The sequence below is a fragment of the Pteronotus mesoamericanus genome, unplaced genomic scaffold (genome assembly GCF_021234165.1).
Source record: "Pteronotus mesoamericanus isolate MK-2021 breed Mesoamerican mustached bat unplaced genomic scaffold, CSHL_Meso_final contig_173, whole genome shotgun sequence".
Lineage (NCBI taxonomy): Eukaryota > Metazoa > Chordata > Mammalia > Chiroptera > Mormoopidae > Pteronotus > Pteronotus mesoamericanus.
Window position 1 is genome coordinate 8678655 of NW_026555072.1, and position 576716 is coordinate 9255370.

At 38.9% G+C, this 576716-nt stretch overlaps 6 protein-coding genes, 1 non-coding gene and 3 pseudogenes across 13 annotated transcripts; 4 read left to right on the plus strand and 6 right to left on the minus strand.

The window, feature by feature from the left end:
• Positions 1-14854: 14854 nt before the first annotated feature.
• On the plus strand, positions 14855-402078 carry CASK (calcium/calmodulin dependent serine protein kinase). 6 transcript variants are annotated; one of them, XM_054566530.1, is made up of 26 exons: positions 14855-15462; positions 106367-106497; positions 172052-172157; positions 205048-205125; positions 216797-216869; positions 258830-258932; positions 264259-264434; positions 269889-270011; positions 280982-281065; positions 293478-293577; positions 310221-310342; positions 334234-334311; positions 336711-336791; positions 344139-344327; positions 355182-355260; positions 363198-363283; positions 364408-364476; positions 367139-367207; positions 368595-368630; positions 370225-370421; positions 377446-377561; positions 384292-384372; positions 384482-384562; positions 387303-387505; positions 394672-394755; positions 398281-402078. In XM_054566530.1, the coding sequence occupies exons 1-26, from the start codon at positions 15404-15406 to the stop codon at positions 398455-398457; spliced, it is 2781 nt and encodes a 926-aa protein (XP_054422505.1). In that variant the 5' UTR covers positions 14855-15403; the 3' UTR covers positions 398458-402078. The 6 variants fall into 6 exon arrangements, with proteins under 6 accessions (XP_054422505.1, XP_054422506.1, XP_054422507.1 ...); XM_054566531.1 differs by having other exon boundaries at positions 106367-106479; XM_054566532.1 differs by lacking the exon at positions 368595-368630.
• LOC129065258 (bifunctional methylenetetrahydrofolate dehydrogenase/cyclohydrolase, mitochondrial-like) lies at positions 66419-67289 on the plus strand (annotated as a pseudogene).
• Positions 226078-227274, minus strand: GPR82 (G protein-coupled receptor 82). Its single transcript, XM_054566539.1, has 2 exons — positions 227253-227274; positions 226078-227122 (listed from the first exon to the last, which is right to left on the minus strand). Exon 2 carries the CDS (start codon positions 227086-227088, stop codon positions 226078-226080), a length of 1011 nt encoding a protein of 336 aa, XP_054422514.1. The 5' UTR covers positions 227089-227122; positions 227253-227274.
• GPR34 (G protein-coupled receptor 34) lies at positions 247938-253029 on the minus strand. Of its 2 annotated transcripts, XM_054566537.1 has the most exons (3): positions 252942-253029; positions 252211-252309; positions 247938-249505 (listed from the first exon to the last, which is right to left on the minus strand). In XM_054566537.1, the coding sequence occupies exon 3, from the start codon at positions 249476-249478 to the stop codon at positions 248360-248362; it is 1119 nt and encodes a 372-aa protein (XP_054422512.1). In that variant the 5' UTR covers positions 249479-249505; positions 252211-252309; positions 252942-253029; the 3' UTR covers positions 247938-248359. The 2 variants fall into 2 exon arrangements, with proteins under 2 accessions (XP_054422512.1, XP_054422513.1); XM_054566538.1 differs by lacking the exon at positions 252211-252309 and having other exon boundaries at positions 247938-249581.
• Positions 402079-445571: 43493 nt separating the features above from the next.
• Positions 445572-454799, minus strand: NYX (nyctalopin). The gene is made up of 2 exons (XM_054566330.1): positions 454778-454799; positions 445572-446980 (listed from the first exon to the last, which is right to left on the minus strand). The coding sequence occupies exons 1-2, from the start codon at positions 454797-454799 to the stop codon at positions 445572-445574; spliced, it is 1431 nt and encodes a 476-aa protein (XP_054422305.1).
• A 51292-nt stretch (positions 454800-506091) lies between these two features.
• Positions 506092-506710, minus strand: LOC129065057 (ferritin heavy chain-like; annotated as a pseudogene).
• On the plus strand, positions 506709-523471 carry LOC129065058 (chromatin target of PRMT1 protein-like). The gene is made up of 5 exons (XM_054566331.1): positions 506709-506719; positions 508152-508227; positions 508591-508780; positions 522692-523079; positions 523243-523471. Exons 1-5 carry the CDS (start codon positions 506709-506711, stop codon positions 523469-523471), a joined length of 894 nt encoding a protein of 297 aa, XP_054422306.1.
• A 528-nt stretch (positions 523472-523999) lies between these two features.
• On the plus strand, positions 524000-526445 carry LOC129065059 (zinc finger CCCH domain-containing protein 15-like; annotated as a pseudogene).
• Positions 526446-529043: 2598 nt separating this feature from the next.
• On the minus strand, positions 529044-529111 carry LOC129065316 (small nucleolar RNA SNORD77). Its single transcript, XR_008528577.1, has one exon. It is a non-coding gene; the product is annotated as a small nucleolar RNA SNORD77 (small nucleolar RNA).
• A 4982-nt stretch (positions 529112-534093) lies between these two features.
• Positions 534094-549537, minus strand: DDX3X (DEAD-box helicase 3 X-linked). The gene is made up of 17 exons (XM_054566540.1): positions 549377-549537; positions 546420-546477; positions 544206-544253; positions 542244-542370; positions 540968-541126; positions 540790-540889; positions 540248-540383; positions 539647-539732; positions 539177-539275; positions 538908-539068; positions 538366-538510; positions 538138-538282; positions 537763-537944; positions 537561-537678; positions 537121-537274; positions 536027-536166; positions 534094-535820 (listed from the first exon to the last, which is right to left on the minus strand). The coding sequence occupies exons 1-17, from the start codon at positions 549419-549421 to the stop codon at positions 535741-535743; spliced, it is 1983 nt and encodes a 660-aa protein (XP_054422515.1). The 5' UTR covers positions 549422-549537; the 3' UTR covers positions 534094-535740.
• Between the last annotated feature and the right edge of the window lie 27179 nt (positions 549538-576716).

A 576716-nucleotide genomic window follows, 5' to 3' on the forward strand; every position in this document is an offset into this window, starting at 1 on the left:
CCTATTTTTTAGTGGGAAAAATAAAAGTACTATTGCTATAGTATTTTATGTCTATAAATAGTGCTTTTTACAATCACCAATTCTGCTAATTTAACCTCCTAAATACATCTCTAATTTGTTAATTTTCCTATGTTGGTGAGGGTACTGACAGGAAACATGTGACACATTCAAGTTAGGATAATTGGGAGAGGAATGGTTTACAAAGGGGTGACTGCATAGAAACTACATGGAATAGAAAATAGAGAAACCCTTGGCAATAAGAGCAAAGCTATTACAACCCCCAGGCCTGAAGGGAGGAGGGGGCAGAGCAATAGAACAAATAAATGAAGCTTGGAAAGAGGAGGTGTATTTGCAATGTACAAGCTACTTACCTGAAAAGAGAGTCAGGTAGAGAAGGTAAATTTGAGAGTAGTATGAAATTCTGATAAGGGACACAGCCAGCCAGGGGCACCACAGGAAAGAGGAAATTGGGGAAATAAATACCCTGATCTCAATCTCCTCCTAATTTCCAGTCTCCTACAGTGGCTCCCCATTGGCCAAACTTAACCAGAAGCCAGAGGGCATGAGATGTTTGTGTAGTTCATACACTTTAGCTTCTCAGGGCATAAAACAAGATAAAGAAGTTAGAGAGTACACTTGGAGAGGCAAATAGAGAAAGCCCAGCACATCACCCTCATACAGTCTATCATCATTTCTCTACTAAACTGTAGCATCCGTGGTTTCTAATCACCCATTTTTGCTTCCATCTAATATATACTCCAAACTGCAGTTAAAGTGATCTTTTGAACATGCAAACCTGATTATGACAAGTCTCTGTTTAAAACCCATCAGTTCCTTCCCAAAGTGATCCCAATCCTTACCATGGCCCCAACCCCACCTGGAGTTGTTTTCCCCCTCATTTCCTCTGTTCCTGTCACACAGGCCTTCTTGCAATTTCTAAAAGCTACAAGGCCTTTGCGAGGGCTATTTTTCTGTCTGGCCTTCTCCACCTCCAACCCAACCCTTGGCCTAGTCAAGAACTCCACTGGGGAAGCCTTAACTGGCCTGTCGCACCAGACTCCCTTTGTATGTTAAATTCCCACTTTACAAACATCCCTGATTTCCCTGAAGACACTCACCTTCATTTTCAATTCTGTAGCCATCTCTGGGATTCTTTCTTGATGCTGTCCTTCTTGGTTTTTTCCCCCCAGGTGCCTCCTGTGCTGAGGAGCACTGTGCTAGGGGCTTAGTAAGCAGGCAATCAAAGAGAGAAAGAATGGATAAATGACTAATATTAAAATTACTTTGCAATTGGGCTTGTTTCTTTGAATTCAAGCAGAAGTTAAAAATGGAGATGGGAAAGAAAATTAATGTTAAAACCCATTTATATAGGAACTTGCTAAAGAATGCCATTTTTCCTCGCCAAAATGTGTTCCATCCCTTCATTTTTGAGAGCTATGATGCCTTCCATCATTCTCCTGTAACCATTTCCTCCAGCACAGCCTCAGTGCCTGTCTCCCAGAGGAGGCAATACTTCCCACAAATGCCTGGTAAGGTACAATAAAACTGCCTCTGTGTTCCAGACATAAATGATGACTTAACTGGAAGTCTCTCCCCATCTCCCTCCTCAGCATTTGTCCTACCTCTCAGGTCACAAAGGATAAGGATTCATGACTCAGGAAATTTCAGCTTAGAGACTAACTGCAGTGTTTATTCCTCTCAGTCAAAAGTCTACTGTAGAAGAGATCACAGTAGTATAATTATTCATGTGTATATTGATATGTAATGACTTTTAATGATAGGTTCTATAACTTCAAATACCCCAGGTTTTAAAAAATGAGCCCTTATGTGTTAGAATTCTCTGAATTCTAAACATTCAAGTTTAGTGGGTCTTTCCACGAGCCTACTTCTAATTTAATTGTCTTGATCATGATATTCATATGGAAAAAGGCATCTTTTGGTTAGGCCTTAGAGCCTCGACTTGCTATCCTAAGTAGTCTATGTGGTTTTTTATGTGATGAACCCACTCAAATGATATTCCTTGTTTTTTAAAATTTTTATTCTAGAATCAAGGATTCTTAGTGTTCATTTTAACATTTGTTACATTGCTTTCAGAAAAAATAACTAAGGAAAACAGTTCACAGGCTAAGGGGAGAGACAGTTTGCTCAGGTTTTTTCTTCTAATCAAAAAGCATCACATTGGGTAGAGAAGCTGCACTATCAAAATACCCAGAATCCTTTTCCAGTCCATTTTATATTCTCAAGTTCATGGCCATAAAGATTGTCTAGGGACTTTTAGGCCTCCTGGTAATGAAGCAATAATTGAGTTTTGTTGAGTTTTGAGGGTGAGCTAAGTCTACCCTCTCAGTGTTACCTGGGTGTTTTTGAGTTTATGTCAGGGCTACATTCCATCACTTGACTAAAGTCTTGTCCCTGTTTGTTAAATTTAAGCAGGTAGCACTTCAGCCTACCCCCAGCCCATTCTCACCAATGCTGCCTGCACTTCTCCTTTGGCCTAGAGTATAGTCCTCACAATACTATCAGCCTTGGTCTGCTTAATGGTATCAACATGAATCACTTTTTAAACTTAAACTAGCTTCACTCAGAAGTTCCTCAAATGTTTCAACAGGTCATAGCTTTTCCCTTCTCCCCAATGCCTCAGGATCCTCCAGCTCCCAGGATCCTCCAGCCAGGGCATCTGTGACCCTTTTTCCTACTTTCCCTGGAAAAAGTGCTTTCTGGCTCACATCCACCAGTTACCTTATTTAGGCTAAAAGCAATCTGTAGTTTAACTGGAACTCCAGGATGCAACCAAGGGCTTTATCTTAGGAACTCACATACGAGTTTCCATTCTGCCCTGCCAACAGGCTTTTAAGGCAGCTACTCTACTAAAAATTTCTAAGCTCTATCCCCACTTGGTTTAAGGTTTTATCTTTGGTGAAGAAAGAAAGACAGGATTTTTATACAATAGAAATAAGGAAACCAAATTGCTATTTTGATTCTACACTTAGATACAGTTCTCATTTGAGAGGGGAGAAAGGAACTGGCATTATTATTGGAGGCCTTTTGTCAGTACCCTTGACAACCACACCTACCCACACTCCACTCTCAGCTGGGTGCTCTGTGATTTCTCCAACCATATTAACCAAACCTAGCAAGCGGTAGTTTGATTCATTTGTTTGAAGACCTGACTAGCTAAGTCTGGTGACAGTTTAGAGTATGAATGTTAGGCTCAGGGAATGGGTTCAAATTCCATCTCTACCCATGAGACAAACTGTGTCAACTTAGGCAAGTGATTTGGCCTCTCTAAAACTGAATTTGCTCTATAAAATGAGCACAACAAAAAGACCTATCCTATAGTTGTTTAAAAGATTAAAGGAGATAAACATTTTAATTATACATTTAAATTTTTTCATTTGCAATTTTCACAAAATACATATCACAATATTTACCATTTTAATCATTTTTAAGTATACAATGTTAAGTATTTTCATATTGTTGTTCAATCAACCACCATAACTTATTCATCTCACAAAACTGAAGCTCTACACCCATTAAACACTAACTTCCCATTTCTCCTCCCCTACCCTGGCCTTGGCAACCACCATTCTGTTCATTGTTTCTGTGAGTTTACTCTTCATACTTCCTATTTGTAAAACATGGGTTTTACATGTAAAACATGTGAAAACATGGGTTTTCAAATATATTTGATACCCTAATTTTAATTCTTTTAGATATATGAGGTCTGTCCAGAAGGTATCCAGCTATGTAATATGAAAAATAGAGACATTTACTGAAAATACAAGATACAAGAAACATTATACATAGGACAATGACACCTCAGTCCCCTTCAAAGTAGGCACCTTGGGATCTCACACAGTTCTCCCAATCACCATCAACTGCCCTGTCCTATTTTCCTGAATCTCAGAGAAAATCTGAAATCTCTTCCCTTTCAAAGGTGATTTTAGTTTTGGGAAAAGCCAGAAGTTGCAGGGCACCAAATATGGACTGTAGGGGGTCTGAGTCACTTGGGTGATTTGATGTTTTGCCAAAAAATTCTTCATGAGATGTGGTGCATAAGCAGGTTCATTGTCATGATGAAGCTGCTAATCACTAGTTGCCTATAGCTGCAGCTTTCTGAATCACCCAAATAGTTTCTGTGGAGGAATGTTCAAGCTTAATGCAAAATTTGATGCAGATTTGTTCCTCTACTTGCTCAGTCATTTTTAATGTGACAGCCACACAGAACACATGCTCACTCAATGACATCTACCACCCCCACTGACTAGTACAGTGAAGTCGTCATTGTTTACTCATGCATATTCCCACCCACTCTCCTTGGCTGCCAGGTTACAACAATGTTGTGCAAACTGTTCCCATTATATTAACAATGGTTGGACGTCTTCTGGGCAGACCTCATATGTCCAGAAATGGTAATGCTGGATTTTATGGTAGTTCTGTTTTTCATTTTTTTAGGACCTGCCATACTGTTTTCTATAGTGGCTGCACCAATTTCCATTTGCACCAACAGTGCACAAGTGTTCCAATTTCTCCACGTCCTTACCAATGCTTGTTATTTTGTTTTTTGTTTCTCATAGTAGCCATCCCAATGAGTGTGAGATGATATCTTATTGTGGTTTTGATTTGCATTTACCTAATGATCATTGAAGTTGAGTACCCTTTCATATGCTTTTTGGCCACTTGCATATCTTCTCTGGAGATATGTCTATTCAAATCCTTTTCCCAATGTTAAACACTTTTATTAAAGCATAGTTAGCATACAATAGTGTATTAGTTTCAAGTGTACAACATAATGATTCAACATTATGATGTGATCACCACACTAAGTCTAGGAACCATCTGTTACCATGCCAAGTTATTGAAATATTTTTTACTGTATTCCCTGTGTTGTATACTATACCTCTGTGGCTTATTTATTTTATAACTGGAAGTTTATGCCTCTCATTCCCCTTTAGCTTTTTCATCCATCTTCCCACTCCCAAATTTGTTTTTTTGTTGTTAAGTTGTAGGGTTTTTCATATATTCTGGATATTAACCACCTACTGAATAGATGATTCACAAATATTTTCTCCCATTTTGTAGGTTGCCTTTTACTGTGTTGACTGTGTCCTTTGATGCACAGAAGTTCTTGGGTTCAATATTGTCCAATTTATCTACTTTAATATTTGTTGCTTGTGTATTTGGTGTCATATCCAAGAAATTGCCAAATCCAACAGCATGAAGCTTCTCCCCTATGTTTTCTTCTAAGCATTTTATAGTTGTAGGTTTTTGATCCACTTTGAGTTATTTTTATATGGTGTAACGTAAGGGTCTAACTTTATTCTTTTGCAAGCAGATATCCAATTTTCCCAACACCATTTGTTGAAAATATCATCCTTTCCTTATTGAATAGCCACTCTTGTGAAAATAGTTATGCACTTATTTTTCTGATTACCTGATTCATGCCTGCTTCTCTCTCTAATTTATAAGCTCTAAAAGGGCAAGAATTATGTTGACTTTGCTCACTATTGTCCCCTCAGTGCTTAGTATATAATAAAGGCTCAATAAAATTTAATTAAATGAGCAAATAAATTCTTGCAAAACACTTAGCACAGTACCTGGCACTAAATAAACTTTTAATAAGCAGGAACTCTTATTATTTTTGCTGGTTCTAGTCAAACTGTTGTATCCTTTGCCTTAAATGCATTTGCCTTGATCTGAAAAAAATAAAAATAAAACTTATTGCCTCAGAGAAACATAAGAAAGCCAATATCAAGGTGTGCAATGATTCAAGCTTTGGGATCTGGTAGACTTGGTTCAAAGATTGGCTCATCTCTTTCTAGCTGTGTAATCCTTGGCACATTTCTCAATCCTTCTCCAGGTCTCAATTTCCTCATTTGTAAAGTGAGGGCAATAATATCTATCTCATAAAGTTCTTAATGTGGATTACATGAAACATGTAACGTCTTTGCATACTGTCTGACATTTATAATAAGCCCTCAGTAAGTGGCTCTTCTGTTACTTCTTTACAGACCATTAGAATCTCTATTGTTTCCCCTTAGTTTGGGTTGCTATTGTCTTTTAAAAGGTTACTTTCTTAGCTATTTTGTCCATTTACAAAATAATTTAAAATAGATAACAAGGGTAAATAAGCTTTAGTGGGAAATATTTGATTAGAATATTTAAGGCAAAATATCATTGAAGAGTTCATATCAAATTTGGGAATTACCACACACAGCCTGTGGAAAAGCTAACAGTTATTTTTTTCTCTTGATAAAAATAAAAAATATCTTATTAGTGCAGATTCTGACATTATAGATTATCTCTATGAGAATAATTATTTTTCAGGAAAAGTGTCTCCATTTTTTAAAAGAGGTATCATTTATGAGAATGTATGGTAAGAAGGAAATATCTCCTTAAGAGCTTTGCAGGTTCATATTGCCAGGAGAGACCCCTAGGATCTGCTCCATCCATGCCCTAAGGAGGGTAAATGATTAAACCTACAGTGTTGATAGGCTTGTATTTCATATTGGTGACTTACTAATCACTTGACCTTTTCCACAGTGCATTTAACATAATAAATAATACTCCTTTCTATTGAGGCCTGGGTGACTTACATGACTCTTTGCAACTTAGCCAGAACTGGGCTCAATATAAGTCAACTATTGGACACGTTGCAGCTGACTGTGCATTTTTACCATGCAGTGGGACAGTTTAGTGGCAGCCTGGAAAGAAAGCACCAGGAAATACAGAAAAGGAAATTGAAGAAGAAGTACCAATTTAAGTTCTCACTCTACCTTCAAAATCTCTAATAGCTAAGACAGAAGGAAAAATTCCAAATGCTGAGTGAGATTTTAATTTGTTTTCTCTACACAAAAGATAGCTAGTAGGACTACTTTAAATTAGTAGAAATAAATCCAATGCTTTTTGCTGTTCCTGCTTTTGCTACTTCTTCAGGTCTGATACTGTTGACTCTCCGTTCCTCTGTGAAAATTGTATTTCTTCTGTTATGCAGTTTCTTTCCAAGAATCCAACCACTTTAACTATTTCTGTCGGCTCTTCAATCTCTTCCTAATTATGCTTGATTCTCTAATCCAATTCAAGAAACATATGGTCATTTATTTATTTAACAAACATATACGGAGTACTTACTATGTTCCAGACACTTTCTAGGTTCAAGGGTTGAAGAGAAAGGCTATAAATAAAACAAACAAAAGAGAATTACAGGAAGTGATAAGGGTTATGAAGCCATTCATTCATTCATTCATTCATCATTCAATAAATGCTTTTTCAATACATACTACACACCAGGCACTGTTATAGATGTTAAGAATTCTCTTTCGTGGACCTGAGTCATGCCTCTCCATGGTGAGCAATATGGGAAAAACAGTTAGAGGTAGGAGCCCAGTGAGTAAAGAGAGGCAACACCTAAGTATGTGTTGATGGGGGGAGTGGCTTGGAGGGGAGACAGAAGAAATGGAAAAGGAAGGGATAAACTGAAATAAGTTTTGAAAGAAAAATTGACAAAATCTGATGACTAGTGAAACATGGAGAAAGTAGAGTGCTGAGAAAAAGCCAGTGCCAGTATTTGAGTGACTATGGGAACAGGGTCCCTTCCTACCATTCATTTTGCCCTTCTCCTGCCAAAAGTGTCCTGCTTTTCTTTTGAGAGATTTTCCTACCCCTCCATTCTTAGTCAGGAGATTGATTCCCATGCCCTCTTGAGGGTGGGACCTGATTGGTTAAATCATTCAGTGATTCTCACTCGCTGACTACAGTGATTGGTTCATGGACAGTCATGTGCCTTAATACAAGGCCAATGAGAGAGAGTGAGTGAATCCTAGAACATGGGCGAGACCTATTGGATAAGACTCCTCTTTTCCTGGATGCTGATTTACAAGAAGATGAAGTCTGTAACAGTGGCAGTTGTTTTGTTATTTCAAGGGAAGAGCATTGAGGTGGTAGGGGGGCACTTTGTAGAAGAACCTAAGGATGAAGCCAGTACCACAGAAGGCACAATAATGAAGTTGGGAGAAAGTGGATCTTCGGTGACATCATTTGAGTCTGACTTTTAAGTTATGTGATCCAAAGATTCTCTATTGTTTCAGCTAGTTTGAATTTTCTGTCACTTGCTACTAAAGAATCCTGACTATTGAAGTCCCCATTAGCACATAGTGCAGTGCTGAGTCTCTAAGAGGCCAATGAGTACTTGTGTTATTAAGTGGCTCAATGAATGGATATCTTTTGATTAACTTTTGAATTACATATTCAGCATATACAGGCACTGTGCTCTGTCCAAAGGCAATTTTGTTTCTGTCAGACAAAAGTTTCCAGTGACTTGTTTATTGATATTAAATGAAGAAGAATAAAATGAATCTTTAGACAGAGGTTTACAGGAGGAAACATATTTGTATTCAGATCCTCCTCTGTTCCCTGAAGTGTTCTTTTGCATTTGTTATGGTTTCTCCACCCTAGTGATCAAGTCAGCCCTGGCTCCTTTTTTTCAGTGAGGTTATTCAGTGGCTCGTGTTAAGGAAGTGGGTCTTAATTTTTAGGTGTTCAAGTGTGTTGCGACTGTTCAAGGCCAGACAGGTTCATGGGATTTGTAGAGACAGAAGAATATTCACGGAGCCATTGGGATGTCTGACATGCCTTTATTCAAGGGCAGATGATCCACACATGCTGCAAGGTGTGTGTTACACTGCATGTCACCTGTCCCCTCTGTGTGTCACCCAGTGTGGCCCTTCCATTCCCCCTGTGTGTCTATATCTGTGCCCCAGTGAGAAGCCCTTACCTTCCTAAGTACTAGAACAAACAAAGCTGGCAACAGGCCAAATCGTTAGGTAACATAGCAGGATTCTGTTCCTGTGAGCCCACTTCGTGTTATAGGAATCATTTGTTGGACCCAATCTCAAGACTATGAGAACCCTACTTTATCAGACTCCTTAAAGTTTGTGAGAAACTGCTTCTCTTAGTTACTCAGACACCTGGGTGAGGAAGCCAGACTGCCTCCATTTACCCTACAATCCACCCCTTCTGGGTTCCTCACTGCACAATCTACGCAAGCATATTTTCTGTGAAGTTCCCTTCGCAAGGAGGGTAGAGCCCTGTACCCATAAACCACAATAGCAATATAAACTACAACTATGGGCAAGCAAAACACAAGCACTGCCACAGCAGCAATATAGACTACAGCAGCACATAGCCAAAACACAGGCAATAAGGCCACCCTTAGGTACATAGGCCAGTCTAATTCCCAGGCAGGTAAGGCCACTCATGTGAGCCACACACCCAGAGGGCTTCAGTGGGAACAGCAGCCCACACAGTATCCTGTGCCTCCCAGGAATGTCTAAGAATATGGGTCTGACACAGACCCACAGGAGTTCAGTCCACTTGGGCTTGTCCTTGATACTTTTAATACAGAGTGGGGCTGGTCCAGCTAACCCCACAGTCCCAGCTGTTAGCCAACCCCAAACCACCCTACATGGGGCAGTCAACCAACAGCTGGGGCCAGTCACACCACTGCTTTGTCCCAGCGCAGATGCCGGTCCAGACCGCGTTCCATAAGGGATATTTGCTGTTTTCTCTGTAGACAGAAGCTGGAGAGCTGTGCCATTGGGAGGCCATCACACATGCTCAGGGAGATTTCAGTGCAGACCCAGCATGTTGATTGGTTAGTCACTGGGGGCACAGACATAGACACACAAGGGGAATGCAAGGGCCATGCTGGGTGACACACAGAAGGGACAGGTGACGTGCAGTGTGACATGCACCTTGCAGTATGCGTGGATTGTCCACCCTTGAATAAAGGCATGTCAGACATCCAAACAGCTCTGTGAATAGTCTTCCATCTGTACGAATCCCATGAATCTGTCTGGCCTTGAATGGCAGCAACATAACAAGACTCACTTAGGGAGCTTATAAAAATAGAGATCCCTGCAACATGCTCCAGAGGATTCAGATTCAGTAAGTCTCGGGTAGGGCCCAGGAATCAACAGTTTTAACATTTTTCATACACTCCTAGGTGATATAGATGCAGTTGTCACTTTGAGAATCACCATTGTCTTAGGTTACAGTCACCCAAAGCAGATTCCGACCACGAGCCCTATCAAATGATTTATTAAGGAAGTACTCCCAGGAGAAGCCTGTTGGGAATGAGAGAAGTAGGAAATGGAAGGGGAAGAAACTAGGCAAAGTCCTGAGCAGGGTAGCTGCAGCCTGATCCCACAGGGGAGTTCAGGCTGTAAGTGGTTACCTCAGAGTTGTCCCCTCTCCTCTGGGGAAGGTCTGGGTTTTCACTTTTCTGCATTAACAGCCAGATCAGGGAGACCTAAACTCCCAGGCACTTCCATGTGGACAAAATGATTCTAGTAACTTGTGGAAAGTCCTCTGAAGTCACAGGCATGGACTTTGGAAGCAGAAGCATACTGAGGCTGGGGGAGGGGCACACAGAAAAGGTAAAAGGGATTTGAAGGGATTTGGGTGGGACACCTACAGTGTCAGCTCAAACCATTTAAGAAATTTCATATTTAGTACAGGTGTATCTGCATTTTAAAAGTAACTGAGAGAGAGAACAGTGTGTACCAAGTGCAAAGAGGAGAGTTACTTAAAAGTAGGATTCCATTCACAGTGGGGCTTTGGGGATCTTAGTCTACATATAAGACTAGTGCCACTGAAATCCACAGTCTTTTAAGAGGTGAACTCTTTGAAATGTTTGGCTGCCTTTTTATTTTGTTGATGGTTTCTTTTGCTGTGCAGAGCTATTTAGTTTGATATAGTCCCATTAATTTATTTTTGCTTCTAAAAACTCATAGACACAGAGGACAGTATGGTGGTTACCAGAGAGAAAGGAGGGTGGGAGGAGGTAGGAAAGGGTAAAAAGGGTCAAATATATGGTAACAGAAGGAGATTTCACATTGGGTGGTGAACACACAATGCAATGTACAGATGATGTATCATAGAATTGTATACTTGAAATCTATATAATTTTATTAATCAATGTCACCCTAATAAATTTAATAAAAGTTTTTTAAAAACTTGGAAATGGCAGAGACAATACCTGCCTTATTTGTAGCTGCAGCCTCAGTGGCTGCCATAGATATTCATTGAATGAATATAAAATAAACCATTTGCAACATGATATTGGAATATAAGTCTAGTATCTGTGACTTTTTCTGGAGCAATTGATGGTGTCTTTCATTTGAGCTTAGAGCACCCTACTTATACCAAAATGAAAAACTTTGCTCCAGTTTAAGACAGTGTCATTCTTAATTTTACTCAGTAATTCAGCAATAATTTATATGCTCAAACAATCACAGCTAAAGGATGAAGCTCAAACTTGAATTGCCTAAATTAACCCTCCACGCTAACCTCTGTATTGTACTCATGCTAATATTTCTCTAAAGTGTATTTTCCTCTCTTACATCTGTGTCACTTTGAAACTAAGTGAGAGCACAACAACCTGAGAATGTCAATGCAATTGTGAGGAAGTCCAATACTTCAAAGTCACTGAAGATTTTAACTGACACCTGGGAATCAAGTTTGTTTAGCATCAACACCACCTTCATGTGTTCATGTGGTTCTGAATTTTTAGAAGGCCTACCAATTATACACTCAAGGAATATTTACATTATGATGAAGGTACAGAATTATTTCATTGATAATTTTCCTAGTATTAGAAATACTGCTGAGTGGTTATCAAAGCCCATTCTCCACCTGCTTCTCCCTTGCTCACCTTCAGAGAGAAGGCAGGAAAAGTCAGCTATGTATGTTCCCGGCTTCCCTTGCAGGTGAGGGTTGCCATGTGACTCTGTTCTGGCAGTGACACGGGATAGGATATTTTCTTTCCCTAATAAGAGGAAGCAAAACAGCCTTGCATATCTTGTCTTCCTGATTCCTGCCTTTGAATGTAGTTTGATGTTGTGACAACCGTCTTGTGATAAAGGAGCAACAAGCCTGAGAATAGGAAGCTAACATATCAAGTACAGGAAAGTAGAAAGAAAGAACCTAGGTCACTGAAGACACTGTTGAGTAGCTGATCCAGTGTTAGTAACTATCCACCTCCAGACTCCTTGCTCTATATGAAACATAAACCCCTAATTTGTTTAAACCACTGTTACTGAGTATTCAGTTATTAACATCTGGAAAAAAATCTAACTGATGCACCCAATTACTTTAACATTTTATTTGTGGAAACTGAAACAGAGCTAAATTATTGATACCTGATCATTTATACTTATGCTTAATTGTTGGAAGAGCATTCGATTTTTGGAAGAAACCCAGAGAAGAATTCTCTTCTTTTAAAAGTTTTGGTCATTTTAATTCCAGAAGCAGAGAGAAGCCACCTCTAGTCACAATGCATGGTACAAGTTCTGAAGGACGTGTATTGGGATAACTTCTTTATGACTAAATACCACACTGGGAGCTGGGAAGTCTAGGTTCATACTAGATGTTCAGCTAAATATGTGATCATGAGCATATAGTCATCTCCGAATTCATTTCCTCACTTGCTGTACCATTTGTAGGATGCTTTCTTTGAAAATAACAGAGAACTCAACTCAAAATGGCTTAAAAAATAAGGAAATTTATTTCCTTATATGACAGGAAAGTGTAGAAAGTCGGCTAAATGAGAGATTGATAATGTCATTGAAGATATCTCCACCCTGCTGCTCCTTGGTTCCACTTTTATCTTAGGTCTGACAACCCTCGTGGCTGCCTGATGTCTAATGGCAGCAATTGAGGCTGTATACACCCTTTTATTCAAGGTAAGGGCGGTGGTTGGGAGTTGAGGGATTGGGGAGAAAGCATATTTCCCACTCAAGGGAGGAAAAATCCTGAGTATTGTGTTGATGGGAAGACCTTGAACCACTAAAGGTCGGTGACCAAGGAATGCAAAGAGCTGATTGTTATGCCAATTATTGTGGCAAGAGGGTTGCATTTATTAGTTTAATTAATCAGGGCTCATCTCTCCAGGTGAGATGGTTACAATCCCACCTCAAACCCAGAGTGGCTACCTCATGGTGGAGGGGTGGAATGGCTTTTGAGAGAGCAACCACCACATTCCCCACATCTGTAAGTGAATGAGCTAGACTGGCTGACCTCTAAGGCTCTTTCCAGGTCTAAACGGGTGGTAATTCCCTGAGCAGAGTGCAAACGTATCTTTGTAGTCGTCTTTTTTATTCAAATCCACTTTCTTTTAAAATCGTCCTTTTCTACCTCTGAACATAGACCTTGTGGAAAATAACTCCAAAATGAAGTCGACAAACCTTGGCACAGCTTGGACTGGAGCTGGAGAGAGGAAGTAAAGGTAACAAGGTGGTTTGTGAGGGTCACCGTGCACTTCAGGGCAGAATGGAATGATGTCTTATTCAATAGGCACCAGGTGGACATGCTAACTTGGGGTGAGTGACTTAGAACCGTGGGACCATCAATGGAGGGGATATTTCTCAGGCTCTAAAGCTCCCTTCTCTAGAAAATACACAAGCTCTTTAGGAAAAGAGGAAAACCTTCACATAAAATTATATTTTCCCTCTGATTTGCATTTTTAAAAGGTTTAGTACTCAAATCCTTAACACTGGCAAATATCTCAGCCTCTTGAGGGAGTGGTCAAGGGTTTGCACAAAACGTTTCTTAATAGAAAATAGGCCCTGGGTCTCCACCCACCCCATTCACTTTGTTAGGTATTATCTTTCTCTCTTTTTTAATTACCGCACTGAGAATTTTACCAGATGATTTCTAGAAGCTTACTTATGAACTAATTGGGTACTTCTGCTGTGCAGAGAAACAAAGACTTTTTTTATTGGTCCTCAACTGAGGCATATACCTGGCTGATGGCGTTGGCTCATTCCGCACATGCTCAGTCAAACAAAAATTTTCATTTTGAATACAACCTACTACAGCGACAACACCCAGAACCTCACTCCTTGTCTGACCCTGTGCATACTCCTTCTAGTTGTATTTTTATCCTGAATTGTCTTAGTCTTATAGGGAGTAGAGCAGAGTAGGTCCTGTGGCCTTGGTCGGGGCGGGAGGCGTATATATAAAGGGGCTTAAAGTCTCTGTCTGTCTCTGCCTTCCTGACCTCTCTAAGATGTTTGTAGCTGGAGCAGGGGCTGGATAATTTGTTGAGTTTGGGCGGAATGCGGGAGAAGCTGTCTCTATAAATTGTCGTTTGTTGTTGCACACCTTCCTGGACAGTTTTTGTTTGGTCCCTTACTTGTAGGGAGACAACCCCTCTTTCTCCAGCCTTCGTTTTCAGTAAAGAATGGCAGTGGCACTAAAAGCATCTGCCGCCTACCACGGTCTGGAGTGACAACCTCTCCACCTTTCTTCTAGCTTTCCCATTCATTAGGACTCCGTGCCAGCAAAAACTGGTAAAGGCTTCCTGCGGTTACAAAAGAAGTGGATGGGGAGCGGCCAGTGTTCCGAGCCTTTCACTCCACAAAGCCGAAAACGTGCGTTCGGTTGTGGACCTTTTGTCTCGGCCCCTTCCGCGATTTGGTCGCGGAGGTGACGACCCCAACTAGCCCCCACCAACACAGCTGCCGCCCGCGATGCCCGCGGGCCTACTCCCCACCCCTTCAAAAATCCCTAGCGCCCGCCCGTTCGCCGTGACGTGTCAGGCGGCGCACGCATGCGCCGCTCAGCCCTGTTCCCTTTCCCTGGGCCACTTGCCTCCCGACGGGCTGGAGTGGGCGGGGCCTGTGGGTCTGGAGGCCGCGCGGCTGTAGCGGGAGGAGGGCGTGTGTGCGCGAGGTTAGCGAGCTAGTCCGTGGCTCAGGCGGAGGAGGAGGAGCTGAAGGCAGTAGCCGCGGCTCCCGCCTGCACAGAGAACCAGTCCTGCGAAGCCTCCTCCCACTCCCAGGCGGGCGGCGGCGGCGGCGGCGGGAGGAGGAGAAGGAGGAGGGAGCGTCTCTGCCGCCGCCTCCTGGTCCCCAGCGCCGATCTGCCGCCGCCACCTCCCTCAGCGGCGATCCTCCCTCCATGGTCCTGCAGCGGCCCCCCCTGTAGCCCGAGCTGCCCCGCGCCGCACCATAGCCAGCCTCGGCAGAGGGAGCGGTCGCGGCCTCGCGGCCCCCGGGGGCTGACGAGCGGAGAGTGCGGCGCCGCGCGGTCCCCGAGGATCCGCACGCCGGGCAGCGCGGCCCGAGCAGCGTGAGGAGCAGCGGGCGGGCGGGCGGGCGGCGCCGGGCCCGGGCCGCCCTCACTCCTGTGCCCCGGCCCCGCCGCCCGCGCCGGGGCGGTCGCCCTCAGAGGAAGGCGCCGCAGTTTCTGGGCCTTGCAGCCCTACACGAGCGTCCTCACCACCGAGGGCTCGCGGGTCCTGAGGGGAGAAGGCGAGCCAGAGACCGGGCACCGAGCTCTTTAGCGCCCCCACCCCCGTTTTCGGAGCCCTCCACGCTGCGGCCGCTGTCCCCTCCGGACCATGGCCGACGACGACGTGCTGTTCGAGGATGTGTACGAGCTGTGCGAGGTGATCGGCAAGTGAGTCTCCACGCGAGGGAGCGGGAGTGTGGGAAAATGCATTTCAGCGATGTCCAGGTCCTCCCACACCCATACCCACTCGGGGCCTGACCCCTGCCCTCCACCCCTCCCCCGCCCTCGTCCACCTCACCCCAGAGTATTTATAGACGTGTACCTGGACCTCCTGTCGGATGGGAGTCTGGGGGGTTCCCAGCGATCGGTGGAGGCCAACGAGCCGAGAACAGCCACCCCATGAGGCGTGAGGCCGGCAGAAATCTGCTGTCTGCATTTTATCTGACGGTTGCACAGGGACGTGGCCGAACCGATTTTATAGTTGCTTCCTGGGAACAGTTGGGGTTATTGTTACCTTGCGTGTACCATAGGCCATTAACAAAAAGCAGCTTGCATTTCTTTTGCTGGTGTGGAGAAAAAGAGAAAAGAACGTCCAGGGTTTTTAATTGTGGGGTGTGTGTCTATTGTGCAGGATATTAGATAGATGCCTTTGTGTTCACCCTATGCCCGTATTGGAGGGGGTCATTTAAAATGGGGTGTGTTCAGTTTCAGCAAATTCTTCACCAGGTGTACACGGACGTGGAATGAGTTGGGGGGATTTGAATTTTTAATGCTTCGTTACGCAATGACTGTTAAATCAGTGTTCGAGGCTTCCCTCGACTGTTGTTGGGATGGTGGTTAGCGTGGTAGAGCCGTCTGCTTTGAGTCACTGGGCTAGTCTAGAATATAGAACTGACAGTCCAAATGCTCATCCTTTCATCTGTGTTGTACAATTACACTAGGGAAAAGCAGGGAATCAGATTAATCACAGTGCTGATTGAGAATTAAATCTGCAGTTCCTCATCTAATTGTCCATTCCTTAAATCTGTTTTGAATAGTTTCCTTTTCATTCTTGTCAAACAGTATTCCAAGTGTACAATCCTGCTAATTTGCTTGTGAGGGAAATGCTGGCAATCTGAAGTTGATTTCCTAGTTCAGTGTGTATTCTGTGGCTTTCGAAGTTAAGGAGATAAGATTTAAGAGCAATTTTAGATTATTTATAAATTGCTACATAGCTATTGAAACATTTTACCTCTTTTTGGAAGTGGCGCTTTATTGTCTATTTTAAGGTCCCCAGTTGGGAAATGAAACCAAGACCTTAGAGCAGTTGGCTCTTTCTCTTTTAAGTTGTCTGCAGTGCTGGATTTCAATTTGTTTAAGTGCTGATAACTCATTTGTCCCCTCCCATGTTAAGGTATAATACTGTTGCCTCACATGGTGATTGTGGGTAGACCTTGCTACACACTTTCCTCAGACTGAATTAATAAAGCGACATGTTACTCCTTGCCCCTATTGTTTGTTACATGACCAGCCTGCCTACTAGAAGGATATCCAAATGTGCCCCTGGTGAAGTGATTGTGGAAGTGCTCTAGAGCAGCGCTGTCCAAAAGATACAGAATGCAAGCCATATATGTAATTTTACATGTAAATTTTCTCATAGCCACATTCAAAAAATTAAAAACAAATAGGTGCAATTAATTTTTAAAAATATTTTACTTAACCCCATAGATTCAGACTATTATCATTTGAACATGTAACCAGTATAGAAATTATTGAGATATTTTACAGCCTTTCTTTCATACTTAGTCTTTGAAATCCAATGTATATTTTACACTAGCAATACATCTCAATTCTGACACTAAGCCAAATTTTCATAGGAAATACTTGATCTGTATTTAGGTTTCATAAAATTTGCATTTGTAATAGTAGATTCACATACCCAAGTTTTTCCAAGCATACCTAAAAGTTTTCCAATAATGGAGTCAAATATCTCTTTCTAAATTTAAATTTAAATTAATTAAAACTAAATAAGATTAAAAATTCAGTTCCTCAGTTGGACTAGCCACATTTAAAGTGCTCAATTGCCATATGTGAATAGCACAATCCTAGAGAGGCAAATATACATTAAAAAAATTTCCTTGGTTCTTTCATTCTTTACACCCATTAAAGGTGAATTAGGTGTTTCCCCAAAGCCCCCAAATGATTATGTGCGTGTCAGGGGGAGGGGTGAATGTTGTTTGTTATGTCTTAGTTATATTTCATTTAAATGATCCAGCAATGTCATAATTTGGAACTGTGAGATTAAAATGTTAATAATATTGTGATGACAAAATATAGCCATCATTGAATCTGTGTTAGTTACTAGTCTGATTCCTTAAGGTCTGGAAGAGTTATGATACTGCTCTTTGGTTATCTAAAAGGAGTGATCAGCTTCACATTAGCAAAGTAAATATCCTGCTGACTTATATTTGATAGAATATTGTCAGAAAACACCTGGTAGGACTAAATTAATCCCTTCTGTTGCTTCAGAGCTGCATAAGGAGGGAGAGCAAGCTAATTTTGAGGTGATAGGCACTCTATGGCTACACTAACTACTGTGAACGTGAAATCTCATTCATATCCTACAAAATCTGGCTTAGTCAGTACCATTCGTGTCACTCCATGAAATAACAAATTCAGGGTAGCTTTCGTGGTAAAGAATGCAATGATGGTATTCCTTGCCCTGTGTAAGAGTTGAAGGTTTCTCTGGTAAATTGTGTCAGCATATATTGATCTGGAAATTGAAATTCACTTGAGATTTTCTTGCAGGGACCTTGACAGCGTACATTTTAACTTATAATTTGTTCAACTTCAGCTTTAAACAGAGAGGCCTTGAAGATGTTCATTTGTACTAAAAAGCTTTTTTAAATGTTTTATCCAGGTTCTCTGGAATTGTGACTTTCACCTTATGCCAAGTTAGTATCACAAGTTAGTTTTAATCCCTAGGTCTTAATAAATTCAAATTTTCACTAAGGTACTTTATTTTTTATTGAATTTGTTCGGCTGACATTGGTTAATAAAACCATATAGGTTTCAGGTGTACAACTCAATAAAACAACATCTGCATACTGCATTGTGCACCCAAAGTCAAGTGGCTTTCTGTCCCTATTTATTCCCCATTGCCCACATCTACCTCACCCCCAACCCCACTTTCCCTCTGGCTACCACCATGCTGTTGTTCATGTGTATGTGTCATATATACAGATTTCATTTTTCAAGAACAGCTGACTAATCAGTCCCTCCCCTACCTCAGTATTCCCATCCACTATCTTCAAAGGAATTATGTGCCTTATTCCTTATGAATATTGAAAGAATGCTGTCTCTTTTTAAAAAATTTAAACTCTTGCCATGTTTCTTATTTTTTGAGGTCATACAAAAAGCTCCTTTGAATGCCTATTTTTTCCATAACATTTTGCTACAGAACATCTTTCAAGCAAGTGGAACAAATCTCCAATGATGGGACCTTACCGTAGTCCCAAAACTTTGTCTTAGCAAATATAGCAATTACTGGAAAGGAAAGGTATTATACAAATATAGGTAATTGGCTAATTTTTATCATGATCATTTACTGTATCTTCTGCAAATTTATAGTTTTATAGATAAGTGTATAATTGATAATATTACATGAAGGACATTTTATGATTCATCCAAATTAAAACATAAAAATGACTACCTTCATTGTACAACAGTTCTGTGAAAGAGAAGAGCAAAATGCACACAGTTTTCACCCTGTGTAGGCTGAACACTTGCCTGGGTATTCAGTAACCTGTAACTTCTGACTTTGCTGCTTTGGTAGGACACATACTAAAATTGGAATGCTGTAGCATGACCCCGGCTCAAGGATGACATGTAAGGCATGCTGTATTTGCTTACACCTCAAGAGCACTTATCATATTTAATTACGGATACTTATTTATGGGTCTCTCTACCTAGTTAATAGGGAGCTTCTTGAGGGCAGGGGACCTATCTTGCATATCATTCTCCATTACTTAACACAGTGCCTGCAATGTAACAGTTGTTCATTAGCTATATAATGAATTGAGTAGTTTTAATAAAATCTCATTAAAAGGCAAAAAGCCTATTTTTCAACCTCAGAGCAATTATTGTCCCAAAAGGCTATATTAGTTTAAAGTAGTAGTTCTCCACGTGACTGCATACTAGAATTACCAGGGGAGCTTTTTAGAAAGATCAATTGCCATGCCCCTGTGTCAGAGCAATGAAATCAGAATCTCTGGGAATGGGTTCTGGTCATTGATAATTTTTTTTAACATTCTCTAAATGATTCTAATATGCAGCTACAATTGAGAGTCATTGGTTTGTGTATGTAATATTTTGGGACTGGCTTTTCAGAGGCTTAGGGTTTTTAAAAAATTGAATGAACATTTTTGGTGGAGATGTTGAAGCCAAAAGAACAAAACATGGATTTTATTTTCTCTGCGCTGTGTTTCTGAGCCTTGTTGTATAAGAATTTTGTTTCAACCTGGGTTTGGCTTTGATTTCTTGAGTTTTTTAAGATTCACATTGATTCATGACACTCATCTCATGATAGCATGGTGATTGTCTGATGTTTGCAACAACACAGAACAAGGATTGCTTCAGTAACAGTTGATGATGGCTATCCACTAGAATGACTAAATTTAATAATAAGAAAATTATCAATTTAAAATGGATTGTGTTTGCACATACACTCACTTGAAAGTATGCTTGAGTTGCTTATATACTCTAAAGTCCATACATGTCGTTCCAATAATGCTACTTAGGAGAATTGAGTTAAATGCAACCTTTATGTAAATACTGGATTAATAATATGTAAATATGTAACTTAACATAGAGAAAAATTCAGCTTTACTATTTTTACTAATTACTGTGACTTTCACTTATATCAATTGGCCCACCGATTTGGTTTTCTAGTATCACGGTGGTGGCGGGGGGGATATTACATTATGTTGGAACATCTTTCCTGGGAATTTTATTTAGACATTGTAAGTAAACTAGCTTTTAATGTTAGGAAAAAGTCAGTCAAGTGTGAGCCTGAAGGAACTGTGAATTGTCCATAAATGAGTAGCAATTCCATAATGAAGTTCTTGATCAAATAACAATCATGTAACAAGGTAAAAGAAACACAATCACAAACCAACCTGCTAGTGGCCCAGAAGGATCCAAGCTATGGAGGTTTAACTGAAGTTCCACAAAGGAAAACCTGTTAAACGTAGGGTGTGGATTCCTAGACACTGCAGGCCTTATTGGGAGTCGGTAAGGAGTATTCATCCTGATGATGGTGTTTGATTCTGGGACCATTTTAGATGGAACTGAGTTACTCAGTTGCTTTTCTGCATTTGCACAACCTTCTCTGAGTCTTGTCATGTCCACATTTTACAGACTGCCTTAGGACTTGGAGTTTCTGGAAGTATGGTTTGCACGCTGCCTTTATAAATACTTACTGTGACTCCCTTACCTTCCATGACTGTGACGTGCTTCTACGTCTTTGACATGTACAGTTCGCTCCTCTCGGTTTTTTCCCCCTATATCTGCAACAGTTTCACCTGGAAAACTATCTCTAATGTTCCTTAAATTGTGTTCCTGGATATTTACTTTAAATTGAACGTTCTCTTGCCATCTCCGGTTGTAGCTCAACTCAGTAAATTAAAGGCGTAGCTGTCTTTTTAAAATTGTTCCTGAGTTAGTGCATTTTTGTAAATGTTTTCACATTTTAAATGTGGCAGAAGCACTGTTCAAAGGAACTTTGACATAAGATTGTTTAAAAGAAAAAAAATTTGCACTAGCTGGTGTGGCTTAGTGAATTGAACGCTGGCCAGTGAACTGAAAGGTTGCCGGTTCCATTCCCAGTCACGTCACATGCCTGGGTTGTAGGCCAGGCCCCCAGTTGGTGGTGTGCAAGAGATATCGATGTTTCTCCCTCTCTTTTTCCCTCCCTTCCTCTCTCTCTAAAAAGATAAATAAATAAAACTTAAAAAGTAAAAGGAATCTTTATAACAATGCCTACTTCATAAGGGGAATTGACATGTATGCTTTCACGGGTCAGGTGTTTGACATGTATTATCTCCTTTACTTGTTCCCATTTTACAGAAGAAACCTGAGATTCAAAGATGTGTGAGTAACTTGCCCAAGATCACATGGAATTTTAACTGGTGCTAAAATCCGCTTATTTCATACTGTATTGGGTTTCCTTAAAATAAGGCACATGTCTTCAGAGTTTACTTATTGCAAATTTTAGCTGTTGAACTTTCTAGTTAAACTTCTTACCTCCTCAGTAGAGGTTCCATACTACTATTCATTGTTTCATCAATTTTGGTTGTTTTTTTTTTCTTTTTAATGAAATATCAGCTTTTGTCACAAAACTAGTAAGTCTATGCATTCTTTAGTGATGGAAATATAGAATCTTGGTCATCCATCCAAAATATAATTTGTTTTGGAATGTTTTCTACTCCCTTTCTCTTAAACATTTTTTAAAGATTTTATTTTATTTTTTTATTTTTGGAGAGAGGGGAAGGGAAGGAGAAAGAGAGGGAGAGAAACATCCATGTGTGGTTGCCTCTTGTGCACCCCTACTGGGGACCTGGCCTGCAACCTAGGCGTGTGCCCTGACTGGGAATCGAAACAGCAACCCTTTGGTTCACAGGCCGACACTCAAGCCCTTAGCCACACCAGCCACCCTTCTACCCCTTTTATAATCCAAGTTTTTCCTTCCAGTTCTCCTGCCCCAACAGACAGAATGGTTGATTAATTATGCCTAATTGCCAAACCGGATGTAATGAGGTTTCAGAGATAGGTGTTTGTTGGGAGTGGAGTAGGATGGTTTCCACAGGGTAGTTATTGCTATGTCCTGTTATAAAATTACTGGAATTGATTTCTTTTCCTTTCAGTGTTGCTGGTCATATTTGCCTTGCTTCTTTGCATTGTTGGTTAGGTTCCACTTATAGGTGAGATCATATGGTATTTAAAAAGTAAATAAATTAATTAAAAAAAAATTACTGGAATTGTTCTCTCTGACTCTGAAAACTGTATGATGAACCGCAGCTATTGAGTTGTGAGCACCTCAGCTGTTGACCAGCACTGTACACCTAAATAATCAAGTGACTGAATTACTGCTGCAGAGCAGGTACCTGACCCCAGCCAATAAGCTGTTGGGGTGTGCAGCTCTCACATTTCGGTTTTATTTTTTTAGTTGCAACTGACAGTGCAGACTCTAAAACCACCAACTGTAGCTCTGGATTTATGCTGCAGGGTTCAAGGTGTTGTATGACCTGCTCTCGATCTGTTCTCTCCTGGGACTACCCAGTCTCTTGGTATCCCCTCTTTCAACTGAGTAAAATGTAATTACCCTAATGGCTATTTCGGTACTGTTGTATGATTGGTCGACGAGCCCAAGTCAGTATAGGTAGAGTCTCTCTTTGGCTTTCTGTATGAGGAAGATTTCATTTCTAAAGCAATTTGACTCTTTTTCTATTACTTTCTCTTTATCAATTAGCTAGTTTTTATTAAATAAATTATAAAAATGACAAAAATATAGGTGATATAAAGGTAAATTGCAAGTCTCTCCATTCTTATACCATCTATAGCCTCATTCTCCAGATGTAACCGCTGTCCAGTTCTTGTATACCTTTGTAATGTTTCTGTTTAAAAAACAGAGTGGGGTCATATTAGTAAACTATACTAAAATACTCATTTTCAATTGAAAAATAGTATATTTGATGACTTTTCATTATCCATCTATGTACCTAACTCTGTTTTGTCTTAAACTGCTTCCCAGTAGTCCATGCTGTGGGTAGGTACTTAAACTTTGAATTGAGCACAAGCCTATTTCTGGAAATGCCTGACTGGTGTTTGGATGAGAGATCTGGAATGACAGTGATGATTTGGGAATCATTTGTGTGGAAGTGAAACTATAAGTGAATGAGTTCTTGGAGATTAACTGAGCTGGGGAGTGTAGTTTGGAGTATAACTCACAGTGTTAGAAGAATCAGGATAGCTTGGCCTCACAGAAGTTTCAAGGTAGTAGGGATCAGTAATAATGTAAAATGCCAGCACACTTTGACTGAGGACCAAGAAAAGGCTTGTCTATAAGAGAGAAACTTTTAGAGCGTCTATCAAAATGAATGTAATGTTTAATATTCATTTCTTGGTATGACTGAAAAGCAAGGATCTGGCTTCATTTCTGTGGATGTTGGTAATAGTACTTTATCTCTGTGAATCTTTTTCCTCACCAACATATTTAGGTTAAAAAAGGAGTATATTGTTTTTTTCAATATAATTGTGTTTTGCAGATTGTGATGGCTGGCTTTTAGGTTAAAACCATTTGGTTTTCCTAAGGCTAGGTCTTTATGATTCCAGAGCTTGGTGCATAACTTTCAAGTAAATGGAAACCTTAAATGAAATGCGAAAGAACATTTTAGATTCTTTATTTTTTTTGATATTTGTCAAACCTTGTTATCTTCTTTAATTCTTCCCCTATAGGGAACAGAATTCTTCCTTGCCTCAAGGTTTTTGGTCCCAGTTGAATACGTGCGTAGTACTTTTCTCCCCTTTCACATCCCTCCTTCCCTCCCTGCAACTAAATTTATTCATTGGCTTTTTTTTTAGTTTTCCACATCCATTCTCAATAAGAATTTATTGTAACTAAGCCAATTTTTTTTTGTATCTAAGTGCATATTATTTAACTTCAGCATCTTGTGTCTCTTACGGGGCTGTTGCACATTCTTTTTTTTTGATATTTTTTATTTCTTTTAATATACTTTCTTTTGCTTTGTTACTGGTGTTTTGAATATCTGAACCATTTACAGATAGGAATGATGACTGCCCCCTCTCTTTTGGTGTACTTTAATAATATAAATATATACCCTGTTGAGTCTGTATTAGGCTTTTAACTTTAACCCTGATTTTAGAGTATTTTGGTGTGTTTTAATATATAATGAAAGTATTACCATTTAACCATAAGTAGATTTAATGTTTTATTAAAACACTCTAGAATCTACATGTTATTCAATTTCAGAGGTCTCTAGCCCTGCTATAATATGTAGATTACTGTTATACCACTGCTGTTTTATAGGAAACTTCATAGATTTTTGGCTTTTCTGCTTGCCCTTGGTATGTACTTTCCTCTAAACATATGGATCAGAATTGTTTTGTAGCTTGTAAGTCAGCCCCCTACAATGTGATCCGGTAACCTTTGGGCACAGTGTAGCCATTTTCTCCTTATTTATAGAAGGAATGATAGCTCCTTCATAAGCCATTTGCATAGATTAGTGATAATAAAGTACAGCATAAGTATTTTTTATTTCTAGAATGTCCCTGAGATACTCAAATTAATTTTGGCAGCTATGTAGATAAGTTTCAACAATTTCCAAATGTGCACTTTCTCAGTGTTTAAACACAGGCTGTATTACATAGAAGATACCATGAAATGAACATTCTTTTCTACCCCATGCATGAAATTGTTAGTGGTAACATTTGTTTGTTCCTTTATGCATTTATTTCTAGCTATGTAGCCCTGAGCAAATTAGTTAACTTCTCTGAGCCTCAGTTTCTTTATCTGTAAAATCAGGGTGATACTTGAGGGAGTGTCGTGTGGATTGAATAACATGATCTATAGAAAATGTCTAAACGTTGTTATTTTAATTGCTATTAATATTATTTACCAAATACTTGAGTTATCTAGTCTCAAGAATCTCTCTGTCAATGGGAGAAGTTGACAAATAGTTCATATCTAATCTAATTATATTGTAAGTCCTATTAAGGCCAGGGCCATATCTGACTTGTTCATCTAGTATCCTCAGCATAACTCAGTAACTGACCTAAGGTAAGTACTCAATAGTTGTTGAAGGAGTGTGTTAAGTGAGCAATCCATAGACTATGGCCACCTAGTAGAAGGAAGTTGGGGAAACCTTTACAGAGGATGTGAGGCTTAAATGATTCGTTGGCCTTCTTCTTGGGTAACTCATTTAATCTTTTAGACCTGTTTCCTAATTTAGAAAAATGAGTACAGGAATATAGATAGAGAAAAATAAAGAAATCTTAAGAAAGTTATAAAATGTTTATTCTATTTTATTTTTAATTAACCTTATTTTTATAACAGCTTTGGGTTCACAGCTCCTATTGTTAGTTAGCTTTAGTGACACAGGAAATATATATGAGATTCAAGTAATAAATATAAAGTTAAAGTTTTCAGGGACAATTTTAGGAATTCTTTGATTTTTTTTTCATTTGGTTCTCAACTTCTGTGACTTGAGTGCTCATTATAGGTTGGAGAAGGTGTTAAATTTTTTATATGTTCCTAATTTAACCTTGGCCACAACCTTCCCTTTGAGACAATCACTCCACCCCATTTTACAGATGAGAAAACTGAGGGGGAAAAAAAGATCAGTAATTTACCCTGGGCAGAGTGCAATAATAAATGGCAGCATGGGGGTTCACACCTGGATATGTGTAATCCAGCTAAAAACCTGTTCTGCAATACTGTTTTACTGCTTGTCATTTAGTATAAGCAGAGACTGATGGTTTTTTAAGGTATTCTTAAATAAAAGACTTTAATATTCCAACTTTGTATGTTTTAGCAGATTAATATAATGCCTTTTTTGGTAACAGTCTTGAGATATAATTCACATACCATACGATTCAGCCATTTGAAGTGTACAATTCAGTGGTTTTTAGTATATTCACAGAGTTATGCAGCCATCACCACAATAAATTTTTGAACATTTTCATTACCCCAAAAAGAAACCCTATATACTCCCATCCCTCCCCAATCTTTACAGAGTCTCTTTCTACAGGTATTCCCTATTTTGGATATTTCATATAAGTCGAAAGACCACAATATGTGGTCTTTCGTGACAGTTTTTTCCTAAACATAATGTTTTCAAAGTTCATTAATGTTGTAGATGTATCTGTACTTCACTCCGTTTTAAGGCTCAATAATATTCCATTGTGTGGGCATACCGCATTTGTTGACCAGTTGATGGGCCATTTGGATACTTTTCACCTTTTGGCTATTATAAATAATCCTGCTATGGACATTCATGTACCAGTTTTTGTGTGGACATAAGTTTTTCATCTGGGTCTTTACCTACGAGTGAAATTGCTTGGTCAAATTATTGTAACTTTTTGAGGAATGGCACACTGTTTTCCAAAGTGGCCATGCCACTTTATATTTCCACCTGCAGTGTATGGGGATTTGAATGCTTTTTAGTCAGGTGAGTACTATCAGAGTTTGCCTGTAGAGTCTGTTCAACACATAAACGGGACATAAATTAAAGCAAATTTTATGAGTTGTTGGCCAACCTTTTATCTCGTGGGCATATTTCTAGTGATTTTCCACAATTCTAGGTATTGTAGATGAAGAGTTGACAAACTATCTGTAAACTAAGAGTAAATATTTTAGGTTTTGTGGGCCATATAGTGTTCGTCACGGCTGTTCAACTCTGCTGTTGTAGCATGAAGATAGCCGTACAAGAACAAGTGAGTGTGGTTGTATTCCAGTAAAACTTTATTTACAAAAATAGGCGGTGGGCTAGATTTGACCCTTGGACTACAGTTTGCTGATTCCATTGTAGCTTAAAAATGAAAATGGAGCTTATTGTCCAGTTTTCATTCTTGTTTACCCTCAAGGTTGGGAAGTTCTTTCAGTGGTCTGAATAGCCCCATAGTGAGTAGGTTGTTTCTGCAAAATGTAAAAACATTGAGACTGGCTCACTGAACTTCTTTCATGGTTATATAGGGAAATGCTATACATTTAGTATTTTTTCTTTCTTTTTTTTAAAAAACTCCTTTGAGTTTTCTTTATGACCCTGGGTTAAAGAAAGAAAATCAAAATTTCTCTAAGTTGCCCTGGCTGGTGCCGCTCAGTGGATTGAGGGCCAGCCTGTGAACAAAAGGTTCTCTGGTTCGATTCCCAGTTGAGGCATGTGCCTGGGTTGCGGGCCAGGTCCCCAGTGAGGGGCATGCTAGAAGCAATCACACATTGATGTTTCCCTCTCTTTCTCCCTTCCTTCCCTTCTCTCTAGAAATAAATAAATAAAATCTTTAAAAAAATTGTTCTAAGTTGACTGGAGGCAATATAAATGTGGAGTTCCCAAAAAAAATTATTTCCTTCATTCTACCTTTTTGCCTGTAGAATGGATGAAAATTGAGCTGAGAACAAACTACAGATTATCAGAAATTAATAATTACTTAAAATATTGGCTTTATTAAAGTTAGGGGGAAAATCACTAGCTGTCCATCCCTAACTGGAGAGTGTCATCTGTCTATTTTATGACTTCAACAAGAACCCCTGATAGAGTCCTTGTTTGGGATTAGGGGAGTGTGTGTGTGTGTGTGTGTGTCTGTGTGTGTGTGTGTGTGTGTAAAAACTTTCAAAAAGTAAAAAACTTTCAGATTCTGTTTTATGTCTAATGTCCATTTACTCAATATATTTTATGGTAGTAGACACATACTATTTGAGTGCTTTTAAAAATTGTCATTGCTTATGTACATAGGAAAGAGTATTTTTGAGAGAGACATAGAAGCTGTTTATTATTTTTTCAATTATTTACTTAGTTATTGTATTGATTATGCTATTACAGTTGTTTCATTATTTTTCTCCCCATCCATCCTGTACCCTTCTTCCCTCCAGCATCCCCCACACCTTACTTCATGTCCATGGCTTGTTCATATAAGTTCTTTGGCTTCTCCATTTCCAATACTATTCTTAACCTCCCCCCAGTCTATTTTGTACCTACCAATTATGCTTTTTATTCCCTGTACCTTTTCCCCCGTTCTCCCGCTGATAACCCTCCATGTGACCTCCATTTCTGTGATTCTGTTCCTATTCTAGTTGTTTGCTTAATTTGTGTTTTTGTTTTTAGGTTCAGTTGTTGATAGTTGTGAGTTATCATTTTACCATTCATAGTTTTGAGCTGCTTCTTTTTCTGAGATAAGTCCCTTTAACATTTCATATAATAAAGACTTGGTGATGATGAACTCTTTTAACTTCACCTTGTATGGGAAGTGCTTTAATCTGCCCTTCCATTCTAAATGATAGCTTTGCTGGATAGAGTAATCTTGGATGTAGGTCCTTGCCTTTCATGACTTTGAAAACTCTTTGCAGCCCCTTCTTGCATGCTAGGTTTCTTTTGAGAAATCAGCTGATAGTCTTATGGGAACTCCTTTGTAGGTAATTTCCTCCTTTTCTCTTACTGCTTTTAAAATTCTCTCCTTACTTTTAATCTTGGGAAACTTAGTTATGATGTGTCTTGGCGTGTTCCTCTTTGGGTTCAGCTTCTTTGGGACTCTTTGAGCTCCTTGGACTTGTAAGTCTCTTTCCCTCACCAGATTGGGGAAATTTTCTTTCATTATTTTTTCAAATAAGTTTTCACTTTCTTGCTCTTCCTCTTCTCCTTATGACACCCCTATGATTTGGATGTTGGAACATTTAAAGTTGTCCCAGAGGTTCCTAACCATCTCCTCTTTTTTTTTTTTTTTAGTTCTTGTTTCTTCATTCTCTTCCAGTTGAATGTTTATTTCTTCTTTTTTTCCAGATCGTTGATTTGAGTCCAGTTTTCCTTCCCTTCACTGTTAGTTCCCTGTATATTTTTCTTTATTTCAGTCTTTATAGCCTTCACTTCTTACTTTACTTTGTGGCCGTACTCAATCATTTCTGTGAGTATCCTGATTTTCCAGTGTTTTGAACGCTGCATCTGATAGGTTGGCTGTCTTCTTGTTGCTTAGTTCTTTTTCTTGAGTTTTGACCTGTTGTTTCATTTAGGCCATATTTCTTTGTCTCAGCACACCTGTTATGTTGTGAAGGGCAGAGCCTTAGGTATTCACCAGAGACGGGCAACTCACTTCGCTGGGTTGTGGCACTGTATGGGGAGAGGGGGTCAGAGAGGAAACAATACTGCTTGCTCGGCTCTTGCCTGATTTCAAGAAACTGGCAGTTCCTCCCACTGCAACAACCCCCACAGATTTTTACAGCCAGAGGTTCTGAGGCTTTCTTTTGACCATTCTAGAACCCTGGGTTGCGCGGTCTGTCTCACTTCCCAGTTGTTCTGGTTTATCCACATGTAAGTGTGTGACTGCCCTGTCCCCCAGCTCCCAACTTGCTGCGTGTCCTGTCCACCCTGGCTGCCTGTCTCCACCCCTCTTACTAGTCTGGATGAATGTTTCTCCTTTAACTCCTTGGTTGTTGGACTTCCATACAGTTCGATTTTCTGGCAGTTCTGGGTTTTTTTAATTGGTTGCTTCCTTCCTTTGGTTGTACAAGGAGGTGAAGCATATCTACCTACACCTCTGTCTTGGCTGAAACTCTGTAATTCTGTTTATTTATTTATTTGTTTGTTTGTTTATTATGAATTTGTTTATTGATTTTAGAGAGAGGGAAGGGAGTGAGAAAGAGAAAGAGAGAAACATCGATGTGAGAGCAAAACATTGATTGGTTGCCTCTCCTACATGCCCAGACCGGGGACCAACCTGCAACCAAGGCATGTGCCCTGAATGGATATTGAACTGAGCCACACAGGTCAGAGCTATTTCTTTTTTCTTTTTTCCTCCCATTTTTAAAAAAGGTTTTTTAAAGATTTTATTTGTTTACTTTTAGAGAGAGGGGAAGGGAGGGAGAAAGAGAGGTAGGGAAACATCAGTGTGTGCTTGCCTTTCATGAGCCCCCAACTGGGGACCTGGCCCACAACCCAGCCATGTGCCTTGACTGCAAAGCGAACCGGTGACCTTGAGGTTCGCAGGCTGGTACTCAATCCTCTGAGCCACACCAGCCAGGGTTTTTCTCCCCCCCATTTAAAAATTTTTCTTCAATTACTCTTGAAATACATTATCATATTAGTTTCAGGGGTACACCCCAGTAATTAGACATTACTTAATTTACATAGTTATTACAGTATTATTAGCTATATTCCCTATGCTCTACTTCACATTCCCATGATTATTCTGTAATAAGCAATTTGTACTTCTTAATCCCTTCAACCTTTTTCACCCAGCCACCAACCGCCACTCCCATCTGGTAGTCATCATAATGTTCTCCGTATCTGTGAGTCTGTTTCTGTTCTGTTTGTTTGTTTTTCATGGTTTTTTTTAACTCAATTGTTGATAGATAGGTATTTATTACCATTTTATTATTTATCTCTTTTCCTTCTTCTTAAAGGAGAACTTTTAATATTTCATATAATACTGGTTTGGTGGTTTTGAACTCCTTTAGCTTTTTGGTGTGTGGTAAGATTTTTATATGTCCTTCGATTCTAAATGATAGCTTTGCTGGGTAGAGTAATCTTGGTTTTAGGTCATTCCTTTTCATCACATTGAATACTTCTTGCCACTCCCTTCTGGCCTGAAAGGTTTATTTTGAGAAATCATTTCACAGTCATATGAGAGCTCCCTTCTAGGTAACTAACTGCTTTTCTCTTGCTGCTTTCAAGATTCTCTCTTTGTCTTTAACCTTTGGCATTTTCATTATATGTCTTGGTGTGGGCCTCTTTTGGGTTCATCTTGTTTGGGACTCACTACATTTCCTGGACTTGTATGTCTGTTGCTTTACCAAGTTAGGGAAGTCTTCTGTTATTATTTTTTCAAATAGGTTTTAAATTTTCAGCTCTCTCTCTTCTTCTGGTACCCCCATGATGCGAATGTTGGTGTGCTTGAAGTTGTCCCAGAAGCTCCTCCCACTATCCTCATTTCTTTTTGGATTTTTGTTGTTGTTGCTGTTCTGATTGGGTGTTTTTTGCTTCCTTATATTCCCAAATCACTGATTTGATTCTTGACTTCATCTACTTCACTGTTGATTCACTGTAAATTATTCTTCATTTTGGTTAGTGTATCCTTTCTTTCTGACTGGTCCTTTTATATGCTGTTCAGGTTCTCACTAAGTACATCAAGCATCCTTATACCCAGTGTTTTGAAATCTGCATCTAGTAGATTGCTTGTCTCCATTTTATTTAGTTCTTTGTCTGGAGTTTTGTTCTGTTCTTTAATTTGGGACATGTTTCTTTGTTTCCTCATTGTGGCAGCCTACCTGTGTTTGTTTCTATCTGTAGGTAGAGCTGCTACATCTCCCAGGCTTGGTAGAGTGGCATAATATAGTAGGTGTTCTGTAGGGTCCAGTGGCACAGCCTCCCCAATCACCCAAGCTAGGCACTCAGGGTGTCCCTCTTGTGTGGGCTGTGTCCAACCTCCTCTTGTAGTCGAGCCTCAATTGCTGTTGGCATGTCAATGGGAGAGAATTACCACCAGGCTGATCAGCTGCAAGGTGGGCTACAGCCACCAACCACCCACCTCCAACCACCATGGAGGATCAACTGTGCAGGGCCCTATCCCACCAAGCAGGACTTACTTCAGTGGTGCTCTGTTGGCTGCCGAGTCCGCCCCTTGAATGTGTTATTTGTGGAGATGGTTGGATGGTGAGGCTTTGACTTGGTATGTAACTGTCCACTAACTGTGCTGGTTCTGGGGCCTCCCAGAGGGTGCAGGCCAAGGTCAGCTGCCACCTGTCTTCTGCCCAGGGTTACCTGCTATGAGCCAAAAAGTGATTTGTAGATAGCTGCTACTTGTCCTGGGCCTGGTGGTGCCCAGTCAAGTCCAAGCTGTGAACCAAGGCAGGCTGCTGCCAGTGCCAGACCTGGGGCCCCTTAGCAAGAGGTATGGGGCACACTGAGACTAGATGCTACTTGTTTGAGAGATTTTATGAAAATCTGAAGCATGAGCCAAGGCAGGCCATTTATATGGAAAAGCCACTGGAACTGGCTTGGGTGAGCCTGAAAGTTGGGTGAGACGGGGCCTCAGGGAATCACCAGGGTGGAGCCAAATAGTGTGAGCCAGGTTGATGGAGTCTCGCGGCACCTGCCTTCTGGCTCTGTGAGGGGCAGGCTCATGCAGGAACAGTGGCCTCTTCCAGTACCTGTATATGGGAGAAAGCTGCCCTTCTAGCCTTCATGCTGATGCTGGACAATTAGGTTCCTTCCTGTATGTCTCCCCGGCACCGTTCATGCTGCTGCCTGAGCTCTGGAGCTCAGAGGGAATGAGTTCTGAGTAAGTGCATGCACGGGCCTTTTAAGAGGAGGTCTGGGACTCCAGAAGCCTTCCATCTCCCTCAGCCTCAGTCCTCATTGGTATTTATAGCCAGAAGTTATGGGGACTTTTCTTCCTGACACTGGAACCCTGGGCTGGGCAGCCTGGTGTGGGGCTACCCCTTTTTCCCATGGGGCATCTCTGCAGCTGAGATATCCCTCCCGATTTTATCCATCACACATGGGTGCAGGACCAACCTGGTTTGTGTCTCCACCCCTCCTACAAGTCTTGATATAGCTTTTTCTTTAATTCCCTTGTTGTAAGACTTCCATTCAGTCAGATTTCAGGCAGTTCTGTATATGGTTGTCGTGATGTTTAGTCGTAAGTTCAGTGTGGTTATAGGAGCAGGTGATACCATGTTTACCGATGCTGACCTCTTGACCAGAATTCTAAAGAAAGAATATTGTTTGAACTTAGAGATTTCATAATTTGTTTGCAAGGCTGTTCTAGATTATAATAATGTTAAAAGAGGGATTTTGTATCACAGCTTTTGTATTTGCATTTGGGCACGTAACAGATGAATTAGTTCTTCATAATGTGAAAATCAGAACTGAGACAAGAAAAATCACAGAATACATATTTAGGAAACAGCCATATAGAGGATTCATGAATATCATAGTGTTCTTTTATGTAACTTCCCCAAATTTTATTATGTCCATATTTTAACAGTGAGCAAAAAGAGATAGGAAGATCCTGAAGTTATAGTCTGTGATAGGATTGGGCACTGAATCTAAATTACCTGAAATTTACAGAACAACATTTCATCTTCTAGATTACATTACATTGTCATGTGCGAGAAAAGTGATTATGGTGGAATCTATTTAGACCACTTACTTTGATGAAAATACTTCTAGGTGGCTTCAGAGGACAGTAAAAGGTATCTTTTCCTAAGATAGTCCTCAGAAAGTATTATTTATATTGCACTATTTAGGTTAGACATTTTTGCTGAATTCCATCTGAGCCGTTAGTCACAAAGCAAAATGGTTAACCTTTATTAATATAAAATCTTTACTGGTCTTCTTAGCCTTAATATATCATCTTAACTGGGTTTTTGTTCTAATAGTAATATATGGCAATGAATTTGCAATTATCTTTTTAATGAATAGTTTTTCTTTAAGTTAGAGATTTGTAAAATACACATAAACAAGAAGGTGTTTTCATTGGGGACTTTTTAAAATTATATTTTATAAACTTTTTTCTTTTTTTAAAAAGATTCATTTATTTTCAGAGATTGAGGAAGGGAGGGAGGAAGAGGAGAGAACATCAGTTGGTTGCCTTTCGCACGCCCCCAGCTGGGGACCTGGCCCGCAACCCAGGCATGTGCCCTGACTGGGAATTGAACTGGTGACCTATTGGTTGGCAGGCTGGAGCTCAGTCCACAGGGCACATATTTCATATAAATTTTTTAAAAAATTCTTCAGATCACAGTTTAGAGTAATCTCTTATTACAATCTATGTATAATACTTTTAAATGCACGCTAATAAAAATAGAAAAAACCTCTATTGATCATATGTATTGAAGGTTATGCTTCTTACTATCTTTTTAAAAATATTTCTCTCTCATAATGGATGTGAAAATGATTTGTGAAAATATCTATTCAAATGAATACACCTTCATTATCATCATTGCAAAAAGTGCTGGGGAATCTGAAGTGGGAGCATCTAGGCTTGCTGCTCTGTTTTGGATTATCTCCATTAATAGTATTTCTCCCATTGTTGAGTGTTTCTGTTGTACTGCTGACAGGGATCACCACATTTCATATCTCTGACCCACTTGCAGTAAAGGTTGCTTTAAACTGAGATCTGATTCAAGTTCAGTGTTCTTGGTTAGACTTGCCTGAATGGCTTCAGAATTAGGCTCACAAATGTGAATATGGACTTGAAGATCTTAGAATATTTTTCCCCCATGAAGATATATTCATAGACATAGTCCTAAAAAGATATGTGTAAGTTGTATTTGGTAAATAATTTAAAAGTTACTAGGAAAACTACTATTTTAAGGAAAAATTTTTAATAATTATGACCAATCACTACTTAGTTTGTTTTCCTCAGTTTCTTCATCTTGTAAAAGGAGGATAGTAAAACCTATATTATCTACCTTGTTGGATTCTTATTAGCATAAAATGACACAATTCTTCAAAAGTCTTAAACTGATATTATATATTATTTTCATTTTTATCGAAACGAGGTACTTCTAATTAGAAATGAGTTTTGCTGAATTTTCATTGATTTTGCAAGAATCATTTACCTTTGTGTTTAAAACTGATTTTATTTTCTTGTATGATTTCTAGAGCTTAATACTTCTCAACCCTTTATAGGACTTAGAACATGATAGGTGAAAATGTTGAATAAAGATATTTGCATGAATTATGTATATTTTACTGTTGGGACAATGTTTACAGTGAAGTCAAAGCAAAGACAAAAATCCCAGCTAGTGTGGTTCCCTTTGCTTCTCTTTAACTACTTTCATTTTATTTGACTTTAAAGTTTGGAAATTAGTACAAGTAACAAATTTTTGTTGCCAAAATTTGGCAGCTACTTAAAATGTTGACCTTTTTGTTTAGTAGTAAGGTCTAGAGCAGTGGCTCTCAAAGCATAGACCTCATCCTGACCAGCAGCAGCAGCAGCATCTAGGATCCTGTTAGAAATACAGATTCTTGGGCCCCACCCCACTCCTACAGATCAGGAACTTTGAGGGTAGGACCCAGCTATCTCTTTTAATAGCTCTCCAAAGGATTCTGAGGCACAGTAAAGTTAGAGAACCACTAATTTAGAGCTCTAGACCAGGGCTTAGTGAAGTCTGGCCCATCAGCCATGTCGGTCCATTGTCTGTTTTTGTAAATAAAGCATTTTGGGAACACAGCCACTCTCATTCAAGTATTTGCTTATGGCTCCTTCCACACCGCAAGGGCAGAGGTGAGTAGTTGCAGATGGGACCATACGGCCCACAAAGCCTAAAATATTTACTTTTCTGGCCCTTTACACAAAAAGTTTGTTGTTTCAATTTTTTTTTTCCAAAAAGTTTTCTGATCCTTGCTTGAGTTGAAGGTTGGTGCTGTTTTCTTGCCCATATAACTGAACTGCAAACATCTGAAATCAATAGGTAAACACCTATTTTTGCCTTTACATTTGGCTCTCATTTCTACAAACCCATTTTTCTCCCTGATACCAAACTATTACTCAGTGCCTGGAGACTTGTGAATGAAAATAATATACTACCCTTTCCTTCTGTTTAGTAATAGTGATCAACTATTTAACAGTTCTGTGACATTTCCTTACTAATTCTGCACTGATATGCCCTTGGTTTTTCTGTACTCCAGAGTAACGCAAGTTAATTATCTATTATAGTCTTCATTTCTCCCAATTCTTACCACTGTTTTACTTCCTCAAGAGAAAGCCCACCTTGGGACTGCTAAGCTTAGGAATTCATGGGAGCTGTTTGGGGTACTTTAAACCATTGAAATAATGCCATTTCGTCTGGAAAATTTTTATCCTTGGCCTGGAATGCTGTAGCCTCTCTACCTCACAAGAGAGTTTGTGAGCATATAGATACCAAATATTGTGGGTAATCTTAGAATGTTCACTGGATGAGTTTTCCCTGGCTTTCCCTTAAGCAAGGGTGGCTCTTTCTACCCTTAAGTGGAATATCATAATGCACTCCTGATGTTCTTTTTGTACTTGACTTTCAGTCAAGGTGATTGGTGATCAGTGTCATATAAAATACAAGAACTGAATTGGAATCTCTCTCTACTTACACTGCTGAAGGAAGTGTAATAGCTTTGGGGGGATAAAAGGGCCTTCTCACAGCCTCCCTTAGTTCTAGTAGCAAGATCAGGCAGAAGTGTTGTTTTTGCAGCTGTGATTCCATGGTTGTACAGGACTGACGTTCTTAATTAAGAAACATGACATGGCCAAATGATACTGAGCTATATTACTGGTGAGTTTGTTTGGTCCACAATTTCTTTCAGTAAGTTCTAGTTGAATACATTGGTAGGGGATTCTGGGTAAGACACAGGAAATAGTGATCTTGAAGCTGGAAATGATTGTTAGATCTTTCATTTAGACTTTCCCAATCAGCTTAATTCATACCTTTCACCCTGCTTACTTATTGTGGAGGCGAGGTTCAATGAGATAGGTTCAGGCAAAGGCCAGCCCTCTGAGTGTGGCTACTTAGGTCTGTTGCCAAAAGTAGCCCATCTACAGGAGAATTTGAGCTTTAATGTTTTGTACAATATAGTGTAGAAATGCAGTGTTGTTAAAATTAAATTGTTATTTATAGTGATGAATAAAATGTGAACTCTATAAAAGAGAGCAGTGTTCTGCAACCTTATTGACCCAGTCAACACAATAGCTACCCATATGAATCATCTGAACAATCTCACCACTTTTGTTTTTATCTACCTGAAATAAGGGTCAGAGGTGGGTAGTGATGAAAGCTGGAAATCATGCCATACTTTAAGCAAGAGAAAAGAAATGCTCTGGTAACTCTTGCTGTGCTGTCCTCCCCTTTGTGCACAGGAGTCTGGGACAGCCCCACAGAGCTGGAGGAAGGCTTTAATACCCCTTGCTTCTTGACAGCTGGCCATGCTTGGGATCTGGGTACTGCTTCCCTAAAAGAAACTGCTGTAGACAAGTTCTGCCAAATGTGTGGATTTTGAGCCATTTTAAAGGCTATGGTGTTCAGACTCAGAATTTCTTAGTAGGCACAGAGTGTCATTTATGGGTACTTATGCTGCAGGGATAAGGTTCATTATAAAATAGAAATGCAGATTCTGCAGCAACGCCTCCATGTGACATAAATTTATTGGAGCTTGTGTACTTTTAAAACCTGATATCTATATATAGATATTTCCATATAGACTCCAGGTTTTATTTATATATTTTTTTCAGGTTTTGTGTATATATGTATATATATATATATATATATATATATACACACCTTTAATATATTAAGCTTCATTAGGTCAGAATTCATAGTCTGTCATAGTCATTGCTATATCTCTGTGCCTAGGACAGCATCTGCGACATAGGCATTGCTCATTACCTGTTGGATCATTTCAAAGAAGGGGAGGAAGTAGCTGAACACATTAGGAGAGATAAAATCTGGCCCATAATGCACAAATGAGTTAATATTTTCATTTAATGCTAATATTTTGCTGCTTCAAAAACCATCTGTAATTCTCATCATGTCCCTTTGAGATAGGTTAATAGATACAGAATTGTACAGTATATTCTAAACATAATGGTAGAATCCTGAATAACTTTTAGCTTCCCTATTTGAGATCTGTAAAATCATTGCTATAATTAAACTAGATGAAGAAAAGAAGTTTCTAAGGTTAAAATGGAATGGAGATTTTTATAATAAGTAAAATTACTAATACTTTCTTACCTGATCTATCTAAAATTGCTTCCTCATTTGTAAAATGGAGACAGTAGAATCTACCTGACAGGATTCTTATAAGGATTAAAAGAGACAGTGGTATAAAGCATACTTCCTGGCACACTGAAAGTTCTTAATAAATGTGAGTTGCTTTCATCATCAAGAGTAAGTTTTGAGAGCTTTCATAGTGCCAGGCTCTGTGCCAGCTACCTCCTCCTTCCCGGTGTTGTTTCTGTTGCCCTTTCCTCTCTCCTTGCTGCCTCACACCTGGTTCCATCTGGGTCATTGGGGATGAGTCATGAAGCTGGGCTTGACCTTCAGTCACACTAGCCATTCTCACTTCACCTTAAAGTTAAGGGGACCATATGCTGAATCCTGCCATCTGCCTAATACTGTAGCCACTAGCTACTTGTGGCTACTTAAAGTTAATCAAAATTAAATATGATGTAAAGTTCATTGTATATTTTTCCAAAGAAGATTTACAAATGGCCAATAAACATATTAAAAGTTGCTGCACACTGTTAGTTATTATGGAAATGCAAATCAAAATCACAATGAGAGGCCACTTCACATGCACCAGGATGGCTATAATGAAAAAAAGACAGACAATAACAAGTATTGATGAGGATTTGGAGAAATTGGATCTCTCATATGTTGCTGGTAGAAATGTAAAATGGTGTAGCCACTGAAGAAAACACTCTTGCAGTTCCTCAAAAGTTATAGTTTCAATAGAACTCAGCAATTTTACTCCTAGATATATACCCAAGAGAATTGAAAACATATGTTCACACAAAAGCTTGTACATTTTTGTTCACAGCATCTTTATTCATAATAGCCAAAAGGTGGGAACCACCCAGATGTCAATTGACTGATGAATGAATAAACAAAATGTGGTGGTAGTTGTATTGTACACAATAGAATATTATTCGGCTATAAAAGAAATGAGGTCCTGATGTATGCTACCACAAGGATGAGAACCTCAAAAGCATTAGGCTAAGTGAAAGAAGCCAGACACAGAAGAGCACATATTGTATGATTCCATTTATATGAAATGTTCAGAATAGGCAGATCTGTTGAGACAAGTTCAGTGGTTGTCAGGGGCTGGGGGAAAGAGGATGGCGAGTGACTGCTAATGGGTATGGAGTTCCTTTCTGAGATTATTAAGATGTTCTGAAATTGAATAATGTTTACTGGTCAAGACACATACTTGTGCCTGTACTAAAAAAAACTGTATTGGATACTGTAAAAGAATGAACTTTATGATATGTGAATTACATTTCAATGAAGATGTTATTTTTAAAAATTCAGCTCCTTCACTGCATCAGCCACATTTCAGTAGTTAATAAGCTACATGTGGCTAGTGGCTACAAAGTGGATGGTGCAGACTTAGAACATTCCCATCACCACAGAAACTATTACACAGTGATGTTTAGAGGAACTGAGCTTCTCAGTCTGGGACCCCCCCCCCCAAAAAAAAAAGAAAAACCACAGCCTAAAAATTGCAGAAAGAGTGGAAGATAGATTATGTGATTATGCTTTGGAGAAATGTTACTTTTGGGTAATTTTACTCTTTGTTGCCTTCTGACTGCTCCATTGGGTGACAGCAAAATTATATAATTCTCAAACAAACCCATGAGATAGGTACTATTATTTTTGAATTTTACAAATAAATTAATTGGTGCTTTACTGAGTTTAGGAGATTTGCATAGCTAGCAAGGGCAGAGCCAAGTTTTAACATAGGTTGTATTGCTCCAACGGTAGTTCACTTCTGTGTTATATTTTTTTCTCCCTTTTTATGGTATTTGGGTTTCTTGCAATCCATCCTCCACTCCCACTTTGTCGGTAGCCCAATAGAGCTATTTACAGTACCCTAAATCACTGTGCTTTTTGTGCCTTAGCAGATGCTGGTCTGTTAGCCAACCCTCTATCCTCTCCATCATTAGTGTGTGCATGTGCCCTACTTACCTGAAAGCACAGCTCAGATAGATCTTCCTTTGTGAAGCTATCCTACCCTTCCAGGTTTAGCAGCATTTTTTTCTGTTTCCATTTCTGTAGTTAATTTCTAAATATTCCCCAAGTTAAAAGATATTTATCCACTAAGGAAACAATTATGTCAAACAGTGTTGGGGGGCTGCTATTTCACCTGGTGGCGGTTTTGGAACAGATTCTTATTTGTGACACCATGACACACTGAGCCCTATTTATAGCTGCTGTGTTGGTGACTCTAACAAGGAAATGGTCTTCTCATCCAGGCCCTTGGATTTATTTTATACATTAACTTCTTTCCATTCACAATAGTCTGCAATCTCCATCCTCACTGCCACAACACTTGGCAGAACTTTGCCTCTTAATGTAGTTTTTTGCTTAGGCTTTATGAACTTGGCAAAATACTGTCATGTTTTCAGAGCTTTCTATCCAAAAAACTCTTGATACTAAAAAAGATACCTAATTGAATTCTGGAACTCTTTCATGGCTTTGCCTGATTCTGAGTTCATCTTGTTCTAACCTTATGCTAACAGTAGTTTAGTCTCTGGTTTTGGTAGAGCATATCCTCCAGTAGCTTCTGGAGAAAGGTTGAATGGGAAGTAAATTTTGAGACTATGTGTAGTATGCTGGATAAGATGGTCATGCCCTGTTTCCCAGAATCCGTGGATATATTATCATACATGGTAAATGAGTCTTTGCAGATGTCAATAAATTAAGGATTTGGAGGTAGTGAGAGTATCCTGGATTATCCAGGTGGGCCCAATATAATGGCAAGGGTCCTTACAAAAGGAAGGCAGAAGGATCAGAGTTAGTAAAAGGAGACATGAATGCAGAACCAACCCAAAGGTGGAATAATACACTTTTAAGATGAAGAAAGGGACCATGAGCCAAAGAATGCAGACGACCTCTAGAACCTGGGAAAGACAAGGACACAGATTCTTCCCTGATGCCTCCAGGAAGAATACAGCCAACACCTTGATTTTAGACATCCAACCTCCAGAAGTATAAGAGAAAAAAAAGTGCCCTCAGGAGCCACTAAGTTTGTGCTAATATTTTTTACAACAACAATAGGAAACTATGACTACACCATGTAAGAAATGTCCTTATTATGCACTTTGATTTAGTTTATGTAAACATAATATAGTTTATATAGACAATAGGATACAGAATTCTAGGTTGGAAATAATTTGCTCTCAGAGTTTTGAAGGCACTGCTACATTGTTCTGTCACAAGTTGCTGATCTTTCGTGACCTTTTCTCCCATTTTCTCTTTGCTGGTTTTTTAGACTTTTTTTTTTTATTCCTGGGGTTCTCAAATTTCGTGATAATAGACTTTGGTATGGATCCTTTATTATTCACCCTATTGGGCACTCAGTAGGCCTTTCAGTTTGAAGACTGATTTTCTTCAGTTCTTGAAAATAATCTTACATTCTTTGATAATTTGTTCCTGTTTTTTGTTTTTTGGAACTCATATTTCTGGGATTTTTACCTTCCAGTGTTATGTTCTCTCTTGTATTTTTCATGGTTTCCCATCCTATTTTCTGGGAGATCCTTTCAACTTATTTTCCAGTTCTGTAATTCATTTCTAAGATTGGTTTTTCTCCCCTGATTGATTTCATTTCTTGGATGCTTTATTTAGTTTCCTCAGAAAGAGAGGAAAGTGGAGTTTATAATTATTTTGACATTTTCTTTTCCCTATATTATCTGTTTCCTCTAATTTTCTTTTCCTGTGTTTTTAGATTCTGTACCTGTCTTTCATGTAAGGGGAATTCCTCAAACATCTTTAACAGGTTGTTTCTGTTATGGAAAAGTATATTGGAAACTCAGTGTTTATGAGTGGGATTTGTTGACTAGGGCTTCACTGTGGTGTGATGGCTAGGGGGACCTTGGTATTTATGAGGAACTCCCTATCGCTTCTTTTTTTTTTTTTTTAAGCCAGACAGTTTACCCACTTAGGACCCTGGGAATCTCTTGTGTGAGGGGATTTAGGGGAAATAAGCTCACATCTAGTGTTCAGAAGCCCAGCCTGGAAAGAGCCAGATATTTCACCATTGTCTACACAGAACTTTACTTGCTCCTTGTTTTCAGTAAGGTATCCCATCCCATTTCTGTTCTCAGTTATGGTTGGTGTTCTTGAGTTCAGGGACTCTGATTCAACCTCTCCAGAGAGTAATTTAAGTCTTCTGTGTGGAGAAAAGGCAGTTGCCCGATCCTCTGGTTGAGGAGAAAGAATCTGAGAGTTTCACTGCTTTTTTAAAGGATTTTTAAGCTCCCCCCCCCACCTTTAATTCCTATTTCATTCAAATATCTCTGGAAGCTACAGTTCTTGTGCTTTTTTACCTTCTGTTTTCTGGGGCTTTCAGAATGCTTCTGTATAGATTGTCCCACTGCAGATACTTGGCACAAAGAAGAAAGATAACAACCATGTCAGTTACCTCTTTTCCAAATGTTTTTCATTTTAAATTTTATGAACATCTCTCCTTTGTCGTCACATTCTTTCCCACTTCCTTGACCTTGTTGGTTTATATCTTTTTTAAATCTTCACTCTCAGGGTTTCTAGAGGTAGGTATATATAAACAATTGTATTCAATCAGCTCTGTTTAATCCAAAGCTCCTCCCACCCTTGAAATCTGTTCTTTTCTTGGATTTCCCATTCTTTCTTGGACATCTGCTTGACCATTAAAATATGAGTTGCTCAAAGGCAGGGATGGGGCTTTTTTAAATATCAGCATTTGCAAAATGTCCGTAGTGTAGTAGGATTATTAAATGAATAAACTTTAAATGTGTGCCCCAACCCACACATTCAGAGTTCAGGAAATTTACAAGTCTGCCTTGGCTTTTATTTGTGCAGAAATCTCAAATCAAACAGTGAAATCCTCCTGGTAGGTAAGTTAGTAAGCTGCCCTCTTTCCTTGATCCTTATTTCTTACCCACAATGTATCTAATGTAGGGCCTCACATGTGTCCTGCCTTCCAGAACCCCAAGAACATGTCAGAGCTTTAAGCCCCCTATGGCTGTCCCATTCCCCAAACCTCCCTTTTGTCTGTTTGGCTTGTCTTGTTTGCTCCTAAACAGTGTTGCAGGTTTAGGCAGCTATGATGTTTGTTTGCCAGTGATCCCTATTTTTTTCACCAGTGCTGCAGTCGTGAGGCTTTCCCTTGGAGCTCCAGATCAGGTCAGCTCACTTTACTGACAAGTGTTTACAGAGCTACAATGCCACAGACTTGTTGTGGGGGGAATGGAAACAGCCCCAAGATAAAATGCAACAGATCCTGCTTGTCTTACCTGGGATTCTTAGTAGCTAATGTCCTCACTCTGCCACAAGAAGTCCTGCCCCCACCTTAGATTTTCAATGTGTTTTATACCCATTTATAGTTTGATAGCTTTTCATTTAGTGTAAGTACTTCCTCATGTCCTTGATGGCTGTGTAGCATATTATTTGGGTGTCTCATAAGTTATTTGGTAGTTCCCCTGTTGTTGGGCATCAGATAATTCCTTGATTCATTTATCTCCTTTTCCCAGCAGGCTCTGAAATTCAGAGGGTTGAGACTGTTTGCTTACTATTTCATCTTCAGTGCCTGACACCATAATTTATGTTAAATAAAGATTTTCTCCAAATTTTAAAATACTACAAATAACACTTTGAGGAATATCTTACTGCCAAAGTTTTATCCAGATTTCAGATTATTTTCTAAGAATCGTGTTCCAGAAATGGAATTGCCTTCTCAAAGAATATAGACATGTTTAAGTCTCTTGACATAGGTTGCCAGATAGCTCTCTCGAAAGGTTCTACCAAAATGTCTTCTTTCAGCAGAAAATGGTATTTCCATCTGTTGCACTGTGTATTTAACAACACTGAACATGCTAATTGCCTAAGTTTCACTGACCTGCTAGGCAAAAATGTTATCTCATTAAACTACTTTGTGTCTTTTTAATAACCAGTGGAACTATTCATTTTCCTCCTGTTTAATTTTTTGTATTCCTTCTATAAATTGGCCATTTGGGTATTTTCCCCATTTTCTTATTGTTGCCTAGTCTTTTTCTTGCTAATTTATGTAAACTTTATATATCAAACATATTAGCCTATTGTCTTTCAAATATTTTGCAAGTTCACTTTTTTATTTTCCTGATGAGTGGTTATATGGAAACTGAAAGTCATACAGGAGAAGCCTCTTTATTTGGTGTGATTAGATCTCATAGCTGGCCTGTTTAACAGGAAGGGGTATTTTTAAAAAGTTTACCTATGTATCTTCAGCATTAAAGCTTCTGAATATACATTAAGTAACTAATCCTTCTTTATTGGGCTGTCCTTTCTTTAAAAAATGAGTCTTGACTGATTAGAAATATGCTATGTATTTCTTTTTTATATCTCATCCAAAATGCACCGTCAGTGATTTTTAGTTCTGGTTTCTTTAAAGCGGAGTGATACTTTAGTGAGCTGTAATTGATGAAGAATCCTTTCAGGTATTTTACAGATCCACCCAGTCTTTTGCAGATTTGTTACCCACATTTAATTTAGCATCATCTTCATCCAGTCTTTCCAACCAGTTCCTCTCTTTTTGTACTTTCATTCAACCGATTTAGCCTATAATTAAGAATTACAGTAACAGGTACACAACTAGCATAAAAAGGGAACAAATTTGGTAATAAACAGGAATAACTCTTATTAAGTAGGCAACTTAATTTATAGGGCTCATGGGCAGGTGTACTACACAGTAGACTGTCATCACTGAGCAATCCGCGTGCTAAGGGCATTCATTAGGTTCCTACACAGGAGTTGGGAAATGGGACAACGTGAAACTGTTTAAATGGAGGCTGATTAGGAGAGCTTCTACCATAGTCAAAATTTGTCAGTCCTTTTTATTATTTCTGTAATTATTTCGATGCTTAGAAAGTCATTCCCTTCCTGGGAGTCATGTGGAAATTTACCTACATTTGTATATGTGTTTTGATGTCTTACATTTAACCCTGATTCATTTGAAATTTATTGTGTTTTTCAGTATGAAGTAAGGATCTAAATAGATTTTCCATCTGTAAATAATGTGCCATGTTTTTCCAGTATAGCAAGTGCTTTCTTAAAAGTGACTGTCAAAAGTGTCATTTCTAGTTCTCAACAATTAGCCTAGTCTTGGCAGTGGAAGGTCAGTATTGTCTTTGAGGAGTTAGGGCAAGGCAGGTAGAAAATAGAGTGGAATTTTAAATGCACACACACTAAGGAGAAAAGGGGAACTGGGAGAGAGAATGGGTAAGAACAGAGTTAACAAGAAGTGAGTATTTTTCAAGGAACCCCTTTTCAGAATCCAGGCCCTGCCCAAATGTTGTTTTGAAGGGGCATCAAGGTTCTGTCTTTTTGGATACTAATGAGGTAAAGTAGCTTATTCAGCAGCTTAATAATCATAAACAGTTAATAAGTAGTTTATTAATAAAGGGTATGCCAACAAAGGAAAGAATTTGGCAAAGTTCTACAGATATTGTCAACTTGAAAGCATGATTTACAGCCATCTATTTTACCAGTTTATGCTGGGAAATTCTTGTGATAATATCTCAGTCCTTTAATTTATGGTGTGTTTCATGTAAGCCTTTCTCTGGAATTAATCGACCTCTTACTGCAATTATTGCTTTTTCCTGGGCCATAGCATTGGGTCAATTAGTGAAATACTGAGTCTGATACTGTATAAGACTCTGAACAGCCTCCAAGTCTTATGTGGAAAGTATGGGATTAATATTAAGAAACTGCTGTGAAGCAACTATTACTAGTGGAAATTTTATTATGTAATGGTATTTATGCTGGTTTTACATTGTAAAATATTTTCTCTTTAAATGACCAATGTATGGATTTTGCTTTCAAAATATTGTTTGGTGATGACCACTGTATGAATTTTACTTCCTGAATGTTGCTTGGAAACTGGTTGAAAGAAGGTGAAGGGACTGGACAAAGAATATATATGTGTGACCCATGGACATGAACAAAGGGTTGGGGATTGGCTGTGGCAGTGGGGGCAGGCTGGGGGGAGGGAGGCAAGGGGAGAAATTGGGAATCTGTAATAGCATAAACAAAAAATGTTAAAAATGACAAAAATAAAAAAGGTTTGAAAACAAGAATGTGGTTGTTTGGTGTTGAAAGATTCTATTTATTCTAATTGATCTTGAGAGAAGAGAGAGAAATGCATCAATTTGTTTTTCCACTATGATGCATTGATTGGTTGCTTCTTCTCTGTGCCCTCACCAGGGGATCGATTCCACAACCTTGGTATATTGGGACAACATTCTTAACCAGCTGAGCTACAGGGTCAGGGCTGTTCTGTTTAGTCTTACTGTTTATTTGTATTATTATAAGTTCATCACTTCAAAGTGATTTATCAGCATTGTATTCAAGCAAACCAACAATCAACCAACAAGAGAGATTTGTTTCAGCTGGAGGGTCTTTAATCTCTTAAGGCTATTTTCTTCCCTTGTTCTGAAAAGTACCAACTGCAAGCCCTCTCTCCCTCTCCCAGTTTTAGGTTATTGGGGTTCTTGCTAACATGCATAGCGGAGCACATGCAGCAAGTGTCCCTTAGTTTTTCAGGCCATCTGGAGCTACCTGTGGCTGCTGCGTAGTCTAAAACTTCAGATGGCTCTATGAGCTATTGGCAGATAGCTAAATTGGAATCTTTGTGTCAGAACTATAGTTTATTTTTGCATTCCAGAATAGGAAAGTGAAATAAAGAAGATGTTGAAGGTTGTGATATTTTTGTGAATTTGAGTAGTATTGGCATTTCTCTGATAAATATGGCAATAGATTGATGTTGTTACTGCTTTGGGGGTTTTTTCTTTAGACTTATATTTCTTTACCTGGAATTAGCTGAGGAAAAGTGGCATTTGTAATGGATTGATGGTTTTGGTAGATTTGATTTTGTGTGCAGTGCCTTCAGAGACATGGCTTAAAATAATTAGAAATATATCACTGTTTTGTATAAGTTTCAAAAAGAGTGTTGTTGAGCTTTTAATTCAATATCTACTGAGCCTGCTGTGCCTGATATATTAAAATAAAAAGTCTTATGATTTACTGAAAAGAGTAAAAGTTCCCTGATCTCAACTACTGCCACATTTGAATCCAAGGTGATTCTTCAACTTGATACATTAAGTTTTGACATTTCATTGCATGTCTGTCTAGGACATGTCTAGGAAATGTACAGATGTATCATACTGAGTTTTATTTGCTTAGGTATCAGATAAAGACTTCAGAAATTTAAAACATTTGAGTATTAGTTTAGGAATTTAACATTTGTACAAGAAAAAATACAACAGATGGACTCAGCTAGCCTAGAAAAAGATGAATGCTGCCTAGTCGGAAATCGAGGGGCAAGGGAGGGAATTATGAGAACCTGATTTGAGATATACTTGTGGTGAAGAATTTGCCCTTTATCGTAGTCTGTTTGGGCTTCTGTAACAAAAATACCATAAACTGGGTGGCTTAAAAAACAAACACTTACTTCTTACAGTTCTGGAGGCTGGGAAGTCCAAGATCAGGGTGCTGACAGATTTGCTGTCTAGTGAGGGCCTGCTTCCCGTGGTCATGTCCTCACATGACAGATGGGGGAGAGAGAGAGCTTTCTCTTTTATAAGGGTACTAATCCCATTCATGAGGGATCCACCCTCAAACCCTAATCATCCCTGAAAGGCTTCATCCCCAAATACTACATTGGGAATTAGGGGGACATAAACATGCAGACTATAGTGCACTGATTTCTCTTCCGTGTGGTTGATCTTGAAGATCACACAATATTTTATATTTGTGTTTTACTACAACTTTTATTTCTCCACCATTTTCCTCAGAAGGTGTTACTTCCAGTTTCGCAAAGTCTAGTAGAGTTTATTAAGTAGCAGTGTATAGATGACTTTATACAAGAGAATGTACAATGTATTTTAAATCTTCTGTTTTTGCTTGTATGATTATCTAAATCATCTCAGATGGTGCTGTCTCCTGGTTGTGGGTGAATATGCCCAGTGTCAAAGGTATGCTACAATACAACATAACTGTTACGTAGAGTGCCTTTTGGAAAGTTTCTGAATTTTTATCCACATTAGCCAAGTAGGAGGATGAATTAGACAACTGGTGATTTTATCTATGGCAGGTAGCTGTGTTTTTGAAAGAAGCTTTTATCTTCTCATCTAGATAGACAGAATGTTTTGATGTTCAACTTGAAATTTCCTGACTCTGCTTGCATGTCTTTATTTGTTCACTCTGAAAACTAAGGTCCTTTAGGATATGGAGAAAAGGGTTGCTCTGTTGGTGAGGTTGAAAATTGGTGCAGCCACTATAGAAAACAATATGGAGGTTCCTGAAAAAATTAAAAATATAACTACCATATGACCCAGTATTTCCGCTTCTGGATATTTATCCAAAGAAAGTGAAAACACTAAATTAATTGCAGCATTATTTACAATCATTATTTGTCATTGTCAATGTATGAAAGCAAACCTACATGTCCATTGACAGATGAATGGATGAAGATGTATATATATATACACACACATAACACACACACATACATATAATAGAATATTACTCAGCTATAAAAAGGAATGCAGTCTTGCCATTTGCCATAACATGAATGTACCTAAAGGGTATTATGCTGAATGAAATAAGTCGGACAGAGAAAGACAAACACCAAATGATTTCACTTATATATGGAATCTAAAAACAAACAAACAAACAAAATAGAAGCAGACTCATAGATCAGAGAACAAATTGATGGTTGCCAGAGGGGAGGAGGGTGGAAGATGGGTGGAAAACATGAAGGGAATTAAAGGGGCCAAACTTCCAATTAGAAAATAAACACAAATAAGCCATAAGAATGTAGCATACAACACAGAAAACATCATCAATAATATAACTTCACATGCTGATAGTTAATAGATTTATTGTGATCACTATGTCATACACCTGAAACTAATACAATATTGTATGCTAACTATACTCTAATTTTTAAAAATTAGAATGATTTTTTTCAATATTTTATTTACTTATTTTTGGAGAGAGGGGAAGGAAAGGGGAGAGACAAAGAGAGAAACATCAATCAGCTGCCTCTCACATGCCCCCAACCGGGCACCTCGCCCATAACCCAGGCATGTGACCTGACCAGGGATCAAACCAGCAACCTTTCAGTTCACAGGCTGGTGCCCAACTCACTAAGCCACACCCATCAGGGCTAGAATAAGTTTTTTAAAAATCTAAAAACTAAGGTCCTTTAAAATTTAGACACATTAATTTGTAGCAGTTGGATAATGATCAGTTGTACTATTCACATATAGACTTTTTATTTTTTATAGTTGGGACCTGTGTTATATTTTTATATTTATATTGGAGTGTGTAAAGTACTCCAAAAGTGATTTCAGCAAGCTTGACCTTAAAGATGTCTGTAATTTGTTCCACATTGTTGGTGTTTGCTTTGTGAAGTATACTCAGTTTCCAAGCTTCTATAAGTTACACTTCTAGGCTTTCAGAATAGGTTGGTTCTAAGTGGATTCAAAGTCTCAGAAAGGAAATTGAAGTAAGCACTGGAAAACTTTAAAGAACTTCAGCTGGATATATGTATGTAGATCCTGTTTTAAAGACCATTGATAGTGAGGTGTTAAAGACTACATTTTGTATATTACTGAAACGTCTCTAAACATTGAAACTTCAATTACATTTTTATCCTGGGTACTAAGACTTAGATCTCAAGGGCTACTTCACAGCTCTCATTGAAGGTAGAGGTTGTAGGTTATTTACAATTTCTTTTTGTAATTTTTTTAATTTTATTTTTTTAATATATAAATCATGTTTATTCTATTACAGTTGTCTCAGTTTTTACTCCTTTACCCCCCTCCACCCACCCCACCCCCACCTCCCACTCCCACAGTCAATTCCCACTCTGTTGTCCATGTCCATGGGTCATTCATACATGTTCTTTGTCTAGTCCCTTCTCCTTTCCACCATTGTCCTCTTTCCCCATCCCTTCTGGTCACTTTCAGCCTGCTCCATGTCTCCGTGCCTGTGGTTTATTTTGTTCCTTAGTTTATTTTGTTGAATAGAGTCCACTTATAGGTGAGATCATATGGTATTTGTCTTTAATCAACCGGCTTATTTCACTTAGCTTAATATTCTCCAGTTCCATCCATGTTGTCGCAAAAGGTAGCAGTTCCATCTCTCTCTCTCTTTCTTTCTTCCTTAAATGCAGATTGATTTTATTTATTTTTTAAATGTCAAAGTTAATTGTAAAATATTTAAAAAATTTAAAACCATTATAAAGTCTTAGCAATTAAACCAACATGACATCAGCACAGAAATAATCAAGTAGATCAGTGAAATATAATGAGCATTCTAGAGACAAACGTATATATCTGTCTGACAATGTAATATATGATTAAGTTGATATTTCAAATCAATGGGTAAAATAAGGCTTATTCCACAAATAAGGTGCATGGACCACTATTACTTGAAATAAAACAAATATAGAACCCTGTTTAGGTGAGTTAAAATCAATATATAGAATGTAAGGAGTTTTAGAAGAAAATAGAACTAATATTTTTCATGACCTGAAGTAAAATATTCAAACCCAGAAGCTATAAAGTAAATATTGACAATATGACTGTATTAAACATTTAACTATATAGTAACATACATATAAAAAGGGTTAAAAGACAAGGAAAAGAATAGAAAAGTATTTGCAACACTTGTAAAACATGGTTAATAGGTGTTTTTTTCTTTTTTAGGGAAAAAAGTTCTAGAAACCTTTAATCAATAAATGGATAAATACCAAAAAATCATTTAAAGCTTTTTTTTAAAAAAAAACACAATAATATAAATAGGCAAGAAATATACTAAAACAGGTTTCATTTCAACAAATAGTATAGGAACAATTAAAATAACATCATTGTCACAATCAGATTAATGAGTATTCAAAATATTGGTAATATCAAGTATTGGAAACTCTGAAAGGAACTGGGTATTCATATAAACTTTATCTTCATCTTAAAGCAGTCCCATTAGCATATATTGCAGTGCTGGTTTGGTGGAGGTGTATTCTTTTAGCCTTCTTTTGTCTGGGAAACCCCTTATTTTGCCTTCCATTTTCATTGAGAGCCTTGGTGAGTAGAGCAGTCTTGGTTGCAGGCCTTTGCTTTTCATGACTTGGAATATTTCTTGCCATTACCTTCTGGCTTGCAGTGTTTTTGTTGAGAAGTCAGCTGCTAGCCATATCAGGGCTTCCTTATATGTTACTACCTTTCTCCCTTGCTTGCTTTAGGATTCTCTGTTTGTCTTTGATATTTTCCATTTTAATGATGATGTGTCTTGGAGTGGGCCTCATTGGGTTCCTCTTGAATGGGACCCTCCGTGCTTCCTGGACTTGTGTGCCTTTTTCTCTCCTCCAATTAGGGAAGTTTTTCATCATGACTTTTTCAAGCAGGTTCTCTATCCCTTCCTCATCCTCTTCTCCTTCTGGTATCCCTATTATACAGATATTATTCCATTTCAGGTTGTTCTGCATTCCCTCAACGCCTCTTCATTCTTTTTGAGTCTTTTTTCATTTTCTTGCTCTTTCTGAGAGCTTTTTTTCTACCTCGTCCTCCAGCTCGCTGATTCGGTCCTCTGCCTCATCTAGCCTTCTTTTCATTCCTTCTAATGTGTTCTTCAATTCAGAAATTGTATTCTTCATTTCCTCTTGTCTCTTATTGATGGTTTCTATGTCCTTTTTCATGCTGATATAGTTGGCAGTAAGTTCCTCATAGTTTCCATGTAGTTTTTGGTAATTCTGTCTGAGCTCACTGAGCTCATTGAGCTTCCTTAGAACCGTTGTTTGGAACTCAATATCTGATAGTTCACTTGCCTCTATTTCATTTAGTTCTCTTTGTGGGGATTCTTCCTTTCCCTTCGAGTGGGGCATATTTCTTTGTCTTCCCATTATTTGTGAGAATCTTCTCTTTTGCTTCTGCTTAAGTTGATCTGTCTTGATATCCTAACTTTGTGGTGTGGACTTCTATGGTTGGAGACCGCTGTTTTTACTGTCCGGATCTGCCTCTGATGATGTCAGATGTCATCCCTGTCTGACTTAGGCAGTCTGTTCGAGACTTCCAGTAATCTGTTCGTGGCTGCCTTCTTCAGCTGTTAATCTAGTCACTCTGCACTCATCAGGCCGCCTTAAGACAGCTCAGGGTGGGGTGGAGTCCCTCCTGGGGGCAGGGTTATTGGGTCCTCTGTAGCTGCAGCCCTATGGGGGAGGAGTCAGCACTGGGATCCCACCAGCCACTCTCCATTTTCTCCCCAACACCTCCGACTGAAGTCTCTCCCCAAGTGTCTCCAGACCTCCGTGCGCCCCCCTTAGCGAGGTATCTACTGTCTGTGGCTGCCACCCTGCACTCAGGAGGCAGCTTAGACAGCACAGGGCAGGGTGGAATCCCACCTGGGAATAGTGCTATTAGGTCCTTTGACCCTCGTGCCGCTCAGGGGGCGTGGTCTCTGCCTGACTAAGATCATTGCTGCCACATGGGGGATGAGTCAGCCCTGAGATCCTACCGGCCACTCTCTCAGTTCTCCCCTCCAAAGCCTCCCTCTCCGGTCTGTCCTCAAGCATCTCTAGCCCACTCTGCCCTGCCTTTGCCGGAGACCAGGGTAAGTGGCTGCAAATAAAAATTTATGTGTTGGCCCTTTAAACTGTTCTTTGCGTCTCCAGCTGCCTGTCTTTGGCAGAGAACAACCCTGCTGCTTTTCGCAGCTGGCTGTTTTCTGTGTACGTTTTGGGCTCTGGTGCTGTGGGCTAGAGATCCCCATTTTTGGTTTAGAACTCGCTCTTTTCAGGGGGATCCAACTGGCCGTTTCAATATCCTTCTGGTGCTGCCACCTGTGGGCGCCCCGCCCGCCTTCTTGAGTCTCTACCACGCTCCTTACCGGTTAGATTGCGCCAAAGCCGATTCTTCTGTCTCCGAAGTTACAAGGCTCCTCTCTTGCTATTGTTCAGTTGTTTGTTCCAGGCGATTTCTCCCAAATTTAGTTGTAATTCCAGGTTGTTCCTGGGAGGAGGTCAGTGTGACTTCCACTCACTCCTCCGCCATCTTGATTCTCCCCTATTTACTATTTTAATAGTGACGAGTCATTCATTATATGTAGTAGGCAATCAAGTATTTGCTGATTTAATTAAGTCTGCCTAGATATTTTTACCTCTTTCTAAATTTTATTCTGTAGAGCTGAAGAAATTTCTTCCTTTTGAGTTTAAAAAATATATACACATATGTGATAAACATCCTCTCTCCCATAATGAAACTACTTTTTATTTTTTCTATTAAAAAGATCTACCCAACAGGATAAAAACTGAATTCTTCCATGAATGCTTGTGTTTTATCTGCCTGGTGGAATTAAAGCTGTGAAATGTTTAGAATATACCCTTGATCTTTCTATGCTTCTCCCATCCCATCCCATTATTTCTTTGATGTAAAATCAGAAGAATGAACTCCTTAATAGAATTCTATACCATTATACAAGAAAATAGAACCATGTTCTGGAAATGAATTTAAATTTAAATGCTGAGTATTTCTAATAACAAATTATGCTGTTTGTGAAGAATAAATTACATGTTAAGGACATTAATAATTTACGTGTTCGTAGTAATTTAAAGTTCACTGTTTTTTCATACTCATTTGGTAATATGATCTTCACATCAACCCTGAGGTAAGTAGTGGTTTTCTATTTTTGTCCCATCTCACAAATGAAGGAGCAAGTTTTTCAAAAAAAAAATGACTATCTGGCCCTGGCTGGTGTGGCTCAGTGGATTGAGTGCTGGCCTGCAAACCGAGGAGTCGCAAGTTTGATTCCCGGTCAGAGCACATGCCTGTGTTGCAGGCCAGGTCCCCATTATGGAATACACAAGAGGCAATTAATGTTTCTATATTGGGTGTCTAGTCGTTAGATCAGGTGAAACTTGGAGTTGAAACAGTTTTGTAGGTATACTTCCAACTCGCTGGGAGAGAGTCCCCTGATTGATTAGCCATGCTTGAAGAAGACATGGGGGAACATATAGATGGCAAATATGTTGCAGTTTGGCTAAGTAAACCTAAGGTACCTGGTATAGTTTTTTATAGATTGTATTTTCTACTAACACAAATTTGGTTAATTCCTCAGTGGTTTATAGGATTCTATGTGTATCAGTGAAGGAATTGAATTTTGCTACATGGAACAGAAAACCCAAAGAATAGTGGCCTAAATTTTAGCTTATTTTTCATTCATGAAATGAGAACTCCAAAGGTAAGCATTCCAGGGCTGGTAGGGTGTCTCCAAGATATCATTAGGGACATAGGTGACTTCTGGCTTTTTTCCCAGTCACCCTTAGTGTATCCTCATGGTTACAAGGTAGCTCCTGAGTTGTTCCATCTATGTTCTAGGCAGTCTGGAAGATGAGGGAGGAACAAAATGGTTCCTGCCACATGAGTAAGATATCTTTAAAGAACTTTCTTATAAACACATCCATTGAGTTTTACTTTTATATTATTTACCAGGCTATTTCACATGGTCACTTCATCTGCCACAAAGCTGGGGCATGCATGTTTACTTGAGCATATTGGAGCACAACATGGGGTTTCTAATTGCAAGAAAGAAAGGAGAGAATGGATATTAGGTGGGTGATTAACAATAGTTGCCACAGTTTCAGCTATCCAAACCTTATTCTGTCTTCTTCCTATACAAAGAATATACTCACTCCCTCCTCAATGGAAACACCGCCCAGTTATTGTATTCAGTTCCTGAGTTCGCCGCTTCTTGGTGATACCCAGTCTTCCCCCATTAGGTTTAGGTATGGCTTCTTGTGGTCTGGTGTTCTACAACCTGCCCCCTCTTCCATTGTCACACAGGAAAGAAAAGAATAGGATAACTATAATGGAAGTTTCCATCCCCCCCTGAAATGGGGAATGGGAAAGATAGAAGTGATTAAATCCTACTGGACAGGAAGAGCAAAGACTCACCATTCAGGCAAAAGAGAAAGTTCCTTGGATGGCCTATCTGGCAGTCCCTGGTTCTGTTCTCTAGATGGATTTCCTTTGCTTGGGAAATAAATATGTGAGGGGAACCCCAGCATTCTTAAAGAGCTCTGTAACTGCTTTTCCCTGTAGGTCATAAATTACAGTGGAAACTGTACAGATTCTCTAGTTTGATTTGGTCTCCACAGGACAAGTCTCAAAAGCTGCAAGAAAAAGCCACCATACACCCATATCCTGAAGATTTCTTGTATTTCCCTTAATTGTAGCATCATTTGCTATACGGCATTATTAAATGTATTGCCACCACTTAACAAGAGTAACCGGCATTAAGAGTCACCAACTTTGAATTGGTTAGAGACTGATGGCATTAGTTCTTAAGACAGATTTTTCATAATGTCTTTCCTTTTCCTTGATATAGATATATTCCAAGAATTGATGGGGAGATTGGGGTACATTCACTTTTTAGACTCATTAATTGGGAGGAATTAGAACTAGGGGGAATGCTTTTCTCTAAGGACAAGAACATTTCGAAAAGACAAGGAAAATGTATGAGAGATAAAAATATGTGGACATAATTGCCAAGAAAGGAGTTAATCAATGATGGGCAAATAAATGATCAAGCAAAAATGGGCAGTGTGTTCTCTGTATGATCCTGTTAAAGCAGAATAGATATTATGCCAGGCATTTTCTTACTTCAGCCACCAGGTGATATAATTTATACCCAGTGTCTTGGTTCCTGTCCACAGTGAGAGGTACCATGGTTAAGTAGAAAGTGAACTTACCAGTCATTTATAAGTTCTCCAATGTTAGCACTTTTTGGGTTGAAGTCCCAGAAGGAGCAGAAAATGGGAAAGGTCCAAAAAGCTTATATAAAGAAATAATAATAGAAAACTTCCCAAATCGTGGGAAGGCAATGAACATCCAGATCGGTAATACTCAAAGGACCCCAAATAGGCTGAACATCAAGAGGTCTTTACCAAGACATTACAATCAAAGTGTCAAAAGTCAAAAACAAAGAATTTTCGAAGACAAAGAATTTTTAAAGCAGCAAAAGGAAAGTGACATATTAAATATAAGCCGCCTCTTCTGTCTCCTTTTCCTCCTGCCTCCATCCCTCCCCCCATAAGGCTATAAGTAAATTTCTCAACAGAAACACTGTAGACCAGGAGAAAGTGGAATGATATTATCCCAAGTGTTGAAGGGAAAGAAATGCCAACCAAGAAGATGATCCTGCTAACCCTCTTATGGGTATTTATCTGAAGAATATGAAAACCTTAGTTCAAAAAAACATACGCACCCCTGTGTTCATTGCAGCATTATTTACAATAGCCAAGATATGGAAACAACCTCAGTGTCCATCAATGGATGAATAGATAAAGAATATGTGTGAGATGTATGTGAATGTAATGGAATACTATTCATTCATAAAATGATGAAATATTGTCATTTGCGACAACATGGATAGACTGTAAGAATATTATGTTAAGTGAAATAAGTCACGTGGAAAAGGACAAATACCATATGATTTCACTCATATGTGGAATATAAAAAAGGAAAATGAATAATTAAAACAAAACAAAAGCAAACTCATTGGTATGGACAACAAATTGGTGAATACCAGAGGGTAAGGTAGGTAGGGGGAGGATGAAATGGGTAAAGGGGGTCAAATGTATGGTGATGGATAGAAACTAGACTTTTGATTGTGAGCATGCTATAGTGTGTAGAGATACCGAATTATACTGTTGTACACCTGGAACTTATATAATGTTATTCACTAATGTTATTTCAATTAAAAAAGGTCTTATAAATTTAACAAAAATAATTGGTGTACCTGGCAAAGGTATACTTCAAAAATGAGGGAGAAATAAAGGCTTTCCCTGACTTTCCTAGACAAATAAAAGCTGAGCGAATTCATCACAATTAGACCTGCCTTACAAGAAATGACAAAGGAATTCTTTAAGTTGAAGTGAAAGGACACTAATTAGCAACAAGAAAACGTGAAAAACTCCCTGGTAAAAGTAAGTATGTATATACTCAAATTCAGAGTATTCTAATACTGTATTGGTGTGGGTTTAAAAGTGTGAATTTCACACTTTTATGTTATAGTTAAAAGTGGTTTTAAAAATTAAAAGACAAAAGTATTAGCAACAACTATAGTTATCATAATTTGTTAAGAGATAACTGTGCATAGTATAAAAAATTGTAAATTGTAGCACCAGTAACGTGTGAGGAGGGTGTAAAAGTAGAGTTTTTATATGTAATTGAAGTTAATCAGCTTAAAGTAGACTGTTATAACTATAAACTATTTTATTATTTCAAGCCCCATGGTAAACACAAAGCAAAACATGTAGTAGTTGCACAAAAGATAAAGGAATCGAAACATACCACTACAAAAAACCCAAATCACAAAGGAAGACAGCAAGAAAGAAAGTAAAGAAAAAACTGCAAAATAGCCAGAAAACAATTAACAAAATGGTAATAGTATGTCCTTAACTATCAATTATTTTACATGTAAATGAATTAAATTTTCCAATTAAAAGACATAGAGTGGCAGCATGGATTAAAAAACAAGACTCTACTGTATGCTGTCTACAAGAAACTCACTTTAGATTTAAGGGCACATAAACTGAAAGTGAAGGAATGGGAAAACATATTCCATGCAAATGTAAACAAAAGAGAGTAGGAGTGGCTATATTTATATAAGACAAAATAGACTTTAAGTCAAAAACTGTCACAAAAGGCAAAAGTGGACATTATGTAGTAATAAAGGTTTCAATCCGTTAGCATGATACATAATTATAAATACGTATGCACCTTATATTAGTACACCTTAATATATAAGCATCGACAGAACCAAAGGGAGAAATAGATGGCAACACAACAGTAGCAGGGTACTTCAGTATCCTACTTCAGACAATGGATAGAACATCCAGACAGAAGATTATCCAGGACTTGAATAATATTGTAGATCAAATAGGCCTAACAGATATATACAGAACATTCCATCCAACAGCAGCAAAATGCATGTTCTTTTCAAGTAGACATGGAATATTTTCCAGGATGGATCATGTTAGACCATGGAACAAGTCTTAACAAACTTAAGAAGTTAAGATTGTTGAATTTAAAAAGTTGGATTTAAATCATACCAACTACAATGGTATAAAACTTCAAATCAGTAATAGGGTGAAATTCACAAATGTGGAAATTAACACTCCTGAACAACCAGTGGGTCAAAGAAGAAATAAAAAAATGTTGTGAGACAAATAAAACTGTAAACACAACATACTAAAACTTGTTGGATACAGCAAGAGCAGTTCTAAAAGAGACATTCATAGTATCACTCAGTGTCACCAGTCATTAGGGAGTGCACATCAAACGCACAATGAGATAACACCTTACATCTGTTAATATGGCTGTTATCAAGAATACAGGCATTGGCAAGGATGTGAAGAAAACGGAACCTTTGTACACTGTTAGTGAGAATGCAATTTGGTATAGCCATTTTGGAAAATAGTATGAAGGTTTCTCAAAAAATTAAAAATGGAACTACCATATAATCCAGCAATTCTGCTTCTGGTTTATATCCAAAGGAAATGAAATCAGTATCCCAATGAGATAGCTGTACTTCCATGTTCATTGCAACATTATTATAGTGAACATGTGGAGGCAGCCTAAATGACCCATCGATGGATGAATGGATAAAGAAAATGTGATCTGTGTATGCACATGCACACACACATATGCAATGTAATATTGTTCATCCCTTTAAAAAAGGAGGAAATTCTGCTGTTTGTATGATGTCTGTGTGGAAAAAGTCCAACTATTTTTAATATAATGAGAATGGTTTACATGACATCAATGTAACCTGGCAGCCAAGGAGAATGGACTGGAATGCCCATGCATGGACAATGATGACTTCACTGTACTAGTCATTGGGGATGGTAGACACCCTTGAGTGAGCATGCATACTGTGTGACCATTGCATTCAAAATGACTGAGCAAGTAGAGCAGCAAATCTGCATCAAATTTTGTTAAGCTTAAACATTCCTCCGTGGAAACTAGTCAGATGATTCAGAAGGCAGCAGCTATGGGCAGCTGATGATTGGCAGCTTCATCACCACAACACGTCCACTCATGCATCATATCTCATGCAGAATTTTTTGGCAAAACATCAAATGACCCAGGTGAATCAGTCCCCCAACAACCTGGATTTGGTGCCCTGTGACTTCTGGCTTTTCCTCAAATTAAAATCACCTTTGAAAGGGAAGAGATTTCAGACCACTGATGAGATTCAGGAAAATACGATGGAGCAGTTGATGGCAATGTGTGAGGTCGCAGGGTACCTACTTTGAAGGGGACTGAGGCATCATTGTCCTATGTACAATGTTTCTTGTATCTTGTTTCTTCAATAAATGTCTCTATTTTTCATAGTACATGGCTGGATACCTTCTGGACAGACCCTGTAGATTAACCTGGAGGACATTATGCTATGTGAAGTAAGCTAGACACAGAAAGCCAAATACTGCATGATCTCACTTATATGTGGAATCTAAAATAGTCAAACTGATAGAAGCAGAGATTAATTAGAACGGCGGTACCTGGGGGTGGGGTAAATGAGATGTTCTTCAAAGGGTACAAATTTTCAATTGTGCAGAATGAATAAAGTCTGTGGATTTAATGTACAGCATGGCAGCTATAGTTAATAATACTGTATTATATACTTGAAATTTGCTTAGAAAGTAGATCATAAATGCTCTCCCCACAGAAAAGGTAATGGTTACTAATGTGAGTGAACGGAAATCTTAATTGACTTGGTGATTGTTTCATGATGTGTATGTGTGGGAAATCACTTTGTATACGTTTAATATGTACAATTTTTATCAATTATACCTCAATAAAGTTAGGGGAAATACACAATCCTGGGTGGTAGGTGGTATTATCTTTATTTTTAGAGATGTGAAGAAAGACTCAGAGGAGTTTAAGTCACCTGTTCAGGGTTACCAAGCTCTTGAAGGGTAAAGCAGGAAGCCTAAGGAAGTTTGACTCTATCATCTGAACTCTTCAGCTGCCTTGCTATAATTTTACACTGCCCCTGCCATTTGGGAACTCATTTAATAGGGGAAGTATTCACAATATATGTAAATCAAACCATAATGCTGTATGCCTAGAACTTATACCATGATGTATGTCCATTAGTTTTCAATAAAGCTGGACAAAATTAAAAACAGGGAAAGTAAACATGTAAATTATTTCACTTTCTTAGTTTGCAGTACTTGTTATTTTTCCATAATGTCTATAAACATAAGTTGCATATGTGAAGCAGCTTTGGCATACTAATTCAGAATATCATTTTTGAAGCAGTAAACCAAAATGAGCTATGAAGTGAACCAAAATGGCATATCAAGTGAACCAAAATGGTATGGAGCTTCTTGGAAATATTCATTTAACAAAATATATTGAGCGGTTAGTATGTTCCAGGTTCTTCTGAGCCCTAGAGATATAGCTGTGAGTAATGTAGTAGGTGCCCTTTCTGCCGTGGAACTTGCAATCTAGAGAGGGAGACATGTTATATAATTCTACAAATAATTGTTTAAAATAATTGTTTAAAATTGTGGGTGCTGTGAAGGAAAGCCAAAGGGGTCTATGACAGAATATAGAAATAGAAAGGAAACCCAGCCTACTTGAAGAGTGCAAATTGAGGAAAGATTTAGCATCTAAGTAAAGATACCTTTCAGACTCTACAACACACTTTAATTATCAGTGAGTTTTGTGACTTTTGATTTGTTCTTTCTACTGGTATATAACAGTCCTGTGTTTTGTGAGCACTAAGGCAGGAGAGATTCTTAGCTTGATCTGAGGGGAATTAAAGACAGTTCTTAGATACCTGAGCTAAGTCTTGAAGAATTAGTAGAGAGTGGTTAGACAAGTGGGAAGGTATTCTAGGCAGAGGATACAGTTTATATAAATACATTGGGGGCAGATGAGGATCTCATCTTTCAAAGATGATTATGGTTAGTACAGATGGATTTAATATGTGTCTAGATGGTGTTGAGAGATGATTGGAAAGAAATATTTATGTGACCAAATCTGGTTTCTGCAGAATTGTTCTACTGACCTTTCCCCATCATTTCAGAGACTCTTAAAAGATGTGGGGAATAGCGTGAGATCCCCTCCCCCAATTTTCGGTTGTTAGCATTTTAAAGAAAGAATAAGGGTTGACTTAAACAGTTTAGATAATGAGATACCTTACGGTTAAAATCATAATTGTACACAATGAAGTAATTATTTATAAGGGTTGCAGTCAGACTACCGAAACATGGTTAACAGTGAAATGTATTTGGGTCTCCTAACTAGGATGAGGCTTGGTTTTTGCTGGGATACATGTTACTACATATGTGTAAGATAAAGTTGACATGAAGAGAAAATTTTTTTAAGGGTAGTGTTTCAGGCATATTCTGATCATGAGGTAGAATATTTTATTTGTTGATGACCAAAGGAGAAATAAGAGGTAGAGTGGAAGGAAATGATTAACAGTGAGAGCAACAAGGGAACAAGAGCAGTTGGATGTAGAGCACTGAATACTACCTGAGAGTCACATGGCTTGCTTTGGAGCCAGCCTCTGCCACTTTTGGCAAGTTATTGTATGTTTTAGAATCTGAATCTCTAGGTTTCATTTTTTGAAATTTTTTACTGCAGTATATAACATAACATACAGAAGACTACATATCATTAGTGTATGTAGCTTGATGAACTTTTACAAACTGAACATACTCCCGTATCCAGCACCAAAGTCAAGAAACTAGGACATTACTAGAAGCTGTCTTTGTGCTTTTTGCACTTCCATTTTTATCTTTAAAGTAGAGGTAATACTGTCTTTTTCCCTTTTTAGGAGTATTGAGAAATGACAAAAGAAGTGCCTTGATCTCTTTCAGATAATGTTGTGCAACTGAAATGAGATGGCTCTAGCTTTATGAGTTAGACCTAAGAAAGTAGGGCCAATTTCCAGAGTTTTTTTACAGTATAGAACTTGCTTACAGTATTATTAATAAACCTATTAAATTGGGGGTGAATGAATAAGTCTGAAAACCACAAAGGACAAAACAGCTGTCAAAACTAATTATAATACAGACTTATAAACTGAGTATATGGGGGGCCAAACCCCCCTCCAGAAGTTTTAAATAAAAAATTGGTATTTATTCTTATATGTTTAAACTTCAGCCCCCTTCAAAGTACTCTCCGTTTGATGCAGTACACCTATTTAGATATTTTTTCCACTGCCCAAAACAGTTATTGAACTACTCTATTTTGATACCTTTTTAGTACTTCTGCTGTCTTTTATTTCACCTCTTCCAAGTCAGCAAAATGTTTCCCTTTGAGAACTTTTTTTCATCCAGGGAAACAAAAAAAAAAGTCCCTAAAGTCCCTTGGGGTGAGATCAGGTAAATAGGCAGGGTGGGGCACAGGGGTTATGCCATTTTGGGTCAAAAACTGCTTGCTGAACACTCAGCACCGTGTAGGCAGGTGCACTCCTAAATCACGCATCATGAAATGGGCAAATGCATTGAAAGAGTCTTCAAAAAAATTCACTGAAGCTGAACACAGCCACTCACAACAGTGCCAGCTGGTACATCAATACAGATGGATTCCTAGAACACTCACCTAGTTCTACAAGGAGCCTGACCTCCAGAAGATAATTACGAGGTTTTTGTTTTTTGGGGGATCCCCCCTCATATGTGCTGCCTAATTATGTTGGTTTCTACAAGGTGTCATTCCTGGGATTCAGTAAAGCAACTTGTATATTTTTACATGTGCAGCAGATGTGAAACCACTCTCATTATCTGAGAATGCTCAAAGAGTGGTAGCTCCCTGAAATAAAAGCAAGTTTCATATTGAAATTACCCACAAGTCTTAAGTTCACCAGATATTTCTGTTTAAGGTTTCAAAAGGTCTAATGTTGAAATTTTTTATATTAATCTGAATGTTAATTAATGCTTTTGAAGCAGGAAATACATCTTAATGTTCTTAATACTGTTAATGGAATAATTGAATTCTTGCTGAGTAATCATAAATGAAATTACATAGAGATAAATAATAAATGTAAACCCCTTTTGTACCACTTTTTGAAAAAAATTTCAAATTTAATGTGGTAACAAATAAATGGCATTTGCAGTTTCTAACATGTCACTAGCTCTAGTCACTGCAATAATAATTCATTTTCTATTGCTTCCAAATTCTCCATGATCCCCCTCTATAGCACCTAATTGAATTCTCACAAGAGCTATTCTGAAATTTGCATGTAAATGAAAGACAGTGAACTATGATATTTAATTTCAGTAAAGTAAGGTCATTTTATGTGCACATTTTTGTTTAATATTTAAAATTATATTTGCTGAGCTCAAAAGTTTAATACATTTTTAGTTATTTGGTGATTTACTCAGGAGATCCTTACAATAGGCCATACACACATACGTCATTTTAATGCACAGCACTTTATTGCACTTTGCAGATACTGTATTTTTTTTTTTTACAAACTGAAAGTTTGTCATAGTCCTGCTGTGAGCAAGTGAGTTGGTGCCATTTTTCCAACAGCATCTGCTCATTTCATGTTGCTGTCACATTTTGGTAATTCTCACAATATTTCAAACTTTTTCATTATATTTCTTATCTGTGATCAGTGATCTTTAATGTTATTATTGTAATTGTTCTGGAGTGCCATGATCCAGGCACATACAAGATGGGGAACTTAATAAACGTGTGTTCTGACTGCTCCACTGATTGCCTGTTTCCCCTCTCTCTTCCTCTCTTCAGGCCTCTTTATCCCCTGAGACAGCAATATTGAAATTAAGTTAATTAATAACCCTATAATGGCCTATACATGTTCAAAGGAAAGAAAAAAATTACAAGTCTCTCACTTTAACTCAAAAGCTAGAAATGCTTAGTGAGTAAGGCATGTCAAAAGCGAAGACAGGCAGAACACTAAGCCTCTTGAACCAAACAGTTAGCCATGTTTGAATGCAAAGGAAACATTCTTGAATGAAATTCAAAGTGCTAATCCAGTGAACACTTGAATGATAAGAAAGTGAAACAGCTTTATTGCCACCACATTTCCTTAAGCCCAAGACTAATTCAGAACAAGGCCCTAACACTCTTCAATTCTATGAAGGCTGAGAGAGGTGAGGAAGTGGCAGAAGAAAAGTTTGAAGCTAGCGGAGGTTGGTTCATGAGGAAAGATGTCTTCATAACATAAAAGTGCAAGGTGAGGCAGCAAGTGCTGGTGGAGAAGCTGAAGCAGGTTGTCCAGAAGATCCAGCTAAGATAGTTAATGAAGGTAGTTAATGAAGCAGCAATAAACAACAGAATTTCAGTGTAGGCGAAATAGGCTTATATTAGAATAAGATGCCACTCAAGAATTTCATAGCTAGGAGAAGTCAGTGCCTGGTTTCAAAGTTTCAAAGGACAGGCTGACTCTCTTGTTAGGGGCTAATGTAGGTAGCAGCTTTAAGTTGAAAGTCATTCAACTTATGAATGACCTTCTCATTCATAAGGTCAAATGAGAAGATGCTCATTTCCCATCTGAATATCCTAGGGCCTTTAAGAATGATGCTCAGTTGACTCTGCCTGTGCTCTACAGTGGTGGGCAAAAGTAGATTTATAGTTGTTCACATGGGAAAATAATGCAGGTTATGATTATTGCAATAGCTTTATTAATTCAAAAGAATGTCACTCATAACTGTGAACCTAGTTTTGCCCATCCCTCTATGAATGGAACAACAAAGCCTTGATGACAGTACATGTGCTTGCAACATGATTTACTGAATATTTTAAGCCCACTGTCAACACCTGCTCAGAAAAAAAGGATTTCCTTTCAAAATACCACTGTCCGTTGACAAGAGCTCTGATGGAGACAACAGTGAGATTAATGTTGTTTTCATGCCTGCTAACCTAACATCCATTTCCCAGCCCATGGATTAAGGAATAATTTTACATTATTTAAGAAATACAATTCATTACGCTATATCTGAGCAAAATAAATTGAATGCCTTCTGGAAAGGATTCACCACTCTAGAAGCAATTAAGAACATTTGCGATTCAGGAGGAGTCAAAATAACAACAGTGATTGAAGATGGAAAGAAGTTAATTTCAACCCTCATGAATGACTCTGAGGGGTTCAAGATTTCATGGGAGGAAGCAACTGCAGATGTGGTGGACAAAGCAAGAGAACTTGAGTTAGAAGTGAAGCCTGAAGATGTGACTGAATTGCTGTGGTCTCATAATGAAACTTGAACAGATAAGGAGTTGCTTCATATGGATGAGCAAAGAAAGTGGTTTCCTGAGATGGAATCTACTACTGCTGAAGATTCTATGAAGACTGTTGAAATGACAACAAAGGATTTAGAGCATTACATAAACTTAGCTGATAAAGCAGTAGTAGGGTTTGAGAAGATTGACCCCGATTTTGAAAAACGTTCTACTATGGGTAAAATGCTATCAACAGCATTGCATGCTACAGAGAAATTGAAGGGAAGAGTCAGTGTATCCAGCATACTTTGTTATTTTATTTTAAGAAATTGCCACAGCTACCCCAACCTTCAGCAAGCACCACCCTGATCTGTCAGCAGCCATCAACATCTAGGCAAGACCGTCCACAAGAAGAAAGATGACTCTCTGAAGGCTCAGGTGACAGGTAGCATTTTTTAACAATAGGTATTTTTAATTAAGATATGTGCGTTGTTTACTTGAGGCATAATGCTGTAGCACACTGAATAGACTAAAGTATAGTGTAAACATAACTTTTATATGTACTGGGAAACCAAAAAACTTGTGACTCACTTTATTGCAATATTTGTTTTATTGTGGTAGTCTAGAACTGCACCCATGATATATCTGACAGATGCCTGTACAGTTCTAAAGAATAAACAAATTGAGCAGCTATGCTTGTGATAAACATTTGAGTATTGCCTTGGATTTCTAGGTTTTAAAATACAATTTAAAAAAATAAATTTGGAAGAAGAATTAGAATCAAGTATTATTTGACTGATATTTTTATATACATGCTTGGCCATTTGAATTATTTCCATTTGGTTCCATGTAGTCTGTGACTTCAGTCTGTTCCTCTGTGTCTTGAGCATAGGCTGGGACAGAGTAGAGGAGGGCTGACTAGACCAAGCATCTGTGATAATGCTGTCCATAGTACCTGCTTCAAGATGAAGCATTCCCTCACTGGTCATGAGACTTTCAGTTCCTTCAGAAATCCAAATTATTTTCTAAACCTTCTGGGCAAAGTTTAATTAGCATTGATAGATGCCCTGGAAGAAGTATGTAGGTGGGTGTGTTTAAGAGTGGCAGTGTGTTTTTTTTTTTTAATTGTCCCACCATCTAGTGTACAACCGGTGAAAGTCTGGAAACATTTGTAACTAACACCCTATAGTTTGCCATTGTAGTTAGTAAAAGTAGATGGACCATTTAAAATTATATAAGATATATGTAGTCCAACACAGACAATGGCGTGAGCGTGGCTGCTGCTTCCCTTGTGTCCACATTGACCACCTGGCTGCTCAGGCCCATACAGAACTGCAGTCTCCACCATCATCCCCCCACCTCTCAGAAGCTCAAATGAAGTTCTCATTTTTTCAGGGACACTAGACCAGCAGATCAAGTAGGAAATGCAGCAGAAAATGGAAGAGTGGGTGGCAGCGAGTAGCAAATAGCCACACCTGAACATGGTACTGGTTGGTGAGAATCCTGCAAGTCATTCCCATGTCCTCAACAAAACCAGGGCCACTGCAGATGTGGGAATCAGCAGTGAGTCATTTGTGAAACCAGCTTCAATTTCATAGGAAGAACTGTTGAATTTAATCAATAAACTAAATAATGATGGTAATGTAGATGACCTCCTTGTTCAGCTGCCTCTTCCAGAGTACATTGATGAGAGAAGAAACTGCAATGCTGTTTATCTAGAGAAGGATGTTGATGGCTTTCATGTAATTCCTGAGGAGAGAATGTATATGGACTAGTATTCCATGTTACTAGGTACTACATTGGGTGTGTGAAAAATAATTAAGCAAACTGGCATTCCAACCCTAGGGAATAATGCGGTGGTAACTGGAAGGTAAAAAACTGTTGCAATGTTACTACACACCAATGGGAGTACACAGACATCTTGGAGGTGATGCTGTTATCACAGTATCTTATCAATACACTCTCCAAGAGCAGCTGACAAGACATACAGTTCTTGCAGATAGTTTGGTTTCCACTGCAGGTTTTCAAAATCTGATCACAGCAGATAGGGTCAAGGTAGGAGCAGATTTCAAGGTCCCATCACTGCCAAACCCAAGATGGTTGGAGATGTGGATTTTGAAGGAGTCCAGAACAAAAGTGGTTACATTACACTAGTCCCTGGGGTTGTTGGTCCCATGATAGCAGTGATGCTAATGAAGATACCATTATTGCTGCCAAAAAGGTTCTGAGGCTTGAAGAGTGGGAAGTACTGAAATCTAAGGATTTTAGAATGGCAAGTAATGAACTGTTGGTGTCTTCTGTGCCATGAAGAGTACTGCAAGCCAATTCAAGAGGCAAAACAGGCCAATAAAATGCAATATTTTTTTAGTTATTCTATTGACATGATTTTAAATGATGCTTTGTATTTATTGAAGACTTAGATGAGTGGGTATTTGTGCACATAGTTCTGCAGCACCTCACCAGGGAGCATACCAGTATCATGCTGGTTCATGTGATCTAGCCAGAAGAGAAGCCATTAACCTAGTGATTATCATGGGAGACATTGTCACATTGAGAATGGCTGCCTAACTTTGTTAGACCACCTAAGTTACAATTTGCCCTTTCTAGGATTGCATTTCCCAAGTGTGGTTCCAGTAAGAGTTGATACTTACTTTAGGTTCTGAACCTTGTGAGTCCACCTGGTCAAACCAAAGGAAAAATGTTGCTAGAGAAAATTAGTGAAAAGGTAAAAAGGAAGAAGTGATGGTAATTGAGTAGAAAAAAAATTTAACCTAATTTTATACACATTGACTAATAACCAGAAGAAAAGCTACATGTTAATAGTGTCCTGAGCTGTCATTTTACACCTTAGTCAATGGGAAAATGTCTAGGATTGTTCCATATACAATTAGCCCTTGTTTTACATGTGTTACCATTCATGAGGTCTCCCCATTTTAGTTTTCTAGGATTGAAAGTCTTCTTTAAATAAGTAAGTTGTGTGTAGTGTCATATATGGTTTTTCCTGTATCCTTAAATTTCATTGTTAAATTTTTGTACACTTGGGGTTGTGTGTATGGTTTCTTTGGAAGATCTTGAAACCTATTACTGAAAACCAAAACTTGGACTTGACAATCTTTGGGGCAGCTTGTGTATGTATGCAACTTACTTTTCCACCAAAGAATTGTCAATAGCTGCCTGCTTTTCTCTGACGCAGATGTGGCTTTCTCCAATAAATTTTTGAGAGCTTGAGTTAATACTGAACTTAATCAGACTTTCTGATTAAAGAATTTTTTGTTTGAACAAAAAAAGAAAAGGTGTATGTAGTTACAGTTGACCCTTGCATAATGCAGATATTGGGGCACTAACTCACATGGAGTCAAAAATTGGCATATAGCCCTGACTGGTGTAGTTCAGTGGGTTGGGTGCTATCCTGCACACCAAAAGGTCACTGGTTCAAGTCCCGTTCAGGGCACGTGCCTGGATTGCGGGCCAGGTTCCAGTTGGGATTGCGCAAGAAGCAACCAATTGGTGTTTCTCTCGCACATTGATGTTTCTCTCCCTTGCCCTCTCTAAATTTTTTTAAAATCTTTTTTTTATTAATAAATAATCTTTGTTTTTATTGTATTTTTTCCCATTACCATCTAGTCTCCAGGTCTATCCATGCTGTTGCAAAGGCTAAAATGTTCTTCTTTTTTATGGCTGAGTAGTATTCCATTGTGTAAATGTCCCATAGTTGTTTTGTCCACTCATCTACTGATGGACACTTGAACTGCTTCCATACCTTGGTGATTGTGAATAATGCTGCAATGGATATAAGGGTGCTTATGTTCGTTCGAATTTGTGTTTTGGTGTTTTTTTTAAAACTGGCATATAACTTTGACTCCCCCAAAACTTAACTACTAATGGCCTACTGTTGACTGGAAGACTGATAACATAATCAGTCAGTAAACACATTTTGTATGTTAATATGTATTATTATATTGTATTCATACAATAAAACAAGCTAGAGAAAAAATATTAATAAAATCATAAGGAAGAGAAATATATTTACAGTATTTGTTGAAAACAGTCGATGTGTCAGTGGACCCATGGCAGTTCAAACCCATATTGTTCAATGGTCAACTGTACATTTTGTATCAAATTCCCAAAATTCCATGCTTAATATAAGAATTAACAAATTGCCATATGATTGTTTAGCATACGCCTATCAAACGCTGCTCCGTTCATCTTAGCAGGAAACTTACATAATCACTTCAGATTGCCAGCAAATCTGCATTATCGCTTTAACATAAAGACTTACCAAAAAGCACGAGGAGAGCATCAATCTTTTGTTTGTTTGTTTTATCTATACATCATTTTTATTCTATTACAGTTGTCTCAATTTTTACCCCTTTACCTCCCTTCACCCATCCCACCCCCACCTCCCACTCCCACAGTCAATTCCCACTCCGCTGCCTATGGCCATGGGTCATTCATACATGTTCTTTGTCTAGTCCCTTCTCCTTCTTTCCACCATTGCCCTCCTTCCCCATCCCCTCTGGTCACTTTCAGTCTGCTCCATGTTTCCATGTCTGTGATTTATTTTGTTCGTTAGTTTATTTTATTGAATAGAGTCCACTTATAAATAAAATCATATGGTATTTATCTTTCACCAACTGGCTTATTTCACTTAGTTTAATATCCTCCAGTTCCATCCATGTTGTCACAAAAGGTAGCAGTTCCATCTCTCTCTCTCTTTCTTTCTTCCTTAAATGCAGATTGATTTTATTTATTTTTTAGATGTCAATGTTAATTATAAAATATTACAAAAATTTAAAACCATTATAAAGTCTCAGCAATTAAACCAACATGACACCAGCACAGAAATAATCAAGTAGATCAGTGAAATATAATGAGCATTCTAAAGACAAATGTATATATCTGCCTAACAATATAATATATGATTACGTTGATATTTCAAATCAATGGAGAAAATAAGGCTTATTCCACAAATAAGGTGCATGGACCACTATTACTTGAACTAAAACAAATATAGAGTCTGTTTCACACATTATACATGAAATATTCAGGTGAGTTAAAAATCAATATGTAGAATCTAAGGAGTTTTAGAAGAAAAGAGAACTAATAATTTCAGGACCTGAAGTAAAATATTCAAACCCAGAAGATATAAATATTGACAATATGACTATATTAAACATTTAACTATATAGTAATATACATATAAAAAAGTTAAAGGACAAGGAATAGAAAAGTATTTGCAACACATCTAAAACATGGTTAATACGTGTTTTTTTTCTTTTTGAGGGAAAAAAGTTCTAGAAACCTTTCATCAATAAATGGATGAAGAATACCAAAAAGTCATTTAAAGTTTTTTTTTAAATAACAGAAGTAGGCAAGAAATATACTAAAACAGGTTTAGTTTCAACAAATAGTAAAGAAACAATTAAAATAACATCATTGTCACAATCAGATTAATGAGTATTCAAAATATTGGTAATATCAAGTATTGGAAACTCTGAAAGGAACTGGGTATTCATAGAAACTTTTTCTTCATCTTAAAGCAGTCCCGTTAGCATATATTGCAGTGCTGGTTTGGTGGAGGTGTATTCTTTTAGCCTTCTTTTGTCTGGGAAACCCCTTATTTTGCCTTCCATTTTCATTGAGAGCCTTGGTGGGTAGAGCAGTCTTGGTTGCAGGCCTTTGCTTTTCATGACTTGGGATATTTCTGCCAGTGTCTTCTGGCTTGCAGGGTTTCTGTTGAGAAGTCAGCTGCTAGTCGTATCAGGGCTCCCTTATATGTTACTACCTCTTTCTCCCTTTCTTGCTTTAGGATTCTCTGTCTTTGATATTTTCCATTTTAATGATGATGTGTCTTGGAGTGGGCCTCATTGGGTTCCTCTTGAATGGGACCCTCCGTGCTTCCTGGACTTGTTTGCCGTTTTTTCTCCTCCAATTAGGGAAGTTTTCCATCATGACTTTTTCAAACAGGTTCTCTATCCCTTCCTCCTCCTCTTCTCCTTCTGGCATCCCTATTATACGGACATTATTACATTTCATGTTGTCCTGCATTTCCCCCAATGCCTCTTCTTTCTTTTTGAGTCTTTTTTCATTTTCTAGCTCTTTCTGGGAGCTTTTTTCTACCTCGTCCTCCAGCTCGCTGATTCGGTCCTCAGCCTCATCTAGCCTTCTTTTCATTCCTTCTACTGTGTTCTTCAATTCAGAAATTGTATTCTTCATTTCCTCTTGTCTCTTATTGATAGTTTCTATGTCCTTTTTCATGTTGATATAGTTTACAGTAAGTTCCTCATAGTTTCCCTGTAGTTTTTGGTAATTCTCTCTGAGCTCACGTGAGCTCATTGAGCTTCCTTAGAACCATTGTTTGGAACTCAATATCTGATAGTTTCCTTGCCTCTATTTCATTTAGTTCTCTTTGTGGGGATTCTTCCTTTCCCTTCGAGTGGGGCATATTTCTTTGTCTTCCCATTATTTGTGAGACTCTTCTCTTTTGCTTCTGTTTCTTAAGTTGATTCGTCTTGATCTCCTGACTTTGTGGTGTGAACTTCTTTGTTTGGAGACCACTGGTTTTACTGTCTTGATCTGTTTCTGATGATGTCATATGTTGACCCTGTCTGATCTTAGACAGTCTGTTCAAGACTTCCAGTAATCTACTGTTTGTGGCTGTCTTCTTCAGCTGTTAATCTGTTCACTCCACTCAGCACCACCTTAGCTCAGGGCTGGGCGGCATCCCTCCTGGGGGCGGGGTTATTGGGTCCACTTATGCTGCTGTCACAGGGCGGGGGGAAGTCAGCACTGGGATCCCGCCAGCTTCTCTCTCAGTTCTCTCCCCAAAGCCTCTGTCCTCAGTCTCTCCTCAAGTGTCACCAGATGTCTCTGTGCCTTTAGCCAGGGATCTACTGTCTGTAGCTGCCACTCTGCACTCAGCAGGCAGTTGAGACAGCACAGGGCAGAATGGAATGCCATCTGGAGTTGGGGCTGTTGGGTCCTTTGACACTGGTGCCGCTCAGGTGGAGTGGTCTCTGCCTGAGCAAGATGGCCACTGTCTCATGGGGGATGAATCAGCACCAGGATCCCACCTGCTATTCTCTCAGTTCTTTTCCCAAAGCCTCCTTCCCCAGTTTCTCCTCAGGCGTCTCTAGCCCACTTTTCCCCACCTTTGCTGGAGACCAGGGTAAGTGGCTGCAAATAAAAATTTATGCGTTGGCCCTTTAAACAGTTCTTTGCGTCTCCAGCTGCCTGTCTCTGGCAGAGAGCAACCCTGCTGCTTTTCTCAGCTGGCTGTTTTCTGTGTATGTTTTGGGCTCTGGTGCTGTTGGCTAGAGATCCCCGCCTTTGGTTTAGACCCCGCTCCTCTCAGGGGGATCCAACTGGCCGTTTCAATATCCTTCTGGTGCTGCTGCCCATGGGCGCCCCGCCCACCTTCTGTGGTCTGTACCACATTCCTTACCAGTTAGATTGCGCTAAAGCCGATTCTTCTGTCTCCGAAGTTACAAGGCTCCTCTCTCGCTATTGTTCAGTTGTTTGTTCCAGGTGATTTCTCCCAAATTTAGTTGTAATTCCAGGTTGTTCCTGGGAGGAGGTCAGTGTGACTTCCACTCACTCCTCCGCCATGTTGATTCTCCAATGTTAAGAATATTTGTTCTTTGGAGTAGGAGTAGCATATGTTTAGTCCACCTATGATGTGTCACTATCTTGTTCTTTGAAAATTCTTTGAGTTTCTGTGTTAAACACGTTCTATATCAGAACCTATGTTTTGCTTGTATCTTTTAATCTTTAAATTACCTTAAACTCTGTCAAATGTTGAATAAAAATGATTTGTCAGAATTTACTCTTTTACTATGTAGGGTCTATTGTCTTCCTACATTGTAATACATTTTTCCCCCTAAGAATTAATTGTGTAGTTAGTTGATAGCAGTGCTTTTTGTTGAAAGTTTATTTGATGGGTCCTGAGTTTAATTCAGTTCTACATATACATATATACTCCAGGTCTTTAACGAGGTTATAGGATAGCTTCCCCCAAAATATGCCTCAAAGAATATTGAGGCATATTTTGCCTCAATATTCCCCCAAAATATGCCTCAAAAAAATATCCATTTTTTTTTTAAGATTGTGTGCTAAGAAGTTTAGGAAAGGCTTAGTCTTAATGAAATCTAAAGTCTCTTTTCCATAGGACCTTTTAGAGCCTTAGATTTGCTAATATGCATTGAAATGTTTAAAGATCAGAATATTATAGAATGTTTCCTAAATTTACTTATAGAAACTTTTAGTAGTAGAGTATTATGCAGGAATAGTGAGCTTCAGAACACACCTTGGGAAATGTGATAGGAATATTAAAAATAGGAGCAACTATGTGTTTCATGTGAATTAAAAAATGCATTTGGCATTCTTGAGCCATAATGATTGTTTGGAAGGAAAAGAGATGAAGAACAGTATGAAGCGAGTGAAGACTGCTGCACTTCTGAGTTCCAGAGTTCAGGTTTTAGCTCTGTGTTCGAGTGTCTTTGAGTGTGTGTTTTGAGGTATCTGGGAGGCGGTGGTTGTCTCTTTTGCAGACCTAGAGTCTTCATCTATGAAATGAGGAACTGGATCAAGTGAGTGACACCTGGAGTCATCCCAATATCTGACATTTTTATTCTAGATGAATTTGACTTTAATGAAACCATGTACAGAAGCCAGAATTTTAGGTGTTTCTCGGGCCCTTGATTGCTTTGCCAAAAAAAAAAAAATTCTTCACTGTAGAGAAATCACCTTTTCAAGCTGAGTTTTACCAGTTTTCCCCTCAAATTCATTTAGCTGTAACTCACATATAACTAAGTTTTCAGAAGTGTAGCATATATAAGAAATTCCACCTATATCTATAGGCATTTTCCTTTTTGATTCTCAGGAGGCTTTTGTCATTGTGTGATTATTGTGATTAGTGCTATTAATGAAAAAGTTGGTCTTTCCTTATGGGCACTTCTCCAAAGAGGACATACAGTTCCACTTCTGGTATATGTCTGAAGAAACCCAAAACACCAATGCGAGAAGTTATATGCACCCCTGTGTTCATTGCAGCATTATTTACAATAGCCAAGATATGGAAGCACCCAAGTGCCCACCAATAAACAAGTGGATAAAAAGATTGTGGTACATATATACAATGGAATATTCCTTGGTCATAAAACAAGAATGAAATCTTACCATTTGCACCAACATGGATGGCCCTAGAGGATATTATGCTAAGTAAAATAATTCAGTCAGAAAAAGAAAAATACCATAGGATTTCACCTATATGTGGAACCTAATGAACAAAATAAATGAGCAAACAAATCAAAGACAGACTTGTACATATAGAGAACAAACTGATACTTGCCAGATGGGAGGGGGTTGGGGGGCTAGGTGAAAAAAGTGAAGAGATTAAGCAGTACTAATTGGTAGTTACAAAATAGTCATCAGGATGTAAAGTACAGCATAAGGAATATAGTCAGTAATATTGTAATAACTATATATGGTGCCAGGTGAGTACTAGAATTATCAAAGGAATCGCTTTTTAAATTATATAATTGTCTTAGCTGCTATGCTGAAACTAATGTAAAATAATATTGAATATCAAAAAAGAAAAAGTTGGTCGTTTAAAACTCAAGCATCATAATGTACTTATTTCACTGAAAACATGTACTTGATAATTTTTAAAAACGTATGCTCATGCCCAATGAAAGTACATTGTGAGATATATTTTTTGTTCCTTCCCATTTCTTGTTCTTATTCAAAATTGTGGTAAATGTGTATAACACGAAATTTATCATTTTTACCATTTTAAATGTATGATAAAGTGGCTTTAATTATATTCACAATGTTGTACCACCAGCTACGTCTAAGATGTAACCTCTTTTGGTGAGTGAGGTTTTGTTGTGACTTAAGTTGGCTGTATTTCACAGCATTTTACACCAGGACACCTTTGTGCTAAATTACTATGGTATCATTGCTCAACACAGATATTGTAGGAAGGTAGAGAAATTCATGGTAAGGAATGGTTAAATGATTTCTTAGGAGCCTAGTATTTTATTTTATTTTTAAAGATTTTGTTTATTTATTTTTAGAGAGCAGGGAAGGGAAGCAGAGAGGGAGAGAAACATCAGTGTGTGGCCATCCTTCTTGCGCCCCCCACCTGGGACTGGCCTGCAACCCAGGCATGTGCCCTGACTGGGAATCAAACCAGCAACCCTCTGGTTTATAGGTGGACGCTCAGTCCACTGAGCCATACCAGCCAGGGCAGGAACCTAGTATTTTAGATCTGGATTACTAAATCTTTTGGTAGGTGTTAAAATTTGATCTGATTGGTCAGAATTGAAATCATCAGGTACCTGTTGAATAGCTGCCTTTGTTAGTCACAGATATTCTGTACTCATAGTGTCCTTTTTTAAAGTTTTTTTTTAAATTTTAAAGAGAGGGGAAGGGAGGGAGAAAGAGAGAGAAACATAGATGTATGAGAGAAACATTGATCAGTTTCCCCTTGCATGCTCCCAGCTGGGAACCCTGCCCACAACCCAGGCGTGTGCCCTGACTGGGAATCAAACTGGCAACCTTTCTAATCACAGGCCCCCACTCAATCCACTGAGCCACACCAGTCAGGGCTATAGCATCCTTTAAGGTAATGAGTATTTCGTGCAAAAGAGGCATGGATGTGTGTCTAATATTTATTAGCAGACTCTCTCCCTCTCGACTTTTTTCTTTCTGGTGATCTCAAGTTGCTACTCTAGGTTTTTCTCTTGCTCATAATGTCTGTTTGATAATAGGACTAAACTCTGGTAGCTTCCTTCAGGTAAAAACCTTTCCTCCACTCTGGAAATGCTGTGTCTCATGAGTATTCTCCCCCTCGCTCCTGATTGTTAATCTTCAGTCTTTGGGTAAATGAAGAGACTTGTCCTTACAAAAAGAGATTTGGGACCAGTCTAATCCCCCTACTTGAGGGAAGCACCAGATAGTTGGAATTAATAGCAGTGACTATAGAGCTAGAACACACACATTCCAATCTTCAATCAGAGAAGATGATTATCCTGTGGTGGTAGATGAAACAGAGAGGAATGGGTTTTGGGTTTGTTTGTTTTTTTTTTTTTCCTGAAGTTAGAATTTAGAGCTTGGCAGAATGGAAGTGTTTATCTACTTCTAACAACCTCTATTAAAAATGAGGAAACAGATATAGATTGACTGTGACTCAAAAATGCATAAGACCATTGATTGCAAAGCCAAAACTGGACACCCATATTATCTTGACTTTTGCTCTAGTGTATGGGAGTGTAACTCTGTGTTTGCCTCTACTAATTTATTTGCCTCTACTAAATACATGGTAAGATTGTCACTGCCATGTATTTATAGAATTACTCCAGAAGAAATATTTTAGATGTTTTCAGTGTCACTTAATAATGTAATTACTCAGTAGAAAAGAAACTTAATATACAGTGTTAACTTCATTTTTGTAAACTTGAAAATTGTTTTTAAACTAAACTTTGAGAGATGCTTTCTACAAAACACAGTATTTTTCTCATGTAAGTGCTTACTATATACTACTTAAAAAGAAAGCCCAAATACTACAGACCATAAATAAAACACATAAGGCACTGAAGTCTGCAAAATTTCCTGATAAATACAGCAGGTGAGGTTTTGCTTTTATATAGAGGATAAAGATTAGATAGCTTCAACAGGAGTCTTGGGCATTTGCCTGATACAAGAGTGAGGTGGGGATAACATAGTGATTAAGAAAGTCATGGGCTCTAGATTTGGAATTTTTGGATTTGAATTCTGGTTGAACCAGTTACTAGCTCTGGAGCTATATACCTCAGCGTCTTCATCTGTAAAATGGGAATAAAGATACTGCCTATATTCTAGAATAATGAGAATTACTTAATAATACCAGAAAGTCTTACGAAAATTACTGGCACGTAGTGAGTGCTCATACATATAATACTAATAATTTTATTTTTCTTGATGTTGCTCCCGTTGGAAGGCTGTGGTAAATGTGACATGTGAATGGGTAATCCTTTTATGCTTCTCTGATAAGTGCAGAACTTTTTACCTATGGAAACTTTTGACTACTTCGATGTAAATATAAATATTTTAATCAGACTTAAACCAGTATTAATTTTATGTTGAGAAAGTATTTCTCAGTCCAAATGATTTGACTAAGTCAGTTTAATTCCTTGATCAATTTTTTGTACCGTAGTTAAAACATTTGCATTTTTTTTCTGTTTCCATATTTATTTTCCTGGAAGTATTTTTATTGGGATTAATTGTTTCTATGTAAATCCTAAAACTGGGCTCTTTTAAATATCAAATTTTATTGATTACAGCTCTACCATTGTAAATTTTCTTTTGCACTGGAATTGTAACACATTATTTTGTCTTTAGCACTGTACTAACCAATATAGTTTTTAAAGGAAGCATTATTATGCATTCCTGATTATTATACTTCATTTCACATGTGTTCTTGTTTCCCTGGCAGTCCTCTCCACCAGCTTCTCCCCCACCCCTTCATATCGCTATTAACACTGCTTTCTTTAAAACATCTTGATAACTCTAGAATCAAAGAGCATAAGCAGAGGTAGAATGTAGCTCATTAAGTGACTAGGAGTGAAGGTGCCCCTGTAGTAATGTGTCTGCTAAGGAGAGTGGCATCGCTGAGGCTTGGAGTAAACCAAGATGTTCTGTATGGAGAGGAAGAGAAGGAAGAAGGCTAAAATGGTTTTCAGATGCTCTAAAGCAGTGCTTTTCAACTAGTGTACCATGGCACACTGGTGTGCAACAAGAATTTTTAAAGCATGCAATACCTGACTATTTAGTCTAGGGCAGTGACCTCTTTCCCTTAGATTGTCATTTGCAACACAACAGTAGTCTTCCAGTGGGAATGAATCAACATTATACCTATTTTTTGTCAGATTGGCAAAAATATTTTTTGGTGTGCTACAGAATTTTAATAATTAGTTTACCTGTGCCATGAGATGAAAAAGGTTGAAGATTGCTGCTCTAAAGGAACTGAGTTTAGTTAGGCCATAAAGAAAACTCACTGAAAAAACAAAAGGATTAGTATGATGGTTTTCAAATGTGCATTGCTTCTGATCAGTTCTACTCTAGACAATGACGAGTACAGAATTTCACTTTAAGAAAAAAACACATTAAAACTATTCTCTTGCTTAGCAGTGACTTCCTGATTTAGGGTAAGAATCTCTCTTAAGATTTTAGATAAAGCAAAAAATAAAACAGATTTACTCTAATAGCCTTAGCATTATGCACTGTGGTTGATTGTTTAATTTATTTAATGTTTTATTAAGATTGGGAAACAATAAACATCGCATATTTGAATCAAGTACTTATCTAACCCAGTAAACATCTGCTACCATTCCTGCTTGTCTTTGTTCTGTGAAAAGCGACCTTATGGCAAGGCTGAGAATGTCTTGAGCAGTGATTAAAGTAGTAGCCTTTGCTAATTCCACTGATCACCACAACCATCTTTATTTTTTGATCATGCTAATACATTTTGTGTATTAGAGTTGAGGTTTAAGCTGAGTGGTCTCTTTCAAAAAGAATTATTAGTCTTGATCAATAGTATATTACCTGTAGTAAATTTTTAGCCTAATGTGATTTCCTTAGCTGGCATTGAGATCCATTTTATCTGTTCAAGAAATGAAAGCAGCAGATGTATAGTACTTTGGATTGTTTGTATTATGGATCGACTAATTATTTGTGGTAAATTAGAGGTATAAACGAAGCTCAAAAATCCAGTCCTTTATATGGAAATAACAAACTACAGTCTCAATAAGAACAGTAACTCTATATTTGTGTATCGTGGAAGTACCAGAATTTTTTCACAATTGGAATGGTAATGGCTTTTTTGACGTGTTCCCTACAAAAGATTGTGGTCCATCATTTTTTCAACTGATAAACTCTGTTGTTTAGTGCTTTCAGTGATATTTACTAATTTACAGCCAAAATAAAAGTAGGACTGTGCAGTGGAACTCATCTCTCCTTCTGCATTACAGCCGGCTCTGTGAAAGTTGTTTGAGGAAACCCTAATTGCCTACAGTCCTACAAAAATTGCACACCAGATGTACTGTTTTAAAGTCTTGGTTCTTAGTATGCATTTTACACCTTTTATTTCAGTATTAGTCTTTTGTTTGGCGCACTTAATGTTAAGTAGTATAAATGTCTTTCCAGGCAACATAATTGGATTCTTTCTCCCAATGAAGAAAGCAAGGTCAGCATCAGCTTTGCAGTTTTTCTCAAGCTATTCCTTGAATGAGGTCAGAGTTGGGTCAAGGTCAAAAATATTTATTTCTCAATTTAGGTAACATTCAAATGGCATCGTTTCAGTCCTTGTTTGTCATTGCTTCTGACAAAAGCACTTTTCTGTAAGCTTTTCTCTTATTTTACTCTTCAACTATGAAGTATTTGCTCATATGAGGATATGGAAAGAAATAAGGAATGAGCCCATGACCTCAGCCAATGCGTTCCAGATGAGTTCCATAAAGTGGATTTGAACTTTCTCCACCATTCGGTAACAACATTTGTCATCATCAGCAAATCTGCTCAGCCTTGAGTCCTGTGGATTCTGGTCTCAGCTCTGGTTTGGCCTGCAAATGCCCATCTTCTCCTGGGGGAGGTAACTGGCCTACACAGTCTTTTATAAGCTTCTCATAGCTACCACTAAGAGCTTTCCTTCTGGAGTTTTTTGTAGGGGACAGCCATGCTTGAAGGCTTCTTGTGCTTACTGGTAGCCAACACAGAGGAAGAGAGGGTCACTGGCCAGCACCAGGTGAGGAGAAACAATCTGGAATGGGAAGAGAGTCAATGACAAAGGCCAGCTTTCTTGAACACTTCATTTTAGCCCAGGACCAGCTCTGGCTCTGGCCTGTAAAGGATTAGCAAAAATTTCTTCCACTTACTAAGTTCACTTTAGTAATGATTGTGCTTCAGCAGCCAGGTCCTGGCTGCAAGGGAGATTGGGAGCTACTGAGCTTGATGTCATTGTTTTCTGGACTGATTATCATAGCCCTAAGGAAGGGTGCCAACCAAGGCTAACATAACCAAGAAGTCTTAGTTGTTTTCTTCACAAAAACATATCTGAATTCATTTTGTTGTTCAGGGAAAGGGAAGTATCTATTGGGTTGTGAGTTGGTGATGATTCATCTGCTTTGTACCAAATGGAATAAAAGTGGTAGATAAGAAAAGTAGTCCAGAGTCAGTTGCATTTTTTAATGAGAATTAAATCCATTTATATTAAGATTCAGTCTTCACATTTTATTAGGTTTTGCTTAGGAAACACTTGTTGAGATTTTGACTTACTTAATTTGGAAATTATAAGATTTCTCTAGTCTATGACATACCTTCAGAAACAATGAATCTTTGTAAGAATTGCCTAAGTACTAGGAATGAAAAAAATTAAAGATGCTCATGGTGTTAGTTTTGTCTAAATATGTAAATGCAGTTTGTGTGGCAAGTAGAAAATTTTAGCTATTAAATACTTACTTTTATTTTTATATGAATATTGATCAAATAAGTCACTTATTTTAAAAGTCACTTATGAAAATCTAATAACTAAGAAATGCACAGTATATGGACTAAACACAGCAACTTACTTCCAAAGACTACGATATGAAAGCGATACAAAAAGTAACTTTTCATTGAAGAAACCTGATAAATACTTCCTCAACCACGTGACCAAGGTCAACATCAGCAGTGATAAGTCATGTTGACAGTATATATCTTTGATATGATGTGATGAAAGTGGTGCTCTACCTCCATGGTACTCCTCCCCCAAAACACGTAACTCCAGTCTAATCATGGGAAAAACATCAGATAAATTCCATTTGAGAAAATTCTGTAAATCACCTGAACAGTACTCCTCAAAACTGTCAAGGTCATCACCCTGACTGGTGTGGCTCAGTGGGTTGGTTGGCCATTTTCCCTCAAACCAAAAGTTTGAATGTTCAATTCCCAGTCAGGATACATGCCTGGGTTGTAGGCCAGGTCCCCAGTTGGTGGGGGGGGGGGTGTGAAAGGCAACGTATTGATGTTTCTCTTGTACATCGATATTTCTCTCCCTCTCTTTCTTCCCTCCCTTCCCCTCTTTCTAAAAATAAATAAATAAAATCTCTAAAAAGAAACCTGTCAAGGTCATCAAAAACAAGGTAAGTCTGAGGAACTGTTATAGCCAAGAGGAGCAACATTAAGGAGAACTGACTAAATGTCATGCGGTATCCTGGATGGGATCCTGGAACAGAAAAAGGACATTTAGGTTAAAAACTAAGGAAATCTGAATAAAGAATGGACTTTAGTTAAGACTGATATATCAATATTGGTTCATTCTTTGTAACAAATGTACCATTGTAATGTAAGATGTTAATGATAAGGAACTGGGTACAAGGTATATGGGAACTCTGTGTTATCTTTGTAATTTTTCTGAAAACCCAAAACTTGTGAAAAGTTAAGTTTTTTTTCTAGAGAACAGTATCAAAAGAGGTGTTCTTGCTTTGTATTTAGAATTATCTCTTGGTGATGAAGTGGATAAAATATTTAGGAAAAGCTAGAGGAGCATAGATAGTGACGTTTCTTGAGACCTAGACGCTGGTAATCCTGGCAATGCAGTTTCATTTCACTGACAAGTACAACTCCTTATTTTAAGTAGAATTGACTTGCTGAATTTACCCATAACAGAATTGAAGAGGTAAGAAGCACAGTCATTTAGCATAATATGAAACCTCCCCTCTAAACATGTTGTATGATTGAGGTCAGCACTTAGGAACATCTAAATGAAGGCTGGGCAACCTACTTCTGTAAAGTGCCAGAGGGTAAATCTTCTAGTCTTTGCAGGCCATATAGTTTCTGTCACGGCCACTTAGTTCTGCTGTTGTAGAAAACAAAAAAACAACAACAAAAAAACTGTCACAGACGATACATAAATGAATGTTTGTGGTTGTATTCTAATACAGCTGTATTTGCTGAATTTACTGAATTAGGTGGCAGTCAGGATTTGCCCTGTGCTCTGTAATTTGCCCAACCCTGATCTAAGTGATCTTGTTGCCCAATTCTATTAAATACACCATAATTTGTCCTTTAAGAATTCATAAAGGAATGCAGTCTGAGCAAGATAGAGTAATGTTGCTTTCAAGGAGAGTAGAAATGGCAGCAACATAAAGATAGATGTATGTGGGTTATTGTGCCTTTGGAACTCCAAGGGGGGGGTGTGTGTATGTGTGAGTGTGTATATGTGTGTGAGATATATATCTGAATGCAGGGCAATTCATTAACCATGCTCTTTTTAGGTTTAGTCTGATTATGATCCTTTTTTTCTCTTTGTTGGTTTGTTCTTAACTGATTTTGCTATGACACAGTATTCAAAATCTTTCAGGGAAAGCCTATACCACTTCTGTTTCAGTTCAAATTCCTAACCACAGCTTACAGTAATATTTCCTAAAGTGTGTGACAGGAATTTTGGTAGGCTCAATGATTTTAGGTGGTACCTCAACAAATCCTTATGTAAACAGTAATGAACAGAAAGAATTCTCTATCGTCTTTCAGTCTTTTTGATTATTCTAGTAACTTTGAAAAAGTCAAGGCTTGGTTTTAATATAATGTTGACAGCTAACATAACCTCTTTTTCTCCTCCAAGCAGGAGTAATCTTTAAGCTCACAGCATTTGGAAGGAAGGCAACAGTGCCTACCTAGAATTTTATAGTGCTATTGTTTTAGTTCTATTTATTTTTAAGGTCACCATCTATTTATGGCAAGAGATACTATGATACAGTTTTATGTTATTCGAAGTGGTATAATTTTAAAAATAAGAGTATTTAAGTAAAGAGGGCTGATTGAAAGGCGATTTCCTAAAGAAAGAGATTCGGATCATGAGAGAGATTTGATGCAAGAGAGAGACTGTCTCTCCATTGCTGGCTTGAAGATAGAAGGCTCTGCCTGGCAAGGAATTCAGGTAGGCTCTAGGAGCTATGAGCTTAGCTAATGGCTGGGAAGGAAATGGACCTTTGGTTCTACAGTCACAAGGAACTGAAGTCTGCCAAAAGCCTGAATGAGCTTGGAAGCTGATTCTTCCCCAGAGCCTCTAGATAAGAGCCCAGCCCTGCTGACACCTTTATTTCAGCATGTAAAACCCTAAGCAGAGAATTTGGCTGAGCCATTTGGATTCCTGACCTACAGAAACGGATATCACACGTGGGTATTGTTTTAAGCTGCTAAATGTCTGATAATTTGTTATGCAACAATAAATAATCTAGCATAGCCAATTGGCTTTATTCTTATTTCTCTCTAATTAGAGAACATGCCTCTTCCCCCAATACCACTTCTCTCCCTAGAACAAAAAGACTCAATTCAGCAGTAGTCTGCATGTAGGTTTTCATGGTACTCCTGGTATGATGATAGGGAGATCTTTTTTCTCATGGTGTAGCACGGCTGGCTTGACAGAATTAGGCATTGCATAAGAATTTCTCAAAACAGCAATGCCTGAAGAAGTTAATTCAACTTTTCTGTTTCCTATATGTGAAAATTTTGTTTGGGGAAAATCACCCAGCATACAGTACAAGAAGCAAAATCAAGCCATTTCAACTTAGAGAATGGGAATGAGACAGAGTATTGCCTACAGATTAAGAAAAACTAAGATTCCCTGGACATGCTCAGGATAGAGAGAAAAAAGAAAAGAACCCTTCAAAAGTAAAGTAAGGCAAGAGGAAGACCACAATGGTGACAGGTGTTCCTGTTGAAAGTTACTAGGCTGGCTTTGCACTCTATCCTGTAAACCCTGTTCTCTGGGAGTTATTCTGTAGCTTTCATAAAATTTTCTCTGTGAATCTTCAGTCAGTCAAAAGCTAGTTGAGTGTCTTTAATGTGTCTAGTTGCACCTATTGACCATTTGCTAATAAGTCTTTACCTTCTAAATTCACTTTTCCTTATTCTTGGCAATAATTGTTGGCACAAGATACAGAATGGAAAGTAGAAAGCTCACAGACCTTACAGACAGGCAGATTTTACGTTAAAATTCCAGCCCAGCAATGTATTAACTGTGGGCCACTGGGTAAGATATTAAAGTTAATGCTTTTATTTGTAAAATGGGAATAACAGTGTCTTTCTTCTGGAGCTATTGAGAAAATTGCATGAGACCTTTTGCAAAGCACCTAGTAGAATGTTTGGCAAACAGTAGATACCCAGTAAATAATAGCACTGCTGCTCTTGTGATCATCAGGGCGAGTCCAGAATGAAAGAAGCTCTTTCAGAAGCCCTCAGAGAAATGGAGGGGTGACAAGTGTGGGGGAAAAATACAATGTATTTAAAATGGTCCCTGCGGTGGTAGCCCCAGAGCTGTGGCTAGAGGTATGTGCTTTTAGGTCAGCTATAGAGAGGGAAGGAATCTTTGCTCAGAGATTACTTTCTTAATGAGGCCTACCCTAACTACCCTATTTAATACTAAAAGCTGTCTGAAACCCACCTTAATAGTTCCAGTTCCTTAAAGTTATTCTTTTTTCCTATAGACTTATCCCCTTTTAATATACTTTATAATTTACTTACTGATTGTTGTTCGTATATTTTTATTGCTCCTGGCATGCAATAGTAATATATTTGAATTTAATTATTAAATCTCTTACTTGTTACTTTGCTTGTCCTGCCTGTTCTATTTAATTTTTCATTTTCTCTCTTTGTTATGTAATTATTTTTTATCACTCCATTTTCTCCCCCACGTAGTTTAGAATTTAGACACTGTATTTCAGTTCTTTTAATGGTTACCCTCAAAATAGCAACATGTATTATGCACTTGCAAAGTATAATACTAAATCTCATTACCCTTATCTCAAGCAATGCAAGGGTCTTAGGACATTTTAACTTTATCCCTTCTTGATTTATATGTTAATATTTGTCATACATTTTAATTCTCTCTATAGTTGTAAACCCAGAGGATTTTATCATTGTTGTTTTACATGTCAGTATTTATATAGATTTATTTACATATTTATATCGTACTTTGCTCTCCATTCTTTGCTGCCTCTCTGACCTATCTGGGGTAATTTTTCTCCTGCCTATAATATCCTTTAGAAGAAGTTCATTTAGTGTGAACCGCCTTTGACACACTCTTTCAGTTTGTGTTTGTCTTTAGTTTGCTTTTATTATTGATGTCCCTGGGTATAGAATTGTTTGAATGGTACTTTATTTCATCTCGTTCAATAGAATACACCATCATTCTATTGTTTTCTGGCTTCTGTTGTCAGCTGTCTAACTGTCTTTTCTTTGAAGATAATCTGTCTTTGTTTTTTTACCTCTGGTTATTTGAAGATTTTTCTTTTTGTCTTTTATATGCTATGTCTAGGTATAATTTCTTTTTATTTATCCTGCTCTGATTCACTAGGGATCTTGAATTTGTGGATAGACATGTCTGATGAAAATTCTATGAAAAGCATTCTATGAAAAATTCTCAGCCATTTCCTCAAATATTGTTTCTAGTTCATACTCTGTCTTCTCTCCTTCTGAGACCCCAGTTAACATATATCAGATATTTTTTTATCTAAAGATTTTATTTAGTTATTTTTAGAGAGAGGGGAAGGGAGGGAGAAAGAAAGGGAGAGAAACGTCAACGTGTGCTTGCCTCTCACATGCCCCCAACTGGGGACTTGGCCCGCAACCCAGGCATGTGCCCTACACTGGGAATCAAACTGGCGACCCTTTGGTTCACAGTCTGGCACTCAATCCTCTGAACCACACCAGCCAGGGCAACATACACCCAATCTTTTCATTATTTCATCTCTCTTACCTTGTCTTTTATGTTTTCTTTTTGTTTTTCTCCATACTGTATTCTGGATAATTTCTTTTGACCTGTATTCTTCTTTAGGTATTCTTTCTTCAGCTCTCAGTTCTGAAATCCATGCATTGAGGTTTAAATTTTGACTATTGTATTTTTTTGTTTCACTATCTCAGGCCTTGGTCTTTTTCTTTTGTCTCTTACTCAGATTCTTGCTCATACTGAAATGACTATCTTTTTCAAGAGAGGATTTGCCTGCCAGATTTTTCGGGGAGAGCTAATGACCAGGACAGCACCTAATTCAATGTTAAGAGTTAAGATTCTATGGACTACCAGATGCGAGGGAGCCAGGCTCCAGGTCCATGCAAGGCTAGGTTTCCTTTTGGTTCTCCTCTACTCTAGCCATATAGCCTTTCAGAAGAAACCAGAACAAAGTGGGGATTGGTTTATTAAGTAGATTGCAAACCTTCTCTTTACTCATCTATTTTCTGTGAGACCCTATCCATCCTATGAGGCAGCTGCTTCCCAGGGGTGGAAAATTGCCCTATAGGCAAAAGTATGGCTGAGTTCCCTACTCTGGCTTCCCTTGTTCTCCTAGCCTTTAGCAGGCAAAATTTAACTACTTTATAAGATAGGTATACTTTCAAGAGAATGGGGTGTGTCTGTGTCCAGGCTTTTTCTTTTTCAGTAGGAAGGTTGGTTCAGGGTACCTATTTCACTGTTACTGGAAGCAGAACTCTCCCTGATTCTTTACTGTTTCTTAGTTTTTACAGTTAAAGGTTACCTTAATAGTATGGGAGACAGTTTGTATTTTTTAGGGGAAAAGCAGTAAAGAGGTACTTGTCCAAAACAGATCACCCTCTGAAGAAGTCTCCTCTTGTGTTTATGTGCCAGGCACAGCCCTTTGTGCCTTCTGTTTTCTCCTCCCGACCCTTTGAAGTGACTGTTATCTCCATTTCATGGTTTAAATAAAGTCGGCCCAGAGAGATCAAATAACTGGCCAAATGTTGTCATAATTAGTAATGGGCAGATCCAGGACTCAGCCCCAAGTCTTTTGAACTCTCAAGCCTGTGCTCTGTTTATGCCATGATGGCTTTGATTTAAAAAGGAAAAGTTAAAGTCTGTCAAGGGTTAAAGTGCCTTCTCTTTAAGGGACTTTTTCATATGTAAGGAATATTTGCAGCTGGGGGTGTTTGTACTTCAGGTTGCTTAGCCATGCCAAAAGGAAGTTGTAAATTCAATATGAAATATTAATGTGCAAGTATTTTTTGTTAGTAGAATAATATTTTTTCTTTACAAATTTTAGTGGTCACTCAGTGGAGCTGTCTAAAAAATTCATGTGTTAAAAACATCTTGTTCTCTTATATGATCTCAACTCATCTATTTTGTATGCATGCTAGATATTCTTCATGTTTCATTCGTTAGTTCTTTTTCCTATTGGTTGCTAAAAAGTAAAGGATTTGGTTAAAGAACATGTATTTATTTTTTACGAATTGATAAATAGTTATTGGCTAAGATGTTTCTAATTTTATCTCACCCTATGTCTGTTTACTGATTTAAGCTCGTGCTTAAAATTGTCAGTCTTCAATCCAGCATTAATTAGGAACTGTGAAGTTTCTTTGTCTTCTGAGTCTTGAGTTTATTTACTTGTAATTTCACCAAAAAAGTGATCATATGGATAAAGTAAGTAGTTTATTTCCATTAAGTTATACCTTGTGGTGGTAAACTGTTACAGTGGTTGAAGCTTATATTCAGTCTTGCCAGATTATACAAACTGAAATTTGTTTTAGTAAACTGTTTAAACATTCAAATAAACAGAAAGATTAGATTAATTTTGAGCCAATCATTGTCATAGCTGATTGTATGAATTTTTAGGTTGAAAAGCTTTCTGAATTTAGCTATGTTTGGTTCTCTGCCATTACAAAATACTATTTTTGCAAAATGCCTCAAGTTTACAAGGCCTGCTTTAAATCATTAAAACCAAGTATTTCAGAGCAGATGTTAGTACATGTTAAAAGTAAAAAAAGTCTGCTTTTTTAAAAAAAGTTAAAAAGTCTGCTTTTTGAGTTTTAATTATGGTAACATTAGAAACATTTTGAATTGGCAATCAGCATCTCTCATAAAACAAAAGAATTTATTTTCAGAGAAGTATTCAGAAAATTAATTAACATGTTATGATTTTTACAACTTTTGTCTACCTTTCAGTAATTGACATTGACAAATTAAAATTTTTATTTATATTAGATAATGAAAATCTCCCTCAAGAGATTAAAGAGGGGAGGGGGCAAGGGAATGTGGTGGGGGTAAGGCAGAGACAAATGTATTTGAAAAAAATAATTAATTTTTAAAAAGATTAAAGAGATATATGAAGATAAAACTTTTGTTTGCGCATCCTAAAAATGGACTTATCTGTCCATTGTCCATCCAGAAAGCATTTATTGAGTCTTCACTAGCATAATGTCGGGCATAGTCCTACGTATTAGAGATACAGGAGGGATAGAGAAAATCCTTGCCTTCAAAAAAATTAGTAAACCAATAGGCTCTTTGTCAAAAGCTGACCTTCAGTTATGCATAACCCTATTTATGTAGATTACTATTCCCCCAAACTTTCTTCATGTTCTGTAATATGTAAAACCAAACAACCAGATTGTTACTTAAACACCATTTACCAACCAATGTGCCATGACTGAAATATGCTGAATAGAGTCTGGTATCTTAGATCTTCTTTAAGGCTCAGGAAGGCTGTCAGGGTTGGTGAGTGTGTGGGTGTGTATGTATATGCATGTGTACATGCATGCATGCGTGTGGGACAACAGGAAGGCACCTCTATTCTAGTATACTTTGACTAGTTTGGTGTTCTTCAAATCCCAAAAGGCTGAGAAACATCAATTACTTGTTTGAGATCCTAAAATTCTGAGCTAGGAATTATGGAAAAGCACATTTATGGACCTAATGAGTTTAATAGCTACCATTTTAAATTGGATATATTGGACATAAAAGAACTGTAGCTTGTCCCTTAATTTTGAATAGAATGAACTAATGCTAGCCGGAATAAAAGAGGTTGAAAATGCACAGATATCCATTTCTAGAACTAAGTGGTGTAGACTCACTTTTCCTTGCCCTGCCCCATAACTACAACTAAATGCTCTGGAAATTATTCAACTGACAGCAATAAAAGGGCCCTGAAAACTGAAAAGAAGAAGGCTAGGAACCTCAGCACTTGAGGAACTGTGGTGAGTTCACTGGGTTTTCTTTACCTTCCCTTTACTCCTGGTCTGTGTGCCAGAGACATAACTACCCAGAACCACCAAAGGGCCTACAAAAGAAAAACAAAAAACACCTGCTTTCTCTGGCCAAAGGATCAGGAAAGTGGAAGCCCAACAGAGAACAAGTTGGGCTCCACACCCGAGGACCCAGCGCGCAGTCTGAACTGCCCACAATCCCAGCAGGAGCAGCAAAGCCCCTGGCCATCCCAGCCCCGGCTCCACAACTGGGACCATGGCAGATAGTCTGATTTGCCAGCAGCAGTAAAGACCTGACCATTTCCAGCCTCCACGCCACAACCCAGGCCCCAGTTGTCTGGTCTTCCAGCAGCAGCATCAAGAGCAAAGGTCAGGCTGTACCAGCCTCTGCTCCACAACCGACCCTTGTGGGTGGTCTGATCTGTAAGTAGTGGCGGTGGTGGCATCTGCTGCAGTAGCAGCAGCAGCAGTGAGTCTCCCTGCACTCCACCCCATGGCAGAAGGAGACGCAGGCCCAGTAGCTTCTGATCCCTTCTCCCTCACAGTTGCCCTGGGATAGCAAGTGACCCCGCAAAGTACCTTTCGTTCCTGCAGATGTCATCAGCAGGGATTGACTGGGAGTCCCCAGCAGCACCAGGAGAATGAAACAGACCAAACTATTACTAGAACTAAAGTTCACTAAAGTAGTCTAGAACTTATACACTAAACCTAAACTGGACAATTACCTCCTAAAGTGGAAGATCCTATGATCCAGACTTCTCCTAATAATAACCAGGATATCCAAGATACACTTAAAAATCACTCATACCAAGCACCAGGAAAACCACAATTTGAGTGAATAGATAATCAGCTGAGGCCATTACCATGTTGAATCAGATATTGGAATTAAAATGATCTCACAAGCATTTTAATTCAGCTGTCATAAAATTATTCCAACAGTTACAAATTTTCTTGAAACAAATGAAAAGATAGATCTCAACAAAGTAAAGCCAAGAGCATTTCCAAATGAATTGGAATTGGAATGTGAAAGAAAGGGATCTATAATGGTGCCAAAGTTACTGGCTAATCAGCTGAAGGAAACATGAAGCTGGCCTTCAACTGAGATAGGAAATGGGGAGATCAGGAGTTCAGTTTCAGACATGTTGAGGAATATGATGGCCCTTTCTCTTCTTATCGTCCATGCTTTATTGTGTGTCCTTACATGAGCACAGAAAGGTTGATCTATCTTTGGGGAACTGGTTAAAAGTGAGCATAACTATGTTGCATACATCCTGTAACATACAGGGACTTTGTTTTTTTTCTTTATGTGAAAAATTCCCCGTATCTAAATACCCAATTTTACTATCTTGCCTAAACAGTTATACCCACTTATTTTATACTCTTGTTTTCTGGTTTTTCCCCAAAGCAATTATTTTCCAGATCATCTACTTTACTTCTTTATACCTAGAAACTGATTACTGCAATTATGATTCAAAACCTATTTTCTGCTGCCCTGCACTGAGCTGAGTAATTGGGTGTCAATACTTATTTCCTTTGTATATTTTGCCTTTTGTTAACTCGTCTTTTGTGGTCGTGGTGGTGGTGGTGGTGGTGGTGGTGGTGGTTGTTAAAAGACCAGAGGTTGCATAATTGCCTGCTGAATATGCTTACATTAACAATTGTAAAAAAGTAAATTACTTTTGGGAGTATTAATGAATAGACATTTAAATTGCATAGTTAAATCTTTTCCATCTTTTACTATGCAAACAATTGAATTACCCCTATCTCTGTAAAAATTTAAACAACAATTTATGTGCCATATTTGGGGGGAGAATATTTGTTTCAGAAAAAAAGTCGTTTGCATGATTCATAGTCATTACAACCTCATAATTTCTATTTGTGTTGTTTGTTATTATAAATTTAGATCATCATGTTCAAAGTGTTTTTCAGGGAACACTACATATTAGTAGGTGCTACATGAGTGATGGGGGTGGAGTGTGGTGAAAGAGAGAACGGTTTGTTTCCGAAATGCAAGCCTTGGCTGCTAATGTGCAATGTGAATATTGGCCAGAGGAGAGGGGTAGGTATTTTATATGTTGTTTCTCAAATTTATTTGACAGAGAAACTTTTACTCTTTAATGACTGCACAAGGTATCAATTTGGGAAATCTCGATTTAGAGTGTTAAGCTAATTACATTTTTGTTTCTGTGCTACTGTATAAATGTTGCATAATCCTGATGCAACTAAAATGAATAATAGAGAAAGGAGTATTGCTGGCTTTGAAATTTCTTTCATTAACTTATTTAATTTAAACCAGATAATTTAATTTTATTTAAATCAGAAATAGGTCTAACTTGTTAGGGAGATCCATAAAACATGGTTCTGAATGGGAAGAGATTAACAGAACTCTACAGAAGTATTATTGAAAAAAACCTTTTAATGAACATAAGGAGTTCTGATCTCAAATATTAATTTCCCCTCCTCCTCTTAGACACAGAGTTGTAATTAATGGCAGGCAACAATGCTATTATAGGATACCGTGGCATTGGAAAACAATCTATGTCATTGACATTAGCAGAGCACATTCATATTATAAATATGATTTCAACACAATTTCATTCTGCCAGACTTCATAATTATTAGCTTAAATTTATAAAGACTAGATTATGCACAACAGAACTCGACAATTGTGATAACATTACTACTAGTTATAAATAAGTTCATGAACACTACTAGAAAAGGTCAGGAGTGAGTTTCTAAAAAATTATTTCTCTTCTGAATATTCCCATTGGGCCAATTTCTGTTATATAGTCCCACATTTAGAAAATGACATAACGTGAATGTGAAGCTCTTAATTTAAAAACAAAAAATCGTACTTGTCTTCTGCAGGCCTTGAGAGGAATGGGGAGTATCTTTGTGTTCCTGTCTAGGGTAGACCTTGCTAAGCACTGAGTTTGTGTCTGCACTGGGGGTGTGTTCATGTTTTCTGGGGCTCTGTCTTCTGTCTGTTTTTTCTATACTCTTAAGTACTCTCATATCAATAGCTTCAGTTACCTCCTGCTCACTCCTGCTTCCTAGGGAGCATAAAGACTAAGAACTTAGGTTTTAGAATTAAGTATGTCTAGGCTCTAGTCCTGACTCCTACTGTTCAACACCGTTTGGCCATAGGCAACCTGTCTTAAGCCTGAGCTTCCTAATCTATAAAATGAGGGCTAATAGTATATTAGTTATTATGATAAATTATGATAGATAATGAGAGAATATATATAAAGTTCTTAGAAGCATGCTTGGCACATATGTTGTAAATAGTAGTTTATGTTTTCTTTATCATCTACATGTTGACCCCTTTCCTTGAACTTTATACTCCTATCTAATCTCTCTCTATGTTATAAATCTGTAAGTCATTCTTTCAACTCACCTTCAACCTCCCCCTAGCTAATCATTTACTCTACTGTCTTGACAGGTTTTTTTACTTAAGTACCTCTCAGTTGCCTCTTCTGTGTTGGTTTAGGTCTTTATCATCTCTTGTTTGGGCTAATGTAATAATTTTCTCTCTGGCCCCCACCAACTTCTCAAGCCATCCTCCACTCTTCTGTCATAGTGATCTCTGATCCCCTTCTCCTCCAGCCATTTCTCCTACTTTTCACTCTCCAGTTCTTCATGCCAGTAATACCAAACAGCTTGTAGTATCCAGCACACACCATGCTTTGACTTAGCTCTATGTTGCACATACTACCACTTATTTCTGGAATCCTCCCCTTTCCCTTGTTATTCTGAAAAACTTATTCATCTTTCTAGGCACTCCTAGATATCTCTGTTTGATAGAGGCCTTCTCTGACCACCTTCTTATCAACAGATGATAAACTCTTAGTATTATACTATTTCAATACTTTGTTCTATAATATTATACTAAAATTATATATACCTATCAACAGCAATCTGTTAGATTGAGAATTTCCTGAGGGTACTAATGCTTTATTAATCTTTTTTGGTTTGTCCCTTGTGTATTTTATCTTTTCCCATTGGGGAAAATGAGGTAAATAAATAGGGTAAAATAACAATAGAATTTTTAATGTCAGTGTTTTAATATTTGTGGAAGTTCTTTATACTTATAAACTTAGTATATACTTAGCTTGAAAGGTCTAACTGTGTGCAACCAAGTCAGAGTTCTTAATTTGATATGTTTATTTTAAAATTCTTCATATTTTTTTTCATTTCTTCTTTGTCTATTCTTCTTCCTTTTCTTATCTGTTACAAAAATCTATTTTTTCCTTTTTTCTACTTGATAGATGCTTCATTGTGTATTAGCTAACAATTACCTAGAGACTATATACGTCTACTTTGGCTCTAACCAACCCCAGCCCTTAAAACTCACTCTACTCACTCTCTCTCTCTCTCTCCCCCCCTGCCGCTCTCTCTCTCTCTCTCTCTCTCTATCAACCAACCAAATATTCCAGAACTTTGGGATAAGTAAAGACTGTTACATATGCTCTGCAGTTCTTCATAAAAGTAGTGAATAGTGAATATCTAGATTCAAACCAGAGGATGATATGCTACAAAAAAAAAATGTAAAGTGGGGTCTACTAAACTTTTCATTGAACTGTCACGGTTTCACAAAGGTAATAATTATACCAATGCAAGCACTGAATTAGTAAATGCTAGTCTTAACATACTATGAAGTACTCAGCTTTGAAAGTTAAGCCAGATTTGTTCTGTTACCTTATTGGAGATCCATGCCAACTTTTTCACATAAGTTTCCCCTTTCTATTTTCAAGGAACTATCTGAACTGTATTGAGCTTAATTCCTTTGTCAGGTTTTTAATTGTTAACATTTAAGCAGTAGTGTCAAAGACTTTGATTTTAATAATTTTCTACCTCATGTTTATTTCTTTGCAGTAGCTATGATTAGGTAAACTCTCTTATTAAAGTATATTTTATTGATTATGCTACTACAGTTGTCCCATTTTTTTCTCCCCTTTATTCCCCTTCCCGCTGCACCCCTCCTCTCAGCAACATCTCCCTCACCGCCCCACCTTAGTTCATGTCCATGGGTTGTTCATATATGTACTTTGGCTTCTCCATTTCCTGTTATGCTATTCTTAACCTCCCCCGTCTATTTATGCTTATTATTCTCTGTACCTTTTCTTCCATTATCCTCCTTCTCTCTCCCCACTGATAACCCTCCATGTGACCTCCATTTCTGTGATTCTCTTCCTGTTCTAATTGTTCGCTTAGTTTGTTTTTGTTTTTGTTTAGGTTCAGTTGTTGATAGTTGTGAGTTTGTTGTCATTTTAGTGTTCATATTTCTGATCTTCTTTTTCTTATATAAATCCCTTTAACATTTCATATAATAAGGACTTGGTAATGATGAACCCCTTTAACTTGACCTTATCTGGGAAGCACTTTATCTGCCCTTCCATTTTAAATGATAGCTTTGCTCAGTAGAGTAATCTTGGGTGTAGGTCCTTGCCCTTCATGACTTTGAATACTTCTTACCAGCCACTTCTTGCCGGCAAGGTTTCTTTTGAGAAAGCAGCTGACACTCTTATGGGCACTCTTTTGTAGGTAACTGTCTCCTTTTCTCTTGCTGCTTTTAAGATTCTCCCCTTATCTTTAATCTTGGATAATTTAATTATGATGTGTCTTCGTGTATTCCTCCTTGGATCCAACTTCTTTGGGACTCTCTGAGCTTCCTGGACTTTCTGGAAGTCTATTTCCTTTGTCACACTGGGGAAGTTCTCCTTCATTATTTTTTCAAGTAAGTTTTTTATTTCTTGCTCTTCATCCCTATGATTTGGACGTTGGAATGTTTAAAGTTGTCCCAGAGGTTCCTGAGCCTCTCCTCATTTTTTTGAGTTCTTGTTTCTTCATTCTGTTCTGGTTGAATATTTATTTCTTCCTTCTGCTCCAAATCATTGATTTGAGTCCCGTTTTCATTCCCTCCACTGTTGATTCCCTGTGTATTTTTCTTTATTTCACTTTGCATAGCCTTCACTTTTTCCTCTGTTTTATGACCATAGTCAGCCATTTCTGTAAGCATCCTGATTACCAGTGGTATGAACTCTGCATCTGATAGGCTGGCTATCTCTTCATCACTTAGTTGTATTTTTTCTGGAGGCTTTGATCTGTTCTTTCATTTGGGCCATATTCCTTTGTCTCAGTGCTCCTGTTATGTTTTAAGGGACGGAGCCCTATGTATTCACCAGGGCGGGGCAACCCAGGTGGTTGCATTTTGGCACTGTATGTGGGGGAAGGGTCAGAAAGGGTACAGTGCCACTTGCTCAGCTCTCGACCCGCTTTCCATCACTTCCACCGCTACCCACAGCCAGATGGGCCCTTCTGGCGCTGATTCCCAGGTGAGTTGGTTTGTATACATTCTAGAACCCTGTGAGTCTCTCCAAGGATCTCTCCTGTGAGGCTGGAAGTATCTACCACTTCTGCAACCCCCAGAGGATTTTACAGCCAGAAGTTTTGAGGCTTTCTTTTCCCATGCTGGAACCCTGGGTTGCGTCATCTATCTTGCTTCCTAGTTGTTCCTCCTGGTTTATCAGCACTCAAATATGGGACTGCCCTGTCCACCAGCAGCTGCCTCGCCCACCTTATCCTCCAGCCATCCCCTTGCCATACTTCCTCTCCACCTGGGCTGTCCGTTTCTGCCCCTCCTACTGGTCTAGATGAATGTTTCTTTTAACTCCTTGGTTGTTGGACTTCCATACAGTTCAATTTTCTGGCAGTTCTGTTGTTTTTTGTTTTTAAATTTGTTGTCCTTCTTTTGGTTGTGCAAGGAGGCAAAGTGTATCTACCGATGCCTCCATCTTGGCTTAAAATCTGGTACTCTTTTTCTTTGGTTTAGTCACTGTACCTTAAGTACCCAGCGTGTGTGTGTGTGTGTGTGTGTGTGTGAGAGAGAGAGATGGAGGTGCAGGTGGCTACCGGAAATATTAGAGAGAAAAAAGTGTCAGAACAATGTCTCTGTTTTACTGTCACTACCACAAAGCAACAGGAACACAAGGAAAGGGTTTATTGGTTGAATGTCTTGTATAAGCTCTCCTTTAGTGGCAATGGCTAAATGAAGTGTTGATGAAATAAGAGGAAAAGACCATCGTATCTTCAGCACTATGTTTTTTATATACATTTATGTTTCTCAAGTATAGTTTACAAGATTTTATTCTTACACAGCTAATGTTGTCATTACCACCATTATATTTTTGTTTCCTTTTCACCTATCCACAATCTCTTTACTTTGTTTCCTAATATCAGAACTGCATAGAAAGTAGGAGGAAAATACAGGTTTAGTAAATAGGTAGAAAAAATATCTGTAAGTGCCATGATTTTTCAAAGTTTTATATACTTATATAGAGTGATGTGATACGATAAATTTATCAGACCCTTGTTCATTCCTAGTTTGTTGTTTTAGATACATCATTCACTACATACTTATTGAAGGCCTAGTCTATACTAAGCACTCATTGAGTTTTCTGTATTCTTATATAAATACATGTAATGTTACATATAAATTATATAATATAAACACACCCGTATGTGTATATATGTGTGTATGTATACACAACACACACAGAGTCAATGCTCATTATTTGCATTATGTTCTATAAAGTTGCCACAAACACTGAATGAATGAATGAATACTGAACCATCTTTCCTGAGGGAAATACAGGATTAGGTTCCTGTGAGACTTTGGTGACTTTTCTTCAACCGACCAATACATACTCTATTTTATGTATAGTTTCTGTTTAAAGACACCTTATTTTATGTATGATGATTCTTTAACATTGAACTAATGGCCAGTGGCCCTTTAATTCGTGCCTGAATGAAGCTTATTTAACACATGCATTTTTTCTGTAAGGCACATCACACCCTTCTTGAATTTAGGAACACTAGACAGCACTTCATCACCACATTTGTGGGCCATTTTAAACAGTGAAATCACCAACAAGAAGCAAAAATGCAAAAAATGCACTAAATAGATGGCAAAAAAGGACACTTGCTTATAGTTGGAGAACTAAAACGAGGCAGTTTCACCTTGTTCAACTTTAGCTGTTAATGGGTGTGTCAGGTGACTCAAATTTTTCACTGCTGTGCACATAGCTGCCAATGAGCAAGAAAATGCTGTGAGTATTGATTTTGGGTCACAAATAAATTTTATTGAGTAAGTGAATTCACAAATGCTTAATGCGCAAATAGTGAGGATTGACTATTTATCAACTCTGTGTGTATGTGCGTGAATTTGTTTTTGGTTTTCAACACCCCTGCCCTTTTCTTTCCTTTTGTTAATTGCCTGTTCTTGTTCACAGTTTTCCTACATCTCTTGTGGTGCATTGCACAATTTATAAGTATAATGAAGTTTCTAGAACTGTAATGCGGACAGGAAGTTCACTCCATTTGTCAAAGGTTTCCTGAAACATAATGTGTTTTGTTTGTAAACCTTTTCGAGGGTGATAGCTTTATATTATAGATGTCACTCCTGTCACTCCAAACTTTGCATAAAACAACTCAAAGTATTATTTTAAAATTTAGTTCAGTCAGATGTAAAATTACAATTAACATAATTAATACTGACTTGATTTTGTTAGAGATACAAACATTTTGGCATTTAAAATAATTTTTATATAGTATTATATAGGTATGTAAAAAATCAAGACCTCCTTCGCTTAGCATCATCTTGGGGATATACTAGTCATTAAAAAATTATTTTGAACTGGGAAATATATATATTGGAGGAGTGTATAAAGGGTGTTATATTTATTCTAAAAAATAATAATGAAATGAGAACTCCTGAATCCATCATCCACATTAAGAACAGAATATTGCTAGTACCTTTAAAAGTCCATTGTGTGCCCCTTCCCAATCATCCCTTCCCTGACCACTGCCCTGGCTATTGTATTAATCATTCCTTTTTTTTTTTTTTTACAACTTTATGACCTATGTATATATTTTTAAACAGTACATTATTTAGTCTTTAAAAACTAAGTAGCATGTACAAACTTAGCTGTTGTAAAGGAAAGAACAATATTACCGCTATTTTATAAAGACTCAGAAGGGAAGCTGAACAGAAACTCTTGTTCACAGTCTGGCTTCAGATCTCCAGACAGCATATAGGAGACCCTGCTGGGAAGTCAGTTGGCAAGGTCTCAAGTAAATCCCAGGACACTGGGTTTTTCACAGGCAGGATGTTGGTGCTGTAGTACAGGGCTGGGTACAGAATGTCAAGCAGGAATGTGGTCAAGATAGGGGCTGTTCTGCATTTTCTGCTTTTCTGCTCACCGAGACTTGCCTCCAGTTCTCAGGAATAGGAGAATACTTCTGTGGAGTGAAACAAGAGTCCCAGACTGCAGAGAAGAGCAGGAATCTGATCAGCCCTGGTCAGCAAAAGCAAAACAAAAGAACCTGGTCCTGGTTCACCTGGTCTTTCTATTTTTAAGTTAAAAAGGTATTCAGTGGCAGTGGGAACCTGTGAACTGTCAGCCTGAAGTCTCCCTCCCTTGTACTCCTGGGGTTCCCTTTATGTATCTCCTGTGTTGGATCTCCTGTTTACTATACCTTGACATCCTATTTACTGGTGTATTATCTTGCCTTGGCAAACACATGCTACAATAATTTCTCCAGAAACTATGCATTGCAAGTAATTCGAGCCCTTTAATATCTAAAAATGTCTTTATGATTATGGATTTTTCTGCTGTATGTATAATTAAAAGTTAGAAATAATTTTCCTTCACAGTTTTGAAGGTATTCCTCTGTTGTCTTCTTAATTCTAGCATTGCCATTGAGAGATCAAGTGCCATTCTGGTCCCTGATCCACTGTGTGTGAACTAAACCATCCTTTTCTCCCAGAGCACCTTTATCCCCACTTCTGGAAACTTGAAACTTCTGGTCCATGGTGTTCTTAAATTTCACAGTGGTGTATGTGGACATGGGCCTATTACTTATTTTGCTGAGTGGTTGGTGGGTCCTTTTAATTTGGGAAACTCATGATTTAAGTTCTGGAAAATTTTGTTGGATTATTCCTTTGAATTCATTCCCTTCATTTGCTTTGTTCTTTTTGCTCTGCTTTCTGGGAAATTTCCTCAACTTTATCTGTCAGCCCTTCTATTGAGGTGTTTTTTTCATTAATCCTTACCCAAGGACATTTTTTCATTGCTTTTAGAGAGAGAGGGAGGGAAAATGGAGCAGAGAGAGAGAGAGAAAGACATTGATGTGAGAGAGAAACATTAATTGGTTGCCTCTCATACGTGCCCTGACCAGGGATCGAACCTGCAACCTAGGTATGTGCCCTGACCAGGAATCAAACCCAGAACATTTCATGACATGGGATGACACTCCAGCCAACTGAGTCAAACTGGCCAGGGCTCTATTGACTTAAATTTGTTCATGAGTTTAATTTTCTCTTTCTTTTTCTTGACATTCACTTTCTATTTTTTTTATTATATTCTATTGATTATGCTATTAAAGTTGTCCCAATTTTTCCCCCTTTGCCCCCCTCAACCCAGCACCTCCCACTCCTTGAGGCAATGCCCACACCATTGTTCATGTTCATGGGTCAAGCATAGGTCCTTTGGCAACAGGGGTGTCCAGTGGGTGGCCAGCAGGCCACATGTGGCTAAGGATGGTTAAGGTGGCCCAACACAAAATCGTAAATTTACTTAAAACCTTTTTTTTTGCTCATCAGATTTTGTTAGTGTTTGTATATTTAATGTGTGGCCCAAGACAACTCTTCTTTCATTGTGGCCCAGAGATGCCAAAAGGTTGAACATACCTGGTACTCCATTTCCTATACTGTACTTTACATCTACATGGCTATTCTGTAACTACCTATTTGTACTCTTAGTCCCCTCACCTGTTCGCCCATTTCTCCATGCCCCCTCCCATCTAGCAAGCATCAAAACGCTCTCTGTATCCATGATTCTATCTCTCTTCTTCTTGTTTGTAATTTAGTTTGAGTTTTTTTAAGATTCAGTTGTTAACAGAGATGTATTTATTGTCATTTTATTTATTGTTCATAGTTTTGATATTCTTTTTCTTAAATAAGTCCTTCTACCATTTCATATAATAATGGTTTGGTGATGATGAACTTCTTCAGTTTGGGAAGCTCTTTATCTGCGCTTTGATTCTAAAGGATAGCTTTGCTGGGTAGAGAAATCTTGGCGGTAGGTCTCTACTCTTCATGACTTTGAATATTTCTTGCCAGTTCCTTCTAGCCTGCAAAGGTTCTTTTGAGACATCAGCTGACAGTCTAATGGGAACTCCCCTGTAGGTAGCTAACTGCTTTTCTCTTGCTGCTTTCAAGATTCTTTATCTTTAACCTTTAGCATTTTAATTATGATGCATCTTGGTATGACCCTCTTTGCATCCATCTTGCTTGGGACTCTCTGTGCTCCCTGGATTTGCACATCTATTTCCTTCCCCAAATTAGGGAAGTTTTCTTTCATTTTTTTTCAAATAGATTTCTAATTTCTTGCTCTTTCTCTTCTCCTTCCAGCACCCCTATGATGCAAATGTTGGAACACTTGAAGCTGAGGCTGCTTATACTATCCTCGTTTTTTTTTGTTGTTGTTGTTTCTTTTTTCTTCTTTTTGTTTCTGTTGGTTGTTTTTTCCTTCCTTATGTTCCAAATCATTGATTTGCTTCTCGGCGTCATCTACTCTACTGTTGATTCCCTGTAAATTGTTCCTTATTTTAATTAGTGTATCCTTCATTTCTGCCTGGGTCATTTTTTTATGCTGTTGAGGTACTTACTAAGTTCCTTGAGCATACTTATAACCAGTGTTTTGAACTCTGCATCTGATAGATTGCTTATCTCCATTTTGTTTAGCTCTTTTTCTGGAGTTTTGATCTGTTCTTTCTTTTGGGCTATGTTTCTTTGTCTCCTTGTGTTGGTAGCCCACCTGTGTTTCTTTGTATGTGTTAGATAGAGCTGCTTTGACTCCCTGTCTTGGTAGTATGGCCTAGTGTAGTTGGTGTCCTGTAGGATCCAGTGGCCCAGCCTCCTCTATCACCCAAGCTGGGTACTAGAGGTATGCCCTTCATGTGGGCTGAGTATACCCTCCTCTTGTAGTTGCATCTTGATTGCTATTGGCAGGTCAATGGGAAGGATTTACCTGGGTCAGTCAGCACCAAGGACTGGCTGTGACTACCAACCACAAACCTCTGCCCTCTGTGGAGGATCAGCTGTGAGCAGGCATGGTGGTGGTGCTCCAATGTGGTCTGTAGCTGTCTACTGGGTCCACAGCTTCTGGGGTTTCCTGGGTGGTGCACGCTAAGGTCAAACCCTACCTGTGTTTTTCCTGGGACCATCCTGCCTGAGCTATAAAGCAAACTGCAGATGGCTACTACTTATGCTTGGCTTGGAAATTTGCAGGCAATGCCAAGCTGAGAATCTGAGCTGGTTGTTGCTAGTTGCAGGTCTGTGTCCGCTTAGCAAGAAGTACAGGGGTTGGTGAGCTCACTGAGGCTAGCTGTTGCCTGTTTGAGAGGATTTAGGAAGTTTTAAAGCATGAACCAAGACCAGCCATTAATATGGAAAAGCGTCTTGGGTGGGCCTGTCAGTTGGGAATCTCTGGGGATCTCCAGGATGGGGCAAACAGTGTTAGCCAGGTTGATGGAGTCTCAGATATAGCACCAGCCTCCTGGCTCTGTGGCTCTGTGGCTCTGTTAGGAGAGGGTTCAGGGAAGGGACTGTGGCCTCTGTCAGACAATTCAGTTCCTCCTTGTATGCCACTGGTGCTTTTCAAGCTGCTCTCCTGGTGCTGGAGCTCAGAGGGAGTGAGTCTGAGTAACTCTCTGTGTAGATTCTTTAAGAGGAACTGCTTGAGACTCCTGAAGTTTCTTCCACCAACTCAATCCCCACTGGTTTTTACAGCCAGAAGTTATGGGGACTTATCTTCCTGACACTGGAATCCTGGGCTTGAGGGCCTGGTGCCTGGTGTGGTGCCCAAGATATCCCTCCTGAATTTTTATCCACCACACATGGAAGTGGGACCAGCCTATTCCATTTTTCCACCCCTTCTACCTGTCTGGATGGATGTGGTTTCTTTAATTCCATAGTTGTCAGACTTCCATTCAACTTGACTTTTGATGATTCTGGGTGATGGTTGTTCTTTATTTTAATTGTAAATTTGACGTGGTTGTGCAAGGAGACGAGCCCTGTTTATCTATGCCACCATCTTGACTTGAAGTCAATGTGTTTAATTTTCAAGAGCCCCTTTTTGTTTTCTGAAAGTTCTGGTTTTTCTCATAGTTACGTTTCTGAGGTTATTAATGTTAGTTTGAAGTTTTCTTGTTTAGTCTGTTTCTTTTAAGTTGCTCTTTCTGCTTGTTTTGATCTCTTCTTCCAAATCAGAGACTCCTCTCCAGATGTCTTGCAAGTTTGGTTGTCTACTTATGATTAGGAATAGAGCAGTAGCTCTTGATCTGGGGCAATCCCCGCCTCTTCCTGCGAACATTTGACAATGTCTAGAGACGTTTTTGGTTGTTAAAACTGGTTGAGGGGATGCTACTGGCATCTAGCAGGTAGGGACTAGGGATGCCATTATGCATCCTACTATGCACAAGATTCTTTGCGCAACTATCCAGGCCAACCATCAGTAGTGCCAAGGTTGGGAAGCTGCAGTAGAGGGATTGAAAGAGGATTAAGAGCTCTGGCCTTGCTGGCAGAACTTGTTGACTTCGGGTTTAAGGGATGGTGATCTGGATGGGTGGTTTGAACAATTTGATGTTGTTATCTTTAGATCTTTCCTCCTGTGCTGGTCAGATATCCAGTAGAAAATCTTCCTCTTCTGTTTGAAGGGTAAAGATCTAGCTTCTAACATCTCTCCTATTAAGGGGAGAAGGGGTCGGGGCTGTCTGCATTCACTTTGTGTGAGCATGTAATTCTCTTGTTTTCTATGTAGTACCCACTTCCTCACCTGCCTGTGTACCCAGTTGTAAGACCTAAAGTTTTACCCTCTCTAGGGAATGGACCTCTGTGAGAATGAGGTTCGGGCAGTTACCAAGTGGCATGGGGTAAAGAGGGATTCTAGGACTCTTAACTGCTTCTCTAATTGATTTCATTCAAACCTTGTTATTTCAGCGTCACCCTCTCCTGCCAGTTCCAAAGTAATATGGTGCTACCAGTTCAAATGCTTCTTGAGGATTCTGTAGTGTAAATGGGTTTGGTTCTGAACTTTCCTTAATTTCTCTTTGCAGTTCAGCTTTCCCAACTATGCTAAGCCTGTTACCATTACTGTATCTGCTTTCTTGCTTCCCAGATTTGATTATTACTCTTGTCTTCTCTTGTTCCGGCAGTCCTTAAAATTTTTTAACCCCTTTGGTTTCATTTTAGTGGAGTTTGAGGAGGGAAATAAATTAGATGCATTGTGCTAAATCTATCCTATTATCCTAGAAACCAACATACTGTATTTTAGCATAATTTCTTTTAATTCTAGTCACCTTTTTTGATGTATTTACTTTTGTTATCAGAATTGTTCATTTTCTAGACTTAACCTTTCTTCACATAAATGAAAACTAGAGATTATTCTGTATCTACAGAGTCACAGCTGCTTTCTTTTCAAAACCTTAGGGATGTTATAGCAGTATTCACTTGTAACGTATCCTGGTTTAATTGACCTTTTACTTAAAAACATAGAATTCTGCAAGCAGCCACCTGCCTCAGGTAGAATTTGTGCCACAGTCCTGATCAGTATTCAGTATTCTTAAAGAGTTGAATAAAGAATATATATTTCATCAGGTCTTAAATACTCTCAATTATCTTACTCCATTTTGAATAATATCCTGGCCAGAATTAGTGGAAATATGAGAAAGATAGTAGTTTATCATGATAGCTTACATAAATACTCAAGAATTAACTATACAATACACTGAAAAATTTAAGCATGAAATTTCAAGCATCAAAAAAGAGTTTAGGCCAGACTGAAACCTAGGCCTTCAGAATTTTGTCCTTTCTTAAACTGTCACATAAAATTAGTAAGTTTAATACAGTAGATGTTTTATATACACTTTATTGCACCCTCACACCTTTTAACATGGTAAACCAAACCAGATTTTCTCACAGCTGGCCTGTCTTTAACCTATGGACCAAATAAATGTAATCAAATCCTGCTAAAATTATAGACACTATGTACCCATTTGAATGTTGATCAGTTTCCACTGAGTTTCTAGTTGATGCATTGAATCACAAAAAACTTAAAGTATATTTCATTGTCTTTTGGTGTACGAAATTTGGTGTAACTTTGCATAACCCTCTGGATGTCATTGAGGGACAGAAGACCCTTGAAAAATGCTACACTTGTGACCTGTCTGCAAGTCACCAATAATTCATAGATAAAATCATTTTTTTATGCCTCACATTATAAAATTAGCCTAAATAATTCATTTGATTTGATTTTTATTCACAGATTTAAACACACACCTGTTTGTTCGGGGTGTTGTGTCTCAGTGTTTTGTTTTCTCTCCCTTCTCCCTAGCTGTCTTCATTCTGCTGTTACTAAAAGAGTGGGAAGAGAAGCTATGCCTTCTTCCTCACCTTTATCCAAATGGTAAAAAGTAAAGAATTGACTCATTGACCATGAATAATACCACATACGGATCTCAGAAAATTTCCAAAAAGATGTAATGATTTGAAGCACACTACACAAATGTGTATATAGAGTCCCAAGGGTTTATGTGTGGACAGAAACCAATTACATTAAGCTTTTCCTGAAATTGCTTGCTATTTATATTTTACTTGCTATAGGATCACAAGTAAAATATCCTGATTGAGAATGAAAACATTTGTAGGAGTCCTGTCTCACTTTGTTATATTATCTTCTCACAAAGGAAAATCTTTGAATAGTTTTGAGTGATTATCAAAACGGTCCTGTTTCTATAGAGTTCGAAAAGGTATATTATCACCTTCACTTTTCTTTCTGGTTTAGCTTTGTTAGGTTGTTTCAAGAGAGAGATTTGCAGCTGTACTGTAATCGATGTCCTGATGGTGTCATGGTGAAATCAACTAATTCGTATGATCTCAGAGAAATGCTTAAGTCTGGGTTAGACTGTATTCTTTTGCTTGTGCTCTAATTGAAAGAAAAAAGGCAGACTTATACTTTAAGGCAAGCAGCATCACAAGTATCCTAGATAAATGAAGAACTTTTCTCTATTTCCTGATTGACCATATGCATCCAGGTGTGCTGTTTTTACCTGTAAAAGCCAATGAGGGTGTTTTGTTTTGTTCTGTTTTTGTTTTCCTGAAGAGGGGGGAAATACATACGTGTGTCTGTGTATTTAATGACTGAAACCATTGTAACCTTCAAATAAACTACTATAATATGTTGCTATTGGATTTGGTATTATTCAATAGTTGATTCAAGAATGTAGAAATTTCTTTTGTTTATCTTTAGTTCAGGTACGTATTTGATGACTATTAATCACAAGAAACTGTGTGTGTGCATGTGTGTGTATGTTTTGATGCCTGGGCATTAGAATTTCATCAGTCATACCAGTTTTTAGAGCCACCAATTTAAATTGAGGAGAGGACTAGGTAAGTAAGTGATTGGACCAGTGACACTCTGCTAGCAGAAATTATTTTCTTCCTATGGCAGTTTAGAACAATTCTGAAATGAAGTTTGAGAAGGATGAAGGATTTCTCTGTGACCTCAGCTGATGCTGGAGAGGTTGTTGCAGACAAAATTATGCCAGGCTGTCTCTTTGCAAAGTGCCTGTTCAGGTGTTTTACCCAGATTTTATTAGGGTGTATTTTGTTTTCTTATTTTACTTAAGAAATATTTATGTATTTTTGTTGCTAAATAAATATATGTATTGCACATACCTTCTCTCTCTGGGATTTTAAGCATAAATATAATACCAGATTTTCATTTTTAAATATCACTGCAAGAATGAAGAGGAAATGTTTTCAGGTAGAAAACGGTATTAGCTTAGACAAGGATATGAGACATAGAGAAAAGTGGATAGGGTTAAGAGATATTTGGGATAAATTCAATAGGACTGGTTAGTGAAGATTAGAAAAGTGGTAAGTAAGATGAGAGGAAGGGGTCAAGAATTACTCAAGTTTCTGGTTAAGAATATAAAAGTTATATATGTTGCCAGTGATCAATTTCTTATTTTGTTTCATATGTTAATATGTATAGAATATTACAGTGATTATTTTCCTTGAATATAAGAGTGCTATTTAAAATTATAAAAAATGATTTTTAAATGCAAATTTGTTTTCAGTTTTTCCAGATTAACAACTCTAAATTATCAGTTACTTCCCTCATGAATTATAGAAAAATATGTTCAAAATTACAATACTTAAATTTGATTTTGAAAACTATAGCTGTAGTAAGCAATGAAATATCAGTAAGATGTTGGAGAGAAATAGAAACTTAAGAAAATCAACAAATTAAACTTCGCTTTTTTTCCCTAGGGGTCCCTTCAGTGTTGTACGACGATGTATCAACAGAGAAACTGGGCAACAATTCGCTGTAAAAATTGTTGATGTAGCCAAGTTCACATCAAGTCCAGGGTTAAGTACAGAAGGTAAGAGATGGATTTCAAGTAAGTTATTTGATGTCTGGCTTTATTTCATCTCCAAAATCCATTTATCAACCTAATCTTCATCTGGGGGTGGGGAAACAGAAGTTATAATGTAGTGGGAAGTGGGTGGAGACAGTTTAAACTCCATTATAGTTTGTTAGAATTCTAGAACATACTATTTGAAAGATAGCTAGAGTTATTTACAGAGTCATTAAGTCATCTAAGATTGCTTATAGGCCTGTGTGTTTGATTAGGAAGAAAGTGAAATAGGAACATATATTTTTTTAGGGTCTAATTTTGAGTCCTGTGGTATACAGCATGGGATAGGAAGGGAAGGAGTGGAAATAATGGCAAAGATATAATAATTGCAGCTCAGAAGAATCATGAATTTTCTTCAAGTCTGTAACTTACAACCTTTAGGAATATGATCTAATAGAATTAAAAGACTCATAATGTTGGGCTTAAATCACATATGGTGTATATGTGAAAATTTGAAAGATCAATACTGTTAGGACTTTCAGGACTTCAAATTTTGTTTTAAGACATTGAGAGGACTTCCAGCCAAGATGGGGGCATAGGTTGATACACTGCCTCCTCACACAACCAAAAGAAGGACAACAAATTTAAAAACAAAAAATAACCAGAACTGCCAGAAAATCGAACTGTATGGAATTCCAACAGCCAAGGAGCTAAAGAAGAAACACTCAGCCAGACCAGTAAAAGGGGCGGAGACCGGCAGCTGGGGCAGAGAGGAAGTGCGGCAAGGGGTGGCTGGTGGACTGGGTGGTCCCACGTTTGTGTGAGGATAAACCATGAGGGACAGCTGAGGAGCAAGACAGACTGCACAATCCAGGTTTCCAGTGTGGGAAAAGAAAGCCTCAAAACCTCTGGAGGTAAAAACCTGTGGGGGTTGGGACAGCAGGAGAAACTCCCAACCTCACAGGATAGTCTGTTGGAGAGACCCACAGGGTCCTAGAATATACGCAAACCCACACACAAGGGAATCAGCACCGGAAGGGCTCAATTGGCTTGTGGGAAGCGGGGCAAATGACTGAAAGCCTGCCGAGAGCTGAACAAGTGGCATTGTTCCCTCTCAGACCCCCCCACCACATACGGCGTCACAACACAGCAACCTAGGTTGCCCCGCCCTAGTGAATAACTAAGTCTCTGCCCCTTCCAATGTAACAGGAGTGCCAAGACAAAGAAATATGGCCCAAATGAAAGAACAGATCAAAGCTCCAAAAACAGAACTAAGCGATGAAAAGATAGCCAACCTATCAGATGCACAGTTCAAAACACTGGTAATCTGGATGCTCGCTGAATTGGTGGAGTATGGTCACAAAATGGAGGGAAAAGTGAAGGCTATGCAAAGTGAAATAAAGAAAAATAAACAGGGAACCAATAGTAAAGGGAAGGAAACCAGGACTCAAATCAACACTTTGGAGCAGACGGAAGAGAGAAACATTCAACTGTAACAGAACAGAGAAACAAGAATTCAAAAAAATGAGGAGAGGCTTAGGAACCTCTGGGACAACTTTAAACATTCCAACATCCAAATCATATGGGTGCCAAGGGGAAGAGGAAGAGCAAGAGCTTTAAAACTTATTTGAAAAAATAATGAAGAACTTCCCCAATCTGGCCAAGGAAATGTACTTCCAGGAGGTCCAGGAAGTTCAGAGAGTCCCAAAGAAGTTGGACCCAAGGAAGCACACATCAGGGCACATCATAATTACATTACCCAAGAGTAAAGATAAGGAGAGAATCTTAAATGCATCAAGAGAAAAGGAGAGTTACCTACAAAGGAGTTCCCATAAGACTGTCAGCTGATTTGTCAAAAGAAACCTTGCAGGCAAGAAGGGGCTGGCAAGAAGTATTCAAAGTCATGAAAGACAAGGACTTACATCCAAGATTACTCTATCGAGCAAAGTTATCATTTAGAATGGAAGGGCAGGTAAAGTGCTTCCCAGATAAGGTCAAGTTAAAGGAGTTCATCATCACCGAGCCCTTATTCTATGAAATGTCAAAGGGACTTACGTAAGAAAAAGAATTTCAAAAACTATGAACAGTAAGACAGAGGGGAAGGGGAGGGGGAAGAAGGGGGAAAAAGGTACAGGGAAGAAGCAGCATAAATAGTAGGTACAAAATAGGCAGGGGGAGTTTAAGAGTGGTCTAGGAAATGAAGAAGCAAAAGAACTTGTATATAGGACCCATGGACATGGACTAAGGAGGGAGGAATGCTGGGGCGAGGGGTGGTGCAGGGTGGAGGGGAATAAAGGGAGGAAAAAATGGGTCAACTATAACAGCATAATCAATAAAATATATATATAAAAGACATTGATATGGGTCATCATGTCCATATGTATATATTCATAAAGAGGATGTAATCATTTAAAATTATTTATTTTTTACCATTTTTGAGCCATAGTTTCATGTAGCCACAATTCACATGTGCTCATACTTCTTATGGCACAATTACTATATTTTTCTAATTAGCCTATCTTCTAACTTTAGACTTTTTCACAGTCCCGTAGAAGATGTATCCTCTTTAGTCTTTTCCTTTTTAATCCCAAAGCAAAGCAGGTGACAGTTTAAATTGGAAAACCTAAGGCAGAGTGGCCTATTTATATTTCATCCAGTTATGCTACTTTGGGAAGTAGAAGTCCACATAGTATGAGCTCCAAGTTAATCTGTTCCTGCAGATATTTTTTGGGATCCTTACTTTGAAATATCAATACTTTCACAAACCTTGAAAATATTATCAGCCATATGTTGATTATAGAATATTCCTGGAGATTGTTACTCATAAAGAATCACTAACTGAAACTTTTGGTGCTTTAATCTTTGAAATCTTATAGTAAGATTTAGAGGTATTATCTCTTATGGTTTCATACTCTAAAATTAGCTATTTTTTCTTTCTAATACAAATTATTTTATAAATTTAGCAGAATTCAAAATTTACTTCTAATCAGGCTTTTCAACTAAATTATGTTACCTAAAACTTTTTAACTGCATTTAAGTTTAATATACTGTATTTGGTTTTCTGTACCTCAGTTGTCAACTAATAAAGAAAACTTTTCTGAGTACTGAGCTAATTTTGCATAAACCTAATTTATTAAAAATACAGATAGATGTGTTGAATCTTTATTTCTCTTAAATGTTCTGATACTGTTGAACTGTTAGTAATGTTCCAATTTAAAATCACAAGTACAAATCAATTTAATATATATTAATTGATATATATATATCAAATAAATATATATATTTAAATCCTTACTTGAGGATATTCTTAGTAATTTGCAGAGACAGACAGGTAGACAGAGAGACAGACATATTCCGTTGCCTCCCATACATGCTCCAGCTGGGGATCAAACCTGAAACCTAGGAATGTGCCCCAACTAGGAATCAAACCTGTAACCTTTTGGTGTATGGGACGACACTTAAACCAGCAGAGCCACTCAGCCAGGGCAGTATACCTATATTAAATTGATTCAGTTCATCATTAATACCTAATTCTGAGTCTCTCCAAGCTAAAGACAGTTTTAGGGAGACAGTTAATTTCTTTCTCAGGTGGCTGAGGATGTTTATTGATAGAGTCTTTCAGCAAGAGATCTCTAGAGATACAGATCCATACTGCCAGGCTGAATGTCACCTTTCAGGAGTCAAATGACAAACTTTTTTTTTAAGAGGGGTTGGCATGTAGTCCATGCCTCTTAGTTTGTTATGTCTTTACCTAATGTAATATATGGGAAATTGTAGCTCACTTCTTTATTGTTTTCGCATGATTTGGCTACAAAAATGCCTTCAGATCCTGTTTTGAAGACAAGCCAGGTCATTCCATTGATCCTATGTGGTAGGACCACAATCTATAAGTATTAAAAGATAGCCAGTTGAAGTTTGCATATTATTTATGACTTTATCTGGTTTTCATCAGACTTCAATGTTCTTCAAATGAAAATGCACAATTCTTTATATTTATGGCAACAAAATGTAGTTTCCCACCTTCTTTAGCACAATGTTCAAAATACAATCAAAATTTTATCTCCTCTCCTGACCTTTTTTTTTTTTTTGCATTGGAGTTTCCATACCCTCGATTACTCATGTTCATATTAGTTTACTTAATTCTAATTTGAACACATTTTATTATAAAATACATTATATATAATAAATAATAAAGTATTTATTTTATTACTTACAATCTCTTTAAACAGTGTCCTCCACTGCCAACTTCTTCAAACTCTTCTCCATCTCTACAGGCAAAATGTTTTATTCTCTTTGCCTTTGCAGTCAGTTTGCAAATTGTTAGGGTCCAAAAATGACCTCATTCATGGCTAAAGATAGGAAATGCTATACTAGGAAGAAACATATTTTCAAGTGAAATTTAACACAATCAAAAGTTCAAATAAGTTCAAATAAGAATATCTACAAATATCTGTATTTACCATTACATTCTCTCCTAATTAATCCTGTCCCACAGGCAACAGATAATTTAACATCTGTCATTCTTTATTTTTTCCTTTCCAGTTTTATTTTTGCCTATGTAGTTTATTTGATCTTTGTCATTGCCTCAACATTTTTTCCTGTTTTCTTAGTGCATTTGTATTCAAATACATGATTAAGAAAAATAAGTTTTATAAAGGATCACCTGGGGACTAATGTGTGCTATTTATTTGGATAGGTCTTTATAATACAAAGACAAATCAAAAGAGTATCTATTCTTAAGAGGCTTACAGTTTAATAGTCTCCAACCATTGTTTCTAACATTTTTATAAGAAAACACATGTAATACATTTTAAATATAATGTTCAAATTAGCTTTTGAAATGAAATGCTTATATTAGTTTGAGACCACTTACATATTTTAATATTTTAAATTCTTATTACTCCATTGAAGGTGTGATATTATGATTATTTGAATGTCTGTTTTCTCTTTTCCTGTTAAAATCATTTTTTCTCCTTCAGTAGGAGTTTTTAATGCACAGGCTGAATAATATTCAAGAACCCCTTAAATTGTAAGCAGAATTATGTACATATGTTCATTTTCCTAAGAAGAGATTCCACAGCTTTTATTAGATTCTTACAAAGCTGTATTTTTCCTAAATGGTTCAGAACATCTTCTTTCACATTAGGATATTGCTTCTGATTGGAGGATATTTTTATATTTACATACACAATCCCCATTAATTAAATTTCTTGATTATTATCTTAAAATTTTAATTAGTACACATTTTATCTCTTACTCTGCTGAGCCACTAATGAAATTTGACTTTTTTGTTTTAGAAATAGGTAGAAAATTAATTCAGGCAAATTGCTACAAGAAAGGTATGCTATATAAAATTAGACACTAAATCGAAAGAGTTCTGAGATCTTGAAAGGACTCAGTTCTTTATGGTTTGGTTTTAAAATTTCAAAAGTGGCGGTTTATACTTTGGAACACAATAGTATTTTGGAATATAATAATAAGTTGTCTTCTAGAAAGAATATAAATGGAGTTCCAGTTTGCTTAGTCTCCAGGAATGTCTCATTGTAAAAGTTCCAGATAGCAGTTGACATCAGCAAAATTGGAGGAGTAAGGACCTTCGACAATTCTCATTTCCATAAAAGCAAAGGTAAAACTGGCAAAAACTGTCATAATCAACCTTTTCAGAACTCTGGATATACACCAAAGACTTGAGCCATCCAGGAATAATTTATTCAAATAAAACAGCTGATTCTTGATTTAAGAAAAAAAAAACCTTTGTGGCATTTTAACCTGCCACATTCCCATTCAGCTATCTCTAGTTCCATAGTAACCTTGACAACAGTTCACAATCAGAGCAAAAAATAAAATATAAAAGAAAACTAGGAGCATGGGTGCCACCAGAGGAGGCAAAACATAAATGGAAATTCTTCAAAGCCTCATGCCCAGGAAACTGTCATTATTTGACTTGTCTGGAAGACCCCACTTGCAAGACTTGAGGCAGAAAATAACAGTTGGGGCAAACACAATGCTAACCTAAAAGCTTACAAACAAAAGCTGATTAATAAGATGTCTATAGGGTCCCTGAGCTACAGCATATTCGTGGGAACCAAGAAGGTCATGCATATGTATAGGATTTTACACAAGCTCAAGAAAGATATGAAAGGGACTAAAGCTTTCAACTCTAGCTGACTTTCAGAATGTAAAAATAGGAATTGAATGCTAAGGCAGAGTTGGTAACTCCCTGAATGTTGAAGGTGTGCTCTGAAACATAAACAGAGCCTATGAACAAAGACTAAGCTAACCAAGCAGAGATTTGGTAGCTACACACAACAAAGAATACAGACTTTACAGAATTAGTTCCAAAAACTCACTAAACAAATAAACAGCAATAACAACAAACCATACAAAAGAAGAGATTCTGATTCCACAGCTGACATATTTAAATGTCTAGTTTTCCACAAAAAGTTACGAGACATACAAAGAAACAAGAAAGTATGGGTCATTAACAAGGAGAAACAATCAAAACAAACTATTCCTGACCAACCCCAGATGTTTTACTAATTGGGAAGATACTTTAGGTCAGCTATTTCAAATTTGTTCAAAGAAATAAAGGAAACCATGTCTAAAAAACTAAAGGAGAAATATAAAAATGATATTTCCCCAATAGACACTCTGAATAAAGACATAGAATTTATTTTTAAGAAGAGAACCAAATAGAAAATCTAGAGTTAAAAATGGCAACACCAAAATGAAAATTCACTGGAGGGGCTCAATACCAAATTTAAGCAGAAAACAGAAAGCATTAACATTCTTGAAGATAGGTCCATTAAGATTATTTAGTTTATCTGTGATAGTTCTCTCAGCAGTATTTTTTTAAATTTATAAATCATGTTTATTCTATTACAGTTGTCTCAGTTTTTATCCCTTTACCCCCCTCCACCTATCCAACTTCCACCCCCCACTCCGACAGTCAATTCCCACTCTCTTGTCCATGTCCATGGGTCATTCATTCATGTTCTTTGTCTAGTCCCTTCCCCTTCTTTCCACCGTTGTCCTCTTTCCCCATACTGTCTGGGCACTTACATGTTTCAGTGCCTGTGGTTTATTCTGTTCATTAGTTTATTTTGTTGAATAGAGTCCACTTATAGGTGAGAACATATGGTATTTGTCTTTCATCAACAGGCTTATTTCACTTAGCTTAATATTCTCCAGTTCCATCCATGTTGTCGCAAAAGGTAGGAGTTCCATCTCTCTCTCTCTTTCTTCCTTAAATGCAGATTGATTTTATTTATTTTTTTAAATGTCAGTTAATTATAAAATATTACAAAATTTTAAAACAAATATAAAGTCTCAGCAATTCAACCAACATGACACCAGCACAGAAATAATCAAGTAGATCAGTGGAATATAATGAGCATTCTAGAGACAAATGTATATATATCCATCTAACAATATAATGTATGATTAAGTTGATATTTCAAATCAGTGGATAAAATAAGGCTTATTCCACAAATAAGGTGCATCGACCACTATTACTTGAAATAAAACAAATATAGAGCCCTATTTCACACATTATACAAGAAATATTCAGGTGAATTAAAAATCAATATGTAGAATCTGAGGAGTTTTAGAAGGAAATAGAGCTAATATTTTTCTTGACCTGAAGTAAAATATTCAAACCCAGAAGCTATAAAGTAAATATTGACAATATGACTATATTAAACATATAACTATATAGTAATATACATATAAAAAAGTTAAAGGACAGGAATAGAAAAGTATTTACAACACATCTAAAACATGGTTATTAGGTTGGTTTTTTTTTTAGGGAAAAAAGTTCTACAAACCTTTAATCAATAAATGGATAAAGAATACCAAAAAGTCATTTAAAGCTTTTTTTAAAAATAGAAATAGGCAAGAAATATACTAAAACAGGTTTAGCTTCAACAAATAGTAAAAGTACCATTAAAATAACATCATTGTCACAATCAGATTAATGAGTATTAAATATATTAGTCATATCAAGTATTGGCAACTCTGAAAGGAACTGGGTATTCATATAAACTTTTTCTTCATCTTAAAGCAGTCCCGTTAGCATATTTTGCAGTGCTGGTTTGGTGGAGGTGTAGTCTTTTAGCCTTCTTTTGTCTGGGAAACCCCTTATTTTGCCTTCCATTTTCATTGAGAGCCTTGGTGGGTAGAGCAGTCTTGGTTGCAGGCATTTGCTTTTCATGACTTGGAATATTTCTTGCCATTCCCTTCTGGCTTGCAGTCTTTCTGTTGAGAAGTCAGCTGTTAGGTGTATCGGGGCGCCCTTATATGTTACTACCTCTTTCTCTCTTGCTGCCTTTAGGATTCTCTGTTTGTCTTTGATATTTGCCATTTTAATGATGATGTGTCTTGGAGTGGGCCTCATTGGGTTCCTCTTAAACAGGACTCTCTGTGGTTCCTGGACTTGTGTGCCGTTTTCTCTCCTCCAATTAGGGAAGTTTTCCATCATGACTTTTTCAGAAAGTTTGTCTATCCCTTCCTCATCCTCTTCTCCTTCTGGTATCCCTATTATATGGATATTATTACGTTTCAGGTTGTCCTAAATTTCCCTCAATGCCTCTTCATTCTTTTTGTGTCTTTTTCCATTTTCTTGCTCTTTCTGGGAGCTTTTTTCTACCTTGTCCTCCAGCTCGCTGATTCGGTCCTCAGCTTCATCTAGGCTGCTTTTGATTCCTTCTACTGTGTTCTTCCATTCAGAAATTGAATTCTTCATTTCCTCTTGTCTCTTATTGACAGTTTCTATGTCCTTTTTCATGCTGATATAGTTTGCAGTAAGTTCCTCATAGTCTCCCTGTAGTTTTTGGTAATTCTCTCTGAGCTCACTGAGTTCATTTAACTTCCTTAGAACCGTTGTTTGGAACTCAGTATCTGATAGTTTACTTCCGTCTATTTCAGTTATTTCTCTTTCTGGGGATTCCTCCTTTTCCTTTGAGTGGGGCGTTAATCTTTGTCTTCCCATTATTTGTGAGATTCTTCTCTTTTGCTTCTTCTTAAGCTGATCTGTCTTGATTTTCTGACTTTCTGGTGTGAATTTCTATGGTTGGAGACTGCTGTTTTTACCTTCTGGACCTGCCTCTGATGATGTCAGATGTTGACCCTGTCTGACCTTAGGCAGTCTGTTCAAGGCTTCCAGGAATCTACTGTCTGTGGCTCTCTCCTTCAGCTATTAATTTATTCACTCTGCACTCAGCATGCCACCTTAGACAGCTCAGGGTAGGGCGGAGTCCCTCCTAGGGCAAGGTTATTGGGTCCTCTCCCACTGCTGTGTATGGGGGACAGTCCGCACTGGAATCCCACCAGCTACTCTCTCCGTTCTCTCCCAACAGTCTCCGTCCTCAGTCTCTCCTCAAGTGTCGCCAGACCTCTCTGCACCCCCTTTAGCTAGGGATCTACTGTCTGTGGCTGCCGCTCTGCACTCAGCAGGCAGCTTAGACAGCTCAGGGGAGGGTGGAATCCCACCTGGGGGTTGGGCCTATTGGGTCCTTTCAGGTTGGTGCCGCTCAGGGGGCGTGGTCTCTGCCTGAGCCAGATGGCTGCTGCGGCATGGGGGATCAGTCAGCTCCAAGATCCAACCGGTTACTCTCCGTTCTCTCCCCAAAGCCCTCCTTCCCCAGTCTCTCCTGAGGCTTCTCTAGCCCACTCTGCCCCCGCCGTTGTCAGAGACCAGGGTAAGTGGCTGCAAATAAAAATTTATGTGTTGGCTCTTTAAACAGTTCTTTGTGTTCCAGCCACCTGTCTCTGGCAGAGAGCAACCGTGCCGCTTTTCACAACTGGCAGTTTTCTGTGTACTTTTTGGGCTCTGGTGCTATGGGCTAGAGATCCCCAATTTTGGTTTAAACCCCGCTCTTATCAGGGGAATCTAACTGGCCCTTTCAATATCCTTCTGGTGCTGCTGCCCTTGGGCACCCTGCCCACCTTCTCAGTATCTACCACAGTCCTTACCAGTTAGATTGCATTAAAGCCAATTCTTCTGTCTCTGAGGTTACATGGCTCCTCTCGCTCTTGTTTAGTTGTTTGTTCCAGGTGATTTCTCCCCAATTTAGTTGTAATTCCAGGTTGTTCCGCAGAGGAAGTCAGTGTGACTTCCACTCACTCCTCCGCCATCTTGATATTTCTTAAATCCTTTTTAAAAAGAATAAAATGGCAATAAATATCTACCTATCCATAATGACTTTTAATGTAAATGGCTTAAATACTCCATTCAAAAGACAGTACCCAAATGGATAAGCAAACAATCATATATATGCTGTCTACAGGAGACCCACCTCAGAATGAAAAATACCTACAGACTAAAAGTAAAGAGATGGAGAAAGATATTTTATGCAAATGAAAATGGGAAAAAAATCTGGGGTAGCAATATGTATATCTGACAAAATGATTTTAATAGTAAAGGCTATATAGTAAGAGACAAAGAAGGACACTATATAGTGATAAAGGGAGAAATCCAAGAAGAAGACATAACACTTATAAACCTGCCATGAACCCAATATGGGAGCAGCTAAATACATAAAGCAAACGTGGATGGACATAAAGGAAGAGATTGACAGTAATACAATCATCATAAGGGATTTTAACACCCCTTTGACATCAATGGATAGATCTTCCAGGCAGAAAATCAACAAGGAAATGGCAGACTTAAATAACACACTTCATAAGATGGATTTAATTGATATCTTCAGAGCATTTCATCCCAAAGCAGCAGATTATACATTCTTTTCAAATGCATGTAAAACATTTTCTAGGATAGACCATATGTTAGGACATAAAAGAAGTCTCAAATTTAAGAAGATTGTAATCCTATCAAGGTTTTCTCTGACCATAGTGGTATGAAACTAGAAATCAATCATAAGAAAAATTCAGAAAAACACACATACAAGTTAAATAACACGTTACTAAACACTGAATTAGTTAATAGTGAGATCAAGGAAGAAATCAAAAGATACCTTCAAATCAATGAAAATCAGAACACAAGCCAAAGTCGGTGGAACACATTGAAAGCAGTCCTAAGAGGTAAATTCATAGTCTTACAGGGCAATCTCAAGAAACAAGAAAAAAGCTCAAATAAACAACCTAACTTTATACTTAAAGGAACTTGAACAACAAACAAAGCCTGGAGTGAGTGAAAGGAAGGAAATGATAAAGATCAGAGCAGAAATAAACAAAATAGATTTTAAAAAACAATACAAATGATCAGTGAATCCAAGAGCTGGCTCTTTGAAAAGATAAACAAGATTTACAAACCTTAAACCAGAGACAAAGAAAAAGAGAGGGAACCTAAATGAATAAAATTAGAAATGAAAGAGAAGTAACCGACACAAAAGAAATACAAAGGGTTGTAAGAAAATATTACAAACCATTATATGCCAAAAAATGGACAATCTGGATGAAATCAATAAATTCCTAGCAACATACTGTCTTCCAAAACTGAAACAGGAAGAATCTGAATAGACATAACACCTAGTGAAATTGAAACAGTAATCAGAAAACTCCCAACAAACAAAAGTCCTGGACCAGATGGCTTCACAGGTGAATTTTACCAAACATTCAAAGAACACCACCTCTATTTCTCAAACTATTCCAAAAAATTCAAGAGGAGGGAAGACTCCCAAGCTCATTTTGTGATCCAGAATTATCCTAATAACGAGATAAAAACACTACAAAGAAAGAAAACTATAGGCCAATATCCCAGATGAACATAGATGCTAAAATCCTCAACAAAATGTTACCAAACTGGATCCAGCAGTACGTTAAAAAGATCATATACAATGAACAAGTGGGATTTATTCCAGAGATGCAACATATACAAATATATGCAAATCAGTAAACGTGATACACTACATAAACGAAATGAAGAATGAAAGCCAGATGATCATATCAATAGATGCAGAAAGCATTTGATAAACTCCAAAACCCATTTATGATAAAAACTCTCAGCAAAGTGGGAATAGAGGGAACATACCTGAACTTAATAAAGGCTACAGCCGACATCATACACAATGTAAAAATATCTTCCTTAAGATCAGGAACAAGACAGGATGTCTGCTTTCACCACTCTTAGTCAACATAGTCCTGGAAGTCCAAGCCACAGTAATCAGGAAGAAGAAATAAAAGGCATATAAACTGGAAAAGAAGTAAAATTGTCATTTTTTTGCAAATGTCAGGATATTCTATATAGAAAACCCTAAAGATTCCAACAAAAAGATACTAGAGCCCTGGCTGATGTGGCTCAATGGATTGAGCACCAAACTGCGAAGCAGAGGGCCACAGGTTCAACTCCCAATCAGGGCACATGCCTGGGTTGCCGGCCAGGTCCCCTGTAAGGGGCGCGCGAGAGGCAACCACACATTGATGTTTCTCTCCTCCTGTTTCCCCCTCTCTTCCCTTTTCTCTAAAAATAAATAAATAAAATCTTTTTAAAAAACTACTAGAACTGATAAATGAATTCAGTAAAGTAACAGGAAAGAAAATAAATATCCAGAAATAGTTGCATTTTTATACACCAATAATGTCAGAAAGGGAAACTAAGAAAACAGTTCTATTCACAGTTGCTTCAAGAATAAATACCCAGCAATAAATTTAACCAAGAATGTAAATGACCTGTACTCAGAAAATTAAAACACTGAAGAGAGAAATTGCTGAAGATACAGATAAGTGGAAGCATATATCATGTTCATGGATAGCAAAAATGAACATTATTATAGTGCTCTTGGTACCTAAATCAATATGTAGAGTCAATGAGTCTTGGTATTCCTATCGAGAGACCAGTGGCCTATTTCACAGACCTAGAACAAATATTCCAAAAATTTATATGTAATCATGAAAGACTCCAAAGTGTAACAGTGATCTTGAGAAAGAAGAACAAAATTGGAGGAATCACACTACCTGATATTAAACTATATTACAAAGCTGTAGTAATCAAGACAGCATGGTAGTGGCATACAGACAGACATGTAAATCAGTGAAACAGTGGAGTTCCAGAAATAAACCCACGTCTTTATAGTCAATTAATCCTTGACAAATGAGGCAGAAACATACATTGGGTTAAAGGTAGTCTAGTCAGTAAATGCTGTTAGGAATAATGGGACATTTATGTGCAAAAAACAAAAGTAGAACACATCCTTACACCATACACAAGAATAAACGCAAAGTGGATTAAAGACTTAAATATTAGACTAAAAACCATAGAAATCCTAGAAGAAAACAGGCAGTAAAATCTCAGGGGTTTTTTTTTTTAATTTTGCACATACATTTGTCTCCATTTACCCACAACCACTCTCCCCTGCCCCGCCCACCCCTCCTTCCTCCCCTCAATCCTTTCCCACCTTGGCTTCGTCCATGTGTCCTTCACATCTGTTCCTTATTCTGACCATTCCCCTTCAACTCCCCCGACCCCCACCCCTGTGGGTTTCTTCTTTCTTTCAATGTTGCTAGTCATATTTTCCTTACCTACTTGCCTGGTTGATTAGGTGCGACTTACAGGTGAGATGATATGGTATTTGTCTTTCACCGCCTGGCTTATTTCACTTAGAAAAATGCTCTCCTGTTCCAACCATGCTGTTGTGAAGGGTAGTAGCTCTTTCTTTCTTTCTGCTGCGTAGTGTTCCATTGTGTAAGTGTGCCATAGTTTTTTGATCCACTCATTCACTGATGGGCACTTAGGATGCTTCCAGCACTTGGCTATTGTAAATTGTGCTGCTATGAACACTGGGGTGCATAGGTTCTTTTGAATTGGTGTTTTGGGATTCTTAGGGTATAGTCTCAACAGTAGAAATGCTGGGTCAAAAAGGAGTTCCATTTTCAGCTTTTTCAAGAAATTCCAAACTGTTTTCCGCAGTGGCTGCATCGGTCTACATTCTCACCAACAGTCTACTAGGGTTCGCTTTTCTCCACAACCTTGACAGCACCTGTTGTTTGTTGATCTGTTCATGGTGGCCATTCTGACTGGTGTGAAGTGGTATCTCATTGTGGTTTTAATTTGCATTTCTCTGATAGCTAGTGATGATGAGCATCCTTTCATATGTCTCTAGGCCCTGTGTATGTCCTCCTTGGAGAAGTGTCTGTTCATATCCTTTGCCCATTTTTTAATTGGATCCTTTGTTGTCCTAGAGTGGAGTCATGTGAGTGCTTCATATATTTTGGAGGTCAAACCTCTGTCTGAGGTATCACTGGCAAATATATTTTCCCATATGGTTGGTTCCCTTTTCATTTTGCTGATGTTTTCTTTACCTGCACAGAAGCTTCTTATTTTGATGAAGTCTCATTTGTTTAGTTTTTCCTTTATGTCCCTTGCTCTATGGGACATATTGGTGAAAATATTTCTTCATGAGATATCTGAGAGTTTCCTGCCTATGTTCTCCTCTAGGACTTTTATGGTGCCGCACCTTATATTTAAGTCTTTTATCCATCTTGAATTGATTTTTGTGTATGGTGTCAGTTGGTGGTCAAACTTCACTTTTTGCATGTAGCTGTCCAGCTCTCCCAACATCATTTGTTGAAGAGGCTGTTTTTACTCCACTTTATGCTTCTGCACTCTTTGTCGAATATTAATTGACCGTAGGGACATGGGTTTATTTCTGGGCTCTCTCTTCTGTTCCATTGATCTGTGCGTCTGTTCTTATGCCAATACAAGACTGTTTTGATTACAGAGGCTTTGTAACATACTTTGATGTCAGGTGTAGTGGTGCCTCCTACTTTGTTCTTCTTTCTCAAAATTGCGACTATTCGGGGTCATTTATGGTCCCATATAAATTTTTTAAATGTTTGTTCTATGTCTCTGAAATATGCCATTGGTATTTTAATAGGGATCGCATTGAATCTATAAATTGCTTTGGGTAGTATGGACATTTTGATGCTGTTAATTCTTCCAATCCATGAATATGGTATATGCTTCCATTACTTTGTGTCTTCCTTAATTTCTTTCTTCTGTGTTGTATCGTTTTCTGCGTACAGGTCTTTTACCTCCTTGGTTAAATTTATTCCTAGGTACTTTATTTTTCATGTTGCTATAGCAAAGAAGATTTTTTTTCCTGATTTCTGATTCTGATATTTCATACTTGGTATTAAAAAACACCTTTGATTTCTGAATATTGACTTTCTATCCTGCTGCTTTGCCAAATACACTTAATTAGGTCGAGTAGTTTTTTGGAGGAGGCTATGGGATTTTCCATGTACACTATTGTTTAAACAATGTACACTGTCATCTGAAAACAATGATAGTTTTAATTCCTCCTTTCCAATTTGGATGCCTTTTATTTCTTTTTCTTGTCTGATTGCTGTGACGAGGACCTCCAATACTATGTTGAACAGAACTGGTGAAAGTGGACATCCTTGTCTTGTTCTTCACCTTAGTGGGAAGGCACTTAGATTTTGCCCCTAGAGTATAAGGTTGGCTGTGGGTTTTTCATATATGGCCTTTATTATGTTGAAGTATGCCCCCTTTATTCCTACTTTGCAGAGTGTTTTTATCATAAATGGGTGCTGTACCTTATCAAATGCTTTTTCTACATCCATTGGTATGATCATGTGGTTTTTGTCTTTCCTTTTGTTTGTATGATGTATTACATTTACTGATTTGCGTTTATTGAATCATCCTTGCATCCCTGGAATGAATCCCACTTGATCATGGTGGATGATGTTTTTAATGTTTTGCTGGATGCAATTTGCCAGTATTCTGTTGATGATTTTAGCATCTGTGTTCATCAGCGATATTGGCCTGTAGTTTTCTTTCTTGGTTGTGTCTTTATCTGGTTTTGAAATTAGGATGATCCTGGCCTCATAAAAAGAGTTCAGGATTCTTCCCTCTTCTTGGATTTTTAGGAATAGTCTGAGAAGGACAGGGGTTAGCTCTTCCTTAAATGTTTTCTAAAATTCTCCTGTGAAACTGTCTGGCCCAGGGCTTTTGTGTGCCAGAAGTTTTTTGATTACTGCTTCAATTTCCCCAGCTGTTACCGGTCTGCTCAGGGTTTCCACTTCTTCACTGAGTGCAGGAAGGTTATTGTTTTCTAGAAATTTGTCTAATTCATGAAGGTTTTCAAATTTCTTGACATATAATTGCTCATAGTAATTTCTTACAGTCCTTTGTATTTCTGTGGTATCAATTGTTATTTCTCCTCTTTCATTTCTGATAGTATTTATTAGGATCCTCACCCTTTCTTTCTTGATGAGTCTGCTTAAAGGCTTGTCAATTTTGTTTATCTTTTTAAAGAACCAAGTCCTGGACTGGTTGATTCTTTTAATTGTTCTTTTAGTTTCTATGTTATTCATTCCTGCTCTGATCTTGATTATTTCCTTTCTTCTACTCGCTCTGGGCTTTGTTTGTTGTTATTTCTCCAGTTCTTGATGCTGGAGGGTTCCGTCATTTATTGAAATGTTTCTTTCTTTTTAAGGTAGGCCTATATTGTTATGAACTTCCCTCTCAGGATTGCCTTCGCTGCGTCCCATAGGTTTCAGACTCTTGTGTGTTCGTTTTCATTTGTTTCCAGAAACTTTTTGATTTCTTAGTTGGTCTCATTATTGACCCATTCATTGTTTAATAGTGTACTATCCACTCTCCGTGAGTTTGAACGTTTTTGAATTTTTTCCTTGAGGTTGCTTTCTAGTTTCAAGCCCTTGTGGTCTGAGAAAATGCTTGTAATGATTTCAATTTTCTTGAATTTGTTGAGCCTTGTTTTGTGTGCTGTCATGTGGTCTGTCTTTGAAAATGTTCCATGTGCATTTGAAAAGAATTTGTATTTTGCTTCTTTGGCATTAAAGGTTTTATAAACATCAGTTAAGTCAATTTGATCTAATGTGTCATTTAGTTCCACAATATCCTTGTTAATGTTTCGTTTGGAAGATCTATCCATTTTTGACAGTGGGGTTTTAAAATCCCCTACTATTAGTGTATTACTGTCTATATCGTTCTTGAAGTCCTCCAAGATTTTCCTCACATATTTGGATGCTCCTATGTTGGGTGCAGATAAGTTTAAAATGTTTATGTTTTCTTGATGGATTCTTCCTTTAAGTATTATTAAATGGCCTTCTGGGTCTCTTTTTAAGGCTTTTGTTTTGAAATCTATTTTGTCTGATATAAATATTGCTACCACTGCTTTTTATTCCTGTCCATTTGCTTGGAATATTTCTTTCCATCCTTTTACTTTCAGTCTGTCTAGGTCCTATGTAGTCCCTCCTGGGGCATGGCTATTGTGTCCTTTCATGCTGCCGCTCAGGAGAGTGGTCTGCCTGAGCAAGATGGCTGCTGCTGTATAGGGGAGTGTCCACACGGGGATACCCCTGGCTACTCTCTCAGTTCTCTCCCAAGTGCTTCTGTCTCCAGACTTATCTCAAGCATATCTAGATCACTCTGTGTCCCCTTTTGCCAGGGATCTATTCTCTGTGACTGCCATTTTGTATTCAGCGATGGGGCTTGGCCAATACCAGGCTGGGTCGAGCCTCCTGGGGGTGGGGCTATTGTTTCCCTTCACGCTGCTGCTGCTCAGGTGAGTGGTCTTCCTGAGTAAGATGTCTTCTGTTTTTTGGGGAAGGAGTCAGCACCGGTATTCCCCCCAGACTATTCCCTCAGTTCTTTCCCGAACACCTCCATTGCCGGACTTTCCTCAAGTGTCTCTAGACCACTCTGCATCCCCTTTAGCCAGGTATCTACTATCTGTGACTGCCAGTCTGTACTCAGCACCCGGTCCTGCGCAATACCGGGCTGGGGCTGAGCGTACTGGGAGTGTGGCTATTATGTCCTCTCACACTGTTGCCACTTTTGGGAGTGGTCTAGCTGAGCAAAATTGCAGGTGCAGAATGGGGTGTGAGTCAGTACCCAGACCTCACCATCCCTTTGTTTCAGTTCTTTCCCAAAAGCCTCCTTCTCCAGTCTCTCCTCACGTGGGTTCAGTCCACTCTACCCCCGCCTCTTCTTGAGCCCAGGGAAAGTGGCTGCCACTACAGATTTTTGCGTTGGCCTTTAAATGGCTCTTTGCATCTCCAGCTGCCTGTTTCAGGCAGAGAACACTCCTCTACTTTTATAGCTGGCTGTTATCTGTGTGCTTTTTGGGCTCTGGTGCTGTAGGCTTGAGATCCCCACTTATGGTTTAGACCTTGCTCTTATTAGGGAAATCCAACTGGCCATTTCTGTATCCCTCTGACACTGCTGCCCGTGGGTGCCTATTTCACCTTCTTGAGTTTCTACTGCAGTCCTTACCAGTTAGGTTGTGCTGAAGCCAATTCTCTGTCTGTCTGAGGTTTTAAGGCTCCTCTTTCACTATTGTTTGGTTGGTTATTTTTCTTTTTTCCCTTGCCCCCTCCTCCCTCTCCCTCCCTCAATCCTTCCCCTTTGGTTTTGTCCATGAGTCCTTGCTATATGTTCCTTGACTTTCCCCTTCCCTTCCTTTTCCCCCGCCCACCCCTCCCTCCTTCCCTCTTGTCTCTGTTGGTTTCTTTTCCTTTCAGTGTATTGTTTGTTTTTTTGTTTTTCAGCTGATTTCTCCACAATTTAGTTGTAATTCCAGATTGGTCCTGGGAGGAGGTCAGTGTGACTTCCACTCACTCCACCATCTTGAAGTCCCCTCAGATATTTCTGAGAGCAGTATTTTTTCTGGTATATTTTTTCAGGCAATAGAAAGAAAAGAAAAATGAAACAAATGGGACTACATCAAAGTAAAAGGTTTTTGAAAAGCAAAGGAAATCATCAGCAAAATGAAAAGACAGTCCACTGAATGGGAGAATATATTTGCCGATACATCTGATAATGAGTTAATATCCATAATTTATAAAGAAGTTTTCAAACACAGCGCCAGGAAGAAATAAGTAAACCAAAAAATGGAGTGATAATATGGCCAAAGGACCTGAATGAACATTTCTCTAAAGAGGACATACAGATGTCCAGTAAACATATGAAAAGATGCTCAAGGTCACTAATCACCAGAGAAATGCAAATTAAAAGCAGAATGAAATATCACTTCACACCTATCAGAATGACTATCATCAATAAATCAACCAACACCAAGTGTTGGCGAGGCTGTAGAGAAAAGGGAATCCTCATGCACTGTTGGTGGCAATGCATATAGGTGCAGCCACTTTGGATAGGAAATGAAGGGTTCTTAAAAAATTAAAAATGGAACTGCCTTTTGACCCAGTGATTCCACTTCTGGGAATTTATCTGATGAAACCTGAGATAATAATTTGAAAGAATATATGCACCCCTATGTTCTTTGCAGTACAATACCCAAGATTTGGAAGCAGTGCAGATGTCTATCAGTAGATGAGTGGATTCAAAAAACAGTGGTACATTTATGCAATGGAATACTACTCAGCCATTAAAATGAAGGAAATCTTACCATTAGTGACAGCATAGTTGAACCTGAAGAGCATTATGCTATGTGAAATAAGCTAGTCAGAGAAAGGCAAGTACCATATGATTTCACTCATATGTTGAATCTCATGAACAAAATGCACTAATGGACTAAAACACACAATAATGACAGACTCATAAATAGAGAGTAAGCTGATAGCCATCGAGGGTGGGGCTTTAGAGAGACTGAGGAAAAGAACAGCAAAAATTCATGGACATGGACGACAGTGTGGTGATTCCTTGAGGGAGAGAGGTGGAGGAGGGTATGGGGGAACACATAGTGATGGACACAGACTTGGGGTAGTGAACACTCAATATACTGTACAGATGATGTGTTGTAGGAAAGAAAGAATACACCTCTGCCACACTGCTCGAAAAAAAAGGAAAAAGTTGTGAAACCCTATTTGCAGATGATATGAATGTCTATGTACAAAATCCCAAGGATCTTAAAAAACTCCTAGATCTTATAAATTAATTCATCAATGATACGAGAGGAACATAACAAAATTAATTGTATTTCTGTATTTATTAGCAAAGAACACCTGGAAGCCACAGTGAGAAACCCAATATGACTTGCAGTTACCCGAAATCCAGTGAAATTCTTAGGTTTAAATCTCATGAAACATGTAAGAGTTTTATGGTAAAATCTTCAAAACTTTGATTTTAAAAATCAAAGTTATAAATAAGTAGATATGTTGTGTTTATGGATTGGAAGTCTCAACATAGTAAAGATATCGTTTCTCCCCAAACTCCTAGGTTTCATTTCCAGTTAAAATCCTAAGATGATTTGTTGTGGATATAGAAGTCTTATCCTAAAATGTGTATGGAAACATAAAAGAACAACAATAACTAAAATAATTTTTAAAAACTAATAAAGTGGGAAGAATCATTCTAACCCATTTTAAGGTTTATTTACCTATAATAATACAGAGTGATACTGGTAGAGTGTTAGACACATAGATCAATGAAACAGATTTGATTGCCCAAAAGGAACCCCACATAACTTAAGTGTAGCCAGCTGATTTTCAACAAAGCTTCAAACCCAGTTAAGTGAAGAAATGATCATATTTTTATAAGAAATGGTGGTAGAACAATTGGACATCCATAGGCAAAAAATTGAACCTCAACTTAAACCTCGCATCTTTTATACATATTAATTCAAAGTGGATTGTAGATTTAAATGTAGAACATTAAGCCACATATCTTTTAAAAGAAAACATAACAGAAAGTCATCGAGACCTAGGGGATGGAGTTCTTAGACATGACATCAAATGTACAATCTATAGATGAAAAAAAAATCAACAGTAAAAAAAAGAAAAAGAAACAATCCAATTAGACAGTGGGTAAAAAACATGGACATTCTTCCAAAAGAATTATACAGTTTCTTACCAAGCACATGAAAATGTTCAACATCATTATGTTTTAGGGAAATATAAATTTAAACCTCAGTGAAATACTGTTACACAACTATTGGAATGGCTACAATTAAAAATGATAATACATTCTGGTAGGGATGTAAGAAAAACGATCTTTCATATATTGCTGGTGAGAATATAAACTGGTACAGTCACTCTGGAAAATAATTTGGCAGTTTCTTTAAAAAACTAAGCATATACTTGCCATTCAATCCAGAAATTGTACCTTAGGGAAATGTGCATTTCAGAGAAAGGAAAACATGTTCACACTAAGACCTGGAATCAGCTTTTCATAGAATTTCTATTTATCTAATTTATATTTTCAAGTTATTTTAGCTAAACTTATTGGGGTGACATTGGTTAACAAGATCATATAGGTTTCAAGTGAACATTTCTATGATACATGATCTGTATATTGCAGTGTGTGCCCACCACCCAAAGTCAAATCCTCTTCAGTCACCATATATTTGCCCCCTTTACTACTCTTCCATCCCTTTCCTTCTGGTAACCACCATACTATTGTCTGTGTCTATGAGTTTCAGTTTTATATCCCACTTATGAGCGAAATCATGTGGGTTGTATGGGTCTTAGCTTTTCTGACTGACTTCTTTTGCTTAACATAATATTCTCAAGATCCATCCATATTGTCACAGATGACAGTATTTCATCTTTTCTTATGGCTGCATAGTGTTCCATAGTATATATGTACCACATCTTCTTTATCCAATCCTCTATCAAAGGACACTCTCATTGTCTCCAGTGGTACAGCCATTATGGAAAATAGTCTGGTGATTCCTCAAAAATTAAGAATATAGTTACCATGTGACCCAGCAATCCCTCGTCTGAGTATCTACCTGAAAAACTTGAAAACACTTATTAGTAAAGTTATATGCACCCCTATGTTCATTGCAGCATTACTCATGGTGGCCAAGACATAGAGTTTCTATTTGAAATAGGTAAAATACAGGAAGATCTACAATGTCTTACATTTAGCACATCCATACCATGGAATACTACTCAGAAAAAAAACAACACAAAATAACTATTGATGCATGCAGCTACTTAGGTGGATCTCAAGGGAATTAGGCTGTGTTTTTAAAAAAAACTATTTCTAAGGATCGTATACTGTGATTTTTTTAAATATAAGTTTCTATATCTCTGCTGTGGTAGTGACTACATGAGTTTACACATGGTGATAAAATTGAATAGCTGTATACATACACAAGTTGATGTATGTATGTGAAATCTGAATAAGGTTTGTCAACTGTACCACTGTCAATTTCCTGGTTTTGATACTGTACTACAGTTATAGGAGAAACAGAATTAAGGGTACAGGGAACCTCTCTCTGCTATTTTTGTACTTCCTGTTAAGGTACAATTATTTTTAAATGAAACTTTTTAAAATTTCTCATGATCTATACATTCATCCACAGAATGGATAAGTAGCCCACAGAAATTTGGGCATATAGGCAAAAACATTGTAGCTTCAGGTTTTGGTTTTCAAATAATCCAAATTGTTTTGTATAGGCAGAACTCTGATTAATGTAACTGATAGCATAATCAAAAATTGTCACTTGTTTTCCTCAGGAAACATGAATATTTAATAGACAATTTACATAGTAAATTTTTGTTCGTTTGTGGAATAATTACTGGTCTTGCTAATAAATCTATATCTCCTCCTTTTGCATGCAGAAAGCACTGCCAAAGCCTGTTATTTGCAATTACATTTTGTTAGTATTACCACTTCTTCCACTATGGTTTACAGTTGAAATGGTTAGAAATAATCCAAGAAATTACAAGATGTTAAGGCTTTATACTTCTGTTTTACTTTCCTGATCAGGTTGATCACATGTTGTTAAGCCCTGATCATTGATTTAATATATCATATTATATTATAAAAATTAAATACTTGAAATGATAAGACCCATTGTTTTGAACATTAAGGAATTATCCTTATGTGCTATGTCATATACATGTGCAGTATTAATTTAATATTGTTTTTAGGTTATTAGATAATCATCCTGATTATAGGTATTATTCATGGATGCTTATGGCTGATGGACTCCTTAAACTTGGCTAGTATTTAAAAAATGATGTTTGTTAATAGGGGTCCTTTGGTGAAAACAAAAAGAATTTTGTATTTCATGGAGTAGTTTGAAAAAACAACTATTAGAAATCAGCTTCCACCTAGTGGAATAATTTTCAGCAAAACACCCCCTAATGAATCTCTAAAGCTGAGGCAATTTATAGTAACTAAACTATCATAAGATCATCTATGTGAGGAAAAACCCTGATTTCTTTCATCTTAATTTTTATTATTATTCTTTGCCTTCAAAAATGCAGAGAAGGCTTAAGTCCACATTACCTACTTCTGAAAGTATATGGGCTATCTATTAATCTAAAAAATCATAGTTCCTGGCCATAGTAGTCATTTAATTACAAAATGGCTCACTGCATAAACCCCTGACAGGGGTTTTTCCCTCTGTAGATTTTTAATTTTTCTTTATTTTTAAAGCAAACATTTTCATATAGAAAATCATGTATTTCCATAGATGTTAGGCAATAAATTAGAAGTGCTGTTTTAGCAAACTGCCTGATGGTACATCTTTGCCTGTTTTCCCCTGGTGGCTCTTTTTGTGACTATATTGAAGCTTTGAGACTGAAGAGCCAACTTTAAAGACAAGTATTTTTGGTTTTTAATGATTAGATCATTTTGCTGTATTGTGCCTAGCATTTCTGGACAACTGTATTTAAAATAAGATACCAGTTTTTACAAATAAGTTTATAATTGTATTACTAACCAAATCCTGTTGACAGTTAACTTTCTGTAACTGCTGATGAATCTCCAAAACTGAGGCAATTTGTAACAACTATTAAAAGAGCAACTATTTAGAAAAAGAAAATTCTAATTTCTTTCATCTTAATTTTTTTGCCTTTATAAAATGCAAAGAAGACTTAAGTCCACATTACCTATTCCTGAAAGTATATGACTATTTGTTAAACTAAAATGATTCATAATTCATTATAATTCTAGGTGTAAATATGGGTTGATATTACATATAATATGTTGGTCATAATATATAATACCAACATTTTATTTATAAATCTGTCTTAATCTGGATGTCCCATCTCATATGACTTAGATATGGCTCTCATGTTTATATACTAGAGCTCTCAAAGCTCTTTGGCTTATATATTCAATTTCATCCTAATATCACATTCAGGAAATGTAACAGTTTGGAAAATGTGAGATGAGAAGCTGCTCATTTTTTATTCTGAAATAAGCAGCTTGTTTTTGTTTGTTTTCCCCTCCTGCACTATATAGACTAGTTTGTGCTTCAATTTTCTTTTTTTTTGTTTGTTTGTTTGTTCTCTTTTCCTATATAAATACCTATATATTTTCTTTCAAATCCACATTTTGCCAGCTTTAAAATTGTCATTTAGAAAATTCCACCAGAAGCTGTAGAAATGGAAAATAGATGATGGCAGAGATTTTGGTGGTTTGGTGGAATCATAAGCCCTTGGTATATGAGTGATAGTAGATGGGAAACTCATTCTGTACAGTAGATCAAAAGAATAGTTTTGGAATATAGTTACTAATTATAATTTATGTCTGAAAAAGTAGATGAGAGACAGTTCTTGATGCCTTGAATGATTGAATTACCATTAAACCATCTATATGAATAGTCTTTGAAATAGCCTCTTAAGAAATGTCTTCTGTGAGTAAAGTTATTTTGAAAGAAATTTGCATTACACAAATAATGTGTGATAAATAAAAAACTAATTCTGACTTTGTAAGGAAAGACCTTTTCAAAGATTTATTTCAAGGAGTCAAAAGAGAATATTGCAATAGGGAGTGGGGTCTATTTTAATGGCGAGAATGCCATTAAACAAGATCTACGAGTGTCTCAAGGGTTAGGCAAGAGGCAGTTTTTTAAATCAAGAGTAATAAGGAAGGCTAGAAAGATGAGAATAGGCATACCTCAGAGATATTACTGGTTCAGTTCCAGACCACTGTAATAAAACAATATCACAATAAAAGAAGTCACAGATTTTTTGGTTTCCCGGTGCCTAAACATGGTCACACTCTACTGTAGTCTGTTAAATGTGCTATAGCATTATGTCTAAAATAAACAATGTACATACCTTAAATAAAAATATTAGTGCCCCGGCTGGTGTGACTCAGTTGGTTGGAGCGTCATCCCATAACCAAGAGGTTGTGGGTTCCGTTCCCAGTCAGGGGGCATACGAGAGGCAACCAGTCAGTGCTTATATTGCAGTGATGTTTCTCTCCCTTCCTCTCTCCTTTCCTCCATCTCTAAAACCAATGGAAAAATGTCCTTGGGTGAGGGGAAAAAATTTACTTTAAATATGTTAGTGCTGAAAAATGCTACACATCACCTGAGCCTTCAGAGAGTTGTAATCTTTCTTCTTGTAGACAGTCTTGCCTCAACATTGATGGCTGATCAGGGTGGTGCTTGCTGATAGGGTGTCTGTGGCAGTTTCTTAAAATAAAATAACAAAGATTGCTGGATACATTGACTCTTCCCTTCAATTTCTCTGTAGCATGCAATGCTGTTGATAGCATTTTACCCATAGTAGAATGTTTTTCAAAATCGGAGTCAGTCTTCTTAAACCCTACTATACTGCTTTATCAACTAAGTTTATGTAATGCTCTAAGTTCTTTGTTGTCATTTCAACGGTCTTCACAGCATCTTCAGCAGGAGTAGATTCCATCTCAGGAAACCACTTTCTTTGCTCATCCATGTGAAGCAACTCCTTATCTGTTCAAGTTTCATCGTGAGACCACAGCAGTTCAGTCACATCTTCAGGCTCTACTTCTAATTCAAGTTCTCTTGCTTTGTCCACCACATCTGCAGTTGCTTCCTCCCATGAAATCTTGAACCCCTCAGAGTCATTCATGAGGGTTGAAATTAACTTCTTTCCATCTTCAATCACTATTGATATTTTGACTCTTCCCCTGAATTATAAATGTTCTTAATGGCATCTAGAATGGTGAATTCTTTCCAGGTCTTCAATTTACTCTGCACAGATCCATCAGAGGAATCCCTACCTATGGCAGCAATAGCTTTATGAAATGTATTTCTTAAATAATATGACTTGAACATCAAAATTACTCCTTGATCCATGGGCTTCAAAATGGATGTTAGGTTAGCAGGCATGAAAACAACATTAACCTTGGTGTGTGTCTCCATCAGAGCTCTTGGGTGACCAGGTGCATTGTCAACGAACAGTAATATTTTGAAAGGAAATCTTTTTTTTGAGCAATACTTCTCAACAGTGGGCGTAAAATATTTAGTAAACCATGTTGTAAACAGATGTGCTGTCCATCCAGGCTTTGTTATTCCATTTACAGAGCACAGACAGAGTTGATTTCTTACCGTTCTTAAGGGTCCTAGGATTTTTGGATGGTAAATGAGCATTGCCTTTAACTTAAAGTCACTACCTTCATTATCCCTTAACAAGAGAGTCAGCTTATCCTTTGAAACTTTGAAGCCAGGCACTGACTTCTCCTAGCTATGAAACTCTTGAGTGGCATCTTCTAATATAAGGCTATTTCACCTCCATTGAAATTCTGTTGTTTATTGTGGCTACCTTGATTAACTACGTTAGCTGGATCTTCTGGACAACCTGCTTCAGCTACTCCACCAGCACTTGCTGCCTTACCTTGCACTTTTATGTTATGGAGACAGCTTCTTTCCTTAAATCTCATGAACCGACCTCTGCTAGCTTCCAACTTTTCTTCTGAAGCTTCCTCACCTCTCTCAGCCTTCATAGAAGTGAAGAAAGTTAGCGCCCTGCTCTGGATTAGGCTTTGGTTTAAGGAAATGTTGTGGCAGTAAGGCTGTTTCACTATCTTTTTTTATTATCAATGTTGTTCACTGGAGTGGCACCTTGAATTTTCGTTTGTATTCAAACATGGCTAACTGTTCGGTGCGAGAGGCCTAGCATTCTGCTTGTTCAGCTTTCAACATGCCTTCCTCACTAAGCTTAAGCATTTCTGATTTTTAATTTGAAGTCAGAGACTTGCAGCATTCTTTCCCTTGAACATGTATAAGCCATTGGAGGGTTATTGATTGGCCTAATTTCAATATTGTTGTGTCTTGGGGAATAAGGAGGCCTGAAGAGAGGGAAAGAGATAGGTGAATGGATAGCCCATATAACATTCAGAACACACACAATTTATTAAGTTTGTTGTCATATGTGAATGCAGTTCATGGTGCACTGAAACTATTAAAATAGTAATGTCAAAGATCACTGATCACAGATCACCAAAACAAATAAAATAATGATGAGAAAGTTTGAAATATTGTGAGAATCACCAAAATGTAACACAGACATGAAGTGAGCAAATGCTATTGGAAAAAAATATCTCAATGCAGGGTTGTCACAAACCTTCAATTTGTAAAAAACACAATATCTGAGAAGTGCAACAAAGCAAAACACAATATAATGAGGTATGCCCGTTGGAGGAAGTGGGGAGATCTAGAAGTAGAGAAACTTAACCAAAGTCTGGTTAACAACCATCTTGTTTTGGTTCATCCATGGGAACAGCAGTTTAATCACTTACAAGGCAAAGAATGGGAATGTAGAGGGTCTCTCTGGCTTTTCATAGGTAAACATGGGACAGTGGACATCTATGAGTCTCTTACATTATCTGGGGAAGGCGTTTCCTTGCTGTTAGCTCTTTACTGGCGCACAAAAGGTGTAGGGATTTCTTAGCCTTCATTGTTTCCAGGATTATAGGGCTCTGCCAAAATTTAATATTTTCATATGTGAGGGCTTTGAAAAGTCATTTATATTCAGTATCCAATTATTATATCACTAATTTACACATGACTATTACTGTACCTGGTTTTCTTTGGCAAGAAATAGTTCTTAATGTTAGCAAAATTTTAGCACACTAAGTACCTTTTTAACAAAGTTCATACGCAGTAATATGAAGAGGATACAAAGAAACATAAACGGCAGTCTGCCTCCTTGAAATTTAAAACATTTTTGGGATAGTATTAAAGTTATAGGCTTAAAATGGTAAGCTATATTACCTACCAGTGAATAGAAGTCTAAATCAAGTTGATGGTAAGAAAGGAAAGGGGTGGGGAGAGAACTCACATTTGAGTTTTCAGTCTAGACATATTCCATGTTGGGCACAGGTGCTCCTAGGCCTGCACAAAAACTTCTATGTAATATTAGACATGGATTTTTTTAAGGGAATCAATTTCCAATTTTTTAACTTCTATATATATTCCTTCTAAAGTTGATATGCCCAAGAAAATGCCTGTAGTGGACATAGAGGTCCTCCTTTCTCATATTCCCTTTCACAGTTTTCTCTTCTCACTACACAATAGGGCTTCCTTCCTCTCCCCCATCCCGAATCTTACTGGGATGTGTTGTAAGATGTGTTGCAGTATGTGCGAAATGCTCCAGGATGCCAAACAGAGGGACAGTTTGAAAATTGGCATCATGTTGAGAAAGCGAGTGATTATCAGAGAACAGATAACACATACTCTTTCAAATCAGATTGATTCTTGCTTTGCTTTCAGCAAAATTAATGAAATTTATCAACCTGTTAGCAAATGGATCATTAAAAGTAATTTTTAAGACATTATGCAATTTGTGGCATATAACTCAGAAGTTTGCTTTCGCAGACCTGATCATAATGAGTGAAATAAGCCAGCCAAAAAAGGCTATTTAACCTATGATTCCATTTACTTAAAGTACTAAAACAGTATAAATAATCGATGATGTTTGAAATCAAAATAGTAGTTACCTCTGGGAGGGGAGGCAGTGACTGGGAGGAAGCAACATAGGGGCTTCTGAGATGCTGGCAATATTCTATGTCTTGGTCTGAGTGCTGGTTACATCGGTGACTTCACTGAAAATTCATCAAGCTATACATTTAGGATTTATGTACAAGGAATAGGTATATGTTGTCCCAAGGGAAAGAGAGTAGAACAATTTTTTATTATCAGTTCATGTGGTCAGAGTAAAGATTTGTCTAGACTATCTAGATATTTACATTTTGCCTAGTAGAGGTCTCATTTGTTCATAGAAGCCATTTATGTATTCAGTTTGGGGGGGAGGCTTATTAGATACCTATTCTACACAAAATGCTAAGTATTAGGGTGGGTACAGATAGGGATAAAACATATACCTTTAAATCTTCTAATCCAAACAGAACATCCTCATCCTTGATAATAAATAGTATAGAGGGAGAGCAACTCAGGACATAAATGAAACTTGTTTTGTTATTTTTACTGAATATTTAGGAATAATGACAAAAGTCATTTGGTTCAAAATACATCTAAAGTTACAACATAAGAAGTGTATTTCTGAAAAGCTCTGGAAAGAATACCACTAGTCTATTTGAATTGTCCTTGCATTGTCTGTGGTATTTGCCTTTATCTTGGCTTGCTTTTATGTCCTCCCCATCAATAGGTAGATTTTATCTATTTTGTCTACTCTTAAGAAACAACTGCCAGGAAATTTTAAGACTACTGTTTGAGGAATGGTCTCCAAATTATTCATTTACAGGCTTTCTGAGAAGCTTTGCCAGTTTATCTCTATAACATATACATATTTTTAACACTTCTAATATGTGAATAAAATGTTTACCAAGCTTTTCCTGTATCCCCACTTCAATAATTTGTTCATCCAATGATTTCTTTTCTACTGAGCTTTGGAAACTAACCCTTTACCTTTTTCATATGATTAGCTTCTTCCCTCCTGTCATTTGAAAACATTGGCCCCTTGCACGAGACTAAATGAGGAACAATATTATCCTGTTGTATTCTCATTCTATCCAAGGAGAGTTTGAGATTGTTAAATACTAAGTGGATTATAGCCAAAGTTTTGCAATTATTTTACAGATCCATTAGGAAAATCATGGAAAGAGTTCCAGATCTGTCCTGTGTGATATGACCTTAAGTTGTATAAATATCAGCTTTCCTAGTTGTTAAAAGAAGATAATAATACTGTCCTCACAGAGCTGGTACAAAGATTAAGGATGATATCTATGAAGCACCTGAGCTCATGCTTAGCACATCATAGGTAGGCCATAATTTCCCTATCTACATTAAGACTCATCTTAGATTCATTCTGGAGTTATCTTCATCTTATCCACATCAATCACATCTCTGCAACTTTCATTTATTTATTTCATATTCTTTGTACTTTTTAAAAATAAAGCTAAGTAAAGTAGTTTTTCTAGGTTCTGACAAAAATGTGATATTTTTTCTTCTTCTAATGCTGTTGGACAAAACAAATTTCCAAAATTTTTTTAAGTGGAAAATGTCAAATTGGGCTCATAGAACTTACTGTCTTTTTTTAAAACTCTCTACCTCCAGGGTGGCTGATAGAATAATTTTTTTACTCATAAGTTAGAGATATTTATTAAGGACTGCTGATTTGGGAAGAATGGGTCCTTTTATGTTCTGGCTTAACATATATTTTCTTCTTCTGGCTAATATACTAATTGAAGCCCCTCTTTACTGTATATTTTTATGATTTATATTAGCCTAGTGACATTTACATTTTTTTCTCTTAAAATTTCTCTCAGAATTATTAACTGAAATCATCAAGTGAATTTCCCTCTCCCACTTAGATTTTACATTGTGGCTACTTTGAGTTGGAGCTTTCACTTAAAGTAAATGTTATTAGTTCCTGTTAAAACTTTTATTTTGCTTTAATATACTGTTAATGCTTCAGTAAAGAGGAATTAATAACAGTTTTACCAATGTATATTAAAAAACAATGGAAATTTAACAGGAGATCCTATGAATAATTAATAATTATTAAAACTAAGCCAAGGAAACTGGCACAGTTTCATTTCCACTATGTCTTACTGGTCAGAGAAGTGACAGAACCCACCTGGATTGGAAGGGAAGGGACATAGATCCCACTTCTGAATGGGAGAATTGACAAATTATGGCCATCTTTAATCTGCCACACCAAGCAATTTTTAAACTTGAATTTTGTTGCCTTAATGTTTGAGTGAGGTTGTAGTAGCTGGTGCTACTCTATTCCAAAGCAGTACTAAAATTCTACCATTAGTTCAAATGTCCTCATTAGGTACCAATTCAAGATACAGTTGACAGCAGTGAATAATTTGTCACTGTTAAAAGGAGACTAAAATAAGGACATATTGTGCTCTACAATTAGAAAGGGACTATTTAAAATCTAGTCTGTCACTGTTTATTAAAACTGAATTTTAATATGTTTATACCCAGAAGATAGGAAAATTATTTTCGGCAGGCTGTTTTCTATATAATTTTGATAGTTTTTTAGAAGAATAATATAAGGAAACAGGTAGTGGTTACCTTTTGAACTGTAAAGAGCTTTTCATTTTTAGTAAGAGTTTTGAGTCTGTAAAACAGTTTAGAAAAATATATCATCAGTGAACCAGTGGTGGAGTTGTCACCAAAAGGCTCAAGAGTCCTGGAACATGTCATAAAATTCTCATACAGGGAAATCCTTAGAGCTGAGTGCAAAGCTAGTTTGATTTCATCAGAATAGGCAGGTATAGATTGGTTAACTAAAAAAATTCATGCAATGAAGCATACTTGCTGTTGTTGGTTTTCGAATACATTTTTAAATGTTTGATTCGAAAACAAAGAAATTCTAAAACTAATGCCTCTCTTTCCTTTGGTTCTATATGTGACCAGTTTAATTTCTGTAATTCCAGGCAATCAAAGAATTTGCTGGGTATGTAGAGTGAATATTTTATCACTTTAGATAATCTGGTCACATCAAAGGCCTCATAGAGCCTAGTCAGAACAGCTTGGGGTATTTTTCTGGTTGGGGGTGGTATATCAGTCAGGGTCTGGCAAAGAGACAGTAATCAAACAATAAGTGGAACAGGCAAAGTTTTTTAGTTTTTTAAAGATTTTACTTATTTATATTTTTAGAGAGGGAGAGAAAACACCAAACCTTCAACCGAGGCATGTGCCCTGACCAGGAATTGAACTGGCTGGCTGCCTTTCACTTTATGGAAAGACGTCCAACCAACTGAGCCACACTAGTCAGGGCGGAACAGGCAACGTTTTAATATAAAGAATTATTACTAAAAAAAAATTATTACTAGGAGATTGGAGAACTCTCGCAAAATACAGGAATAGGAGATAGAACACTCCAAGAAGATGGCTGGCCTCCCTCTCAGCAGGGCAAAAATCCGAACCATGTTGGAAAAGGCATGGCTAGGGCTATTTCACTCACAGCAAAGTTCACTGAGACACCATGCTTGCAGTACTTAGAAATCTGCCCTCTGGAGTCCAGGGGGAGCCTTCTTTAGGGAGATGCCTCACCTTTGAACTTGCAGCAAGCTGACCAAGGGGGTGCTGAGGGAAGCTGTTTATAGGAGGCAACCCACCAGTTAGTTGCACTCTTCTTTAAAGCCCACCAGTTAGTTGCTCTCCCAGGGGTCCCAGGAGAAGGTGGTCACAGGAAGAGTGCCCTAAGAGCAACACACTGCTGCAAAGCCACCTGCCCATGGAATGGTGCCACATGCTGCTAGCCACTGGGCACTGCAGATAAACTGCGCATACTGCAGGAGCCTGAGGGAAGAATAGACTGGAACCAGAAGAGCAAACTTTCTTCACCAGTGCCCTCTGCAGACAAAGTACTTTTGTGCCAGCTGGAAAAATATTTAGAGTCCAGCTCCAGTAATACAGGGCAGACAGTGAAGGGTGGATTTGGAGCTGAGAGACAATAGATTGATAACTGGCATGGGGATGGTGTGTCTGACAGTGAATATAGTTTTGATGAGCTATTGTATTAAGCAACCCCATCTCTCATATTTGGCAATCTGTTTATTTTGGGGTTTTTTTTCACCTATTCCTTATTCCTTTAAATGATTAGTAACTAAATATAGGTTATTTCAAAGTAACATGTTTAGTATTGATTTTCATCACTTTAGCAAAATGAAATTTTTAAAATCAAATTCTACCTAAAAAATCATCCACTTAAATGGAATAGACCCATCATTTGGTTTAGAATATTGGATTGGTCCATGTTGCATATTTGTTCCTGTTGATACGTAGATTTCCCACGTTACCTAAATAGATTGTATAGAATATTGAATGTCCAAATGAGTTTTGGTGAAAGCATTATTACTCTGTATGCCAAAGTCAAAGTCAGAATGTTTCTCCGGTGATAAACGAGCTTAAAGTACAGTATGAGGAATAGAGTGTGATCAGATGTATCTCTCCAGTACTGTGCATCATATAAATGCTAACAGACACATTGTGCAGTAGTGCCACTAATTTATCTTATTTTTAATAATATGAATCTTTTATTTTTCTCTTTCCCATTCCCACTTCCAATGCCTCAATCAGACCTTAAGCTTATTGCCCGGGTACTGCAAGAACCTTCTTATTGGTTAATCTCTAGTCCCACACAACCTCTAATTTATTATGCTTACTACTGCCATTTTATCTTCCTTAATTATTAATCATTTTTTACAAATCTTGGGAACATATAATTAAAAATAGTTCTCCCTATTGCCTTAGGATTGAATTGAAATTCTGATGTTTGATTTTCTGGTGTTTGGTGTCTAGGCCCAGATACCAGAAGCCTTATTTCCTCTTCCCCAAATGAACTCTTTGTTAGATTTATTTAACAGACCTTTATTAATTTCTCACTATATCTCAGATATTGAGAAGACAAAAATGGACCTACCCTAAAGGAGGTCACAATGTAGTTAAGAAGGTATACCTGTAAAAGTGATTATTGTTACAGTTTGTGGAAGGCTGAATAATGCTACCCCACTCCCAAAAGATGTTCCTACCCTAAGCCTGGAACTCATGAATATATGTTACCTTACATTCAAAAGATACTTTGAAGATGTGATTAAATCAAGGATCTTGAGATGTGGAGATTATTGTGGAGGAGGCTAGATAAGGTGGGAGAGCCTGTTAGGAAGTTGCAGTGGCCCAATAAGAGATAGGTGTTTGAGTTAACACTTTGGCAGTAGGCCTGAATGGAGAAGAGAGTCTAAACAGAAGAAATAGTAAGGGGGGTTCAATCAATGGGATTTGGTGGTATAGGGCTTAAGGGAAAGGAAAATTCTAGGGAATGGCCACATTTTTGTCTCCTGTGGTGAGTTGGATACCAATGTTACTTATTTTATTCAAGTAGACACTATCAGATGGTAGGTAAGTCAGGGAAAATAAGTGAGTTTTGAACATGTTGACTCTGAGGAACCTTTGCAAGATAAATGTTGATGATCAGTAGGCAATTAGATATTTTAGTCTAAAATAGGGCCAAGATTAGAGCAAAAGAGAAAAGATTTGAGGATCACTTTTGTGTCTAAAAAAAAAGAAAAGATTTGAGAGTCATCATGTAGGTAGCAGATGAAATCCCAGAAATACATGTGATTGCCTAAAGACAAGACATGAAAGGACCACAATGAAAATAAAATACAGTCAAAGTTGGTACCTTGAGGAACACTTTCCTTTAAAGAAAATATGGGCTTGAGAAAGAGGAACTAGGAGAGGGAGTGAGAAGTAGGAAAATTATCATCAGATAATGCTGTCACAGAGGCTGAGAGAGAAGGTTTTCTGTGGTTTCAAATGCTATAAAGAGGCCAAATGAGGCAGTAACTGTGATATTCATGGGATTTGGCAAAATGGAAGTCAGTGGGAATCTTGGCCAGAGCAGGTCCAGTGTTGCAGTGGGGAAAGAAGCCAGATTGTAGTAGGCTGAGGAAGGCATGGGTAGTGAGGAAGTGGAGAAAGTAAACAGTAATTTACAAAAGGCCGGACTGGGAAAAGAGACAGTGGTAGGTGGAGAGGTATGTGGAATAGAAGTGGGGTCTAAGATGGGAGGGATTTCAACATCTTTTTTATGCTGAGGGGAAAGAGCTGTGAGAAAAGAAAAGAATGTACTGATAAAATGAATGAAGTCTTTGATAGGCAGCAGGAGGAGGATGAGTCTAACTCATACATGGGAGGTAGGCTCCTCTCCCACGACACACTATATTCCAGAGTACAGATAGAGCTGGGTCTTGCAGGCAGAAGTAGGAAGTAAAGGATGTCCCTCAGCTGATGGCCTGATTTTTCTTGGTGAAGTAGGAAGCAGAGCCACCCACTGAGAGTAGCAGTGATGGTAGAGAGTAGAGATGAGAGTTTGTAATGGCACTTTAGAGGAATGACAGGTAGATGTGAGGAGAAAGTGCTAGGCTGCTTCAAGGCCCAGATGAGGCTGGATGCAAGAAGCTTGTAGCAGTACTAATTAACATACTGATACAATTTCCCTCAGCAATACTAATTAGCATACAGCTTAAGAGATGAGTATTGTACGGGGAGATTGTACCAGAGTGGGAGGTATTACACGCAGCAGACATGATAGATTAAGGAATCAAGAACTCTAAAAGTAATGGCAAGAAAAAAGACCATGGAGCTGGACAGGGAAGAAAGATTTCAAAGGTAAAACAAAAATGGTCTAGTTGGTCAGTCTAGTCATCAGTGACAATAGCTGTGGTAACCTTACTCTAAAAGGAACTATAGTGCCATACATAAGAACAAGGGACTTAATTTCAGAAAAACTTGGATTCAGATTTGATCTTTGTAAGATACTTGACTTGTAAGCAAACTTGAACTTTTATACATGGTAAATGTTTAAAAATAAAGTAAAATGTCAAGAAATGGGAAGGTACAATATGGCATATCTTTAGAAATGCCATTCTAGCACAAAGAAACAAAATCGAGAATGTGTTTTTATTTTGGGCTAATAGCCAGTTTTGATCACAGCATTTTGCTTCACCACATGGTGTTCTAGGTACTATGGCTGCACAACAAATTACTCCAAAACGTAGTGGCATAAAACAACTATTTAATATGCTCATGAATTCCTGGGGCTCATCAGTTTGGATGCAGCACAGCAGGAATAGAATTTCTCTGTTCCATGATGTCTGGGCCATGAGCTGGAAGACTCACAGGCTAGGCACTGGAATTATCTGCAGGCCTGCTCACTGGCATGCCTGGCAGTTGATGCTAGGTGTTGACTAAGAGACCTTATCTGGGAATCATGACCACACCTCACATGGCCTCTCTATGTTGAGAGGCTCCCTCAGAGCATGGCAGGTGAGTTCCAAGGGTGAGTGTTTAGAGAGGGAGAGAGAGAGAGAACCAAGTTAAAGTCATGTTGTTCTCAATGATCTAGACTCGAGAGAACAGGAAATACACCATGTTTGGATGGAGAATGCCATGGCCCTAGAAGACCGTGCAGTATCAGAAATATTGCTATGCCTCTTCAACAAATGGTGTTGGGAGAGCTGGACAGCTACATGCAAAAAATTGAAAATGGATCATCAGCTGACACCATACACAAAAATAAACTCAAGATGGATGAAAGACTTAAATATAAGTCGCAACACCATAAAAGTCCTAGAGGAGAACATTGGCAGGAATCTCAGATATCCCACGCAGCAATTTTTTCACTGATATATCTCCTAAAGCAAGGGACATAAAGGAAAGAATAAACAAGTGGGACCTCATCAAAATAAGAAGCTTCTGCACGGCGAAAGAAAACATCAGCAAAATGAAAAGGGAGCCAACCGTATGGGAAAATATATTCGCTAATGATACATCAAATAGAGGTTTGATCTCCAAGATATATAAAGAACTCACTCTACTCCACTCCAAGAAGACAAATGATCCAATCAAAAAATGGGCAAAGGACCTGGGCAGACGCTTTTCCAAGGAAGAGATACAGAGGGCCCAGAGGCATTTGAAAGGATGCTCAGCATCACTAGCCATCAGAGAAATGCAGATAAAAACCACCATGAAGTACCACCCCACACCGGTCAGAATGGCCATCATAAACAGATCCACAAACAACAGGTGCTGGCGAGGCTGTGGAGAAAAGGGAACCCTAGGACACTGTTGGTGGGAATGCAGACTGGTACAGCCATTGTGGAAAGCAGTGTGGAATGTCCTCAAAAAGCTGAAAATGGAACTGCCTTTTGATCCAGTGATTTCCCTGCTGGGACTATACCCTAAGAATACCAAAACGCCAATACAAAAGAACCTATGCACCCCAATGTTCATAGCAGCACAATTTACAATAGCCAAGTATTGGAAGCAACCTAAATGTCCATCAGTAGATGAGTGGATAAAAAAGTAATAGTACATATACACAATGGAATACTATGCAGCAGAAAGAAGAAAAGAACCACTAAACTTCGCGACAGCATGGATGGAACTGGAGAGTATTATGCTAAGCGAAATAAGCCAGGGGGCGAAAGACAAATACCATATGATCTCACCTATAAGCGGAACCTAACCAACAAAACAAAGATGCAAGGAAAATAAGACCAGCAACACTGAAAGGAAAAGAAATCAACAGAGACAAGAGGGAAGGAGGGAGGGGGGGCGGGGAAAAGGAAGGGAAGGGGAAAGTCAAGGAACATATAGCAAGGACTCATGGACAAAACCAAAGGGGAAGAGCTGAGGGAGGGAAGAAGGGAGGGGGCAAGGGAAAGTGGTGGGGGGTAGGCAGAGACAAATGTATTTGAAAAAATAAATAAATAAATAAATAATGTATTCCATTATGCCCCTTTGTGGTTATTCTGCCCTCTCCCTGCCTCAGACTGATCTGTTTTCTGTTGCTACTCATTAGTTTTGTGTTCTAGAATTTTCATATAAGTGAAATTATATATTGTGTGCTTTTATGTATGGCTTCTTCTGTTAAGCATAATGATTTTGAGATTCATCCCCATGTCCATTGTATGTAGCAGTAGTTCTTCTTTATTGCTAATATTCCATTGCATAGATATACCATGGTTTGTTAAATCTACTTTTCTGTTAATACAAATATAGATTGTTGTCAATTTGAGGTATGCAATTTGTTCATTTCTTCATACACTTCTATTATTTCTGTCTTTCATATGTTTTGTAACTCTGTGCGTTAGGTGCATATACATTTAATACTTTTATGCCCTCTTGATGAGTTGACCACGTTATTATTATGCACCGACACTTTATCTTTGTTTTTCCTTTATGCAGTGTTTTCTTTCTCTGCCTGCTTTTAAAACTTTATCACTAATTTTACAGTTTATTGATGATGTGCTTTGGTTACTTTTTTTGTATTTTAATCTGCTTAATGTACTTTTTGAGCTTGTAACTGTGAGCTTATAGTTTATATAACATTCGGGAAATTTTTGGACATTAATTCTTCAGGCTTTTTTTCTCTCTCCACCCACCTCTCCTCTTCTTTGGGGGCTCCAATTGCACGCATGTGAGACCCCTTAAGATTGTCCCACGTGCCACTGAGCTTCTGTATTTTAATTTTAGCCTTTTTTCTCTCTTGAAAAATGTGCTTTACATTTCGGAAATTTCTGTTTCTATGTCTTTAGGTTCATTGATTTTTTTTTTCCATGCATTGTCTAATCTTCTGTTTAGTTCATCCAGTGAACTTTTCATTTAAGATAAAGTATTTTTCAGCTAAAAGCTCTTTTTTGTTCTTTTTTTTATTTCTTCTCTTTATTTTCTCATTATGTCCTTCCTTTTAAATCCTTGAGCATATTCCTAAGCTATTTTGAAGTTCCTGCTTTGTAATGGCTTCACATCTGTAATTTATAGGTCTGTTTGTATTGATTAGCTTTCCTTTTGGTTTTGTTTTACAATTTACTCCTTCCTTTATTAGCCCGGATTTAGAGTAGCCTTTACTCTGGGGCTTTATTTAGCCCCAGTACTTAGACATGACCTTTCTAATTTTCTATAGTGTTCAGCTAGGTATCTTTACTCTGACTCATAACTTCACTGTCTCCTTGCTCTCTTTGTCCAGCATCATAGTGTTTCAGCCTATACATGAAGAAATTATATTTTGAAAGATCTCACTCTATTTATTTATTTATTTATTTTAAATTTTAAATTTTTTTTCCATTACCATTTAACCCCCTTATACCCTCCTCCTCCCTATGATCACCACACTGTTTTCCATGTCCACGAGCCCTTTTTCCTTTTTGCTCAACCCCTCTAACCCCTAACGTCCCTCAAAGACCAGTAGTGTACTTTGTGCAGATTTTTGTAGTTTTTTCTGTACCTAGCTCCTTTTTCTCTGGTACTCTGCCCTGAATATTGCATCTCTCCCATCCTTCCTGAACTGTGATCTGTCTCCTCAATTCAGTGACCCTGCCATGCTCTGCATTGTTTCCCCTCCTTGTGCTGGAAACTGGAAAATCCTTCCAGCAAGAAGCCAGACCTAGCATCAGGCCTTTACTTTATTCATTTCCTTTTTCATAGGAATTATAGTCCTTTACTGCTTTTTTGGCCCAGTGACTGAAAATATTTTTTCCATTTTCTTGTTTAGTGGGAAAAGAAAGTTCTGTTCCAATTAAACTTTCATGGTTTGGAGCAGGATTCATTATCTTAGTTTTTATGTGACTTTAAAGAATTCTAACGACTTCATTTTCAGGAAGGGACAGAATGTTACAAAATTTTGTTAAATATAATGATAGAACTTAGCTTGTTTTCACTGATGCTCTGGTTGGAAGACTATTACCCTAGCCCTAGCTCTAGCCCTAGCCCTTCCAATGTGTTAAGAATAGAAAATTGTGAGTTGATATAGAAAAATTGGAGTTTTACAGTGACAAGAATTAATAATACAATAATATACGAATAATAGCTCACATTTATTTAGCATTTTAGTGGCGTGAGATACCTTGCTAAGAAGTGTATTGGTTCTTTTTCCAATCTTATTATACAGGTACCGTATTATGCTCATTTTATAGATGAAGGACTTGAAGTTTACAAGAGGTTAAGTAATTTGTTTATGCTCATGTATCAATCAAGTAAATGGAGGAGTCCAGGTTCAAACTCAGTTCTGTCAGACTCACAAGGCTCTGTTGTTCTTCATTGCCATGCTATGCTGCCTTCAGAAGAAGTAGATGGACAGCTGTGACTATTATGGAATCAGCTTCAGAAGGGGGAGTCTAGGATGCAGTACTTTTGTACCAGTCTTTCTTGGTCACATTTTCACAGCTTTTTACTTCAACAGGTTAAGCCAGGCATCTTTTAAGCAACACTTAAGGGGAGGTTGCAATGGCATCTTCCTTTTGTTTGCACCTGATTGGAAATCTAAAGAGAGGTTGGATGGTTGGAAACCTTGTCATTGGCCATGATTTTTATTGCAACTCTGCATTAAAAGTTTTTTTAAGAATGATAAGGTACCATGAGAGCAGAATTACATGACTGGAAAAGTGGTGGCTACTTTTGTAAAAGCAAAACATTCCGTAGTTTTCTAAGTCCAAAATTATTTCAAAATCAAAAGGTTTTAAAATAAAAAAAGATTTGGTTAAAATAATTCTTTCCATTGTGGTTTAACCACCAACTTGCTATATTGTTAGGTTACTTATTTCATTTTGTTTTTATTTTGGGGTGGTGGGTTTTAAATTTTGATTTAATCTTGCTTTATGTAAAATATTTACATGGTTCCAAAGGCAAACTATAAAAAAAAATAGACGGATTCTTTTTGTTCCTGTTACCTTCCTCCATAAGTAATCATTTTGTTAGCTTTTTGTATAAACATACATACACATATGGTTCCCTCTTGCATAAAAAGTGGCATATTCAACACACTATTTTCCATCTTCTTCTTTACTAAATAATATATATATTCCAGAGTACACTCCATAACAAAATATACAGATTGTTCTTGTTTCTTTATATGCCACTGGATTCACATTCTTCAAAATCATATCTGGTGAACATTTATTGTCTACTATGTATGTTATCTCTCAAGTGTAGTGCATGGCACTTTGGAATAAACAGAGATGTGTAATATATAGTCTTCACCCTCAAGAAACTTACAGAATTTTAAAATACTTTTTAAAATCTATACCTCTTCCAAATATACAGTAGCTGATCCAGCAATACTTATTTGTATTTGTACCCATCTACTTTTAGAAAACGCTGAGTAGAAGGCTTTTTGTCACTTAATTGTTTTATCATTTAATGTCATTTCAGTATTTGTAAGCATCCTAGTGAATGTATCCCAACATATAAAATATTTATATATCTGATCATAAAATGTGTGGCAGAGAAGTATATAATATGAATGTTTGCTCTTTCTAGATATTCCCTATTTATTTCAGTTTCTATAAAGTAATAATATACAACTTAGTTTGGATTACTGTAATTGTACTGTCCTTTTGAAAGCTCAGCACTCCCTTTCTTTCTTGTACTACTATAACCATTTTTTTTTTTGTACCAGGTTTCTATTCTGCCACTTACGTCTCTGCTCTCTTTTCCAATATTCCTTATTTCCTTATTTCTTTTTTTAAGTATATTTTATTTATTATGCTATTACAGTTGTCCCAATTTTCCCCCTTTTCCCTCCTCCAGCTGGTACCCCCCCTTCCCTCTAGCGATCCCCACCATTATTTCATGTCCATGAGTCGTATTTCCTTATTTCTTTAACAGCCCCACCTCCTAAGGTGCTGAACTTTCCCTTGAAGACATTTGCCATGGCCATGTGGGAGTAGCAGCCCAGTCTTTTGAAAGCAGCTCATCTATGGCACTTTGTCTTTGGTCTATGGCAGTGCCTTCTTTGTCTTCCTCTCTCTCCTCACTGTCTTCACTCTATCTCAGGGTCCTGGATTGGGCTTTTTTTTTGGCCTATCTTCCAGTAGTGCCCGAAGCAAATTCATGGTATTGTTTGGCTCCTCACAGCTCTTCTGTCCTGGACCTGTTAACCTAGTTGCTCCTAGACACTGTATTTAACACCCTCTTTCCCTTACCCCTCCCCTTTCCCCACCTGCCCTCTCAGTTTCCTAATCTTTTTTTCACCCACTGTATGTTACTTCACTTCAGAGTATGTTTTTATGCTTCCTCATACATTGGAGGTTGCAGCAAGGTTAAATGGCTGAAAGCAGTGAAGAAACATGTTTCAAGTAGTTTCATTTGATTTCATTACGTAAATGTAGATTTAGTAATCTGGCACCTACCACAGTGACTAAAAGATTTCCTACAGTGAAGGTTTCTGAGAAAATAAATACTATGCAAGAAGTAGCCTCACAAATACCTTTTTTAATTCAGAAAATTGATTCCATGCTCACAAAGTCAGCATTTTCTCTCAGCAGGCATCACAACTAATGACATTAATGAGACCCATGCCATATTTTTTTTAAAAAAGGAGAAGAGAATAAAAATGGGCAAAATGGAGAATTTTAAAAGGGAGTTATTTCCAGTGGTCTGTTTGAACATTGTAATTACCAAGAAATAAAACAAAAGAAAACAGTTTTTTGTGGTTTTTAGTACTCCATTACCAATGGATCAAACAACATGTAAGTTGGGATAGTCTAAAATAAGTGCTTATGTTACAGTAGGAAAGTCATCAGCCTACAGGACAAAGCCTCGTATTAAGTTCATAGTATCCAAAACCTTATCGTAGAATGTCTTACCACAGATTAGACAATACTTTTTAAGTTTTTATTTTAACAAAAGGTTTTTTTCTTTTAATATTATAGGGAAGGCAGACACTAAATTGCTTAATAAAGTTTAAACAGTAAATGGAATGGCTCAAAATTGCTTCCTTTTGTTGGTGGTGATATGCTTTTGCAGCCCCAGCACATCACATTAGCTTTGTTATCCTTGTAGGGAGCTTTATAATCTGTAATATATAAAATAACAGTTCCTGAAAAAAGGGAAGGGTCATGAGTGGTGTTGAGTTTCTTACAAAGCTAGGTTATCAGTGATTCCTCGTATCTCCTTAGTAGTTATAGTTAGAAAGATGGACTTTCTAATAACACTCGTTCACATCTGTGCTCTCTGTTTTGTCTTCTATGTCTTACGGCTTTTTAGTTCTGTTGCTTTTTACATGTGTGTATCTCAGTGTACATAGATATAAATATTCAGCAAATGGTGGGTTGACACTTGCCTAAGAATATGTTTGCACCTAGCTTCAACAATTCTAAAGTTCAGTACGTCATAAAGAATTGGTATAAGAGTGTGACCAATTGAATCTTTTTCCCAAGTCACTTGAAAATCACTGTTATAATGTTTTAAATACATGGATCATTTATGCCCTGTAAATTGGAGTAAATCTTGGAGCCCAAGAAATGGGTTAGGGCACAATGAAAAGAATATGCCATATACTTTATAAATGAAAATTCTAAAAATATAACTATATATTTACTTTCCATCTTTAACATACTTGTATTTTTTTTTCTAGTGGCTGTTATAGCAAACAGCACTTTCTCCTTGCAGTAAAGTTTTTGTTTTGTTTAGTTTTTCAATTTGTAAATGTTCAAAACCTCCCCTATCTTGACTTACTTATGTCTTCCCTTTTTTCAGTACTTATAAATGTATAATTTTTGATAGATTTTTGATAGATTTAAATATTAAGTTTTATTCTTGTTATTTATATACTTGAGTTTTGCTTTTGTCTAAGTAATATAAGCACATAGATTTTAAATGTTAAATCATATTACCTCTAATAACAACAAAAGGCAGTTTCTCTCCTAATTCATTCCAACCCTAACAGTCTATTATCTGAGGCAACTGCTTCAACCATTTTTTGCTGTTTCATTTGTAACTAACAACATACGCTTATTTTACTATTTCTTGATTTTATGGCCTTACATATTAACAGTTATTGTCATACTGCTTTAGAAGATGTGGTAGCTCTCTTATGTTGCTACCTGTTCCTCTTCACTTTCCCTCCCCCATTTTTATAATATTATTTATATTTGAGTCATTAGTGTAATGACTCAAATATTTCTTGTGTAACTTATTGTTATACCTGGAGTAAATAATTGACTTATTTTTAGATTACATCATTTTTTGTGTATTATAGCTAATTCATCCCCATACTGTTTCACTGAACTATATAACTACTCTCAGTACATTCAACCCCACTGGATAATTTATCACGTCTTTTTTGTCTTGGCAACAGAGCCCTTCATCTATCTGTTTCATTCTAAATTGGTTGCTGTCTTGTTCTTTTGGACTATCATCATGGGGTAGTCCAAAAGACTATTTCCATCTGTGCTGGATTCCCTGTTTCCTAGATTTCCTAGAATTGGGTTCATATTATACTCACCAGCTCTGTGGCTTGGACAAGTCACGTAACCTGTGTGTGCCTAAGCTGCTTCATCTAAAAAATAGGGCATAATAATTTTACATACCTCTAGAGTTATTGAGAAGATTGAGTAACATAAATAAAGCACTAAGAACAGTGCCAGGCCCTTTTTCTTTTTATCCGAAAACCTTAATGATATTCTTTTTATCCCAGCACCATGAAATTGCACAATACTATTCTTTAGTGTGAGCCTTTTTAAAAAGTCATTATGCTGGGTTCTTGAAAATCTTTAAATCTGCAAACTCATTATTCTGTAGTTCAGAGAAAAATTTTTTGTATTATTTCTTAGACAAGTTCCTTCCCTCCAGGTTCTCTGTTCTTTCTAGAGTTGTTGTTAGTCAGAAAATATCAGGGTTCACAGGATTGATGTTTATTTCTCACCTTTTCTTCCCTGTTTCCATTTCTGCCTCTTTATTCCACTCTAAGATATTTTCTCAGCTTGATTTCCAAACCCTTCTATTTGAATATCCTGTTTTGGCTCTCGTTTTTCATTTTCAAGAGTTTTATTCCCCCCCCGAATGTTTCTCTTTTACATTATTAGTATTATTTAGTTTCCTGTTCTTATTTCCTGGGTTTTATATCATTCTTCTCTATCTGAAAAAAGTATATTTTTTGAAATTTTTTTTGCCTTGTTTATGCAAGAAATGGTTTCCTCAGAATTTTTTTTCCTATTTCTTTGTTTTACTCTCTCTTCTTTTTAGAGGCTTTCCTCAAATATCTGGTGATCCTTCGTTGTTCTTTTATTTTTAAGAGGGAAGTATTAAGTAGTTGCCTGGAAACTTCATACATAGGTAACTTAATTATATGTGATCTGACGAGGACTGGACCATTTTTCAAGAGCCCATGGATATCAGTACCTGTAGGTCTTTTGTTCTTAAGCAGGTCAGTTTGACAGAGAACAATCTTCCTATCTTATACCTTGGGCTAGGGGAGTGTGTATTGAGAGGGCAGGGATGGTGATACACAGGTCTAAGCCTGATTACAGTGGTTCCAGATGCCTACCTCAGGGAAGGAAGCTGAGGGTCTTTATTTTTAGCACCCATATTTAACGCATGAACTTAATGGTTAATCATTCTAGGTACAACACCCTCATTTTGACCTGAGCTATGAATCTGGTGGCCAAAGTATCCAAAAAGTGTGGGGAGAGATAATTTGCTTGAGCAAAGATATCTAGGGTCAGAATGTGTCTGTAAAGGTTTAGCCAGTCCTCCTGTTTACTCCACCATGCACCCCTGACTTCAAAGTTACCTGGTGCTTCCTTTTCCTAAACCTTTGTTGGGAACATTTTGGTAAGGCACATCAATTTGTTTCTTACTGGCTTACCTTGTTGCAAGCCTAGTGTGTGTTAGTTCAGATTCTACAAAAAGCAGATGCCAAAAGATGAGATGTGCAAGAAATTTATTGGGACACTACCTGTGAGTGAAAATGAAAGGGAAGGGAACCTGGGGAGGCTGGGAGAGCCATCACAGGTTACGCAGGTCTAACTCCTTTTGAGGAGAAAGGGTAGGAAGAATCTGAGACTAAGGTGCAGATCCAAGAAAGTTTGGATGAGGACTATTCTAAGTCCTTGAGCCAGTGCTGGCCATGACAGTCCCACATCTCATAGAAATGAGCCTGCCTTAGTATTCCTGCTGCCGAGAGTAGCCTGTAGGAAGTTTGGTGCTGGCAGGAACACAGTAAAGAATTATAGTGCTGCACCTGGGATTGTCAGCCAGTTGCAGACCCTGCAGTTAGAGATTGAGAGACGCATCTTCTTAATGGCTGCCACATTTGGATTTTAACTTTCTCTGATCTGCTGTTTTCATTTACTTTTTACCATCCAGACAAAATTTTGTTTACCTATCTAGTGTGCTGCTGCCTCTTCTCTCATTCTCTATATTTGTGAATCCATACCTTTTTAATGCCTTTACTGAAATATTAATTGGGCTTCAAGGAGTAGCAGGAAAAAAAATACATGCAATTTAGACCACCACATTTACATGGAACTACTGGTTTACTTATTCATACAGTTAAATTATGATTCCCTAAATTATTATATGCATTATATATTTATTATAGTATATGAATCTCTAGTTACCCTCTCCTACAATATAACCTTCTCTGGTCACATAGTGATTACCATTTGGAACTTTATGGGAGCAGCAAGAGTTAAGGATAAAGACATAAGCAGGAGCCAGTTCGCTGTGGTTCTGATTCTTCATTATGAAGAATAATTGTTGGAGAGGAGAGTAAAGGTATTGCTTATTTAAAGCACTGATTGATCTTAGAGCACCTTCCTAAGCGAGTCCAATCTAGTAGGTATGGGGTCTGGGCCAGAGACCTTTTTAAGAAAATAAATACAGTACTGATTCTGAAAAGGTCCAGATGGACCAATAAGCTATGTCTAAGGGGAATAGGGTTTGAGGTTGGGATAGGGGGAACTGTAGTCAGACATGATTGAATTTTCATTTTAGAAAGAATTCCGTTGTCATAGGAGGATGAGATAGGGCTTCTGCAGTAACATAAACAAGATAAATGATGCCCTCCACTAACTCCTAAGTGGCAACTGGGATGGACAAAGGGAAACAGATTCATGAAGTCTTAAAGAATAGACTTGGGTAAGCTGGTTAGTACAATATTTGAATATCTTCTCCATGGGAGGTATGCCTATTTCCCCTCATTTATTTGTGTAATTTTTATATCAGTATTTTTTCAGCTCTTTTTTCTCTCTCCTCTCCTTATGGCATTCCCATTATGCATATGTTAATGTGCCAATGGTGACCCACATTACTCCAAGGCTCTGTTCATGGTTTCTTTATTCTTTTTTCCACTATGTTATTCAGATTTCATAATCTCTATCAATACATTTTCAAGTATGCTGATTCTGCCAGCTCAAATCTACTTTTGAGCCTTCTAGTAAATTTTTCATTTTGATTATTGTATTTAAACTACAGAATATACATTTAGTTCTTTTTTATAATTTCTGTCTCTTTACTGACATTCTCTATTTGACAAGACATTATATCACACCTTCCTAATTTAATACCTTAAACATGAATTTTCTTTGTTCTATTAAGATACTTATAATAGCTGCTTTTAAGTCTTTTCTGCTAAGTCCAACATCTGGGCCCACCCAAGCAGTTTTTATTTTCTGCTTTTTATTCTAAACCAAATAAGGGTCACACTTTCTGGGTTTTGTTGGTTTTTTTTTTGTTATAGCAGCTCTGGATACTGATACCCTTCCCACACTCCAGGGTTTGTTATTCTTCTTTGCTTATTTATTTGTTCAGTGATTCTGTGGATTAATTCAGTGCAACCTCTGATGTCCCTATCCAGAGGTAGCAGCCTTGGGCATGAGCACAAACTCCCTGACCACCAGGAATGACTGTGGCTTTAACTGGCCTCTCTTTGACTGTCTCTTCCCTTGGTCTTCCATTAAGATGATCTACCTGTATTGGTATCACAGTGTGCTAATTGCTTGCTGATTTCTCTACTGTTTTTGATAATGCCCTGTGGTATAATTTGTACCATAGTCTGATACAATTAAAGTTGAGCCCCTTATCAGGGGCAGGGTTTGCTAGTCTGTGATGTTTGCTATACCCTCCCCAGAGCAGAATCTCTACACTATGAAGCAAAACTAGGGAGAAAGGAGAATTCACTCTCCACTGGGTATTTCACCCAGATCCTCCCTATGGAGCAGGACTTTGAATTTAGGAGGGGGCAGGAGTTATGAACTGGTGCCCCATTCTGGCTGCTACTACCAATCAATATGGATTTTTCACTCCCATGGTCAGGGAAGATGACATCTGCCAGTGTCCACCAGGTGCTAAATGTACTTGGGCTAATTTTACTGCCTAGGAAGTTGAAGGAGATGGGAGCCGCCACTCAGCAACAGAGCTGTATGGGAAAGGGGGAAGGGACTACACTCTTGACCAGCTGCCCCACCTGAATAGTCTGTGTTTAGCTCGAGTTGAGGCAGTGGAATGGGTGCTACCCGTGTTCCCCACCTGCAAAATTGACCCTAAATAGCTCTTTCACCTCAAGGAGCTGATATGCCACTCAGCTGCTGGGCCTCTTAGAACAGCCCCTCTTCAAGATAGAGAGCTGTGGGGACACAGATGCAGTCCCTATCCTGTATGCACAGCCTCCCATTGTTCTTACTGTAGATTTTATTGAATAAGGGCTTCTTAATTTAATGTAAGCCCTTTGATCAGTCTACAGAGACTTTGAATGATTGTTAATTTTGACAAGCTAAATGTATGTATGGGTGGGGTGGGAGAGGTTTCCCTGAGCTCACACAGTCATTTCAGAAGTTCTGCCTCGTAATGGTATTTTTAATAATTCTGTATCTTATAGCAAACCAGTTTTTCAAAAATAAAATCAGGTGACTTGAAAGGACTAAACTAAAATTTTTTAAAAGTTACTATGATTTCATTACTGAAGTTTTCTCTGATTGAATTTAATCACAACTTTATATTTCAGTTTTTAGAAATAATACAAAGAAATAGCTTACCTATAAAGTTCATCTTCCGAATTTAGTAGTTGAAGACTAAGAAGCCATATAGCAGAGTGTTGAAAGCATAGGTAGTTGGGCCAGACTGCCTGAGTTCAAATCCTCATTTTGCAGTTAATTAGTTCTGTGGCTGAGTTCCTTAACTGCTCTCTGCCTCAGCTTCCTCATATGTAAAATGAGTATCATCTGACTTTGAGTGTTGTAGTGAAGGTTGAATGAGTGGACACATTTAAAATAGAGCTTGACTCATAGTAAGTACTCAGAAAATGCTAGCTTATTCTGTTGTTAGACATGACAAAGGCAAATAATCATATCATCTGTGTTTTATATTATCAAGACCAGTAATATTATTGTCTGTGGTCAGAGATTTTGGTGATATGATTCGTTTAACTAGCTATATGATCTTTAGTGTCCTCTAGTGGAAGTAAATTAGATGTGCTCTTTTCATAAACCTGCTTCTTTTGGCATTGTGATCATTTGACCTTATAAAAGTATTCGTGAATAATTAACCAATGACAAGATCCACATATCTAAAGAGATTTAAGAAATATTTTAGATTTATATGAGATTTTAAATCTTAATTATGTTATTTATGATATTAAATAATATAGTGCATATTCTACGCAGTGACATAGAAATGTTAGTCATATACTGCTTTCGTTTAAAACTAGTGCATTCAGTAATGGGAGTATCTTGAAGTTTTTTAAGTCATGTTAATGCACTACAGTATAACGTCAACACCCAATTATCTGCAAGTAGGTAGATAATCTGCAATTGTTTTGCCATTCTCTGAAAATTTTTTAATCAGTGTAGACATAGATTGCCTCAAATAGAGTCCTTCCAATAAGGTGTGGGTTAACAGAAAGATTGCTAGATGGGAATCAGAGACCTGGATTTATTTTCTAGTTGTGCTGTGAACTAGCTGTATGACTTTGGGCATATCTCTTGCTTTCCTATGGCCTCATTTCCCTTATGAGTAAAATGTGACGATAGAGAGGAGTGTGTGGCAATGGCTCCATTACTGTCCTTCCCATTTCCAGTACTCTAGTTAGTGATAAATATACTTTGATATGAGGGAAAAAATATAATAGACATTGGTCAAATGAGTTCTGGGTGTTTGGTGCTGCCTTCAACAGAGTGGGCAGAAATGTAAATTATCAGCAGTCTTACAGTTTGGTAATTGCTGAGATATGGAGACCTGCATAGGGAACGTTGTTAGATCACAGCAGGGTAGGCCTGCCTCAACTAGGGGAGAATGTTAAGTAGAACTTTGAGGCAAAGTGTGAGTGTGATTTTGATGAATGAGTTAGGAATTTAGCAGCAGAGAAGGAAGGACACGGAGGCAGCAGCATAAAGGAGCATAGGGAGCATGGGGGGTGGTGCAGAAACTGCAGGTCGTTCAGGATGGTAGCAGACAGGATGGTGGAAGGAGCTGGAAAGGAATGTAGTATGTGTGGCACACAAATAAAAGAAAAATACAGTAAACCTAAACTACTTGACTAAGAAGCGAGAAAACTAGGTTCTGTTTCATTTATGTTTCCAAACAGCTGTGTGATCACCAGTTACTTGACTTAAAATGACAGTTTTGGAAGTCTTTCAAAGCCAAGCTGAGGGATTATATATCATAGTGTATGGAATGAAGAACACAAAAGTTTTGGGAGTAATATGGTAACATCTATTTTAGAGAAAACACTATGATGACAATTTAATAAGTAGAATGAAAATGAAGTGGAAGCAAAGATTCCCACCAAAAGTCTTCGCTGTGATTGGACAAGAATCCATGAGGGCTGAAACCTAGGTTAAGAGCAGTAAGGGGCAGATTGTTTTGACGAGTGTTGCAGAAATAGAATTCAACAGGTTTAGGCAACTTCATATAGGAAGTGGAAGAGAAGTAGTAGTTGGTCTGAGGATGATTCCAAGGGCCGTCCAGAAGAGTGATGATCCTGGTGGTCAGTAGGCCACACCCACGCAGCTGTGTGGGTTCTATTTTACCTTTTTACCTAATGTCCTTTTTATTATTAAGCACTTCAACTGCACCTGATTTTCACTTTTTTTCCAAATAATTCCATGTCAACTTCAGATTCAGTTCTTCGTGAGCTGTATTACATGATTTCCCCAAGAATTGTAGGTGAAAAACGGTAAGTTAGAAGTAGGTTTAGAACTATATAGCAGTGTAGTTTAATAATTGAATGTTCACACTGACAACTTCTTGTCATCAAACTTGGTTTGACTGACATTTGGTAAAGGTAGGAAAAATTTATTTCCACCAAAAATGGTCAGAGGGCAAGGAAACAAAACTTGTGCTCATGCTCTGTGTCAAGCACTTTCATCTACTTTATTAATCATCCAGGGCTAACTACAACCTGGTGTGGGAGCTATTCTCTTACTCTTTCCATTTTATAGATGAGGGAACTGGTGTTCTAAGATTATACAGCTGCTAAGTGATAAAGAAGAGATTTAAATACGGTCCTTTTGACTACAAGTCTATTGCTCTAGCTATTATATTCTAAGTGCATCCCTGCAGAAGAGTGTAGAATCTGAAAGGATAAGTGCAACATCTGTGGAAATAGGGTGTCTTGGGCCCAGGACAGGTTGACAAGACACAGAACTTTCAGTGCTACAACTGGAAGGTACCCTAAGTTGGTACCCTTTCTAGAAAAGTCACTTAAATAAAATAAATCCTTACCTAGAATTAGCTAAATAAGTTATTGTCTTTGTTTCCCATAATGTTGCAACATGAATTAGACCTTTTATTACTCCTCAGTGACTTAAGATTCTTAAGTGAAGATGGGTTAAGGCCCTGTCTGACTTCCTTCTGCTTCTTTTCACTGGCTCTGAACATCTGGCCTTGCTGGGATTGCACGCACCTCTGTGTGGATCAGATGCTAGAAGCCTCTGCTTCTATCTCAAACGAAAATTTTCATTTTACCCACTCCAAGTTTGATGAAATGGCAAAAGAGCTATTGAGAAATAAATTAAGAAAGAAGGCAGGTTGATTAGGAATGTAAATTCTGCCCTGGCTAGTGTGGCTCAGTGGATTGAGTGCTGGCCTGCAAACCAAAGGGTTGCCGGTTCAATTCCCAGTCAGTGCACATGACTGGGCTCCGGGCCGGATCCTCAGTGGGGGGCGCACAAGAGGGAACCACACATTGATGTTTCCCTCTTTCTCTCTCCTTCTCCTCTCTCTAGAAATGAATAAATTTTTAAAATTTTTTAAAAAGAAAAGAAATGTAAATTCTTTATGACTAAGGAAATAGACTTTCTGACATTCACCCTACAACAAACAGGGAAAACTCTTAGGATAAATGTAAAATACATTTTATGTGTATAAACATACTCTAGTAAGTAACAAATTTATATTGTTTTGATATAAAAATGGGAAACAGGATATTGGGCCACATGAAATGTCCCCAAGGGAACTTTTTGTAATTTTACAAAAAAGAAAAACACACTTGATAGTGGTTGCATGCATTTCATACAGTAAAGTGCTAGGTTTGGGGCAGAGATTAAATGATATGGGGATTTACTTATAGGGTTTTTTTGGTTTGTTTGTTTTGTTTTGTTTTTATTGTTTTTTTTTTTTTTTGTCTAACTAATAGTTATCCTCAAAATGTGCCTGTTATTAGAATATACAAGGAGGCACTATTTTTTTCTGGCTTCCTTGTTTCATCCGTGCTCTTGTGGCCTCATGGAGATGGATTGTATGATTATCTGCCATGATGTTAATCCTTGGACATCATTATCTAGATCAGTCTCTTTTGTACTTCCCTTAAATTTTATTGTAAAATCTTTTGGAGGAGAGCATCTATCACTTTTACAGATTTATAAAAATGGTTTCTGAGCCCAAATAAGTTAAAAATTACTGATCTAGATAATTGCCATGTTTTCAGGTACTTAAATATGCTGCTTCTTGGTTTTATAAAAAAAATTAAAGGAAAACAGTTCATTCTAAGTGTGAAGTTGTATATTATTTACTTAAAATTTTACTGAAACAAGGAGAAATATGGCCTTTTCAGAATTCCCTGTTTCTCTTAGTCCAGAGTTTCACTGTGTACAAAAACTATCCTCTCTGCCACTCTCAACTAGTATCAGTGATTCTACATTGGAATGAGAAAAAAATTCTATTACTACTCCTTGAAGCTTCCTGATCAGTTTTTTAATTTAAGATTACGAGGCAAGCTATTTAAATTTCACATTGCTGTTAGCCATTTGCAGCTATCCATATAAATCAAGATTTTGGCAGTAGACCAACAAAATAAAATACAGAGATAATATGGTGGTTGAGGCATGAGTCTACAGGGTTAACCATAATCCCTGATTTCATGTTGTTATTTATCAAAACAGTTAGCTTATTATTTTTATTGATTCTTTTCAAAATGTGTCAAACATTGGTACTTACCTTTTACTATAAATTTTATTTTTGCATTTTCTGTGAGATTTGTTGACAAAAAAGATTCTACTACTGGATGGTGAAATCCATATTATATTTTTAAACTTTGATAATTATTTCACTATGCCACAGAGAATCATGGCCTCAGTCTTTAATTTATTTATATCTTAAAATAGACTACAAATAGCTTTATGGGGAGACTTTTGGTCCTACTGGTAGTATCTCCTGGGCTGGCCCCATTATGGAGGAAAGAGATGTAGGGGGGAAGTGGATAGTAGGGAAGCTTATCCTGCCAGGTATCCTTGTTGAACTCCTTGGCTGTCAGTAAATAAATATAAGTAAATATATTTATAAGTAAAATATAAATATAGTAGCATAATAAGGAAAGTGTAAAATAGAGATATGTGAATAACATTTTTGACTTAGACATATTAGTTGAATTCCTATCTTATTGCATGAATTTTCTTTGTAAGCTTTTTTGATGTCATTTTTTTATTTTTTTAATTTATAAATCATGTTTATTCTATTACAGTTGTCTCAATTTTTACTCCTTTACCCTCCTCCACCCATCCCACCCAACCCCTAACCCCCACTCCCACAGTCAATTCCCACTCTGTTGTCCATGTCCATGGGTCATTCATACATTTTCTTTGTCTAGTCCCTTCCCCTTCTTTCCACCATTGTCCTCTTTCCCCATCTCCTCTGGTCACTTTCAGTCTGCTCCATGTTTCCATGCCTGTGGTTTATTTTGTTCATTAGTTTTTTTTGTTGAATAGAGTCCACTTATAGGTGAGATCATATGGTATTTGTTCTTCATCAGCCGGCTTATTTCACTTAGCTTAATATTCTCCAGTTCCATTCATGTTGTCGCAAAAGATAGGAGTTCCATCTCTCTCTCTCTCTTTCTTTCTTTCTTTCTTAAATGCAAATTGATTTTATTTATTTTTTTAGGTGTCAATGTTAATTATAAAATATTAAAAAATTTAAAACATAAAGTTTCAGCAATCCAACATGACATCAGCACAGAAATAATCAGGTAGATCAATGAAATATAATGAGTATTCTAGAGACAAACATATATATCTAATATATGATTAAGTTGATATTTCAAATCAATGGGTAAAATAAGGCTTATTCCACAAATAAGGTGCATGGACCACTATTACTTGAAATAAAACAAATACAGAGCCCTATTTCACACATTATACAAGAAATACTCAGGTGAGTTAAAAATCAATATGTAGAATCTGAGGAGTTTTAGAAGAAAATAGAACTAATATTTCTCATGACCTGAAGTAAAATATTCAAGCCCAGAAGCTATAAAGTAAATATTGACAATATGACTATATTAAACATTTAACTGTATAATAATATACATATAAAAAAGTTAAAGGACAAGGAATAGAATAGAAAAGTATTTGCATCACATCAAAAACATGTTTAATAGGTTTTTGGGGGTTTTTTGTTTGTTTTTTCTTTTTAGGGAAACAAGTTCTGCAAATCTTTAATCAATAGATAGATAAGAATACCAAAAAGTCATTAAAAGCTTTTTTTTTAAATAATAGAAATAGGCAAAAAATATACTAAAACAGGTTTAGTTTCACAAATACTAAAGAAACAATTAAAATAACATTGTCATAATCAGATTAATGAATATTAATATATATTGGTCATATCCAGTATTGGCAACTCTGAAAGGAACTGGGTATTCATAGAAACTTTTTCTTCATCTTAAAGCAGTCCCTTTAGCATATTTTGCAGTGCTCGTTTAGTGGAGGTGTAGTCTTTTAGGCTTCTTTTGTCTGGGAAACTCCTTATTTCATCTTCCGTTTTAATTGAGAGCCTTGATGGGTAGAGCAGTCTTGGTTGCAGGCCTTTGCTTTTCAATACTTGGAATATTTCTTGCCAGTCCCTTCCGATTGCAGGGTTTCTCTTGAGAAGTCAGATGCTAGCCGTGTTGGGGCGCCCTTACATGTTACTAACTCTTTCTCCTTTGCTGGCTTTAGGATTCTCTGTTTGTCTTTGATATTTGCCATTTTAATGATGATTTCTCTTGGAGTGGGCCTCATTGGGTTCCCCTTGAATGGGACCTTCTGTGCTTCCTGGACTTGTGTAACTTGTTCTCTCCTCCAATGAGGGAAGTTTTTCATAATGACTTTTCAAACAGGTACTCTATCCCTTCCTCATCCTCTTCTTGTGGTATCCCTTTTATATGGATATTATTACATTTCAGGTTGTCCTGCATTTCCCTCAATGCCTCTTCATTCTTTTTGAGTCTTTTTTCATATTCTTGCTCTTTCTAGGAGCTATTTTGTACCTTGTCCTCCAGCTCACTGATTCGATCCTCAGCTTCATCTAGCCTTCTTTTGATTCCTTCTACTGTGTTCTTCAATTCAGAAATTGTGTTCTTCAATTCAGAAATTGTATTCTTCATTTCCTCTTGCTCTTATTGATAGTTTCTATGTCCTTTATCATGTTGATATAGTTTGCAGTTAGTTACTCATTGTTTCCCTGTAGTTTTTGGTAATTCTCTCTGAGCTCACTGAGCTCATTGAGTTTCCTTAGAACCATTGTTTGGAACTCAATATCTGATAGTTTACTTGCCTCTATTTCATTTAGTTCTCTTTGTGGGGATTCTTCCTTTCCCTTCGAGTGGGGCATATTTCTTTGTCTTCCCATTATATGTGAGACTCTTCTCTTTTCTCTTTTTCTTTTTCGAGACTCTTCTCTTTTGCTCCTCTTTCTTAAGTTGCTCTGTCTTGATCTTTTGACTTCGTGGTGTGAACTTCTGTGGTTGGAGACCGCTGTTTTTACTGTCTGCATCTGTCTCTGATGATGTCATATGTTTACCCTGTCTGACCTTAGGCAGTCTGTTCAAGGCTTCCAGGAATCTACTGTCTGTGTCTGTCTCCTTCAGCTGTTCATGCAATCACTCTGTACTCAGCAGGCCACCTTAGACAGCTCAGGGCGGGGCGGAGTCCCTCCTGGGGGCGGGGCTATTGGGTCCATTCACACTGCTCCCTTATTGGGGAGGAGTCTGCACTGGGATCCTGCTGGCTGCTCTCTGCCTTCTCTCCCCAAAGCCTCCATCCCCAGTCTCTCCTCAAGTGTCGCCAGACATCTCTGGGCCCCGTTTAGCCAGGGATCTCCTGTCTGTGGCTGCCACTCTGCACAGAGCAGCAGCTTAGACGGCACAGGGCGGGATGGAATCCCACCTGGGGGCAGGGCTATTGGGTCCTTGGACGCTTGCTGCTCAGGGAGTGGTCTCTGCCTAAGCAAGATGACTGCTGCCGCATGGGGGATGAGTCAACAACGAGATCCAGCTGGCTACTCTCTCAGTTTTCTCCCCAAAACCTCCATTCCCAGTCTCTCCTCACATGTCTCTAGCCCACTCTGACCCTGCTTTTGCCGGAGACCAGGGTAAGTGACTACAAATAAAAATGTATGCGTTGGCCCTTTAAACAGTTCTTTGTGTCATCATCCGCCTGTCTGTGGCAGAGAGCAACCCTGCCGCTTTTCGCAGCTGGCTGTTTTCTGTGTACGTTTTGGCCTCTGGTGCTGTGGGCTAGAGATCCCCATTTTTGGTTTAGACCCCACTCTTCTCAGGGGGATCCAACTGGCCATTTCAACATTCTTCTGGTGCTGCTGCGCATGGGTGCCCCGCCCTCCTTGAGTCTGTACCGCACTCCTTACCAGTTAGATTGCGCTAAAGCCAATTCTTCTGTCTCCAAGGTTATAAAGGTCCTCTCTCGCTTGTTCAGTTGTTTATTCCAGGTGATTTCTCCACAATTTATTTGTAATTCCAGGTTGGTCCTGGGAGGAGGGCAGCGTGTCTTCCACTGACTCCTCCACCATCTTGATTCTCTCTGTAAGCTTTATTGAATAAAAATTTATACAAGTCAGTAAATTTTAACATGCACCCACACACATATTCTCTCTTATGCCACAAAATTCCTTCATGCCTCTAACATGTTTATTCTTAAGATTTTAATATTGAAAAGTAATTGAGGTATATATTAGTAGTTCTGTAATTTTCTTTTACAAAGTTGGGGTACCATTTTGAAGTAGGTGTCTGATTTTTTTGTAATAGTAAACTGCTCCATCTTTTTCCCCTTTTTTTGTAAAGCATTTTTTCTCAAATAAATTTTTATTGTATTTTTCCCATTACCATTTATTCCCCTCATACTCCTCTCCCCACACAATCACCACATTGTTGTCCATGTCCGGGAGTTCTTTTCCTTTTTGCTCAATCCCTCCACGCCCTGCTCTGCCCCACCCGCTTAGCTGTCATCCTGCCCTCTATCTGTGTGTCTATATCTATTTATCGTGCTAGTTCAGTTTGTTCATTAGATTCCACGTATGAGGGAAATCATATGATAATTGTCTTTCTCTGACTAGCTTATTTCACTTAGCATAATGTTCTCCAGGTCCCTCCATACTGTCCCAAAGGGTAAAACTTTCTTCTTTTTTATGACTGGTTAGTATTCCATTGTGTAAGTGTCTTATATCTGTTTTATCTACTCATTTACTGATGGACACTTGAACTGCTTCCATATCTTGACAATTGTAAATAATGCTGCAATAAACATAGGGGTGCTTATGCTCTTTCAAATTCATGTTTTGGGTTCCTTTGGATATATTCTCAGAAGTGGGACCGCTGGGTCAATAGAAGAACAAAGTTGGAGGAATCACATTACCTAATATCAAACTATACCATAAGGCCATAGTAATCAAAACAGCATGGTACTGGCATAAAAACAGACACATAGATCACTAGAACAGAATAGAGAGCCCAGAAATAAATCCACACTTTTATAGTCAATTAATATTTAATAGAGGAAGCAAGCACATACAGTGGACTAAAGATAGTTTATTCAGTAAATGGTGTTAGGAAAATTGTACCAATAGGTGCAGAAAAATTAAACTAGACCACATTTTTATACCACACAAAAGAATACACTCAAAATAGATTAAAGACTTAAACACTAGACCTGAAACTAGAAAAATCATAGAAGAACACATAGGCAGCAAAATCTCGGACATTCCTCATAGCAATATTTGATGAGATAGATCTCCCCAGAAAAGGGAAACAAAAGAGAAAATAAACAAATGGGACTACATCAAACTAAAAAGTTTTTGCATAGCAAAGGAGACCATCAACGAAATAAAAAGACAACCCATGGAATGGGAGAACATACTCGCCAATACATCTGATAAGGAGTTAATATCCAAAATTTATAAAGAACTTACAAAACTCAACACCAAAAAAAAAATTGGGCAAAGGAGCTGAATAAGCACTTCTCCAAAGAGGACATATAGAAGATGGCCAATAGACATATGAAAAGATGTTCAATGTCACTAATCATCAGAGAAATGCAAATTAAAACCACAATGAGATATCACCTCTCACCAGTCAGAATGGCTGGCATCAACAAATAAGATCTGGCAAGGATGGTGAGGAGAAAGGGAAACCCTTTTGCATTGTTGGTTGGAATGCAGATTGGTGCAGTTACTGTGGAAAGCAGTACGGAGATAACTATAAAAGAAAAAGTAAAGCTTTTTCAGTTTACATTTCCCAAGGTGAAAAGCAACAGAGGATTCATACCTTCTAGAGATGTTTAGAACATTGTATTTCTATATTTATCATGTTCAAAATATCTTAATGATCATTCGTATACTTGAGAAAAACTCTAATGCTGGAACTTTATTTGGTGTGGATTTCAGTCACCTCTGCCTTTTCCTTTTATCCATATAATTAACATCTTTCTATGTTACTAGTTGAGTCCAAAACAGATTTTCACCAAATTCATGGCTGAGTAACAGCTTGAATAGAAGACTCGGAATTATATGTTCTAAAAGACAAATGATTTGATTTCTTTTTAACCTAATGTTAGCCCTTATCCACAAATGCCTTTTAAGCAAATGTTCTTCTTTCAGGACATTTTAATACCTCAGAAGATAAATACTAGTAAAGATAATTGTATTGATCACCTGTAATCTTTATTAGTATCTAATTAGTAAGCTCAATGATTTATAGTACTTCAATATTGATTAAGAATGTCATGGAGTTTTTAAAATGGTACTTTAGATAATTGTTTACCAAATCCATCTTAATGAAGTAGTTCTCACAGTAATTGGCTTTATTATATTTTACAGCTAATAGGTGTTTATAAATATAACGTTGCATTTAGTTCGAATTTGGTATTCAATTTGGCAGGCTCTTTAATACATTTGTTACACTTAATGAGAACTGAAAATTCTTTGGGAAGTATATTTCCAAAACCCCATTAATCTGTAAATGTGTAATGCAGTTAAGATTAATTTCAAACTAATACTGTTGTCTATTTAAGAAAAAAATTTTCATCAATCAGTCTCAATATTAGTAATATGCTGCTTCCTTTCTTTATTCACTTGAGAGAGAAGATTTTAGGCCATATGATTTTTTAAAAGGGTCAAGAATTCAAAGAAATTGTTATCTTTTTAAGGAAGTTCCACACTGCTTTCCACAGTGGCTGCACCAGTCTGCATTCCCACGAACAGTGCCCTGGGGTTCCCTTTTCTCCACAACCTCGCCAGCACTTGTTTGTTGATCTGTTTATGATGGCCATTCTGACCGATGTGAAGTGGTATCTCATTGTGATTTTAATTTGCATTTCTCTGATGGCTAGTGATGCTGAGCATCCTTTCATATGTCTCTGACTTTTGACCCAGCAATTCCACTGCTGGGATTATACCCTGAGAATCCCAAAATACCAATTCGAAAGAACCTATGCACCCCAATGTTCATAGCAGCACAATTTACAATAGCCAAGTGCTGGAAGCAACCTAAATGCCCATCCATCAGTAAATGAGTGGATCAGAAAACTATGGTACATTTACACAATGGAACACTACGCAGCAGAAAGAAAGAACGAGCTCCTACCCTTCATGGCAGCATGGATGGAACTGGAGAACATTATGATAAGTGAAATAAACCAGGTGGTGAAAGACAAATACCATATGATCTCACCTATAAGTGGAACTTAATCAACAAAACAAACAAGCAATAAAAATATAACCAGCATAATTGGGAGAAAAAACAAACTGACAGTAATGAGAGGGAATGCAAGAGGAGGGTAATAGAGAAAAGCAGAGGAAGGGTCAAGTCAAAGAACATGTATAAAGGACCCATGGGCAAAGCCAAAGTGGGGAAAGGGAAAGTGGTGGTGGGAAGTGGAGACAAATGTATTTGAACAATAAAAAAAAATTTTTTTAAAGGAAATTGTTCAAATGTACTTGGAGAAGTAACAATTTGGCTAAAATAACTAGATGGTTAAGAAAACCAATAGATCAAAAATGAATGTTTCTAATCATGTATTTTATAATTAATTGATAATTTTTCAGTTTGCGTTGTAGTAGTTTGACACCAATTTTAATTCTTTAAATAAAACCTGGAAGATGTAAAAAAAAAAAAAGGAAGAAGGATTCAAAGAAATTAGAAGCTGCTTGGATTTCTTTGTGAAAAAAGATAATAAAATGTATAAGGTGGTAGCAAAATATGTAAAAGATCAGAGAAATAGAGTTTGCAGTTAACCCAGATTGGTGTGTGGGCCTATCTGGGCCTCTGGTAATCCACTAGTTGAGAAGGTCAACTCTCCTGGCTTATGGGAAGATAGCCTCATTAAAGGCAACCTAACCAGTATGATTAACAAAGGCAGCTGGGATCTTTAGTCTTCAAATTAATTATTAGATAAAGGTGGGACTCAACAACAGACGTTGACTTTGCTACTATAGGGTGGGGCAAAAGCAGGTTCACAGTTCATACGGAAAATAATACAATAAGTAATAAATAATAATTCAGGAATAAACTGTTTTGCATACCCACAATTATAAACCTACTTTTGCCTCACCCTGTATAATCCTTCCAAGGTTCTGCTTAGTTTCCTTTCTTAAAATGTCATATGGTCATTAATTTCAGCACACCAAGGAAAAATGTTGATTCAATAATGACTTTAATATACTTATTTTGTTATTAATATTGATTTAAATGAATACATTAATATTTGTCCTAATTATTTCTATGACTAGATTAGAATGTTCTTTTTGTGCATTTGGAGGCTGGATAAGCTTTTAGTGAAATTTGTTAACTATTGATTTTCTAACACAGACTGGAAATTGTTTGGAAACAAATGAGAATACTTACGTGTTCATCAGGAAAAGATCAATGTCTAGTTTCTGATCATCACAGTGTAGCTGAAATAAGCTGATTCTGTATCAGTCTTGATAGCTTCTCACCCAAGTCAGTGTTACCACATTAGCACTGTTGTGTGATTGCTCCTTAAGGGCACACATAACAACTATACAACCCCAGGAGTCATTGTGGTGTGTTGTAAAGAGCACTGGACTTCAGTTAATAGTCCTGCTTCCTCTACTTACTGCTGTGTGATTTTAACAGCTTATTTATCTCATTGAAGCTGGGGCCTCAGTTTCTTCCTTTGTAAGGTGAGAATAGATATATTTATCTTGAAGGGCTGCTATAATTATTAAATAAGGACTTATAGAGGGGCACTTAAAATCTAAAATGTTGCATGGTGAACAAACGCACTGCGTAGTCTAAGGTCATTTAATAAATTTTGAAGTGTACAAAGGGCTGTTATACAGTGGATGTTGACTACCCTTTGTGTGTAGAGTAGGTTAAGCAAGATAAAATAATTAAAAATTAAAGGATGTAGATTAGAATAGTGAAGAAATTCCAGATTTAATTATTAAGTGATGGAATTAGGTTATTCAAAGAAGCTGTAGCATTTCCCGCCGTAGAATTATTTTTTACAAAAGCACACCTGTTTCCATTTAAATTCTTTCTTCAATGACTTTACAAATATCTGTATAAAAGTGCAAAAGAATTCATTTTGGCAGAGTCAATTTATCTAGAGCTGCATCTTTCCAATTTGATAGCCACTAGCCATATGTAGCTCTTGAGCACTTGAAATATGACTGATATGAATTGAAATGTGCTGTAAGTGTAAAACACACACTGGGTCTCAAAGCTTAGTACAAAAAGAGAACGCAACATATTTCATAATTTTTAATATGATTGTATGTTGAAACAATACTTTGGATATATTAGATCGCATAAAATATATTAAAATGTTACCTGTTTTTACTTTTTAACGTGGTTACCAGAAAATTTTCAATTTTATATATGGTTCACAATATATTTCTATTGGATAGTGCTGATCTAAATCCTTATCGAATGGTTCCAGGCAAGCTCACTTAAATTTAGATCTGTTACATGCATATACTGAGGTCGAGATTGCTAACAATGTTAAGAATGTCAGGAGTCATTCCTTTAGTCATATTTGGAAATATACAAATTATTTTTGACCCATGGTCAAATTAGCTTGTTGCAGAATTGTGGCACCCTGAAAATAACATCCAACTTTTAGAAGATAGTATGAAGAATCCTATCACAAGAACAACTAGTAATGAAATGAATAAGTAAGTGCTTTCCAGGAAAATCCTTTTAAAAAAATTCTAGGCCCAAACATCTTAAGAAACTAGTAATAGTGGTAATAGGAAAAGGAGTAACAGTAGTAGTCCTAATGCCAGGTAGGAAGTTGGTTTCATTTGTGTTTCTCCAGTTTTGATCAGAAAATTAACTACCACTTTCCATACTACTAGTGCTCCTTTTAAAAAGGAAATAAAATGATAAAATATAGGCATGTAGTTAAATATTGTATTAAGGGCACTAAACATAGAAATAGATTATTATTAAATCTTTTACATTTTTCCTCAGAAATTAGAAATGAAAAGGTACAAGTGAAAATGGACACTACCAGTTAACTCTAGACAAAGCAGCGCCTCCAAACAGCCAAGATAACTCTGGGTCAGGTGACTTGCAGGAACATTCTGTGCTAGTGTGTCTGAGCAGTCAGATAATCTATTTCAAATCAGCACCTACTTTCTAATTTCTTTCTACTCTGCCTTATGAGTTGATTTGTAGGCAAGTACAAGCATACCTCAGAGATACTGTGGGTTTGGTTCCAGACCATGGTAATAAAAGAAGCATTGCAATAAAGTGAGTCATAATCTAAAACAAACATTTTGAGTTTAATATCCTTGGAATCTATAGTTAGAATGCATATAAAATACATTTGTATTTTTTAACCCATGATTTTTCTATTTGGGATTTTTAATACACCCATTTTATCGATATTTAAATTATGGAAAATGGGGCCACAGTTATCCTAGATGTGAACTAACTTTTGCATTATTGCTCTTATAATTTTAAATATATTTTTATGTTGTTACTTCTGTGCTATTTAATCAGTGTTCTGATTTTAGTTGCTGAAATGTCAGCTTTGATGACATTTAAATATTTTTAGTCTTTGAAGGCAGGGTCCCCAGCAACTCTTTTTTTTCATTTTGAGGGTGGGTATGTGACAGTGACTAGACCAGGAACATGTTCAGCCACATACCAAGCAGTAATGTGCTAGATCTAATGGAAGGTAGTTAAGCGCATTCATGTCTACTTTCAGTATAACAACTGTGGCATATGGCAAATGGTGGGTTTGGAGGCTGAAACACAATGCAGTTACATTAATAGGGCAAAATAAAAAGATAAACTGAAAACAGGAAAAAAGACCAGTTTTCAGTGGCAAACACTAAATCTCTGTTACTTCTTGACTCCAGTGTCAGAGCATTGAGTTAAAAGCAGCTTTTATATCAGAATAGAAAGAAATGGAAAGAGAGAACCTGTGGTGAAAACAGAAGATATTAAAAGGGTGGCTTCTAATAAAATGAGAAGCTAGAGACAAACATAAAAATAAGTAATGAAATTCCTAAGCTTTTCATAGCATCAGGAGATAGAACATTCTTAAAGGGAGAGAAAAACTGCAAGTATCTGATTTATGTTGTCTGGCTTTAGCCTGGCCCTCCAGCACACTTGTCAGAAGCCTTCTGTGTAGTTATGACTTCCCAGCACAAAACCCATACCTGATGCACACCTCTCCTCCCATGCAGGACCTTTCCAACCACTTTAGGAGCTGTTGACCATCTTGCATGTACCTCCAATCTCTTCCTATACAGTGAACACTGAGCCACCTTACCCCTCAGCCCCATAGTGCTCTCCATACAAGTCCTTTCACATCCATTTTCTCATTTGAATCTTATCACTGCCCTCTGAAGTAGATGTAGTAGACTCTGCAGGTCCTACATCACCTACTGCCTTCCCCATTTCATTTGCAGTAAGAAAGGCATTTATACAGGTTAGTCATGGGCTGGCATGTAGCACTGATAGAAGCAGGGCCAGCACCAAGTTTCCCAGCTCCAGATCCTGTGGGCTTTTCATCACTTCCACTTACAAACGCAGAGTGTTCCCTCTAAAACAACAGCAAAAACAGACAATCAAACCTTCTTTGACCCATCTGTTCCTTTCCTACTGCAGATTCTTCTGATCCGATCATGTCTAAACCCAGCATCATGGAGTTGGAGAGGCCAGGGCTCAGACCTACCCCTTGTGATAGCTGTGCGGTCTTGAACTCATTTCTAAGCCCACTTCCTCATCTGTAAAGTACCTACCTCACAAGATTGTTGGGACAGTATATGACAGTGACCACACTAAGTACTTAGCACAGCGAGAGACATGATAAATTTTAATTTATTACTATATAATTATCTCCTGCATGCTGACCTCAAACCTGACATCTCCACAGAACTTCATCTTGCCCAGAATGCTAGTGGTCTTTCTTGGCTGAATCCTATAGCCTTTTCTCTGCCTTCTCTAACTACTCATGCCCTAATTCCTTCTATTCCATTTCTTAATGTTGTGTTATTCATTTTTCCTTTGCTGGTAGCTTCTCTTTTGTCTAATTTACTGATTTGCTTTCTTCATTCTATCTGCCCTTATGTAAGTTTTCTGTGGTTCCCTCGGTAGTCATTGCTCTGTTGGCAAGACTAAGTGGAATTAAAACTAAATCAGAGAGGACATGATGTTATCTCTTTTGCTTTGAGCAGTGTATCCTTGGCCTTTATTCTCTTTACCTGCCCCCCTCTACCTACAAATATAAAAATGTCAAATTGGATTTTATTCATCCAAACAGGTAAAATTCCAGTACTGTTAACACAGGAGGGCTTTAATTATCTTGTTCCATGTAGACACAGCGAACTGTTTTCATATGATGATGATCACAGTGATGTTCGTAACAGTTTTATCTTCCAAATAGTGTTATAGCACTTACACAGTTGTTTCACCTACATTATTTGAATTTGTTCTTCGATATAATACTTTAGATAGTGTCCTGAATTACCCAGCACATTTTATAAATGATGTAAAAAAAAAAACCTTCTGACTTGACCCTGGGAGTAGTATCTTTTCTGTTTAACCATACCTTATTTTTTTGTCCCCTATTCCATATAATTTCTCTGATGTGTGTCTATAATTGCTAGATTTTAGGTAAGATAGTATATTATTACCCAATTTAGGGAAAACTAAGAAAAAGGGGTAAACTTCAAAACAGCAAATTGAGTTACTTAATGGCAGATTAAGAAAGAATTATAAATTTCAAAACTTGATTATAAAAGTTTGAGGAGGTGTTTATTTGTGCTATTTACATTTTTTATTAATAAGAGCTGACTCTATAATGTATATAGATTTCAGCTGGCAAAAAACATGGAAAAGTTATAGTGTCAAAGATTTTAAAGGGTAAAAAGTTAGGCTTAGTATAAATGGGGGATTTCATCTCTTTAGTTAGAGAAATCTTCATGTTACCATAGATCATATCCATTCATTCATCATTCACTCTGATTGTCTTTTGTTCCTACCTAACGAAGCATTTTGTGTGTTTGTTTTGCAGATCTAAAGCGGGAAGCCAGTATCTGTCATATGCTGAAACATCCCCACATTGTAGAGTTATTGGAAACATACAGCTCAGATGGAATGCTTTACATGGTTTTTGAATTGTGAGTGCACATTTCATTTTCTTAAGGGTTAAAGTTTTAAGCAACGTTGGTTTTGAATAACACTAATGCTTTCTTCTAAAATTTAACAGTAGTTATGGACTCATCTATTTACAAAGACCTAAAACAATAAGAATAAAAGGATCATCTCATCTTTTAAAGTTCACAGAGGCTAAGGAAGCAAAAATTAGTCATATTTAGTTACCCTCATGTTTTTAGCATACTTCAGGGAAGAGCCTCTAAAATGAAAGAGTTCAGAGAGACAGGAGGCCCCAAAATAGAAAATTCTGATCATAGGAGCCTTCAGAGTATTCATGAAGATGGGTGGGATGGTGGTGGAGGCCTCCATGTAGCAAGCCTCTTAGCAACTAAAAACAGGTAATAACAGACTTAACTTCCTCTTTTGATATAATCACCATATTGGCTAATAAAGGAAATTCTTTTTGTAAAGATTTTTATTTATTTTTAGAGAGAAGGGAAAAGAGGGAGAGAAACATCAATGTGTGGTTGCCTCTCGCGCACCTGCTATGGGGAAACTGGCCTGCAACCCAGGCAGGTACCCTAGGCTGGCAACCGAACCGGCCCCCCTCAGCCCATAGGCCAGCACTCAATCCATTGAGGCACACCAGCCAGGGCAGAAATTCTATAGATAATAGTGTATCTTGATTTCAGTAAGCCACCTGACATATTTCTCACAGAATAATTGTCAGTAAGGTGGAAAAATGTGAGCTAAGGATAGGGCAACTGGGTAATTTTATAGCTGATTAGATGATTGTGTCCAGAGATTGTATCCTTTATGGGATGCCATCCTATTAGGTTCAAATTTTAACCAGTGACTTTGATTAGGGTCTCTTACAAGGTAGTAATCAAGGCTTTGGCCAGGGCTGAAGTCATTTTAAGACTGCACTGGGGATGGATCTGCTTCCAAGCTCACTCACGTCATTGTTGGCAGCAGGCTATTGGACTGAAGACCTTAATTCTTCATGAGTTACTGGCCTGAGGCCAGCCTAGGTTCCTTGTACCTCGGTTCCTCCATGGAGCAGCTCACAACATGGCAGCTGGCTTCATCAGAACAATCAAGCAAGAGGGCAAGAGTACGAACAAGACTGAAGGCAATCTTGCAACCTAATCTCAGAAATCCTACACCTACACGTTTTGCCATATTCAGTTAGTTAGAAATAAGTCATTAAATCCAGTCCACACACAAGGGGAGGGGATTACACAAGGGTGTGAATACCAGGAGGTGGTGATCACTGGGAACTGTGTCAAAAGCTACTCCCACAGAAGGCTAGCTAATACACTGAATATCCAGATCAAAATTTTATATTTTACCAGTTTGCAGCAAAGGAACTGAAACAAAGAAGATAAAATTTAAGACCAGTTGATATAAAATTATTCACTCAAATATATAAGTGCAAGCTCACTGTGAATTTGTTTGTAACTTCTTAGGTGAAAAAGATGTAAATGTTGTAGTTAGTTGTTGCAACAGAGCTTTAAAAGCCCTCAATGGAACCTTTGGCTACACTAATTACAAATATATAGTGTTCAGAACAAAACCACACTCCCGCAGTATTGGATACTGCTCATTCTCCTGGCATGTTCATAGTAAGCAGAACACTGGCATGCTTTGAGAAAGGGGTAACCAGATTGGGAAAGAGCCTAGAAATTGTGTCATAGAGTCACAGCCTTCAAAATCTTTGCTGGCAAACCTACTAAAAAAATTTTGAGAACTATGTACCTTCTTACATATTTTTAAGTTGATACATAAAAACTTTTATTATGAGGTTATAATTTTCAATGTCTCATATTTTTATATATTTTTCCTTCAAAACTGTAGAGCTGCACCTTTATCTCATTCACTTTATGTCTGCTATGTGACCTAAATGGCAAAACTAGTCATCATTGTCAAAGCCAGTGAGCCAAATCAGACTCACTTTCTATCAGAAAAAAAAAATCCAACTTTGTTTTTCAAATAAACTTAAAGTGTTAATAGACATCCCTGTGGCAATCATGTTACTATTGATTTCTTTTTTTATTATATTTTTTATATTACCATTTAACCCTTTTATACCCACCTCCCCCCTGCAATCGCCACACTGTTGTCCATGTCCATGAGTCCTTTCTCCTTTTAGCTCGATCCCTCCTTCTAATTCTAAAATAGATCAGGCTTTGCCATGAATATATCGTTTGGATGAAATAAGATGGTTCTTCCCTTTCTTTCCCAAGTTTTCTGTTTTGCTGTCACATTTCTCTCCTTTCCTTGGGAGATTTACATTCCCCAGTTGTCTCTTTGAAGCTAGGGAGCTTCTCAGGAGAGGTGAGTGGTTTGTCATTTGCGATGGTTTCCTGTGAGTGGAGATGTAAAAGGAAAATCAGCAGGCCACAGACTTGTTTTCAGATAGACCAAATTATGGGAAATGAAGATATGGAAATTTATTGCCTTACAATTATCATAATCCCTTGGAAGGACTTTGGGTATTCCCACAGATACTCTAGTCCCAGTTTGAAGACCAGCAGCATGGAAGAGCTAGTGAAAAGGTTGGGAGGCTTTAGTTAGCCAAGAATCTATTGGTTTTATTTTTCTGCTAAAGGAGTCCTCGCAGCAGAAGCCCATGGTAGAACATAATGGATATCCTCAGTTATTTGAAAGAAGGTCATCAGTAAGAGGATTATATGTTTGTTCAGCGTGGGATCTGAGTTGTAACTAGAATCAAAAAATGGCAGGTAGATTTCACCTCTAAGCAAAAAAAGCCTCTAATGATTAGATTAACTGCATAAATGAAACGGGCTGTCTCACAGAATACGCATTCCTCACTAGAAATACTCAAGCTGAAACTGGATTTTGGACTAGAGAGGACCTCTAACATCTCTTCTAATTTTAAGATATTACAATTTTTTAATTAATTTTTCTGGTTAAATTTTATTCTTTATTCAAGAAATATGTTTCTGTCCAAATTTTTATTCACTGAGAAAGCTAAAAAAAAAATAGGTTTCATCACATACTATAAAATAACAAGCATAGAAAGCAAAATTTAAAATTTTGCTTAAATTTTACCCTGTTTGCTATTTGTTTCAAAAGGACCTAAGTACAGTAGAGAGAAAATGGTTTTTGGTCTCATAAAACTTGGTTTAGTATCCCAACTATGTCACTTTTACTAATTATATGACTTTGGCCAAGTCTTTTTAGCTTTCTCTGAGCCTCAATTTTCTTTTTTTATATATATTTTATTGATTATGCTATTACAGTTGTCCTGATTTATCCCCCTTTCCCCCCTCCACTCAGCACCCTCCACTCCCCTCAGGCAGTCCCCCCACCATTATTCATGTCCATGGGTCATGCATGTAAGTTCTTTGGCTACTCCATTTCCTATACTGTACTTTACCCCATGGCTATTTTGTAACTACCTATTTGTACTTCTCAATCCCCTCACCTCTTCACCCATTCCCCTACACCTCCCTACTGTCAGGCAGCCATCAAAATGCTCTCCATATCCATGATTCTATCTCTGTTCTTCTTGTTTCCTTAGTTTGTTTTTTAGAGTCAGTTGTTGATATGTATTTTTGCCATTTTATTGTTTATACTTTTGATCTTCTTTCCCTTAAATAAGTCCCTTCAACATTTCATATAATAATGGTTTGGTGATGATGAACTCCTTTAGTTTTTTCTTGTCTGGGAAGCTGTTTATATGCCCTTGGATTCTACATGATAGCTTTATTGGGTAGAGCAATCTTGGCTGTAGGTACTTCCCTGCTTTTCATGACTTTGAATGTGTCTTGCCAATCCCTCTAGGCTGCAGTTTCTTTAGAGAAATCAGCAGGCAGTCTTACTGGAACTACCTTGTAGGTAACTACATGCTTTTCTCTTGGTGCTTTTAAGATTCTCTCTTTATCTTTAACCTTTGGCATTTTCAGTATGATGTGTATTGGAGTGGTCCTCTTTGCATCCATCTTGTTTGAGACTCTCCGTGCTTCCTAGACGTGCATGTCCATTTCCTTCACCAAATTAGGGAAGTTTTCTTTCATTATTTTTTTCAAATAGATTTCCCAATTCTTGCTCTTTCTCTTCTCCTTCTGGCACCCCTATGATGCAAATGTTGGAGTGCTTGAAGTTGTTTCAGAGGCTCCTTACACTCTCCTCATTTTTCTGGATTGTTTTTTCTTGTTGTTGTTCTGATTGGTCGTTTTTTGCTTCCTTATGTTCCAAATCATTGATTTGGTTCTCACCTTCATCCATTCTACTGCTGTTTCCCTGTAAATTATTCTTTATTTCACTCAGTGAACCCTTCGTTTCTGACTGAATCTTTTTTATGCTGTTGAGTTCCTCGCTAAATTCATTCAGCATCCTTATAACCAGTGTTTTGAACTCTGCGTATGATAGATTGCATATCTCCATTTCATCCATCTCTTTCTCTGGAGTTTTGATCTGTTCTTTCATTCGAGACATGTTTCTTTGTCTCCTCCTCTTGACAGCCTTGCTGTGTTTGCTTCTATGTATTGGGTAGAGCTGCTTTGATTCCATGTCTTGGTAGTGTGGCCTAATGTAGAGGGTGTCCTGGAGGGTCCAGTGGCACAGCCTCCCCTATTATCCAAGCTGGGTACTCTAGGTACGCCCTTCGTGTGGGCCGAGTACACCCTCCTCTTGTAGTTGAGCCTTGGTTGCTATAGGCAGATCAATGGGAGGGATTTACCCAGGGCAATCAGCTGCAAGGATTGGCTGTGACCACTTACCACCAGCCTCCACCCTCTGTGGAGAATTAGCTGTGTGGGGGCAGGGTGGTGGTGCTATGCTGTGGTCTGTAGTTGACCACTGGGTGCACTGGCCCTGGGGTTTCCCTGGAGGTGCAGGCCAAGGTCAGCCCTCACCTGTGTTTTGCCTCGGCCCACCCTGCCTGAGTTATAAATTAATCTGAGATGACTGCTACTTGTGCTGGGCTTGGAGATTTGCAGGTGAAGCCTAGCTGTGAATCTAGACTGGCTGCTGCTAGTGCCAGATGTGGGGCTCACTGAGACCAGTGGTTGCTTGTTTGAGAGGATTTAGGAATTTGTGAAGCTTGAGCCAAGACTAGCCATTCATATGTAAAAGCAGCTTGGGTGGGCCTGTAAGTTGGGTGGGGTGGAGTCTCTGGGGATCTCCAAGGCATGTCAAACAGTGTTAGCCGGGTTGATGGAGGTCTCAGATATGGCACCAGCTTGCCAGCTCTGTTGGAGGGGACAGTTTAGAAAAGGGACAGTGATCTCTGCTCACCTTGATGCCAGACACTTCAGTTCCTCCATGTGTACCACTGCTGCCTTTCAAGCTGCTACCCCAGTGCTGGAGCTCAGAGGGAGTGAGTCTCAATAGGTGAGTTTCTGTGTGAATTCTTTAGGAGGAACTGCTTGGGGCTCCAAAAGTTTCTTCTACCAACTCAATCTCTGCTGCTTTTTGGAGCTAGAAGTTTTTGGGACTTACCTTCCTGGCACTGGCACCCTGGGCTGAGGGTCCCGATGTGGGATTAGGATTCCTCGACCCTGAGATATCTCTCCTGAATTTTTACCCACTGTATGTGGGTGAGGGATCAGCCCATTCTGCATCAGTGCCCCTCTTACCATTCTGGATGGATGTGGTTTGTTTTAACTACATAGTTGTCAGACTTCTATTCAACTCGATTTCTAACTGTTATGTGTGATGGTTATTCTATATTTTAGTTGTAATTTTGATGTGGTTGTGTGAAGAGGTGAGCCATGTCTGCCTATGCCACCATCTTGACTGGAATTCTCGAGCCTCAGTTTTCTTACCTTTAAAATCTTCATAATATTATGAGAATTAGATGAGAAAACTGTGTGAATTTACTTTTTATAAAATGGTAAAGTGCTCTACAGCTCGAAGATACTGTTTTCAATAGATTGCACAGGTTAGTTTTACTTTCTCAGTGTTAAATCTGTATTAGATTATTTATATAGCTCATTTTATATGATTCAGTTATGATTGAAATAATTCATCAATGGCTATATATTGAAATGAGACCTCATTAAAATTGCATGTTTACTAGTCACCTAATTCTAGTGTTAATCCGTATCACTAGAAATCCATATGCATTTCTGTTTGGAAATTTTTGAGCCTTTTGGGGGAATTTTTAAATAAAAAGAACACTATAATCAACCTCAGTGAACCTGTCACTCAACTTCAACTATTGTCAACATTTTGCCATTCTTTCCTACCTATCCATTACTGTTGTCTTTTTTATCCTGGAGATTTCTAAAGTAGCATGATTTCAACTATAAATTGTCTCGTTTGTATTTCTGACAGTTAAGAACTTTTTTAAATGACCATAATATTATTATCATACCTAGCAAAATCAGTAATAATGTCTGAATATCATATATTCAACTGATGTTCAGTTTTCCTTGATTGAACATGAATTTTAAAGGACGTATTTCTAAATTTAGAATTGTTTTTATTAACTCTGGGGATCTGGAAATAGATTATAAATTCACTGTTAAAATTACTTTGTTATTTCTCAAAAGGGTCAGAAAAAATAGAAATAGAAATATTTTTGTATTTTTTTTATAAATTCTCCCCAGTTTTTTGCATTCTCTTTGATTTTCTGGGTTTAAAACAGACAGACAAACGAATCAAAACTATCAATTACTGTAAGATTTAAGGTCCTGTGGGTCAAAGAGCAAAGCAGTAGGTTCGTGTGTACCTCCACCTACTGGCTAGGTAAGAGATTGCTTATCTAGCTGCATATAGACGAAGCTTCTCCATAATTAGTTCCATATTTGTGGCAATAGAATAGAATTACCCCAGTACTCAGGAACTCATTGCTCAGTTATGCATAATCTGGATCCTTTCCACAGTTTTATGACATGACACCCATGCAAAGTGGACAAGGAAAGGGGAAGCTAATGAAATAAATTCAGTTGACTTTGCTGATTTGTTGGCTACGTGGAAACAGCTCTGATCTATTTGATGGCGAAAAGGCTAACCTAAAGAATATACTTGGGTTATCAGCGAGTTTCTTAATAAAGTATCCATATCTGTCTTTGCTACAGACTATCTATAACCAGCTCTCCCTTGTTTTTCCTAAACTGAAGTCATAAAGTTATTCATGTTGCCTATCATGTTAGAAAATTCTTAGAACAAGTTGACACCCATTATATTACAAATGATTTTATCAGTTTAAAGCATACTCAAATACAGAGACTCACAGAACTAGAATTTTAGGCCTAGAAAAGTTTAGAGCAGTAGATTTCAAAATTTAGCATTGGGAAATGCTGAGTAGCTAGCGCTTATTAAACAAGCATGTACCCAGTCCCCACCCTTAAATATTCACTTTCAACAAATGTGGGTTCCAAAGCAGGAGGTAAAGAGGTGATAACCTTTAAAGTAGGGGTAATACTATTTAGAGACTATGTTGTCATTTTCCCCAACACTCACATATGTGTTGGAAATCTACATATGTTTGCACTATATCCATTGCTTTGGGATTGCACTTAAATTTGGACTTGTCTATAGCAATTTGCTTAAATAGATTTTAAAATGTAGGTTCAATTTTGAAGACAGGGCTGTGCTGAGTTACTGCCCCCTCCCCCAATTAAATGTTTATTTCTAAGTAACACATCTGAACTTGTCTTTAGAAGTGTCTGATACTTGAGTTAAGCTGTAAATCTTAAATCGGCTGGCCAAGGAATTTTAATTACCTTATTACAGAATGATTACATATACCATGCGGGGAGTTTTATAGTAATTAAATATGGATTTATAGCACATCTGACATGAAAACAGTAGTTTGTATCTTTCAAAATAATATTAGCAGTTGGTTTTTTTAGCTCACAACAGAGATAAATAGACTGAAGGTACTTTATTTTATTTAATTTTCTTTTGTTCTGGAGTTTATGCTTGGGGTTGTGAGTATTTGTGGAAGTCATTTTTACTGATAGAGTAGAATTGGTTAGTACTTACCAGCAAACCTGCCACATAGGGGAAAATATTTGTTTCATATCATGCGAGAAAAATCTAGGGTAGCATTTTAATTTATACGAAGGTCTGTACCTATTTTCATAACCTAGTCTGATCTATTTTGGTTTTTTATTTTTATGTTTAGTGATATAAATTGCTATTCGTTCACTTAGTACATATTTATTGAATGCCTGCTTAAGTGCTGAGTAATAGGAAATAGTTGGGAAATACCATTTGATCTTTGTAAACATTAGAAACTTGATACTTAAGGTAATTCAATAAGATAGGAGATAGGAAAGGACCTAGGTGGGTACCTGTGTAGGCCTTTGATAAATACTAGTGGAAAGGAAAAAACTTCTGTATCATTATAAACATTTTAAAACAAAACATTTCCCTTGACTAGCTTTACCACTATATAAAATGCTTAGTAGCATTTTAGTTTTAAGAACTATGTGTCCAGAGTCCCCAAGATCACCCCTAGCTTTCATCAAACACTAAGAGGACTCAGAGGACTCAGCATAAAGTCATAGTCACAGCTACAATTTATTACAGCTAAAGGATATTAAAAAAAATCAGCAAAAGGAAAAGGTGCATGGGTTGACATTTAAGGACAACCAGGCACCAGCTCCAAGGGTTTTCTGGCCAGCAACCAGTGTGACAACACATGAACTGTTGCCAACTAGGAATGCTCATTAGAGACTCAACACCCAGGGTGTTTATTGGGACCTTGTCATGTGGGCACCCTCTCTTTGCCTGGTGCATACCAAATTCCAGACTCCCAGAAAGAAAGCAGGTGTTCAGGATAAATCATATTGCTTGTACAAATAGTTTAGACACAGCAAGCCACTCTTTTCACTTAGAAGAGGAGGAAATTATCCTAATTCCCAGGCACTAATCAAGAGTCAACCTTGAAAGTAGAGCTTTCAAGCTTTTCAAAAAATAGTAGTTTAGGCCTGCTATGTTAACTGTTCTGCACAAACTAAAATAGAGGTAAATAGAAGAAGCGTTTTGAGTTGATAAACTACTGAATTTGCAAGCAAAATGTAATTACCTATACCAAAAATAATTGCAGAGTTTGAGTTTTTTAGCTTTTAACTATAATTACTGTATCATTTTGACATCTATTTAAAAAATATTAGGTGTCCTAATTTTTGTATACAACAAATCCTAAATTGAGATGTTACAGTATAGAAAAGATTTTAAGCTTTGAATGCTACATTTGAAAACAAACTACATTCTGATGCTTACTGTCTTAGAAATGTATTTGAAGTTGTCACTCTGGTAATTTTTGTGTATATGAAAGCTAATCTTCGACCAGAAATATAATTTTAAATAAATTTATATACTCATAAAATAGGAAGAAAATTCAGTTATCTTTCTGCTATTTAAAAGAAGTAATTTGTTAATATAAAAATAAAAATTATAAGCAGTTTTTAGTCTTGACAACCTTTACAACACACACACTTTATACAGACTTAGAAATTATGGAAAATCATAATGACAAAAGAAATACCTTGCAAAATAATAAAAATAAAAATAAATACTGGCAAAAGTTAATCACAGTGAACTTTTAAGAACATTTCCTTCTACTTACACTTATTATCACAATTGCAATAACTTGAGATCATTGTATAGATGAAATTTTGTTTACTGGTTCTTTTCACTTAATAATTTTAAGCATTTCACTATGCCATTAAATATTTTTAGGTACAATATTTTAATATATGCATTACAATATCTAAACTATATGCATGTGCCATACTGAATTTAATAATTTCCCTATTGAAACATGTCATCAGATATTTACAGTTTTGTTTTTCCCTATTAGAAATAATGTTATGATTAATAGTGGTCTTGTACATAATTGTTCACACTCCTGATTGCTATATTTCCTCAAAATAAACTTTTAGAAGTAGGATTACTAGATAAAAGACTATATGAATACATATAAACACTTGCATCACACATAGAATCAATCTTTTTATAGGCTATATTACATTTAGAAAAAATGCATACACAGAACCATACAACATAAGGGATTATTGTAGAGAACAACCATATAACTACAACCCAGGTCAAGGAATTTAAAAACTGCCAGCACCTCAACAGTCTTTGTATTCCCCCCTTTTTTTAAAGATTTTATTTATTTATTTTTAAAGAGAGAAGAAGGGAGGGAGAAAGAGGGGAAGAGAAACATCAATGCATGCATGAGAGATACATCAACTGGTTGCCTCTTGCACTCGCCCCAACTGGGGACCTGGCCCGCAACCCAGGCATGTGCCCTGACCAGGAACTGAACCAGAGACCTTTTGCAGGCTGACGTTCAATCCACTGAGCCACACCAGCCAGGGCCACACCCTCCTTTCTGATCACAACCCCCTATCTCTCTTAGAATTAATTTTAATCTAGACTTCATTTCTTGTTTTTATGTCTCTGCCATCCAAATAGGTATCACTGAATAATATAATTCAGTGTTACCTGTCTTTTAAAATTTTATTTAAATGGAATCATACAGTATATACTCTTTTGGTCTATGAGATTGATTCAGGTTGCTTTGTGCTCCTTCATTTTATCCCTATGTAGTATTGCAGTGAACATTCACAGTTTATTCATTTTAATGTTAATAAGGTATTTGGGTTGTTTCCAGACTTGGCTGTTTGAAGCAGTGCTGTTGTAAACAATCTTGTATGTATATTCTGGTATACCTAAGTACACATTCATGCAGAGTATAGACCTAGAAGTGGAATTGATAGATTTTAGAATATGTACTTCAGTTTTTCTAGATAATACCAAGCAATTTTCTAAAGTAGATGTATAAACTGATCCCTTATCTATGGTATATGCCTTTCTAAGGTGATAAAAATCCTAGCTTTCCTAATACTGCTGCTGCTTAAAAAGCCTGTTGTTAGTTCTTATTAATAGAACATTCCTTTTCTTCTCATGATTGCATATTTCCTTTGCTGCACACCCTTGCTAATACTTGGCATTGTGAGAACTTTTTTATTTTTGCCAACTGGTATATAGTAGAATCTCATTGTGATTTTCCTGATTACTCTTTCCTAATTGCCACTTAGTGACCTAGCTCTTCATTCTTGTAATAGTATCTTTTGATTAACAGAACTTTGTAATCTTAATATAGTCTAATTTATCAGTCTCTTCTTCTATGGTAGGTGTTTTTGTGTCTTGTTTAAGAAATAATTTACTACTCTGAGATTATAAAGATTAGCCTCCTATGTTTTCTCATCCAGCTGGAATTGATTTGGGGCACACTGTGAGGTAGCAGTCCAATTTCATTTCTTTCCATGTGGATATTCAATAGTCTCAGCACAATTACTGAAAGGACTGCTCTGTGGTGGTACCTCTTTTGCCATAAATCAAGCATCCACATATGTGTGATTGTTTCCAGGTTCTACCTGGCCCTTTGGCCTATTCGACTGGCATTGTGCCAAGAGCACATTGTCTTTTTTTACTAGAGCTTTATAATATGTCCTGGGAACTGGTAGAGCAGGGCCTTCCACCTTATTCTTCTGCAGACATATCTTGAGGGATGTACCTGTCTCTGCATTTTCTATATACATTTTAGAATCAGGTTGTCAATTTTCATACACACACACACACCAAAAAGACATGTTGGAATTTTGCCTTGAATATTATGTTGAATCTTAGCAGCTTGAGAATAATTGACATGTTTATAATATTGAGTCTTCCAGTTCCATTGAACATGGTGTCTATCTTCCCATTTATTTAGGTCTTTGATTTCTTGCAGTAATCGTTTTTATTATGTTTTATGCTTTTCCCCACAGAGGTTATATATATTCTTCATTAGATTTATTCTTAGGTATTTAGTTTAAAGATAGATCCTTCTTTTTCTCTTCACTCTTTCCCTCTCCTGTGTTGACTTTATATTCTTTTCTATTCATCAAGCTTCAGCAATACCAGTAATTTATCTGTAGAATTGTTTGGGTTTTTTGCATACCTGATCATATCATCTGTGTGTGAGGAGGATTTTGTTTATTTCTTTTTCAATTCTTTTTACATTTTATTTCTTTTTCTAGCCTTTACTGCAGTGGATTAACCTCCAGAACAATGGCAATAGCAGTTTTATTTGCTTATTTCTGATCTTAGAGTTTGCTAAGCATGAATGGATGGTACATTGTTATCAAATGCTTTTTTCTGTATATGTTAAAACGATCATGTGATATTCTTTAATTTGTTGATGCAATAAATTTCATGGATTCTTTGGTTAACAAAACTTTGCAATGTTGTATAATTCTTACAATCCTTTTTATGTATTGCTGTATTTGGTTTGTTTATATTTTGTTTAGACTTTTTATGTCTATATTTATGAGAAGGTTGTATTGTAATTTTCATGTATACTGTCCATATCAGGTTTCCATATCTAGATTATGCTAGACTTATAAAGTGAACTTGGGAGTGTTCTCTGGATTTTTTTGCTCTCTTTATATGATTGGTAGAACTCACCCATAAATCCATACAGGCCAGTCTTTCTTGTGAGAAAGGTTATCATCTCTGATTCCATTCCTTAAATATTTATAGGAATATTCAGGTTTTCCATTTATTACTGTATCATTCTGGTGAATTATATTTTGCTAGGGATGAGTGCATTAAACAATTTTGGCATAAAGTGGTTTATAATATCTCTGCAGGATCTTTTTCATTCTTGATACTGGTAATTTGTACCTTTTCTTTTTCATTCTTAGCCTTCCCAAACATTTTCCAGTTTTATTAAGCTTTGAAACAGTGACTTCTAGCTTCTTTAATTCTTTTTATTGTGTGTTTATCTCCCATTTCAATAACTTCTCATTATTTTCATTCTTCTATTTTGGATTTAATTTTCTGGGTTTTTTCCCCTTTTAATTTTAACCTTTTTTATCTCTTTCAGTTGTGTCTCTTGTTAAAAACATATAATTCAGTTGTTTTTTTTTTTCTGGACTAGCAATCTCTGTCTTTTAATTGCAGCATTTAGTCCAGTTACACTTAATTATTATATATCTTCAGATAGTTTGATTTACATCTGTGGTCTTCTCATGTGCTTTCAATTTTTACCACCTATTGCATGTTTTTTTTCTTTCCTTTCCTGGTTTATCCGTAACAATTGAATACTTTTTATCATTCAGTTTTCCTCTATTAATTTAGAGGTTTAAGCACCCTTTTCTATCATCATAATGTGTACCCCAGAAATAACAGTATGATTCCCTAATTCATCATATTTTAATATTGATACCATTGTCTCTCTGAATAATACAAGCACTGTAGGACACATAAATTTCATGTAATGCTTCATTTTACTTGTAGGCTATTGTTTTTATATATTTAAATTATATTTGTGTATATAAATAAGTTACATGTATTCATATCACTGCATTTTATTATTTTTATTCATTTAGATTTACTCTCATACTTGTCCTTTCTTTGTTCTCTATCCTTTCAGCATTTGTAAGGTTTTATCTGGATTCAGTTTCCTTGTGTTAGTATGCTGGGTGCAAACTCTCCTTTTTTGTTAGTTTCACAATTTCCTTATATACTCCCCCCTTTCAATCTTGAAGGATATTCACTGAGTGAAGAATTCTAAATTGGCATTTTCTTTCCATTAGATATCATTCTACTGTCTTCTGGCTTCCATTGACATTGAAAATTTAGCTAACAGTCTTTCACTTCTCTAAGGGTCATCTGTCTTTATTTCTCAGGTTATTAAAACAATGTTTTCTTCACCTTTTGTTTTCTCTAGTTTTCTCTGTGATGGGTTGTATGTGTGTATCTGTGCTAATACTTCCTTAAGTTCTTTTAGTTTCTTAAATCAGTGTATCGATATTATTTGTGGTTTTGGAAAATGCTCAGTCCTTATCTCTTCAAATATTGCCTCTACCCCTTTCTTTCATCACTTTTGTGATCCAGTTAAGTATAGATGTAGGTATACCTTATGTTATTCTATATGTCTTCTACCCTCTTTTCTATATTATGCATGTTTTTCCTTTTAAAACTGTATTTTTATTGTGTTCATTTTCTTGAAAAATTCATGCTCAGCTTTTATGTTTTGGAACATAGTAGGCTTCATTATGTTTTTTATTGCTGTTCAGTTAGAGTTGTCCCGCCTTTTTCCCCATTGCCCTCCACTACCCCGCCAGCCCCCACTCTCACAGTCAATCCACCCCAAATTGTCCATGCCTATGAGTTCTCTATTTGTGTTCCTTTGCTTGCCCCTTCCCCTTCCTTCTCCCATTACCCCCTGCTTGTTTGCCTCTGGTCACTGTCCATTTGTTCTTATTTCTGTGTCTCTGGTTCTGTTTTGCTCCTATGTTTGTTTTGTTCATTAGATTCCTCTTATAGGTGAGATCATATGGTATTTGTCTTTCACTGACAGGTTATTTCACTTAGCATGATGTTCTCCAGTTCCATACATACTGTCAAGAAGGGCAGGAGCTCCTTTTTTCTTTTCTGCTGCGTAGTATTCCGCTGTGTAAATGTACCACAGTTTTTGATCTACTCATTTACTGATGGGCACTTAGGCCATTTCCAGCACTTGGCTATTGTAAATAATGCTGCTATGAACATTGGGGTGCATAGGTTCTTTTGAATTGGTGATTGAGGATAGGCTTCATTATTTAATAATCTGTGTTAGATAATCTCAGCATATGAAGTCCTTGTAGTATTGTTTTTATTGTGTCATTTTTGCTGGTTCTTGGTCCAGATCTCTTACCCCTTCATGTACCTGATTCATTTTGACTGTGTGCTGGAAATTATTTCAAAAATTATTGGCTTAGAATGATCACATTCTAATGGCTTTCTTCCTCCAGAGAGGACTTTTATTTGCTTCTTCTAGGCCCCTTCAGGCACTAGCAGTTTGGGACTATCTTAATTAAAGTTCAATGCTTAGATTTTCAGAGCATTCAGAGATAAAGACCAATTGCAAGTATGTGAAGGGACTCATTGCTTCTGGTTCACCCTAGCTCTTTAGGGTCCTAGCTCAATGTTAGAGTATAGTTTATCAGATTCCCTGAATTCTGACTTGTTTCCCCTTAGAGATCCTCTGTATAAGCAAGTGTCCCCAGGGCAAAAAGGGCTCTTGATTCGTGGCCTTACCTCTCTGAGTTTCCATTCTCTGATGGATTTCAGCCCACGTTCCTGACAATTTCAGTACTTTGATGCCTTCAGGAAGTTTTTTTATCCGGTTTTGTTGTTATTGTTCAATGGGGGACATCACATAGCTGAAGTATAGCAATATAGTTAACATTTCTTTATACAGTGTCATATTACTTTCCATAAAGATTGTACCAATTTATATTTGTATCAGTTTATATTCAAACCAGTGTTAGGTGAGAGCATCCATGTTTACATTTAGGTAAGTCTAAATGATGTTTAGGTTTCATTTGCATTTTTTGTTACTAGTGTGGTTAGATATTTTTAAGGTATGGTTACCCATTTCTTTTTTATTAACTTTTTTTAGTTTTTATATATTTTTAAAGGATTCCTTATTTACTAAGGATATTTGCTTTTTTGTGTATTGCAAATATTTTCCCCAAATTTGCTTGTTTAATATTGTTTATGGTATTGGTCTTTTTGTATATTTATTTTTAAAATATGCAGAAGTTTAATCCAGTCAGAAAAAACTAAAAATGGAACTGCCATATGGCCCCATGATTCCACTGCTGGGAATATCCTCTAAGAATCCTGAAACACCAATTCAAAAGAACTTATGTACCCCAGTGTTCCTAGCAGCGCTATTTACAATACCCAAGTGTTGGAAACAGCCCAAGTGCCCATAAGTAGATGGGTGGATCAAAAACTGTGGTACATTTACACAATGGAATACTACGCAGCAGAAAGAAAGAAGGAACTCCTACCTTTTCCAACAGCGTGTATCGAACTGGAGATTATTATGCTAAGTGAATAAACCAGGGAATGAAAGGCAAATACCATATGATCTCACCTATAAGATGAATCTGATGAACAAAATAAACTAACAAACAAAATAGAACCAGAAGCATGGAAACATGGAACAAACTGACCGCTATGGGAGGGGAGGAGAGAGGGGGAATGGTGGAAGGAAGAGGAAGGGATTACTCAACACATGAATAATGCATGGATGTGGACAACGGAGAGGGGGACTGACTGCAGGCGAGAGGGGTGGGCTGGATGGAGGGTGGTAAAGGGGAAAAAATTGGGACAACCGTAACAGAATAAACAATTAAGAAAATAAAAAATAAATTAAACTGGAAAAAATAATCCAGTCAGAAAAAGAAGTTACTGGTAAGTGAGAGTGGAGGTTAGACTGAACCCTATGGTGCTGGATTAGAGTTCGAGATGGCAGTATGACGTCATATTTAGTTTAATATATGTATAGACACACGTGTATACACACAGATAGATAACAGAAATAAGTACGGATACATATGCATGGGTTAGTATACACACGTGTATTTACTAGCTCTGTCTGGTCAGGGCCTAGAAGCTATAACATCTTAGTAGTAATGAGCATACCTATACCCAATCTTCATTTCTAAATATTATTCTCTGATAGAAGGAGCGAGAGACCTCCTTGGAAAAATGATTAATTCTAGGACTGGGGCAAAGAAAATACAAGATGAGCCTGGAACATTTTATAGTGCTGGAAAGTAAGGAAGTGCTCAAAATCAAAGGGTCACAGAAACCAACCTGAAAGCACTCCTAATGGCGAAACCTGGAACAATTTGGGCAACAAAATAAATAACATAGTATTTGATTATAACCCAAAGTGTAAAATAAATGAGCCCAAACTGATACAAATTATTGTATAAAATTTTAAATGGGAGAAAAGAAATAAATCTTCCTTACAGGATTACAAATAAGATATATAGATATTCCCTCCTCCATGAGATGGAAAAAATCCCCCTCCCACCTCAAGTGTGGGCTGGACTTGGTAACTCCATTTCAAGGACAAGGCATGGAAAAGGGAACATAGTAACTTCACAGTGAAGAAACCTGGCTGACCCTCCCTTAACCAAGGAATCAAGTTAACATCACCAGTAATAGGTCATATGTATATCATGTGCCCCCTGGGGTATTCTGGTGAGAAAAGCACTTCACCTCTGTGTATCCTTCCCCCAAAACCCACAACCCTCATCTAAAAATGAAAAAGAACTTCAGATAGATCTAAATTGAAGGACATTCTACAAAATACTCTGTCAAGGTCATGAAAAACAAGGAAAGACTGAGAAATTGTCACAGACCAGGGGAAAACTAAGGAGACTTGATAAAATGCAATGTGATACCCTGCATGGGATCTCAGAACAAAGAAAGTACATTAGTCAACAAACTGGTGAAATTCAAATACAGTCTGGAGTTTAATTAATAGTAACATGCCAGTGTTACTCTTAATTTTGACAAATGTGCTATAGTTACCTAAGATGTTAACATTAGGGGAAGTTGGATAAGGGGGATACAGGACTCTGTACTATCTTTGTAATTTTTATGTAAGTTTAGAATTATTCTGAAATAAAAATTTGCCTTTAATCAGAAAAGAACATACAAAAATGAAAACATGAGTTTACACCATTATTTCCAGTTAAAGTAACCATCACAGATGTTTATCTGTGAGACATTTATTAGATAATAAGGAATTATTAGTTGTCAATGTGTAATTTTATTGCAGTTGTTGTACAGAAAGAGTCCTAACCTTCTGGAGGTAAGTACTGAAGTATTTAAGCATTAAGTGATAATTGATATTTGGGATTTGTCTCAAAATCAGGTGAGGGGTGAGCAGTGGGTACTCTGTTGATGGATACGTAAAAGAAGATTAGCCAATGAGTTCTACTTGTTAGTTGATGGAGGAGAATAATGGATATATGAGGCCTTGTTACCTTAACTCTTCAAATTTTATTCTTGTACATTTTTTTCTCTAAAAATCGGGGGTCCCTGTCACATTAACATACTTGCTTCATTTAAATAATTCTTCTCTCTGTGGTTATGCCACAAGCTTGATGTAGAATTAGGTTTGTTTATCACAGGGGTTTTTTTCAGTTAAAGTTTTTATTGAGGTAACCACAGGTTCACATGGAGCTATATGAAGCAATATAGAGAGATCCTTTAAGACTTTGCCCAGTTTCTCCCACCATTAACACTTTACAAAACTAGCACAATATCACAACTAGGACTCTGCCCATCTTATTCAGATACCTGCATCACTTGTTTTTTTTAAATGTAAAACTATTTATTCATAAATATTTTTCAAAATGAAAATAAGTTTATCAAGAAATTGTCCCTCACTGGGGTAGGTGCATCAGTCATTTTTAATTTTAAGGATTGCCTCTTTTTTTCCTCTTGATTCAATTTTGTTTTTAGATAATAAATGAGTTTTTTTCAGAAAGGTCTGCCGTGTATCCCTGCCCCCATTCACTTCCTACTTTAAAGGGAATTGTCATTGGCATAAATTCTATTTATTGTAGAGCCTCAGGATCAGGAATTAAGAGGTTAGGATTCTGAAGCCAGATTGTTTAGGTTCAAGTCCTGGCTCCACTGCTTTCTAACCCTATGACCTTGGACAAGTTATATAACATTTGTCTTAAGCCTCAATTTCCTCTTCTGCAAAATAGTACCTGTCTCTTTGTATTGTTTTAGGTATTGAATAAGTTGTTACGTGTAAACCACTTAAAATGACACTTGGTGTGTAGTTAAATGCTCAGTAAATGTTTATTATTAGCTATAAACGCATCTGCATTTAGCGGGAACCTTCAGTATCTTATCCCAGAGGAGGAACTAATGTGAAAACCATAGTCTGTGAGGGTTCTGTGTCTTCCTGTAATATTCAAAGGATCTGTCTAGTTAAATGCCAACTTATGTTTATCTACATACAGTTTTGTTGCTGTTTGACCATTCAAGAACTCCTATATTTTTCTTTGTCATGTTTGAAACTTGGAAATAATTTATATACATGGCATCTTCTCATGAGGGCAGAATAATCATTCCATTTTTCTTGCTAAGTTGAAACAGTTCAATCTTGAGCAGACACTTGTGCTATATGCCTCTGTTTTTGTCTATATCTATACATCTAGAATTTTACAAGTACCAACATTAACTTTTTTATGATAGGGAGGAACTTAGCTAGAAGAAAGAATTAAACCAGCTAGTTTGATTTCAGAATGCAAATGACAGTAAAAACAGAAAATAATTAACTGTGTGATTATTTTTTAATCCCTGGTGTGTTTGCTTAGGATGAGATCGTTTTCTAAACTAGCCCACTTTCCTCATCTGTAATACGATATCGGGGTCTGGCATGATTATTTACAGTTCTTCCAATGTTATAAGAGACAGATAAACTAGAGGACACGCCAGAAGTAGAACTGTCAAAGAATGACTGTGAATCCTTGAATTAAACAAATGGCTAGAAGGAACGTGTTGGGGTTTTCATATCTACATTGTTTGAAAGTGTGCTCCCTCCTGTGGACCAGAGGCTTTGCTGGTAGTGGGCACAGGGAGTGCACTGAGGAACCTGCCTCTGCATGAAAAGAAAGCATTGAGGAGTACCAGGGAGAACTGTATTTCTAGAGAGAAGAGGCAGAAAGAAGAGCTAGAGAGACTAACCCACACCAAAGTTATGAGAATTTATGCAGGATAGAAGGTAAACTGATGGCAATGATTATGATTTATTTGGTTTTGAGTAACAGAGACACTATCCTGGCTCTCACCTGCAGAAGAAAGCAAGTGGGACTAGAGCAGGAGTCTAAGAAACTTAGAAATAAGCACATAAATGTACTTAAGCTAGCTGAACTAGTACATCCTATGGATAAAGTATTGCAGGTAAGGTATTTTGCACAACAATTATTTTTTAGAATTAATGAAGTTAAAAGATTGGGAGGGTAGTATAGAAAAGAGAAAAGTTCAAGGACCTGGCCCTCTGGACACTACGTTGTGGAAGCATAACTGGGGCCATTTAGTAACCAATGTCTTAGATAAACTCTGCAGATCTCGTGCCGAGAACAGAAACTTGGTAGCTTAGAAGCTTGGTTCCTACCTAGGACCATGAAATCCTATCTGTCTCCTGGTCCAAAGGGAAAGAAATTGCAGGTGTGATTCACTTGTGAAGATTTTCAGTAATTTTTTCTTTTTGAAAGCCCCTTGAAAAGGTAGAATATCACTATACTCTCAGCAACCCACCTAAGTCCATATCAGGGTAAGGTAAAAGTGTACTTCCCTCTTTGAAAAGAGTGAACAGGAAGCATGGAGTTAGACAGGGGTCTGAGACTCAAGAGGCTGAGGTTCTAATCCCAACTGCCATTAATTAGTTAGTGACCAACAGCAAGCCTTCTAATTAAACTTCCAGTTCTAAAATTCTGTGATGTGACTCATTGTGATTTATATCTGGAAGCCCCTCGTGCTCATTTTTTTCCTTCAGAATCTTAACTAAAAGAGGAAGAATGAGAGAGAGAGAGAGAGAGAGAGAGAGAGAGAGAGAGAGAGAGAATGAGAATGTTGGAGGTCAGGGAGGTGTTTAGCTATAAGGATTAGTGAGAACACTGAGGGCTAATAGTTGTTGCTTTCAACTATCTTCCTTTCTTTGGGAATCCTAGAAAACCATACAGAGGGGCATGTTAACATAAACAACCAATCTCCTAACCTAGGATCATTTGCTCTCTCTTGTAGCTGCAGTTTCCTTATCCACTAGGAGGCACCATTGTCAAACAACATTGATTAAGGCTCACAAGATCTTGGTCCTTTAAGCAATTAGACAAGAGAAATGTCTGAAAAAAGAAAAGAGTAGTAAATACAAGGCCCTGGTAGTGGTGACAAATTAACCTTTGATATCCGGAACAGTTACCAGTTTCTAAAACTCAATAAACTGTATCTTAGACTACATCTCAATTTTAGAGGTGGCAAATTCTTTCAAGTCAGCTTTGTTTTTAAAGACTCAGAATTCTGTGGGTATCAAGAGACCTTAGAGTTAACTAAACCAAATCCCGTCATTTTATTGAGGAGTCATTGCCAGCCCAGAAATACTGAATGGTATGATCAGGGTCCCTCGAGCAGTTAAAGGTAAACTTCAGAATAAAATCCATGTGTAGGGGACATTTATCATTGTTTTTGGCTATCCAACATCTGAACCTTCTTCCATTGTTTGGAGAACCTTTCATCTTAAGAGTGTTGATGGGGACAAAGTCCCCCTTCTACTGTAGATGCTAAAAAATGCCAGATACTTGCTTGTCTTGGCCATTAGGAAGGATATGAGCATATGGCCCATGATATAATAATAGTGGCAAAAAATAGGGACCATGTGGAACTCTCAGCTAGAAGGATACAGTAGGAGGGCTTCCAACATCTAACATTAACAGGGACAGTGGTTCGAGCTGCCGTAGCTGGTATAGGACAGCTGCAGTGTTGCCCTCATCAGATCAGTTCAGGGTTTTATTTCTGACTATGTAGCACCAGTCTTGGTTGTATAGGCCCCCCTACCACTCTGCAGGCAAGCCAGTGTCCTATTCATAAACTCCTTTTCTGCTTAAATCAGCCAGAGTTGGTTTCTGATTCTTGTAACTAAGAAGCTTAGCTGACCCAGCACTAAGGAACAAGAATGAATAGAGGATGGGTGGCAGAAGACACTATTCTAAGAAGAGGAGTCAGTGTTCTTTTTAAGTGGTTGTAAAATCTGCAGTTGAACTGGCAACTCTTGTACCTTGGGATGTCAGCCATGGTCTAGGAAGGCGGTAAGATTAGGCATGGAGCCGGGGGTGGGGTCAAAAATGAGGGCAGGCCAAGGCTCAGATACCCCAACATGCCATTAGAAATCCTGAGAAACCCAAGAATTCTTAATAGAACCTAACCTTCCAGGTCCTTATGAATATATATTTTTCAAAGTGGGAGGATAGAAGATAATTAGCAATTTGTAAGTTTGATGTATAATTTTTAAATATTTAGAAGTATGGTACTGTGAGCTTCCATTGGTATACTTACCTCAGACCCTGCAACTGTTAGGAGTAGGCCTAAACTGAGGGAGGCCACCTATAACATGTGGGCCAACAACTTGCTGGTCTCAGGCAAAATTGTGAGGTAGAAGAATTTGTTTGATGTGCTCCGTCTGCCTTCCCTCTTCAATGACCTTTCCCTTCCTTTGGTGCTCTGTCTGCTTGTGTCTATTCACCCTCAGTTGAAGACCTTCTTGATACATTCATTCCCTCAGTGAGCTATGAGAAATCCCCTTCAGATTTTACCTAATCTGTAGCACCCACTGGTGGGAACTGTCTTTTTAGCCACTACTAAACATTCAGACCCACAAAACTACCATAGGCCACATGTGACATTAGATCCTCTTGAAAGGATACAGGACAGGAAACACTGCTTGCCAGCCAAGCAGCACTAGGCATTCCTCTTCAATAGGAGTTCTTTCAGCAGGACATATGATGAAGTGTAGTGAATATAATAGAGAAAAGAAGAATTTTAAAATAGTGTTCAGAAGACTAATTAGCAATTCAGAAGTCAATTTAGATCTAACCCTCCGCCCAAAAAAGAAAACCACAGGCAGAATAGAGTCTATATAAACAAATCAAATCATAGGAAAGCTATCAAAAATAAAATTATTTAACAGATCTTTGGAGAGCTTATATAACTTCAGAGGATTGGGATTCACAAAGGAAAACATTAATAAATTTAACTAAAATGAAAAAACTAAAATATTAGCCCTTCCCAGTGTGACTTCCCGGTTGAACCATTGTCCCATAAACCGAAAGGCCATGGGTTTGATCCCCTGTCAGGAGCATATGAGAGGCAACTGATCAATGTTTCTCTCCCTCTCTTCTCCTCTCTAAAATCAATAAGCATGTCCTCTGGTGAGGATAAAAAAACCTAAAAAAATTAATGTACTTCAGTGTTGACATAAAATGATTACTACTGCACATACAGAGTAGGGGAAAAGTAGGTTTACAGTTGAGAGTACTCAAAACACAGAGTTCATTCTTGTATTATTATTTATTATTTTATCATTTTCCATACAAACAACTGTAAACCTTTTCCCTCACCCTGTAGATAAAAAGGGATCTCACTAGAAGAAATACAACTGGTATGTAGGTATATGGGGATAACGCTCAGTCATTTTAATGTATTTGACAGTATATCAGAGTTTCTTTATTAAAACAATTCCTGTTACAGTGAACCTCCCCTTTCCCCACTGTAAAGATGAAGGTTTCTATCTACTCACATATCATAGGTGAAAGGACCTTCTCTGATCTCTGTCCAAGATTATACTGAAGGGATTTGATTTTATCCTGTTTCTAGTATAGATGGGAGAGGAGCGTTTAGCTCAAATTACAGCACCTTAAATATTCCTACAATCTACTCCAAGCCCACCAAACAAGTTGACATATTTCCTAGTGCCCTAAGCCTTACTGTTTGCTTGACAGAAGAAGTGACTTAAGATGCTCCTTTCCTCTTAACTACCTATAGTCCCCACCACTTCCGCATTCTCTCATTCTCTTTTTCATCCTCTCTATTCTCCCTGTCCCCCGTCTGAGAAGCTGCTTACTGCATATCTGATCCCTCAAAGATGTGTTCTTTCCTTTTGTTGAAACTCCAAATTTACTGTTCTAACCACTCCTCCCCACAATAAATGAATTTATCACCAACAAATATTTGTAAATATTCATCAATGTGTGAAATATGCTGACAGCGAAAGACCTTTTTATGCCCTCAAGTTTGTAGTGAAATTATACAAACCAGCCAGATGCCTATCCATGAAATATATAATAATAACTGGTAGTGTAGGTCTAAATGACCATAGAGAGGCAGATTATTAGGGCTCTAAGAGGTCAGTGGGGGAAATATCTCGGAGATGGAACAGGCAGGCAAGCTTGTACGAAGTTGGCGAAGAGCATCAATGTCGGTGTAGGAGAGAGACAGAAAAGTGGACAGAGGACATCCCTAGCAGGAACATAAAGAGGACATTGGGGAAAGGTGGTAGTTATCGGACATTTGAGAAAACTTCAGAACAGTACCACAAGCAATATGCAAGGATTAAAGCATTGAATGGCAAACATAAACTACAGAGAATTCATTTATCAGGGGTGTCCACCCTGCGGCACACGGGCTGCATGCAGCCCAGGATGGCTGTGAATGCGGCCCAACATAAAATTGTAAATTTACTTAAAATATTATGAGATATTTTTGTGATTATGTGTTGCAATGTATTTAAGTGTAGCCCAAGACAACTCTTCTTCTTCCATTGTGGCCCAGAGATACCAAAAGGTTGGAGACCCCTGAACTATATCAACAATACAGTATTTGCATGTATCACATAGAGTGATAGGGATGGAAGCTTTGCACTGAAGATCCCCCTACTTGGTTCTGGAGCATTGGGCCCCCATAAACAGGCATGAAAATTGATTTGTTATACAGAGCCCTCCTTATACTATGATTTTGCTTACTTAGCTGTAATCTCTTATCTTCCATTAAGTAGTGCAGACCTTTAAGCTAAAGTTAGAAATTCCCCTCTCTGTAACCTGAGCATTTTGAGGGGGACAGTGCCTGGACTCTGAAATCAGACTACCTGAGTTTGAATCCTGGCTCTGCCGCTAAATAGCTGTGTGATCTCTTGGGCAAGTTACTTAACCTTTGCTGTGTCTCAATTTTCTCATAAGTAGAATAAGGGTGGCAGTAATACCTATCTCATAGACTTGTAACCATTCAGTGAACTAATGGGTATAAATGCTTGTCACATAGTAAACACTCAAAAGTGCTACCTTTAATTATTCATCACAACAAAATAACATTATTACTGTTTTTGAACTATATGTGAAAGAAATCAGACAATTTGTATTCTGCTGTGCTGCTTCCTTCACTCATTGTTTTATCTTTAGGTATCAGCCAAATTCCTTTGTGTAGCTGTAATCTCTCTTCACTGCTCTGTAGTATTCTGTTGTATGAATATACCAATGCTTTAATCCATTCTATTACTGATGGGCATTTGGGTTGTTGACACTTGGTGGCCATGGTGAACAATGCTGCTATGAACATTCAGGGATATATCTCCTGGCTCACAGAAACATACGAGGTCTATCCAGAAAGTATCCAGGCATGTAATATGAAAAATAGAGACATTTATCGAAGATACAAGATACAAAAAACATTATACGTATGGCAATGACACCTCAGTCCCCTTCAAAGTAGGCACCTTGGGACCTCACACAGTTCTCCCAGTTGTCATCAGCTGCCCTGTGGTATTTTCCTGAATCTCATGGATAATCTGAAATTTCTTCCCTTTTGAAGGTGATTTTACTTTTGGGAATAAAACAGAAGTCACGGGGTGCCAAATCTGGGCTGTAGGAGAGGGACTGACTTGACATTTCATCAAAAAACTCTGCACCAGACGTGATGCATGAGCATGTTGTCGTGATGAAGCTGCCAATCACCAGTTGCCCATAGCTGCAGGTCTTCTGCATCATCTGAATAGTTTCCGTGGAGGAATGTTCAAGCTTAACATAAAATTTGATGCAGATGTGTTGCTCTATTCATTCAGCCATTTTAAATGCGACAGCCACTGTACATATGCTCACTCAACGACCCCTACTGCCCCCCGACTAGTATAGTGAAGTCGTCATTGTTCACACATGCTCATTCCAGTCCAGTATCCTTAACTGACAGGTTACATCAATGTTGCACAAATCGTTCTCATAAAAATAATAGCTGGACTTTTTCCGGACAGGCCTTGTATGTTTATTTGAAGAGAACATCTTTGCACAGTACTTTGCAGTCATCTATTTGTCATTAATCAAGCATCTATATATGTATGGTTCTGTTTCTAGGTTCTCTGTTATGTTCTACTATCCTGTTTGTCTGTCCTAGTGTCGGTAGCACAGTCTTAATTACTATGCTTTATATTATGAAATTTTGAAATCAAGTAGAACAAATCTCCCCACCCAGATTCTCCCAAAATATCTTGGGTCTTGTGCTTTTGCAATTCCACATACATTTTAGATTCTGCTTGACATTTTACATAAAACCTGTTGGGATTTTGACTGGAATTCCATTGAATTTGTGCTTCAATTTAGAAAAGATTGGCTGTGGTCAGTATTGAGTCTTCTAGTCTGTGACCAGGATAATTTTCTCTCCACTTATTTCCCTTATTTCATTTATCTTAATAAACATATTCTTCTCCCTAGACGTCCTATACATCTTTCTATGATAGTTATTTCTACTTTCTTAAAAACATTCTTTAAATTTTTTATTTGATTTATAACAATGAATTTTCAAATTCTGATTAATTCTAATTTTACCTTTATTTTAGACATTAGATATATACAGTTACACCATCTGTAAATAAGACAGTTTATTTTTAACTTTTATAGATTTTATTTCTTTATCATGCCTTTATACTGGCTAGGACCTCCAGAATAGTGTTGAATATGAGTTGTTTGAGTGGACATTTTTGTATGTCAGTTTTCAAAATTTTATTAATTGAATTCCAAATGTGAGAATAGTTTTACATTCCTCTGGTAAACACAACTTTATCCTAATGTAATTTTATATACTGCTGTTTTGGTTTGCTAATGTTTGGTTTGGTTTGCTTTCAACTATGTTCATTAGTGAGATTGTTCTTTAATTTTCTCATGCTATCCTTAATGTGTTTTTGTATCTAGGTTAAGCTAGCTTCATAAAATGAATTGGAGACTGTTCCTGCTTTTTATTCATTTCAGTTCTCCTCAAAATGTTCAATAGCTCTTGTCAGAGATTCCATCTAGGCCTAAAGTGTTCTATGCCAGAAGGTTTTTAATTACTGATTCAGTTCCTTTAATCAGCAAGGAATTATTCAGGTTTTCTGATTCTTTTTGTGTTCCTTTTTATGAGTTTTATTTTTCTGGTAATTTGTCCATTTCAAATTTGTGGCATAGAGTTTCAATACCATCTTTTGAATGTCTACAGGATATGAAGTGCTATCTTCTTTTTCATTCCTGATATTGGCTTCTATATGTGTCTTCTGTCTTTCTTTTTAAATCATTTTTCCCAAAGATCAATCATTTCACAGGAAACAACTGTTAGCTTTGTTTATCCTTCTCATATTTGTTTATTTTTCCATTTCATTGCTGTCATTCTTTCCTTCTAATTTGTCTGAGTTTAATTATTTGATGATCTTTATATAACTTATAAAGAATGGATGTTTAGTTCATAAATTTTTGGCCTTTTTTTCTAATATATGCATCTACAACAGTAGATTTTCCTCTAAGTACTACTTTATCTGTATTTTGTAAGTTTTGATGTTTTTTATTTTTGTTACTCAGTTTTAAATATTTTCTAATGATTTGTCCTGAGATTGTATAATAAAAGTATATTGTTCAATTTCCAAATGGGGATTTGCTAGGTCCATTTTACCAATCTTTTCAAAGAACCTATTTTTTTCTTTTTCCTTGCTCTATGCTGATTATTTTTTCTTCATTAATCTTCATTCATTATTATTTCCTTCCATCTTTATTTAATTTGCTGTTCTTTTTTAAAATTTTTTTCTCATGATTGAATCTCACTAACCAGCTTTTCTTATTTTTTAATATTTGACATCAATATTTATAATATTTCTGTTATTTCAATAACTTAGTTTTAAAACAAATTTATGGATGCACAGTGCTTTGTAAATACTGTTTAGCTACATTCTGAAGGGATTTTGTGATTTTTTTTTTTTTACATTTAGAACTAGTATAACAGAAGTGGGTAGTACCTGTTCGTTTTTTAAAAGTAGAAGTAAAAAAAAAAATGAAATACAGTCCTACCCACCCACTTTTTAACATTCTATTATAATATTCAAAAACTATTCAATGCATCTGTATGCACACATATATGCATATTACAGGTTTATACATCCTAATATATTGTGAACATCTTTCTATATTGATAAATATACTTCTATAGCATCATTTTAATGGCAGCATAATATTCTACCCTGTGGATTTACCACAATTTCTTTAATCATTCTCCTGCATTGGACATTTAGGTTCTTTCTGACTTCTCTGTATTATAAATAGTTACGATAAGTCCTGGTCATTAAAACTTGGCAAATAGCCCTGGCCGGTGCAGCTCAGTGGATTGAGCACCGGCCTGTGAATCAAAGGATCGCTGGTTCAATTCCCAGTCAGGGGACATTCCTGGGTTGCAGGCCAGTTTCCCAGTAGGGGGCACATGAGAGGCAACCACACACTGATGTTTCTCTCTCTCTCTGTCTCCCTCCCTTCCCATCTCTAAAAATAAAAAAGATTTTTTTGAAAAACTTGGCAAATAGCCTTGATTATTTCCCTTAGAATAAAATTATTAGGTCAAAAGACGTACATTTTTAAGGCTTTTGTCAAGCACTATAAAATTGCCCTCCAGAGAGGTTGTATTGATGTGGTTTTCCATCAATATTGGATTACCTAATTCCAGAAAAGTTTCTCCAGCACTGGGGGGGGGGGGAGAGAGAGAGTGTGTGTGTGTGTGTGTGTGTGTGAGACAGAGACAGACACTAACTTTTTCATACTGGAAGATTGAGATTGGATTTATGCCCCAACTCCTCCTTTCAGCCAATTCTATATTTGCTTGTCTAGTAATGGCAACACCCCAATCAGGAAATGTAATGCCTCATTCCTACACGAGTTTTGATATGTATTGTTTTCATTATCGTCGTTAGAAGTATTTTCTAACTTCTAATGATCTTTCCTTTGAATCATAGGTTATTTAGCATGCATTTCTCAATTTCTAAGCATTTAGAGGTTTTCTAGTTATTTTGTTAATTTATTTCTAACATAACTATATTGTGATTAGGAAACATCCTCTGAGAGATTGCAATCCTTTAATTAAATGTTTTTGGATTTCGGAAAAGCACTTAAGCGAGCCCTGGCTGGCGTGGCCCAGTGGAAAAGCACTTAAGCGATTTCTTGAGTTATAAGGTGAACTAGTTTTGTGTGTGTTTGTGTGTAACATTTTTACTTGAAAGAGTGACTAACAGACAAATCAACAGTTATGCTAATTTGGGTATGTGACAGACATTTAATCAAAAATGAGCAATGTGAGCCTGCTGCTTCAAGGGAAACAACTCACAGTAGTTGTTGCCAGTGATGAAATTCAAATTTTCAAGTGAAAATTAGAATTTTGGAAAACTTGTATCTGCCACCATGAGCTTAACAGCAAATATTGATAAATGAAACCCACAGAAACAAAATCCCTTTGGGGCTCTCAGTAACTTTTAAGGGTAGAAAAGGCCCCTGGCATTTATAAAAAGTTAGGGAACTTTAGTTACTTAGTTGCAGTATGCCTCCTGACTTACGTTATTGTTGTCAAGTATTTTTATTTAAAATCAGCCTCTCTCTCTCTCTCTCTCTCTCTCTCTCTCTCTCTCTCTCTCTCTCTCTCTCTCTCATACTGTTTTACAGTTTCTGTCTGCAGAGAGGGAGTGATAAAATGGTTTTATACAGTCATTATTCATTTAGAGTCATCCATAGTCACAATGGTATACCTATAGCCTAGGTTTGTGTAACTGCATTCTAGGATGTTCATACAATGATGAAATTGCTCAACAACATATTTCTCACACTTATACTTGTAGTCAAGTGGTGCATGACTGTACATATTTACCACATTTTATGTTTTTCATGACTTGTATCTCTGAGTTTTTGACTTCATTTTTCTCTATCTCAGGAATACTCTTTTCTATTTCCTTCAGGAGTAGGTATACTGGTGGCAAATTCTCTTTTTTTTCTTATCTGAAAGAATTTTCTTACCTTAATTTTTAAGGGTTATTTGGTGAAAATAGAATTTTGGATTGGCAGTTATTTTGATTTAAGATTCCTTTCCACTGTGACTATAGATTTCTTTCATTTATGTTGCTTAATATGTGCGTGCGCACGTGCATGTGTAGAGATTGTCATTTCAAGTACTAGCATTGTCATTTCAAGTACTAGCATTTCAGATATGACCAGAAAAATTGGATTGATCCATGCCAATAATTGCAGCACAGTGCAGTAAATAATTCCCAGTTCCTTCTCACTAACTAGTTTCCTCCATAGGTGAGCCTCTCACCACCTCACTACCTTCTCCTACCCCAAAGACTCTTGTTTCCCTCTTCCAAGTCCCTCCAAAAGCCTTCCTCTAGCTCTCAGGACAGCTGCCAGATTCTTAATGCTTTATGATACAGTCAGTTTAGTTCTCTCCTTTGCCTAACTTTTCTCTCATGTAAGTTGAATAGTGCTTACCCTTACATTTCACAATTAAAAAGGAAAATGCCTAAACAAAACTATAATTTTCTCTGAGTGAGGTGTGTTTAGTCCTCATAGATCAATCAACCAGTTTAAACTGCAACCAGCTTTAAAAATAGTATCCTTTCTCTCAACAATACAAGAAATGAAAAATATTCAGCCACTCTAGTAATCAAGGAAATGCAAATTAAAGCAATCACGAACAACTTTTTTTCCCTCCTAATTGGCAAAAATTAAAAATAATAGTCATCCTACTGGAGAAGAAAGACACTTTCACACTCAATAGTGGCAGTATAGGTTGCTAGAGTTTTTCCAGCGGTGTGTATATCAAAAGCATTACTGTATGTGCCCCTTGACCTAATAACTCCACTTGTAGCACTTTTACTATAACAGGTGGTCAGGGTCGTTCACAAAGATGCATGGGCATGTTCATCTGGGCTTAATTTCTAGTGGTGGAAAATAAATGCTGCTATACTTCAGAGTAGACTAGGCCATTGTAAGAATTATTTTGGCGAAGAATTCTATTTGATATTGGAAAACATTCATTAGTTGTGAAATGAAAACTAGGTGAAATTTGTGAAGCCTCATATAAATGTGAAAGTATTTTCATTTACATAAAACCACGCCAAAATTTAAATAACATAATCAACTCTTCATTAAATATTTACTGTGTGCCCAGTCTTCTACTGGGAATCGGAGGTGAACATTATTGAAAGTATGAAATATACTAGTTTTTTAGGACTTTATGCTATTGTTGAACTGTTGAGCTTGAATGCAAGAGGGGACCCAAAATAATGGAATATATTTATAAAAAATTATGAATGTGTTCTTTCGTGTTTAAACTTCAGTCACCTTCAAAGTGCTGTCCATTTGATGCAATACAGCTATCGAGATGTTTTTTCCACTGCTCAAAACAGTTTTTGAACTCATCGACTTTGATGCCTTTTAGTGCTCCTGCCGTTTTTTGTTTCACCTCTTCCACATCAGCAAAATGTTTCCTTTTGAGGACTTTTTTCATCCTGGGAAATAAAAAGAAAATGTCGCTCAGGGCAAGATTGGGTGAATAGGGAGGGCAGAGCATGGGAGTCATGCCATTTTGGGTCAAACACTGTTGAACACTCAGCACAATGTGGGCAGGTGCCCTTGTAAATTACCGATCATGAAATGAGCAAACGTGTTGAAAGAATCTTCAAAAAAAAATCACTGAAACCAAATGCAGTCTCTCACAACAATGCCAGCTGGCACACTTATACAGATGGGTTTCTAGAACACTCACCTAGCAGGAGAAGCCTGAACTACAAGGGGCCTGCCCTCCAGAAGATAATTCTGGGTATTTTGGGTCTCCCCTCATACATACATTTGGTCCTTGCACACCTGGTTGGTGTACATCTAGATAATGGAAAGAGCATTGAACATATATAGACAGGCATTTGAATCCTGTCCCTGTAACATACTTCTCTACTCACTTAGACAAATTATTTGATAATGAGAAGAATGCTGACCTCATGAGAATGAAAGGAGCTATAATAGTGAAGTGCTTCCCATGATGATTGATGAATAGTAATATTAGCAATTATTATTATAACTATTTAGTAATTATTAGTAATAGTAATGAATAGTTAGTCCCTTTACTTTCCCTTCCAAAATTCTCTATTTCCTCAGTATAATACCTGCATAAGATATATTTGAGCCCGAGCCACTGAATGAATAAATGAATGAACAGATACTGAATTTAAAAACACTTTATAAGCCTTAATGTATGAAAATGTTAATTATTAATATTTGAATAATTGCATTAATATATGTAATGATGTGGGAAAAATTCCATTCATGCACATATTTGTTTGTATGTAAGTGCCCAATGTTATGATATGGGCTAGGTGAGGTTGTTATAGAATTTAAGCAAAAGAAGGACTTAGCGTGGCTGGTAATCATTTGGGGGACTTTTGGGGGAAGGTGGGATTGAATTAAGGTAGGTTTTGAATATGAGAAGTAACATATGCAGAAGGATGTAGCCAAAAAAGAAAAAGAAAATGGTGTATTCAGGAAGTAGTGGTAAGACTCATGTGTTTAGAGAGCTAGGTATTTTTGAAGTCACTAGGGTAGGTAGAAGAAACAAGGTGTGGCCAAGATAGCAAGAGGCCTTACTGATCTGGTGAGAAATAGAGAACCATTTTAAGTTTGGGGACAAGATAAGTGACACTGTGTCACCAACACATCACTGTTAGAATATGTTTGTAGCAATTAACTTTGGTCATAGAAGTGTAAACAAAAATAAATTATCGATTTCCTCATTTTTTTTCTTCCACAGTATATAGCTTGAATTTCCATTTAGTGGTGATAACTATAGCTAAATGTTTTAGAATTCTTGTTGTATTCTTAGAATATTAAATTACTTGATTAGGTAATTATAATTTCAGAATTTGATTAAAAAATATGCCCATAATCCTAGCATTGCCCTTTTCTGAGACTTCTTGTTGTGATAACCTAAAAAAAATTTATAGTCAGTTTTCCATACCTTAAGTTATTTGATGACACCATTTACTTGTTCTTCCTGTTTCTTTCCCTGTAGATTTTCAATGTTAAAGTGGTTATAATGTTCTTTATAATTTATATCTAATTTTCATCGAAAGAAAGGATGTTTAATTTATTAATATTATTAGTTGTAAATCAATTAATAACTTAGTTACAAGTGTATTCACTTCCAGTGTTTTCATCCTGAAATTTTCTCTTTTCTTATATTCTTTTTCATATTTCTCTGCAGTATGGATGGAGCGGATCTGTGTTTTGAAATCGTAAAACGAGCTGATGCTGGTTTTGTGTACAGTGAAGCTGTAGCCAGGTACGTAATTTGTAGAAACTCCCCAGAGGTCAAGGTAAATGTAAAAGAAAGAAATGAGAACACAAAACAAAACAAAAATCCTGCATGAAGTGGCTTGTTCTTTGAACTGATGATGAGGGTGCTGCCATTCTTTCCTACAAGGAGCATATCTGTTTTAGTGTGCATTAGTGGAACCAAATAGTGACTGGACATGCAAAATACTAAACAATGAATTTATCTATTAATAGGAGTTTACAGTTTCACATCAATACTGCTATTTCTCCCATTCCTGATGACTTCCTTTCTTTCTCTTTTATTTTGTATTGCTTTCATGTATACAGGTTAGTGGTTAGACAGTCATATACTTTACATAGTATTCCCCTCGATATTTCCAGTACCCCAACTGGCACCATATATAGTTACTACAGTATTAGTGACTGTATTTCCTATGTTTCACTTGACTATTTACTTGACTAATAGTTCCCATGACTATTTTGTGACTACCAATTTGTGCTTCTGTTTTTAAAATTTTTTTATTGTACAAATACGTTTGTCTCCATTTTCCTGCCACGACTTTCCCCTGCCCCACCCACTCCCGCCTCCCACCTTCAAACTTTCCCCACTTTGGCTTTGTCCATGGGTCCTTTATACATGTTCCCTGACATGACCTTCTCCTTTTCCCCGTTACCTACCTCCCTCCAGCCCCTCTCATTCCTGTTGGTTTGTGTTTTTTTTTTTCTTTAAATGTTGCTGGTTATATTTTTCATGTTTGTTTTCTTGATTAGGTTCCACTTACAGGTGATATGGTATTTGTCTTTCACCCCCTGGCTTATTTCACTTAGCATAATGCTCTACAGTTACATCTATGCTGTCATGAAGGATAGTAGCTCTTTCTGCTGCATAGTATTCCATTGTGTAAATGGCCCATAGTTTTTTGATCCATTCATTTTTTGATGGGCACTTAGGTTGCTTCCAGCACTTAGCTATTGTAAATTGTGATGCTATGAACATTGTGGTGCATAGGTTCTTTTGAATTGGTGTTTTGAGGTTCTTAGGGTATAATCCCAGCAGTGGAATTGCTAAGTCAAAAGGCAGTTCCATTTGTAGCTTTTTGAGGCAATTTCAAACTGTTTTCCACAGTGGCTGCACCAGTCTGCATTCCCACCAACAGCGCACTAGGGTCCTCTTTTCTCCACAACCTCACCAGCACTTGTTGTTTATTATTTGTTGATTTGTTCATCATGGCCATTCTGACTGGTGTGAAGTGGTATCTCATTGTGGTTTTAATTTGCATTTCTCTGATGCTAGTGATGCTGAGCATCCTTTCATATGTCTCTGGGCCCTGTGTATGTCCTCCATGGAAAAGTGTCTGTTCAAGTCCTTTGCTCATTTTTTAATTGGATTGTTTGTCTTCCTGGAGTGGAGTCGTGTGAGTTTTTTATGTATTTTGGAGATCAAATCCTTGCCCAAAGTATTGTTGGCAAATACACATTCCCATATGGTTGGTTCCATTTTAATTTTGCTGATGTTATCTTTAGCCGTGCAGAAACTTCTTATTTTGATGAATTCCCATTTGTTTACTCTTTCCTTTATGTCCCTTGCTCTAGGGGACATATTGGTGAAAATATTGCTGTGTGGAATATATGAGAGTTTCCTGCCTGTATTTTCCTCCGGGAGTTGAATGGTGTGGCGACTTATATTTAAGTCTTTTATCCATCTTGTGTTTCTTTTTGTGTATGGTGTAAGTTGGTGGTCGAATTTCAAATTTTTTGCATGTGGCTGTCCAGCGCTCCCAACACTGTTGAAGAGGCTCTTTATACTCTATTTTATGCTTCTGTCACCTTCGTTGAATATTAATTGATCATAGAGACATGGCTTTATTTCTGGGCTCTCTATTCTGTTCCATTGGTCTGTCTGTTTTTATGCCAATACCAAACTGTTTTGGTTACAGTGGCCTTGTAATACAGTGTGGTGTCTGGTATTGTGATCCTTCCTACTTTATTTTTCTTTTTCAAAATTGCTGTGGCTATTCGGGGTCATTTATGGTTCCATATAAATTTTTTAAATATTTGTGCCATATCTGTGAAATACATCATTGGTGTTTTAATAGGGATTGTGTTGAATGTATAAATTGCTTTGGATAGTATGGATATTTTGATGATGTTAATTCTTCTAATCCATGAACACGGTATATGCTTACATTTATTTGTGTCTTCCTCAATTTCTTTCTTCAATGTTCTGTAGTTTTCTGAGTACAGGTCTTTTACCTCCTTGTTTAAGTTTATTCCCATGTACTTTATATTTCTTGTTGCTATAGTAAATGGCATTTTTTTCCTGATTTCTGGTTCTGATATTTCATCATTACAAAAATGCCTTCAATTTCTGAATATTGACTTTATATCCTGCTGTTTTGCCAAATACACATATTGGGTTGAGTAGTTTTTTGGTGGAGTCTATAGGGTTTTCTATGTACACTATCATGTCATCTGCGAATATTGACAGTGTTACTCCCTTCTTTCCAATTTAGATGCCTTTTTTTTTCTTTTTCTTGTCTGATCACTGTGGCTAGGACTTCCAATACTATGTTGAATAGAAGTGGTGAAAGCTGACAACCTTGTCTTGTTCCTGATCTTAGTGGGAAAGCTTTTAGTTTTTGTCCATTGAGTATGATGTTGGCTGTAGGTTTTTCATATATGGGCTTTATTATGTTGAGTTATGGTCCCTCTAATCCCACTTTGCTGAGTGTTTTTATCATAAATGTATGCTGTACTTTATCAAATGCTACTTCAACATCTGTCAGTATGATCATGTGGTTTTTTTCTACCTTGTCTTCCAGCTCACTGATTCAATCCTCTGCTTCATCTAGCCTGCTTTTGATTCCTTCTACTGTGTTCTTCAATTCAGAAATTGTATTCTTCAATCCCTTTTGCCTCTTGTTGATAGTTTGTACATCCTTTTTTTGTGCTGATATAGTTTGCAGTAAGTTCCTCGTAGTTTCCCTGTAGATTTTGGTAATTGTCTCTGAGCTCACTGAGCTCATTGAGCTTCCTTATAAGCATTGTTTTGAACTCAGTATCTGATAACTTACTTGCCTCTAATTTATTTAGTTCTCTTTCTGGGGATTCCTCCTTTCCTTTCAACTGGGGGGGTGTTTCTTTGTCTTCCCCTTATTTGTGAGACTCTTCTTTTTTGCTTCTGCTTCTTAAATTGATCTGTCTTGATTTCCTGACTTTGTGGTGTGAACTTCTATGGTAGGAGACCTGTGAGATTCAGTGGTGCAGTCTCCTTGATCTCCTGACCTTGCTGATCTATGGATACCTTTTACGATGCTTATGTTGGCGCTCTGGAAGTAATGGGGTTTGATTGTTGTTTGGTCGTTCTTTGGTGGGTCATACCCTCCAGCTGGTTGACTGAGGGCCACTCTGCCCACCACATCTTGTGTGTGTTTATGCAAGTGTTGCCAGAACAAAACCACAAAGCCCAGGAAACAAACCCACATCCATAAAAGTAACTCCCCCTCTCCAATACCACTCTCAACAGCAAATTAACTAGTATTAATAAGGCTGTAAAGAGATTAAGATTATTATAAGAAAGGAGAGAAACTGTTAGTAGAAAATCTAATGACTTACTATGCACAAACTCGATGGACCTGAAATGGACATTAAAAAGCTATGTAGTAAAGGTAAATCACAAATCATGGAGAAGACCACACTGGATTTTGTCTTGGTAGCTTCTAGTATTTACCGCTGTTTTTTCTTTCTGGATCTGCCTCTGATGATGTCACATGTTGATCCCGTCTGACCTTAGGCAGTCTGTTTAAGACTTCCAGGAATCTACTGTCTGTGCCTGTCTCCTTCAGTTGTTTATCTAGTCACTCTGCACTCAACAGTCAGACTTAGGCACCACAGGACAGGGCAGAGTCCCTTCTGGGGCGGGGTTATTGGATCCTCTCACACTGCTACCACTCAGGTGGAGTGGTCTGCCTGAACAAGATGGCTACTTCCATATGAGGGAGGAGTCAGCACCAAGATCCCACCAGCTCCTCTCTCAGTTCTCTCCCCAAAGCCTCCTCCAGTCTCTCCTCAGGCGTCTCAGGCCCACTCTGCCCCCACCTTTGCTGGAGCCCAGGGTAAGTGGCTGCAAATAAAAATGTATGCATTGGCCCTTTAAATGACTCTTTGTGTCTCCAGCCGCCTGTCTCTGGCAGAGAGCAAACCTGCAGCTTTTTGCAGCTAGCTTTGTTATCTGTGTACTTCTTGAGCTCTGGTGCTGTAGGCTGGGGATCCCCACTTACGATTTAGACCCCATTCTTCTCAGGGGGATCCAGCTGGCCGTTTAAATATCCCTCTGGGGCTGCCACCCATGGGCGCCCGGCCAGCCTTCTCAAGTTTCCACCCTACTCCTTACCAGTCAGGTTGTGCTAAAGCTGATTCTTCTGTGTGTCCAAGGTTCTAAGGCTCATCTCTCACTATTGTTCAGTTGTTTGTTCCAGGTGATTTCTCCACAATTTAATTGTAATTCCAGATTAGCCTGGGAGGAGATCAGTGTGACTTCCATTCGCTCGTCCGCCATCTTGAAAAAAAGCCAAATTTGTGTTTCTTAGTTTCTTCATCTCTTTCACCCAGTTTCCCAACCACCACCCATCTCATGACTTTTATACAAGGAGGGATTTAATAGCTCAGGAAGCTTGTAGAATTAAAGTTGGTCTTTTTGATTGTGTGTTTGGTTTTTGTTTTTTGGCAGATGTTGCCTCATTAGTTCTTTGGTTTGCCTTTTAGTGATAGCAGCTTCTTATGTGACCAGTTAATCTGAGGAAAATCACAGAACAATAGAAGGAACAGAAATAAAAGCACAGCTTTTCTGCTGCTTATATATTCTTCAGACCACTGTGTTATCTCCCAGTCTAATGGCAACCATTACTCTAAGTGGAGGAATTGTTGTAAAGAACTAATGGCTCAAAAAAAGGATTAAATATAAAAAATCGCAGTAGCCATACTTTGGACTACTTGCTTATAGATTTGTAGTAATAAGCTTTATGCTTTGGTGGCAATCATATCATAAATACCCGCTTCAGTGGGTTGCCTTTCTAACGCATGGAGTACATACATTAATAGGATACAACATATCTCCTCATTCACCAACAATATTATGTTTGTAGGGATCAAACCCACAACCCATCAGGATTTATGAACACTTTCTACCACTTAATGATTATAACTTCCTCCCTCCTATCATTCTTTTTATAATTATGCCATCATGGACAGATATACCTGTAAAGAGCTTGGAAGACTACCTAATGCAGCTTGGAGCTCAGAGTGGCTTGACTTTCTTCTAATTTATTGCCCTGCCTCCTTCTACCTGAAAAGGAAGGGCCCCAGGCCCCAGTCTCAGAAGATGGAGTAGCTGTAACTATAGCACAAGATAAAGAATATACTCAATTCGATGTAGCTGTTGTTTTGTACTACTAGAGCTAGCAAAAAGAAGCAAGTAAAGTTTACATAAACTATAATTTCTTCTTTAAACTCCTGAGGTATTCATGGTAGGCCTGAGGCTAAATATCCTCTTTTCTTTTGTGCCATGCTCATTCATGCACATTCTATGGTTTTTTAATCCCATTTTTCTACTGTTTTCAGTTCTTAAAATTTAAAGGTTTTAAGAACTGAAAAATCTACAAAATCTTTAAATCTACAAAATATTAAACTTGTATTCTTTATTGTGCTTCAGAATTAAAAAGCATTTTTAATACCAAAAAATAGTCAATGGCATCTTGATTTTTCTTATGGCAATAGTGATAAACCACTTTATCTGACTACATGAAACTCAGATTTTTGCATATCATTGTTTATATTTATTTATTTAAGAATTCGAAGCAACTTGCCTTTTGTACTTTCAATAGCAGCATCAAATAGGGAAAACTAAAAATTCTGAATGTCGATTTTATAAAATAGTGAAGCTTGATGGAGAAAGATCACCTTTTTCTTTTTGAACCACAGGAACACTAAGGTACCTGGCATATATGCTGGCAGGGCTGATGTTAAACCAGCCTCACTTTTACTCTGTTCCCACCCATCCATATTGCTTGTCCTTAACTTCAAGTTTGTCACTGCCACTGGGCTGGGTGTTGGGATGGGGAGAATAGTAGTGTGTAGAGATGATATTATATGTGAAATGACTTGAGGTCTCTCCCAATCCCAAAATGTGTAGAAAACACATTTGGTCTATATACATCTGATGAAAGCCTGTTGGTTTTAAAATCTACCTGTATTTGCTGTTGAAGTAATGATTTTATGAAAGGAATTTCCCAGAATAGACCAGAAAAAGAGTAGCATTGGGACTGGCATGTGACACTGCAAAAAGAGAGATTTGACACAATTTATTTAAAACCCTTCCTAAAAATGATGGAATAGGTGGGGCAGCCTCAGAAATTGCTGTTATATATGTTCCCATTGCAGGGAATTAATTACCATGTAACAGGGGCACATAGGTCCTTCCTTTTGGTTAGAGTGTTAAACCAGATGACTTCTAACCTTCCTTCCTCTCTGACTCTGTGATTCATTGTTGGGAAATTCAGTTTACATCAGCATTCTTGTAAGACCAACTGCAGGATACTCTAAGACACCAAGTAATCAAATTGATAATGTTTTTCTCCAACTGGCTGAGCTTCAAGAGAAGCAGCAGAGCATGGCTAAAATAAAACTCTTCAGTCCTTACAACCCAATTAGTGATTACCTCTGTTCTTTCAGGGGTGATGAGTTGTAGAGTAAGCTAACATACAGGATCAAATTATGAAATCATAGTCTCACAAAGCAGAGATCTTCTTAGTACCAAGCTTTACAAATAATTACAAGATACAAGCAATCAAAAGGCTCAGCTAAAGCAGAAAGAGGTCTGGGCCTTCAAGGGCAGCTTCCTGTGTCATTCCTTCGTGCATCTTTCCTTCCCTCATCATAAATGCACCTCTGGCCCAGAATAGATGAGTCCTCTGCACAAGGATTGTGGGATTACACACATAAGGGAGCATTTCAATATGAAACCTCTCCCAGAGCGGTGTGTAACTTACATGACATCCTCCAGGAAGCCATCCATGCCTCAAAGAGCCTGGATACTCTTTACCACAGGTAATCCTTAAGGGCATTTCAGAGGTAAGTTTTCTTCTGCCTAGCAAAGAGCATTAATCTTTTTACCTGGATTTCACAAGGAAAGTAGGCTGAGTCACTTCCCTTCTTTTCTTTCACCACCCCACCACCCCCTCAAATGCCTCCTTCCAAAGGAAGTGAGCAGATTGCTGGCCAGCTCTTTCCTTCCTTAGAGTTCTCATCATTCCTGCTCTTTAGGAAAGGTGGAAACAAACATATATTGCTGATTTTCTCTGAAAGTATAGGCCACATGATGTTTCATGAATTGGAGCTCTTTGATATAAGTTTAGTCAGGACCTCTCTAGAAATTGTGGGTGGATTTTGGTTCTCTATTTTGCTTGTTTGTACACATGTAGAAGCTTCCCGGGTCATACTGGGAATGTGGAGACAGCTCAGTTTAAATCTGTAATATCTGGGAAGAAAACAGTTCTACCCCCCACATACACACCCCAGAGATTCTGATATGTATGATATTTGGGACAAATAATTGAATACTCCAATACTCAGATTTTAAATTGCTCATTCAGTGAGTTTTTTCAAATCAGGCTTTGAGAGAGGAATTTTCTTTAATCTAAAGATATAAGTGGCTGTCTTAGGACCATTATCCAAAGTAGTCCATAGTGTAGTATAATCCATGTCCATCCACATTACCTAATTTAAACTTACCCAGTACTCCAGCGTTCACATCTAGGTTCACAAATAGGCTGTTCCTAAATCTCTGACTACATTTAACAATAATGATGATATTGTAATAATAATGACTTAGCCTGTGTAGCATGATTTAGAGTTTACAGAGCCCTTTCACATTTGTAACTTCTGCCATTTCTGGGAGAGGGAGATGTCACAGATCCTCCAAAGCCTGATTTGAACCATGAAAGGACTACAACACCAAGTTAAGAACCCCCAACTCAAACAGAAACTTAATTACAGGCTGCACTGGCCCAGGCACAGTATGTGACCACAACCCTTTATGTGTGCATTTGCAAAGTAAGAAAAATGGAACATCTGCCCTGCCTGGTGTGGCTCAGTGGATTGAGTGCTGGCCTGCTAACCAAAGGATCACCGGTTTGATTCTCAGTTAGGGCACATGCCTGGGTTGCAAGCCAGGTCCCTAGTTGGGGGCGCTTGAGAGGTAGCCACACATTGATGTTTCTCTCCTTCTCTTTTATTTATTTATTTTTTATTTTAAAGTATATTTTCTTGGTTATGCTATTACAATTGTCCCATTTTTTTCTCCCCTTTATTACTTCCGCCCGGCACCCCCTCCACCAGCACTCGCCCCACCCCCCCCTGCCCCGCTTTGTTCACGTCCATGGGCCATACATATAAGTTCTTTGGCTTCTCCATTTCCTATACTATTCCTAACCTCCCCCTGTCTATTTTGTACCTACCATTTATGATTCTTATGCCCTGTACCTGTTTCCTCCATTCTCTCCCCTCCCCCTCCCCACTAATAACCCTCCATGTGATCTCAATTTCTGTGATTCTGTTCCTGTTATAGTTGTTTGCTTACTTTGTATTTATTTTTGTTTTTTTAGGTTCAGTTGTTGATAGTTGTGAGTTTGTTGCCATTTTATTGTTCATAATTTTGATCTTTTTCTTAGATAAGTCCCTTTCACATTTCATATAAGGGCTTGGTGATGATGAACTCCTTTTACTTGACCTTATCTGGGAAGCACTTTACCTGCCCTTCCATTCCAAATGATAGCTGTGCTGGATAGAGTCATCTTGGATGTAGGTCCTTGCCTTTCATGACTTTGAATACGTCTTGCCAGCCCCTTCTTGCCTGTAAGGTTTCTTTTGAGAAATCAGCTAGTAGTCTGATGAGAATTCCTTTGTAGGGAACTCTCTCCTTTTCTCTTGCTGCTTTTAGGAGTCTCTCCTTATCTTTAACCTTGGGTAATGTAATTATGCTGTGCCTTGGTGTGTGCTTCCTTTGGTCCAACTTCTTGGGACTCTGAGTTTTCCTGGACTTCCTGGAAGTCTATTTCCTTTCCAAGACTGGGGGAGTTTTCCTTCATTATTTTTTCAAATAAATTTTCAATTTCTTGCTCTTCCTCTTCTCCTTCTGGCACCCCTATGATTCAGATGTTGGAATGTTTAAAGTTGTCTCAGAGGTTCCTAAGCCTCTCCTCATTTTTTCTTTTTTGAATTCTTGTTTCTTCATTCTCTTCTGGTTGAATGTTTATTTCTTCCTTTTCCCAGTCTTTGATTTGAGTCCTGTTTTTCTCCCCTTCATTGTTGGTTCCCTGTATATTTTCTTTATTTCATTTTGCATAGCCTTCAGTCCTTCCTCTATTTTGCAACCATACTCAACCATGTCTGTGAGTATTCTAATTACCAGTTTTTTGAACTCTGCATCTGATAGTTTGGCTATCTCTTCGTCACTTAGTTCTTTTTCTGGGGTTTTGATCTGTTCTTTCATTTGGACCATATTTCTTTGTCTTGGTTCAAAAAAATATGGCCCAAATATTTCTTTGTCTGTTATATTGTAAGAGGCAGAGCCTTAAGTATTTGCCAAGACGGGGCAACCCACATCACTGCGTTGTGGTGCTGTATCGAGAGGAGGGGTCAGAGAGGGAAGAATGTTGCTTACTTGGCTCCCAGCTGGCTTTCAGTCGCTTCCCTTGCTACCCACAAGCAAATTGGGCCCTTCTGCTGCTGACTCCCGGATGGGTGGGTTTGTGTACCTTCTAGGACCCTGTGGGTCTCTCCTACAAACTCTCCTGTGAGGCTGGGAGTTTCTCCTGCTGCTGCAACCCCCACAGATTTTTACAGCAAGAGCTTTTGAGGCTTTCTTTTCACGCACTGGAACTCTGGGTTGTGTGGTCTGTCTCACTCCACAGTTGTTTCTTCTGGTTTATCCTCATGCAAATGTGGGATCGCCCATTGCTACCTTGTCCTCCAGCCACTGCCTTGTCACACCTCCTCTCCACCCTGGCGCCCATCTCTGCCCCTCCTACTGGTCTGGATGAATGTTTCTTCTTTAACTCCTTGGTTGTTGGACTTCCATACAGTTTGACTTTCTGGCAGTTGTAGTTGTTTTTTGTTTTTAAATTTGTTGTTGTCCTTTTGGTTGTGCAAGGCAGCAAAGTGTATTTACCTATGCCTCCATCTTGGCCTGAAGCCCCACTTCTCTCCTGCTTTTTCCCTCCCTTCCCCTTTCTCTAAAAATAAATAAATAAACTCTAAAAAAAAGAAAAATGGAACATCTAAGGACTGACTGCATGTTCCCAGCTCTCTGCTCAAAGCCCTGTTGTGAGGATACAATGAGTATAGGAACAGTCTGGGTTCGTTTGTTTTCCCTTCTTTTTAAAAATGGAGCCTCTGGTCAACTGTAATACATGAAATAATCCATATGCTAATTAGAGGGACATTCATATGAGTTTGGCTAGATAGTAGCAACCAAAGAGGGAACTTGATGGAAAAGTCTTTTGATTTAAAGCAGGAGTGGGGAACGTTTTTTGTCTTGAGTCACAAGCATACATACAAAGTCATTTATGAGTACTATTGAATTCTTTTTTATTTTAAAGTGTGGGGAATATAAAATCTAAAAAGATAAGATAAAATTCAATAAGTACTATGCAATAAATAATGTTGAGTATATTGCATTTCTATGTTATGGCTGGTTGGGGAAGGAAAAGGAGAAAATAAGAAAGGAAGGGATAATAAGGAAAAAAGAAAGAGATGAAAAAAAGTAAAATGCCGAGGAAGAAAAGATGAAAAAGACACTCAGAAAGAATAGCAGGAATTCAGAACGTTAGAATGCAAGGAAGTCAAAGTAAGTTCTGAAGGAATACTGAAAAAGTACCCTTGTCACACCCTGTTGCTAGCAGACCCTATTTCCACTTTTTAAGGACTGTTCTTCAAAATGCCGACTCTTCCTGGACCAGTGGGAAGCCTTCGCTGACCCCTCTTGGCCATGTGAGGAGTCCAACTTCCTAGGACTTAGGCCCAATACAAACTCTGCTTTGTTCAAGGATGCCCCAACTACAACATGATTATGCTGCAAAAAGAAATCATGGCCATAAGGAGTTTCTCCCCTCCTGTTTAAATTCATCCTTAGAGCTAAATTGAAATAAGGCAAGAGCCAGCGTTTGCTGGCAGGCAAAAGGCTCCCAACCCTTTAGTCAGAATCCTTGGTGTATCTCTAAGCACTGTTCACTTAATAGCAATCTAGTGTACCTAAGTAGTATTAACTGAGTGTCCGAGGATATTTGTCTTTTTTAATGTCTTAAACTTGAATTTTTAGTTTGCGAAGCTATTTTACTTTTGAACTATGTGAAATTCTTTTGACTTACATATCTTAGAAAATATAGAACACGTGATTTATTCATAAAGCTCCTAAACTTATGAGTCTGCCAACTTTTCATTATTAAGTCTCACATTCTACCAGTCTTATCTACTTTCCTACTGGAAAGTGCCTATGGGCACTTTCCCATGGGAAAGTGAGTATGAAGGTGGGAGTTACAGCCTGGGGACAACTGCATAGTAAGTTTGAAAAAATAGAAATTTTTTTACAGTTTTATATTTCTTTTTCTTTTGTTTTTCTACAGTCATTACATGAGACAGATACTGGAAGCTCTACGCTATTGTCATGATAATAACATAATTCACAGGGATGTGAAGGTAAGTCACTTTTATCACTAACTTTACTATTTGTGAAGAGTAACTGACTTATAATAATCAGCAATTTTTCTTTCATATTATTATTTAACTGCTTTATATTTGTGGAGTCACTGTACTAATTCTTCAAACAGCACTTGTTATCATTTCAGTTTCCTTATTTTTGTTAAAATGTACATGCATTGTAAAATTCTGTTATTCCTCTTTCACATGGTGTATGTGAGAGATAAATAAAAAATCCAACATATAAGAAAAAAGCAAACAATATCCTATGCTAAGTTAATTGGGGAGAGGGGAATGAGAATTTGGTTTATATAGCAAAAACTTATCGTACACCTGTAATTTTGTAGTGTTGCAATGTAGAATAGTCAGCATTTTATTTTCATTGCAGATTTTTGAAAATAGTCTGAAATCATTACATAGACGTAATATGGTGTGTACCCTTAGGAATATGAATATTACCTTATTCAGTCCTTCTGCCTATTTGATTCCAGTAACAAGTTCATGAAAACTGTCAGTCTCTGGCTCTAACAGTATCAGGCAAAACATGGACGCATGGAAGGAAGGAGACCAGTGGGCCTTCCTCCTGATTTCCAACCCCTTCTAAAGCCTCAAATTACTAAAAGCGTCTGAGATTTCTTTGGCCCTCTTGTCCTCTTTCAGTGCTCTGATATTTCATCTCTGACCTCTCTCTCTAACCTACGCCATCCACAGACACAATGCTCTCGTTCTCTCAAGACATATTATCAAAGGCCTGGCTTCTTTAATGTATTATAAGAAAATCAAGTAGAGCCCTGACTGGTGTGGTTCAGTTGGTTGGGTGTCATCCCTCAGAGCAAAAGGTTGTCAGTTCGATTCCCAGTCAGGGCACATGCCTGGGTTGCAGATTCAGCCCCCAGTTAAGGGCACATATGAGTGGCAGTTGATCGATATTTCTCTCTCACATTGATGTTTCCCTTCCTCTCTTTCTCTCTCCCTTCCTCTCTCTCTAAAAATAAATCAGTAAACTCTGTTCTTAAAAAAAAGGAAAAGAAAATCAAGTAGAGTTAAATTTTCTATGCTTAGGAAATTTTAACTGTAACTCTTGTGGTTAAAAGCTGAGGAAAACCATAAGCAATTCCAAAACAATCCAGTGGCATCTTATGAAAAAATCATTGGAGAAATGTGCAAGATACACATTACTGTAAAATTAGTTGTGAAATATCTTATTCATGCCTTTCAAATGTGGTTATAGGAAATGATACTGTTTTTATCAACAGTCAATACTGAGAAACCCAATGGATACACAGTACTTCCATTTAAACAGCATTCTTCAGTTACATAAAGAGAATAAAAAGTATAGGAAGATAAAGGGGTCAAAATTGTCAATGGTGGTAGCATGCCATGTTATTCTTTTGCATTTAATTAATACAAGAAAGTACATATATACAAAGTAAAGTACATCTCAGATGTATATAAAATATACAAAAGACAGAAATGACCATTTGAACACTTAAATGGGTAAAACAGATAGCATTGTGTTAAAAAAAAAAGCCTTTGCTTAATAGGCAATTTTATTTTGAATTCTGTTCTTCAAAGCTAATTATATTAACATCATATAACAAATAATGATTGACAACATACTTTATTGTAATACTTTGAATTCTATAGTAAGCTTTTGATTAACCATGGTATTTGATAGGACAATCCAAAACCAAATAAAATCCCGAAGTAGTTATATTTAATTTACCTTCTGATTGATTCATTCCAATATTTGAATGCCTACTTCATGCAGAATACTGTGCTTGGAACCCTAAAGCTGTTATGGTCTCAGTAGAGAGATATGAGACAGTATATCGATTACTGCTGCAGATCAACACGAAGCTAAACTTAGTGACTTCAAACAGCAACGATCATTTATTTGCTCATAACTACACAGTTTGGACAGAGCTTGATGGGGCCTCCTCAGTTCTGTTTCACAAGCTGTTGGCTGGGGTGGCATGGCGAGTATCTATGAGGGCTTCTCTCAGTTTTCTGGCATCTCAATTGAAGTGACTAGAACAGCTGGGAGCTGACTAGGCCTGCTGCATAGTCTCTCATTCATGGCATCTATCTCTCTCCCTCCCTCACTCTCTCCCTGTCCCTCTCTCCACAAAAGATCAAAAAATGGAAGTTGCCAGACCTCTTGAAGCCTCATCCCAAAATTGGCACTGTGCCATGTCCTCTGCATTCTGTTAGTCAAAAAGTCACAAGGCTATATTCAAGAGGAGGAAAAATAGACTGTATCTTTTGGTTGCTAGAGCCACATACATGCACAAGGATAGGAAAACTTGTTTGTGGTCATCTTCACAAACATGCAAAACAAATCAGTACTGTCCAAAGTAGAAGGTGGGAAATATCATTAAAAGACAAAGTCAGAGAAATATCATGGAGGAGGTAACATTTGAACCTGGTCTTGAGTCATGAGGTAGTTACGTGGGAACAAAAGGACATTTCCAACAAAAGAAACAGTATGTGCAAAGGCTCAAGATTAACACTGGATTTTATCAGATTAGTTTATCTCTAAGGCACATGCCAAATAATTTTGAGGAAGCACCCAAAAACATTCTCAGGAAGGGAAGAACGAAGTAATTCTCAAACTAAAGAGGAATCTACCAGGAAAGTCACTATTGTTCAGTTGGCAAACAGACTCAACACAGAGCACATATGTTAATGGCATTCTTTATATTTTGGTTCTTGAAATTTATACATTTTACATGGATAAATGGAATATTCAAATTATGCTACTTGGTAATTTTCAATTTGGGTGTATTTTTTTAAGACATTTAATCCAGAAAATATGTATTGAGTACCTACTGTGTCTCAGACACTACTCTAGAAACCAGAGCTACAGAGTGAACAAAACAGACAAAAACCACTACCCACATGAGCTGACTTTCTAATTCAGGGAGACAGACACTAATCAATGAGCATAAAAAAAGTCTACTGTATGGTAGGTTAGAAGGTAAAAAGGACTACAGAAAAAAATAAAGTGGTAGCTGTCAAAGGAACAGGGACTGCAAAAGAAGGAGTTGCAATTTTAAATAGGGTGACCAAAGCAGGCCACATTGAGATGATATCTGAGTAAGGACTTCAAGGAGCAGAGAGAGTTGGCTAACTGATATGGAAGGAAGGGTGTTTTAGCTAAAAGGAAAACCTAATGCAAAGGCACAAAAGTAGAAGCATAACTGACCCTACCCACTCCCCAGCACAGTGAAATATCCAAGTATAACTTGACTCTACAGTCAGTCCATTGCATCCATGGATTCAACCAAACATGGACTGAAAAGAGATTTTTGATTTGCAGTTGGGAAATCCCAGCTGGGAATATGAAAATACTGACTTTTATCCACAGCTGGTTGAATCCCTAGATGCAAAACCCATGGATACAGAAGGGCTGGCTGTATTTATTGAAAAATAATCCACATATAAGTGGTCCTGCACAGTTCAAAACTGTGTTGTTCAAGGGTCAAGTGTACATTGCTTGGTTGGTAATATATTGAATAAGGGGTTCAAGGGTTGAAGCAAGGAAACAGGAGCTGGACCAGAGTAGAAACAATGGAAGTGACAAAAAAATAGATTCCAGACGTATTTGAAAGGTTATGTCAACAGGATTTGCTAATATAATTTTGGTAATTTAGTTAACCCAAAGTAATTTTATTCAGGACCTTTTTATAGAGGTTTTTCAATGTAGTGGTTATTATATTTTTTATTTACTGATTTTAGAGAGAGGGAGGGAGGAGTGGGAAAGAAGGAAAGAAATATCAATTTGTTGTCCCACTTATTTATGCACTCATTGTTTGATTTTTGTATGTGCCCTGACCTAGGATCGAACTGCCAACCTTGGTGTATCAGAACAACACTCTTACCAGCTGAGCTACCAGGCCAGGTGCCATAGTGGTCATTATAAAGCTTTACTAATAGTGCATTTCACATGGCTAATAACTTAAAATTTCACTTGACGTGCTGTTAATATTTTGCTAATAAAGCAGTCTTTTAGCTTTTCTTCACATTCTGATATAGTCAATGACTTGAATGTATGTAGATTTCATTAGATTTTAGGTTTTGTATCAATAGTTAAACTTTTTATGAAATTTTTCTTTCTTTATACTTAGTAAAGAAAATAGAAGAGCAATGTTTCATCCTTTTAGGGAAAAAAATGTAGATTATTTAATCACCTGTTACATCTAGCCAAGAATATTTTCATTCTCTTCCTCCTCCCTCTCTCCCTCTTTTCCCTTCAACCCCTCTCCCCCCTCTCTCCCTTTCCCCTGCCCCCTTCCTCATAATTTAATAGTGCTAGGTTTCCCAAAGGTCTCAGCATTATATTGATTAATAATGCCTTCTGTCTTTACATAGTAAGCATTTGTTTTTGAAATCATCATAACTGAGTAAAAGTTTTTGTTATGTCAAGTTAGAATTGAGTTTATGATGCCACATGACTTGTATCAGAAATGGATTGCTTTGGAGAAGCAGTTTCCCATGAAATTGGGGAAAAAATGAATTGTATAAGCATTTGAAATTTAGGGAAGTATGTTATCAAAGTACCGAGTATCCCAGGAATCACCCTAGTGACACTTTGGGCTTGGGTACTTTGTTGTAAGAGTGAGTCTGTCCTGTGTATTTTTGCCTCTACCCACCAGATGCCAATAGCCTTTCTCCCAGTTACGAAGATCAGAAATGTCCCCAGACATTGTCAAATGTCCCCTGGGGCACCAAAATCACCTCTGGTTAAAACCCAGTCATAATGTAATGTTATCTTTCCATGCTTTGTCTCCCTCCAGGCATATATTAACACATGCATGCAAATTCCTTTTTCTTCTGTCACTTTCTTCCTCTTATTCCTCTTTCTCTTGCGAAGAATGTGAAAACTTTGTGTTTCAGTGTTTTTCTCTTTTCTTCTTCTCACCCCTAAATTAAAAGTACTTTAGAAAGAAATGGTACGGCTGCTAAGGTAAATGCAACTGCTGGCTCCTTGCCTGCTTGCATTGGCTCTGTCAAGCACCAGGTGTTGGTGGAGTTCTCTTGCCTCTCCTAACCCCTGGAAACATCCTCACAGCGCATGCACCTGGGTGTGGAGAGACAGGCAATCTTCACACCTTTCTGTGGCTTTCTGACGTACTGACACAATTCTAGTAACTAGAGTTGCAGTTCAGCTGCTTTTCGGAAAGCAGTCTACTGTCACCATCATTTTCTATTCCAAATGGGTCCTGTGTCCAGGTGGTTTGGGGTCTCCGTTTTTAGTTCTCAGAACTGGGCAGAAACCCCAGTCACACAGACACAGACAGAAACCTCCGCCCAGCATTTCTGTGTGTGCTTCCCTTAAATGGTTTTCCTCGCTAACCCATGAACATGCCTGGCTGCCCTTTGGTCCCCTTCTGGTTTCAGTTCTCCTTTCACCTGCTTTGGGCCAGAGTTTTAATATAAACGGGTGTTCATCCTATCATACTGGTTGCCATAGCATTGTGGATTGCTTACAATATTTCTTCCTCTATTGCTCTTGGTTGCTGATGTTTCTTTTCCATCCCTTACCACAGTTCCCAAAAATCCCTCATGTTCTATAAAGAAATTTAAACTTTCATTAAAATGAAAATTGACTTATTTTGTTCTTTATTATTAGAAGCATACTGGTTAAACTTCTGCATTACTTTTGGAAGGTTGTCTAGTATAATGTGCATTTCATTCAGCTCTCATGTGGGGTTTTAATAATTGTACTTTGAAAAATCTCATGAATTATAAGATCATCTTAAAATTACCTTGTATTTCTAACTGCTATGCTTCTCTTCTACCACCCCACCTTTCAAAAAAATCAGCTTCTTGATTTCAGAAGAAAAGGATGATTATTTCTTTTGCTATTGAGATGTGAATCCTTTCACTGCTCTGTGTCTTCTGAGCCATGGGCAGCAAGCCTGTATGACATAGCCAAAACCAGTTTTTATGTCAGATGTATAACCTTTCTAGCTGTAGTAACTCTTCCCTCTGATATCAATTCAGTTTGAATTTGGGAGTAGTCTGAGGAAGGTCCATGGCATTAGGCTGCACAATTGAAATTCTTGGCATATGACCAGTATACAACAATATCTCCCACCCTGCACATGGCAGGGCCAGGGATAGGCTGTGGAAGTCCTCACCAAATCAGAGCAGGGTGGACTTCCTCCTCTGTTACCCAGAAACTCACTTCCAGATTGAGTAGGCTGTTCTTAATTTTGCTTGTTTAGTCTTAATGGTTTATGTTCCTGATTGATAGTTCGAAAGCTTGCCTTGATGAGAGGTATGTCTATGGAAAGGATAATAGGGAAATAAACGCTTGTCATGGCCTGTTTTAAGATATAATCTTGTTGCCCTGAATCGAAATTCGGGGTTTCTAAAAGTGCTTGACTATAACTCACAGGCACATTAAAAATACTGTTTTCCTGAAATCCACACTTTAAATTTATTTTTTTTCACACTTCTCAGAATCAAAAAGTTTTTATTTAGTTTCATTTTGTTCAGAGAGAATGGTCCACCATTCTAGAAGATAAAAATGATTCTGTAATAAATGAAAAGTAATACAATAAATGGGGGAGTTACATTTTATGAATTTTCAACAGAGGGAGGAAAAATAGAGATTGCTTTGGTCTCCACTGAGACCTAGAGCAACTGGAGGGTAAACGTCACTGAGCTCTTTGAACATCTCAGAGAAAGAATCATTATGAACTTTGAAGAACCCAGCAGTTCTCTGAAAAGAAACACTCCATTGAGATAGTGGAATTGGCTATTTAAAAAACGATGAGTGGGAAAGAAATACTTTTTATATTCTACTTGGTCATTTTTATGTATGCTATACTCATTAATGCACCTCAAAGAAACCTTTAGTATTAGTCAAAAATTATTGGAAATTTAGAGTAAATTTAGAAAGCGATATTCCATATGAAATATTTGCCATGACATTAAATAGACAGTTCTTCAGTCACACATAAAATTCAACATGATTTGCAATCACCTGTTCAGGAAAGCTTGTATGGTGTAATGATAAACATGGTGAGTTTAATAAAGCTCAGTGCAGAGAATTAAATGGGCATTTTCTATCAGAATGAGCAACTTGCAGAGAAATTGCATAACTCTATTTCTGCCTTTTTTAAATGCAGGAAACTCTATTTTGGTGATATCTTTTACATTTTACTTAAAGTAGTAGCAATGTAAAAAATGACTTTTTAAAATAATGATTTTCATTTTATAACTCGTATCAGAATAAAACTACTGGTACACCCGTAGAAAAGTTCTATGTCTTAGGAACACACTTGGTCAACTTTGAGCTGTTCTGTGATTCTCACAGCTATGAGGTTACTAGCTCGGACATCTCTGTTTACAGCCAGCATGCAGGGAGTCACCTGGAGTTCCCGGGTTTGCCTTTGTCTGTGCAAGTCAATCAGCCAGAAACCAGATTGCTACTATAAAAGAATACATGTACCACTATAAATATTTGAAGCCAGCATGTGTTTTTTCAGACTTTTGTCTGAACATTTTCTTCTCTCAATTGAACATTGAAGTCAAAAAGGGGAAAAACACAGTTTTCTATTCTTTTTAAATTAAAGTTACGTGTTGGGAACTTAAAGACATGTTGGGAAAACCTCTAGTGATATTGATCACATGGCTCTTGGGGAATGTGTACAGTGAATTGCTTCTACATTTTTAATTCAAAAACAAAGCATGCTATGGAAGTGCTATGTGAACTTACTTGAAACTTCCGTTTGAGCACTGAAGAAATGACCGTGTACAGGATAAACGAGTCTTTAAGCAGTCTCTACGTAACAAGTTACTGTTAATATTTATTCAACTTCATTTTTATTCAACTTTCTTTTGTGTGGTTCTTATCTGAGCAAAGAATGCAAGTACCACGGTAGTAGAAATAGAAAACAGACTATAGCTCCAAAGGTGCTTACAGTCTCTTTGGGAAGATAAAAAAACACATTTTTAAAAAACTAATCATTATAATGTATATGATACAGAATAGAGTCACCATCATTTGTCTGACAAGATTACATGGAAGAAAGAAATAACCATTAAGAAATGCTTACCCTATAAATAGTTACTTAGATATTGAGGAAAGTTTGGGCTTCAGTTTTTCATCATTAAATTGAAACACTTTAAGGTCATGATAATTTAAATAATACATGTAAAGCATAGAAAAAAAATACCTGGCACATAGCAAGTGCTCAGAAAATGGTAGCTACTCATAACAGTAACATCATCTGGTTTAATAATAGTACCTATGAATTATATAGTATTTTTCCATTCCACACATGAAGAAATTAACACTTGAAGAGGGTAAGTTGCCTACGATTGTCCAGCTAAATAAGGGATGGAGCTAGGATTGAACCCAAGGACTCCAACTCCAGAGACCAATCTCTCAACATTAATGCTATCATACTGCTTTGTCATTCATTCATTTATTTCACAAAAAGTAATCTAACCTATCTACATGCCAAGTACTATTTGTCTTTAATAACAACATTACATTAAATGCATAGGAAAATATACTAAATGTGATGGAGATTGGCATACAATGACATTATATTAACTTTTTATTTTGACAAAGCCTAATTCAAATATTTAAACTTATTTATAAATAACATCTGCTTAATAAATACTAGAATCAATGATTATTACTTCTCCTAGTAACATGAGCTAGATTATACCAAATAAATGCTGTGTTTATAAAACCTTGGATTCTTACACTGTATCATTCATACATTTAGGTAGGACTTAAGTGAAGAAATTTCATGTTCACGTTTTTCTTTTACTCACTCTTAAATTTACCAACAAAACACTATCCATAGATTGACCCTTGTGTTCTAACTACTAGAAAGCAGAAAAGTCATACACCATTTGCTTCTTTATCCAACAGTCATGACATGCTGTGTTCTGAATAGAAGCATCATGGTTGAGTTTAAATAGAAAATGGTCTCTTAGTTTCATGTGCAGTGGGATCCTTTCAATATGCTTGACTTTTCCTCTGTACAGTCCCTTTCATCTCAACCTTCATTATAAGTGGAACTGTAAAGTGAGTTTTGTGATTATTTATTCTTTAAACCAAAGAGGTTTACTTGGTTCCTGATACCAGCCGAGCTGTGACCTGTTGATCGTGTAGTTTAGCATCCCCAATAGAGTCATATGAACACTTTTCCATTTGGTGGTGTTTTCCGTTCAGAGGTCAACCATCGGATTGTGTATGTGCTGAATCAGATTTTTTAAAAAGATTATATATTGTCTTCTTGAATGTTTTATCTAAAAGAAGAAATACAATGGGGTCTGTGCTACTTCTGGCTGATGCAAGGCAGGTGAGGATGTTTTTTATCTCAATTAAATAATTCAGCTGCTTACAGTTGTCTCTTTGGTGTAGAACATAAAAAATGGGTTTAAAAATGCTATATGGGAGGAAACAAATTATTAGTAGAATCTGGATGACCAAAAGATGCTTTCTCACCAAACTGTAAGTCAAATCTTTCTCCGTAATGGATGTACAGGTTCTTATTTTTCTCAGATGACTGACAAAAGAGTAATATGATGTTAATACGACTAAAAATGAAAATCCAGTAAATGTGGTTCCAATGAGGCCTGCAATCTGAGAGATCATGGCTCCAAGTTCCATCTTCCGATTATAGCACATAATCTCTTCTCCTTCTGTAGCCTCTGCAGCTGAGTAGTATATGATAACTGGAACAATTAAGCCTAGTACAACTCCCCATATGTAAACACACAGTCTTTTAGCAAAGTTGGGCTGGCGGAATTTTTTCAGTAAATGGCCATAAAATATTTTCTCGTAGCATGATGTAGTCTCTTGTCTGGAATCCTTTTTCATTAAGGTGGCATAGCGGCTTATGGCAATCCAACTTAAAATTAAGAGGCTGACAAACATACTTACATGTATGGATAGAGCTCCCAAAAAACTGACCACCCTGCATTGTGGTGATCGATATTCCCATTGAAAACCTTTGACAAAATAGATAACCATGAAAGGCATAGCACTGCATACAAGTAAGTTCGCAGTCACAAGATGTGTTAGGTAGATGTGAGTTGATGTTTTCTTACCTATTTTTGCTAAAAATACCCACTGAGAGAGAGAATTTCCAAAGAGACCAATGATACAAAGGAAGATATAAAGCACTGGTAAAGCCATGGAAGAGATCATGGATGGTTGAATGCATGTTGAATTGTTACTCATTGATAGAAGATTTTCTTGAATTATGTCACAGGAGCTAGAACAGAATTACAGACATTTAATGTTAAAGTTATAGATGGTATTTAAGCTGAGTATGTTTAAAGCATTGGATAAAATAGTGACATAAATGTCTTGGATGGAAAAGGAAAGTACAGATGCCTTCTCACCTTTTCTGATCACAATTGTCCAGTCAAAATAAAAGCAAAACGTTGATTGTTGTGTAAAGTACCTTTGTCTAAAAAACAAAATTTGATACAAATAGTTAAATGCCTGACTTTTATCATTTTATACTAGAGGAATTTATAATTCTTATATTAGATTGTAAAGCAATTTGTAAATAACAGTTGGTATTTTGCCTAAAAAGGTAATGGAAAAAATTTTAAGACATAATGCAACTAATACATACAGGCCAAAGGAGAGTGGTACAAAAACATTTTGTGACCCCATTAATAGAGAGAAGATTGATTTTTAACTATCACCTTAATTGTACGTAAATATTTTTCAAAATTGTGTCTTTTCATGACTAGGACAAAGCATTTCTCCATAATCTAACACAATGAGAAGAGTCTCTTCACATTTCAGAAATAATTCCGTTTGAACAAATACTCAGGCAGGATCCTGAATTGAACAGAAGGAAAGTGTAGTAACCAAAGATAAACACCAGAATCCAACAGTTTTTACCAAGGGTCATCAGTAATTTCTTATTTCAAATATTTAACACTAAATTATCATACTTGAATAAAAAGTTTAAAATTCTGTCAAAACTATAGTTGCTGTGCTTGTTGGTTAGAGCACCCTCATGTGTCTTTGTGTGTAATTGGCTATCTTGGGTTTTACTGTTTTGTATGGAGTTTTTTTTCCTAATTTTTTTAATTTATAAATCATGTTTATTCTATTACAGTTGTCTCCATTTTTTCCCCTTTACCCCCTCCACCCTTCCCACCCCCACCCTCCACTCCACAGTCAATTCTCACTCTGTTGTCCACGTCCATGGGTCATTCATACATGTTATTTGTCTAGTCCCTTCCCCTTCTTTCCACCATTGTCCTCTTTCCCCCTCCCCTCTGGTCACTCTCAATCTGCTCCATGTTTCTGTGCCTGTGATTTATTTTGTTCATTAGTTTATTTTGTTGAATAGAGTCCACTTATAGGTGAAACCATGGTATTTGTCTTTCATCAACTGGCTTATTTCACTTAGCTTAATATTCTCCAGTTCCATCCATGTTGTCACAAAAGGTAGGAGTTCCATCTCTCTCTCTCTTTTTCTTTCATTCTTAGATGCAGATTGATTTTATTTATTTTTTAAATGTCAAAGTTAATTATAAAATATTAAAGAAATTTAAAACCATTATAAAGTCTCAGCAATTAAACCAACATGACACCAGCACAGAAATAATCAAGTAGATCAGTGAAATATAATGAATGTTCTAGAGACAAATGTATATATCTGTCTAACAATATAATATATGATTAACTTGATATTTCAAATCAATGGGTAAAATAAGACTTATTCCACAAACAAGGTGCATGGACCACTATTACTTGAAATAAAACAAATAGAGAGCCCTCCTTCACACATTATACAAGAAATATTCAGGTGAATTAAAAATCAATATGTAGAATCTGAGGAGTTTTAGAAGAAAATAGAACTAATATTTTTCATGACCTGAAGTAACATATTCAAACCCAGAAGCTAAAGTAAATATTGACAATATGACTATATTAAACATTTAACTATATAGTAATATGTTTTGTATGTTTTCCAGAAGCTATTTTAATCACAGCAAAATGCTGGTATGGTTTTTGCTCTTTAATGTTTTATTTTTAAATATTTCTCCAAAGAGTATGTATGAAGAAGTGTTGAAGAGTCACATACAAACTGGTTGTCATTCTTATTTTTCTCATATCCTCATTTCTTTCAAGTGAGAATAATAAAAGTTATTGGATTCTCGTCAAATAAGAATCATGACCTATATTTGGAATGCTCCATACGTCTTTGTTTTTCACCATAACTTTCTAGGTACCACATTCTTCAGTCTTTTATAATCTGGAGTGTGGATTTTCTATCTTATTTTTATAATCATATTCTCTCTCTTGATAAACACAAATTTTTTACCATACACTGCCTTCTGAGATCCTTATATGCCCTCAGCCCCTCAGGGCTATTTACTCTCTGTCCCTCTCAGAATCATGGTTGTATTTCTACCTCTTGGATTAAAGAAAAAATATATTTGGAAAAATCCTTATTATAACTTTGAAATATTTTTTTAAACCAAACAATATCCACCTAAAGACTTGAAAACTTGAGAGCTATGCAGTGTCTGTAGGTTCAAATGCTGTGATCCTTAATTAATGTCTACTGATATCTTTGTCATTTTATTTTATTTCTTTGCCATTTTTATTTAGAAAATAGTCAATCTGCTTCAAAGTTACTATATATCTAGTTGTAAAGATACAATACAAAACCTAAATTGAAACAAACCAGTCAACTAGAAAGTAAAATAAGTCTGTTTATTTCTTAAGCCAGTTTGATTTCTAATCATAGTTTTTATTTTCAATAAGGAATGGAGCTTCCTTTTATGATTATATTAAAAACATACTCCCTGCCTTGTGTAGATAATGTTATATACTAAAATGTGTAAAAGTAATAGTTTCTGTATTAATAGATTATACTCCTTTTTTTTTTAAGTAGACCACCTCATACAGCATCTGATATCTCATATTACTCATTACCATTGCCTTGCATTTCTATTTCACACAAGCAAATGTTTCAGAACAGAAGGGAGGTTAAAAAAAAAAAAGACTTTCACACAGTCTAGCATTATCAGACATAGGATAATGAGACTCTCCATAGAACTTCAGTGTAACAAATGACAACTAGTTCACATCTCTAGCTTCCCAAATATCAAACTTGTATTTACTATGTACCTCTCCTTTAAAAATTAACTTTGATTATAAAACTGTTGGATAATTATTTTCTAAAATTTGAAAAATACTGTATATGAAGCTTAAGAAATCAAATAAAAATCTCCCCTTTATATACAGAATTGCTCTCCAGAAAATGTCTACAAGTCTGCATTCCCCTCACTATAGTGTCTGATTTGAGTCATGCACACATTGTGTCTCTGCTAATTTGACAAATGAAAAAAGTTATAAACTCTAACTTCAGTTACTAATGATTATCTACATAATTAATAGCCTACCTTTCTTGATTTGTTTTCAAATTTTAAACAGTTTAAACAATTTAATTCTGTTAGAATTTTTACAGAGTTAGCTTTTAAGCCAAAAATAAGTGATCAGTCTTACCTGTACAAGTAGTTTATGCCAACTAAGGCTCTGTTTTTCAGGACGGTGGTGCTAAATTTCACACTTAAAATTCTCTGATCACTTTCTCAGTATCCTTCAGTTTTTATCAATATGAACAGGTTCTTGCATGACACCAATGACAGAGGTAAAAAAAAAAAACCAGTATTGTAGAAATTCAATAGTTATAGTAAATGTAGCAACTATCTCCACCCACCAAAAAAAAAAAGTTATTTCTCTGTTTCTGCAGTGGGAGGAAGTTGGTGGACCATACATATATACTAGACTGCCATGTGATTATTTCATGACCTTTATGACCCAGTTACACCTCAGCTTTATTAGCATGTCTGATTGAAGTTCAAAGGCTTAATCCCCATTGCTAGTTAGTTTTATACAGCACAGTGGTAGAGTAACCACTCCATATTGACCCAGTAAAATATTGTTACAAATTCATCTGTAAAATTATCTGTGGGTGACTTATTTACAATTTGTCTTTGTCAAGAATAAAAGGAAACAGAACTCAAAGTTTTCTTACCTACAGAGCTTACTAGAATCAAATATCATAGAGCTAGAATAGAACTTCATGATCGCCTATGAGTATAAACCCTCAATTTTAAGGAAAAAGGAGTGAGGCCCAATACAGCCCACTCTAAACACAGGCTGCACCCGGGGTTTCGGTCCCAACTTGATTACTAAGGACTAGTGCATTCTAGTTTGAATTTCCCTGCGCTGCCTCCATTTCAGGTTCAAAGTTGGTTTGGAGCATTTCACAATGGATTTGGAGACTCCTCGAAAGTGCTAAAATATGAAGACCAAATATGCCTCAGATAAAATAGTTATATTATGATATAAAGAATTGTGAAACCAATTTTATGTATAAAATTTTTTACCAGTCTGAACTAGTAACTAAATGAAAGCTAAGCATGTACAGCTGGGGAGCCAGACCTGAGTCACACACAACCCTTTTATGGGAAGTTAAACCACTGGGAGTCTGAGAATGGGAACAGAAATATAATTTTATCAAATCTGACTACTTTACCAGTAAGTCTCCATTTAAAATTAATAGTATTTTGCCATTTCTCAACCCCCAATGCTCACCCTATTTCATGTTGATTGCATAAATATTCCCTAACATTTGCTAATATTTCTCTTTAAACCAAGTGAGAATCACCTTAGTGTCTGGATTTTGTGTGCTGCTCTTCATCTCTGCAATGCTTGCCTTGATTTAATTAAAAGCAGTGACTCATCCAGGGTTACATGTCCATTTATGGCAGAGTAATTTGGCCTCTGGAATTCATGTCATTATTACTTCAATTTTTCATGTTACAGGAAGGAATTACTTAGAACAAAAAACAGTTTCAAGTAATTTGGAGAAGAATGGAATGCTGTTTATAATGATAGAAAGACAGTTTTAATATTACCTGTTTGAGGCTTAAGTACCCTTGGTCCAAAAAAAGAATGTCCGTGTTCTCCACAACTTTTCTGCCATGGTCCCCAAAATCAGTAAAAGATACCACCACTTCTTTAGTTATTCAAGCTTAAAACCTAGGAATCAGCTTTGATTCTATTCTTCATATTTTGCATCCAGTCTCTACTACTGCAGCTTCTTATCACCACCACCACTAATTAGCAGACAACTGGTCCTGTCCAAAACATCCAGAAACATTTGGTCCATGCCAAATGGTCCTTGAAATTTGGACCTGTCAGAAACATTTGCACTTAAGAAATGTCCCTGGGTTCAAACAACCCATAATGTTTATTTATACTTTTGGTTTATAGGATTAATGCATTAAAAAAATACTATCAGGAGATTTTGGCCAAAATGGAGGCATAGGTGGACACACTTTGCCACCTCACACAACCATAGGGAGAACAACCAGCCTAAAGACAAAAAACAACCAGAACTGCCAGAAAATCAAACTGTATGGATGTCCAACAATCAAGGATTAAAAAAAGAAACATACAAATAGGAAGGAGGGGCAGAGATGGGCAGTTGGGGCAGAGAGGACATGGTAAGGGGTAGCAAGGTGGTGGCAGTGAGGGAGCAGCAGCAGCAACCAGTGGAATTGGCAGTCCCACATTCATGTGTAGTGAATAAAAACCAGGAGGGACAACTGGGGAGCAAGTGATCCCAGCTCCAGACCAGACTGCACAGCCCAGGGTTCCAGTGCCAGGAAAATAAAGCCTCATAACCTCTGGCTGTAAAAATAAGTGGGGGTTGGGGTGGCAGAAGAAATTGCCAGTCTCTCAGGACAGTCCATCTAAAGGGCCCAAAGGGTCCTAGAACATACACAAATGGCCCCCCACACACACTCAGGGAATCAGCACCAGGGAAGCAGCTAGAAGAGCACCAATCACTTTCAGGAAGTGGGGGAAGTGACCAAAAACAGGGCGAGAGCCAAGCAAGTGGCATTGTTCCCTCTCTGACCCCTCCCCACATATAGTACCACAAAGCAGTGAAGCAGGTTGCCCCGCCCTGTCGAATATCTAAGGCTCCACCCCTGGCAGTGTAACAGGTGCACCAGCACAGGAAGTCACATAGCTCTACTTAATTCACAGAAACACAGGAATGCTGCCAAATTGAGGAGACAAAGAAATATGGCCCAAATGAAATAGATCAAAACTCCAGAAGAAGAACTAAGTGACATGGAGATAGCCAACCTATCAGGTACAGAGTTCAAAACAGTGGTGATCGGGATGCTCAGAAAAATAAGATTGAGTATGGCCACAAAATAAAGGAAGAACTGAAGACTATATATAAGGTGAAACGAAGAAAAATATACAGGGAACCAATAGTGAGGGGAAGAAAGCTGGGATTCAAATCAACAATATGGAACAAAAGGAAGAAATAAACATTCATCTGAAACAGAAAGAAGAAAGAATAATTTGAAAAAAAAAATGAAGAGAGGCATAGGAACCTCTGGGACAACTTTAAACGTACCAACATTTGAATCATAGGGGTGCCAGAAGGAGAAGAGGAAGAGCAACAAATTGAAAAGTTATTTGAAAAAATAATGAGAAAACTTCCCCAATTTGGTGAAGGAAACAGACATACAAGTTCAAGAAGCTCAGAGAGTCCCAAACAAGTTGGAAACAAAGAGGGTCACACCAAGACACATCATAAAATGCCAAAGGTTAAAGATAGAGAATCTTAAAAGCAGCAAGAGAAAAGAAGAGAGTTACCTACAAAGGAGTTCCCATAAGACTGTCAGCTGATTTCTCAAGAAACCTTGCAGGCTAGAAGGGACTAGCAAGAAGTATTCAAAGTGATGTAAAGCAGGGACCTACATCCAAGATTACTCTATCCAGCAAAGCTATCATTTAGAGTGAAAGGGCAGATAAAGTGCTCCCCAGACGAGGTAAAGCTAATGGTATTCAACATCACCAAGCCTTTATTATATGAAAGGTTAAAGGGGCTTATATAATAAAAAGAAGATCAAAACTATGAAGAGTAAAATGACAACAAACAACTATCAACAACTGAATCTAAAAAAAAACAAATAGAAACTAAGCAAATAACTAGAACAGGAACAGAATCACAGAAATGGAGATCACATGGAAGGATATCAGTGGGGAGGGTAAGGGGGAGAATAGGGGAAAAGGTGCAGGGATTAAGAAGCATAATTGGTAGGTACAAAATACACAGGAGAGTGTTAAGAATAGTATAGGAAATGGAGGAGCCAAAGAACTTGTATGTACGACCCATGGACATAAACTAAGGGGGGAATTGCTAGAGGGAAGGGGAGTTATTGGGCAGAGGGAGACAAAGAGGAAAAAATGAGACAACCGTAATAGCATAGTCAATAAAATATACTTTATTTTAAAAATGCTATCATATTTTATTTGTCCAGTAATTGCATTGGGGCTGCACTGCCAATAATAACCCTTCTGGCCTCAGTAGCCTACCTGGTCATGGCATAGGGGGTTAGATAGATGGGTTCGGTGTAGACCAAATGTCTCAGTGGACGTTTTGGACAAGACCAAATGTCATACAAGACCACCACCACCAGTACTGGCCACATTTAATGAAAGCTTATTATGTGTCAGGCCCCCTGCTATGTGCTTTTACATGCATGTCTTATTTAATCTTCACAACACCATGTGAAATAAATATCTTCTTTTTAAAGGTGAGGAAAAGTGCCCTGGCCAGTGTGGCTCAGTTGGTTGGAGCATCAGTCCGTAGACTGAAAGGTCACAGATTCAATCCCCCTGTCAGGGTGTGTATGAAAAGACAACCAATGATGTTTCTCTCTCCCTCTCTGTCTCTCTAAAAGCAATGAAAAAACGTCCTTGGGTGAAGATAAAAATAAATAAATAAAGGTGAGGAAAACTGAACTTCAGAAAAGGTCACATCAGTTGCCCAAGGTCACGCAGCCATCTATCACTTTTGCAGTATTCTGTTGGTCACACAGAGCTAGTGTGGAAAGAGTAAATATCAGGAGGTGATGATTATTGGGAGCCATCTAGCCAGTATCCAAGATGGCTCCCACAGGTGTCAATCAACCATTGAACTGAAGAAGAGTCAGAAATACTGCTTGACATATTGTCAGAGAACTGATAATTTCTCAAACAGTATCTAAATAGCTGTAACTTTGCCATTTTTTCCTCCACTTTGATTTTCAGTGCTTTCTATTTTTCTTAAAGAGTGCTTTATTATTTATATTAAATATTTATTTATTGGAGTTCCTAACTATGTTTCTATCGTCATGTAGTGGTCACAGAAGTAGTATATTAGCCACAAGCTAATTTAGGGTCTCTGTAAGTTTGAAGCCAAGAATTCAGATTTAGCCCTGGCTGGTGTGGCTTGGTGGAATGAGCTCCAGTCTGCAAAGCAAAGGGTCACCAGTTTGAGTCCCAGTGTAAGGCACATGCCTACGTTGCAGGCCAGGTCCCCAGCAGGAGGTGTGTGAGATGCAACCACACATTGATGATTCTCTCCCTCTCTTTCTCTCTCCCTTCTCCTCTCTAAAAATAAATAAATAAAATCTTTTTTAAAAAAAATAGTTCAGATTAATATGTGATGTGTGGTACAGACCTTCAGTCCTCTCTCTGAGCTAGAAAAGGGAGAAAACACTGTATCAAAGTGATTCTGAAAGGCCAAAGGAGCTGAAGGGAAAGAGAAGAGAACTCATGGTGAGCAACAATTCTGTGCTGGCACTGCACAGGGCATGTAAGAACCCTTGCAATGGGTGGTAGTAGTCCCATTTTACATGTGAGGAAATTGAGTCTTGAGGAGGTTAAATAAACATGCTCAGGGTGACACTGCTAATAAATGGACTTTAAAGTACATTTTTTTTTCCAACCTCATCCTCTGCCTTAGAGAACAGAAATGACTGGTTTTTCTCAGGTTAATAAAGGTCCCTTATAATATGTATGGTAAGTGAACTAGGGTCAAGTTTTGAATTATTTTCACTTCACTGAGACAGAGTTTCCTATTCTAGGCGCTCAAGTAGCAGAATTGACTGGAAGAAATCAAGCCTAATTTTTGTCTGTCTTTAAAAATTTTGGTCTTCATTAAGCTAATTTTTATCTCATCAATATCAGTATAAATTCTTTATGATTTAGGTAATTTTGAGTTCCCTAATCGAAATATAAGGTAATTTTTACTTATATTTATCTAAGACATACGAAATATTGCAATTGGTAGAAAAGCATAAATATCAGAGAATACTACATTAACAAACTATAACTCATCAGGCAAACATTTCAAGAATTGCAAGTTGTCTGTAAAAGGAACCCCTTGAGTTCACATTCAGGTCACCCATAGTTTTCTTTGTTTCTCATATATCTTTCTCATCCGTCTCTTCTTCAGAGTTCTGCTTTTGTTACACAAGTCCAAATGCTCTTGCCTAACATTTCTAAATACTTTCTCTCTTATCTACCAAATATTGATTTTCTAAATGTTCTGCTCTGCCCCTTATAATTTACCCCTTGAGGTGTTAGAGTAGTTCTCCAAAATATAAGTCCTGCCTTATGTTAAGTTGCCTGCTTTTGAGATATTTGTGTGTGTCCCAACTGTGTTTTTTCCTTTGACTCCAGAATTCATTTGGAGTGGTGCAGTAAGAATGGTTCAAAGGACAGTCATGTGGTAATTTATTTTGACAGTTGATGGTGAGCTATATACAGCAGGGGTGCATGAGAGCTTTCCTGACGCACATGGATTATTGGGGTTAGGCTTAGAGTCCCTTCTAACTTCCCTCAGATCCAGAACCCAGAGGACACAGCACAACTCAATTATACCTGAACCTTTGTGCTTCAACTAGACAGTTATTTTAGGCCATCCAAGCTAATGTCTAAACTGGCCACAGTTTTCCTTTTCAGTACTCTCTCTGGCCAGTCAAGAGCTCAAGGCATTGGGAGGCTGGTGTGCAGGAAGAGGAGACATGCCATATGTAGTCCACATTAGAGCATCACATTCAAAAGATGATTATTTCTCCAAAAAGGGGGAGGGCAGTAGAAGCCTTCCTTATCCAGCTCAATGCACACCCAAGCCAGTGGTTACCTTTAAGAGTGAAGCACAGACCTGTCCCTCAAAGCTGTGGCTTGTTCAAGGCTCACTGGACCCTCTGCTCTCGTCAGGATGTGGTGTCTGGCCACAACCCTATCTCCAGTTGCACAGCTCTCAGGCCCTCACCACCTACTACGAGCAGCTATAATCATGTCCTTCTGCCCTTAATCAAGGCGTGAAGAAGAACCTCTACTTACTTCTAAGGGCTGGTTTCTCAGCAAACCATGGGAGTAGTCCCCTAAAGAACTATTGAAAAAAAGCAGCGATTACAGACAGCCCAAAGTTTGGAAATTTATGATAGTACAGAAAAATGATTAGCTTTGTAAGAAAGGTCTAATGACCTAAGTTAAGTGGGCCAGTTAATCAGTATTCCACTCTACTTCACCTTTGGCTTTTGTCTTTTCTATACAGCCTTGAATTCAGTGGATAGACATTGTCTTTCAGAAATTCACACCACAGAAACACTAGTAGTGATGATGGCAGTCCTAAGAATTGGAAGGACTTCAGAGGTAGCAGTTGGAAAGCCGATGGGAAATTAGCAGGCTCAGGGAAGAGAAGAAACTTGAACATTGGATTAGATGAGGCAAAAAAATTTTTTGAGGACAGGCAAATTTTGGATTTCACCATCTTTGAGTCAGTCAAGTTTGGTTCATATTATGCTTCAGAACCTACCATTCTTTTTTTTTTTTTAACAGGTTCTTTGAAAAGTCAAAAGTAGATAAAGTTTTCTGAAAATGAAGTATTTGATGATAGAATTCTAAAAATAATTTAGACCATCATAACACCACAGGTATAAACCATATACACCTGTATGCTAGGAAACAATCACTTGAATTGCAATGAGGATTAGAGAATTTAAGACATCCTATATTATATATACCTGGCTATTATATTAGCAACCATTTCTTTTGCCTTTCTAAATAAAGTTGTCTTGAGGTTAAGTCCTCTGTTCCATGTCACTTCCTGTCCTTATTCAAGGTGAAAAAGAGAGAAGTGTCAAAAAGAAGATGTGGAAGAGTTTGGTGTATGAGGTCTTATCTCCTGTACCTATTAGTGTATATATTCATATTCTCTTAAGAACCCCAGGTATTGAAGTACCAAGCTTCCCTGATAATTACTTTTAGAAAATAATAATAATAATAATAATAAAATGACACTGAAGTGTTTTATATAAACCCATTTAACTTAAATTATCTTGGAGATAGATACCATTATTACTCTCATTTCCTGGATAAGGAGATTTAAGCCCATGGAAGATCAACAACTTGCCAATGGTAATATAACTGGTATATTGTAGGGCCTAGATTTGAACCCCGGTAGTCTGATTTCAGAGCCCATATTCTCAACTGCTACCAGAATCTGCTTTATTGTTTTGGATTAAGATGACCAAGTATCCCCAGGGACCAAAAATGTACCACACTTACATACCTGTTTCTAGTTTTAAATATGCAAATTCATTAACGCCTGCCAACTTTCCATTGTAAATGCACTTTTTCCTCTTTGTAATTGATAAGTAATCTGAGGGTAATATTTTGAGACTGCATATATTGTTTCCCTTTCACCCAGTGGATTTTAGCACTCACCGATGATCCTTGCCTAAATCAGCTCCATGTTGGTGGTTGCATCTTGGTGATCTTTTGATGGGTGGCAATATATTAGACTTAGAGTACTCATTTTAAGGCATCTAAGCAAACCTTGGTGTTTTAGCTATTTATCAAATTGTACTATCCATGGCATAGTTTCTAATATTGCCATGTTGTCTCTTCTTTCCTTTCCTCCATCAAAAACCAGCCTAAAGCATATTGCTTTAATAAATCTGCAAATAAGGCATTTAATTGAGGAAATCTAAGTTCTCTGGAGTTCCATATCTCCAGAAATGTCTGGTAGAGAAACTTGGAAAGAAACAACTGTTAAATTTTAACCCAGAAAAAGTCTGGAAGACTGATTTCTTTGGTGGTGCTTTGTCCAGCAGAGGGCAATGTATTACCAGTCCTGGTTAAACCTCTTTTGCTATTAAAGGCTCAAGCTTTGAGTTGCCTGTATTGTACTATTTTCCAATCAAAAACCTAAAACAATTTGAAAGTTTAGTTTTTTAAGGCCCTAACAAAATGATAAACTTCTTTATTTTAGTAGCTGAAAAACAGTTTAAATGTTACAGAATAAAAGTAAGTGTACAAACATTGGATTTCTGTCCTTAAGATGAAAACCCAGTGCCATTCATCTGCCTTTAATAGGATATGTCCTTCAGGGATTTTTTGTTTTGTTTTGTACTGGTGATTATCACAGGAGTCACCTTTGTAAAACCTTCACAACTATAATTATTCTAGTAGTAAAAAGAAAGTCTGACATTGGAGTATGTGAAAGTTTTTGTCATATTTTTACTTTTCCTTAAACTTTTTTTAATCATAGCAACTAATAGACATCATTTTAAAAGTCAAACAATACTAAAAGTCTTGTAATGAAAACGTCATGACTATTAATCAATATAATTCAAAACACATTTCACCAAATGAAGAACATATAGAGAAGTCACCTTTATCCTCCACTGTAGTCATTTCCTGTGTAGTCACTTGCCAGCCTAACACAGCAGGTATAATCCTATGCAGGTTGCTTCATCTTAAACCTCTAACCAGTTGCCTCACGAGCTCCATCAGGGGACATGCGTTTCTTTTATCCATGAGAACACATGGTTTATTATTAAATTCAAAAACCTTGCCACTCCCCACCCTGCAGTAGTTTGAAAGATATCTCTCCCTCTCTCTCTTAGACAGACACACACACACACACACACACACACACACACACACACACACACAGAAGGGGGAGGAGCTTTCAAGTAAAATAATCCCAAGCATTATATTTTTGTTAACAGAATTAGTAAATTTGTTGCACCTTTTTAGAAATCAATGGCACACATACTTTCCATTTATATTTTATGTGCATCATTTATCTAGTGTACCAAACCACCTCCAGACTTCGTGGCTTATGACAACAACCATCTGTTCATTGTCAGTTCTGCAGTTTGTTCTGGGTTCGGTTCGGCACTTCTGTCAGTCTCACCTGGGGTCATTCACGTAGCTTTGTAGTCATCTGGCAGCTCAGCACAGGTGGCCTCACGCACATGTCTGGAGCCTCAGCTGGGGTGGGTGTGCAAGCCAAGCATCTCTCTCCATGTCATCTTTCACCCTGGGCTTATTTACAACATGATGGTCTCAGGGTTCCAAGAGGGCAAAACTGGAAGCTGTAAGGCCTGTTAAGGTCTTGTTCTGATGTCATACAATATCCACCATATTTTATTGACCAAAGCAAGTCACAGTACCTGCCCAGATTCAGGAGGTGGGCTAAGACTTCACCTGTTGATGGGAGGAGCTACAGATAATGTTAATGGCAGTACATTTTAATCTGCCATTTTTTAATGTTTTTGCAATTGTAATGTTCTAACTAGCTTTTTCTATTTTTTTCCCTTAAAATGCAGTGCATTTGGCTCTTTTGGGGGGATTAGTATAATATGTATACTTCAGAGTCCATCATTTCCTGGGTAATATTCCAAAAAGAAAAGTTCAATGTACTTGCAAATGGACACCCACTATGTCCCACTCTGGTCTTAGAGCTGTCAGATTGTTTTGTTTCTTATATTAAAAGGTATATTGAATGTATCATGAATTGATACCATTTCCTTTGTACTTTTTATCCTCTATAAATAGCCCCTCCTTTTCTTTGCAATTTAAGTACTTTTCTGAGCAGCACAGTGAAATCTCTCACCATCCCCCAAGCCGTGAATCACCTCTTTGTCCACTGTCTCTACACTATCTACATTCCCTGCCTGTTAGCCGTCTTGGTTATCTGATGGGTTATCAGGGAGAGAGACCATATTTACATGACTTTAATACAGTGTGTTGTCATAAATATTCTATTTTATTATTTTTATTAATCTATTACTGTGTCCAATTTATAAATTAAATTTTATCATAGGTATATATGTTTAGGGAAAAAAAACATAATATATAGGGGTCCTATCCAAGGTTTCAAACATCCACTGGGGTCTTGGCACATATCCCCTTTAGATGGGGGGCTCTAATGTAGAAAGATGACCAGTCTTGCTTGCCCCTTATACCCTTTCTCTGCACCATGCTGGGTTGTAGTCATTTCTCAAGGTTTCGCTATTTTCAGGATCACAAATGCAAAGCTATCAGAGAATTAGACCCATATTTACTTACTAAGCTGACTTCTCTCACTGCTTGCCACATATATTTGGAGCTCTCTAATCAGTCCCCACAAGAGATGACCCTGTATGTTCCAGTGTTTTTCAAGTCTCACTGGCCACAAAGGGGAACTGAATGTGAGCAAGCCTGCAAACCTCATCAGTTCCCTTTGCAGCCAGCTGAAAGTTGTTTTTAATATGGAGGAAACGGTGTTTTTTCTTTTGAGTACAAACTGAATTTCTACAGATACAAAGCATTTCTGCTTCTGACAGATCAGAGGACACACAAAAGAGGGGAGCACTAAGTTGTGAGAAAGGAAAACAAGAGATAAGTTGGGGAAGAGAAAGAGGTGCTGCTGAGTACCAGAAAGGAAAACAGCGGAGGTGCAGGATATTTGGGGGTACTAGAAAAGTCTTGGCAAGTAATAGAATAGGAGAAGAAAGAAGAATTGTAAAAAGGAAATAGTAACAGGAAAGCACCTGTACTAGCATGGCCAGCAGTATTAATGGAAAGCATTAAGATATTTTGGTTGAGAAGTTTGCCATTGCATAAAATGTGAAAATATAGCACATTAGAATGATTACCATTTCCACCTGAGTTTGTGATATTGCGCCATCTACGGGACGGTATCTTGCCCCCACTTCAGGATGCAATATGGTAGCCTGTTCGACCACTCTGATTACAGAGAACAAAACCAGGGGTGTCAGTAAGAAAGCAAAGAAACCTGAACACCTAACATAAATATCATAAAGCTCCCAGAATCCATCAACTTATTTTAGATACAGTTTAAGCAATCTCTCAAGCAATAAACACTTATGAACACCTACTCTGTGCTGAGCAAGGGACATTGGACAAATTTGCTGCAAAAGAAGATTCAGGGAAACTGCTTGGGGACCATTGACCACACATACGGCAAGTAGCTTCCTCCCCAAAGCTGCACACATTTGAGTAGCCCTGAGTGTATTACTGCATAGGCACATGATGGCGGGTGGTTTTCAGTAGCTACTCATTATTAAGGCATCGAATGTTCTGTAAAACACAAAACTTCTGTTAAAGAGATCTAAAGAACATCTCATCCAAACTTTATTAAATGCCTGAAATGCTTTGCTACCTTCCCAGCCTGCAGGGGATCCAAAATACAGTGAAACAGTTCTACTAGCAAATAACTCACTGGCTTTCTACTCCATTCGAGATCTGTAATTATTAAAAAACCCTCTCTCCCAATCTGGTGAAACATGCTGCAACTTTTATCCTTCACTGATCCTCTTTCTCCCCAAGGCTACACAATACTCACATTTTTGCTCTAATGTCTTTCCTTTAGTCTTCTGCTTTAAGGCTCAATAGTCCCATTCTTTCAACTGCCCTTCATCTGTTATCCTGCAAGGTGCCCTCATTCCCATCTTCTACTTGCTCAAGTTTCAGAGTATGGTTCTGACCAGCACAAAATAGAACGAGTCTGCTCCATTCCTGTCCTGGACATTACTGTTATTAACAAAAGCTAAAGTTAAATCACCCTTTATGAGTCACTTCCCCCCACCTCATTTGATCCAGGTTGGCTTTCACTGTGTATCCTCCTAGTTCTGATGTTTACCTTCATCTGGCAATCCCATTTTATGTATTTCTCCTACCTTTCCCTTGGTATTTGAGTATGTGGATTACATACATTGTTTTCTACTGGCCAGCTCATTTAGTCCTCATAACAACAGTATGAATTTCGTACTCCTATTATTCCAACTCTTTTCTTAGAGAAAAGAGAGCTTGTCCAAGGTTACATAGTAAGTGATAGAGCCAGAAATTGAACTCCAGCAGTCCAACTGCAACAACCGCCTTTTTAACCTGTATGTTATGCTACCTTTCAGTTCATTATTGAATGTTTAATGTCATTGGGCTAAGAAGACCTATTAGATCCAGCCCCACTATAATCCTTGCCATGACCTTACCAATGGAATGATAATGATCCAGGTCTGTTGCTCAAGACTCTTCCCCTAGACGGTGTTTGAGTGGGCAATACCAACATCTTCCTAATCCTCCCCTTTTTCTAATTTTCCCTCAATCTTGCCCCCTATGGAATGGCTTCACTTCACTTGAGCATGGTTTCTAATGGTAACAAAGTGGAAACCACCTAAGAACCCATTGTTAGCGGAAATGGAGAATTGAACGGTTGTTTGTCTGCACAACAAAACATTTTGCATAAAAAACCACAGTGCATCAGTGAAAATGAATGAGAACCATATATGTCAACATAAACTAATTTGAGTGAAAAAAGTTTACAGAAGAATGTAATAATAAGATACTATTTGTGTAGATTTTAAAAACAAAAACCAGTGTATATTGTTGTGGATGCATATGTTATAAAAGTATAAAATTACATATCAGAATGATATGCACTAACTTCAGGAGAGAGGCTACCTTGAGATCAGCTTTAGTATCTCTAAACTTTTTGGATTGTGTGGGTACAAGAAAACAATAAAGCAAAGAAGCCAAAACATAAACAACTGTGCAGTTTTGATGATAAGTGCTTAGCTGCCTGTTAAGTTCTGTTTTGTCTTTTTTTGTATATTTGAAATGTTTCATAAAAAAGATTATATGCAGAATTACCAAATCATAGCATAATTGCAACAGTTTATTTTTGCTCCTGAAATAACTTGCATCATCAACACCTGTATCCAAAGCATAATTAGAAACCTTTTTCAAAGCTCATCTTAATGATGGTTCCTCATGCATTTCCTGAGCCAGAAGCAAAACTAGTAAGGACGAGATGCTCTGATTAGATTTTTTTTCTTCTGTTCAGCCTGTATCCTTTCATACTGGATTATTGTCCATATTTCAGGCACAGTTTTCACAGAGTGTACAAATGTTAATGGGTAGGCAACTAATCTTTAGATCTTGGCTATTTGACATCACACAATCTTGATGAGTGATAAGTAGTATTTTTTGCCTCAAATATATATTAATGCCAATTTATGTTTAAGGGAAAAAAAAGATACCTCAGCAATTACCATTGTGCTTGAGCAGAATGAAATGAAAATGAAAAGCATTGTCTTAGCAGACACAATGTCGATGAAATAACAGTCTACCAACTTGCATCCCCTCCTGTAAAATACAGCTGACATATATATCACAATGCAATGAGCATTCAATAATAATAATGCATGTCAAGCACCTTGGACTTTTAAAAGGCACGTAAGTCATTATATTCGCTTCCCATTTCCTTACATGTGAACTTGAAGAGGGGAAATGAGAATCAAAGTAGAAGTTTAGGACAAACTTAGCTAGCACTTCCCTTCCAGTTCTGAGTCTGCTGTTACCACCACCAGACCAGTCAACTGAGATACTACAGCAGCCACTTACAGAAGTGTGTTCTTGACTGGACCATGTAGCTATGAAAAAAGACAGCGCATCATCCAATGTGAGGATGTTTCTATCTCATCTGAGTTGACATAATCCAGATTATATTCTACATTTCCCATGCTTTCTTATCAAAAATACAAGTTTCTTTACAAATTCATGGTGTCTTTTGGTGCCTGATATGAAAAGCTCTCTGTCAATGTCATATCTGTCATGAATATTTTTCCCAGTTTGTGATTTTGTTTTTATTTTTATGATTTTTGACCAAAAAAGGAATCTACTTTTTTTAGTCAAATCTATGCATTTTTTTCCTATGGTTATTTCTGTTGTCTTATCGATAGAAATTTCTTTCCCATTCACAGATGAGTTAGTTTCTTACATATTTTTAAATCTTTTAATGATTTCATTATTTATATTTAACTCTTTCATCCACTTATAATTTGTGTGTGTCTGAGAGAGAGAGAGAGAGAGAGAGAAAGAAAGAGAGAGAGAGAGAGAAGGGAAGAGAGAAACTAGGTGAGGCAGTAAATTGACTTTTTATTTTAAATAGGGACAGCACTGTCTATTACTCCATCCCTTCCTTCCCCAATGATTTTTGTGGTGTCTCCTTTGTTTATGATGATTCTCTCTAAGGGAGGAAAGTGTATCAGAGTCACTTAGGAAACTTTTTAAAAATTAACTTAACCCCACTTTGCAAGATTCTAGCCCATCATGACTAACAGAATCTTAACTTTCCCTCGAATTTGTCCCTGCTCCAACCCTTTAGAGAGCCATTAATTTGTCATATAATTTTCTCATGTATCATTGAAGGTTTGCTTAGAGATGTGTATTCTGTTCCACCAATAAGTGTATCTTTGCATCTGTGCCACAGTGTTCTTATTAAAGGATAAGAATATATTTTAATATCCTGTAAAATAAATTTCCATTTATATTTTGAAAGGCTAAAAAATAATTAGCCCATTAACATGTTTCTGCGAAACCCAGGTTGCCTGTTGAGAGAACTAAATTTCATGCTGTTTTCCTCTTGTGAATAACTTTCGGCCAGACTCTGCTTCAAAGAGTTGTAATTATATTAGTTCTACTTTTACATCAGCAGGACTGAAAAATCTATTTTAAAAAGAAATTGAAAATAAAACCTTCTGTACTAGAACAGAATTTTCTTTTTCCAGCGACCTGATCTTAGAAATTCAACCACGATCAAACCCAGCTCTGCCCACAATACTTTTTCAAAACTAACAGCATTACTCAGGATTTAGGTCTCACTCTGGCAGCCAGGCAGTTAACTTTGCCCTTGTTTGGTTTTGCATATGTGAGATGTTATCTAGAAACTTTTTCTGGAGATTTTTTGTAAGGTGAGGACACATTCTGAATTTCCTTTTTCTATATGCTTCTAAAACTAAACCTTGGGTTGGAGGAAGTAGGAACAGTGTTTCTTGCTTGCATACACTTAACACTTAATAAAAAATTAAATTTGGTAAGCCAGTAGCATGCTTTTTCCTAAAAATTTAGAAGCATTCTTGGGATTCAGGTTACTCTAAGGCATGTTATTAGCGAAATTTCTATTGGTAAACAGAATTCATAACGAGCTCATGGGCAGGTTGACTTTCATCAAAATTTATCTTACCACAAGTATTATAGCAAGATTTAACTCAGTGTACTTGTTAATTTTTTAATGAATGTCATCGTGTAGGGCTTTATAGAGATCATCTCAATAAAATTTTAAGACAACTTCTAGGACTATGAGTCTGTTTGTTTCTTTTAATATTTCATAAAGCTAATAATAAATGGTATAATTTAACCATTCAAATTGTATGTTTATGAGAGATATATGTAGGAACATAAAATATTTATCAGTAATGTAAAAAAATTAATTTTGAGAACATGAGAGAAAAGCAATATTTAAAATCATGTAAGCAGAAATGCTGAATTTCAGATAGGTGATGTTAACCCTGTCAAAGCAAGGCAATTAATAAAAATTGTATTACTTTTTTCTGAGCCTCTAATTTTTCTGCAAATTTTAATTTTTATTCTCAAATGGTTTTGTTTTTAAAATATAATTCTGCATAGACCTATTCTTTATTCAACGAATTGTGTACACTTACTGAAATAGAGCTGAACACTAATTGTGTACAAGCCAAATCTCATGAAAATAAATTTAGCCCTAACAAAATTCTTAACTCTTCAATATTGATTTCTCAGCCAGTGGCCTATCTGAAGTTTCAAGAAGTGTTCTGACTATAAATAATTCTCGTACTCCGTGACAGAAACTTATGAATAGTTCTTTGGAGTTTTTCGGAACAGTCCTTTACATATTCAGTCAATGGCATTCTGATTCTGTGTTTGACCAAAGAACAAATGCCAGCCAAACTTTTGAGAATGGTTACCTTAATGACATCTCCTTATTACAGTTGTATGATATTCTCTGCAGCTATGACCAGGACTAGGAAAAAAACAAAATGTACCCCCTTTTTCAGTTCTGTAAGCACCTTTTGCCCATCTTCCTGACTTGTTCATCCTTCCATTCATTCACTCATCCATTCAGTTATTCAGCAAATACGTATTGATCTCCTGTATGCCAGGCAAGTCACTAAATAAACTCTGGGAAGTCAGTGATGAGTAAGATTTCTTTCTCTTAGATCTTACTCTTTAGTTATTTTTGAACATTCACAAAAATTTCAGAATTTGCTCCTTTTAATTCTAATCTACAGTGTTATTTATTATTATGAACTATTTCAAACACTCAGAAATATGCCAAAAATAATATAACAAATACCCAAATACTACCACACAGATTTAACAGACATTAACATTTTACCATGTTTGCTTCAAATCTCTCCAGATATAACCATTAACTTTTAGTTGGTGCACATGTTGTATATATTACTATGCATTTTTTTATTTTAATTGTATAAATTTAGATCCATAAAGAATATAGTACTGTTTCATATATTTTTGTATTTTACTAACTGCATTCATATGTTGCATAACCCTTTTGCAGTTTGTTTTTTCGTTCAGCATTGTTTTTGAGAACTCCGTTGATGTATGCAGGTGTAGTTCATTTCATTGAAGTGCTGTGCAGTACTCTATTTTGTGAATGAGCCACAGGTTATTTCTCCATTCATTGCTGATGCATACTCACTTAGGTTGTTTCCACTTGTTTACTATTAAGAACAGTAGTTCACTGAACATCATTACATATGTGTTCTTGTATGTGTTTGAGGTTCTGTAAGATGTATAAGGTATACACATCTTCAATTTTACTCTGTCAAAGTGTGATTCAAGATGGCTAAGTTTTAAGTCCTTTTGCTAGGTTATGAAATTCTTAGCTCATCTGTTGTTGTTTTTGTTATTTTACTGCACAATATTTCAATTCTTTCCATTTTATCTAGGCAACGATTTCATTTTTTATTAGAAGTTTATTAACATTTCACCTGTTATAGAAGTTTAGGCATCAATGAATACAGTGGCAAATTTACAAGCTTTTTAAGTAACAATCAACATATATTTTCTGACGTTTTAAATCAGTCCTCAAATCATTTAACTTACTTTTAAACACACTTTAAAATAGAATTAGGTACTTAATTTTGAGTAACTACTCTAGTGACTTGACAAACTATGACATTTCCTTTAGTTACTCTGGTGTTAAAGTCATAAGTTTCACTTAACTTTATAATCTATGACAAGAGTGTTAGCTTACCAGTATATTTTAAAAAGATTTACATACAGATTTAAAATCTAGTGATCAGTGTAAGCTTTTCTTTGCCTTGAGATATATTACAATTAAGCAAATGAAATATCACAAATAAGAAGAGATTTGAGAAGATCCGACCCTTGTAAATGCTTGAGTTTCATTTCATAACACTTAGTTCTTCAAGGAATTAAGAAGCTTTTTAACATGTTCACCTCAAATGCTTTAAGAAATAGTCTGAATTTTAGCTACAGCAGACATATCATGAAGGGAGTATCCTGGTTTAAATTCCGAAGTGCTTTCACTCCTGCTCGATTCCCCTTGAAATCGTCTAGAAAGAAGTTGGCACATTATTTTGCGGATATTACTAGACATCAGGAAATACATGACTGGATCTAAGCAGCTATTGAAAGATGAGAAAACCAGCATAATCTCATTGGTTTTGTGAATGATTTCCTTCCAATAACAAGATGGCCCATTTAGCTGTAAATAAATATAGACAAATCGGAAAGCATGATAGGGAACAAAACATACAGTAAAAATGATAAGCACAATAAAGGAATTCCGGGCTGTAGTGGCATATTTGCTGGAATTAGGAAATTTTGACCTCCTTTTAGAAATCCGCATTAGATTCTTGCCGATCTTAATATATGAAAGGATTATTAGTAGGAAAATTAGCCAGAACATTACCACAAGAACTAAATTAAAAATTGCTTCTCCTTTTTCATTAAGCTTATCTCTATAATGGAAACACATTGTGTCATTGTGACCTCCTTTCTTAAGGGTTAAACTAATCATAATTAAAAATCCAGTAAGAGCAACTGTCCATACCGTACAGCAAACATAAATACTTTGTTTAGTTGTTATTTCCTTCCGTTGTTGTACGGACCGATTAATCTTTATGTAGCGATCCAAGCTGATGAATCCAAGCAAGATAATGCTAATGTACATGTTCATATAAAATAGTGTTCCCACAACCTTGCAAAGAATCACACCTAGTGTCCACTTGTTTTTGTTAATGTGATTCATTATTCGGAAAGGGAGACAGAAGATAAGTAAGAGGTCTGCAATGGCTACATTAAGGAGGTAAATCTGGATGGAATTTCTTTTACGGTGGATACCCAAAAATACATAGAGAGCAATTATGTTTCCAAACAGTCCCAAAATGAAAATAACAGAGTAGAATACAGTTAACATATTAGATAATAATTTCTCATCCATGCGGCAGTCAGTAGAATTCCCTGTTCCTGAGGAGTTGTGTGGTAGCGCTTGGTTGCTGTGGTTAGTTACAAAGCATGCTCCCTGGGAGGGGCAAGGCCACCTGCTGACTGAAATAGTTGTCATGGTTATGGTGTGACTTCTCCTCTCCTTCTGTAGGGATCAAAAAGTGAAGTTACCAAATGGCATGTTCTTCATATGTAGTTTTTATAAGGTCTTCAGATTTTTCCTACAACAGAGTACCAAACATTGAGTCATTTGCTAGTTTAATAAGTTACTTTCACTCCAAGCATAAATAATAACTGATTTTTTTTCAGACATTGTAAGAAACTTTACTTTTATCCTACTTTGGATCATTTGAGTATCTGCACTATGTATGTATGTAGCAGCACTATGGTATAAAAATCAAGCAGCAAAAATATAATAGAATCTTATGGAATATCCTGCTCTAACCTTTCCTATGGCTGTGATATATATTCAAGGTTTGTTTTATTTATTATATTAAAATCAATAACTGAAATATGAAATCATCTTTGTTTAGGGAGGTTGTTATGGGAATAGAGATGGAGGCGAAGAGAAATGACAGCTCATATTTTTCAAAGATAAGCATCAGTTTCCCTAAAGGCAGTTATAGCCATAATTGAGCTGGGCCCTCTGCTGGCCTCTGCCCAGCTTCCCACCTTGGCCCCTTCCCTCGTATGTGGCGTTTTTTCATTCTGACACACATTGAGCCAGAGGTAAACTGTGAGAGGTAAACTGTGGCAGTCTCATTCCATGGTAGGAATAGAGAAAAGGTCCTAAATGTCTTCCTTTTCAACCTAAAACCAAGTTGGTCATAATTAAAATCATTGGCCTACAGGAGCATGCAATTAACATAACAGATGTAGGGAACACAGCACCTGCCTGCTCAGGAGAACAAAGTTGAAGCGAGTTAAAGCAAGTAGACACCTTTCCCTGGAGATGTGAATGCTTTACAAGGACGTGGAGAAAAGGATTTCACCTTAAATATGTATCTTCAGAAAGCAGAACAAGAATCAATGAATAGAAATTGCAGAGACAGATCTTGCTTTCTTTTAAAGAAATTTTTTTTTGTTTTTGTTTTTTAGAATGAAGCCATCTATCTTAGCAGTCACTAAAGGTCTATAGAGATTGTCCAGACTACTACTGATTGGGTACTTTGTAGAAGAGATTCTCAGTGGTTCTCAATCCTGGATGCATATTAGAATCCCCTTGAGGACTTTATAAAGACACCAATGCCTGGCTTCATCCCCAGATCTGATTTAATTGGTCTGGAATGGGCTCCATGCAATGGTTTCCTTTAAAAGCTCCTCAGAGAATTCTAATGTGCGTGCAGAACTGAACCCTTGAGCTAGACAGCTGAACCATTAACTAATATTTATTTAGCATTTGCTGTGTACCGGGCAGTATGTTAAGCATAGTTATGATATTTCGTTTACATAATCCTTATAATAACCATGTGAGGTAGCTATTACAAAAGAGGTCATGAAAGATCAAGAGGTTATGACCTTTACCTATGACCACACAGATCTTAAATGGCAGTACCCAAGTTGTGACTCAGATCTGTCTATCTTTGAAACCCTCTGATACTTTTCACCAAGCCTCTCTCCTCCTCATCATATATGATCACCATTTTCTTTATTAATGATGAGTTCTGTGAGCAGTATACTAAGGTGATTCCTTTAACATTATCCACATCAACAATTCTAAGAAGAAATTATGCCATCTAGCTTGACTTCTTTGGAAAAGGTATTAATCTTTGTATTTACTATGTCCATTATAATAAGTACAGTCAAATCTCAGTTCTCAAACGTGTCCCATCTTGAACAGTTTCGTTGTCAAACAGAAGTCCAGTTCTCAACCTGAGAACCCTTTCAGGCTGATACCTGTATGATCAGGCATACATCTCTTAGGGGACAAACAAAGGAGAGAATGTGCGAGTATGAGTGTGATTCAGTTCTCAAACAAATAGCTTCTCGGACACCCTTCCAGAACAAAATAAGTTTGAGAACCGAAGTTCCACTGCAAAGAGTTTAACAAATTATTCATCAGAATGTTCAGCACTTATCCTAGAGCACATCTTTTCTAGCTTCCTTCAAGACCTGATAAACTTAATCAAGATGTTTCTAGAAAGCTGTTAACACAAAACATATATCCTAAAACCTGCAAATAAAATAAATAATAGACAAGATCGCCAGTAAACCTTTCTGGTTTTGCTTTATTTTCAAACTTAAATAAAATAAAACAAAAGCAATGTATTTGTTTAAATAGTAATAGTAACCATCATTTAGAACCATGTCTTAGGTGGCTAATGTTCAGCCATTTATTAACAAATTAACAGGTTAAATTCTGTTTTAAAGTAATGGCTGCATTTTGCCTCCTTTACAATGCATCAATAAGGTTAAGTCTGATATTTAACCACTATCTGTGTTAAATGCCCTTAAGGGCATTTATTAATGTTTTTAAAACTACTTACTTGATTTGTTAACAATTGCCAGTGAAGACAGGAAATGAAACACATTGTTCAAATAGTAGACAAATTTCTCTGTGGATATTGCTTGTGACATGAGCTATATTGAAGTGGTTACAATGGTTTTCTGATAGGAGATGGTAAATGAACTTGTAATGTTGTTACTTGGCAAATCCTAAAGTTTGCGACCCCGTGTTAGTGCTGCACTGTACCCACCACCACCCTACCTTTGCCAATATTTTTCAACTGGTTCATTTAGAAGCCTCATGAACCCAACAGATTCCACTGTGGCCCCCAGTGAGCAAAAGCTTTTTAAATGCAATTTGGGCATGTTTGTGCAGACATCACATTGTTATATTAAAGGACATACCTGTTTGGCAACAGTAGCAACCTATAACCACTTGTAGTTTGACTGCATCATGATAAAGACTGAATCATTCAGGCCATTTGTCAAAAATTGCATTAATTGCTGCATACAGAATGGAAATTGAAAGCATGTTACTCTGGGAATAATACTATTAGTACATTAGGTTTTGTTATAAATTTATGTCTAAGCCCCATTTTTTTAATTTTAGTTAGTTGAATTAACTGAAGTATATTTTGCTCTCGCTTTTCTCTAATATTCACCTTATTTACTTCTGAAGCACAAAACTTAAAATTTAATAAATCTGGTAATTACCATAAAATAGTAACAGTATAATAATGAAAATATTTTCATTGACACTAGGGGGACAGCATAACTTAATGAAGTTAATGTTAAACATCATTTATAATATATTGGAAATAAAATCTGTTGCATATGAAAATAACTTTTAATTGATTCAAGTAGAGCTGCACATCTTTATGGTAATGTATAAAATATAGTACACACAATGTGACAATATCGGGAGTATGAGCTTAAATACTTTCAGTGTCCTAAAGTACTTCAAGCAACTAAGAAGACAAGTTCAAGTCAAGCCAGAAGCATTATTCAAGCAGTTTATTCAAGTTTCTGAAAGCAAAGTGTCACCATGAAGCAAGTTTCACTTTCAATATTGAGATATATCAGTTTTTAACTAAAATAAAGGATCATTTATGTAGTTAAAATCAAGGAATACTCACAGTTCAGGCTCCCTTGAAGTAAAAGGCACTGAACCCCAAGCTTCCCTAGACACAGAGACTCATCATCTGTCAGCTGGGTTCCTCCATCTGGTCTGTGGTGCAGTTGGTTAGGGTTTTCTTTTAACATTTGCATGTGGTAATAGGGTTTTTTTTCCTTTTCTTTTTTCAATATGACAGCCCTCAGACTTCATGTAAAAATATTAGAAAGCCCTACCACTATGTAACAACTTTATCTATAAACTCAGTGAACACTTAACTTTAGGAAACTAATCTTTTATATGAATACTTTCACCTTGACAATTGTGAGAAGTTTTCCCTAACCCCTCAAAATAAAGAAGCAGTATAAATCCTAAGCAGAAATACGCATTTTCTATTTTTTCTAAAAATTATACCAAAATATGCTACATGAACTTTTTTCTTTAAAATATTTCATTATTTATAAAGCATAACAGTGAGAATAAAGATACATAAGTAAAAACATAAACTCACACATCACAAAATAGTACCTGTGGTGTCATACTCTTATGTGATACAATAAATATAACACTTCATTAATTTTATATCTGATCACACAATTTTTAGAAATTAATTTTCTATCAATGCATTTTATATCCTGAAAATGTATAATTTTAGCAAAGTAATGTTTAATCAATATAATTACATACTAGTCACTATTGCTAGTTCAAGATATCAAGTAATTTTTTTAAAAAAATTTCAAATAATTTTTAAATGTAAGAAGGATCTTTCTTACGATACAACTGTTATTAGAACTCATAAGAGTATGTTCTAGGCTGTGACAATATTGAAATAAATTTCCGATAATTCTATGAAATGTAAATTGTTGTTTACAAGAGTTGCTTGTTCTTGGGGAACAATTTTTCTTTTTCTTTATGTCCAGAATTTGGACTTTATTTTGTAAGTAGCCAGAAAGCCATCAAGGATGGTAAAGAGACCCTTATTTGACCATGTTTGTTGATGAACTACTCCGAAGAAGTAGAGCATAAATTGAATTAGACCTGTGTGGCTGTGTGCTATATGGACTTTCAAAACACAATCATTCATTTTGTTTCTTTCTAGATTTGTTTTAGAAATTTAGTTATTCACATAAAATGGCATTCCTGTATTGAATAATACTAACCTTAGTAATGAATTATGTTCTTCATTAATTTTTTAAGTTCTGCTTGATTTGTACATTATTTTAGTATATTTTCATGTATTCCTTTAATACCTTGGATTTATTTTCTAAAACAATCTTATAATTTTAGAAATAGATGAGATTTGTAATGGTATTCTCCCTCGTATCACCATGATAAACTGTGCCCAGTAAATTGAAGTATCTCCTGTATTTTAGAGAAAATAATGAAGGAATTCTGCAGTTTTTGTTTTGGTCCTAATCTGATATTTAACCACTATCTGTCCTTTTATGTAATTGCTGGCCCTGCATTCTAATGTCACTTTCTCTTTTTTGTTGTCATTTAAAATAAAGAAGTTAGGGGGGGTTTCCCCCATGATTGTTTCTCTGCAGCTTTGTTTACACTCAATAATATTTAACTCATTGAACTTTAGGTAACATTCTAACTATTTCTGGGTGTATACACTATTCTGAACATTATGTTCCTCAGAGCTTTTAATTTGTTATAAATATGACACATAGGACAGAATATTTTTAAATTGATAGAGTAAAATTATTTTGTAGCTCTTAAACGTTCTCCCATACCCCACCCCCAAACTTTGAGAAGGAAGACTACCGCATTGGCCTGGTTTGATTACTGTATTAGACTGGCAAGAATTTTGTGTATATATTTTGCCAATATATCTCCTAGGGCAAGGGAAACAAAGGAAAAAATAAACTTATGGGACTACATAAAATTAGAAAGCTTCTGTACAACAAAAGAAACTATCAACAAAATGAAAAGGGAATCCACTGAACGGTAGAACATATTTGCTAATGATACATCTGATGAGGGGTTAATTTCCAAAATTTATAAAGAACTTAAAACTCAACACCAAAAAATAAAAAATCCAGTTTAAAAATGGGCAAAGGACCTGAATAGACATTTCTTCAAAGAGTACATACAGATGGCCAATAGACATATGAAAAAAATGCTCATCATCACTAATCATCAGAGAAATGCCAATTAAAACCTCAATGAGATAGCACCTCACACCTGCCAGAATGGCTGTCATCAATAAATCAACAAACAAGTACTGGTGAGTATATGGAGAAAAGGGAATCCAAGTACGACTGTTGGGTGGGAACATAGACTGGTGCAGCCACTGTGAAAAACAGTATGGAGTTTCCTCAAAAACTTAAAAATGGAACTGTCTTTTGACTCATTGATCCCACTTCTGGAAATATATCCTAAGAATCCCAGAACACTAATTTGAAAGAATATATGCATTCCTATGTTCATAGCAGCATTATTTACAATAGCCAAGATCCAGAAACAGCCCAAGTGCCCATCAGTAGATGAGTGGATCAAAAAAGCTGTAGTACATTTACACAGTAGTATACTACACAGCTGTAAAAAAAAAAAGAGAGAGAGAGAAAGAAGAAGAAGGAAATCCTACTTTTGGAACAGCATAGATGGACCTGGAGAATATTATGCGAAGTAAAATAAGCCAGTTGGTGAAAGACAAATACCATATGATCTCACTTACATATGGAATCTAATAAAATAAACTGACAAGCAAAATAGAAACAGAGACATGGATACATGGAACAGACTGACAGCTGTCAGAGGGGAGGAGGGGGACTGGGGTTGGATGAAGGTAAAGGGATTCGCCAAAAAACATATATGCACAACCCACAGACAAAGACAAAAGTACAGTGATGGTCAGAGGGAAAGGGGGGACATTGGTAGGGGAGAGGTGGGCAAAGGGGGAATGGGGACATCTGTAATGGTGTAAACAATAAAAATAAAGTTTAAAAAAGCCCTGGCTGGTGTGGCTCAGTGGACTGAGCACTGGCCTGTGAACCAAAGGGTCACCAGTTCAATTTCCAGTCAAGGGCACATGCCTGGGTTCTTAAATTTACAGTTCAGTAGTCTTAAGTATGTTTATATTGTTGTGCACCAGATCTCTAGAACTTTTTCATCTTGCAAAACTAAAGCTCTGTACCCACTAAGTACTAATTTTCCCTCCCACCGTGGCAACGACCTTTCTACTCTCTTTGATTTTGACTATATGATTTGAGTAAAATCATTCAATATTTGTCCTTTTATGACTGGCTTACTTCATTTACCATAATACTGTCAAGTTCACTTATGTTGTAGCATGTAAAAGGATTTCCTTCTTTTGAGGTTGCGTAATACTACATTGTATATCCACATTTTCTTTATCCATTCACCTGTCAATGGACATTTGAGTTGCTTCTGCCTCTTGGCTATTGTGAATAATGCTGAGATAAACATAGATGTGCAAGTATATTCAATCCTGACTTAATTTTTTATGATTAAATAGATGTTTATCTATTAGCATTCATAAAATTGAATATAAATATTTCCCTCTATATTGTTAGTATTTTTCCACACCTAAGCCATCCCTTTTCAAAATACTAATTATGTTTTTTAAATTTTCAGTTCCCTTGTCCTACTGTGACCAGATTTGAATATAATCTTTTTCTAGTTCTTCTTTATATGAGCTTTTTCCTGTTCATTATGAACTTTCTACTGTCTATATGTCCTTTAACTCATTCCTATATATCCTCTTCCCCTCACCCTCTCTTTCTTCCTTTGTTGTTATCTTAGCTTTTTATTTATGTAAAGATAAGTAGAAAAGAAGAAATAAATGGATATGCTTGTTTGGTGCCATCTATTAACTGACATCATTGTCCTCTCTTTATCTAAATCCCAACCTTGGTTAAATTCAGCTCACCACCTACTCCCCCTGCCAGGTAAAATGAGGACTGCTAGGTTCACACAGTCATGGTGATCGCTCTCACTTAAAATTCATGACCACAAACCTCTAGTGAGTCCATGTGCTGTCAGGAGTCTTGCTGTGTTTCCTCAGTCTGGTGGTTCTCAAAGTACAGTTCACAGACCAGTAGCATCAACATCACTCAGGAACTTGTTAAAAATGTACATTTTTTTACTTCATTCCAGACTTTATGAATCAAACTCTGGGGGCGGAGGCCAGTAAATCTGTGTGATTCTGATGCTATGGTTTGAAAGCAACCGCCCTAGTCAGTTCATGCTCCTATTCTTAGAAAATGCTTTTTCATACCTTCACTCTTCTCAAATTGCCAACAACGCCCTCCCCTTCCCAGCTCCCACCTGATGATCACTTTTATTTCAAAGTAAATGGAAAATAGAAGTGCTCAGAAGAGAACTTCCTCATCTTCCTACATCTGCATCTGTCTGTATCTGCAAATGCTCCTATACCCCTGCCTTCTTCACTGTCACCAGAGCCAACCCCCCACCCCACTTGTGCATTTCGCCCTGTCCCCCGCAACTTCCTGGAAATATATTTCCTCTCTACAGATCTTTCCCATCAGCACACAACTGTCTCTCTTTAAAACACAAAACAAAAGCAAACATGCCTGAAAATCTCTAGGTACTGCTATGGAGTCATCTATCGGATATATTGTTATGGGAAAATTTTGAATATTTATATATGTTTCCCTATTTTCAAAAAAACAAAGGATAAACCAAAAACTAATAACAGTAGTTACCAATGAGAAGAAAGAGGTTGGGAATGAGGGGAGGGGACAACAGCTAGACCTCTCTGAATGGTATTTATTTACAGTGTTCACTTGGGAACTACATACCTGTTTTATATAATTAAAATATCAAATTAGGCCAAAATCTAATTGAAACAAATTGACCTTACTATGTAACAAATCAAAAGCATAACCACAAGAAGTCTTTTAAGTGACTTTAAAATGAAATGGGGTTGTTTCTACATAATTTTAGACTTAACAGAAAAATTCAAAGGGTAGTACAAAGAACTGCAGACACCTTTTGCTCAGGTTTCCCATATGTTAACATTTTTCTACATTTGTTTTGTTCTTCTCAATCTCTCTCATCTATCGCTTTATCTACCTATTTATATGCTCCTAAAAATAAGAAATCCTCTTAATAGCTACAGTAATATTATCAAACTCAGAAAATTTATATTGAAAGAATCTATAGATATTTTTCCAATTTCTTGGCTAGAGGCAGGCCAAGTATCTCCTTCCCCCTTTCTGGTTTCTCGCCTCCCATTCCCACAAAGAAAGGGCTGTTTCAGAGAAAAGGCGTGCCCAGGGAGGGCAGTGAATTCCCTAGGAACTGGGCTCAATTGGAGGCATTTAATCTAACTCTTCTTACTTAGGGGTGAAATGAATAAAGAAAAGAAAGAGGGTGGGAGGGGGGACAAAAAAGGACCATCAGCATCCCTTAAGGGCCAAGACAAAGTGTAGGTAAAGTCAGAGGTTTCAGGAAACATTTTAGCACAAGGTGTAAGATATATTTTTCCTTAAACCAATGTAGACTGTCACTCAAAGAAAGAGAACCTTGCATGAAAAAGACAGAAAATATATCTTAAGTATCCATGCTTCCTAATTCTTTTTTAAATTTATTTTTAAATTATTGATGCCATATAATATTATATTAATTTCAGGTGTACAACATAGTGATTAGAATCCTGAGTAATTCTTAGCACCATACCCCAATATTGGAAGCAAATAATTCCTGAAAAATATTAGGTAAAACAGGTAAGTCTTTGGAGGAAGCCGTAAGTGAGAATAGGACAAATAATTCAAGCATCTGAAATAATTCCAGAAATTTTTAATGTATTACTCTATTGTCACATTACTTGGTTTTGTGTAAATTGAATTGTTCATCTTAAATTAATCCTTATTTTTTGGTTTTTTGTTTGTTTGTTTGTTTGTTTGTCTTTCTTTTCAGCCCCACTGTGTTCTCCTCGCCTCAAAGGAAAACTCTGCACCTGTTAAACTCGGGGGCTTTGGGGTAGCTATTCAATTAGGGGAATCTGGACTTGTAGCTGGAGGTAAGAACACTTTTTTAAAAATATTCTTCAAAACCTGGTCAGTTTTAGGCTAGTGTAAAACTTTCAAAGTGAATATTAGCCTCTCTTCAGTGTTTCATACCCCATCCCACCCAACCCTACCCCACCCCCAAAAGTGCCATCATATAGTTTTGTATTTAATAACTCTGTAGTCAGAACTAGAATTTTAGTCCCTTAAGAATAGGCTGTCTTTTTATTACTTGTATCCTCCGCACTTAACAGAGAAGAGACCCTACATACAGAGATATTTGAAGCAGTGACTTTTAAAGTTGAACTGACCAAATGACGTCAAGTCAAAACTATATGCATTATCTACTTTCAGGCTTACATCTATAGCTAGTTTTTAATTTCTTACTGTTTTACTCTTTCCATTTGTCAGAGAATTGCTCAAGCCATAATCTGTATATTTGGGAAGAGCAAGCAGATGTGAATGCAGACTAATTTAATATTAGCCAAAGCAAAACATAACTGGAAAATTCCAGGCCAGAGAATGAAGAAAAGTTGAAATAGAGGCTTTCTTCACTGGTGTACAGAGGTGGATGCTAATTACAGATTTAAGTGTTTGGGTTTTTTGTTTGTTCCTTTGAATAGACTCAAGCTCAGAATGCTGCTCTGTTTTTAGTTCTCTTCCTTAGTTTTGCAAATTACTTAGTTCTCCATTCTACAGACAGTCAGTTTTCTAGTCATTTCCTTCTCTTTTCTATCTCCAAATACTGCCAGCCTTCACAAAGAGGAAAAATACGGAAAATACCAATGGGACTTTTTAAAACCTGTCATCTTTCAAGGATGCTTATATTAAATTCAGATACCTAACAAATGATAAATATCAAAATAATGTTACACGGGATATTTCATTCCCTAGTACTAAAACAGCAAAGCAGTATTAACACAGACCATCAACTGAAAAATGAGCCATGAGTCATAGTTTTATTCTTTAAATCATTATTTCACCACATTGCCCTTTAAAATTAAATTAGGTTTAAATTTTCTTCCTGTTTTGCATTTTCTTCCAGCTAATCATTTCCAGTGATATGAGAAACTGCAAGTTGAATATAGTTTTAAAAATTGATTTTTTTTCCCTAATTCAGAGTTTTTCATTCAAACATTCATCTTGAATTGAATAGAAATTTTTCTTCCTGTAACTTCTACCCAGTGGTCCTAATTCTGACTTTTTGCCAGGCCGAACAGTTTTAATCCTTCCATGTGATAGCCATTCAGATGTTTGAAGATAGCTGTCGTCTTCCCTGGAGTCTTTGTCCACATTAACTTGCCTGGGTTAATCTAGGCATGCTTCCTGTAAACTGGCTCACAATCTCCTTACTGTGCACAAAGTACAGAGCCAGAACTGAACACAACTACAGGTACAGTCTGGCGCACAGGAGCTTGGGGCTATCACTAAATTTCCCTCAGGCTCCCCAGGTTGCCTTAGCTTTTGGGACAACCACATGACGTTGCTGATCCAAATTAATCTTGAAAACAACTAAAAATCTTAATTGTTGTTTTTAAACAAATATTGCTGTTAAACTAACATTCAAATTTGGTGTTTGTACAGACCACTCTTGTGTTAAGACTACACAATTGTAACAAGTAATTTCTGATAAATATATCCCTAAGGTTGATGGGATAAAATTAAATGAAATTCACATATAATGATTTTGTTTCTATTAATCTGCATCTGCATCCTGTTAGTATCCACAACAGCATGGGCTTCATATTTTAGTGTGCATCTCAACTGAATTGGAAAAACAGATTCATTATATTTACCTGGACATTTTCTATATGTTAATCTATTTTCCAAAAGTCCATGAACCTTTCCCCTTAATTGTGTATTTTTAGAGCAGATTTTGAACCAAAATTGTGTTATGCAAATTTTATTTTTATCAGTACCTGTAGAGTTAAAACACTTTCTGGTGGTCAAAATACTGTCATTTCTTAACATACATGTCCTTATAGTCTTGAAATAACTACTTCAGTCATTATACTGTCTTTAAAAATAAGATATATGTGGATAGGAATAAGTGATTTTTTTTTTATAAAAAGCTTTCCTGTTGTTTAAGGTACTCTTGAAAATTTTGTTAATATTTATCACTAATTTGCTGATTTTTAGCAGAAAGCTCTTTTCCTGTCAGTTGGAATCTTTGATCACTCAGTCCTCCAAATAGAAAGGAATTCTCTCCCTTATATGTTCCATATAGTAAAAACCATTTACATATACAGGGTAGGTAAATAAGCTTAGAGTTGTACAAATAAGTAATACAATAATGAATAAATAATACAAGAATAAACTCTCTGTTTCATGTACTCACAACTATAAACCTACTTTTGTCCACCCCTGAATTTACACTTCTCCTATCTGAAACTCAGCTATTTGGAAAACTTATCCAGAAGATAACTTAAGAACCTAGAAATCACTATAATAGAAGCAAGACTCTTCTTACCTTTAAAACCTGCAGATTGTCCTCTCAAGTGAGCATCTAAAGACACTCTGAGGCTGGTGTGCTCTCGTTTTACAGAATGTTTTCTGGATTTGTGTTCCTTTATACCTTGTACCCTTCTTCTCCCTGGTTCGAATGCCTTTTGTGATTTTATCTATCTAGATAGCTTTTACTCTTCTTGAAGCCTGAGCTAACAATCATCTCATCTTAAGAGCAGACTGAGCTTCACCATCCCAAGTTAGGTATCCTACTCCTTCTCTTCCATATTACCATAACTACTTGAGCTACATATCTCCATGTAGCATTTGATGCAGAGATCCGTGATCATATCAGAGACTAAGCTTTGTGAGGGTCCAGGGGATCATGGCTTATCCCTCTGTATGTCCACAGCACCTACTGTGGTGTCTAGGACCTAGTAGGCACTTAGGAAATTGTTATTAAATGAAAGATTCAGATTGTTCATTAATTTTCAGGTAATAGCAGATTTTATGCAACAAATTAGAAGCTGAGGCTGGAGCCAGCATAGTGAGAGAAAAGAAATGAAAGCCAAACAGAAAATACATCAATCAGATACCAAAAGTGGGAAAGCACAGCAGTATTTTAATACTGAACAAATCAACCCTTGCATACCTCTGAAGTTCCTCAGAAGGTTTCCTGTTCTATAGCATTGTTCTCTAAGTGATATCCACAATGACAATTCTGAGTCATCAAGAAAAGGTTAAATTATGTGCAGCATCTTGTGTAAAAGAAGTCAGGAAATTGTAGGAAGATAGCCATCCAAAATTATTAAAGTAAAAAGGTTTGGGTACATAAAGATTCACGTTCTACAGTATTGAATATATAGCATTTCAAAACAATTCCCTCCCTGAGGTTCTGGGTAATAAGGTTTCATTATATTATCAGAAAGCATAGCATTTAAATATTTAAATGTTTATCTGATGTGTGTCATAATACAGTGGCATTTCATTTGATTTGATGATAGGCTTCCTCTTAGAATTTTGTGGTCAAAGTCATAAAAATCAAGTGGCCACAAAAAAGGGAAAAGCTAAGAGATCACAAAGGAGGAGTTGGGGGTGGTCAGTAAAGGTTAATTCCAGTACTTCTTCATTCTACTGATGTGCACAAAATATAAAAGATCATCCCTATATATTCTTTCTACCATTGTCTTTCCTTCTATCATCTATGAGCAAATTCTTGAACCAAAATACATGCATCTTCCTTAAGGATGAACCCTAATTCTCCACCTCAGAGTAGTCTTCAGTCCAGATAAATGTAGAGAAGCTCCTCAGGATGACTGGGGCTTTCCATGGTGTCTCTGACTAATCTCAAAGTGAGGCCCCCCATTTTGACTAGCTTGGACCTTTCTTGTGTGGGAAGTAGTAGGAGGTAAGTTGAGTTTCAAAGCATCATGCAAACTTGCCAGCAGGCACCCTGATCTCTTGTCCTACTCTTCCTTTCTCATGCCAGCTCCTGTCCATCAAAACAAGGTGAATCTCCAACAGCCCCACCCTCTCCCAGGCTGTTAACAAAGTAGGAGGCTTAGGTTTCATCACTTTAGCTTCTTCATGTTACTTGAGGAAGCAAAATGGGGCCATAACAAAACAAAAATATTATTTTCAAACCAGTGGAGTTTTCACTGATCTACCATATCTTTTAAATGAAACATTTTCACTCTCTGAACCCGGAACTTAATCTCTTCTATTGTGGGGGAGGGAGAGGAACCATAATGATCTGCAGCAAGGAACATCCCCAGCACACAAACTAAGCCTTGCTTTATTAGCCCCTATCCCAGCCGAGTTTGACAATCACTAAATACCACTTTATGATACATTCTCTCTAGCTGAATTAGAAGATCTCTAAGGTCTTAAATCACAGTATTATGCAATGTTCAAAGTAAAAATTATCTTGGACTCTGCATGGTGAGAGAGAGAGAGAGAGAGAAGGAGGAGGCTGAGCCTGCATACAGCTTGAAGAGCTGCCGAAACTGTTGGGCAGTGCCCCCTGTGCCCTTCCCACAATAATTTCCCTACAGGGTACAAACCTTTCTATGGTAGAAGAAGAATCCCTTTGGAATACTGAATTAAAGATGGTTACTAGTATACAAACAACTACTATCCTATTTCTTCCAGAAAGCCTGTTTTGGTAGGAAAAAAAAAAAACAACTCTAAAGAAAATGAAATTAAAAAAGAATTGAATGGCAAGAGCTTCTGACTGTGGTTTATGTCATGTATTTGGCCCTCATTCTCCTCAAATGTTAACGTTAGAAGGAAACTTTAAAAATCCTGTAACACAATATTACTAATCATTGCTAATTGCTATAATCAACACCTACAATCTGAACAAAATTTCAGATTGAAATTCATACTCTAAATAAGGGTTCTCAGCATTAGATTTAATTTGAGAATTTCTGTTTGGCAGTTGAAAGTACTCTTTTTCCACAGATTTTTTTCCTCCTGTGCCACCCATGCCCGCCCCTGCCCCTGCCCAGGGCAGGCCCTCCCAGCTCTTTCTTGAGCAGCCACACTGCCTGCTGACTCTTCCACCTGGCTCTGCTCTATTTTTTTTTTTTTTTTTACTTTTTAACTTGTGAAAATTAGAAAATTTAAACAGCTTCTTCATGAAACAAGAAGTAAATACTTGCTGTGCACTGCTGAATTCATTAGGAAGTACCAGTGTTAGAAGTGATTAGATAAATAATTTATTTCCTTCTGCAAACTTGATTTTATGGAGGAGGGCAGAGGTGATGAGAGAATGTTTATTTTGTTAAACTTTTCATTCACACTATGGTTCTATTATTTTCAGTTTTCAAATGAGGGAGTGGAAACTCATTTACCTTAAACATGTTTTCTGTGATGTTGTTGTTTTAAATGTAGGACGTGTTGGAACACCTCATTTTATGGCCCCAGAAGTTGTCAAAAGAGAGCCTTATGGAAAACCCGTAGATGTCTGGGGTTGTGGCGTGATCCTTTTTATCCTGCTAAGTGGTTGTTTGCCTTTTTATGGAACCAAGGAAAGATTGTTTGAAGGCATTATTAAAGGAAAATATAAGGTAATATATTATGAATGTTTTACTTTTTCCATTGATACTAAATTATTCTGAAAAATGTGTTTTGAAGTAACTCTCTGTCTTTGAATTGCTTATTGATTGTCGCATAGTTACCAAGTCAGAGAAAAGTTCTCAGCTTACATTTTGACCCACTAGCTTTTGTGGGCAACATAGGCCACAAGTACATTTCTGAGTCACTATCAGCTAAACCATCATCTGAGTAGAAGAAAGGGGACTGGCTTTAAAACCATTGCCTTGCCCCTCCCTTCTCCTTCCCTCTGTGCTCCAGCTAAAGTCTCTCTGCCCTGTTTGGATGCCAGCTCTGTGTTCAGGCTAGAAAACAGAGATCCTAATTCTCTTCCATGCAGTGTAAAAACCAGAGACCAAATAGATATGTCACGTTTCCCCCGCGTGCAAGTCAGCCATTTAAGAGTCCTGGGCCCTTAGATTCACAAGCCACATTCACTACAAATCAAATTCTTTGTCCACAAATATATATTCTAGCAAAACTGCTTGTTTAGCTAGGTTAAAGAAAGTGCCCTACTGATTCCAAATAAAATTCTAGTTCAGGGAAAGAATTTGGAATGATCCTCAGAATTCATTGTGATAGAATTTGACCTTTTATTTCACCCGGAGTAAGGTGTTTTTGACAGACATAAGGCCAGATTTAAAAGTATCCATTAGCACATTTACACAATAGAATTCTACTTGGCCGTAAAAAAGAAGAAAATTTTACCCTTTGCAACAGATGGATGGACCTGGAGAACATTGTGCTAAGTGAAATAAGCCAGTCAGAGAAAGACAAACACCATTATGATTTCACTCATATGTGGAATCTAATGAACAAACTGAACTAACAAGCAAAACAGAGACAGACCCATAGATGGAGAGCAGATGACAGCTAGCGGGGAGGGAAGTTAGCGGGTGGAAGGGTTGAGGGAGAAGGAGAAAGGACCCATGGGCATGGACAGCAGTGTGGTGATTGCAGGGGGAGGACGTATCAAGGGACTAAATGGTAATGGAAAAATACAATAAAGATTAAATTTTTTTTAAAAAATGGAAGTATCCATTAGCTGTCTGGTGACCAGACTCATTTATTCAAGCTAAGCTGGAAAGTGAACTTCTTTGTGTAACTTTTTTAAAGGAGGCTTAATTTTTACAACTTTTGGTTTAATGTATAAAGTTAAAATGGAAATTTCATCCAGGTAGTTTTAGTAATTCTTTATTTTATATTCAATAAATTCTATCAGCCTTTATTTGCTTTTGCGTTATCACACTTTATTTACTGTATTTTTTGTAGTCAGCCCACACAGCTGAAAAATCTTGCCATTTATATTCTAGAATAAACTGAACTAAATGCCAGTATCACAACTGCAGTCTGTAATATAATTCAGAGCCATCTTGGTATGACTTAAGCATTCATATTTTTCTTTGGCTAATGTGGATTGGAAACAACATGTACAATTCACAAACTTCTAATTAGAATGTTATTACTTTCATTATTTAAAAAATAAAAAGTCATTACTGACATGGTGAATAGTCATACCAAAAATAACTAAGGAATTCTTGGAAATCAACAAGCTTGAGGCTGACCTCACTACACCAGCTCCTAAAACTTCTTTGCCCCGTACCACCACACGTGACTGGTGGAATAGCATGTTGTATATGGGAACCCTGGGGGAGTGTGTCTGGATATTAGATCAGGGCTGCTTATGTTGGAGAAGTTCTTTTTCCTCCCAGTCTTACTGTACTTGCTACTCAACAGAACTACTGTTTCATTTTCAGCCATGCCTGGCAACATAAAACCAAACACAGGTTTATATAAGAGTAGACTCCAAAACTATGAGGTCCCTAAAATTTTCTTATCAATTCTTCTGTAATGTTTGGATTTTATATGGGATGCAGGAAAAAGTAAAGGAAAAAAAAAGGAAAGAAAAGAAAGATGTAAAGTAGTTTCAGAGTTACAGCCTTATTCTTTTAAGCCGAAACTGAAGCTTGTGTACTTAAGAAGGTAAGACTGGTTTATACTTTTTTGGGGGGGAGTGGGGGACTATGGGCCATCAGATTATAAAGGCATACAGGTTTGTCTTTTATTTGGATTAAGATATTTGCCAAAATTCCGTTAACAGAGAGAGATGTTTTAAGTATAGGTTTTTCTGCTTCTCTTAGAGTCAGTTGGCCACTGGGAAATAAAATCAGTCCTTTCAAGGTAACTCAGTGTCTCAGGAAACTGCTTGTAAGTAATCCCCCTTCAGTCCCTGGAAATTGTGAGTGGCTCTCAGGAATGCACACCGCGGCTTTCTGGTTGAACTTTGCCAAGTGAAATCACAGATACTAACATGAAAATAAGCACAATTGGTAATGCATCAGCATAATAATAATACTAGCAATAAGGATAGCTAACTCATACATAGTACTTACTTTGTGCCATGAACTGTTCTAAACACTTATATTTAACTCATTTTATCCTCACAGTGACTTATGACGTAAGTACCATATAATAAAATCTCCCACCTGCCTTTTTGAGTTATAAGCATTTGCTAATAATAGAATTCTTCCTTTGTGTTTGTTCAGTTGCTAACTTCCTTGTTTCCAAGGCAATGTTCTTCATTCCAACAGCTTCTGGTATTTGATTTTGTCTGTATTTAAAGCACTGAATAGTTATTTTTGTTTCTTTGTAAGAAACTTGGACTGTTCACACATATACAAAAGTTAAATTGTTTTAAAATGCCCTATTCTTATTATAGTAAGTCAGGTGGATGGTGGCAGCTATTATCATAATTTCTGTACCTGAAGGTTCAAAGCTTTGAGGTTAATAACTTGTTTACGCTCCTATTTGGCTAATGTCACCTCTTCCTTTTATTCATGGCTTTTCTTACAAAAGCTCCAGGTTTTCAGCAGCTCAGTTTGAAGAATAGATTCATCTCTACCATCAATGATGAACCTGGTGGATTTTTTTTTTAAGTATAGTATGCTGTGATTCTGTCAGCACTTAATGTTTACACTTTTTATTATTGAAAATTTCAAACAAATAAAAACAGTAGAAATAAACAATATAATGAGCCCCTAACTTCAATACTTAGCAAGATACAGCCCATTTTGTTTTATCCATATTCCATGTACTACTAGATTTTTTGAAGCAGGTCTCAAAAATAACATTTTGTCACCTTGGTGGGTCTTAACAGAAGAACTATGAACAAAATCCTTGATCTCTATGGGTATTTTCAAGAAGTTTTTTTATATCTTTTAAATGTAGTACATTTAAATTGTCACAGTTTATAAACTGCTGCTCATCTTAAGTGATTAGTTTAACTTTTTATTCTCATTTGCTAGCTTACTTGATCCTTTAAAGTGGATGTGAGAGAATATTTAACCAGAATATATGCTAACATTTAATTTCAATTAACTTTTTTTAATTACAGTTGACATTCAATATTATTTTATATTAGTTCCAAGTATACTGCATAGTGGTTAGACAGCTATATAATTTATTAAGTGATTCCCTGCCCCCAATAAATCTAGTACCACCCTGGTACCGTACATGGTTATTACAATATTATTGACTATATTCCCTACACTGTGCTTTACATCCCCATGACCATTTTGTAACTACCAATTTTTTTATTGTTGTTCAGTTACAGTTGTCCCACCTTTTTCCCCATTGTTCTCCCTTGCACTGTCCCCATTCCCATAGTCAGTCCCCCCCACACTGTTCATACCCATGAGGGCCTCTATTTATGTTCCTTGACTTGCCTCTCCACCTTCCCCCCTTCCCGTTACCCCACTCCTCCCTCCCCTCTGGTCTACCAATTTTTTTCTTAATTTCTTCATCTTTTTCACCCAGTCCTCCAAGCTCCCCCTCACCTGGCAACCCTCAGTTTCTACCTATGAGCCTGTTCGATTCACTTTTTTTGTAAAGGACAGTATTGTCTTGTATCATTGTTACAGGTATCTACACAGCAGAAGTCTACCTAAGCTGTCCGGCTTTTGTATTTAAATAAGTGACTGTTTTTATAGCCTTGTTTAATTCCCCCTTATATACTGAACCTCCCAAATTAATTTCAGCTACTCTTCTGAGCCAAAGGAAGGGAAAACCCTAAATTAGGCTCCCTCATAAAAAGAACGGGGAAGTATATACTTCTCAACCTCTACTCCAGAAATCTTACCATCGCTTTCAGAGGATTTCTCAAACCCTTTCCCAAGGACCAATCATTCAGACTTTAAAGAACACAACAATTTTAGTATGGGGAGCAGGGAACAAAGCTACCTAAGTCCCCTTTAATCACTCATCTCCTTGTTTGAAACTGGTCAACTGATCACAATTTCAGTAGGATAACAATATCTTAACAACCTCATGGCATTTGTTTTAATGAGCTCTAACAAGCAGAAGTGACTGTCGTTTGGAATTCTGCCTGTTAGAAAAAGAAAATGGCACATCCTCCAGTTTTAAGAACTATCCCCTCCCTAACCTGGAGAGATTTTTCACTCCCCATCTATAAGTACGAAACCTCACATTAGCCAGAGTGGAGCAGCTAATGCTAACCCTTGACCAAATTGTAATGATTCATATGTACTGTGATGCAAGTTGTGATTTCATTTGGTTTTAAATTATTAGGGACTTTATTCTCTGTCTTTATCCCTTTGAAGGTTAAAGTCATCATAGCATTGCTTAAAGTTCCTGAGACCAGGCAGCTCACTGAAGCTCACTGATCAGTCAGCTTCCTGATATTAAATAGGGAATGAAACCCTCCTCCTCCGTCTCTATTCTCCTGACCTACTTGCCTTCCCAGCTCCAAACCCAAAGCATTCCTTGGCATTTTTTTTCTGGCTTCTGGTCTCAGATTTACCCCTTTTCCAGGAGCCTGCAGCTCTTTTCTTCACAGATCCATAGCCGTTCTCACAAGTCCTGTGTCTTTTGAACAACTCATAATTTTTTTGTTTGACTTTAGTTAGTTTACTTTGTGCCTTAGTTGTCTCTAAAAACAGGACAAAAGTGATTTCACTGAGAACAACATACAACTGACTTGCTTATTTCATAAAGTCTATGATAATGGCATATTTTTCCCTAAAGACTAATATTGATATACAGTGACCAAAATATCCTATTAATAATTTTGTAAAGCTTTACAATTACTGCTAATCCCAATTAAAACCAAAATATTAAAAATATTTCTTTAAAATGTTTCATTTTTAAAGCTTCTTTTAGTTCTAGGTCAAAGTATTCTAAGCCATTTAAAAAAGAATATATGTAAAAAATACTGATGCAAAAATCTCATAATGAGCAACAACAAAAGAATTATATTTGTCTTCTTTCTTAGAAAACAAGCCTTTAAAATTAGATTTGTATTACTTGCTCTGAGAATTTCATTGACATTGAAACAGTATAGTAATATTAAATAATAATGAGTGTTAACTTCTCATTGAAAATAACTGTCATCTTCCTTTCCTCCTCTTCAGATGAATCCAAGGCAGTGGAGCCATATCTCTGAAAGTGCCAAAGACCTAGTGCGTCGCATGCTGATGCTGGATCCAGCTGAAAGGATCACTGTTTATGAAGCACTAAATCACCCCTGGCTTAAGGTACCTGAGCTCATACGTGGCTTCCTACACTTTGTTTGAACACTTCCAGTGACAGCCATGGACTGCTCTCTAAGGTGGCCCTTTCCACCTTATCATTTTTCTGAGCATTTTTCATTACAGTTTTGTTAATCTGGTTTACTGTTTCCACACACCCTCTGTAAAAACATCTGAGTCAAGGGTATACCATTCAGCTATCAGACAGAGGGTGCAAAGGCAGATTGAGACAGAACATATCAGGGAGGAAGGCCTGTTTGTGCTATACCAACACATGTTCCAAAGATGTGCAGCATGAATAACTGAAATGGTACTGTGGTATCATAAATTAATTATCTTCATTTTGTGTGTGACTATGCTTCGTAGCATTATTTTTACTTGAATAGATACTAAATATGGATTTATTATCTCAGGGAAAAGGCAGTTTTTAAAAATTCTTTTTATCTTCCATCTTGCCAATAAGTGTTAAGGAAAATTACAACTGGGACTTCAGTGAAACAATAGTATTTGATGAAGACATGACAAAGTTCAGTAATTCCAAGAAATTCTCCTGTTACAGGTGGAAACACTAAGGCTCAGAAGGTTAAGAATCTTGCCCCAAATCACAGAAGTTGTCAGTGGTGGAACTAGGGTTTTGTTTTGTTTTTTTTATCATATTAACCATTTTATATTTTTTATTGTTGTTCAGTTACAGCTGTCCCCATTTTTCCGCTCCCTTGCTCTCCCCTGCCCCACCCAATCCCCCACTCCCAAAGACAGTCCCCACCCCCGTTGTCCTTGTCCATGGATCCTTTGTACATGTCTATTGACTTGACCTCTCCCCTTCTTATCTCCCTCTTTCCTCCCCTCTGGTCACTGTTTGTTTGTTCTTTATTTCCGTGTCTCCAGTTTGATTTTGCTTGGTTGTTTGTTTTGTTGATTAGATTCCACTTACAAGTGCGATCATATGGTATTTGTCTTTCACCCCCTGGCTTATTTCACTTAGCATAATACTCTCCAGTTCCACTCACGCTGTCAAAAAGAGTAGGAGTTCCTTCATTCTTTCTGCTGTGTCATATTCCATTGGGTAAATGTACCACAGTGTTTTGATCCACTCATTTACTGATGGGTACTTAGGCTGTTTCCAGCATCTGGCTATTGTAAATAATACTGCTATGAGCATAGGGGTGCATAGGTTCTTTTGAATTGGTGTTTTGGGATTCTTAGGGTATAATCCCAGCAGAGGAATCACTGGATCAAAAGGCAGTTCCATTTTTAGTTTTTTGAGAAAATACCATACTGTTTTCCACAGCAGTTGCACCAGTCTGCATTCCCGCCAACAGTGTACTGAGGTTCCCTTTCCTCCACAACCTCACCAGCACTTGTTTGTAGATTTGTTTATGAAGGCCATTCTGACCGGTGTGAGGTGGTATCTCATTGTGGTTTTATTTTGCATCTCTCTGGTGCCTAGTGATGCTGAGCATCCTTTCATATGCCTATGGGCTCTGTGTATGTCCTCCTTGAAGAAGTGTCTGTTTAGGTTCTTTGCCCATTTTTTAATTGGATTGTTTGTCTTCCTGGAGTAGAATCATGTGAGTTCTTTATATATTTCAGAGATCAAACTCCTGTTTGAGGTATCATTGGCAAATATGTTTTCCCATATGGTTGGTTCCCTTTTTACTTTGCTGATGTTTTCTTTAACCATACAGAAGCTTTTAATTTGATGTAGTTTGTTTATTCTTTTCTTCATATCCCTTGCCCTAGGGGACATACCTGTGAAAATATTGCTGCGTGGAATATCTGAAATTTTCTTCCCTATGTTCTCCTCTAGGACTTTTATGGTGTCATGATTTATATTTAAGTCTTTTACCCATCTTGAGTTTATTTTTGTGCATGGTGTAAGTTGGTGGTCTAGTTTCTTTTTTTTGCATGTAGCAGACCAGATCTCCCAACACCATTTGTAGAAGAGGCTATTTTCACTCCATTTCATGCTCCGGCCCCCTTTGTCAAATATTAATTGACCATAGAGACATGGGTTTATTTCTGTGCTCTCTGTTCTGCTTCATTGAGCTATGTGTCTGTTCTTATGCTAGTACCAGACTATTTTGATTACCATGACTTTGTAATATAATTTGATGTCAGGTATTGTGATCCCTCCTCCTTTGTTCTTCTTTCTCAAAATTGCTGACACTATTTGCAGTTATTTATGGTTCCATAAAAATTTTTGAAGTATTTGTTCTATATCTGTGAAATAAGTCATTGGTATTTTAATAAGGATTGTGTTGAATCTATAAATTGCTTTGGGTAGTATGGACATTTTAATGATGTTAATTCTTCCAATCCATGAGCACGGTATATGCTTCCATTTATTTGTGTATTCCTTAATTTCTTTCTTCAGTGTTTTGTAGTTTTCTGACTACAGGTCTTTTACCTCCTCGGTTATTTATTCCTAGGTACTTTATTTTTATTGTTGCTATAGAAAATGGGGGTTTTTTTCCCTAATTTCTGTCTCTGATATGTCATTGTTGGTGTGGAAAAATGCCTTCAGTTTCTGAATATTGACTTTGTATGCCACTGTTTTGCCAAATTCCCTTAATTAGGTTGAGTTGTTTTTTTGGTGAAGCCTGTAGGGCTTTCTATGTATACTATAATGTCATCTGCAAACAGTGACAGTTTTACTTCCTCCTTTCCAATTTGGATGTCTCTTTTTTTCTTTTTTCTTGTTTGATTGCTGTAGTTAGAACTTCAAATACTATGTTAAATAGAAGTGGTGAAAGCGGACATCCCTTGTCTTGTGCCTGATCTTAGTGGGAGAGCTTTTAGTTTTTGCCCATTGAGTATGAATTTGGCTATAGGTTTCTTGTATATGGCCTTTATTATGTTGAGTTATACTCCCTCTACTCCCACTTCGCTGAGTGTTTTTATCATAAATGGGTACTTTATCAAATGCTATTTCAGCATCTATCAATATGATCATGTGGTTTTTGTCTTGCATTTTGTTTATGTGGTATATTACGTTCATTGATTTGTGAATATTGTACTATCCTTGCATCCCTAAGATGAATCCCACTTGATCATGGTGTATGATCTTTTTAATGTATTGCTGAATCCAGTTTGCCAATACTTTATTGAGGATTTTAGCATCTGTGTTCATCAGCGATATTAGCCTGTAGTTTTCTTTCTTTGTTGTGTCTTTATCTGGTTTTGGAATTAGGATGACACTGGCCTCCCAAAAAGAGTTTGGGGGTCTTCCCTCTTCTTGGATTTTTTTGGAATAGTTGAGTGGCATAGGGTTTACCTCTTCCCTAAATGATTTGTAAAATTCTCCTGTGGAGCTGTCTGGTCCAGCACTTTAGTGTGCCGGGAGTTTTTTGATTACTGCTTCAGTTTCACCAGCTATTATCAGTCTGTTCAGGCTTTCTGCTTCTTAAACCCAAAATTTAAAGAAAATGTATATATTCATATATATCTAGTGAGAGAAGAAACAGACAACCAAAATAAAAAATAGACGTATATATAAAGTAATATGGTCCTAATCGGAGAAGAGTCTCCACCACAGAGATATCAACAACCAATGAGCTAAGATTTATATAGGTGGAATAGGAATAAGCGGGTACAAGGGAAAAAAAGAGCTTATGAGATGTCTAGAGGAAAGAGAAGTTACTTTGAGAGGATAGAGGGAGAAGGAATACTAAGAGTGCAGGATGAAAACCTGGCTAAGACAGGGAAAAATTAACATTTAAAATGAAAAAAGGGAAGGGCAGAAGGATGGCAAAATAGATTAGGAGAGGGGAACAGTAAAATTTGAGATTTGAAATACAAAGATAGTCACTATCTATAAATAAGATTGAAGAACTGGAACAACCACCTTATCCACTACCTATGAGCAAAGATTGATAAAGGTGGAGAGAGAAAAAGGGTATTTTGAGAATGATAAAAGGAATGTAAGATGACTAATGAATATCACAAATGGTTTTGAGAGACTGGGGAGGGGAGCAACAGTAATAGTGTGGAATAGAAACAAGTTTTAGCAAGAGAGAAAATAGTATTTAAAACAAAAACACGAAGAGGGAGGAAGGAGGTAGTATGGAGTAAGAGAAGGGAAGAGAAATATATGAGATTTGAAATAAACTATATTATAAAACCTGGTAACATATTATGCCCAAACTTGAAGGATATGAAATGAATGTTAAACAGCTTTGCAGGAGAGAAGATTGCATCTCGTTGCACCTGTCTGGTGTTTTCCTTACTCTGCTGGGTTTAGTAAATCGGGCTGAGGAGCTGTGTAGCATGTAGCATCTAGCAAAGGGCCTTTTTTCTTCTCTCCCCTGAGGAAATGCATGCAGCAGGAAACTCCTGAGCCTGTCCTTGTCACTCTGCTGAGCCTGTAATCTTGCATGTGGGGATTGGGTTCACCTGTCCGTGAAAGTCTGGCTAACTGGAGAAAATCTCAGGCACTCAGCTCTAGCCTTCCAGACCCAAGCCTGCCACTCCCTCGCAGGAGGTTCAGCCCAAATTCTCCATCTGCTCTGCCCTCTCCTTGTGAGCCATGTTGATCAGGTCCTACCCTTCCTTCAGTGTATTCTCTGCCTCTGAGTTTTTTGGTTAGCAAAGCTGCTGCGTACCCCTCTCAGGCACAGGCCTGCACGTCTGGGGCTCTTCCAAGCCTCAAGTACATCTCAGCTCCCGTTTTTAAAGAGTTGCTCTATAGTCCCCACACTGTAGCATGGGCCCCTGGGGTCCTGTTTTCCACGTGTTCCCTTTCCCCCAAAATCAGTCTGCTAAGGTCAGGACTGGCCACCTCCTTATGGGACCTCTGACAAATTTAGATAAAATTTCTCTCTGAATCTTTCCTGGATGGCATTGGGAAGATCCCCTCAGCCCTAGTATAACACAAGGCGGTGACGGCGTGCTGTACCTGATCCCTCCAGAGGTCTTCAGCCTCAGGCCTGTCTGTTCCCACCATGCTATTTCTGGAGCCCACACCTCCCAGGCCTTCTCTCCCACCCTGGTAGCTCGCAGGTATAGCCTGAGATAATCTACAGCCTCCCGAACTCTGTGCAGCCAGCAGTGGTGAGCTAGGCAGTGGTGGTGGTCTGCCTAGAAAGCCCCGTTCATTGGCTCCCGGTCCACCTAGAAAGCTCAGGCCATTGGGCCGCCGGCACCCTGTAGGTTGGCCAGTTCCTGTGTGCTCCGGCATACTCTCCACACCCTCCTCTGCATATGCTCTCAATCACAGATGCTTTCTTTCACTCACTCTCCGCTCTGTGTTCTGGTCTGTGTCTGAGAACAGATGAATGGGGCTGCCTGCTACTCTGCCACCATCTTGGATCTCTGGAACTAGGGTTTAATTCAACCTGCCACAGCCCTTTACTTTATACACATGATCCCATCCCTCTCACTTACTTAAGGACATCACTCCAGCAGTTTTCCCCTTTCCTGCGTGATCAACTTCCTCTCTCTATTGGATCTAATATGCTACAATTTATTTTTATTACACACACATCTTCTCCTGACCCTATAACCCACTCCAGCTTCTATCCCTATTCTCTGCTCCCCCTGACAGCAAAAGGCCTGGAAGGGGTGATCTGTACTCATTCTCCAGTTTCTCCCATCCCTACTTGAACCCACGCTAGTGGGTTACATTCCTACCCACTCTACTAAAACAGTTCTTGTCAAGCCACTGATGACCCTCACACTGCTCAAGTCCCGTGATCAAATCTAAGGCTTTCTGCCTCTTGGAATCTCAGCAACAGTAGACATCCATCCTCCGGAAACACTATCTTCTCTTAGCTTCAGGACACTTCGCTCTCCTGGTTTCCCTTCTACCTCTCTGGGTGCTCTGTCTCAGACCCTGGGGGTTCTTCTTCATCTCCTCCCACCCACCTCTTCACGTTGCAGTGCCACAGGCCTCCATCCCTGCTTCTCTTTTTCTCGGTCTTCACTCAGGCCCTTGGAGACATCATCTAGTTTTAGTGGCTCTAAATGCTGTATGTATACCAGTGACCCCTGAGTTTACACCTTCAGGCCAGGCATCTCCCCTGATGTAGTCTTTCTTAATCCAGTACATAGTTTCACTCCCCAACATCTCTCTGATTTCACTCCTTACTGTTTTCCCACTCACTTCCCCTCAGATTGGCCTCCTCACTGTTCCTCTGACAGGAGGCACATTCTTGCCTTGTGCCTCTGCGTCAGTTGTGCCCTCTCCCTAGTACACTCTTCCCCCAGATATGTTCATGGCTTCATTTCCTCACATCTTCAGGTCTTTGCTTACATACCAGCTTCTTAGTAAGATCTTTCCTGAGCACCTGATTTAAAATTTGGGAGAAGGAATGACCCCTGCCACCCTCCAGTATGCCCTATCCCCCTTCCTTGTCTTTAGTTTTCTCCATAGCATTTTTTTTTTACCTTAAAGCATACTTATATTTCCCTTATTTATTTGTTGTATGTAAATCCCCATAAAATATAAGCTGCATAAGGGTGGGACTTTTTGGCTATTGATTCACTTTTCTCTAGCACCCTAGAAAGTGTTGAGTATATAGTAGGTGCTCAATAAATATTAGTTAATGATTTAATGCACGAACAAATGGATGTTCATTATATTATGTCATGCTACTTATCTAGAGATTATGCAAAACAGAATATATTTAAATGTAGATTAATAATGTTTCTTAGTGGAAATGACACAAATAATAATATTACAGGACAATTTAAAGATTTCAGTGGTTCTTGACTCTCCTTAAGAATATTTCTTCTGAAATCTGTGTTCGACCCTCTGATACTCAGTTCTAGTTATTCGTGACTTGAAATATCCAGTTCTAGTTATTCCTGCTTTCCTTCAGAAAAGAGTAGGTAAACAGTTCTTAGCTATTTTCTTAGTACAGGCACACCTTGTTTTATGGCACTTTGCTTTATTGCACTTCCCAGACACTGCATTTTTGACAAATTGAAGGTAAGACCCTCCACCAGAAAAAGATTATGATTTGCTAAAGGCTCAGGTGCATTTTTAGCAATAAAGTATTTTTATTTTTTATGTTTCCCGAAGTGTCTTTATTTTTATTTATTTCTTACCATATTTTTCCATTACCATTCAGTCCTCTTTTTTAAATTAATGTATGCACATTGTTTTTTAGACATAATGCTATTGCACACTTAATAGGCTACAGTACAGTGTAAACATAACTTTTATATGCACTGGGAAGCCAAAAAATTCGTGAGACTCACTTTATTGCAGTGGTCCAGAACCAGACCCACAATATCCCCACGGTATGCCTGGATTTTTTTCTCCCAAAAATGAAGAATGTAGAGGGCACTCCTATTCCTCCTTTGCCTTTCTCAGTTTCTCCTTAATGGGGATCTTTTGTTCATTAGAAGCTAGTTCAAATGCCAAATAACAGTGACATATTTAGATATATAGTTTTTGGAAATCCTTGTCCCTGCAATGATTATATTTCTCCTTATAAATAATCTGAGCTTAATGCATAATATAGATTTCTGACACCAGAAGGATGAAGGACAAAAATGTCAATAACTTAAATGAAAAAGGTCCAGAAGGCTTTTTGACCTCAGAGTCGTGTGCCATATATAAACTACAGTAACCTTCACTGTGTATGTGTCACCTAAAGATGGAAGAATTCAATGAGAATGTTATCTAGTTGATGAGAGCAGACATGTTACATTTAAATACTTGTAAATCATTAGTGTGAGTGTAATGGTGTTAATTTAGTAATGGCTAAAAATTAATCTGTGGTTTAAATATGAAAAATTCCTGACTAACTGCTAAGTGAAGAAACAGACAATGAAAATCCTTATAATAAACAGTGTCCAAAGTCATAATACTCATTGCTTTGTGACCAAAAGAAGCACACACACCAAAAAAAACCCCAACAATTATTTCTTTGCTTTAAAAAATGATGTCCTATTCAATCATTTCATATCAAAAAATAACTTAAGTCAATAGACCAAGTAATATGTATCTTATGATTGTTAAATCATCCCTGTTTAACACTTTTATCTGTCCAAATTAGTGATGCTTGCTGTGAATATTCACTCCAACAAAAGAGCTACTAAAATTGCATTTTCTTCATAGGTGATTTAGCTCTTTTTCACACCTTTGCAGTCTTAATTTGTAGACCCTAAAGTATATTATTGTACAAAAACATGAAAAGGGTATTTTTGTCAGGCTAATCAATTTGAATTTTAGAAAAATAAATCAACACGCCAATTAAATGCATATTCAGCATCTGATGTGCATAAGGGATGAAAAATTAAGTACAAGGTATATTCTATAGAAATTTTTCTAAATTCTTACGACACTACTATTAGTTTCAGGTAGGACTAGTTAATCTAGAAAATACTGCTTTTGTTCTTTTGTGTCATTCATAATGCCAGGGCGTTCTGTTATTGCTTACTTGGTTTTCTGGTAAGAGAGAGAGACCTTAACAGGCTTTTTTAAAAGCTCATCATTTCATTTGCTTAGAAAATATCAGAAATCATAATTTAAGCATAATTTTCTAAACAAATATTTTTCACTGTGTCCTTATCTCTCTCTCCATGTCACTTTTGTGAATGGTGAGCAGAAAAGGTGTTTACTAGAAACAGAGTTTACAGTCTGTTATGTACTTATGTAATAAACTTCCCAGTCTGTTAGAGCAAGAAAGGCATAGTCAGGCTCTGAAATGGATTTTCAAATGTTACTAATATAACAGACAAAGAAAGGTAACCTCAAAGTGTCACTCATGGGAAGCACCATACAAGAGTACAGGAGTACAGGCCCAGGAAGGCTAATGAGGAGCATGAGAGATCACAGGAGGCTGGAGCTCCAGGTGTTCATGGCGCTGAAGTGGGTCATGTGCTGCAGGAGGGAAGTACATGGGAGCACAGGCAAAGCCCTACAAAGTGTTCAGGGCATGCAGGGATCGGGGCAAGAAGCGAACTGGTATAATACAGTAGTAGTCCCCCATTATCCTAAAGGGATACTTTCTGAGACCTCCAGTGGATGCCTGAAACCATGGATAGTACCAAACCCTAAATATACAAGGTTTTTTTCCTACACGTACATACCTATGGTAAAGTTTAATTTATAAATTAGGCACAATAACAGATTAACAATAATAACTAATAATGAAATAGAACAGTCAATCTGATAACTAAGATGGCTACTAAGCGACTGATGGGCAGGGAGCATACAGAGCATGGATAAGTGGACAAAGGAATGATTCACATCCAGGGTAGAACAGAGTGGGACAGCATGAGATTTCATCAGGCTACAGTGAACAGTGTACAAGTTAACACTTACGAATTAATTGTTTATTTCTGGAATTTTCCATTTAATATTTTTGGTTGATTGCAGATAAATGAAACTGCAGATAAGGAGGAGGCTACTGTACAAATGTCAGCTATTTGAAGGATTGTATCAGTAATAGACTAGAAAGTTTGCTTTGAGGGAAGAAATTATAGTCTAGAATGCCAAATTAAGGACTTTGGATATTAGGGTGTAGAGAGTAAAAAGCTGCTGCTAGCTTTTGAGTGATGATACAGTACAAGCAACATGTTCATATAATTCCTTTCAACACTGTGCAAGTGGGTTGCCTGTCAAGATGCAGACAGCAGTAAAGGCAAAGAGATCCTATAGACATGGCTATCCAGTCAGGACGTGACAGGGGCCTGGACCAAGGAGTAAAAGTGGGAGTGTGAAAGCAGTACTGAGACTGAGAAATTTTAAGGAAGGAAAATTGATGAGGCTCAGGGAGTAATTCAAGTTATATAGAATTAAGAAGCCCATAGGAGGATCAAACATGTAGAGTGGAAGTAATGTATTTTAAATTTTTTATTTTGAAATAATTTTAGGCTCACATAGAAGTGGCAAAAATAGGATTGAGTTCCCATGTGCTCTTCACCATTTTCCCCGGAATGATAACATCTTGTATAACCATACTGCCTCTTATTCTACTTTACTTTTTCCTTTATTCCATAGCATTTACTCTATAACATACTCTATAACTTACCTTTTTTGGATTTTCTTATCTTCTCCCACCAGAATATGAGCTACATGCAGGCCTCAACTATTGTTGGTTTTGTTTATTTGTGTATTCTAAGTATATAGAACAATGCCTGGCACATAGTAGGCTCTCAAGAAATATTTATGAAATGAGTACTTACAGCATATAAATCTTAAAATACATTGAGAAATTAGAGTAGAACCAAAGTAGGGGGGATAAAAAGAAGGACAAGTGCTTTGAAATATACATAAAGAAACAGTTGAGGCAACTAGAGACATTATCACAGAGAAGAATAGATTTAGTAGAAATATGATCCCCCTCTTAACTACTGAAGGGTTATTATATGCAATAGGTAGTATGTTTGTTCTGTGATGCCCTAGAAGACAGACCTACCCCAAACAAGCCAGATATGGGCCCAGGCTGAGTAAGAACTTTTTCACCTTCTTAAAATTGTGATGGGCTGCCATAAAGTAATGATCTCTGACTGGACAAGGTCAAAAAGAATGATCATCCATCAGGGATTGAAGAGGATCACACATGGGGAAATGTTTGAATTAGATGGCCTTGAAGTTTGTTTTATTTTGAAGGTACTGTAATTTTTTTAAAAATCCATTTATTCCTAGCAACTTACAATGCTTTATCAGTTGTGGAGTTAATTTTTCAAATACTTATTTTACCTGACAAGATCATGTCAAAGGTAACTTCATACCTTAATCATCATATGATTAATTAATTAACCATATATCTGAAAATTACATGACCTGTTATTTCAGCCCTTTATTTTTGCTGAAAATAAAATACTATTTTTCTATTAGTTTTTACTTTCTTTTGCCTCATTGGAGAATGTTTACCAGTATCATGGAATAAAACCTCCAATCCGCCAAAATTCACTCTAACTTTCACATTTAAGAATTTGGACATTATCATTTGTTTTAGGCTAAGCTTCTTCCCTTTTTCAAACAGTTATGGGTGTTTATTATCTTTCTTCTTTTATAGGAGAGAGATCGTTATGCCTACAAGATTCATCTTCCAGAAACAGTAGAGCAGCTGAGGAAATTCAATGCAAGGAGGAAACTAAAGGTAAATTAATGAAATCATCAAAAAGCCAGACATACACAGATGATGATAATGTTTTTATTCTGTTTCATGGCCCATGAACATATCCTAATGTTGATCATTGTTTTTCTTTTTATTTATTTTATTTTTTTCCCCATTGGTCATTTATTTCTTTTTATAGTTTTTTAAATTTATAAATCATGTTTATTCTATTACAGTTGTCTCAATTTTTCCCCCTTAACCCCTCTCCACCCATCCCACCCCCCATTCCCACAGTCAGTTCCCACTCCATTGTCCCTGTCCATGGGTCATTCATACATGTTCTTTGTCTAGTCCCTTCCCCTTCTTTCCACCATTGTCCTCTTTCCCCCTCCCCTCTGGTCACTTTCAGTCTGCTCCATGTTTCCATGCCTGTGGTTTATTTTGTTAGTTTATTTTGTTGAATAGATTCCACTTATAGGTAAGATCATATGATATTTGTCCTTCATCAACTGGCTTATTTCACTTAGCTTAATACTCTCCAATTCCATCCATGTTGTCACAAAAGGTAGGAGTTCCATCTCTCTCTCTCTCTCTTCCTTTTTCTTTCTTTCTGAAATGCAGATTGATTTTATCTATTTTTTTAAATATCAAAGTTAATTATAAAATATTAAAGAAATTTAAAACCATTATGAAGTCTCAGCAATTAAATCAACATGATACTAGCACAGAAATAATCAAGTAGATCAATGAAATATAATGAGAATTCTAGGGACAAACATATATATCTGTCTAACAATGTAATATATGATTAAATTGATATTTCAAATCAATGGGGAAAATAAGGCTTATTCAACAAGTAAGGTGCGTGGGCCACTATTACTTGAAATAAAACAAATAGAGAGCCCTATTTCACACATTATACAAGAAATATTCAGATGTTAAAAACCAATATGTAGAATCTAAGGAGTTTTAGAAGAAAGTACAAAATTATATTTTTGTTACCCTCAAGTAAAATATTCAAACCCAGAAGCTATAAAGTAAAATATTGACAATATGGCTATATTAAACATTTAAGACTGTACAGTAATATACATATAAAAAAAGTTAAAGGACAAGTAATAGAATAGGCAAGTACTTGCAACACATCTAAAAGAGGGTTAATGGTTTGTTTATTTTTTGGGGGGGTGTAATTCTACAAACATTTAATCAAAAAGTGGATAAAGAATACCAAAAAGTCATTTAAAGCTTTTTAAAAATAATATAAATACGCAAGAATTAAAAACAGGTTTAGTTTCAACTAATAATAAAGGAAGAATTAAAATAACACATTATCACAATCACATTAATACATATTAAAAAATATTGGTAATATCAAGTATTGGCAACTCTGAAAGGAAGTTGGTATTCATACACTCTTTTTCTTCATTTTCTTAAAGCAGTCTCTTTAGCACATTTTGCAGTGCTGGTTTGGTGGAGGTGTATTCTTTTAGCCTTCTTTTGTCTGGGAAACTCCTTATTTCCTCTTCCATTTTAATGGAGAGCCTTGCTGGGTAGAGCAGTCTTGGTTGCAGGCCTTTGCTTCTCATGACTTGGAATATTTCTTGCCATTCCCTTCTGGCTTGCAGTGTTTCTGTTGAGAAGTCAGCTGCTAGCCGTATTGGGGCTCCCTTATATGTTACTACCTCTTTCTCCCTTGCTTGCTTTAGGATTCTCTGTTTGTCTTTGATATTTTCCATTTTAATGATGATGTGTCTTCGAGTGGGACCCTCTGTGCTTCCTGGACTTGTGTGACTTTCTCTCTCTTTCAATTAGGGAAATTTTCCATCCCTACTTTTTCAAACAGGTTCTCTATCCCTTCCTCATCCCCTTCTCCTTCTGGTATCCCTATTATATGGATATTATTTCGTTTCAGGTTGTCCTGCATTTCCCTCAGTGCCTCTTCATTCTTTTCGAGTCTTCTTCCATTTTCTTGATCTTTCTGGGAGCTTTTTTCCTACCTTGCCCTCCAACTCACTGATTCGGTCCTTAACTTCATCTAGCCTGCTTTGGATTCCTTCTACTGTGTTCTTCAATTCAGGAATTGTATTCTTCATTTCCTCTTGTCTCTTATTCATAGTTTCTATGTCCTTTTTCATGCTGATATAGTTTGCAGTAAATTCCTCTTAGTTTCCCTGTAGATTTTTGTAATTCTCTCTGAGCTCACTGAGCTCATTGAGCTTCCTTAGAACCGTTATTTGGAACTCAGTATGTGGTAGTTTACTTGCCTCTATTTCATTTAGTTCTCTTTCTGGGAATTCCTCCTTTCTCTTCGACCTGGAAGTTGTTTCTTTGTCTTCCCATTATTCGTGAGACTCTTCTTTTTTGCTTCTCTTCTTAAGTTGATCTGTCTTGATTTCCTGACTTTGTGGTGTGAACTACTGTGGTAGGAGATTGCTGTTTTTACTTCCTGGATCTGCTTCTGATGATGTCAGATGTCATCCCTGTCTGACCTTAGGCAGTCTTTTCGAGACTTCCAGGAATCTACTGTCTGTGGCTGTCTCCTTCAGCTGTGAATCTATTCACTCTGCACTCAGCAGGCTGCCTTAGACAGCTCAGGGCAGGGCAGGGCAGGGCAGAGTCCCTCCTGGGGGTGGGATTATTGGGTCCTCTCTAGCTGCAGCTGCATGGTAGAGGAGTCAGCGCTGCGATCCCACCGGCTACTCTCTCCGTTCTCTCCCCAAAGCCTCCATCGCCGGTCTCTCCTCAAGTGTCACCAGACCTCTGTGCGCCCCCTTTAGCCAGGGATCTACTGTCTGGGGCTGCCACTCTGCACTCAGCAGGCAGCTTAGACAGCACAGGGCGGGGTGGATTCCCACCTGGGAGCGGGGGCTTTTGGATCCTCTGATGTTGGTGCTGCTCAGGGGCAGTGGTCTCTGCCTGAGCAAGATGGCTGCTGCCACATGGGGGATGAGTCAGCACCGAGATCCAGCCAGCTACTCTCTCAGTTCTCTCCCCAAAGCCTCCTTCCCCAGTCTCTTCTCAGGTGTATCTAGCCCACTCTGCCCCCGCCTCTGCTCGAGACCAGGGTAAGTGGCTGCAAATAAAAATTTTGTGTTGGCCCTTTAGAATGCTCTTTGTATCTCCAGCCACCTGTCTCTGGCAGAGAACAACCCTGCCGCTTTTCGCAGCTGGCTGTTTTCTGTGTACGTTTTGGGGCTCTGGTGCTGTGGGCTAGAGATCCCTGCCTTTGGTTTAAACCCCACTCTTCTCAGGGGGATCCAACTGGCTGTTTCAATATCCTTGTGGTGCCGCTGCCCATGGGCGCCCCACCCTCCTTCTCGAGTCTGTACCGCACTCCTTACCAGTTAGATTGCACTAAAGCCGATTCTTCTGTCTCCGAAGTTACAAGGCTCCTCTCTTGCTATTGTTCAGTTGTTTGTTCCAGGTGATTTCTCCACAATTTAGTTGTAATTCCAGGTTGTTCCTGGGAGGAGGTCAGTGTAACTTACACTCACTCCTCTGCCATCTTGATTCATCTGATCATTGTTTTTCTTATAACTAAATTCTCGCTTCCAAAAATTACCACCATTTGAATAAGATTTTATTTTTTTAAATCATGTAAGATAATATGTAAGTATGCATCTAAACAATGTTATAATAAATGAAAGGTTAATCATATATTAAATTTGTATTATTTTAAAAATTATAGCAGAGATAAAATTACTTTAAAAATAGCAATTTACTATTATTATCCATGGTTGTTTTCTCAAATATTTTGACCAAAAAAATGTGGGATTAGTCCTCACCACATGGTGATGTTCACCACTTGGTTGGAACATCATCCCATATGTCAAAAAGATTGAGGGTTCAATTCCAGTCTGGACACATACCTACATTGCAGATTCAATCCCCAGTTGGGGTGCATATGGGAGGCAGCCAGTCACTTTTTCTCTTTCACATTGATCCTTCCTTCTCTCTCCCCCCCTTCCTTTATCTCTAAAATCAATAAACATATCCCTTAAGTGAGGATTTAAAAAAGAGAGAGAGTTTAGTTCAGTGGAAACAACGCCAAATTAGAATTGGAACTAGTATTGGAACAACCATCACAAAGCAGTGAAAATCCCCACTACCTTGGCCTACTATAAAATATTTTCACTACTTTTCTCACCTTTTTTTTTATTCTTCCTAGGTACCTTCCCAAATTTACCACTCTCCTTATCCTCCACCACCAACAACAACAACAAAAAAAATTTTGGTAATTACTGCCCCATATGGGAAGCCCATTTGACTTTAAAAGGTTTTAAAAGACCAAACATAAAATAATGGTGTCTTTCAGCACAAAGCAAAAATTATATGGGATATTATTTCCCCCTCCCCCCAACAGAGGAAATTCTATTACATTATAGTCTTAAAATTAACTTGTGTTTGAATTGCTTTTGATTACTATAAAAAAATTTTAACTCTGTCCTCTAAATGGTTGATTGGGTAGTAGTCCTTAGCCATGTGACTGCTTGCCAACTATAAAACTTTTCTTTGTAAGTATTTTCAGATCTTTCATAAGTTGCAATATTAATTATTATTATTATCATCCAAGTCCTGAAATAGCTGAATGATTGTATAGAACTCTAGATATTTATAAGAACATTGATATGAATTTTAGGGAAACTATGTAGGCCACAATATTATCCTATGGAGCTGAACTATCTGTCCAGTATGATAGCCACAAGCCATATGTAGTGATTTAAATTTAAATCAATTAAAATTAAATAAAATCATTCCTAGACAATATGGCTCAGTTGGGTTGAGCATCGTCTTGTACACTGAAACATTTTACGTTCAATTCCCAGTCATGACACATACCTGGGTTGCAGGTTCAGTCCCTGGTCCACGTGCTTGCAAGAGGCAGCCAGTCAGTGTTTGTCTCTCACATCGATGTCTGTCTGTCTGTCTCTGTCTCTCTCTCTCTCTCTGTCTCTCTCCCTTTCTTTCTCAAAGCAATGGAGGGGTGTCCTTGGGTGAGGATAAAAAATAAATTAATTAAATTAAATTAAAAGGTCAGACTTCCAGCCAAGATGGAGGCATAAGCAGATATACTTTGTCTCCTCACACAACCAAAAGAATAACAACCAATTTAAAAACAAAAAACAGCCAGAACTGCCAGAAAATTGAACTGTATGGAAGGCCAACAACCAAAGAGTTAAAGACGAAACATTCATTCAGACTGATTGGAGGGGTGGAGACAGGCAGCCAGGGCAGAGAGGACACACACAGCAAGACAGCAGCTGGCGGACCAGGCAGTTCCACATTCACATGCACATAAAAACTGGGAGGAACAACTAGGGAGTGAGACAGACCATGCAACCCAGGGATCCAGCACCAGGAAAATAAAGCCTCAAAACCTCTGGCTGTAAACACCTATGGGGGTTGAGGTGGCAGAATAAACTCCCAGTCTCACCGGAGAGTCCATTGGAGGGGCCCACAGGATCCTAGAATGTACAGAAGACCACCCCCCTGGGAATCAGCACCAGGGCAGCACCTGGAAGAGTACCATTCACTTGTGGAAGCGGGAGCAGTGACTGAAAGCAGGGCGAGAGCCAAACAAGCAGCATTTTTCCATCTCTGACCCCTTTCCCACGTACAACACCACAATGTGGTGAAGCGGGTTGCCCCACCCTTGTGAATACCTAAGGCTCCACCCCTTACAATGTAACAGGTGTGACTAGATAAAGAAATATGGCCCAAATGAAAGAACAGATCAAAACTCCAGGAAAAGACCTAAGTGAGAAAGACCTAAGTGAGAGTCATTACCAACCTATCAGATACAGCGTTCAAAACACTGGTAATCAGGATGCTCACAGAAATGACTGAGGATGGCCACAAAATAAAGGAAAAACTGAAGGCTATACAAAGTGAAATAAAGAAAAATATACAGAGAACCAACAGTGAAGGGCAGGAAACCAGGACTCAAATCAATGATTTGAAACAAAAGGAAGAAATAAACATTCAACCAGAACAGAATGACGAAACAAGAATTCAGAAAAATGAGGAGAGGCTTAGGAACCTCTGGGACAATTTTAAATGCACCAACATCCAAATCAAAGGGGTGCCAGAAGAAGAGGAAGAGAAAGAAATTGAAAAAGTCTTTGAAAAAATAATGAAAGAAAACTTCCCCAGTCTGGTGGAGGAAATAGACATACAAGTCCAGGAAGCTCAGAAAGTCCCAAATGAGTTGGACCCAAAGAAGGACACACCAAGGCACATCATAATTAAGATACCAAAGATTCAAGATAAAGGGAGAATCTTAAAAGCAGCAAGAGAAAAGAAGAAAGTTACCTACAAAGGAATTTCCATGAGACTATCAGCTGATTTCTCAAAAGGAAACTTGCGGGGGGGCGGGGTGCGCTGGCAAGAAGTATTCAAAGTGCTGAAAAGCAGGGATCTACATCCAAAATTAATCTATCCAGCAAAGCTATCATTTAGAATGGAAGGGCAAATAAAGTGCTTCCCAGACAAGGTAAAGTTAAAGGAGTTCATCATCACCAAACCCTTATTATATGAAATGTTAAAGGGACTTATGTAACAAAAAGAAGATCAAAAACTCTGAATAGCAAAATGGCAACAAACTCACAACTATCAACAACTGAACCTAAAAAGAAACAAAAAGAAAGTAACTAAGCAAACAACTAGAACAGGAACAGAATCACAGAAATGGAAATCACATGGAGGGTTATCAGCAAGGAGAGGGAGAGGGGAGAATGGGGGAAAAGGTACAGGGAATAAGAAGTACAAATTGGAAGGTACAAAATAGACAGGAGGGTGTTGAGAATAGCATAGGAAATGGAGGAGCAAAGGAACTTATAAGTATGACCCACGGACATGAACCTAAGGGCACCGATTGCTGGAAGGAATGGGGGTACCAGGCAGAGGGGGATCAAGGGAAGAAAAAATAGGACAACTGTAATACCATAGTTAATAAAATATACTTTAACAGTACTTAAAAGGTCAGTTCTTCAGTCACACTAGCACATTTCAAGTGCTCAGTAACCATATGTGGCTAGTGGCTGCTGTATTGGACAGTGCAGTTACAGGACATTTCCATCATTGCAGAAAGTTCTCTTGGACAGCACTGCTGTAAAGCAAGGGAAATTTTAGCATGTCATTGTTGCTGGTGGTTATTTCCAGTTAAGCCTTTCTCCCAGTTGTTTTTGCAGCAGGGGTTCAAACTGGCACTTCTCTCCTTGTTTGACAAGTCCTTGGCAAAAATAATTATTAAGATGGTGCCCAAAGAAGTTTCCCAAGACTTTCATTTCTTTACTTTGATAAACACCTGAACCAGAATAGCCTACAAAAGAAAAAAATTGTATTATCCAAAGTGAATTTTGGTCAGATGTTTTTGAAGTTAGTTCTCCCCACTCCCCCCACCCCCACCCAAGAAACATCAGTTATGCTACTTTCTCAATTCTGCCTTAAAGTCTTCTTAACTCTAATGCTGCTTTGACCTGTGTCACATTACTCTGTCTGGAGTTGAACTTTTCATTGCCCAAGTACAGGCCTTTTACCACAGGGCTCAGATTTGCCCCAATCACAAGAAACATGTGCTGTGTTTCTCCCGCTGCCAAAAAATCAGACTTGGGCCTAAATTAGCCAAAGTGGTGACTAAGACTTATTTGGACTGGGCCAAGCTGTCGCAGCAGAAAGGGGTCATGTGAACTTACCACATCCCTCTGCAGTAATATTTAAAGTTTCATGACCCACCAAACAACCTTGAATTAGGGACATCGGCAGAATTACGAGTTTTTCAGCTTCTGCTACAGCAGAATGAAAAAATCATTCTTTTGAGTGATTCAGCCATTCTGGTTAAAGCTTGCTACACCTACCCTCCTCAAGGAAGTAATTCCCCTCATTCTGCTTTTTCTTCAAGTTTCTAGAATAGAGATTGCAATTTCCCTGGCTTCCAGAGCCCACCACACAAGTTATTTTCAGAAATGAATAGCTATGTATCCATCCTTCCTCCCAAACACTGTTTTTAAGCTTCTTAAATGGTGGGCTACAAGGGAATTTTCATGACTCCCTTTGAAGTGGTTAAAAAAGAAGTTCGCAGAAAGCGGTAGAAAATTGCTTTTGTTCTTAGTCAGAGGTAGGAGATTTTTATCGTTGGTGGCAAGAAGAGAAGGAATACTGCGTTATGAGAAAGAGTGGGCTGTGGAGCTGCATTGCCTTAAGTGAATTCTGGCTCTGACACTTACAAGCTTTGTAAACTTGAGCAAGTTATTTAAATTCTCCGTGCCTCAACTTCCTTATCTATAAAATGGAGATAATGATAATAGCTAAATTACAGGATTGTTGTAAGATTTTAGAATTAATACATTGCAGCAGTTAGAATAGTACTTAGCAGTCATCAGTGCTCCATAGGTACTATTTGCTGTTAACATTATTGTTGTTATTGTTTTATGATTTTCATGTTAATGCCTTCAATTTGGTACTCTATATATAACTGTAATCTCTTAATGGACACTCCATACCATTTCAGCTTTTTTCCTAGTCGCTGACAGTAACACTTTGAGATTTTTAAAGGCTTTTTATGAATATAGAACACAAAAACTTTCATTGGATAATCTCTATTTCTGTATTTCTTCCAGAGTAATTACACTTAGACATTTCTGATCATTTTGATCATTTTCCTTCACAGTATCTAGAAAGAGAGGATCTTATACTTGTGATATATTATAATATTTACTTCTTTTCTGTTATTTTCCTCCAGTATCATATCCATTATGTGATATACATTCTTTAGAGCAGTGGCTCTTTGAGTATGATTACCCTGACAAGCAGTATCACTGTCACCATGGAACTTAATAAAAATACAAATACTCAGTCTCTAGTACAATTAAGCAAGAAAACAAAATAAAAGGTGTCCAGATTGTAAAGACAGTAAAATTGTCTTTGTTTATAGATGACATGATTCTGTATGTAAAAATCCTATGGAATCTTTAAAGAACTATTAGAAATAACAAGTTTAGCAAGGTAACAGCATACAAGATCAGTATATAAAATTGAATTGTATTTCTGTACATGAGCAATGAATAATCTTCAAATGAAATTAAGAACAATTCCATTCACAATAGCATCAAAAAGAATGAAATTCTTAAGAATAAATTTAACGCCCTGGCTGGTGAGGCTCAGTTGGTTGGAGCGTCTTCCCATAAACCAAAAAGTTGTAGGTTCAGTTCCTGGTCAGGGCACATGTCTGGGTTGCAGGTTTGATCCCTGGTCCAGGCGCATATGATCCGCAGCCCAGGTGCATCCTGGGACAACTAATCGATGTTTCTCACATCAGTCTTCCTCACTCTCCCTTCCTCTCTCTCTAAACACAAAGATAAAAAGATAAAATATCCTCAGGTGAGGATTTAAAAAAGAACAAATTTAACAAAAGAAGTGTAAGACTTGTAAACTAGCATTGCTGAGAGAAATTAAAGATCTAAATAAATGGAGAAATACTTAATGTTCGTGGATTGAAAGACTCAATATTGTTAAGATGACAGTTCTTCCCGAATTGATTTATAGAGTCAACAAAATCCCCCTCAAAGTTTTAGCAGAAATTGGCAAACTGATCCTAAAAGTTATATGGAAATGCAAAGGGCCTAAAATAGTCAAAACAGTCTGTAATAAAGAACAAAATTGAGAGACTCACACTTTCCAATTTCACCACTTACTATAGTTATCAGGACACTGTGGTACTGTTGCAGTATAAAAATAGACATGTAGATCATGGGACAGGATTAAGAGTTCAGGGATAAACCCTTGCATATTTATGGTCAGTTGATTTTCAATAGAAGTGCCAAGGCAATTCAGTGGGGAAGGAATAATCTTTTCAACAAATGGTGCTGGGGCAACTGTATAGCCACATGCAATAAAAGGCCACATATTAGATAACTCCATTTATTTAACAATATGTAGAATAAGTATTTATATCTGTAAATCCATAGAGAGGGAAAGCAAATTGGTGGTTTCCTGGTGATAGGTAGGATATAGAGATTGGAGTGGTGGAGGGTGAAGATGTTTTGGAACTAGACAGAAGTGGTGGCCACACATTGTGAATCTACTAAATATCACTGAATTGTACACTTTAAAATGGTTACTTTTATGTTATGTAAGTTCACATAACCCACTTTTTTATACCATATGACAAAATATTCTTAAATACTGGCTTTCACTTTGGCACACTTAAGGGATGTGAGTTACTACATTCCCATAGAAACAGTGGCTCACAGCACCGCTCAACTCATTCAAGAGACCACCACCTCCTCCCTCAGCCCCAGGCATGCAGGTTGGAGGGGTGTGTGATTATTGGAAAAGCACCATGGATGTTTCTGATATGTTTGCCTTACTGAGAGTTATGACTCTGAAGCACAAGCTCTAATGGTTCTACAAAAATCCATCATATGTACATATAATAATTTAATTAACCAGCAGTTAGACGTGGAGATTGCTTCCAGTTTTCTATGGCCATAAATACTATTGCATTGGCCATTTTCATTAATAAATCTTTGTTTAACTCTGATTATATTTGTAGGGTAAATGCTCTGCTACTGAAATTGTTGGCATCAAAGTGTATACATGTATTTAAGATTTTTGATCTCTATAAATAACTTGCCCTCCAAAAGGCTTATACCCAAAACAGGTATTTTTGCTAGTGAGTTTATTATTTTTGCCATTGAACCTTTCTCTCATTCAGAAAATTTTGTGAAACTCTTCCATGCCAGAATATAAAACATTATTTATTTTACTTTGCTGAAATTTCAAGACAATTACTCATTATTGGTTATAATAGTATCCATCCACACTCTACAATCAGAAATTGTTCCTTTCCATATTTGAACTTGATTTTGACATTTAACCTCTACAACAGACTACAGGAGACAACAAATCCCTAATGAGAAAATTTTAAAAAGTTTATGGAATCCTGGATGTGATTTGAATTGTTATCATACACTTTTTATTCTCCTTTATTTCACTATTTTATTTTATGTCTGTGAATGATGATGAAAATTTTCTTTTCCCCACTTTGGTTACCAGACATTTCATATGTTGTTTTTGGGGTTTGGGTTTTTTTCCCTTTTATTTAATGCAAAGCTCTAGAATTTTCATACTTCAGTTTTTAAAATCCTACAGGGGTGTCCAAACTTTTGGCATCTCTGGGCCACACTGGAAGAAGAAGAGTTGTCTTGGGCCACACATTAAATACACAAACACGAAAACTTATGAACATAAAAAGGTTTTACGTGAATTTATGATTTTGTGTTGGGCCACATTCATAGCCATCCTGGGCCGCATGCGACCTGTGGGCCATGGGTTAGATACCCACGCAATAATACTTCATTTAATAAACCACATAGGCCTGAGCATGGAACTAGATATGATGAGGATCCTATTTTCTCAAACTGTATATTAGGATCCATGGGACAGACTGCAATCTAGGCTATGCAGAAAATCTGTGCTCTGTGTTTCTCTTAAGGAGGCATACCTGTATTCTAACCCTGGCTGTCACCTTCTTGAAGGAGTTGCAGAGCAAGAGGCAAGGGCGGTGGGAAGGTGGGAAAGAGGACTAGCAGGTGTCTGAGTTTCTGAACCTATCTACCTAGAAAGCAGGTTCAGGATGGAATCTGTTCTAGAAATTATCCCCTTTTCTTCGTGAATCATTTCTATATTTAGAAAGCAAATTTCCTTACAGTGAGGTATGTTGGAGAAATTCCGAATAAGCAGCAGCAAGATTCTATATTTGGGTAAATTTATTGCAGTCGGTTCAGGACATGATGAGTTGAATCCATGTGATTCAATTTAGGGAATAAAATCATTTATTCCTTGTATATACAGAAAGTGAGTGATAATTCTGGTAACTGTCTCAAATATTTTCTTATTGATTTTGCAAATTGCAGAAGTATAGCCTGCATGCATCTCTGACTTACCAATTGGTCTTGGGCTACTGAACTTTGCAGAACTAAAAACAATTTGTTTAGGAATGCTGTTTTCCAGTACTTTATAGAGCTGCACTCTATCCAATGCAGTACCCACTAGACATAGGTAGCTTCTTAAATTTTAATTTTAATTTATTAATACTAAATAAAATTCTCAATTTGACTTCTCAGTTGCAGTGGCCATATTTCAAATGCCCAGTACCATATGTGACTGATGGCTACTGTATTGGACAGCACAGGTATAGAACACTGCTTTCTTTGCACGGTCTTATTGTCCAGCACTACTATCCGGAGTCTTGACACCTCTAAGAGTAATGTCTACACCTATGTGGCGCCTTTTGAGAGGTCTACAAGGAAGCTCTAGTAGGTGCTTTTTGGCATTCTTCCCCTTTCTATTAATCCAACAGGAGCTAACTTACGGATTTATCCAGGACCATTTGTTAATTAACTTTTTATATTTATATATTTGTTTTAATAGATTTTTGATCTCTTTGCTTTAGGGTGCAGTACTAGCAGCTGTGTCAAGTCACAAATTCAACTCATTCTATGGGGATCCTCCTGAAGAGTTGCCAGATTTTTCCGAAGACCCTACCTCCTCAGGTAATTGGGTCATTCATCCATTCACCAGTGTGAATCATTTGGTGTCTGCATCTTTTCCATTCTTAGTAAACTTTTTTCTGTGAATGTAGTCATGATCCTCCTAGGGATTCAAAGGAAGTTTGTCAGCAACCAAATCACATCCACACATGTCTGATTCCCTTTAATTTTAATTCCAGAATTGCTCTCCCCTACTGCTCCAAAAGCATCATTTCACTATTTTCCTTTTACCTCAGAAATACTTCTTCCCCTTCCCCCACTCCAGACCCAACATTGCACTTCATCCATTGAACATTATAGTTGATCTTTTTGGATCTTTCTGATTACCTTCTACCTCAGTAAGAAGTTTGGATGTAAGATTTTCCCCATGTCACCCATAGCAGATCAGACTTTGGGACAGCACTGCTTTTAACTGAATCTTTAAATGTAAAGTTGTCTTGTGAGTTATCTTTTAAACAATTTACAATTTTTTCTCTTTTTATAAAGTTTATAACTTGGAGAATAACATAGAAGAGTTACCTATTTCAATGAAATGTATATACGTATTCCTGAAAAAACCCCACCAGTGTTCACATAATTACTTTATAAAATGCTCAGATTTTGATCTTACCACTGAGGTATTCTCAAATATAATTTACTCAAAATTTAGAAGATCCATATATATATATATATATATATATATATATATGTAAATGCATGCGTGTGTTATAGTTATTTTAACTTTATGTGTTTTTTTATTAATTAATTCCTGTATCACATGCCCTCTGCCCTCAGCTTTTCTTTTTTCATTAAAGTCTCACAGTATTTGCCATGTGGTTGACTTTGCACTGTTGATCTGATTTTTGTACTCTTGAACTGACTCATTCAATATTTATATATTATCATTGGAATCGAGGCTTAGGACCCTTCCTGAAACGTGAGTTGTTTGTCCTTCACAATTAGCAATATAAAAAGAATGGGCATACTAATGCTTCTTTCCTGTTTGAATTATGAGCATTGGTCATTATTTGTGCTTCTTCCTTCCTCTGTTTATATATATATGTGCACACACACACTCATATGCTTATACCTTGTACAAAATAACAGATCAAGTTTCCCATTCTAGCAGCTATATACAAGGTGGGGGAAAAGTAGGTTTACAGTTGTGAGTACACAAAACACAAAGTTTATTCTTGTATTATTATTTATTAATTACTGTAATATTTTCCATATAAACAACTCTAAACCTAATTTTTCCCCACCCTGTAGTTCCTCATTTTGACTTTTACCAACTGGGATGTGAATCTTCCTCTTTTGAGTGTAGGTGATTTCCAAAAAATTCAGAAATGGGAATCTTAGAGAAGAGACTCTGAAAAGAAGGCTTTGCTCTTTTCCTCTTGTTCAACTTGGTAATTGCCCAGAGCCCTTATCACAGGCAGGGCAAGGCACAAGTTGTGTTTATAGGTATGTTCCCCAGTGCTCCCTATTGTTTCCTGTCAGTCTTTTTGTTCCCGTCACTGTAACTTTCTGTTGTTGTTTCTTAGCTTGCAACCTCTTTCTTTTGTCCTCACACTCAGATTACAGTTGACCCTATCTCCAGGGAGTGGATCCAATACTGGTTTTATAATATACTGTTACCATATGACATAGTCACACACTTGGGACATATTTAGAGATTTTAGATCAAAATCTCTAATACTATTTTTACCTTTAGAAATGAGCCTATACAGCAGTATGGTCCTTGCAATGACTTTACAGACCTGATCTTTAATGTTTCCCTTTAGGATGAAACTCTACCTAATAACAGTATAATGAGCTCTTGTTTCCTTTCAGTGAAAAGTTGGGTTTTTGTTTTAGGGAAAGTGATTGTCTTTAGTTATAGACATGCTTTTTTATATTAAATACATTTTTGCCCATTTTTTGTGTTTTTAAGTACAGCCCCTAAGTGCTGCCGTTGAAATAGTTTCTGACTGCAGTACTTGCTTTTTAAACAAAAGAGCAATTTGTTACACTGTCTTGCAGTTAGCCTGCAAGCCCTTGCTTCAGTTAGTTGTTCACAATTTTGTATTTCTTCTTCCCTTTCCTGTAGTCACACCCTATTTCTTTTTTTGTCTTTTTTTTAAATTTCTGGATCTTAATGATCTTGTAAGCAGTCAGTGTCTTCATTTGATGTGCTAAATGTCTATCTCTAAAATATTTTTAAATAGTACTGTCCAGATGCTGCAAACGAAAGATAGAAGAATTTTTATGCAACATATATGTTTGATCACTTACCCTAAATGAAGAAGAAATTTTTATATACCTACAAATCAAAGACGGGGCCAAGTGTTCTATGGCCATGGAGGGCACACTGGCCTGGAGCTTCTGGCCCAGCCGAGAGGACAACGGTCCTGGCAGCAACTGGCCTATGATTTCGATAAAAGATATTTGCTTTGCAAAAAAGAAAAGAAGTCAAAGACAAAGAAGAAATCTGAAGAAAATTCTAATATTTTCTTAACTATCAGAAATATGTTTCTGAAATTAATTTTTAAAACCAAGTCATTTAAAGGAAGGCATCATACTATTTTATCAGCATTATTTATCAATAGCTATCTGCCAGCAAGTTTTCTTTTCTGCAAGCAATGGTTGTGTGGTTGGTTAACAAAAAAACTATCTAGATTTACATCCAGATAAGAGCTTTACACTTTCATAAAGTAATTCACTTATATTTTTATTTTTATCTCTTATTTTTTAATATTTTCATTAATTTTCACACCTAATTTCATCTCCATTTAATTCTAAAGCTTAAATTTTTATTTGAAGTTCCCAACATTATCCTTTCCACTGTCTTTCTGTTTAAATTTGCAGGAATTTGTTTTACAGTAGAAAACGCAAAGCATCTAAAAGTTCTTCCAAGCTCATGGCAGAAAGAGAAAAATGACCATAGAGCATGTGCTTGTAGGGTGGAGGTGAAGGGCAAGGAAGGAGGGGTTAGAGAGAGAGAACAGTGTAAGGTCACCAGCTGCCCCTTCTTGAGATGACTGCTTTTTACCTTTACACAATGCCTTTTCTATTCTTTCTATGAAATGATAATAAATAATAGGTAATTAGATTTTTAATGACCTTGTTTGACAAAAATAATAGCTGACAATCCTATTTTAGCCCCCCAAAAAATTTCTATTTAAAATCACAATTTAAAAACAAATTTAAAACAAATCATCTTCCCAATTTGTCATCTAAACAAGAGTCGAGCGTGTTTAGGTATGCTGTTTACATTGTAAAATAATTTTTATATAAGAAATTCTTTTCTATTTTGATTATCAAAATTTGTTAATACATTCACTAGATTTTATTTAGTTTAATCTTATGATAAACAGTATATTGTTTCTTTGTTACTTAATAATCCAAGTGCAAATGTGCTGTTCTCATATTTTACATCAAAGAAGTCAGAATCAGAATCCAGTATTTTGCTGACTGGAATCCTCAACAGTCCCAGTGGATATGCTTATGGAACACAGGGGCTCACTTTGGGCTAAGCTGGGGGACCATGCTTCTTGTGGCTCATCTACTGGGCCCAACTATGTCTTGATAACCTGCTTACTCTAAAATCATACTGTTTGTTGTTTGTCCATATGCTGCCTTCTTCCTAGGACTTCTAGCAGCAGAAAGTAGGTATCCCTTTGTTTTCCTCTAAGGTTTATCTTTTATGCAAAAGTATTTGGCTTTGCATGGTTCATAATCAGCTTGACTTTTTCCTTGGCTGTTTGTGTTTAGATATTTAATTTTGAATTTTAACACTGCCTGATCATAAAATAAAAACTTGGATATATTGATTTCCTGAGGCATTGTTATGCAAATATTAACTTCTCATTTCTTTCATAAGAAGAAAAAGAGACAGTGTTAAAATTTTAACTGCACTCAATATTATTTCACATCTGAATTTCAAGCACAAGTACATTGATTCTGGGGGAAGGGTAACATTTTACTTTATAGTTTGCTTTCAAGAAAACTCAGGGTAAGTGAATTTTCATTTGACAATTACATAATATGTAAGTGGTTTTTATTGCTTTTCTTACTGACTCTTTTCAGTTTATTAATATGGCACTATGAAGTAAAATACTGAATTTATGTCTACTCATGTCTCAACAACTTTACCATCAGAAAAAGCATTTATGAAGAATAATGGCTAGATTTTAATTACAAAAGGATGTAATTTGAGTATGTGAGAATACTAAAAAATAAAAGGTATGTAAGAAGTTGCACGCGTGCATGCACACACACACACATGAGTAAAAGTTAAACTTAGGCAATCTGAGTAAGATAGGTGGGTTGTGTCTATGTCAGTATTCTGGTTGTGGTATTATTATACTGTAGTTTTGTAAAATGTTACCAATGGGGAAGCTGAGCAGAGTATACAAGGGATCTCTATTATTTCTTAAAACTGCATATGAATCTATAATCATATCAATAATAATTTCAATTAAAACAAAAGAATAGACCTTTACCTTATTGTTGTACTTACTGGAGGGAAAGATAAATTAGAAAATCTGGAAACTAATAATCAAATTCATTGTCACATTTTGTTACATTAGTTGTAGCTCCAATTTCAGCTGATTTAACACAGTCACGCACTGCTTAACAATGGGGATACATTCTGAGAAATGTGTCATAAAGCAATTTCTTCACCATGCAAGCATCATAGAGTGCAGTTACACAAACCTAGGTGGTATAGCCTACTCCTGAAATTGTATGTGGCACACTTTTATATGACTGGCAGCACAGTGCTACCATTGTGTATGTGATCCGTCATTGGCCTAAACGTCATTAAGTGGTACATGACTGTATAAAAACCTCACAAGGTATTTGTTATCTGTTGCTATGTAATGAGTAACAGCAAAGCAGCATTTATCCTCTTGTGGTTTCTACGGATCAGGAATCTGGACATGGCTTAACTGAGTGCCCCGGCTCATGATCTCTCATGAGACTGCAGTCAAACTGTTGTCCAGAGCTGCAATCTCTTGTGAAGGGCCAAATGCAGGGGAAATCCTCTTCCAAGCTCACTCACAAGGGTGTTGACAAGCGTCAGTTCCTCACTGGCTATTGGACCTCTCCACTGGGCTGCTCACAACATGGAAGCTTGCTTCCTTCACCATGAACGATCAGAGAAGAAGGGCAAAAGTAAAGAGAGAGAGACCAAGACAGAAGCCACAGTCTTTAAAACCTAATCTTGGAAGTTACATCCTATCTCTTCTGCCCTATTCTGTTCATTTAAAGTGAGTTAATAAGTCCAGCCCATACTCCAGGGAAGAAATTGCTCATAGAGGATCATGAATACCAAGAGGCAAGGATCTTGAGGACCATCTTAGAGGCTGCCTACCACATACACGCTAATGGCTATTGAAATATAAGACTCGTCCTATTTGTAACTGCTTTTCTTTCTCCAGATTTAGCACCCATCTCCTTTAAAAAAATCAGCAGACCTATTATGTCATTTGGGAATGAAGACATCTTGGAGATACCAAGTAGTGCTTTTCCTTAGTTGTAAAGCTTTATATGAATAGGCACTTAACAACCAGCAGAATGCTATTTAAAGCACCCTGACACTGAAGCTCCTAGACATAATCAATAGCATGGTGGTTACCAGAGGGAAGAGAGATAAAGGTTAGTAAAGAATAAAGGGGTCCAAATATATGGTTGCGGAAGATGGTTTGACTTTGGGTGGTGGTCACACAATGCAATATTGAGATCATGTATCATAGAAATCTACACTTGAAATCTACATGGTCTTATTAACTAGTGTCACCCCAATAAATTTAATTTAAAAATAAATTGCTATATCAAAACAAAAAAAATACTTAAATAAAGTACTTTATCAAATTTGTTCCCAATGATGTTGCTATTTGGAAACATAGACTATTTTAACAAGCATAATGCCATTAGAATTTTAGCACTAATACTTCAACAGAATACATTTGCAGAGTTTACTTCTTTTAACCAATAAATTGAGGCATCTTTACTAAATTCTATACATAAAGAATCTAAAGCATTTGTCACCATGTGTGAGTTTTCATAATTTGAATTGGATATAGCACAGATGCATAAATCCAAACTGTAATTTACATTATGGGATTCACTATTGCTTATAACTTAATTGATAACCAGATTATCAATTGCTTTGTACCATGAGAATAAAAGGTGTTGTCCAGGGGGTAGGAGGAAGAGATTGGCTGCAAAGGAACAAGAGGGAATTTTTTTGGAGTGATGAAAGTGTACACATACATTGGGGAATTTTAACTTAATTATACCCTAGTATGCAGTTTTTCAAATATAAAAACATTTGCTTACAGGTCAGGGTTACTGTGGAATCACATAAGGTAATGAGTGTAAGAGCACTTTGGAAATTATGAACTATTATACATATATAAGTATTAAAATAATTCTTTTTAATTTTTGTTGAATGTATTGGGATGACTTCGGTTAATAAAATTATGTAGATTTCAGGTGTACACTTCTATAATACATCATCTGTACACTGTATTGTGTGTTCACCACCCCAAGGCAAGTCTCCTTCCATCATTTATCTCCCCTTTACCCTCTTCTACCTTCCCCTCACCCCCTTTCCCTCTGGTAACCACCATACTGTTGTCTGTGTCTATGAGTTTTTAAAATCAACTGTTTTCTGTGATTTTCTTATAATACTTATTTTAAAATCTTCAGAATTTGCTCCAAAAAATTAATTTCAATTGAATACATTTTGTTGTCTCCTTTTGTACAACACATTCTGCAAGTACAACCTGTAGTACAAACATGAATAGGATACCTACAGTCCTGCCATTAGTTAGAGGGGTGAACTCATGTACTGTTTATTTATTGTTTTTTTCCAAGGTAGTTACAAGCTCATACAGAGGTCTGATATGACCACATCCTTTTCCATTTTTGAGAAAACTGAATAGTTTTTTTTCAGATTTGACAGTATTGATCAACAAAATAAATACTAGTAGCAGCTTAAGAGCCTGCGTGTGTTGTGTTGTGCCTCAGTTTTAAACAAATAACAGTACAAAAGCCCCCGAAATGTGTTTGTGTGCATTTGTTTTATAATGAATTGAAAAATTATGAGACTTTTAGATGGGCTTGGTATTCAACTACACCTATCAGTTATACACATCTAAATATGTGTCTGTGGTTCTAAATATAGCAGAGGCCAAGTAAGGAAATAACAGAAATGCAAGAGGTATCAATGGTAGGTGTTAAAATGGCAAAGGGTGGTGGAAGATTTTGAGGTTAGATTAATAATAGCATTTATTCAATTTGAAAAGACGATGGAGAAATGGAATACAAACTAATTTTCCTACCTAATTACAGAATTTTAAAATTAGGGGCACTTTTCAGAGTTTGAAATAGCCAACTTGAGTACAGCTATGAAAATTGCTTCCCTTTTTTTGGTTTACCTTTTTTCTTTTTAAATCAAGTTTATTCTATTACAGTTGCCTCAATATTTCCCCCTTTGCCTTCCTCCACCCATCCCACCCCTCCCCGCTCTCCCACAGTCAGTTCCCACTCCGTTGTCCATGTCCATGGATCATTCATACATGTTCTCTGTTTAGTCCCTTCTTCTTTCTACCATGGTCCTCTTTCCCCATCCCCTCTGGTCACTTTCAATATGCTCCATGTTTCCTTGCCTATGGTTTATTTTGTTCATTAGTTTATTTTGTTGAATAGATTCCACTTATAGGTAAGATCATATGATATTTGTCCTTCATCAACTGGCTTATTTCACTTAGCTTAATACTCTCCAATTCCATCCATGTTGTCACAAAAGGTAGGAGTTCCATCTCTCTCTCTCTCTCTCTCTCTTCCTTTTTCTTTCTTTCTGAAATACAGATTGATTTTATCTATTTTTTTAAATATCAAAGTTAATTATAAAATATTAAAGAAATTTAAAACCATTATGAAGTCTCAGCAATTAAATCAACATGATACCAGCACAGAAATAATCAAGTAGATCAATGAAATATAATGAGAATTCTAGGGACAAACATATATATCTGTCTAACAATGTAATATATGATTAAATTGATATTTCAAATCAATGGGGAATATAAGGCTTATTCAACAAATAAGGTGCATGGACCACTATTACTTGAAATAAAACAAATAGAGAGCCCTATTTCACACATTATACAAAAAATATTCAAGTGAGTTAAAAACCAATATGTAAGATCTAAGGAATTTTAAGAGAAAATACAAAATAATATTTTTCTTACCCTGAATAACATATTCAAACCCAGAAGCTATAAAGTCAAATATTGACAATATGACTATATTAAACATTTAAGATTTACAGTAATATACATATAAAAAAAGTTAAAGGACAAGTAATAGAATAGGCAAGTACTTGCAACACATCTAAAAGAGGGTTAATAGTTTTTGGGGGGTTTTTTTTTAGGAAAAAAATTCTACAAACATTTAATCAAAAAATAGATAAAGAATACCAAAAAAGTCATTTAAAGGTTTTTAAAAATAATGGAAGTAGGCAAGAAATACACAAAAATAGGTTTTGTTTCAGCAAATAATAAAGTAACAAAATAACATCATTGTTACAATCAGATTAATGGGTATTAAAAATATTGGTAATATCAAGTATTGGTGACTGTGAAAGGAACTGGGTATTCATAGACTCTTTTTCTTCATCTTAAAGCAGTCCCTTTAGCATATTTTGCAATGCTGGTTCAGTGGAGGTGTATTCTTTTAGCCTTCTTTTGTCTGGGAAACTCCTTATTTCCTCTTCCATTTTAATGGAGAGCCTTGCTGGGCAGAGCAGTCTTGGTTGCAGGCCTTTGCTTCTCATGACTTGGAATATTTCTTGCCATTTCCTTCTGGCTTGCAGTGTTTCTGTTGAGAAGTCAGATGCTAGCCGTAGCGGGGCTCCTTTATATGTTACTAACTCTTTCTCCCTTGCTTGCTTTAGGATTCTCTGTTTGTCTTTGATAGTTGCGATTTTAATGATGATGTGTCTCAGAGTGGGCCTCTTTTGGGTTCCTCTTGAATGGGACCCTCTGTGCTTCCTGGCCTTGTGTGCCTTTTTCTCTCCTCCAATGAGGGAAGTTTTCCATCCTTACTTTTTCAAACAGGTTCTCTATTCCTTGCTCCTCCTCTTCTCCTTCTGGTATCCCTGTTACACGGATATTATTACGTTTCAGGTTGTCCTGCATTTCCCTCAATGCCTCTTCATTCTTTTCGAGTCTTTCTTTATTTTCTTGCTCTTTCTGGGAGCTTTTTTCTACCTTGTCCTCCACCTCGCTGATTTGGTCCTCAGCTTCATCTAGCCTGCTTTTGATTCCTTCTCCTGTGTTCTTCAATTCAGAAATTGTATTCTTCATTTCCTTTTGTCTCTTATTCATAGTTTCTACGTCCTTTTTCATGCTGATATAGTTTGCAGTAAGTTCCTCTTAGTTTCCCTGTAGATTTTTGTAATTCTCTCTGAGCTCACTGAGCTTCCTTAGAGCCATTGTTTTGAACTCAATATCTGATAGTTTCCTTGCCTCTATTTCCTTTAGTTCTCTTTCTGGGAATTCCTCCTTTCTCTTCGACCTGGAAGTTGTTTCTTTATCTTCCCATTATTTGTGAGACTCTTCTTTTTTGCTTCTGCCTCTTAAATTGATCTGTCTTGATTTCCTGACTTTGTGGTGTGAACTTCCATGGTAGGAGACTGCTATTTTTTCCTTTCTGGATCTGCCTCTGATGACATCAGATGTTGACCCTGTCTGACCTTAGGCAGTCTGTTCAAGACTTCCAGTAATCTACTGTCTGTGGCTGTCTCCTTCAGCTGTTAATCTAGTCACTCTGCACTCAGCAGGCTGGCTTAGAGACACCACAGGGCAGGGCAGAGCAGAGTCCCTCCTGGGGGTGGGGTTATTGGGTCCTCTCAACGCTGCTGCTGCTACTCACTGGAGTGGTCTGCCTGAGCCAGATGGGTGCTGCCATCTGGGACAGGAGTCAACACTGGGATCCTGCCCAGCTACTCTCTCCATTCTCTCCCCAAAGCCTCCATCTCCAGTCTCTCCTCAAGTGTGTCTAGACCACTCTGTGCCCCCTTTAACCAGGGATTTACTATATGTGGCTGCCACTCTGTACTCCGCTATCAGGCTTTAGCACCACAGGGCCAGGGCCAAGTCCCTCCTCGTGGCGGGGCTGTTGTGAGCTCTGACACTGCTGCCACTCAGGGGGAGTGGTTTCTGCCTGAGCAGGATGGCTGCTGTCATATGGGGAATGAGTCCGTACCGAGATCTCGCCAGCTACTCTCTCAGTTCTCTCCCCAAAGCCTCCCTCCCCAGTCTCTCCTCGGGCATCTCTTGCCCACTCTGCCCCGGCCTTTGCCAGAGACCAGGGTAAGTGGCTGCAAATAAAAATGTATGCGTTGGCCCTTTAAATAGCTCTTTGCCTCTCCAGCCTCCTGTCTCTGGGAAAGAGCAACCCTGCTGCTTTTCTCAGCTGTTGTTATATGTGTACATTTTGGGCTCTGGTGCTATTGGCTGGACATCCTCGCTTACGGTTTAGACCCCACTCTTCTCAGGGGGAACCAACTGGCTGTTTCAATATCCTTCTTGGGCTACCTCCCATGGGTGCCCCGCCCACCCTCTCCAGTCTCTACTGCACTCCTTGCCACTTAGGTTGTGCTAAAGCTGATTCTTCTGTCTGTCCAAGGTTATAAGGCTCCTATCTCACTATTGTTCAGTTGTTTGTTCCACGTGATTTCTCCACAATTTAGTTGTAATTCCAGATTGGTCCTGGGAGGAGGTCAGTGTGACTTCCGCTGACTCCTCCTCCATCTTGATTCTCTGAAAATGCTTCCTTTCATGATTGAAAATTCACAGTTTCACTTTAGGGTCCAAGATACAACTAAAATCAGTTCAGAAAAGGGAACAGATTTAAGGTGGTTAAATAGACTTGTTGACGTAGTGGGTCTTGCCTATTGGAAACAGGCTAACAGATGTCTTTATGCTTTCCAGCAAAGTATCCCCTGGGCTCCTAAAAGCAGATTAGACATTTAAGGAAGAGCTAACCCCTGTCCTTCTCAGACTATTCCAAAAAATCCAAGAGGAGGAAAGACTCCCAGACTCTTTCCATGAGGCCAGCATCACCCTGATCCCAAAACCAGATAAAGACCCTACAAGGAAAGAAAACTACAGACCAATTTCGCTGATGAACATAGATGGTAAAATCCTCAACAAAATATTGGCAAACCGCATCCAGCAATACATTAAAAAGATTATCCACCATGATCAAGTGGGATTCATCCCAGGAATGCAGGGATGATTCAATATACACAAGTCAATAAACGTAATACATCACATAAATAAAAGAAAAGACAAAAACCACAGGATCATCTGAATAGACGCAGGAAAAGCATTTGATAAGGTACAGCACCCATTTATGATCAAAACACTCAGCAAAATGGGAATAAATGGGGCATTCCTCAACGTAGTAAAGGCCGTATATGAAAAACCTACAGCCAACATCATACTCAGCGGGCAAAAACTAAAAGCTTTCCCACTAAGATCGGGAACATGACAAGGATGTCCGCTTTCACCGCTTCTTTTCAACATGGTATTGGAAGTCCTAGCCACAGCAGTCAGACAAGAAAAAGAAGTAAAAGGCATCCAAATAGGAAAGGAGGAAGTAAAGCTATCATTGTTTGCAGATGACATGATAGTGTACATAGAGAACCCTGTAAACTCTACCAAAAAACTCCTCAACCTAATAAGTGAATTTGGCAAAACAGCAGGATACAAAGTCAACATTCAGAAATCAAAGGCATTTTTGTACACCAGCAATGAAATAGAAGAAGTAGAAATCAGGAAAAAAATATACCATTCGATATAGCAAGAAGAAAAATAAAGTACCTAGGCATAAATTTAACCAAAGACGTAAAAGACCTGTACGCAGAAAACTATACAACATTGAAGAAAGAAATGAAGGAAGACACAAATAAAAGGAAGCATATACCGTGCTCATGGATTGGAAGAATTAACATCATCAAAATGTCCATACTACCGAGAGCAATTTATAGATTCAATGCAATCCCTATTAAGATACCAATGACATATTTCACAGAAATAGAACAAATATTTCAAAAATTTATATGGAACCATAAACGACCCCGAATAGCCGCAGCAATTTTGAGAAAGAAAAACAAAGTAGGAGGGATCACAATACCGGACATCAAACTCTACTACAAAGCCACTATACTCAGAACAATCTGGTACTGGCAGAAGAACAGACCCTTCGACCAGTGGAACAGAATAGAAAGCCCAGAAATAAGCCCAGGTCTCTATGGGCATCTAATATTTGACAAAGGGGGCAGAAGCATAAAATGGAGCAATAATAGCCTCTTCAACAAATGGTGTTGGGAGAGCTGGACGGCTACATGCAAAAAATTGAAATTGGATCATCAGCTGACACCATACACAAAAATAAACTCAAGATGGATAAAAGACTTAAATATAAGTCACAGCACCATCAAAGTCCTAGAGGAGAACAATGGCAGGAAACTCTCAGATATCCCACGCAGGAATTTTTTCACTGATATATCTCCTAAAGCAAGGGACATAAAGGAAAGAATAAACAAGTGGGACCTCATCAAAATAAGAAGCTTCTGCACGGCGAAAGAAAACATCAGCAAAATGAAAAGGGAGCCAACCCTATGGGAAAATATATTCGCTAATGATACATCAGATAGAGGTTTCATCTCCAAGATATATAAAGAACTCACTCGACTCCACTCCAGGAAGACAAACGATCCAATCAAAAAATGGGCAAAGGACCTGGGCAGATGCTTTTCCAAGAAGGAGATACAGAGAGCCCAGAGGCATTTGAAAGGATGCTCGGCATCACTAGCCATCAGAGAAATGCAGATCTAAGCCACCATGAGGTACCACCTCCCACCGGTCAGAATGGCCATCATAAACAGATCTACAAACAACAGGTACTGGCGAGGCTGTGGAGAAAAGGGAACACTAGTACACTGTTGGTGGGAATGCGGACTGGTGCAGCCATTGTGGAAGGCAGTGTGGAATTTCCTCAAAAAGCTGAAAATGGAACTGCCTTTTGATCCAGTGAGTCCCCTGCTGGGACTATACCCTAAGAATCCCAAAACGCCAGTTCAAAAGAACCTATGCACCCCAATGTTCATAGCAGCACAATTGACAGTAGCCAAGTATTGGAAGCAACCTAAATGCCCATCAGTAGATGATTGGATCAAAACTTATGGTACATTTACACAATGGAATACTACGCAGCAGAAAGAAAAAAAGAACTACTAAACTGCGCGACAGCAAGGATGGAACTCGAGAGCATTATGCTAAGCGAAATAAGCCTGGGGGCGAAATACAAGTACCATATGATCTCACCTATACGTGGAACCTAACCAACAATACAGAGATGCAAGGAAAATAAGACCACTGAAGCAACACTGAAGAGAAAAAAAATCAACAGAGACAAGAGGGAAGGAGGGAGGGGGGTCAGGGGAAAAGGAAGGGAAGGGGAAAGTCAAGGAACATATAGCAAGGACTCATAGACAAAACCAAAGGGGAAGAGTTGAGGGAGAGAGGGAGGGGGCAAGAGAAAGTGGTGGGGCGTAGGCAGAGACAAATGTATTTGGAAAAAATTAATTAATTTTTAGAAAAAGCAGATTAGACTGTAGGTGGAGGTGTCGAATTCCTCCTAGTCATCCAACTCCTCTCCCTCAGGCAACCTACTTCTGTGCCCATTTACTTCATGGTATAATATAGGGTGACTACTTTACACAGTACCTTGACAGTTCCTTTCTGAGACCAGGGATTATACCTATTTTCTCTGAAGCTCCTGCCTGATACCTGGCAAAAAGCAGGAACAATTAATAAAGGTTTTGGTTATCATCTGACCCAGTAGGGTTCAATTCTTTTTTAACCTCCCTGTCCATGCACAAACCACACGTAGCTTCATGTTGAAGTTTCCCCCAATTTTCCTGGCAGGGCCAGTTAGTATAGTAGGTCAGGTAGGGTACAGACTTAGGGACAAGACAAACCTGAGTTGAGTCCTAGCTCTGCTACTTCTAGTTGTGACTTTCCTTGACCTCTCTAAATCTCTGTTCCCTATCTAGAGAGGTTGGGTAATATGTCTACCTTACTGCATTTTCTTGAGGATGTGCCTGGCACATAATAAACACTGAAGAATTGGGAGCTGCTGTTACCACGATGTTTCTTTAGTACTACATTAATTCAGTGCCTACCTTGTGAATGTTATAAAATGAATCAAATTTAGACCCGCCTTAAAGACTTCACAGCACAGAAAAGAACAGTGAACAAATGCACACATAGGGTAACCCATGGTGTGTGTTGGTGGGACAGGAATTGCACAGAGTTTTTGGCACTTCACAGCCAAGATTGCTTCCCAGCAGTTGCACTTGCACCTTAGTATTCACTAGATACAAGGTTGTTTTATTTTAATCTTATAGTATTAATAAACTTCCACCTAGATTATATATAAGCATGAGCAATTCTGGAAGAAATAAAAATTAGGTAAGATTTCATTAAAATTACTAAGTGAAAATAATAATTAGGTTTCCATGTGTATAATCACTTCATTTATGGCTTAAGACTCAAATCTTTAACATAATTAAATAGTACTGCAAAAAAAGCAGTTGCTTATATAGCAACTTTTTTCTAATATAGAAAACTGGGAACATATGGACAAGAACAGAATGAAATATAAATAGGAAAATAAAGGTAACTACTGTTACCCTTTTGGTGTATTTCATTCTGGTTTTTTCCTGAGTTTGCATATTTTTTTCAGTCATAATTAAGAATATACAGTTTATGTGGTTTTGTGTTCTATTTCTTTAATTCTATATTATGAAGATTTCTGTTTTAAAATTCTTTAAAAGCAGTTTTCATTTGGCTATGTAGTCTATGAGTGTCCTATAATTTATGTAATCATTCTCTAATTATTAGATTTTTTTCCATTTTGTATGATAAGTATCCTTATACAGAAACCGTTTTCTGCATTTCCCCTTTTTCCTTAAGGTAGATTTTTGTAAATGGAATTACTGAATCAAAGTACATGAGCATTTTTAAGGATCTTTTTTCTGTGTTAGCAGATTGCTTTCTGGAAAAGTGGTACCCATTTTCATTCTTACCAATCAATGCATGCAAATGGATAAAGTCCAAGAGCAGAAGTAATTAGAAAGAGCATAGAGTTCCAGAACAAAAAGATTCAAGATTTTTATCTTTGTAAAGCAGCGGCCCCCAACCTTTTTGGCTCCAGGGACCAGTTTTATGGAAGACAATTTTTCCACAGACCGGGGCGGGGTGGGAGTGTGGTTTGGGGAGACAGGTGCAAGGGAAGCTTCGCTAGCTCACCTGCCGCTCATCTCCTGCTGTGCAGCCGGGTTCCTAACAGGCCACAGACTGGTACCAATCCACAGCCTGGGGGTTGGGTACCCCTGATCTTAAGCAAGGTTTATCAGCCTCAGTACTATTGACATTTAGGGCTGCATAATTCTTTCTGGGAAAGGGGACTGCCCTGGGCATTGTAGGATGTTTAATAGCATCCCTAGCCTCTCCCCACTGGATGACAGTAGCACAACTTGTTCTCCCACCACCACTACCACCATAGTTGTAACAACAAAAATGTCTTCAGCCATTGTGAAATGTCCTCCTGGGGGGCAAAATTACCACTGTCGAAAACTACGGATCCAAGTAAGAAGCAGCGCCTTGTTGCACTTTTTATTACAATTTACCTTACATCTTGGACACTAATATTCTGAGGCCTCGCCTCTCGGGGTTCTTTTCTCTCTCTGGAGTATGTGTGTACATGTTGTGTGCAGAGTAAAATAGGCTAATCACTTCTTTTAGGCTGTGTAAGTGACTTTGTTACTATTTAGTATGTATCTTTCCCTGCTGATAGCTCTCAGAATGTCTTGATTATTAAGAGGAAATTTGAAGAAAGTGACCACACTACCATTTGCTTTGCCCTGCAAAAATGATTTGTCATAGTATTTAATGTGGTATTTGGAAATGTCAGTCAGTATACTTTACCCTTTGTCTTTGTCTCCTGAATAAAAAGGGCCCAACAGACTGAGAAAACTTGGTTCTTTTGACTTTGTATGTGGAGGAGGAAATAGAATGGACTGGGGTTTTTGTTAAGTTTGAGCCTTAAAAATCCAAAGAGGCCTATTTTACACCACAGGAGCTCCCAGTGGAAGGTGTTCGTCCCCCAGGTCTACAGCTGGCTTTACCTTCAGTTCTTGATAGAATGCACCTATATGAGAGGTTCCCTGTGTTATTTCTGTAACACTCCAAAACATCATGAGGTCGTAGAACCCACATTCATCTGATGTATAACTTGCTGCACTCAGATCTTATCTAGTAGCTCAATTATAGTTGATGAATTTCCTTAATTTGAGCAAGACTCCAGTTTGCTTTGAAAAAATGAAGACCACACATTACATTGTTAAAACATAAACTCACTGAAAATACTCTATCCTTAAAGATACGAAATTCTATTTAAGCCTGTCCTACACTAAGAACACTAAACTTTGAAGTTCTGTTTGTTAGCCCATTGTTCTGAAATGCAAGATTTAGATTACAAAGGTCCGTCTGACATTGACCTTCTGTACTGGCTGTTTCTTTTCTGTTTGTTCCCCTTAGGAGCAGTCTCACAGGTACTGGACAGCCTGGAAGAAATTCACGCACTTACAGACTGCAGTGAAAAAGACTTAGATTTTCTACACAGTGTTTTCCAGGATCAGCATCTTCACACATTACTAGATGTAAGTCTTTCTTTTTATTATTTTTTGGGGGTAAATATTTAGCATATCATTTTACTTTATATTAATTTCTTAATGTCCATAATAACAGTCCTTTTTCAGTTGCCTTAAGTCTGTGAGAAATGTGGGAAATGATCCATCACAGACTCATAACTAAAACAAAGTTCTGTATTATATGAAGCACAATGCAATACAGCCAAACAAGTCACAGTGAAAAACATTGTGTATGTGTGTATTTTTATTAGAAGAATCCGTGGATCTTGGCTGTGATTCATTTTAATAGTCTTAAACATTGTTTTAAAACATTGCACCTCAAGCATGAGTATAGGAGAGCAAAGCAAATAAGATGCTGTGTCATGAACTATATTCACACATTTTGTATTTAATATTGCCAGTTTTTGTAGATTCAGTGCCTTCTCCTTAAAATATAAGAATATACTTTATTATTAAATATGACAGGCTCCATTAACGACACATTGATATACAAAGAAAATGAGAAGCTGACAGGTCACATCTGCCTTCATTTCAGTCACATTTTAGTGAAATGCCTTTCTTAGAGAGCTTGTTTCACTTCAGCAGTGAAAACTTTCTTAGTACATATTAGTCTACTAGTACATATTAGGATTTTATTTTTACAAGAAAAACCTTCCCTTAATAAGAGAACAATATTTGCTTTGGGGTGCCTAAGAGCTTTTGGTGCCATCTCTGATCAATCTACCATATGATGCAAATTCAACTAAAGCAAAATTTTCTAGAATGTATTCTACAGAACATTGCTCTGGGAGATAGTAATGAGTTTGCCATGTGGGGGATAGATAAAAAATTTATTGACTAATTAAGTTTGGGGAATGCTACATTCTTTATTCCCTTTGTACAAATTTACAATGGATGTTAGTATATTAACACCTCTGAGATGTCCTATAGCAAAGAAATTTGATTAGCATGTGGGGATTGACTGTGGAGTGGGGTACGGAGCAGGGGAGAGCAACAGGGGAAAAGGTGAGACAACTGTACCTGAAAAACAATAAATATATATAGAGAGAGAGAGAGAAAGCATAGTACAAAACTAAAAAAAGAGGATTTCTAAAACTAATTTGGACACTATTTTTATTCACAATCCTGTCAAATTGATGAGGACTAGTTTGGGGAAAGCTAAACTAAGAATGTTGTATCATGTTTCAACTTCACACTAAATGTAACCATGGGTATCTAACAGTGACTTCTTTCCATAAATGTAGTCAAATCAAATTAATTATGAAATTTTAAAAATTAGTTTGGCTTTTTAATAATTTATTTCTTGCGCACATCATAGCCTAATACAAGTACATTGGGAGGGGTCCACTTCCACATAGTCTTTCAGGGATCCAGGTTTCCTCTACTGTGTGGTTCTGCCATCCCCCAGCACTTTAGAATCTTCCACTGCATCCTTTGCACCCATCCAGCAAATGAAAGAAAGTAGAAAATTTTGCAGGGTCAAGGTTGGGAAGGGCTAGATCACATTTGCCCGTATTGTGTTGGCAGGTACTAGTTACATGCGTACCTAGCTGCAAGAAAGCTGACAAACATAGTTTTAAAGTGTGATTAGTGAAATAAGCCAGGCAGGGAAAGACAAATACTGCATGGTCGTGACTTATATGTGGAATCCTAAAAAAAAAAAAAAAAAAATTGAACTCACAGAAACAAAACAGAATGATGGTTGCCCCTGGCTGGGGGTGGGGAAAATGGAGAGAAGTTAGTGAAAGGGTGCAGACTTTCAGTTATAAGATGAATAAGGTCTCAGGATCTAATGTGTAACATGGTGGCTGTAGTTGATAACACTGTATTGTGTAATTGAAATTTACTAAAAAAGCAGAACTTAAGTGTTCTCCAAAAAAGAAATGTATGAGGTGATGGATGTGTTAATTAACTTGACTGTGGGAATCCTTTCACTACATATACATTTATCAAATCATCATATTGTAATCTTTAAATGTGCTACAATTTTATTTGTCAGCTATATCTCAATAAAGCTAAAAAATGTGCTCAGGAAGAAAAGGAAATGGTTCTTCTCTTTAGTGTAATTTATCTCAAGTAATTTGGGGACATTTCAGATTAAGTCTATTTCAAATAACTGTTACTTTCCTTGAGCACCAAAATCCCTGAAATTCATTCTGTTTTGTGACTCGCTCCCAACATGACCACGACTCCTCCTGCTCCTTCTCAACCACCGCCACCATCATCATCATGGTTGTCATTATTATGTATGTTATTTAAACTATAGTTTGACCTCTATTCATTGGCTATCTAAATATCTGTTATTCTCTATCATTGCTTCATATGATGCCAAAAGTTTTCAAAATTGTGAATTTTCCACAGAAGTTATATCCTTTACTAGAACTAGCATGTGGGATATATGAAAGAAGCTGCAGCAGAGTGTGGCAATTTGGTTATTTCTGTGTAGTCAGTGGTGAGGTCTTTGCTGAGATTTACTCACTTTTAGATCAAGGACTTTTTGTCAAGTAAAGGCTCAGAGAGGCCCAAATCAGTTTTTGAAATTGTACTTTTCTCACTAATACAACATGGTATCTGAGCACACCAAGCTTGAGAACTTCTGGGGAAATGCAAGAACATTGCTAGTTTTTACAAGGAGGGACAGAAGGTCAGGAACAGACTGGAAAAGTGCCAGGCCACCAGTTATTGCCCAATGCTAACTTCTCAGACCTCACTAAAAACATTTATTTTGGATAACTCCTGCATTCTTGGATAGACATTGTTACAGCTTCAGAAGAGACTGAGATTTTAGTGAGAAAAAAACATGCTTAAAGTGGGTGCTTATAAATTATAAACTTAAAGGTGTGTCTACAGTATCAGCATCTGCCCTATCAATGCACCTCGATTTGAAAAGGAGCTGGGGGACTAAAAATGACCTCTGCTCAGTAAAAAAACATGCCGTGTCTGCAGAATTTGGCAGACAAGTGCTACACGTGAATCCCAGTCGCCTCCTGAAATGACTGACTCTAAAGCCATCCCTGGGCAGTGCTGAGATGCATTTGGTTCTAAAGATCCAAACCAAGCTGTCCTTCAATGAAAGCTTACTCATCATGAACAACATAGGCCATTAGGTATGCCCTCATGATCTTCAGTCCATAAATACAATTCAGTAAGCTCGTGTTTCAAAGCTAAGAGTCTACATTTCAGTGAAGTATCCAACTGGCTGCCATGTAAGAAATCTAACCATTAAGATTTTTTTAAATACTTAAATGCTGTGGTATGCACAGAAAAAAAAAAGGAACATGGTATGACCAACTGTTGAGAAGAAGCTTTTTGAACTTTGACCATTCATTATTTTTCCTTCTTATGTTCCATATCCCGTACTTGGATTTGGATTGTTTTGTTTTTGCAAAACCAACGCTGGTTGCTTTTTAAGGGTTCCAAGTAGTGACACTAAGTGGCATAGTTTTGTGGACTATGGATTGACTGTTACTTAATCCCACTGAACCAGTCTATTAAGTACCTTTATTTAAATAATTCATGTTAATTCAATAACACTCTAAATAGCTAAATTTGAGGCCATAATTTTTTAAATCCTCACCCGAAGATAGGTTTATTGATTTGAGAGGGAGAGGAAGAGGAAGGGGGAGAGAGACAGAGACAGAGAAACATCGATTGGTTGCCTTCCATGCATACTTGGATCAGAGATCAAACCCACAACCTAGGTATGTGCCCTGACTGGGAATTAACCGTCAACCTTTTGGTGTATGGGACAACGCTCCAACAAACTGAGCCAGCCAGGCCAGGGCAAAGCCATAAATTTTAAGCCAGCAAAAACAGAATTAAGTTCCTACAGAAGGCTAAAAATCATCAAGTATTTTATTTTTTCTAGTCATGTGTTTTAAACAGTAACAAGCTCAGAATTCAAAGAAACATTATTAGCATTTGTTTAGAGGAAACAAAACAACTGTCGTGTTGAAAGTTTACAGGAAAACAAAAGAAGAAATACTGTGGTTCCAATGAAGGAAGGAAATGCTTTCTAATCTGAATTCTAGTAAAACATATCTAGTATAATCTGTAGTTAGAAATAGGTTCAGAATCTTTAAATACTTCCTACCCTACCAGTTCTACTTGGTACACACATGGTGTTCCTCATTTTGTAGCAAGAAATAAAGAGGCTTGAGGAGGAGCTGTGCTTCACCCAGCTTGTTCTGGTATGCCTACTTTCAGAAATTAAAAGCACTGGTGCAGAGATGGTCTGTATATGAAATATATAGATCAATTTTAGTACAGTACAATTTGGCATGTGTATTAGTTTGCTAAAGCTGCCATAACAGTAGACCATAAACTGGGAGGCTTAAAATAACAGAAATTATTCCCTCACGTTCTGGAGGCTGTAAGTCTGAAGTCAAGATGTCAGCAGGGTTATGCTACCTCCCAAAGCCCCCAGGAAGAATCCTTTCTAGCCTCTTTCAGCTTCTGAAGTCACCTGCAGTCCTTGGCATTCTTGGCTTTGTAAGTGCATCACTCCAATCTCTGTCTCCATCTTCACATGGAGTTTTCCTCTGTGTGTGTGTGACTCATGTCTCCACATAGCTTTTTTATAAGGATACCAGCCATTGGATTTAGGGCCCACCTTAATTCAATATGACCTCCTCTTAATTAATTACATCTACAAAGACCCTGTTGCCAGATAAGGTCACATTCTGAGATTACAGATAGACATGAACTTTGAGGCAACAGTATTCAGCCCAATACAGCATGGAAACTGATTTTGCCCTGAAATGATTCTTCAAGTGTGAGTGCGCATTGCACAAAGCTAATATGAAATAATGATGTGTTACCCTATCGTTCATTAATTAGGTTTTCTTGAATTGGTGTTAAATTATAGTTGTATCTTTTAATGCTATTTTTAATCAGTTTTGGGTTGGAACTTCTATGCAATACATTGGATGGTCAGATGATGGATGTTTTTTGGATGGACTGAAAAATCCAGAGGGTTTTGTTTTTATTTTCTAGGTAAAAAGCATTTTGCAAATGTTATATGATCTGATTCTCAGTCTTCTCAATTTCTTGTGCAAATGTTCCTATTACAGAATAAATGTTTAGTTTATAAGTCAACAATGTTATAAAACATTGTTAAATGACATTTATCTCTCTCTGCCAAACTCTGACAACTGAGTTTTAAACATTCACCCACCATCTGTCATACCTCTGAACAGCTGTTAGCATTTATTACATACTGCTGTTTTCATAGTAAATGTGATACACCACCTACTTATGATTATTTTTGTGGGAAGTTCTAAAAATATGATCAGTGATTAGGTGAATAAATCAAAAGCTAATGGCAGCAGCAATTTAGCAGTTCTATATTAATGTATAAGCAGATTTTTATAATAGATCAATATTTGTAAATATTGAATTAGAGATAGACTGGTTTCTGGTATCCTCCATATTTTGTATTACTGACATATTTATTATAATTTTTTACTGTTTAAGGAGAGTTAGAAAGTTTTTCTCTCTGACCTGGAGTTAACACTGGAAAACTACAACTCTTGATTTACTATTTTGCTTTTCTGAGATGACTTTAAATTAGTAGTCATATTTGGGAACAGCGTATTTTTAGAACTTGGAAATTTTCTAAAGAAACTTCTGCAGTAATTTCATGTTTTTGAGCAATTCAGGGTCTGAAAAATAACTTGATACACTGTTAAGTCTGGATGTTTAAATAGATTAACCAGGCAGGAAATGCCAAAGCAAAGTTTCCCATGAATTTATAGTCCAGACAATTCGCACTTAAATGTCTGGACTAATAAGGCCTATCTGAGTACCTTCGAAGGCTGAGCTACTGGCACTGCCTTGGGACCCATCCAGTCTTAAGAATGAGTTTTGGTAAATATGAAACCAGCTGGGTAGTGGGCCAGTGGTGGTGGCTCTGTGCTACTTGTCTCCTGGGGCTAGAGATTGAAATGCACCGCTACTCACTTTAGGTCTTGGGGTCTCTCATTCCACTGTTATTAACTGGATGGGCAAAAACTCCCATATCTGTTTCCATCAATGTACTGAAGTTTTAATGTCAATAGAAAAGTACCGCACAAAACAAAATTCCTGGGATAAAGATAGCCAGAAATACCATGTCGTAAATATTTTCAGAGTAATATTCCTTCATTTTAAATGTAGATATCAATAGACTTAGCCCTAAAAAAGCTACTATTGTAAATTGTCATATGGTAAAAAAATAATATATAATACAAGCAGAAACACAACAAGGACTGTCTACTTCTAACACTTCTGTTCAGCATTGAGGTTCAGACCAGTGTAGTAAGGCGAGAAAAAAATTCAAGCCCTGTCCAGTGTGGCTTGGTTGGTTAGGCATCGTCCCACAAAACAAAATATCACTGGTACAATTCCGGTCAAGGCACATACCTAGGTTGCAGTTTATTTCCTGGTCGGGGTATATGAGGGAGGCAGCCAATCGATGTTTCTCTCTCACATGGATGTTTCCCTCTCTTTTTCCCTCATTCTTTTCTCCCTAAAAGCGAATAAATAATTTTAAAAACAAAAAAAATTCAAGGCATGCAGATTGGAAAAGGAGGAATAAAGCCATTTTCTTTCAGAGATATATTCTTGTATGTAGAAAATTCTAAGGAATCTGCGAAATAATCTAGAACTAATAGGCAAGTTTAGCAAGATTACAGGATACAAGATCAATATACAAGAATTAAGTACTTTCATAGATAAGCAATGGATCATATGAAAATAAAATAAAAATGCTGAGTGGATTACATGGAAAAAGTATAGGACGCGTACACTAAAATCTATGAATGTTGGACTTTTGGTCAAGATGGTGACATAGGCAGGCATGCCTCGCCTCTTCACGCAACAACATCAACATTACAACTAAAATGTAGAACAGTTATCATTTGGAATTGTCATAAATTGAGTTGAATGGAAATCTGACAACTATGGAATTAAAGAAACCACATACATCCAGACTGGTAGGAGAGGCACAGGCGCAGTACTGGCTCATCCCACACCCACATGTGGTAGAAAAAATTCAGGAGGGATATCTCAAGAGCAAGGAATCCCAGCCCCACACCACCTGCTCCAGCCCAGGGTTCCAGTGCCAAGAAGATAAGTCCTAACAACTTCTAGCTGCAAAAACCAGTGAGGATTGAGTGGGTAGAAAGAACTTCTGGAGTCCCAAGCAGTTCTCTTAAAGAACCCACACAGATTCACCTACTCAGACTCACTCCCTCTGAACTCCTGCACTGGCGTAGCAGCTTGAAAGGCACCAGTAGCATAAAGGGAGGAGCTGACGTACCTGCTATCAAGGCGAGTAGAAGTCATTGTCCTTTTTCTAAACCCTACCACAGAGCTGAGAAGCTCTGGTGCCATATCTGAGATATCTGAGGCTTCATCAACCTGGCTAACACTGTTTGACCTGCCTTGGAGATCCCCAGACTCCAAGCCACCCAACTTATGGGCCCACCCAAGATGCTTTTCCATATGAATGGTTGGTCTTGGCTCATCCTTCACAACTTCCTAAATCCTCTCAAACAAGCTATAGCTGGACTCGGTGAGCCCCAGGCCCTGGCACTAGCAGCAGCAAGCTTAGATTCACAGCTTGGCTTTGCCTAGGAATCTCCAAGCCCAACACAAGTAGCAACCATCTCAGATTGCTTTATACCTCAGGCAAGGTAGCTCCAAGCAAAACATAGGTTGGGGCTGACCTTGGCCTACACCACCCAGGAAACCCCAGGGCCTGCACACCCAGTGTGGACAGCTACAGACCACGTCAAAGCACCCTGCTCCTGCACAGCTGATTCTACACAGAAGGTGGAGATTGGTGGTCAGTCATCACAGCCAATCATTGCAGCTGATGGCCTGGGTATATTCCTCCCATTGATCGGCCTACAGCAACCAAGGCTCAGCTACATGAGAAGGGTGTACTCGGTCCACAAGAAGGGCACACCTTGAGTACCCAGCTTGGGTGATAGGGAAGGCTGTGCCACTGGACCCTACAGGACACATACTACATTAGGCCACACTACCAAGATATGGTGTCATAGCAGCTCTACCCAATACATAGAAACAAACACAGGGAGGCTGCCAAAATGAAAGAACAGATCAAAACACCAGAAAAGGAGCTAAATGAAATGGAGATAAGCAATCTGCCAGATGCAGAGTTCAAAACACTGGTTATAAGGATGCTAAAGGAACTTAATGAGGACCTCAGCAGCATAAAAAAGACCCAGTCAGAAAGGAAGGATACACTAATTGAAATAAAGAACAATTTACAGGGAAGCAACAGTAGAGTGGATGAAGCTGAGAATCAAATCAATGATTTGGAACATAAGGAAGTAAAAAAACAACCACACAGAACAAGAAGAAAAAAGAATCCAAAAAGAATGAAAGAAAGCTCCCCTAATTTGGTGAAGGAAATAGACATGCAAGTCCAGGAAGCAGAGAGAGTCCGAAACAAGATGTATGCAAAGAGGCCCACTCCAAGACACATCCTAAGGAAAATGCCAAAGGTTTTAAAGATAAAGAGAGAATCTTAAAAGCAGCAAGAGAAAAGAAGTTAGTACCTTACAGGGGAGTTCGCATAAGACTGTCATCTGATTTTCAAAAGAAACTTGGCAGGCTAAAAGGGATTCTAAGAAATATTCAAAGTCATGAAAAACAGGGACCTACAGCCAAGATTGCTCTACCCAGCAAAGCTATCATTTAGAATCGAAGGGCAGATAAAGAGCTTCCCAGACAAGAAAAATCTAACGGAGTTCATCATCACCAAACCATTATTATATGAAATGCTAAAGGGACTTATTTAAGAAAAAGATCAAAACTGTGTACAATGGAATGGCAAAAAATATATATCTATCAACAGTTGAATCTAAACAAACTAAGCAAATAAGAACAAAGACAGAATCATGGATACAAGAGAGCATTTTGATGGTTGCCATATGGGAGGTGGATGTGGGGAATGGGTGGGGAGGTGAGGGGGTTAAGAGGTAGAAAGAGATAGTTACAGAATAGCCATGGGGATGTAAAGCACAGCATAGGAAATGGAGTAGCCAAAGAACTTATATGCATGACCCATGCACATGAACAGTGGTGTGGGTGGGGATTGCCTGAGGGAATGGGGGACGCTGGGTAGAGGAAGGCAAAGCGGGGAAATTGGGACAACTGTAGTAGCATGATCAATAAAATATAATTTTTAAAAAATCTATGAATGTTGCTGAAAGTAAAGAAGATCTAAATAAATAGAGAGCGGTAGGAATCATATTGTTGTATCAGAGGACACAATATTGTTAAGATGGTAGTTTTCCCATTGATCTACAGAGTCAATGCAGTTCTTGTCAATATCCCTGAAGAGTTATTTTGTAGAAGTTGACAAGCTAATCATAAAATTTATATGCAAATAAGAAAACAATTTTGAAAAAAGAAAGTTGGAGCACTGATTTCAAAGCTTACTATGAAGTTGCAGTAATGAAAATAGTATGGTATTGGTGTAAGGATAGATATATAAATCAATGGGGAAAAAATAGAGTTCAGAAATAAACCCTTATATTTGTAGTTAATTGATTTTCAACAAAGGGGACAAGGCATTTCTATGGGAAGGAATGGTGTGGGGGGTTTTTTTAATATGCTGCTGGAGCATTTGGATATCCATATGCGAAGAAATGAACTTAGAAGGAAGCATATACCGTGTTCATGGATTGGAAGAATTAACATCATCAAAATGTCCATACTACCCAAAGCAATTTATAGATTCAACGCAATGCCTATTAAAACACCAATGATGTATTTCACAGACATAGAACAAACACTTAAAAAATTTACGTGGAACCATAAATGACCCCGAATAGCTGTAGCAATTTTGAGAAAGAAGAACAAAGTAGGAGGGATCACAATACCTGACATCAAACTATATTACAAGGCCACTGTACTCAAAACAGTCTGGTACTGGCATAAGAACAGACACAAAGATCAATGGAACAGAAGAGAGAGCCCAGAAATAAACCCATGTCCCTATGGTCAATTAATATTCGACAAAGGGGGCAGAAGCATAAAATGGAGTAAAAAATAGCCTCTTCAGCAAATGGTGTTGGGAGAGTTAGACAGCTACATGCAAAAAATTGAAATTCGACCACCAACTTACACCATACACAAAAATAAACTCAAGATGGATAAAAGACTTAAATATAAGGCGCGACACCATAAAAGTCCTAGAGGAGAACATAGGCAGGAAGCTCTCAGATATCCCACACAGCAATATGTTCACCGATATGTCCCCTAGAGCAAAGGACATAAAGGAAAAAATAAACAAATGGGACTTCCATCAAAATAAGAGGCTTCTGCACGGCTAAAGAAAAATCAGCAAAATGAAAAGGGAACCAACCATATGGGAAAATATATTTGCCAAGTATACCTCAGACAGGGGTTTGATCTCCAAAATACATAAAGAACTCATGTGACTCAATGCCAGGAAGACAAACAATCCAATTAGAAAATGGGCAAAGGACTTGAACCGACACTTCTCCAAGGAGGAAATACACAGGGCCCAGAAACATATGAAAGGATGCTCAGCATCACTAGTCATCAGAGAAATGGAAATTAAAACTACAATGAGATACCAGTTCACACTGGTCAGAATGGCCATCATAAACGAATCAACAAACAGGGCTGGCAAGGTTGTTGAGAAAAGGAAACCCTAGTGCACTGTTGGTGGGAATGCAGACTGGTGCAGCCACTGTGGAAAACAGTGTGGAATTTCCTCAAAAAGCTAAAAATGGAACTGCCTTTTGACCCAGCAATTCCACTGATGGGGTTATACCCTAAGAATACTGATACACCAACTCAAAAGAACCTATGCACCCCGATGTTCATAGCAGCACAATTTACAGTAGCCAAGTTCTGGAAGCAACCTAAGTGCCCATCAGTAAATGACTGGATCAAAAAACTGTTGTACATTTACACAGTGGAATACTACACAGCAATAAGGAAGAAAGAGCTACCATACTTCGCGACAGCATAGATTGAATTGGAGATCCTTATGCTAAACAAAATAAGCCAGGAGGTGAAAGACAAATACCATATGATCTCACCTGTAAGTGGCACCTAATCAGCAAAACAAACAAGCATGGAAAATATAACCAGCAACATTGAAAGAAAAAAGAAACCAACAGAAACAGGAGGGAAGGGGGGTGGGGAGGGGTCAGGTCAAAGAACATGTGTGAAGGACACATGGACAAAGCCAAAGTAGGGGAGGATTGAGGGAGGGAGGTGGGATTGGTGGGGCAGGGGAAAGTGGTGGCGGGTTAATAGAGACAAATGTATTTGAACAATAAAAATTAATAAAAAATAAAAAATAAATGAACTTAGAGCCTTACCTTATACCATACACAAAAACTTCCACAAGATGGATCAAAGATCCATTGTAGGCTTAAAACTAAAGCTTTTAAAATACAGGGGTAAATATTTATTACTTTGGAGTCAGAAAGAGTTCTTAGATACAACACAAGGGAATTTGGGGGAATGTCCGAAATGTCCTAAAACTGGATTGAGATGATGGTCATACAACTGTATGAATTTATCAGAAATCATCAAACTGTGTACTTACAGTGGTTGAATTGTACAATTTATAAATGGTAGAACAATAAAGCTTTTAGAAGTGAAAAATGAAAAGTAATATATTTTTAGGTATGTTTTATTCATTATGCTATTAGTTGTCCCATTTCTCCCCTTTATTCCCCTCTGCCCTGTACCTGCCTCTCCCACCAGCATCCCCCCCCTTAGTTCATGTCCATGGGTTGTACATATCAGTTCTTTGGATTCTCCATTTCGTATCCTATTCTTCACCTCCCCCTGTCTATTTGTACCTACCATTTATGCTCCTTATTCCCTGTACCTTTAACTCTGTTCTCTCTCCATCCCCTCCCTGCTGATAACTCTCCATGTGATCTCCATTTCTGTGATTCTGTTCCTATTCTAGTTGTTTGCTTAGTTTGTTTTTGTTTTTAGGTTCAGTTGTTGATAGTTGTGAGTTTGTTGTCATTTATTGTTCATAGTTTTGGTCTTTTTCTTAGATAAGTCCCTTTAACATTTCATAAAATTTTCTTTTTATTTAAGAACATCTACTTTACCTTTTTTTGTATTTTTTAAGGTAAAGCACTGTTAGAAGTTTCTTCCATGTGCTATGGGTTACAGTGTACTGTGGATCCCATAATGTCATTTGTAATCAATCCATTGCTCCCACTACAACCTCAGTTTCCAGTGTCTCCTGGCATTGTCCCTGTGTCCGAACACCTATCCAGAAAACCCAAGCTGCCTGCCCCCTGCAGTGCCTACAAAGCTCACTGAAGGGGTCATCCCAGTAGATTTTTTTTAAAGATTTTATTTACTTATTTTTAGAGCAAGGGGAAGGGAGGGAGAAAGAGAGGGAGAGAAACATCGATGTGTGAGAGATACGCGATCAAGTGCCTCTTACATGTGCCCTGGCTGGGAATAGAACTGGCAACACTTTGGTTCACAGGCCAGCATTCAATCCACTGAGCCACAGCAGCCAGGGCTAATAGTGTGACTGCACCGATTTCCCCTTCTCAATATTTGGCTTTATGGTTAGCTGACACTAAAATGCTAAATATGTTTTTCTCAAGAAATGTTTTATTAACCAATGTGTAGTTGTACCTTGTGGAAAAAGTCCAAATTGTCTTTTTTGTTTAAAAACATTTTGAATTGCATAATTTTATGTATTTTTCAGTAAGAAGGGGTCTCCTGGGGGTATCTTCTCAGAATAAAATGTTTTAGTTTATTCTTCTAGTTCATTTATTCTTTATTCAAATACATATTTGTCATTTCCCAAAGGTCACAGCTTTTTTGCAGTTGTTTTGCCATAATAATTTTTTGTCTTCTGTGGAAAAATATATATAACATAGAATTTACCCTTTAAATCATTTTGAACTGTGTGATTCAGTGGCATTAAGCACATTACTATTGTTGGGCAACCATCACATCTCTAAACTTTTTTTAGCTTCCCCAACTAAAACTATATACCCATTAAACTGCAACTCAGTATTTCCTTATCTCCCAGCCCCTGGAAGCCACCATTCTACTTCCCATCTCAATGAATCTGACTACTGTAGGGACCTCATCGTGTAAGTGGAATCATATCATATTTGTTCTTTTGTGTCTGGCTTATTTCACCTAACATAATGTGCTTAAAGTACATCCATGTTATAACATGTATCAGAATTTCTTTCCTCTTAAAGGCTGAAAAATATTTCATTGTATGTGTATACCACATTTTCTTTATCCATCTATCCAATATCAATGTTTTATGGCAAACAGTTATATAATAGGAAAAAAACAAAGTCTCAAAATAAAGCTGTCTGGTAGTAGGGAATTTAGCCTTAGTTCCATCCCCGGCAATTGCTCTACCTGGGCTCCAAGTTAGCTCCTATGTTATACATCTTTGTAAAAGGAATGTATGATTTTCACTGAAAATATTATTAATTACAGGAGTCCCTCTAGTTCCCTTATTTGTTCAGATGAATTAATTCTTAAAACAGGGATTGGAATTTACTCTAAAATACCAAGAATAATAAATGAGCTTGTTCCCAGTATTAGTATTTCCCATTGAGTGTCATTCTCTCTTATGGACACCACAGTAAACTTTACCAAGAGGCAAAGGAATGTTCAAAAAGCCTTCAAAGTGCAACAAGCACTAATTCTTCTTCATGCTACTCTCAAGCAAAGGAGGGATTTCGACCCCCCACCCCCACCACCAAATAGACTGTCATATGCTCAATTGAAGAACATTCAGTGGGCTTTGCTTGCAACATTCGCAGTCCAGAAACAGCTGCTCCTTCACTTTGTGGCCCTTCAAACATTATCTCATAAAACCACTTCTGCCAGACTATCTTTATTTTGTTCTCTTTTAACTTTTCCACAACAGAAATTCATTTTTGCTACAGCTACTTGTACAAATGCTTGGTGTTTACCTATGCAAAATAAAGGGCATATCTTAAGTCAAGAAATACTATATTGCATCAGTAATTAAATAAAATAGTATATGTCACACCTACTGTAAATGTTTTCTTTTAAAGCAGGAAATTACTAATAGGGTATTCATTTAGTGTAAATATCATTTAACTATTATTGTGTATGCTTCAATATGTACAGCACATTAGGAAATGAGGTTTTAACCCTTTTAAGCCATGTATTTAAGATTTTTTTTAAATGGAAAAGAAATTTATATCATAGTGAAATTTCTCACAGTTGGGCAAACTCTTAGATCTGGTATTTAAAAGTGCCCTATTTCAGAAGCTTTGATTAAAAGGAAAATAAACTCTGTATATATCTACATAGGTTTGTTTTCTCTCATGTTTTCTTTTGCTTGCTCAAGAATAGACATTATGATTTGTTTCTTACAGGACTTGATCTTAGAGTTATTTGCTAACTGAAAAAGTGCCAGAGAACAGTCAAACTAGGTCATCTGAGGCCAGTGTTTGAGTTTCTCAGAAAGAGCTGCAAACTGACCAGAAATCTGCGACAATGGCTTACACTGTTAGTCCACCAAAAAGGCAGTCATTTTAGATTGAACTAGAAAGTCAAGCAAGTCTTAATTTCTTGGATTCAAAAATAAATCCTTATAAGTGCAATGTTCTAATGGTATTGAAACAAAAGCAAGTCTGTACAGACAAATAAAACCTAAGCCAAACAAGGGCCTCCTTAGGGGTACTTTCACTGTCAAGATCTAAAGTGTTTTACAACTCTTTCAGGAAATCTTGAATTGGCCCAGATACACTGATTTTTTCAATTTCCTTTTTGCTGTCAGAAGAAAACTCATAATGGATTGAGTTAAGAGTATCATATTACTAAGCCAGCTGGGCCCACTTTTAGGAAGACTTCAAGTAAGGGTATATACCCCATCATGATTTTCTAAAACTTGATTTAAGATAGCATTTCATTGCTATACTCTTTGGTTAAAGCTTTCCTGGGACATCTAACTCAGGCTTCCAGGAACATTCTTAGTGTCCACCAATTACAATATACAGTACATCAGATATTCATTTCTAATCCAAGTTGCCCAGTATAAACTAGGCCATAGTATTGGTAACAGCCCTGAACCTTTCTCCAGGAAAAATCCAAATTCCCGAGTAGGACTCCTACTACTTTATTATGGTCATTAGATTTGTGGATGTGGTGCCTTTTTTTAAAATGTGGCAAACAAGTTTAGTTTAAGATTTATAAAATTTAGCTATTTGTATGTTTTCTGAACTTTTAGAGAGAAAGTTAACACTCAGTACAAATTGTGAAAAGTAATGTGCAAATGAAATGGAAGTACCCTCAAAATGAATAGAGCACATAAATTCCATCTAGATAGAGAGTCATCTGCATGACTAACCTGAGTGCTGCTTCAGGGTTTTTTTTTTTTAAGTTAAATTGATCTATAGAAATTTTATAGGAGGGGTGAGGAGCAGCAGTGGGGAGAAGGCAACCCCAGCACCCTCTATGTGGCCAGAGGGGTGGGGTGCCAGGACCCTACTGCCCCTGAGCCCTCCTGCCCCAGCACATGGCTCCTCCCCCAGGACGCGGGGCGGTTGGGCTGACACTCTGGGACACAGGGGTTGCAAGGGGCTGGACTGGTGGAATATAAAGTCTATTTTAAAAGTACACAAAGGATATCACAGAGTGCAGGTGGGGCAATTAAGACCTGATGTCCGCAACGTGCCAACATTGGCCGCTATATCAAAACTCTGAACCTGGACTTGAAGAGAGTTTGAATCCCTGTCACGACGCATGCTGAGTGGTGACCCCAGACCTTTGGGGCGGAAGCTGTTGGCCAGCTGGTCATCAGTGTTCCCAGGACTGGTGCAGTTGTTCTGCTGAGGAAGGCGCATTTGGTCTGAGACACAGAAACTGGGGGGCTCACTGCTCCATCAGAATGAACTGTCCCATGACATCACATTCAACCATCTGGGGTCCAAATCCTCCTGCTCTTTATCCTACAGGGGTATCCGACCTTTTGATGCCTCTGGGTCACACTGGAAGAAGAGTTGTCTTGGGCCACACATTAAATACACAAACACTAATGAACAATGATGAGCAAAAAAACAGGTTTTAAGTAAACTTAGGATTTTCTGTTGGACCTCATTCAGAGCCATCTTGGGTCGCATGCGGCTCAGGAGCCAGACACCCCTGACAGGGAAGCGTGTGTGGCTTTTATCTCATTGGCACCTGGGCAGCTTTTTGAGGATATGAAGCTAGCAGACAGACAAAGGTGACCTCTGCATGCCTCCCTGTTGCTAGAATGTTCCTCATGAACTCTCCTCCTGTGCTTGCTCTCTCTCCTCCTGTGCTTGCTCTCCAGTCTACATGAGAGGCCTTTGGACTGCCAGGGAACTGTAGGTTCCCCAGCCACTTCTCGCAGCCAGAGGTCACGGAGAGTGCAGCAGTGGGTGCCAGGGTACAGATGATCATCAGCAGGCCTCTGAGCTCACACCGGTCACCCCAGTTTTCCATAGGCCTCTATTGTCTCATGTCCAGTCCTGTTCAATGACTACATGGTTCTAACAGCTCAGTAAACCTCTTTAAACATGGGAGCCACTGTTCCTCATTTTTAGCCACTGCCCTGCAAAATAACAGGCAGCCTGTGCGTCTTAAATGTTCATGTCCTGACCTATGCCAGTGAATGAGCCCAGACACTTTGATCACTGAGGACAGAGCCCAGTACTGTCCAGGGAAATGCCAAGTAAATGCTTTGGGAAGCTTTCGGAGGGCCTGCCTCCCATGGCAGGATAAGAAGGCCGTGTTCAGCCACGCAGCTTGGCTGCGGGCAGAGGCCTGGTCCTCTTCCAGTACCTTCTCTCGGTGTTTGGGCTCAGGATACAGGGGAGTGTGGCATCTTCTGCCTTTTTCTCTGTTCAGCAAGGGTGCATATGGCTACTGTAGACACAGAAGGAACAGCTGTGTCACATGGGTCTGGGCACTGACCAGTTACCACGTTTACATGCAGTTTTCCTGCAGACTTTCACTGGTTGCCCCAAGTTTTAGAACTCTCCATCACAATTTAGTTGAGATGGCCCTGGAGCAAGGTTTATTTTGCAGCCAAATATAGTTTATACTCTTAACATGCAAGTGAATTTTCTGCACATTCTGCCCCCCTGCCCCCCTGGGTTTTAGCCTTGACTCACTCTTATGCCCAAATACAGACCTGCACTGGCACCACAGCCTCTGTCCGCCTGGTCACATGCTGCGACAAGCAGGCCCAGAGAGTCTGACTGTCCCATGGCTGCCTGATGTGCACCTGAGGCATCTGCTGTCAAATATTCATTCACTCAAGTGCTTCCAGGAAAAACAGTTCACATACTCGATGCTTTAAATTTTCTTTAATTTTTAAGAAGTGCGTTGAACACTCAAAAACAAAAATCAGCTTGTTTTGTATGTGAGAACTGGCTTTTTATTGCTAATAAATCAAGCACTGCTCATGAATTAAAAAATATATTTCATAGACTATATATTTTTAGCAAAAATAATTTTTAGTATTGACACAGTAGCCTTTTTTTATCCCATAAAAGAAAAATGCCCTAGGTGACTTTAAATTCTTTTTGTAAATCATTATACCCCAATGATGCATAATTGTTTTTAGATTTGTAAGCTGGACAGGTTATATAAGTTCCTCCAAAAGTTTTATTTTGTCTCCTTCAATTTTTGAAAACACAATTTTAAGTTTTTTAGTGTGTTTCTTTCACACTTACATTTCCTATCACGCAATCTTTAGACCACTGTTAAATATACTGCTCTTTTCCTAGTTTGGACTATGTCACATTTAATGATGCCAAAGATCTTTGAAAGGGCATTTTCATATTTTTCACCAAGAGAAAAAGTTTATATATAAACTTTAGCAGGAGAAAAATAGAGTTTAGATCTCAGAAGATTTTTCTCTGATCTCTGACTTCTGAAAATCAGTTCCAGCACAGTAGTTGTATATCAGTTCCTTATATTTTAGTATTAAATCTCCTTTTCCTAACATTTTGCCAGGTTTCAAAAGTATTTTTTAAAAATACTGTTGGATATTGATGACTGATCTACTGCGTTTGCTGAAAAGGTGTGACATTGGAACTTTGTTCCTAATCACCAGGTTCTTCAAAGATAATGTAAAGACAGTTCTTAATGAGATAGTCTGTATTTCCAGAGCAAGTCATTTCAATTCCCATTATTGTTGTGCAGTGTAAACTTGTAAACACTGTTATTACATACTTCGCAGCTAAGTATTTGACACTTGAAAACTTTCATTCTTCCACAGCAAAAAGCTTCTTCAGTATCTTTGAAGTAAGTGCTCAGATGGTAGTTGCTAATGAACTTCAGTGTTCCCTGGACCTCTACAAGCTCATTCATTATTTGGTTCTTGTCTGCAGTCTGGTTGCAAAAGCTATAATCTTTCTCAACTAATATACATTGTGGTCCTTAGATTTGGTTTTCTCTATGCTAAAAATTTAGTGGGCATAACCCAGTGACAATAATTTTATACTGTTCCATTTTAAATATGTTGACCTTGCTAAATGCTGCATATAAACTATGAGCAAAACCAAGACTTCTACATGAGGAATAGAAATCAGGCAAAAGTGAGTTATAATTGAGTATGGTAAAAAAATGAATTGATTTAGTGTTTTGAATGAAAATAAAAAGTGACATATTAACTGATTCCTTCATCTGTATGTTTGAAAGTACAATTTCAGAAGAGTTGAATTTAATATTACCACCAACTTTATTCTGCTTTGTTTAAAACAACCCATCTCAAAGATAGTACACAGCTCCTAACGGAACTATGCTTGTACTCCTTAAGACAGACAGATAAAGCATGTCCACGTAGCTTATGTGTGGTCATATCTGACCCAGCAACAGAAACTGGCAGAGAGCCGGCCTGTGTGCAGACACTGTGAAATAGTCTGTTTCCCTTGCAGCTGTTTACATTTCCTCATTTTGCTGGGGTTTTTTTAAATAAAAAGTGCTGAGGTTAGGTAACTATAGTTCCATTAGAAAGAGAAAACAGACTAAGAGATTCATTCTTGTTTTCTCTCTAGGGATAATTTAATTTGTTAACATTCTTCCCTTCCTCCCTCCACCTCAACCTTCTACACCTCAGCTTTACAAATACATTTGGTATCTTCAAATTTCAGGAAAGCAAATAGCAAAAGGATTATATTTTGTCATTTCAATCCACCTTGAATTTAAGCTTTTAGCGCAGTCAGCTACAGCTTTTGGACCTAATCCAGCCAGCCACCTTTCTTGTAAGTAAAGTTTTATTGTAACACAGCCATGCCCGTTCATTTGTGAATTGTCAATGGCCGCCTTCATGTACGTGGCAGAGTTGAGCAGTTGTGACAGAGTTCAAATGGTACCTGAAATATTTACTATCTGGCCAGGAAAGGATTAGGTTTCTAACATTCCTTTAAAAGGGCAAGGCTTGTAGTTGACTGGCTAATATCTTTTAAATCATATTTAGTGTATTTTTTTCCTACAGCCTATAAGTGGCATTTTCTGCAGTTCTTTCCCCAAATATTGCTGAAGGTGTCTCACTGAAGGCATGAGACTTTGTGTATTACTGAATTATAATATAAGCAAAGGAAATCTGGTATGAGAAAAAGGACAGAACATCAGGCAGCCACAGTTTCATCCCTGGTGCTCTGGCTGCAGGACCTTGAGCTTGTCACCTAACCTTACTGAACCTCAGCTTTCTCCTTCAAATGGAAGAGTTAAATCATGTTAATATATAAGATCTCTTCTGCCTTGAACAATTCTATGATGTAAGTCATCCTTGAAATATAGGACAAAGAAAAGAATTCAATGTGGTCAAAATATAATTTCTTAATTTTGTGGGAAATGCTTTAACTACGCAAGCAGGACTGAAGATAAATGATATCTGGTTCCTAAAGAAACAAGCTAAGAAATAAGTATTACCACTGTTTATTTTCGTTACTCTGAATTTTTTTTATATATCTATTTACAGTCCCTATGTACCAGTTCAGATGCTCATTTTTTTAAGAAACGTGTATTAAACATCTACTGTGTACTCAGCCCCATGCTAGGTGCCGTTATGGCATGTCAAAGAATTCAAGAGTCTGGTCATGGAAAAAAAAAGAAAAAAGCACTTAAAGAGTTTATTCTATAATCTTATCCCTCATACAGCCCTTGCCCTCTTGGTGGTTAATGCCCTTGGTGTGGCAGGCATCCAAATCTTGGCTCTGTCCTGGGTTGCTTCTGCCCCCAGGGGTTACTCCACAGCTACTTGCTTCTGGGTCCTCTTGGGCTATGCAGACAGCCCTCTTGGGCAGGATTCCATCAAGATGTCTCCAGCCAGATTACTTTCTGAGACAGGAACTCAACTCGTGGGAAACACACATTCTTGCCCCAGCTTGCAAGTGTCATTGGCCCTACCACTGGCCTCACCCTACCCTCAGGGTCTGCCCCAGGCAGACTCCAACTAGGAAGGAGGCAGAAAGCAGTCTCTTTTCACTTAGGACCCCAAAAACCACCACATGTCAAGCTGCCCCAAGGATTCTCTCTTACACAGGGCTCCTTCCTGGTACACCAAGACAGGCCTTTTAAGTTTCTGCAACTCAGCAAACATTCCTCTGGAGAATGAGATGGTGAGCTCTCTTTACTGGCACCTCCAGTTTCTGTGCATAGTTCTTTTGGAGCATCCACCATCCTTTACTTCCATGGGGGAGGGGGCAACTCCTCTCCTTTCTTCCCCATCAAGAAGAAGGGAAAATCAAATACTTCATCTCCTTATCCTGCAACTCCTACAGACTCCAGGCTTCTGCCTCTATAGGCAGAATGGGATGCTGGGGTAAGTGTGGAAGGACCATTCTGGGCACGTTTTAGCAAGCCCTAGAGGAATGGTGTGGCAGTTTTCTAGCCCACTTGGTGCCACTTAATTCCTATTGGCCTTCACTTTTGACTTTAGCTGAAAATCCAAAAATAGGCAAAGTCACAAATCACATTTTTCTGTATATTCTTTATACTTGATGGACTTGGGAAGGAAATAAAACATGGTCAGAAAAAGAAACTGTAGCTTTCCTTTGTTCTCAAAACCCAACCGCCTGTCACTTGCCCTCAAACCTTGACACAACTTTACCTGAATTTGAACTTTGAGTTCTGGATTTCATCTGGTTGGTAGCATACAATATAAACATGGCCCATAAGAATGAGAAGGTAAAAAACTGCGTATTTCTCACTACTGTTTTAAACACTTGAATGTTACATTGTATTCAAAATGTCCTCCATTCATGACTTTTTATTTACTTTGCCATGTTTCTGGAGTGCTTTATATTTGTTATGGGTATCCCTAAAATATTTTGAGTCCCTAAGGCAAGAATACAGTAATAGAAATTGAGGGGGGGAAGTAAAGGTTGGCATGTCATGCGTTTACATCCAGATAGTCACCAACTTGGGGCTGTTCACTGAAATCCTTTCCAGGTGATATTGCTGGAGACCAGATTACTCTCAGGTCCTTAAAGGGATTAAGCTGTCATACATTCCTGGGCCATTCTCTTTGAAATTTGTGAGTTCTTTGAGGATAAGAATTTTCATCTTTTTAATCTTTGTAACCCTAGTAAACAGAACCCCACTGCCTACTTCATAGTAGAACCTTAATAAATAATTGGATGGATGGGTGGATGGGTGAACGGACGGATGGACAAATGGTCACTTCTTCCCACTGATTGTGTTGTGAGCTCCTTCTCTGCCCCTTCTTGCCTAGGTTCTTAGTTGCCTTTTTTGTTCATGAGCAGGCAGTTGAGATTTACCATCTGTTCTTATCCGCATGGACATTGTCCACTCTGTCCAGTGCCTGACTTGAGAGCTCCAGTCCTGTGTTCTCTAAGGAGCTAGAGGAGCAGAGCCCAGTGCCCCTGCCTCAGACAGAAGGCCTTTTCTAAAAATTCCTTCGTACTGTATCTGCCTTTGATATTAAGCATCCCACATCCCCCTCATCCCACCACTAGTTCAACTGAACTTTGGCTGGATTAGATCAGGCCACACCAAAGGAGCAGAGGAGAAATTGGTCTGAGCACTTTCCTTGGAACAGGACCTTCAAAAGCAGCAGAAATGGTGGGGGGGGGGGGCATCTGTAATAATGTCAACAATAAAAAATATATATTGAAACTCCAGGCATCTGTAACCTGTGAAGTTGTTACACGGCTAGAATGGTGGTTCTCACTTTACTGCTCCATGCCTCTTTTCTGTAAAGTGGAGAAAAGAGAGGTATAACCTTATAAGGTTATTTGCTGTTACATGAGGAATGTATATTAAGAACTTTACTAACATCTAATAAGTGCTCAATAAGACTAGCAGTTGTCATTGCTATTATTAGTACTGTTACTCTAACTCTCAGAATTTAACGCTGGGCATTAAGAGTTACAAATACCTAAGGAATTTATTAAAGCACGGACTTCTAGACCCTTTTCAAATTCTTATTCAGTAGGTCTGGAGTGAGGCCCAGAAATCTGCATGTTTAATAACCACTCCAGCTGATTACGCTATGAGTCCTCAAGAAAACACTGACATAAAACCTAGGGAACTGTACTTGGCATAGCAAGAGCAAGCCAAAAATAAAATGTCTCCAGTGACAGAGTAAGAGCAATTCTTGGAGCTGTGGAATTTTTGTTGCTTTGTGACTGAAAACAAATGTGCATTTATTAAATGTGTAAATAGAAACTAATACTAATCATATTTGAAAAATTTGAACGTAGGGCTAGTAATAGCCCTTGGTCAAGAAGACAAAACTTCTCTTGGTGCAATTAGGCATTATACAGCGATAGTGCCGTCAACCTGTAAAGCCTCTTAAGTTTTTTCTTTTTCCAAACAGTAGCATTCAGGAGTTTTTTAAATCTTTTTATTATTCATGTACCTTTTAATTTTATTTGATTATCAGCATTATGACATGTCAGGTAATGACTGTCAATTTTTTAGGTGTTATATATTTGAAATTTTTTTTTAACTTAGAGACCCTTACTTTGTTGGAGCGGGGGCATTGACCTCTCTGCTACCGTGGTTGTGCTTGGGAGAGGAGTTAAAAAGGGACAAAACCAACCCCCCCTCAAAATTGCCACGTATTTTAGAGAAGCTAGGAAATAGGAATGGCAGAATAGCCAAGATCATTTTTAACTTGTCACTTTTCAAAGCAAACTGTTGAATGAGACAGTTCAACTGAGGTACAAATTAACATTTCAATTGCCTGTCTGCACTTTAGAGATTTTTCTCTAATGAAGTAATTTTCTTAAGAAACTTAAATTTTTAGATCATTTAAATTCGTGGGGTTTCTTAAGTATATTTAGATTCTTCCCATGTCTTCTCACATTCTGTGAATTTCAAATTGAAAAGGGAAAAAGTTTATGTCCTTGATTTCCTGTGTAAGGGTGCCAGCACTGATACTGTTAATGAACATCCCTAGTAAAATAAGCACAAACCTTTTGTGAGAACATTCCTTCCTAGAAGGAGTTGGGTTTGCCCTTTCCCAAGATGTAGATTTGTGTGAAAATTCCTTCAGTTGTATCTTGGCCAGAAAGCATTCTTTCAAGCTACTCTGTATTCATCTTACTGAATGCTGCTCCTATCAGAGGAAAAAGTACTGTGATTACTGAAATATTGGATTTAAAATGACAAGGCAATTGCCAAATTGACAGAATTTTGGACCATCTCTTTAAAGATGATTTTTCAAAAAGATATTCGTACGGCTCATATTCCATCAAGTTTCCTTGAATGAACAAGAGATGGTTAACAAGAAGATCTCACTGAAATCATCAACCTGCCTTTTTAAGAGGAAAATATTGTTTAGTAAAATAATAAATATGAAGCTCTGATTTTTAGCAAAGAATGATAAATGTTGATTGGATTTTCTTCCTTGCTTTTAGCTGTATGACAAAATTAACACAAAGTCCTCGCCACAAATCAGGAATCCTCCAAGTGACGCAGTACAGAGAGCCAAAGAGGTAAGTGACATATTTTGTGAACACATCTGGGTTCATAATTGCTACCTTTGTCGAAAACATTTCTACTGCACAGGAAGAGGCAGTTTCCTTGGAGTCACAATTGGACCATTATATTCAGATTTGGTATTTCTAAGTTTATCATTTAGCATTTGTATACAGAAAAGAAAATAAATCTCAGAGCAACATTGCCTAGATTACTAATTCTGGTTCTGCTATATAAATGTAAACATGTTAACATATCAATTTTGTTTCTCTTTTTTAAAAAATAGAAGTTATTTTACTGCACTTGGTGAAAGCAGACATGCTCTGAAAATTTGAGTTGCTTTTGTAAGGTGGTAATGTTTGAAAGTTAATTAAATATCTGCAGCATCTAAGTTCAGAGATAAGTCATTTCAGTAAATTGTCGGTTGATGTGCTTCTGTCACAGACTTTTTAAAAATTTTTTAATATAGAAACATGATATTGCAGAAAGCTTAGAAAATAAATGAAAATGAAAATTACTGTGTTAGGGTGATGGGATTGTAGATGAATTTTTATTTTCAAAACATTCCAGTCACTATCTATTTGCATAAAAATTTTTACATAGTTACAATCAAAATTTATCTTTTTTTAACCTAACATTATATAATGAGCATTTTTCCATGTTTCCACTTGGTCTTTATAAATGTAAGTTCTAATGGCTGCGTAATTTTTCTTTGTTATTACTAAATTATAATGTATTAGCCATTCCTCCATTGTTAGATACCTAGTGGGGTTTTTTTCACTTTCTCATGTTATAAAAGTCTATGCAAATAAACATTTCTCTTTGAAAAAGTTTGTTTCTTATAAAGTGCGGTTACTAAATGATAGGATGTGAAAGACAGCTCTGACCAGTGTGGCTCAGTTGGTTGGGTGTCATTCCACAAAGCGAAAGATTGCTGGATTCCAGTCAGGGCACATGCCTGGGTTGCGGCTCCATCCCTGGAGGCAACCAATTGCTGTTTCTCTCCCTCTCGTTCTTCCCCCCTTCCCCTCTCTCTAAATATAAATAAATGAAATCTTTTTAAAAAAAATATGAAAGGCATAATTTCTTCCCTGCCAGATTTTAAAAACAAGACCTGTACTGTAAAATATTGTGTATTCATTGAGAAACAAGACCTAGGACACGGGGCTGTGAGGCCTGCCCACATCTGGTCAGGGCACCAGCCAGGAGAGGTCCTCTCTAACTTAGGAGACCACACTTCTGTGTTTAAGATTATAGATTGTGAGAGTAGCAGGGAACCAAAGAGAGTGCATTTAGATAAGAAAAAAACCCTGTAGTGTCTGTTTGTCCAGTTGTTCCCTGAATTGGTTGAGTAGCACTTAGGTATGCTGCTGAAATCTAAGCCTTAGGCTAAGTGACCTCACAACATTCCTTCCTGCCATAGTATTAAGATTCCCAAGGGGAGAGGAGAGGTTCCTACTGGATGGATGAGTTTTGTGCCCCTCACATCCAGTCCTGCTGGAGCAATCCTTGATTGGTTCAACTTTTGGAATTGAATGCAATTTGTATAACTGCTCTGTAAGTCCACCTATCTACAGTTAGGAATCATAGCAGTATGTTTACTCTGAAAGACAACAGAAGCTTTTCCCCACGGCTCATGTCACATCAGATTTTAAATAGGTAAAATCCATCTTGGTGGTAAGGGGTGGTTTTGTGAAAAACAATTTCATCTGAAAACAATCGTTTTTACCTGTACAGAGAAAATGTTAACAACTAACTAGTGAAGAAAATTTCAGTGGAAAGAGAAACGTTTGCGTTTTTTTTATTATTATAATTCTCTTGGATGCCCTGGCAATTAATCCTAGGAAACATTGGCCGAACAGTGGTTCTGTCTATGTGAGAAGATGAGTGTGGAGAATAACATTGATTCTGCCAGGCTGCAAAGAAAATTACTTGTGTTTTTCTTCTTTAATTTGTTTTTATTTGAACCTATGTCATTTTAATTGTTTTAAAAAGGAATTGACAGTTTTGTTAATGTAAAGTAAAATTGTTACTAGCTTTTATTACAGATTCCTTTTGATGGTGAGTTTGGAAAAAAGTTTGCAGAGATAATTTACCATTAAGTTAATTAAGTTACACTAGTAATAAATATGTTGTGGACTTAATTGTTTTTTATTTTTCAATAACCTTTTGGGTTATAGTTGGATAATGTAGGCAAGGACTATTATAGCAATTTTTAAATTTTTATTACCATCAATATAGTTCTTCTATATATTAATAACCTTTGAATAAAATATTAGATTTTTTCCAAAATAATTGTTCTTTTGCCATAAAAATCCATGCATAATTTTTTTTAATTTAAAAGAATTCTATACTTTTAAAATTTTGCAACCTGTCTACACTATTAAATATCTTGCTTATTTTTTTCATTTTTTAGGTATTGGAAGAAATTTCATGTTACCCTGAGAATAATGATGCAAAGGAACTAAAGCGTATTTTAACACAACCTCATTTCATGGTAAGTAACAATTAAAGTTCCACAGAACTAATAAAACCTTACTTTCAAAAGAACTTTTTATTTTTCATTAAAGCATAGTTGGCATTCAATATTACATTAGTTTCAGATATACATCATAATGATTCAATGTTTATATACCTTACAGTGTGATCACAACATTAAGTCTAGTACCCATGTGTCACTGCAAAGTTATTACGATATTATTGACATATTCCCTGTGCTATACACTACACCCCCGTGGCTGATTTATTTTATTACTAGAAGTTTGTACCTCTTATTCCCCTTCTTACCTTTTAAAAAAGAAGTTTTTAATAATCCTCATAAAACAGCCATCTTCATCCAATACATTTTTATCCACATAATATCAGACTATTAAAATTATAATACAAAGTAATACCAAATACATTAAGATTCTTTTGTTTATTTTGCGTCACAGTTGTAAAGATGCTGTTTTTGAGGCGGTTCTTCAAAGACCATGCAATCATCAGACAAGGAATTTGCTTCCTGACAGGGCACTTCTTAAGTCACTAGAACTGTTTATGTTACTTAAACCACAGAGAGCTCAAATTGAAAACAGTTTTCACTAGTAAAGAATTCTATGAACATAGGTGATATATTAGAAGAATTACATCTCTTTACAATGCAGAACTCTTACACTTTTCTTCATTCATTTCTACTATTTAAATAAGATAGTGCCTGTATTTAGCCAATTATTACAAAGCTAAATGGTTAAACAGAACTCAAAATAGATGAGATACCTTTCTGTAGAAGAAGGTTCATAAGTTGTCTGCCTAACTGCAATTCAAAAGCACGATTACAGATGGAAATTTATGTTAAATAGAGCATTTTTAAAGCATTAGACACATCAATATATATGGAATATATGTGGAAAGTGGAAAATCCAAGTAACGGCCCTTTGGGAGAAATCTGACTTAAAAGCTACGTTCTTATTACTACTATGAGGTGAAATTTTAAAAATAACAGTAACAGTATGATAAGTGTATCAGGTCAGTGGCTGTGAGTTTTAACACACATTGTACTGCGTGATACAGTATGTTAAAACATTTACCTAGTCATTGAAGGAGAATTTTTCCTCAAAGTGACCACCTAGGAAGAAACAATAACCGTATTTATCCTAACTCTCCCACCCAAATATGAAAGGCTAAAATCAAGTATAATCCTTGAGAATATTTGACTTGCTTCTATATGGTAGCAGCACCCTCCACTGAATTACAGGAAACCAGGTTCTGTCTGCACCTGTTTGTATTCACCTGTGGAACATTCTAATACACGCTGGCCTGCTGAGGGAGGTCCCATCCCCAGTCAGTGGGCACATCTCACCTCAGCTTGGTTGTTCTCATTGAATTTATTTATTTTTTTAAAGATTTTATTTATTTGTTTTTAGGGAGAGGGGAAGGGAGGGAGAAAGAAAGAGAGAAACATCAATCGGTTGCCTCCCGCACACCCCCAACTGGTGCTCTGGCCCACAACCCAGGTGTGTGCCCTGATCGGGAATCAAACCGGTGACTTTTTGGTTTGCAGGCCGGTGCTCAACCCACTGAGCCACACAAGTCAGGGCTGAATTTATGATGGCATTTAACCGTTGTTATCTGTTACACAGACTAAGAAAATGAAGAAACTCCATGCTTTAATAGTCTCCTCAAGTTTGAGAAATCACAAATGTCAGGACTTAATTACCCTTACTTAATATTATTTTGTTCCCTGATTGTTTTATATATGTAAACCATATTTCCCCAGATTATAACTAATTCTCCTTTAGCCATCATGTCTTATATAATGTAAAAGTGTTAAAGCTGTGGGTTCAGGTGGATCTGGGATTGAACTCCAGCCTTACCACCCTTAACTCTGTGAACTCTGACTCTCTGAGCCAACCTTATGAAGTTGGTATAAGAATTAAGTAGATGATATATCACCATGCTTAACACAGTGCCTGATACATGCTCAATGCCTAATAAACGTTAGCTAATGAACAATATTAGTTACTCCATAGTGTCTTATCATAGTGCCTTACATAGTATGTTCTCAGTAAAACACTGAATAGGTTAGGAACGTGCCCATTTGCAGATAGGTTAGCCTCACCTCGATTGTTCTGTGTAATGAGTTTTCCATAGATATCAACCTGAACATTTTTGATAGACATGTCATTCTATAAACTGCTAAATAACTTCAGCTCAATTCAGAGAATGATATATGACCATTTGAAACCAGTCAATCTTTCAGATTTGATGTTAGCTAAATAAAGAAATTAACATATACCCAAATAAGAGCCTTTTTAAGACTAAGGTTTTTTTCAAAATCATTAATGCTCAGATACCCCCATGTCTCACAACTTACTTACCTTCAAAGCCTTGATTATTTTACTTTTCTAAAGTCAACGAGAAGTTAATATGTGCATTGCTATTGGTACACATTTTCAGAAATAATAAATCTTATAATTTCTGAATACCTAGCCACATGGTTAAAAGACATTTTCATTCATTCATCAAATATGTAATTGCCTACTATGTGCCAGGCACCATGCTAGGCACTAGGATAGCAGTGAATAGGAAAAATGAGGTCCCTGCTCTCATGGAACTTCCATTCCAGTGGGAATGGTTGTGAGAGTAGATAAGTGAGCCAGAGACAGATAGTAAGCAAGTAAACTAAGAACATAATTTCATATAATGACACTAACTATGAAAAAAAGAAAGGATAATAGGACAGAGATGATAATAAAGTGTGAGCTACTTTATATAATCAGGGGAAAACCCTTCTAAGGAGTTAACACAAGCTAAGAGTTGTTGTGTGAAAGAACCTGCCTTCTGAACGTGCAAGCCTGAGAAAGAACAAATGCAAAGGCCCGGAGGCAGGAAAGAGCTTTGTAGGGTCAAAGAACAGAAGAAAGGCAATTGTGGCTGGGACATAGTAAAAAAGGGGGCAAGTGGTATAAGAAGAGCTAGAAGATAGGTCCTTCCAGGCCATGGTAAGGAGTCTAGATTTTCTCCTGATTGCTATAGGATGGCACTGAGTGATTGCAAGCAGGAAAATATTATCAGACCTGTGCTTTAGATATTGGTGGGGCTGATGTGTAGAGAATGGACTGACTATAGGGGGTAAGAGTTCAAAGAAGGCCAATTTGGAGGCTGTTGTGAGAGGTTGAGAAGGATGGGGCTGGTGGACAATGGACAGATTGAGATTCTATATCGGAGGTGGCTGACTATGACTTGCTGATGGATGGGATGTGAGGTGGTGTGATTAACCTCTTTTACAGTTCACAGAGGAAATTGTGCCCTTGAAAAGTAAAGGGGCTTGCTTGAAGTCACCCACGTAGTAAGTGGCCTTCTTGCGGTTCAAAATATAGACTTTCCTGGCTCCAAAACCCATGCTCTTAAAAGTGGGCTGACATTTTGATGGTTGCCAGATAGAAGGGGGTTTGGTGGGACAGGTGGAAATGGTGAAGGGATTAAGAAGTACAAATTAGTTGTTACAGAATAGTATGGGGATGTAAAGTACAACATAGGGAATATAGTCAAATTACATTCTATTAACTACTTATGGTGTCATATGGGTACTAGATTTATAGGGATGATCGCTTAGTAAGTTATGTAATGTGTACACCTGAAACTGATATAATAATATATGTCAACTGTAATTGAAAAATTTTAAAAATGATTTTTAAAAATTACAGAAACTTTCTTATAAGCATTTTAAAATCATCATTTCAAAATCTTAATATGTTTAAAGAAATATTAACAGCTAAAGGGAAGTACTTTAATGCTTATAATATGTTGTCGTTATGCCAAGGATTGGGAGCTATTCTTAGCGTATTTATAATTTCACACTTATTCATTCAATTATTTGCCTTTTCCTTTGCTTTCTGATCATTGAAACATGAGGATTTCACATTGAATTACCTGAGGCTTACCAATGCAGACACTTGTAAATATTTACAGTAATTAAAGGAAGAGTAAATAAGTGTAGATTTAAATGATTATTTAAAATCTGTACTCTAAAGGTCACAATAAAAAAATATTATCACACTAATCCCTTTTTCAGTTATTCCATTTGAAAGACTGATTTTTAAAAAAGAAGAGATCTTTTGCTTTTTGCAATTGTAAAATATAAAACAGTAAAGATAAAGACAAATATTAATAGAAGTTAATACTTTAATTTTTGTCTTTAAGATATCAGATCTAGAACAGAAGACTTTAAAAGCAAATTTGTATCATACTTTCCCAAAAAACAAAATTGGTAAAATCATCTTAGGTTGTCATGAAAGTTTCATTAAGTGGTAAATTTTATGATTTGTAATTAAGAAGCCAGAGAAGACCTGGCCAGATGGCTCAGTTGGTTGGAGCATCATCCAGTACAACAGAAGGTTGTGGATTTGATCCCTGGTTGGGGTGCTTGCCAGAGGCAGCTGATTGATGTTTCTCCCTCACATTGATGTCTCTCTCTTTCTCTCTCCCTTTCTCTCTTTCTCCTTCACTCCCTCCTTCCCTCCCTCTCTGTTTAAAATCAATAAACATATCCTTGGGTGAGGACTAAAAAAAAACAGTCAGAGGAACCACTTTTTGAACCTGAAATTAATATTATTTTCTATTCATTTAAAAGCAGTCAGATCTTTTTTTTTACTCCATCTGAAGCTGTTAGTTGTCTTGTCCATATCCTTATTATAGTATAAAAAGTGAAAGTGTTTCTTTCCTATAACGTGATTCTTATGTAATTAAAAATAACCATTATTTCAGTTTAGTAACAATTGTTCAGTCATTGCTCATTACATATTTGAAGAAAAATATTCAAACTTTGATTTTCCTGCCCTGGCCAGGTGGCTTAGTTGGTTGGAGCATTGTCCCATAACCAGAAGGTTGTGGGTTCGATTCCTAGTCAGGGCACATACATAGGTTGCTGGTTCGATCCCCAGTCAGGGCACGTACGGGAAGCAGCCCAGTAATGTTTCTCTCTTACATCAATGTTTCTCTCTCCTGCCCTTCCTCTTGATCTAAAATCAATAAAAGCATGTCCTTGGGTGAGAATTTAAAAAACAAAAACTGTGACTTTTTTTCTTTTTGATTTGGCATACTCTTTTAATGGCTTTTTTAAAACAACCTGTTGCCCTGGCCAGCATGGCTCAGTTGGTTGGGCATCACACTGCGAACCAAAAGGTGCTGGTTCAGTTCCCAGTCAGGGCACATGCCAGGGTTGTGAGCTCAAAAAATTTTTTTAAAAGTAAAAACAATCTATTAAGTGGCCCATTTTTTTCTGTTTGCAGATACATTGGAGCTTCGTGTTCAGTTTTATTTTGTGGTAGCAGTCTTTAACAGTGGCAAATTGTGGTTAATATCAAATATGTCCTCATATGGTGATATATTTGAGCATTTTTCTTTTAAAGTTCAATTTGGGTAGTGTTCAAGTGTTTGCTTATATATTTAAAAGGATAAATAGAAATCATTTGCAAAGAGCAGTGTAAGCACTTTCTCCAACCCATGTAACCTGCATTATAACCTAATGAAAGCCTGGTTCTCTGTTTACCTGGCTATATACAAGGGTCATATCCTCCAGTCAACAAAGCATGTTATTAAAAATTCACTAATTATGGCCCTGGCTGATGTGGCTCAGCTGGCTGAAGCATTGTCCTATAAACCAAAAGGTCCCGGGTTTGATTCCCGGTCAGAGCACATTACCTAGGTTGTGGGTTCAGTCCTGGTTAGGGCACGTATGAGAGGCAACCAATCGATGTTTTTCTCCTTCTCTCTCTCCCTCCCTTCCCTTCTCTATAAAAATCAATAAGCATGTCCTCGGGTGAGGATAAAAAAATAAAATAAAATAAAATTCACTAACTATGGAACACATCTATAACTGATACAATTAACATAATTTAAGCAGATGAAGTATTTCAGTTTGTCTATTATTGACTTTTGCTTTCTGTGCTAAGTCTTAGTCTCTTAAGTGGCCACAATTAAACCAGAAAAATGAACATTTACCCACATAGCACAACCTCCACACTTGGGCTCAGGGTACCAATGCAGGGGGTAGTCAGGCAGTGGTCAGAAAGCCAAGATCCCCAGGGCCGCTGTGGAGTCCCTCGCCCAGACCCCAGTTTCAAGCAGCCCTCTGAAATCTTAGAAATATTTGCCGTTTCCATTAGAAACCCAAATGCATGTATTGCTCCAAGCACATGCTCTATTGATAACAAATCAATACCATCTTCTTTATAATTTCACTGCATTGTTACTTTATTTTTGCCTCATATACATGCCTTAAAATTAAAATAACCAAGCCATAACTTTGATAAGCCTTTTAATTAAATAACTTAATTCGAGATGCTAAGGGTTATACTTTCAAAGCAATTTTAATTGCATTTCATTATCACAAGACATTTCATTATAACACAGATCACAGATTAATACTGAACTGTATTTATAGTTAGCACACAAGAAAATATAATCTGTGTAAAGCTCCAAACATACCAATAGTCAGCTGTAAAATTCTCTTTGAACTAGAAATGTTCAAATATTCATGCTTATTAAAAACTTTTGTGATGGCACCAAAAGCGCAGTATGTAGAAGGATATTCATTTTTAAGGAAACAAGAGATATTTGTTGATCCAGTTCCACCAAGATGACTTATGCAGATATCAACACAAAGAAATGACTTTTTCTTGGTTAACAAGCTTTGCAAAAGGAAGTCATAATGATAATTGTCAGCTTATGTTTCATTTAGTCTGGTGCTCCAAAATATAGAAATGAATAAAAATATCAGGTAGGCTTAGATTTTGAGGTCTGTATCATATGTGATATTTAGGAAAAAAGTTTTTCAGGTACACATGTATTTTTTTTATTTCTTTTACTAAGTAATATGTTATAAATTCTTTATCCTTTGGGTTATATAACAGTTACTGTTAATACCATCAATGAAAGATACTTGCTCAGTACAGCAATTATTGCACTGTTTATTTTTTCATTTGTTTCCATTTTAAGCCCCAGCACAAATTTACAGATGATTCTTTCTGCTAAATTATTTGAAATTGCATTATATCAGCCTTTATTTGAACAAGTTCGTTGGTACTTTCTTATAGCAACAGACAACACCTCTAACCCAGGTAATCAACAAACACATGCATTCATTTATTTACTCATTCATTCATTTGTTCATATTTTAATCTGTCATGATTATTTGTCATAAAGAAACCAGGGTATAGTTTTACCTTGGTATAATGGGCTTTGAGTTCTCTGTAGATCAGATATACCTTTAAGAGTCAAAGAATAATTTTATGTATGTTTATAGAATAGATTTCTCCTGGAATAGTGCTATTATTAATATTGTACTTTCTTCATAAAATACCAGGCCTTACTTCAGACTCATGACGTAGTGGCACATGAAGTTTACAGTGATGAAGCATTGAGGGTCACACCTCCTCCCACCTCTCCCTACTTAAATGGTGATTCTCCAGAGAGCGCCAACGGAGACATGGATATGGAGAACGTGACCAGAGTCCGGCTGGTACAATTCCAAAAAAACACAGATGAACCAATGGTAAGTAGGAAAACAAAGTTTTCTATACTCTCATAAATGCCAGCATGAGTTAGAGCAGCTAACTTCAACCTATACTACTAGTAAATGGGGAGAGAAGGAGGGCATGAATAGTTTTAAAGAAATCAATTTCCAGATCCTCATTTCACCACAGGCACCCCCTACTGTTGTGCAGAATTGTGATAACATCATGCTTAAGGCATGTTGGTTCTCCTTCCCGCATCTTCTTTCAGAATTGCTCTTCAGCCCTGACTGGTGTGTCTCAGTTGGTTGGGCATTTTCCCACAAAGCTAAAGGCCACTGGTTCGACTCCCAGTCAGGGCATATGCCTGGGTTGCGGGTTCAGTCCCAGGTCAGGGTGTGTACAAGACACAACAAATCGATGTTTTTCTCTCACATCCATCTTTCTCTTTCTTTCTTTCTCCCTCCCTTTCTCTCTGTCTAAAAATAAATAAAAATAAAAATCTTAAAAAAGAAATTGCTCTTCAGCTTTACAAAAAAAAAATGTATCTATATATGTATATCTGGTACATTACTCCAGAGTGTGAAAACTTCTGGGACAGCAAAAAAAGGGGGGACATTGTGACATATTGGCACTAGTGTTGAAAAAGTGAGCCGGGTAGTTCAGTTAGTTGGAGTGTCATCCTGATAGGCCAAGGTTGCAGATTCAGTTCCTGGTCAGGGCACATACAAGAATCAACCAATGAATGCATAAATAAGTGGAACAACAAATCAATGTTTCTCTCTCTCCCTTCCTCTAGCACTCTAAAATCAATAAATAAAAAAATTTTAATATTCATGCTTTTAAAAAAAGAAAAGGAAAAGTGAATGCCTAATGGCATTGTTAAAATCATCCTTTTATAAGTCCCATGGTTTCCAGATCTTCTACCTTAAACAAATTTAAAAGAAGACTAATTTGGAAGACAAAGAATTGAGTAATATTGCTAAAATAATATGGGCCATGTAGTTACTCGCTTCCAGGGAATTCCATCCATGAAAGGAATTCTATTCACATCTACTTACTTAATATGAATTAATTTTCTCAGTGCTTAGGAATAGCATTGAAATAGAATTGATGCCAACACTTACATCATTCTCATAGAATTGGAAGATCAAAAAAGGCTCCTCGATGTTAACTGAAAAGCGGGGCCCAGGGTGGGTAGGGCAGGGCAGAGACCATCCAGGCAAACCAAGGAGAATGTGCAGAAACCAGGAAGTAAAAAGGCTCTTAGCATAGCTTCAGAATGGGAAGAAGGAACCACAACTGGACTGGAGAAAACAAGGTGAGTGGCAGGAGTGGGACCACACAAGTGTTGAAAGACATGTTAAGATTTTATCCTTTATCTTAAAAACATCAGGAAGCTATTGAAAAGTTTTAAGCAAGGAGACAAGAGCAGATTTTTATTTGAGAAATCACTCGAGAATGGATCAGAGGGGAACAAGAGTGGGTACAGGGAGAGATGATGGAACTGTGAACTAGAGAGCTGGATATCAAGTGGAAAGAAGTAAAAAGATTTAACAAAAGAGTAAAATCAACAGACCTCGATAATGGATTGACAACGGAGATGAAGGAGAAGCAAATTTTTTACACGAATTTATTTATTTGTTTATTTATTTTTTTTTTTTTAGAGAGGGGAAGGGAGGGAGAGAGGGAAACATCAATGGGTGGTTGCATCTCGCACACCTCTTTCTGGGGACCTGACCTGCAACCCAGACTACACTAGGAATCGAACCGGCGACCCTTCAGTTCTCAGGCCAGCACTCAATCCACTGAGCCACACCAGCTAGCGCAGAAGCACGTATTAAGGATGACCCTAAACTTAGGGTTTTCACAATTGGATAGACAATGATGCTACCTACTGAGATGGAATACTGGGAAAGTTCCAAGTTTGGAGGAGGAATCATAACGGCTGGGAAAAATTCAAATTTAATGCTTTCATATCTTTTTCTCAGAGCATAGAAAAGGGATATTGCGATATATAAAGAAAAACAAATTACCTACTTAAGAAAGTTACCCAGTTGCTCTCCAAATTAAAGGAAGAGTTACAGAGCAATGATTCTATGGCTGCGATTTCCAGAGAGCCCTCAACTGTAGACATTTCATGTTGTAATTCTCATTTACTGTTCTTCACCAGTTGTACTGTATTATCCCAGCACTTACGGCAGGCAGGGGACATGCAAATCACCTCACCCCTTCTGGTGCTCCAAGCAATACTTTGGCTTAAGCGCATGGGCAGTAGCAGCTTTTGGGGACCCTGGGCAAATCATTTCATGTCAGTAGGCCTCAGTTTGTTCGTATTTTGTTTAGCAAGTATTGCCAACAGCATGCTTGACTAAATGATCCCCAAGGTCCCACCCAACCCTGAAAGTCTAATATTCCATTCATTTTGTATATTCATTCATTCATTTTGCATATGTTTGTTAAGTGCCTGCTATATGCAGATAACTGTATTAGATGCCACTGACATAGTGGCAGATAAAACATGGGCCCTTTCCAGAGATCACTTACCACAAGGTTGCCTACATTTAAAAGCAGATATGCAGTTTAACACAGTTTGTTTAACAAGAATAGTTGTGACTGAGCTATATGGGAGAGAAGGTGTTGTCAGACAAGCAGGAAGAAGGGGTGATGAGCCAAGCCAAGCAGACAGGAAGATGAAATTAACCACAAGAAAGTGGCCCAGAAGTGTCTTGTGATCATCATGTTCTAAAGCAGCCCAGTGACAGTTGTTTGGTCTTTTATATGAAAGCTGACTACATAGAAACATAGACTGAGTAAAAGTATAAAACTGCATCCCTCAGTTACTTTTTTCAGAAAGTATAAAATGGCCTTGAATCTCCCCTAAAAGTCTTCTTAGAAAAGCCCTACTCTCTTCTGCCTTCTATGATCCTAGAGAAGGTGCGTGTATTTCTTCTTTTGTTGACTGGTTGCCATAAAAATGGGAATTATTTTATGGAAAATGTGTGTCTTCAATAATATAGTTCTCTATTACATTTAATATAGCTTCATTTCCTTGCTTAGTTATCTTGTGCAAAGCATTTTATTATTATGCAAGATATACCCATATGATCTCTTTGCTTTTTGGAACTTCTGCAATGTGTCCAACTATGCTAGGTTTACCTCTCAAGGATGATACACTCCCATCACACCCTTTGTAACATTGCACTTTCAATTCTTTATTGATTGGGACTCCCTTAGTTGCAAGTGATAAAGACCAAACTTGAACTAGCTTAGACAACAGAGGAAAGACTTATATAAAAAAGGGAAGGCCAGGAATTTACCCCAAGCTGGGAAAAGTTCAGGAGTAGGCACCCAACCCAATCTGGGCCAATTCTTTCCCTGGAATTTGGGAACTTGGGAACAGCAAGAGCATGAGTTAGTTCCTCTCTGCAGAGAAATGTTTAGGGCAGACAGAATAATGACTGTTAACTTCATTTGGTTTCCGTGAACTTACCCTAGCCATGACAGACCTGTCTGTTTCATTCACTACTGTACCTAGCAGGGTATCTGCCAAATGAAGGTTCACAGTAATGTTGGCTGAATGAATTCATTGAGTTAGTAATTTCAAGAATGGAACCCCCATCGTGTTATCATTTCCCTTGTGAAATTAGATTTGCCTTACACGTTAATTTACAACATTTCCCAGGAACACCTCCCTCGGTAATGATACATGCTGATTGAAATTATAAGTGGGAAATGAAACATGCCTGCCACTTGTAAGAACTGTAAGAACTATAAAATAGGAACCATGCAAAGTTATATTCTGTGCAGCTACAAATTAAGACAGTCTAGGTTATAAAATCTCAAATATTTTATGAAGTTTTCTAACAGAGTATTATTCTCCAGTGAAGAAGATAACACAGAGTCCCCCTACCCTTAATCATCACAAATGCAAGATCAGTTTTCACCAAGGGCACTTGTTAAAATGTAGATTTCTGGGCTCCATTCCATACTTCCTGACTCTAAACCCAAAGAGTGAGTTTAAAAATCAGTATTATTTAAAAGGTTCCTGTGTGATTCTTAGAATCAAGTAGGTGTAGTGCAAAAATATGTTTATGAAAGCTTGTCTTACAATGGTGAATAATTAGAAAACCAGAAGTAATCTATTCCATAGAATAGTATTCTGGTGTTATATATGTGAGCTTATACTTCTGGGCCAAGATGGATTAACAGGGACCAGATTTACCCTCTCCCCTGAAAGAACAGTTTTCAGGACTTTGGCCATCAGGCAATAAAGACAGTAATCCCTAAAGGACAGGAAGCAAACAAGATTAGCCCTACGATTTCCCAGTCTTACTGACTTGAGAGAGTGTTTAGGCCACACAGCACAGTGAAGAATAATTGATGCAAAGCAGGCAGACTCCCTGAATTGAGAAGACAGAACTGAAAGTCTGGGGGAACCAAGGCACCTACAGTTTATAGGAAAGAATACTGAAGAAGAAAGAACTGCACAGAGGGAGAACCCCAGAGATCTATAGAGTTGTCCTCAAGTATTCTGAATAATAATCAGCACATTTATAAGAGGTAACTACCTAGAGCTAAGGAAGGACCATCCAAAAGGATTAGAGAGAACAGTGCTCAACACTGAATGTCTATTCCCACCCACCAAACTGGAAAAACCAATTTGTGGGACATTGTGTAGAGTGCTCAGGAAGGTCTTGCCTCAGTAATGAGGAATAAAGATGGAAAACTACTCCAGACCTGCCTAACAAAGAATGAAAGGAAGACCCAAAGGATGAAACTATTTTTAAGTAATTGAACTACATCCCAGAAAAAATGCTTAAGAATATTTATAAGAATAAAAAAATACCTAGCATGCAACAAGATAAAATTTAAAATATCTGGCATCTAATCAAAGATTACGAAGCATGCCAAGAGACAGGAAAATGTGACCTATAATGTGGGGAATAATCAATCAAAACTGACATAGAACTGACAAAGATATTTCAATTCACAGAAAAATGTACTATGGGATTAATGGCAGATTAGACATTTCCAAAGAAGAGATTAGTGAATTTGAAGACAGCAAATAAATTATCCAAAGTAAAGAGAGGAAAAAGAATTTTAATAGTCAATAATATTGTAATAACTGTGCATGGTACCAGGTGGGTACTAAAAATACTGGGGGAAACACTTTGTAAAATATATGATTGTCTAATCACTATGCTATACACCTGAAACTAATACAAAATGATATTGAATATAAACTTTAAATGAAAAATATAAATTCTTTAGAAAAAGAATTTGAAAAACTAAAAGTGTCACTGAGCTGTGAGACAACTTTTAGCAGGTTAATTGACAAAAAAAATATTTAAAGAAATAATGGCTGAAAATATTCCAGCCATTGGAATATTTTCTTTTTTTTTAAAGATTTTATTTATTTATTTTTAAGGAGGGGAAGAAAGGGAGAGAAATTTCAATGTGTGGTTGCATTTCGTGCGCCCCCTGCTGGGTACCTGGCCTACAACCCAGGTATGGGCCCTACACTGGTAATCAACCGGCAATCCTTTTGTTCACGGGCCGGTGCTCAATCCACTGAGCCACACCAGCCAGGGCTGGAATATTTTCTTTGATGAAAACTATAAAGCTGCAGTTGCAAGAACCACAATGAACTCCAAGCCCAAATATGAAGAAAACCCAAGTTGCATCATAATCAAATCGCTTAGAACCCATGATACAGAGATCTTAAAAACAGTGATTTTTTTAAAAAGAAATTTTACATACAAGGAAACAAAGATAAGGATGAAATTAGGTTCCTTATCAGAAACAGTATAAATATGAACAATCTCTTTAAAGTACTGGAAGTTAAAAAAAAAAAAAAAACCTCTCAATTTACAGTTCTAAATCCAGCAAAAGTATCTTTCAAAAGGTAGAATAAAAACATTTTCAGACATACTAAAACAAAGAATTCAGTAGATCTATATCTACAGTATAAGATGTTAAAGGACATTCTTTTAAGTCTCTTTAAAAGATAATTGGCAGCCCTGGCAAGTGTAGATCAGTTGGTTGGACATCATCCTGCAAATCAAAAGGTTGCCAATTTGATTCCCAGTCAGGGCACATGCCTGGGTTACAGGTTCGGTCCCCAGTTGAAGCAGATATGAGAGGCAGCCAATCAGTGTTTCTCTCCCTCACTTTCTCCCTCCCTTTCCATCTCTCTAAAATTAAAAATCTTTTAAAAACAAGATAATTGGCAGTTAAATACAAACAATAACAATATGTTTGGGGGTTTATGACATATTAAAAAATAAAAGGTATAACAACAGTAGCACAAAGTTCAAAAGGAAGGAAGTGAAAGTACGTTATTATAAGGCTCTTACACTATTAACGACATTGTATAATGTCAGTGGAAGGTAGACTGTGGTAAGTTAAAAATGTATGCTATAAACCCTAAAGCAATCACTACTAAAACAACACAGAATTATAGCTAATATGACAACACAAGATAGAAAGTAGAATAAAAATAAATTCAAAGGAAAGCAGAAAAAGAGGAAGAAGGGAACATAGAACAAATACAAATCAAATAGCAAGAAAATATATTTACACCTAATATATTTATATGAATATAAATATATTTTATTTATATATAAGTAAATATATATACCTAATATATGCATCAATAATCAAATTAAATGTAAATAGTCTAAATTCCCCCAATTAAAAAGCAGTTATTATGAGATGGGATGGGGGGAGGAAGCAAGACCCAATTATATATTGCCAGTAAGGAATGCCTTATACATAAAGACAAATAGTTTCGAAATAAAAGGAAGGAAAATGTATACCATGATGACATTAAGCAAAAGGAAGTTGCAATGGCTATATTAATATCAAAGTATATTTTCAAACCACAGTGGGGTTAAAAAGATCTTTGCAAAAATCCCCAAGCACTTCAAAACGAAATAACATAATTCTAAATAACCCATCAATCAAAGAAGAAATCAAAAGGGAAATTAAAAGGTATTTTGAAATGAATTAAAATGAAACCACAATGTACCAGAATTCGTGGTGTGCTGCTAAAGTAGTACCTAGGGAGAAATGTGTAGCACTAAGAATCTATATTAGAAACAAAAAAGTCTTAAGTTACTGACCTCAGCTTCTACCTTAAGAAATTAGAAACAAAAAAATAAATATAGTGAGTAAAAGAAAATAAGTAATAAAGATCAAAGTGGAAGTCAATGAAATGGAAAACAAAACAATAGAGAAAAATCAGCTGGTCAAGATGGAGGCGTACGTAAACATGCTTTGTCTCCTTGCATAACTACAGAAAAAATTATGACTAGAATACAAAACAGATATTACCTAGAACCATCAGAAAATCAAGCTATATGGAAACCCGACAACCAAGGATTTAAAGAAGCCATTCATCCAGAAGGGTAGGAGGGTCAGAGATGCAGAGAGAGGTGGAGAGGCTCCAAGAGCCGGTGGAACAGGTGGTCCCACACTCACATGTGGTGGATAAAAATCAGGAGGGATACCTCAGGAGCAAGAGATCCCAGCCCCAAACCAGACCACCCAGCAACCCAGGGTTTCAGCACCAGGAAGAAAAATCCCCACAACTTCTGGCTGCAAAGATCAGTGGAGGTTGCGGTGGTGAAAAAGACAACAGGATTATGAGGAGACTCCTCTTGGATAGCCTGCACGAACTTCGAAATTATGCAGACCCACCCACTTTGGGATTCAGCATCAGGGCAACAGCTGGAAAGGCACAAGTGGAACATGGGGAGAAAGTGAAGCCACGGGAAAAAGCTTCCTCCTGGGCAAACCTCCAGAAGCCAGGCAGCAGCATTGTCCCCTCTCCAAGGCACCCACACACACAGAGCCACAAAGTGGTGAAGCAGGTTGACCACCTCCCCCAGGTGATTACCAAAGGCTCCACGCCACACAATTTACAGGTCTGCTCTTCTACAATAGGCCATGATACTAAGGGAGTCAGTGCAGCTCTACCTAATAACAGAAACAAACACAGGAAGGCTGCCAAATTAGGAGACAAAGAAATATGGCCCAATTGAAAGAACAGAACAAAACTTGAGAAAAAGAATTAAATGAAACAGATAACCAACCTATCAGATGCAGAGTTCAAAACACTATTAGGACGCTCAAAGAACTCATTCACTATGGCAATGGCATAAAAAAAGACTCAGGCAGAAATGAAGGTTATGTTAAGTGAAATAAAGAAAAATCTACAGGGAACCAACAGTGGAGGGAATGAAACTGAATCAAATCAACAATCTGGAACATAAGGAAGAAAAAGGCATTCAATCAGGACAGCAAGAAGAAAAAAGAATGTAAAAAAACGAGGATAGAATAAGAAGCCTCTGGGACATCTCCAAATGTACCAACATCTGAGTCATAAGGATGCCAGAAGGAGAAGAGGAAGAGCGAGAAATTGAAAAGTTATTTGAAAAAATAATGGAAGAAAGCATCCCTGATTTGGTGAAGGAAATAGACATACAAGTGCAGGAAGCACATAGTCCCAAACAAGTTTGACCCAAAGAGGACCACACCAAGACACATCATAATTAAAATGCTAACAATTGAAGATAAAGAGAGAATCTTAAAAGCAGCAAGAGAAAAGACATTTGTTACCTACAGGGAGTTCCCGTAAGACTGTCAGCTGATTTCTCAAAAGAAACTTTGCAGGCTAGAAGGGACTGGCAAGAAATATTCAAAGTCATGAGAAGCAAGGACCTACAGCCAAGACTACTCTACCCAGCAAAACTATCATTTAGAATCGAAGGGCAGATAAGGAGCTTTCCAGACAAGGAAAAGCTAAGGGAATTCATCATCGCCAAACCATTATTATATGAAGTGTTAATGGGACTTATTTAAGATCAAAACTATGAACAATGAAATGTCAATCAATACCTACCTATCTATCCACAATTGAATCTAAAAAACTAAGCAGCACTGGCTGGTGTTGCTCAGTGGATTGAGCCCCAGCCTGCGAACTGAAAGGTTACCAGTTTGATTCCTGGCCAGGGCACATCCCTGGGTTGCAGGCCAGGTCCCCAGTCAGAGGCATGTGGGAGGCAACCGATTGATGTATCTCTCACACAATGATGTTTCTGTCCCTCTCTTTCTCCCTCTTTTCCCCTCTCTCTAAAAGTAAATAAATAAAATCTTTAAAAAAAAAAAAAAGCAAACAAGAAGAACAGAGACAGAGTCATGGATACGGAGAGCGCTTTCATAGTTGCCAGATGAGAGGACAGTGTGGGGGAATGGGTGAAGAGATGAGGGTATTAAGAAGGACAAATAGGTAATCACAGAATAGCCATGGGGATGTAAAGTACAGTATAGGGAATGGTGTAGCCAAAGAACCTATGCTCATGACCCAGGGACATGAACGATGGTGTGGGGATTGCCTGAGGGATCGGGGGGGTGCTGGGTGGAGGAGGGCAAAGAGAGAAAAATCGGGACAACTGTAATAATTACAATTTTAAAAAAATAAAAATAAAAAATATTTTAAAAAATAAATAATACCAGTTCTACACAAACTCTTCCCAAAACATTGGTAAGGAAGGAATTCTTCCAACTTAATTTTTGTTACTGGTATCATCATCATCATCGTTATCACCATCGTCATCATCATCATCATCATCAGGCTGTCATTGCCCTGCCACCCAAACCAAATAAAGGCATTACTAGAAAACTACAGACCAGTTATCCTCTTGAATTTAGATACAAAAATTCTAAACAACTCCATATCTTAAGTTAAGAAGATGTCATAACCAAGTGGAGACTAATACACGAATACAGCTTTATTTATAATAGCCAAAAGCTAGAAACAATTCAGTGGGTGAATGGATAAACAAAATGATATATCCATACAATGGAATACTCCGCAAAAACAATGAACTATTGATTTGTGCAACAAGGGTTGAATCTCATTGTGAAGGAAAAAAAGCAACAAAACTTTTTTTGACTATGGGCACAGTATGCAGGTGATATTTTGTTGAATCGTACACTTAAAACCTGTATGGTTTTGGGTAACCAATGTCATCCCAATAAATTCAATTAAAATAAATTAATTAAATTTAAAATAAATAAATGAATAAAATGAAAATTTTATCCATTCAATATTTTTAAAAAGAGTATATACCATATGAGTTTATTTATATGCCAGCAAAAGCATATCAGTTGCTTGAGGATAAAGGGGCAGGGTGTGGAGGGATTGAAGACTTTGAAGACTTCTTTCCAGCCCCTTTTTGCCATGCAGCAGGCGTGGGGAAACTTTTGGGGGACGGGGGTGGATATATTCACTCTCCTGATTGTGGTGATGTTTTCACACATATAGACATACATCATCAAACTTATCAAATTATACACTTTAAATAACTATATATCAATTATACTCGTACATCAATTAAAACCCTTTTTAAAATTATTAAAAACATGAAAAATAAAGCAACATGGGAACTATAACTGGACAATTAAAAAGCACTATATAAAATGTGTGTATACTGTAATTATAGCAATCAAAATACCAAAAATAATTTTGTCACAGCACATGGCACAGTGGATGGTTTGCTCCTCCATTATCTATATTTTCTTTAATGTTTTCCTAACTTTTGTAATTAAAATTACAGCAAAATCACAAATATAAAAACTGCCAGCCCTAGCCGGGTGGCTCAGTTGGTTGGAGCCCTGCCCTGTACACCAAAAGGTTGTGGGTTTGATCCCTGATTAGGGTCCTTCTGGAAGGTAACCAATTGATGTTTCTCACATCGATGTTTCTCTCTCTTTCTCTCTTCCTTCCTCTCTCTCTAAAATGAATAAACTTATTTTGGGGTGAGGATTAAAAAATTAAAAACAAGGGCCATCTCATAGTAATTCTATTTTTACTTAACTTTTTACAGGGAATCACTTTAAAAATGAATGAGCTAAATCATTGTATTGTTGCAAGAATTATGCATGGGGGCATGATTCACAGGCAAGGTAAGTTTCATATATGATTCTTTCTTTCCTTTATTAACTTTTTTCCTGTAGCCTCATGGAGAAAGTGTTTCTATGATCTATATAAAAGATCTGTTAAATATATGGTCCATATAAATGATGTGTTTAAGTTATCGTTTGGTTTTAATCTCTGTTGACCTCCATTTCTTCTTATTCATCTGCACGTGCTCCAGCTGATAGATAATGGAGGGAGGGTGTGTTACAGTTCTGCTGCTGGAGCATCTGTGAATCACTGTTAGATCCTGACTTATTGGAGGCCATGAAAGATAAAGCAAAGTATCCTATTGGGCCACAAGATATATGGAAGACATCTATTCTGAGTTATAAGATATATATTTTAAAAGTTAAATCACAGTTCAAGAATTGCTCTCTATTCATTTAGGAATGAGGTGTACTATTTATAAATTAGGAAATTAGAGTTTCATAAATAACATAAAAATTCAGTGGTAAGATCAAACTGATGGTTGCCAGAAGGGAGTGGAGTTGGGGGGCTGGGTGAAAAGTGTGAAGGGATTAAGAGGTACAAATTTGTAGTCACAAATAGTCACAGGATGTAAAGTACAGCATAGGGAATACAGTCAATAATCTTGTAATAACTATCTATGGTGCCATGTGGGTACTTGAAATATCAGTGGGACCACTTTGTAAAGTATGTGATTGTCTAACCATTGTGCAGTACACCTGAAACTAATACAAAATAATATTGAATGTCAAGTGTAATTGAAAAAACTTTTTAATTTAATGGTAAAAATGAGAGATATCAAATCTTTGATTAAGTTTTTAATACCTGCTCCGGTAAAGTACAGTCATTCTGAGGAGAGAATTCACTAAGGACTGAAGTAGACAAAGAGTGATTTTGTTGAGAAAATGGAATTTTCGTTAACCTTCAGGTGGGCAGGATTTGGACATGTAGATTTAAGCTCCTCTTTAAAAGTGCCGAGTTATGTGAACTAGTACTTAGAGTCTGACCCAAAAATCATTGTCCTGTCCAAAAATTAGACTTCCTTTCTTTGCTACCAGGTTATATTTGTACTCAACACCTTAAGAGAACAAAAAGTAACACCTTAAGTGTTTTAGTGCCTTCCCATCCTCTTTAGAGATGATCGTTGAGTGTACACAGATGGTGTCTGGCATTACTGCTGCCTTCAGGAGAGCCTTTTTAGGTTTAGAGAATGGACAGCATTTACACAGGAGAACGTTTGGTTTTCGATTCCATCTGAATTTTTTGTTAATTATTTTTAATAATTTGCTGTAACCTCAGTAAAGTCATGATATCATTATTTCTTTAATCTCTTTTTCTTATATGACTGCACTGGCTATGTCCTGCTGTCTAATAGAAGTGGTAAAGTGGACATCCTTGTCCTATTCTTATTTTTAAAAGGTAGCTTTCCAATGTTTCACCATGAAGACTAACATTTACTGTAGATTTTTTAGTAGATACCTTTTATTAGGGCTGAAGAAGTTCCCCTTTATTCTTAGTTGCTGAGCATTTTAATTATGATTAGGTTTTTAATTTAATCAAGTGCTGTTTCTGCATCTGTTGAAATGATCATTTGGTTTTTTTCCTTGTGTCTGTTAATGTGATGAACAACTTTTAAAGATTTCCTCATGATAAACACCCCCTTGCATTTTTTAGATAAACCCAGCTTAGTCATTGTAGATTATCTTTTACATGTACTCTTCAACTCTGTGTGCTAATGTTTTGTTTAGGATTTTGTATTTGCAATTATGATTGAGACTTGGCTATTAATTTTTCTTTCTTTTTCCCTGTCTGGTTTTAGTGTCAAAGTTACACTGGCTTAATAAATGACTTAGGGAGCCTTTTTTCTTCATGAGTTCTCTGAAAGACTTTGTATAACACTAGAATGATTCATACCTTGAAAGTTTAGTAGAAGTTGCCTATAAAACTATCAGGGCCTAGTGTTTTGTTTTTCTTCGGTATTTTTAGGAAAGTTTTTTTTTGTTGTTGTTTTTTGCTGGGGTTTTTTTTTTTTTTAACAACTGCTTCAATTTCTTTAACATTCATAAGACTATTCAGGCTTTCTATATGTGCACTGGGTTTTGGTAAATTACATTTTCCTTAAAAACCTTAAAATTTTAAAAATCATTGCAGTAAGTTTCTTCAGAGTGTTCTCTTTTTATTGTCTGTCATCTTCTGTAATTGTCCCCTCGTTCATTCCTAATATGGCTTACTTGTTCCTTGTCCTTTTTCTCTTGATCAGCTTTGCCAGAGGTTTATTGAAACACCTACTTTGGCTTCTGCTAATTATAAGTTTATTTTCTTTTTTTAAGTATATTTTATTGATTATGCTATTACAGGTGTCCCATTATTGTTCTCCCCTTTACCCCCCTCCACCCTGCATCCCCTTCCCTCCAGCCTTCCCCCTGCCCTTAGTTCATGTCCATGGGTTGTACATATAAGTTCTTTGGCTTCTCCATTTCCTATACTATTTTTAACCTCCCCCTATCTATTTTGTACCTACCAATTATGCTTCTTATTCCCTGTACATTTTCCCCTATCCTCACCCCCACCTCCTTGCTGATAACCCTCCATGCAATCTCCATTTCTGTGACTCTTTTTCTGTTCTAGTAGTTTGCTTAGTTTGGTTCTGTTTTCGGATTTTTTTTGGGGGGGGCGGGGTTCAGTTGTTGATAGTTGTGTTTGTTGCCATTTTACTGTTCATAGTTTTGATCTTCCTCTTTTTCTTTAACATTTCATATAAGGGCTTGTTGATGATGAACTCCTTTAACTTGGCCTTATCTGGGAAGCACTTTATCTGCCCTTCCATTCTAAATGATAGCTTTGCTGGATAGAGTAATCTAGGATGTAGGTCCTTGCTTTTCATGACTCTGAAGACTTCTTTCCAGCCCCTTTCTGCCTGCAAGATTTCTTTTGACAAATCAGCTGATAGTCTTATGGCAACTCCTTTGTACGTAACTCTCTCCTTTTCTCTTGCTGCTTTTAAGATTCTCTCTTTATCTTTAATCTTGAGTAATTTAATTATGATGTGTTGGTGTATTCCTCTTTGGGTCCAACTTCTATGGGACTCTCTGAGTTTCCTGGACTTGCATGTCTATTTCCTTCACCAGACTGGGGAAGTTTTCCTTCATTATTTTTTCAAATAAGTTTTCAATTTCTTGCTCTCCCTCTTCTCCTTCTGGCACCCCTATGATTCAGATGTTAGTGCATTTAAAGTTGTGCCAGAGGTTCCTAAGCCACTCATTTTTTAATTCTTGTTTCTTCATTCTGTTCCAGTTGAATGTTCATTTCTTACTTCTGTTCCAAATCCTTGATCTGAGTCCCAGTTTCCTTCTCTTCACTGTTGCTTCCCTGTATATTTTTCTTACGTCACTTTGTATAGCCTTCACTTCCTTTATTTGAGTATGTCTATACTCAATCATTTCTTTGGGCATCCTGATTACCAGTGTTTTGAACTCTGCATCTGATAGCTTGGCTATCTCCTCATTGCTTAGTTTTTTTCCTGAAGTTTTGACCTGTTCTTTCATTTGGGCCATGTTTCTTTGTCTCAGTGCACCTATTACGTTATAAGGGACAGAACCTTAGGTATTCACTTGGGCGGGGCAACCCACTTTGCAGCGTTGTGGCACTGTATATTGGGACAGAGTCAGAGAGGGAACAGTGCCACTTACTTGGCTCTTGCCCCACTTCCAGTCATTTCCCCCACCACCCACAAGCGAATTGCACCCTTCTGGTGCTGATTCCCAGGTTGGTGGGCTTCTGTATGTTCTAGGACCCCATGGGCCTCTCCAACGGATTCTCCTGTGAAACTGGGAGTTTCTCCCGCCACCTTAACCCCCACTGGTTTTTACAGCCATAGGTTTTGAGGCTTTCTTTTCCCCTACTGGAACCCTGGGGTGCACAATCTGTCTCACTTCCCAGTTATTCCCCCCAACCCCCCGCCGGTTTATCTGCAGGCGAATGTGGGACCTCCTTGTCTGCCATCTGCCACTTTGCCATGCATCTTCTCCACCCCAGCTGCCCATCTCCCCTCCTACAAGTCTGGATGAATGTTTCTTCTTTAACTCCTTGGTTGTCAGACATCCATACAGTTTGATTTTCTAGCAGTTCTGGTTGGGGTTTTTTTTTTTTTTTTTTGTATATTGGTGGTTATCCTTCTTTTGGCTGTGCAAAGAAGTGAAGCGTACCTACCTACACCTCCATCTTGGCCAGAAATTCCTTTTGTTCCTGTATGTTTATTTTCTATTTCATTGTTTTATGACTTAATGTTTATTACCATTTTTGCCATGTATAATGTGCACCTTTTTGCCTAAATTTTTGAGGGGAAAAATAAGGATGAATGTTATACATGGCTATAATGATTATATAATATGGGTATAATAATCCCGTGTATAATGCACGCTAAAACGTGGGTGCATATTATACACGGCAAAATATATTATCTTGTTCCTTCTTTCTATTAGTTTATCTAACTTTTTTTAACTAGACGGCTCATTTACTCCAGTCTTTCTTCATTTCTAATATATGCATTTAGGACTAAACTCTACCTCTAAGGTACTGTTTTATCTGTATCCCACTAGTTTTGATATTAAGCATTTTTATTGTAAATCAGTTCTAAGTATTTTAAAATTTCTATTGTGATATCTTTCATTGACCTATAAGTCCTTTAGAAGTGTTTTTTTACAAACATGTAAGAAGATTTTCTGTATATCTTCTTATGATTTACTTCTAATTTAATTGCACTGTGGTCAGAGAATGTGGTCTGTATGACACCATTCTTTGAAGTTTGTTGAGACATACTATTTAGAAATTAGGAAATTAGAGTTTGGTAAATATACAGTAGAACGGTAAGATCAGACTAATGGTTGCCAGAGGGGAGGAGAGTTGGGATGCTGAGTGAGAAAGGTGAAGGGAATAAGAGGTACAAATTGGTAGCCACAAAATAGTCATGGGAATATAAAGTACAGCATAGCACTTTGTTTTGTAAATGGTCCATGTATACTTAAGAAGAATATTTATTCTTTAATTGAATGAACAATTCTTATAAAATGATAGGCTTAAGGTTAATTTTTTGTTCAAATCTTCTATATCTTGCCTAATTTTTTGTCTGTTTGACCTATCAATAATTGTTTAAATATCTCATCATCATAGTAGATTTTTTTTTTACTTCTACCTATAGATCTCTTATTTTAGCTTTGTATATTTATTAGGTGAATAGAAGTGCCTGGTAAGCATTATCCTTAATAATACTTTCTACTTAAAATTTATTTCATCTAATATTAATATAGTTATTCCGGCTTTATTTTAGTTTTTGGTAGCATATTTTCTTTCATCCTTTTATTTCCAACAATCCTTGGGGGAGCATTTTCCTTCTTCCTGAAGTACATCCTCAGAAGTTCCTTTAGTGTTAGTCTCTTGTTGACAAACTCTCTTAGGTGGTGTTTATCTGTAAATATTTTACTTCAGCCTCAATATTGAAGATTATTTTTTCTGAGAGCACAAATTTAGGTTGATGACTATTCTGTTGTCTTTTGGCATCCGTTATGTGATATTGAGAAATCTAATGTCACTACAGTTGTCCTTGCTTTGTAAGTGATAATCTCCTTTCTCTCTGGATGTTTTACAAGCTTTTTCTGTGATGTTCTATAGTTTCACTACCTACCACAGGGATTTCTCTTTTCTAACATTTTATTTATTTTTAGAGAGAGGGGAAGGGAGGGAGAAAGAGAGGGAGAGAAACATTGATGTGTGATAGATACACTGATCTGTTGTCTCTCACATGTCCCCATCTGGGGACCCAGCCCACAACCCAGGCATGTGCCCTGACTGGGAATCGAACCTGTGACCTTTCAGGTCACAGGCCAGCACTCAATCCACTGAGTCACACCAGCCAGGGCCACTGGGATTTCTTTTTATTTATCCTATTTGGGACACATTATTCTCCCTGAATCTGTAACCATGTTTTCATCAGTTCAAGAAAATTTGCAACTATTATTTCTTCAAATATTGCCTCTTTTTCATTTTCTCTGTTCTCTTTTTCTAAACTCCAGGTAGATGTATGTTAAACATTTCCTCCATGTTTCTTAGTATCTTTTTCCTATTTTTTATTGTTTCCTATTTCCCTTACTTTGTTATTTCTCTGACCAGCAGTCTAGATAATTTATTTGGTTATATCTTCCAGTTCACTGAAACTCTCTCTTCAGCCATATTGGCTTATACCACCAGTTTGTTTGTTTTTTTTTTTTCTTTTCTAGAAGTATTAGACATTTATTCCTATTTTTATTTTCAGACCTATCTGTTCACACCTGATACTCTCTTGTTGCATGCTCATCCTTGCAACTGGGTCCTTTAGTTTTGTTCTAGTATTTAATATATAGCTATTTTATATTCTGCATTTGACCATTCCAATATCTATCCTCCTTGAGGATCTAAATCTGTTTTTCCTATTTCTTATGACTTGCATAGTAGTTTTCCTTATTGTATGTTTGGTAATCTTTGACTTTTAAGCTCATTGCTTGTCTAATCAATGGAAGTCCTATGGGCCTAAACTGGATATGCTTTCCTCCAGAGAGGGTTTGTTCCTTGTTGTACCAGTTGCCATAGAGTACCACTGATCTGGGTCTTGGCCTCCTACAGAATCCTGGCTCAGCTTCTCTAACTTAGCCCAACACTCAGAATCCAGCTAGCAGACATTGCTACTATGGCCTTCACCCTTCCCGTTATTTCATTCCACCCTTAGTTTGCCACCACTTTAGATCAAGCATACAGGGTTCTTTTGTGTGAAGGGGAGGACGAGGATGAAAGTAGGAAGTGTTCTTAGGGATTTGCACTCTTTTTGTGAGACCAGTAACACTTCAAGAGGTGTGTCCTAGGCAGGACGTAGTTGTGAGAAAATCTTTGAGTGACCAATCAGCCATATTGGAAGCAAAAGTCCCCAAAGTTATTTTTGGCGGGGGTATTATGTAAATTTTTCAAACATGAGTAGAGAGAACAGTGCAGTGAGTTCAAGTAGTGAAAAGTGAAGAGATCAGTACATTGATCACCCACATACCCATAACCCAGCTAGAATTATTAATTCATGGCCACACTGGTTTCATCTGTACTCACCCAACTGCCCACTCTCCTAGACTATTTTGAAGCAAATCCCAGGCATCTGATTTTATTTGTATGCATTTTAGAATGTGCCTCTAAAAGACACTGTCAGCTTTTCATAATGTCAAGTCAGTATGTAAATGTGTACAATTTATAAATAAGGAGGCAAAATTCAATGTAACATTATATTTATGCATTGGTTCTTGGTCATTTTTTCCACTTAAAGTATTACAGGATGCTAAAATGCCCCCAAATTATTATTTAAAAGGTTGTAGTATGTCTAATGTAAGTTTAGTGTTACACAGGTATTATATCACAATTCTTTGAAAATCAAGAGCCTTTGTATCATATTTGGTAGATACTAACAGGAAACACTTAAACAGTACTTACTGTGTGCCAAGAACCATTCTAAGCCCTCTGCATGTATTAAACTCGTTTAATTTTCACAACAGTCCTGTGAGATAGATACTGTTTTCATCTCCACTTTATAAATGTGAAAATCGAGACACGGAGAGTTTCAGTAACTTACACAAGATCTTAAAGCTAGTAAGTGATGAAGCTGGAATTTGTACCCAGACAGGCTGGATCTAGAGGCCATGCTTTTAAACCACTATACACACTGCCTTTCTCAGGAAAATTAGCAGATTTCTACAACCATCTTTCAAAATTGTGTCTTCCATAGTTGATGTATCTGTTTTGGAGTTTACTGTATGAGCTAAACTGTACCTGTTTCTGAAATATTGGCCTTTAATATTTAGCTTAGTTTTTTTAAATTACTTACATTTCTGGCTTTGGAATTTATTATTATAAAAGTATCATTTCATGTTTATAATTTTGTGTAATTTAGGTACACTTCATGTCGGTGATGAAATTCGAGAAATCAATGGCATCAGTGTGGCTAACCAAACAGTAGAACAGCTGCAAAAAATGCTTGTGAGTAGATGAAAGTTTCTTTTTCTTTGCCTAAGGTTGACTTTGTTTGTTAGCTTCCTTTTTAAAAGGCAAAAGATTTATACAATCTGAAGAGAAACCAGAGTATTGTTAGCTTTCTTTTTAAAGCACTAATAAGGGGTATTCTTTTGCAATCAGAGTATCTCTGATACCACCATGTGTGTGGACTTGAACTTAAACAACATTCATCAACACTGACAACTAGGAAAATTTTTACATGCAGCCGAGTTTGGAAACAGTTTGCCCATCTTTAGCAGTGTGGGCTCTCCTTCCCATCCTTTATCCGGGTTTTTTTTAATCAAACAGATGTTTATAAAAAAAATCTTCACAGCTGTGCATACCTTTGAACTAGCGTGTCACTGACCTCAACTCTCCTGACATCAGCAATGTCAGAAACCTCTTTCCTGCCTACTGAGTCATAGCCAGCTGTATTGGGTTTCTCTACAGCAGAGAGGGGAGGAAAGTTATGGTAGACCAGGCCATTTGACCATACATATCCAAAATCTGTATTCAGATTAGCCTTTGGATTTTAGGGGTGGGGGCAGTGGGCAGAATGATGGGCCCTGACAAGCAGAGTGAATTGTTTAGGACTTCTGGTCCCAGATCTTCCCACCGCAACATAGCAGCCTCCCGTGTTATGAATATCTGTTAAGTGTGAAATAATTACATAGACTCACTGTTGTAAAAAAATAAGGTCAAATCATGCAACAAAAAGCAAATTTTATGTAGTATACCATCATAATGTAGCCTACCAAATATATTATTTATGTAATTACTTGTTCTATTATCCAGGTCAGTTTCTATTCATTTTTGAAAGACATGTCACTTAGAGTTTTTTATATTTATGTCTATAAAAAGATAGCTGTCAGAGGTCTGTTATATCACTGCTATATGAACAAGGCAGTCAGCCTTGACTCTGCAGGGCTTCTCCCAGGAACAATTTGACTGTTACAGTGAGCAGTCTCTGCGTGATAACTCGGTTTCATTTTAGACCCAGCTGCTTTCAGCTGGGCTTACATTAATTGCCCTCACACGTTTCGAGTGGCTTCTTACATGGTTTTTGTGCAACACTTGTCTGTTAAAAAAGCTGTCTTTTCTTCCTCTAGCGGGAAATGCGGGGGAGCATCACCTTCAAGATCGTGCCAAGTTACCGCACTCAGTCATCATCCTGTGAGGTAATAGCTTTAATAAAACACCCTGTCTCCTCTGGGTTCTTAACTAACTGTCTGCTCATGGCTGAATGTTTTGGCTTTCTGGGAAATTGTTTCTGCCTGTGCTGTTGATCACTGCACACCAATTTTACAACAAAGATAACGGAACAGAGTAGGTCCCATCTACCTACTCAGCCCTACTTCCATGGGGACCTCCTCAGCACTTTAACTTTCTGCAGACCGGAATCGAAGCAAAATATAGAGAAGCTACAATTAATGACATAAGCCTTAATAAAGAACACGTAGAGTCTCTGAGGGAAGAAAACTAACGTTATAATTGCAGTAATATTTCCAGGAAGTACATTCACTTCCCTTATTGAGAAATCACATAGTTCTTCTTTCCAAGAATCTGAGAAGCGATCTATCTCTGTCAAGATAGAATCGTTCAAATAATTGTGATACATCTCTAGATAGATGTTAAGTCTGTGAGGAATTGATAACTGACATTATGAGAGGAATATAGGCTTTTGCAACATTTTGTGAAATTGTTTAAACTTGGAATGTTACATGATTCATAAACAAGTTTTGTAGAATAATGCAACATCAAAGTTTCTTTCTTACAATATAGGCTTATCCTATAGAAATTGCCACTTTTTTCAACCTATATTATTCAGTTTTATGTTGGCTATTAAATGAGATTCTAAGATCTATCCTTTTTATATTTGGAAATACAAACTGGCATAAATGGTATCATCCTTCAGTCATTGCACAGTCAGCTGCAGTATTATTTTTTGAAGCCTGTCCCTTCATGTACATCTTCCAAGTACGTGTACATCAATATGAAATACACATTTCCTACGCTTAATTTTTAAGACTGACAATTAACTTATTGGAACTCACCTAGAAAATTGAATTTGTACTTAGGAGAACTTGAAGGAGGAATTATAATGCTTCTTTCATTCTCTAGCAATGCTATGAATTTCACAAGAAAAATTAGAGGCTTTCTGTGCTTTTCTAAACCTATTGAAGATATGTATAAGAATGTGTAGTTTTGTCAAGTATATTTTTAGAGCCATGACAATTGGGTTTTCTGTTTATATCAGGTCTTGAGCTCCTCTTGGTGGCTTTTTATGGAACTTCAGTAATACTATGTTGTAAAAGAAAATGCAGAACTGTTTCTGCTCCAGGATTTGTAGTTTTGAAATCTGTTGCCTAGAACACAAACCTTGCTAAGAGAGACTATCATACATACATTTTATATAAAGCATTTTAATGCTCTAAAATCACAGGTGGTCCTCATACCATTTCTCATCATTGAAGAAATTTAGTAAACATGATTGATTTTTGTCTTTTGCCAGGGCAGGTGGGGGGCTAACGAACCAGAAGATACTCGTAGTTATTAATATAACATAAGTTTCTCTTGAGTTTTTAAGTAGTTAACCTAGGTTTGGGGTGGGAACAGCACTACATGTGTAAATTCTATACTGTTGAGTAAGAACAGCTTCCCCCTTACCTTCTTTACCTCTGAATAGTATGAAAACTGATACTCTCCTCCCAGCCCCACTCCCAGCCTGTTTGACCTCCTGTGCTCTGGCAGAATTTAAGCCTGTGGTTGGACTTTTCCCGGCTGGGACTGTACTTCCCAAAGGAATGCTCTCTGGCCACCTCCATCAGCATTCCCCTGGCCCTACTGACTGGAGTTTCTCATGGTGGTACCTAGAGATCAGTCTGCTCACTAACATTTGAGCAGGCTCATCAAAGGGATCCCATCCATTATATAAAAGGCTAATGAGTTCCAGAAGTTTTCTTTAAATCTTCTGCTGGGGGTGGGAAGTACATGTCTATTGAGCAGGCATGCACATTTCAAAAGTTTCAAAGAACTCTGCTAAACAAAAAAAAAAAAAGTTAAACACCTACCTTCTTCCTCTCCTTGGTCTTATTGTTAAAATTGATGTGGACAATAAGGGAATGGAGCCTGGAAAGGATTTTGAATATATCAAATAATACAGAGAGTGCAGTTGAAGTACTAGAGCTATAGCTCCTGGATCTTTGCCAGAAGTGTAACACTTTCAGAGGCTCGAGATTGTTGTTTTAATCAATCTGCTAAAATGATCTGAAGAATAAAGGTTTCTCCTCTAGTGTATATCTGTTTTTTACCCTTATTTGTAATATTTGTCTTAGAATGATCCCAAGGTGATTACAATATGAGAAGTCTTTCTTTTTTTCAGGTTAGTTTCACTTTTAAAGGAAGTCATTCAGTAATTTTTTACATTAAGGTACCTAAAAATTACTAAATACTTTTTAAACCTATTTTTTTATAAAAATTAGGCCATTGGGATCTTCAGCACAATGATTTTATAGTAACATTTGTCATTTTACAGCACAAGATAAGATTTTAATATCAAGCCACTCTTTTGGGTCTCATTTAAAGAAAGCAAAGGTTAGAGGATATTGGAGATAGGAAAGAAATTGTTAATGAATGACACGGTCGTCACTTCCGCTATGTGAATCTTTAAACAGCAAAGTTTTTTTCTCCTCTAAAAAACATGCAAGTAAGTCAGTATGGCACCTGTGCAGCTCAAACCTCAAAGGAAATGGTTGTCAGGCTGTGGTTGTAACTGTTGATGTGAATATCTCTGTTTCTGTGCTGGTGTTCTGTGTTAATGAACCTTGTGTCTTATTTCAGAGAGATTCCCCCTCCACTTCCAGACAGTCCCCAGCTAATGGTCATAGCAGCACTAACAATTCTGTTTCGGTAAGAACTCGAGCTTCACACGGCAAAGTGTGACAATTTTGTTGGTGCCACCTGCCATGAGTGTTCTAGTTACATGTGTTCAGTGGAAATATTGTCTTCTGCCGATATACAAGGCTACTACAGCTACAATGCAGTTTACTCCTGGAAAATCTTTTTTTCAGCATTTTCTTCTCAATAAAATCCCTTCCATTAGTTAAATGTAAAGACATGTAGTTCAAGACTGCTTTGGTCATTCTCAAAATATTTCTGCATCACCCCACTAGTATTTCTGACTTTGCTCAAACTTATGCAAAGGATATAAATGGAAATTTGTTGAAATTTCTAAATTTTTTTTTTAATATAAGGAAGATAAAGAAATGTACAGAGTTTGCAGAGTAGGCATTTGGGTCTTGGGCTTTGTAGTTGTCTTTTCTGAGTGATATCAGCACCATGTTTTAGTTTCCGCTATCTACGTTTACGAATTGGTGTGCCCTCTGTTTTTGTGGTACGTGCACATATTTTTGTGAATTACAAGCCTTGCCTGGATATGAAAAGCAAAAGGAACTGGCCTCAAACTGCACTTAAGCCACGCTGTTATCACATCTTTAACACAAAGTACTTTATATTTTGACTTAAATTTGGAATTGTATATTTTTTTCAGAACTATCCATTTTGAAATGTAAAAAGAACTGTTTTTAGTTTATTTAAACAAGTGGAAGCACTTACAGGTGCAAGTATGCAATATTTTGGGATAACAATCTCCTCTAAGTTGCTGGTATTGCTGTTAAAACTATTGAGAGTTCTAAAAATGCAGCAGTATCACTTTTTTCTAACTATTACTTTGCCCTTTGAAAATATATCAACCTTCGTGTCAGTTAAAATTTTAAATAATTTAGTGATCATCTCGAATATCAGTAAGTGAAATTATGGAAGAAAATTTCCTATAACTTTTATTTTCAACTTCAAAATAGGCTATAAAGGAATTCATTTATAACAGTTAACATTTAATACTAAGATGGTAAAAATCCATATAGTCATCAAATTTTTCAAAATCTAAAAGGTTGCAGTGTCTAAGTTGAAAAGGGCAAGAGCTCTTTTTGGTTTGGGGGTTTTTTTAAGTAGGCCTGTTTCACTCGCAGTGGCTTTTGTGTTGAAGATGCTGAGTTGTTTCTCAAGAACACATTTTCTCTCTGCTTAAACTTACCTGCTTTCTTCAGCTTGCTGCTAAATGGCCTGGGTTTAATTTTTTATAATTCGACATTTCTGAGAAATGGAATAATGTATATTATCTCTTTACAACTTAAATCTAGCTCACTTTTTTAACCATATTGTAACAGAACACACAAATTACTTTGTACTCTTGAAAAGTAAATGAAAATTTTTCTCCTGGGTTGGCTTTATTCTACAGGACTTGCCATCAACTACCCAACCAAAAGGACGACAGGTGAATAGATATCCTCTATAGAAACTTCTCTAAACTGAGCTGCTAATAGCCAATCCTTTATTAACCCTTTCCATCCCATAATGTCTGCATTTTGGACCATAACATTTGAGCATTGATAGCTTGTACCATTTCATTTTAACACATTAAACATGACTAATTCTCTATAAAGATTTTTCCCTACATCTTTGTAGCTGTGATGGTTATTGTAATTTCAACCTGATAATTGTGTGGATGATTAAGAATTCAGCCTTTTGGGGATCTTAAGGGCCTGGAAAAATTCTTAGAAAAATCTAAGAATAACTAAAATGTACACGATAGTGAACATTTTTCAGCAATAATTTTTTGAAATTTGAAGGCTTCTTAATTTGCATTTGCATCTAAAAGTCATTTACGGTGAAAAATAGGAATGTAAATATCTTGTCTTTACATCCTTGTATGCCTCTGTTAGTCAAACATGAAAAGTTAGGTGCTACCTAACACTGGCAAGTAACTTTCAATGTGCCAGCTCCTTTAAAGTATGGATTTTAGGTGCAAGTGCAGACTTGTTAATTTTATAGGCTGGATTTCTGAAAAGAAACTTAAATAGAATAATTACACAATAGTCCCAAAGCCTTCAGGTTGGTTTTACAGTGACTTAAACATTAATATTCAAATTTAATTTCAAGAAACAGAATTTTTATGGGCTTTTTCTTGAAATGTGGTATTAAAAAAGAATCAGATTTAGAGTTAAGATTTGTGTGAGTTAGCACCTGATAGGATTCACTGCAGTTTTGTATTGACTGCATAAGTAATACAGCATTCTATACCTACCACCTTCTTTTAAAGCACTTAGAAATCTAGTAATTCATAAAATGCTGCCATATGATAACCCCTTATATGCTAGTCTGTTTTATAGTATTTACTAATTATATTTACATATCATAAGACTCAAAAGCCTTGAACTCTGTGCTGATTTCAAGCATTACGTTGCCAAAGCTAGGATTCACATTTATTTTTCTTGTCTACAAAGAGTAAAATACCAATATAAAGCCTAAATTCTTTTTAAAAAATAAAAACTTTTTAAATGTTTTTTTAATTGTTTGAAATACATTTAGGTTTATTAGCAGTGTATAGATACACAGCCAGGTGTCATGCAGGGATTTTACAGCAAGATACCAACACAGTGTTCTTGCTAGTCCTGTACCATTTGGTGCTTTAGGGTTAACACCTACCCTGAATGCTTGTGTTTATGGCTTAAAGGCTGCCACGTGATCATGACGACTTATCCATAACATCAATTAAACATATGCAGATTTTACGACGGTAAGCATAAGTCTATATATTTGTAAGCCTATTCTGTTACACTAAAAGCCAAAAACAAGTATCTTAAGTGCTCCCTCCAAATAAAAACAACAAAGATTTAAACTGTACACATCAAAAGTAGTACATTGTTTCCAGTGTTAGCAGTTTTCTGTGTTGTATTTCCATGCATCATTTTTGTTTTCACCATCTAATGTCCTGTTTGTACTGTAAGTGTTGGTGTGTAGTTATTAGGTTAGCGCTGTTTTCTTTCACATCACCATGGCATCCTTTCTTACAAACTCCTGTTTTATAGATCTATGTAAGAGCACAATTTGAATATGATCCAGCCAAGGATGACCTCATCCCCTGCAAAGAAGCTGGCATTCGATTCAGAGTTGGTGACATTATCCAGATTATTAGTAAGGATGATCACAATTGGTGGCAGGGTAAACTGGAAAACTCCAAAAATGGAACTGCAGGTCTCATTCCTTCTCCTGAACTTCAGGAATGGTATGTTTTTGTTGTTTTGTTTTGTTTTATAATAAAAACGAAACCCTGTCCATCCATTGTTTAACTTTATATTATTGTTTTATAGTGTAAAACCCATTTAATCTATTCCTTGCTTTACTAGCCAAACAAAATTCAAGTTAGCCATCAAAGAATTATAAATCCTCAGCATCTAACGATCGCCTACTTACACAGTCATATCTTTGTTTTACATAGCAGGAGAGAGGAGTGTTTAGTGAGAGAGGTTGAGTGAGTAGCCTCATGTTCCTGTCACATCATGGTCTCTTAGCAGAGCCCACCACTACTATATGCTGTTTCAATCCTGTTAGAATTGCATTTATTTTTATCCTCACCCAAGGACATGCCTACTGATTTTTTTTTGAGAGAGGGGGGGGAAGGATGGGACAGAAACGTCAATGTGAGAGAAAAACATCGAAAGGTTCCGAACCCCCAATCTCTGCATGGGCCCAGAAATCAAACCTGTGACCTTTGGGTTTGTGGGATGATGCCCAGTCAACTGAGCCACGCTGGCCAGGGAGAATTGCATTTTTTAAATGTTCTTCTCCTTGCCCCTCTGCATGCTAATGCTCTTACCACCCTATTCCACCCCAACACCAGCAAAAAGCTCAAATGCCCTGACTCAGTGTCACTCAGGGTATTTTAAGATAAAATGTGTTTCACTGATAGGAGAAAAAGGAAGTCAGATGCTTTGTTCTTTACCTTACTAGGCCTTTAACTGTATGTCTATTAGAAAGTTTGACCTTTGAAAGCAGGTGAAAGTCCATTTTTGACACTAGTTTTAACTGAGAGAAGGGAGTCACAGATTACTGTGTGTCTTGGTAAAATCTGTTTCTACTATTATTATTACAGTTTGCTTAGTTGAACTGTTTTTGGAACAGTATGATAGTTTTACCATTGTTGGTCCTTTGGCAGTCTATCATAAATCTAGTGCAAAAAAGATGTCTGAGTTTTGTTTCATGTGACAGAAAATAACCATTAGGCATTGTGCCAGTCTCTCCCAAAATACATGAACCTAGCTAAAAGAAGCAAGACGCATTGAGTTCACAGATATTCATAACTCCTTTTTCATGCATTTTTCTCACTAATTAAAGGGATTTCTCAGTTAATCACTTGGTTTGATTGCCTCTTTCAGCTATCCCGGTTCCCAAAAGTATTCTTAAATTTAGACTGTTAGAGCTGATAAGAACTTCAGCTGCCATCATTTTACAGAAGGATTTGTAGGCCCATGTAGACAACGTGGCAGCCTTCCACTTGGGATTGTCTTTCAGTCTAGTCGGATCTTCAAGAAACAGTCTAAGCATTTGCAGGAAGAGTCATTGTGATGAGGATGATGTTATTATAGTATTACTGATATTTACGTTTTAGAAAATGTATTCTTGAATGTTATCGTATATTATGAGCATTTACTGAAAATAATTATGTAGATTCCAGACCACTTCTGCGTAGTCAGATCATTTGCACAAATCATGTTTCACTGCTATGGAACTCCAAATCCTCTGGAGCAATCCTGAGAAATGGCAGTAGAAAAAGCAAGTTTGTTTCCTCTTTCCTGTCATTGTGAACTAGGCTATTTGAATCAATTATCCTCCTGAATAAAAAGTAAAGTGTTGCAGAAAATATGCTTTTGGAAATTACCTTAAAAGCATTGAGGAGCTGAAAAGGTATTGGGGAACTCAGTGACCAATTTTTCTATAAAGCCATTAATCAGAGCAATAAAAATTCAAGTACCAAATTGGCCCATTTTTCCAGGAAGGCATTTCTATTACTGAAAATTTCTCTACCAGAGGACCAAGGTTAACACCCAAAGCCCGTGCAAGTAAGAGAATGTTAGGAGACCCTTTCTACATTGTTAGGACTGCAAAAGGCTATGCCCCAGGTTAAGGGCAAGTAGGTAAGCATGCTTCTACTTGCCCTTCAACACCAGGAGACTGTAGAGAAGACTGACTTGTCAGTGAGCAAAGGAAAAGACCGGAGTAAAAGGAGAGTAAAAATTGTGGCCACCGGTCCACCTTGAATGGATTTACACACAGGGGCATGTAGCTTGGGACAGCTAGGGAAACTATAGCCATGCACCTGATTTGAGATTTCCTCTAATAGTTCCAGCTATCTGTTAGAGACAAAAACATAACCTCACAAGAACACTTTCATCTTAGGCCTCATCTTAGAGCTCTTCCTAATCCCCCACATAAACTTTTTCAAGGGCACTTTTTCAACCAGCAGGTTAAAATAACCAGGCACACAAGGAAACAAGTGAAACCTGACAAGAGACCCAAATGAAATGACAGTAGAAACAAGCTCAAACTCACTTCATATATTGGAATTAGGAGACAAAAGTCTTTGAACAACTCTGCTTTTTAGAAGGTTTTCAAAAATCAGTAATCTTGAAAAATATCTTCAGAGATCAGGAAAAATTTTAATGGCATAGCAGACTTTAAAACGAACCAAAAGGAACGTCCAAGAAAAAAAAAATGCAGTAGCAAAACTTAGTGACCACAAACCTGTTAGAATGGCTTAAATTTTTTAAGGTTTTTATCAACAGGTAAATGGATAAACAAATGATGACATATTCATACAATGGGTGCTATTGAGCTATTAAAAAGGATGAACTATGACATAAAAAAATATAGATGAAACTCAAAATCACCATGCTGAATTTACAGGCAAAAAGAACAAACTATGTGATTCTGTTTACATAAAATTACATAAAATGCAAAACTAATCTATAGTGAGAATGGTTGCCTGGGGTTCTGTAGGGGGGAGGGAGAGATTACAGAGGCCATAAGGAAATTCCTGGAGTGATGAAAACGTGTGTGTTGTTTTTATTGTAATGATGGTTTCATAGGATATGTCAAAACTGATGAAATTATACACTTTACATATATTCAGTTCATCACACAAAAAACTGAGCTCAGTAAGTTGCAAAAACTGTAGAGGAAGAAAGGGCTTCTAACTAGAATAATGAGAAAGAGGCCCACTGGGCAGTATGTGCCCTGAGACCTGGACTTTGGTGGTACAGGAAGGCATTCCCGGCTGAGGGGAAATAGCAAAGCCCCTTGCTGGAAAACTGAACTGGTCTCTAGGATGTCAGTGGGCATGCAATACCAACAAGAAAGATTTGAAACAATACTATGAACCAGACCCGAAAGCTCTGTTCAAATATGTTGCTACCAACTTACAGTTTTCACATCCTATAGATGAGAAATCAGTTTTTGGACCCAAATGCTTACCTTATCTATCCTTGTTAAATTTCATCTTGCTTGACAAAGCTTATGATTCTATGTCTTTGATATGTTTTGAGTCTCTGAATCTGTCATCCCTTTCCTTGCCTTAGCAATAACATGTTAAACTTGTTTCAAATTTCCCCCCAGGTTGACCTAAATCCTAACACAGTTTCTCTCCACTTCCTGAGCTAAAAGAAATACCATACATTTCCTGAGTGGCTGATAAAAGTCCATTTTATCCCTCTGTCACTACACCATATATGGCCACACCACAAACTTACTGGGAACTTTTTGTTTTTATTTTTAAGCTTAAAAGTATGTATTATAAGATACTCTGTTTACTATAACATAAACTTCACAAGGTCAGGATTTTGCCTGTTTTAACCAGTCAAAAATTCCTCAGTTCTGTTTATGTTTCCAAAGATTGCATGCCTCACAGAAGCTGTAGTTATGACTAACAGCACATATTAGCTTGTACTGGATGAATCCTCAAAGCAAAGACTTCATCGGCCTCCTCCGTATTGCACTTAGGTAATATATGGGGATTGGCTTGGATGCTGTTGCTAAGAGTCCACAGTATTTCCCAATAAATGTCTTTGTCCTAACCTAAAATAAAGAAATAAATTTCAAAAAAAAAAAAGAAAACCTCAATGAAAAGAGAGAAAATAAGAGACGTGAAAGACATTCTCTTCAAGAAAACAGAAGAGAACATTTCCCAACTCATCTCATGATGCCAGTATTTCCTAATGCCAAAATTCAATAAAGGCAATTCAAGAAAACTACAATATCCCTCATGAACATAGATATATGTTCTCAGCGAAATATTAGCAAATGGAATCCGGAAATATATAAAAAGGATATAATACATTTTGACCCAATCGAGTTTGTACTGGGAATACATGGCTGGTTCAACATTTGAAAACCAGTCACCCCAACCCTCCATATTAATGGACTAAAGAAGAAAATCCACCTGATTAAATAAATCAATAGATGCAGGAAAAGCATTTGATAAAATTCAACACCCGCTCGTGATTAAAACTCTCACAAACTGTGAATTAAAGGGAACTTCCTTAACCTGATTTAGAGCATCCACAATAAACCTACAGCAAACATTATTGGACAGGAAAAAGTATTGCAGGTGATACGATTCTGTGTGTAGAAAGTCAAAGGAATCTATAGCTAAACAGACAATATGGCTATTTAACAAGATAGCTGATAGAAAATCAATATACAAAAGTCAATTATATTCCTATTTACCAGCAACAAACAAAAAACAAAATTTTTAACATACCATACATACATAACACCACCTGTAAACCCATAATAATATAAAGTATTCTTGCAAAAAATATAGAACTCAAATTTGATCAGGCCTCTTGATCTAATTACCTATTTGCAGGAAATGCAAAAGACAGAGCAACTTACCGAAGATACCACAGAGATAAAGTCAGAAAAATCTAAAATTGGAAACTACAGGACAAACAGCCAGTTTCTGCAAAAAATAAATTGCAAGAAGAAAAAAAGAAGAGAGGGACATTACAGATTTAAAGGCAATTTAAAAATATTTAAGAAGGAAATAATACAAACTTAGATTTGTTTCAAAATAATCTGGGGTGGGTAAGTTGTAAATTAAACAAAATAATCCATGAGCGAATAAGTGTTGAAGCTGTATTTTAGGTACTTGAGGTTCATTACACTATTCTCTACTCTTATGTATGTTTAAAATTTTCAATATTACAAAGTTTTTTAAATACATTTATAAAACTTCTTTTAAATGAACAAGCTAGGAACAAATCTAACAAAGATGTTCAAGACATTTATAAGATAAATTTTAAAATTTATTAAGACATTAAAGAAGACCTAAATAAGTGGAGACATACTGTATTCATGTACTTGAAGACTCAATATTATAAAGATGTCTGTTTCTCCCAGATTGAACCATAGATTCAATGCAGTCCCAACAATTTTGAAATTGATAGGCTAATTTTAAAGTTTTTATGGAAATTCCCAAGATCAGGAATAGCCAAGATGTTCTTCTAGAAGAATAAGGAGAGAAGTCTTACTCTACCTGATACCAAAACTTAAAAAGCTGGAGGGGGGCAAAGAGGGGAAATGGGGGACATAGTAATTAAGTTAATAAGGTATGGTTACAGAGATGCTCAGAGACCACTTGAAGAGAACCCTAAGACACTTCCACACATATAAATAGTCACTAGTGAGGAATGGGTAGACTTTTCCATGTCATGCTGGGACAATTGGGTATCCATGGTGGGGACCGGGGGTGGATAAGAAAGACAATCCCTAACTTCACACAATACACAAAAATCAGTTCTAGTGTATTAAAAACCAAAATGAGAGACAAAACTATAAACTCTTGAGAAGGTAATGTTGGAGTATATCTTCAGAGACAAATAAAGATTTCTTACGTGAAATATCAAAAATATTTCCCATAAGAGAAAAGATTGCTAAAGTGACTAGATTAAAACTAAAAAGTAATTATTTATCAAAGGTACCATAAAAAGGAAGGCAAGCCATAAAGTAGAAGATATCTGCAGCATGTATAACTAACAAAGGTGTAATATCCAGGCCATATAAAGAATTCTTACAAGTCAGAAAGACAGACAACTAGATAGGAGAATGGTTAAAAGACTCGAACAGGCATTTTACAAAAGAGGAATGCCAATAAACATGAGAAGGTACTCAATCTCATTAATAATCAGTGAAATGCATACTCAAAGCACACCGTTATTTCATTACTTGCCCACCATGATGGCTAAACTTAAAAACTAACAACACCATATGTCAAGATAGTGGAAGAACAGGAACTCTCATACAACCTATGGAGTGCACATCAGTGCCTCATTTGGAAAATAACTTGTTTTCTATGTCATTTTATGATATTCTGATAGTGATTTTGGATTCTCCTTAAATATGGCTCATTCAGGGACCCCTATAGTCAGTTCACAAGCAAAATAATTAAGTAAGCAAAACCTTCTATGGAAATACCACACTATTATTTGCTTAGAGTGCAACTTTTAAACAACATTTGTGCATATGTTACAGATGGTGAATATTATCATGTAGAACAAAATTATAATTTTGTGATTGTAATTCTAACTGTGGATTTAATTGTAGCATATTTTTTCTATCTTAAGCTAGAATTGCCGTGTAGTAATAGTGCCATTTATTAAGGATCTACTGTGCCTGCCACTGTGCCAGGGACATTGTTAGCATTTTTTGTTCTAATCCATCCAAAAGGCTCTAAGAGGTTAAGAGCATGGGCTCTGGCGCCAGACTGCCCTCCTTCTCCCATTTATTAGCTGTGTGATTTGGGGCAAATTACTTACTTTCTCAGTCCTTTGATCCCCTCATCTGTAAAGTGGTGATACAATTTTATGTGTTTAAAAAGACTAAGTGAGTTTAATACAAGTAAACTTCCTAGAAAAGCACCCAACACTAAATCAATAAAAGCTAATAAATGATAGTCAGACCAGACCTATATCAACTCAAAATCCAACGCGCCTTCCACTGTATGTCTTGGCTATATGTTTAGGCTTATCAGTTAGTATGTGCTCAAGGAACACAATGTCATTCTATTATAAGCCTGTGTTTTTAAACCATTTCCAGGAAATTGTTGTGAAAACTGAAGAACAGCCTTTATCTGAATGACTTGAAAAGTTTGTGAGGAGTATGTTCACGTAAACTCTTCAAATCAGTTATTTTTCCCTTTTATCAATATAAAACTATACATTAGTTTCTTTTCTCTTTCTTTCTTTGTATGCTAGGCGAGTAGCTTGCATCGCCATGGAGAAGACCAAACAGGAGCAGCAGGCCAGCTGTACTTGGTTTGGCAAGAAAAAGAAGCAGTACAAAGACAAATATTTGGCAAAGCACAATGCAGGTAGGGGAGAGTATGACTGTTACTGAGGCCAGTGACACCTCTCAAAGACCGAACGGACATCATATCTCAATTCAGTCCTCAGAGTTCTCTATCCAAAAATTCCACCATATGAGATCTTCATCAATTTGCAAATATGTTAAGAAACCCCTGTCTTCAATTATTATGTTGGTTGTTTGCCAAATACTTTACAGAACTATACTTTATAGGAAGAAAATGCTATTTGGAAATAGTGTTCTCTGGAACAAAAAGAACCCAGTACATTAAGTTGTCCCCTGAGAAATGAGAGCTTGAGAGTGTGCTGAGTCATGGGGATTCTTGCCGTCTTGCTGAGATTTGTCTTGAGCAAACACCCTTGCTCCTGGCTCCTTTCTGGCCCTTGGACTTGGCCCTAGGACATGTTTCAAAGGGCAGAGGTGCACTCTTAACAGAGAGCTGTTGCTGCACATGGTTCAGTGATTGGTCTGAAAGAGCACAAATGACATTGGATACTAATGTGGTTTAGTCAGTTTCTGTGACTAGTCTTCTTCCCTCATGGTATTTCCTGGGCTCCTAAAAGATATCTTGGCTTTCTCTTTATCGTATGTTTATCTATATGGAAGCTTGCGTACACTTAACATAAAATACTCACTTACTTGCCAAAAACTGAAATGAATACCAAAAAACCATGATCTGTCTCTGTAGTAAAATCCCCAGAAGACTTACAGGATGTAATTTAAGCTAAAAAAAAAAATGCATGGTGATATGCAGAGTGGGATTTACATATTTTCCATAACTTCTTAATATGACTCCTTTTATAAAGAACTTTTTCTGAGGAATTGCAAGTTCCAACATTGGCATTAGATTAGTTCCCAAGGTTTCAGAAATAACTCCATAAATCAAACATGTGGCAAAAAAATTAAGTGAATGCAATCATGCATACTCAATTTGACAGTAAGTTTCTGACAAATAAGAAATGCATTTCTCTCTGTAGAATGTTAAAACTTTATGTTATTAGCATTCATTAGGAAAACTTATTTAGAAACTGTGAATGGTTCATTGCTTATTCAGAAAATAAAAGTAAACATTTTGAAGTACTTGTATAATATGGGATAAATATAAGTGCCCCATTTTCTTTCCAATAAATTATATCATTTCTGCTTATGTACCACTATAGAGCACTAGTTTGATAATGGCTTTTTTTGTTTTATAAAACAAATATTTAAAAGATTAGTTAAACATGATTTAACAACTATTAATTGTAAATGCTCAAGTAATACTATTTGAAGAAATTCACTGTAGTATCAGCAGAATGTTATTTAACACAAAATGGCAGAGGTTTTTTTGCCAAGGCTCCATAGTCACCTTTATTTTCATCAACTTCTAACAGGTTCACATGGTATGTCAACATTTTAAATAGATAGATAGATAGATAGATAGATAGATAGATAGTAATTTTTACAATAATTTTAAATGATATAGATAGATGGCGTTAAAATAATTTAAACCTAGAAAAGCAAAGAAATAGCTGATGAAGGCTGTCAGTTCTTCATTAGCTTTATATTATACTAATAGCATGTAGATGTGAGTATTCAGTGTGCCAATATTCTTTAATTAAGCTCTGAGGAAAAATACAAAGCCAATTGGTTGAAAAACTAGACCCCCTAAATTCTGACAAAGATTCCATTGAATCGTTCACTTAAAAATTTTGCCTTTTTCCATGCTTGGACATCCTCGGGCATCTCTGATCTTCCGTCTGCTCTCCTGATTCATCAGTGGTCCTGCAAACACACCTGTAAGCTTAATAGGCAACCTGAGATTGGACCAGGAATTAGTGCACCTGAGTAACTGCAACTGTTGAAATCCCTTGGCTCCTGTGGGCCTCAATACAGGAGAATCTCAAATCACGTTAATCAGTCAAGGATATCTTTTCTAATTCTAAAATTCGGTGGATCTCACATTCTTTCATCAGTGGGCCTGACAAATCGGTATCATTTAATGAAGCCAAGTTCTTATTTGCTGTCCCTTATCTCAGGCTTTAGCTCTGGTGAGCATTGCCTATCAAGTTTGAAGGGTATCACCCTTGATAAAGAAGGCAAGAGCCTCCTAGGGATAGAGTAGAATTGCTTTTTCTCTTTTGACATTATATGTCCTATCCAAAACGATGGACCTGTCCAAGCTCTTGTAAACTTACAACTAAGAAATTCAGAGAGATCCGCCACTACCGCTTTTTTGTTATCTTTAGCATTTCTAAGCAATGGTCTTCTGGGCCTCAGAGCCTTCCTTATCATGCTTACAGTTTTCTCTTTTATGTCAGTATTTGTCACTGTGAATGAGACGCTCCTTTCATGCCCTTTGATAGACAGTCTTAGCTTCTTAGAAGCTCCCTTGCAAAGCCACTCAAATTTCTTTGTAGAACTTACGTTTAGGCATATTTGTAATTGTCTAGTCAGAATGTCATTGTTAGGGTTCCCTTCCCTACAAAATCTTCACTCATAAAGCCTCCTATTAGCTTTTCTGGTCGGGAGAAGATGCCTACTTTCCTGGACTTTCTGAAGCATGCTGCCTGGCAAGGCCTTTCTGCCACCATCTCTTCAGGTTTCTTCCCCTTCACCAACCAACTCTTCCGTTTTGTTCATTAAGTCCAGAAGATCCATTTGCTTAATGGTTATCTTGACAAGAAATGAAGTCATAAAGGGAAGTCAAGTATTTTATCAGCTGTCCTGCTTTTAACTATGATAAAAGTTCATTCTAATATGCATCATTACCTATATAAAGACTGCTCTAAAGGAGAGACACAAATACTGGTGACCTCCACTTGGAGGATAGTTGGAGAACTTTGAAATACCACATTCTTTAATACCAAAAACTAGCCAAATGGGCTCATGGGTCACAAATCAAACTACATTTCGGAAAGATTTTTTTGGCTTTCAGAAGTTGATTATAAAATACAGTGGGAGATCTTCTAATAGTCCTCAATAAATTAAAATAAGAGCCATCTGCTTTTTTTCCTGCTTCAAATATTTGAGAATTCAGCATATATTGATGGTAAGATCCAAATCTTATCATCATTCTAAAGTAATGTTTGTAGTAAAAATGAAGGATGGGAACTTTGTCAATATCTAGAACTGATAGCAATGATAACACTAGAATTAATTATTTCCATTTCTATCACCAAGAAATTGCACATGTCTAGTTAAAGCAGAATTCCCTTCAAACTATGTGGCCTACATCTCACACTATAAAGTGGCAGTCTGCTAGCTGAATATGACCCACAAATAAGTTTTGTTTTCCCCATATACACACAGTGTTTAAAATAATAGTTATCACGCTTGAAAATCAGGTATTTAACATAAAATTCTGGATTTCTGCCTACCATTGGAAAAACAGAGGATATGGTAACACAGGGCCCACTTTCTCCCTTAACGATTCTAGGCTGTTGGTGTCCCTTTTGAATTGGACACTCATTGTCTAGACACTTGCTCTAGCTTGGCATCATCGTCCCCACTACTCCTTTCCTGCACCAGGCCCACTCGTTTCAACACATTAGCTGCCTGGTCACTGCAGGCATTTGAGTGTGCACTCAGCCCATTGTTACCAGTGTGCAATGTCTTTTCTAATTGAAGGTTTGTACAGTATTTGAAGATACCTCTAGCTTATAAAACTGAGACAAGAAATCAATGTTAAAGGCTTATTTATGAAAATATTCAACTGGAAAATGGTTACCGAAATACTGAAAAGTGTCATAAATATTGAGTACCAGGAAACCAAGATAATGTGAGCCAACTATGCCAGACAGTATTTCTGAAGCCTTGGGAATAGATTTGATTATGGCATGTTTCATGTTTACAGCAAATATGTTTTCTGCAATGTATAAAAGATTTTAGCCACATTAATTTGATGGGGAAAGTATTGTCATGCTCCTAGAAGAATTATATTCTTAAGGCATTGAGGTTCCTCAGCCCTGGGACCGCCAAAAATCAGTTTAAGATCAAGTTACTAATGTAAACTTTGAAAAAATATTCATTAATTCACTTTTTCAATGTTAGAGCCCTGAACAGAGTATTTAAATATATACTGTGATACTCTATTTACATACATCCATATGAACATAGAGAAATTTTATAGTACCATTCATAGGTGTGTTTAAATTATGCTTAATGCCACAAATTAGTACTGTTGATTTTAAAAAGCTATAACTCTTTTTTCTTTAATACAGAGTGCTCTAAAAACAACAAAAAGTGGCCCATAATCTCATAGCCCTGTGGACATTTCTCTTTTTAAACAATAAAAGCAATAGGCACATGTGATTAGAAATTGCAAACAGTGCAAGAAGGTACAAAATGAAAGCCAAAAGGCTTCCACATCTACACTCCCTGAAGAAGTTTTCTTGTAACTATTCCCAGACAAAATTACTATGCATATGCTAGTTTATAAAACCCACTGGCTTTTATATAAAGTTACTGTTGAATTTTTATTAAATGGGTTTGTTCCTTAATGTGATTTATTTGCCTCATGTTTAGAATACTGCATGGTAAACTTTCTTTTGTGCATATATACTTTTATTTTACTAATATATTAAAAGCCATATTTCAATGACCCCTGTACATTTTTCATGCTGTCTTACTCCCAATGGCCTCTGTGCATGTAAGTAACCTGTTGAGTGACTATGCCTCTTTGTTTTTAATGGTTTCCTTTCATTAAGTCCTTTTTTTTAATCAGTAAACATCTAAAAACCTTTAAAAGTCCAGTCTTTAAGTGTTCTCCTTATATTCCTTGTATGTCTTATTTTTAAATATTCTTTTTTATTGTTTCTCAATCAACATAAGTTGATTTTATTTAGACCAGAGTAACCTCTTCATCCTAGTTTATGTTTCAAATATTGATGTGTAACATACCTGTTCATTTGTTTGTAGTATTGATGGTTAATATCTAATTCATTCTTACGTGTTTTTTTTTTTAAATGACAAAAGTCTTATCTCAGTAGGACTGGAATGAGTTAGGGCTCTGTAGAGGGAAATGGGTGTGTATACCATTCAGAAAGCTTGTGTCATTATCATTTTGCTCTTTTGTGAGATGTTTGATTATTTTAATATATTAAAATCTATCAGCTTGTTGATGCATCTCTTTCATAAGCATATGTTTTCTTGATGGAAATATCACTCAGAGGGCAATAGATAGAAAAAGCAATGTCGTAAGCATTCCTAATTTTATTTTTGCAAACCTTCATCACTCCATTACCAATGTAGCATGACTAGCTAGCTCTGCTATTCAGAGAACCTTGTGTTCATTTTGATTGTGTAAGTCTGCCATTCTAAACACAGAAAGCATTTCTTGGTTTTTAGCTGTTGCTAGAGAATATGCTTTAAAGGCTTTTAGTGAACCTTTATGGAATCAAGTCATCAAAAGAAAACGAATGCATAAATACCCATTAACATGCACTAACCCTTATTTTAACATTTTTTTTTTATTTTTTGGGAATGATACTTGTGTTCATTTGTTTATTTCTGATCTGTTGCATTCCAGAGTATCCTATTTTGCATTTTAAGGTTCTTTGCTACTGGGAAGATCATAAATGTTAAGGACTGAGCACATAGTCAAAAACATTTAGTCGTATTGTTTCAGGGAGTAGAAGCTTCTCTTAATGATTGGCTGAAACACCCCAGATTCCTTTATTACACCAGGGAATCAATTTTATTGAATTTCTTTCAACCCCTCTAAAATCCATAGCGTATTCCATATCCTTTAAAAAAAGAAATTTCAGTGTGACTGAAAACATTTGGGTATTACCACACAAAAAAAAAATTACAGGAAACATAGATGCTTGATTTTAGCCTTCTTGTGAGACATCTCAAATGTGTATGAGAATTGGACTACCTTAAACTTCAACGTGAATGGTTATCCTCTTGGGAAAGTTTTTGTAATAGTTTTGTTAAGAGGCAGGTTTCCAAAAATATTTTTAAAATATTTCTTCTCAGTCTGTAATTATTAGAGAACTCCCTTTTGCAAAGGTTTTCAAGCTCACATTCTGCTCCATGCCTCTTGCCATTCTATTCATCCTGATTTACTACACATAGGCCGACAAAGTTTGGGGCCCAGGGAAGCATGTTCTTCTATACTTACATTCCCAGAACTTTCCATCAAATGGATAGCTGGGTTACAATAAAACTTATGAGATGCTCATTTCAAAACCTTGTGAAATCATGGTTACAGAACTTGACTTTGAAAGAATCTAGCATGCTGCCTTCAGTAATTCTGTTGAAGGAAAGAACCATGACGTTAAAGACCAGCTGTCCATGCATCCCACAGCCATCCCTAGAAATAATCTAGCTGACCTCTTTCTTGGTTAACTTTAGTTGCATTCATGCTATATTTGTGTTGGTCACTGTCTGCAGACTTTCTCCTCTTTAGTACTGCTGATTTCTTAGCATTGCAAAAATACGAACAGCATGTGGCTTTGAATGAATTCATGATTTGTTGGATACTGCATGAAAAGATATGCAGTATCTTAGAATTGGACTTTCATGCATGTGCTCAACATATCTCTGGATGCCCCTGCTTCTAAAGTGCATTTTCATGGGCTTAAAAACGAAATTTTCTCCCAAAAGGTTGTATTACTCAAATATATTATAAGTTGCATTCATATTTTTAAGACATGGTTTTACTATTACTTTAGTTTTGCCAGTAAAATTATAATTTATCTACGTGAAATATTTCTGCAAATTTACCTTTCTTCTGAATCTTTGCATTTTAGTGTTTGATCAATTAGATCTTGTTACATATGAAGAAGTAGTAAAACTGCCAGCATTCAAAAGGAAAACATTAGTCTTATTAGGTAAGTCTGAGTGTATAAACACACGGCTATCTTATTCTCACCTTCAAAACATTTTGTGAATATTATCAACAACTGTCAACTTTAACTTCCTTTTTTAAAAATTACGTAGGTGCACATGGTGTTGGGAGAAGACACATAAAAAACACCCTCATCACAAAGCACCCAGATCGGTTTGCATATCCTATTCCACGTAAGCAATGTCTCTCTTTTAAATATATTTTTTCTAGTACTTGTTTACTGTTGCAATTTATGTATTTTTCTGATTATATTAGTACTAACCATTCACTATGAGAAATTTGAAAGATCCAAAAAAGAACAAAGAAGAAAATTAGTTAATAACCCCAGCCCCACTCCCCTACTAATAGTGCTATAGATATTTTGTAGTATACCCTTCTAGATTTCTCTTAGTGCAAATATGTGTAGTATGTGTATTTGCCTGTTGTTGTTGTTGTGTTTTAAAAATGGGACTCATCCATTCTGTTTGTAAACTAATTTTTCCAACAGGGTGTCACAAATATTACCCAGATGAATTATTCTTCAGAAAAATAGATTCTAATGATAGTATAGTTTTCTTTGATGTAACAATATTTTTCTTAGTAACTAAATTGTTAGCTTTTATCACTTTCAAAACCCAGTCAATGTGCTACAAGTTGTTTACTATAAAGCACTTTAAGTCTGTAATATTATTATTCCCCTTATCTTCTATATTTTATCCTTAACCTCTTGGCCGCTTTGTTTCCTCGATTATAAAATGAAGTAATTCTGGAGATATGAAGATTTGAGCTCATGTGAAGTACTTAGCAGATACTTCATAAATAGTATCCATCTTGCCACTCTAATGTTATTATTACTACTCTAAAGTTTAAAATTTGAATCCCAAAAGCTTTTTAGCAGTTAGAGCTTCGTTCATGGTAAGAAGAACTAAAGGAAAATGTGTTTTAAGAGCAGCAGGAGAAAAATGTGAAGACTGGCTCTATCTAGTAGGGCCATCATGCCTTCTTGACGCCATGGCAACACCACTTACTGTTTTCTCTACACCCCAGAGAGCCATGAATTTTCATAAGACCACCTTCATCCCAGAATACTGTCTGATTTACACGTAAAAAAATAAATTCATCAAACATTGTTTCAACTGGTACCGTTGGGGTTTTCCAGTAAAACACTTTCAAATGTTCTTTTAATTCTCCTTATGTTTAGCTCATGAATACAGCAAACTTAGCTAGCATTTAGTTTCTTCTCAATCACGTAACAATTGAACTTTCATGTTCTTAAATGGCCAGTTAAATAGCTCAGTTTTAAAGTGTACCATTGCTAACCCAGTCATGTCTACTCTCTAAAATATTTGGCCCCAGAAGTGTAGATATCCTATGTTTACCTTCCTAAATGACTAAAGATACTACAGCATCCACGTAGTATATGTCATTTATTCAGCATTTCATGTACCTGGAGAAATGGTACTTTTTTAAAAAAATCCACATTCTAATGTCCATGAGCACTTGTCAGTTCTAATAGTCTAGTTGCAGCAGGAGAGGGGTAATTCCCTATGGGTTTAGACCCGTCCACACAGCAAAGGGTAGCATAAATTTGTTCTTGCCACTCAAGAAAGGAAGGAAACGAAGAAAAAAAAGGAAATTGAAAGAAAGGAAAAGAGAAAGGGAGGGAGGGAGAGGAGAAAAAAGAGGAGAATGAGAAGGGAAGAAAGAAAGAGAGAGGGAAGAGAAAGGAGGGAAGGAGGGGGGTAGGAAATCAAAACCAATGTTCCTGGCTTGCCTAGAAAAAATTTCCTAAACTGTGTTTTGCAGTGTACTGGTCCTTTCAGTATCCCACAGAATTAGATCTTACTGGCAGATATTTTTAGTCTGTACTCATTTAGGTAAGAGACCAGCAAACCTTTCTTGTAAAGGACCAGACAGTAAATGTTTGAGGGTTTGAGAGCCATATGGTTTCTGTCACAACTACTCAACCCTGCTCTTGTAGCATGGAATTAGCCATAGACAATATGTAAACACATGGGCATGGCTGTGTTCCAATGAAACTTTATTTACAAAAGCAGACAGCATGCCATATTTGACCCAGCAGCCATAGCTTGCCAACTCCTGGTTAAGGTCTTTCTTAACTATTATGGCCACATCTGGCTAAGGACATTGTGTTTTCAATATGGTATGCCTTTTTCTGTATTCTAACATTCTTCTTTTGTAATATGCTGTAGATACTTTCTCTGAAAGTAACAGTGTTCAGTATCAGCACTGTTTAGTACAGTAGCCATTACCCACATGTGGCTATTGAACCCTGGAAATGTGGCTAGTGAGACTGAGGAACTGAAATTTAATTTATATGATTTTAATTATTTTAAATTTAAATAACCATATGTAGTTTTTTGGTTTTTAATCTTTTTCTCCTTCTGCCTAAATGCACTAAGGCATAGTGAGTTAACTTTCATTCCATGAAAGGAATGAAATAGACCTTATCTAAACACTGAAAGTTTCACCAAACCAAACAACTAACCAGCTACTGTAGTCTGATGTCACATGGATAAACGTGACTTTTACAATTTAGTTCTGCAAAGCTACTGGGAGTGGGAACAGGGCATGAGGCATATAATATGGAATCCACAGCTTTTAACAAGAGATTGGGTTTCTGTAGGTCCATTGGAAACATAGGCTCAGAAGCTCAGCCTTTTAAACTTCTCCTAACAGCCCTGGCTGGTGCAGCTCAGTGGATTGAGCTCCAGCCTGTGAACCAAAGGGTTGCCAGTTCAATTTCAGTGTAGGGCACATGCCTGTGTTGCAGGCCAGGTCCCCAGCAGGGGGCGCGTGAGGTGCAACCACACATTGATGTTTCTCTCCCTCTCTTTCTCCCTCCCTTCCCTTCTCTAAAAATAAATAAATAAAATGTAAAATAAATTTCTTCTAACATGTTTGACTTTGCAGATACAACCAGACCTCCAAAGAAAGATGAAGAAAATGGAAAGAATTATTACTTTGTATCTCATGACCAAATGATGCAAGACATCTCTAATAATGAGTACTTGGAGTATGGCAGCCATGAGGATGCAATGTACGGGACAAAACTGGAGACCATCCGGAAGATCCACGAGCAGGGGCTGATTGCAATACTGGACGTGGAGCCTCAGGTAGTGTCTGGCCACACCCAGCCTCCCATCATCCTGCCTGCATGCTAAGCTCAGGTTCTGAAATAAAAAATGCCATCAGAACGTTATAGGTTGTGTAATAATTGAATAAACTCCAGGAAGGTATCAGTAATGAAGGCATCGTTGATGAACAGTCTAAGCTGCAAACTAATTGTTAGACTCAGTGCACACACCCTGTGTTTAAGAAGCAGAAACTATTCTCTTATGAGATTCACTATACTCAGGGGTTTAATAAAGTACCGGATTGGGTCTGTGCCTGCCGGAAATCCTACAATGATATGACCTCAGAATGAGACTCTGGCACTTTCTTATCCGAACGGCCACCTTTACACCTTGGTACAGCTCACGCTGGACCACCCGAGCTTCTGCCAGCACCTTATGTTAATCCACAGTGAGAAATGCTGATCCTAGGGCCTGAATCTAAAACACTGCACTAGCTTTATGAAAGCAGCGTGAGCAAGCCCTGGGGGTGTCCAATGGAGCCCCATGGTGATTTTCAGCGTCTGCCATCTCTTTACTGAGGGTGGTGCCTGACCCTGAACTAAAACTAGGCAGAATATGGAGAACTGGAAGAGGACTCTGGGAGCCAGACGCAGAGGTGATTAGATGATTTGTAGATAAGTCCAACACCAGAAACAATAGAAATTATTAAACTGGAAAAGGCCTTACATCAAAAATGCAGATAAGCTATTTTTTCCTCTCTGAGGACAAACCAAGTGGAAGTGGGACTTAAAGCCTAGCAGGAAGGGTTTGGGAGTTGGAAACATCAGGGCAGGTTGCAGGAGAGGCTTGTGTGTGCCCAGTGACTCCTGGGCTGCCATTTTTAAAGACTCATTTGTACCAAAAATCCCTTATCACTTACAAATAGAATCAGTATGCCACCTGCTGAAATGGTAGACCAGCAGCCCTCCAGCAGGCTCCGTTTCATCAGGAGGGCTTCCTGGCTATCACAGGCAGGGAAGAGATTCTTGTTCAAGGGCCACTGTATGAGACTTAGTTCCCTAGTCATCCCCAAATGGAGGGTGGAACCTACGGTCAGGGTCTGTGTGACCAGAGGCCTGACAGCTCAGTTACTCAGCGCCAAGACCCTGACACCATGGCCAGTGGGTTCACCCATTTCTGTTTCACAGCACCTGATGGGTGGGCTTATTGAACTTGGAATCTGGTTAAGGGGCTGGGAGGAAAGCACCAGTAGGGCAAACACTACGGTTTACTTAACAATTATCTTGGACCTAGATAAGAACTAAATATATGATGTGTAACGCAGAATGATTTTTGTTTAACTGCTAATCCCTCCTTACTAGGGATTGGAAAAATCTTCTGGCCAGGGGTGGCTAGAGGCAAAGTCTCAATCCTGGTCCTGGTCTTCGACATCCTCTCCTTGGGTTCCACACTGGTCTTCACCTGAACGTCGTTTTCTGCTGGTAGTAATATCTCTAGCAGTATGCTGGCTGCAGGGCTCCTCAGACCCCCTCCGCATTTACCTAAGTCCACTCTCAAGGGCTTCTGCCTTATCTGCTGCTGCTGCCGCTGCTGCCACCACCACCGCTGCTGCTGCCGCTGCCGCTGCCGCCGCCACTCCACTCCTAGCGTCCAGCTCTCCCTGTGCCCTCGCCCTTGCACAGTCATGCATTGCTCTGCACTGCTGAGCTTTAGACACTTCTCTTGGCCTTATCAGGACATCCACTGCAGTCACTTTTACCTGTAGAACTGGGCGCCAGAGCACCCGTCATCCCTGGTTGGGCACTTTCCCTGCTCCCCTTGACTGCTGGATAAGCTCACTGCATTCTTCTCTCCTGCTTCCTGTGTCCCCGACTCTGAGAACCATGATCTGTCAGGGCCACCTACCCCTGAGGGCAGGCCATAGGCACCATGTTCTCTGCCAGACCCTCCCTGGGCCCGTGACCCTAAGGACAGGGGTTGCCCAGGCCCTGTTCCTCTCATTCATCTTGTTGACAGCTCTGGTCCCAGGCTCTCCCACCCAGAGCAACACGTGCCCAGTCTCCATTTGTGCCCAGTCCTGTTCTCACACTGACTGTCACATCTAATGGTACAGCTGCAGATGCCCACAGGGTCTCACCTACTGGGCTTCACCCTGGGGCTTCTCTGCCTTCCGTCCACTCTCCCCCAGGCTTGGCAAGGTCCGCATCCTAACATCAGGATGCCCGTGGCCATGACCGACTTGCTGTCAGGCAGAGCCTCATTGCTCCAGAGAGGTTCTCTCCTTAGGACATTTTTCTCCATGCCGCCCTCCTCCCCCCCACGCCGAGCCTGTTAGGTTACCTCCTCTACTGTATCTCATGGACAGTTTGATTCAGCCAGCTTATGTTAAGCACTTGTTATATTCCAAACATTGTGCCAGGAGCTAAAACTACATGCCCTGGCTGGTGTGGCTCAGTGTATTGAGCACTGGCCTGCGCACTGAAAGGTCACCAGTTCAATTCCCAGTCAGGGCACATGCCTGAGTTGCAGACAGGGTCCCCAGTAGGGGACGCATGAGAGTCAACCACTCATGGATGTTTCTCTCTCTCTCGTTCTCCCCCCCTTCCCCTCTGTCTAAAAATAAATAAATAAAAATACAAATAGGAAGGAAAGCTGGTAAGGATGAAATTTCTTCCTCCATGTACATGACAAACTGTCCGTAATGAGAGAAATGCCATGTGGCATTTTTTAAAAACCTCTCGCTTCTATCACTGGTGACACCACTTCCACTGTGCATGGACCATAGAAAGACCACCAAATGCTGGTGTTCAGCTTATTTAGCTCAGTGCCATCGTAACTTATTGTAGAGAGTTCAGGCCAAACTTAACACATGTCTAATAATACTGTATGATAAGACATTGTGGCCCAACTTTAAACCTAGAGGACCATGATAAAGACATAAAACTAGAAAAAAAATTATATCCTCTCTTCTTTTAAAATAATAATAGATTGTGTTCCAGTAGTGCTCTATATTTTGCCAAGCATTAGTACTTCTTACCTTACCCATGTAACCCCTGAGATAGAGATATTAGCGTCTACTTTTATAGATGAGGAAACCAAGGCTTAACATAATTACTACTTGACGAAGGTTTTACAGCCAACTGAAAATGAGATTTGAACTTGAACAGTGTTGGTTTGGGTTTTAGTTTTTTTACAATCAATTCTAGCTTTCTTCCATTGTATTGTCCTAGCAGGGTTAACCCTGAGGATCCTTAAGTTTATCCACCTTCTGTGTACTGGTACAATTTAAATCTTTGGGTTTTTTTTTTTTTTTCATTTCAAAAAGTCTACAGGACAGTCAAACCTGAGAAACACTATGGAACTTATTTTTCATGGAAATAAACCCATGACTTAGAAAATAATCTACATCCCTAAAGCTGAAACTGTAAGAGCTCCAGTTTGTAATCAAAACTTATTGTGACAGTTTTTAATTTTAATTTTATTCTTACTTCTCCATTTGCTGCATTAAAAAGTTAAGAGTAGCAGAATGTTTGGGGTTTTGCTTTGCCCACAAAGGGAAAGGTTGTCATCAGATGTAGCTGCAATCTTACTAGGAATCTGTACTTCAAAACAAGAGCCAGGTTCTCAACCATGGGCTGTTTTGTGAACTCAGCTGGCTCTCAAGATTCTTTCTGGGCTCACTGTGCTCCTCCTTAAACACTTAGAATTTTTTTTACAAAATGACTCAGGTACCTGCTCTTACGTATTTTTTAAGTTTGCAAGCCAAATCTTAAAAGATATCTGTCTTAGATACTTGGTCAAATGGGTTTTTATTCCTTGAAGATGGTAACCTGAGGTTAATTACTGACCATAGATGAGCCATATAACCAATTTATGTCCCCAAAGGAGAACTAAAGAATCAGCTTTAAATGTTGAATTAATGTTACTTTGGCTGTTTGAATCCAGTGTATTTTCAGAGATCTTTCTAGACTCACTCTCAGGGATTTGGAAAAGAGATATTCACCTGTAAATATTAACAGATTTGTGTCTCATCTAAAGTCAGAAAGGAAAAGGGTTTAGAGGTCATCTTAAAGTCATCTCTTAATGGCCTGAGGGAAGGGAATCCTTGTGAAGCAATTCCATTTCCTGTCCCTGAAGTGTCCCTGAACATCAAGCAAGCTGAGACTGTGCAAAAAATTATACCCATTTGAGACCCCTAAGTTAAGCAGAGGATGTGGACAGAGACCTTCAAGAGCAACTGAGGAAAAGTGTGGTGGCTCTACTGAAGATATAAAGGCGACTAGACAAGAAAATCTCAGTCAGGATTCAAGGCATCTTACAATTTTTGGAAATACAACAATGAAGGATAGAAATAGAAAATTAAAGCCATGAATAGGAGGGGGGAAGCAGCTTTGCTAACCACGGAAGCTACAGTAATTACTGTGATAAACATGAAATTTAGCTCTGAACTTCCTGGCAACCAGGACAAAAAGGGGGGATGTCATGGGTCACATAATTCTCATCTAATAGAAGTAGGACAGTTCTTTGCTTGGAACTGATTGCTAAAGGAATATAACCTGATTCTTAGGCACAAGTGGCATTTGGCAATGTGATGAGTACAGTGTTTCATTGACACTTTCATGCAGTAAGTGCAGATGACCTTCATGTCTTTATGGATAAAGACAAAGGAGGTACATGCAGTGTGCAGAGAAGGGCACTCTGCAGGGAGCTAATGTTTTCTGAGTAGTGTGTTTTCTGGTGTTATATGGTAGATAGCAGACCAGAACTTAAAATATTCAAAGAATTGGGTGGCTATGAAGGCTTGGGGTCACCGAGCAGAGAAAAGGCCTTTTCACACCCAGGGTGTCCTCAGTTTCATCAGTGGGTTCTGTTCAGCATCTAGGCTGTGTGGAGTTCCATCTGGCATTCAGAGTAGCTCCAGGGATGGAAGCAAGGGTAGGCACTGTGCATCAGGAATTTTTTCCCATCTTATTTGCCCAAAGACTGGCTATGGGTGGATGTGTGGTGAAGAGGAAACCTTATGTCTCAAGTGACTCACAGTCTTCCCTGATTTAAGAGCATAGGAAGGACGGGGGGGAAAGGCCCAAAATAATACTAACAAAAAGGACATGTCTAAGTGAAGACCCGAAGAATCAAGTTATATATGGACTTTTTCATGTTCATTCCTTGCTGAAGTCTTCATTAACAAAAGGACTAGCAAAGAAATTGCCCATTACCTCTTTGAAACATGAACATACACAAGCTCGAAGAGCTTTCTTACAAGGGGAGCCTGAGCCTGTGACTCACAATTGAAACACTTTGGTGGACAGGTAAAGCAATGTGCTAGGTTCCCTTAACCCACAAGGAGATAATGCATAAAAATCAGAAACATAATTCTAGTGAAAATGAACTTGCACTGAAAAAGAAAGTCAAAACCTTTACTATCCAATTTGCTTCTTAGGTGCCTGTGTATTCATAGAGGCCGAGAGAGTCCCTTCAGTGCCAAAAGCATAGTGCCCCCTAGTCGAACCTGCCTCGAAAGGCAAGATAGATTTTGTGCAAATTATATATACTGTCCTACATTTTCATCTTATCATAAAGACCGTTTACACCAAGTGCCATTTGGGACATGAGGGGGACAACTAAACAAGACGCAGCCCCTGCCCTCAAGAGGCTTACCCTCCAGTATCCAAGCACTGCATTTTCAGTGTGATGGGTACTACGGGTGCATCAGTGCAGGTGCATCAAGAGCACATGGGAAGGTCACCTGACCTCAGCTCAGCGCTCACAACGGACTTTCTAGAGAAAAAAAAATCAGTACTCTGTTCAGTAAACACTCAACCAAGCAGAAGGGAGAGTGGGGACAGGGGTGAAGGGATGGAAGGTCCAGGCAGGGGGAGTCATAAGAAAAAGGCTAGGAAGCCAGAGAAGGGTTGGCCCTTTCTAGAACTGAAAGTAGTTCGGCAAGGCCACTCCATGGAGGGGCAGAGAGAGGCTGGCAGGTAAGCATGGAACAGCCATTGAGGGAGGGGCCTGACATTAACCTTAAGGACCATACATTTTTTACCCCAAGGCCAAGAGGGAGCTGTCAAAGGGTTTGAAGTAGAGAAGTGATATGTTGGGATTTGTGTTTCTAAAAGATCATTCTGATGGCAAGAATTAGTATGGATTGGAACGTAGCAAAACAGGAGGCAGAGAAACAGATCTAATTGCTACTGCAGTAAACCAGGCCAAAAAAAAAAGAGGAAAGGAATATAACAAACCAAACCATTGAAAGGCCACTTAGAAAGCAAAATATGTAGATAATGGAATAGACATGTTAAATTCTTGTATAAAGGACAGCAACGTTTACCCTAACACATACAAATTAATTACATGTCAGTTACTTGTGAATTGTGTGCCTTTATGTGTTTTTGTCCCATATAGAGGGGTTTTTTGTAACTTTTAGGAATGCCATGTGCTCCTAAGGAGTTGCTGAAGCAGTAAACCCTGCCAGAATCAACTGCTACACCATCAGCTGTCAGCTTTGCATTATGTCCGTGCTAACTCATAGCTTGCAGTTAGAGGTTTTTGATGCCTGGGAAGGGAGCTGAAAGGGTCTTCAGAGGTCCCTCTCCCTTGACTATAGTTCCTCTCATGGGCCTATGAATTGCCTACAGCCCCAAAGCTTCTTTCCCGGCTCCGGACTCCAGCTCTAGACAGGGTCTCCCTTCCCCCCACACCCCACAGGGGCCTTTCCGCAGGGCAACTCATAAACTGTGAACACAGCCTCACGGTGACAGTGGCAGGATTTGCCAATCCTTGTTAGCAATATGAAATTTGAAATGTGAAGCAGACTCTAGATTGGTGGTGAAGCCGGCCTGCTGGTCGCAATCTACCCCAAAATGCATTTCATATAAATTAAAATTTAGGCTACAACTAATAACCAGGTTTAAGTGACCATTAAATCAACATAATCAGTGTTAACTTTTCTGAAGAAAAACAAGTCAGATTGATTCATGAGATGCATAAGAAAAATGTCCAGTTTGTCACCTTTTATTTGCTGATGGCTATTGTCTATCCTTTGGAAGAAAAGGGAGTCGTGTTATTTATAAAGTTGGTAAATGTAATAATACCTTGCCAAAAATTTTGAGTCAAGAGCTTTTTCAGTTGTATAATTTTTTTGTAGGCTCATTTGAAAGTTATATTACTTATTCTTCTAAGTCTCAATTTTTTTTTTTATACAGGCACTGAAGGTCCTGAGAACCGCTGAGTTTGCTCCTTTTGTTGTTTTTATTGCCGCCCCAACTATTACTCCAGGTTTGAGTGAGGTAAGAATTGATCAGTGTTTTCCCCAAATTAGCACACCCACCTATAGCAAGGATCCAGTTGTGTTGTACATCCAAGACCAAAGCCTCATGTCATTAAGGTGACTAAGCAAAGCTCTGTTTTCTTCTTCATGCTGGCCATTAAGATTTCCAGAGTTTGAGGTCCTCTTTCAGTGTTAGGAATTAGGCCATATAGACGAGCATGGTTCTTCTAAGATCAGTCATTAGGCAAATTCAAGCCTTAGTTCTCAGTACAGTCACCCTGTGGCCTAATCAATAACTCTACTTTTAAAGAGTTTAGAACCCCTCATCCCTCCAGGGCAGAGGCTTTCCAGGTGGCTCCCTCCCTCCAGGGCTGCCATCCCCTGCTCTCCTGATAGGGATTGTGCCAAGAAAACAAAATGGCAGCCCCGAGCCCAGCTCTGATCCAAGGATTGCTTTGCTTGAAGACAGTTATAAGAAATTCGTGAGCTTGTCAGGGCCGCCCAGGTTCCCCGAGGCAGCCTTTGGAGTGGAACCCGTGCCCCTGGAGACTTCCAAACCTAGGAATGAGCTCTGCCTGCTATCAGGCCAACTCAAGTCAGCAGCTGCCACAGAGATGATGGCTACAAGAGTTGGCTGCAGGCGTCTCCTACCAAGCTGACTTAGAAGGCCTGCTATTGCTGGGCAGATAAGAAGGTAGTTTTGTATGTATTCGTGCTTGATGCTTATCTGCTGTGGGGTCATTCTTAAGACTTCTACACAAAGTTATCCTGAAGACCATTACTTCTGCAAGGTCAAGAGGCCACCAGAGGGCTCTTGGCTCTGTTTAGTAACCACAGGCCTAACTGCCAAGCTTATGACAGTAAAAATCAAGACTTGGAAATTTTCGCTTCATGTACATTTCATTTTTTGTTTTTGTCATTTCATTTGCAAAAGGGGTATTCCTTTGTAAATGTTACTCTTCTACTTATTTAATACACAAACATGTTTGAAACTCCACATTATGGTTAGCCCTTATCCTTTGGTTGCCATGTATTTTTCTTGAATTATCATCTTTGCTTTGTTTTTGTTTTTGTTTTTTGCCTGTTTTCCTACCCTTTTACTAATTTTCCATAGCTGCCAAAATGGTGCAGAAAATTGCCCGTAAGTACCGGCTAGGAGGTGATGAAATACAGCCTTGTTTACTTTCATAGCTTTAGAATGTAGACATTTTGTTCCCCCAAATCCTTGTTTTTGCTGTTAAAATAAAGGCATTTTGTTTTCACTGAGTTAAATCGTGGTCACATGTAAGTCAAGTCTGCAGATGAGCTGTTGGCAGGGAAGAAACTGACAAACATAACTTCATCTTGTGAGATCCTTAAGAGGGAGTTTTATTTTTTAATAAAGAGAGCTATCTTAAACATTTGATGCTCTCAGCTATAAATTTTCTTGAGTGTTTTTATCAGTCCAGCTTTCTGAGCAAATCATGAACTCTACTAGTGGTTTTTGAAGCCCAGGACTTTATATTCCAATAGGACCCCCTATCCCAGAGAGTGATATGTAAGAATTGTTCCTTCTCATACTGGTAGGAAGCACTGGTCCTTGGGTGAATGCATGTTTCCTAAAACGCAGCTGCTGCATTGTGTTTTTGGTAAAGTAAAGCCACAGTGAAAATACTATGCTTTTTAAGTACAAGCAGAAAGTGTGTTGATATGACCTTAGAAGACGATTCACTGAGGTCTTATCAACACTGTAGTAGTTAACACCTAACATCCAAAGCATGCTGTGTCCTGCTTTGAAATTCCAGTAGGAGATGACAAAACAGGTAGGGCTCTCTCATTTCAGAGTGTTCCCATAGAAAAGATGGAGTTCCCAACTTCCCTGCTGTGTGTCCATCCCCACTGCGGTGCCATAATGGGATCAATCAAGTGTCGCTTTGGATCCCCTTTCCAGAGAGCTGCACCCACAGGTGCATCAGGAAGGGTCTCATACAGATAACAGATGGGCCTCAGAGAAGAGGAGGGGTCTGAAGCTAGCACGGGGTGCCACAGCTCCCAAGTCCCTGGAAGCACCACATATTTTAGTTTTTCTGAAATTCCATCTCTGCTACCATAGGCCCCCGTTTCCTGGTAGAATTGCTCTGTCTCTTGATTATAGATTTAACTCTCATCACACCCTATAATGGCCAGTACTAGTCAGCTAAGTGCTTGTTCTTTCAATAACCTTTATTAAGCACTAACTGTGTACAAGACACAATGCCAAGTGCTGGGCACAGCACAGCAATGACAGGACACACAAGACAAGTTTACAGTCTAGGTGGGGAAAGAGATCCGAATCAAATCTGAATCAAATAAATAGGCATTTAATTGTATCTATGTGTATTTTAAAACTCACTTCAATAGCTCACCTACCTAGTGTTGGGGGAGAAGGGAGCAGTTAATTTGACTCACCAAGTTCTCTGGTTTCAATTTTGAACTTGTCCATTGAATGTTCAGCATAACATGATCTGACCCATGAAGATGCAATGGCAGACTTGCTGCTGACTCTTAAGAGATCCTAGTCTTCAAAGAACTGCCACCCTGAGTCTAAAGTTAAACTTGCATGACAAACTAGGGACCCTGAATTTCCTCCTCCTGTGGGCTCACCCTGGCGAGAGTTCTCAAACCCTGTAGCAAGCCCTGGGAGTTGAGGGAAAGTTCTTTACTGTAGCAAAATTCCGTAGAATACAGTGGCTTCTTTTCCTTCAGAGTGTTTTCCATAAGAGATGTGCATACTTATGAACAGTGACATTTGGGCATTTCCAATACAGACCAATTTGAGAGGATTCATCAGATGCCAGTTGCTGTTGTATCTGGGTAATGGCCTTATTTCATCCATTATTTGTAACATCCAAAAAGCTTTTGCCTCTGGCATCCACTGCTGTTGAGTGAGGGCCATTATATGTAATTGAATTTCTGGAACATGTTGAGCCTCTAAGTAGAAAAGAGAAAAATACAACTTAATTTGCTTTCCAGAGTCAGGGGCTTCTTGGTGTAAATGCAGCAGGGCTCTGGAGCCTCGTGCAAGTGAGTGCAGAGGACCAAGGGAAGGCAGAGGCAGGACTCTGACCGCATCACCCTAGTCCTCCCGCTGACCAGCAGAGTGGCTGGGGATGAGGCGGACCTGGCTTAGAAGAGGACGGAACAGCACAGCTGTGCTAGTTAGTCCCACTAGCTGGGACTCCCTAGCTGGGGCAGGACAGCTAGGCCCTGTGGGGCAGTGTGTTTGCTGAAGAGTGTGTGCTTTCTCTGGTCCATCTGGTTTGGCGTGGAGCCCCTTGTTGCATGGTGAGCAGTCTGGGTTGCAAACAGTGGTTCTGTAACCCTGCCATCCTGGGAACCGTCATCTCCTCTGTCACGAAGCGGACTCGGCCTCGTGCCCAGATGTGGCACTTCGAGATCTGGCCTTGACTGTTTCTGACACTGGGATGAACAGAAATGTGAAAAGGGAAAAAATCCAGCTGACTTCTCTCTTCTCTTTGCTTTTCCCTTCTCCCATGCCCACCCCTGCCTCCATCCCACCATTTAGGATGAATCTCTTCAGCGTCTGCAGAAGGAGTCTGATATCTTACAGAGAACATATGCACACTACTTCGATCTCACAATTATCAACAATGAAATTGATGAGACAATCAGACACCTGGAGGAAGCCGTCGAGCTCGTGTGCACAGCCCCTCAGTGGGTCCCAGTCTCCTGGGTCTATTAGGCCTGCCCCCAGATATCTGATGCATAACTGGGAGCCACCTCATACATGGAAACGCCTCTTTGTTATCGGCCTTGTGTCAGCAGGTCGTGGTCCCTAGAGACTACCTAGTTGTAGTGTGACCTACATTTATAATTATTGTCATGTCCGAATAGGTAGGAGGAGAAAAACAATTACACACTAATTTAAAGAGACAGTATCTTTTTTAATCAGTTCTCCTAAACTTTAATAAAATGTATCTTTAAATGTATGTATTATTCAATCCTTTGGAATGTTATATTTTTGGAAATCATAGCCTTTTTATTTCCAAGGCCCCTAAAAACTGCACAAAATAGATGCTGCTTTCTATAATCTATTTTAATAATAATAAACAATGATTCTGTTACCTTGACTGGGGGTGGAACACTACATTCTTTTTAGAGTCTGATTTTATGGATTGGAATATCTTTCTTTCCTTTATTTATTTAAAATAATCAGTCTAGTGATTACAAAACAGTCATAAATTTTTAAAGGCCTTTTTTCTCTTTCTTTTTTTTAGAATAGTATTTTTTTTAAGTCCTTTATGTAACATCCAGATAATGTGATACTGTCTCTTTGAAGCACCCTGTAAACCTTTTAGAGATTTGAAGTTGGGTCTTGACTCTTAATGCATGTGGACAGTCGCGAGCGTTTATGCTGTTGGTGTGTCTGTGTTGGACAAAACGATCTGTAATCTACAGCCAAGTACATTCCGTTCACGGGGCACACCCAGGGGAATAAGAATAAAATGCTATTATGACTAAGTTGTAAAACCTATGCACATCCCTTGCATTTTGGGCAACTTTATAAAAAAAACAAAACTGATTTTTATTAATAATCATATAGTGAAATGTGTTTGTAATTTTGTCTCAATTTAATTTGTTGTAAGGTGGGAGGGGGAATTGCTGGTTTCACCATTTCAAATCTGTGTTGTCTGAGAGTATTAATGTTTTAATTAAGCAAAGAAATGAGGATTTTTAATATGTATGTAATTGTTTTAAAGCACCCATTTTAAGAGAATATACTGTGCAATGAAGAAACCAGTTTAGGCATTTGCTATAAACTGAATTATTCCAAAAGAATAATCTATAACAGCCCTGTAAATTCCTTTAAAGTGATAACTAACAAGACAAGTTTGACCAATTTTTTTTAAATATACTTCCTTTTATGTGATCAATAATTAAATGCCTTTGGGTCCTTCATTTCATTATAGATTTGTTCAGATATACAAGCCGATAGTCTTTTAGATTTTATTATCCATTAGATGCTCATTGAATCATTGAAGGCCCAGGAGTGACTATCAGTTGGCAGGACAACAAAATACTCTGCCAGAGCACAGCTCAGACCATGCCTGGCTCCCAGAGCACATGCAGTGCACCCAAGGGCCACCGATGTAAGAGAGGCCATCTGTGGTTTTTCCTTCCTCTTGCTATATCCCTTGGCACAGGAGAATCATCTTTCCTTGTTGCTTTAGAGGCATTAACCATCTCATCACCCTTACATGAGGTCACATCCTTCCAATATAGCAGATTCAGGCTGCGGGTTTTCCAACTCTTGCCAGAGGTCAGTGGAAGGTTTTTCATTAGAGCGTCAGGGTGTGTGAAGTGGTTCTATTAACCTGTGATTCTTGAAAAAAAATACCATCGTGTTAGCTTCTTGTCGGTTAGATGGCCTCATCGCTTTGTGCCTTGGCAGGATGTGCGGGGTGTGTTCTGAGCTGAAAAGCCCCTCTTGAAGGACCACACAGAGAAGACATCTGTATATTCCTTTTACAGTGTCATCCCTCCCCACCTACTCTTATTAAATGATGCTGATTTTTATCTCTGATGTTGTTCTTTGTCAGTGACCAGGTGAGTTTATAACTTGGCAACAAGATGTTGAGTGAGCTGCTTCTGTTGGGGCTCCATAGCAGGCTGACCACACCACCATACCAGAGACATCCTGGATGGAGAGAGAAACCCTGAGAGTTGTTTAGGGCTGTGTTAAGGATTGATTTGAATGTAACTGATGCCAAGGCCAGATAGTCATTCCCGTGATGGTACTGACCACAATCCAGGCTCTTCTGTGTGAAAGGGCCCACTCTACCTCTTTACCAATGAAGCACAAAGAAGAATACAACTAACACATGGGGAAGAGAAACTCCCTCCCTCTGGCAGAAACCTCCATGCCCCCACTTGCCCTTTTAGACCAGATCTCCAGAGATGCTGACAATGCCTGGCTCAAGCCACCTGCCACATTGATAAATGTGGATCAAGCAGAGAAAGGGAAAAGCAATGCCAATTTGAATGTCTGTGGTCCCCGAACTGAAAAGCTTTATAGTGCTAGTCCTCTCTTCCTGATGCTTGGAGAAGCATACGGGCAGGCATTGTTCTTGCCACTGTGTAAATGGCGGAATTCCTGCATCCCGAACTCGTTCTATCTGACTTCTCGGAGAGGTCATCTGTTCCATTCCATTAATACATATCTTGTGTAAAGCAGACCTAGCAGGAAATACTTAAATATCTGAATTCAGGGTAATTTCAGTACATTGCTGCTACGACTACATTACAGTTGTCCACTAAATAAGCAGAGAAAATTGCTGCTTTATTGCTTCTATTCTGTCAGCAAAACCATCTTTTTTCCTTTGGAATACTAGATCAAATGATTAGATTATTAAATCCTTTCACTGGTCAAATCAGCCACATTCTGGGGGTTCTCAGTCCTACTCCAACCCCCCTCCCTACAGCAAAAATAAGGGGTCTTTTTAATGCATTGAATTATTTGTTAAAAAGAAGAAATATCCTGATTTTTTAATCATAAAACAGTACGTTGCACATGCAGCATATTCAATTTTAACACTAAAAAGGAAAATGTCACTCAGCATATCTGGAAGTTTCCCAGTGCCAAGATAGTATGGTAGCCTTTTAAAATGCAATTAAATGTATCTCCTGTCAGGTGAGATGGTTTAATACATTTGCTCAGAGAGGAAAAGGAACGAATGACCTACTTCTTGGTATTCGCATTCAGAAGGCCTCTTCCCCAAGCCCATTCTATTGGTGGCAGAGGATCTAAAGATGGTGCAAAGGCATCACTGCATGAAGGAGGCAGCAAGTGCTCCTCTTGCACAGGTCCAATTCCATCTCACTGCTGGGGCCAGCCAGTCCAGCGGGACTCAGTGCTACAATTGTTTGGTAAAGCCTTTGATCTCATTACTGCAGAGGAGGGGGTTGGTTTTGTTTTTAAATCACTTGCAGTTCATTAAGGGTTTGAGTTCATCCCTTAAAAAAAGTACAGCCAGTTGGGCCGCCCTCGGGGAAAGTGAACAGGAGAGATACTCAGAGTGGACACTGCCCCTTACGGACAGACGGCCCAAAGCAAACTGTTGTAGTCCACTAATGTGATGTCCTTTTCTTCATTGTAGGTCCATCTCTTAACTTGGGGCAGAGAGACATGATGCTATAGCTAGCAAGAAAAATTCTTGATTAAAAAATTCTGAATTTATATGCCTCCCACACACTCTCCTCAGCAAGAGGAGAAGGCACCTTGCAATTGGCATTCCAAAACAAACCCCTAAGGTCTTCATTTCTCCTCCTTCTTGTTTCCTATCAAGCTGGGGGATGGGGGGGGTGCGTGTGTAAGCGTGCGCATTGGGGAGCTGGGGAGGGGTTTGTTTTTCCAGAAGTGAGCACAGCCTCCTAATTCCATCCTCTTTACAAGGGCTTATGATACTAAGGCTGATTACAGCATGCCATAGGTTAAAGGTCCCTGAGCGCTTTTCTCTTGTTCTGTGCCTCTTAATTAATTCTCCTCTTCGAAAGATATTTTGCTTCTCGCTGCAGCTTACATAAGGGCTACAAGCTTTAATTATGAATCACTTTATTTGATAGAACTTTTCCTCTTGTTACCCCGTTAGAAGTAAGGTTTTCCTCTCCGTTTGGTGTCTTCAGTTACAGGACTGTGCCCAGAAGGTTTGATGTTTGATTGGCTTTGCCCACACTCATTTATCAGTTTGCCTTAAACTTGGAGCAATTGGAAGACTCAGGTCTTCCAGCTGAGTGAGTGAAGTTTAGCTGTGACATGTACAGGAGGTAGAAGAGAGGGAGAAGAATAGTGTGCTCACCAGTCCACATCCTTTTTATCTGGTCTTTTCTCTGCCACTCTTGCGCTGCAGAAGGTGGGCAGACCCAGCCCACAGAGAGAGGAGGAGGAGGGCCTCACCATCTCTAGGAGAGGCACTGCCAAGTCTTCGCTCTTGGGGGGAGGGGGAGTTGAAAAGCCAGAGCTCCCACCACCTCTCACCTGACACCCTCCATCAACTCTCTTGTACCTGTGCAAATGGACCAAGCAAAAGAAAATGGAAAGAGATGTTTGTCGCCACACAAGAGACCTCATTTCTGGCCCCAAGCACAACTCCATATCTATGTGTGCTCAGAAACTTGGAACTTTGCTGCCACTTAAGTGTTAGTTCCCATCTTTCTGGCACGTGATGTAGGGAACAGATCGGTGTTCTCGCCAAGAGAGGTCTGGAGGTGTGACCGTCTCAGGACACACAGGACAAGCAATCTCTTAGAAGGAGGTCTGTTTAGGACTGGAAATAGGCATTCCTCCACAGTGAGTCATCCCTCCTATTTTTTTTTTTTCATTTTGAATAGACCAGGAATTAGAGGAATTGATCTGCAGCTCAGCTGTGTCCTGGAATGGCACCCATGCAGGCAGGTCGAAGGCTGCAGGGGCAGCAGGCAGGGTGACTGAAGTAAAGGCCACATGAGCCTCATGTGCTCGGACCAGAGTATCACGTTTAATTGCAATGCAGGTGCGTCGCCATTCAAACTCAGTACTGGGGTTGTTTTGCATAAAGTTTTGCCAACGTGTTCTTTTTTCTGTATGTATAATTGCCTTTTTATAAAAGGTTTTGAAGTATTGTCTCAGTGATAAAAAGAGAGCGATGTTAATGGTTGTTGTATATTTCACCGTATCCAATTGTAAGTATTTGCAGGGTACAGCAAAGCCTTAGCGTGCAAGAGCGTTTGTGCAGGAGGTGTCCTCCAACACCCAGGAGGTGAAGGGATCGGAAAGGTTCAGATTCTCTGTAAATGTCCCGCTTTTCTTTCTCTCTGTGTGTATCTATTTACATGCCTTAGCACACGCCCTCCCGCCCTGATCCCTTTGCCCTGTCGCCAGAACTACCAGAACGCTGGTGCACTGCCAGACAGTACAAGTCGATGGAACCCTAATCAGTTATCTCTTATGTGACAGGGGAGGAAGAGAATCTTCATAGTATTCTTTGTAGAATATACATACTTGTAGGATGCTGTGTAATGGGAAACCATAGAATTGGGCTTTTGTCATTTCAAAGTTGGAGAAATGTATGAATAAAATGTATAAAACACGAAAAGGCAGTTGTCTCCTCAGATTGCAGGCCAAACAGCTTGGCAACAAACCACACAAGGGTTAAAGGGAGGGGAAGTTCCTCTCCCTCCCACAAAGGTCTGGGACAGAGGATAGCTCCCAGGTTCCTGGGGTCCATCCTGGCAGTCTCGGCCCTCAGCACGGCCGGTGCAGACTGTGTGGCACAAGAGCTGTTCAAGTTCAGTTGTTTGCATTTCGATGTAGATTTAAAATAGCTCCAGGGTTTTTATTAAAGAGGGAAAATAACCAAATAGTGACAGCCCCCAGGAAAAGAAGTCTCTTGATTTGAGTGGTGTAGGCACCCAGCAGGGAAAACATCCCTTGTCTGACGCTGCAGAGAAAGCCTCAGGAGGAAGCCTTGCTGTTGGGTGGTTTGCTTTGGTGGTTGGCTGGAGTCTGAGATGCAGCCCGTCTCATGCCTCAGTGACCTTACTTTACACCCTCCCTTCCCTGCCCTTGCCCTAGGCTCTGCCCAAGCAAAGAACCATGGTGGCTTTAGACACCCACACTTGTATTTTTCCAAACATGCACAGCCCCCAAAACAGCCCAGCCCGAATGTGCTCACAGCTCACACTAAAAAGACCCAGATTAAAGAAACATAAACTAGGAGTAATTAATTGCTTGACCCAAGTACACTTCATGCTACCAAAAATATATAGAAGAGTATATTCAGACATAAGAAATTGAGGCGCTGGCCTTTTGATTCATGGAATCCCAAGTCACCTTTCTGCAGACATCTTACCCTCGATATAGAGAGCACCAAAAGCTTAATCTACCATGAAGTTCACGCTTTGTGGCATTGAAAATACACTCTGCATGCCAATATTAAGCTGATAGAAAGGAATAGAAACATCTATTTCTGTCATTTTCCCAGTGTACTGTATGATAAGCTGAATAAATAACACCGGGTATCATTCCATGAACTGCTGCCGCAGAGACTGGGAATCTGCAAAAAGACTGCCACAAGATTGGTGCAGTGTAGCAAACAGTGACCTTGAGTTCAAGGTGACTGAGGGCAGTAACCCTGAGTATCCTGAGGCAGCAAGCTCCCTAAGAACAATGTAGTAGTGCAAGCTAGCAACCCCGCCAAAGACAAAGGTGCTCCAGGAGAGAATGTTCCAACAGGCAGCACCTGACTTTATCAAGGAATGAGCTCAAGACATGGGGCCTGCAGCCCAAATGCCATGGTTATGGCAGTATCGGGGATCCTGCACCCACCACATCTGCTTTCCATGCTCCTCCCCCATCTTAACCTTTAAGGGTGCAGTACCCAGAAACGGTTTTGCCATAGACAGATTCTTAAGCTGGACCACTAAAAGCTTCACTACTGCCAGTGCCCTCTTCATGTCCCAGATAGCAGCTTTAGCTCCCCCTCCCCCTGGCTACTTGTCGTGCAGAGAATCCAGCTGTCTTCTACCACCAGCACAGTCTGATGAACAACTTGAGATGGGACAGCCTGTTGGGGCCTCCCATGTGGTTCCAGGCCCTCAAGATGTTAAACTGAGGCTGGAGACTGGTAAACCCAGACTGTGCACAAAGCACAACACCTCACCACAGAATTTCCTCTAGAACTTTCTGGGGTGGTGGAAATGTTCTATCTATCTCTTGTTTGGAGTGGTGTTCATAGGTATATACAATATGTCAAAACACCGAACTGAACACCTAAGATCTGTGCATTTTATTATATATAAAATATGCTTCATTACAAAAAAGAGAAACCATATGATCATCTTCGCAGTGGCCAAAAAGAAACATTTAACAAAATTCACGAGTTCTAATTTAAAAACAAACAATAACTCTTTTTAAAAAGACAGAAGATTTCCTTAGCAGATAAAGAATAGCTATTTCAACCCACAACCAACATAATCCACCTAAAAGGGACCCAAAATGTGTTAAAATTGCCATTATCTTTTAAATTACCTAAATAATGCATGACTTCATAGAATGATTAGAAAATATGGATAAACAAAAAGTAGATAGTCAACCAAATTCTGCCACTCAACTGCTATAAACACTACATCTCTCTGTCAGGCCAATACACATACACACAGGGGTAGACAAAAATAGGTTTAAACTCATGAGTATGCAAAACATAGACTTTATTCTTGTATTATTTATTTATTAATTATTGTATTATTTATTGGTGTTTTTTGTAAACTATTTTTGCCTACCCTATGTGTATGTGTGTGTGTGTGTGTGTGTGTGTGTGTGCGCGCGCGCGCGCGCGCGTGTGTTTGTCTTCAGCACAGTGAGGGGGTCATAGTAAACACACTGTTCAATGACTTATTTAACATATCCTCCCTCCATTATTATCTAATATTAGTTTTAAAGCACTGCCCAGAAACAGATCAAAGTATAAATGTTGAAAAGACAAAATTGTCCATATTACTATTAATACCATTGTATACCTTAAAATGCAAAGAGAACAACTGGACATCCATTCAAGTTAATAAAGAGCAGATTCAAAAACTCAAAATTCAATAGTATTCTTAGGTATTGGCAATAAAGTTGCACAATTTTAATGATAAAAGGATGCTATTCTCAATCACAACAAGTTTTGTGAAACCCACAAAATCTAAGGGATTTATATGGAAGAAAATAACATAAAGCTGCACTGAGAATATAAAAGACTCTAATAAGCAGAGAGAAATGTTCTTGAATGGAAGAACTAAATATTTTCATAGTATCATTTTTTTCCCAAATCAATGTTTAGGTCTAATACCAACTCAAAATCCAGACAATTTTTGAACCTTTACAAAATGTTCATCTAGAAGAATAAACAGTGTTTTTCTTTTATTTTAATTTGAATTAAAGGAAATACTAGGCAAAAAAAGAATAAATGAGGGGTGAGTGGCCCTTCCAGATTTTAATCTGTTTTAAAGCTAAGACATTTAAGACACCATACACCAAAATTAGTTTCAGACAAAGAGGTCAATATAAAAATTAAAAAATAGAAAATGAATATGTATATGCCTAACACAGACATTCCTGGTGGTACCAGACCATTTTGATGGAACACAATTTGCATTAATGAATACATGATTACATGTATAATGATTACAACTATCATTGCTCAAGTGAAGCTACGGTAGATAGAATCTACTTAGAGTTTTTAAAGTGAATCAATGCCGAGTATTCTGCAGGTAACTATCCGATGGGCCCAAACCAGAGGACATGCCATGGCAGTGGCTAAAGGCTGGGATCACCGCAGGCCAAAGCCAACTGCCCTCTGAGTCTGGGTTGGCCCTGTGACTGGGCCTGGCTGCTGCCATTAGGCCCTACTTCCTCCAGAGCCTGAGAGCCTCCTGCCTCCCTGTGAGGACAGCCTTCTCAGCCAGACAGACCTGGACGGGAAGGACTATGTAGTGGCAAAGAGGGAAAAGGAGGCAGCACAGAGTCAAAGGACACATCATAACACATCACGAAATTCAATCAGAATAATTTATTCCCCTAAGTGAGTGCTTTGGATTTCTGCCAGAGAACTCGCGCTGTCAGCTCCAAGTCACTGAGCTACACAGTTCATTCATCTACACCAAGTACAGTGGCAGAGTTGTACTGGGTCAAAAAGAATAAACATCTTAAAGGGAGAGTTGTCAAACCAGAAAATAAAGCGTATTAGAGAGCTTAACTGAAGTAATGAAGGCAGTGGGCTAGGAGAAACATACAGACCCAAGGAAACAGAACAGAGATCTTCAGGGCAGTGCTGAAATCATGGACTATTCTATTAAATTATTCATATAAAAAAATTTTAATTAGAGCCCTACCTCACCATACATAAAAAATTAAATTTTTGATGGCTAAAACATCTCATTATGAAAAGTAAATCTTTAAAATGTAAAATATAAATAAATATATACATGAGTTTATTTATAAATATATATGTATTCATTCAAATATACATTAAAATATATTTAAATATGTTTTATGACCTCAGAGTAAGGGAGAATTTTTTTAAGCAAAATCCAAAATGTATAAACTATGAGAGAAAAAAATTAAGTTGCGTTAATTTAAATTAAACACTGAAAAATTCTGTTTACAGAAGACACCGTAAACTGAAAAGATAAGCGACAGATGCTTCTGGCACATAAACTGACAAAGAATCAGAATCCATGATTTATAATGAACTTCTAAAAATCACTTTTGAAAGGAAAAACATGAACAAAGATATGAACATGGAAGTCACAGAAGACAACATCTGAATGGCATTTCTTGAAACTCACAAATAATAAGGAAAATTAGAAATTAAAGTCTTAATAAGGGATTAAACATTCCACTAATAGCATTCCACTAATAATGTAATATGTACTTAAGACTAGTAAAACAGCTGATTGAAGTATTAAAAACATCTGTTTGGAGATGTAAGCAAATTAACAAGATAGTGAAAAATTACAGAACCAAGGCCTGGGAGAAAACTGATACCCACGGGAGCGAACATTTACGGTCACTTGTGTTCTGGGGACATTTGCCTGTTCCAGAGGAGGAGGCCCAGAGGCTGAGCCGCACTTGTGATGGCTTCTCAAGGTGGGGAGAGGGGATTGGAGTCAGAGCATGTCTGAGGGTGGGTGAAGAAGGGCTAATGAACTTCCCTCACTTTCAGTGGGGACCCTGAAAGTTTGCCTCCTATGGGTAAGGGTGAACCATGGCTCTGCCTCAAACTTTCTGAAGCCCTGACAGGTGATTGAAGTGATCTTAGATTGCCTGTGTCCTGGTGCGTCACAGAAGAAAATGGCATTTATCTCTGGCAGAAGATGTCACCCTAAGCCTCAACTGTTTTCTACAAAGAAGTTAGTACACACAGTGCCTGACAAACCATGAAAGATAACGAGGCACATGAGAAAAGATAGATAAATAAATAGGTGACTCCATCTGTATAAAAAAATGAAAATGATGTCTTTTTACATTTTAAATCTACACAGAGTTAAAATAGATGCTAACTCCGACATCTAAATTGGAAGGGTAAACAAAGTTTATATGTCTTATGGTCTAATATGTCAAGGGAGGGGGCATTAGCATTAATTAACGTTAGACTTTTGAAAGTCAAGGTTGTAACTTTAGAGTGACCACTAAAAGAAAAATGTAAAAGTATATAACTGCCAAGCTAATAGAAGGTGGAATAATGAAATATAGTAAATCAATCCAAAAGAAGGCAAGAAAGTAGATAAACAATAGTATAGAACACAAGGTAAAAATTGAATGCCCTTAGCAAAAAGGTAAACATAAACCCAAATATGAGTATATTTTTTTGGTTTCATTAAATGCAAATAGAAAAATATGGTCAAACTGTACTTTATAAAATTTTAGTCTCTAGACTTATGAGACACATTATAAGCATAAGATAGAGAAGGGTTTAAACTGAAAGGACAGAAAAGATACAAGGAGGGACCCATACGGAACCGGAATTATCTTCTGGAGGGTAAGCTCCTTGTAGTTCATGCTTCCCCCTGCTAAGTGAGTGTTCTAGGAACCCATCTGAATCAGTTACCAGCTGGCATTGTGGTGAGAGGCTGCATTAAAGCTTCAGTGAATTTTTTTGAAGACTCAACGCGTTTGCCCATTTCATGATGGGTGATTGATGAGCACACCTGTCCACACGGTGCTGCGTGTTCAGCAGGTTTTGACCAAAAATGACATGTCCCCCATTCCCCACCCTCCCTGTCTACCCACTCTTGCCCCGAGCAACTTATTTTTTGTTTCCCTAGATGAAAAATGCCCTCAAAGGGAAACGCTTTGCCAGTGTGGAAGAGGTGAAACAAAAAACAGCAGAAGCACTAAAAGGCATCAAAATTGACAAGTTCAAAAACAGCATTGAGCAGTGGAAAAAAATGTTTCGATAGGTGTAGTACATCAAATGGAGAGTACTTAGAAGGTGACTGAAGTTTATACATGTAAGAATAAATACACAATTTTTTACAAATAAATTCCGTTTTGGGGGGTCACCCCCCATATGTTCTGAAAACACTTTAGATAAAATAGACTTTTAAGCAAGAAGCATTACTAGAGATTATTTCCTCATGAAAAAAAGATTTAATTCACTAGGAAAATATAACAATTCTATATTGGTAATCATCTCATAATCTAGCCTCAAAGTAAAGAAAATAATTCACAGAACTGCCATGGCTGGTGTGGCTCAGTGGATGGAGCGCCAGCCTGTGAACCAAAGAGTTGCCAATTTGATTCCCAGCGTAGGGCACGTGCCTGGGTTGTAGGCCAGGTTCCCAGTGGGGGCACATGAGAGACAACCACACATTAATGTTTCTCTCCTCTTTCTCCCTTCCCCTCTCTAAAAATAAATAAGTAAATAAGTAAATAAATAAATAAAAACAATTCATAGAACTTCAAGGAGTAACAAACAAATCAATATAATAGTAGGCTATTTTAATGTACCTCCCTCATAATGATAGACAAGCAAACAAAAAAAATTACTACAGATATACAAGATTTGAACAATATCAAATACCTAGAAATAAGTCTAACAAAAGACATGCAAGACTCCTATGAGTTTATAGTTTATAAAACATTATTGAAAAACTTGAAAGAAGACCTAAATAAATAAATACACAATAGTCTCAGATAGAAGATGCAATATTGGAAAGATATCAATTCTCCCCAAACTTTTCTATAAATTCAATGCAACCTAATTCAAAATTCCAACAAGTTTTGTTTGTTTTGTTTGTGGAAATTGACAGACTAATTTTAAAATCTACATGGAAATTTCAAGGGCATAGAATTATCAAGGCAATCTTAAAGAGGAACAAGATGTGAAAAGTTCCTCTGACAGTTTTTAAGACTACAGAAGCTACAGTATGTAAATTAGTGTAATGTTGTCACAAGGCTAGATATATAAAACAATGAAATAAAATAGCCTCAAAACAGTGCCAGCAGATTTGGACACTGGTAGAGCAGTGGGCAGCCAGGGAAACAATTATCTTTTCTTTCTTTTCTTTCAGTTTTTTATTTTTATTTCCTTTTTTTAATTCTTCAATTACAGTTTACATTTAATATTGGGTTGGCCAAAAAGTCCAACCCAATATTTTTTTTTGTATTGATTTGGATATTTTGAGTGTGTCAGCTATCTCCCAGTGGTGTAACATTGATTGTTCTCAGTTAATGTCTCAATTTGATCACTATCAACTTCAGCTGGTCTACCCAACCACGGAGCATCACCCAGCGAGAAATCTCTAGCACGAAACTTCACAAACCATTTTTGACACATTCGATCACTCACAGCACCTCCTCCATACACTGCACAAATCTTTTTTTGTGTGTCAGTTGCATTTTTACCTTTCTTGAAATAATAAAGCATAATATGCCGGAAATGTGGCTTATTTTCTTCCATCTTCAATATTGAAATCGTCCTTGCTGGTGTGGCTCAGTGGACTGAGCACCGGCCTTCAAGCCAAGAGGTCACTGGTTTGACTCCCAGTCAGAGCACATGCCTGGTTGTGGGCCAGGTCCCCAGTCGAGGACATGTGAGAAGCAACTGATGTTGTATCTCTTGCACATTGATGTTTCTCTCCTTCTCTTTCTCCTTCCCTTCCCTTCTCTCTAAAAGTAAGTAAATAAAATCTATACCAAAAAAAATTAAAATGGCTACACAAAAATTCACCAATTTTGATGTTTTTTTAAATGCATGCTGATATGACAGCTGTCACAATACATTCTAACAAAATCCTTTCAAATGAAGTTTAAGGCAACAAAACACTACTAGCGCTATCTTAAGGAAAAAAAACAAACTCTTTGGGCAACCCAATATTATTTTGTATTAGCTTCAGATGTACAGCATAGTGGGTAGATTATCATATGCTTTACAAAGTGGTCTCCCTGATACTTCAAGTATCCACCTAGCACCATACATAGTTATTACAATACTATTGACTATATTCCCTAAGCTGTACCTGTATCCTATGACTATTTTGTTACTACCAATTTGCACCTCTTAATCCCTTCACGTTTTTCACCCAGTCCCCCAACCCTCTCTCCCCTCTGGGGATGGTATTTTCAATAAATAGTGTGAGAACATTGGATAACAATGAAGAAAAAAATCTTTTTTTTTTTAAAGAGAGAGAGGAAGGGAGGAAAAAAGAAAGGGAGAGAAACATCAGTTGCCTCTTGCACGTGCCCTGACCAGGGACTGTACCTGCAACCCAGGCATGTGCCCTGACCAGGAATCAAACCAGCAACCTTACACTTTGCGGTACCCCAACCAACTGAGCCACACCAGTCAGGGCAAAATTTTTTTTAATGTCTGCTACTTTTTGTCAATTACAGTTGACATTTGGTATTATTTTATGTTAAAAACAAAACACAAAAACATTTTATATTAGTTTCAGGTGTACAGCACAGTGGTTAGACATTTATATATAATTTACAAAGTGATCTCCCCAATTAGTCTATTACCCACCTTGCACCCTGCAGAAAAAATAAATCCGGATTCCTACTTTACACTGTATACAAGTCAACTCCAGACAAATATTGATCTAAATTTGAAAGACAAAACAAGAAAACGTCTATAATATAGTATTCTAGAATATCTCCATAATGTAGGGTAGAAAAAGATGATTTAAACAGAATACATAAAGCACAAACCATAAAGAAAGAGATTGATAAATTAAACAATTAAATTTAGGATCTTAAGAATGAGTTAAGACTATCAAAAGACATAATTAAGGAGCGGAAAAAGCAAGCCACTGAATGAGAGAAAAAATTGCAAAATACATGTGTCAAAGGGCCAGTTTCTCACAAATCGGGAAGATGGACAGCCCAATGGAAAAATGTGTGAGACTTGAACAGGCACTTCACAAAAGCATATATCCAAGTAGCCAGGAAACACATGAAAATAGTCTCATCCTCATTAGTCATCAGGGAACCACACACTGAAACTTCAAGACACACTATACACTCAGCACACTGGTGGTGCCAGGTAATAATAGCAAGTGCTGGTTAAGATGGGGAACAATTGGGGACTTTATACACCAAGGAGGGAAATATAAATTGGGAAATAGTCCAGCATTATCAAACGAAAAAGCAACTACCTTAGGACGCATCTTGCTAACAAATACACAAAATAAATCAAGCTAGAGAACCAATGTTCACAGGCACAGTTCAAAACTACAGTGCTCTGTATATTGAGTACAGTTCCTGGGAAAGGAGCCACTCCTGATATTCAGGGTGTCAGCTGCCTCTATAAGGACAGTGAACGCTATTGTCACTTTCTGCCTGTTTTTGTAAAAGTGAAAATCCTCTTCAGATTTCTTTTGGCTAATGAAAACGGGTACTAACGTAGGTCTTTCATAAAAGCGAAATGGTGTTAACACAAACTTTCAAGAAGCAGGGATACCTGTGTGTTCATGCAATGAAATACTGTTGTAGCAAGGAAGATGAGCAAACTATAGTTACACAAAACAACATGGATAAATCTCAAAAAGAATGTTGAATAAAAGAAGCCAGACACAAAGGAATACCTTCAGTATGATTTCATTTATACAAACTTCAAAAACAAGCAAAATGATAGTATCCAAAGACGCATGCTATAAAGAAAAGCTAGGCCCTGGTTGGGTACCTCAGTTGGTTAGAGCATTGCCCATATATGCCAAGGTTGCAGGTTCGATCCCCTGTTAGGGTACATATAAAAATCAGCCGATGAATGAATAAATAAGTGGAACAACAAATCGATGTTTCTGTCTCTCTCTCTCCTTCTCTCTCCACCTTCTTCCTCCCTCTGTCGAAAATTAATAAATTTTTTAAAAGTTCAAAGAAGGGACATAAAGGAAAGAATAAACAAATGGGACTTCATTAAAATAAGAAGCTTCTACACAGCTAAAGAAAACATCACCAAAATGAAAAGGGAACCAACCATATGGGAAAACGTATTTGCCAATGATATCTCGAACAGGGGTTTGATCTCCAAAATACATAAAGAGCTCACACAACTCCACTCCAGGAAGACAAACAATCCAATTAAAAAATGGGCAAAGGACCTGAACAGACACTTGTCCAAGGAGGACATACCCAGGGCCCAGAGACATATGAAAGGATGCTCAGCATCAGTAGCCATCAGGGAAATGCAAATTAAAACCGCAATGAGATACCACTTCACACCAGTCACAGTGACCATCATAAAGAAATCAACAAACAGTAAGTGCTGGCGAGGCTGTGGAGAAAAGGGAACCCTAGTCCACTGTTGGTGGGAGTGCAGACTGGTGCAGCCACTGTGGAAAGCAGTGTGGAATTTCCTGAAAAAGCTAAAAATGGAACTGCCTTTTGACCCAGCAATTCCACTGATGGGGTTATACCCTAAGAATCCCAAAACAGCAATTCAAAAGAACCTATGCACCCCAATGTTCATAGCAACACAATTTACAATTGCCAAGTGCTGGAAGCAACCTAAGTGCCCATCAGTATATGAGTGGATCAAAAAACTGTGGTACATTTACACAATGGAACAGTACACAGCAGAAAGAAGGAACAAGCTCCTACCCTTCGCGGCAGCATGGATGGAACCGGAGAGCATTATGCTAAGTGAAATAAGCCAGGAGGCGAAAGACAAATAACATATGATCTCACCTATAAGTGGAACCTAACCAGCAAAACAAACAAGCAAGGAAAATAAAACCAGCAACATTGACAGAAAAAAGAAACCAACAGTAACATGAGGGAAGGAGGGAGCAGGGTAACAGGGAAAAGCAGGGGAAGGGACAAATCAAGGAACATGTACAAAGGACCCATGGACAAAGCCAAAGTGGGGAAGGATTGAGGGTGGGGGTGGGTGGGGCAGGGGAAAGTGGTGGTAAGAACATGGAGACAAATGTATTTGAACAATAAAAAGAGAAGAATTAAAAAAGTTCAAAGAAAAGCAAAGAAGCAATTACTATAAAAGCCATGGTAGCTAGGGCTTAGCTCTTGAGGGAAAGGAAGGGGGAAGAGACTGAGAGGAGCTCTAGGGAGATGTACGTTTCTAGATCTGGGTGGTGGTTGCCTGAGGATTTATTTGTTAATAAATTATTAAGTTGTACATCTTTTCTGTGCATTTATTAATAGGAGGAGATGTATTACTTTGGTTACTATGCCAGTTATTAAGTTATTGCCTCTCAGCAACAAACCCACCCTCCTCGCTTTGTGACCTAGGACCTAGGGCTTCGCAAACCACACTGGTTTTGGCAGCTGCTCCTTGTTAGGTTCTGTAGATAGAGGGTGCTAGATGGAGCTGGTCAGGCTGGAGGAGGAAGGATGTGCTCAGGGCTGTTTGCTTCCTGCTCCTGTGAGCAGCTCGCCGCAAAGCTTCTCCTGCAGGACAGCAGCTAAACGCAGTTTGCAGTTTCTCCAACGCTTGCAGAACCGGTTTCATTGTGCCCCCTTCGGTCAGCAGTCTGGTGGCCCCTCCTTAGAGGTCCACATTCTACTCCCATGGGGATGAAACCAGACCCTAATAGTTTGTTTGTTTTTTTCTCTAGTGCTTTCAATGTCTTTCAGAAGACAATAGCAGGCCTCCTCTTAGCTCTCAAGAGACCACCAGACTAATCTGGATCAAAGTGGTTCCAGAGGCTTGAGCAGGCACAGCTAGCAGCCAAATGACCCAAAGCTGACTGAGAGCACAGAGGAACCAAGATTCATGGAACTCACGTAACAGAGGTGCTTCTATTTGCTATGCAGAGTCCATTAAAAAGAGAAGTTCATCAATAAGGAACATCCGGTGTCCAAACTGCATATGGGCACATATAGGACTGATCAAACTGTTAAACTGAAATTACTTTGATCCTTCCCGTGCCCTCTCTCAAATTCCTAGATGGTTTAGTTCCAAGACTATCCAATCAGGCCCCCTGAATTAGAATTGATGAGTATGCATAGTCCCTCTTCATCTTATTTTTGTGTTTCAAGCCTTTGTTCCAGGAAGCAGATTTGGGCTTTCTCCCTGTCTTGCTGTCGGGTGTCGGACTTTGGGTTCCACTAGAGGACCACTCCTCCAAGTTTCTAAGTTTTAATAATTCCATCTTCCTCCCTTTACTCCCTCAGTCTGAGGACAATAGCTGCCTCCTGCAGTTGTTACTTCTTTGATGCCTTAGTGTTCACTTTCCTTTAATTAGAAAGTTTATTGAGGTAATTGTGGATTCACATGTAGTTTTAAGAATACAGAGAGATTTCTTAAACATTTTGCCCAGTTTCCCCCAATGGTGAAATCTTGCAACACTATAGTATAATTTCACTGCCACGATATTGATATTGATACAATCCACCATTCTCATTCATATTGTACTCTTACTAATTTGTGTTTGTGTGTTTGTTTAGTTTATACACTTATCACATGTGTAGGTTTGGAAGAAGACTAATAGAAAACATGTTTCATTTGACATACAGTGGTACCTCGGTGCTCGTTAATTCATGACGAGTGCCGAAACCAATGAGTACCAAATGAATTTTTCCTATAAGAAATAATGTAATTAGAAATAATTCATGAAAGTTCATAGAAATAAATCATGAAAGACTTTCATATTTTACTGGGCTAATATTAAGTGATGAGGTTGTTTTGTATACAGAACTTAAAAGTAAACAGACATGGGTTAAAAAGCAATTAATTACATATATATATAAAATAAAATCTAACTTCACCTTACCTGTACTGAGAAGAGTTCCTGGCATGATGGGATGGTGGTGAGGTAGAGGATGAGGAGGAGAGCGGTTAAGTGTTGGAAGGGGAGTCCTCTTCCAACACAATTTCAGGTGATTTTTCAGGCATTCCTTCTGTTTTCTGTCTCTTGGCTTCACTGAACACTGTTGGAGTCTCAGATTTAGGGAGTTTCACTAAAAAAATATCAAGACAAACTTGTTTCTATGTTTCAAAATGTTTCAAAAGTGTGACATTGTTCATTAAATAGGTCCACATTTCAGCTTGCTAGAGCTTTGTCTGGATTGATATTTTTCCACGAAGTTTTGAACTTCAGCCCATTTACCACACATTTCTTTTATCAGTGCCGTAGATGCTTCTTCCCTTCCCTCCTCCGCATCTGAAGAAATGTGCTCAGCCACTATCTGTTGCTGCGCTTTTTAAAGTTCCTGCAGCTCTTCAGTGCGGGGCTCTGCGCCGTGCTCCTCCACTAATGCTTCAACATCTCCATCACTGACCTCCAGGCCCAAAGATTTGCCGAGAAGCACAACATACTCCACTAATGGACTACCAGGATCGTCCTCAAAGCCTTCAAGCTCCTTGGAGTTACGACTTCTGGCCACAATTTCTTCCAGGCAGAGTTTATAGTCTTGTAAGAAACTTCACACCAGACCTCATCTATGAGAGCAACACAATGGAGAATATTAAAATGGTCGTTCCAGAATTCTCTTCAACACACCTCTGGAAAAAGACCTTCATATAGAGTTTTTTGAAGCTGGAAATGACCTGCTGGCCCATGGGCTGGAGCAGAGGAGTTGTGTGTGGGAGCAAGAACTTCACGGTTATGAAGCTGAAGTCCTCCAGTAAGTCATCCTTCAAGCCTGAGGGGTGAGCAGGAGCATTGCCCAAAATTATCAGAGCCCTCAGAGGCAGTTCATTTTCTTGCAAATATTTTTCACACTGGGGCCAAAAACTTCCCTCATCCACTCTATAAAGAACTGCCTCATCACCCAAGCTTTAGTGTTGGCCCTCCACATCACACATAACTGGCTTTTTATCACATTCTCTCTCTTGAAAACTCACAGGTTTTCACTGTGGTACACTAGTAGAGGCTTAAGTTTCAAATCCCCACTAGCACTCCCACACAACAACAGAGTTAGCCTGTGCTTCATCAGCTTGTGCCTGGCAATCCCTTCTCCTCTTGAGTGATGGAGGTTCTGTTAGGCATTTTCTTACAGAACAAACCAGTCTTGTTGCAGTTAAACACTTGTTGGGGGATAAACCCCTCAGCCTCTACATACTCCCTAAACTCGACGTCATAGCTTTCAGTAGCTTCTTGGTTGGCACTGGCTGCCTCTCCAGGCCTCCCACACTGTGAATGCCAGTTCTCTTTTTAAATTTACTGAACCACCCATGATTGGCTTTTAAACACTTCAGAGATCTCGCCACTTGTTCCAGACTTGTCTTTTAACAGGTTAGCATGAGATTACCCACCTAGCTTGCTCGCAAATCATTGCCTCAGAAATGCTGTCACCTGCTAACTGTTTTTCATTAATCTAGATGTAAAGCAATTTTTCAACTTCTTCCAGTGTCTGTGAATGTTGCTTACTCACAGACTTTACATCTTTGGCAATGCTTGCTGTTTTAATCACTTCCTTATTTCTCACTATCACCAAGATCATTGTTCTCAGCATCTTGAACATCAAAGCGATATCAGTCACACATTCACCACTCTCATACTTAGCTATGACCTCTTTTTTTCTTTTTGATTGTGATTCTTATTAACTGTCTTTTAGGCTTAGTGGTATAAAAAGGTTAGGCTTGACCTTTTGTGACTCATGATTAGCACTTAAAATGCACAGAAGTGCAAGACAGTAACGATGAATATGTGGGGGTTGTGCACTGTTCAGGAGCTACCGTGAGACTGTTACATTGTGAGAGATGGGTGCCAAGTGGCGAACACGCGACCAGTGATGAAGCATTTTCTCTTGTGCGGTAGCATCATGCCTCACACAAGATTAGCAAGTGTGATGAGTCCTAAGCAAGCACCGAGTGCTGAAACATTTTTTTCTCATCAAAATGTGATGATTACAGGGTTTGATGAGTTCTGAATCTGACGAGTACCAATGTATGGCTGTATACTGTTGATGAAGAGCTCTACAGATACCCTGGATTGCCAGAAAGATGAACAAGTGGGTCCTAGAGCATATTAATCCTGAAACACTGCTGGAGGCAAAAATGACAAAACTGAAGCTGTCCTACTTTGGGCACATCATGAGAAGTCAGGGTTCTCTGGAAAAGAAGAATACTAAATATGAAATGGATTAACTCCATAACAGAAGCCATAGATATAAGTCTATAGGAGCTGAGCAAGGCTGCTGAGACAGGACATTGTGGACACCATTCATTCATACGGTCATCAGGAACTGGAGCTTCCTCCACAGCCTGTAACACAGGTTGCGTATCCACCACAATCAATATAAAACAGGTCTATCACCACAACGCTTTCTCCGGTTGCCCTTTTATACCAATACCCACTTCTCTCTCACCTCCCAACCACCCCAACCCCTGGCAAACACTCATTTGTCTGAATTTTTAAAACTGTATCATCTTAAAAATCCTATATAAATGGAAGCATATAGTATATAAACGTTTCATATTAGGTTTTTTTACTCTTCATAATTCCCTAGAGATTCATCCAAGTTGTTCGTGTGGAGACTAAAAATATATCAATACTTTTCCTCCCAGCTTCTAAGTTCTTCAGGTTGGGATAATAACCAAATTAGTAGAGACAGATTAACAGGAGAAAATCAGTTTAATACATGCACATGGCATGGAATTCACATGGCATGAAAACTCCAAAGACAATGAGGCAACATTGGGCATATATGATATTTTTAGACAAAGGAAAAAGGGGGAAAGGGGATATTGGATTTCAGAAGTGAGAATGGGAGATTTACAGGCAGTAACGGAAGAGCAGAACACACATGCCAGGCAAATTCCTGCTATGCCTCTCAGAAACAATGGGACACGAGTATTTGGCTAGGGCATCTGCCTGAAGCCCTCTTGTTGACCACAATTAATGCAAATCAGGCTAAGGTGACATCCTAAGATCTCCTTCCTGAAGCAGCTTTCTCTGTCTGAATGTCTTGGGCAGGAAAGCAGGGAGGGTCAAAGTTTCTTTCTGAGTCTTTTGTTTCTTAATAAATGTCTTAAAATCAATACCCCAAAAAAAATCAGCTTCAGGAGAGCAGAATATTGGTCACTAGTTCATTTCTTTTTTTTTAAATTTCATTTTTTTAAGATTTTATTTATTTATTTTTAGAGAGGGGAAGAGAGGGAGAAAAACATCAATGTGTAGGGGGAAATCAAGATGGCAGAGGAGTGAGTGGAAGTCACACTGACCTCCTCCCAGGACCAACCTGGAATTACAACTAAATCATGGAGAAATCACCTGGAACAAACAACTGAATAGGAGCCTTGTAACCTTGGAGACAGAAGAATCAGCTTTAGCGCGATCTAACTGGTAAGGAGTGCGGTAGAGGCTTGAGAAGGCGGGCGGGATGCCCACGGGCAGCAGTGCCAGAGGGATATTGAAACAGCCAGTTGGATCCCCTTGAGAAGAGCGGAGTCTAAACCAGAAGCGGGGAATTCCAGCCTGTAGCACCAGAGCCCAAAAAAGACACAGATAACAACCAGCTGCGAAAAGCGGCAATGTTGCTCTTTCCCAGAGACAGGCAGCTGGAGACACAAAGAGCCCTTTAAAGGGCCAACACATAAATTTTTATTTGCAGCCACTTACTCTGGTCTCTGGCAAAAGCGGGGGCAGACTGGGATGGAGGTGTCTGAGGAGAGACTGGGGGAGGAGGCTTTGGGGAGAGAACGGAGAGAGTAGCCCGTAGGATCCCGGAGCCGACTCCTCTCCTCCGCCATACAGCAGCAGCCATCTGGCTCAGGCAGACGACTCCCCTGAGTGGCAGCAGCATGAGAGGACCCAATAACTCCACCACCAGGAGGGACTCCACCCTGCCCTGTGGGGTCTAAGCCTGATTGCTGAGTGCAGAGTGACTAGATTAACAGCTGAAGGAGACAGCCACAGACAGTAAATTCCTGGAAGTCTTGAACAGACAGCCTAAGGTCAGACAGGGTCAACATCTGACAGCATCAGAGGCAGATCCAGAAAGGAAAAACAGCAGTCTCCTACCATACAAATTCACACTACAAAGTCAGGAAATCAAGACAGATCAATTTAAGAAGCAGAAGCAAAAAAGAAGAGTCTCACAAATAATGGGAAGACAAAGAAACTCCCCCTAGTCGAAGAGAAAGGAGGAATTCCCAGAAAAAGAACTCAATGAAATAGAGGCAAGTAAACTATCACATACTGAGTTCAAAACAATGGTTCTAAGGAAGCTCAGTAAGCTGAGTAACCTCGGAGACAATTACCAAAAGCTACAGGGAAACCACAAGGAACTTACTGCCAACTATATCACCATTAAATAGGACATATAAACTATCAATAAGAGGCAAGAGGAAACGAAGAATACAATTTCTGAATTGAGGAACACAGTAGAAGGAATCAAAAGCAGGCTAGATGAAGTAGAGGATCGAATCAGTGAGCTGGAGGATAAGGTAGAAAAAAGCTCCCAGAAAGAGCAAGAAAATGAAAAAGACTCAAAAAGAATGAAGAGGCATTGAGGGAAATGCAGGACAACCTGAAACGTAATAATATCCGTATAATAGAGATACCAGAAGGAGAAGAGGATGAGTAAGGGATAGAGAACATGTTTGAAAAAGTAACAATGGAAAATGTCCCTAATTGGAGGAGAAAAAAGTCTCACAAGTCCAGGAAGCACAGTGGGTCCCATTCAAGAGGAACCCAGTGAGGCCCACTCCAAAACACAAACCGCAAATATCAAAGACAAACAGACAATCCTAAAGGAAGCAAGGGAGAAACAGGTAGTAACATATAAGGGAGCCCTGGTACAGCTAGTAGCTGACTTCTCAACAGAAACACTGCAAGCCAGAAGGGAATGGCAAGAAATATTCCAAGTCATGAAAAGCAAAGGCCTGCAACCAAGACTGTTCTACCCAGCAAGGCTCTCAATTAAAATAGAAGGCAAACTAAGGAGTTTCCCAGACAAAAGGCTAAAAGAATACACCTCCACTGAACCAGCATTGCAAAATATGCTAAAGGGACTGCTTTAAGAAGATGAAGAAAAAAGAGTCTGTGAATACCCAGTTCCTTTCACAGTCACCAATACTTGATATTACCAATATTTTTAAAACTTATTAATCTGATTGTGACAATTATGTGTTATTATATTTGTTATTATTTGTTGAAACTAAACCTGTTTTTATATATTTCTTGCCTATTTCCATTATTTTTAATGAGCTTTAAGTGACTTTTTGGTATTCTTTATCCATTTTTTGATGAAACGTTTACAGAATTTTTCCCTAAGAAAAAAAGACAACTATTAACCCTTTTTTTGATGTATTGCAAGTACTTTCCTATTCTATTACTCATCCTTTAACTTTTTTATATGTATATTACTGTATAGTCTTAAATGTTTAATATAGTCATATTGTCAATATTTTACTTTATAGCTTCTGGGTTTGAATATTTTACTTCAGGGTAAGAAAAATATTACTTTGTACTTTCTCCTAAAACTCCTTAGATTTTACATATTGATTTTTAAACTCACCTGAATATTTCTTGTATAATACGTGAAACAGGGCTCTGTATTTGTTTTATTTCAAATAATAGTGGTCCATGCACCTTATTTGTTGAATAAGCCTTATTTTCCCCATTGATTTGAAATGTCAATTTAATCATATATTACATTGTTAGACAGATATATATATACATTTGTTTCTAGAATGCTCATTTTATTTCATCGATCTACTTTATTATTTCTGTGCTGGTCATGTTGTTTTAATTGCTGAGACTTTATAATGGATTTAAATCTTTTAATATTTTATCATGGATTTTGACATTTAAAAAAATAAATAAAATCAATCTGCATTTTTAAAAAAAAGAAAGAAAGAAGGAACTCCTACCTTTCTGTGACAACATGGATGGAACTGGAGAACATTATGCTAAGTGAAATAAGCTAGTTGGTGAAGGAAATATACTATATGATCTCACCTATAAGTGGAGTCTATTCAACAAAATAAACTAAGGAACAAAATAAACCCCAGGCATGGAGACATGGAGCAGAATAAAAGTGACCAGAGGGGATGGGGAAGGAGAACAATGGTGGAAAGAAGGGGAAGGGACTAGACAGAGGACATGTATGAATGACCCATGGACGTAAACAACAGTGTTGGAATAGACTGTGGGAGCAGGAGGGGGGTGGTGGGATGGGTGGAGGAGGGCAAAGGGGGAAAAATTGAGACAACTGTAATAGAATAAACATGATTTAAAAATTGGGTAACAGGTGCAGTGAGACACAGAAATATGGCCCAAAAAAAAGAACCGATCAAAGCTCCAAAAATAGAATTAAGCAATGAACAGATAGCCAACCTATCAGATGCGCAGTTCAAAACACTGGTAATCTGGATGCTCACTGAATTGGTAGAGTATGGTTGCAAAACAAAGGAAAAAGTGAAGGCTATGTGAAGTGAAATAAAGAAGAATATACAGGGAACCAACAGTGAAGGGAAGGAAACCGGGACTGAAGTCAATGATTTGGAGCAAAAGGAAGAAATAAACATTCAGCCAGAACAGACTGAAGAAACAAGAGTTTAAAAAAATGAACAGAGGCTTAGGAACCCCTGGGACAACTTTACACATCCCAACATCCTAATCATAAGGGTGCCAGAAGAAGAGGAAGAGCAAGAAATTGAAAACTTACTTGAAAAAATAATGGAGAACTTCCGCAATCTGGCGAAGGAAACTGACTTCCAGGAGACCCAGGAAGCTCAGAGAGTCCCAAAGAAGTTGGACCCAAGGAAGCACACACCAAGGCACATCATAATTACATTACCCAGGATTAAAGATAAGGAGAGAATCTTAAAAGCAGCAAGAGAAAAGGAGACAGTTACCTACAAAGGAGTTCCCATAGGACTGTCAGCTGATTTCTCAAAAGAAACCTTGCAGGCAAGAAGAGGCTGGCAAGAAGTATTCAAAGTCGTGAAAGACAAGGACCTACATCCAAGATGACTCTATCCATCCCAGTTTTCATTTAGAATGGAAGGGCAGATAAAGTGCTTCCCATATAACGTCAAGTTAAAGGAGTTCATCAGCACCAAGCCCTTATTATATGAAATGTTAAAGGAACTTACCTAAGAAAAATAAGATCAAAACTATGAACTGTAAAATAACAATAAACTCACAACTATCAACAACTTAACCTCAAGAAACAAAAACAAAAACAAACTAAGCAAACAGCTAGAACAGGAACAGAATCATAGAAATGGAGATCAGCAGGGAAAGGGAGGGAGAAGAATGGGGGAAAGGTACAAGGAATAAGCAGCATATATAATAGGTACAAAATAGGCAGAAGGAAGCTAAGAATAGCATAGGAAATGAAGAAGCCAAAAAAACTTATATGTATGACCCACAGACATGAACTAAGGGGGGCTGGAATGCTGGGCAGAGGGGTGGTGGAGGGTGGAGGGGAATAAAAATAAATAAATGAATTTTTTAAATCACACACAAAAGAAAAAGAAATATCAACGTGTGGTTGCATTTCACGCACTCACTGCTGGAGACATGGCCTACAACCCAGGTATGCTCCCTACACTGGGGATCGAACCTGCAGCTCTTTAGTCTGCAGGCCTGCGCTCAATCCATTGAGCCATACCCACCAGGGATAGTTCATTCCTTTTTATTACTGAGCAGTGTTCTGTGGTGTGGATGTACCACAGTATTTTTTAACCAGTCACCAATTAACAGACACCTGAACTGGTTCCAGTTTTTGGCTCTTACCTCTATGGCCACTCATCTACAGGTTTGGGTGACCATAAATTTTTGTTCATGTGGGATAAATGCCCTGGAGTTCAGTTGCTAGATCATATGGAAGTTGCAGGGTTAGTTTATAAGAAACTGCCAAACTGTTTTTCCAAAGTAGCTGTACCACTTTTACAGTCCCAACAGCAATGTATGAGAGATCCAGTTTCTCTGCATCCTCACCAGCATTACATGGTTCCACTATTTTTCATTTTAGACACTCTGATGGATGTATAGTGTTATCTCATTGTGATTTTATTTTGCATTTTTCTGATAGCTAATGATGTTGAATAACCATTCACCTTTTCAGGTGCTAGTTAACAACTTTATACTTAGGTCATAAATATACTAAATGTTCTCTGAGTCCATATGGTAAAAATAAATAATTGAATAAATAATAAAAGAGAAGGGATAGCTTCCTTATAGCAAAATTTCAATGAATAAATATAAAAGCAATGCTAGAAATAGAAAATCACCATTTCACAAAGCCTATAATAATAGTTGTTGCAGACAAGAAGCATTGATAATGCTAATGCTGGTGGGTGAAAGAATGATGAGAAATATTTGCATAGAGTCAAAGTATCTCTCCACAAGATACTTATTGATTACAAAGGGGAAAAGGGGAAAATAGTATCTTTACAATAGGAAGACCTTACAGATACCACCTTAACAAAGTAATTCAAATTAACATCACCAGTGATAAGACATATTGACATCATGTGTCTCCATACAGGATATAAGGGCACAGCCCCATTTCTGTGGTATTCTTGCCAAAAGTATATAAGTTCAATGTAATTATGAGAAAATATCAAATAAATTGTGACCTCATAGAAACTTCAGTTCTTTAACATGACCTTTTCTCCCTTCTTTCCTTTTGATTCAAACTGGTCTCATCCAACACCCGGCCTCCTTCTCTCTTGCATGTAAACTCTCTCAGTCACTAAGTCCTCAGGACAATCAGTTCTGGTCAGCACCAGATAATCTTAGGAACAAAGCCTCAGCTCTGTTGACAACAAACACAAAGTTTTGGTCAAACTAGAGATAACATCTAGGCTTCAATTGTGTTTCAGCTGCAGGCCCAGAAAAGAGGTAAAACCAAATGTGCCATGGCTGACCTCAGGGCCAGATGCATTGATCACCATGCCCTAGTGAGGGCCAATCAGTAGAGACCACAACCCTGACCACCACCCTAACTCCTTCAGTTACCACGATGAATGATCGCTCCCCTACAGAACCCAGCCCCTGGAAGCCATTGGCGGGGTGGGGCCAGGTCTTTGAATATTAGCTCATCTGTGACTTCAAGCACCGGCCACTTCCTTAACTAAAAAATCCTTCCTTTCTTGGCTGTGTGGATGAAAATGAGGCCACCTACTAAACATGACAAGGTCAAGGGAGGCCTGTATAGTAGTCTTATAAACTCAGAGACCTAAAATAACCACATAAGATGGTCTGAAATTAAAACTTCCTACCTAAGAGAGAGTCATGATGAGTAGTCATGTCCTAGGCTGGTATCTTCCTTGATGAAGGTCAATCTTTACCTTAACTGAGCCTGTCTTTTGTCTTTTTGCATCTAGGATAACATACATTTGGAATGTCAGGGTTATTTCCCTTTTTTCTGAACCCTTCACTGCACCAGAGCAAAGACTACAAAACCTCTCATTGTTTTGTTATCGTGATATGTGTTAACTGCTAATTATCTTATATCCACAAATGTAAAAGAAGTATTGTCTATTCATTTTACTTTACATCCAGTCCCAGAGATTTCCCCTCTTTGCTTTCTCCTGCCTTTTCAATCTATCACCAGTGGGTTTCATGTAACACCTTTACACCTCCCCCTTGGATTGTAACATACAAAATAAGGTGCAAAAATGCCATTCTCTGGAGAATTTTCTGAATCCATCAAGATTTTGCTTCCCAGCAATTGTCATCAGTTTGGCTCAAATAAACTCATAAGAATTTTCACAGGTTTGGAGGTTTCTTACATTGATACCTGTAAGTTCCTATCCGTGTCTTAATGGACTTGGATGTGCACAGGCAAACGTACCCTTTTAGTCTGGTAACAAAATTGAGAGGGACATTCTACAAAATAACTGGACAATACTCTTCAAAAGTGTAGATGGTGTTGCTGGTGGAAATTAGGCTCTTCCACAGGATCACGAGAAAAGCAATTTACTGGCCCGTGCATAGCAGATTGTGGTGTGGCAAAGTTAATGCAGGAAGGCTGCCCCTGGGTTTCCAGTTCCCTATCTTCTTCCATCCTGCCATCGAAAAAGTCCAACCATGCCTTCAGCAAGGCCAAAACAAAGGCCAGTGTCAGGAGTTTCTGTTTCATATTAAAACTTAGTCTTTTGGAGCCCACACAATCTGCTGTGAGTCCGTATGGCTGCTAGACCTGTTACCGAACAATGGACCTGTGGGGGGTGGTTCCCAGATGCTATTACCGAAACAACACCCCCCCTTCACCGAGGTCCCTCGGTCGTAGGTCCTTTGCCCACCGCCCTTGGAATCATGGCTCCCAATGGCAGAGTTTGGTGAAAAGGAAAAGGAACTATTTATTCAAAAGTCATACAAGTTTGATTAATGGCTAAATGTCTCTCTTAAATCTCAAAATCCCTTTAAAACACCCACCATTTAAAACACACACAGTCCTACCTTCCCCCTTTGCCCAGTTAGGCCAGCCAGGCCACTCGGGGGTACCGTCCTTCAGAAGAAAAAGAACAGAAGTCCGGGGCTCGGCTAGGCAAGCCTCTCGCGGGTCTCAGCACCATCCACTGGGTGGCCGTGATCTCCAGCTCTTAATCCAAAACCATGCAGCACCTTCTCAGGGTTTACTAGCAAGAGTTCTTTCTCCCCTTTCCTTACCGCGGGGCCTTCCCATTGTTCCTTCCCCAGAGTCTGTGTCCTTTTGTCTCTCCCGCAGGCCCCGTCTCTACTCCTCTCTCAGTTACATTCTGTATTAAGTCTTTCAAACCTTCCTGGTTAGCCTTGCTGAGATGTAAAATAACCCTCTTTGCATATGAGGTGTGAAGCTATCCTGTTATTGACATGCAAAATAACTCTCAACAGCCCTGCTCCCCTTCAGGTAAGAACCTGGCTTCGTACTGATACACAAAGTAACTCTCAATGGCCCTGCTCCAGGTCTCCCATCCTCCAAGGCAGCCCATCTTGAGGGAGAGAATAGCTCATATTCTTCTTGGACACCCCAATTTCTGAACCCAGTTACAAATACCCCGTTACAAATGCCCCGTTATAGACCCACATGGCTGCGTAGGTTCCAGAGCAAGGGAGAGAGAACTCACAAACACGTGGAGTGGGAGTGGGTCACCAAGGAAGAGAGAGAGCTCTCCTTTGTTCCCCTGGGGTTATGACCAAGAGCTTTTTCAAAATAAACAATCAACTTCCCGAGCTTTCCTGGGCTTATGATGGGTCCATCCCTTAGTTAGACTGACAGACCTCCATGGTCAAGCACCTCCCTCCCCGCGCCCCCCCCCCAACAATCCAGTACTGGAGGGTGGGCAGTGCTCCTGGGGAGATTTCCTATGCTCCTAGGATTAAGTCTCCTCAGTGGCAGTCCCCTGGAGTGTGTGAATGAGTCTGTAAATACTATACCTTCCTGGCTAAGCAAGCAGGCTTATACTCCCCAGTTTATTAAGCTCAGTGTCTCATTCCTTTTGTTCCCCTAGTTAACTAGTTAACTAATTAGTTAAATAATTAGTTAATTATTATTAACTAGTTAACTACCTATGATAACAATGGGACTGGAGGAGGCAGTAGGAATGGGGGAAGTGGTGGCTGAGGGAACAGCCCTTTCCTGCAGAGACTTGGGCAGGGTGGGGAGAGGCCAGACTGAAAGCAGGCTAGCACCACCTGGCAAACAGAGGAGCTACATCAGAGAAAGGGGTAGAGTCCTAAGGGTGGGCAAGGATGGGACCCTTGACTTCACAGTGATCATGCCAAGGCCTAACAAGCCCCCTTAGGGCCTGGGGCCTGGCTGGCACAGCCGGGAGCCCAGCTGGAGTTTTCTAAGGCTGTCTTCATTTAATCTCCCATTAAACCTTTTTCTAAATCATTTACAAGATTAGGAAGTGGGATGAGTTTCCTCTAGAGAGAGCATGGGGAGGTGGGGAGAGGGGAACTCCACTTTTAGGCTAGACGTGACTCTTGAGAAGATTGGCTTGATGTGAAAGCACACCTGTGCACAGTTTTGTTGCTTTGATCAAAGTCTATTGACAGTACAACCTTTCCACAGGTTACTGGTGGAATTTACTGAACAGGCGTGTAGTTTCTTAGGGTGCCAGCCAAGTTGTGACGTCTCTCTTGATCTAGTCCTGTTTCTAGCACAGAGCTCCTACAACCCTATGAATTTCCTAAGTGATAAGAGCAATGAAGGTGTCTTTTGTTGTTCATAACAAGTCCCTTTGAAGTGTGTGTCAATGTGGTGATTTGGGGAAAACTCCCTGATAGCTTCAAAAGGGGACTGGTTGCCAGAGGAACCAACCTTGGGATCAGAGGGTTGGAAATTTCAGTCCCCCACAACCTTCTGGCAGCGGGTGGAAGTTGAATTAATCATCAGTGGTCAATGATTTAATCAATTGCACCTCCACAAAATCCCAAAAGGAGAAGCTTCCAAGAGCTTCTTGGTTGGTGAACCATCCACATGTTGGGAAGATGAAACACCCCGTGAGGACAGAAACTGATGTGCTCAGGACACTTCCAGGTCTCCCCCTGTGTATCTCTTCATCTGGCTGTTCATTCATGTTCTTTAATATCCCTTGTAATAAACTAGTGATCTAGTAAGTAAACTGTTCTGCTGAGCCCTGTGAGTCACTCTAGCAATATAATCGAACCCAAAGAAGGAGAGGTCATGGGAACTTCATATTTATGTCCAGTCTGTCAGAAGCACAGGTGACATCTTAGATTTGCAACTAGCTTCTGAAGGGGTACAGGGTGAGTATGAGAAGTCTTACAGGACTGAGCCCTTAACCTGGAAAGATCCTACCTCCAGGTTGTGTCAGAATTGAGTTAAATTGTTGGACACACAGCTAGTGTCACAGAATTGCTTGGTGCAGGAAAAACAACCACACATCTGATGATCAGAAGTGAAGGACTAAATAAAGGAGACACACACAGGAGTCTGTTTTTCCTTAGAGTTGGCTGGTGTGGACAAAAAAAAAGGGGGGCGTTCCCTGGAAAGTAACCTCACAGGGTGATTTGATCATAAATTCCTAACTGGTCAGGTCAACGCATGCAATCTCACCTCGGGCATATAACTTCTTACTAAAAGGCTTATTTTTGCCTTAAGCGAGCCCTGTCCTTTGTTTCTGTGCATCTAGGTTAACATAGCTTTGAAATTCCTCTTTTCAGACTTCTTCTTCTAAAGCATGACCACCCTGAAGAGAATACAAAAATACAAAATCTTTCTAACTATCCTGTAATGCAATCCCTGCCTTGCTTTCTCCCACATTTATGTAAACTCACTCATGTTTCCTCTTTACTTCTGTTAGGTAGATAGCTAGTTAGTATTAATAATGGAAGGGAGCAAATGGAATCAAACATTAAGCCTAATAAACTAGGGAGCTGAATCAGACAATAAACCTGATTCACTAGGAAATTGCAGCATTCACAGGCTCCCCAGGGGAGAGTCGCATCCTCTGCCAAGGAGACTTAATTTCCAAGTGGGCAGGAGCGAGCAGGAATAACTGGCTTCCCAGTCTCCCCAGGGATAACCAACCCCTTCCCATAGATTATTGGGGATAGGGAGAACCAGGAAAGGGGAAATTCCTTTGTTGGGCACATGCCCAGTAGAAGCCAAGATGGCACAGAAGGAAGGTCCTTCTTCTATGAAGTACGTGCAGTAGGAGCTAAGATGGAGACCATAAAGGGGAGGTATCTAGCCTGGGAAAAGTATCAGATAGGATAAGGGACATGAAACTCCTGGAAGATCCAGAAAAGGGATTGGTTGCGGGGAGGACCCAGCACAAGCACGCAAGGAGCCAGGGAAGAGATTGGTTAGTTTGGAAGAAAGCTTACCCCTTCCTAAACCCAGGGAGATATGACCAAAGCTTAACAAAGGTTCGTTCATTTGTTTGTCCATTCATTCATGTGCTCTTTCAGTGTAACAGTTGTACAGGCCTGGCAGCAGCGAGGGCCCAAGTGCAGGGCCAGTCACAGCCCAAGTGCAGCCTTAGCAGTGGACATGCAGATGGGGAAATGAGACATAGAGAAATTCTGTATCTCTGGGCCCTGATTCTCCTGGGCTTGGTGAGGACACAGGCAGGCTGGTAGCCCCAGATACTGGGCTTATTCTGTAGGAAGATGGAGCTAAGCCATCTGGTTGCGGGTGAGACACCGGGCACCTGGGGGCAGTGTTTTGTTTTTGTTCCAGTAAGTCGCACCACTACACCTCATCCTCCTATGTGTGGGTCCCTGAAAAGCTTTTCTTGTGACTCCACGGAAGAACACTATTTCCACCAGCAAGAATTCCAAGGACATAACAGAACCTATAAACTGTCATTTCTTGGAAGCATTTTTCTCAGTCTATTGAGACCTTGGTTCTAGGTATTTCCTCTGCTTGGTTCAAATAAAGTATTATAAAAATTTCCTATAGGTTTGGATGTTCTCATGACAACATGGTGTTCTGGCAGCCCTCTCGGATCCTGAGATGGCAGTGAGAATAAAAAGCACACACAACAGAACAATAATACAGGAAGAATCTGAGGCTTGAGAATTTGTGGAGCTGAGCTGCCACACATGCTCAAGACTTTGAAGGGGAACAGAATCTACCACCCCCAAATCCACCTCTTTGCCATAAGAATTATTTTGAGCTGATTATTTTGAGAAATAGCAGTCAAAGGAGAGGCTCTGAAAAGAGAAGCTACCCTTTTGTGACAGAAATTTACATTTGTAAAGGAAACCTTTTGTAAGGGTGTCTCCTCGCTGTACCAGGAAGAGGAGACTAGCTCTAAATCACAAGAGAATCTTACCAATAGAGAAGGTGTGAACTTAAATCTGCACAACAAATTTACCCTTTTTTATTGTGCTTTTCCTGGTTTACTCCCATAACTAGTCTACTTTCTTCACCTCCCTTTTATTTCTTTTGTCTTTAGCCAAATATGGTACTTAAACTGGTTAGGCCACTTCAGGGAGTTAGTTTCCCTAGGTCTCTCCCATGTGTACAGGAAGTATACATGTTATTAAACTTCTGGGCGGTTTTTCCCCTTGTTAATCAGTCTTTTATTACATGTGTCTCAGCAAAGAACTCAGAAGGGTTGAGAGAACACTCTTATTTTTTTTTCTCCCTGTAACTTTTTTTCCCAGGGAATTTATCGTGAGCGAGAAATAAACTTCTACCTTATTTAAGCCACTGGCATTTGACGGTTTATGTTACAGCTGAGACCAGTCTTACTTGAGATTCAACTGGTGATTTGCATTTCTTTGGCCGGCGCCAAGTGCTGCACAGCTATTTCTACTCTTTATTCCTCACAATAGCTCTTTGAGGTAAAAAGCATTTCCCCGATGAAGAAATGGAAGCTTCAGCACTCAGTGGTGAGGTGAAACAAACGATGCTGTTTTTGTCTTTCCAGAAGGCTGTTCCTGCAGTCTCTGTATTAATCACAATGTCAGCCCTGTGTCAGGGAAACCAGAAAGCACGAGTTGTTCCTGGTTGGCCATAACCTGAAATTAGTGAAGTGCTGTGGTGGGTTCGTCCATCTGGAGACCAGAGGGTGCTAGTTTACAAGACCAAAGAACATGCCAGAGAAACACGCAATGCCACATCTCAGTTTGAGACAGAACTGTTTCAAACCCCCAGGAGGAGCTTTCTATATGTTCTGCATAATGGACAGTGTCCTGTTTTGCTGATAAATGTATTTCAAAACTAGAGAAAGCAAAACATGTCAGGAAAGAAAATTACTAGTGGGGAACAGGGGAAGGCAAAAAAAAAAAAAAAGCAACCATGTTTAGTAATGATTGTTTTCCTTATAATTTTTTGGACAGATGAGGGGGACGAGAGGGTCAGTACTGAGAGATGGCTCCATACCAGGAATACAAAGAGGTCTAGAAACACCCTTTGTCTTGAAAATCAAGGATCCAGATTTTGGAATTTTTTTTTAATTGAAATTTTTATTGAGATAATTGTAGATTCATATGCAGCTGTAAGAAATAATACAGAGAGATCCCCTATGTGCTTTTCCTAGTTTCTCCTAGTGGTTAACATTTTGTAAAACTAGAGTACAATATTATAACCAAGATGATGACATTTAATCAATTCATACCGCCAATCTTAGTCATGCTTCCCCAGTTTAACTTTTCCTTGTTTGTGTGTGCACATGTGTATTTACTTCTGTACAATTTTGTCACTTGCGTAAACTCATGTATCTATCACCAAAATCAAGACACTGGGCAGTTCCATTACAAGGGTCCTTTCTGTTGCCCTTTTATAACCACACTAACCTCTCTTTCCTAACCTAGTCCCTAACCCCTGGCCATCACTAATCTGTTCTCCATACCTAAAATACCATTTCAAAAATCTTACACAAATGAAATCATTCGGTAGATAACGTTTGGGATTGGTTTTTTTCACTCAGCATAATTCCCTGGAGATTCATCCAAGTTGCCTATATCACTAGTTCATTCCTTTTTTATTGCTGAGTAGCATTTCATGGTATAGATATACCACAGTGTGTTTAATCACATACCCACTGAAAGACATCAGAGGTGGTTCCAGTTTTTAGCTAGTATAAATAAAGCTGCTATAAATATGCATGTTAAGGATGTTATGTGAAAATAAGTTTTCATTTACCGGGGTGAATGACCAGTAGTACAAATACTGAGTCACATGGTAGTTGCATGTTTAATTTTGGAAAAAAAAATGCCTAACTTTTCCTTACCAGCTATCTCTGAGCGATCGTTTCTTCCCATCCTTGTCAGCACTTGGTGTTTTCACTATATTTTAGTCATTCTAATGGTGGTATCTAATGGTGGTTTTAATTTGCATTTCTCTAATGGCTATTGATGTTAAGCATTTCTTCATGTGCTTATTTGCCATCTCTGTGTCCTCTTTAGTGAAATGTGTGTTCATGCTTTTTGCCCATTTTCTAATTACATTGTTTGTATTTCTACTGTTGAGATTTGAGATTTCTTTGTGGAATATGTGGTTGGCAAATATTTTTTCTCCCGGGCTGTAGCTTGTCTTTTCATCCTCTTTATGCGGGCTTCTGCAAAATGAAATCTTTCCATTTTGGTAAGATAAACTTGTAACAGAATACAATGCTGGGTCTCTCTGACCCTATCTTGTTTGGGCCTGCTTTGTTCCCATGGCCTTCAGGCTAAAACTCCTGCTTAGTCTTGCACATAGACATGCTAATCATTAGAGGAATTCTGCTTGGGACTTGAATTTTTACAAAACCAGCCCCTCCCATTTTCCCTTCCCTTGATTTGAAAGAAGCCTGAACTTTGTGTGTGCTAGTTTCACATGGATTAGAGGAACCTCTGAGGCCTCCATCTTCTGGATTAGGTGATTTCTCAATCAATAAACATTTCCTTACTCCAAACATTGACATTTTGAATATTGGCCTTTTTAAAGTGTCACACACACAAACTTTTGGACCAGTAACAGAATGTGTACATTTTTCCCTTTTTTGCATGGTCCTATTGGTATCATGTCTAAGAACTCTTTGCCTAGTCCTAGATCTCAAACATTTTCTATTTTTTTCCTAGAGGTTTTATAACTTTATATTTTATATTTAATTCCAAGATTCATTTGAGTTAACTTTTGTATGAGATGTGAAGTTTAGGTCGAGGTTCATTTTTTTTTTTGCCTATAGATGTCCAATTGCTTCAGCACCATTTGTTGAAAAGGCTAGGCTTTCACTTATATGTGGAATCTAATGAGCAATATAAACTAACAAATGAAATAGAAACAGACTCATAGGTACAGAGAACAGACCGACAGCTATCAGAGGGGAGGAGGTTGGGAGGCTGGGTAAAAAAGGTAAAGGGATTAAGCAAAAAAATAAAAATAATAATAATAATACAATATGGCGATTGCCAGAGGGAAAATAGGGTTGGGGAAAGTAGAAGAGGGTAAAGGAGGGATAAATGGTGATGGGAGGAGGTTTGACTTGGGGTGGTGAACACACAGTACAATATACAGACGATGTGTTATACAATTTTATGCCTGAAACCTATATAATTTTATTACAGGAGAAACTCAGTTCTTCTTGCCAATGCAGTAAAGAATTACATATCAGAAATTCTATTAGCATGAAAGCAGGGTATATTGGTGATATTTTCTCATGGAAGAGAACAGGCCTTGCCAAGGAGAGGGGTTAAAGGCATAGGTTCAGGGCAGGGCAAGGTAAGAGCAACAAAAACACCAGGTCCTTTGTCATGAGGACTTACATAGCTGGCGGGATGAGTGTGAGGTAGAAGTAGTCATAAAGTAGTCATATTGACTGGTGGGTAAAAGTAGTGCCAGCTTCTCCTGGGGGGATGTGACTACCTGAACATAGGTAAGTGTGGGAATCTGTTTTCCAGAATTCTTTATCTTTGCTCCAGACCACATTCGTTCATCTTGTTGTAAAACAGACATGTGGCTTCTGGTCAAGATGGTGACGTAGGCACACCATGGCTTGCCTCTTCACACAACCACATCAAAATTACAACTAAAATATAGAACAACCATCACTCAGAACCATCAGAAATCAAGTTGAATGGAAGTTTGACAACTACAGAATTAAAGAAACCACATCCATCCAGACTGGTAGGAGGGGCTGGGGGAGCAGATGCAGAACAGGGTAGTCCCATACACACGTGTGGTGGATAAAAATTCAGGAGGGGTATCTCGGGAGCGAGAAGTCCCAGCCTCACACCAGGCCCTCCAGCCCAGGGTTCCAGTGCCAGGACGATAAGTCCCCACAACTTATGGCTGCAAAAACCAGCAGGGATTGAGTAAGTAGAAGAAACTACTGGACCTCAAGCAGTTACTCTTAAAAAACCTACACACAGACTCACCTACTCAGACTTACTCCCTCTGAGCTCTAGCACTGGGGTAGCAGCTTGAAAGGCACTAGTGCTATACAGGGAGAGACTGAAGTATCTGGCATCAAGGTAAGCAGAGGTTGTTGTCTCTTCGTGACACCCTCTGCCCACAAAGCTGGTAAGCTGGTGCCACATCTGAGACGCCAGCTACCTGGCTAACACTGTTTGACTCACCTTGAAAATCCCCAGAGACTCCACCCCACCCAACTTACAGGCTCACCCAATATGTTTTTCCGTATGAATGGCTGGTCTTGGTTCATGCTCCACAACTTCCTAAATCCTCTCAAACAAGCAATAGCCGGCTTCAGCGAGCCCCAGGCCCAGCACTAGCAGCAGTCATCTTAGATACATAGCTTGGCTTCGCCTGGGAATCTCCAGCCCAACACAAGTAGCAGCCATCTCAGATTGCTTTATAGCTCAGGTAGGGTGGCCCCGGGCCAAACGCAAGTGGGGACTGACCTTGGCCTGCACCACCCTGGAAACCCCAGAGCCAGCACACCCAATGGACAGCTACAGACCACGTCAGAGCACCACCACCCTGCCACTGCACAGCTGATCCTCCTCGGAAGGCAGAGGTTGGTGGTCAATGGTCACAGCCAGTCCTTGCAGCTGACTGGCCTGAGTAAATCCCTCCCATTGACTTGTCAACAGCAACCAAGGCTCAACTACAAGCGGAGGGTGTACTCAGTCCACATGAAGGGCGCACCATGAGTACCCAGCTTGGGCGATAGGGGAGGCTGTTTCACTGCACCCTACAGGACACCTACCACATTAGGCCATGCTACCGAGACACGGAGTCAAAGCAGCTCTCCCTAATACATAGAAACAAACACAGGGAGGCTGCCAAAATGAGGAGGCAAAGATACATGGCCCAAATGAAAGAACAGGTCAAACTCCAGAAAAAAAGCTAAATGAGATGGAGATAAGCAATTTACCAGATGCAGACTTCAAAACACTGGTTATGAGGATGCTCAAGGAACTTAGTGAGAACCTCAACAGCATAAAAAGGACCCAGTCAGACATGAAGGATACACTAGTTGAAATAAAGAACAATTTACAGGGAAACAACAGTAGAGTGGATGAAGCCAAGAACCAGATCAATGATTTGAAACATAAAGAAGCAAAAAACAAACAAACAAACAAACAACCACACAGAACAACAAGAAAAAAGAATCCAAAAAAAAAACCCAACTTCAATAGGTCCAAGATTTGCATCATAGGGGTGCCAGAAGGAGAAGAGAAAGAGCAAGAAATTGGAAATCTATTTGAAAAAACAATGAAAGAAAACTTCACTGATTTCATGAAGGAAATAGACGTAGAAACCTCGGAAGCACAGAGAGTCCCAACCAAGATGGATGCAAAGAGGCCCACTCCAAGACACAACATAATTAAAATGCCAAAGGTTAAAGATAAAGAGAGAATCTTAGAAGCAGCAAAAGAAGTTAGTTATCTACAGGGGAGTTCCCCTAAGACTGTCAGCCAATTCCTCTAAAGAAACTTTGCAGGCTAGCAGGGATAGGCAAAAAATATTCAAAGTCATGAAAAGCAAGGGCCTACAGGCAAGATTGCTCTACCCAGCAAAGCTATAATTTAGAATGAACGGGCAGATAAAGAGTTTCCCAGACAAGAAAAATCTAAAGGAGTTCATCATCACCGAGCCATTATTATATGAAATGTTAAAGGGACTTATTTAAGAAAAAGAAAAAGATCAAAACTATGAATAATAAAATGGCAAAAAATACATATCTGTCAACAATTGAATGTAAAAAACAAACTAAACAAATCAGAAAACCAGAGACAGAATCATGGATATGGAGAATATTTTGTTGGTTGCCAGATGGGAGGCAGGTGTGGGGGAATGGGTGAAGAGGTGAGGGGATTAAGAAGTACAGATATGTAGTTACAGAACAGCCATGGGGATGTAAAGTACAGTATAGGAAATGGAGTAGCCAAAGAACTTATACGCATGACCAATGGACATGAATCATGCGTGGGGGGCTTGCCTGAGGAAGTGGGGGGTGCTGGGTGGAAGGGGGCAAAGGCAGATAATTGGGACAACTGTAATAGTATAATCCATAAAATGTAATTTTAAAAAACTGGTACATGACAGGAGGCAGTTAAGTTGAGGCAGTTACCCAAAGTTATTTCTGAGCTCTTTCTATAGGCACTAGGGACCCCCCTTGTAAAACAGATAGTGACCAGAGGCAGGCAATTAACCCAATTGCTTTATGACTTCTTCTTTGGGCACTGTGAGCCTTTTCTCCTCCCCCCTTCCAGACCTTGGGATGAGTACACAGTCTCCAAGTCTTTCTTTCCCAGATGGTGGGAACGATACATACAGAACTTCAAGGACTGCCCTCCTTTCGTGCTAGCATGGTGTTTCTTGTGACGTTCAGAGTACCCGGCAATCTTATCGAACCGGGCTCAGGACTGCTGAGTTAGTGGGTGAGACATGCCCCCTCCTCCTCCCTGCCTTGGTTTAATATCTATGCTACCTAACAATTTTATGAACCAATGTCACCCCAATAAATGCAAATAAAGAAAAGACTGTCCTTCATGAAAATGCTTTTGCACTTTTGTCAAAAATTGGCTGAGCCTATACATGTGGGTCTGTTTCTGTGTTCTCCATTCTGTTCATTAATCTCTTCCTATGTTTCTATCGCTTTGACAATACCATACTGTCTTGATTACTGTAGCTATATAGTTAGACTTAAATATCACATAGAGTGATTCACTCCTACTTTATTCTTCTTTGTCAAGATTAGTTTAGCTATTCTAGGGCCTGTGCTTCTCTGTAGAAATTGTAAAATAAGCTTGTCTATGTCTACAAATAACCTTGCTAAGATTATGATAGAAATTTTCAGTCCTTTCCTCTGAAATTCAGTTCTCAGCTCTGGAAGAGAAAAGTTTACCGAGGCGAGAAGCTTTGCATCACAGGGAAGTTTCCTCTGGGTCTGGAGCTTAAAGACCTGGATTCAAATCGTAATTTTGCCAGTTAATAGCTGTGGACCTTTAGCAAGTCACTTAATTCTCTAAGCCCCAGTTTCTACATCTGTAAAATGGAGATATCAATGTCTAAATGGGATAATTAGATGGTTAGGCATTGACTATCTGGCGCATAATAGTTTGTCAATAATGGTAACCATTTGGATTATCGAGAAACAAGCATTTTGGAGTAGAATTAGGAGAATTTTAGAAAGGCAGTTACATATAATGTTAGGAGCAGGGCACAATCTCTGTCATCATTTACCCTTGGTGGGAGTTTTTTCCATGTTATTGGACACTTTAATAATAGATATCACTGTGAAACACCAAGAGGATCCTTCAAAGACATCCTCATTATTTGTTATTAACTTATTGAATGAAACAGCCATTAGCGCTCTGCAGGCCTCTGCAGGAGCTGCGTGCTCATTCGCCACCTGGGCCGCAAGCCCCACTTCACCCTGCCTCCTCAGGCAGCTCAAAGAACAGCTCAGCTCTTACTCCTAATTGCCCAGCTGCTCATCAGAATGCCGTCTTGCTTCTTTTGATCTAACTAGGTCCTTAACAGGATGTAAATAAGGCAAGTCCACATTTTGGTGATGATGCAAGAAAATTAATTGGCTGGGAGAAGAATAATCAACAAATGAAATGCGGTCCTGCACTTGACTTTCAACCTCACATTCTTTGAAAAAAAAAGAAATCAAACTGATGGATGGTGCTGGCTTTTAAACACTCACGGCTGTGAGCCACAGTGAGAGAGATATTTTTATATTGTGATCCAGTACATATACACATATATAACTAAAGCAAAAGTTTAATAAAATATTTTTTTTACTCTCTGTAATGCACGCTGAAGTCTTCCCTGTCTATTTTGTCACTGTTATTTTTTAAAAGATTTTATTTGTGTATTTTCAGAGAGAGGGAAGGGAGGGAGAAAGAGAGGAAGAGAAACATCAATGCAAGAGAGAAACATCAGAAACATCTATCAGTTGCCTCTTGCGCGTGCCCCAACCAGGGTCCTGGCCCGCAACTCAGTCATATGCCCTGACAGGGAATCAAACCAGTGACATTTTGCTTTGCAGGACAACACCCAGCCAACTGAGCCATGGCAGTCAGGACATCACTGTTGTTTTTTAATGCTGGATGCCACCCCCAATGCCATGACCCACTAATGGATCGTGAGTAAGCCATGATAAGGCCTCGGCCACAAGGTCATGTAGGCCCAGAGAGAACTGCTGCTCGGGGTCTGGGAAGCACAGAGGTAAGCCCTCCACAGGCCACCCTGCAGCTTGGCGTTTCACTCAGTCTGGCTGTGAACAAAGGCTCTCTTTTTCCTCTGTCAGCATCACAGTTGTAAAACTCAGCAACATTTCAAGGAAACTCCTCTGAAAATTGCAAATGTTTGTCTGAGTGCTTCTAAATTTTCTCTTCCTGGAACACAAATAGAAGGAATATGAGTAACATTCATTCAGCAACTAAGTTGGCCAGGCACACTGTGGAGGGGGCCATGTTTCACTCCAGCCTTGCACTCCAGGCCATAGGGAGACAGGTGCCAAAGTGAGACCAGGGGCTGCTCAGGAGTCTTTCTCAAATCAGCCCAGCGCCTGTGTGTGGGTACAGGGTGGGGAGCAGAGATCTAGCTGATTGCTGCTTAAAACATAAAAATACTACTTTCCCAGTATGATGGTATGGCTCCTGTCTTCCTTGGCCTTTCTTTCTTTTTTTTTTTAAAGATTTTATTTATTTACTTTCTTAGAGAGAGAGGAAGGGAGGGAAACAGCAATGTGAGAGAGATACATGGATTGGTTGCCTTTTGCACACGCCTCAACCAAGGATCTGGCCCGCAACCCAGACATGTGCCCTGACCAGGAATTGAACCGGCGACCCTTCAGTTCTCAGGCTGGCACTCAAACCACTGAGCCACACCAGCCAGGGCATCATTTTTTGTTAAGGTTTTTATCTATCTATCTATCTATCTATTTATTTTAGAGAGAGGGGATGGGAAGGAGACAGGGAGGGAAACATCAGCATGCAAGAGATGCATTGATGGGTTGCCTCTTGCATACCCCTAGCTGGGGACCTGCCCCACAACCCAGCCATGTGCCCTGACTGGGAATCCAACCAGTGACCTTTTTGTTCACAGGCTGGTGCTTAATCCACTGAGACACACCATCCAGGGTGCCCTTGGCCTTTCTTGACCACACTGGCCACAGGCTATACAAGGCCCCTCAGCCCATATCACCCAGGAGAGCCAGTAGGTGCAGAAACACTCCCTGGCCAACAGAGAGAACAGGGTGGAGCGGAACCTCTCAGACTTCTGGAACCTGGAAATTTATTTAGTATCATAAGCAGTTTCTGCCCCTTGGAGGGGAGACTTGAGTGGATGTCCAGGAAAGACTGTCTTCTGCTCTATGAAGTCACTGGACCTGGTGCAAATAGAAAGACAGGGCACATCATTCGCTCTTGGAAGGGAATCCTGAACAGAGTCTCAGAAGGAGAAGTGAAGCGTCCTGTTTGATAACAGAAAAAGGGAATATCTTTCAAGATTAAGAAAAATATTGATCATACATGTAACACTTTAAAAAGAGCAGGAATTGTTATATTTTTTATCAGAGCTGCAGCTCTGATAAGTGGAGAAACGTTGGAGTTTTTTGGAGACACATGGTACTTGACTATACAACTTTTGGTTACCTGGTGTCCCCAGAACTGTTTGTTATTTTGGAGCTCTGAGCAGCAGTTTTCAGGCACAGTGCAGCTGGGGTGTGGAAGGGACTGGCAAGCAAGCAGGCGGACTGGCCCCTTTGGCTCTAATAGAACCCAGTATGGGACCGTGTGTGCCATTGTATAGGAAATACTGCAGAGGACAAGACCAGCTCTGTTCCCTGTAGGGCTGGGAAGGTGGGCCTGAGACGGGGTAACAGGAAAAAGTCCTCCCTGGGAGTTTGCTCTCAGACACATAGGCAGGCCCAGGCACTCCCAGTGCTTGTGCTTGGGGAGGGAGTTAAACCAGCCCAGCCACAGGGGCCCCTATGGGGGTTGGGGTCTGGGGGTTATGCCAACAGCCACATCCAGCAGTAGTCAAAGGGGCTATTTACTTAACCTTTGGAAAAATCTCAGCTGGAGTGCTTTTCTGTACTGTGAGGGACTGAGGGGTGGGTGGGCCTAAGCTGTCCTTGGGCCAGAGGATCAAAGGGGAGAGTAGGGTCCCCTCCCTTGAGGTTGGGGTGAAAACAGCAGAGGGGACCAACAGCCAAAGAAAGCTGTGCCCAGCAGACAGAGTCCTCTGGAGGGCAGCATTGTGGTGGCCTGACAAAGAGATAGGGGGACCAGAAGGCTGTTGACCATCCTTGTGAAAGTACAGCCAGCAGGCAGACCTCTTAGAAACAGTCAGAGGGCTTTATGAGAGGGAATTTCTCAAAGATCAAGCTTCTGGGGATTTGAGCCTTTGTGCAGAAAACATTTTTTTAAGGGGGAGATATGAACCTTTTGTCTCTACATTTTCTCCCCACTTCCTTGAAAGAACCAATACAACAAGGCTGTGGCATTCCTATTGGCTTAAGCATATGCTGTGTTCAAAGCCTAGTTAGGGTGCTGGGAGGAGAGAAAGACTGTGACTAGTGGCCTGCTCACCAGGTTTCCCTCTCAAGCTTCTATTTCTTCTGACAGTTCTGAGAAGTCCAGACTTCATTTTATCAGGCAAGCTGCCTGTAGCCACTGGTGCTTTGGAGCATTGCTAGTGTTCATCAGTATTCCCAGTTCTCCTATCCTTCTGGGCACATGGGAGGACCACACTTCCCTGTCTTGGTGAAGTTGTGTGGCTGTGTGATATTTTGTGCCAATCAAATGTGACAAGCAATATGCGGCACATCTGAGTTGAAGAATTTAACAGTGACGCATGGTTCTGCCAATCTTTCCTGCTCTGTTGCAGCAAACCCTAGAGCCCGTGTTTGAATAACGATGTCCTAAAATGGCAGCTCCTTCATCAGTCTGGATCCAATAAGCAGAGCCCCGCATAATAAGCCCATGGTGGGCATGCCAAATAAGCAAGAAATAACCCTCAGTAAGTCACTGAAGATTGGGGGTTGTTTGTTACCACAGCAAAACACGGTCCATCCTGACAGGTCCATAGTTTTGCTTAGCAGAATCCATAGTGCCTTAGTATTTCCTAAGGCACCAATAAGCCAGTGATGGAGTGAGAAACTTAATGAACTCAAAACTGGGAACTCTCTATTCCCCCTTCTCTCATGAGAGCCCAAAATGGCCACAATTCACTGGGAACTCGTTCCAGGCAACTCTGGATCTGTTTGACCATAACTCCCACGTTCCCAGAATTCTACAGGGCTGGGTAGCTTTATAAAAATCTGTCTCCCCAGAGGCTATTTCAGTGTTGATACTTGTTCAAAAACAGTCAGCCAAACAAATGTCCCTTAAAAAGCTGGCCATCTAACCACCCAGGCAGAACTGGAGCAGCATTTTGAGGCTGGCTCTCAGGAACCAGCTCCAAACGAAAGGAAGAACATTCCTCCCAAGGCGGCATCCCGTTCCTCAGTAACTCAGGCTGCATGTCTGCCACGGGCTTCCATGGTTACCAAGAGATCTGGTCTCCACAATTCTCATGATTCTCAGTTACCATGGCCACAGCACACGGTTTGAACAAACATTTCTGACCTCATCTGGGTCTCACATTTGAAAAGTAAGACATTTGGAGCATGAATTCATTTTGAAACATAAAAATCAATTAAGGGATTTAGAATTTTGAAGTACTGTGATCAAATGAACACAAGCTGTGCCCTAGGAACCTCATTTTTCCACCCACAGGAAAAAGAATGACTGCTTAAAAAATCATTTAGACAGCTGTTGAAGTTTCCATATAGAGTATAGTTTAAATAATAGTGTCATAGTGATGAGAAAGTTCCTGATTCTGAAATAATGGTATTGTGGCTAAGAGAATGCCCTTGTTCTTAGGAAATACACCCTGAGGTATTTAGGGGTAAAGGGTCATGATGTTTGCAATAAACTCAAAACGTTAGAAATAATAATGATCTGAGGAGAAAAATCAAATATAATAGTAAAATGTTAACAACTGGAAAACCTAGGTGAATGGCCAAAGTGTTCATTCTACTATTGAAACATTTCTGTAGGCTTGAGATTTTTCAAAATAAAAAGATTTTTTAAAAATCATACATGCTCCAGATTAGTGACTTTCAAACTTTTTTAATGCTAACCCGCAATAAAATAGAGATTGTATTAAGCAATCCAGACACATACATATATAATCTGAACAAAGGCATACAAATTAGATAAAAAGTTTCACAAAACAATACTCCTATATTTTGCGTTCTATCTTGTCTTTGTAAATGCTGGTTATGACTCATTATATTGACTTAATGACCACTAACGGTCACAACCTATTTGAACACACCTGTTCTCAATGGTGCTTTCTGCAACATTTCTAATATTTAATATTACCTAGAAATACAAAAGAAGTACTGTCACCATGACGAACTGACAACTCAATGCACCTTGAATTTTGTGGGCTTTGAAAACCCAACTGTTTTTATAACAACAGTAGGAAATATATTTTCCATTGGCATAAAAATGAAGTTAGGGAGTACACAGAAGTCACATCTATAGTAATTTTTTAAAGTTTTCGTAAGGAAAAGTTGGATGAAAGAAATGGACCTTGAGTTTCTTTATGCAATCCTTATTACACTTCCTGTTTCTTGGGCTAGCATATTTACAGATCTCAAAAATATATATAAATGTATATATGCACATACATACTTTAGTAGGGTATAGTCATAATTGTCTATGCAGTTTTGAGCATCCGTTTGTTGGGCAACTATAGGAAGTTGTAATAGGTGCTTCCCTTTGTAAAATATCTATGAAATCTTCTCATTTATATGGGTGATATCTTAGCAAAACTTCTTTCAAGTTTAAAAGAAAAAGAACGAAGAAAACCCACCTCTTCAAATACACAGAGAAGAACTCAGGACATTAAGATTACAGATTTCCAGAATGTTGACAAATGCAGCCATCGTTACCCGTGTATGGAGAACAGCTTGAACAAGTGTTTAGCAGACATACAGCCTTTGCTCTAACAGTTGGCCAACTCCCTCCCTGGGAAATAGCTCAGCCTCCCTCCCCAGCTACTTGCTGCCTCCTTTCCTCTTGGCAGTTAGTCAGCCCCAAAGTGTGCAACCCATAATAATTTCCACAGCTAATAGCATCATCCAAGCTGGAGACTCCCTGTCCTGCTAACATAGCATTTCTGTGTCTTCTGGACACTCTTCACACAAAACACTAAGAAAAAAAAGACTTTGTGGTCTCCTCAGAAATTCACAGTGCATGTCTGCATGTGAAAGACTCTGAAAAGTCCTACAGTAGAAAAACCTGTTCACTTTTTTTTAATCTTAGAATTTTACAAATTTATTTGTCCACAGATATTTCCCCTTCCTTTTTTTCCTACCCTTCCCTAAAGTTTCTTTCTGTCTAAAGTCACCTCTGGGAATAATTGCGGAGTAAATGAAATGGATCTTTGTTTTAACCACCCCTTAACATATCTCACACTCCAAGAACTGCCACCACCCTTAGGTCTAAGTCCCTCTCCCGTCCCCCTTCTCTCCTGTCCTTTCCACTTTCCTGGACCCTAGTGTCCCCAGGCCCAGGGGGAAGAGGATTGCGGTAGAAAACAAAGAGATTGGATCTAATGGGTTGCCCCACCAGGAGAATGAACACAGTTCTTAATACTTAGCCAACAGACTGACTCAGACATTGCAGTCCCTGTTTCCTGGAAGATGGGGGGTGGGGGAGGGGTGGAGGTGGAGCCGTGAAGCCCTAGGAGCTTCCAATTCCTAGCCTTCTGGTAGGAGGGTCCCTGTTCCCCGGCTCCTCGTTTCCAATTGATGCTTATGTGACATAAGCAAAAATCCATACCCCACCCCCTGCATGACATTTTCCAGGACTGTCCTCTCCCTAGGGCCATCTCTGGAGGCAAACTGTTCCTTCCATATTCCGCTGGAACTTTACCACCTGTTCCATCCTGTTTCCCTCTTTCCCGACCACGAACACCTCCAAGCCCAATTAAGTAAATTATTCCCCACTGGCCAAGGCAGTCTGGGCCACCCCAGTGTGGCAGGGTCAGTACGCCTGCAGGATAAACATCACATGCTGGGCCAGGCTGAGCAGGAGACTAGAGCCAAGGAGAAACAGGGTGCTATGGCCTAAGCCTCTCACCCTGCCCGAGGGAAGGATATCAGACAGCGAGGCATTGACTGGCGCTGTGGTGGTGTTGGCCGCCTCCTCCACTGGGGCCCTCGGGGCCAGCAGCTTGGAGAGGAGGCTGCTGAACCTGCTCACAGTGGTAGCAACTGGCTCTGGGAGTGGGCCTGGGCTGGACGCGGTAAGGTTCAGATCCTCAGGGTCCACACAGAGGCCATCGGAGGAGCGCCCAAAGGCCACCTGGCTGAGGTCCAGGCCGGCCACGGAGCCCGGAGAGGCGCAAGGCACATCGGTGACATGCCCAGAGCTCTCCATCCAGTCCCGCAGCCACTCCAGGCTGCAGTCACAGCGCCACGGGTTGCGGAAAAGAAAGAAGCGGCCCAGGAAGAAGCTTGGCTGGAAAGGGGCCCAGGTGAGCACGGTGAGGTGGTTGCCATTGAGGTGCAGAGCGAGGAGGCCCGAAAGGTTCTGGAAGGCACCCTCCTCTACGAAAGTGATGCTGTTGCGATCCAAGTAGAGCAGCTCGAGCTCGGCCAGATTGGCGAACCAGGTGCGCGCCACGCGGCCCAGGGAATTTCCACCCAGGTTGAGTGTGCGCAGGTGGCGCAGGCCGCGGAAGGCATCAGCGGGCAGATCGGCCAGCAGGTTGTCATTGAGCAGTAGGTGCTCCAGGGCACCGCAGTCGCGAAAGGCTCCGGCGTGCACCGTGCGGACTCGGTTGGCCTGCAGGCTGAGCGAGCGCAAGCGCCACAGACCTTCCAGGGAGCTGGAGGCCACCGCCTCAATGCGGCTGCGCTCTAGGTGCGCGTGCGTCAGGTTGGCCAAACCGCGCAGCGCGCCGGGTACGCGGCGGAACAGGTTGTCGAAGGCAGCGAGCTCGCGCAGGGCGGGAAGCTCAGCCAGGAGGCGCTCGGGGACGCTAAAGAGGCGGCAGGCTGTCAGGTCGAGGCGGCGCAGGCGGCCCAGCGCGGTGAAGGTGCGCGCATGCAGATAGCGTAGGTCGCCATTGTGAGCTAGGCGCAACTCCGCCAGGCGCGGCAGGCCCTTGAAGGCGCCAGGCGTGATGAAGGACAAATTGTTGTGGCGTAGAGACAGGCGGCGCAGCGACGGCAACGTGCCAAAGGCCCGCTCGCCCAAGAAGCGCAGGCAGTTCCGGTCCAGGTCGATGGAGGCCGCCTCGCACGGGAACTCGGCCGGGACCCGCAGGAGGCCAGCACGGTCACAGCGCACAGAGCAGCCGCGCTCCACGCTGTTGCAGGAGCAAGACTCCGGGCAGGTGCGCTTGCAGGCCTTCTCGGCCCAGGCGCTGGGCAGGGTGAGGACCACCACTTGGGCAGGGTTTAGGAAAGGGGAGAAAAGACAAAAGAAGGAGAGACCATCAACCAGAGGATCACTGAAGGTAAAATACTACCTGTCTGCATGGCTGGATGCGGCCCTCCACCAAGATTCTCATACCTTCTGCATAAGCAGCATCTTCCAAATGGTCTCTTTCGGCCTCCTAAACCTTACACAGGATTCCCCACCCCCTTGAGTCCCAGTTATCTTAATCATGAGAACGCAACTGATCCCATTCTAAATCCCCTCCTGCCTATATCATCATTTGTGCTCCTAGAATTTGACCTAGAGAGTGTGTTGTCTGCATGTGTAGGAGTCCTCAAAGGCATCACTGTGGCTCACACGCTAGGCCTACACTGCCCAATCTAGCCACAAGTGGCTCTCAAGCACTTGAAATGTGGCTAGCCCGAATTGAGATGAGCTGTAAGTGTAAAATACAGACCATATCTTAGACTTAATACCAAAAAAGGTAAAATATCTCATCAATTTTTATATTGATTACATGTTAAAATTATATTTTAGATATAATTGGTTAACTAAAATATTTAAATTAATGTCAACTGTTTCATTTTACCTTTTTAATGGGGCTACTTGGAAATAAAAACATATGTGGCTTGCACCATATTTCTATGAGTGCTACGCTAGTAGTCCCTCCCACCATAAGAATTCAATGCCTAAAAACCCTCATGGAGTAAATAAAGCCTCATGAAGAAGGGAGAATTAGAGAATAGGAGGTTGGAAGTGAAACAAAAGCCTGTCAATCTTAGTTTTTCTTTAACAGTCACTAAAATTAAGCCAGAAGGACAGCATACTAAATAAAACAGCAATGACCTTCTTTCACATCTCAAAAGAATGATTGTGGACACTGTGCAGTTAATTTCCATTCACCAGCCCTTGCTCTCTAGCGGCTTTTCTACATCATCGTGGGGAAAAAAAATGATGCTTATAAATTAATTTTTTCTGAGCATTTGAATGGAAGATTATACAAAGACTTCAAAAGCCCTCCAAGTAGGCTTACCACCTGCAGCAAAGCAAAATGGCATGGTCTGCTTCCCTGTGGAAGCCAGAGGTCCCAAGGCCCAGCCTAAGTTCCAGTGGAAAAGGCAACCTGGAAGATGCACAAGTTTTATTTTCCAGGCAGGAGCAGGTCACAGGTAGAATGCATGTGATCTGAGCCTCGTCAGCAGTACTCCCAAATTCCTAGCTAACACTACCCGCCTACCATTTCATTCCCCTCCCATGGTGTACACGTGACCCTGCCTTGCCTATCCAAGCCCTTGTGGGAATCTGAAGGTGTGGCCACACAACGAGAGTGCAGACTGCTTGCTGCCGCATCTGTATGTTTGGTCACCTTCTAGTATCTTTTCAGTACACCAGTTGTGCACACACCATGTTTTTTCAGCTGCTGAGAAGGGGATTTAGTCCTTCCAAAGATGGCGGGAGAGTACTCAGGCCTTTGAACAACCCTTCAGTTGTAAATTGTAGTTAGTTCAATATTCTTGTTGTAGAGGCTTGACTTAGCTTTTCCCTGTCCCTAAGAAATGTGAACTAGACACCAAGTTTACAGCAAGGTTCTTGGACCCTGTGCTGAGCTTGGCTGAAAGCGGGGCAGCTGCTGACCTGGAGAGATACCAGCTTGAGAGACAGGGCCAAGAATATAACCTTAAGTCCAGGTGTCAGCTGGGCTTATGCGGAGCTTTTTTCTATCAACTCTTCCAACTAGGTCAAGTAGAGGCATCAGATTTCTCTACAAATAGCCCTTAATTCTACTCTCTTCTCCTTTCTAATTAACAGGAGTGCACTCTCAACCATATGACTCATGTTTCTGCTCCACAATAGCCAACACTGTTCCAGGCACGCAGTATGGCTCGGTAAACATTTACAGAATTAAATGGAATTGATGCCTTCCTCTGTAACGATTCCTGAAGGAGGATGTCATTTATTAAAAAACAAACAAACAAACAAAAACTACCTCTTTGTCAAGGAATCCATGGAATTATGACATAAAGGATACAATCAATTTGCTTGTACAATGTAAGAGATCAAAAATGTAGCTGCTAATTTTTCTAAACATGTAAGAGGAATGAAGTTTTTTATTATGTATCCTTTTTACATTTTAAAGTTTGAACCATGTCAATGTAATGCCTATTTCAGAAAGTAAAGTTAACTCTTTAAAAACTCAACATGTCACTATTAGAAACCCATTTTCAGCCTCTGAAACTTTGATAGCCATTAGGATTAACCAGTTTACTGGATTATTTAGTGAAATTTATTTTTTAAAGATTTTATTTATTTATTTATTTTTAAAGAAAGGGCGATGCTGGAGAAAGGGAGAGAAACATCAGTGCAAGAAGGAAACATCATTGGTTGCCTCTTGCACACGCCCCAACCGGGGATGGAACCTGTAACCCAGGCATGTGCCCTGATGGGGAATCAAAGGGGCAACATTTTGCTTTGTGAAGTGACATCCAACCAATGCAGCCACATCTGTCAGGGCTATTTAGTAAAATTTAAATTAAATCAAGTAAACCTCAGAACAGACAACCAAACTTCAGTATTGGCTTACCTAATACGAAGACTAACTTCATGCCTAATAACCCAGAGATGAGGGCAGCAAAACAAAATTTTTTAAAATAATAATAACATTTTTGGGTGAGTTTTGCTTGCAATATATGACTGAGTAGTTTGTATTAGACTAATATTCCTGCCAATAGCTAGTGTAAACTGTAGAGAAAAAATATATTTTTAAAAAATTGTTTGCAGGCACTGGAAAGCAACCTAAACAGGCAATCAGAGTAGATACAACACTTAAAAGAAGAAAAACAAACTAGGTGAGAGCCACATTTAACTGGTGTTTCCTCTCAGGGCATTTTCAAGTCTACACTGCACACAGGGAACAGAGCTAAAAGAGAAAGCAAGTCTTATTGGGTTGACAAGTTAAAGGTCGGAGTACTCAGCTGCCACAGTGGCTGAGTGCTCAATGCCACAAATTGAGGAGGGAGAACATGGAAAAGAGGGAGCCACAAAATTGGCACACAGTCTCCCCTGTTTGGAGTCCTTAAGTGCATATCACGTGTGTGGGGTGACTCCAAGGACCCAAGAACTGAAGGCTAAAAGAGCTAAACAGATTCCAGTAACTTGCTAGTAATGGGAGATAGATTAAGAGTTCAAAGTCCATGCGGTTAGAAGAGCTTATACAAATATCTGGAGCTTTCAACTGAAACCTGAGAGGGTCATACCTTCGGAGTGAAGACCTTTTCCCTGGACAAAGGGCAAAACTAAATTAGGCCTATCCTAACAAAGCCTAAAACCAAGCCTTCTAACATCAAAGTGATCTGCCAGTAATGTAACTAAATGCCAGAACAAAATTCAATCCTCTTCAAAGGAAGAGAAGAGAATCTAGAGTTTTTATAACTACCACCTATGATATCCAGTATGCAGTCAAATAATACTAGATATGTGAAGAAGCAGCAAAATTTGATACTTATCAAACAGGAAAAAGAAAAGTTAACAGGAGCAAACCCAGAGACAGCCCAGATGTTGATATTACCAAAAAAAAAAAAGAGGATTTATTATAAGTATGTTAAGGAATTTATAGGAAAAATACATATAATGGATGAAGGCATGAGAATTTGAATTTTAGAAGAGGTATGGAAACTCTAAAAATGAACCCAGTTCTTAGAACTAAAATAATAGAATATCTGAAATGTTTTTTTAAAAAAAATCATTGAATAAGAAAAACAGCAGATTAGATGCAGCAGAAGGAAAGATTCATGAACTTGAAGAGAGGACAATAGAAATTACCCAAAATGAAGCACAGAGAGAAAAAAGATTGGAAAAAATATCATCAGGGCTTTAATGACCTGTGGGATAATATTGAGCAATTAGATTTGCACGCATGTGTTTGGAGTCCCAGAGGAGAGAAGAGAAAGAATGTGGCAGAAAAATAATTGAAGACAATTTCCAAAATGTTATGTAAAATAAGCTCAGCAAACCCCAACTAACATCATACACACACACACTCACACACACACATAGGCCCTAGGCACATCAAACTACTGAAAACCACATAAAGAGAAAAATTTTTAAAGCATCCAAAGAAAAAAGACACATTACATATAGTAAACAACAATAAAAATGATGATGGACTTCTTATCAGAAACAATAGAGGCCATAAGAAAATAAAATTTCTGGTGTATCTTTTAAAGTGCTGAAAGAAAAGCACAACCTAGAATTTTATAGCCAATGAAAATACCTTCACAAATGAAGTAAAATAGAAATACTTCCAAGTTAACAAAACTTAAGAAAATTCATCTCCAGCAGATCTCTTGCACAAGAAATGAAGACATTCTTTCGCCTGAGGGAAAATGATACTAGATGAAAATCTAAAATGAAAATCAGATCTACAGGAAGGAATGAAGAGCAATGGAAATGGTAAATACGTCACTAAATAGAAAAGACTATTCCTCTCACCTTAATTGCTTAATAGACAAGTTATTGTTTAAAGCAAAAATAATACTGTATTGTGGAGTTTATAATATATATAAGTGAAAAAATATGACAATAGCATAAAGGATGAGAAGGGAGGTAAACTGAACTGGACTTTTGTAAGGATCTTACATTATTCATGAAACAGTATAAGATTAAATCAAGGTAAATCGTGGTAAATTAAAGATGCATATTGCAATCCCTAAAAAATAAAAAAAAAAGAAGGATCTTGACACACTTACTTCATATCATACACAAGAACACTTTTTAGATGGACCATAAAAACCTAAATGTAAAAGCTAAAGCTATAAATCTCCTTGAAGATAACATGGGAGAATATCTTTGTGACCTACTGGTATGCAAAGATTTCTTAGGACAATATAAAACACCAACCATGAAAGAAAAAGTAATAAATTAGACTTCATCAAAATTAAAAACTTCTGCTCTTTTGAAAGACACTGTTAAGAGAACAAAAAGAGCCCTGGCCAGTGTTGCTCAGTTGGTTGGAGCATCATCCCACAACTGAAAGGTTGTGGGTTCGATTCCTGGTCAGGGTGCATCCTGGTTTGCAGGTTGGATACCTGGTCCGGGTGAGTACCAGGGGCAACCAATCAGTGTTTCTCTCTCGCATTGATGTTTCTTTCTCTCCTTTGCTCTCTCCCTTCCTTTCTCTCTCTCTCGAATGAAAAAAAAAATGTCCTCGGGTGATGATAAAAAGAAAAAAAAGAGAGAACAAAAAGAGGGGGCACCGACTGGGAGAAAATATCTGTATATTTCCTCTGTATATATCTCATAAAGGATTTGTATCCAAAATATATAAAGAATCCTTAAAACAATAATGGTGACAGAAGGAAACTTGACTTTGGGTGGTGAGCACACAACACAATACAATATACAGATGACATAGAATTGTATACTCGAAACTTATATAATCTAATTAACCAAAGTCCCCCCAATAAATTTAATAAATATTTTAAAAGCAATTCAATAAGATAATAGGCAACCCAATTAATAAATAGGCAAAATGTTTGAAGAAACACTTTACCAAAAAAGATATACAAAAAGTAAATAAATACATGAAAAGATGGTCAACATCATTAGTTGTTAGGGAAATGCAAAATAAAATAGCCACCTATTAAAATTAGAAAGACTGACCATACCGGGTGTTGGAGAGCATATTGGACAACTGGGGCTTTCTTACTGCACTGCTGCTGGGAATGTAAAATGGTACTACCACTAGGAAACAATGCTGCAGTTTCTTTAAAAGTTAAAGGTATACCTACCTTATGATCCATCCATCTACTCCTAGAGAAATAAAAGCATATGTCCACACAAAAGACTTGGCATGAATATTCACAGCAGCTTTATTCATAATAACTCAAAATTGGAAACAACACAAACACCTATTAAGAGTTTAATAGGTAAACAAATTATGCTTACCCAGACAATGGAATACTACTCAGTGATAAAAAAAGGAATGAACTATTGATACATGCAAAATGGATGAATCTCAAGATAATTCTGCTGAGTGAAAGAAACCAGGTGAAGTACATACTATATGATTTCACTTACATAAAATTCTAGGAACTGAAAATTAGTCTATAGTAACAGAAAGATCAGTGGTTGCCTGGGGATGGTTGGGGAGGCAGGGGAGGGCAGGAGAGAAGGATTATAAAAGGGCATGAATATAAAGGGGCAAGTGTTTCACTTGGGAGTGGCGAATATATTTATTGTGATTGTGCTGATGGTTTCATGAGGGTGCACTTTAAATGTGTTCAGTTTGTTATATGTCAAATCATACCTCAATAAAGCTAGTATTCTTTTTTTAGAGAGAGAGGAGGGAAGGGAGGGAGAGAGGAAGAGAATTGTTGGTATAAGAGAAAAACATCAATCGGTTGCCTCTTGCACACACTCCTACCACGGACCAAACCTGCACCCTAGGCATGTGCCCTGACTGGGAATCAGACGAACCTTTGCTTTGTGGGGTGACACCCACCCAACTAAGCCACGTTGGCCAGGGTTCAATAATGGTGTTTTTTTAAAAAAAGATACTATTAAGGAAAGGAGTACTTTATATGTGGCTTATGTACAGAATATAAAACATCTACAAATGAATGATGAAAGACAAACAACTACATAAAAATGGGTAAAAGACTCAAACACTTTGCAAAAGAACATATTAAGTAGCCATTAAGCACATGGAAAGGTGCTCAACATCATTAGCCATTAGGCAAATGCACTTAAAGTTACAATGAAATTTCCCTGCACACCCACTGGAATAACTAAAATTCAAAAGACTGACAACCCCAAGTATTGGTAAAGATATAGAACAACTGGATTCTCTAACATTGTTTGTGGGAGTGGAAAATAGTTCAAGAACTTTGGAAAACTTCGGCAGTGTCTATTAAAGTTAAACATATGCCTTTCCTATGACTCAGCAATTCCACTCCTAGGTATTTACCCAAGAGAAATGGAAAAAAAAAAAAAGCTTGCATAAAGACTGTACAAGAATGTTCATAGTGGCTTATTATGATAGATAAAAACTGGAAATTACCGAACGGTATAGTGGAAAAGCAAATTACAATATATTTATATAGCAGAATACTACTCAGCAACAAAAAAGAACAAACAACAAACAAGTTATGTTGAGCAAAGAAACTTGACACAAAAGAATACACACTGTGTGAATGCATTTATATGCAGTCCTAGAACAGAGCTGCTGGTAGTGGCTCTGGGAGCTCAACAGAACAAGGCCTTCAGATGGACTCCAACACAAAAGACAGCAGATAGCTACAGGACGTAGTTTAGGAATTTATCTGAGTGATATGAGCTGTATAATGCTACTCAAATTAAATTTTATGGGTTTCTTTTGCTCTTACACAAACCAACTTTTAATTAGTGTTTGCTCAGGGCTAACCTTGCTACATAATTATTTCATTGAAGATGACAGTCCTGCAAGGTATTATTCTCTTCTCACAAAAGAGGAAACTGAGGTTCAGCGTGGTTAGTCAACACCAACCGTTGTTCTGTGTCTTTCCACTGTACTGTAGCACTCCCTACCCGAAATACCTAGCCTTTCTGAGCTTCCACTTCTTTGACCTGTACTTCCTGACCTTTAGGGGACCTTCTGGCTCTCATTTTTCCATGGTTGGACAACAGCTGTTGCCAACCACCACCTCTAAGAAAAAAACACCTCACCCAGAGCCCTACGTGTCTCTACTGCCCCCTCCCAGACACAGCTATTTGGGCCGACGGTGAACATTTGGCCCAAGGAGAGTCAGATTCATTCCTTCCCTATGAACATGGAACAGACAGTGAAATCATGTGGGAATCAACCTGTATGGCTTCAGGGCTGGGGTTTGTAACAAAGCCATGTACAGGTCAAAGCTATAGGAAAGAAGCAGCCAAGGTGTGGGGTCAATGGACATGGCCCTTCCCCCTCCCATGACTGAGGGCTGGTCAGACAGCCACTGGCCAGAAGGAGTGTGTATTGTTTTGGGAATGGATTGTAACTCCCTCCTTATCTCCTTTTGGGAGCAGCTTCTTGTCCTGTGACTGCTTCTTGACCTTTCTTTCTGCACGTGCACAGAGGTAACGTAGTTTAGAGCCACACATAGGACACATGCCTCCTTTGTCTAGGCCCCCCTATAACAAGCCTCAGACTGGAGGAGATGCAGTCTCTCTCACACAGGCCCACCGCCGTCGCTACACTCCCCTGTAACGTAATAAACAGCATGTCCACATAATGCTGGTCCTCCGGAGGGCTTTTTCCGGAACATCATGAGCACTTAAGCAGCTCCCCAGTTTGGGGCTCCCATATTACACACGGACAAGCTGAGGAAGCTGCTGTGCAGAGAGACTAGAACCAACATGAGAAAGACAAAGCTGGAGGTCAGGGAGAATGAGAAGCTGCTGGCCAGCTCTGTACTTCCCATAAGGCCCTGCTATAGCTGTTTCTGTGACATATCCCTGTTTTCATTTCAGAAACCCACTCAAACCATCTGCGTGGACGAGTAGATTTCTATTCTTTGCAACAAAACCATGCCTGATAATAGTGGATATTCGACATGGCTTCTGGCTCTCCAGCACCTTTTAAGCACTCGTTCTACACTTAGGGAATTTCCCATCTTGTAAATCCTGCCTCTTCCAGGTTGAAACCAGAAACTCTTTCCCAACTGCCCTTGCAGCTAGGGCGCAAGCATGTGACCTAGCTTAGTGGATCACACACACCCAGCAAGACTTGGATTCAGAAGTAGTCGTCAGTCAGTAACCATTTTCTGGCCAGGATGGTGGCACAGGCGCCTGGTTTTGAGGCTCCCATGATGAAATTTCTGACACCCAGCACCCAGCACCCAGCATGATTTCTGTGAGCTGCCAGGTGTGTTGCCAGTGGTCGTGGCTGCAGGGTCCCTGCTAGAACTGCCCCACTACCTGGTTTAGGCATTGCTCTAGGCAGCAGGTCTCCAACCAGGAAGCTTGGGAACACCTAACATGCTTGAATAAACCCCTTCTCAGCCTCAGTGACCTACAGTGGATTCTATGGTTTGCAACCAGATTCCTGAGCAACATCCTGAGTAAGGCAGTTTCTCTTAATCTCTGGAGTGACAGAGATTGCCAACACTGTAAGAGAATTCGTGTCCTTCTTCTGGCCCCTCCCCCTTTCCCTGAGGAGTTGTGAACCTTTCACCTTGAAAGAGAAAACAACTGAAATTTGGGACCACACAGTGCCCCTCAACTGAAAGGAAGCTCCTTACCATTCATTGCCGGGAAATAGAGAAAATTGAATTCCAAATTGTTTAGGCCATCCCTAATTTTTCTAAATCCAAATGAAAAGTGGCCTCTCCTAGAATCAGCAGTGATCATTCCAAAAACAAATCTTGGCCGTCCAGAGCTGAGTTCCATGGGAATACTTTGGCCAGAAAAACATTTACCAAATCAAAATAAAGATCACAGTTGTGAGAAGAGAAGGTCAAACATTGGCAGTTCTTAGCAATTCCCGTTCTCACACCGGCATTTTTGGAAAGGATCCATATGAAAATCTGAAAAGGCTGTTCAGTGCTTTCATTTCCAGTCTGAGGGACAAAAGGGAAGATGCGAAACCCAGCAGGACTGGCCCTGACTCAGCCAGCTGCTGTCATAGCTCCAGGATTCACTTGTGGGGCTTTCCAGAGCATTCAGTCTAGAAACACTCATCCTGAGGGTGTGGCCTCTCGCTCTAGTTCTCTCACAAACTCCCATGACAGTGCCTTTCATCCCTGCTCTCAGACTGCTTTTGTTTCTGTTTTTTGTTTTTCACCTCAGACAACCTTCCTGCATCTCAGTTTCCTCACCTGTAACAGGTGGACAATTATGTGAAACAGATGAGTTGGAATGCTTGCAACAGCTGTGAAAGCATTGAGCAAAGCTAAGAATAGGCTCCATGAACCACTGTTGTCACAGGAGTAAATCTCACAAAGGGACTGGTCTTTCAAGGGCCATGTGGAAATCTGCCCCAGTGTAGAAAGCAAGACACTGCGTATCAGAATATTGACGTTATTACTACAAGTAGACTGCAAGGAGGTGTCTAGAATAGTTTTCTACATGGGTTGTACGTGAGAGCCACCTGAGGAACTTTTTTTCAGAAGATTTTATTTGTTTATTTTTAAAGAGAGGGGAAGGGAAGGAGAGAAACATCAATGTGAGAGGAAAACACCAATCAGTTGCCTCTTGCACATTCCCTGACTCGGGGATCGAACCCGAAACCCAGGCATGTGCCCTGACCAGGAATCAAACCGGCGACATTTTGCTTTGCAGGCAACATTCTACCAACTGAGCCGCACTGGTCAGGGCTGCCTGAAGAACTTTTAACCAACTTACAACTCACAATGCCCAGGCTGTACACCTGACCAATTACATCAGAATCTTCAGTGGTGGAACCAGGCATTGGTCCTGTTAAAGCTCTGCAGGTGATTCCAACATACAGCCCAAATCAAAAACCAAGGGTTTTGGTGGGCCAACTTTATAAAAATCTGTGTGGTATAAAATGTTACAAGGTGTCATCATATGCCCAGGCAATTCCACTCTGATGTATGTTCCCAAAGGAATTGAAAGCAGACGTTCTAACAAATACTTGTACACAAATGTTTATAGCAACACTATTCACAATAGCCCAAAGACGGGAACAACAAATGTCCACCCACAGATAAATGGATAAACAAAATGTGGTGTATCCACACAGTGGAATATTATTCTTCCATAAAAAGGAACAAAGTACTGGCACATGCTACAACATGCGTGAACCTCAAAAGCATTATGCTAGGTGAAAGCAGCCAAATGTACAAGGACACATATTACATGATTCCATTTTATATGAAATGTCCAGAGGAGGCAAATCCGTAGAGACAGAAAATAGATTAGTAGGTTAGGAAAGAGTGAGACATGACTGCTTAATAGATGTAGACTTCCCTTTCAGGGTGATGAAAATGTGTTGGAGCTACATAAGGGTGTTGGTCACACAACATTGTTGAATGTACTAAATGCTGCTGAATAGTACACTTTAAAAATGGTTAATTTTATGCTATGTGAATTTTACTTCAATAAAAGAAATGTTGCCCTGGCAGGTGTGGCTCAGTGGATTGACTGGCAACATGCAACCTGAAAGGTCACTGGTTTGATTCCCTGCAGGGCAGGTGCCTGGGTTGTAGACCAGGTCCCCAGTTGGGGGGCGCACGAGAGGCAACCAATCGATGTTTCTCTTGCACATCAATGTCTCTCTCCCTTTCTTTCTCCCTCCCTTCCCCTCTCTCTAAAGATAAATAAATAAATAATTTTAAAAAGAAAAATATTACAAGATGTCCCTGAATCTGGGCAAATAGCAGAAACAGGTCCTTGCATCTGTGCGCTGGTCAGTGTACTGACCAGCCCCCAAGCTGCAGGGAGGCCATGATGACTGGGCTCCCACGCTCCACAAAATGATGTCTCAGTGCAGACCAGGAGAGGAATTTCTCCTTCGAAGGCCCTTCGCTGTTCTAATATGTGCTTTTCCCCCCTTGAGGTTTGCTAGCACAGCTATTCATGGAGTTTCCACACACAGACTGAGTTTGAAGTGTTTCTTCATTCTCATTGTTTTCAAAGAACTTGTGCCGCAGGAAACCGAAATAGCAAGTGAAAATATGGTCAATTTTCTCAGTTCAGCAAAGTCTCTTCAGCCACTTTAGCTCTAGAAGTCATTTTCTTCCCACTCCCAGCAAATGCTACCCCAATTGCTCCTCAGGCCAAGACCCAGTGCTGGATTTTCAAAACAGAACGGGCTGTGGAAAGAGTACAGAAATGCAGTGGGGGAGACCATCCCATGGCCTCTGACCTCAGGGTGACCCCAGAACTTGCTTCTCACACCTTTTATGACAGGAAAGAAAGGATCATGGATTCATGCTCTAGCTTTTCTGACTAGTGCGAGTTACGGGAGATGGAAAAGTCAGTCTGTCTCCAAGAAGGGCGGTCTGCTGGTGGCCTCACAGGCCCTGTGGATCTTGAGGCGGAGAGCTGCCCCATCTAAGGAGCAGAGCACAAGGCCCCAGAAAGGCCTTGGGGACTATATCTTCATATTGCCCCAAACTGGAAACCGATGCTCAGCAATAGGGAAGGAATAAGCAAACAAGTATAAACATACGAGGGAATACTACACAGCCATCAAAAGGAAGGAGCAGTGATCTACTCAGTGACATCAATGAATCTCACACACATACTGCCCGACACTCCGCCATGCCTGACTCTCAGTAATGAGGGATTTGTTCTCCCTGCGGTACAGCTGCACTCCCCCTACAGCTTTCCTTTTTCCTTTTAAATCAAGTTGAGTGAGGTATATTTAACTTACAGTAAAATCTGCCCATTTGAATTGTACAGGTCAGTAAGTATAACAAATGTATTCATCCACATAATCACCACCCTAATCATGATTTACAACATTTCTACCACCCAGAAAGTTTCCTCCTGCCCTTTTGACAGCGGGCCCCTCCCCATCCTTGACTCCAGGCAACCAAGGGTCTACTTTCTGAGCTATAGATTAGTTGTGCCCGTTCTAGAGGTTCACATAAATGGAATCAAGTAGTTATTTTAGTCAACATTATGTTTGTGAGGTTCAACTATGTTGCTCTGAATATCAGTTGATCATTTCTTTTTATTACTGAATAGCATTCCATTGTATGAACGTACCTCAATTTGTGTATTCAGTCACCTGTTGCCAGCCGTGTGGATTGCTTCCAGTTTTCACCTATTGTGACTAAAGCGGATGTAAGGATGTGTGCAAGACTTTTTGTGGACGTGTGTTTTCATTTCTCCTTTATCTAGGAGTGGGATTGCCAGGTCAAATAGTAAGTAGATGTACAACTTTAGAAGAAACTGCCAAATTATTTTCCAAAGTGGCCAACCCACCAGTAGCGTGTGAGAATCCCAATTGCTCCCCATCCTCACTGACACTTATTATTGTTTGTCCTTTTGACTCTAGCCATCCTAGCGGGTGTGAACTGGTATCTTATTGTGGTTTTCATTTGCACATGCCTGATGCCTAATGACATGGAGCATCTTTTCATATGCTTGTTAACCAGTTGTATATCTGTTTTGATGAAGTAGCTATTCAAATTTGTTTGCCTGGTTTCAAAAATTGGCTTATTTGTCTTGTTGAGTTATAAGGGCTTTAAAATATATGGGTGTGTATGTATATACTATTACAATAGCATATAAAGATCTTGCATCCAGAATCTATGTGCAAGACCTTTATCTGCTATTGTAATAGTTCTAGTCTGGGTGGCTTCACCCATTCAACAAAGAAACCCTTGTTACGTACCTATTGTGTCTTAGAATTTAGAAACTACGAGATGAATAAAACACAAACCCTGGCCCTTTAAAGATGTGCAGTTTCGAGCAAGCTGATCGTGAAAGGCTCTCTCTGTAAAGCAAGTTAAGGAACTGGGATGTTACGCTGTGAGAAGCAGGACGCCCCCACAAGCAGAGAGCACATGGGGAAGGGGTGAGAGTCGTGGCCCTTCCAGGAGACCCTTGTGCCCAGAGAATTTCTGTTACCGTTTTGCCCCAGATTGACCCTCCTGTGAGCCACTTCTGATCCACCTTGTCAGGCCCATTTAGTCATTTTGCTCTGGCTGAGGAGGTAGAGCTCTGTCTCTGCCTGCTTCTCGGGAACATGCTGTCTGTAATCCTTGTGACTTGTAGTCAGAGCAATACTGTCTGTGCTGCTGAGTGTGTTTTAAATGAAATGCCAGGGGATGTGGAGATGGTCATTAATTTTAAGTGCATCTATTGTTAGCATATGATGTCACTGCTAAGCTCTCCAACTTGTCACAAGAAGTCTAGATGTATTTCGGTTTCCTGCAGCAGGGACAGTTCCTGTTTTGCAGCTATGAATACTGCCCGCATTCTGTGAGGAACCGGAGAGCTTTTGGTGAACATTTAAAATAATATTGGCTCTTCAAAGTAAACATTCTGTCCCAATGAGTCAATCACCTCACATCCTTTCTAGGTAGAGGGAATGGCAAGGAGCTGGCTGTTTGTAATTATATTAATGTCAACCTCTGTCCTTCGCAGGCTCCTCGAGGTAGGCAGTCATGTCCTATTTATCATAATGTTCCCTGTGCCTTGTTCCAATTTTTTTCTCATTTCTTTGTTGGGTCTCCCATGAAAGAATGTAAGTTTCTCAAGGACAAAGTCTATGCAATCATCTCTCATAATATCCCTTGAGTGTATTGAAGGCACAATGTGTACCTGTTGACTCTGAATCGAGCAAGTTCTGCTTTTTGAAAAGGTAGAATAAAGAGTAAGAAAAATCTATTACCATTTTAGAATTATCTGGTAAAAATTTTCCCTGCTACCACTGCTAGTACATGGGTAGTTACAACCTCAAACGTGAGGGTCAGAAAAACAGATTTTTTGGTTTAGAATTATTTACTGAGAACTTAAGGGATTTTTACTTGGGCTATTTCAGATTTGAGCACCTAGAGCTGTAGAAAGGTAGAAAAAAACGTGATGAGTCTTCTGGTTCTATTAAAACCCATGGAACAACAGGGCAAAAACTTGGGGGAAAAGTTTTCAACATCCATAATCACACAGTTCCAACATGACAGTTTTCATTTTTTTCTTCTTCCTTTAGAAAAATGGTTTCTTTACGGGATTTTTTTCAACGAAAATGAGCTTCAAATAATGTGATTAGAAAGCTACTATAGTTTTTGGTGACTACATCAATGAACATATCTAGAATTAGAATAAGCAAATCACCAAAAGCTTATCTCATATATTTGGCTCAGGAGTTCTGTTTTTAAATGAAGGAAAATCCCCACCCCAAACTACAACAGTACTTTGTCTCTCATTCTCCACCCCCCTCCCCCACAATCACACATTTAATGTCTGGTGTCCAGATACACAGCTTTCACGGGAGGCACTTGAAGACCATGCTCCTTGGGTGTCCACACTTCTTCTGTGAGCTTCCCAACCCCTGCAACTGACTGCTGGGGGACAGAAAGAGTGGGCCTCAAAACTCACCAGGCAGCAGCAGGACCAGCATCCCGTGACCTTCCGTGTACCTGGTGGCTTAGAACCACCCAGCTGTGGGATCCCTACCTGAGGGGAAAGAGCACAGGTCACCAGGTACCCAGGAGTGGTCCCTGGAGAACCAGGACACTCAGACCCCTCCTCACACCTCCACACTTCCTCCTTGACCGCCCTGCTTTCTCTCTCTTCCTCTTCACACTCCCTTCTCCCCACGATCTTGGTGTTGGGCTAAGGAAAACCAGGAACAACAGTCAATGAAATGCTCCCTGCAAACTGAGAGCTTGGATCTGTTTAGAAACCCTTTGGCAGGCTAAAGCCCTGACAACAGCCACTCAGATGGACTCACTGACAATCCAGTGAGAAAATGGAGAGAGGAAACCTTCGCAGAGAAGCCTTAGTGAATAGTCTGCAAATGTCACTTACCATTCTGGGGGTCCTGCCTGTTCCCGCTCCTCCTCCTCTGAGGCCCTGTTGGGCTCCCCCAGCCCATCCATCTCCCAAGTCAGGCAGCCACAGATGCTAAAAACCCTCCAACAGAGAAGTAAGGTGGGGGGTAGAGAACTGGGGCCAAGGAGGAATAGTTGTTCATGCAGGTTTGAGAGCTTATTTTTCTTTCTCCAGATTTAATGGCAGGAAAATCCTGTATCAGATGAGGATTACCAGCGATGAAAGAATGTGTCTGCCTTTCGAATCACTAAAGCCAGTGGCAGATTTTGCTGACACACCAATCGGCTTTACCTCTAGGCCTTGGCCTCTCCATCTGCCTGGCCCCTTTCTCTCCTTAAACCCTCTGCAGACCCCAGCTCCTGCCCTGACCCCAGCCTGAGCCCCAAGCAATATACAGCCAGAAATTGGCTTCCTGTCACCCAAATAACGTTATCAGCAGCTTCAACAAGGACATGTTATATAACTTGGAGAGGTGGGGAAAAGCCAGGACAGCTTAAAAATAATCATGTTTTCCCAAAATGCAGGCTGCTGATTTTCCTTTCTTTGGAGTGACTGATGGTGGACGATCCAAAAACAAACTAGGGAGAGTCCCCTTCGTGACAGTCAGGCTAGAGACCCAGTTTGGGGGTTGAGTGCGTACTGGCCACCGCCTGAGGCAGCAGGTCAGGGGCCATTTCCAGAAGCTAGCTGGGGCTTCTCAAATCCATCAGGACTCGGTGAGGCCCCTGCTACTCAGGGTGTGAGGCCCAGTGACCAACAGCAGCAGTAACATGGGGAGCTGGTTAGAAATTTGGACTCTCGGCACCCCCACCCCCACCCCAGACCTCTGGAATCAGCACCTGCATTTGAGTAAGATTCCTATGCTTCTGAAAGTTCAGAAAGCCCTGGTTTAGGGGAGTGGTTGGGGGAGGGAGGGTCTGCTCAAGGTGTAGCTGCAGTTCAGATGTCCCCACATTTTTTGGCCCCAGCACGTCCATTAGGCTTGGCTGTAGGGTCTGGCCATCTGCTCTGCTGGGACCTGCCAGGTATCCATAGCAACCTACCATCCTGGCTGTCTTGGCCACGCTGGCTTTGGTGTTGGAGGAATCCTTTGCAGTCTTCATCCTGAACCTTGGCCCAACGAAGCCTCTCCTCACTCGCCCAGCAGCAGGCCAGAGGCTGAAACGTGACTGTGTGAGCAGCCTGTCCACACCTACAACCCTTGTCTGTAGCTTATTGTGTCGACCTTGCATTCAGTCTTCTCCAGGCCTGTTGCTCTGGGCCAAGGATCTCCCTGAGGAAGACCTTCTCGGCCTGTAAAATCAGACATTTCTCCTGAGAGGAAAGTAAGGAACAATCAGAGACTCTCAGGGGAGAAAGGAAGGGGCCCATCCACCAGGTGACTCCAACTGGGGGACAAGCAACCTTGGAATCTAAACCTTGTTCCCAAGGGGAGGAAAAAAGCAAGGGGAAGGGGTTTTCACAGGAAATGCAACTGCCTGACATGGCCCTAGGAGAAACTTCAGACAAGACCCCTTTATCCGAAGATCAGCCAGCCCTGCCCACAGCCATTCGTGGGCTGCCAGGGCAGTTTGCACCCTGCTGGGTCTCTGTCACAATGCATTTGTCGGCTGATAAGAAGGGGCAGTAAAGGGGAAGAGGGCTGTGCTAAGGGAGCATGTGAAATAAAAGGGGCCTAGGATGCAACACTTCACCTTTGCAGGTGGCCTTCTAGAAAAGCTTCTCTCCGCAGAGGGGGAGGTGGGGAGCCCTAGCATTGCTTTGTAATTGCTGCCGCATTGGTGGGGGGCAGTCAGCAGGGACTCAGCAAGGGGCCTCTAATGGAAGGCAAAGGCAGCATTCCTGCTTTGGTTCAGGAGTTCAGACATTCAGCAGCCTCCTATGGGGGCTCTCAGAAGAGACTTGGATATTAAACCAGACTTCTGTTTCTCTGCTCCTAACTCCTCCTGCTTGCACACACATACACACACCACTCGGAGACAAGACCATTCCGCAGGGGCAGAGGGCACAGGTAGGTTTCCTCTTGACACCAAGTGGAACAAAGCCAGGTGCCCCAGTTCATCTGATATGAGACAGATGAGGCAAACTCAGCGATCGTTTCCTTACACACCTTTATTTACAGATGAGGAATTAGGCCCAACTGCAACATGAAATGTCCTTATGCTTAGTTTGGGTGGCCCCAGCAGCAGATCCTGAGACATGGATACGAATGGAAGCACTTGATTTGGGAGGTGATTACAGAAAGCACCAGCGGGGGAGTGGGGAAAGCAGGAAGCAATGGTGCTACCAAGCAAGTTCGCACTGCGGGCAAGTGCTGTCTAATCCATGGCAAACTCTGGGCGACGGTGTAGAGCGCACATCTCAGAATTATCTCAACGGCAGGGTAGGGAGCCGGGGCGTTTATCTACCAACTCACACCCTTGGCGGAGGGCTACTTCCAGGCAATGAGGGCTGTTCATTCTCCAGCAACCTCTAGCTACCAGGCAAAATGAAGCAGATGCACTGATACCTCAAGAAAGCTTCTTTCCAGGGTCATCTCTTTCAGCAAATTAGGGCCCAGAGTTCCTTCTGAAAACTCAGGGTAGCTAAGCTTCTCCAACCGGAACTGGTAAATAAAGCACTGATGACCCAGGTTGCATGGTGCAAGGACTTTAAACCAGTGCAGAGCTGCCCTGGGATGGGCTCGAGGGTCTCGTCTTGCTCTGACGGGTGAGGCTGCCCCTCACCAGTCCATAGCTGGCAGCTCTACCCTACATGGTGCAGCAATACTGTAGGCTTTTGCCTGTTATTCAGAGGACGCAGATTCGCCTTCAGCCTTTCTGCACTGTGATCGCAATTCACAGGCACTCCAACCCTGAATGGCAGTTCCAGGGCTTTTGTTCCTTTCTTTCCCCTCTTCTCCTCCTGCTGAAAGCCCACCCTTGCGGGCAGGCTTAGCACACATGCCATCTTCTCTAGGAAATGAGCCCCTTCCTGGCACCCTCCCGCCTCCCACAGGCATCAGTCTCCCCGTAGACAGTGTTTGGATGAGTCTGCACTTAACCCAAGTCCTCCCGCTGGGCAAGGTGGAGGGAGATACAGGAGGAGGAGTCACGGAGACAATGGACATACCCACCCAAAACCACATTCTGGGTACCTGGGACCTCAGAACTCCCTATCCAACAACTTCTGAACCCATTTTTCTTAGTCCATCCTCCTGAGGGTAAGCTGTGTCCACCACCACCATGCACACTTGGAGAAGTGGCTGCATAAGGGACTGCTCTTTGCGCCTAGGACATGTGAGAGAAGGGACATTCGTGGTAGGTGATGGACCCGGAAAGCACTGAAAAGAGAGAGAAGCCCATTGAGCTAGGGCCACCCTCTGTGCCACCATGTTGCGATTCAAAATTGGTAAAGAAGTGCCGATACAAAGAATTTAAACTTGAACCTGGCCTTCCAGATCATTATTGAGGTATCTCTGACAATGCATTTGGGTCTCTGTCACTATGCATTTGTCAGTCTTGCATTCAGTCTTCTCCAGGCCTGTTGCTCTGGGCCAAGGATCTCCCTGAGGAAGACCTTCTCGGCCTATAAAATCAGACATTTCTCCTGAGAGGAAAGTAAGGAAAAATCAGAGACTCTCAGGGGAGAAAGGAAGGCGCCTATCCACCATCTGACAAGGTAATAAGCTAGAACATATTTTATTTAACCGTTTGTTACCTTGATTTATAACTTTTAAATATTTGAACATATGATACGTGGGTCCATGTGTTCTCTTGCCCCAGGTCCCACAAACATTAGGGGCGAGCGTACGTTCTACAAACAGGCTGTGGCACACAAATGTTTGCTAATGAAACCCGTGTGAGAATGTGGCAGGGACTATAGAAAGAGGACTGGGATGGGTGACACCCTTGGGCCCTGGCCCCACCTTTTTCTCTGACTTACTGGGTAGCCTCAGGACAGGCACCCTCACTTCTTGGGCCTTATCCTATTTGAAATACACTCCATCATCTAGTGCAGACCATCATTCTTCAAGTGAGAAAAACTGAGGCCCCCCAAAGGTTAAGTGACCTGCCCCCCAGGACAACAGGTGGAGGTGGAGCTAGGACCCAGTCCTCCTTCCCAGCCCCTGGGTTTTTCTGGAACCCTAGCAAGACAGGGACACAGAGGGTCCCCATCCCTGTGGCCACTCCCATTGCCTGCATGAGAAGGAAAAGGGGGAGACTGCCACTCCTCTTCTTGCCAGGCACTCTTAATCTACCTCAGCTGGGCCCATCCTGTGGCTAAAGCACCTAACTCCTTTGCTCTCTGCTAACAAACCATCCTACTTCTCCAGTTGCTTCACTTCCAACCTTCCAATTGATACTCATTTCCATGGGGGCTGGTTAGATGAGCTTGGTTCACGGACCTCGTTTCTGGAATGGGGAAGAGGGGAGGGCCAGAGAAAACAGTGCCGTCATTGCGTTTTGCACTGGTGGAGTGACGTCCCCCAACTGCAGGTCCCGATACAGTCGGGGTGCGGGCTTGCGCCCCTTTCTGTTCCTCGGGGCACAGGGCGCGCCACTGCCGTAACGGAGGGGCAGTCCGCAGCCAGTCACGAGTCTGGACGTTTCAGCCCAGCCCCTCCCGGTTCGCAGCCCGAGTGACACAGTGGTTTTTTCCCCTTAAGGTCATGTCCTTGCGAAACCTCTACAGCTTCTGCAGGCATCCAAACGCCCAGCCCCACCCCGGGGGCGAAGAGGCCGGGCAGTCAGCGCAGCTGAGCTCCACCTAGCCAGGTGTGGCCACCAGGGGGCGCCGAGGCCCCAGAGCCCGGGCGGGGCTGCTCCCAGCCCCCAGCTCCCAGCTCCCAGCTCCCAGCTCCAAGCCTCCTCCCGCTCCCCGCCCCTTCCACGAAGCGCCATTATCACCAGCTCTGTGGGGCGCGGCGGTGGCCGGGAAAGTCCCAGGGCGCGTCAGTGCCGGAAACGTTAGTCACGCACCTGGAGGCGCAGAGTGTCGGGCTGGAAGGGATGCCTGGGCGAGGGCCTGACTTACCAAAGGTCACACCCTGGGGAGGGTCTCCCAGCACCGTGCCCTGTTGACCCAGCCACGTAGTTCCACTGGTGGTTGATAACCTGTTTGCTCATTTGTAAATGAAGAGCTGGCCCAGGGCCCCTTCTTGCCATTTCACTCTACAAACTGCCTACTACCCAAAGATATACCTCCTTGGAACCTCTATTGAATTCATTGCTTTTTGCATTGCATCCAAAGTAGGTCTCTCTTCATTTCCCAATAAAAGAAACCAGGGCTCCTTGAAGAAAAGGCTGCTTCTAGGTCTGGTGCAGGCAAAATACAAGATCTTGGAACATCATATTATTTGAGAAGTCAAGCCATCAAAGATAGTTGGGTGGCAGGAAAGTTGAGTGGTTCTACTGGCCAAAGGTGGGACAAGCATCGACCAGAATAGTGACTGTAATGAATTGAAACACATCAAGTAAAATAAATGTATATTTGTTTGATCCATGAGTTTATAATGATATTTTTAAAACTTCATCAGTATGGAACAGAACAGAGAGCCCAGAAATAAACCCATGTCAATATGGTCAGTTAATATTTGACAAAGGGGGCAGAAGCATAAGATGGAGTAAAAATAGCCTCTTCAACAAATGGTGTTGGGAGATCTGGACAAGTACATTCAACGAAGTGAAACCAGACCACCAACTTCTACCATACACCAAAATAAACTCAGGATGGATAAAAGACTTAAATATAAGTTGTGACACCATAAAAGTCCTAGAGGAGAACATAGGCAGGCAAACTTCAGATATCCCAAGCAGCAATATTTTCACCAATACATCCCCTAGGGCAAAGGACATAAAGGAAAGAATAAACAAATGGGACTTCATCTAACTAAAAAGCTTCTGCACAACTAAAGAAACCGTCAACAAAATGGAAAGGGAACCAACCCTATGGAATAACATATTTGCCAATGACACCTCAGACAAGGGTTTGATCTCCAAAATATATAAAGAATTGACGTGACTCCACTCCAGGAAGACAAACAGTCCAATTAAAAAATGGGCAAAGGACCTGCACAGACACTTCTCCAAGGAGGACATACCCAGGGCCCAGAGACATATGAAAGGATGCTCAGCATCACTAGACATCAGAGAGATGCATATTAAAACTACCATGAGATACCACGTCATCCAGTCAGAATGGCCATCATAAACAGATCCACAAACAGGTGCTGGCGAGGTTGTGGAGAAAAGGGAACCCTAGTGCACTGTTGGTGGGAATGCAGACTGGTGCGGCCACTGTGGAAAACAGTTTGGAATTTCCTCAGAAAACTAAAGATGGAACTGCCTTTCAATCCAGAGATCCCACCGCTGGGACTGTACCCTAAGAATCCTGAATCACCAACTCAAAAGAACCTATGCACCGCAATGTTTATAGCAGCATTATTTGTAATAGCAAAAGTGCTGGAAACGGCCTAAGTGCCCATCAGTAAATGAGTGGATCAAAAAATGTGGTACATTTACACAATGGAGCACTACACAGCAGAAAGAAGGAACTCCTACCCTTCACAACAGCATGAATAGAACTGGAGAGTATTATGCTAAGTGAAATAAGTCAGGGAGAGAAAGACAAATACCATATGATCTCACCTGTAAGTGGAACCTAATCGGCAAAGCAAATGAGCAAATTAGAGTGAGAGACATGGAAATAAAGAGCAAACTGACAGTGACCAGAGGGGAGGTGGAAGGGGGGTAACAGGGGAAAGAAGGGGAAGGATCAAGTCAAGGAACATGTGTAAAGGACCCATGGACAAGGACAACGGAGGGGGAATTGACTGTGGAGGGGATGGGGCAGGGGAGAGCAATGAGGGGAAAGGCAGGACAACTGTAAATGAACAATTTTAAAAAATTGTCAAAAACTTAACAGTAAAAAAAAAACTTCATCAGTAGACTCTGGGGGTAACTAGGGCATTATTCTGAAAGGTGATAACTAAAGGAAAAGAATCAAACATTATCTTGCCTTTCCTTAATGGACTATATTTCAGGGTAACCAAATACACTAGTTGATGAGAGAAAGGTTTTCTTTATTAAAGAATCACAGCTAATAAGTGCAGAAGTGATAGAATGAGGAAATCACTATGTTGCACTGAATCACAGATGCTACTGATTAGTCTTTTTTAAAAAGATTTTTTATTTACTTATTTTTAGAGAGCAGGGATAGAAGGAGAAAAGAGAGGGAGAGAAACATAAATGTGAGGCTGCCTCTTGCTCGCCCCCCACTGGGGACCTGGCCCACAACCCCGGCATGTGCCCTGCCTGGGAATCGAACCAGTGATCCTTTGGTTCGCAGGCTGGTGCTCAATCCACTGAGCCACACCAGCCAGGGCCATATTGATCATTCTTAACATGCCCCCCAAATGGCACAAGTGGACAGTAGATGACTCCTCATGTGAAGTAACAGAAAGTACACAGCCCTACCACTGATGTATTCTGTGCTCAAAAAGAAAAAGAACTTGAAGCTAATCAGGCCTTCAGATGCAGCTACTATTTAAAAGTAGATGAAGGGTGGAGAGATATGTCTTTAAAAAAAGCAGATACAATCAGTAGAATAGACTGACAATGGAAAGTTCTACAGGGCAAATGATCCAGTTTTTCCAACACAGGAATGGAATGCAGGAGGAGGAAGAAGGGACCTCTGTTAAGTAAAAGACTTAAGAAGTATCAACCAATTAAATTTTTGGACAATTTTGAAACAATCAATGGAAATGACATACAGATTAATTGTTAAATAATATACAGAATTGGTTTTCTGTTGAGTGTGATAATGGTATTATAGTTCTATTTTTAAGGTTCTTATCCAGTAGGAAAAAATACAGAAATATTTATTGTGAAATGATATGATGTCTGGGATTTGCTTAAAATACTTTCACAGAACAAGTGGCAGAAGAGAATTGAAACAAAAATAGCAGAAAGTTGATAACTGTGGAAACTGGGTGATGAATACATGGGGTCTCTGTACTTTTGTGTGTTTGAAAATTTTTATTATAGCTTTTTTAAAGTATGCCCTTCATTTGGCCTCTTTCAGATATATAGCTAAGTGAATTTGGTGGGAAGAAATCTTCCTATCTTTCTCTGCATTTACTGCCATGCACTCCTATCTACTTTTCTACATCTCCTTCATTTGAAAATAAAAATAACCTATAAAGAGTGGGCATCAATTAGCAATTCTCTATTCTTTTTTTAAGTCTAGAAGAGTTTTATACATTCCAGAACTCAAATGGTTAAAGTAAAGATGAAACTGAGAATCAGAATGTGTTGAGTTTTATGACTCATTTAATTTATTGTTCCTTTTTTTTCTCCCCTCCCTCTCTCTCTCTCTGCCTCATCTCTCTTTTGTTTAGTAACCTTAGAAGGTAGCTTATAATAAGCATTAATTTCTTATGGACCCCAAAATGTGCTGTTCTGACTTGGGTGCCTAGCATGTCAATGTATGAACAAATTTGTGCTCTTCATTTAAAGCTTGTGAGTGTCAAGTTTTGGTTGAAGCAAAGGAGAAAGCTTAAGGTCATTATAGAGCTATAGGGAGGCAGCTTCATTCTACCAAAATCCTTCCCCCAAACAGGCCCCTTCTCCTGTTTCACTTCCCTCTTTTGTAAAATGGGGCTGTTTTACTTCTTCATAGAATTATAAAGGGCTGATTAAAGCCCGTGAAGTCACTTCGAAAGAAGATCTTAAGATGTAGTATGCTTGAGAAGTGAAAACCATCATTAATATATTTTAATCATCACCTTAAATGCCCACATAGACACACCCACCTCTTCTCCATTCAAGCAGATTTTTGCAAAGGGGTAATTAACAAAGATGATGTCATAACCACAGATCGCTGCAAAGTTTCCAAGTCCTTACTAACGCCTCATTAGACTTTTAAAACATATTAAATAAGTACAGATTCCCGATATACTTGAGTGAAAGCATGCTGGAAAGAGAAATATTTTTCCTTGTAAACCGAGTAAATGAACATTAAAAGCGGCCGTCTTTTAGGTAAGCAGTATAAAGAAAAAGAAATAAATCTCTGCAGTAAAATGCAGAGATTGCATATACGTAAAATCAACTCGATTGCCTCCAAAAAGATTCTGTCCCCCTTCCCCCAACCTGTACGTGCCTTTTAAGTCCTCACTAAGAGGTAAGGAGCTACAGGATTCCGGTCTCCTAGCATCTAGAAAGGGGTGGCTGCCACTTTTCGGCCATTAAATGCCAAGCCCTCTGGAAAATAGCTGACACTGCATCGCTAATGCAGGCGCCGGCTACAGTAATGGAGCTCTTTCAAATTCTAATACAATGGTTTCAAATTCCCTTGCGGTGAGAAACCCTGTGTCTTTTTCCAATATCTACGAAAAAGCACCGCAGAGTAGGGTGGGGCAAGGGAACCGTACGTTTTACCTAGTGACTTCCGGTTATGATTTCCGGCTGGCTCAGAATTCTCTGTAACCCACATTTCACATTTTGTTTTCTCTCCACTCTTTGTCAACCCTAACATGCAATAAAGCTTCTTTTCCTCGATTTCCCCAAAACACCACTCACCCCGGCTGCTGTGAATGTGAAGCCGACATTTCTGAGGATTTGGAGGCAGCGATGGGATACTAGCTCCCGGGAAAACACAGAGGAGCGTTTTAACACGAAAGAGCAGCTAGCCCTCTGCCCTTCTTCTTCCCCTCATCTCGCCCCCATTTCCCCACTGGCGACCCTTCTCCTGTGTATCTTGGCTCCGTTTCCAGCCATATTGAGGGACATATTCCTCCCCTTTGTTCCTCTCCTTAGCAAACTCACCCCAAATACCCCAAATTCTCAGTCTTTTGCTGAGAAGCCTGGCAGGCTCTTTGTCTCATTCATTCCTGTGTGGTCCCAGCCCTGCTGTCTTTCTACAATCACAATGGCCCATCGGTTTGCTTTTCTTAACAAAGACAGTCCTCCCTCCAGAAGAATTCTGTTATCACTCAGGAATGCTTCTCAGAAATTAACCATTTCTGCAGCAACTTCACAGAAAAATGCATCTAATAATGACATAGCAGCAGCTCTCGAACTTTTTTGGTTTCAGGACTCCTTTACATTCTTAAAAATTAAAGCCTTTGTGCAGGTTATATCTATGAATATTTATTGTATTAAAAATTAAAGCAGAGTTTTTTTAAAATTTGTATTTATTAATTCATTTAAAAATAATAATAAGCCCCATTACATGTTAACATAAATAGTACATTTTTATGAAAAATAGCTCTGCTTTCCAAAACCAAAAAAAAAAAAAAAAATGGGTGAGAATGACACTGTTTTACATTTTTGCAAATCTCTTTCTTGCCTGGCTTAATAGAAGACAGCTGGGTTCTCTATCGGCTTCTCCCCTCAGTCTGTTGTGATATCAAACACCATGTAGCCTCTGGAAAATGTCACTGTATGCTCACGAGAGAATAAGGATGAAAAGGGCAAATAACAACATCTGTCTTAGTATTATGAAAATTGTTTTGTCCTCATGGGACCTCTTAAAGGGTCTCGGGTATGCCCAGAGATCTCCAGGACATACTTTGAGAACCACAATCTTAAAACATAAAGACACTCATTGTTTACTTAATAAGAGGTCTGAGGTAGATGGGCTCAGGGTTGGTCTGGCAGTTAACATCACTGGAGACCCTGACGATTTCCTACATTCCATTCCACCACCATTGGATATGGGCTTCTTATCTTCAGGCTTTTGGCAAGAAGGCAGACACTGACTTTGCGCACATTAAAAGGAAAGAAACAGGAGGTGCATGCAGGAAGGCTACCACCTTCTCCTTATCTCTGTTTTTTTACAAGCAAGAGAAAAAAATTTCAAAAACCTTTCAGCAAACTTCTCCTTGAGCTCTATTGGTACTGACTGACGATTCACATTGTTACCGGACAGGGGCCTGGCCCTGAGCGGATCTGCCTAGGGCCAGCTGTAGTGTGTGGGTTCTGGACTTCGTGTGGGAAAGATTTCACAGCACAAGTCCAGGTGACTATGAGGATACATCTATTAAAGTCGGGGACAGTGAAACAAGGAAGGGCTTAGCATAGAACAAGCAACAGGAGAGCCTAAGTTGGGCTGCCTTAGCTCACTGGGCAGTCAGAGAAAAGGTGCTTTTGGGTTCAGGGGATGAGCCTGGGACAACCTTCCAATAGTTTGTTGCCTTAGAGTTTAGGAGACGTTTCCCTGTGGGGGAAGAAGTGGGAGAAGAAGAAAGGAAAGGAAACGGCGTCCTCGGTCTGGGTCCTTTGTCTTGAGGCTTTTATCTCTCTCTTGCAGAAGGGAATCTTAGGGGAGATCTCGAAGGGTTTCGGTAGAATATTCATCAGCCCTCCAGGTGCGCCCTTGAAGGGCCATGGTCTCCTCTGATCGTCAGTGACAGGGCAGGAGGTCATGTTAGTCACTTAAGCTGATTTTCTGGTTTGGCAGCTTTTCTGGGCCTCGGGCTGAAAGCAACTGAGGCCTGGATGTTATTTCCAGGGAGAAAAGGCCAGTAGAGGAAAGGTTGCCCTGGGGGCAAGGTCCTTGTTTGCCCAGTTTTGCCCCCTGCCAGGGACTGGCCCTGCTGCCCATCTGCACCTGGCTGCAAATTGCTCAGCCATTGTGTTCAGCTGTCTGTCTCAGTTTCCCTATTCCACTTGCCAAGGAATTCTTCTAGCTCCTTACTATCCTTTCTCAGCATGACTACTCTTAACTGTAAAAGGAAATGGAAAAGCAAGTGTCTGAAGAATGGGAACAGGACAGCTATTATGAGCTGAACCCAAGCCTTCTTATCCCTGGGGCTGGGCACATGGTTGCCCAAACAAAATCAGGGTTCTTTTAACAATGGAGATGGGTGGCTGGCTGCGTGGCATGGAACAGTGCTGCCATCAGCTCTTAAACTAATAAATATTTCTCCCGCTGCACCTTGGTCCACAACAAGGAAGAAGAATGTGTGATTGGCCCAATACTATTGGCAAAGCCTCAACTGTGAGGTTTGGATTTCTAGAGAAAATGGTCTAGAAGCTCCAGTCAACTTGAACCTCTAAGTTGAATGAAAGCGCAGCAAAGCAGTGTTATTTTTCAAACATTAAGGTGAACATTAAATTGAACATGAAAATCCTCCATCATGTAGATACCGAAGGCCATCTCTGAGATAATTTTGATTATCGTATCAGATGAATATCGTATCAGAAATGAGTTCTCTGTGCTTCCTTGGATGTAAGATTTCTGTGGAAACAACAGAACCACACTAAGTATTATCATACACATTGAAGAGCAGTATTTCACCTATGTGAATTATCAAACAAAACTACCGCCTCACATAATTCTAGTAAAGTGAGTCCACCAGGTGATAAAGATGCTCAGCCAATCTCTCCAGAAATACCCATTGAGCAGAGTTAAAATATATAAATGGGAACACTATTTGTTTCTATTTGAAACACATCTCATTCCAAAAGGGATTTTAATAGCATAGAACACACACACGCGTGTGCACACACGCACACATTGGGTACATACAACAAGAATTTTTCTCACAAAATTTTTTCTAAGCAAAGTGAAGAAATTGGACAGGAAGGAAAACAGGACAGGAAAAAATAATGTGAGGCTAGGGTTAATGCTTAAAATTCATGACAGAAGTTTGCATACTGTTTTCAGAGGTGACTTTCAAATTTGACACTTAACTGCCAGCAGCCCAATCAAAAATAGAAACGCAGTCAATTACACAATTTCACTGTTTAAGGAAAATTTCCTCCCCCAGGCCCACATATGTACATATAGGCAATATATTTTTAAAACCTTTCAGTGCAGGGATTGAGCAAAAAGGAAAAAGGACCCATGGACATGGTCAACAGTGTGGTGATTGCAGGGGGGAGGAGGTATAAGGGGGAATAATGGTAATGGAAAAATACAATAAAAAATAAAAACATAAGCTCTAAAAAAGTTTTTAAATAAAAGCTTTCAAAACCACCTCTACATAATCTCTAATCTCTAATAAATATAGTAAACGATTAAATAGAGCTACTTCTTAATATAGTCCTCAACGTAGATGGAGGACGTAATGCCAAAACAAATTTCCGTAAACGTCATGCTACAAATGTCCACAATGATGGGGCATAGGTATACAGCTCTTCATGGGCCTCACTTAATCCAAAAGCAAAATTTAGAGACAACAGAGGTCTGCAAACAGCAAGGTGCAAATGAGAGATTAATACATTCTAACATCACCAAACGACAAGTTTGATGAGAAAACATAAAATCAGTCAGTAAATATTTTGAGAAATACAACTATTTCTCAATACAAGTCGAATTTTAATAAGAGTATCTACCAGCATAAAGGATTTGGAGGTGGCAGGCAAAGAACAGAGAATAAAGCTTTTAAAACTATACTTTTAACAGTCCTACCTGAGAATTCAGTGTATCCCAGGTTAACAATAGAAGTAAATATAAAATTAGACAGTTGTGTAAAAGCCTAATACATTGGAAATGTTAGAAAAACAAGTAAGGTAAGGTTATCTTCTGATATAATTCTAAAGGAAAAAATAGTTTAAAGTACCCACACATAAACTCCATAAATTCACAGGGAGAGAACAAATAAAAATTAAAATAAATCAAAAGGAAATAGAATATGATGAAATTTCATCAATTAAAGTATTAAATATAAACAGGCTGAACTCTCCTATAAAAAGAAGGCAGCTCACTTACTGTTAAAAGGACAAAATCTAACAATTTGTTGCTACAAGAGACATACAAACAAAAAACATCAACAGAGTAGCAGTGTTAGAGGATATTCCTATGTGAACAGAAGAAAAGCTAGAATTACTATTTCGGAAGCAGATAGAGCAGATATAGCAAAAGGCAGTACAAGAAATAAATAAGGTCATTATGTAATGGCCAAATGTACATCAAATCATGAAAACTTTTTAAAAAGTGAATGTATGTGATATAAAAACCATTGCAACAAAGTCCAGAAAAGAAAATGGACCAAAAAAAAAAAAAGCAAGAAAAAGTAGAAATAAATATTTCAATTGAAATCCTCAACATTCCAATTTGGGAAATAAAAGACAAAAAAAAAAATTGGAAAATACTATACAATTGAATAACTCATGTAATCAAAATTGAGGGGGTGGAGGAGTCTCCGCAGGTTGCAGGGCCTGTGCTACGTGCCAGAAGACAATTTCATGAACAGTAATGAATTTAACAGACATGTGGAATAACTAAAGATGGGACAAGTTAAGATAGTCTCTTTTCAAGTAGACATAGATCATAGCATCCACAAAAAAAAAAATACAAAAAACTATGATCCTATATTGGATCACAAAGACTCATTCTTTCATTAATTTAGCACACATTAACTTGTTTATTCAATTTGCTAGGTTTGGTATTCACAGAAAGGCAGAAATGCCATCCACCAAATGGTCAAACTACAAAGCATTGCAGTTTTTAAAAAATAAAAACAAAATACTAATATCACAAGGATGTTTTTGAAACATTTAAATGCTCTCTTTGGTTGTGCTTGGGTTGCACAGGAAATTCAGACCATATGTAGTGGACATCTGTTGTTTTTGCCTGTCCCCGTTTCTTCTGTTACCAGAAGGGTAACAGAAATCATCTCTTTCTTTGGGGAACTTTCCCTCCCCAATTCTGGTAAAACTGTCATTCCCCTGGTCCTGTGATAAGGAGAGTGCTCAGACGGCCTGAGAGATTCACCCTTCTGAAGACAGTGATTGTCCTAGAATGGACATGTGATCCAAACCAGCCAATCAGAGCCCTTTACAAACACTGATATGGACACTGGGGAGAGACTCGTGATAAATTCTCCAGGATTTTGAGGATCAAGGAGAACATAAACCTAGTGACACTGGTGACTATATCAGTTGTCATATGGAAGGAGTCTGTGTGAAACCCATACAAAGAAAAGAACTAAGATATGAGATGAAAGGGCCAGAGTCCTAATGATATTGCAGGGACTCCTGGATCCAGCCGTGACTGAAGTGAGAGATTCAGTTGCTAGAGCCAAGAAATCCCCCCCTCCTTTTTTTAAAATTGTGGTAAAATATATAGAACATAAAATTTACTGTTTTAACCCTGTTAAGAGTGCTATTCAGTGGCAGTAAGTCCACTCACATTGTTGTGCACCCATCCCCACTGTTCTTCCTCCGAAACTTTGTTGTCCCAGACTGAAACTCAGTACTCGTTAAATAGCTCTCCTTTCCCCCTTCTCCCTAGAAATTTTCTTTGAGGCTTAAACTGTTTTGAGTTCAATGTCTGTACTTTGTAATCAAAAAAGTCGATATTGTTTTTTTAAACAATGAAAACATGATACAAAATAGACAATTATCACATATAACAAGAATTATAAAAATATGCATACTTTTTGGCACAATCATTTTATTATGGGGACTATAACCCAAAGAACCTCCACACTCAATAAATCTGTATTGAACAAAAACATTCAGCTGTTGATAGCAGTGAATTATGAAAACAAGGTGATACACAGCAACATGGGTGACAACTGAGAAAAAATGTAATGACATTACATGGCTCAAATAAAAACATGAAAATGTTCATATAAAATAATATAAAGTGAAAAAAGTAACAGAAATAGCAGGCACACATTAATCATATGTGTATAGGGATCAAAGACTTGAATCCATACTTCACAAAAGTTCATGTAAAGTTATTCTATTTCATTAATTACCAGGGAATTACAAATTTAAAAAAAACTGTAGTAAGATACTACTTCATATCCACCAGGATGGCTCTAAAGAAAACAAAATACCAAGTGTGGGTGAGGATATGAAATAGCTAGAAAAATCTCACACATTGTTTCTGGGAGTGTAAATTGGTACAGTTGTATTAGAAACTGTTTCACCGTATCTATTCCACTCCTGGGTATACACCCAAGAGAAATTCATGTGCTAGAATGTTCAGTGTAGCGCCATTCATAATAACACCAAACTGAAAACTAATGGAATGCACATCAGCAGGAGAATGGATCAATAAATTGTGGATATTCACACAATGGAATACTATAGACAGGGATCTGCAATCTATGGCCTATAGGCAAGTCTGGCTTGCTGCTTTATTCTGTAAACAAATGCTCGTTTATTTATGTATTGTCTGTGGCTGTTTTCATGCTGAAACAGCGGAGTTGAGTAGTTATGACAGAAACCATATGGCCCGCAAGCCTAAAATATTTACTATCTGGCCCTACACAAAAACAATTTGCTGACGCCTGCTATATAGCAATGAGCATGAATGAACCACAAGTACGTGCAACAAATGAATGATTCTATCGACTGAAAAATAATATATACTAGGTGTTTCATCATAGAAAAGGATTTATTTGGAAAAAAGAAAGGGTTGCAACCTGATGCATGCAGACATGGCAAGCCACATGCACTCTCTGACCTGCATGCCAAGATGGAGGGGTATTTATATAAGGGAAGGGGAAGTTAGAACTATAGAGCTTTATTAGAAACATAGAGTTCTTCCTGTAGGGTTCTTGGGATTACATAGAGTGTGGGAAGTCATCCCATAAACCCCAGCTCGTCCCATAGACCCTCCTGACTTAAAGTTCCAGTTAGTCTTTATCAAATCTCTCAGACTGTTTTTACATAAACTACAAAAGCAGGCAAAATTCTTCTATGCTGTTAGAAAGCAGGACGGTGGTTCTCTTTGGGGAGGTTGTATCTAAAATAGAGTTTGAGGGGGCTTCTGGGAAATGGTCATGTTCTGGTTCTTGTTCTGGATGCTGCTTGTGAACATTCACCCAGTTCTGCACTTACCACATGTGAGCTTTACATATCACATATCCTAAATGCAGAGCTGGGGTCATAATATGCATTTACCATAGTGCCTATATTTTAAAAGCATAAAAAGACAATGATTTAAAATTGAAAATTTTAAAAATGATACGTATTCAATGGAATGTGCTATCTTAAATTGGATCTGGGAAGTAATAATGACCTTAGTAGAAAAACTGGGGAAATCTGTAGTTTAGTTAATAGTAACATACTAACATTGGTTCCTTCATTTTGGCTAATGTACCACGTACATGATGCAAAATGTTAACATTAGTGGAAGCTTGGTGAGGGGTGCAAGGAAACTATGGACCGGCTTTGCAACTTTCCTGTAAATCTAAAGTTATTGTAAAATTAAAACTTAAAAAATACTATAGAGCTAGCAGCAGTACACAAATGTTTGGTCTCACAACCCCTTTATACTCTTAAAAATTATGGAGGACCCCAAAGAACTTTTGTTTGAATGGGTTAAAGCTATCAATAATTTACGGTGTTAGAAATTAAAACTGAGACAATTTTAAAGTATATATTTGTTAATTCATTTAAAACAAGATCAGAAACCTATTACATATTGACATAAATTGTACATGTTTATGAAAAATAACTATCTTTTCCAAAGTAAAAAAAAAAAATAGCCAGAGACTGGCATTGTTTTTGCGTTTTTGCAAATCTCTCATGTATGACTTAATAGATGGTAGCTGCTTTCTCCAAGCGCTTTCCCCTTCAATCTTTGTGTCAGCAAACACAGAGAGCCCTTGGAAAATTCCACTGTACGCTAGTGAGAGAATAACAGTGAAAATGGCAAACAATGTCTTAATGTTATTACGAAAGTAGTTTTAACCTCGTGGCATCCCTGAACTACATTATATAAAAATTGATTTTTCTTTCCCATTTGACTCTGTGTTCAGTAAAATTGCTGAAATTAGATCATGTTTTTGATGTTAATAACAAAGCAAAGCGTCTTGCAGGAAGCTAATTAAGCATCACCAAGAGGGCAGCAGCTCCTGTTCTAGCTTGTGTTTCTGCATCTCTCCTGCAACAGAACCAGGCTCCTGTCCTGCTTGCCAGGGATGCCCTGCTCCGGATGGGAAGCTCTAGTCACCACTCAGAGTTCCAGTGAATGCCCGTGCACAGATTTCAAACGCAATGCTAAGAGGCTGACACCGAGGTCACGCCTGGGAGGGGAGTCCAGCCTGCTCAGGTTGTATTCCAGGGCTCACGCGAGGACCCTGGACTGACTCCAGGTTTCAGTGCATGTATATGCCCAGGCCTGCGCTCAAAGAGTCACTGCCAACAGGGCACCGCCAGCCAGGACAGGCTGCCCCAACTCTGCCCTGTGCCACAAGCATCACTCAGCCAAGTGCCACCTTCTATTTGTGTTCTGTTTTGTTATTTGTTTGTTTGTTCTAGATTTTATTTGTTTATTTTTAGCAAGAAGGGGAAGGGAGGGAGAGAGGGAGAGAAACACCAATCAGTTGCCTCTCACGCGCCCCCAACCAAAGACCTGGCCCACAACCCAGGCATGTGCTCTCGCTGGGAATCGAACCAGTGACCTTTTGGTTTGCAGGCCAGTGCTTAATCCACTGAGCCACACCAGCCAGGGCAGCTTAGAACTTTTTATTGAACTGTATAATGTATATATAGAAAAGTGCACATATGATGAGACACACATCTATGAATTTCCACAGACTGAGCATATCTGTGTGGCCCTTACTCCAAAAGTCCCCATGGAGCCAGTTAAAATGTACATATTCTTTTGCGTGCTTCTTTTGCTCAATGTCATATGTGTCTGAGTATCCACGTTGTTACATTTAGTGTAGTTCATGGATTCTCATTCCTAGATGTAAGTATTCCATTGTATGACTCTACCAGAATTTGTTCATCCAGCCTCCATAGACATCTGGGCTATTTCCAGTTTGGGGCTACTATGAATAAGCCTGCCATGAACATTCTTATAAAAATCTTTTTGTGGAAACATTAGCTAGTTTTAAATTTAAACTTACCATGGTCATGATTTTGTTTTGTTTTTAAATCCAACAGCACAGGCTGTAATGTGAAAAGCAGAAATTGCCTCTTCCATCTCTGCCTCCTTTCAACACCTTTGTTGTAAGCCTTATTAAGTTTCTTGTGAATTCTTCCAGGAAGCTCTTAAGCATATAAACACACATACTTACAAATGAGATCACTCTTTTGGTACTTAATTTTTTTTTCATTTAACAATTCTCTTGGACATTGTATTAGCCATGATAGGCTAGAATAGGCTGAGGTAATGAAAAACATTCACAATCTCAGGGGTTCCAATGTTTCTTTCCTACTCCAAGTACATGTCTAACCCAGGTAGATAAAAGGGCTACTCATCATTATCAGTCGGACACCCAGGCCCCATCACAACACTTGTGTCCACAGTCACTGAGGCAGCGAGAAGGGAATATCGTGCACTAGCACTTAAGGAATTCACCCAAAAGGGGCACATGTCATGTCTGCTCAGATCTCATTGGCCACAAGCCACATGCCCACCTATCTTTTAAGAGGGTGGAAAATGTAGTTCTACCCTGTGTGGGGAGAGAGAAGAGATGTAAAACACTTGGGAACATCTTTAATGACTACCACAGAGACCTTTCTTCATCAGTACCCATAAATCTGCTGCATCCCATGGTAACGATGGACTGCAAATTACTTAACCAATGCTTATCATTGAACTACATGAACAATGCGACAATGAACATTCTTTCACATTTATATTTACCTGCTGTTTTAGTATATCTGTGGATAAATTCCTTGAACTACAATTGCTGGGCCAAAGGGTTTGTGCATCTTCAAACTGTGCTAAATACTACCAAATTGCTAGGTTTTGTGGAATTGTCTCCTGAAGGAGTTGCCCAGTTACACACATATCAAGAGAGAATGAGAATTTCTGTTTCTACTATATCCTGGTTCTTAACTTTTAAATCTTTGGCCATTAATTAGGATAATATTGTTGTTTCAATTTACATTGCTTTAATTAGGAATTACATTGAGCATCTTATCACATGCTTATTGGTCATTTATATTTCTTTTTCTGTAAGTTACTATTCCTGACCTTTGCCCTTCTTCTGTTGGGTTATAGGTCTTAGTTCCCATTGATTAGATCTCTGTATATTCAGGAAATTAGCTTATAGTCTGCCACATATATTTCAAAGGTTTTCTTTCTGGTCTCTATTTATCTTTTGTCTTCAGTTATGGTGTTTTTGTTTGCACAGACATTTTAAATTTTATGTAATTAAATTACTAATATTTTGCTTTGTGGCTTCTGGGTTTGGGAACTTGTGTTAAAGGCTTTTCCCAACGAAAAAAATTTTTTAAATCACTATGTTTCTTTTTTTTTCAACCATGTTTCTTTCTAAAACTTTTATCTTCCTTTATTTTTGGAGGAGCTCCTTCAAGGACAGGCTGGTGTTACTAAATGTTCTCTTCTTACAGAAAAGGGGTAGATAAATATTGAAACAAACTCTTACATCGTCTTGCATGTTAGGCTTTAAAACTCATATCCTAAATTCATTCCACTCTTTCTCCAGGAAAACATCACAGCTGGCCTAATAACAGATATTTCATTTGGAAAAAATTGATCTGGGTCAGCAGGAGCTGTTTTTGCCCCCTTTCCAAGTCTTGTTTCCTGTACACAGACCCCATAATTATAGGTGGACCAAGTTGAGCTGATGGAACAACCACAGAACTGGCAAGATAAGATAAAGAAAATGGAGGGTAGCTACTTAGTATTCCCTTTTTCCTAGGTATGCGAACTTCAGAAATCCACCAACTAAAAGCCTATGATGCCTAAATTTAAGTAAAAGAAGCAAGAGGGAGTGGCCCCGGCTGGTCTAGCTCGGTTGGAGCTTCGTCTTGTAACAGAAGGGTTGTGGATTCAGTTCCTGGGGGGGGGCATACACATAAGGCGCGGGTTTGAACCCGGGTCCCCAGTCCAGGTGCATGCAGGAGGCAACTCATTGGTGCTTCTCTCTCACTCATTGATGTTTGCCTCCCTCTCTTCCTCTCTCTAAAAGAAATGGAAAAAAAATGTCCTCAGGTAAGGATTAAAAAAATAATTAAAAAATTAAAATTAAAAAAAAGAAACAAGAGGGTGTAGAACTATATTTTCTCTCACATACATAGAAATGACACCACTTTCTGGCTTGAACTTTAACAAGTATATAAGTGCTCCAAACTGGGAACACCTCAACTGTTCATTAACAGCAGAAAAGATAAAAAAATAATGCAATACTCATACCATGGAATACTATACAGCAGTAAGAAGGAACAAACTAGAGCTACAAAGCACAACATAGAGTGTTTAGTCCCTGCCCCACCCCCACCAATGTATACACTCTAATTGATTTCTCTAATGTTCAAACACAGGCAAAGCTAAACCATATTGTTTTAGAATGCACACATGAGTGGTAAAAATATAGGAAAAGCAAGGAAATTATTACTATAAAAGTCAGGAGAGGGATTATTTCTTTTTCTTTTCTTTTTTTTAAGGGATTATTTCTTGAGGACAGAGGAGAGCTATGATTCAAAGTGACATCTGGAAACTTTGAAGGTGGGACTGATGTCCCAGTTCTTGATCTAGGTGTTGATGACACGGGTGTCCACTTTATAAACATTTATTAAATCAGAAGTGTAAGTTTCAGGCATCTTTTTTATTTTTACTTCACAGTAAGAAAGGTTTTTTTAAAAAAAAAGCGCTTGCAGGTTACATGAAGTCAAATTACAGTAGAAATTCAGAGCAGATTAAAATGGTTGTGAGGAAGTCTCCTCCTTACATTTGAGGAAATCCAGTAGGGTTGCCAGATGAAGTAGAGGACAGCTACTTGCCAAATTTAAATTTCAGCCCTTGACGGTGTGGCTCAGTTGATTGGAGCATTGTCCTGTGAAACAAAAGGTCACGTGTTCAGTCAGGACACATGCCTAGGTTTTGGGTTTAGTCCCTGGTTGGGGCGCAATCAAGAGCCAGTCAATTGATGTTTCTCTCTCACATTAATGTTTTTCTTCCTCTCTCTCCCTCCCTTCCCCTCTCTCTAAAATCAATAAGTACATCCCCAGGTGAAGATTTAAAAAATTTTTTTAGATTTCAGATAAACACCACATAGTTTTTTAGAATATTTCAAGTATTTCATGGATTTCAAGTATTTAGGTGCTCAACTTAAAAAAAAATTCATTGCTTATTTGAAATTCAAATTTAACTTGGCTTTTGAATTTTTACTTGCAAAATCTGGCCACCTGAAACTGTCTAGGAGGAGAATACCAGAATCAAAGACAAATATTAGAACAAAAGATGCTCCTAGTGCTCTTATCACTTACGAATTTACAAGCATTTTGAATGCTTTTTGCCAGGAACTGAAAAAAGAGACCAATATATATATTTTCTATTATCTCACAAGATGTAATTTTGTGGGGGTGGTGCTTCAGAGGCAACCACAGATTGATGTTCCTCTCCCTCTCTCTCTCCCTTCCCCTCTCTCTACAAATAAAATAAATAAAAATCTTTTTAAAAAACTGTTGTGAGCAGTAGAAAAAATATTTCAATGGGTGTATTGCATTAAATGGAGAGTACTTTGAAGGGGACTGAAGATATAAGAATAAATACACAATTTTTTACAAATAAATTCCATTTTCTTTGGGTCCACCTCTTTTTAAAATTAAATGGCAGTGGTTACCAAGGATTGGGGCAGGGGGAAGGAGGAGTTAGTCTTTGATGGGTACAGAGTTTCAGTTTGCAAGATAAAAAGTGTTCTGGAGATGGATAGTGATGATAGTTGCATAACAATATAAAGGTACTTAATACCACTGAACTGTACTGAAGTTAAAAATAGTTAAAATGGTAAATTTTTTTATGTGTATTATACCACAGGATAAACATTTTTATTTAAATGGTGAAAAGAATCAACAGACATAAAATTTTTATCTAAATTATTTTCCTAAAGGCATTTTGAATTTAAGTTTTTGAAAATCAAATTAATTCTTATTAAATATCTTGTAACAGTAGAACAATATAAAAAAACTGGTGTCACATTTCACACATTTGGTCAAGACCTACATATACACCAAATTAAGAGTAATTCCCCTCTCTAAAAATAAATAAAATCTTTAAAAGAGATTAATATAAATTGTTTTTAATATTATTATATGTTTATTTATAATGTGTATGTTTTCAAATATTGTTCAATATTTTGCTGATGTTCCTCACCTGCCGCGTTGTGAAAAATCACTTCAATTCACAAGTACCTTCAGAACTGTGTAAGAAGTGCTTATATTCGTGTGTTCCAAGAGAAACACTTTGATGAATTCGATGATGATGTCTTTTCTCTTACCAAGCACTGCAGTCCCTCAAACCCTCCTCCTGACACTCTGAAATGCTCTTCACCTGTGGTGTCTTCTGCAGCACAACCCACAAACCTCCACAGCATGTGGCCATGGTTACCTTTAGTTTGAAGGACACAGGATGTCTAAACATCTCATCAATCATGGGAGTGGAAGTTCAAGGTCAGGGCCAGGCGGTGCCAGTGCTGACTAGCTGATCCTCAGCCAGGCGGTGCCCGTGCATTAAATGTGTTTTTGTGACCTGTGGAGCTCTCTGAAATGCGGGGCGCAGGGCAGGGGCCCCTCATGTCCAGATCTAAGGATGATACTACCCGTGAGAAGCTGATCAGATCAAGCCAATTGAAGATGCAAGGTATCATCTGGAACTTTGGTAAGGGTTAAGTTTGGCAAGCTTTTCTCCAGTTCTACAAACATGAGGAAACAACTGTGCTTTTGTAGGAATTTCCAACAGGACTAAAGGGAAATGTCAACCAGAGAAATAATTGTGCTGGTTTAGCCACACCCCACCCAAAACCCACAGGTAGGTAACATGGAACCCCTTAATGAGGCCTTCCCTGTTTCTTTCCTACCACCAGGTAAGGAGAGAAGAGAGTTCCTCCTTCTGTAGTTCCCAATCCCAGCATGACTGGGGGACACCATTTCCCACCCTCTAAAGGGAATGACCTTCTCTCTTCAATTTGGGGCTAATTTACAAACTATTCAAGTTTTCAACACCTACGCTAAGGGCTTGGCAACTGACCAGGAAGGGGCATGAGTCTTGGACTGAACTTTGTTCTTCCGGTTAGCTGAGTGTCTCCACCCCGCCCACCCCTTTCGGCAGCTGGTGAGTTCCAACTTCATCAGGGTGTGCCCTATAACACCCTCACCCCACCCCCATTGAGGGGATTATAGAACCTTCTCTGCTATTCTTTTGAGCAATAAACTGAAATCACTAACCATTGCAAAACCTGCAGAGGGCTTCTCACCTAGAGAGGTGGCTGCTGGTCTTCCACTCTGTGACTCCATGAATGGGGCTGATTGCAATCATTCATCATTCTCACTGAGACTTTTTAAAACGTGTCTTTAAACATAAGTAGTTGTATGTCACAAAAACCCATCTCAAAAAATTACTCCATTTCATTGTAATAATTACTAAGTATCCATTTAAAATAGGGTTTGTTGCATAAGCTTGCGTATAAGAATATTGAACTCACTTCATAGGTAGTGAGACTTAGGTGTAAGACAAAATAAATGAATCCCAAATCAATTCAGAGTTAGGGTTACCTCCTGTTTCTATCTCTCCTCATTCCCCGACCATCATCCACTTGGCTTCATCCTACAGATCTCTGTGAATTTTTTAGGAGAGAACTTTAGATGCTTTGTTTCAGAAAGGGAGAACTTTGCTACCGTATCCCTAGCTCCCACAATGGTGCCTGGCATATAGTAGGTGCTCAGTCAATAGTGACTGAACAGCTGAATCAATTCTCTTAAAATTTATTAGGGTTGAGCCCTGACCAGCGTGGCTCAGTTGGTTGGGTATCATCCTGCAAAGCGCAAAGTCACGGGTTTGATTCCCAATCAGGCACATGTCTAGGTTGTGATTTTGGTCTCCGGTCAGGGTGTGTATGAGAAGCAACTGGTCAATGTTTCTCTCCCTCTCATTCTCCCTCCCTTCTCCCCTCTCTATAAATTAATAAGTAAATAAAGTCTTTTAAAAAAATTTATCGGGGTTTACAGGAATCACATTCCTGATCAAGAAAAGTTACATCCTGCTCAAGAACAGAAGTTTGTGGGGAGTTTTTTTTTTCTTTACGTTTTTTTAATCAGGTTATAAAAAATAATTTGGAAAATTTGAAAACTTAGAAAAGGCGAGAATTTGGAAGAAACCAAAAAATAAGAGGGGAAGAAATCCTGATGTCTTCCTACTTTGGCCACCACAAACATTTAAAGGTTCTTAGGATTGTAATTAATCAAGTAATCCACATTCATAATTAAAATTGAAAGAGAAGCAAAAAAAAAAAAAGGCAGAAACAGCGGCATTCTCAAAGGAGATTGGCTCAGAACTTGAGCTTTAAGGGAAGCAGTTTGCTGTTAGCGAGGGCTGGCTGGGACACTGCTCTGAGCTGCCTTACAGCTTGGAGCCCAAGGACAAGATCGGGTCCAGCCTCCGCATTTGCAGGGCCCCATATCACGTCTAATTATTTGAACCATATACATCGGAATTTAAAGTCCATGTGATTTAAGTCATGCTGAGATATTATTAATTTGAAATTTTAATTAAATCTTGTCAAATGTTTTTATAAATATATAACTTTTTACATTATTAGTGGTCAATGTCCATCCAGATTCTATGGTAGAGAATTGATATCCTGTCTCTGTATGAGTGTGTATACGTGTGTGTATAGATAATTCATATATGTATAAATTTTAGAGTAATATGACTTGTTACCTGTCTCAGTGTTCCTTAACCACCATGTGATACCTCTGGAACCACAATTTGGAATACAGAGAAGCAAGAATACAGACACCCAGCATCCATGGGAAGTGATACTTGGGTCCATGTACATCTCTTACATTCATGCTATCTGAAAGGAAGGTTTTGACAAGTTAATTTGTCTCTTTTTTCACCTAAACCTTCTGTAGTTCAATCCTGCCTGCCCTCAGAAGCAGTGGCCATCTCCAAGATCAGAGGAGACACAGCCCACAAACCTTCCTGGCATGCATAAATTGTTGCCTTTGGTTTTCAAAACACAGGCTAAGCACTGGACCGAAGTATTACCGTGGGGCCTGAATAGTGTTAGTCATTCGGGTGGCTGTCTCTAGAAGGGCATAGCTCAGGGCTCAGGGCTATGCAGGTACTGACCGCTGGATCCCCAGACGGAGGTACCCACGCAATATCTACCATGTAGGTTCTGCATGTTCTTGTGGCATCTGGCACAAAGATTAGCAGCTTCCTTTGCCCCCTGGGACAGCCCAGCCCATGTTGTAGGCCCAGCCAGGACAGGGCAATAAGAGGCTTTGACAAAGAATGCTTTTAGGCAACGCCTGTGCTTCGCAGGACACTTTTTTAAAAGCCTGTTTCATTTTTTTAAATCCTCACCCAAGGATATGTTTATTGATTCTAGAGAGAGAAGTAGAGGGAGAGAAAGAGACAGACAGACATCGATGTGACAGAGAAACATCAATTTCTTGCCTCTTCCCTATGTGCCCCAACCAGGATCGAACCCACAACCCAGCTATGTGCCCTGACCAGGGATCACATCTGCAACCTTTTAGTGTATTGGACAACGCTCCAACCAATGAGTCACCCGGCCAGGACCAGGCTCACTTTTGAAGCAACTTTGCCAGGGCCATTACCAACGGGCAGAGATTGCCTGATCTGCTGCAATGCTGTTTTAAGCAGGAAGACAGACCCCATTCCAGGCAGGCTTTACAGCATTTTTTGTGGGGAGGGACTAGCTGCTTCCCCCACCACCTCACTGAAGCCAGTCAGAGCTTGGAGTGGAGCCAGGAGACTGCAGCTGTGTTCAAGGTCCCCTGGCCTTGGGATGGAGGGAGTTCCATGAAGGAAGTTGGGCTTGCTGGAAGCCCAATTGACCAGGCTGAGGAAGCAGGCACCACTGCAACCGTGAAGGGCTCCACATCGCCAGCCCCATTCACAAGATTTCTTGGAAAGGACCATGGATGAGCGGGTGAGATAGTCACAGATAATCATCATTCCTCCTTTTCACAGCCTAAATCTCCTCTGATGGAGAACAGAGGAGCATGGCAAACAGTGCCATGAGTGTGAATGGGCAACATCCAAACTATGGGGAATCCTATAGGATTAAATGGCTCAGGTCCTTCAACAGATAAATTGTAAGAAAAAAAAGGACGGAAGGTGGGAAATAGGTTAAAAGTGAGTTAGAAGGTATTTAAATAAAAATTTTTATTTTTATTTATTTTATTATACTTTTTATATTAAGAGATTTTTTGATAAAAAATTTTTATTTTTAAAAAAGATTTTTATTAACTTTTAGAGAGAGGAGAAGGGAGGGAGAAAAACAGGGAGGGAAACATCAATATGAGACAGAAACATTGATCGGTTTTGCTCCGACCAGGAAGCAAACCCACAACCCAGTCATGTGCTCCCACCAGGAATTGAACCAGGCTTTGTGGGATGATGCCCAACCAACTGAGCCACACCAGTCAGAGCTAAATAAAAAATTTTAAAGGACAAGCTAAACTAGAGAATATAGGGATGCACAATTGGGTGACAAAACTATTTCTTGTGATTAGCCTAAAATTTCAGATCATGGTTTCTTCTCAGGGAGGGAGAGAGCTGTGATTTGGATAGGAAACATGAGGGGTTTCTAGGTTGCCTAGCAAAGCTCTATTTCTTGGCCTGAGTGGTGGTTACAAGGATGTTTGGTTTAGAATAATTCATTAAGTCATGCATTTGTTTGGCTGTGTTTGTGTTTTATTTTACAGTGAAAAATATTTTTTCAAAAACATATCCCTTGGACTATCAGCTTGCTATATAATTACAGGGACTTTGTTTTGGTATTCTTAGGACCCAGAAACCCTCATTTCTCTGGTATCTGTTGTGGCTACACCATTCGTGCAGATGTTTTCCACATGCTGATCATAAGTTCTGGCTACTCTAGGGCAGCCATGACTTCAAATAGTCTATTTGCTTGTCATTACAAAGCATCATTTTTCCTTAAATTTCAGGATCTTCACAAATTATATCTAAATGAACTAAAACATTAGCACTTTTGAGAGCTTAGGGCTGAAAAAAAAAAGCCCAAAACACCACCTCACAATTATCCATAAAGTCGTGTTCATGGTAACCCATGTTCTGTTGAGACAAGGCTATGTGTGCAGCGCGTTCTGATCAGAAGCCCTGGGGCAAGAGGCTGGGGAGAATAAGAGAAGAACAGAGGTGAATATTTCCAGACCCTTTTGCCTGAGCAATATCCACCTCTTTGAGGTACAGTGGTTGATATCTAGGAGACCAAAGATGGTATACAGATCTCTACTGAAGTAGGAAGAGCCAAGGGTGGGCCTGCTTGAATGGTTATTGGTGTTAAGGATGGGAAAATAAGGTCATCAGGCAAGTCTCCAGGTTACAAGTAGAGATAAAAACAGGGGCAAAACCAGGGGACGGGACAGAAGAGGGCATGTGTGTAGAAATGATGGCTTTCCTTCCTGGCCATCCATTCTTGGAATGGGGATAAGATGACCTGATTTAGGGGCAGCGCCCACCCCCCTAGTCAGGGAAAAGCAGAGTCGGGAATGCTCCAAATTTGTCTGAGGAAAGAACTTTTCCTGAGAAGGCAGGCTGGTTTCCTCTGGTCCATCCCTTCTGCCCACAGTCCATATTAACTAGAGCCAGGGCCACTACCACAACCCAGGATCTCCTACTCATATTCTCCTGCTTTCCATCTCTAGCAGTAGGGTCTTTGGGGTTGGAGGAATGGTAACCCCCAGCACCAGTGAATACGTCACCTTATGTGGCAAAAGTGACTTGGCAGATGTGATCAAGTTAAGGGTATCACAGTAGGGATATCTATGGATTATCCATCTGGCCCCAATGTGATCACAGCAGTCCTGAGAGGAAGCCAGGAGGGTGAGAATAAGATAAGGTGACATGATGGAAGTCGGGCGGGGGGCGGGGGGAGAGGAAGGCGGGGTGGGGGAGGGGGGAGCACAAAATTGGAAGATACTGTGTTGAAGGCTTTGAAGATGGAAGGAGGCACCATGAGTCAAACAATGCAGGCAGCCTGTAGCTGGAAAAGGCAAGGAAATGCCTTCTAACCTAGAGCCTCCTGAAGAAATACAGCCAACATCCTGATGTCTGGATCTATAACTTTCCAAACTGTAAGCTGATACATTGGTATTTTAAGTCATTAAGTTTGTGGTAAATTTGTTACAGGGGCAGTGGGAAGCTAATGCAGGAGAGAATGGGGCAAGCTCTTTTTCTGAATAACAATTTTAAAAAATTCATTGACTTGAGAAAGAGAGAGAAAGGGAGGGGGAGAGAGAGAGAGATTAACATGGATTTGCTGTTCCAGCCATTGATGCACTCATTGGTTGATTCCTGCTGACTGGAGGTGGAACCTGCAAACCCAGTGCACCAGGACAATACTTCAACCAATCAAGCCACCTAGCCAGGGCCTGGGGCAGGCTCTTGATGAGCCAGACAAGGCAGGCAGTGCTAGAAGATGCTGTTGGATGCCTGGACAGGGATCAGTGACAGTGGAATTCCATGGGGCTGAGGAAGCCTGTGAGCTTGCATGGGCCAAGAAAGTGGACTTCACACTTTCAACAGGGAGAGCTGAAGCAGTTGGATGTAGGGGAGAGAGTCTTGGGCTGTTTCCTCTGATTGTCTCCTTTGGAGCCCAACGTCTATTGGCCCATGTCATATATCATTCTTTCCTCCACATTGTAAGGTATTCTTTTTGCTTCCCCTAAATCTGACAGGGGCTGAGTCTGACTAGGACAAGAAGAAATGATGCTACATACTAACAGGCCATTGACATTATGGTGGGGCACAGAGGCTGTAGGGATGAAAGCTCTAGTGACCAAGGAACGGTATGTTCTGAATAGAGGACGGCAAATTTACAGGTTACCTGCCACCTGGATGATGAGTTAGAGTGGGGCCACGAGTCATTCATTCAGCCTGGCTGTGGGACAGGAACTGGAAAGCTCTGGTGACTTTTGCCTAGTGACAGAAATTCTGGAAGCTTCAGTTGCCTCACCTGTGAAACGGGCTGAACATAGTCCCTATCTCCCCGAGTTGTAACTAGGCTTAAGGCGATAATCCATGTGGCGTATTTAGTGTAGTACCTGGCACACAGAAAGCACTCAGTGAAGGCTATCATTATGTAAAACTGCAGCCTTCAATGGAAGTCACATACAGGGTGGCCTGTGGAGGCAGGAAGCCTCTTTGATAAACAGGACAGATGGAGGTCTGTCAGAGGTAGGTAGAGAGGTGTGTCAGATCATGTTGTGACTCTGGGTTCTGGCAGGTCCATCAGGAAGTCCAACAGATGTCTCCATAACGATGCTCAGTGGTCATGAGTGGATCTCCAAGCTTCTCCTCATCAAGGGCACTTGCGTGTAAGAAGATGATGGTGTACACCCCCAAGGGCAGGCGTTGGGGCCAGGCAGCCACCTCTTTCCTGTTCCTACAACATGGGGCATGTCTCTGCCCTGGAGAAAAGCACCCAGGCAGTTCAGTGCTGGGGCAGGAGGTCCCTTCCTGGGGTCCGGCCAGGGCAGGACACTTGCAACACACAGGTGGAGCAGAGAGAGTTGAGGGCAAGGCCAAGCAGGACTGGACCTGAGAGAGAAAACCCAGGGTCGAGAGCAGGGGTGTAGAGGGGCAAAGTCCAGTGGGAGGCTGAGAAGCACTGGGCCACCCTTCAGCAACCAAAGGCCTAGATACCCCTGGAACATCCCATGGCTTCCATGGTGAGGTGTGCCTGAATCAGTTGGGCTAACTTTGTCAACAGTTCCATAGTGTTTGAAGAGTTTGAGGAAACATTTAAGTACAATTTTTACTTTTAGTGTCAATATGAGTACAAAAGGCATGAGAAGAACAGGTAGTTTTACAAAGGTGACCTTGTACCATTTGTCCTTGGTGAAAAAGTGGCATGTTTTTACAGCGGGAAGTCTGACGTCATAAACACGACCAAAGAACCATCAGTCCCCTACCAGTTCTGCAGCTTCTATTGTGTCTGTGAAGAAAAATTTCATGAAATTACTCTGTTAAAAATGAAGGATAATTTTATAGTCAGACAAACAGTTCTCTTTTGGACAGAATGGATCATCTCATTACCTAACATGGCCATGATTTCAGATTACATTAAACATAAATTCTCTTTTTTAAAAAAAAAATGTTATGTATTGATTTCAGAGAAAGAAAGAAAGGGAGAGAGAGAGAAACATCTATTTGTTGCTCCACTTATTCACATATTCATTGGTGGCTTCTTGTAAGTGACCTGACCAGGGATCAAACCCACAACCTTGGGGTGTCAGGACAGCACACCCAGTCAGGGCAACATGAATTTTCATAGTCAAAATCTACATTTTTCATCAGCACCAAGAAAAAATACAACAGTCATGGGAAAGTTTTGTTCCAAGACCTTGAAACACTTAATCAATAGTATTGGGTGAAACTTTATCTTTTGATATATTTATCTAAATTCAAACATAAAAAGTTGTTCCTATCATTACTAAAATATTCTATGAAAACACTGTAGTTAATGTGAAAGCTCTTGAACTTTACATTCTACTGTGGAAGTTGACTGGTTAAAGAAATGTTTTTATTATTATGAGCCATAAAGGACATGCTGCTAAGACTGCTGGCATGTCTACTCAAAATACAGGGTGGGACAAAAGTGGGCTTACAGTTGTTTGTATGGAAAATAACACAATAATTAATAGATAATAATACAACAGTAATCTCTGTGTTTCATGTACTCAGAAATGTAAATATACTTTTGCCCCACCCTATATAAATACTGGCTTCAGAAAAGCAAAACTTACAAAGTTGTAGCAGAGTTTAGAAGGAAGAGAAACTTCTTAAATTTTTTAGCTCCTGGAGAGGAAATTGCAAGAGACAATTGCTGTATAGACAAATCTTGAGAACATGTGTTGATTATTCTAATTCCAGTAGGGGGGAAAAAGAGCCTTAAATAGGATAACCTGAAAAAAGTATGGAATCTTTTTAAAAGCATAGAATCTTTTCTATATCATAGTGTGGACTCATCCTTCTATTTCTCAATTAAACAGTAGTGAAAAGAACCATTATCTCCACATCAGAAATGGTGGAATTGTACCTAAAGGTGTTCATCATGGAAAAAACAAGAGTATATTCATCTTTTCACTTCTATGAAAGTGAGTTTGTTTTGTTGCTTATCCAGTAATTGACAATTGAAACTGTAAAACCTCTTGTAAGACTTCAAACAAATTACTCATAGAAAAGCCAAGAAGTGCTTGAAGTTTTAAAGAAGAATAAATAATTGTTGAGCAAGCTGAGTTATTCAAACAAGTTTATGTAGACCCACAAGAAAATTGCAGGAGATAATTGTTAGTGACAGTTTAGGCAATTACCCACCAATCGATGTTCCCAATCTGCATGATCTTGTGAAGTCCATAAAGTGAGGGACCAAGTTTTTCTTGTTTAAGAGGAATACCCAATACCTAGAACAGTTCCCCAGATTTTATAAAGCCTTAATAAATATTCGTGAAATAAAAAAAAAGTAAATTAAAAAACCAAGGGAATTATAAACTCCAGGAAAAAAAAAGTGTGGCAGACATTATCATTTGCTGCCTCCTCAGTAGTCATCTCCCCTCCTTCCTTGTTAACAGAACTCCAATTTCACGTAACTATAAATGAGTTTCATCTGCTTCAGGAAGTGTTGAGACTCCTCTCTGTCCCCAAGAGGGAGAATCCTGATTAGCCAATCAGGGTAACTTACTCCCTTTGATGGTGAATCGTTTACAAATAAACAGATGATATAACACCAAACAATGAGTCCTGAGAATAATCTGCTGTGAAGTTTCTAAGAAAGTTCTCATTTTTGTGAAAAGGACAGGAAGACAGGACATTCTCTCTGAAATTCCATCGATGTGTTGTGATCCTTGCAGCTGCTGCAGCCCTCTTGTGACCATGAGGACACAAGCCAGAGAATCAAAGCCAACAATTGTTACAGAGCAGAGAGATGAAAAGAACTTGGATCTTTACTGGTATCGTTTTACCACTGAATCAACAAACCTTGGAATTCCCTAGCTCTGGACTTATTTTTATATGACATGACAAACCACATTATTGTTTAAGCCATTTCAAGTTGAGTCATCTGTCAGTGGCAGAAAAAAATACCCTAACAGGCATATGCTGCTGGCTGGCTACACATTTCTAACCTCCTTTTCTATTATGGAAAGTAGAACTGCCACACACTTGTTTTCCCAGCTTCCCTTGCAGCTGGGATCTCATGTGACTTATTTCTGGTCTAAGAAATATAAAAGGAAGCCCACTTGGAGCTTTGGGAAAGGAATTACCTGTCCCCTTTCCTGATCAAAAAAAAAAAAGAGAGAGAGAGAGAAGAGGATGGAGAGAGAATTTTATTCTTCTCCTTGAATGATGTGGTGTGAAAATGTGACTCTTGAAGCCATGTAAACCATCTTGTGACTTTTAGGAGCAAAACTGAATATGAAAACAGGATACAGGATAGCAGAATACAAGAAGGGAAAAGACTGGGTTCTGATGACATTGCCAAGCCTCTGAATCTATCCTTGGCTTGCCTATTTCACACTCACTAAGAAGGCAAGAAAGGACAGACTTCCAGTCAAGATGAGTAGATAAGGCTCATCTCTTTGCTCAATCACATCAAAATTACAACTAAAACAGAATAACCATTACTCAGAACCATCAGAAATCGAGCTGAGTGGAAGTCTGGCAATTATGGAACTAAAGAAACCACATCCATCCAGACTGGTAGGGGGGCATAGACTGGGAACAGACTGGTCCTTCACCCACATGTGGTGGATAAAAATTCAGGAGGGATATCTCAGGAACAATGAGTCCAAGCCCCACACCAGGGCTCCCAGCCCAGGGTTCCAGTGCCAGTGTGGGGAAGATAAGCCCCCACAACTTCTAGCTGCAAAAACCAGTGGGGATTGAGTTGGTGGAAGAAAATGCTGAAGTCCCATGCAGTTCCTCTTAAATAAACCACACACAGTCTTACCTACTCAGACTCACTCCCTCTGAGCTCCAGAACCAGGGTAGCAGCTTGAAAGGCACCAGTGGCATACCGAAGTGGGAGGAACCGAAGTGTCTGGCATCAAGGCTAGCAGATGCCATCGTCCCATTTCTAAACTCTTGCCTCACAGAGCTGGCAAACTGGTGCCATATCTGAGACTCCATCAACCTGGCTAACACTGTTTGTCCCACCTTGGAGACCCCCCCAAGGCCCAACCCAATTTACAGGCCCACCCAAGCTGCTTTTCACACGAATGACTTGTCTTGGCTCATGCTTCACAGCTTCCTAAATCCTTTCAAACAAGCAACAGCTGGTCTCAGTGAGTCCCAGGCCTGGGACTAGCAGTAGCCAGCCTAGATTCACAGCTTGGTGCCACCTGGGAATCTCCAAGCCCAGCACAAGTAGCAGCCATCTCAGATTGCTTTATAGCTCAGGCAGGATGGCCCCGGGCCAAACGCAGGTAGGGGCTCAACTTGGCCTTCACCGCCCAGGAAACTCCAGGGCCAGTGTACCCAGTGGACAGCTACAGACCACGTCGGAGCACCACCACCCTGTCCCTACACAGCTGATCCTCCATGGATGGTGGAAGTTGGGGTTAAGTGGTCACAGCCAGTCCTTGCAGCTGACTGGCCTGGGTAAATCCTTCCCATTGACCTGCTAACAGTAACCAAGGCTCAACTACACAAGGAAGGTGTACTCAGCCCACATGAAGGGCACTCCTCAAGTACCCAGCTTGGGTGATAGGGGAGGCTGGGCCTCCCTACATTGGACCCTACAGGACACCTACTACATTAGGCCACACACCAAGATACGGAGTCAAAGCAGTTCTACTTAATACATAGAAACAAACACAGGGAGGCTGCCAAAACAAGAAGACAAATAAACATGGCCCAAATGAAAGAACAGATCAGAACTCCAGAAAAAGAACTAAACGAAATGGAGATAAACAATCTATCAGATGCAGAATTCAAAACACTGTTTGTAAGGATGCTCAAGGAACTTAGTGAGGACCTCAACAGCATAAAAAAGATCCAGTCAGAAATGAAGGATAGACTAATTAAAATAAAGAACAATTTACAGGGAAACAACAGCAGAGTGGATGAAGCTGAGAACCAAATCAATGATTGGGAACATGAGGACGAAAAAAAACAACCAATCAGAACAACAAGAAGAAAAAAGTGTCCAAAAAAAGGAGGATAGTAAAGCAACCTCTGAGACAACTCCAAGAGGTCCGACATTCATGTCATAGGGGCGCCGGAAGAAGAGAAAGAGCAAGACATGGGAACTCTATCTGAAAAAATAATGAAAGAAAACTTCCCTAATTTGGTGAAGGAAAGAGACATGCAAGTCCAGGAAGCACAGAGTCCCAAACAAGATGGATACAAAGAGGCCCACTCCAAGACACATCATAATTAAAATGCCAAAGGTTAAAGATAAAGAAAAAACCTTAAAATCAGCAAGAGAAAAGGAGTTAGTTCCTTCCAGGGGAGTTCCCATAAGACTGTCTGTCAGCTGATTTCTCAAAAGAAACTTTGCAGGCTAGAAGGGACTGGCAAGAAGTATTCAAAGTCATGAAAAGCAGGGACCTACAGCCAAGATTGCTCTACCCAGCAAAGCTATCATTTAGAATCGAAGTGCAAATAAAGAGCTTCTCAGACAAGGTGAAACTAAAGGAGTTCATCATCACCAAACCATCATTATGTGAAATGTTAAAGGGACTTATTTAAGAAAAAGAAGATCAAAACTATAAACATTAAAAAGGCAATAAATTCACAACTATCAACAACTGAATCTAAAAAACAAACTAAGCAAACAAGCAGAACAGAAACAGAGTCATGGATATGACGATCATTTGGAGAGTTATCAGTTGGGAGGGAGAAGATAGAGAAGGGAAAGAGGTGCAGGGATTAAGAAGTACCAATAGGTAGTTACAGAATAGTCATGGGGATGTTAAGAACAGTATAGGAAATGGAGTTGTCAAGGAACTTATACACGTGACCCATGCACATGAACAATGGTGAGAGGATTGCCTGATGGAATGGGGGGGTGCTGGGTGGAGGGGGCAACGGGGGAAAAATTGGAACAACTGTAATAGCATAATCAATAAAATATATTTAGGAAGGAATGGAGGGAAGGAGAAAGGTAGGATTATATATCAGGAGAAAGAGAGAAAAGGACTGAAAGTATCTGCTAGGGAAGGTGGGGGCAGTGTGATTGCCCTGATTCGGGAGGAGCTTTTCAGTTTCACTTTGACTCTTTTTCAAAATAAACACATATTCTCTGATAAAATCTTAAATTAGTTTCAAACCAAATAAAATTAAAAATGTTACAGATTTGGAGACAAATTTCACTAATTAAACCATGCCAAAGAGAAACAAACTAACCCCTGAAAAAAGAGTGATTAAATAAGCAATTACTCATTAATGTGTGCTAATATCATTTAATAATTATAAAAATAGGTGGAAGTTACAAAGACAAGGCTGTTTGAGGTAGACGGTGAAGTGTATTTGTAACCAGCATAGGAAATGTGGAGACAGAGTTGAAGGCATCAATTTATGAGTTTTCGGTTACTAGTTTTGTGAATATCACACGCTCAGTCGTATACTTGAATCTCCTTCTTTAGATTTCTGTTATAGAGAAGCTCAACATCCCAGTCAGGGAGCCAAGAGTGATCAACAATCATAAAGCATAAACAAGAATCAAGAGGAGCTGAGTGGGCACTGGTATGGTCAGGCCCTGGCCCTGCAGGCAATGTGGGTTTGACCTGGGCTGTAAAGAATGAACGGTGTTTCAGGAGGCAACAAGGAGGGTGGGGTTCCAGGTAAAATAAATAAGACAAGCAAAGTCATTAATGTAGGAAAGCTTCTTAACATATAAAGAGCTATTCTAATAAAAAAAGAAAAAGACTGGGTCAAGATGGCAGAGTGGGTAAATGCTGTGTTCACCTCCTCCCATGATCAAGTCAAAATTACAACTAAGTTATGGAACAGTCAACGTGTTCCATTCGAACACTAGCTGGAAAGAAGTTTTATAACAAAGAATATAAAGAAGCCACATCAAGGCTGCTTGCAATTTACCATCATCCTTTTGCATTTAAAAAAGAAAGAGAAAGACCAAGAACCCAGTAGAAAAAAGGACAAAGGATATAAGCAGGTATCATTCACATACACACACGCACACAACCCACAGAAATGCAGATGGATCTTAAATATATAGAGGTCTGTCCAGAAAAAGTCCAGCCATTGTTAATATCACGAGAACGATTTGCGCAACATCGATGTAACCTGGCAGCCAAAGAGAGTGGACTGGAATGCGCATGTGTGAACAATGATGACTTCACTGTACTAGTCAGTAGGGGCAGTAAACAACATTGAATGGGCACATGTACTGTGTGGCTGCTGCATTCAACATGACTGAGGGACTAGAGCAACAAATCTGCATCAAATTTTGCATTAAGCTTGAACATTCCTCCATGGAAACTATTTGGGTGAGTCAGAAGGCCACAGCAATGGGCAACTGGTGATTGCATCTTCATCACGGCAATGCACCTGCTCATGCATCATGTCTCGTGCAGAGTTTTTCGGTGAAACATCAAATCACCCAGATGACTCAGCACCCCCTACAGCCCAGATTTGGTGCCCGCAACTTCTGGCTTTTCCCAAAACTAAAATCACATTTGAATCTCAGACCATTGGTGAGATTCAGGAAAATACAGTGGGGCAGCTGACAGTGATTGGGACAACTGTGTGAGGTCCCAAGGTCCCTACTTTGAAGGGGACTGAGGTGGCATTGTCCTATGTACAATGTTTCTTGCATCTCGTATCTTCAATAAATGTCTCTATTCTTCATATTACATGGCTGGGTACCTTCTGGAGAGATCTTACACGAAAATATTTGCTGCAGAGTAAGAGATATATCCAATGAATTCCATTTTTAGTTTTTGAATTAAAAAGATGAAAAAGTTGAGCTCTGGCTAGTTGCTCAGTTGGTTAAAGCATCGTCCTGATACACCAAGGTTGTGGGTTTGATTCCTGGTCAGGGCACATACAACAGCCAACCAATGAATACATAAATAAGTGGAACAAATCAATGTCTCTGTCTCTGTCTCTGTCTCTGTCTCTGTCTGTCTGTCTCTCTCTCTCTCTCTCTCTCCTCCCCTCTCTCTTTCTCTCCCTCTCACTTTATCTTTCTCTCCCCCGCCCATCTCTCTACTAATCTAGGTATTGCTGCCCTGGTGGGTAGCTCAGTTGGTTAGAGCATCATCCCAAAATGCTGAGGTTGCAGATTCAATCTGCTGTCAGGATACATATAAGAACCAACCAATGAATGCATAAATAAAAGGAAAAACAAATCACATGTTTCTCTCTCTCTCTCTCTCTCTCTCTCTCTCTCAAATCAATAATTCTTTTTAAAAATCTAGGTGTTGCTGTGAAGGGTTTTTTCAGATGTGATTTAAGTTCCCAAATCAGTTGATCTTAAGATGATCTGGATGGTCCTGACCTAATCTAATCACACAAGCCCTTGAAATCTAGATCTAGTGACCACAGACAGGGGACTCAAATGCAAAGCACAAGAAATATTTGATTCAATGTTATTCACTTGAAGATAGAGAGGGCCGAGTGGCAAGGAATGTGAGCAGTCTCTAAGAGCTGAGAGCAGCTTCCAGCAAACAGCCATCTAGGAGAAACAGACCTCAGGCTTACAACCATGGGGAACTGAATTCCACCAACAACAGAAACAAGCTTGAAAGCAGATATTTCACCAGAGCCTCCAGATAAGATAAGAACTCAGCCCGGCTGACACCTTAATTTTAACCTTGTGTTGCCCTGAGTAGAGAACCCAACCATGCTGTGCCAGACTTCTGACCTACAGAACTGTGAGCTAATTATTGGGTGTTGCTGTAAGCCACTGAGTTTGTGGTAATCTGCTACGCAGTCATAGAAAACTAATATGCTGTGTTTAAAAGGGTGTGGAGAAACTTGTGCATTTATTTATTGCTAGTTGGCATGTAAATAGATATAACCTCTATGGAAGGCAAATTGGCAATACCTATGAAAATTAAAGTTGCTTGTCCGTTTGACCCAGCAACTCCACCTTTTTAAGGATCCATTTTACAGGTATACTCAGTTGTGTGCAAGATGATCTCTAAACAACAAGATACATTGCAGCATTGTTTATAACAGCAGAAGACTATCTGCAACCTACATATCTATCAACAGTAGGCTAGTCAAATACATAATGGTATGGCCCCCAGAATGAGGCCACTTCAGATATACTGATACAGAAAGAGCTCCAGGATCTTTTTATTTTTTGGTAAAAATGTTAGGTTTAGTTTGTGTATAGAATGCTACTATTTATATGGTGATATATATATAAAATCAGATATGTTGGTAAATGCACAAAATATTTCTGGAAGATACACAAGAGCCCTGGCAGATGTGGCTCAGTGGATTGAGTACCAGCTTGCGAACTGAAAGGTGCCCAGTTCAATTCCCAGTCAGGGCACAGGCCTGGGTTGTGAGCCAGGCGCACAGTTGGAGGCACACAAGAGGCAACCAATCAATGTATCTTTCACACATCCATGTTTCTCTCCCGCTCTCTCTCCCTCCCTTCCCTCCTCTCTAAAAGAATAAATAAATGAAATCTTTAAAAATATTTTTTTAAAAAGAAGATACACAAGAAACTGGTCCCCAAGTTTGCCTTTGGGGAAAAGACCGGATGACTGGAAGGGAAAGAAAGAAGGAAGACTGTTCTCTTTCAAGAACAAAGAAGGTATATGTATTACTTGTTCCAAAAAATGAATACAAACAAAAGAACAGTACTTGGGTACTTGAAGAGAATAAAACTACATTTCTTTAAATGAAGGAAAGAGAAGGAAAGAAAGGAGGGAGAGAGGAGGAGGCAGGAAGGGAAGAAAGTAGAAAAGGGCAAGGCTGGACTTCTGCCACTTCCCCTCTGTCCAGCTTCTGCTTTGTGTCAGCGCTATGGCTCACTTTCAGACAAAGGCCCACTTGCAAGGGGGCTCACAGACTTCCCTGTGAGAAGGACATACTGCCCATTCCTTGTGCTGACTGTACCCACCCGGCTCCAAATAGGTGCCACCCAAATATTTACTGCGGGAATAATTGATCAGTGGATTGCTGCTTTATCCACGTTCATTCCCTCACAACATTAGGGCGGAAATGTGGTTTTGTTCTTATGTTTGGGAAAGCTTTCTAAACTTTGGTTTAAAAGTTGTCGTTTCAAGGCCCTGGTTGGGTAGCTCTGTTGGTTAGAGCGTCGTCCTGATACATCACGGTTGCAGATCCAATCCCTTGTCGGAGCACGTACGGGAAACAGCCAATGAACGCAGAAATAAGTGGAACAACAAATCATTGTTTCTCTCTCTCTCCCCCTCTCCCTGCAAGATTAATGGAGGAAAAAAAGGAGAAAACTTTATATGCATTTGGTATCATGGGCTTTTAGTACAAGTGACACCATTTTGGGCCTGCGGTTTTCTCTTTAACATCTGAGACAAGGATGTTGGGTGCAGGTGGATTATTTGAGAGGGGACCCCAGGAATCACAAGTAAAAGACTGGGGAAAGTGAGCCAAGCAGAGGGAAGCCAATAAAGGATGAGTTTATGAGCTGATTACCACTGTGGGCAACTGGGTTTAATCTCACTGGAGATCACCTGAAAGGATGAGAAAACAGCTTGAAAATTGGCCCACAGGAGGAAATGGGACATTTATCCACCAACTCCATCCCCTGTTGGTAACCACCTCCCCAACCTCAATACCGGTTGTGCCCCTCCCCCTGCCAGGTGCTTAGACTGAGAGAGGCAGGCCTTGAGGTAGCCTGGCTACCACAGCAGCAGGGGAGCTCAGCGGGGCTCAGGGGACACCGGTGGGCCACCAACAGTATCTGCAGCATTTAGCATAACACTTTGACACAGAATGGTAAATTTGTGTCTATTCTTTCCCTTTCTGCCCTGTAGTTTTCATCTCTGCATCCCAACTTCAAGCAATATATTCACACACGTTTTATGCTCAAAAACTGCTTACTAAATGGATGAATGGATAAATGAATAAATGAATGAACAAGCTTGGAGTTCACGTTACTGGGTACTGGGGGAGAAGACTGATTTTTGCCATTCCAGAAGCTAATTACAGCGGCTTTGGATGCCAGAATGATTTGTCTACTCTGACAATTTGAGGGAACAACTTTCACACACAAAAACTGGCAGGAAACACAAGAGTTTCAAGTTATAAAAAAATGTCAAAACAACTTGGTAAATGACACTGTTCCATATCTACATTGTATCACAGAGATGAATATATCACATGAAAAACATTTGTCATTTCTGTAGTTCTCATGCCATCCGTGAGCCTCAGGACGAGAGGTTCCCACTATTCCTTCCTTTACCAGGGGCTTGAAAATCCATCCCCAAATGTCCTCTTGAGTCCAAATAGAGGGGTTATTTCTTTTTAGTTTTTTTTTCAGTCTAAGCGTTATTGAAAGTAACAACCAAGCAAAAAACTAAAATTACCCCAAACAGGAAGAACAAGAAGCAACAAGTCGTGTGGAAATCGAGGGTTGTGTTTACAGCCACTGCCACCCTGCCATCCTCACCTAATTGCCTGGCACACCCTCCTGGCCCAGTTCAGGGATCTGGACCAGGCAGGCCTGGCCATGCAAGTGGCCTGCCCACCGCCCTTGGGCACTCCCACAGCCTCTGCCACGCTGACACCAGGATTGGGCCACCCTGCCCAGGTTACCAGGAAAGTGGAAGGGAACTGAGGTGCCCCCATGCCTTCTGTCCAGGAGCCAGGATCTGGGCTCTCCGCTGACAGGGAGTGCTCCCCTGGGCTATTGAAGGCCTTGACTTACCTGTCCCACCTACGACAGATGTGGCCTCAGCAGGGACTCAACAAATAAGGGCCTGGGTGGCCTCCAGAATTGAGACCTGCTTTCCTGTCAGCTTGAGATCCAACAGAAGTGTTCCAGTTCCCTCAGAAAAGGGCACATTCAAGGCCCAGAGAATTCAGCTTCCCCAGCCTGAAAGGCAAGGAGAGCACAGTGCTCAGAGGCAAAGAACACAGCTCTTTGTCCTGGGATTAGCCTAACTCGGCCTCCAAGTGCAATGGGCGTACACCAAACGCTTATGGAACTGAACATCAGTATTGAAGCTCTGGCCTCTCCCCACCCCCGCCACCCACTTTTCTGAGAAGCACTTTTCCTGTTACACTTCCGGTCTCTTCTCTGATTCTGTCCTAAGTCTATTCTTTGGCTGGTGGTGCTCCCAGGCTTCTGACCTAGTCTTCCTTAATTCAAAGGTCTCCCCTCCCTGTTCATCAATGAACTCATCAAGCTTGGCTTAAAGGATCATTTTTAAGCAGTAGTTCACCTGTGTACCACTCTCAATACATTTTCCAGGGCTGAACTTTCTAGGGGCTCAATAGATGTTTACTCTTAAATTTCTACCTGTAGCCTGACTCACTCTTCTTGGCTTAAATCCAGCCAGAACAGAACTTTCTGTCCAGGCCATGAATCACTGGAGGACTGTCTTGGATGGTTACACTCCTGTCCGCTCTATGGCAACATGCTGTAACCCTAAGACATGCTCATGTGATCCCTAAGTGTGGGGGGGAGGGGAGGCAGTGTGGCACACACTCCTCTCAGAGTCCCAAATGTGAATTGAACCAAAAGGCCTCCTGCTTGTGGCTTCCCTTTCAACTTTTCCAACTTTCCACCCTTTCTCTGGCCATAGGTCCAGAAAAGTAATCTTAGGACCCACTTTTATGCCTCTTCTTGCCCTGCCTCCATGTTTCTGCCTACAGTTCCTTGGGAGTGGAGGGACAGACATTGGGCTTTTCACTTCCTCTAGGTCAAAGCAACAAGAGCTGCAGCCTGACCAATGTTGATGAAAGAAGTATCCTCTCTCCATCATGGAAGAACTATTGTGACTTGAATTCTCCAGGATTAATTATTATTATTATTATTATTATTATTGCGGTATAATTGACATATAACATTATATTAGTTTCAGGTATACAACATCATGATTCAATATTTGTATATATTGTGAAATGATCACCATAATAAATCTAGTTAACATCCATAACTATACATAGTTACAATTTTTTTTCTCCTAATGAGAAATTTTAAGAGTTACTCTCTTAGCAACTCTCAAATATGCGATACAGTATTATTAACTACAGTCACCATGCTGCACATTACATCGAAGGATTTATTTACTTTGTAACTGAAAGTTTGTATGTTCTAACACCCTTCGCCCATTTCTCTTACCCTCCTCCACCCTCTGACTCTAGCAACCACCAATTCAGTTCTCTGTATTTATGAACTTAGTTTTATGGCAGGGTTTTTATTTCTTCCCCTCCCACCCTCTTTTTTAGATTCCACATGTAATGAGATCATATGGTATTTGTCTTTCTACATCTGTCTTTTTTCACTTAACAGAATGCTCTCTGGGTCCATCCATGTTGTTGCGCAAATGGCAAAATTTCATTCTTCTTTATGGCTGAATAATATTCCATCGTGTATCTCTGTGTGTATGTATTTCAACTTTTTTTATCCATTCTCCCTTTAGCAGATACCTAGGTTCCATATCTTGGGTATTGTGAATAATGCTGCAACAAACATAGGTCTGCATATATTTTGGGGGGGGTACCAAATTACTTTATTTGAAGGAATGGTACAAATGAGAGACATACATGGATGATTTGGTGCAAATTATAGAAAAGGTGGTCACTTTGACAAGCGCGTACTGCTCTGGTGACCTGGAAAGTGCCCCGTGGCTGTGGGAAGGGACCATGAGGCTGAGCTCTCTGTACTGTCTCCCAGAGCATGCTTGTCAAAGGGATCCACTGCCATGTCAGACTCAGGGGCCCCCCGCCTGCGCAAGCTGGTTACGTGGGCACCCAATTCTTTGATGGATTTCATCTGCTCACCCAGGTACTTAGTCTCAATGAAGTCATACAAATGAGGGTCATTTTTTTCAATGGCCAGTTTGGGAGAGTCCAGCAGTGACTTCACATTTTTTTCCCAAGTGCAATGCACACTCCATTGCATTCAGCCCATTCTCCCAGCCATCACGGTCTGGTGTCTTGATAGCCCGAAGGAAGATTTGGCCACCTCATTGGTTCTGCAACTTCATCAGTTTCTCAACGTGTTCCCTCTCCTCATGAGATTGGTGAAGAAAATATTTGGCCAAGTTCTTCAAAGCCACATCTCCACTGTCAAAGCAGTAAGACATGGACAGGTTGACATAGGAAGCATAGAGCTCCAGGTTGATCTGGTGGTTGATGGCGGCCTCAGAGTCCTGGTGGTAGTTCCGGCGCACCTGCGAGGTGGACACGGTCGTCATGATGAGCAGGTGAGGCTAGATGGCTTTGCGGGGCCGGAGCAGTGGACGGGGGGCGGTCAGGGGGGAGGTTGGGGTAGTTCCAGGGCACTGTGAGGAGGTGGCAGGATGGATCTGGGTGGCTGGCTGGGATGGGGGTCACACATGGGGTTCTGTTCAAGCACTGTTGAAGCAGGAAACTACAGCGACTTTTGGCGAAGACTTTGCATATATCTTTTTAAAGCGGTATTTTTGTTTTCTTCAGATAAATGACCAGAAGTGGAATTGCTGAATAAAAGATAATTTTATTTTAAAAACTTTAGGAACCTTCATCCTGTTTTCCACAGTGGCTGCATCAATCTACCATCTCACCACCAGTGCACAATGGTTTCCTTTTTTCGTCATCCTTGCCAACACTTGTTATTTCTTGTGTTATTGATAATAGCCACTCTAACAGGTGTGAAGTGATAGTTACCTCATTATGGTTTTCATTTACATTTCCCTAAAGGTTAGTGATGTTAAGCATTTTTTTTTCATGAACCTGTTGCCATCTGTATGTCTTTGGGAAAATGTGTATTCAGATCCTTTGCCTATTTTTAAATCAAATTCTTTGTTTTTGTTTTTTGCTACTTTAATTGTATGAGTTCCTTGAACCTTTTGGATATTAGGCCCTTATCAGATATATGATTTGTGTGGACAAAGAAAGGGTCACCCTCTAAACCTGACAAGCTCAGGGGAAGCCTGCATGGTGGCCCTATAAACTCAGACACCGAAAGTAACCACATAGCATGGTCTGAAATTAAAACTTCCCAACTAGTTCAAGGTGGTCATGTCCTAGGGTGGTATTTTTCCCTAAATAAGGTCAATCTTCACCTTAACCCAATCTATCTGTTGTCTTTTGGCATCTAAGATAATATACTTGATACCATACCTTTGAAACATCAGAGAAATTTCTTTTCCCAGACCCCTCAAACCCAACCGCTAGGGCAGAGGCCACAGATCCCCTCGTTGTTATCATGTTAATTATTGCCTCTTAACTATCCTGTACCCGCCTGTGTAAAGGAAGTCTGTGTCTATCATTTTACTTTTGATCCAACCCCAGAGGTTTCCTCCCTTTGCTTTCTACCACCTTCCTAATCTATCACCATAGATTTTATGTAACCCCCTTTGGTCTTCCTCTCTGATTCTGATGTATAAAATAATGGGAAAACTGCCATTTTCCAGAGTACTTTGTCAATCCCTTGGGATTTTGCTCCCCAGCTACTGTTGTCAGTTTGACTCAAATAAACGAAAAATTCTTACAGGTTTGGATGTTTCTTGTGTTGAGATTTGAAGATATCTTCTCCCATTCAGGAGGTTGCCTTTTCATTTTGTCGGTGGTTTCCTTTGCTGTGCAGAAACTTTTTAGTTTGATGGAGTCCCTCTTGTTTATTTTGACTCAGGATTGCCTTCTAATTCACTCCAGAAATCTGGAAAAACCTTCCCTACTCCCAAGCAAATGGCACCTCACGCTGCTCAGAGAGAAGGCAGCCTGTAGAAAGGTAAGAGAAAACCTCTCTTGCATTCTTCAGTTCTTCGATGCTCCCTTTGTTTCACACAAATATTCTCAGTTGCTCATCATGACAACCTGTGGGGTAGTTACTATTATTTGAATTTTAACTGTTGGGAAGATTAAAACACAGAGAGGTAATGAAACAAACAAACAAACCACCCAGAGCGATAGAGTTGGGATTTAAACCAGGTCCTGGTCTTACCCCAGAAGCAGCCATGTTTCCTCCTTTCGTGCCCTCGATCATAATAGGCTTCTCTCTGATTCTTCTCTTTCCTTCATTTTCCATTAGCTAGTCTCATGCCAATTTCCGTTTGGAACTCTGACTTTGGTCGTTCCTCTCTTGTCCCTCAAGTCACTAATCCAGACCCTCGCAATTAGTACAGAGCAGAAAGAGTTCATCCACCCAGCACTTGCAGAGTGCTACCAGAGCCAACCACTAAACACTGAGAATTGCAATAAAGACAGATTGGCTCATGGGAAGCTAAGGCTCAAAAGCCCAATCTCCGTGGTCCAGGGTATAGGGGAGTGCAGAAGCGCTGGTGGTAGGTTTTAATTGGGGGACTTCAGAGCTTGGCCATTTATGGTAAAGGGTGTCATCACAGGATCTCTCTGGACAACAAATCTTCTGCTTCTGAAAGGGTTCTGGTGTTCAAGTTCCTGTTATGTCCTGGGGCTTTGGTGGGTGGGTAGGCGGGCAAGGCTTTGGTCTGGGTGCAGCTGGAGGTCGAAGTTCTCTCCTACGTGCAAGCGTCTGCTGCATGACTGGTGCTTTTGGTCTGCTGTCTCTGAAAAGCAACTCAGTATCTCATTAAGCAGTATAGGACCATTTTGAGCTGGTTCTGCAATTACACCATTTCAGTTCTCAGAGTTCCTGCCTGAGCTGCTCTGTCAGCCTTTTCCTGCCAGTCCTTGCTTACATTTTTACATAAATGTCCATCTATTTTTCCTAAAACTCTGCTGATTACTCTAATTGTCTTTGACTCCACATCCCTTGCCACAATGTATCCTGGTGTTTAGGGAGGACCCCAGCCCACTCCTCCAAACCTGTCTTCCCCAGCTTCCCCAGTTCCACCTTCCAAGTCACTATGAGCACTGCCCCAACCACCCTCAGCACCTGCCATGCTCATTCCCACCTCTGAGCCTTGGCCAGGCCCTTTCTCCTGCCAGGAATGTGTCCCTCCTGTCTGCATAATCCCGCCCATCCCCCAGGACTCAGCTCAGTTTCCCTGCCCCAGGCCACCTTGACTCATGCTCTCTCCCAAACATCTCATGTACTCTCCTCTAGGACCACACTGTTTGACCCAGAATTGTTCCCTAAGAGACTCCTGTGTTTCCCTAGGGTGACTGAGCTCCTCAGGGACAAAACTGATGTCATAAGCTTCCTTGCAAACAACTCCCCTCTAACCTTTAGGTACTTACTAAAAAGGCAGGTCCCCAGATCCCCTCACAGATTTGCTAAACCAAAATCTCTGAGGGAGGGCCTGGGCATATGTATTTGTAATAACAGCTGAACTGAGATATGATTCATATGCCATAAAATTCACCCTTTAAAAATGTACAAGTCCATGGTTTTTAGTATACTCATAGTTTTTCAACCATTACCACTAGCTAACTTTAGAACATTTTCATGACCCCAAAAGGAAATTCCATACCAATTAACAGTCACTGTCATTCCCCTCCTCCTCCAGCCCCTTGCAGAAATTAATCCACTTTCTGTCTCTATGGATTTGCCTATTCTGGATATTTCATATACGTGGAATCATATAACATGCGGTCCTGTGTGTCTGGCTTCTTCACTCAGCAGAATGTTTTCAAGGTGCATCCATGTCGTAGCATGTGTCAGTGCTTCATTTCTTTTAATTGCTGGATAATATTCCATTGTACATTGTAGAGATAAATCACATTTTGTTTGTCCATTCATGAATTGGTGAACATTTGGGCTGTTTCCATTTTTTGGCTGTTGTGAATAATGCTTCTGTGAACATTCACGAGCAAGATTTTATGTGGACGTATGTTCTCCCTTCTCTTGGGTAGATATTGTCTACATAAGAAATGTCCAACCCTACAAAGAATTTCTATGAGTTTACTTAAGCCACATTGATGACAGTTGCCGAGAAGCAACATCCCAATGGATTAAGAAAATGCTCCAGAGAATGGCAGTTTTATCATTTACTTGATTTGTTACAAGGAAAAGAGGAGGTGTAAGGAGAGTTACATGAAATTTATTGGTGGTAGATTACAAAGGTGGGAGAAAAAAAAAGTGGAGAAATCTCTGAGATTGGATAGAGTAAAATGAAGAGATAAATAATTCTTTTACTTTGGTGGGTATAGAATAGTTAACGATAAACATTTACAGCACATAGAGATGGTATTTGGGCAACAAGATAACAATGACGGGTTCTATGGTCTCATCCTCTGGTGGAAGATTGTGCCCTGAAGGGTCTGGAAAAAGGACATTACTCTGACATTCCAAAGGTATGTTTTCATAGACTCAAAAAGACAATAGACAGGCTCATTTGAGGTTAAGATTGACCTTTGTCAAGGAAGATACCAGCCTAGCACGTCACTATCCACCATGACGGCTTTTAGTTAGGAAAGACTATCCTGTGTGATTATTAGCGTCAGAGACATTAGGTCTCTGAGTTTGTAAGGCCTGCCCTGAGCTTGTCAGGTTTAGTATGCGTTAGGGTGGTCGGTGACATGGGCTGTGAAAGAATTCACAAAGAGAAGAAAGTGTAGAGAACAAAGTTTTTATTCACTCTCCAAGAGAGGAGAGGGGCGTGGTGTGGAGAGATGCACCAGTATTGAGGGGTGGGGGCTTTGAGCTTTTATTGGATTATAATTGGATTAAAAGGGGGGGGTTGATGTGGTGTGGCCCCTGGGCTGTAGGGGTGTTGTAATGCGAGACTGCAATTTCTTCTACTGTTATCTTCTGCCTGTGGCTGTAGGGAGCGGTTATTTCTTGCTTTCCAGTAATTTCCAGTCCTGGGGATATAAGCTCAGAGGAACAAAACTGCAGTCATGTTTAATAAGGTCATAGGCCTGCGAGGCAAATGGAGCCACAATAGCAAAAGGGGCTGGCTTTATCCTTTCAGTATGTGGCCCCTTTTTCGTCCACAATACCCAAGAGTAGATTTGCTAAATCATATGGTAACTCTAGGTTTAACAGGGATTTTTAAACATTTTATTTATTGTTTATTTCAGAGAGAGGGGAAGGGAGGGAGAGAGGGAGAGAAACACCAATCGGCTGCTTCTTATACACACCCTGACCGGGGACTGAACCTGGAACCCAGGCATGTGCCCAGGAATGAAACCGGTGACATTTTGCTTTGCAGAACAATGCCCAACCAACTGAGCCACAGTGATCTGGGCTCTGTTTAATGTTTTGAGGAACAGCCAAACTGTTATCCACGCAGCTACACCATTTAACAGTCTCACCAGCAATGTATGAGGGATCCAGTTTCTTCACATCCTTGACACATGTGTCTGCAACATGCTCTAGAGATGTGGCAAACTTTGAGCATTCCTGCCCTGAGTTCTGGAAGCCCTACTTGTTCACCATCTTGAGAATTGCCTGGGACTACTCAGAAGTGTTGGATGGCTCTGGATTGGATCACCTTCCACAGAGACCCCCAGCTTGGGGATGGTGGAAATGGCATGCCAACGCGTGTGAGCAACGCCAAGGAGTTCATCACAGCAGCCTGGGTGTGGAAATGAAAGGCCCCAGAAACTGACCTGTGACTTTTGTTGTCTGGTTCCTTGTCTCTCTGGAAAGACCTTTCAGGCTGAGGTATGGCTATAGTTGCACTCACAGCAAACTCACAGAGTTTTTTTTTCTCCCTAAATAACTTCCTGTCCAGAAGTGATTACAGTCCTGTTCCCCACCACCACCACACACATACTTTTACAACATGGTGAGGACGTGCTGAAATCAGAGGGTTAGAATTCATATCAAAGACAAACGTCTAGGATTTTGTTGTAAATCCAGGCCAGAAGCTGTGCATGTGGGCAGAAGCAGACAACTGTTACTCAGAAGCTCAGTTCTGGAGAACAAGAAGGGGGTTTTTTTGTTTGCTTTTTTCTTTTGAACCAAGCAAAACTTTAGTCTCTTGAGGCAGTGTATTTTCTTGCCTTGCCCTGCACAGGCTCCCTGTTGGGTAGGTCAGCATTGAGACCTGGTTTTTCTTTGTCACTGGGCTTGTCATAGTGTCCCAGAGAGGACTGAGCTAGGGTCATCGTATGTTAGTCAAAAAGCAAAAAAGAGAGAGTGACTGCTGTGCACAGGAATTGGGGGTTTGTTTCCTTTCCGCCATGTAAAGAACAGCAAATCCATGAAATGGGTTGACGTGGATATAGTTGCTGAGAATAAACAGCTGCTCATGACCTACTGTCATCACATGTCAGCCACGCAGACCTCTCCTCTTTTGCTTCCTGGAATTGTAGTCCTTGGCCGGGAGATGAGCAGATGGTGTGAATTCATCTGTGGCTTCGGAATCAAGGATTTTTGTTGTTGTTTAAATAAAAAAACTAATGAATTCCTCATGGGCTGCTGCCTGCGACTTTGCTAAATTTTGTCAGGCCCATGTATGTTTCTCATGTCACCTTCCCATCCAGATCTCAGTCATAAATAAGCCCATTGGAACCTCTGATCCTTTCTTTCCCAGAAATGGGATGAGTCACCCAACTCCTCAGCCTCCTACTCTCAGGAGCCAGTGAGAGTGTGGATACAGGGGACTCTGCCCTGAGGGAAAACCAGGGAGGCCTCTGCCCCCTGCCCGCCCTGCAGTCCTCTCGCTTTCCAGAGCACGGTTCCAGTCCTGGTAGGGGTGAGGGAGCTCTGCTCTGACTGGAAGAGTCAAGAGAACTCCTAAGAGGGCCAGGAACTTCCCAGAGCTCTGAGGACCAGTGAACAAGGCTGTCCTCACCCCAGTTGAGCCTACTGGGTTACCCCTGAAAAACAGGCCGTGTAGGTGCCCGAGCTATGTCCCTAGAGCCATGTCCTGGAAATAGTCTCTTTGAGAAAGAGCTTTGAACTGGAGAGAGAAATCCACAGGAAAGATCAGGGTGCACCTTCTATTTGCTCTAGCTTGCTTACGGTCAGCCCTCAAACCTCACCTAGCCCCAGGCCAGGACTGAGGGGGCAGTAAAAATTATACACCGAGTGCACCCACGCTGACCTCCTGGAAGCTTCGGCTTGAGCCAGTTCCAGGGTTCCTCCTTTGCAGCACCAAAAGTTTAGAGGTGCCTGCTCCTCGCGCAGACACCCTGCCCACCCAGTCTGACGGGTTGGGGCCACTCCCTCTCCAGGAGCAGTTTCTATCCTGGAACTAGCGTCACCGCACCTGGCACCGACAATCCTCAGACTCCAGGGCATTGTCCAGAATGTTGATGGTTGGGAAACGGCTCTGGAAACTAACCAGAGTCTTTTTTAAAAAAACAACCAAAAAACAAGAAATGGTACCTCTCACCTTGTCACACCAGCTCCTTGCCCAGCTATGTGGACGGGTGGTCGCAGGCTGATTTTCCAGGAAACCAACACATTGCCTAATGATATAAGCTCAAGATGGAGAGTGCTGAGAAGGCTGCTGAGGGCCTCTCAGCCATCCCTCTGCCATGAGGGGAGCACCATCCTGATCCCAAGGAGGCAATGGCCCCTTTGTATGACACCAGCCCTTCCCACACTCCAGTAACATCATTTCCTCCACCTTTGGACCTGGGGGTATTAATGGAACCCTGCTGTTGCTATTCCTGGATGCCTCAGCATCCTCTGTTAATTCCCATAATCCTGCCAATACCTAACTAATATCTTTGTGAATGATTTCTTCAATAAAGTCTCCCCAAAATAATCTGCATAAGGAAAATAATGAAGTTCTTACAAGATGATAAGAACATGTTGAAAGGAAAGAGGAGCTACCTTGGAGGAGCTTCCAATGGTCAAAAGTAGAAAAATGTGAGCGAGAATGTAAATAATGACAGTATTGGATTATAACCCATAGAATAAAATAAATATCCAGGAATTTATACTGATGTTAATAAATAACTGAATAAACAAATAAATGAGGAGAAGGCACAGCTCTTCCTTGCAGGAAAATTTCATTTAATATAGAAGGAATGAGAAAAACACAAATATCTCAGTAATAACTGTCAAAGGCAACATCTGCCAATAGATGCTAAAATCAGTGAGCAAAAGAAACAGGATATACACATAGTCTCAAAGTATGTTCTCTAAGATATTTATGAATAACAATGGGGAAATAGTAATTTTTCAGGGTTAACATTACCAGTAATCAGACACATGTACGTCCTGTAACCCCCAATATGATGAGAAGGACAAATCATCACTTCTGTGGTATGCTTGCTAAAAATGCATAACATCAATCTACTCATCAGACAAACACAAATCAAGAGACACTCTACAAATACATAACCAGTACCCTTCAAGAATATCAAGGAAAGATAATGAGAAAACTGAATAACTATCAGAGATTGGGGGAGACTAAGGAGACATAACAACTAAATGCAATGTGGAATCCTGGGCTGGATCCTGAAACAGAAAAACATTTGTGAAAAAATTGATGACACTTGAATTAGGTTAATAGTTTAGTAAATAGCATACAAAGGTGAAATTCCTGGTTTTGATCTTTGGACTATGGCACTTCTCTCTTACTATTGCAAGCACCTCCTATTCTAGCTGAAGCCAAATCCGGAGAATTTAAAGGGCCAGCATTTCTTTTGTGCCCCCTTCCCCCTTCATTTTTCTTTTTCCCCTTTTTTAAGAGCCAGTCATTTAAGACATTGAAAAGTTATCACATATACAGGGGAATTTATAAAGTCACTGTACACACCCAGGGAAAGACTCAGGCTTTTAAAAAGCACTCAGAAGAACTTAAGTTTGTATCTCAAGCTGATCTCTGGCACATACACAGCTTACAGCAATCATAAAACAAAAAATTAGCAAACCTGGAGAGGGAGGAGAATCTGATTTCCAGTTACAACATTATTGGTTCAAATGTCCAGTTTTCAACAGCAACAGCAACAAAAAAATCACAATGCATACAAAGAAACATGAACATATGGCCCATTCAAAGAAGAGAAATCAAACAGAAACTATCCCTGAGAAAAATCAGATGACACACTTGCTAGAAAAAATTAAACAACTCTCTTAAAGATGCTCAAAGAACTAAAAGAAGATATGAAGAAAATAAAAATGATATATGGGCAAAATGGAAATATCAATCAAGGTACAGAAAATTTTTTAAGAAATCTGGAGCCGAAAGGTATACTAACTGAAATGAAAAATTTACCAGTGGGATTCAAAGGCAGATTTGAGCAGGCAGAGGAAAGAGTTGGCAAACTTGAAGATAGAACAATGGACCATATCTTTTCTGGGACACAGAAAGAAAACAAATTGAAGAAAAATGAACAGAGCATGAAGGACTTGTAGAACACCGTCAAGAAGATAATATATGCACTGAGAAGTTCCAGAAGGAAAACAGAGAAAGGGGCAGAGAAAATATTTGAAGAAATAATGGCTGAAAACTTCCAAAATTTGATGAAAACATGACTATAAACATCTAATAAGCTTCACTGGCTTCAAGTAGAATAAACTCAAGGATGCGCTCCATGTCCCTGGGAGGGTGTGTGTGTGTGTGTGTGTGTGTGTGTGTGTGTGTGTGTGGTCTTTTTTAAGAGTAAAAATAAAAATATACAATTAAGAGTTTTAAAGCAAGAAATTTCATAATATTTGCAAAATGGTCATGCAAATACCTCTTATGATGGAAAATATATGGGAAAATGTTTATGTGTGATTACAGATGATTGGATCTGCCCTTTCCCACTAGCTTACAGTTTCTTTTACTTCCCGATTTTTAAAACTGCTAATACAATTTTATTCATTGCAGTTGATATAATTTGCAATGTATATCATTCAAACACAAGACTTTTTTTATGTGCTTCAGTTAGACGTGGGAGTATTTTGCTTCAAAGTGTCCAGTTCTCTCTCTCTTTTTCAGACAGAGGGAAAAGGAGAAGGAGAAACACCAATGTGTGAGAAATACTTCGATCGATTGGCTGCTTCTCGCATGCACCCACAACCCAGGCATGTGCCCTGACTGGGAATTGAACCCGTGAACTTTTGTTTTAAAGACGATGCTCCAACCAACTGGGCCACACTGGCCAGGGCCTTTCCAGTTCTCTTTTAAAAAAATTTTTTTGGTTTTATGTATTATTTATTTTTAGAGAGAAGGGGAGGGAGAAAGAGAGGGAGACAAACACCAATGTGCTGCCGCCTCTCGCACACCCCCAACTGGGGACCCAGCCCGCAACCCAGGCATGCCCCCTGACCAGGAATTGAACCGGTGACCCCTCGCTTCACAGGCTGGCACTCAATCCACTAAGCCACACCGGCCAGGGCTTCACTTCTCTTCTAACTAGATTTGTGGTCAATGTCTTGGAGAATACAGCACAAAAAATCTTCTAGCCTTTTTTTTAAATCCTCATGTATCCCTTCAAAACTCCTTTTGTGGCAATATGCATTTTTGGTGACTCTACCTGCTGAAAGTTGCTTTTTCCAAACAGTGATAGAATTTAATTCTCACTTTTCACTCCTCCAGCCTCTGGTGGCTCCACTGAGTTTTTGTTTTCATCCTCTAACTTTTTTTCTTCTTTGTTTTTCATTCTATGTTAAACTGAGCAACCTTTCCATTTTTCTCTGTGATGTATTTTAGCAGTGAATTAATCCTTCTGGCTAAACTTCACATTTTCTGTGTTAATTGTATTCCTTCTTGCAAGTCTTGCATCATTTCAAGGTCTTTGGCAAAACTTTTGCACTGTCAGAACACCACCTGACCAAAGCACCACCAGTGCTTTGGCATCGCCCCATGGACCTAAAGGTCGCTGGTTCAATTCCCCGTCAGGGCATATGCCTCAGTTGTGGGCCAGGTCCCCAGTTGGGGCGTGCAAGAGGCAACCGATGGATGTTTCTCTCCCTATTTTTCTGCCTCCCTTTTCCTCTCTCTAAAAGTAAATAAATGAAACCTTAAAAGCAAACAAACAAAAAACCTTCACCTCTGAAACCACCGCAGTGGTCTATTTGTTCAGCTGCACCTCCTTGTCTAAGGCATTCTCCTTGCAAAGACAGCCCGCAGTGTAGTGACTGCTGCCTTCAGCCTCTGCTGGGTAAGAGATTCGCTGCTGTGCCTCAGCCCCCTCCTTTCCCTTTTCCTCCTCCATTATAGTGACCAATTTAGGTAGGTGTGCCAATGCTCTGGGTTTTTATTTAGAAAAAAATTTAAACTTGTCAAAGAGTTGCAAGAATAGACAGCCCAAAGGATGGAGAATGAGATGCACAGTTTATTTTTCTTGTGGACTAAGATGTCCAAGGGTCCCCAGTTGAGTCTGGGGCACCGGCTTCACCAGGTCATCTAAGATGTAGCTCCAACAACTCCACTGCTGTCAGTATATGGTTTTTGTTCTCATGGTTGCAGATCAGTTCCTGCACCTCTGGGTTTTATGCTGCAGGTTTTAGGAGAGAAAACAACAGTCAAGCCTCATGAGGTTTTTTGGGGAAGCGACACCCACCCCAGGGACTTCTACCTACATCTCATTGATCAGAACTGGGAGACAAGTATTCTTAGAGAGGCACATCCATCCTGAACCAAACTGGGGTTTTGTTAGTAAGAAGAGCAGAGAGGGAGAGAACAGAGGAAGTGAGGCCACTATTTCTGTGATCTAGGCTGAAGGCAGCAGGAAGGGGAAAAACTGCAGACATGAGCAATGTTCAAAAACAATGAGCCAGCTTTAGGTAACTGGCTAGTGGATGGAAGTGGTGGAATAAGGAGTTCTCAGCCTGGTTTTGAACTTCCTACCCTAGGAGAGTAATGGAAGGTTTGGGGGAGGGAGAGTTATTTTATGTGTATGACAGTTGTGACAATTTACTACATACCCATTGAAACCATATAATTTTTTAAAAGCACTTGAAATACATCTTCCATTAATTGTCACAAAAAGTATATAGGTCAGGTATTGTTATTCCTATTTCACAGTAAAAAAAGGCGTGACTCAAAAGTTAAGGCGCCTCGGTTGGTGTGGCTCTCTAGATTGAGCACCAGCCTGTTGACCAAAAGGTCGCTGATTCATTTCCTGGTCAGGGCACATGCTGGGGTTGCGGTCATTTTCCTGGTTGGAGGCCTGCGAGAAGCAACCACTCGATGTTTCTCACATCAGTGTTCCTCTCCCTCTCTTTCTCCTTCTTTTCCCCTCTCTCTAAAAATAAATAAATAAAGTGTAAAAAATAGTTATTAAAAAAAAGAAGTTAAGGCACTTCCTGAAGGTTACAGTCAGTAAGGTGGTATTGCCTTGCTCAGGAACAGACAACATCTTACTTTTAGGAAGCAAACATGGCTTCATGCTATAGATCATTTCATGGCAGGGAGACCATAGGGGAAGATGGCCCTCAATACAGGAGCATCGAGAGAACGAGGCAGCCCCTGTCTGCGTGGAGTGTGCCACATCTAGCGACCAGGAGAGAATGGAAACCCAGCCCTCTGTGACCTGGACCTCATAAGCTAGAAGTGGTGTGGCCAAAGAAGAATCACCAGGCTCAGCAGCCTCTGCCCTACCTTTTGCAGGCAAGATATGGGTTCAAGGCCCTGTCAGAAGTTGCACACCTTTCCTTTAGGGCTTCCTTAATACTTAAACTAGAGTAGTTAACTAGGAATCTCAGGGAGGGCCTGTCTGAAAAAGCAACATTTGAGTTGAGATCTGACGAGGAGCAGATGGCTGTAATAAGAAAAAGTTTCAAGCAGAAAGGATGAGGTTGGATTGTAAGGAGGCTGGTATGATAAGAGCACAATGGATGGCACAGTAGATGGGAGGCTGGTTGGAACCAAATCTTAGAAGTCATAACGGAGGCAGGGAGACCAATTAAGGAGGCTGTCACAGTAGTTCAGGTGAGAAAGGAAATTAACTTGGACCAGGATTTTAGCAGTAGTGATGATGAAGTGGTCAGGTTTGGAGGTAGGACTTATAAAATGTGCTGCTAAGTGGTATGAGAGAATAAGAAAAAAGGAATGACTTCTCAGCTTTTTTTTCTCTCTGACTTTGTTTCTTTCTTAATTTATTTTTATTTAAGTATAGTTGCTATACCACCATACAGTGATAGTGCCATTTAATGAGATGAGGAAGGACTCTGGAGAAGGAGAAAATACAACTATCTATTGTATTGACCATCTGTTCAGTTCTTTGATTTACAAGGTGAAGAGTACCACATTATTTGAATAATAGAAAAACTATTAAAATACTTAAGTACATTAATAAATGTAGGGGAAAAATATCATTTCCACAAAGTCTGAAAAAGCATGTGACAAAGTCAACACCCATTCTTGATAAAAACTCAAAATATGAATAGATTGATATCCTTAGCATGTTTGACATTTTCCCAGCATCACATTTCATAGGAAACACCAGGAGAATTCACAGATTTTTTAAAAAGATTTTATTTATTTATTTATTTATTTTAGAGAGAAAGGAAAGAAGGAAGACAGGGAAACATCGATGTGCGAGAGATACATAAATGGGGCTGCCTCTCGCACGCCCCCTCCTTAGGACCCAGCCCATAACCCAGGCCTGTGCCCTGACTGGGAATCAAATGAGCGACCTTTGGGTTCATAGGCTGGCAGTCAATGCACTGAGCCACACCAGCCAGACATAATTCACAACTATTATTTAACATTGTACTGAAGATCCTAACTGAAGCAATTGGACAAGAGAAATAAATTAGACGTTTGATATTTGCAAATAATGTAACTGTCTGCTTGGAAAAGACAAAAGAATCAACTGAGAAACTACTAAAAACATTATGAGAATTCAGTAAGGTAACAGAAAAGAAAATATAAAGAAATCAATAGCTTTTCTATAGGGTGGGGCAAAAGTAGGTTTACTGTTGTTTGTATGTAAATACAATAATTAATGAATAAGAATATAAGAACAAACTCTCTGTTTTGCCTACTCACAACTGTAAACCTACTTTCGCCCCAATGCATATACAATTATCAGCTCTAAAATGTAATGAAAGAAGATATCTCCTTTATAATGGCAACAAATAACATAAAATAATTGGAAATAAACTTCACATGAAATGTACAAGATCTTTATTTTTTAAAAAAACCCTGAAAGATTTCTACAAATAGGCAAATCATTGTAAATGTTGTTTTTAAAACGTAAACAAGCAAGAGCAACAACAAAACTCTAAATAAAAGGGCCCTGAAGGAAGAACTAGATATTAAAGATATTAAAACATATTGAAAAGCCTCAATAATTAAAACTATGCAGTTCTACGGCGAGAGTAGCCAGCGGGATCCCAGTGCAGACTCCTCCCTCCTACACAGCAGCAGCGTGAGAGGACCCAATAACCCCACCCCCAGGAGGGACTCCGCCCCACCCTGAGCTGTCTAAGGCGGCCTGCTGAGTGCCGAGTGAGTAGATTAACAGCTGAGGGAGAGCCACAGACAGTAGATTCCTGGAAGCCTCAAACAGACTGCCTAAGGTCGGACAGGGTCAACATCAGGCATCATCAGAGGCAGATCCAGAAAGTAAAAACAGCGGTCTCCTACCATAGAAGTTCACATCACAAAGTCGGGAAATCAAGACAGATCAACTTAAGAAGCAGAAGCAAAAGAGAAGAGTCTCACAAATAATGGGAAGACAAAGAAATATGCCCCATTCGAAGGGAAAGGAGGAATCCCCAGAAAGGGAAATCAATTAAATAGAGGCCAATAAACTATCAGATACTGAGTTCCAAACAATGGATCTAAGTAACCTCAATGAGCTCAGAGAGCTCAGAGAGAATTACAAAAAACTACAGGGAAACTATGAGGAACTTACTGCAAACTATATCAGCATGAAAAAGGACATAGAAACTATGAATAAGAGACAAGAGGAAATGAAGAATACAGTTTGTGAATTGAAAAACACAGTAGAAGGAATCAAAAAGGTGATCATGTGACCAAGATTTTGCCAAAATGGCATATGAGTGAAGTGATGTGTGCTGCTTCTGTACCAACACATGAAAACAGCTGGTGTACCTCCTGTGAGCTCTTTTTTTCTGCTCTCTGCAATTCAGGCTTATTTGAACCACACAGATGAGGACAAAGACCTAGATCAGCAGTTCTCAAATGCCAGGGTGCATCAGAATCCTCTGCAGAACTTGTTAAAATATAGGTCACTGGACCTCATCTCCATTGTTTCTGAGTCAGCATGTCTGGGGCGGGTGCTCAAGAATTTGTATTTCTAACAAGTTGTCAGGTAATGCTGATGCTCCTGGTGTAGGGACGACATTTTGAAAACTTGTGCCTTTAAGGCTGAGAGAAAAAATGGAAGGAGCCTCAATCCTGAATGACTGTGGGTAGCAGTCACCCGCCGACTTGGGAACATGAAGTCTGGAATGGTAGGTAAGAGAAAATATTTCTATCTTATTTAAGTCATTGTATTTCGCAGCCTCTTTGTTACAACAGTTTGACCTTACCCTACGTAATACAGTGTAGGAAAGACAGATATTTCAAGAGATGGTGGTAGAATCAAATAAAAAAAAATGTTGGATCCATAGACCATTATCATACACCAAGATAAACTCCAAGTGGGTAGAAAAAATTAATGTGAAAATATAACTATAAATGTAGAAATATAACTTTAGAATAAGAATACATGCAAAATTCTTTTATAACATATTGTAGTAGGGAAAAAAAATGGCTCAATGTTCAGAAGTCCTAAAAGAAAAGATTGATGAATTATACTACACGTTTAAAAAAACAAACTCTATATAGTCAAAAAACACCATAAGGAAAGTGAAAATACAAATAACAGTGTTTTTTTAAAAACTGACTACTCATTAAGAAGGAGCTAATCTTCCTAATATACAGAGTTTCTAAAATTCTATACAAATAAACCAATAACACAAAAGAAAAATAGGCAAAAGATATTTGTGAATAGATAATCCATAGAACAAAAAAATGCAAATAGCCCTTAAACATATGGGAAGGTCTTTAAGCTCACTCAAAAGAGACCTATAAATTAAAACTACACAGGTAAAAAATAGAGTCTCAATCATATTGGCTAAAATACGAGTTTGACAATATGCTCATAGACAAAGGTATTAGAAAAGAAACACTCTGTTACATTACTGGAAGAAATGCAAATTAGTACCACTCCTATGGGGAACAACTTGATTATATGTACCCAAATTTCAATGGGTAGACTGATGGGTTACAGAGTTAATCATTCATTGGAGTGTTGTTGGTAATAACAAAGGATGGGAAACAGCCTATATGTTCATCCGTACAAGGATAGTTACATAAGGTATAGCCACGCAATAAAATATTCTGATTATACAACTATAAAGAAGAGCGAACTCCTTCCTATTTATTAATATGCAAAAATCTCCAGTATATATTGTTTAGTTAAAAAGGCTGCACAGTCAGCCCCGAAAGTTGTCCTAAAAAACACCACCAAGATATCTCTAAATGAGTGCTTTACTAGTATGCTGAAGAACAAACAGCCGATACCAGTGAATATTCGGGCTTTGATGCAGCAGCAACGGCAGCGAACCAGAGCCAGAAACAGAAGACTGGCCCAGCAGATGGAGAATAGACCCTCTGTCCAGGCAGCATTAAAAATTAAGCAGAAGACCTTAAAGCAGCTCCTGGGTAAGAGTAACATCCAGGTACAGTTAGGTCAACCCATAGGGGCCCTGGCCAGGGGAGCAATGGGAGGAGGAAGCCTGCCCACAATCCAGAGAGGCTCGGCCAGAGGAGGACTACGTGGGGGACGGGCCATGAGAATCTTACTTACGGGGCGGGGGGGCGGGGGAGGGCCGGGGCTGGATGTCGCTCCGAGGTCAAAACCTGCTCCGAAGTGGACGAGTCGTAGCTCCCTGAATGGACTTAAGAAGAGGTGGTGTTCGAGGTCATGGAAGTCCTAGGAGAGGGGGCCTAGGGCATGAAGCTATGGGTCACGGCGGAATCGGTGGTAGAGGTCAGGGTATGATAGGTCGGGGAAGAGGGGGCTTGGGAGGCAGAGGCCGAGGCCGTGGACGAGGGAGAGGTGCCCTTTCTCGCCCTGTACTGACCGAGGAGCAGCTGGACAACCGATTGGATGCGTACGTGTGGAAAACAGAAGGACACCTAGATGCCGAGTTCGATGCCAACAAGGCACAGAGAGATCCGGAAACCAATGATTGAGCCTGTCTGCCCTCCTGCGAGAGACTCTTGTTAAAGTATCAAGTCTGTAAATAACCTTGAGGTAACAGATAAGAAGAAACCTACCTGATTGATGCTGGAAGGACCTATCACAATAGACTATGGACTTATTTAATGTGCCACCAGTTTGTGCATTTACGGTGTTCCTTTTACTTGTTTGATACTATATTTTATGAAACCCTTTTTTTCCTCTGGGGGGGAAAAAAAGGTATGGAACAATGTTTATAGTATGCTACCTTTTGTGTAAAATGAGGAGAAAGCATATTCACATGTCCTTACATTTGCATAAGGACCCTCTGGAAGGACGCACAAGTGACTAACGTGGGGTTGCTGGTTGAAATGGGGGCAGGTGGGAACAAGCCTTCACTGTATAACTACATATATCATGTGATTCTTGAATAAGTGAATGTATTATCTACCTAAAATATTAACTAATTAAAAGATGATACCCAAAGCTATGAAAATAGATGGCAGCACTTGGGGAGAGACAGGAGATAGAAAGGCTGGATAATGACTGGGCCCTCCAATATTAAAGAGTTGCAGAGGAAGAAGAGGACTGAGCAAGAGAGACTAAAGGAGGCGTAAAAGCAGGTAAATGTGAGCTCTTGGAAACCTTGTGACAAAAGGGTGACCGAAGAAGTGCTCAGCATCAAGTGCTGCTGGAAGGCCTATTAAGATGAGAAAGAATAGGTGACTGTGATATTTTTAATAAGAGCCACTTCAGTGGAATGATGGAGAAAAAAGTTGATCATGGTAGATAAAAATAAAAGAGGTAAGGAAGTGGACACAGTGCATTTGAGGTTTTGTGGGTTGGGAGGGGGAGTATAGCAAAATGGAGTAGTGAACTGGAAAAGGGCAAGAGTGGGCTTTGAGATGGGTGATATTAAGATAATGATCCAGGAGAGAGGGAAATACAGGTAATGCATTAATAGATGAGAGACTGCCACAGTGCTAAACTCTTGGGCAAAGCACAAAGCGATTGGACCTTAAACAGAAGTACTCCATACTGTCTTCACTGGGCACAGAAGAGGAGAAAAAGCATCCATAAGGCCAGAGGTGATACTAGTTCATTCCTCTCTTTATTTAGGGCTTTAAACAGAGCTATTAGCAAAATATATAATTACCTTTGGGTACTAAATCCCTTTAAGACAACCTTTATTTTGGCTGCTTGATCATGAAAACATAGTAAATGTAAAGCTGTCCACCCTATTGACACTACCATTCAAAACAAACCTCATTACCTGTTTGATCTCTAGTAAAGAACGCTATCACAGGAACCATCTGGTTTTGATGAGCTTTTGGAATTCCACCAGGCAAGAGGATAAGCCGAACTCCCCTATAGAGTTAGATAAAACCTGAGAGTTGTATTCCACTCAACTCCCAGGAAAATGAATAGAATTATCTGGGTTGCTGTGTTGTCCTTTTTTCTTTTTATTATCACTGCTAAATCAAATTCCATTTCAAGATACTCTATTAGTTTGATAAGAAACCAAAACAGCACACTAAAAACAATAGCTTTAGATTTCATTTTATATACTTATACTTTATCTCATTCCAAAAGTTGGAAACAACTTTCAGGTGTCCATGCAAGAAAATGAAAACAGTTGGCTTCTCCAGCCGCAGGACCACATACCCTGATGGTGTCCAGCTGCGCTTGAAGTCTGGCTGGTGCCACCCATGTCCACAATGCCTCCAAGAAACAGGCTCAGGCCAAGGGCAGCAAAAAGGCGGAACAGGAAAAAAAGAATATTATCGAAGACAAAACTTTTGGTCTGAAGAATAAGAAAGGATCAAAGCAACGGAAGTTTATCAAGGCTGTCACTCATCAAGTTAAATTTGGTCAACAAAATCCACGTCAGGTAGCACAAAGTGAAGCTGAAAAGAAATTGAAGAAAGATGACCAGAAGAAAGAATTGTAAGAGCTAAATGAGCTATTCAAACCTGCAGTTGCTGCTCAAAAAATAAGTTAAGGTGCAGACCCCAAATCTGTGGTGTATGCATTCTTCAAGCAAGGACAGTGTACTAAAGGAGATAAGTGTAAGTTCTCTCGTGACCTCACTCTGGAGAGGAAGTGTGCAAAGCAAAGTGTTTACATTGATGCCAGGGATGAAGAACTTGAAAAAGATACTACGAATAATTGGGATGAGAAAAAACTGGAAGAAATAGTGGACAAGAAGCACAGTGAGGCGGAAAAGAAAAAACTCAAATAGTGTGCAAGCATTTCCTTGAAGCTATTGAAAACAACAAATATGGCTGGTTTTGGGTATGCCCTGGAGGGGGTGATATTTGCATGTGTCATCATGCAGTTCCTGGAGGGGGATTTGTATTGAAAAAACATAAAAAGAAAGAAGAGAAAGAAGATGAAATTTCATTAGAAGATCTAATTGAAAGAGAGCGTTCTGCCCTAGGTCCAAATGTCACCAAAATTACTCTAGAATCTTTTCTTGCATGGAAGAAACGAAAAAGACAAGAAAAGATTGATAAATTTGAGCAAGATATGGAAAGAAGGAAAGCAGACTTCAAAGCAGGGAAAGCATTAGTGATCAGTGGTCGTGAGGTGTTTGAATTTCGTCCTGAGCTGGTTAATGATGATGAGGAGGAAGCAGATGATACCCGCTATACCCAGGGAACAGGTGATGATGAGGTTGATGATTCAGTGAGCATAAATGACATAGATTTAAGCCTGTACATCCCAAGAGATGTACATGAGACAGGTATTACAATAGCCAGTCTTGAAAGAGCCAGCACGTATACTTCAGAAAAAGATGAAAACAAATTGAGTGAAGCTTCTGGAGGTAGGGCTGAAAATGGTGAAAGAAATGATTTAGAAGAGGACAACGAAGGGGAGTGACAAGAAAATGGAGTCATCAGTGCTGTTCCTGTTGATGAAAATCTTTTTACCAGGGAAGATTTGGATGAACTACAAGAATTAAACACACTTGATTTAGAAGAATGACACCAAACAAGTCAATGAAAAAATTAAGCCAGCTCAGCATGAATTGAAATTGACATCAATTTTTTTCCACCTAGAATTCTTCAACAGGATGTTTATTTCCCATGATGATTTTGGAGGGCTTACTCTCCTCCAGAAAAGGAATATTCTCCCTACGTGTTGTCTTCTGACTTTGGCTACATCTCATAGTAAGTTCAGAGTAGTTCATGATATATTGAAAATATGGTCATTGCAGAAAAGGATTGATTGTTGTAAAAATGGTTGTTATAACTGTCTACTCAAGTAGGAAATGTTACTGCTTTTCCAGCTTTTGATTTTCATTGGGCATGTGTTACTACAAGGACAACATAAATTTAAATTTAAAATACCCTTTATTTAATGCAGTTTTTAATGGGTGATTTCATTTCTTTTGTATTTATATGTTTAAAAGACTGCCTAAAATATGAGAACTGTACTTCATAAAGGAAACTGCATAGGCAGATTCAGTGTTCTACCTCTGTGGATGATTAGATAGCCATTTAAAAGGAAACTTCTTTAATCTGACAGCATCAGCTGCAATGCCCTGTGATAGACTGTTTTACAAACTTATCCCTCTTCTTTTTTGGCAATAAAGTTGTAAATAAAGACCATCATACATTTAAAAAAAGAAATGAAAACAGTTGAAAAAGAGAAAATGAGTAGACAAAGATTCAACCAAAGGTATTGTTAATAAATGCCATAGACCTCATTCCTATGAATGGGCCAAAGTAAAAACATGTATAGTTTGTAGTGTTTATAAGAGAAAAGCATGTTCCTTAGAAGCAAAGCCTATTTGTGATACTCAAGATAAATTTATCCCATAGGTCCTCTTACAAGGAATACTGTTAATGCTATAGATTTCTTCAAAATCCACCAAATAAATGGGAATGCCAATTGCACATGACAACTTTTGCGCCCCTAGTGAAAGAGAAGGCTCTGCCCGTGCGAATGCCAGCTAAAGAACTTCTACAGGAAGTCACCACAGTCCAGTCCAAGGACACAGTCCCTTGATAAAAATCGACATTAAAATTTTAAGTATCATTGAAATTCTGGGACATTATGGTAATTGAGTTCAGTGCATGCTGAGAATTAATATTCAAGTAAGATTCCAAAGGACTCTCAAAATAATGAGTTTTAAGAAGATGAAATTGAAAAGGTGTAAGGTTTCTCCCAAGTTTGGGATTAGCTAACTACTGCATTTTCTGCACAGGCAATAACTAATTTATTTGACTTATTGGGAAACCTCTGTCTCTATCCGTAACAGGAGGCATTCCAAGAAGTTGTTTACTGGCTCCCAACAGGAATGTCAGTAGGATATTTACACATATTTGTATGGTTGTCTTCAGCAGGAAGGTTGGTCTGAAATACCTAGGCTGCCATGACTAGCAGATGAACTCTGTAATATATTCCTGAATGAACTTCCTTCACTAAATATGGCATTTCATGGAAACACTGGCTCCATGGACATACTCCAAATGAGGGTCATGATCCTAAGATGAATAAATAGGAGTTTTCCATGTAGGAAGTACCAGGTAGTCTTCCCTGTTGGCTGGATATTCTGAGTTCACAACTTACAAATACGTTTTAGACTCAACATAGTGAAGATGTCAATTCTCCCCCAAATTTATCTATATGTTCAGCACAATTACCATCAAAATCCCCACAACACTTTTTGTAGCTTATTCTAAAATTTATATGGAAAAGGAAAGAAATTAAAATAGCTAAAACAATTTTGAAAATAAATTGGGAAGAATCACTCTATGCAATTTTAAAACGTACTATAATTGAAACACAGTGGTATTGGTGGAGGGATAAACACATTGATCAATGGAACAGAAGACAACCCCAAAATGGACCCACACGAGGATTGTGAACTGATTTTTGACAAACTTGCAAAAGCAAGTCAGTGGAGGAAGGATAGTCTTTTCAACAAAGGGTGGCAGAACAACTGGACATCCATAGATTAAGAAGTGAACCTCAACGTAAACCTCACCACACCTTAAAAATGGACTCAAAATGGATTGTAGATTTAAATGTAAAATTGTTAGAAAAAATAGAAAATTTTATGATGTAGGCCTAGGTGAAGAGTTCTTAGGCATGACATCACAATCCACAAAAGGAAGTATTGATAAATTGGATTGCATCAAAATTAAAAGTTTTTTCAAAAAATGAAAGTGCTTGCTCTGCGAAAGACTATTAAGGAGATGAAAAGACAAGTTATAGAATAGGAGAAAATTTTTGCAAACCACATATCTGACAAGACTTGTACCTAGAATATATAAAGAACTCAGCAGTAAAAAGCAATCAATTAACTTTAAAATGAGCAATACAGGAACATATTTTACCAAAGAATATAAGTATAGCAAATAAGCACAAGAAAAGATGTTTAACATCACTAGTCATTAGGGAAATGTAAATTAAGACCAGAATGAGGTATCACTTTACACAAATTAGAAAGGCCAAAATAAAATACACCACCAAATGCTGGTGAGGATGCAGAGAAACTGGATCCCTGGTGCATTGCTGGTAGGACTGTAATATAGTACAGTCACTCTGGAAAATAGTTTGGCAGGTTCTTCTTTCAGACACATCAGACAAATGCTACATCTCCTCAGGAATCAATCTGCTGAACTATGCAACCATCATAATATTGTCAGGTTCTTAAACTAAACATACACTTATGTTTATTGCATTCCTGCAATTGCATTCCTGAACATTTATGCCAGAAAAATGGAAACTTACATCCACACAAAACCTTTACATGGCTGTTCATAGCAGCTTTAATCTGTAATAGTCAAAAACTGGAAACAAGCCAAATGCCCATCAGTGGCTGAATGGATAAACAGACTGTGGAACATCCATACTGCTCGGCAATAAAAAGGAACAAACTACAACAACTTGAATGGCTCTCAAGGACATTATGCTGAACGACAAAAAGCCAATCTCAAAAGGTTACATACTACACAATTCCATTTTGTTAACAATTTTGAAATGACATTTTAGAGATGGAAAACAGGTGAGTGGTTGCCAGGGGTTAGTGACAGAGTCAGGAGGCAGAAAGGGGCAGGTGTGACAATAGAGGTAGCACTAGGAAGATCTTCGTGATGACAGTGATGGAACAATTCTGTGGAGGTGGCTACACAAATCAACACGTGATAAAACTGCATAGAACTACACACACACACACACACACACACACACACACACACACACACACACACCACAAGTACATGCAAAAACTAGAGAAATCTGAATAAGGTCTGTGGCTTATACCCATGTCCTGTTCCTGGTTTGATGTTGTACTACAGTTACGCCAGATTTTACCATTGGGGGAAACAAGGGGAATGGCACACAGGACCTCTCTGTACTATTGTCACAGCCTCCTGTTAATCTATAATCATTTCAAACTAAAAAATAACAAAAGTTTTATTGGAAAATTTATTCTAATTGTATAAAATTTGCTCAGTACAAGTATAAAGCAGAAAACCTTTTAATTTTTTATTTATTGATTTTAGAGAGAGGAAGGGGGAGAGAGGGAGGAAGGGTAGGAGGGAGGGAGGGAGAGAGGGAGGGAGGGGAAGAGACAGAAACACCAACCTGTTGCTCCACTCATCCATGCACTCGCCGGCTGATTCCTGTATGTGCCCTGACGAGGGATTGAATCCACAACCTTGGCATATCAAGATGATACTCTAACCAAATGAGCTACCTGGCCAGGGCTCTTCTAAAAATTTCAACCAGAAGCAGAAACTGTCACTAGGTGAGGGAAGTTCCTCCTAGTCTTTGATGTATTTTCAAAGTAGTTGAGATCTTTCTGCACACTCCAATTGTAACCTACTCTTTCCTCCACCTATTAGAGCAATTATTTTCCCCATATCTCGTTACTGTAAATGTATATTCTGAGTACAATATATAAAATTAGCCCTGGCAGGTGTGGCTCAGTAGATTGAGCACTGGCCTGTGAACCAAAAGGTTGCCAGTTCAATTCCCAATCAGGGCACATGCCTGGGTTGCAGGCCGGGTCCCCAGTTGGGGGTCATGTGAGAGGCAACCAATGGATGTATCTCTCACACATTGATGTTTCTCTCCCTCTTTTTCTCCCTCCCTTCCAGTCTCTAAAAATAAATAAATTATATTTATATATATAAATATATATATATATATAAAATTATTCTGAATGTTAATTTAGCTCCAGTTCTAATTAGAAGAAACAGAGTGAAATGAAGAAAAGCTAACACAGAGAGTGCAGGATATGCCTGGACAATAGGGATAGGAAGTAAGTTAAATAAAAGCTGCACAGGTAGACCAGTACCACGTCATAGGGGCCACTTAACAGAATGCCATTAATGTGGTTGCGGGATCTATTATAATTTGGAACATGATAATGGCAATTGGAAGTTTTGGAACAGTTGATAAATGGTAGAGAGCAGTGGAATCCATACCTAAGTTTGTTGCACCAGAATTTCCTGGGGATATTTAGGAATAACAAAAGCAGAAGCAAAACAGATTCCTGAGTGAACCCCAGAGGCAGATTTTATGAGAGTTGCCCTAGAATCATTTCCTATGTACCCAGTTCCAAGAGGGGAAGGACTACATCTGAATTGATTGTTACATTCCCCAGTGCCCAATACGCAGCAACCCCAAATGTCTATTAGATAATCCACTAGGCCCTATAGGTGACTGTGTCAGGAGTGGAGTTTCAGTGACCATTCTGCATGCCACTAATAGACTGGTAGCAGGTAAACAAGATGGGCTGTTCAAAGTCTAGGTGAATGTGGTGCACATGTGCGCTAGAATGAGGATATCTAGACAAAGATGGAAGAGGCATTTTTACTCATCTCTCAGAAAATTAAATGTCATATTCAGTATAACAAGGAAAACAGGAATAACCCCAAATTAGAAACCATGATTACATCTGCTAAATCAATCAGGACTGAAACTGAACATACATCTATAGGAAACAGAATACAGACCTATCACAACACTGACAGGCCCACCTAATGATCCTTTGAGGGGGAAGTTAGGGATATGGTTGGGTCCCCAGAGGAAATAGCACAAGTACTTTGTTCTTTTATTGCCAAACAGTATCACACTCTGTATACATGTGTTTTATCTACCCATCCACCAGGTGATTGACATTTGGGTTGTTTCCACTTCCTGGTTATGATGAAAATACTATAAACATTCACATACAAACAGAAGTTGTAGATGTTTCTCCTGGATAGAATTCTTCTAGAAGCAAAACCACCAAGTCATATGGTAATTCTGTTGAACCCTTTGAGACATCTCCTTGTAAAGGTGTGTATCTGTTTTCTCCCATAATAAACGTGGTTTGAGGTCACAAAAGAATCATGCTAAAGAAAACCCGTGTAGGTAGGGGGGGGGAAAATGATGAAAATGGAAAAGTCACCATAGGGAGGAACTACATTAAACTGAGACTGAACACGCTGAAAAAATAGGTCATAAACTTACATGAGGACAAGAGAACAAGCCAACAGGCTTAAATATAACCAGAATATTGTTCAATGAGAACAGAAGGAAAAAAAAAAAAAAAAGCTAAACTTTCAAAGTCCTGGAATTGCAGTGAATGAAATCTCTGCATTCCAGTGGGGAGGAGGGTAAGACCACTGTCAACAGATGTTAACTGAGCTTAAAAGGGTGAGCCTGTGACCATATACAACCAGGTCACTTAAGAGTACTTAAGGGAAATAACCACGTATGATTAAAAAAAAAAAAATTGTATTGCATAAAGACATTGGACAACTTCAAACATGGCCCAAGTCATTTTTTATTATCCGGTGTTGAAATTCAGCCAAGAGATTGGGAAGTAAAACCCAGTAATATTTAGATATGTATTTATCATTTAAACTACAGAATATAGTAGATACTTCAATTATCTCCATTTAGGCAGTCCCCCTGGATTTTTTACTCCCTTACATAAAAGGGACCTTGAACCATTATTAGAATCGTTTCACTCTACATGAATTACCTTCAGCCATTGACTGTTTTTAATCTAGCCATCTTAACACCTTTCCACTTATTTTGACCACTCAACTACCTCCCTCTTATCTCCAATATTAACACTGCATGTTCAAAATTCTGCCATAAAAGGGACCCGGAAGCAACTATTTCAGTGTATGTTTATACTGCAAACCTGAACTCCAAGTGAAACGAGAGCTTAGTTGTGTATTCATTAGGTTGAACTGTATTGTTTAATTTTGACCACTTTTGACGCCCTTAACAGCCTTGTCTTATAGTTCCCTTAGAAGTTATTCGGTTATGGCTCATACCATCTCTGGGTAATTAGTAGCAAGCTGCTCGCAGTCATGTGTGGTGATAATGTGTGTCAGCAAAAACTGAAGGTGGACTGGGGGTGCCTATGCTCTCTCAATCACCCTTAACCCAAATGCATTCCTGACCCATAAGTCCTTGCCATCACCTACTTTACTAACACATTTGATTTTTACCATATTCATTCTTCCACTTCAACATCCTTCATGTCAAATGCTTCAAATTAAGATTCCAACCCATATTTAAGATGCTTAAAGTACAGGCCAATTTGTAATACACACTGTACAGTAATAAGGACCTTTTAGATTCCCATCTTATTGCAGAAATCCTTTTCATTGTATTACAAATACTTATGGTACCAGAGTAGTTCTGTCTCTAAGAGCCATATCAAAATTAGCACTGGACAGCAGTCCAAAAAATAACATCTTACAATTCAGGCAAGAGCACAACTTTATTTTCACTAATAAACCACAATTGACAACAACAAAGGAGACTGTGCAGTTCAACTTTTTATTTATTTTAATAAAATCAGAATATGCACAGCACATGCAGTGCTAGCATCTAAACTAATACAATAAGCAATTACTAAAGCTACAGTGACTTGAGGTTCAATCCTTACATTCAGCAAGTTTAAATCCATTCTTATGATTTTTGAAACCTTATTTATAACTGAAAATATTGCTTACTGATAAAACTTGCTCAAATGCTATTGCTGAATGTACAAGTCACTGATTATGCCAATACAACAAAGATAACCACATGTTTTGAGGATTGCAATGTGCCAGACATTCACTGAAAAAAAAAAACACACAACTAAACAAAACTCACGCAACAAACATCTGAGATTCTGGACACTTCATATCAGTGTTTTGAAGTGTTTCATTAATATCTTAAGACAAGTGTATCAAAACCTTGGCATGATTTAATTTCAAGTCGCCAATTTTGTTTTTACTAACATCAGAAAATTATGGCTACACTGCCAATGCCGGGTCTGCTTAATTTGACTTAAGAGTTTAATATGACTTAACATTAAAAGCTCACACTACCCCGAAATATATAATTTCACGCATACGGTGACATTCAACATTCAAGTGCCAGTGTTTTTGTACTGTCTTTTGGTCAAGTTTCTTTAAACTTTCAAAGAATCACTTTTAGGCTTACAAAAATAAATATTTGTCAAAATGTTCAATAAATATTACATAAAACTAGCAGCAAAAAGTATCTAGAAATCTGTCGTGTGCAAAGTTTTCTTCCCAACTATCATTCCCATGGTCCCAAATAAATTTTAGAATCTAGTCCCATCCCCCTTCCTAGACAAGCTGCGTTCAACAATCTCCAAGAGACAAAATAAGATTGGAAGTTTAAGGACACGCACACAAGACATATATATAAAATTCTCTGAATGTGCAATAAAAGAAGTATTTTGTAAAAATTTATGGGCAAAATGTACAAGGGCCTAAACCTAGACTAATTGAAATAGCACCATAACAAATGACCTCAATACTGTCAAGTGCACCTACTTAATAAAAGTTTTAGAACAAGGCACAATACACTTGAAAATCTATTGCACTTTAGGAAATTTTTGCCGTCTCCCTATGCCACTGTAAAAAGATTGAGCGTTTTGATCACCGCATTCTGGCCACAAAATTAGCACAGAATTCAAAGTGGCAGAGGCATTTTAGTGGTGGACAATGCTCATCTTTGGCCAGATTTAGCATAAACAGACTATAAATACAATGGAAACCTATGCAACTAAAACTGACTAAAACTGCACTGTATAGCAGAATTGACACCTTGTGCAGTTATGTACATATTTCCAACCTGTGTGATCTCAAAGATTTCAGTTACTCTTCTGGAGCCATTTTTACAAAGTCTATAGTAAGCCAGTTTAACATCTCAACGCAGCTTGAACAGAGTAATGTGAATCGGCATTTAAAATAAAGCCTGCTGCATTAATTCTTCCTGTTCATACCCTCTTGACCAAAAAACATCAACACTAGCATGCGTTATTAGACCAAAAATCATCCAGGGCCCTAATGAGGGCTGGTCATTGCTGTGGTCAGCCATTCTACCATTTCAATTTCATTTATGGCAGGCATTTAAAAAGTCTAAGTAGATGAATTCTCCTAAAAACCTATTTCATGTTATCAGACCTTTAAACTTTCCCTGTAATAGTATGCCCACATTTGGCTAGCTCATAATTAATGATCTGCCTAAACACTGAAAGAGGAATTGCTGTATTTACTTGCATTAACTTTGAAAACAGTGCTTTGAATGTATGCATGTATTCATACATCACCTCATCATGACTGGAATGGCTTGTTTAAAAACTATCAGGTTCTAAATACCTATCCAGGATAGAGTGAGCAAATCAGAACTTTAACTTAATACAGTTTGCCACATTAGAAACTAATTCCATTAATAAGCTTCAAGATGTTTGTTGTTTTCCCCCAATCTGCAAGTATCAAAAAGCCCTAATGCAGGCTACCGCATAAGTTTTTTCCTTATAATATTTATGGATGAATCGATGATTCCTGTTAAGTTGTATCACACCTGTGTGCCAAGGTTTGATTTTAGCCCAAGTTCAGTAAATTTATTTTTGTCAAAAACAATTGATATCTTGAGCATTACTGAGCCAACAGGACATCAAAATAAAAAGTTGTCTAAAGTTAAAGGCACAGTACATTAACAAACAAATGATCCTCAGTCACAAAATTATAAATGCAGTTTGGGATGGGGGTTGGCGGGAGGGGAGTTAATCCAAACTACAGCAATGAAGTCTTCAAACCACCTTCTGAACAGGGCTGCTAATTGTTTCTTTCATCTCTTCATGTGATCTTGAGCTCCCTTTAAAAAAAAAATTTTCAGTGGAGAATCACAGCTGGTAATGTACTGCGAGTTCTTGAAGCTACACAAGGTATAGTCTGGCTAAGTTACATGTGGTTTCCATATTAGCTTGTTTGGCAGGGTGACCTACTGCAAAGCAGGTTCAGTTACCCCACCAGTCGACCCCCTGGGAGTTATAATTTCCTCCATATCCATCACTGTTGTAAAAGCCTCCATAGCCACCTAATGAGAGATTTTAAAAAAGAAAAATTAGTTAAATCATCAACTGTTAAATGTAATTATTTCCCTTCTAGAAACACTTTGATATAAAATTATGAAAAACAACCTACAGGCCCTACCTTCCCCAATGTTTTTAATTATGCTTTGAAAACAATGACTAAAAGGAAAAAAAATCTTCCTAAAGCCATGAGGTTAAAAACTAACATTACCTCCGCCAAACCCTCTGCTGCCGCCATGGCCACCGCCACCACTGCGGCTGCTGCTTGCACGGCTGCTGCTGAAGCTGGAACTGCTGGAACCACTGCTTTGTCGATAGTCTCTGGCACCAAATCCTCCGCTGAACCGACTGCTGTAAGGACGAAAATGTGTATTGGTTCACATGAAGATGAAATCCCACTAAATAACCTGAAATTCTTGCTAAAACTTCCCAGTGACGACACTAATGCTATGTTTCACTACCAAATTTAGCCACATTACATACAGAAATAACCGGTCGTGTGTGGTTTTTTTAATCTTTACAAAGCCACCCAGGAGCATCATACCCAACAGGTCTCAAACTACTCTTGTATGAATCCCTTTTATTTCATACCTGAGTGCTGTACATCTATTTTCAAGTATTAAAATTGATTTTAGCCCTGGTGGGTGTAGCTCAATGGTTTAAGTGCCGAACTACGAACAGAAAAGCTACTGGTTCAATACCCAGTAAGGCCACATGCCTGGGTTGTGGGCCTGAGAGACAACCTATCTCTCTCTCCCATGTTTCTCTCCATCTGTCTCCCTCTCTTTAAAAACAAATACTTTTAGAAACTAAAATTTGAAGAGAGGAACATCGTCTTGTTGTTCCACTTATTTCTGCATTCACTGATTCTTGTATGTGCCCTGACTGGGGATCAAACCTGCAACCCTGGCCTATCAGATCAACACTCTGACCAACTGAGCTACCAAGCCAAGGCTGCTGCTGTACATCTATTTTGGACTATACGTTGTTTGTGTATGCTTTGATTCATAGTAACTTCTCATGTTATAAAATTTGCACTGAACACAAACTGCAAATAAAAAGAAACGGCTGAAAGAGGAAAAAATTTCCCAGTGACCAATTTCTGATTTTTCTATTCAATTAATTCCCCATCCAGCCCTATTTTCCCTAATATTGATTTGACAAGACTTAGCCATGAAAATCTGCCACTTACTACTTAGTGTCGCCCTTTCTAATACCCCCTTTACCCAAAACTTGTTAAATACTTGAAAAGTTAACCTTGGATATAGCACCCACCCCCCTCATTATATACCATCTGTACCTTACCTCTTAGATCGTCCACGACTGCTACCCTTGTAGTGGTGTTCATAAGCCATGTTTTCTAACCAAGATGGCACTTCTTGTTTAGCTTCAACAAGCAGATCCAACAAATCCTTTGTGATATTTATGTTCCTCTCATTAAAGAATGAGGTGGCAAGGCCTAAAAACAGTTCCAAAAAGTAAATTAAGGTCTTCGTTAAGTAGCATAGTACCTGCACTATCCTCAGTAAACCATTGTAAGAATAGCATTTTAAAAAATTTACTATTTGTTATTTAACCAACTCAAAGTCCTTAGAAGAAAACCTGACTTTTCTATCACTTCTGTTGCTCAAATGTATTCTAATGCATTCCTTGGAAATAAAAGTTCTTACAATTTAAGATTCTGCAAAGTTCTTCAATGCGTGCATCACAGTGAAAAACAACCAGAACATCAAGTAACTACTTACCAAGGTTTCCTACACGTCCTGTACGGCCAATGCGATGTACATATTCTTCGATATCGCTTGGCAAGTCAAAATTGATAACATGTTTCACATTTGAAATGTCCAGTCCTCTTGCTGCTACCTGGAAAATAGCTTTTGTTATACAAGGCCCACTTAAAAGAAAACCAAGAGTTGAACATAAAAAACAAGATTTTATTATACATACTGCTGTAGCCACTAGAATTGGGCTTTTTCCTGAGCGGAACTGGTGAAGGGCCTCTTCTCTATCCCTCTGAGATCGGTCTCCATGGATACTGGTACAAGCATATCCTTCATGGTATAAGAAATCCTCCAGAGAATCTGCACCCTTTTTGGTCTCCACAAACACTAAGGTCAGTGAATCCTTGCCTAAATTTGAAAAATTAAAAGGTCTGTCATTAGTAGGGACCTTGTTCTCTTTGCACTTAGTAAACATGCAAATAAAAGCAGTATTTAAGACCATTTTCACAGAATGTTTTGAGTGAAGAAAAGCAGTAAGTAGTGATCCAAATGGATTTTCATTACCCAAGGCACCAGAGTAATGCTAAAATTGTCATTTTACCTGTTGCATTTAGAAGGTCAAGCAAAAATGACCGTTTGTCTGACTCTCCCACCCAAACTACTTTTTGTGTGATGTTCTCAGAGGTAGAGCCAACTCTTCCAACAGCCAAAAAGATATATTCATCCAAGAAATCACGAGCAAGCATCTGAAAGAAAAAATTTTATTAATCAACTGAGATAAACAAATTTCTAGGTAAGTAAGTTTGCAGTATCAAACAATGAACAGTACCTGTATTTCCTTAGGGAAAGTAGCACTAAACATCATAGTGTGGCGAACTCCCTTTGGTGGCATAGTATCTTGTTCAACTATTCTACGTATCTGAGGTTCAAACCCCATATCCAACATCCGATCAGCTTCATCCAACACCAAGTACCTGTCATGGAAAAAAAATTCAGTTTAGAATTTGCAAAGTTTTAGTATACCTGTATCGACAAGTAGAATTATATATTTAATCAGGTTGTTAAATTCCTCACATCACACAATTTGATACATGTACACGATAGACAGTGTAGGATTTTCCCACTGAATAAATCATCAAAGATCACATGGCCAAATTAGCTCTCACTACTTGACTACTTGTCCCAGTGCTGTCATTCTTAGCCTCTACTAAAATGCCACTAATTTTTCAACATTAAAATTATAATAAGCCAACTTCCTGTAAAAGACAAAACCAACCACTTACAATTTTAAAATTTAAACACTAGTAAGCACCACAAAACCAATGATAATTTTAAAAACATTGTATTCCATAAATTTAAAAATTAACATACTTGCAGAAGTCTAATCCAATCTTTCCTCTTTCCATCATATCCACTAGACGTCCTGGAGTGGCTACTAACAAGTGGCATCCACGTTCTAAGTCTCGAATCTGCTGACCAATATCAGCACCACCATAAACAACACAAGGACGAACTCTAGATCTGTATGAAAACTATAAGCAAAGAAATTTTATTAACTTTAAGGCTAAGATCTTTATATAGTCATAAACATTTTATTAGAATCAATGAGAAAGGCAATAATCACTGAAATGCATACTTACCTTCCTGGCTTCCTCATAGATCTGCACTGCCAATTCTCTAGTTGGTGCTAATACCAAGGAGATTGGGTATTGTTTGCGGCGCCCGTATCTTCCATTTTCCTAAGAAATTAATTTATAAATTAAACCAACTTAAGATCCATTACAGCCCAGGCTGGTGTGGCTCAGTGCAGTTAGGCGTTGTCAAGCAAAGCAAATGATTGCTGGTTGATTCCTGGCCAGGTCCCAGTTGGGGCTCATACAACCACATTGCTGTTTCTTTCTCCCTTCCTTCCCCTTTAAATAAATCTCTTTAAAAAAAGATTCATTAAAACATCCATTTTCTTCTGTAATTTATGGATTACACTCGAAAACTATTTTACATTAAACAGATTGGAATGAGTCTTGGTGTCATTTAGAAAGATCTCTCTACATCTATCTACCTACCTAAAAAGTTCTACCATAATTTCCCATTTTTATAAAGAAATACTTACCTTCATGGCCCTCAAGGCCTCGCCTGGACCATCTGAATAAATCTGACTCAAGATGGGCAAAAGAAATGCTGCAGTTTTTCCAGACCCTGTTAAAGAGAACGTATATCCATTCAACCACAGAAAAACCTGCTTTTATTCCTCCCCCCCCCCCCCCCCGAAAGCTAAGTTAATACCAAGGGAAGCCCTGACTAGTGTGACTCGGTTGGGCATCTTCCCACAAAGCAAAAGGTCATCAGTTCGATTCGCAGTCTGGGCACATGCCTGGGTTGCATGTTTACTCCCCAGTTGGGGTACGTATAGAGGCAACCAGATCGATATTTTTCTCCCTCTTTCTCCCCCAACCCGCACCCCCATCTCTAAAAATAAAAAGCTTAACACACACACACACACACACACACACACACACACGACTTTGATCTGCTTGCTTGTTAACAGGAGTCAACAAACTAAGGCCCAGATTATTTTTGTAGATAAATAGTAAAGCTTGTACTGAATTCAGAGGCTAGTACTACTTTACTCATGGAGGTGCCTTTCCCTTGGCCACATACCTATGGATCACAAGCTATTCTCTATTCTTTTTATTTTTATCAATTGAGTTTACCTGTTTGGGCACAAGCCATCAAGTCTCTTTTCTCTTTGATAATAGGAATAGCATGCTTTTGCACTGGAGTTGGGCGAGTGTAACGAGTAAGCTCAATATTTCCCATAATAATTTCTCCCATCTCAACATCACTGAACTGTCAAGAAATTCAACAGGGTTAAATTGCTAGAAAGCCATTTTTGTTTTATAACTAATTTAATAATAAAAAAACCAATAGCTTATTTGTACTTTAGTTTACAGTTGCTTTAAGTAAAAACTATTACATTTGGGGGAGGGAATCAATCCCCTAGGCTTTATCTGCATTGGCGAAGTTCTGGGTGCTTCCAATGTTTGACCCATTTCTTATTTGATATTAATGATAACACTGAGCTCAATTTCTACCCTTCCACAAAACAATGAGACTGGTTTTTAAAGTAATTTACAAAATTGTTAAAATAAGACAGGTATGGTCTATAGATGTCTTTAGGAAGCCCATCTCATTCTGAGGTACTGTGAAAAAACCTACATTTCCATGTCTTAAAAGATTAAGCAAGAGTACTTACACTTTCAATGTGTGGAGGACAGTTGTTGCCTGTTGCCTCAACTGGAATATCATCATACTTCTCAAAGTTAATCCCAGTGTTACCTCCAGAAAAGAGTTCCCTGAAATCAAATCATTAGCAAGTTTATTTGTTATAGTAGCTAATAAGGTTGCAATGCACCATAATCACTAAAACTTACTGTTCCAAGCGTTCACTTGGTGGGAGTGGTTTTGACCAATCATCTTCATCTGATTTGTCACACCAGCGACTGTTTCCACCACGTTCATACTTGCCAAAGCCACTTCTGTCACCACGGCTGCCAATGCCATCATAGTCACTCCGTCCACGATCATCAAACCTAAACAGCACAAGCAATTAATCAGAATCATATCATTTAACCAGTATCATATTCCTACCACTAATCTAGAACAGTACCTGGAGACAAGTTAAATTATTCATTATGTCTAACTTCAAGGATATCAACAGTCCAATTATGGCTTACTCTTATTTGACAAATAAGGCCCTCTAACTAATCAGACTATGTTTCATTTACGTAACTTTATTTTCTAAAGCCAGTATCCTTTATTTCTATAAAGTTACATAGCCTACACAGGCCTCATACATGCTGAAATTAAAAATCAAATCTTGTATACTTGTAATCAGCATGGAACTTACACCTTTATATAAAGTTCTCATCCACATATATTTAGTGGCAGGGAAAAGAAAATAGCACACCAAGTATCAATTGTCCCAGTGATACTAGGATGTCATTTAAAGGACAATTCACCTGTGTGACAGACTTTATAAAAGGTAGAAAACAATCCTTACCTGAATTAAGATGTTTTTAGTTTTAGGCCTGTTTGCGAAAAATCAGGACACACAGGACTAACCACAGCTATTAGGCACATGAGGTCAGTTCACCACACTTGTGTAATCAAAAATATAAGGTATTTAAAAATTGTCATGTAGAATATCCACAAAAATCTCAACCAAATTAGGCCATTTGCTAGATAAACTTACTCTAAAATAGAATATATATAGAACTATAGAAATGCAAAAACATGTATTTTTAAAACAATGACCTGTTTCAAGTTGAAACATGTTTAGAAACCTCAGAATATTTCCTGGTTCCAGAATTTGCATCCTTCTACTTAGTTTCAACCTATTCAGAGTATGTTGTTTACTATATTTAACAAAAAAAAGTTTAATTTGTACAGAATGCAAAAGGGTACATTCATATTCTCATCTACTTTCTATGTAAAAAGTTCAATTTAGTAATGACCTCTCTCTCTTACAGTCAAGAAAAATACAATTAAACAGACATAACGCGTAACATCTAAATAGGTGGTCTATCAAGGAGAAAATAAGCTTAATGATCACAGTACAAAGATGAGGACTTACCAAATTAAAGACCAATTCCTAACTTGCTATATTGTACACACACATATAATGCAAAAAGGTAGGAGATCACTTACCTTCCCCTTGACCCACGATCACTGAAGAAACTAGACTTTCCTCTTGAATCACTACGAGGTCCAAAATTGCTGTATGCATCCTTATCTTTACTAGAACTCCACCCTGAACTGTCCTTATCGTAGAATCCTTCAATTAAAATAAAAACACAAACCCATTCTAATGTTATTATTAGAAATTGACAATACTTTAACATGATTCTTGTTTCTGAATTTGAAGCCCTCTGCTCACTCATCTAATCTCTGTAGACTGGAGGGACAATGCAAATAATTCTTATCATGGCATTAGTAAACTAATATTTAAGCTGGCCTTACACTGGCACACAGAATGTTTTTTATCTTTAATTCTCTCCACTACAAAATGTTATATACTAAACCAAGCAACCTGACAATCTAAAAATGATCTGAATGAGTACCACCTCTAAAATGTCATTAGCTTGCCTGTAATACAATTACAGTACTGTTTATGACCATCAAAATTTAATTTCTATTCATTTTATAGGTTGAGTGAGTTTACTAGGAACCAGTTACCACTGTTTTAATGTTTCTTAGGGGCGATATTCATTTAAAATTCTTAAGACTGTCAGATTAATACAGTACTTTCAGTTTCCCTAATAAAAAGTTTAACAGTGCTCAGTTCACATGAAATACATACTGTCAGATGGAAATCAAGAATACCTAGAAAAAAGGAAAAATCCTCACCCTTACTCTTAGTGTGTGGTCAGGTTCCTACGGTACAGCTATAAACAGTCAATAAGAGGGGATGACAATGGTATAAACAGGTAGAAGGTTTAAAGACAAGAAGAGGGTTTAACTACCTTCAGTGACACTTTATTAAATAGCCATAGTTTACAAGTTAATTAAGTTACTTTCATTCAGTCTCCTGCCTCTATTATTAGGCTGCCTGGTGACAACCAACAGTCTTAGCTATTAATAAAAAGTTGAGTTAAGAGTTCTAAGATCTCTTTCAGCTCTAAAACCTGATAGTGCCCCTCCTTTGATTTCTGTCACTGCAACAAAGGGGGAAAGAAAGCACTAAATATACATGGGGGTCAATTTCAGCCAGTAAATTCTAAGGAACAATGACAACAAACCATGATGATAAAGACAAATTCTGTAGTAACTAATAAGAATGACATGATAACCCATGTGACAGAAATTAATAGTTTATATCCACATACTGCCAAGGACAGTGAAACTAAAACAGACCACATATGGATGAGGAGGAACAGCAGCAAACCACATATTCATGTGGCCTCTCCTCCACCCTTTCAATCCTACCTTCCATATAGGCAGTATATTTCCTCCTGACCTTTAAAAAAGCATTTTCTTTTCCCTCCAAATCTCAGATCATCCATTTTACGCAATATATTGTACCCAAGCAGTTGTCCCATAATTTGAGACATCTACTAGTTTTCTGTCACTACATTACAAACTAAATAGGAAAAGACCAGGTGTTGTGATACCTTTTGGATAAAACCTTTCAAATAATGCAGTTAAGGCAAGTATATAAAACCAGAGAATCACTCCCAACTTACTAGGACTGTGCCCAACACTATATATACCCTGTTAACTCTTCTGCAATTACCCCATTTTCGTTTTGGCTCCTCTGCAAGACAGAAATAACTGGGTTGTTAGAGCACGAAGTTTGGTTTACACAGTGGGGTGTCCACTCACCTTTTTCAAATTAAAATGATGCTGTGAACCAGTACAAATCAATTAAAGCACACTAGTGAAATTGTATAAAACCATGCCGTTGGCCTCAGAAGAGTACAACATAGGAAATGCAGAATTTTCCACTGTGTGACATTAGATGAGACTTTTCCAGTGATTAAGTCCTAATATTTGAACTGGCTGACAGAGGAAAGCTATTGTGTTTAGACTTCCTAAGGTGCCTCGTTTTCCCTAATCTCCAACTTCTAAAGCCAGCAAGAATTAGGTCTACAAATTGCTCAAAGAACTTACCTTTAGTAGCTTCTCTGTTCCTTAAGTGAGGAGGAATATAGCGTCCTTCTAAAATAAATAATAATAAAATAAATGCCCAAAAAGTTCAGGTTTAAGATTCTTAACAGCACTTCTGTTATTAAAAAATGGTCCTGGAAAATGGTTTTTAATTTAAATTCTAGCCTTCTAGTCTATTTAACTTGGAAATACAGGGGTGGGGGGATGAACCTACTTTCATTTTAAATGGGTTATTGCTTTACAAGGATAACTTTGAAAGAGGGGAGAACAAGTTTGGAAAATTAAAATTTGAACTGGAACCTAACAATTAAAGTGTACAAATTAATATAATTTAACTTGCCGCTAGTGGCTCATTTAACACAATTATTTTAAAGGCCTGCTAGGATTTCAGAGAATTGTCATCAGTTAACAAAACTGTTACAACTAAGGATCATTATAACAACCTAAAAGACTGCTATGTAATAGATCACCTTTAACCAAGAAGAGGTTTTTTGTTTCTATCCTGGTAAATTCCAAAACAGAATAAATATATATGGAAAACATGAAAGGGGGAAATGATTTCAAAATATTGGGAGTTTCAATTTGCAGCTTGCTGAATTTATAGGAAATTTAACTGTTGCTCTGTATGCAGGCAAGAATACAGCCTAAAATATGGATGACAAAGCAAAAGCAAATAAGGTATATCCACCAAGTAAAGGAAACGTCAACTCCCTGTTTTACCAGTAGTAAACCTGCAATTTAACTTTTCCTTTTCCCTTCTGGGTTGAATTAAATATTGAAGATCTCTATAAGCAGGACCAACTCCTAACATTCTTAGCAAGTATGGCAAATATAGTGAAATTTAAAACAAATACTAGCCCTGACTGGTGTGGTTCAGTGGATTGGGCATTTTCCTATAAACCTGAAGGTCCCAGGTTGGACTCCTGGTCAGGGCACATGCTTGGGTTGTGGGGGGAAGACGGGGAGTAGCAGTTAGGAGCCTGTGAGAGGAAATCAAGTGATGCTTCTCTCCCTCTTTTTCTACCCCATTCCCCCTCTCTAAAAATAAATTTTTTTAATTTTTTAAAACCACAAATACTATGTAACTATGCCCAGTGAGGCCCTTCTTGTCTAAAAATTAGGGCATGTTGCTTATTACAACAGTGCTTGAGGAAATACTGATATTAGACCGTACAGCCCATACCCATCTTTTTGTTTTAGTTAATAGGTTGGAAGAGACCTAAGCTGAATCAAGTCTACTGCCAAATAAACCACTGATATCCCCTACAACTTAATACTAACCTAAGATTAAAAAAAAAAGTAGCCCTGTGGCTCTGATAGCGTGGCTCAGTAGGTTGAGCATCGTTCTGCAAAGGAGAAAGTCACCAGTTCCATTCCCAGTCAGGCCATGTGCCTGGGTTGCAGGCCAGAGGCAACTGATTGATGTTTCTCTTTCTCCCTCCCTTCCCCTCTCTAAAAAAATAAAATCTTTAAACTTTTTAAACCCTCTCAAAAAAATAACAAAACTTTTATACCTAACTTTTTTTCAGAAGACTGATACAGTGACACAGCATTTAAAATCCTAACCAGAAGATTCAATACAGCTTTGTTCTATTAGTTTCATGTTCTTCATGGAAAAGGAGTAGCTGTAGCGATTAAATGTCGAAGTTCCCTTTATTAGTTTAATTATGATAGAATCACTCTAACACAAACCCCACCACTCTAAGCTGGGCTCACAATCCATAATAAACACACTCTTCTAAAAGATAATTTGTGTGCTGTATAGGTTTTTTCAACGACTGTTTTTACTCAAGAGAATCAGTCCCTTTTTACTACCAAAAGGTTTACAATGCTTTAGATTAATCACTAACACATAATTCTAAATAACACAGTCTATACAATTCTTCACACAGTAAAAGTTGGAGAGGAAATTCTTAAAAATTTTTATTTTTAGAGAGAGGGGAAAGGAGGGAGGGAGGGAGAGGGAGAGGGGGGGAGAGAGAGAGAAAAACATCAATGTGTGGTTGCATCTCGTGCACCCCCAAATGGGGACTTAGCCGGCAATTGAGGCATGTGCCCTGACTGGCAATCAAACCGGCAGCTTTCAGTCCACAGGCCAGGACTCCATCCACTGAGCCACACCATCCAGGGCTAACTTCTTAAATTGTAAATAAGTCCAATAAAATATTACAATATTAAAGTTCTAATTTCAGTAAATCCATAAAACGTTTTACTTACTACTGGCTGTACTTCCTCCACTCTGACTATCTGAAGAGTTCAGGTCTAGGCCAGCAAACTAGGAAGAGAGAGTTAAATAGTTAGTAGCAAGTATGGTTAAATATTACTAAAACTAGTCCGCCTGGTAGCATTTACTAGCATTAGTAGCTTTACCTGCCTCGTGGGGCTGGTGTAAAATTCAACGCGAATGTGACCAAGAATGTGCTTCAGACTAAAGTTCTAAACAAATGCATTAATTATATTACTGTACATACTACAGAAGACAGCACATCAAGATGCTGGTGCTTATCCAAGTAGAAACTGGGTCCGAATTAAAGTCATTCATTCAAAATGAATTTTTCCTTTAACATTTTCCATAGCTTGAGAAATTACAATTATTTTAAAATGTCAAATACACAAAGGATTAATTTTAGGTCCAATCACATTTGACTAATTTCCAACGCCAACTTTCTACTCGAAATTATTTTAAACCTACAAAGTATACCTGAAAATACCAGAAAATAATTTTAATTTCTTTTCCCTAACCACTGCACAAGCATTTTTAATTAGAGTAGCACATTTAAGAAAAAGTCAATATATCCACCTTTTACTAAACACTATATATATTAAGGACAACCTAGCAAAGTAGGTATTTATTCATTCTCCCTTTTTCACCATTGAGGTAAGTTCAAAGACTAGGCATAGAAAGCACAAATAGCATTCGATGCCCTTAAAGACCATATAACATTTTATCATCTTTACTGACCATTTCTACCTATCCCCTTGATACCGGCAGTTCAAAGCCTCAACATCCTATCAAAAAAAGCCCTGCTATCTTCATCACATTCTGTTGTTATGACTAACCAGGAACCACTTACAAACAATAGATTAAAAAGAAGCTATATGCGACAAAAGAAATATTTTAAAAGCCACAAAAAAAAGTCATCACTACTGTTACCACCTGCCTGCAAAAGTGATGTGCTGCTGTACTTAATTCCATTAAAAAGTCAAGAGGACACCGTCAAAATGCAAGCATCAATGGAGTCGTTAAAAATTGGGAACATAAATCCCAAATCTTAAAAAAGAAAATGGGATGAATAAGACTTTAGTGCCTTATTTCTATAATTTCCATCAGCAAAAACGCTGTTAGGCTTTCTCTCTGCAGTTAACAGATTGATATTTTAAAGCACAAAAGAAAAACTATATTTACACTTGTTATAAGTTTTATTTATTAATTTTACACTTGGCAACACAGAAAAGCTAGTTTAAATGCTACTGAATAGTGTAATGATTACACAGGTTTTATTAATTTTAATTTTACACTTGGCAACACGAAAAAGCTACTTTAAATGCTACTAATATTGTTATGATTATACTAACAATTTTCTCAGTTGTGACTTGGCTTGCTGCGGAATTCTAAGGATTGCACATTCTTTCGAATTACAAATTTAAAGTTGACTCCTGCCTGGAATCTTAAAAAACGGCACCACTTATATGAAAAATGTTAAAGCTGCCCCAACACCAGACTTCTCTGCTCCATTCAACACATGACGTGTGAGCAATTTAGAGGATTTAATATAATTGATTCACTAATGGGGAAAAATGCTGCCTAAGAGACATTGTTAATCTCTAAAAATATATTACATACGAAACTTCATGTGTCACTAAATTTCGTTTCAGGATTATTCCGGAATTCATGGAAGGCAAAAGTTTACTTAACGGCTCCAAACATCCTACTGAAGAGCTTATCTGAAGCATAGTGTCCCCGTTGCTGAGGAACGCAGGCTTCCTGCCACCAAAAGCCATAACTCAGTCTTTCAGCTCACTCTCCTCCCCGCCCCCCGCACACACACCCTTAAAAGAGGGGGTTACAGTCAAACACACTTCATTTGATCTATTTTAAAAATTTACTCCTCGGGCAGCAACAAGTGAAGAGAACTTTTTATTTTCCTCCAAGCCACATTCGGAGTATTTTTTCCCTTTGGCCGATTCCTGGATCAAACGCCACTCATACAACTCGTGGATTCCTCCCCCCGCCCCCAAAAAATACCCCGCGTGGCCATTGACTATATCGTCACACAGTAACTATCTAGAGAAACTACCGAAGGGCCGCTCCGGGTCCTAAACCTCCATCTCTAGAGCCCAGCGCCACGGCGCCCGCAGTGGCCCATTACTCCCTCCGCCCCCCCTCCCTGAACCTTCTGCGTCACAAAACTTTCCACTCCGGAAACGCGGCCTCCCGGGCCACAGCGCCGGGCCTGCGGAAACCGGGCTGGATCGAGAAGGCCTGCGAAAGGACGCCGAGGAGGAACAAGATGCCCATTCCATCCTCCTTTCCAGGCCCTCATCGGCCACTGGACCCGCTGGTCCAACCTCTCCCGCTAGTGGGCCGCAGCAACGCCCAGCCACCCAGCACCACACAAAGGAGGCCGCCGCCATTACCCCAAGCGCAGGCCGCCCCCCGCGCCGCCCCCTCCCACATTCCAGGGCCGCGTTCCATCTCAGGCGCGCGCTCGCGCGCGCGGCCCCCCCCCCCACCCGCCCGCCTGACAAGAATCCGGGCCGCGTGTGAATAGAGGGCCGAAGTCCTAGAGGACAAGAGTCCCCACACGCTCACTGCGAACAACCCCCCCCCCACCGCCACCCATGGGTCACTAGACTAGGTCCGGGCGTGCGCCTCTCCGCGAGAGCGCGCGCACCCCCTCCCCCTCAGCCCGCCTGCGCACGCACACACAAAAGCCGCCATTGTGCTCGTCCTGGGGACAATACCGCGGGCCAAGCCGGGGACTCGGCCCGAGCGACGGCCACAAACGGCATTCCTGCCACCTCCCCGTTCCTCCATTACCCCGGGCCACTGACACTCGCCAGCCCGAGGTACCCAGGAAACGGGAACGAAGGGTGCGAGTCAGGGCTGCGCCATAAACCAAGTTAGGTTAGGGTAACGTTTCGTACAACCCAGCAGGCTCCTTGCAGCTCACCTGCTGGTCCAGCCCGAGCGCATTTTCAACCGCCACATGACTCATCCCTGAAGAGTACCGAGAACTCGGAGTCTTCCGCTGCTGAGCGAGTGTTTGATTCACCGCGAAGGTCCTCTCACGGGAGAACTGCGGCTCTGAAGCGATCGGCGCTGCCACGGATCTAATATACTCACTCGAAAGACTGCTACGTCAGCACGTACGACGTGTGCCCTCCCTCTCACACCCCCACTCCCCCTGCCCCCACCATTTCTGCCTAGCTACTGAGCGCTTGTTCAGTCCTAACCTCGCGGGACTTCCTAGTCACTCCCGTTCTGGTTCGTCATCCTCACTTGGATCTCAAAGCGCCAAACGCCGCGCTGATTCGCTTAAGCCTGTTTTGCCCTATTATCCGCTAATACCCTACCTTAAGTCTGGGAGTTTTACGAAATCTCGCGAGGTCTCGCAGCCCCCCCCCCCCCCCGTAACTTAAATCTGGGGGTTCGCGAGATCTCGCGAGAATTCGTCGCTCCGCTTTCTGCCCCCTCGGAGGCCTTAAAATTTCACTTAAGGTCTCTTTCACCTTTCTTTTCCTTACACCCCTGGTTTTTGCCATTTTTTTCTTCCTATCGCGCGCCCTCTCTCTTCTTTCTCTCAGTCTCCCGACTCGGAGATGCCGTGAGATTTTTCCAAACTAATCAGCCCTAGCTCTTCCGGGGGCAGGCTCCCCGCGAAATCGGAGTTCGGCAAAAGGAGGCCCAAAGCTGAGTCACGTGACAGATAGTGCCGGACGCGGTGGCCATTTTGTGCAGCAGGAAACTGGTTTAAATAGAGTACTCGAAAGGCAGGGAGCAGGAGAGGAAAACGGCAGAGAAGCAGGAAGGACAGGGAGGAAGAGGGAAGAAGAAGGGAAGGAGGAGAAGAGAGAAAAGGAGGAAGGAGAGCGGGGTGGTGACCGGGTTAGGGGTGGGGGGAGGTAGAGGGGAGCTGGCAGCGCGCGCTAGTGGCCCACGCTTTCCACCGCGGTTGCCTAGGCAGCAGGGACGCTGCCTGGAAACGCTACAAACCCCTCTGTGTCACCCCCAGACTAGAGCGCGCTCTTGCGCGCGCCCCCGCCCCCCACGGTGGGGAAACAATAAAACAGTCACGCGCTGAACTTGAGCGGGTGGTTGCGCACCTTCCCAGGACCCCTGCCCTCCTCGCGTACAAGTACTGCACTAGGCCCCCATTTTCTTCCCGCAGGGCGCCCAGGGGTTTAGGGCTGGTGACTTCCTGCGCGGTGTTGCGTGCCCCCAAAGCCAAGGGACTCTGGGGATCGAAAATTGTTCCCCTAGGGAATTGGCGGTGTTTGCGCTTGGCGCATTGTGGGCCTGGCGAAGGAATTGCTATAGCATTATCCGCCTGGGGTCGGGGTAACCCTCAGGCCACTGCGGTGGGTGCAGAATGGGAGGAAATGCGTTTCTGCTGCCGGAGGAGCCGCTTGTCACCTCCTGGCACGCCACCCGTAGTTCAGCTTCCATTCCAGGGGCCTTCATACAGAAGAAAATGTGTTGACTAACCCGGTCCCTGACTTGAACCGAAGGACCGCACAAACGTGGTTCTTACAAACGCTTTCCCCTCTCTTTTTTGACACAGCCTGACAAATAGTTTGCAGGGTTTTCCACCATCCCCCAAAGGGCCTTCTGCTGCCAGAATTAAGATAGTTTATCTACATCATTTCCCACATACCACTATCGCTTCCTGATTTTTAAAATTTAATCCTAAAGAGATAGGGAGATAACCCCGGGGAAGGTAACTCGGTTAGAGCGTCCTCTGGATACACCAAGGTTGTGGGTTCAAGGCCCTTTCAGGGCACATGCAAGAATGAACAGATGAGCGCATGAATGGGGGGAACAACAAGTCGATGTTTCTCTCTCTCTCTCTCTCTCTCTCTCTCTCTCTCTCTCTCTCTCTCTCTCTCTCCCCCCCTCCCTCCCCTCTCTCAACTCAATAAATAAAAATTTAAAAAAGAGCCCTAGCTGATGTGGCTCAGTGGATTGAGCTTCAGCCTGCAAACCAAAGGGTCACTGGTTTCATTCGCAGTCAGCGCACATGCCTGGGTTGTGGGCCAGGTTGCCGGTGGGGGGGGTCACACAAGGTGCAACCACACATTGATATTTCTCTCCCTCTCTTTCTCCCTCCCTTCCCCTCTCTAAAAATAAAATAAATTTTTTTTAAAATATTAAACAAATAGATAATATAACACTTGCATCCCGGGGCAAGTTGCTTAACTGCTTTGGGTCTCAATTTCTTCCTTTATAAAAGGACTACATAACCCTGTTAAGAACCAGCTCCCTTTTTATAACAGCATTTTGTAACACCCTAAATAACCATACTGAAATAACAAATCACAGATAATAAAACCTCAACCTAACAACACACAATTTCAAAAAACATGACCTAACTGTAGAATAAAAGCAGAATGGTCATAATAAAACTCTATATTTTAATTTGTGAATGTTGCCACACAACAATAACTTGATAGATACCTGTCCGGCACAGTTTTAAATGCAAACTGAAAAAGTGTGTTTTCACAACTCAAGTATCATGAGCAGTGTTGCCATTGGTGACTTTATTTTCCAAAAATGGTGAACCCTTGGTAGTGTTTGAAACAAAACAATACCATCTTCCTTCCGACTAGTTATTACAGTAGTTACATTCCTGGAGAAGTCAGTGTGTATCAAAACTGGGCAAAGATACTTTGTGTTTATATATAAAATTGTCTTAGTTCTGAGGAACTAGTTTTTGAATGAGTGTCCAGCATTGTAGACTATCTAGCATGCCTGGCCCCTGCCCACTAAATGCCAGTAGTCCTTCCCAGTCATTGTGACAACCAAAAGTAGTACACAGATTTCCACAATACCTCCTTGAGAACCATTAGGCTTAATGATCATTCGGGTCCCTTTCAACTGAGATTCATGGGTTCTCAGGAGACATTGGTGAGGTGTTTTTGCTTAGTTTCGTTTCAGTTTCCTTTTCTCATAGACCATAGTAAACAGATTCAAAAGCTGTTAGTTCTGACAGTTCAAACTGCACATAGCAAGAATGGGATGTACTGACTACCCTGGTTCTGGGCTTTATTTTACTTTTTAGTAGAAGCTGGTGTACAGGGTATTGCCACAGGAGTACCTAAAAGAATTAAATTACACAGCAGTTTCCTATTTTCACCTAACCCCTGCTAACAGGCATCAGGGTGTTTTGTTAATCAATATGTTATAATGGGAATATCAAGTTGGAAAGGAAGTGGGGAAACATATGAAAGTTTGTCTTCAAACACATTCATTCTGAAAAAGAATGTGCGCACTTGAGGTAGCTAAATAAACCGATTTTCACTCCGAATGACTTTTACACTAAGCATTCATTTGCATATCTTCCCCAGGCCGTCATTTGCAAATTTTATTTGAAGTGACCTAAAAAGAGTTAGGAAAAGTTGAAATGTGGGAAACTTTTTGTGTGCTCCTTTTTCTTACATTCCCAGGCATTGTTAAATTAAGCACCCATATTGAAGCAAATAACTGTGTACTGTTTGCACCATCCCCACCCCCACCCCATTCCCCATCTCTGAAGGCAGTTGAGCGAACAAGAGCCTGGAAACTGCAGATCCTTGACCTGGCAGTTCAGATTCCCGTGTGACTGGGAGCAGCTTGACATTTTGGTACCTGTTTCCTTATCTGTAAAGTTAGAATTAAAACAATTTTCGCCTCAAAAGGTGCTTCGGATTTAAAGGCTTGTGTATGAAAGTGCTTTGAGTGAGAGCTTAGTATACTGTGGATACATATACATATACGCTTCTCTCCCCATCGCCTCAACTCCCCTAGCAGAGTAAGTAGGCTGCTCTGGCCCTGGGCTCCCACAGCACCCACCGTTCAAGTCTCCACTGTAACACCATGTTATACTGCAGCTGTGTGAGAGCCTACAAAGGGGAGGAAACTTGTTATACCCCAACATGGTGCAAGGTGTGGCAAAAGATGCCCAATAGATGTTTGATGATGGGTGAATAATGCAAATGTCCACCTTCTCCAAGTTGTAATGTGGGCATGTTAAGGGGCCTGGATCTATTATTTTGCTTCAACAGGTGACTTTAAGCAAATTTCATCACCACTCTCTAAGACTGATTTTTAGTATGTGTGCTGCTGAAATGAGCACTCTCTGAGACCGAGATAGACTGATAATCACATTATTGTGATAAAAATAAGTAATGTGCCTGAATAACCTAAAACCATGCAGAAAGATAATGAGATAATTCTGCAGCTAGAAGAAAAGCAGTAGTCAAAGGGATTCCAAGAGATGGAAACCTCAGAGCCTTTCGTGAACTTCATGATAGCCAGTCAGTTTTTCTGCAAGGCCCAGTGGAAAGGCCTCCTGAGTCCAACTAACCAGTACCTCCCTTTAGGGTGGATAGGGAATAAAGTTCAAGGAGGGCGGAACTCGCTGTAATCAGAGGTTAATTATAGGTGTGGGGGTAAAAGCAGTTGCCTATTGTGTCTCCTTTCTTGTTTGAAAGTGTAATAGCCCTTTGGGGGTTTTGTTTGTTTGGGGCTTCAGATACAGCAGATTCCCTACCAATGCCAAATAATTTAGAGTGATTAAGAGAATGTTGCTACAACGGCTGATAAAAGTTCTAAAGGGAAAAAACCAGTCTTAGACTTCAGGATATTGCTGGACACCTTTATTATCCAACGGTGAGAGCTGGTATATACAAAACCAGGAATGTTTCAGGCAACTATTATACTCCTAAACAGTAGATCTGGCTTGGAATCTACTTCCCTCCCACAAACAACGGCAAGACAAAAATCTAAATTATATCGGAGGGCATTTTCTCTACCAGTAACAGTACATGAAAATATTTTCAAACAGAAGAATCCAGTGCATTTCTGCCTTCATTCGTGCAAAATGGCTGCATAGCACAAGAATAAATGATAGGGAAGCCTCGGGTCGAGGTCTGAATGGGGGTGGGGAGGAGGAATGGGCAGGGAGGCTGCCTCGCCTCGGGAGAGCAGAAAGGAATCTTGGAAGTACAGCGAAGGGGGTCCACGTGCCCTCGAGATTTCATGCTGCATCTTAGGTAATAGGAGCACCTTTAGTGATTTGTCTCTCTGGTGATGTAGAACTTGAAACTTGGCCATAAGCTTGCAGATAGAGCCGAGTACAGTCCTGTGTTGAAATTATATACCCTATGCTTTGTAAAACTAATTCACTCTTTTCCTCGACACCTTCATACTTAATGATTATTGGTGTCATCTTGTTACAAACTTCGATGGCAGCTAGGTTTAATCATTTTCAAAGTTTTTAAAACTTTTCAATGTTTTTTTTTTTTGTTGCTTTCTTTTTTTTGTACCACACCACCCCCACACTCCTTTGTATGTGGGCCAGCGCTGCCAAGCATTTTCAACGTTTCAATTTTTATTTCTTTAAAGACATCTTGATATAACTGTCTGTGATGTTGTGATATATAATAAGAAATATATATAATTGGTCTTCCACCCGTTCCTGACATAGAGCTCCTAAAACCCTTGGCATTTCCTGTGACTTGAGTGGTAAAGGTCTTTTGTTATGTTAATGAAGTGACTTTTGCAAAGTACCTCAGGATGGGGGCTGGTTGCTAGTGGAGCCAACTGTGTGATTAGAGGGTTACAACTTTCAGTCCCACCCCACCCCACCCCCACCTCTGGGGAGAGAGGGAAGATAGGCTGGAGACTGATTTCAGTCATCAGTGGCCAATGAGTTAATCATGCCTATGTAATGAAACCTCCATAAAAACCCCAAAGCCAGTACTCCTGGGGAGGGCATGGAAGCTCATGCCCTTTCCCCACACCTTGCTTTATGCATCTCTTCCATATAGCTGTTCCCAAGTTATATCCTTTTATAATAAACCAGAGATGTAGTAAGTAAATGTTTCTCTGAGTTCTGTGAGCTGCTCTAACAAATTAATGTAACCAAAGGTAGAGGTCTTTGGAACCTCCAATCTATAGCTGATCAGTCAGAAACACAGATGATAATCTGGATTTGCTGCTGGTATCTGAAGTAGGGGACGGGGTAGTCTGGTGGGACTGAGTCCTTAACCTGTGGAATCAACGCTGTCACCAGGTAGATAGTGTGAGAATTGTGTTAAATTATAGAACGTCTAGCTCGTGTCAGAGAATTGTTTGGTGATGTGTTGGGGGCGGGGGCGGGGAGAAACAGACATTGTAATTGGAATCAGAATCCTACTGTCTAACCCAGTGTTCTATATTAAGAAATACAAAATTGAGTATTTAGGTAGAACCCTGGACCTTTTGCAAATTCTCCCTTCATGTTGACCATCCTAATGTTAGTTACTATGATAGGAGAGTAAGAAGCTAGGAAAACACCTGGGCAAGTGGAATGAGGAAACAAAGACAAGAAAATTAAACAAGGCCAAACAATTTGGACAACTTACAGCCAGCTGGTGAATCACAAGACCTTATCTTTCCCAACCAAGGACACTTAAGAGCAAATGGTTTATACCTCTCCTCCCTAACCAGAGAATACATAGCTTAAATATCCCTGGTCTGGGAAAATAGAGAACAGAGACCCAATAAATGTCATTTGTGCCTGCTAAACCCAAGGACAAATGAAGTCAGGGGAACAAATAACAAAAAAAAAAAACACCCAAAAAACCATTAAAAGCCAAACAGACCCAAGATAAAAGTAAAACTGTAACCGAGTCAGCTCTGGCTGGCTGCCGCTATGAAAGCCAATACTCAAGAGGCAGGTACTAATGTAAAGGAAAGTGGTTTATTTGCTGATGCCGGCCATCTCGAAGATGGGGGACTCACGTCTCGAAGCCCACCTCCACCTCTCCATAGAGGCAGAGGTTTTTATAAGGAGGGAGAGGGGAACAGAACAAAGAGATCAAGGGAGAGGGTTGAGAAGTTCTCTACAGTGCAAACCAGCACAGCTCGTGCTGATAAGGTGAGTGATGGTCTGGTGTGCATTTTCCTGGTTTACTTGGCCTGGCTTCACGTCATCTCAGCTTCACATCGTCCTGGATCCACAAGTGAAGGTCAACAAATCTCCCGGAGCTGGGATGCCTGAAGGTCAGGGTCTGTATCTTTCGAAGGTGGTTCCTAGGATTCTTATAGAAATATGCTGTTCATCTTCAAGCTACATGTTAGTCAGAGTTAGCACATACAGAGATAATGTCAAGAGAATGGTGGGGTGGGTTACAATTTTCCACTGTTACAAATCCCCACTGTCAATTTTTCTTCCGTTTCTATTGAAGTTAGATGATTATAGCCCAAACATTTCAGAAAATTTGAAAAATTCAAGATCCAGTTTAGTTCATAAATGTAAAATAAAATTTTACAATTACTGAACTAGAGTCTAATTTCTGTAATTGTGTGTCATAGATTTTATTGAAACAAAATTTTTCTCCTAAAATCACCCTCATTTTTATCAGAGAGCCAAATTAAGACCAATTCATTTACTGCAGTAAGTCCAGTTTTCATTTGGCCTGATTATTTGCATGAACATGACAAGCATAGCAATTGATCATATAGGCTTTCCTAAATATACTTTGCTGGAATGTTAAAAGGAATTTCTAGACTGAGTTTTACTTAGCCTCTCAGGGCCAAGAAACCAAGCCACACAGTTGCCATCAGGCTTTGTTGGCAGTATCTATAAGTTTGAGTAAACTCAAGCTCTTGAGGTCCCTGCAATGTCTTGAGGTTCTTTCCTTGCCATCTCCAAGGAAAGCAACCTTCGTTCTTTACCTGGAAAGACTGCCAGGAACCATGTGAATAAGCAAGATACCAGGCTATTTCTCCAAGGGGCTTTTATTGGCTCCAAATTCAAACTTTATTCCTTAAAGCTTCTTGCTGACCTCCAGAGTCTAGGCATGTCTCTTCCAGACATGATATTCTAGTCAAAGTCTTGGTTAATAAACCCACAATTGGAAACTGGAAGAAATCAGATTCCTACTGAATCCATGCAAATAAACATACTGCCATGAAAATAATAATAGTCACTCCTTAAGAGTTTTCAAATTCTGGAGGGATAAAGTAGGGAGAAAAATATAAATGCTTCAATATTGTTACAATTTACCAAATTGCTCTAAGAAAAGAAATTTTTAAAAATCAGCAATATTTTGAATGAAATCCCAAAAACAATATATTTTTTTAGTTCATTCAGTCCCATAATCAATTCCTCTTTGTCCCCATTATCCGCGAGTATCTCAATGAATTCAGTCATTCCTCAGCCTCACAAATCCCCATCTACTTGAAAGGTATTATCTGAAAATTTATTCTTAGAAACTCATATTTTAGAATAAGTCAGAAGATGTAACATTTTTGCGAATGCATCAGAGTAAAATAATGACTGTCTCTAAATGATAAAAATATACTTAAAATAATATGATTATAGATCTGATTACAGTGCAATTGACAAAGAAATTTGCTTTCCTGTAACATTTTAAGATAACAATTAAAAATTACAAATGAAAGTACATCAGAAATCAATTAATTTGTTCCCTCCTGTCTAATTATACCTAGGGTTTCTGTTGGGAAATAGCAATTGGTTTTGGAAAATCAAAGGGAGCTTTGGCTCTTTCATTTGTCATTAAAATTATCACTTTGCTTTACCATCTACCTATGTGCCTTTCTTTCCCTTTATTCCCCACCCCCTTTCCATTTCCCTTCTTGACTTTCCTACTCCAAATGTCCTTTCTTTCTGTAATATGTCTATCTCTTTCCTCTATCCTTTCTCACCTTTTTTTTCACTTCCTCAATTCCTTCTCTTTTTGTTCCTTCCCTCTACACAGTCCTTTAAACTGCATAGACCCTCTTCGACTTACGCAAACCCTCTATGACTTACACAGACCCACTGCAACTTACACAGACCTACTGCAACTTTCCTTTTCCCCTGTAGTTTGTCCTTTTTTAAAAAATATTTTTATTTACTAAAAGATTTTATTTATTTCTAGAGAGAGGAAGAGAGGGGCAAAGAGAGGGAGAGAAACATCAATGTGTGGTTGCCTCTCATGTGCCCCCAACTAGGGACCTGGTCGACAACCTAGGCACATGCCTGACTGGGAATCGAACCAGTGACCTTTCAGTCCACGGGCCAGTGCTCAAGCCATTGAACCACACCAGCCAGGGCTAGTTTGTTCTTTTAACTCACCCAGAAATAACCAACCCTCTTTTGATTCTGTAATTTACACCTTTTATGAACAAAACTATATATATTTTCTCAACGTAATTAGAATTTTCGATTTTTAGTGACAAAAGTAAGTAATTAGCATTCTTTAGATCAGCAAACTTATGAAAACATTTTATAACTTTCAGAAACAGGTTTAAACAGGCCTTTTTCCATTGGCAAATACACTTACATTTTTATTCTTCATGATTACCGCATTTCTTTAGTGTGCTTAAAAGTGAGCTGTTTCATTATCTAGTGACCTTGACAACTTTTACAGAGGCTGAAGAAGAGGCAGGGGACATATCAAGCTTGCCATGGCTTAGACTGTTAAGTTTAAAAATGCCCATTTTTTTTCTTTTCCTTTCTGACTTTTACTGTGTGAGAGGGAAGCAAGATCTTTCCCCCTCTTTAAACCATCAATTTAAATCCTTTCTGAGTAGAATCCTTGCACATTAGAGTTCTTATTCCACTTACCAGACTACTGGCAAAACAATTTGAGATTGAAACAGAGCCGTCTTTTTTTTTTTTTTTTCAAAACAGAAATTAAAACAAAATCTAAAGCAAAGAAAAAGTTCAAACAAATTATGCAACAAGAGAAACAAACAATACCAAAACCAAAACCAAAACCAAAACCAAAAGACTGCTCCAACCAAATCTCACACTGGGTAACTGGGATTTTTTTTCCTTGTCACTGATCCATGCCTACTGCCATGTGGCACCTATTGATTCCTGGAGAATCCCAAATGGTTCAAAGAACCCAAGTGGCAGGGCAGGGGCTCCTGGCTGTGCACACCAGGGACTTACACAGTCTGGGCTTGTCACCCCACCAACAACCCATTTCCTTTCAGCCGCAAAGCATTTAAAGGTGGTGGCTGCTTTGAGAGGGAGAGTAGGAAGAGTCCCTGAGATAAAGAACTCTGGGCAGCTATTGGAAAACGCCTGCAATCCCTGCCATGGGGTTAGCCTGCCACAAGCAGCTGGTACTGCCCCACCCCAGGCCCTCCAGGCCTTACTGGGGGTCCACATAGTCCCATCTGGGTCACCAAGAACTATAACTGAAAGCAGGTCCGGCTACCTGCCACTACGAAAGCCGATATTCAAGAGGCAGGTGCTGATGTAAAGGAAAGTGGTTTATTTGCTGATGCCGGCCATCTCGAAGATGGGGGACTCACGTCTCGAAGCCCACCTCCACCTCTCCATAGAGGCAGAGGTTTTTATAAGGAGGGAGAGGGGAACAGAACAAAGAGATCAAGGGAGAGGGTTGAGAAGTTCTCTACAGTGCAAACCAGCACAGCTCGTGCTGATAAGGCGAGTGATGGTCTGGTGTGCATTTTCCTGGTTTACTTGGCCTGGCTTCACGTCATCTCAGCTTCACATCGTCCTGGATCCACAAGTGAAGGTCAACAAATCTCCCGGAGCTGGGATGCCTGAAGGTCAGGGTCTGTATCTTTCGAAGGTGGTTCCTAGGATTCTTATAGAAATATGCTGTTCATCTTCAAGCTACATGTTAGAGTTAGCACATACAGAAATAATGTCAAGAGAATGGTGGGGTAGATTATAATTTCCCACTGTTACAATTTTCTGCTGTTACAAAACAGTATAGCAGACCAAAGAATATTCCTAAAACCCCCTATGTGGTCATTTTTATGCATCAGTGTATTAAAAATGCACTTAGAAAGCTGATGACTGTTCTACTGAAACCTTCCCCTAAGATTCTCACCCTCAGGAAAAAGATAAAAGCCCTCAGGACAAAGACTCAGTGTGGGTTCTCTCTAGAGCATGCCCATGCCCCTTCCTGTGCGTGAACTTTTTACTTCCTCCTAAATTCTAAGAGTCTCTATGAGACTTGCTACCAGGAGCAGTGGGCAGCAGCAGCTGTACCCAGACTTACCCCCTGATCCTGTCTCCAGGGCCCCCTTTCTCTGAATTCCCAGCCCGCTGACAGCTGCCCCAACTTGGCTCACTCCTTTCATGTAACGTTTCTAGGGAGCCAAAGCAGCCCCGCTTAAGTTCTCTCCTGTGGCTTCTCCTACCCTAAGCCCTATCTTTGTTTCACGGCCCCCAGCCTTAGTAAACATACTCTCAAAATTACCTGGATTCATGTTATGAAATCTTTCCTATACAAAGTCAAGAAATATGGAGAGCAGGACCCATAAAATGGCATTGGTCCTGTCAAGATAGTATAAAGTATATAAAACAAAGTGAAGTCACTAATGTCAACCAAGATGGCTGCCAGTCAGCCATGACACTTTGTTCAAAAGGGAAACTACCTAAATCACGCCAGGCACCCTGCCAAATGCCTGCCATGGCAGCACAACCAAGATATCGGTACACAGACGTGTCTGTATAAAGGGCACATCTACTGATAGAGTACTGGGGGTTCTTGGCCCTGAGCTGCAGCTCAATCAGGTGCCAAGAATTTGGGTATAATTGAGGTGGATATCAGAGCCACCCCTGAGACAGCAAATCTCCCACCATGAGACACTGCTCAACGCTACTCAGGGCCACACACTGCCAAAGGCTCTGCCCAACTGAGCTCCAGAACTTTGCTGCTGCCTGAGGCACCACTCCAATTGGACCAAGACACCCAGTCACCACCGCTGTCTCCTGGACCTGGGACTTAGATTCTAGGACTCGGTTTTGTTAATCCCCCATTGATTGTTTTGTGCTAACTGTGTGTGATATTATAGGAGGTAGGATATTAATGTAATATTGATGTTCTATCTTGTGGGAACCTGCATTTAATAGCAGAGTTTGAGCAACAGCTCCTATAGCTCTTGCCTCATTGACACTGCTGAGTATAGACTCACGTCGGTGACTTACATCCCCTGAGCCAGAGGTGTGCCCTGACTTATAGGAAAGACTATATCGTGACCCTCCTGAAGAGGTATGGCCTACAGGGGTCATACTGAGGATGCTTGTGACGAGAACCTACACACTACAGGTTGGCCTGAGGCAGACCTACTCCAGGCCAGTCCCTGTCTGGTAACATTATGAAGCAAAAGAGAAGGAAGACTTGTTATGAAAATATAGTTTAATTACAGAGAGTCTAGAAGTGTCACTAACCTCACAGGGCAGGTGACTGACCCCTCATGAAAAGTGGTGACTAGCAAGGAAGGTGCTTTGGAACACCTTGTATTCTCTGGGAAGATAAATAGCTGCATTTTCAACTGTTTTCTCTGCCTGTTTAGAAGCACTGTTCTAAATACTTCACGAGTTTTATTAGCTCATCTAATTCTCACAGCAGTCCTAGAAGGAAGGTACTATTCCCCCTACTGTGCAGATTGGAAGCCCAAGAACATGCTGTTATTTATGAGACTAGTGAGTGGCCAAGCCAGTAGTCGAACCCAGGCCAAGTGAAGCCAGGGCCCCACTATTAACCAGGGCCCCTCATACACCTCAACCCAGCAAGTCCCAAACAGGATTTCTTATCATCTCCCAAACATCTTCCTCCTCTGCTCTTCAAGGGAGAGTACCATCATCATTTCTCACACTCAGACTTAGAACCGCAGTGACTTTCTGACTCTATTTCTCTTTTATTCTACCCATTATCCATAAACAGACCCTTCCTTTCCCCCCACCTTATTTATGGCTCTCAAATTGGTCTTCTCTCACTCCCTAGTCCAGGTCCTTATTTACCTCTACATCAGTAGTAAGCAATCTTTATTTTTAAACAGGAGTGCCCTTTTAAGAACAATATACAAAACATCCAGTCAAGATGGAGGCATAGGTAAACACTGCTCGCCTCCTTACACAGCCACAGCAAAAATTATAATGAGACTACAAAACAAGTATCACCCAGAATCATCAGAAAATCGAGCTGTATGAAACTGCAACAACCAAGGAATTAAAGAAGCCACATTCATCCAGATGGGTAGGAGGGGTGGAGATGCAGAGTGGCGCAGAGAGGTGTGGAGACCTGGAGACATGGAACGAGTGGTCCCACCCCCATGTGTGGTGAATAAAAATCAGGAGAGAGACCTTGGGAGTGGGGGAACCCAGACCATCCAGCCAAGGGTTCCAGCTGGAAGATAACTGCTGGCTATAAAAAGCAGTGGGGTTTGGGGTGGCGGAAGAAACTATGGAATTCTCAGGAGGCTCATCTTAAAGGGCCCACAACATACTTAAGACTTAAGCAGATGCACTCCCTCTGGGCTTAAACACCAGGGCAATAGCTAGAACAGCGCCAGCGGCACATGGGAAAAATTGAAGTGTCTGGTATCAGGGTGAATGCTGAGAGATAGCTTCCTCCTAGACAAAACTCCAGAGGCCAGGTAGTGGCATTGCCCCCTCTGTGAGCCCTCCCCTCACATAGGGCCACAGAAGAGTGAAACAGGTTGCCCTGCCCTGGCGATTACTTAAGGCTGCACGCCAGCCAACTTACCAGCATGCTTTTCTACAATAGGATCGCTCGAAGGCTCCATTCTCCTGGCCAGCAGGCACATTGGTAGTACAGGCTTGTCATGCACCCACAGCGGCCTTGCACATTCACCGTGACCACCCACACACTGTTACTTACCTCCAGGATCTGGGGCACATGCTTAAGGTGGTCCTTGAGGCCCCAGATGAGACCACCCTAAAGGAGCTGGCTGAGACCCTGCAACAGAAGAACATTGACCACATGCTGTGGCTGGAACAGCCAGAGAATATGGCCACTTGCATTGCGCTCCGACCCTACCCCAAGGAAGAAGTGAATCAGTATTTGAAGAAGTTCCAATTGTTCAAATGACTGATGTCATGAATTGCTTTGATATATTTGATATCAGCTGGATCTAGAAACTGCATGCCATCTATCTCTAAGCATTATATACTCCTTTCAAAGGCAACTCACTCTTCTCCTTAAGTTATGACAGTTTCTTGAGGGTCAAACACATGTTCACATTAACGTTGTCACTAATAAAAAATAGGGGGGGGCATCAAAGCAGCTCAACCTAATACACAGAAACAAACACAGGAAGGCTAGTAAAATGAGAAGACAAAGAAACATGGCCCAAATGAGAGAATAGATCAAAACTCCAGAAAAAGAACTAAATGAAATGGAGATAAGCAATCTATCAGATGTACAGTTCCAAGCACTGGTTACTACGATGTGCTAGGAATTCATTAGGTACTTCAACAGCATAAAAAAGATCCACTCAGAAATGAAGGTTACACTAAGTGAAATAAAGAAAACTTTACAGGGAACCAAGAGTGGCGTGGATGAGGACAATAGTCAAATCAAAGATTTGGAACATAAGGAAGGAAAAAACACTCAATCAGAAGAGCAAGAAGAAAAAAGAATCCAAAAGAATGAGGCAGGGTAAGGAGCCTCCGGGACATTTTCAAACATTCCAACATTGGAATTATAGGGGTGCCAGCAGAAGAGAAAGAGCAAGAAATTGGAAAGTTATTTGAAAAAATAATGAAAGAAAACTTCCCTTTAGTCCTGGAGGAAATAGACATACAAATCCAGGAAGCACACAGGGTCCCAAACAAGATAGACGCAAAGAGGACCACACAATGACACATCATAATGAAAAATGCCAAAGGTTAAAGATAAAGAGGGAATCTTACAAGCAGCAAGAGAAAAGCAGACCTGCAAAGGAGTTCCCATAAGACTGTCAACTGATTTCTCAAAAGAAACTTTACCGGCCAGAAGGGACTAGCAAGAAGTATTCAAAGTGATGAAAAGCAAGGACCTACAACCTAGATTATTCTATCCAGCAAAGCTATCCTTTAGAGTGAAAGGGCAGATAAAGTGTTTCCCAGAAAAGGTAAAACTAAAGGAGTTCATCATCCCCAAGCCATTGTTATATGAAATATTAAAGGGACTTATTTAAGAAAAAGAAGAAGACCAAAACAATGAACATTAAAATGGCAATAAATTCACAACTATTAACAATTGAATCTCAAAAACAAACTAAGCAGCCCTGGCTGGTGTGGCCCAGTGGATTGAGCGGCTGGCCTTGGACCAAAATGTTGCTGGCTCCATTCCCAGTCAGGGCACATGCCTGGGTTGTGGGCTGGGTCCCAGTAGGGGGCCTGTGAGAGGCAACCAATCAATGTTTCTCTCTCACATTGATGTTTCTCTCCCTCTCTTTCTTTCTCCTTTTCCCTCTCTTTAAAAATAAATAAATAAAATCTTAAAAAACAAATTAAGCAAACAAGCAGAACAGAAACAGAATCATAGATATGAAGATCATTTGGGGGGTTATCAGTTGGGAAGGTGAAGGGTAAGAATGGGGGAAAAGGTGCAGGGATTAAGAAGTACAAATTGGTAGGAACAGAATAGGCAGGGGGATGTTAAGAACAGTATAGGAAATGGAGTGGCCAAAGAACTTATATGTATGACCCATGGATCTGAATTAAAGGGGTGATTTCTGGGGGGAGTGGGGGATACTGGGTGGAGGGGGGAAGGGCAAAAAATTGGGGCAAATGTAATAGCATAATCAATAAAATATATTTTAAAAAAGAACAATATACATGGTTTTTTCCACACAGGAAAAAACCTGTTTATTCTAAGATTGTTTATTTATTTATTTTTAGAAAGAGGGGAAGGGAGGGAGAAAGAGAGAGAGAGAAATTGATGTGTGAGAGATACATTGACCAGAATAAAACCGGTGATCTTTGGATTTGCGGTAGGATACCCAGCTAACTGAGTCACACCAGTCAGGGCCAAAATTGTACATTCTCCCTGATAGTTTAAACATCGCTGAAGCCTGCTCTTGATTATCCCCATGGAACTTCCTCACTCCCCTTCCTGTCTCACTTGCTCCAGGTCTTCCCACCCTTTACATGTCTGACAGAGTTTTCTTCTTCTTCTTTTTTTTTTTTTTTTTTTTGAAGATTTCACTCATTCATTCCTAGAGAGAGTGGAAACGATGGAGAGAGGGAAAGATCTATGTGTGAGAGAAACATCAGTCAGTTGCCTCTCGCACCCCTCCAGCTGGGAACCTGGCCCTCAGCCCAGGCCTGCACCCTGACCAAGAATCAAACCGGTGACATTCTGGTTTGCAAGACAATGCCCAACCCACTGAGCCACACCAGTCAGGGTGAGTTTTCTTCTTAAAACAATCCTATTGTGCCACTTCCTTATTCAAAAATCTTGCGTTGCATTCAAGATAATTTCTAATTGAGCTCCCATAGAGCTCTCCAATTACATTTTCTCCTGTCCCCCACCATTCCCCACCCCTCTTGTCCACCTTGCCTCCTGCCAGGAACCCCAACAACATCCTGGCACTTGTTGCTCCTGTGCTGCGTTGCTCTACTCTGAACATACTCAGATTGCCCCACCTCTGTTCTTTTGTTCAGAAGGTTTCCTTTCCACAAAATGTTCTTCCCCTGTGTGTCTTCCTCTCAAAGTCTTACCTCAACCTTCACATGCACATGCACACACACACTCATGCAGTCTGTGATGGTTTATTTTAAAGTGTCAACCTGGCTAGGCTATGCTACCCAGATAACTTGCTCAAACCTAGACTAAGAGTTGAGCAAGTACTTTTTTCAGATGCAGGTATTTTTCAGATGAGATTAACATTTCAGTCAGTAGACTGAATAAAGCAGACCATCCATAATGTAGAGAAGTCCCATCCAGCCAGTTGCAGGCCTTACAAGGGTATCCAACCTGTGGCCCGTGGGTCACATGCAGCCCAGGATGGCTGTGAATGTGGCCCAACACAAAATCGTAAATTTACTTAAAACATTATGAGTTTTTTCGTGATTATATATTGCAATGTATTTCATGTGTAGCCCAAAATAACTCTTCTTCTTTCAGTGTGGCCCAGAGATGCCAAAAGGTTGGACACCCCTGCCTTAAGAGAAAAAGACTGAGGTCCTCCGAGGAAGAAAGAATTCTGCCAGCAGAAAGCCTCTGGACTCGAGCTGTAACATCAGCTCTTCCCTGTGTCTCTAGATTGTCGGCCTACCCTGCAGATTACAGACTTACCAGTACCGGCAATCACATGAGCCAGTAGTTTAAAATCAATCAGATAGATAGATGATAGATAGATAGATAGATAGATACACACACATCCTATTGGTTGTGTTTCTCTAGAGAACCCTAGCTAACACACAGTTTCTCCCTGTTCTGCTCCTGCAACCCTTTCTCCATTCCCGTTGCTAACTCTCTTGTGTCATACGCAATCATGCATAGGTCAGTTTCTTCTGTGGGTACATGTCCACTGAGGGCAGAGACATTTTCTTCTCACCTGCACATCTCCATGGAGCCTAGTACCTCTTAAAGGTTCTGCTCTACCCGGAAAAGAGACACCCAAAGGAGAGGCAGGAGAACTAGGAATGGAGAGCTTGAACAGTGTCAAAGGAGAGAAAGCTAACCCCAAGAGGAAACACTTGCCAAGGGTTATGAACTCAAATGCCTTGGGCTCAGACAGGTCGTATGGATGAACAAAGGCAGCTATATAGACAAAGAGTGGGATGTGGTGAACTGGAGGGGCAACCCAACTCGTTATTTCCCTACAGAAATACAGAACCAGCAGTGCCAGGTTTTTAAAGAGATTGGGATTTTTGTATTCAATGTCACGATTTTTAACTGTTGGCTGCTCATTCAGATTATTCCATGTACTATATGAAGGCTTCAGGGCTATGCGTGCTGTTCTATTTGCTAAGCTGGGTTGATGAGTACATGATGGGTTTGTTTTCCTGATTCTTTTTACCTCATAGAAAGGTTATAAATATCCTTTTATATGTATTCCAAATTAACTTCAAAAATCTATAAACCCTTTATGGGAATTCAATTTTGCCAGCAGGACACCCATTCGTGTCTCTACTGTATATTAGTTTGTTGTTTTGCAAAACTTGCAGATTAAGTGAAGGTTTGTGTCTATACACCTCCACTTGAATAATAATTAGATTAGTTCAGTGTTACTTTGTGCTGAAAATAGAAAAAGGCAGCAATGCTTTCTTCCATAAGAATTGTTCTATGAAAGGAAAAATGTTGCAGCTCACCAACTGCAACCCATTCTCTTCTCTCTGGAATGTCTTTGGAGCTATCATGTGTTACCTTCCGTGCAACTTGATGCTGAATATGAGAACATTAATTATTCTGCAAAGCCAAACTGTGACTTTAAACATGTTCCTCTTTGTGGTTTTGATGAAGTCTGTATGTGTGTGTGAAAGGGCACAATGTGTACTCTGAGTCTCACAGAGGTACCTAAATACTGGCATTATGGAGGTAGAGCTAGCTGTCTTGGGTTCCAAAAATGTTCAACCTCAATTTTGAATGAAGCAAGTATGACTCACTTGCAGTCTGAAACACGTGAATTTACCATTCCGTGCCTCCATTTCCTCATTGATAGAATAAAAATAATGAGAGCCATCCTGTAAGTATCAGATGTGGGTGATAGGAAATTATTTTGTCTGGGTGGAAGAAGAAAACTACAGAAGGGAAAATATCAAATCAAAGTATTATTATAATCATTCAAAAGATGTTCCTTGAACATCATGCTAAGGCCTGAAGGTGGGAATCCAAATAAGCTTAAAACATGGCCTGTGCCATCACTAACCCAACCTGAGGCTATAATAGGTGGTAAATGCCAACTAGGTTGTGAGCTCCTCCACCGCAGGGCCCGCGTCCTAATCATAGTGAATGTGGAGTGAATAAGCGAGTGTTACCAAAAGTGCAGGAACTGTTCTAAGGAGGTAGATACCATGGTGTGGTTCAAAGTTATGGAAGCTTTCTAAGTTGGAGCTTGAATCAAACCTGGAGACATAAATAGGCTTCAGTTAATCAGAGGGGAGTGGGAAAGATGTTTCTGGCTGTGGGGGTGAGGGAGAAGGTACCTAGTATGTAGAAACCTTGCAAAGGAGGGGAACATGTAGGGATAGGAATGGCCCAGGAGCTTTTGGAAACAGTGGTTGGAGGGGATGGTTCATTTAAAAAAACCCCACAAAGCAGGAATCCAGTGGTGAATGAGAATGGAACTGACCATCTGTTGACCGTGGTGTTTAAGTGTGTGTTTGGGAAAAAAGTGGGAGATGAAAAGGTAGGTTGGAAAGGTAGATTGGGGCTGATAGTAGAGAATGAAGCATTTGGACTTTTTTTTTTTTTTTTTTTTTTTGCATGACTAAAGATTTCTAAGCAGCAGAATGACAGGAGGAAATGTTGCGTTTGGTATATAAATATGACCTTCTTGCTGTCTTAATTCAGGCTGCTGTAACAGAATACCATAGACTGAGTGGCTTATAAACAGCAGACATTTATTTCTCACAGTTCTGGAGGCTAAAAGTGCAACATCATGGTGCTGGCAGATACAATACCCAGCACAGGCTCACTTCCTGGTTCATAGGTGACACCTTCTCGCTATGTCCTCACAAGGCAGAAGAGGCAAGGGAGCTCTCTGATGTCTGTTTTATAAGGCTCACCCTCAGGACCTAATCACCTTCCGGAGGTCCCACCTCCTAATGCCATCACATTAGGGAGTATGGCTTCAACATATGAATTTGGTAGTGGGGCACAAACATTTAGTCTATAGCAGCTGTGAACAAGGTGAGTCAGGGCAGAGAGAAGCTGCTGGGCAGCTGGATGTCAAGGGTTCCCTGACTAAATTGCAGCACGAATAGGAAGGAAGGAAGATTATAGCGGGGGGGGGGCGCATCACCCAGAGGGAAATGACAGGGTTAGCTATTGTTTAGACATGGTAACAAAAAGCACTCTCAGGTTCTGAGCCTCAAGTATTTGTTGTAATGACAATTTGGTCAGTCTTATATAAGCAAGATCAGACCTTATGCTTTTAAAAATTCTTGGAGAACTATGGCCTAAACCAATGGTTCAATCCTCTCTTCTAGCTTAAGGATCTCTAGGTTCCTCCCAAATGTGTCACTGGACATACTTTTCTAGTTACCTGGGTAGGGAACATCATATTCTATTTGGAATATAAGACACTGCATAATAAATCTTGTCTTGCCTTCATTAGAGTCATGCAGAATGAGGCAGCTTGTCATGTGAGACAAGCCCTTTCAGCTTCTCGGATGAACATTGCTATATTAGGACCAAGGAGGTGTTATACAACAAGACCAAGTTACACCTTTTCTTGGATACCTGTACTTCATAGTGAAGACCACCTGTTGAACTAACACTTGGCATTTCATTTTTGAAAAATTATCCCATCCAAGGGTGAATTCTCTGTTAATCTCACCAGGATCTCAATTTTGGTATTAGTCATTTTGAAATGTGGAAAGAATATTCTAGAAAATGAGCCAGTGGTAATTTTGATGAAAAGAACACATGGATATGTTTTTACAAAATACACTATGACATATATATAGCTAGAATAACACTAGGATTTCAACTGGTCCATAACTGGCTGTCTCTCAGAAGTTGTTGGAAGAGACAAGCAAGGAGTGTCCTTCCGCACCTCTCTTGGCCAGAGCAGGTGCTCAGTCTTGGGCTCCCACACTCCGATGGAAGGCATGTGCTCCATGTCCCTGGCCCCACTAGACTGAATACTTGAAGGCAACTGTATTTTACTCCTTTTTGGATCACTAGTACCAGCTACTGAACATGGAACACTGTAGGTACTGGATAAACATTGGCTGGATGGACAGGCAGATGGATGAAATATGTACATGCCCTTATTTGGCATGTAATACAGGGCAGGGCAGACCAGGAGATCACTATTATTTTTTAAAATTTTAAATGAGACCACATCAAAATTTTAAATTTTGCTCTGCCAAAGACCATGTTAAGACTATGAAAAGAGAGATTAAGGACTACAAATCACTAGGTATAAAAAGTCACAAGGATGTAAAATTCAGCACAGAGGATATAGTCAATAAGATTGTAGTAGCTATGCATGATGTCAGAAAAATAACTAGGCTTACTGTGGTGAACACTTTGTAAGGTATAGAAATGTCAAATCACTCTGTTCTACACCTGAAATGAATATAATATTGTATGTCAACTATATTTTAAAAGTAAAGTTTTTTAAAAAGGTGAAAAACAAGTTAAAGACTGGGAAAAATATTTGTGAATTTCATATGTGACAAAGGGCTTATATCTAGAATATATAAAGAACTCTCAAACCTCTACAGTAATAAACAATCCAATTAGAAAATGGGCAAAAGACATGAACAGATATTTCAATGAAGAGAATACACAGATGGCAAATAAGCACATGAAAAGATGTTCAACATCATTAGCCATCAGAGAAATGCAGATGAAAACCGCAGCGACATATCACCACTTCCTTATCAGAATGATTAAAATAAAAATAGTGATAGTAACAAACGCTAGACAGTATGCAGAGAAAGTGGATCGTTCATACATTGTTGGTGGGAACATAAATTGATGCAGCCACTCTGGAAAGCAGTTTGACAGGTCCTTTTAAAACTAAAAATGGATTTAGCTCCATGGCTGGTGTGGCTCAGTGATTTAGCACCATCCCATGAACCAAAAGGTTACCGGTTCAATTCCCAGTCGAGGCACAAGCCTGAGTTGTGGGCCAGGTCCCCAGTTGGGAGTGTGTGAGAGGCAAACACATATTGCTGTTACTCTCCCTTTCTCTCTCCCTCCCTTCCCCTCTCTCTAAAAGTAAATAAAATATTTTTTTTTAAAATGTAGTTAACTATATGACCCAGCACTTGGGCTCATTTATCCCTGACAAATGAAAATTTATTTTCACACAGAAACTTCTATGCAAATATTCATAGCAGTTTTATTTGTAATAGCCGAAGACTTAGGGTTACCCAAATATCCTTCAGTGGGTGATGGCTAAATTGCAGTGTAACCATGTTGGGCTGCACAGCGGCTACATGGGACGCGCCACAGTGGGAGACTGCCGCTGGGGTCGCCACTCATCAGGGTCTGGGCAGCCAGCACCACGTGGAGGCAGGGGATGGAGCAAGCCGCAGGGAGTGCAGCGCTCCCTGAATCTGAGGGAGACTGTCCAAGGCCAGCTGAGATGGGAGCAGGGCTCCGAATTCGGAATTCCGAATTCCGCAGAGCCCATCCCCAGGTTTTCACGGATGCGGATGCGGATGCGGGGAATAAACACCAGTCGTGGCAAACACTTTTCTGTTTGCCTAGAGAGCGAACAGGCAGACAGGCGTGGGCACTTCCTTCTTAGCGAAGAAGCCCCGAGGGACATCCCCCTAGTGGGGAAGGCCCTGAGTCCCTCTGTCCAAAGGCTTTTATTGAAAGGGTTATCAATGGGGCTAGGTTAACAGGAATGCAGAGGTTATCTCATTACATCCATATGTTAATATTCGCAGAGAGTGGGTGATGTTTTGAAGAAAACAAATGGCAGGAACACACCGATTTGCATGGGTCCAAGAGGAGACACGAGTAAACAAGAGAGAAACTAAACTTGAGAGCATAGTAAACACAAGAGTGCCTAAGGGTATAGGGTTAGGATGTGTGAATAATGTAAATTTCCTTCCCAGCACAAGCTGGCTAGAGCTTTTGAGGGAAGAACAAAGGACACTTTAAAGAATTTACTTTTAGGCCTGATTTCCCCTGACCGCCAGATCTGGTTTAGGGCTGATTCCTGTATTGTTTCAGGCCTGAGCCAGACGTCTGGGCTGGCCGGGGAGGGAGCCGCTAAGAGACGAGGAGCATTCTTTGGGATAGAATGAGGACTCCAGCCATGTCCAAGCCGAGCAGAGGGGTGCGGACCTTTTTGCCCTTTCTCTGTGTCCCCCAATTTCTTGTCTGCTTCCCATACCGGTCGATGTCTGTCTTAGGTCACCCTTCCATCGAGGGGTCTTACCTGTCATCAACAAGCGACCATCACAGGGCAAAGCAGAGAGGCAGGAGCCAAGCGGGACAGGTTATGTCTCTTCAGGCCCGTTTCTCCAAGGCCTCCCGATTATTTCCAGCCTTGGGGCCCTCCCGCCTGTAGGCAGGGTTACAGCTTCTGAAACCAGAAGGGGCGTTTCCCAACATAACCAGACCATGGAATATTACTCAACAATAAAAAGGAGTAAACTAGCATGTTACAGACTCAATGTTTGCGTCCCCCCAAAGCATATATGTTAAAACCCTAACCCCCAATGTGATGGTATTTGGAGGTGGTGCCCTTGAGATGGGATTAAGTTTAGCTGTGATTATGAGGGTGGGACCCTCATGATGGCATTAGTGCCTTTATAACAAAAGGAAGAGACACCAGAGCTCCTTCTCTGTCACTTCCCATACCCGCTAAAGCCAGTAAGAGGGCCCTCACCAAGGACCAACTCTGCCAGCACCTTGATCTTGGACTTCCAGGCTCTAGAACTGTGAGAACTAAATATCTGTTGTTTAAACCACCCAGCCCTTAGTATTTTGTTACAGCAGTCCAAGCTGACTAAGACATAGTGATACACATAACAACATGGACAAAGCTTCAGGGAATTCTGTTGAGTGAAAAAAAAAAAAAAAGCCAATCTCGAAAGGATATATACCATGGGATTCCATGCATACAACATTTGTGGAAGAACATAATTCTAGAGGTGAATAACAGTATAGTATTACCAGGGGTTACGGATGGGGGAGGTGAGGGGAGTGTGTGTGGCCATAAAGAGATAACCTGGGGGAGCCTTGTAGTAATGGCCAAGTTCATTATCTTGATCATGGTGGTTATACAAAGCTGCACATGTGATAACATTGCATGGAACTACACACACATACGCACACATGCAAATGAGCCCATGTAAAACTGGCAAAATCTGAATAAGGTGTGCTCATTGTGCATTTCCTGGTCTTCATTTTGTACTGTAGTTATGCAACTTCCTGTGAATCTATCATTACTCTAAAATTAAAAGTTTTTAAAAATGAAACCAGTCAACATTTCTGACTTGTAACTTTGTTTTTTCTTTATGCACGCCTGTCCTCCCTTTTACAACTGTTTCTTACATGATGATTTGTGAGAACCTGAGGCAATTAAAATATATCAGAGCCTTCAAATGTGCCTTTAAAGTTATAATCCTTTTGTGAATGTCTTGTGGTGGTAACAGCAGATTTTTTTCGAAGGCTCGGTAGTGGTTCCTTCCCCTTTCTTTCTGACTATTGAAATCATCATCACCTTCCTCCTTGGTAAACTTTTCTGACAAATATTGAGTGAAGGGTTTTCTGAAGATCCTGGAAGATTAATAGTGTCCAGAAATGTAAAGTAGTCAACAATGTACATGGGTTTATGGGACAATGGTGCTCTACAATTAACCTAATTTTAATAGCAGGCAGGGCTCCTTAATTGGTAATTAACCATCACAACCTATATGTATTATTTCTTGACCTCATTGCAAAGACAACTGGAGGGACTGCGTTAGCCTCCCTGGGCTGCTAGAACAAAATAAGGATGGGCAGATTATAAACAACACGCATTTATTTCTCACAGTTCTGGAGGCTCGAAGTCCGAGGTCAAGGTACCGATAGTCTGGTGTCTAGTGAGAGCCCACTTTCTGATCCCTACACAATTGTCTTCTTGTTGCGTCCTCACAAGATGGTGGTGCTAGGAAGCTTTCTGGGGTCCCTTTTATAAAGTCACTGATGCCATTTGTGACCTGATCACCTCTCAAAGACCCCATCTCCCAAGACCATCACATTGGGGGTTAGGATTCCAACATGAAATTGGGGGTGGGTGACAGATAGGCAGTGTATAGCAAGAACAATTCTCCAGCATCCTCCAGTCCGAGGGGACCCAGCCCCAGTTGGTTGGGGAAGCAGGGAGAAGGAAAGGCAAGTCTCCTTAGAGGACATGTGTCTCAAGAAAGCTGTGAGAGTTGGGGGCTGAGAGGGTGGCATCAGACCCCTTCTTGTCCTGCTCCTGCCTTCCCTGCCATCGCTGTCACCATTACTGCTTCTGAGGGTCTGGCCATTGGTTATGCAGCCTGGCACTGCTGGGCAAGGGCGGAAGGGGGCGAACCCTTCCTAGTGCGCTGCTGTCTGCCGGCTCCTCGGGCTGCCTGTTTATGTCCTCGCCACGGCCATGCCCTTTGGGAGTTCAAGAGAAACCAGCTGCCGCAGCCTGGCTCACTGAGCGCCCAGTCCCTCTGTGTGGAGCCCCTTGGCAGTGCTGACAGCAGGGTTCATGCCACACAGGGTTTTGAACAAAACCTTCCAAAACAAAAGAGATTTGTTCTATCCCCTGAGATTGAACCAGTACAAGATGAGAAATGTTTGCTGTTGATAGACATGGTGTCCCTAAAGTCAGGAAATGTGGATATTTTTTTTCTCAAGATGTCCTTGATGACATTCTATATTTCTGCCCCTTTCTAGCCTGATTGAATACCCTGTATAGTTAGCTAGGCTGTAACTCAATTACAGCATGAATGGAGCTGTTTTCAGTCTGGCTATTTTTAGTATCCCTCTGGGTTACCTGACTCCGAGCTACTCAGTTTCAGGACTTCTAAGTCATAGATTCATTCATTAGGCAGACATCTTTGAACACCATCTGTGTTTCATGACAGCATTTCAGGGAGAAGGAGGAACGCAACGTCTGCTGTTTCTACCTTGCAGGGGGCACTGACTCCCCAGACAGATTCTTTGTTATATCAGCCCCTGTAACATAATCACATTTTTGTTTTGAGGTTTTTTTGAGAGTAAGGAATTGGTGAAACTAGGATCTCGGTCAGCTTGATGACTGTTGCCCTGACTGGCTTAATTTATGTAATTAGTCTATGATGAGTCTACCAGCTGCGTCATAAAAAACAACAACAAGCCAGTGAAAACTCGCCAAGAAAATGACTGCTCTGTTAAAGTCATTTGCACAGCGCAAGGAATTCAGCCAGTGTGCCCAGATGGCCTTTCTTAACTCCATTCCTTAAGCCAGTCTCTGAAGCACACCTACGCTGCTCTAGGTCTGCAGAAGGACCCAGTTCTTAGAAAGAGGCCGTAGAGAAATATGTAAGAGATTTCAACTAATAGCAGTAACGTTGTAGAGACAAGAAGGTGTTTTTCCAGTCAGCTATGGAACATTGGCCCACAGTTACTTCCTGGTTCCACCAAGGCTGTCCCACCAGAAAGCTACAAGTGTAATGTTACCTTTATTCATTTAAGAGGTTCATGGTCGCTATTTCCTAATTTCTTTTCCTTAATTGTAATCGCTAGACTTCTAACCTAGTAAAGGGGCCCTGAGTGAGATTTCAGGAGAAATGAATGGAGGTCTAAAAGCTGAGCATGCTGGGAGATTCTTAATGTTCCCTTGTGCTAGGCAGGTTGAAGGATGGGTCAACACATCCTCTTGGGAGTAGATGGTAGTTTGGAACCGAGATGTTGGTGTGCTTCACAGCAAAGTGAGTTCTGGGCTTAATCTAGGTCCTGGTTACCTACCACTGGTATGGAAAAGACACCCCCAAAGTTGGTGACTTAAGACAATCATTTATTTATCATTACCTGGAGGATGATAACATGCTCAGCTATGCTGTTCTTCCTTGAGGCTCTGAGTTTGGTTGCAGTCAGACAGTGGATAGGGCTGCACTTACCAGCATCTCCTTCAGTCACATGTCTGGCACCTGGGCTGAGTGGCTGGTAAGCAGATGTGGGCTTCCTTAGAACACAGCAGCTTCAGAGCACTAGGGCTTCCCTGAGCCAGCAGAGTGGCTGGCTTCCCCGAGCCAGCAGAGTGGCTGTCTAACCTTTTGGCATCTCTGGGCCACACTGGAAGAAGAAGAGTTGTCTTGGTCCACACATTAAATACACAAACACTAATGAAAATTGATGAGCCAAAAAAAGGTTTTACGATTTTGTGTTCGGCCGCGTTCATAGCCATCCTGGGCTGCATACAGCCTGCAGGCCGTGGATTGGACACCCTGAGCATATATTCCAGGAGATTCAAGGGGTAGCTAGCTACAAGACTTCTTAGGACCTAGTTTCAGAAGTCATGCATCGTCATGCCACAGCATTCTATTAGCCAAAAGCAAGTCCCAGGGACAACAAGGACCCAAGAGCATGAATACCAGTCCTGCGGGGAGCGGGGCATCTGTGGAGATTAGCTCTGATGGTCTGGCACTGCAGAGCAGGCTTCAAACTTTGGTATTAAAGCAGGTCTCATACGTGAATAGCTGGACATGCTTGGTGCCTTCCATCCCTTTCCACACACTGGAGGCACAGCACCCAAGCTCTCCGGCGTTCATGGAGCTGTTCTGCAGGCCAAGGGCGCTGGCAGACCCAAGCCTTCTTTACCCTCATCGTTCATTCTCCTCCCTGCCATCTGTCACCATGCTGGGCAAAGGAATTCCACCTCAGAAGAGCTTTTTCACT

Excerpts from the sequence above, each read along its gene's own strand:
- CASK (XM_054566530.1), top strand. The coding sequence starts at position 15,404 with ATGGCCGACGACGACGTGCTGTTCGAGGATGTGTACGAGCTGTGCGAG. Across the intron at positions 368,631-370,224 it reads CCCAACCAAAAGGACGACAG|ATCTATGTAAGAGCACAATT; the intron begins GTGAATAGATAT and ends CCTGTTTTATAG. Across the intron at positions 370,422-377,445 it reads TCTCCTGAACTTCAGGAATG|GCGAGTAGCTTGCATCGCCA; the intron begins GTATGTTTTTGT and ends TTTGTATGCTAG.
- GPR82 (XM_054566539.1), bottom strand. The coding sequence starts at position 227,088 with ATGAGTAACAATTCAACATGCATTCAACCATCCATGATCTCTTCCATG.
- GPR34 (XM_054566538.1), bottom strand. The coding sequence starts at position 249,478 with ATGACAACTATTTCAGTCAGCAGGTGGCCTTGCCCCTCCCAGGGAGCA.
- NYX (XM_054566330.1), bottom strand. The coding sequence starts at position 454,799 with ATGATTTCACTGTCTGTTCCAT. Across the intron at positions 446,981-454,777 it reads GATTTCACTGTCTGTTCCAT|TGGTGGTCCTCACCCTGCCC; the intron begins GTTCATAGGGAA and ends ACCCTGCCCAAG.
- LOC129065058 (XM_054566331.1), top strand. Across the intron at positions 508,228-508,590 it reads AGAAGGCAGCCTGTAGAAAG|TCACTAATCCAGACCCTCGC; the intron begins GTAAGAGAAAAC and ends TTGTCCCTCAAG. Across the intron at positions 523,080-523,242 it reads CGGGCCATGAGAATCTTACT|TCACGGCGGAATCGGTGGTA; the intron begins TACGGGGCGGGG and ends TGAAGCTATGGG.
- DDX3X (XM_054566540.1), bottom strand. The coding sequence starts at position 549,421 with ATGAGTCATGTGGCGGTTGAAAATGCGCTCGGGCTGGACCAGCAG. Across the intron at positions 540,890-540,967 it reads CCAAGTGAACGCTTGGAACA|GGAACTCTTTTCTGGAGGTA; the intron begins GTAAGTTTTAGT and ends ATTTGATTTCAG. Across the intron at positions 539,733-540,247 it reads GATGGCTTGTGCCCAAACAG|GGTCTGGAAAAACTGCAGCA; the intron begins GTAAACTCAATT and ends TCTCTTTAACAG.